Below are 546,722 nucleotides of genomic sequence, written 5' to 3' on the forward strand. Positions count from 1 at the left end.
CGAAAGCAAAAAATTGCTCATAGAAAACACCAATAAGTGTAATAACGAGAATAATGAGACAATATGTGATAAAAAATGTGGATTATTAAATGTCGTGGCGAAGCTGAAGAACACAAGGGATATACCTAAAGCTGTAATAATGTCAATGAGATGATAGCTTTGTTCTTCATATATATAATATGTAGATAGATTCAATAATAGGTGTGAGAAACCTCATTAGGGAAAAAACTCGAGAATTGCACCCAAAATCTGAAGATATACTACTAAAGTATAGCGTTTATCTGACTAACTAATTTGAAGATTATTCTTTAATGGGCCGAATATTAGTTCTGAGCTTAAAACTTGTATGACGTCATATTCGCGGTGCTAAATTATTATGAAATTCGCCGATACTAAAGGCGTTGACTTTGAAGATATGGCAGTTTGATTTATATAGCATTTAATTGCCACCGGCACACTTCCGAAGAAATAGAAAGGCATATAAGTGCATTGCGGTTTGTAATACTATCAAAAATATACATAAGACACTTTGCTGTTGACATTCCAAGCCACTTAACCGTATTCCCACACACAACCTTTGCAACATAAGCACACACAAAAATATAATACTTGTATATGTATCAATGGACAGGGTGTCGAATTTTTTAATCCAATTTAAATTTTTTTTATTTTTTAATCCGGTAGTTGAGATTAAAATGGTTTTTTTTTAATCCGGTATGGGGGATTAAATTTTTTTTATTTTTTAATCTGGTATTCGGTATTACAAAACAAAAAAAAATTGTAATACACATTTTTTAAGGGGCTATTTGGGTTTAGGAATTTACGAACAAAAAGAATTTTTACGTATTTTTGTAGTATAACCTTTTAAAAATATGTCCCTAAAAAGATTTTTTGTAATTTCAATTATTTTCGGAGTTACAGCCCATTTAGTGATGCGCCAACAAAATCGAGGGGCAGCTCTTAAATTCGTTTTTCTCTGAATTACTCAATCGATTTACTTGAAATTTCATACAGAGCTTTTTTATACATTATTCTATGATACTACGGGAGGATTTTTGAAAAAATAAAATTTTATACTTTTAAAAACTTCCGAACGGCAAAAAAACGGAAATAACGAAACATATGTTTCAAACAGTCGCCATTTTGTGAAAATTTTTTTCAAAATCCTCTCGTAGTGCTATAACTACTCTTTCCTCTTTAAGGATCACTCAACAATTTCCACTTCAAGTTACTGAGAGTCCTGATATCCTGCACACCAGGACGCGCCATTTTTTTATCAGTTCCCACTTTGCCGCCCTGTAATTTTCTGAATTTTTTTGTTTTTATACCCTAAACAGGGTATATTAAGTTTGCCAAGAAGTTTGTAGCACCCAGAAGGAAACGTCTGAGACCCTATAAAATATATACATAAATGATCAGCATGATGAGCTGAGTTTATTTAGCCATGTCCGTCTGTCTGTCTATCCGTCTGTCTGTATATATATAAAATAGTCCCTCAGATTTTAAGCTATCTCGATCTGAAATTTTGCAAATGTCCTTTTCTCACTAAGAAGCAGCTCATTTGTCGGAACGGCCGATATCGGACCAGTATAGCATATAGCTGCCATACAAACTGAACAATCGGAATCAAGTGCTTGCATGGAAAACTCTTTCATTTAACGAGATATCTTCACGAAATTTGGCATGGAATATTATTTAAGGCAATAAACCTATTTGCGGAGAAATTGTATAGATCGGATGACTATAGCATATAGCTGCTATACTAATTGAACGATCGGAATCAAGTTCTTGTAAAGAGCCTTTATATTTGTGAAGGGTATTATAACTACGGTGCGACCGAAGTTAACGTTTTTTCTTGTTTTCGATATTATAATTGATTTGTTTTCTTTAAATATCAATAATAAACATATGAAAAAATGTATAGAAAAAATATTTGTTGTTTTTTTATCGGGTCCGAAAAGAAGCCTAAAATTCGGGCTTCTAAACCAGAATACCCCTTTATACATTATTTGCAACCCTCTCTGCGGATAAGGTTCAACTTGAGTATTAAGTTTGTAGGAATTATAAAAATCCGATTAATTAAGTTTTTTTTTACCCGAAGGCGTTCAAAAGTTTCGAATTATGTTATGTGCAACTCAGGTGGGAGATAGAAGGATTATTTCTTCTCCCATCAAACATAAACAACAATTTCCACCACTACAATAGTAAAGTGGAATTTGAATATTTGTTTTGTCCCAAAGATAGATGGGTTTAAATCTTTTGTTCTTTTCTGTGTGAGCTTAGCAGACACATGTACGAGTATATATACTATATATGACTTTATTTATAATTACATACATATCTATATATTTACCTACCTCTGGGAATATTTAAAGCCTGTGTACACCAGTAGGGTCACACTACTACTTACAGTTGTTTAGTGGTCACAAATAGCTGACTTCAAGTGCACTCAAGCCGATGTTTACTCTCTTCACACATATCCAGCTAAATACAAACATTCTTTAAGAGTAATTGTTACTTCACTTTTACTTTGTGTACATAACAGTAAATCTTTTAGGAAGGCACTTAAGCTGTTAAACTTTTAACCTCTCTGTAGGTAAACTTACCCAAGCCTTTAATCGCATATGTAGCCTGATGTGCAAACTAGGATAATATTAAGAAGGAAAAGGTCAGCTGACTTACTTCTATGAAAATTAAATAATTCGAAAAGATTTTTTTATTTTTGTTTGGGAATGATTCTCCAAATAATTTTAAGAAATGCTGACTGCCGAGTTGACAGCCTTTGTGCGGCACTTCTACAACACGAGATATAGAATACTAAAGCCATCTATTGGAAAAAGAATGGATTTCTTTTTACTGGACCGGACATTAAAATAAAGCTAAAAGCAGTGGTATTAACATTGGCAGAGCATTTTAGATTGTATTCGAAAAGGAAAGAAGAAAGAAATTGTAAAGAAGGTACACTTTCTGAACACTTTTCGACAACAACTCATCCTTACCTAATATCTGCTTTATCACAGTTATTTAAAGTCCACTCTTGCGACTATGGTGCGAGCACACATAATTTTTCTCTTCATCTTCATTATGCAACACGGCTTACAACCATTCTCATTATGTCGCTTTTTATTTCTCACGTAGTATTTTAGCAGCTTGTTTATTTTAGGTTGTAAAATGTTAATGCTTAGTTTCTTTACTAAAATGCTTTTAATGCTACCTACAAGTGAAATAACAAAAGTCACAAGAATCAAGAAGTAATTCAATAAAGCAGTCGTGATAGTAAAATGCAAATATACTACATACATATATACATACTTACACACCTACATGTATAGGTATATGGTAATGGTTATCTACTCGAGCTGTACGTGCACAGATACAAATTTGTGGTAAGATATATAAAAGGTGGATGCAGATGAGTTCATACATATATACATATACACACACACACAATTTTGAACTTTTTAAATCGCTATAAGTTCAAGCTGATCGGTTGGCTTTATTCCACAGTAAGTTAGCTAAGCATTTTTTAATCTAATTTACATAAATATCATCACAACAACAACACGCAATTGGTCTGAGTTAAGCAGCATCTTGCAGCCGATGGCTTGCTGCCTAACAAACTGCCACAACTACCAACAGCACTGAGGTAAGAAAAAAGGATGGGTACACGGTAGCCTTAAGAAATTGAAAAACTTTGTAATTTTTTAATTAAAGTGGAACACTTGACGCGCTTTACTCTAGAACATTTATATATATGGGAAAGCAGAAAGGCTATCGATATGGCCAATAACACCTCGAGCTTTATAATGCAATAGATTTTGCATGCTACATATGTACATAGGTAGTTGCATGCTTAGAAATTTAATAATGGAAACTCCTTGTTACATTTAATTTTTCATTTAAAGGTTCTTATAGAAGCGTCGGGTTAGAAGGCGCTGAAGGCGGTCAGTTTGCATGACAACTATAGTGGTCCTATCTGAGCAATTTCTTCGGAGATTATTACCGTTGCCTTCGACAATAATCTATACGGAATATCGTGAAGATATCTTGTCAAATAAAAAATGTTTCATACAAAAAAATGATTTTGATCGTACAGTTTATATGGCAGCTATAAGATCAGCTTCTTTTCGAGAAAAGGACTTGTGAAAAATTTCAGATCGATATTCCAAAAACTAAGGGACTATATACAGACATTGTTACATCGACTCAGATAGTTGCTGTTGTTGACGCAGCAGAATTCTGCCGAGTTGACAGTCCTTGGCCGGTTAAAAATCCGGATCCATTCCGGTTATGTAGACCCGGATGTCGTGGAAACGGCGACTCAGCTCGTCATGCTGATCTTTTATATATATATATATATATATATATATGGCTTTCCAATAAGAGTGATATGATTTTTTTTTTTTTTTTTAAAAGCATTCTAGTTGTTAAGAAAATTTAAATGTTTTTTATTTAATGTGAAGTACAATCGATACAATTAAGTTCTGAATATAACATCATTCAAACGATGTCTTTTTCAGAACTTCTTTTGCAGGAACGAATTCGATGAACCCAATTTTCGAGTACTTTTTCCACTAAATCAACCCGCATGTTATGAATAGCGTTCAATATAGAGTTCTAAGGCTTGAAGAGAGTCTGGTTTATTGCTAAAGACCAACGACTTCAAATAACCCCACAAGAAGTAGTCTAATGGATTTAAATCACAACTTCTTGGGGGCCATTCCATTCAATGTCACAATTTCTTGAAATAATCAAATCTCCAAACTTTTCACGCAATAATTCGGTTGTTGCATGACTGTGTGGCACGTAGCCCCGCCTTGTTGGATCCAGATGTTGTCAAGATGAACTTCTTCCAATTATGGCCATAAAAAGTTGATTATCAACGATATATACCACTCACCGTAAGGATCATAGATATGTTCGTTAATATCAAGTTATTGTATTTATTTTGTAGTACCATGATCACGGGCACACTTTTCAATAAATTACTCAAAACATATCACGGACACAACCAAGTAATTTTATATTAGGTTTAGTCTATTGTAACCTTAAATACATTTCCTTAAAAAATGTGTTTCTTGTTTATTTTTAATTGAAACAAATAAGCATTGGAGGAAATCATATTTTAATAAAAGCACTTTTTGTAAGCAACTTGGCAGAAAAACACAAATATAATTAATATTATTACCAAACAAAACTGGGCTGCATTAGCTTTCTTTTGTAAAGACTAACGGCAAATACTAAATAAAATTTTTCTTAAATATTATCTATGTACATATTCGTTCTTAGTTAGCTACAATTATCTATTTTGTCAGATAAGTGAAATAAAATCTTATGCCTCTTCCAGTAACTGTCGTTCTAGATCGGTGCCCTCGTATAGACCCTGTTTACGCATAGCTTCCTTTAACTGTTGATACTCAAAACGTTTTTTAGACCATTGATACCTTTACACGGCAATGTTGCATACAATATAAAGATCAAAATTTTAAGCCATAGATACTTCATAATCGTAAACTCTTGAATAACATACCTGCAAACCAGCCAATACCCTAGTGTGCCGGTGAAAAATGTGCCAAAACCAACATGTGTCGACAGCCGAGTACGTGAAGTGCCAAGGAAAGTAGCAATACCTATCGCTACACCACCACCAATCCCGTACATAAAACTATTACGAAAGCATGGTATTTGTGAGACATCACGTCCAAACACTTTTAGCTCCTGCGATTTCAAAATTATCAGTGTTAGTAAATATCGTTTATTTAATATTGAAATGTTTTACCCTTCTGGTTTCTTCTTCTTCAACCATTAATCTCGGGTCATCCATATTTTAAACTTAATTAATAAAAGTATAAACAATTACTTAATTTCACAAAAAAAAAACACTTCGCTAACAACAGCTGTTTAGACTATACAGCCGGCTCACAGCTGTTTATTGATAATGCAGACCATACATTTGATTTGAGGAGCTTAAGGCCAATTCACATACAACTCTTTTCGCTCGTGACAGCAGAGAACGTATATTTACGTATATTAGAGAATGGTAATGCAGTTCACACAAGTGATTTGGAGAGTTTCGTGATAAATTAATGCTGCCACATGTGGGCTCCATTATTAAAAAGAATTACTTATTTACATATATATATATTACACATTTGAAAGCTTATTAAACGTGGCAACCAAATTTTGGCTATGGTAATGTTCAAATTATTATATGAGTTCTACATTTATTAGCTATGTAGTTTTTAGTTAATAATTCATTACTAACTCTGCCTAACGGTCTAGATAAAAGTTATGTATGCCTGGTAACACTGAGGCCAACAAATTTGACATTTGAAGATAGAAAACTGCTTTTCGCGGACCATTTCCGTTACCACCAATTTAATTAATAAATATAGCAAATTTTTATTAAAAACAATACAAATACAGATTTGTTGTGAAGACTACATGGCATGGAACATTCAAAATAAATGCTACTAGATTGGGCAATGCCATTCGCCCTGCCTTTGCTTAGGTGAATCTTCTAGAGTCTAGATTCAGGATACTATTTAGCGTAGGTAAGCTTTATAATTTTGAAATACTTACGATTTATCCAAGCTAATGAGAATTATTCAAGTTTTTTCTTCAGTAATGTCAATATATTTTAATAAAATTGCTTAAATTTAATGTGTTTAAGATTCCAACTATTTATTTATCTCATTCTTGGTTTTGATGCTGCTAGAATAGTATGCTTTTTCAGAAAGTGACCGATTTCCTAAACTTTATTTTATTGTTTAAACGTGACTGTGTCATAACTTATATATGTATATATGTAGCTTTTTATAGCATTATGTAGAGAGTTCATTTGGTGTACTGTGTACTTTGTTTATGAAAATCGTTAAATAGCTAGTTTGGAAACTAAATAAATAATATACTAAACTTGATATTGAGTTTAAAACTTTTGGTATATTCATGTTTAAATAAAATAACAGTTTTTTTTTTGCAGTTAAAGAAATTGTTTAAATATATTGTGTGGTTTTTGTTTGTTAATAATAACAATTTGTTAGTGTGTATGTATGAAATATATGAGTTCATATGATATTTATATATCTTCTGTGTTATGTTACGTTCATGTTCAACAGAACAATAACAAAGTGTTTTATTACATAAAATATTTTTAAACTAAATTGATTGTAATGCATTGTTAAAGATTGTGATACGGCATTTGGTTGTCATATATAAATACACATTTGTTGGTGTATGCAAAATTGTATGTAGAAATGCATTTCTGTGAAATGTCCGGCATATTTTGCATGCATTTTCATGTACGAGTATGTTGTGTGTAATACGCGTGTAAGCATTACTGAATGCAATATATAATATTAAGCATATAAGTATATTTTCTATGCATGTAGTGTAAATATTTTTGTTGTTAATAAGTTTATATAAATGTTTATATATGTATATGGTATGTACGTGTGTATGTAAATATTTTCGTTCACTTTCTGCAAGGCGCCACAAGAGTGGTTAGAACTTATATAGCGTACATAAATATGTTTGGGATGTGTAAGGAATCGTAAATAAATTCTTTCTAAACGATAATATGTTATCTAATTATTATTATTTTTTTGGTTATATTGTTAGTATTGGAAAACTTTCGTATCAATCGTTTATTTCTAGACGCTTTCGTATAAAGATTAAAAATGGATAGATTAAGTTTTTCGTTTTTCTTTTTCTCTTTTGTTATACAAAGTGTAGATGTTTACAGTTATATATCAAATATATAGTAAATCACTATATAGGTACATGCTATAAAGTAAATAAAGCATTTTTCACAAGTGGTATATAAGTAAATGTACTAAATTAGCAATGTGTGTATGTGTTAATTTAATTTCTATTTACTTTCCATCACGTTTTTATGTAAATTCTTTGTAACATATACATATATATAAGCTTGATTTGCTTAGAGAAAGAGATCGTGTGTTATTTTATAACATAATATTTTTGTAGTGTGTGTATTTTTTATTATTCTTTTTTTCCATTGATATTTGCATTAAAAACTATCGATTTCTGAACTACTTTAAAAACGTCTAGGCAATCGCATTTGTGAGAGTTGTTCTTATGCTTTTTTAATTGTTTTTTTCATTTTTTTTGCTTTCGTTTTAGTAGATTTTTTGTACATGATATTTATAGTACATTTACGAGTTCATGTATATGCATGTGTTGGCGTTTCTACCAAAAACAAAGCAATTTTAAAATTCTTCCCCAAATTTTAAAATCGGAATTGTTTTTGCCCACTCATTACGCTTATTAAACGCAAGAATATAGTTTTCATTGAGACTTCGTTGCGTATTTACAATTTTTTTCCTAATATTACTCGTAATTTTACAGATAATAAATGTGAACTTCTATGACTTAATATTATATATGTATATAGACGTTTTCGAGTTCGATTAATAGTTACATGTAAAGGCATCGCAAATATACATATAGACATGTATTGACATATGTTTGCATGTTCTAAAATGTACAGAGATAAGCATATTATGCATTCGGGTAAAAGATAAAGCGATATTGAAATGAAATGGAAAAAAAAACGCTTTGTAAAATATATTAATAATTAAATTAAAATTTGAAGTTTGTTATAAAATTTCTTTTGCCGAATGTAGTAATAGTAAATTGAGCAAGAAGTGTTGTCATTTTTTTTAACTGAAAATATCGTACTTTAACATGCGAGTAAAAAATCTTCCCCAATTTTTCACTCGCCAGTTAAAGAATTGCAACTATATTTTGTTTTAAAATTTTTGTCTTTAATAAAAAAAAATTAAACTAAGACATTAAATTGCAAATATGAACAGTTTGTGCTTTATTATTATTATTTATTTTTATGTGAAATGTTATATATATATGCATAAAAATAAGAAAAAAATTCAAGCAGAGCGTAGTTGGTGTTAGCATAACCTCAAAACGTTGACGTTGACGAATAATTTGCTAAAATTCCGCCTTGTTACGAAGGTTCTTATGATTATTAATTTTTTTCCGCCTAAACGCGCTACAAATCACAAGGCGCATTTTGGGTTTTTAAATATATTTATTTATGCTAATTTCAATGCTACGCTACTAGTTCAATCTATTTGAAAATATTTTGTTTAAATATGAAATGTTTAATATGCGCCTTATTCGCTACCGGAATATTAGAATTTTGAATACCATTTAATATGTACGTGTATGTATGTATGAAAAGTCCCTAAATGTTTAAAAGTGTTGTACGCGGTTTTTGAAGAGTAAAAATGTTTAAGGTGCACAAATGGCGCTTGCGTAGTATTGTTTTTTTTTTTTACTTTATTGTTATAATCTTTATTTATAAGTTCATTTAAATTGATTTTAAAAATAAATCTATTTGCGCAAAAGACGTATGTATGTTTAAAAATAAATAGCGTATATATGTATTGCGTAGTTGTTTCTATATTTTTTTTTTACTTTTTTTTGTTGGTTTTGTAAAATATTATTCCGAAAAATTGGCTAGGTATGTATTCAAAGTTTCGTACTATTTGCAGTTAAGTGTGTAGGTTTTTCTATATTTATATTTCCTTCTACTATTCGTTATTCTATTTGTTTGTTTTTGTAACCGTTATTTTTAGTTTATTCTGTAACTACCATGGTTATTGTTATATTGTGCTTACCGCCGGTTTTTAAGGTACATACATGCAATGGTAAATATATTTTAAAAAAATGTTTTTTTTTATATTTATTTATTTATATAGAAAAATTTGGCGTGTACGATAGCTCTGCAAGATTGTGTAAAAATGTTGTTGCATGTGTTTGTGTGTGTGTGTTTGCTTACATTTGTAATATCACTAGGATAGGAAGATGAATGTCAGCGAAAGTTTCATTATATTTTTCATGCGAATTTTACGAAATTATAGTTAAGTAATTTAATTATAAATATTTTTTTAAGTTTAAGTTGTTTCTTGTTAATTTTTTGCTCGAATTTAAAGCTAACACTTCGTTAAATTTTATTAATTTTCTGCGTTTTAAAATTGCTCGCGGTTTTTTTTACTATTTTTTAATTTAATTTAAATCATTTTAAATATTTTTCTTACATTTACGGTGTATTTCTTTGGTTTTGTGTTTTAGATGTGCATACATATGTATAACGATTATCTGCTACATAAATTATGTTAAATATATTATATATATATATATATATATATTATATATATTATAGGTTTGGTGTTAAAAGCTGCAAGTATTCGCGTTTATTTTTATCGTTTTTTAATTTTTTTTGTTTTTTTTGAAGAAGAAGAAATAAAAATATGAATTTGTTATGCAAGTTTTTTTATCGTTTTTAACAAAGCATTTTTCTGTGTATTTGCGTTTCAGTTTTGTATGACATTATTTGCTGTTAAAATAAATAAGTATCTTAAATATTTCTTTTTTTAAATATTTTTTTTCTTTTTTTATTAATTTTTTTCTTTCTTAAAGTGTTTGTGTGCTATTCACTCATTTGCATTTTTAACTACTTGTGCTTAGCTATAGCCATCACTCTCGTATTAATTTTATACATATATGCACATAATATTTTTAATTGTTTTTCTTTTTGTTTTAACATTCTTGTAGTTTCGACTTACAAGTATATCTTTTGATTTGTCTTCTTTAACTTTTTTCATACACACATGTGTATATTTACGCATAGATTTTTATTTTCTTTTGTTTTAGCATATATTTTTAATTTGTCATATATTTCTTATGTTTCACTTCTTGTTTCAGCCTGAATCTACTTCCTTCAATCACTTTTCCGGGACTATAATCTCGACCGCCACACTTTCAGCTGCTGGATTAGCAGTTATGTTAGTGATAAGCGGCATTTGTTGTTGTTGTTGTTGATGTTGATGATGCTGATGTGGATGCTGATGCTGATTGTGATACTGCGAGCCCTTCCTCTCCAGTTGACCGACATTAGCTACATTGCCTGGAGCCACGGAATTACTACGCGTCGAACGTATAGACGTGGCTGATGCGTTGCTCGCGCTGGCGCTGCCCGAATGTGACCCTGCTCGTATGTAAAGAAAGCATATATAACCATGAGTAAAAGAGAAACATATAATGGTGTGATTTTTCATTTATCATTAAGTGTGGGAGTTAAGCATAAATTTAGTTAAATTCGGGTAGATAACACTTTCAGCTACAAAACATTTACAAAAACACTTTATTATATACAATATTGCATATGTAATTATAAAAACGTAAATATTTTACAAAACAGTTAATTAGTACGTACGTACAACTTAGTTATACTCGTATATTACATCGTTACAACAATTATACATACATCAACTATTTACAGCGCACATTTCTAGACACACCTTTTTCTATTTTTGTACTGAAAAACAAGTAAATTATACACAAAATCAGCGAATTTGCTTCTTTTTTTTGCACTTGGCATAAATTTTGTAATTTCGCAATTTTTGTATATAATAATTAGTTACGACAATCGCAGCACATCTAAAGCGTCAAATAAGTTGTAGAAAAAAAAATGGTCGTGAAAGCAACTGAAGTTCGAATCAAAATCGGTAAGCTCCAAATGAATGCAATAAAATAAATTAGCCGCCATCTTGACAAGAGAAATAAAAGCATGTCATCTTTCATACATAATTCAGAGATAACGTATCGGTATCGGTTATTTGGATTCATATAATTTCTACTTACAAACCTACTTGTATCATAATCATAACGATCTAGAACCACTCATTCGTTATATTGGGTTTTCATGCAATAATTTAATAAAATAATTGCATATTGATTAACTGTATTTAACTCGTCTTAAAACTAATTACCGTTACAAAATTTCTCTCGACTTTAGAGGATTTCTATTAATTATAATGAATCGGTCAGTTTTTATTAAGCTCAACAACGGAAATGACGAATGACTTGAAAGCAGATTTTTTGTTCTTGTATCATGTAAAAAATTGAACATTTTTACAAGAGTTGAGTATTATATAATGTTGTCATATAATGGGGAAACACTTTCATTCAGAGAAGACACATTCGAATGCTATTTTTTACTTAATTTTACTGCAGTTAACCTAACATTTAGCGTTACTTTATAGGTTAGCGAGAAAAGTAGGGGATTTTTAGAAAGTTTAGCAAGCTTAAAAAAAGGTTTAAAAACTGTATCTGAGTTTAGTATTCTAGCGGACAAAATACCGTGTTGACGAACGGATTCCTGAAGCGTAAATGCTGAAGAAATAAAAAGCACTGTTGAACCGAACAGGTTTTATTTATATATGTGTACGTGAAGATCTGAGTCGACCTATGTCCGTCTGTCTGTCTATATACGCGAACTAGTCCTTCAGTTTTGAAATATCGATCTGAAATTATGCGCACGTCATTTGCTCTCCAAAAAGCTGATCATTTGTCGGAAACGTCAATATCGGACCACTATAGCATATAGCTGTCATACAAACTGTTCGATCAAAATTGAGTCCTTGTATGGGAAACTTTTAATCTAACCAGATATCTACGCGAAATTTGTCCAAAGCAAAACTAAAATTTCCAAACAAATTGTTCAGATCAGACCACTATAGCATATATCTGCCATACAAACTGACCGACTAAAATCAAGATAGAGATCTGTTTATACTATGGTATTTTATGCTATAAGAAATGCACCTGTGGAAATTATTATGGCTATGGTGCAGCCAAAGTTAATGTTATTTCTTTTTTTAATTTGGTTCAAAATCCTTATTTTAATATTTCGGAGAACATTCTGATCCGCAATGGACATCGTGACTAAATTGATCACCACTTTTCGGCTTCTTGATATTACAATGGCTTTCTGTTGCGTCCCACCAATTTAATTCGATGTCAAAACTCATCTGCCGTTGATCATATGATATAAAGTGATCCATTTTCAGCTGCACTTTTCTCAGCAACTTTTTCGTTGTTTTTACCACTGTTTTAAACTTAAGTATGACTGCTATGCCGTAAGCTTTGTAATATGTATATTTATCCAAGTTATTAGGATATTGTATGCCACGAGTACTAGGCTCATATTCTAACGAGTTTATTGCAGTTTTGCATGAGCGTATTTAATATTTATGTAATATACTTGTAAAAAGTAGGAGGTTTGCGCTCGTAAAAATACTGTGTATGTTTGCATGTAGGTTGTAAGTATATATAAGTAGATATGTATCTAGGAGTATATTCGAACAGTCTAGCTTCACATGGTATATAATCAACGGCTACTGCTACTAAGTTGCATACATATGTATATAAGTATGTACATAAAAGAAATATGCGTGTGTCTGTGTGTGTGTTGAAGTATTAACTAAAGAATTCTACGGTTGCAACTACTTGGTGTCACTATGCACTAACAAACACACCTTTATAACGGCATGTATAAGTACATACATACATACTTGTATGTACGTGGATAAGGTAGTATGGTGTAGTTGGAAGATATTGAATAGAACTACAAGTATTTGTTTCAGCTATGAATACCAAAACAAAATTAGGTCCACTAAACATTCAAATCTAATTCTTAGCTTTTAAATACAAACAACATACACGTGTGTGTGTTTGCCGAAATGAACGCAAGAACAGCTAATGCCTGCGCCTCCGACTCACATACTCGCGCTTATTTAGCCATCTTAACGCTTAGTGTAGGCAATTTGGAACGGTTCATTCAGAATTTGTTCGCCTTGATGGCAACGGCTGGCGGCGTGGTCAAGCACATAGCCGTCTCGATGTCGATATCCGAATTCGCATTGGCTGTGGCAGTTGCGTTGGACTGTGGCGGTTCTGGCGGTTGTGATTGTGGTGATGGTGGCTGGTGGTGGTGATGGTGTTGGTACGTTGTGTGTGTGGTCGGCGTGTACGGCGCGTATGTGTGCGGTGCGTGCATGGTCGTGTGGGGATGCTCGAGTAGACGCGAGCAATTCGATACGTCGCTAACACGGGAGTCACTTGATCGAGTGTTGCTCTTGGAACGCGTCATACGCCCTGCTTTGTGATCTGTTTCAATGGAATTAGCCAATGTCATACATCAATCGATTTGTAATTGTTGGCAGTTAACGTTTAAGTGATGATTATTATATACTTAGACTTAGATTATGATACGACTGATAGCTTTATCATTAAATATAGGAATTTATAATTTTCTTCAAGAAAAATTCAAAAGTTCTACTTATGCTATTTTTGGTTATAAATACCTTGAATATCGCTTTTCAAACAACGACAAGGACCAGACAAAAACCTCAAATAACAAGAATGTTATTATTATATTTAGGCTTATGCTAGAAACATACCATAGTGGAGCTTAAGCAAAAACAGCGAAGAAAAAATAACTAATTTTCACAAAAAATACTTAAATTTAGAGTTGCTTATTAATTTTTCGGTTTTGTTGGCATTTTTGATTCGCCCCACTAAAAACCGGGGTTGTCATTTAAGTATATAAATATGAATTATTGTAGAAGTATACATAAATAAATGAAATCAAAGCTGGACACATACATACATAGACTGTAATTTCTTTTGCAAACTCAAACAGCTCTCGAGATACTAATTTTAATGTCGCCTTTAAGGAACATATAAGTAACTTATGGCAGAGCTACCGCTTATCGAAAAATTAGTAAAACTAACTTTAAGAGGATGCTAATTCAAACTTATTTTGAACCACTTGAAGAGTGGAAAAGTGGCGAGATGGACAGGTGGACAGGTGGACAGGGACGTAGGGACAAGCATCTATACAAACTAAATAATCGATTGGAAAGAGGTGTCTTTTCAGCAAAATTAGATACCAAAATCGCCTTCTCTTTACCAGACCACTGCAGTGACTTCCAAGCGAAGATCCCGGCAATCTAAGAAAGCCTTGTTGTTCTGATACACATAATCACAATTGGCCCCCTATAGGACTAGGTGCGTCGTCAGACAGCCACTCTACCTACCAATCTACCTACCTACCAGCTGTCAGAAAAGCAATAAATCTGAATAGCAATAGACGGTTGCATCGAAGCGAAACCTTCACAAATAAATAAGTTTTCATACAAGAACTTGATTGTGTGTACAAAACGATGTGTGCAAAAATTCAGATCGATATCTCAAAATCTGTGGGACTAGTTCTTAAAAACTGAGAGACGTATACATGGACAGAAGGACGAACGGACAGACGGACATACTAAATCGACTCATCATGTTATCATTTATATATGTATTTTATAAAGTCTCCGACGTTCTAGGTTTGAATCTGAACAAAAACCGTTATTTTACGGCAGATATATGGCAACCCTTTTTCAAAACGGGATGAATTTGTTATATGCTTCTCCGGAGCCCGCTGTGCTCGTATATCAAATTTAAATATAGTTCGATTAACTTTCAAGTGGTAATAAAAGCGAATGCAGAATTCCAAAACTAAACTAGAGCAGCAGCCCAAATAATCTAATATGCGAGCGTATTCGTTAAAAAAAATTGTTCGAAATTCAGAAGCTGCGTCCAACTTTGATATATATTAAGACTCCATACATATAAATACAATAAGAATTTAATTATGGATTCAAAAAAAACTTTAAGCGAAATGAGCTCACAACAAAAAATTACTTAAATTTAGCAAAACCAGCGATGAATGAAATAAATCGAAAATTGAAAATTAGTTACAATGCAAGGAAGATATGAAATATTTGAAGTAGCTGATTCACAAAGCCTTGTAAGATACAATTACAAAATATTTTACTTCAAAAGCCATTCTCAAAACTTAATCAACTGATATTATTTGGATAAGTTTTTTGTTTTCCATTTCAGTCAATTAAATCTATGGGACGAATCGTATATTGCAAGGAATTGTGAGCACACTAGGTGTTTTTTCTGGTAACCTTACTGCAAGGAGGCACATACATACAAATTATGCATAAAAATATGTACGAAGTTATATTTTTTATAATTTTTATAAAGTTCCTTTAGATACTTTAATTAATTTAGGAAAATTATTAAAAATTTTTGGGTAATTTTTTTTTTTTGTTTTGGCATTTAACTTTCAGTTGAAATTTTTGGATTTTGGATACAAACCTGTCTTACCTAACGACGGATTCGGCGAATGCGGACGTAGCGAAGCCATGCTCGGCTGGCGCGACGGTGCTCGCACCGACATACGCGAGCCGCGTCGCTCCTGGCCGTGCAAGAGTTTGCTATCACGCAAAAGCGATACGTTCATGAGACGTGGATTCGGTGTGTTGAAAATTGTCCGGTTCTCACGCCAACGTGCCCTGAGTAAATGTTTATTATTGGCGTATAATTTGTGTTATTAACAACAACAATAACAACAACAAACATTAGTTGTTTTTATTATTATAATTTTTTTTTTGTTTTGGTGATGTTGACGATGGACGTCGGTACGGTGGGACATGATAAAAATAGAACAAAAAGAAATAGAAACAAAACGAGCTCGATCAACGCAATTCAAGCAAATTATATTTTAATAGTGATTTTTTCATTTTTTTTCTTTAGTTTTGGTTTTTGAAAAATAATTACACAACAATTTATATTAATATTGTAGTTAGTATTAAATTTTCAAGCATTTGCATTTATGCATGTATGGTATGTATGTAATCGTGTAATGAACTCAAAAGTTTAACATTATATAACACAATTTGTATGTACGGATGTTTGTATATATGTATGATTTGTGTTAATTATTGCAACAAATTCTAGGCGACACGGCGACTCAATTCAATAACATCAATATGTAATCGTATGGGCGTAGCTAAAAATCAACTTTAAAAACCAGTATGCAGAAAATAGGGTGAATTGAAATGTTTTAAAAAATATTTTTTGTGTATAAAAACTTGCTTTAAGATAGAATTCAAAATTTTGGATGTTTTGCATAGAAAAATAAAACCTCAGAAGAAAAGTGACTTTCAAAAAATATAATGCATTTTAACTAACATGCTTTTGAATTAAGTTCAGTAATTATTTCTAATTGCTGTAACAATTTTGAGCTGGAAGAAACTTAAACTGTGAAATTCAAAAATATTTATTCGAATTTTAGAACAAAATTTTATTTAGTTAGATACTATATACGAAAAAGCAAAAAACAAGTATTAAACAATGTATAAGATCAATAAGCAAATAAAACAGCTTTAAATTTTTTTAGCTACGCCCACAATAAGTTTTTTTCTTTTTTCATTATTATTTGTTATCTATTACATGTATACTTAGGTTAGAAATTGCCGTGATTGAACAATAATAACATTTAATCCACTAAAAGCATAAAACAATACTAATTAATATTTAATATTAACATATTTAACGTATATAAGGCCTCCGAGAGGGATTCATTAAACAAATTATATTTTATATAAAAAAGGATTACTAATTTTGAACTTTTATTGGAAAAAAAATTTTAATTTTTCAAAATATTTAAATTTATATTGAGAATAACTGGTTAATATTGATATATATCTTCTGTAATTTGGAGCTTCTTTTTGACTCATTTTATAACAAATTGAAAATTGATTTGAATTGAAAATTATTTTTAACTACATATATTATATATGTATATGGTAGTCACTCTAGTGAAATTAATTCACATTGTTCGCAGAGATTCGAGTAAATTCCAAGGCAAGGTGGACTTAGTTCTCTCTCAAGATGTCAATTAATATTTTAGAAAGCTTTTTTTAAAAGAACTACGTTAATCGTTATGATTAAAAACCAAATACACGACACAAGGTTTTGAAAACTAGTCTTTTGAGAGAGGTCGTAAGCCTAGGTATCAAGGCATATAGTATATATATAATAACATCTCTTTGACAAAACTGCATAAGCCTTAAGGACAAAATTTTTCTAAATAATAGAAACTTATTAATTTGCAATTATTTTGTGATTATTCGCGACCTCTTTCAAGCCGAAAAATGAGAGTATACGCTACTTGAATTGGGACACTCAATTATACATTTTAAAAATGTCTCTCAACTCTCTCGCACGTATTTTACTGTATTTTAGTAGATTTTTCATTTCTTTTGTTTTATGTTTTAGTGATTTTCTTATTTATTTGCTTGTATTGTGTACATTTAACAAAAATTGTAACACGTATATATGTATATAGAGATTTTTTCCAACCGGAAAATGACATAATCGCTCTCGGTGCTGGTGATTGTTATTGCAATAAGCAAAACAAATAAAATTATATATTATTAACAAATGCCAAAAATGGTAATTTAAAAAGTGGACGTTTATACAAAATTGTATAAATATGTACTTTTGTATTGAGAATATCAAAAAAATTACTCACTGGCTAAATAATCGAAGGACGACACAAATTATAATAAACATCAATGCCATTCCTACCAGTACGCCAATCATAGCCGGATCGATATAAGTCTCCGGTCCACGCTTATCGCCACGGCCTATATTGAAAAGAAAAAGGCTTTTATATTTATTTGTAGTTTCAATACGGTTCATTATGGAAAGAGAAAAGAGAATTCAAATTAAAAACAAAAATCAAATATATGAAACGCTTGTTTTTTTTTAAATAAAAGTAAATAAATGTAGATATTTTTATTTTTGTATTTATATACTTTTATAAATATATTTATACTTGTGTAAGTGCGCATAAAATGAAAAAATATCTACAATATTTATTCTACTTTTTTCCTTGTAAAATAATAAATTGTATGTAAAACATATACGTGGTATGGCTATGGTTTTAGTGTGGTGGGCTAAAAATTTATAGTGCAGTTACCCTTGCATTCGACTGTCCCATCTTTGCCCCAAAAGGGCATCATTTCATAACGGCAAGTGCATCGTCCATCACGGCATTCGGTTTGGTAATGTTTTACCTCGCATTGTTCGTTAAAGAAACAAGATTCATTCACAGCAGCCTCTGAAATAAATATTACTCTATATAAAAAAAGTTTTCGATAATTTATTTCTGAAAGAAAACTTTGATATTAGTCATTTTCCTTAAGGGAATATTTTGTCTCTGAATTTCCCACCCAATCTAAAGTGTTATTCGATGGAAGTAGTAGGACAGTAACTCCTACCTTGTTTTGCAAGATGCTAATGATACACTCTTTTTGAGTAAAAATCGGGCATCTCCACTAAGGAGTTTCAGAATATATGGGTTTATATATAAGTTTACAAGGTTTTGTTGACTCGAGTTTTAGCTCTTCGTTGAGGAGTTTTTATGTATCGATTATGTATAGTTTTTCTATCGTGCCGGTAATATTGCAAGGCAGAGGTGTATCTGCGTTAACCTAAAAAATATTTTATTTTTTTAAAGCAAAACATGGAAAACTAGTAAAGAAGGGCTAAGTTAGGTTGGAACCGAACATTTTATACTACTGCAACTTGCAAGGATCAAAGCAAAATACCTTCAGATTTTAGGAAAGCTTTATATTAATAATTATTGCGAAACAACATTTATTATTCGAGGAAATCGTAAATGGATTACAATCAAATTTGGTTTTTTATAAGTTATATTATAGATCCCAGACTCATTTGGTTTTATTTACTTCGCGTCAGCTAAATTGTATTAAAATGATCTTCAAATGAAATATATGGGATATAAACTCAACTGAAGAAGCTTAATTTAATATAATGAGTTGATGTGAAAACGTCAAGCAGAGGATTGCAATTCATTATTTTAGGGATATAATTTGGAACAAAGTCTAGCCCAATTTCAATCATATTCCCACACAATTTTTTAAAAAATTCTTCATATAATTTTATTAAAGTATTACACATTTTGTCAGGTGGAAAGTCGGAAATTATTATACAGGCTATATAGGGACCTGAGAAGGGGATGGGCTGATTGAGTTTATTTAGACATTGCAAAGGGTAAACTTGAGGTCATTCTTTCAAGCAATTTTATAAATATATAACTCACACATTGAATGACCTGTTCGGCATAAAGTTTGTTCGAAAATAAATGGTAATACAATATTTGTAATATTTGGGAGTTGGAGTAATTCGTAGATTAAATTCACATATTTTCGGCATTAAACTATAGTACATTCAATATTATACGTTTATTGATTTTCGCTAAGATACCTTACTTATTGACTAATATATTGGGCATAAGCCCAACCAGAAGTCTGAAAATCTTATATTAGGTATATGAGATATAGGGGTAGTATTGACCCGATTTTATCTATTTTTGGCAATACAAAATACTATTAACATAATAAAATGCTCCCTGAGTTTCATTAAGATACCTCACATACCACCACCAACATATACGGAGTAAAATCAACCGGATGTTTGAAAATATATAGCTTGAATGGTTTAGGAGAAATATAAATTTAACTTATAAGGAGGTGGTGCCACGCCCACTTTTTAAAAAATTTGCAACCATAGATACCCTACATAATACAATCTTCTGTACCAAATTACAAATATATATCTTAGTTTAATATTTAGTTATGGCGTTTTATAAGTTTTCGATTAATAGCGTTTTGTGGGCGTCGCCGTGGTCCGATTACGCCCATCTACAATACCAAACTTTGTATGGTGACAAGGAACATGTGTACCAAGTTTCAGCAAGATATCTTAATTTTTACTCAAGTAACAGCTTGCACGGGCGGACGAACAGACAGACATCCGGATTTCAACTCGTCTCGCCATCCGGATCATTTATGTATATATAACCCTATATCCATCTCGATTAGTTTTAGGTGATGTGCAAAACCATTACGTGAACAAAAGTATTATAGTCCGTAGCAACATGTTGCAAGAGTGTAAGCATTTGTTTGGGAATGTCCATTACGCCAAATCATTTGTAATTTAGGATTAAATCTCTATAAACACTAAAAAATATGGTCGTTAAGGTCATTCAAAAGAATAAGCTCTATATTACACTCCACTGAAAAATTCAGAGGTTGCTTATGTTCTCATTTAAATTGATTTTATCTTCTTGTCTTTTGGATTATTATGATCTTAGACTGGAAGTATTGCGCAACGCATAACGGTCCATTTGAAAACACTCTTTGTATCAAAGAAAAAATCTCATCAAAAAGTCGCTTCACAACTCTTACTACTATGAAGAATATCTAACTAGAAGATTGCTTACATAATATCTGTTTCTTTAAATAAATTGGAAACCTTAAACACAAAATACAAGTACAACAAACCTTTTCCACATTTATCAATATGATTGGTCACTGGCAAATCCTCGGTACATTGACATGACTTCTTCTTTGCATCACAAATGGAGCCTGGAAAGCCGCACTCCAATGTGTTCTCACACTTATCGCCGAACTTCTTTTGTCCTCGGCTGGCATAGTCTGTGAAAAAAGTGCAATTTATTAGAATAAAAGTGCAGTAGATAAATAAAGCTTGAAATATTGCTATTTTTAGAAAGCCCTTCACAGTACAATGCAAATATATTTTTAAATATTTATGTATATATAAGTATATATATGTGTGTATGTGTGGTAGCTTCATACTATATATAGCACATAAATGAAAAAATATTTTAATATACATATACATATGCATAACAATGTAAATAAGCAGTGTGGGTCTGCCAGCCTACAAAGAAAATGCAGCACACCACGGCGTATGGGTAACCATAGCAAAAGCTTCACATAAAATATACAATAAATTATGTACATACAAATACAAAAATCTGTGGCCCCACCCTAAAGTGCCTGCATAATGCATCATATGTGTTATATTTATATGTGCATATGGTAAAATTGTAAACTTTTTTCTTTCCTCCATAATTCGCCCCAAAGGTCTGCATGCACAAATGTGCATTTGTATATAAATATATATAGATGTATATGCTATATATAGATATACATATGTATTGTATTTGTGTGTGTTTAAGTTTTATTGTTCTTTGCCAGCGTTTTGTATGTGTGCGGAAAAGGAATGTTGATGATATTTTGTTGGCTGCATGCTTGCCGCTGGGGAAAACAATGGCGTCAATTTTATAAAAAGGCACAGCATCAGCGATTCCGAAAATGCCAACACCAGCAACAATAGTGGCACATTCAAAAGGAAATACCAGAAGTATGCACACATCGCCATTTGTATGTGTATGTGTGTGTGTGTGAGAGTAACCCGTACGTTCAGTATGCAAACATCTACTTAAGGTGCTTTTACAACACACACACACATACGCATGCATACTTGTCCCAACGTTGGTGCATGTGTGTATTCAAGTGGTTTAGTTTAATTTTATTGTCTTACGGTACATCGGTTGTGCATATTTGATTATGCAGCCGCGCCGCCACATGCACGTGCTTGTGTATGTGTGTGGCTGAATTACAAATGTGCATTAAAATTCAGTTATGTGCCACATGCGTGTATGCATATAAGCTTATAACTTGGTATAAGTTCAAGTGGCATCAAAGATACAAATCTGTGGTGACCTGAAAATTGTTGCTCTACTTTCATCCACTACTTGCCTTTGTTTTTGTTATTTTCTTCTTGCTTTTCATTCTTATCTTCTTTTGTTCACAAACTAAAATCGGCTTTAGAGATAGTTTCAGCTTTTTAGAGTCGACTTAATTTTAATAATAAATAAATGCCATTGTATCCTTTTGTATTTGATATTCTTAAGCTTAGCCCTTAGCAAAAAATGGCAGAAGGTCAAAGCAAACCTTTTAACCTGGCAAAGAGCTTTAGAAATTTTTAGCCGAAGAAGCATCCAACACAAATATGTTTGTAAGAGCAATGAATAGTTATTTCTTAGCTTCTGAATTCACGTTATTTTGTCGAAAGACTTTAAACTTTTGTCGTATTAAAGCTTATGACTACATTGTAAGTCTTAAGTAGCTTACAGTAAATTAACATTAATTCGAAATATTTATTTATCTTAAAAAAAAATTAATCATGTCAAAATTTAGGAAAAAGTCAACGGAACTTTACTGAGTATCACGATTCCATTAATTAACACAAAGCTTAATAAATATTTTTTCCGCTACTTTTTAAAAAAACAAAAAAATACATTAACTTCGTTATATGCTATAGTAGTTCGAACTGAACCATTTGTTCGGAGATTATGGCATTGTCTTGGACAATAATCTATCCCAAATTTCGTTATTACATCTTGTCAACTAAAAAAGTTTTCCATACAAGAACTTGATTTGGATCGAGATCATTTTCTATGCCAGCTATATGATCTAGTGATCCGATCTGAACAATATGTTCGAAGATTTTTCTGAAGAATAATACTTGTATGTGACAAATTTTGTGAAAAACTATTTTCAAATAAAAAAGCTTTCCATAAAATAACTTGCTTTTGGTCGGTCAGTTTGTATGGCAGCTATATCCTACATTAGTCCGATATCTGCGGTTCTGACAAATGAACAGCTCTTTGTAGATAAAAGGAAAATTTCAATTTGCTATCTCAAAAACTGATAGTCTAGTTCGCTTTTATACAGACGGACAAGGCTTAATCAACTTAGCTCGTCACTCTGACCTTTTACAAGGGTTCCGTTTCCTTCGTTTCCTTCTGGGTGTTACACACTTTGTGGCAAGCCTAATAAGCCCTATTCATAGTATACAAATTATATTATGGTTTTTTTTTTCTCCTGTACCAGACCCTACCAAGTTACAATCATGTCATATTTTTAAACGGAAAAAGTCTTTGATAGATTTTCTTGTAAGAACCGGAGAGGTTGTCACAATATTGCTATAGAAATTGATCTTAATATTTACTTTTCAGTGGTCTTAAAATCGCCCTTCACCGTACCAAGTTTCACAATTCACCATCACAAGATTTAATAAACCGGACAAGCGCTTTTCCTTACCTCTTTCTTGATACGATAGTGTTCAGAAAGAGGTATCGTTGTGAAACTTTTCTTTCCTTTTTCAATTACAATACAAACGTTTCCATGTCAAGACATCTTTTTCACACGTTTTGCGAAATAAAAAATTTCTCTTGCATTTCCAATGCATATGGATAATAATTTAGCATATCGTATTCACGAACGCCGTCACAGTTAAGCAAGCAGTCAAGGACTCTTCCCAATCTTTTCCTGACGAAGTTATATCACATTATGGTAAAAATGACAACAACGAATCGAAATTAAGGGATTAAAATTTACTATTGCATTTTCAAAACAAAAAGTGTAAATTCCGATTTTTTAGCACTAACTCATCAATGCCATGTTTGAAAATAAATTCGATTTAGTTATAATATTGTATAACTTTAACTATCTAAGAAAATCATACATTTTAATTTTGTAATAATTTAATAACCATAAATCTTTATTAAATCTGTATGTATTCCCTAAGCGGTCGTTAATGCAAATTATTGCAATTTTCCAAGAACTTATTTATTACAACTGATTTGTGTTATTAAATTTACACAAGGAGATAAAGAATATCCATTCCACACATGCAAACATCATTTGTAAATATGAAATATGTAATTCAAACACTTACATAGTTAGTGGGTTACACCCACCCTCCAATTGAAATTATCAACTCCTCCCTAATAATTAGAGAGTTTGCGTGCGTTAACTACTCAGCAATTTTCTATCCACTATCCTGCTGGGAGCAACACGTTTAGCTTGAACCCACACCTTCAGCCTACGAGTCGTTAGACCACCTACCTTTGAAGTGCCCTCACAGAGTGGCTCATACCCACACCCGAAACCATAATCCTCGCAACTTTTCTTACTGTAATATAATAATGTGAGCTAACCTCATCTTTCTGGAAAACAAAAAAATATTCCCCCGCTAATATTATACATTTATTTATCACAATCGAGTACATATGTAAACTTATTCACAGCATGCCTGCATTTTTTTTGTACTTAATACCCATTTCTTTTTTCACGAACTAAGCTAGCTAACTTTGCATCACTGTATGAAATTTCCGTTACATTGCTCTTATCGCTACATGGGATGCTAAGTGGCGACAATGTAGGAGGTTAATTTGTGTGACATCTAGAGATGGAATAACTCAATCAAATATTTTCACGATATCGATAGTTGTGGCATAAAAAATCGGTGATAAATCAATAACAAAATTTGCTTAGGAAAACACAGGCAGAAAGTCTGTAAATCAGGTTCCTTACCACTGAGAAACATTGATAGTTTTTTTATACCAATAGATATGTAAATCGATAGCTTAGTACGAACATTTTTACCATATATCAATATGCAGAATAGTACGATTTTCGTTCGTTAATTGAATGGAGTTACCCTATTCTTGGTGCCGGTGATTTCATAAATGACCCTGAAGAGACAATATGAAATCTCTGACCCATAAAAAATCAACCCTCATTCTCTACCCATAAGTATTTGAGTTCAACTTAAGGGTAGAGAAGCTCAAAGACCTGTTCCGTATCTAAATATACTTATGTAACTATGATTAGGCTTCAAATGTAAGCAATGAGAACAATGATATTCAATAAACTAAATGCATAGCTCTTCTCTCTCTGAACTATTGCACTTATATTAGAAAACTATATGATAATCATAACTCAGCAGTTTTTCTTTTCTTATAATACAAATGCTATCTGAAATGCGGATCTAGGCTAGTCATTACCTTTAAGACAGAGGTGTTACACCTATAGCTCTTAAACGCATAAGCTACTGCAAAAGTTCTCAAACGCTTTATTTAGCCTGTATTTAAAAACACCTTTCAATGCTTAAGAGCTTGTGTAAATAATGATATCTACAAAGCTAAAAATGGTTTCTTTTTTTTTGTTTTTGCGTTGTTCCATTAATTACAAGATACTGTATACTAATATGTAGCGCTTTCTTACAAGATTATGATAAGTATTACATACGAGAAAAGGCAGCCTTACTCACCGAATTGTGGTGTGGTAGTTTCCGGGCTCATGCTAAAAGTGTTGACTAAGAAGAAATTGTCACCATCATCGCTGTGCACTGTGGGCAACAGGAAAAGGATGAACATGACATAGAGCACATACGAAATGGTGAAAGAGAGACGTGGTTGCGGTCGAGAAATCATTGACGTGGACGAACTGGCGCACAAGCTACTGCCAACTAGCGTTGAGACTGCTGCGGCCGTGGGTATTTTGGGTTGTCGGGACGGCAACGGCTTACGCGCGGGCAATTGCTGCCTATACAGCGATGGCACTAATGGTGAGCCGCCACTTAGTTGCGCATTATGTTGGTTGTTGCCTGTAATGCCACACAGTACTAGCGATTCTTGTAGGCGCAGCATTTTCGCGGCGAACGCTTGAATATTGAATAACGAAGTGGCGAAACCACAAATTGATAGCCAGAAAACCGTTAGAAATGGCAATGTTAAGAATGTACCACTTTTGGTATTGGACTTAATTGTGAAATTGTTATTATAATTGCCAGTTACGGAGACGCCGCGATCGACCTCAGCGTCGTGACTTTCTACCGATAGCGAACTATTCAAAATCATTTCCATATTATGTAAGTTGCTGGACATTTCACTTAGACGATAATCCTTAAAATCGGTGTTTTCGTTATTTAGTGTTAAAGCTTTCGTAGAGTTAATTGTATTTTCGTTAATTTTACAAACTACACATTTATATTTTTCTAAAATGTTTTTCTTGTCGCGTTTTATAATAGCATTGCGATTGTTTTGATCACCTAGCGGCTCATAACAATGACGTGCATCGTATTTATTTGTGTACGTTTTTGTTTTTGTTATTATTATTATTAATAAGTAGTTGCTGTTGTAGTGTTGAGTATGCCTCTTACGATTCCCTTTGCTAATACTATCCGGTCCGAGCCGCAGTGTAGCATAGACTGTTCGATAATCAGCAATAACGACAACATTTGCGTCAGCAACAACGACGACGACGACGACGATCACGAAAGCATCAGCAACAGCAAAAGCGGCAGTTGTGTAAACGGCGGCAGCAACAGTGTTTATTTGAAGCGATAACAGTGGTTGATACGAACGTTGTATTTTCCTAACATTCATTCGCTAACATTTGTTTTGTATGTATAGTTTAGCGTCTTTACTACGACTGCCGTAAGCAGTGGAGACGAAAGCTTTATGGTGGGGCTTTACAGCCCCATCTGATCTCATATTATGTTGTCGTCGTCGTGGTCCTCATCCATTCTGTTCGATTTTTCAGACTGGATACTCTCTAATTCTCCGCTTTCAGATTTTCTGCTGTTGGTTGCGCCACATGAAAAACCTGAAAGTGTACACAGTTCTACAAAAAATATACCTTTTTTTGTTGCCCTGGATATCATAGCAAATTTTGATGATTTCAAATATCTAGTTTACGAATCTATTCATGAAAAAATTAAAAGTGCTCTTGTTTGTTTTAATATATGCATTTCTTATATTTTGATCAATTACCTGCATATTAGTAATAAAATTTAATTTTTCAGTCAGGATTAGGGTTCTACGCTCTTTTTCCGCGCATACAAGTATCACGTGATCCCCACTCCGACTACTTACCGAAAATATGCACAAAATTGTGCGGAAGTTTTTAGGGTTTTACTAAAAATTAAAACTGGAGATTTCTAGAATTACAGTACAGTTTACAAAATTTCCTGTTTTACTCAAAGAAAATCTGGTTTTGTGCTTCAGAAGTAATTCACAGGAACTAAAATGATGTCGTCAAATACCCAGATATCGGTACAGAGTAATAATGGATGTGAATGGGAGGGTAAAACATTTATGCCAAAGTTATTTTCTCAAAATGAACTCAGTGTTTTAATACATCATCAAGTTTGGTGTGATAAAGGTGTTTGTCAAAGTGTTGGACGTGGAAGGATATTGCTTTAATTACAATTTTAGAAAATGTCCAAAGCTTGGTATGGAAAAGTTGAAACATATACTATTTGTTGGTCCTCAAATACGATGATTTATGAAAGCTACAGATTTTAACAATGTCATGGGTGTACCGAAAAGTGAAATTTGGAAAAGTTTAGTGTTGATAATCGAAATTTTTTTAGGTAAGCATAAAACACCGAATTATGAAGAAATTGTGCAAAATATGCTGTCAAATTTAAGTTTTAAACGCATACTCGTATATGAATAATAAGTTAGACTATATCCGGAATCATATGGATAAGTTTTCGGACAATTTTGGAAATTACAGTGAGAAAAATCAGGAATTGTTAGCCCAAATATACAAAATCGATATTACATCTAGGGCAACAAAACCATTATAAAACATAGATATCGGTGATAAGATTAAGATGGAATATGATATGATATGTCAAGTCTTACATATATCAATATCGGAATCGCATACACAAGAATTCACAGTAGCAATTGAAATCCTTTGTTGGATCCAGTTTATACAATTTGTTTCACACATGCATTAAGTAAACAGCGTATATTAAGTTTGTCAGGAAGTTCCGTAGTATCAGCAAGAAACGCTGTAGACCCTATATCAATGATCAGCGTGACGAGCTGAGTCGATTTAGCAAAACCCGTCGGTCTGTATATATACGGACTAGTCCCTCAATTTTCGAGTTGTGGATCTGATATTTTGCACACTTCGTTTTCTCCACAATAAGCTGTTTATTTGTCGGAACCGCTGATATCGGAACACTATAAGATATAGCTGTCATACAAACTAATCGATCAAAATGAAGTCCATGTGTGTTATTTGACAATATATCTAGACAATGTTTCGCATAGATTTTTGTTCAATATAATGCTACAATCCTCGAATATATTTTTTGGATCGGACATCTATGCTATAGTGGCTGACGAGCAAAATTAAGATAAAGGTTTTTTTTCCTTATTAAGTAACCTTCGACTTGAAAGTTGTTTATATCAAACAATCTGGCTGGAAAGAACCAGCAAAATGTTTTCCGACAGATGCGAAACGTTGGCCAAATATATTGTCAGATTTTGTTATTCATATAGTTGTTATAAGAAATGCACCTGTTAAGGGTATTTATGCACGAACCGTCAAAAGAAGCTATACAGTTAATCTTACATAATTAAAAAAATATTCTGAGAATTAAAGAAAAGCCAAAACGTAAAACTCTGCAGCGACGACTGTACTTGGTATGCAGCTACTGTACTTATACAGTGTCTCCGAACAGGCCTTGATAATGTCAGTTTACAATGAGACACACTAACACAATTGTTGTTGTTTTTGTTTTTATTTTTGGGCAAGCGAAACGAGCTATTTTCTAATGTTTGTCGGCAAGTAATTTCCGTTTGTAGCCCCAGGTATCCGATTTACCTAAGTAAATTTTGACGGCTTTAATTTCCTACAACTAGACCCACCTTTATTATTTGTTTGTACTGTGGACGGTCAAAATGAGCAGGAGCAAACCGCAAGCAAAATGTTTACATAAATATAATTACAACAAAATATTAAGAAAAGCGACCTTTACAGTAGAAATTAGAGCGTGCAACAATTTTGAAGTCATTACCACCAGTCTAAATGTCGCCAGCGGATGATTAATCAACCAAACCGAAAAACCAACCAAAAGACAAAAAAATTTGATATTATCACTTCAAGTTTGTTGCTCGTAGACAAGTTTTGAATTTATTGCCAAATTTGTGCGTAGGAAGAGGTCAAGTGAAAATAAATATTTGTTCTGTTTTCTGGGGGGGAAATTTATGTATATTTCATCTTTTTGGCAATCACAAGTATTTTAAATTGAGAAGATAATCCACGTTATGGCAAATATTTGCAGGGTTTTCCATTTTTTCTAATTACTGTGCTCATAATTTTATCTAGGCATTGCGTGCAGAACCTTGATATCGTTTAGAATTTCAAACTCTTGATGAATTAATACCCAATCATATGTGGAAAATCATCAATAAACTGTTCATTACATCAGTCAAAGTATGGTTTCATTAGAAATTTTTAGACCAAGGTATAAGAAATTATATTTTTAATAAAATCATGGTTTTACTAAAAGGTTATTACGGATATTCTTTAAGCATCGTCTCAACACCTTTTTGTTGCTATTTTGATATGAAACATGCCTATGGTATATCAAATCAAAGCAACTGTTTTTTTTAAGATGATATCAAAAATTATAAAAATGGGTTTAGTTGGACAGAACACAGTAATTTGTAACATCATGAATTATTTACAATCCCGATGAAGATTTGACATTGCGTTTTGTAGGTCCGCACTTTAAAATGGATGCATAAGAGCATCCCAACCAAGCTCCCTAAGTTCCAGCGAGTCACTGTCAATGTGCGTGGCCTAGCTTTGTCCTGATGGAGAACAATTGCCCTCGTATTTGCCAACACTCGCAGCTTTTGGTCGATTGCTTTCTTTTGACGGTAGAATGGTTTAAGAGTTTGGTCGTAGAAGAGCAATTCATAGTAGATTATACCCTGACAATTCCACCAAATACATACGCCTATTTTTTCGAGGCAGGGGTGTTCAGAACGCTGTAATTTATGTACAATATTTTCAGCTTAAAATTTATATTTATACTGTCGAATTATATGTTATTAAATGATAGTTGACTTTGAGCACAAATCTATTAACTGGTCGTAGAAAAAAAATTCTAAAAATTCCCTATAAAAACAGGCAACAACAGAGCGTGGTGCATGTTTGACATCAAAACTACAAGAACAGAATCGACGAAACCAAAATTGCATGCTTGACTCTTATTGAATCAGAACCATAAACATTATTTGCAATTTCAGTCGCCTGGCTTGGCATATTTTTTCTTCAATGGTGTCCACTTTCTATGCGTGCTCAAACAATACTGAGGCAAGAAATCACAAAACCGTCTGAGAAGTATATTATTACGAAATCTTATCTTTCTAATGCCGATATCAGACAACTATAGCATATAGCTGCTAAACAAACTGATCGATTTAAATCAAGTCGTTGTTATGGAAATCTTTAAGATATATCCAAGGCAACGCTACAATGTCGGAATATATTGTTCAGATTGATACACTGCAACACCGATAAAAATCAAAGTAAATATATCCTTTTATGCTATGGAAAATACACATGTGAAGGTATTTTAGGATTTCTTCTTCTTGTTTCTGTTGACTTCCATATCAAATTCTATACTTCGATGTAGACCCAAAGCTGTATGTAGATATTTTCGCAATCTGATGCAAAGCAAATATGCTACGCATTAAGCAGGGGTACTAATTTGGACTACACTATTCTCTACACATATACTCATATGTATATACTTCCCATCCTGTTCAAATAACATTAATTGCCAAGAATGTCAGAAGATTTGCCCAGCAATTGATTGGAAGTAAAAGGAAAGGGCCGAAAGAGTCCTGGCGCCCTTAAAGAATGCATTAGCAGCTGAATCACGCTCATTTTAATGCTCATTTAAGCTTTGTTATGCATTATGACCACTTTATCGAGTCAAGTGACCCGAGCTGTTATAATTAGCGGCTAGCATATAATATATATAATGGCGGCATATAATATACAAATGTTTACATATTACAGATGTGAAAATATTAAAATAACAAAGGAAAGTTACTCGAGTGTGTTGCACAAGTATGCGAACACATATACAAATGCACAAGTGTATGTGACTTTGTGTTTGTGTATGTTTACTATATTATTATTCATAAATTCGCAAAGCACTTGGGCACAAAACAAGAAAGCATACATAATATTTGATGAAGTGGTAGCCACTCTTCATTTAAGTCGAATTTCATAGCCTCAAGCACACAGACAAACAAACACATGCAGATGCATATATATATATATATATATACACATACATGCCATGTAATTATGGCATAATTTATAAGGCAGCTGAGCGAGTGAGCGCTCTCTTTAGCAAGCGTATAAAACGAATCGATACGAAATTTCCACGCATGTCGCATGTCGCTGCCGCGCAGAGAATGTCCTGCCACACGGTGGCTTGTCACGCTCATGCATTTCATATCGAAAAACTTGAGAGTGGCGAATATGAACAATATCAAATTGCAAGACGGAAGTCGGCGCCGAACCAAAGTAAATAATTAAGTATGCACACAGCCACACACACAATTGTCGATATGGTACACTCACGCACATGCATACATATACATTTTCATATTTCATATTTTCGATACAATTTTAGTACACTGTTAACTGCTTTGCACGGCGCAGTTCTGTCGGCCTGGCCTTCAGCCTCCAACTACGCCCAAATTTATTGCTGCGCTTAAGGCGTTTGTACAAATTGTGTCAATGTGGCACCACTCGGTAATAAGCTGCAGTCACATACTGAATGCTACCATTACAACAAATATAAGTATAAATAAAATAAATTTATGAAAATTTGCTAAAATGCACTTACACGCTTTTATTGCTAAAAGTTGCTTATAAAAAAAACATTCGTGTAAACTTTCACCAACTCACTGCTTTATTGCGATTTTTATTACGTTCTTTGTTGTTGTTTTTTGTTTCTGAAATTATCGATTAATTTCCCGTTATATTAGTCACCACTACACATTATAGTATCAATGGCGGAAAGTCATGTGGCTGCAAATACGCAACAACAACCACACACATGCATACAACTACACACTTACACTCACACACACACACACACAGTTAGCAAATGTAACGGACGAAGTCATTAAGTACTGGAGGCACGTTTTATGTCCTGCAATTAACCGCTATAAGCCAGACCAAATTGGGCGAGTTAAATATGCCTTTTTTTTGTATTTTTAGCATCGCGCTTGACCGCTGACAAGAAGGTACCTTTATGCTAGGCCCAAGCACACACACACACACATGCACACTCAAGCCAATGCATTGACAATATTTGACCTACTAAATTGTTGTTGTTCACAATTTATGCCTTGCACGAGACTTTCGTTAATTTTGCAGTAAATTTCCAAGTCACAATTTCAGTATTTTTCATTATACTTTTTTTTCGCTTTTTTTAATTTTTTTCTAAATGCAATTATTTTTAGTGCGCATAATTTCTTAATTATTCTCCTAAGTTGTTGTATTTTGACATTCTTCAATGCATTTTATCTGCCATCAAAATTTTTTTTCGATATTCTAATACAACAACAATGCATTTCACAAAACGGGCGTTTACCTTTTTTAATATTTTTAAAACAATTCGCACAGAATTCACGCCGCAAGCGCTGCACGTTTATTTTATTTATTTGTTATTGTTGTTATTTTTTTTAACAATTCTCAATGCATTAATGTTTTCTTTGTTACAGCACGCTAGCGCTTACTTTGTTACTCTACTCATACAAATTTTTTATTCTTATATTTTTTCTCTGAACAGTAGGCAGCAGACATCCGCTACAGTTTCGCGACAAGTTAACGCTCCTTGACAATACAATGTGATCTGATTTGTTCTTTGTCGTTTGAAATATTCGCAAGCTCCTGCGAATCCATGCTCTACTTTCGTCTCTTCATAGCGATGCTTTTGATTAATATATGTATACAATATGCACACAAAGGATATTTGGATGAGAGTGCACATGTGCACACGCCATAGTGCTGTGAGTCCCGCTCAGTTGTTTATAGAAAATAGAAGTCAAAAAGGAAATCAAAAAATGTACCGATATGTAGAAAGGTTCCAGTAAATGCTGAAGAATCACCAAATTACGAATATTATTACAATTTAAGTTCTCAGGATAAACCCTTTTATCGAAAGACCTCTCTATTCGCACCATGTTTTATTTGTATTAAGATATATAAATTTCAATATCAATATAAAAAATTTCAATCAGCGAAGTCATTTTTATAATACCGTCAACATATTCATTTTTTTTACCGGAAAACGAAGGGTCCTTACAATTCTCGATTTCGGTATTTCAGTTATTCGCTTTTTGCTTTTTATAATTTATAAAATTTATAATTTTTCTTTAGTTATTGACAGCTTTGTAAGACTTTTTTTTAATTTTTCTACGAACTGAAAACCAACTATATAAACTGAAAAGCATAAAGCAATTTACTGACTTGCTCTTTTCGAATAGTAATATATTTACATATATTAATTTATAATTGCTTTCAAGATTCTATAATGCTCATTTTACCGCTAACCATTCTTTTCAGTTCATTCATAAAAGTAAAAGCCCGGAAATCCCGTTTTTCGGTTTCAGCAAAACTCTATAATAGTTGTTGCTTTGGATCAAAACAAAAATACAAAATTCCGATTGTCGCTTGTAAATGTCATTAGGCGTAACTTAACGAAGAGAGTATGCGGCGAAGACTCACAGGACATGCGCTGTGGCGTGTAAGAAGAGGTCCTATAAGTTTGTTGTTCTCAATATGCTTGACATAATTTTGGCTTACACAGTATGAATTAAATTGAATAAAGTACACTTCGTTAAACTTAAATGCATTAGGGTGGTACATAGTGTCAGCAAAATTTGATTAGTTTGAAGAAAAAAGTCTGGTATTATATATTGTTTTACAAATAATTAATAATTCCAATTGACAATCAATTTCTACCTTAAATGTGAGCTGAAAAGCAATGTCACTACTTCCGCCTTGCTCTCCACCTTTAAGCGGGACAGTTTGACAGACTAAAAAACGGTTATTTTTGAGAATTAAATATTGTATCAATATCATAAATTTTAAGGGTTTATGTATTTTATGAATACATATTAAAGTTTTTGTTGAAAAAAATCTTTGATATCACTAAAAAAAATCCTCCTTTCCGGCTTTCTCCATGCATGAAACCTAAAACCAAAATTCTCCACTAGAAGATATTGTCATGGCCCAATGACATACGGTCGAAAAAAAATTGACAATACGGCGACGTTTTAAAAAAAGATAATTTTTCTCAAAATTTTGGTCGTTATTGACATGCCAGAATTCGAATTTTTGGTATATATACCGTACATATGGTAAAATATTATGACAATCAGAGCATTTGCCTCCGTGTAATCACTCAAGCAAATTTAAAAATGTAGTTTTGAGAAAAACGTGTTTGGAAATAAACTGATTGAGCTGAGCGGCTGCACTTAAAAAGGCTGTAACTCCAAAACTATTTTTGATATCGATTTAAAATTTAAGTGTGCTATTTTTTCAGGTCAAAAAATTATTGTCTATTAGACAACTTAACAACTGTTTTACTAAAGTAAACCCTGTAACTGTAATATTTTAAAAGTATTTTTTTCATTTGACAAGTTAATTTTTTCAATTCGAAGTTAATGTTTGTTGCTTACGATTTCTACTGTACTATTGCATTGATATGAAATATTTTAAATTCACCTTAAAAGCAAATATATGGACATTTCTATTTTTTAGCTAAAGCGCCAAGAAAAACTCCACAAACTGTATCACCACAAATTTTTTTTATAAATAAAAACTTGCAGTTTTTACGTCATAGAACAAGAAAAACCGATAACTTCAGTTGCACCAAAGCTATTGTAATATACCCTTCACAAATAAAAAAGTTCCCATACAAGTCCAGTTAGTATAGCAGCTAACATATATTGCACATATGCATATATAGGTATATGGTCCGCTCTAAACAATTTGTTAGGAGATTATGGCATTGCCTTGTGCAATAATCCATGCTAAATTCCGTGAAAATAAATTGTCAGATAAAAAAATTGTTCAGACAAGAACTTAATTTTCATCGATCCATTTGTGTGACAACTACTATATGCTATAGTGGCCCGATATTGGCCATTCCGACAAATGGGCAACTTCTTGGATAGAAAATGGCATATGTAAACTTCTAGATCGATAACTCAAAAAGTGAAGGACTAGTTCGCGTAGATACAAACAGAGAGGCATCACAAAATCGACTCAGCTCGCCACGCAGACCATTTATATTTATATAGCATATACTTGAAAGAGTCTCCGACGTTTCCTTCTGGGCAAACTTAATATACCCTATTCAGGGCATAAACAAGATCTCATATTTATACTTTTGATACATTATTATTTTTCTAATAAACATATGGGAAATATTTCCTTGTGATATTTGTGAAATGTATACCATTTGAGCCCCTTAAACTACATACACCACTGACTAAATAGATAAATATGTATATATATACTTGTATATGTAATTTCTTGTGCATTACTGTAGCATACGTCAATTAACTATTTCGAGCAAAAAAAATTGTTTTTCCAAAAAAATATCTTAAGCAGCGATTTCCCGATCTGGTCATTTCATTCAGCAAACAAGCTAACGGATATTCATACATACGTATATGCAGGTATATATGCAGCTTTAAAGCATCGATCACCTTTTCAGGCGTTCCCACGCAAGTTTACAGCAGCACGCACTGAAATATATACATACATATATATTGATGTACTTACAAACAAGCCTTTGGTCTGCTGGAACTTTGGCAAATGCATTGAACTACACGCTTTACTTTTGGACTTAAAAAGCGCCCGGCTTTCGGCCACTACTCAGATACACATCAGATACGGTTTAACGCAGAACGGCCGGTGAATAAGCGCGAAAATAATTTAAGATTTATCTATTAAAAATATATTTTTTGTAGAAAAAAATTTAAAAAAACTTGTATCAAATATAAGAAATTTTTAATATATTCTGGTCACTTTTGAATTTGAAAGGAGTTTAGTGCTAGTGCGCAATATGAGTGTTAAGTGTAGTGTTGTTTGGATTTTGATGGCACTTCTTTGCTTGACGAATGCCTTCCCAGATGGTGCACCCGCTGACACTTGCGTCAAACAACGAGCGAATCAACCGAATCACGGCAAAGCGCGCACACAACCAGGACAAACGATTCCGTACGAAGTTGTTGCCGATTCGGAAACTTTTCACCCGGGACAACCAATTTCAGGTAACTAACGGTGCAACTGAACACATTGCCACATTGCATATATACATACATTAAACATTTACACTGACGGTCATGAAAAAGTGTAACGCTACCTTTTTGAATTTATACAATGTTTATTGTGTTGAAATTTTCGATGAAATTTTTTTAAGGGTTTTAAAGACAACTATGACAGACTCAATCAATTTTTATATAAATTTAAATTTTGTAAACAAAATTCTTTTGGAGAAAAAATACATACATATATGCAGTTTAAAAATGCTAGTTTTTTAATTGTACCTCTCTTTGTTGTACTTAGACATTTTTCAAGATAAAAAAGAACTTGTATTACTAAAGCTATCAGGATAACAACCAAAACTTTCAACTCCTGCTAGATTTTCTTACACTAAAAATCTTATCTACAATCTAAAATTTTGATACACTCTTAAAATTTTAATTCACAGCTTTTTGGAATGAACTAATTTACGCAACAGCCTTTGCAAAAACTTTCAAATAATCGAATACAATATGAAACGATAAACTTTTAAATCCATAAATGTGCTCTAGGTCTAATAACCGGTTGCGACAAATAACAATAAACGACAAGTATTAGTCAAAGTTAAAAAACAGGCATACAAAAAATAAAAATATAACATTAGCAGAATACAGGGCTGCAAATAATGTATTAAAAATATAATTGAATTAACATTTATTTTTAAAAATTTTTTTTGTTATATTACATTTTTATTTTAAAATATTGCGTTAACTAAAAATAATTTTTAAACTTCTGATCCCAAATATGAAATAAAAAACCTAAAAGGTAAATTCGAAATCCCAAACATCGGATTAAAACTTAAAAATAAAATTTTTAGTTCCAAAAATCGGATTTAAAAATTAAAAAATGCCAAGTTTATACAATAATTAAAAAAAAATTTAATTTGTGTTTTTGAATTTTTGATTTTATCGCATTTGCATACTTTGGATTCTACAATTTTAGTTATCTTTATAAAAGGAAAACTTATATATAATATATAATTTCAATATAGTTTAACACTTTTTCTTTGTTTACATTTAATTAATCTTAATAAGAGTTATTCAGTTAGAAATACGTAAATCTTTAATTTAATTAATCTTAATAAGAGTTATTCAGTTAGAAATACGTAAATCTTTAACTGATTATCTCTTTTCATTACAGCTTGTGATTTGAAAAATAGTTATTTTATTTAAAATTAAAAAAATATTTTATTAATTTTGAATATTGATTTTGGAACTAAAAATAAAATTTCCAATTATTATTTACAATTTTAGGAAATTAAATATTTACTCCAAAAAATTTCAATTAGTAATTTCGCAACCTTGACTATATATTAATTATTTTTAAAAAAGTTCACAAAGTCAAATGTGCAAAAGCGATAAGAACAGTTTTGATTGTTGTTTGTGCTCTTAAACACTTTCTAGATTTGATGTCGATAATTTTTTAAACCATCACGCCTAACACCGAAAATTTAGAATTGTTTTTTGTTTTAGTGAGTATTTATTTACTTATGTATGTATGCAATCATTCTTTATAATAATATATGAATAATAATTAATTAGTTTGATCGAGTTTAAAACATTTATACTTCAAATTATTCTAAATTAAATTTTACACCCCGGAGACGGATACGCAAATTAGTCGTCCTTCAGTTTTTGATATGTCGATCTAAAATTTTACGCACGTTCTTTTCTCCCCAAGAAGCTGACCATTTGTTGAAACTGCCGATATTGGACCACTATAGGATATAGTTGCTATACAAACTGACCGAACAAAAAAATAAAGTTCTTTTTTATTTGACAAAATATTTTCACGAAATTTGACATAGATTATTGTCTAAAACAACAACACAATATCCGACTAAAGCGTTCAGATCGGACCACGATAGCTAATACGTAGTTGCCATACAGCATGGCCAATCAATATCAAGTAATTCTTGTATGGAAAACATTTTTATTTGTTAAGAGAATTATTGCTCCGGAGCCGAAGACAACGTGTTTTCTTTTCTTTTGTTATTAAAAAAAAAAATACCGTATTGTTTTACAAAAATTAGCCAATTATTGAGAGGGTTAAAATTTTTTATTTATTTTTTAAGAGATGCTATTTTTTTTTAAATTTCCGCACACGAACTTAACCGAAATTTTATAGTAGATATATGCAGCTCATCGATTTCTCTGTTAGACGGCTGGCGTTTAGTTTTCTACTGTCGCGAATATTATTTTATTTTCATTTGTTGCTAAAAATTTATTTATCGTAGCACACATATTCGTATTAAGTTATATGTGAAATAACTCTCATGAAGAAATTTCATCATACACGAGTAAAAATATGTATTTGATTTATTTACCTATTTATAGAACCAAATAAATTATATGCGCACATGTCTACAACACTTTGAAAATACCCGAATGCATGAATATTTTCATTCTTTAATATTTTATTTCTTTGCAGTTTCGATTTACCCCATCGATCAAAAGTCCACCTTTCGTGGATTCTTTCTACAGGCGCGCGATGCCAATTCCAACGAATGGATTGGTGAATGGATACAAAGTGAAAATACAAAAACTATACCAGAATGTTCAGCCATAACGCATTCGGACAATCGCGACAAGTTGGGTGCGAAACTGTTTTGGAAGGCGCCACAAAACAAACGGGGCCGTGTTTACTTTACGTAAGTTACTTAGCCTTTTCCACATTTTAATTGCGGCGCGCTTAGGAATTCCGACAGCTGTTGGGCCAATATTATGCGCACAAATGTGCACACACGCACTCGTATACTTATGGATACTAACATATACACTGTCATATGGATATGAAAAGTATATTGACTTGAGCAAATAAACGTAAAAGTTTACACTCGGTATGTAAATATATGGTTATATACAAATTATATGTACATACGTACAATTTGTTGCATGCAGATCTATGTATGTATATATGGTATATGGAGAGCGAAGGAAGTGCGTGCAGACTTAATGTTTTCGTAGGATTAAAATACTCGAATTTCAGTGAAAGGCCAATACTCTAATAATCATATTGGTTGACAAAATATTTATAACAAAAACAATAAATTTTTATGATTTTGAAATTAGACATCTTTGAACCATTTAAACGAGGTTGATGAGATAATAATATGCTAAGCCTATGTTCTGCACCCAAATTATGGCTTGAGTTACAATTTGCTGGAGTTATATTATCATATGCACTTGCTAATTAAGTTCATCCGGATGTCTGATAGCCGTTCCAGGTTTAGTATTTCATAGATCCGAAGAGCTCTAAGCCTAATATGTAAAAGAACTTGTAGTTCGAGAAAATTACTCAATACCAATTGTTGTTGAAAAGGTGTAATCGGTTAGAACCGATTAAAACTTTAAGTTTTAAATTCACATCCAATCATGAAAATGATTCAGTATATTACGAATGAAATCGCTACAAGATAGCTTAGTTAACATCTCGACTCAGAGAGCAAAACGTCATGTTAATCCTTTTTCGAGGATCTTAACATTTCCAAGATGATTTTTTATTTACTGATTTTTATTATTTTCTTTGCTGATAATGATTAGTTTTGACTGGTTTTGTAATAAATCATAAATAATTATTATTTTTGAGCAAAAAATAATCCTAATTTGTTCCGACAAATGAGCAGCTTCTTGAATATTCAGCTCAACATCTCAAAAACTGATGGACTAGTTTACGTTAACACCTAATTACATGTAGGGTATAAACCAGCATAAATACACCATGTTGTGTTTGTTGCTTTGGTAAATTAAAAGAAACTTCATTTTTGGTAGACTAAGTAATTCCAGCAAATGAACACACGCACACATGCACCCGTATAGCGATAGCATAAAAGACATGATAACCGGCCCAAGCTGACCTACTTGCCTTATGCATTAGCAGCAGCCAAAGAGTTGATGGCAAGCCGGCAAATCTTGCAGCAAATGGTAAATATTAAATGCGGCTAGTGTTTACCAATATTGCACAACATGAAATATTTATTGCTTGATTCATTAACCATACTTTACGATTTCTATTCATGTGTCTTTTTTGATTGTCCAAATCACCCATAAGTGCTCAAGCATTCTTACTTTGTACTCAAATTCGTGCTCGTGCAAACCCACATGCACACACACTTGGTTACGTTTTTCTTGTTTTTTGTTCACGCCGGTCGACGTTTTAGTGTATATTTTATACTTTGTATACATTCATGTTTTGTTGTTAAAAAGAGATATAACGTAATAAATAATTTTTTTTAATATAAATATGATGTTTTTTCTCAGATGTAACTACTTTTTTCTTTGAATACTATTTTTGCAAATAAGTTTTTTAGTACAATACATTAAATTTTTTATTCTTTTCAGTGGCACAGTATTGAAGGAGTATGCAACATTTTGGAGCGACATCGTAGCAAAAGTACAAGCTACACAATGAGAGTATCATGGAGTGAAAGCTTTAAGGCTTCCTCGTACTTTTGTGGCGTCGGGAAATAAAACTTCAGAGATAGTGAAATTAATAAAAATTCACTTTTTAACTAAATTGTTTATATACCTTGATAAATAAATTCGATTGAAAATGACAGAAAACGAAAACTACTCCCTTTTATTTCGATACATCCCGAAGAGAATTAAAAGAGCTTAAAGTTGCAAAATATAGAATTAAAGCGTAAATTTATTTAGCCCTATCAATTTTTGCTCACAAACAATTTAATTTGCCAAAAATTATTATTAATATGATTGTGCAATTTTTTAATTAATCATACCCTGAACAGTTCACCACGAAGTTTTTAACACGTAAGAAACGTCGGAGACCCTATAAAAATATAATATAATATATAATATATACAAATGCATGATGAGCTGAGTTGATTTAGCCATGTCCGTCTGTCTGTCTGTATATATATGAACTAGTCCCTTAGTTTTTAAGCTATCGGTCTGAAATTTTGCGCCTGTCCTTTTCTCACTAAGAAGCTGCTCGTTTGTCGGAACTGAACAATCGGAATCAAGTGCTTGCATGGAAAACTTTTTCATTTGACGAGGTATCTTCACGAAATTTGGCATGAGTTATTATTTAAGGCAACAATGTAATCTTTGAAGAAATTGCTCAAATCAGATCACTATATCTTATGGCTACCATACAAATTGCACGATCGCAATCAAGTTCTTTTAAGAAAGCGAAGTTAACGTCGTTCTTGTGTTTTTTTAACTTCAAAGAAAATTTAAGGTATCGTTAACAGCGTTATTCGAAAATGTGTTAGTCTAACGAAACATTTAAATATATTTGATTTGACATGTTTTTTAACGTATTTTCTGTAGCAAGGTTTCATTCCAAATTAAGCTGCCTTCCACAAAGCAAAAATTCATTCGCTTCGGTTATACAAGCTTGAAAGCTTTCAACATAGCGAAATATTTGGTTTGTTTTTATGGTAGACGTACATGATTCAAAAAAAATACCACATTCAACGCAAAACAAAGTGCTAGTATTTGGCGACACACATCGGATATTCCTTATACATTATTTATTATAGTATTATTACCATATGATATATGATTGCGTGGAGGGGGTATTGGTCCGATTTTATTCACTTTTGGCATCCCCACATTAGCATAAAATTATACTCTCTGAGTTTCATTAAGTTACCTCACAGATTGAACGATATATATATAAAGCAGTATTAGAAACTATTGACCCAATTGGTATTAGGAAAAGTAGTTCTCCGATTTTTATATAAAACCTCATAGATTAGCAAAAAGAAATTCGAAAATCGTTATATTAAGTATGGGTTTCAGATAGTATTTACCCAGTTTTACTTATTTTTCACACACGGATACACTACCATCAAGAAATGATTTTTTTTGTATTTTCACAAATATATATTATACCATTATATCCATTGGTCCCCCACATCCCTACTATAACTCCAAGTAGTAAATAATTGTTTGTTGTCTTAATTTGAGGACGTACAAACAGTCTACGGGAATTCAACTCTTTTATACATACATATATACCCAAAAAATGCGTTAGGAATACAAAACTATTATACACTACTGAAAGATTTTAAGGGGTTATAAAAATATTTTGTTTTATTTTGTAAATGCATATGGTAACATATTCTTACATAGTTAAGAATGTAATGCTATGAAGTAAAAAAAGAGCACAATAACTTCAAAAGCTTACACGGGCGTTTATTCATTTTGCAAATGAATTTTCGATCGTAAGTTGGCTTTAAAAATAATTGCTGAATTCAATGAATAAAAAGCTGGTTCAATTTTGCAAACATGCACAGATATAAATATATATGGAATGCATTTAAAATAAATACTATTAATGTAAGACTTCCTGCTTTCCAAAAACAAATCTATAAAAAACAAAAGTTAATAAACAACAAAGTATATACGCACATATATACAAACTAATATAATATATAAATACACCAATTAATTGTATTATCAATTCCAACAACATTAAACCAAAACAAGTAAACATACTTATCAAGCCGTGTTGTCTCGTTGTCAAGTAAAGGTTCCACTTTTATCATTTTACATCGTTTTAAGCGGGACTACACATACATACATAGCTATATTACAATCCGGTTTTTATTATCGCTTCGCTCAGCCTTCGTAGTCATCGTCGTATATTTGCACGCCAAATATTTCAGTCTCAAGTCGAAGTTGCTTTCGTGTGGATTGTTTCGAATATATTTCTCTTCGCTTAAGTCGTGAATAAGTCACTAAAACACAAAAGTTCAAAATGGTCATTAATTTTGCCGCTGGTCCAGCTAAATTACCGGAGGAGGTTAGTTTAAACCGCTTTACAAAACTAAACACTATCGTTTCTTATGAGGCCACAACATTTTGTATCAAAGCGTACGTGAAACAGCAGTTCATAGAGATCTCTTATCACTTGATAATTGTGAAATTTGACGAAAATTTTGTATCACAATTAATTTTTGTTTATGCCAACTCGCGCCATAGCTACACGTGCACTCATTAGTGGTATATGTATATACGTAATAATAAGGAATACAATAATCGTTCTATTTGAATGATAGCTATATGCTATAGTAGTCCAATCGGAGCAATTTCTTCAGGAATTGTACTGTTGCCTTGGACATAATCCATGCCAAATGTTGTGAAGATTTCTTGTCAAATAAAATGTTTCGATTGATCAGTGTGTATGGCTGTAGTCAGCTCATCGCTTAATATGCCTTGTTCAAGATATAAGAACAAATTCTGATAGAAAGGTAAATGTGTGTGGGCATAGGTTCGATCTCAGAAAGTTTTTATACTCTGTTGCAACATGTTGCTACAGAGTATAAGTTTTGTTCACTAAAGATTGTTTGTATCACCTAAAACTAATCGATAGTGATATGAACTTATATATAAGTATATACATGATCAGGGTGATGAGACGAGTTGAAATCCGGGTGACTGTCTGTCTGTCCGTTCGTCCGAGCAAGCTGTAACTTGCATTACAATTAAGATATCTTGATGAATCTTGGTACACGTGTTCCTTGGCACCATAAGAAGTTTAGAATTGTAGATGGGCGTAATAGGACTACTGCCACGCCCACAAAACGCCATTAATCGAAAACCTATAAAATGCCATAAGTAAGCACAAAATTAAGATGTAAAACTGTAATTTGGTACAGGGCATTGCATTGAGGTAGGTGAGGTGAGTTTGAAAAAAAATGTAAAAGTGGGCGTGAACCTGCCCCCTAATAAGTTTAATAAATATATATCCTAAACCATTCGAATTATACAAGTATGACTCAAATTTGCACAAAATAAATATTTTTGACTTTTCCTTCAACAGTGTGAAAATGGATGCGATCCGATGTAAACTCCGCCCATTTCCCTTATAACGGTTTTGTTGAAAACTACTAAAAGTGCTTTAAAAAACAATAACTAAAGGCATCAGACACATTTAATTTTACAATTGAGATGGTACAAGTGGGTTGTATGGGAGGCGATGTAAAAATAGGACGATAGACATGGCACCGCCCACATTTAGATGAAGTATCTCTATAACTACTTTACCAATTTTAACCAAATTTGGAACATAACATTATTTTAAGATTCCTATGTCACAGTGTTAAAATGGTCGAACTCGAACTACAACCACACCTACTTCCCATATAGCCATATTCTAAATTCCATATGATTTTTACTTCCCAGTATACAAATCAACCATCAAAGAATATATTGCGATAAAACTCAAGTCTAAAAATTTTTAAAATCGGATCATAACTGTTCAAGCCCCCAGTTACCGTTTATGTGCTCACTTTTTACCGGATATAACGGTCAATCTGTGTGGTATATGGTATTATTGCGATTCACAGGGAGTCTCTTTCTGATAATAGTATGCCTGCATGTCAAAATCGGGTCAATATTCCCCTTAGCCACATATACCTTAACGAAATATTTTCGAACTTCCGGTTTACGTCATACTGCATATATATGTGAGCTATCTTAACAAAATTAAGTCGATGTATTTTTTGTTCCTAAAAATGGGTAAAATCGGGTGAAAAACTTGCCCTAGATATTATATAACTAATCCCAGAATTTTCAAACATCCGGTTTAATTTTAATGGTATGTGAGGTACCTTAATGAAATTCAGGGAGCATTTTATTATGTTGATCGTATTTTGTATTGCCAAATATATCTCTCATATACCTAATATACGATTTTCAAACCGCCAGTTGGGCTTATTCCATATCAGCCAATATGTAAGATATCATAGTAAAAATCAACAAACATATAATATTGGATATACTATAGTTTAATGCCGAAAACATGTGCATTTAATCTACTAAAAATCAAAATTTGGAACAAGTGAATTTCCGAAAATGTGATCAGAGTGCTCATGTCTCAGAAAATGTAAAATGTGAAAAGATATTTCCAACAAAAAAAGTATTTTCATAAAATATGTTATAAATTGTTCGATATTTGTGTGTTGAAATTTTTAGCCATCGCATTTTCTTTCCCATTTCTGACCAAATTGAGCTAGTAAATTGTTCTGAAATTCTCTCACAGATGATATATTCTTAACTACTATTTAGAAACTGTTGACTAAACGTAACTGTAAATCATGAAACTGGTTCCAAAATTTTGGCAAGACACAACTCTAATAGTGCTGGCCCCTTTTATCGTTTCACTCCTTTTAAACGATTTGAAATAAATTAAAGAAGTAAGTTGAAGAGAAGACCGAGACCTGATTTCCGGGTTAGGAATACCGGTTAATTCCTTAACCGAAAATCAGACATCAAAGAACTGTCAAATGTTATGAGAATAATCCTAAATTATATAAGTTTTCAGTTAGACCATTGGCTTTTAAGAGGTTATCTAGGCAAATGCATTTCTTTTTCTCATTACAAAATTTTTGCAACATTGACTACTACTTCAAAGCTCCATACATACATTTTTCTTTCTCCTACCAGGTGCTGAAAGAGGCGCAAGAAAATTTACTCAACTGCAATGGCACCGGCATATCAGTGATGGAAATGTCCCATCGTTCATCAAACTACGCAGCAATACAAGAAACAGCTATAAATGATCTACGAGAACTATTGAATATTCCATCGAATTATAAGATATTGCTCATGCAAGGCGGTGGCACTGGACAATTCGCGGCCGTCTGTTTTAACCTCATAGGACGCACCGGTGTCGCTGACTATATCGTGACCGGCTCTTGGTCAGCCAAGGCAGCAAAAGAAGCTGAACAATACGGCAAGGTCAATTTAGTAATACCCAAAGCGGGAAAATACATCACTGTACCTACACAAGACACTTGGCAACTTGATCCGAATGCCTCATACATTTACTATTGCGACAATGAGACGGTCGATGGCGTCGAATTTGACTTTGTTCCCGAAATTAAAAGGGGTGTACCACTGGTTTGTGATATGTCTTCGAATTTCTTATCACGTCCCTTTGATGTCACCAAGTTCGGCCTGATCTTCGCCGGTGCACAGAAAAATATTGGACCAGCCGGCGTGACAGTTGTTATTGTACGTGAGGACCTCATCGGGCATCACATTAAACAGACACCATCGGTTTTGAATTTCGCACAAATGGAAAAAAATGCGTCACTGCTCAACACACCGCCAACTTTTTGGTACATTTGTCATATCTTTTGTGTAGTTTTTCATAAAATATTACTGTTTTGTTATAATTTTTTTCAGCATTTACTTAATGGGTTTGGTATTCAAATGGATTAAGCATAACGGCGGCGTTGCTGGCATGGCCAAAACGGCTGCGGCCAAATCAAAGCTCATCTACGATGTAATTGAGCAGTCGAATGGCTTCTATAGCTGTCCGGTGGAGAAGCGTGTGCGCTCACGTATGAATGTACCGTTCCGCATTGGCAGCAGCGAAGGCGTCGAGGCCTTAGAAAAAGAGTTTTTGGCAAAGGCAGAGAGCCGGGGCATGATTCAATTAAAGGGTCATCGCTCTGTTGGCGGTATTAGGGCTTCGCTGTATAATGCCATCACTGTCGCCGAAACCGAGCAGTTGGCTGAATTGCTTAAAGAGTTCGCACAAAATAATAAAGTAAAAAATTAAAATAAGACTGAATTTAAAAACACAATAATCGTATTATGAAACAATTTTGTATAGTTTCGAAATATTGATATTGCAGGTAAAAAATGGTATTTTCCATACATTTTCTTGGCAAAAACTCAAATATAGACCAGGTTAGATAATTTTTGATGACAAAAATAATAATAGTAGGATGAAACCCATCAGAAACGAAAGATAAAATAACTAAAATTAAAGGAGAAATAATTTACGGCGATCTGAGTTCGGAAAAAGGAAAATCGGGGTGTGGCTCAATATAATATCAAATTTTATGTGAAAAATTAAAATAACCAAGTTTTTTGGGTTATTTCTTTTATCGTGTATAAATCCTTTTTTTCTTTCTTTGGTATAAAGTTATCTTCGTATGCCTCAAACACATGGCATTTTTATACCCTGAACAAAGTATAGACCCTATAAAATGTATAATATATACCATATATAAATGATCAGCATGGTGAGCTGAGTTGATTTAGCAATGTTCGTTCGTCTGTCTTTCCGTCTATCTGTCTGTCTGTATATATACAAACTAGTCCCTCAGTTTTTATGCTATCGATCTGAAATCACTAAGAAGCTCCTTATTTGTTGGAACGGCTGATATGGGACCACTATAGCATATAGCTGCCATACAAACTGAACAATCGGAATCAAGTGCTTATATGGAAAACTTTTTTATTTGACAAGATACCTTCACGAAATTGAGTTATTGGCATGAGTTATTTTCTAAAGTAACAATGTAATCTGCGAAAAATTGTTCAGATCAGATGACTATATTATGTAGCAGCCATACAAATTGAACGATCGGAGTCAAGTTCTTTTAAGGAACCTTTGTATTTGTGAAGGGTATTATCGCTTAGGTGCTACCGAAGTTAACGTTTTTTTTTTGTTTTTATTTTAAAAGATCCTGTTTTTTATACTGACCTAATATTGAAAAAATCTTCTAATTTTCAATCGAAAATTCTCACGTCAAAATTTCGGATCAGCAAGCTTATTTTTCGTTGAAACCTTTACTTTTTGATATATGCAAAATGCAAACTTATAACTAAATCAGGAAACGTAACCAGTCAACGGTTTTCCACGAAGTTTGATATAAACAACCTTCAAAAGAGCTTAAACTTGATTTTGGTCGGTCAGTTTAAATGACAGCTATACGAAACATCAGTCTGGTCTGAACAATATTTTCGGATATTGTGGTGTTGCCTTGGACAATAATCCATGCCAAATTTCGAGAAAAAATTTAAATTTTTTAATTAAAATCAACTAAAAAAAAAGGACATGATTTTTTATCGGTCAGTTTGTATGTCAGCTATACGCCATAGTGGCCCGATATCAGTGATTCTAAGAGTAGCTTCTTGGTTCTACAATCTTTGTGGCAAATTTAATATACTCTATCTAGATTATAAAAAAAATATGAATCGGCGTCTACAACTCCGAGCATAGAATAAATGTAGACAAATTCCTGCTGGTTACTTCTGGTACGACCCGAAGATCCAAAACTGGCTAGACAACTAATGTGGCTAAAAAGAACTAATCAAAACAGACCCTGGATATTCGATTCTCATAAAATTTTTTACAATTTCTCTAATTAAATATTAAACCTTATTCTATAATTGATTCATTTTATGACGTTTCGTGAATTTTCCTCTCTAGTTAATGTTATTTTAGTCCACTTTTCTTGAGCCATACCAATAATAAATTTCAAAAGTTAGAGTAATTTGAATAATTACGGCATTAAATGCTGAACACATAGACGATGACAAGCGACAGCAGCATCTGTCAAAAATTAAAAATACACACGTTCTTATGGGCACTGTTATTTAGACAGCAGCACGACTTCACGGAAGTTCTAATTTTGCCGATGGCAATGGGCAGCTGTAGTGTTACCACTAATATGTGAAATGTAAAGTTATTCAAAGCTTTAACCAATCTATTGTTATTTCACCAACAGAAGCTATATCACACTGATATATTATTTGTAATAACAATTGAATATTTAAAACAATGAATCGGCCTATTTACTTATATGTTTGAACACAAAATTTCATCTTTAACAAAACATTTAAATTTAATTGAAGTGAAAGGTTTTATTACGCCAACAACGCAATTGTGTACATCAGCTGTTTGATATGTCGCTGCCGTCTTCTAAATGTTCAGGAATCTGCCGATCAGATAATTTCTCTGTTGTGTAGCTGTGTCGTGCCGGCGTGTCTTTGTGTTCAAATTTAAAATTTTCGCTCACAGTCATTTGTTTCTTAGTAGCACAGTGTATTCCTAAGCGTCATAAAAGCAAATCATATGGTACAATTTAAGATGCTAATTGAAGTCATAAAGCACAATGAGCAATGGACGGCGATAAGCACAAAACTTCCGAGCGATTTTATATAATTCTTGATAAGCATTCATACTCACATATTAACATAGGTATATATACATATAGTACATAAATATGAGTAAAATGTAGATCATCCATATCATACCATCAAAAATGTGTAATCTCGACACACCTTATTTCACTTCTTCAATTTAAATAGTTAAATAATCCCTATTTTAGTACTAAACGCAATAAAGGGTTCCTTAAGGATTGGCCGATTCCCTCAGTATTAAAATATCGATCTGAGATTTTGCATACATTCTTTTCTCCCCAAGAAGCTCCTCGTTCAGAAAAGCCGATATCGGACCACTATGGCATACAGCTGCTATAAAAACTGATCGATCCAAACCAAGTCTCTCAAATCTTCAAGATATATCCAAAGCAACGCTACAATATGTTCCTAAAAATGTGACATACCGTCTTTTATTTACATTTTAGATAATCTTACTTTCCAAAAACTTACTAATTTTGAGTTGAATTGTTTAGTCAAATAGTTTAAAGTAATAAATAAAATTGACTCGTCAATAGTACGCATATCTGTCGATAGACACTCGCATGATTATGTGCAAGCACACACACATACATTGTATGTCCATAGCACTTATATACTTTGTTGGAAATACTCCTAAATCTCTCAAAAACTATATGCCTCTTTAAGCCGCCATGCTTTCGCGTATGAAAGTATATAGATATGTATGAAAGTGTGAGAAATTATATTTTAGTCTTTTTTTTTTTTAGCTTTTTTACATAGAAGACTGGTAAAGTTTCCATGCGCCGCTGGCTTTTGGAAGTATGCTACACTGCTTTATTTCCAATCAGTTCTCAAGCAGCTTTTGATCAAAGTGGTTGATTCAGTATCGCAGCAACAAAGTTCGCAATTACATTCCCGGTTTTTAAAACGAATTTGCCGGTCTCAAGTGTTCACCATTTTGTCTGCTCTCTTAAATTGCCAAACTGCATTTAATACTTAATTAAGGTAAATTTAGGCCAAATGTGCACTTAGACCAATAGCTTACATAATTCCTATTGCACAAATTCGCAAAGACTTTAATTTTGTCAGTATTAAGTGTTTTTTTAATAAAGTGAAAGAAATCGGAGAATGTTCACTGGAACACTTATCTTAGGTTGTGTGACTTTCACTTGTCACTTCATGGTTTGCCGGTAGTTGGCTTAATAAATTTGGCATAATTAGCACGCAGAAAAATTTTGTATTTGATAGAATTTTATATATGTAAGTACTCAGGGAATCACACATATATACGAGCGGTAAATCAAGATATTATATACATATAAATGTATTATATATATGAATATATATATTATATATACATGTATATTTGTATATAATGATGATTGCTCAACACTGTTCCGTGTAAAATAAGAGAAACGTGACGCACAAATGACAACTTACATACATACATATATGCAAATGTATATATGCATGCATTGTACATAAAACCGTAAGCAGCTGTCAATGCGTATGCTTACCTATGCGCAAGGTTAAATAAAAGTCAAAGACAGCGCGCTTGGAAGCGAATACCGCTCAGCTGTGTGCGATGCCTCAATGCAAGGGTGTGCAACAAATGCGCAACGAGTTTCCAGCAGCTGATGAATATGTACAAACATACATACGTATTTATATATAAAAGAGCATTTTGTGTGAAACTATTGACGCACAGCAAGGAGAGATTATTCAAAGAGCCTTTAGTTGAAATTATTTTTAATAACTTCAACTTTTTTTTATGAAAAATTATTAACACAAAATATAAAAAATGTACCAGTGTTGCCAATGAAAGTATTTTATAAACGAAAATATTAAAATAATTCAATATACATCTATATAATATGATAAATTTATACTTCTCTAACTAATCGCGATGAAATAATCAAATATTATGAAACAATATTGTAGTATAATTAATTTTTATTACTTAATTACAGGGTTGCAAGTAAATAATAATATAAATTATGTTACAAATTATTTTCGAATTTCTAATCACCAATACCGATTGAAAAATTAATAATAAATTTTTAATTCCAAATGTCGGATTAAAAAATTAAACGAAAAAGTGTGATCCCAGATACCAAATAGAAAAAAAATGTTAATCCCAAGTTAATGATAAAAAATAAAAATTGTTTTTAAATTTCCTTTTTTCACGTTTGTGTACTTCACGTACTACAATTTTGAACGCAGAAATACATAATCTTATAACAATAAACGTTCTTTGATATTGTTTTCTATACTCAAGTTCAAGTTCAAGAACGCGATTTTTTATACCCATGTCAATTATGATATCTTGGAACAGAGTTGTGTGACATAAAAAAATAAAAATTAATGACAAGCGGCTAATATTACTCTATTAATTGTTTTTTCTTATTTCTTGGGATGAGAATAATTGTTATAGTAAATATTGCAATTTTGGGAATAAATGTTATCGCCGATGAATTTGTTAGATACTTTTTAAATTTATTTAAGGAAATAACATATTTGCCTAAGTGTTTTATATATTAACGAATTTTGACTTTATAATATGAAGAAATATAGAATATATACGTACGAGTAAATAATAATATACATGTATTTTATATATATTTCACTTTCCAAAGGGATTAAAAACAATAAACAAATTTTATTAAACCAAGAAATATTCAAAATCCCACATAAGTTTACAACTTTCTTACACAATAGTTACTAAAATAATCTGGTAGCACTGTAATATCATGCTCTTTTTCTACCAAAGAGATAAGTCATACGGAAACTTTTTGAAAAAGCTACATTCACATTTCTCTTGCTTCCATATGAACATGCGCTGTTCTCGTGTCTAAACTTTCCAATAAAACAGAAAATTTACCTAATTCGAACTGATTACATGCATACAATGTATGTATATACGAGTACTCTGAACAGAATTAATGTCAGTCCGCCAAAGAAGCAAAAAACCAAGGTCGTTTTAAGAGTATACTGTGAATAATAATTATATACTCATATGTTTATACATATGTAAAATTGTATGTATTATATAAAAATTGCCTACGATATTTTCCAACCGATTATGATAATCAGGTATTGAATTTTGTTATCAGTTTATTACTCTAATTTATGAATTAATGAGACATTGACATACGGTAAACATCTGATTTTAACATTAAAAATTGCACGGAAACAAACCAAATGTCTGTTGATACTCGTTTCAAATATTTTTGGCTTTTAATCGTAACAAAGATCAGCACCTAGTTTCTGTTCAATAACTCAATATAATAAAATCAATTGCATGCTGAATCCACTTTATAATCACTACGGATAATGGGTTTGTTTTCAAACTTTCATTTTCTGTCAGACATGTAAGAGAATGATACCACTAAAATTAGCCATTAAAAATAATACAATTACATAATATTATATTAAGGGCGAGGTATAGAATAAAAATTCTAAAGTATAAAAGAAACAAAATATCTATATTTTGAATTAGCTAAATCAAATATAATAAAATAGTGAAAATAAAAATACTCAAACTAAGAATAAAAATACGTAAGTATACATACAATAAATCACAATTACGTGCAATAAAAAATATAAACCTCTAGCAAATAATTTTAAATTAAGTGAAAGTAATTGGAAGTATAAATTAAATTGGATTACATCGGAAAAAATATTTATTAACAAATATGAATGGAAACAAATTAAATTACTTAAGTATAAATTAACATTTGCATATACATATATTAAAAATTATATCAAGCAAAACAAACTCAAAACAAAATAATTGAAAAAGAAGCTTGGAAGTAGAAGTCAATTGATCAGCATTAAATGAAATTTACTAAAAATGTTTATGCTTGCCAAACACGTGCTGAGTATTTGCCGTTAAAATTGACTATTAAGAGGCACACCTCGTGTGACAGCTTATAGCGATTTTTGAGAATAACAAAAAAGTCTTTATCAGTTGTTTTAAAATTCTTCTCCGTGGATGAAAGCTAAATAACTAAATTCTCGACAAGATAATATTGTACGTACAATCACCTACGTTTGAAAAAAAAAAAAAAAATTGACAAAACAGCAGCGTTTTTAAACAAAAATGTGAATTTTTGTTATTTTTACTAAATGAAAAAACTAGTAGGTACTAGTAGTGGGTAGGTGTTTAGAAAAATTAGATTTAGAAATATTCATTAAAAATTTAATTTATTTTTGAAGGCAAAAACTACCAATATATGCCAGAAGGTCGACTTTTATTCTTTTCTGTGGAATAGAAAACGAACAGCGCTGATGGCGTATTAACCCACACACATATGTATATATACCAATTTAAAAATCATCCTTTAAGAGCCAACATTTAATAATTTTCATAGTAGTAACAAACCAAGTTTAAGATTTATTAAGATAACATTTGGAACATAACCTCTTAGTGTTGCTTCGATTAAGTTTAACAGTAACCCTGGTTTGATTATCCAGCTTTGGTAGGTTCACATGATCTCAAAGCTCTCTTAAAAAGTCGGAATCGGTGTGTTAGTTTTTAAGGCATCTTAATTTATATAAATACGAGGTGTTAATTTGATTTTTTGCGGGTTGTGTACATTCCATTATCGATATTTTGTTTTTGTTATAATCGGACACATATCTTTATCATGTGCTTGCATTAGGAGATAATTTCGGTTAGTAGTTTGTTTCTGACAACAGAAAAGGTTAGTCACGTTTTTATGTGCTCTTCAATTTTTGACTTTTGAAAGAAATGTATCCAAGAATATGTATTAAACTTTGCATTAAAAATGGAATAAAGTGCTCCAAAGCATTTGGAATGTTCACTGAGGCATTCGGTGAGTCCACTTTGTATCAAAGAAGTGTTTATAAGTGGTACAAGCGCTTTACAGAAGGCCGAGAAGATGTTGATGACGATGAGCTTATGCCATTCAATTTTCTCTAATGTTTTGGGCATAAAACGTGTGGCAGCAAAGTTGGTTCAGAATTGCTAAATTCTGAGCAAAACCAATGTCGCATTAGTATCGCTCAGGAGTTGTTGAATAACGTCAACAACGATCCGGGTCTGCTCAAACGGGTCATAACTGGTGACGAACTTTTTCCAAAATTGAAGAAACCAATGAAAGGAAAGCGTTTTGCCGCAATTGATGAGATCAAATCAGACTCGTAGAAAGAGCTGATGGCCATACCGAAAATCGCATTTCAGAAGTGCTTCGAGGACTGGAAAAAGCGTTGGCACACGTTTATTATGTCCGAGAGGAATTACTTTGAAGGGGACAAAATAGATATTGATAATAAATAAGTACTTTTCAAAAAAATTCAAAATTCACTTTTCCTTTGAACACACCTCGTATATCCAAAAATATTGAACATCTTTGAAAGCTTAATTAATCACATATGTATTATATTGTTATTATGTATTTAACAGATTATGTACTTTTTTGCTTTACAGTTTTTGGACAGCGGAAAGCCCCCTTAATAAAGAAACTCCCATTACAGGTCTCTAAACAGGTAAATTAAATATTGTAAAAATATTTAATATTAGTATAAAAAGTAAATTAAAGTATTTCAAGTAGACAAGTAGCAGATTGTCAATGATAATACTTATTGTGCAAATTTTCTAATTGATTAAATTAAAAAATATTGATTTGATTTATTCTTTTATGTAAATGATATACAAAAACACATTATTGATTCCTTTTTTGTTACAAAAAGTTAAGCTCTTCGAAATAAATTAGTTATTTTATTTACTTTACTTCCCTAAACATATTATAATTATTTACAAAAGCAACTTCAAAGAGTTAGTACAGCATTACTTACAGAAATATCACCATTATTAGATAAGAGTAATATTAGGGTGGGTCAAAAAACCAATTTTTTTTCGGCTTCGTAACCAAGTACACCAAAAGCATCAATAAGGTAATGAAACGCAAACAAATGCTTAGTTAAAATACAATTTAATTAACACTATATCTGAAATGTTATTAATTAAATGACTAATACTTTTATGTTTGTGAAGAAACACACGTGATACAATTGTCATAAGTAATAGAACAAGTAGTATCACATACTTGTTGGTGATTATTTAATCAAATTAACTAATAACTTCGGCTGCAGCGACATATGCTTTGACATTCATATCTGGTCACCTCGTAGTAATATACAAGGTGCGTTCCAAAGTAAACAGGACTTTTAAACAAAAAGACAGAAAAAATAGTTCTATCGGCAAAATCAATTAATTTTATTCAAAGTATTTTGAATAATATTCTCCTTCTGCTTTAATACAGCTTTTTGCACGAACGCCAATTTCCATCTTTGCGATATTCGGGCCGAACATGTCGAATACGGCGCACCAAACGCTTCAAAACTTCAAGGTAGAATACTGCATTAACGTTTTGGCCGGGTGGAACAAATTCTTTGTGGACAATACCCTTAGAATCATAAAAACAAATTAGCATTGTCTTCACTTTTGACTTCTCCAGGCGCGATTTTTTGGGTTTCGGCTCATTTCTCATTTATGTCCTCACGACCACTTTGAAAACGTTGAAACCACTCGTGCACTCTGCTACGGGATAGGCAATCATCGCCATAAACTTGTTTCATCAATTGAAACGTTTTACCAATTTTAAAACAAAATTTAATGTTGGCTCTTTGGTCGAAGCTCATTTTCGCACCGATGACAAAAACATACTGAAACTTAAAACGCTATAACTTCACTTTCAAACGATGAAATGTCATGAAATTTTTACAGGAAGTCAATAAAGGATAGCAGATTCTAACACACTAGTCGACATATAGATGGCGCCACTAGAGTTTGCTTTGTTACTTTTTTACTGTTTACTTTGGAACGCACCTTGTACATACTGCCAGAAATAGTCACCGAATTTGTGGCTTCAGCGCCAGGAAATATATTAGCCCGTAATATCACAGTAGACTATTTACATTAATACCGCTCAGCGATAAATAAATATAAGATATAATATTGACAAGTGTACAAATACATACATACGTAGTATATGTAGGCATGTGTGTATTAGCCGGCATTTATTGCAGGCATTGTGATATGCAAAACACACAATTTAGCTACAAATGTACACATGCGTATGTACACACATACACACATACGTATGTATATCTAAAGCTTTGTATGCTTTTACATGTTACTTTGTATGCGTGCACATAAAAAAGCTCTAAAATTTTCTCTTAAAGACGAACAGCACAAAACAAGTTTCAACAACCCCGAAACTTTTTAAAAAATTCTAAATGTCATGCAGATATACTACATGCAAATCTACAAAGTACTGTTCGTATGTATGTTATTGTGCGCATATCTTTTTCCTTTGTAGACAGCAACTTTTATTTCCTCTCTACTTAAACTCACTAAGGGTACAAAAAGTTCTGCTTTGCACAAAAGCATCCACAGGCACAGGCGCTCTCTCTCTCTCTCTCTCTCTCCTTCACTCTCTCTTGACCGAATTGTTTAGCGCCGACAACAAGCTACGGTACCAACAATACAATTTGATATTACCAATGCAATGGGTATGACTGAAAGTTGTTGTAAATAGTGGTGGTTGTGCGCGGCATCCAAAAGCCACTTTCCCATCGATTCAATACCCCCAACCCCAATGCTGAATTGTCTCAAGCGACTTTTCATTGCTCATCATGCTCTTGTAATCATGGCTATATCGTAGTAGAGCGAAGCAAGTTAAACAGTGCACTTGTAAAACGTTTTCGGTGTTCTACGGTAGCTGTGATTTAAAAAAGTTGAATTATACACATTTGTCATTCATTATAATTTAATTATTTTAGTTTTCAAAACGAAAAACATTTCTATACTTTTTTCTTTTCAACACAAGTTTTAACAGAATTTTGTTTTTTCAAAAATTTTTATAAAAGCGAAAATACAGCAAGATTACGTTTATACGTAGACTTAATAAATGCTTTTTTTATACTTTTGCTGCGCATCTACTAAAGGACGGAAATAATAATTTTTACCGCAACTGCAAACACACGGTGACATCTGCTCCACTTCCGGCTAAGCGTAATCGTAAAGAACTTCATAACTGTATTTTATTAACCCAACGTATAACAGCCAAAATGGTTCATACAACAATTTACGATGTTGCACCAAAGCTAAAGGTATTTGTCTTCACAAAATAAAAAAATAAAAAATGTTCAATGCATCAATTGCAAAAGTAAAAACTAAAAATGAAAAAATCGCAAATTTTACACGATTACACAATCACAGTTCGTAATATGAGTGTTGGCGGCGTTGGCAAAGCAAAAGTTTCGTTGTACAATACACCGAAGTGGCGAGAATTGCATTTCTATTGACCTTGACTTAAGGTCATATAATTTCGTGTGTTTAAGAATTATCACCGGATCGTTAATATTTATATGGCAAATACGTTTCAAGTAATCGTTATAAGTGCCTGTACGTTTGTGTATATGCATGTATGTTGGTTCCGTATCAATGAAGTGCATAAGCAAAATATTGCAAACTAGAAATGCGCCAGATGTTTGACTCGGAAATCAAATAATATTTATAAACTGAACAAATGTGTGCATTATGTGATACAAATACATACTTGCGTACATATATGTGTAAGCACATATGTAAACATGTACAATAAATGCCGGCTGGAACATATAACAATACATAGATATATGTATGTACTCGTATATAAGCTAGTATATCTGTAAAGTCACATGAGCAAAATCCGTCATAAAAGTTTTATTGCATTTTCATTAGCCAAGCTTTAGTTAGAAACTTTAGGCGAAAAGTACGAGTAAATAGTTAATACAAATAATCTGTGTCATAAAATAAATAAGTTTTCTGAACATGTTGGATGTTTCGACTTTTAAAAATTGAAACGTTCTCCCAAATGTCAAGGCAATTTCATTATTTCTTCGCAAAATTTAAAATACAATATTTTTTTTGTAGCCAAGCACTTACGAACTAGCGTATAATCTATACTTGTATAATGCATACATACATATATCAACGTATAGTGTTTTTTTTTTGCATAGAACATTCACTCCACAAAAATGCTTTAGAGTTTGCGCAGTCATTCATATTATATTCAAGGCAGCTTTCGACGATGGCGGAGAGAATAGTAGTTTTGTACATATATTTGTATGCATTTATATAACTGTATAGATCAATATCTTAATACATATGTTGGTGTATTGCGAAATCAGAGGAAAATGAAAGTTTCGCTACTTCTATATACCACAAAACTAATGTCGAACTAGTTCTACATAATTGAATACAGAAATAGTACATACATATTCGAAACCCTTCTGCTCTCTGTCTTTCTCATCAGAACCGAAAATCACACTCTTTAACATACATATGTATATAAAATAACTTTTATTCTAATTTGACATCAGATGCCAAAGCAAAAAATTGTATTTAAGATTAGACCAATTGCCGTTTAATAATGCATACATACAAACATACAACAAATTGCTCAATTCGGACTGCTATACCGTATAGCTGCCATACAAACTAACCGATCGAGCTCAAATCCTTGCATGAAAAACTTTTTAATTTCAAAATGTATCTTCACGAAATTTGGCATATTGCCCCAGTCAACGTTACAATCTCAGTATATAATTTTCAGATCAGACCACTATAGCATATAGCTACCAAACAAGCTGTTCTATCAAAATTAAGATAAAGATCTTTTTATACCCACTAAATGGACGCAACTCCTCATTTTAGTGGTTAATTTAGAAATTGGTCTACTTTAGAACCCATTGTAGCGACTACTCAACGAATGTATACGAGTATAAGTTAAAATATCTTACATATGTGTAGATAAAACCACAAAATGCTTCATTAAAGCAAATTCCCCGAACCAAACTGAATTAAAATACCTATATTTTATATATACCTATGATGTTTCAATAGAAATAATCGATGATTTTATGACCGCGGTAGCGTGTGACTTTTAATAAAAATCTAGGGTATGACTATTATAAATAAAATGCAATCAATAATCAATATTTTTTTTTACACTTATACCAAAGTAAACATCTCGAATATGGTCAATTATAGAACATTATGAACACAAGTGCAATTGTGTGCTCAATTCAAATTGCTCCAACGAAATAATAGGAATATTTAGAATTTTTTCAAATTTTTTCTACATCTCTCTTTATTTCTTTCGCACACAGACGAACGAAGTACCCCAAAACATGGCTGCCGAAGCTGAGACTCACTTGGATCATATATGCCGCTTGCAGTTCGACTCAGCGGTGCCACATGTACGCCTCTCGGGCATTGTCTGCACCATTGGACCTGCCTCGCGCAGCGTTGAAATGTTGGAGAAAATGATGGAAACCGGCATGAATATTGCGCGCATGAACTTCTCTCACGGATCGCACGAATACCATGCCGAAACTGTGGCTAACGTCCGAGTTGCAGCTAAGAACTACTCAGCGAAGATCGGTTATGAATATCCAATTGCAATTGCATTGGATACCAAGGGACCTGAGATCCGTACTGGCCTCATTGAGGGCAGCGGTACTGGTGAGGTTGAATTAAAGAGGAATGAAACCATCAAACTATCAACCGACCCAGCCTACCTTGAGAAGGGCAACAAAGACACAATCTACGTTGATTATACTAACATCGTGAAGGTGGTTAAACCAGGCAATCGCGTCTTCGTTGATGACGGTCTCATCTCATTAATCGTTAAGGAAGTGCAAACCAATGCTTTGGTATGCCAAATTGAAAATGGTGGCGCTTTGGGCTCACGCAAAGGTGTCAATTTACCCGGTGTACCCGTCGATTTGCCAGCTGTGTCCGAAAAAGACAAATCTGATTTGAAATTCGGTGTCGAACAGAAGGTCGATATGGTTTTCGCTTCGTTCATTCGTAACGCCGCAGCGCTTACTGAACTTCGTGGTGTTTTAGGTGAGGAAGGAAAGAACATCAAGATCATTTCGAAGATTGAAAACCAACAAGGCATGCATAATTTGGATGAGATTATTGAAGCATCCGACGGTATTATGGTGGCACGTGGTGATTTGGGTATTGAAATTCCACCAGAGAAGGTATTCTTGGCACAGAAGGCGATGATTGCCCGCTGCAACAAAGCCGGTAAGCCAGTCATTTGTGCCACACAAATGTTGGAGTCCATGGTAAAGAAACCACGCCCCACACGTGCCGAAATCTCTGATGTGGCTAATGCCATTCTCGACGGTGCTGACTGTGTGATGTTGTCCGGCGAGACCGCCAAGGGTGAATACCCACTCGAATGTGTGCTGACAATGGCAAAGACCTGCAAAGAGGCTGAGGCAGCTTTGTGGCATAGAAATTTGTTTGCCGATTTAGTGCGCGCCGCACACACCTCCACCCTGGATTCGCCCCATTCTGTGGCCATTGCTGCCGTTGAGGCTGCCTCAAAATCGCTGGCTGCGGCTATTGTGGTCATCACGACTTCAGGAAAGTCGGCTCATCTGATTAGCAAATATCGTCCACGTTGCCCAATTCTAGCGGTCACACGCTTCCCACAAACCGCTAGACAGGCGCATTTATACCGCGGCATCATACCACTCGTTTACAATGGTAAGTACTAGACCTGCCACATTGCGATATTTTAGGTTGTAAATCTTTTTTTTTTCAACAGAACCCGCTCAACCTGACTGGCTAAAGGATGTCGATGCTCGTGTGCAATTCGGCGTGCAGGTTGGCAAGAAGAACGGTTTCCTTAAAACTGGCGATGCTGTGGTTATTGTAACTGGCTGGAAACAGGGTTCTGGATTCACAAACACCATGCGTATTGTGTGCGTAAATGTAGATGAAAATCAAGAGTGTGAATGCAGTGAATAAAGCGTATGATAACGGAAGTAATGTATGATGAATGACAGAGTGCAAGTTGAAATGTTGAGCTGCGAATTTTTGGAGAATGTTAATGCAATTTATAATTAAAAAGCCAGAGTTACCAACAGCAAAAAAATGCATGCAATTTTTATGTTTGCACACCTTTGTTCAATTACCTATTTTGTAAAATATTTGGAAAAATATTGTATGTTAAAGCAATTGCAGTCAACTTGAGTATAAGGGAATAATTTAAGTTGCTTTGAGCTATTTAAACGATTTTGGAACCTGTGTTCAAGCTTAAATAATCTCTGAAAAAAATGTTTATATTTGAAAAAGTAGAGCCTGACCATGAATTTTTATTAAAAGCTTAAAAATATAGTAGCTTAAGCATACTTCAGCTACATAAGATACTAACACAATTTTATTGTTTTTGCTTCGCATAGTTGGTAACTCTATTTGCTGTTAGTTATTATTTTAACTTTTTAAATTTAACGTGTAATTTTTTCAATTTCTTTCCACAGTTACATTGAATAAAGACCATAGCCGTTGTAATGCTACCTCGGACTCTGATATAACTAGATGCATACATACATATATAGAAAAATACATTAAGTAGCGCTCAAGGGAAAGCGCACAACTTCATCCTGTTGCAGTGAAACTGAAATACACGTATTAAATACAAATCTACCTTCCGATCGGTGGACTACAAAATAATTTATTTAAAGGCTACTGTAATTGAATGTTGGTATTAACTTATCCCCTGCACTAGTGAAGAGGAATATTAAATGTTATGAATTACAAATTTTAATAAAACATAAACACATTCATTTTGTGGTTTTTATCTGTGGAATTGTATGCAATGTATAATGAATTGAGTGAGCGTACTTTTATTTTTCCCTTTAATGAAATTACACTTGAACTAAATTCTAACACTATTTATGTTAATAACGAGAATGACGAAATGCGATCCTACAAAGTTACATTATATAATCAAGATTTCGTGCTTCGCAACTAAAAAGACAAAAGATATAGTAGGGGTTGTACTTAAATTGGAATAAGTTCGCAATATCCAATCCTTTGCTTAGTAGAAACACTCTAATATTTGCTTTTCTCAGTGTAGAAAACGATGAAATTGCATTACTCATTAAATCTTTAATTTTCTAATACATCTGTTAAAGTTTTCTCGATCTGAAATAAATCTCATCAAATACAAAGTAGGCGAAACGCAAATATATTCTTCAAAAAATCATATTAGTGAGGTTATATTCGGTTAAAATCCAGATTTGTTAAAAAAAAGAAGATGCCATAATGATTCATCAAAAATCGCTCCTTACCTTTGTGAAACTCAAACAAGTAGGTGAAAGGTTTTGAAAAGAACTCGTCCGAACTTGAGATGCCAGAGAGTTTACCAAATATTATCTTAAATTTCGACACATTAACAGTGCACACTTCTTTACGATTTTCAAAAATTGCAAGATTTTCAGGCCAAGCTGATCCGCGAGAATTATTAATAACCGAAATTCTCTATCTATTACTCAAGTAGTATTATTTTGAGATGTAGATTGAGAGCATCAATCTACTCTAACTCATTTATTAACTTATAACTATTCAGTGAATTTGAAGACCGGTACTAACTGCATTGAAAAGAAGGAGCCGTTATATGATTCATATATGGAGCGAACATATTTTCATCCTGCTTAAGCGATACTGCACACGAAGAAGAAGAAGCTTCATTTCCAAAACCAGACTGTGAGAAAACGGTTATGGAGAACAGTAATTAAACATGTTTGCCATGTAACTTACAGGATAGTGAGTAATTAATGAGAATTGTGGATTTGTGAATCAGCCATATGTTCCATACATTTAAATCATTGGCCAGCTGCGTTCGACATCAATGGCGGAGGGATTGCGATATGCAAGGAGCACAATGTTTAAGCGACTCTCCACTTAATTCCTTACAACAAAGTAATTTTCAAACGGATGCAAATTAAATGTTTCGGAAAGGAAAAATGGCTGGTGTCCTAACCTAGCCTCTATTTTTTATAGCATAAAACGGTATTAAAAGATCTTTATCTTGATCGATCAGTTTGTATGACAGCTATGTAATATAGCTGTCCTACCTCAACAATTTGTTCGGAGATTGTAGGGTTGCCCTGGAGAATAATCTACATATTTCAAATATCGTGTCAAACAAAAAATTTTCTAAACAAGAACTTGATTTTGCTCGGTCAATTTGTATGGCAGCTCTATCCTGATGTTGGCGGTTCCGACAAATAAAGAGCTTCTTGGGCAGATAGGAATGTGTGCAAAATTTCAGATCAATATCTCAAAAAATCATACATTTACAGACGGGCATGGCTAAATCGACTCAGCTCGCCACGCTGATCATTTATATATATTTTTTATAGAGTTCATAGCAAACTTAATATACCTTGTTCAGAGTATAAAAATGAATTCAATGTCACTTAAATTTCCTACAAACCACTTGTCATCATGTAGTTTATTGGTAGTTTTAGTTTTTTTGTCTCCCTACTACCCAGCTTTTCCTAGAGGTTATATAAATACTTGCTGCACATGCCAGTCGATATGTATTTTAAGACGTTGCTAAAGGTTTAAGCTTGAATGCGCTGCACCAAACCACAGCACACACCACAACACGACACCTTACGCCACACACCGCACAACAGTGCGCCACACCGAAACACTCGTGCAGCACATCAATTGCCAACTTATTCTTTTTTATTATCCACTATTCCTTGCACATAGTATTCCTCAACCTTTAAGCCGCATGATAACAAGATGGCCAAGAATGACGGAGCAGCGTATAAATGCTGCAATGGGTTACTGCTAAAATCCAGTGACGACTCGCCGCCATCAATTCAGTCTATGCCGAGATTTTATCGTGTGCGAGTGGTTTTTTGTGGCGTTTGCGCAGTCTGCAAACTTTTTGGCAGAGTCAGTAGTGTTTCATTTAATGTCATATATAACAGAACAATACTTACACACACACACAGTCATATTTGCCGAGTAGTTGCATTTAAATAAATTCATTGGCGTTCTTTTATTACAAGAAGCTTCAAGCTGCTGCCGGTGTAGTCGATCACGTTCATTTCGTTGCCATTTGACCACTCAGAGGCGACTTTTCGCGTGCGTTTTGTGCTGTGCTTTGGAAAACAATTGACTGTGCCGCAATTCAAATATGAACTCGGTACTGCTGGCTTAAGAACATAACTGTCTTCAGGCAGAAAAAAAATTACGAAAATATAAATTAGAACAATTAGTGTAACGGATTAAGGCTGTTAATTAGAATATATGTATAATAAAAATTTTTTAAATATTAAATTTTTAAATAATCTAAAATCAAAAAAAAAATATTATTGTATAAATTTTTCCTTAATTGAAAAATTATATCAAACAATTTTATTGAAAAAAATCGCGCAACGCCAATTGTAAAGTTCTTCGGTTATTTTTGTCGGTGTGCTTGTGTTCGTGCGCTTGTGCGGCAGCAATAACAAATAAATTCATTTGACCACAATAGACAAATTTGCTGTCTGATAACTTCATTGCATGTGCCAAGTCTTGTGGGGAGTAGAATTGACTGGAACTCACACATACTTACGTACATATGTTATTTGTAAAAGAGTTCGTTCAACTTAGATGATGAAAATGTTGCAAGTTAACGTATTTGTTGCAAGGTATGCATAATAAAAGACCCGTGAGCTGGTATTAAATTACCTTAACGTAACTTAAGTTCATTTCAAAGGCTAACAAAAACCAAAAAATTGACACTTGTTGTAAATTGAATTAAAATAGAAAAAACTGTAAAAGTATCTTATTTCTGTTATAATAAATATTGCTAATAATATTTTCAAATATTGAAACCTTTTAGTTTATTTACGTTATTTGAGAGGTTATACAAACTTGCAAGTCAGAAAAACTGTTTTTTTAATCAAAAAAATCAAAATTTTTATTAAAATTCTTATTCCTTCTATCATTACCTGACAAATATATCTAAGCAGATCGTGTGAAAATTTCAAGTCATTCGGTAATACAGCGTTTCGAGCAAAACGCGTTTAAAATTTTGAGAGTCGATTACACTAAGTTAAATAACTCCTACTAGTACACACATATCTCCGAAACTATTTGAGAGACCATTTTCAAATTTTCGAAGAATATATCAAAAATACAACCTCTAACAATTTACTAAGTGTGTTTAAATAATAAAGACGCTCAGTGAGCTTATTAAGGATTGGTGTATGCATTAATTCGTGCGGTTTTTTTACGAAAATTAAGACTTTATTGTGAAAAAATTGTTATACATTTAATGTTCAAAGTATTGCCCATCGGAAGCTAAGATGTTTGCCCATCTTTCTGGCAGTTTGTGGATCCCATCCCAAAAGAACTTCTCCGGCTTGGAGGTCAAGAAAGAATCAATCCAATTTCTGATACCCTGTTCTGAAGAGAAGCGTACTCCGGTGAGGGCATTCTGCATTGATCTGAACAAGTGGTAATCGGAAGGTGCTATGTCTGGGCTATAAGGCGGGTGAGGTAGAACTTCCCACCCACAGTTTTCCAAATAGTTTTTAACTGGCCTTGCAACATGTGGCCGAGAGTTGTCATGATGAAAAATTATTGATTCGTGTCTGGTCGCATATTCTGGTCGTTTTTCCGCGATGACCTTTTTCAAACGAAGCAATTGTTTTCGGTAGAGGTCCCCATTGATCGTCTGACCCGATTTCAATAGCTCATAATAGAGCACACCCTTGTGGTCCCACCACATAGCATAACCTTAGCAGCATGGATATTCGGCTTTGCCGGGGATGTTGATGGTTGGCCGGACTTCACATACGATTTCTTGCGGTTTGGGTTATCATAATGAATCCAGTTTTCATCGCCAGTGACAATCCGATGCAAAAACGACTTCTTTTGGTGGCGTTGAAGCAACATTTCCGACATGCAGAATCGACGTTCGACATCTCTTGGCTTTAATTCATAAGGCACCCAATTTCCAAGCTTCTGGATGAATCCTAATGATTTTAATCGTCTGGAAACGGTTGCTTGATCAACTCCTAATACTTTTGCAAGTTCTTCTTGCGTCTGGCATGCATCTGCGCCGAGCAATGTCTCCAATTCTTAGTCTTGAAGTTTGTTTGGCTGTCCGGGTCGACGACGGGTCTAAGTCGAAATTGCCACTTTTAAACCGTGCAAACCACTTTTGGCACGTTCGTTCGGCTAAAGCATGGTCACCATAAACGTCCAGTAAAATACGATGGCTTTCGGCAGCACTTTTCTTCATGTTAAAATAATGAAGAAGAACTTCCCGCAAAAACACTTTATCTGGTACAAATTTCGACATTTTCAAATGAATGAAACAAATTGTTGTTCCCGCTCAAACAATTTATATCTACTGAAAACGACGCGAAATGGTAGTACCTTTGAAATGAATATAGCCACAGATGAATACGACGCGAAATAATACTAGTAGAGCCCTCTCTTAGAAAACCGCACGAATTATGCATACACCCAAGATTTTACTTGACATGTACATATATGTTATATTTGCTACAATTTGTTTATATTATAACTCAATTTATACAACAACTATAAAAATAAAACAAAGTGAGGTTAGTTACACATTTAATAACTCAGGAACAATAGGACCGACTTTGAATTTGAAGATATCGCGAAGATTTACTTAAAAAATCTTAATATTCAAAGATACATAAAAAGAACCAATTGGTTTGAATTGCCCGATCAGCTAGTAAGAAATGAGTGATAAAAACTTGATCTTCTTTTTAATAATTAAAACATTTATATATGAAAGTCTCTCATCTTTTCATAAACACTCCATTGAGCACACTTAACAGTTTTTTTATCAACATAAGCTGAATACGTCTTCAATATATATTATCCAAAGATTTAGAGACCCTGTACGAAGTTTTTTTATACTACATACATACTTTTTTCAGATCTATTTGTTTGATATTTAAGAAAATATACTTCAGAAACGTTTTTCGAGTTCGAAATAATAATGTTATTGTACTTTTAAGAATCTTTAGAACTTTGTATATGTATAAGTATATTTTTTATCCAAAGTCTATCTGGCTCTAGCTGGGGATTACATATACATATGCGGTATTGTCTCAGAGTTATTGGGGACTTTTCGTTGGCAAGACTTAAGCAGAACTCACTTAAGTTCAAAATGTATCTGTTAAAATTTTTATTCAAGAAGTATGAGAATCCTAGAAAAGTTAGAATTTAAAATAATTAACAAACGTTAATATAAGTTTGTGAATTTTAAAAAACAGATTTCATACTGCTTTTTCGAGTTCCAAATTTTTATATTACTTGAAAACCAAGTTCTTATGTCAGTTTTCATATACTATTTTTTATATAAAGGCTATTTTATTTATGGCTCGAAATATGGTGGAAAAAGCTACTATAATACCATTAGTCTCAAGCAAGTAATGCTAATAAATACACAATATCAGAATTTCTTTAGTTTTGAACCTCACTTATGTTATCTTTCAGAGTTGATCACCAGTTTTATTCATACAATTTTACTTTGATGTTGAAATCCCTTAATGCGATAACAGCGCATCGCTAATTTCAAATCAGGTTTACAGCCTCTAACTCATCACAAAGGAATGCACCATAAGTGTTCCTTACACTTGCATAGGTAGGTATGTGAAAAGAGCAAGTGGTATTACTGTCTGGAGGCGGTCTTTAGAAACTATTAGTCATAATGTGAAATATTTCAAACTGTCTGAGTTATTGAATTACAAAAGGCAAACTTCTTGTTGCATTTTGACCACAAACCACCCAGTGAAAGAGTCACGTGATGCAAATAATCAAAGCACACGCCATCCATTAACAGAGGGGAGTAGAGCTCAAACTTTTCAGAATTGAAATATTATCATTGAATTTAAGTGGTGCTCTTTTATTTTACAAAAATTCCTTGCGTTCAACCACACCCACTTCTTTCTTTGGTTTTATGAACTGCGAAAATTTTGAAATACAACGTCATGCACCCAGGTGTACGTGCATGTGTGTGAGCTCATCATAAATGCCTTTGTCTCCTTATGTAGAACCGAAATTTCTTGGCAAATGCCACACAGCAAGTATATAATATGAATACATTAATGCATAAGCATACAAATATATAAATATTAGTATGCATGTATGTACATATGTATGAATGTCTAGTCCTTTGGATGCTCCCGGTGTGGAAGTCGCCAGCAACAATTATCTATTCATGTCGATACATCGATGTTATCCTTTTGTATTCATTATATATTTTATTTATATCATTTTGTCCATTGTTAAGCTCTTATTAATATTCAATGAAGTACTCCGTTGGAGATTATGTATACTTATATATCAGGATGGTTCAAAAAATCCAATTATTTTTCTTTACATTTTATTGTCTGTAGAGAACGCAAAACAATTCCCTCCAAATATGAACTCATAATATTATTGGGGAGCTCCTCAGCTTCCTATCTATCATTATTATTGGGAAAAAAAGTATCACTCGTATCTCAGTACCAACGTTTTGAAAAAAATATCTCGTCTCATATTTTTGTAGGAAATTGAATTGTCTACTAAAAAAAATCTCATAAAATTATTTCTTAACCCTTGCCATTCATAAGTTACTAATGGTTACAGTTTAATTATGAAAATAAATTGGTTCCAGTGTCATCTAGCGGAACCAAAATACATATATATTTCAAATTTGAGTGTAGACTAACCGTAAATACTATTTTTCGAAGCGACTTTATCTCAGCGTTATCTAGCAAATATAAACCTCACAAGAACGCTTTCAGAAAATGCATAATGCTAACACTCTCATGAATCGAACTCAGCGGTGAAATAAGTGATCTCTTGTCACTTCACATCCACTTTTGAAAACCTCTTGCAGAATTTGGTTATCTTGATATATGTGAAAAAACTAATTCCAATAAGCGGTCTTTATATCCTCTTCCCATCTGAATTTCCAAGAGTACCATCAATTCTGATATTTTTCGAATCAAAATATAAAAATACAACAAAGGAACCCCTTTTACAAGGCACTAGCTTTTTCCACTCCTTAACAATGGCAATCGCCCAATATACTCGTATTCATATGTACATATGTATATGCTTGTATTTATCTGCAGCTATTTGTATGTATTTTATTTTTTTGTTTGCTCATCAGCGTTTCGTGCAACTCAGCTGTGGTTCAAGTCCAAATCGCAACATAAATTACAAAATATGGTGGCTTGTCAAAATATAAAATTATGCTGATATTCTCTTTCATATTCTAGGTAAATACTCGTACATAACAGAGGCGTATGAAAAGTGTATGCCAGTGAATATTTGTGCCCATACCTGTGTTGTTGACTTAACAATGCAAAAATTTTGTTTATTCTTTTAAAGCACACACAATTTATTACTACTCACAGATACAGTGGTGGTGCGGTGCCTTCTATACAGAACTACACATCTACATATATGCATATGCACCGACATACATATGTATGTGTGAGTTCACAAAATATATGTGTGCATTTATAAATTTTGCATCGAGGCAAAAAGTCTTCCCACATGCAGACATATGTACTTACATGTGAGCAAAAATATACATTAGGGCGATCGGTTTATACGTGAATTTTAAGTAACAGAAAACCAAGCAAAAAAAATCAAGCTATCATTTATTGAAGATGTCTTCCATTTATTATTGTTTTGCTCTCAATTTTTGGGATTTATTCGCTTGTCAAAAAATTATATATGTAAATTTAAGCAACAACAACACTTTATGAGTGTAACATATCGGATATATTGAGGCTTTTGTCCCATAGACTATACCAATTTTTACATTTATGACAGTTGCTTGTTCGATTCGCCACTGTCCAAATTTTAAACAATCGAGTTCCACTGTGAACCAGAGAGATATTTGCCCAATATAGAGAAAAGATAATAACTACTTCAAAATTAAGTGCAACAAAGCATCGACTCCAGAACTATGCACTTGTGACTAATCTAATGTAAGAACTTGCACATATTTGTATGTAACTATGTAAATTTTATATATCGATGTACGTGGATATATATATATATGTATCTAGATGGGTGCTCCGTGTCTTTCCTAGTGAACTTGTTTTTCTTTTGTTCCACAATCATTTTCTTATTTTGCTTAACTCATTTGAAGTTCTCACTTTTTATCGCATGCATTTCTGGAACTACAGCGACTTCTACTCATACATAGATATGCACGTAAATATGTGTAAGTATGTTAAGCACGTCGAGAGGTATTTCATTATTATTGCATCTACGAATTCTTGATATTGGATCTGCGCCAGCGGTCGTTGATAATTTGTTAAATAGGAATATATTGCCAATTGCTTGCTTTGCGGTTATATGTATATGTCGGTGTGTGTGCGCGAGTGTGGCGGCATTTACAAAGGCACCCAACTGGAACCATGCCATTTACAGTTCATCAAATCGATTAACTAGATTTAGTATTACAATTGCAGTTCGTACATGTTATTTAAAGAAAATCAAACAAGAGATGGTCCAAAAACTGATCTAAAAGTTTACAAAAGCAAAACATGATACATTGCTGTAATCTTTTACGATTTCGAGTAGAACTCAGTTCTAAATCAAAATTGCCGAAAAAACATCGATGCTGTACAAGAAATTCTTTGGGCGGTATATGAGCTACTGGTAAATAGAAGTATTCTTGTATGTCGACAACAGTCGCATATAACCGATTTTAGATGGACTATAGGTGTAGGCATTTTATTTAATAATTAATTAAAAATAATTTACGTTTACAGAATTTAATGTTCTTTAAAAATCGGTGAATCATTTTGGATTTCCTTGATCCCATAACCGAACTCCAGGAGGATCTCCGAAACAAGGTTTTCTAAAAAAAGTAGTTTTTTGTGAAAAAATTTGCACTTTAGAGTGGCTTAAAATATATAAATATTTATCAACAAGTAAAAAAGGGCTAAGTACGTGTGTAACCGAACATTTTAAATCTTGCAACTTGCAAGAATCAAATGTCTTCAGGTGCTGGCAAAACTGTATCGTGAACAAGTTACAATCAAATTTGGTAACTTCTTGACTTATATTGAAGATCAATAAGATCAACCGAAGAGACTAAATTTAATATATGGTATATTAAGTTGATGTGGAAAACGTCAACCAGAGGATCGCAAGTCGGTATATTTAGGATATGAAGTCTAGACCAATTTCATTCTAATTTAGCGCTAAACCACACAATTTTTATGAAAACTTGTCCATTAAATTTCATTAAAGTACTACATTTTGACCAGCCTGAACGGTTTGAAGTGAGATGGAAAGGCTGAAATCATTATATGTTGTATATTGGGGCAGAGAAAGGGACGGCTTGATTGCGTTAATGTAGACATTGCTCAAGTGCTCTTGAGAACATATTTTCAAGCAATTTTTTATATATATACTTTACACACTTAACGACACATTCGCCATAAGACATGTTAAAAAAACGAAAAAAAATTATATGTATTATGTAAGAGTTGGGAGTATTTTTGCCAATACCACATGCTATAAATTTGCCACATACAACAAAATGCTACCTGGGTTTCATTTCATGTTCAAAGTTTTATCCCGTTATATTAATTGGTGCAAACTAGAATGTGAAAAAATCAAATAAAATTGTAAATTATGTTATAAGGGATGTAGGCGTAGTTGTAATCCGATTTCCTGCATTTCATACCCTAACATAAGAATACTGGATGTTATAGTAGGCGCTGCCACGCTCTTCGTTCAATTTTGACACCGGCCCCTACAAAGCCCTCCTGTGCCATCATAGATGTAAAATTAAATGTCTCTGACGAATTTAGTTAATATTTTATCACACTTTGAGTAGTTTTTAACAAAACCGTTATATGGGGACTTGGTATGATTATGATCTGATTTAACCTATTTAACCATAGTAGCAGTGGTCCGATTATGTATTATTATTATTGTATGTGTACCGAGTTTCATCAAGATATCTTACTTTTTACTTAACTTATCGCTTACACAAACGCACGGACGGACAAACGGTTAAACGGAGAGTCATTCGAAACTCAACTCGTCTCATCATCCTGATAATTTATATAAATATAACCCTTTATCTAACTCGATTTTAGGTGGACAAAACTATTATACTCGATGGGTTTAGCCGTTTCGGAGGAATTTTTCTCACCGACTCTGAAAACTGTGTTTCAAGAAAAGCGCATATAAAGTTTTGTGAGCCGATTACACTAAGTTTAAAAATATTCACGAATACCTCATACGTCCCAAACTATAAGTCGGATCAACTACAAATTTTCGAAGAATATTTTAAAATACATATATGTACATTCGATGTATACGAAAAAAATTAAATTTTTCAAATTCACGGATAAATATAATCCCTTAATAGATTGTAAGGGTATGAAAGGGTATTTCTGAATTTAAATTCTTTGAATCTACCCCTGCACCACTTCTCCACATCATTTAACGACTATAGAAATACAATGTGTAAACAGAAGAAATAGATTATATATCTTATATTATATTTCTATACAAATTTTCTATAATGTTTTCGTGTGTTTTCCGTTTTTCCCCTATTAGAAGATTCTCTATGTTCCATCTAGGCACAGTGAGAAAATATTGACTACAATTTTAAAAAGCTTAAATACAAGTTCCCGCTTCTGCGTCCAGGAAATACTTATTTTTCTGAATTCATACAAATATAAAATAAAATTGTGTTAAAAATTAACTCTTTCAGCTTATGCTGTTTAGCATTTTTCAACAATTTCGCACAATGTGAAACTGGTGTGAACAGCAGTAGGAGAGATGAAATCACAAAATCGACTCAACCACCGGCATATGTACTCCAAAATTGGTTTACTAAAGACAAAAGTAAATTGCAATTAAAAAGCAATTCTAAGGAGACGAAAAATAATGTGCTATCTCGTCTTTATGGACAACAATCGATGGAGCGACGCTTTAACACCGATACTGTTATATCACATGACTCGGATACTTCTAAAATGTTGCCCAAAAACTCTCATACATTAAATAAGAAAATGCTAAGGTGAGTTAAAACTATATTATTAATATAATTTTGTAGGTAATCAAATATTATTTTTCAGAAAACTGGGTTTTACCAAAGTGAAAGCCCCAAATAGTCACCATAGAAAACGTCTAGCTGTGGAATCAAGACGTCACTCGTCTCCAGATGATTCACATATGTTCATTATAAAACTGCCACCGAATTTTGTTTATTACACAAATCCAAAAGGTGAAGCCAATAGCATAATTGACAACTCACAGAAAACGAATGTAAGTACTAGATTAAAATCTTATTGAATACATATAACTAAATAGACATAAATATTATGTATTTTATTCACGATTCAGGTGTCGACCTTTCCGTTTAACTCTAATGGCAAACCGGGACGTATCTACCACTGGAACCTGCCAGTGTTGCAGAAGATTCTCGGAAATAAACAGCCACTACCACTCACTGATGTCAACGGCAAAAAATATGTTATAAATTTCAAGAGATTTTCACATTTTCAAAAACCTTGGGAAAATGACAGCATCGAAAAGTCATACAAATCGAATTACAAAAAGTCTCTTAAGCATAAATCGCCCTCTTATTATGCGCCCACTGCCGCAGTTAAGAAAAATAGCTTTAATCGATACTTTTCGGGTAACGGAAAGCCGAAAGGCTTCTATGTTATAAAAGAAAATAAAAATAGAGACATTTATTATAAGAATATGGTGTTATAAAGACAATAAAATGTATGTTATTTTTATTTTGAGTTTGAACCATGATGCAGTATTTGAAGAATAACGGTTCAACTATTTACAACATCCTGATCAAATCGCATACATACATATGTATGTATATTTGAAGCGCTATAAACAACGAATAAGGTAGCAAGAAGAAAACGTTAAAAATTAAGTAATGCACTCAAAACTTCAAAACAAATTTATTGTACTGTATTAGAGTAGGAATTCGGTGGCGGTATTTCTTTTCCAAACACAATGGAAAATCACTCTGCACCTTTAAATGTATTACATGGAAAGCCTATTTTCCAGACTTATTTTCCTAAATATTAAAAGAGACTGACTAATTACCGGCACTGGACGTCTTCTTAAAGAACTGGTAATTACACTTATGTTCTAACTAGATTCATGGTATAATAAACTTTTAACTAAAAACAAAATTTAATTTAAAAACCCAAATTTTTTTAAGCAGATGCAGTATGCATACACATTTGCAAAAAAATCATGAAACTAAAATAACAATTTAATTCTGGAAAACAATTCATAGAATATTCAACAATTTATATTTTTTGTTTCCGGAATTTGTTGCTATTTTTTAAACTATGGTATACTCTACAAGTATCATAACTATTAGGAATGCATACAATATAAAAATTTATACGCTAATTAAATGCATATAAGATGATGTGAACATACATTACTTTCTGCATTTGTATACGTTTTGGGAGCAAATGCTCAAAAAAGTCATAAAAGTATGAATAATACAATTGTACACACAACAAATTATATAAAAATAAGTATTAAAAAAACTACATTTTTCACAGACAAGATCATTCATCACATACAAACTACATAATTTCATACTTATGTAAGTTATATAAGGAGGTAGTGAGTCCTACGAAGGGAACAGGTTACCTATCATACATACCATACATATTATATAACATATTAACGGTAACTTCCCCAAGGTCCTATTCATTTTCAATTAATGCTTAACCAGGCATTGGGTTAATGCACCAACATAAGACTTTTAAGACAACTAAAGTATATTTGAATATTTAACTCATAAGCTCAAGAAAATATTTTTATACATTTAATTATAAAACATATGGTTGAAACAGGTATTACGCAACTAGATAAGTCTATACGATGTCAATTCTACGCACTGATATTTTTAAGTATATTATTTCAATGTACATGGTATCTATACTTAAATATAACCAATAAATATAAATCAAACATTTTTTGTTTAAATATGCACACACAATACAAACCTTGTTAATATCCCTGCAGTTTCCTCAACTGGTTGTAATTTTATGCTTGAACTTATGGATATTGCTGGAAGTCGTGAACCGGATCTGACTGTCATTTGTCGGTATACCGTTTTGAATAAATTTATGAAAAAATACTTTTTGGATTCTTTAAGAAATATATATTACAAGTGTTTCTTATATAATTGGCACATTTCTATCAATATACTTATATTAAACAATTACTAAACCAATATTCACTAATTTCAAATATGTGATTAGCTACATTTAACAAAGCATCTTTAAGCGTTTTTCTTTAATTTAGCGGAATAAAGCAATACACAGAAAATAATAAATTGGCGTTGCCAATCATACAAAATTAATATAATACTAATAACAGAGAATGTAGATTTTACATTCTTTGCTAATAACTATTCAGCAAAGTCTATTTAAACTGTCACAACAATTTTAAAAAATTTAAATAATAACTAATAAAACATTGTATTGTATTAGCGACTCCCAAAAATAAGCAAATTTTCAATCTGAATTTGCAGATATTTTCAGTTGTACTGTAATCATTTATGTGGTAAGCCTGTCTGGAAGTGACAGATAAGAGAAATTTAATTATATCCGCTTTTTACCCATATTCGTAGTACTTTTATACATTTCCTAAGTCATTTTATCAATTTGTATAAGCTTAAAGTTAAACAAATATTAAAAACAATTTGATTTATTTATTTTAGAGTTTCATTATTATTAAACACAAGTGATTTTTCAGTAAATATCATGGCGCAAACTGGCCTTAACCCTGATACGGAAGCACATAAATTACGTACACTGATTTTAAACGCCCGGAAACCGTTGGTGCTTCGTAATTTTAAAATGAATTGGAAATGTTTTGAACAATCGCTAGAGGAATGGTGTACAAATTACGACAAAGAAGTGAATTCATTGACGGAATTCGAGCTAATGCCTTGTAACCAAGGAAACAATACGCCACACTGGGAATGCCGCAGAGAATCTATACAAATGAGCTTGTCACAATTTTTAGAAAAACAAAAGACTTTTACAGATAAATTTTGGATTGGATTGAATTATCAAAGAATGAACAATATACCAAATGTGCTTAAAGAAGGTATTGACTTTTCTAGGTTAGGTTTTAGCGATACTACGAACGAGTGTAATTATTGGTTGTGCTCCACACAAACGAATACTCCTTGCCACTATGATACTTACGGATGTAATATAGTCGTACAAGTTTATGGAAGGTAAGATTACCAAGAAAAATATTCTAATTAATTTAAAAACCCAACTTATTACACAGAAAGTCATGGATACTTTTTCCTCCTAACACACCTCTCTCTTGCACAAGAATACCTTATGAAGAATCCAGTGTTTATTGTGAGGAAAATTTTTATGCACCAAATACGAAAGAGCTTCAGCGTTTATCAGAAATGCATGAATCAGTCTACCGGTGCATATTAAATGCGAATGACGTATTAGTCGTGCCCAGACATTGGTGGCATTATGTAGAGGCAGTAGATATCTCATTTAGCATTAATTATTGGATACCTTTAGAGAATGACATAGAAGAACAATTAAAAGAGTGCATTGTTAAAATATTAATTGAGCGCTTCGTACAAAGTGGAATGAAGGAAGAACAAAAGTATATTCTAAACCCTAATCAGGTACATGATTTTATTAAATAAATAAATAAAAAGAAGCAGTTTATAACTTTGGAAATATCTTTTTTACAGTTGAATGAGATTGAAAGTGATGCTGAAATATTTACAATTTTAGAATACTTATGCAAGAACTTAAAAACGGATTGTTCGACGCCAAAATCGCGCAGACTTAATGTAACTCGTCATCCTTATCAATATATAAACGAACAGGAAACTCAAAAACTAATTCAAGATTTACCAGCAGGAATGATAGAATGTGTGTCACCAATGCAAAGAAATGATTATGAAATTTTACTTAAACAAAACGCGAAACGTTTCAATGCAACACAAACCAACAATGCTAATCCTTTATGTGATATTAAAAGAGCGCTGATAAACAGTGTTTGTGCACCGTCGGTTATAGAACAAATCAAAAAGGGCTTTTTTAAGCGCTATGGACAGTAATCAACTATATTTAAAGTAAAGTGTGTAATAAAAGAACATTTCAGTTAACATGATTTTTATTATTAATTGAAGCTTCGGTTATTCCATTTTCATATACATTTATATATGTGTACAAGTAAATATGAATTTCGTAATATTGCAGTACGCTTGGACTATAATACTAAATAATTTCGATAAGTGAATTCAAGTGCAAAACTTTAGAATAATAAAAAATGCTCCCTTCCACTGATTTGGGGAAATATTAAAATAAAGACGTATAATATAACAAGACATTGTTGTTGTGGAAGAGATTTAGAATGTGCAACACACTTTTTACCAGCCTGGAGGTTTTTGATTAGGATAGCCACCCTGTTGATGAGCAAAACTCCCAGGATAAGTTCCATAGTGTCCGGGTTGTGGCCCCTGTGGGAAACCGCTATATTGATAAGGCGCTATATAAAGACAAAGTAAAAATATTTTTAATTGCTGTAGGTACAAAAATAGATATGATGCATACATCCTGGATAAGGCAGCGTTGCATAAGGATTAAATCCTTGCGGCATTGGTGGCGGAACATAGGTTGGATATGGAACGTTCGGTGTGGCACCATATGGCATCGGCATGCCTTGCATCTGATGGGGGTAGGGCACATTTCCGGCCGAATGTGCTGGGGCGTCCGGAACCGAGGATGTTGAACTGGATGGACTTACATCTATTAAATAAAAATAAGTTTTAAACCAATAAACAAAAGAAAATATACTGAACAAAATACCATTTCCTGACGTAGACGAGTAATGTGATGGCAATGTTGGTGTTGGGCCTATTGCTGGTCGACTGGACTCAGTTGTCAAGTCTTTTAAAAGTTCTTCCTTTTCGGTTTTACGCGCAAAACAAAAATCTGATATTTTATTTTGGAAAACCACCAACAGCTCAGTCAAATCATTATAGAATTTGGTGCCTTCTTTCAAATTACCCAGTAACTCAATAAAACTGTCATAGGCGGTCGCCAATTCTTGATAGAGCTTATCGCGTGAACTGCCACAACTACCGGTTTCTGAAGCGAATTGCTCGTGAGCTTCCTGAATGTCACTAATCAGTGTCGTCTGACGTTCTACACTCTCCTTTACCTGCGATTGCAGAGGATTTAATACTTGACCGATACGCGAGAGGGAAATTGCTGGCTCATCTATAGCGCCATCCTTTTGCAATGCTGACAAAAATTCATTCTTCATATTAAACGAAGCAGACTTTAGCTCTAATTCTATGGAATCACGTTCAGCTTTTATAGTTTCCACAGCTTCCATAAGACTCTTCAATTTTCGCACACTGCTGCAGTTCTGATCGACGTTACCTCTAGCTGCGGGCATTGCTTCCTGGATTTGTTCCGGAGCCATCGAAAGCAATTCTATGCCCTAAATAGAAAATAAATGATATTATTTCATATATTAAATAAAGTCAATGAAATTAATGGTGAAATTAACCCAGAAAATTTCGTACCTTTTGATTAGTCTCAAACTTTTGACGCACAATTTTGTCTGCTTCAACAGCATTTGTGATTACTTCACGATATTTTTTCGCGTTTGTCCGGAACATTTCCGTAAGCTTGTCAGAGGGAATTCGAGTCCACTTTTGCTTGAATTGGTTTCGCAATTGATTGTCAGAATCACGTTCTTCATCTAATAAGCGCTCTGTTTCATCCAATATTTCGCGATTACGTTGCAATAACTCAGGCAGTTCCTTCAGATAAGTATTTATGCTGTCGATACCGCCTTTGTTGCGAACATCGATAGCCTTTTCACGAAGCGAGGGTGGTAAGCCACTGCCGGCGTCGGTAGTCTCAATAGCTGCTGGTAAATTCAAACTAGCTAGAACGCCATTTAAGGTCTGAGTGGCCTCACGAAGCTTCATTATTTCTCCATTCACAATTTCATTCTTACGCATGTCGGATGCAGTCAATGCACGATGTAACTCAACTGGAATTAATTCAGAGAAAACATCCCTAAAGTTAACAGCCAATGGTGAAGTCAATGGCAACGCCTTAGCAAGCTGCGCTTTTCCGGGTGATGGCAAGGAATTTACATCCGGTATCATTTCGTTGTAGATGAACTCATTGTCTTTTGTTGATTCCTCTAGATTTCGCCTAGCACGACTAAAGTACTCATCAAGATAGGTAGCATTCCCGGAACGTGTTTGAGCCGCTTTAAATAACTCAATAGCCGAACGCAAGCGTGCAATTTCCTCGCCAATACGCTTTGCAGCGCGGCATGCCAAACTCTGATATAGATGTGTTAGGGCGTGAAAGCCTGCCTGTTTACCTGCGATGGCAGGAATCCATTCTTTTTCCCAAATATTGCGCACGCTCTCCTTTTGCATGGCACGCAATACATCGGCATAGAATTCCTCGCACTGGCAACAAAGCTTAGCGATAATTTGATCTTTCATGTTGTCTGAAATTAAAAAATTATACATATAATAAAGAAATAAACAGTGGGAATATTTTGTTACCTTTGATGGCTTTTAAAATGAAAACCTCTTGCGCCTGCGCCACCATTAATGCTTGCAAACAAATCAATGTGTCCTGACTCAAATCGGGAGTGGGTTCAGAAGGTATGGCAGCGGGTGTAGCACTTTTAAGATACTGAAATATACCTGCACTTTGCTGGAGCAACTTCAATGCAAGCTTTAAACCTTCGTCGCTATCCAAAGCCTGTGAGGCTGCCACACTGCTTTGTAATGAAGCAATATTGAACAGCACACATACCTTTTCGTAGAGCAGTGATGTATGAGCTAAGATTTTATATATATAAAAACATAAATATCAATAGTTAGACTTTGTTAAGTTACACTTACTCAAACTTATGCGGCCGCCAAAAATTGAGCCCTTGTCAAATGCATCCTTCCACTTAAAAGGGATTTGAAGTTCATTTACAGGAATTTTGGTTTCCAACGAACATATTTGATCATAATAACTATAGAAGTACAAACAATTGAAGCAATTAAAATGTTTGAAAGTGGAATGTGTACACTATTACAAAATTGAAACGCGTAAGTAAGCGATCATGCAATAAACATTATTAAACACGTCATATATGTATACTTTTAATAACTTATAAAAGTGTATATACCTATTTAGTTCATTGCACTATGCGCTTACCATTTTTTATATATGAATTGTCGAATATCAAGAGTTATAAAAGAAATCATGACTCATTTTTGTTATGGTCAAAACCCCTCATAGGTACTTAAGACTTCAATTGAAATATTTAACACATACGAGTATACATACATACATGTACACAAATACTAGTATTCTCCATTTACACAGTTAATTTATTTAGATACTTACGCATAAACTACCTCGAGGGACGATTCATATTTTTCGAAGAACTTCCATATTGCTGTGTTGCGTTGTTTTGAGAATTCATTTACAGCTTCCGAATATTTGGTCTTTTCCTCGGTACTTGCTCCACTATAGGTACTTTGAATGAGATTATTTAGCGGTTTAATGATGTCGACCTCAGACGGTTTTTTGGGCGGCACAGCAAGTATTCTAGACATTTCACAATTTTTATAGACGAAACAAATATATATTAAAGAACTTTTAAACTTTTTTCGTAGTTTGCAAATTGACTAATGGATGACGACTTAAATTCTTCTTCCAGTATGTTTCAGATTTTATTTGCTTATCTCACTTCTATCCGGTTTATCATCTCTGTTTCCTACTGTTTTGATTTTCATATGGCATAGCCAGACTGTAAGCATTACTTTGAAACAAAAAATTTTTGAATTAACTATCATTAGGTTGTTATTCCTCAAAGTTGAAATTTAGTAATATTTTTTCTTTATCATTTATGTGTGAAGGAATGGAAGATTTTTAAATTCTTGGTTTCGAATTTTATTTTGTCTTCATTTCACGTTCTAAAGTTTATTAAAATTATTTTATTGATCAGTCTATTTCCAAAGACCGTATATTACCAGAGAATATAAAATGTATTCCCTAATATTACCAGAGAATGTGGCAGAGAATGTCAAATATATTCTCTTAATGTAGATTATAGAGAAGTTCTTCTAAGTTCTCTGGATTTTCTACATTCTCTGTTCTCTGTTTACATTCTCTGCTAGTACTTTTATTTTTTGACATTCGTTAAATGTATTCACAATAGCAATAGTGTTGAAAGATTTTCTTGAAATAAGATAATGAAGATACGTATTAACATAAGCTTTAATTTGGTGTGTATTAATAAATTACAAACAAATATTTTACCATTTAAACCAAAAATTCATCGGAAAACGCCGCAAATTATAATTTGTTAATATTGACTAAGAATGCAAATTTCTCAGTTTCAAGCATATGGCAACCTGTTGTGGGTTATTTTAGAAGACGCGCACAGATCTTTTAATAAATACAGCACTTCAACTAATTATTAAAATAATAACTAATAAATAATAGTTTAGATTTCGGTATGAGTTTTACTGACGATTCTTCAGATTTGGATTGGTAAGTTTGTGCATATTTTCGAGCTTCTTGTAACAACAAATCTGATTTTAACCAATCGTCTTTAACACATCTTGACAGGAAAGAGTCAAAAATGAAAAGCAAGTCCATAAAACAGGAACATCAAAGTAAACAAAAATACGCGCAAAAGTTTTGCCAGAAATGGCTGAATATCTTTAATCCGTGGCTTACGCGTTGCGAAGATGATCCCAATAAACCATTTTGCCGAGCATGTCAATGTCGCTTAGATTGTAACCGCTGCCACCTACAACGTCACGAACGAACATCAAAACATATACGTAACTTGGAGATTCTCGTAAGCAAAGGAGAAGGTGCTGCCCGACAGAATCTAAGCATAAGGCAGGAACGTAGCAAGTACTATCAACAACGCAAGAAGTTTAATTCGTCTCTTGCATCTTCCCAAGATGCTTCCGAACTTGGCGCTGACACACCTGATGAATTTATTGAGGAGTATGTTGCCAAAAAGTAATTAACATTATCTCTCCCTAATATGCTTTTATATATTTTACAGAGCGGAACCTGAAGCCGAAACGGCGTTTCAGTTTGTTCAAGCGGAGTCTGCACCAGGCGATCAATATACGGAAGAAACAGTTTTGAAACAGGAAATTACATCTGCTGATGGGCAAACTGATCCACTACCAGCGAATACAGCGTTAAAACAAGAGAAATTGCGTGGTAATCCGAAAAAGGCCGGTGTTAAAAAGGAACGAATGAAACTGCTCATGCAAATACAAAAGGATAAGAACGATCTCATGGATTCATTTCGAGAACTTATGGGAGCACCGGGTCAGCCATCTCCAAAAAAAGAAAAAAATCACGTTGATTTGTTTTTTGAAAGCGTCAGTTCCAGTGTTAAAGCGTTATCTCCGAAGCTGATAGCCGAAACTAAAATGCGTGTATCACAATTGATCTGTGAGTTGGAATTACGAGCGCTCACCGAAAATGAAGCCAATACCTCTGCAGCTGGTGCAGCCACTGCTACTGCAGTTGTTGTGTCTTCCGATCCGGGGGCCGTCGGTAATGCATTCATTATAAATCAACCAGTAACGACAATGGTACATGGAACTACAGCACATCATACGACGGAGAATAATGGGCATCATTACGAAGCTCTAAGTTGAAAATGATAGATGCCTATAGAATATTTTACTTTCTGTTTGTATGCGTATGTTATTAAAATACTAAATAGCGTATGTATTTCTCTATTAAGTTGTGAATAGCATTAAGTGAGAAGAGCTTCGCTTATATTTCTTTATGAAAAACGTGTAATACAAATGTGTTATTTTCAAAAAAAAATTTAATTAGATATGCGTATAATAAAACTTGTACATACAGATATATGTTGAACTTTGTAATTTTTCGCATGAAAAACAGTTTTTAAAAGTTCAATTCATAACAAGCAAAATTATATGAGAAAGAAATTGTATCTGCTTAGATTAATTGAGGAGAACCAAGTAAATAAACAAACTATAAGTTTTAGTGCAATCTTTTATTCAAATAAAAAATGTGTTTTAAGTATCCGGTAACTGTAAAGTATTTCTTCAAAACAGTATATTAGAATTTTTCTAATTGTAATTTTAAACAGTATATACAATTTAGGGAACCAACACGGTAAGAATAACAAATTTTCGCTTTAAGTACAAACATAACTAAATTATATTTTTCTTGCAATAAAATAGAAAAAAATACTAATTTTAATGTCCTTTAAAAAACGATGTTACATATACATTTGCACAGTCATGTAAACAGTGAGTTAAAGCTCATGAAGCAAGTTTGACATTTGCGGCTCTTGTAATTGAAAATAGGAAAGCTTAACAGCTCCAGTATCGGAATGACAGTCATTAATATTGTAACGGTTCGAATGTTGGCATTTAAATAAATTTTAACAAGTGATTTATACATTAGTTTAATAGTATAATTATGTGTGGAAAAAAAGAAATATATGCCACAATGATAAATTATTTATACAATCACTGTGCTTCAATACTTGCATGTGTAAATGAATAGATATAGTGTGCTGCAACGTAGTTTTACATAAATAAATATTCAGATATTGCATTAATAATTGAAAATGCTATTTGTTTTAAGCATTAACATATTTTTATGACTTCAGAATGAAAATCGATTTTTCAAATTGCCTCCAACAGAAGCTCAATCTACAACGAGTAAAATATGAAAATGCCAACACTTGACACTTTACCAGTTTAACAGTGATAAGGAATAGCGACATTCAGACATATTACATACAGACATAAATAGGAAATTATAACACAGCATTTCCTACAAACATTGACTCTTCTGTTTATATCTGCATTGCGCAAGCGTGCTCCCATCCCCACAGTTAACAATAGCATCAATGGCAATTGTACATAGTACATTTGTAGTAGGTGTGGTGGATTAAATGGTTAAAATAAAATAGCGACGATGTCAGTGTCTTTTGAAGTTTGGCCTCGTGTAGACAAGTCTAAGCGGATCCGTCATCCTTTTCAAAACGGATTGAGAGTGGCGAGTTTTGTACAAACATAAAACGGTTCTTGTGCATAAATAACCCTACACTCATGTGTGCATACAAACATACATACACTAGCATGTAGTTATTGAATTTTCTTCATACAAAATGGGCTTTTTGCATTCAGACATTATATGGAAATATTAGTAGATTTTGTATGCATTAGAAATGCATAAAAACTTAAAGTGAAAACACATAAACAACTACTGGGAAACGCAAATTTCATAAAAATTAGGTAAGTTTAATTTAGTTATATGAAAATTGTCCTGTTAAGTGTTTGCTTGTGTGTATGCCTATGCATTAATGCATTCTTATGCATGTATTAGGAAACTTTTTCCAACATGCTTATATACTGTACATATATGTAATACATATAATATATATGTATATAAGTACGTAAGTGGTTAGTAATAGAAAAAGTGTTTAAATCGTTTTAACACCTTTATTGTCTTCCCAACCACTGTGTTACACCTTCTCATGTACTAAAATTGTACATTGAACTAAGCCCTTAGTAAATACCAGCAGGAAATTATGTAAATACGAGCTACATATGTACATGTGTGCATAACTTTGTTCGTTCAATGTCAATTTCATGTTTGTTAAACTTACCGACAATTCGTAAAAAATAGTTTGTTCATACTACTTATATAATATTATTTCTCTTTTTGCACAATTTAAAAATATATTTGTAACTTAAAACAAAATGGTGTTAAAAAAAATTATGGCAAAATTATGTAAATGAATGCCAACTTACTAAAATTCCTGACTAAATACATAATATGTAAATCCACACATGTTCATTTACATTTATATAAGCATGTTTTCCGAGGCTTAACTTTGATTTCGCGCCACCAGCACCAGCCCCATGGTTGGCCAATAAAAATTTGGTTACTTAATTAACATACATTTGCCATATTAGAAAATAATAGCGTTTGGTCGAAAGTCTGATGTCAACCAATATATGTGTTAGGAAAAGCTCCATTTACTTAATAAAAATTATTATTAAAAAATTTAAAACTTTGATTTTAGATAAATCAAAGTACTAAAAGCTCTACCAAAATAATTTTTGTATGTTTTAGTTGGTTAAGTTATGAGTAACAAGAAAACAATAATAGCTGCATAAAAGTTTTATTTAATACAATAATTTGATTAATTAATTAAAAACTGAAAAACACAAAATGTTTGACTTAAAAATTTGAATTAAATTTTTTATTTTGTTGTTCCGAAAATCTGAATTAAAGATAATTCTTAAATTTCTAGTCCCATATTGGGGTTGAAAAAAACTTTTTTAATCCCAAAAATCTAATTAAAATAAAAAACGAAGAGTATAATTAAAAATTAAAAGGTTTTAGAATTTACGTTTTTGGGCGTTTGGTACTTCGTATTCTACTATTTTAGCTAACTTTTGAAAAGGAAAGCTTATTTTTAATAAAAATAAAACTAATTCAAAAATTTGTGTTTGTTTTTATTTATAATTCCTTTTAATCACAGTTTTTCAGTTAGAAACAGCTGAATCTTTCTTTTCCTCCCTTTTTATTTCCATTTTTAATCTGAAAATTAATTTTTTTTAGTTTATTACTTGAATTTTTAAATTAAAAATGTTTTTTCAATTTTTAGTCCAAGTGATTTAGGATTTAAAATAAAAATTGCAGTTTTCGATTTTTGTTATTAAATTAATCAATCAATTTTCAAAAAAAAATTCAAACTATTGTTACAATAATTTAAAAAATAAAATTTTCAGTTTTTAAAAACTGAAAAATAAATTCTGATTTTAGAATTAAATTATGAAAATTGCAAACATTCAATGCATTGCAAATGTTTGAAAGAACTATTTTCTGTATAATATAATATATTAATACAAAGAATAAAACACAAAAATAATCCTGCATTGCTCATGAAATTTTTATCTCTTCTTGCAGTTTTGAACTCATTTTCCGTTGACGCTAATGAAAGTAGATTTACTCCGTCTCGAGCTTAAGGCATAACACTATTTCAATAGATTTGGCAGGATGCATCTGCACTTCGAACCGAGTGTGAATACAAAATGTGATTGCACAATACTGTCGCTCTCATGGATGGGTAAAGTTCCTGATGATATTCCAGAGGTAAGCTTATTGAACAGAAACATATACATCCTTTTTAAAATCCTAATTGACCAAGGAGTGTGATATATTTTAGGAAATACTACCTTTTAACCATTATTTTTACACACTTTAGCATTGCAAAATAAAGTGGTTGAAAGCATTTTTCTTACAATTGCTGAAATAGTTAGGTATATGTATTAATCCTATGAAAGGGTGAACACACGACACTTTTTTGTAATTTTCTTAATCTAGCAAGGCTGTATTTTATCTTTTTTTAATTTTTCGTGTAATCCAAGTGTCATCATTACAAAAATTCTAAGAAATAATATTTTTTAATCATAAACTTAGCCATCACCTCTTACCTCAAGCTCCTTTCCCTCAATGCAGTTCCCAGCGTTGTTATTAAATATGGACGCAAATAAAGGGGGTTTTGTTAATATAAAAATATGTACATACGTACATACATATATTAATAATACATGCAATCACATAAAACTTTTACTTTTATAATTAGATTTCGTTTTATAACGACTTATTTATGCAAAAAAATATAAGTTTACTAAGAAACAAACCAAAATTACATTGAATACTGCAAAATCATTTACATGGTTTCTAGTAGACACATCCGTTGTGCTACTATTATTGGGCAATGAATTTCTTTCGCCTGTTTCGAAATTGATCTCCCCCGAATCGTCTTGGTTTTTATTTAACTTTGCATTCAGTAGCATTTTCAAACGCTCTAACGGCGATTCGGTTGTAAAATCGAGGACACTCGTTAAAAATGGCTTGTAGCCGACTGGAAGATCGTCTGGCTGATAGCCAAAGATAAGCATCTGCACAAACAGGTTAGTGGTATTGACGTCAGTGATAGTAGCTTTAAGGCTATTCGGAGAGAAGTGAGTGTACACGGCTATTGGTGGAGTGAAATCGTCTGACGCCTTATTGACAGTGTGCTATGAATAGAATTTATAATCATAAAAAACATTCTCACAAATTTTGTTCATATTGCATCAAAAGCCAACTTACATCGAATATTATGAAACGCACATAGGTTATGAAATTGCTGTCAATATAATAGAACGTGGCGCTGTGGTTTGACGGCTCCGGTGAATTAGTTTGTGACGTCTGGTATGTCTCATACACTAGGTAATCATCTGTCGAAGAATTTTACGTTTACGCATAAATGTAAAGTTAAGCGTTTTAGAAAATATAATATCATTCATACCTTGTTGCCGCATCCCCAGTTCGATTATTTTATCAGGATCTCCAAAATCATCAGTATAGCTCATATCTTCTTCCAGCTCATCTATTGCTTCTTCACTTGTGTTTTTTCTATCCGCCTCTTCAAAGTCATCATCATCCATTTCATAGTCAAAATCTTCATTAGAATATGGTCCAAGTATGCCCTGGAATTGCTGATCTCTATTCAGTATATACGATGGATTTACATTCAGTACAGTATCATTGAATCCATAAATAGATATCTGCACTTCAAATGGTTCCATACTATCAGTTGTTTCTGTGGCGTTCGCATTATTAAGCGCAATTATGCTACCTTCCACCAAATTATCCTGATATTTGAAGTTGACATCGGCCAAAACATTCTACAGATATGCAGAAAGTACAAAAACAAGTACATTTTTATTATTATACTTTTTTTTTAACCCTCTAATTTAAGCTTCTCCAAATTTAAGCAAGAGAAAGCGTTAACTATAAGCGAAGCTATAAAACTCTTCACTAATACACAAGATTCCTTAGAAGAAGCTATATGCTATAGTGTTCTGATATCGGCGGTTCCGATAAATGAGCAGCTTTTTGGAAAGAAAATCGATAGCTCAAAAACTGAGGGAGTAATTCGCGTATGTACAGATTATTCTTTTCATGAAACTGTATTGTAAGCAATGCAATAACGACATATCGGCCTATTCCATAAACATGGTCTTTGAAATCAACGACATCGCGTGTATAATACTGTTCCCAGGCATGTGAAGAATGTATAAAACCTTTGATTGTAAAAGGTGCCTGTAGGAGTTGTATTGATTTTTATTATTTTTTATCAAACAATTTACGACTGAGTTTGATGATAAAAATACTTTGATTTATTTCATGTTATATGTACATAAATGTCTTTTTTTGTGACTGTCATTCATTGTCAAGCTAATTCTTACTTCGTAGTTGACAGTGACCGTTTTTGACATAAAATGTTATTACCATATCAATCGGCCCTAGTAAAGACTTAGCTTACAAGCACTTGTACAATTTTTACCTTGCTCAAAAGAAACTGTAAATGAAATGAAAGCAAAACCAGGAAATGAAATAATTTATGGTGGCCTAGCCACAGGAAGTCTTTATAAAAAATTTTTGAACATCTGCAACACGAAAATAGATACATTTAATTTGCAAGACTAACGAACTTGACATTTTTCCAGTTACAGCCTCATTTCCTTACATACATAATATATATAATATTCATGCATTCGTTTTCGCGCGTCAAATATTATAACGGAAATGTCAGGTTCATCGCCTTTGCAAAAAAAACATGTGTGAATGTTTTATAATTTCAGTTAATAATATAGGAATGAATAATATATATCGTATGTGTGTGTGTTCACATGCATAGAACTGCACATGTCGGCAATAGCGCCTCCGATATTTTCGACCTTTTGCAATGCCCAATTGCCAAAATTATATTTGTAAATATACACGAATACTAAAGTACATATTTTCATAAACATTCTCTATAGTTTCGAATTTAGAATTTTATAGAAATTCGCACAAATATTCACTCGTACACATACACACACACACACAGCCAAACTACATAAATACAAATGTGTATATATTTAGAAGTGATATATTCGTAAAATGGGTGACCAAAATGTGACCTTACTTGCTCAGAAACTATTTCGATATAAGTTATGGGCTCTGGAATCGCATAATTAAAGCCAACTTCTTGTCCCTTATCGACGCCGACCAAACGTGCTTGTTGTATATCTTTTAGTAGTAATTGATCGTTGTGGATGCGTGTACCAATGCCGAAAAAGGATTTGCACTCGATCAATGACTGCAGAGAAGCAACGACAACAATAATCAAAATTTGCCAAATCGGCACTGTCGTTGGACGCATCTCGAATTTGTAGGCACAATGACACAATTTTGAAATTTCCTAACACGTAGATACCCGTACAAAGTGGTTTATTTTCGTACTTGCGAAAACATCTAAATTATTATGGCCGAAAACAAAAATATTCGCGCGGTAAGGAACACTTGGCGTCACGATCGCTTACTTCTAGTTGTCCCAGCGTGTTCGTTACAACTGAAAATCTAGCTTTCTTCAGAACTGAAATACTTTCGAAGTTTCGAAAATAAATTTTAAAATTCGCTGGAGAGGTAAAAATATAGTCAATGCGAATATGTGCTGGGGAGTGCTGTGAGAGAGCAAGACACTACTTAAAAACATACATACATATGTATACATATATAAGATATAAGCGCCTTCGTAGTATCGTACTAGTGAAAGACTGTGTGCCAAATCAAAATAAAAATATTTTTGTTTTGTAAAATATTAAGATCGTTTTATTGAGTACATAAACACCATTTTAATGCACTGAAGAGCGCACACCTGTTATACACTGCCTGCGAAGGGTCTCTCTGTTGTGTCTTCAAGTGTTTAACGTGTATATATAAAAATAACATGAGAGCTTTTGCTTTCATGAGAGCGATGCAAAAGCAGAATTATGCCAATGAATGAAGCGACGCGGAAAGAGTATGAGATGTGTGATGATGATAGCGTTGCTCATACGGCGTGGTGTACAGGGGGTTCGCTTAAACACTAAATATTTATAAGGGTACACACAGGGCTGCACTTATAGTTGCCTTCATGCCGATATGTGTTGAAAATTCATCTCACAGACAATACCTTACGGAACGGGGAATGTATATTTAATTAGCAAAAGTTGTTGTTTGTCATGACCATTAACTAGTTATGTGGCTTGTTTATAATACGTATCTCTACTGGGAAGTACGAGTTGTATGTACATACCCCCGAAGTACGATACAATTTTCAGCTGATATCGTTGCTGACTTTGTCTGTAGCTGTCGCCAAGGTTAGACGTATTGTTATGAGCTCGGCGATTTTCGTTTGTTATTTGTTCGGGAATTTTGGCTTTGTGTGACTTTTTCTTATTTCTAAAAATAAAGGGAACCTTAAAGGGCCGTCGTTTTACAAGCTAGAAGAACTAAAAGCTATCCTAAAAATCGAGTTTAATAAGTGTTTCGACGATTGGAAGAAGCGCTGGTGAAAAACGAAAATTCCGGTTATTTCGTATCTTCGAAGATGCCCATAGTAAGCCATTTCTCTGTGATTGCCACCATATTATTTTGATATATACCAATGCAAAGAAACACTTTCCATAACTAAGCGCATGCTAAGTACTTAAAAAATAGAGGTTTGGGACCATGAAGTCTAAAATTCTGTTATTATTTTAAAAATTAATTTATTTTACTTTCCTCCTGAAGCACCTTATATCAGAGCAGTTTTATGATGTGCTTTTACTTTCTGAGTCATCATTTTACTTATAGTTTCGAAGCATTTCAAATAACTTATGCATATACATTGGTATACGTTGATCCAATTTTTTTTTGTGATACTATATATGGTATATAAGTTATTCCAAAACAAGTGCACCTATAAATGGTGCAATTTTTCATAAAGCCATACAAGTTGTCTGGGCCAACAAACACTATGATGACTTTTCAATCGCCGGAATGTATAAAATTCTATAAATCTTTGGTAAAAACATTTTTCGAACTCTTAAAGATCACCAGCTTCATTACCTATTGACGATAAAAAAGTGGAAAGTCGTTGAATCATGTGAGAATGCACGATAGAATTTATTGAAGAGACTTATAGCCATTCCGGACGATATGATTAAACAAATATTCAAAAACTCTTTTAACAACACATATTAAATTTGATCATAAGATGGATGCTTGTTTTCCAAATGTATTTTCTTTATTATTATAATAAAGAAATCACAACACCAAATTCCATGCATACTCCAGCCGCGGTTTGATTGGTCGTAGAGTATTTCCGCGTCACATGAAAACTTAAAAGTTTAGCGACAACAATAAATTGAGAATAGCTATTTCAAGACCTTTTATAAAACCGTCAGTTACTTAAGGATAGCTTCAATTTTATACAGAGTTCTGCCTAAATTAATATAAAGCCTTTCATATTTACGTTAACTTACTAACTGGACTACTTAATCTAATTTTTAACGCCCAATAATAACACAGTATATGTATTGCTTTATTAAATATTTCGTATAGGATGAGGGCTGGAAACTGAATCGGACAAACTATTATCAAGAAGGGTGGTTGGCTACCGGAAATATTCGCGGCATTGTCGGAGTGACATTTTCAACTTCACATTGTCGCAGAAATTTGGACTTTCCGACACGAACCAATTACAATCTGCGTGGACATCGATCCGATGTGAGTATATATATATATATATTAAGCTAATACTTGTAGCTTGATTAGCACTCCAGTGATTTTTATTCCACTCACGAAAACAAGTTAATCAATTCAAGTACGGAGTATTTTTTTGTAACATGGTTTTGTAATACCATATGTTTATCTACTAGGTTATTTTGGTAAAATGGAATGAACCATATCAGAAATTGGCTTCGTGTGATAGTTCCGGCATCATATTTGTATGGATCAAATATGAAGGCCGTTGGTCCATCGAACTGATCAACGATCGCAATACACCAGTAACGTATTTCTCCTGGTCACACGATGGACGTATGGCGTTAATTTGCTATCAAGACGGTTTTGTGCTTGTGGGCTCGGTGGCCGGTCAGCGTTATTGGTCATCAATGTTGAATCTGGAATCAACTATTACATGCGGTATTTGGACACCAGACGATCAGCAGGTGTATTTTGGCACCACACAAGGCCAGGTCATCGTTATGGATGTGCATGGTGCGATGGTGTCGCAAATGCAACTTTGCAACGATGTTGGTATAACAGCAATGGCGTGGTCATGTGAAAAGTTCAAAATGGAGGAGGGTGAAGAATCCGAGCCAGGTGTTACCAATGCTTGTAAGTTACGAAATACTTTGTGAGCTTGTCCTGTACGTTGCGCTTAACAATACCGTGATTTCTTTTGCAGCAAAACGCTCTTTTGTATTGGCTGTTAGCTTTCAAAATGGTTTTATATACTTGCTAAAGTCATTCGATGACGTATCGCCTGCACATATCAACACAGGACTTAGCGGCAGCATAGGCATGGTGATGGAATGGAGTAATTCGCGTGAATTGCTCGCTGTCGCTGGCACTTCGCAAAGTTCGTTAAACACGTTTGATCAACAAGGGGCACCGCTTTATGAAAATCTATTAAAATTTTACACCGAATCTGGCAAAATACTGTACCAGACACGCCTACCGAATACCTCTGCAACGGTGTCGGCCCTCACGTGGGGTCACAACGACAAACGTCTGTTCATCGCGACTGGCACCCAAGTGCACATAGCATGGGTGTCCAGACGTATTGCGTCACTACAACTGTTATGTCGCCTACAAATACAGACGAGCATAGGCTCAGAGCGCTCATTGCACCTGCTACCGTTGCCGTCACGAATTAGGAGTCTGATTGGCAATCTTTTTGCGCAAACAATAAGAGTAAGTGTGACACTTCTTTTAGTGGGTTACATATTAAATTTCTTATTTTATGTGGAGTGCTGTGTACCTGATCTTAAATCCGTACGGGAGTTCGTCTCCCGACCACCAATGTGTTCGACGCGATTGCACTGCACCATGATTCGGCACGACGAGGATCCGACCCAAAATACAGGCATTTGCTACACACTCTATTTGGAATATTTGGGTGGTCTTGTGCCGCTTCTCAAGGGTAAACGCACCTCGAAAATACGTCCAGAGTTCGTGATATTTGATCCACAAGCGAATGGTGTGTAAAGCAATATGCATATATCAGTCTCGATCTGCATTTGCAAAAAAAAATCATTTTGTATTACTTTTATTAATAGATTCCCCGGTATTCATGCAATACTCACCAGAATGGAAAAGCTCTTCCGGCTCGAGCCAATCTACAACCACCGGACAAAGCGGCAGAACGGATTCTTCTGATAGTGAATTTGAAGATCGTTACCGTAGCTCTCCACGTCCATTACGTCATCGGAAATTACGACAGAAGAAACGAAATCAGAGCAATGGAGAAAAGTATTCAGTAAACACCAATATTGATCCCGATAGCTTGGATGAACTCGCTTACGTTGATACACTTCCTGAAGTATGCAATATTTCATATTATTTTAACACATTTTAATAAACATAAATGTATGACATAGTTTCATTAGAAAAGTATAATATAGTCTCTAATCTACTGTCATTCAATTATTACTCTCAAAATTGAGGTCAAAAAGAATTTTTTGGTTTTATTTTATATGATGAACAAAAAAATAATTTTTTTTTATTTACATTCTACAGGAAGAAAAACTGGTTGAGGTTACCTCAAATATTTGGGGTACCAAATTTAAAATTCATGGACTTGCCAAAACCGTCCCAGCCAATTTAGGCCAAATAACGTATAAAACGTCCCTATTACATCTGCAGCCAAGGCAAATGACACTAGTTATAACAGAACTGCGTGACGACTTTCCTTCGGGTCCGGATCCAAATTTTAATCCGAACATTTTTTCCGAAGACGAAGATGATGCAGCTCTACACAATGGCAGTAAAAGTAATGGCAATGCATATAACTCGCTGACAAATGCGGAGAACCAGATGAGAGCCACCTCGACGGCAACCGCAAATCGTCGCCTCAACGAGTTATCCCCACCTATTGCACCAATGTCACCACGTCCTAATCACCTGTTGGCGCGACACAAAAATGCACTCAATAACAATGGAATACAGTGTGCGATAGGCAGCACTGGCTTAAGTCCATTGGCTAGAGCCGAATCTTATGATGATGATTCGTCTAATGAGTCACAAGATGTAAATACCTATTATAATGGCGCCAAAGCCAACCTACCGACCGGCAATTTACTTCACACCACAAACGGATCAAATAATAACAAAATGGTGCGCCCGAAAAATATTACTGCCACTACACCGGGTATGCGCAGCAGTCTAGGCCCTGGCTATAGTAGTTTTAAAAATAACTATAGTCGTTCCAGTTCGAATTCGAGCTCACAGTCCCGCCATGCTATATCGCCTCTGTACTGTGATGGATCGGTACCAACATTACAATCACCGAAAAATGCCGTCGGGCCTACGGATATAATTTTTGAACGTCCTGCTGTCTCGGGCAATGGTCAAACCACGGTTATGTCTTACTCCAGTAATACGGATTACGCAAATAATGTTGTGCAAGTGAAGAATGTTTTGCTACCTGAAATGATTCGATCTACAAATAGTCATGTCAACCCAGTACCGTTAAATCTTAATTTGAACCTTGAACGCATGGATGCAAGACTTAAAACAACAGCGTGTAGCAGTAATTTCACAGCGAATAATAATCCCGTTAACAACAACAACTCGAAACGTCGAGATATTTCGTATATAGATGAAGAAGTTCAATCCCCGACCCAGCAAGCTTTGATTACTTTCACTCCCGTCTCTACACCCGTCGAAGTTCGCATGAAGCGCACGACAACAGTAGTGTCCATAGCACCTGCTCTGCCCGATTCGATTACCAGAAGTTGTAGTGTTGGTTACTTGGACTCCGATGCTATTACACCGTCCGATGAAGCCTTAATGGCTTTGCGTAGAGACGCGCCTACTAAACGTTTGATCTTAGTTGATAAACGTAAGACTAGAAAAAAGCGTCAAAATAATGAAGTAAGTATTCATATGTTATTGAGTTGCAGTGTCGGCTGTAGCCGAAAATGTGGCTCCTCTTAGGTTTGTGAAATAACACTCGTGGTCAATTTTAAATTTATAAACTATTTTTTCTAATAGCGGTCAAACGATTTTTAAATTCCAACACTGAGCACTAACTTAAAAAATCGTTGAGAAAAAGTTATCAGGATCGACATAAAACTAGTAGTTTCCACCACTTGTCAGAAAACCTCAAGCCAAATAGATCAGTAAATCTCGGGCAAAGTTTTAGTAAAATCTAAGCTCCGAGTTTTTGAACTTACGAATCGCAAATTTTAAATAAAATACAGACTTAGTGAACCTGAGAGCCAGTTTTTTAAACGAAATAAATGGATTGTATAGAAAAATTTTGCTTGTTCTGTTTTTGTGTAATTCAAGTACTTTGCTCTATTAAATCACAACACCATAAAAACATACAATTTCTACCTTCTTCCTTGAGTTTTATGATATAAATGTTATAAAATCATAAATGTATGTATTTTTTTTTTTTTAATTTTTTCAAACCCAGGATTCCCGCAAACCAAAATTGGAAAGATCGGGAAAATCAAAGAGTCTAGACTCCTGCGATTTAGTCTTCAGTCAAACAAAATTAACCAGCAAAGAACCCGACAAAGCAACACGAAAACTTCAGGAAATCGCGGAAGGTAAAACCAGCAGCACCGAACCCAGTGAACTAACAAAATGTTTCAAATGTCACAGAAGTGTTAGTCCCAACGAACAATGTAAACATTGCCAGCCAGTCCAAACTGCAGTCGACGAGCAACAAAAGAAAGAAGAGAAAATACGTATAGTGTCCACTACTCCGAAGAAGGACTTCACAGCCAACACGCATATTTATGAGAATTTATATAAGAGTCAAGAGCAGCAAAAACAAATCCAACGTAAAACGGGAGGTACACCGAGAAAGAAAAAGTTGGATGTAATCACGAGCTTCACCGACAGTCCACTTTTCACGCGAAAGCATCGTTTTGGCATCAGAAGTCGAAGCAAAGAAACTGGAAGTAGCAGCGAAACAAACACTGAAAGCACCACACCACTACTGGGTCGTAAAAATGATAATGGCTTTAGCTTCGTAAAACAATTAACTGAGGTACGCTGGCGACGTAGAGAGGCACAGAATAATGTAACTACTGTAAAAAATCAACGCGATTACTTGGGACACACTCAAGGCGTAAGCACGAATGGGAATACTGTTGAGGCTACGCCAGTGGAAACTAAAGCCTCAGTCTCTTTGCAAGCGCAGGTATTACAATACTGTTATAGTTACCTGTATGTATGTGTATGAGAGCACTGTACAATTAGTGAGTGAATATGTGCAGCCGTTCACGTCACGGTAAATGGCGAAAAAACGGTTATTTTTTAAACTCTCGCAACTGATTGCTACAGATATATATAGAGTAATATATTTAAATGATCAGCATGGCGAGACGAGTTGAATTCCGTCCGTCCGTCGTTCTCTGCAAGCGGTAAATTGAGTAAATATTAAGATGTCTTGATGAAACTTGCATAAGGTATTCCTTGAAATTTTCGGGAGGTTGGTATTACAAATGGGCGGAACCGAATCATTGAAAATCGCGTTAATCGAAAACCTTTAAAGTCATATAACTAAGCTTCAAAATATGACTCAAACTGTAATTTGGTACAGGGGATTGTAGTAGAGAAGATCATCTTTGAGCTGAAAATGTTCAAAAAGTGTCCCCATCGGCTAATAGATTTAATGTACATATCTAACAAACCACTAAAGCTGTGTCGACCAAATTTCCTTAGGAGGAAAATGGTAAAACCATAGGAAGCGAAATAGATGTGACAACACCCACTTTTAGGTGAAATCTTATATCTCAGGAACTACTCGACCAATTTCGACAAAATTTAGTTCATTACATATATTTTGTATCTTTATGCCACTGTTGGGAAATAGATGAAATCGGACTACAGACACGCCTCTTTTGGCATAAAACTTTACAAAAATAGACGTATGCCTAATAAAAATTATCCAAAATCGAAAAATAACTAGTGCTGATTTTTTACCGATAATACAAAGTACATTATTGAAATTCAGATAATCTCGATAATAACGTATTACGAGCTCTATTGTCAATATACCTAAAACAAAAATTTTCGAACTTACGGTTGACTTTATACAGAATGTATCAGTCAATACTTGCTATATCTTAGAAAAATTATGTGAATTTTTATTATTGGATATACCACAACTTTCGTTGTTGATTTACGTGAGTACCTGCCGGCGACGGCCTTACCTCACGGTGCTCCAAAACACAACGTATCAATACAATGCGTTGATAAGCGCCCCAAATAATACTAGCTATTTGCAAGTATTAATTTGGTTACCAGTGGCAGTGTGTCTGGGCACACACTACCATCTTGGTAAGGTTCGAGGCCGACCTAAAACCTCTTCCGTTTTCGGGTACGGAACCCAGTTGCTTTTTGCAACTTCTTTTTAGAACTGAAAAAACAGTTAAGCTGAATTTTCAGTTCTTCCTGCATTTAGGTTTCAACCACAGCCACCACGAATCTCATAACCCAATGAGCAGATTGGAACGAAGTCCAAGGGCTTTCTGCTCCCCGTGGTACCAGAAAGTCTCCGGTAAGACTGTGTAGCCGAAACTACTGCCAGTTGAGCTACCCATTACTCAATGACTGGTGACATTTGTCGCTTGAACTTCAAATGTCTTTTTATTTGCTTTTCCGTTTAAAGTCTATAATATCATTTCAAGCTGAGTATTATAGCACTATTTCTGACATACTATGCTGATATTACTGAGCAAGGTACATAATAACAGTCATAGTGCATATTGGCTTTTAGTCGCCTCTTACGACAGGCATGCCTTACCGCGGGTAAATTCTTACCCCCACCCGCAGCGGGATGGATATACCACAGTATAATACCGATAATATATGAAATCGGTCTACGGGTTAACTCAAGTCTCATATAATACATATGATAAATTTCGTTGTAGTAATCGCCGAATGAGTCCACCGTACAATAGGCGTGTAACGGTCTAATGTTATTAAGTATTTAAACTAAATTAAGTTCTTTAGTTGAATTGGTTGTAAATATACTTGATCGAGCACTCTCTTGTAACACATACCATACATACATACGAGCACATCTAACACTGAATAACACCCATTCAAAGGAATGCGAAATATACTTATGTATGCAATTTACAGGCCCTTACAACATTAGAAAACATTATCAGCCGTTTACGAGACCTCGACGAGGGCCGTCTCACACCGCCCGCTACACCAAAACGCCTACCACGAAGCTCGCCAGCATCGCCTGCCGTTAGTAAAAAGAACAAACGTCAGAGTAGTTCGCCCATTCGGCACTTTTTGAATTCACCTCTTTTAAATAGGCGCTATCGTAAAAAACAATGCCTCATAGAAAGTTCAGATGACGAAGGCAACGGTACAAATGGGTCAGGCGAAGAAAACGGTGGTGCCAGTTACAATAAGCAATATCGTGATTTGGAAACATTCCAAAAGGCACAGCTACTACAAAAGGTGAGTATGTACCATCTACCATATACATATTTGTATATTCAAATGCTCTTATGTATGCATAGCGAGTATATACACGTGTTTGTGTAGGTGCCACAAAGAGGTAAATGAAAAATGGGAGAATATGTCGTGTATGTACGAACATTGGCAAATGTTTATTATGATGAATTGGCAAATTTGCACAGTAGTGGTTTAAAGGGTTCATTGTTGTTTAAAAGAGCCTTGTCGATAAAAAAAAAGTTATCCAATCGGCATATATGTATGTATGTATCTGAGGTATTTTGCTATTGAAAATATAGGTAATAATAGTAGAAAGTAATGTTGACACTTTTGAGACCTTTCGGCATATGCCTTTGTTGTAAGCACTCTCCAGAAAGTTAGAACCTTCGAAATTCTATACAAAAACATCGAGAAAATTCAAAACCACTTAATAGCCAATTTTAAATCTTACATCCCTGTAGATCAATTGAAAGGTTTTAAGAGCGATTTACGCTAGATATTATTAATTATTGTTGTTTTGGTGTCAAAAAAACATCTCCTAAGGTCAATAAAAAGCTGGGGTTATTTCAATTAATTGTAATGCCATGGGAACGGCATGATTAGTAATTTCAGTCTGACATTAAATTAAGGGGTTATATCCATTTCCAAGTCAGATAACGTGTTTTTTGTATATTATTTTCGAAGACACGTTTTATTTAATAAATAAATAAAAATAATGTGCATTTACAGAATTTAATGTATGTACTTTAATAGTCGTTAATTCATTTTGAAAAGTTTTATGTTCCCTTGATCCCGTAACCGATCGCCAAGAGGACCTTCGAAATAGCTGTCAGGTGGTAAGGAAGATTTGTCTGCTTAAAATTATCTCAAGCCCAAAAACCAAAAACATTTATAAGTAATTATCGAAGAAGACAAATATATATATATAGAAATATTCCTCTGAACACAGTTCTTTGAAAAAATCGCGTTGAACATTTTGGGAACCGATTACACTAAATGAAAAAATCCATTTAATTGGTTATACGGTGGACACCTTGAAATCCAAATTGGTAGATACCAAAAAAATACTTAACATGTAAGACCATAAATATTTAGCAACTTTCTTCAAAACATGTTTGAAATCGCTTCATAACAAACCCGTGCCACCATGTGCCAAATGTACTAATCTCCGATCCGCCAGTCTTATACCTCAGGTATAATTACCAAATGGAAATTGAGTTTATAATTTTTATACAAGGTGAGGAGGCAGTAAGAATCGACATTTCAATTCAAGCAACGTTGGGTTCGAATTCGTATACACCCGTATAACAATTACAATTAAAATATCGGAATGATCTGCTTAAAAAAGTTTAATCAAGACTTGTAAGCTTAAACAGAAGCATAGGCACGATATTAGGTTGAAAAATATTGTTTATTAACACATCTCTTATATTAATATAAATATATTTGTATATATATAGTTAAAACGTGGCAAAATAGAGCCGAATGGTTCTTTGAGCTATTCAAGCCCAGCTCCAGTTCGACGTGAATTCGTGATGCACAACAAGGCGCCAATGTGGAATGAACTGAGTCAGGTGTATCAGCTAGATTTTGGTGGACGCGTTACACAAGAATCAGCCAAAAATTTCCAAATTGAATTTCGTGGCAAACAGGTAATTCTTCAAAATAATGGCATTTCCATTGTAAATGAAACAAATAAAATTTGTTCAATTCGAAATCATTGTATTGTAGGTAATGCAATTCGGACGGATCGATGGAAACGCATACACATTGGATTTCCAATATCCATTTTCGGCATTGCAAGCGTTTGCTGTTGCGCTCGCCAATGTTACGCAACGGTTAAAATAAGTACATATATATAAAGTAATTGAAGAAAAGCACTGATCGTCTGACTTTATTGATAAACGCGAGTAATTCAGTGATTCTAAGTATTAAGCGTAAAATACTAATACTAAAGAGGCCTAAAGTTTTAATATACATACATACATACATCTCTATACAGATATTAGTTTGCGGCATAAGGAATGCATATGTACTTATGTGAATGTAACTTATACATACATATTCGTACATTTATTAGATATTGTAACTATTGTAGCAGTCAATTTACACGGATCGTTTCTGCTAATCGCTTCAATTATTTTTATAATTACTTTAGAGAAACGTGACATTGAAGCTTAAATAAACCCCAAAAATGTCAAAATATTACAAATAGACTAGCTAATTTAGTGTTCTGAAAGTAGTCGCCAGTCACTCGATTATGTTTATGATTAGTTAGGGAATCCCTCTGAATCAGCCACTCGGAAACCAGTTGAAATTCATAGGATTATCTTTTTGTAGAATATCATCATATTGATGCACCCCACACTCATTTAAACAAGTAAAAAAATATAAGCTTACATTATTAATAAAAAAATAAAAATGTATTATTTATATTTATATATATTTATTTAACTAGGGTTTTTTTTAAATACCTCAAAATTAAAGAATTGTTTTTTTTTTTCAAATACCCACAAAACCTAGACGGAGTTCCATCTTCTATAATATGTATATATATATATTTTGAAATTAATTTTATAAAGGCACCAGCCACACGTAACTCTTCGATTATATGCATTTACAATATTTTAAACTATTCAAATATTACATTAAGTTGTCAAAGACAATATAGACATTTGAATTCGTGGCACCAATTTATAGTGCCTAACAAAATCTAAATATTTGAGTGAGCGATCCGTTTCATGTTTTTGCGTAGTTAATAACAATTACATAGCATAGATACATTTATTTACTTATTTGTACAGAAAAAATCAATATACATATGTACATAAGTAGCTAGAATGGAAACATATACGAGTAGTTTACCGTTAATAGATTTGCGCACAAATAGTATAGAACTCACATAAGTACATTAAGTTTTAATTTAAACAAATTGTAGTCGCAACGGTTTACGCTTAATAAACGGTAGTTAACGGTAAATACATTATTAGTATTATTTTTATTATATTAATTTAAGTATTATTATTTTTAATTATTGATGAGAATATAAACTGCTTCTGCCAATTAAAATTTTCTAATATTATATGAATGTGTGTTTTAAAATTAATTAGTTGTATAAAATATGCAGACGTAAGTATATCACCAAATAGTCCAACAACCGCATTGAGTTTCTTAAGCAAAGTAATCTTAAAATGAAAACACTTATTGGAAAAGAAGCAATTTATCTATCTCACTAAAAAATTCTTAGTAACTACACTGATAAATATTAAATTTTGTAAATTAATTTCTTCTAAGTATTTACACGTACTGAGTCCTTCGATACACTTCGATGTACATTCTGAATAATGTTGTATTTACACACATATTTTATAATGCTAGTTTAAAAAACTCTTATTCCGATCCATTTTATTTAAAAATAATAATTAATATAATAGAAACGTGAAAATAATTAACGTAGGAAATTATCACAGAAAAATATAATAATTCTTATACAAATTATAAATGAACTTAATGTCTGCAATACTCGTACATATTTTACATTCAGGTACAGATTTAAAAGTGTCATGTTCAGCAGTTTCATAGCTATAAATACGAAGCAACTTGTACATACATATTTATTCAAAACTAAAGTAATAATTTGAAATTGGTTTTACTTAAATAGAGTGGCATACAAATAAATGTATGCAGCTGTGTAACCACTCATTTATGAGGCACCAATGGAGAAAAATTTAATGAAACAAACAAATATACATCCTTTCGAAAAAATGGGTGAAATATTTTTTATAATGCTATGTATGTATAAATTTTAACACGCTTTTAAACAAAATACACTTTTGCTTCGTAATCGGATATGTAGTTAGTCGCAATTTCTAAATTTGCTATTCAATTCTAAATCGCGCTAGTTATTAAGTAATATTGCAAATGATTTCTAAAATACTGTAAAATTAACTAGTCAGGTACTATTTAATTAAATACTATGTACAATATGTTAATATTATCAATACAAAAGTACGAATATAGAACGCATACACTCACAAGAGTCTTAAATACATTTATATGTCAGGAAATATGTACAATACTTTCACCTTGCATTGCTAACATAAAACTTAAGAAATAAACATTATTGCATACATACATATGTACATTCATAAATAGATACAAAAAATGCAGCACAATTATAGTACATGAAAAGTATTCGTGATTTATTCAATAAATGTATTTTACCAATATGAATTTCACAACTATTTTCAGCATTATATTTATTGAAGGAAATTTAACGAATTCAATTTGTGAGTAAATAAAGTTATAAATCAGCATTGACGTATAAAACCGTTCGTGCAGTTGTCAGTAATGACGAAATTTCCCAAATTTTTAATCGCCGTTTTATATATCAAACAATTTTCTTGGGCCTGTTTGCAGGCACGGTAATTTTCTTTTCTTATTATGCTTTTTGTTAATTCTTTGTATACAATTTAATCAAATACGACCCGAACTGACAGAAATAAACTAAATTAGCATTTTGAAGCGCCATACGCTAGATTGTTGAGCAGTTTCCTCGTCATATTCACAAACGGGTCATGTAGGGTCCTCAGCTACATCGTCAAGCATTTCTTTGCGACCTCTACTTGACGTGTAAGTATTGAGGTGTTGAAATCCTTGCTATCTCTCAGATGCCAACATAAAGGTTTTGCAAGCACTGTTTCTTTAACTTTTTCCATGTTACCGTCATTAACAGAGGTGGGTGGACAACTGAAACAATTTCGAAAATTTTTAAATGCAGATACAATTTCTAGCCATCAGACTGATTTCTCGTTTGTTTGAAAACATAAATAATAACAATATAACAATAAAAATAATAATATACTTACATACTTGCCTGTGTATATTTCATTCAACATTTTAACATACAATCTCCAATATTCATTCCAATTACATACATACATATATGGAAACTTAAAATAATCTAAAAACTCACGACACTAGCTTCGAGAAATAACAATTTACTAATTGTATACGTGAATGTTTACTTATGCAAAATAGCAACGGAACTAAGAAATAGGAAAAGAGAAGTAGACAGGAAGCCACCTACATCTCAAAAGGTATCCAGTATTGCTACATGTCTACATTCAGATATTTCTTTAATGTCTAGAATTATAAAATTTTTGATTATTGGTTGCAGTAATTTTATCGTCATTAAAGTTAAATTTATGGACTTAAAACTTTATTTTAGCTGTGTGTTTAACTTCACTGTTTTTCTTGAATTTACAACGGGATGTATTAAGCAAAATAAATTATTTATAAGAGTGACATAACACTGTCTGGCAGTAATGACATTTTTGACAACTGCCATTGTGAATATTGCTTTCTATATAGCAGAGGGATCATATAGTGTGCTGATTGGTGTTTTTTTGCCTGTTGAAAACTAATTGTAAGTTACATAATTTTTTGCGAAGAAAAGCCACTATTAATTGGTATTATTGGATTATAAATTTATATTGACAGAACCATCACAATGTCTGATAAAGCGGTTGAGAAAGTTGGACGCCCAATGAAGTATCCATATACTTTCAGTGCAAAAATTGCCCAATTCCCTCTGAAGCATTATATCCAAAAGCAATGGATCTGGAAATACTATTTCGTTGCCTTCGGTTTGTGCCTTCCTGTCTTCTATAAAATCAGCAAATTGGGTAAGTGAAAAATAAATTAATGATTTTTTTGTTTTATTTCCTTTTTTTTAATTTTAGCCAACTCACCCGAAAACAAAAAGAAGTGGGCCGAAAGCCAAGCAAAGGAAGCTGCCGAACATCATTAGATGTAGAAGAATTTCACTGGTCATTTGATTTAATTTCTGATATGAAACCTTTGGATAATATGTTCAAAAATAAATAGCACACTTTAATCCTATCAAAAATTGAGATACCTTATTTATGTTTGCAGCAATTATAAACCTTCAGCTCGTTGGATAATTTATAAATACCGTTTATGGAAGCTGCCGACATCATTAGATGTAAAAGAATTTCACTGGTCATTTGATTTAATTTCTGATATGAAACCTTTGGATAATATGTTCAAGAATAAATAGCACACTTTAATCCTATCAAAAATTGAGATGCCTTATTTATGTTTGCAGCAATTATAAACCTTCAGCTCGTTGGATAATTTATAAATACCGTTTATGGTATTCTGAAACTTCGCATATTTAAATTTTAGATTATTATATTGTGTGATTTATGTTCATATGTATATGTTCAATTCATTTCCGTCTACTTCATTCAATATAAGGAAATAAAGGAAACTGTGTAAGTCAACTTTAAGGGCATTAAATCCGTTGAAGTTCTGAGAATGTGTCACAATAAGTCCGAATGGTTTAAAAAATGTGCAATAAAATTCGTAAATTAACATCAGAGAATGTTAATGAATAGAGAAGGCGCAAACAGAGAAAGTTAATATAATCAGAGAATGTTAATACGGAATCATATTTTCTAATATCACGGTAATGTTACCATCTCGGTTTAGTTAATTTTTTCATCAATTGTGATTTACTGTCGCATTAATCGAATTGCTGTCATGGTCTTAAAATTTAAGTTTATTCATATAAATCTGTGCATACATACAACAAATGTATGTAGTATGTGCTTAATAACCTTAACATTAAATAAGCGAAAATGAAATTATATGATGGGGCAACGCTGTCGAAACTGCATTTTGATAAAAACAAAACTGTAGTCGGGTGCATCTTTTGTGAATTACATTGAACCTAACATATTCTAGATAGGATTTTGGTTTTGAACATGCTATAATTTAAAAAATATAGTATAACTTCTATAGAAAATGTATGTGCAAGGCATTGAAGCTATAAAACAATATATGCCTAAAGACAACTCTCAAATTTCTACAAATATTAAGGAAGAGCGAGGTCAAGAATTAAGTACAACCGACACAATGTCATCGGCAGAACGGTATAGGTAATTAAACATAAATGGCTTTATAAATGCTGTTTCGACCACCTTATCTATAATACTGCTTGGGCACTGATAAATATAATTACACACACATGAAAATACATGCTTTAAACAACACTTCCAAATGTACAAATAATGACTAAATTTATTAGTTTCTTTCTCGGGAATAATTGGTTGCATTTCTTTCGATATCCTTCTAAAATTTTTTTAAACGGGCTTGTACTTCGCAATGTTCGCTAATTTACATAAAATATTTATATACCTATATTAAATTTTTTATTCTAAACAGGGAAGAATGGGAAAATCTGTTAAAAATTTTGGATGGAGACCCCGAGTATATACGCGAGCAAGCATTAGAAGGTGATTTAAAAGTTTCAAAGTTTCGTAGTATTTATTGGTCATTATTGCTGCGTGTTCTAAATCCTGATTACCGTAGTTGGAAAGAACAACGGGCGAAGCAACGGAAGCGGTAGATAATAAAGTACTTTCAAGTACTTTAACAAGTAAAACCATAATACATTTTTGATTTAAGGTACGAAAAACTGAAAGACGAATTTATAAAAGATCCACATGATAATACGGTACCTGATGATAATCCCCTGTCACAATCGGAGGAGGTAACCAAGTAATGTTTTTTACAATTACCATTTCGCTAATAAGTTTAACTGATATATTTACAGAGCGTGTGGAACCAATATTTTAGCGACCGAGAACTCTTTGCTGTTATAAGCCAAGATGTTATTCGAACTTTTCCGGGAGTGGACTTCTTTCGAAAACCGCTAATACAAAATGCCATGGTTTGTTATATTTTATAAACACAAAAAAAATCCTTATTAATACGCGTATAAATTCCACAGTGTAACATTCTCTTCTATTATGCACGTGAACACCCTTATATGTGCTACCGCCAAGGTATGCATGAAATTCTTGCACCTTTATTATTTGTTTTCTATGGCGACCAACAGTCACTGCTTCATTTTTCGGAAATAGCTCAAAATCACACAAGGTAAAAAATATAACGTTCAAAATATCAAATGTGTGAAATTTAAAAACTCTCAATGCTTATTATATCTAGTGAACTTCTTTTAAACGTGCTGGACCCAAATTACTTGGAAGCTGATACTTAGTAAGTTGTACTAATGTTTATATATAATATTTAGGGTACGCATGTGTGCATTAATCGAAAACGCCTTGTTTTGCATATACATATATACATCTTTTTAGTGATTGTATTTAAATTCATTTATTTTTATTTGAATGTAATAATTTTTGAGATATGCTCAAAAGGTAATCGTTACAAATAATAAATTGTAGAAAGTTGTAGAATTATAATCGGAGACCCTATTAAATATGTATATATAGAAAAGATCAGCGCGACTAGCTGAGTCGATTTAACTATGTCCGGCTATCTGTCCGTCTGTATTTATGTATATAAGTCCCTCAGTTTTTGTGATATCGATCTGAAATCGTGCTCTCCCCAAAACGCTCCTCATTTATCAGAACCGCCGGTATCAGCCAACTATAACATATAGCTGCCATACAAACTTAACAATCGAAATGAAGTTCAGGAAAACTTTTTTATTTAACATCATATAAATATTTTAACGTAATTTTTTATGAATTATTGTCCAAGTCAACGGTACAATCTCCGAAAACTTGTAAATCGGACCACTATAGCTGCACTTCAAACTGAACGATAAAAGCAAGGCCTTGTGTGGAAACCCTTTATATTTAACAAGATATCTTCACGAAATTTGTCATGGATTATTGGCTAAGTCAACAGTACAATCTCTGAAAAATTGCTCAAATTTGATCACTATAGCATATAGATGCCATACAAAAAACAAAACACTACATCTACAGACATCTAGCGTTATATACATTTCAATAATATAAACTGTTTTATACTTTTTAGTTCTTTATTTTCCCGTTTGATGTCCTCCATTGAGTCTTACTATCGGATAAATAATTTCGCACAACCACATGAGCGTTTAAGTAGTGACAGTGCAGTGAGTTTGTAAATACATTAAAAAAATTTAACTTTATAATATTAATTTTTAGACAAATCATGGCATGGGAACCGGTGTAGAAATCATAAGTCAACTAATATCAATTCGTGAGAAAATTCTTGCCAAAGAGGATTTGCACTTGCACAATTACCTTTTGAAACTCGATATACCGTTACATATATTTGGAATGTAAGTGAATTACAAGTTTTCAACTATCACATATTTGTAATATATTTTTTTCTACAGCCGTTGGCTTCGTTTACTCTTCGGTCGAGAATTCGCACTTCTCGATTTGTTGGTAATTTGGGATGCGATATTCGCAGATAGCGACCATTTCAATTTACCAAACTACATTCTAGTGGCAATGCTGATACGCATACGTGATAAGTTGTTGCTCAGTGACCAAACAAGCTGCCTTACATACTTGATGCGTTATCCGACCAACGTCGATGTAAACTTAATTCTGCGTCATGCACTGCACATGCTTATGCCGAAAAGATTTGAACGTCCCACCAATGCGTTTATCTATTTTACGAACAACAAGCAAAAGGGAGCAATGCAAAACGTACGTGGTTCGAGTTTTAGTTATACAGAGTCTTCCGATACATCCCCAAGAGGTAGTTCAACTTCAAAAGGTGATAATGTTGCAAAAATGGACCAGCACATAGCAAAGTTGCAATCACAAAATGCTGCAGACTCTGCTGCACGGTTGCGGAAGCACGTTGCTGAAGAAGGAAGCGCCATCGCCGAAGGCCTTTCAAAAAATGTATGCTCTCATTATATGCGCACATTTTATTTCAGCATAACTTACATAGTTACTTTTTATTATTCTTAGAGTCAGGAACTGATTAATTTGGAATTAAGGAATGCTCAAACGATAATATCCATAGCACGAAATAAACTCCAATTATATGTAGCCACTATGAAGAAGCATATTCAAGAAAAAAGCTCAAGGGAGCTATTGCAGGCATTAGATGGTATTGAGGAATTATGTGGTTTTCTAGATGTTAAATTTGTATTTCCAATTCATGCGACTAGACCGCCAATCGATGAAGCAATGGAAGCTAATGAGCAGGTAAATTCGAAGAAAGATCACTGGAAAAATTATAATAGCAGAGAGAGTATAGCTATGCCTAATGCTGCTGGCATCGATTTCGGCGGTACCAGTGAACTTCGTAAAGCGCTTGAAAAACCACGCAAAGCTGTTGCAGATAAAGAATTATTTTCGGAATTTCCTGCGATTGCAATCAATGCTTACGAACGTCCAGAAGAGCACATTTCTTCCAATCCGTCGCTTTTGCTTGGCAGCAGCCGTGAAATTGAACTGATAACTATTGAGCCTTCCGAATGTGTTGTGGAGCCGGTCGAAGACAATCAACCGAGGCTTACAAGTAATCAAGGAACGGAGTCGTCAAGTAGTAGCAAGTCCTCTCAAAGATCTGAACTGGGTCAATGATTGTGTATGTACTTAGTACAAACATCATACATACATATAAAAACTTTTTGCATAAATTCACAAAATGTTTTTTTATACCTTAAAGTCATAGTTTTAAGTGTATTAAATGCATCAATGCATTTTCGTTGGTATTTTTTGAAATATAGTTAAGTCGCAAAAAATTTGTGTACACTTTGCTTGGAGGGAAATGAATATATTCGGTCTGACGAACATTTTGAAATGCCTAGGTGGACTTTTTTATGGGGTTCGGAACAGTATTTATAAATTTTTCTCAACTTCCTAAAGTCGAATACAGTAGAAAACTTTAGTGACTATTACTACTATTTTTGTTGTAGATTTTGTAATTGGTCGGGTTGCTCTAACAAAGTTTCTATGCAGCACCCAGCAAGTCTAATATATGATCTTTTTTGTTATAAAAAAGCGGAGACCAAGATAAGAAGACATGCTAACACTTACCGATCTAAACAGGGTTAGATCGCCGAAATAAAATGCTCCCGTTAGATGACCTCGACGACAACCAAACTATCACTTACCATCCAAGCGGGGACTAGATAACCGTTACAACAACATACAACGTCGGGTCTACGTAACCGGAACGGACCCGGATTTTTTTCCTGCCAAGGACTGTCAACTCGACAAAATTCTGCCGCTACAACAACAACAACATAAGAAGACATGGGTTGTAGTCTTGATCTACATCTTCCAAGGTTGAGTAATTAAGTTTTTTCATCGTATTCTTTACCCTTCACCTAGTACCCCTAGTACCTCATTGAAGACCAGCAATTTTAGGAACGCAACTTGGAACTGGTTTAACATGTAGTAAGAAAATTGTCAACTCGGCAGAATTTCTTCAAACAGCAGAGGACAACAACAACAGCGATGATTTACTTTCTTTGTTCTTTCTTCTTCTACATAGACTCCACTCTGGTTGATAGCTGCATCAAATTAACACAACAATTTTTTTAACCAAAGGCGATCCTTCCATATGTAATCTGAGTTAAAGTACGTCTCTGGATATTAGCTCAGTATATGGAGTCGTTTATATTATCTATAATTGATCTTCTGACAAAAATTTATTATTTACTTTATTTAGTTTTAGCTCTTTGCTGTGAAGACAAATTTATGCCGACCGTATCTTCATCCGTTTTCGACCGAGTGCAAAATAATTCTTAAGTTGCTTCATTACTCTGAAAATTATCGCCAATTCCAGACCAAACGCGATAACAAGTTATTCTCTTTTTTATCCTTCCAACGCAGAGAGAGAGCTGTAGCGAATGCCTTAGCCTTTTTTGGGGTCAAGTGCAAAATCAACTGCAGTTGTAGCGGCAGAAAACGTCCCTTAAGTAATATATCTGAATGCTGCCGAGTTGATAGTCCTTGGCCGGATAAAACTCTGTTGTTGTTGTTGTAGCGGCAGTCCTTGGCCGGAATAAATCCGGGTCCGTTCCGGTTACGTAGACCCGACTGTAGTGGGAACTGCCGGATAAAACTATAATTCCTTTCGGTTACGTAAACCCGACTGTCATGGGAACGGCCAAATCAACTGTCATTGAAATCACTTAGCGGTAGGGGCAAGAAAATAACTGTTTCGAAAGGGGTCGGACCAAAAGAAGGGCTGTGTTAGGTGAGTGGGTTTAGCGAGAATAAGTATGACTATGAACTGCTACAGTATTCAAAACGAAGGTCCGCAGGGATCACTCTGGTTTCTCGCGTCCACTCGAGCTCACGGTCTGCGATGGGTAGTTTTTCGACTCCAAGGACGTCATTCATTTGAAATAAGTCCGTGTCCGCGTTAATATCTCCACTGTGAATGGCGTTCAGTATAAGTCTGAGTTTTGTCGAAATTGCATCGATATACTTTTATAGAGTATCGACGTATTTTTTTAGGAATATTCTCTTGATGTTCCTAGAACGCGATTTGGCTTTGGAGAGGAACTTCTTCTTTCTCTGCTATATCCAGCGGGTACCGCATTATATACTTTCAGAGCTTGAGAATATATAACCCTTTGAACGACTTGTGCAAGCATGTCGTGAAGTATGTTCAATCGAAAACGATATTCGTCGTAGGCAACGAGTGAAGATGAATAAATCTGGCGCAAAATCTTTCCTTCCAATTCTATACGACGCCTCATCAGATATCCATATCTCAGTACTGTCTGATAGTTTCTTATGCAATTAAATATAAATAAAGGTTTACATTAGAAACTGGTAGGACCTGGTCTTCGGTCCCTCCGCTTTCACAATGCCTCGTTTAACCCCAGCACTGTTATAAATTAAAGAATTGTAATTGGGGTTTTTGGTGAAATCAATTGAACCAATTCCAGAATTTCTGCGTCGTATTTTCTGCTTTATATGTTCACAACAACATTTCTTTATTCCTGCCCAAAGCATTGTTCGATTTGGCTACGGCTGAAAGAATGCGTACACATTTTTAATATTATTGTATGCCTATTCACATTTACATATGTATGGATGTGTATATTAAATACTTGTCACTACTACTATATATTTTTCCGAGCTTCTTGTAAGTATAACTCAATGTTTTCCTGAAACGCCTTCGCACAACTTATGATTTTATATAACAATTCGTAGCAAAGACTGCAAAAGGGCGTGATAACATCATCGTCTTTCAGTAACAATCCAAAATCCCTGTGTTCATTCCCACTACAGTCGGATCCACGTAAGCAAAACGGACCCGAATTTTTATCCGGCCAAGGACAGACAACATAACAGAAAGTAAAATGTGTTCATTCCATTGAAAGTACTAGATTGAGAGGGACTTCTATGTTGAGGCCGAATAATTTAAATCGTTCATCGGTATCGGATCGAGGAACGACATAACTCGAGGACAACAACAACAACATGAGTATCATAGGCGAGGTTATGCAAAGGGCGCACGTATGTTTGGATCAAAAAAAAAGTCTTTGGAGAGGCATTCTATCGCTACTACTAGCGCGAAGTTGTGACAGGTCTTAAGTTTCTTTATTTGCGTTTGTTAGTCTTCGATCGATACTAGATAGATAGATGATATGCACGACGACTTTAGGTCTATTGTGCCCTCTAATTCTTTCACGTTATTTCGTTCAATCCCAAAACCCGTATTAAACCTAGTACGCTTGAATGATTGATTGATTTAATGTGACTGCCTGCAGGACTCCTAGAAGCGTCAGGATAGATTTTGATGAGCAACTTTGCTTTATTTATGATATACCGCCCGATTTCCATTTTAAGTTAGCAACAGCGTTCAACTCGTACCCTGATGTATTTAGAGATGGAGTCGTTCTAGAGACTACCAGTTTGCGTAACTGGATCAGGTCTCAACTTTTATTTATTGACTTTCACAATAGCAGCATTTCCGAAACTATTTAGGGAATGATTTATTCTAATCGAACAATTAATTATTAGTATTGAAGGGAACATGAGTTTTACAAAGAAATTTAAATCTAGTAGAGAGAAGCTATTTAAAGTCAAAGCGGAGAGCATCCCATTATTGCTTCTTAAAAAATGAAGAGCAGAATTTCGAGGGTTTGCTTTCTTGGGGTCGACTACCGAAAATATAAATAAATAAATTGCTTTGCCGATTTCGAAATAGTAAATACTCACAAGCTATTCCAAATGGTTTACATAGTTCAGAACAACCGTCGTTTATGGTATTCATACTCTTAGCTAAGGTTATATATTTTACTTTTCATAAAATCGTTACATGAAAAAAACTTTTATAAATGAATCTTAAACTTGCGTGCTAAAATCTTTCATCTAATTCGCATTGAGAAAAAACTAATTACCACAACTGTTGAGGATATCTAATTAAAATCATAGTAGTATCATAGTAAGTAATTAAAAATAGTTTTTAAAATGTAGAAATCTACGACTTGTGTAGTAAAAACACTTATGCAAGGATATTCCTTTCGCTTGAAACAAAAAATTTAGTTCTGAACAAATATTTATGAACAAAAGCAATAATTATTTATTATATACGTATAATCAAAACAATCCCTAACAGTTGTGAAATTCATTATCAAAATATAAAACTAATGTTTAAAAAAAATTAAAAAGATGCGAAAAATGCAAATAGCATATACAATCTAGTTATTGCGCATCGCTGGTAACACTCTGATTTGTTTGATTTGTACTTTGCTCGTTGTTGTCTGGAATGATCGAATCAGAATTCGGCTTTGTAACCGAAGCACTACGCTCCCTCATGGCCAACGTTGAGCGCGAAGATAAAGGTGTCGTATTCGGGCTTTGTGTTGATTGAGGGTTTCGCTGTAGTGCACGCATTTCTAAATCATATACGATTTGCATAATTTTAATTCGACTCTCTGCCGCCAAATCTGAGGGTAATCTTTTTACGGTTTCATTCATACTCTCAAAGAATAAATCGTATGTATTTCGTTCACGCTTAGCCTGACTTAATACATTGAACTCCAGCTTGCCATTGCGCTGCTCGGAGACACGTGAATAGCATATATCAGCATCTGAAGGTGATAGGGATGCAGCTGCAGACAATGGACCGGATAATATTGTCATATTCTGTCGCGTCTTATTACCCCTCATTTCACGAATTAAATTAAGCATCTCCGTGTGAGCATTAGTCAGTCGCGTAGCCAGTGATGTTTCGGAACCAGATTCATCTGGATTAATACTTTCCATAGTTGGATGGATCCTATTAACACGAGTGTTAAGTAAAAGTAAGTCGAAAACATTTCTTAGCATTTTTATTGTAGTAATATTTACCGATCGTCCAAAGCGTGGATTTGGTTGTCTTCCTCGGCAATCTCATTATCCGGATTCTGCAAATAACCGTTAGTCGCTTTTCGATGACTACGCGAATTGTGATGCGCCAATGCCAATAAACCTTCAGTCATAACGCGAGTTTTGCAGTACTTACAATATCCAAAACTTCTATTACCTTCGGGATCAGCTAAAAGCCATTTATATAACTTAAATTTCCCGTTGGCGTTGTTTTGCATAAGCGTGTCCTCGGTTTTAGAATTTTGTGATGCTCCTATTTCATTTTGTCGTGTTAGATGCGCACGTATGTGCATTGCTGTGCATTCATGTTTGGACGCAAATTTGTTAGTGGGCACAAATACGCTTTGTTTACAGTAATTACAGTAACCGTAGTGTTCCCGTGATTCGGTTTCGATAAATGTTAACCACACATATTGTTTTTGCCAATTTTGTGGACTACCACCGGCATACATGACCGGTTTAACCTCTTCCTCACTAACACCACCTTCATCCTGTGTGGCGTTAAATTGATGCCTTTCGGTTTTCATTCTAAAATATTAACCAAAGTAAGAATGTATTATATTAATGCGTACAACAGCGGTTTTAAAGTTTTTACATTTATTGGTCAAAAATCGTTATAATATATACTCACACATCCCCTTCGGCCAACAGCATATTTCTTCGGGCTAGAAATTTTTGAGTTGCAAATTTATGACGTTCTGTTTTTTCATGCAAAGCAGGCTTATACTGATTTGAAATAACTACACGACAGTATTTACAATAAGTTTGGCCGTTCTTTGTTCTTCGCATCCATGGTATGTTGACAACGCTTTCTCTATGCTCCTCTCTAAAATAATAACATTTGTCAACTAGGATATTGTTTATATAATTATGATTCGAAAATGAACTTACAAACTGCTGTCTAGCTTTTCCCGCTTCGTGTTTTGAATATATGCATTTTTGGAAAATCGGTGACGTTCAGCTCTTTCATGTTTGCCTATATTTAAGTTTTTAATTAGGAGCTGCACTTTACAACATTTACAATAGATATAATCTTCATCGTCTTGGTTTCGCTCATAGCATGGATTAATTTCAAACCACTCATCTGTATACACCGCCCGTTTGCTACATTGAAATTTTTTGTAGATTTTTAGCAATAATAATAATAACAGTAAAAGTATACTTTAAATACCGTTTTAAGACATTGTCGACTGTTGAACGATCACTTTCATCGGCGTCAAAATTTACGCTATCTACTTCATTTAACTGCCCAGTTTCAGCTTGGTTTTCCAGTTCGCTGTTCAGAGTGCCGTTTATTAATTTTCGCTTTACAGCCTCGCAATGTGATTGTGATTTTTCATGTAGGTTCTTTTTTACCGTTGACAAGCCATACATAAATCTTTTCTCGCAGTATGAACAGTATGCATACTTGGGATCATCTGGGTCAGCACAAATCCATTTATGAAATTTCGTATATTTACTCCAGTCGATTGGCATATTATCATTGACACTCCCCTTGTTACTAAAGACAAATTACAAAAAATAAATTATCTACTTCATAATATTCAAATATCTAATTAATACGTTTTATCTTTTCTAGCACTATATGCGAATGCGTGCATGTTTTTCTTATGCAATTTTGTCTTTAAATGTTTTCTGCAGCTGTGTTTGTCCATTACCACTTTGCAAATCCGACAGCATCTTTGTTTACTAGAATTTGCAACTTTGTCGAATAAGCGCCCCTTTAACATTTTACTGTAATATAAAAAATTTAGATATTTTGTTTCAACTAAACTTATTGAGAATGGCATCCCATACTTTTTGGCACGATTGTCCATTCGTATGTTATTTTCATCAATTTCCACATACTCTGCTCCCTCGAATCCATTTTCACATATTTCTCCCAAATTAATGCCATTTTCTCCATTAACCGTTTTGTTAAAAAACATTTTCTCGCTAAGTTGGTGTTTAACAGAATTTTCGTGCCTTTGTCTATTGAGGGAAAATTCTACATCGAAAACACAATTGCAGTATTTGCAGTAACCCTTAGTTCCAAACTCTTCAGCATGATTCTGACGTACTAACCAACTGTGAGCCTTTAGCCAATTGGTCCAGTTAAAATCATTTAAATCTTTGGATCTTTCCAAACGTTTTCTTATTAATTCCGTTGAAATTCGCTGCGCATTAAAATCGTCTATTTCATTTTTTATGGCAGATAATCCGTCTCTAAAAATATAGATATTTAAGATTGATACTAATATATTTTATCACAATTCTTACTCATTAAAGGCCTCCTTGCAAGAATGTAAGAATTCTTCATAGTTACGTTGCCTTTCTTTATGTATCATTGCCCCATCATGCCTTTGTAAAGAACAAGCACTCTCCACATTCAAATTCTTTCCACAATAGAGGCAGAAACCTAAGCGCTTATCCTCAGTTCTACGTAACAACCAGTGATATGTTCTTATCCAATTCTTCCACTTATCACTTAAACCCACATCCTCGCCATTTGATGTCACTTTTACAACTTCTTGATCGTCTTCACTACAACGTTCAGCTATAGCTTCCAACAAATTCATCGGATCTACATCAACTATAGTGCGTTCTTCAGACTCAATCATCACTTCTGAGCTTTCAATATTGTCGGTATAATCAACTGGTTCGTCCTTTATGCTTATATTTCTTAAACACACAAACTCCATTTTATGAATTGAAAAGGATTATTGCCGCCAATTATGTTTTGAACGCCAACTTAAATTTTTAAAACCAATATTTATAAATTATTTGACCAAATAATAAAGTAACATTTCAACAAAACTATTAAATATATTCTAACACCTGAAGATATATTAAATATATTTTCCTGAAGACGAAAAGCAAATGACACACTCAAACTCGAAAACAAGGATAATGCAGAGACAAACTAAATAGCCTAGCCAGTATACAACAATGCTTAAACGCCTTGCCAGATTATTGAAAATTATATACTCAACTATCTGCAAAAGAATTTATCGACAACATGGTATAATCCCTTTTAATCAGTCACTTAGTGGACAAATAATTTGTCAATAGATTAAAGTATTTATTAAAAAATTACCAAAATATTTTCCCGCACCATTATTATATTCATTTCACTATAAACTAATAAATTAACTTAAGTGTTTACGTTTTTGTTTACAATTTACATGTTGTTCTATGCTTCTTCTTCTCAACTCAAAAGAATTACTTCACAAGATGGCGGTTGGTGTAAAATTATATTTTATCATGCACAGAAGTCTGCAAATGAGATCACATCAGGAATTAATCAATGTTAGTCGTTGTGACTTAGGGAAGGACACAATCGACCTTAGGTCGCGGTGCATACCTCATTTTCTTATTTTATCTATCTATATTCTATCATTATTGATTCTGTGTGAGGTACACAAAAGTTTGGCGCCAACAGTTTAAAATATGATATCCTAATGGGGCAACTTGACAGGCAATATATAATTTCTAAAAATCTGTACTGATAGCAATATTGCCTATGGAAACTGTACATTGCAATAGATGTCTAAATATGTATCTGACATCCATCGGTACCAATGAGCTGTCATTTTGGTGATTTGACAGACTTTTTATGTTTGTTGCGTGAATTGCAATTTAGTAAAGTAATATTCAAAACATAAATTTTAACATAACACGGAAAATAGTAATTAAATATATTTATGGTACATATGCGTTTAATACGGGTACATATTTAATTATTGAATTGGTAAATAAACATTATGCTAAATTTATATTATATAAGTCTCAAAAATCTTTTTTTTCTCAGAAAAAAACTTTATCGAAATATTTTTTTTAACGTTTCAAGAGCTGAAATATGCGCTACATCAACCCTCTGCGATTGGCAGGAACCTTGCTGTGGTGCCGGGGCTTAAGCCGCAAGGCATTCTCGACACTTCCCAACCGGTATGAGGGGTGCTGCCTGGTACTTGTCACGCGGGTTGTCAGAGGCCGCATGCGTGCGGCAACCAAGAGCTTCCACCTTCTAATCTTCTAATCTAGGGTGTCATGCGACTCTCATGTCCATTGAATGGTTCGTAGTCAGGAGGTAAAATCGGCTGTATTCTAACGGAGCCTACCCACCACCGCGCCGCATTGGCAAGTAACGGTGGCCTTACCGCATAATGGGGCTCTGGCGCGGCGGACTTTGGTATTCCCCTCTTTGAAACATGGCTCACCAAGTTGGGAAACATGGATTCCAGGGTCTTAATTCTGCGTCTGCAGGCTGCTGTGCAGTCCACTAGCAGGTATTCTGGGGTTTCCGGCTCCATGTCACAGAACAGGCAGTTTACAGAAGAGTCCCCCCATTACCACCAGCTAGATCTACCGGTAGACATGACGACCCACAAAGGAAGGACATGATCGGTGCTAGCTTAAAGAGGTACCTAAGGCACCTCCATGAGGGTAGAACTCCTGAGTAAGCCGAAAAGCTCGCACACCACAGGGTGAGAGGCAGAGGTGCTTCCTCTGCTCCTGAGACGCGGAAGGGTGGGAATACCGCGTTGATGCTAACGGAGTAGCGGAAATCGGAGCCGATCAACGCAACCCAGACCTCAAAGTGGGGTAGCGAAAAGACCCAAAACGCAAAGCATAAAAGCGGTAAGTTAACGCCACAGGAGCCGCCAAACTTCACAAGGCAAAGAGGCAATAATGCACAGGCGACCGGAGACCATCACTCCGTCCCGACGCCCCCACCAGCGGAGGAGGAACAGAACAAATATGCAGATGCTCCAAAAGGCATACGTATGGCTGTGCTCTCAACTATCCGGCGGAGACGCTGGGGTTCCATCCGAAAGATGGAGGCTCACCCTCTGTGTAACGATGAGTCGTACATATTCAACCGGAAGGGTGAATTCCGCCTGAGCTACAGGTTCAGCTCAGTGGTCATGAAGCCCTATAAGCCTAAGACCACTGCTGAAAGTTAAGCAAGTTAAAAAATTCTTGTGGATGAGGAAGCCACTCAGCCCGGCGCAAGCACGTCAAGGCAACCTGCAACTGCTGTGGCCATGGTGAAAGTTCCTAGCGAGAAGACAGGGGTACAAGCGGGGTGCTACCATTCACGCAGGAACTTCTGGAGAGACTTAAGGACTTAGCAGGAGGAGCAAGTCTTACTGCCCTACCTTGTGCGGCTGATGGGAGATATTCTAGCGCTGAGGTGTATCCCGGAACCATGACGCATTGCAAAGCTCAACCTCATACCCAAAATAGGAAGGAAAGATTATTCATTGGCGAAATCATAGGACAATTAGTCTAACTTTCTTCTTACTAAAGGGTATGGAAAATAACATAGATTACAAAATTAGTTTGAAGGCGCTGAAGGCTACATGCCTACATGCGAATCTGCATGCTTATAAAGTAGCCAGGTCAACTAATTCTGCTCTATATCAGTTAACTTCAGAGATCCAAAGTTCGATGGATGAACTACGCCTCACGAAAGTGTGCCAAGAGCCGTGGAGAGAAGGAATGTGGCAGCACCGGTACGCAGATGAATAGAGGCCGTACTGCGAACTAGGATAGTTAAAACCATAGTAAGGGCTTCTAGGATTTGTCTGTATATCTCTTTTATTACGGAGCCTAGTCGCGGATGACCTACAATACATTGTTATTTTAGCAATTTACAAAGGGGATTAGGTTTGGCAAAGGGATGGTGCAGTGGAGTTGGATTGAACTTCAACTCCTCCAAAACTACCATCGTTCCGTTCACAATACGAAGGTCCCTGCCCTGCCTCAGAAATGTTTTCGTTGGAGGCAGAGAGTTGGAGATGACTAACATGGTCAAATATCTGGGTCTCACGCTGGATTCCATACTTCGTTGGAAGCAGCATGTGGAAAGCTCTCATGGTGTGCAATCGACTCGCCGGGAAATCCGGGGGCTGCAACCCAAAGATTATCAGGCAGATGTCCACTATGATCGTGAGACCGTGGTGCAGGAGTGTATAGAGCGACTAAACAGCCTATCAGGGCGCAACCAACTGCACCTTTTTTGGGGGTCTGGTCACAAGGGTATAGCCTGGAATGAACTGACTGACGAGCTTGCCTGCTCTGCAGCTTCCACCGGAATGGTAGGACCGGAACCATATATTGCGGTTGGTCCTCATACAATAAAGGAGAAAATAGTAAGCAGGGAGAGACATTGGCAACAACTCCACCAATACCACCGGAATGGTAGGACCGGAACCATATATTGCGGTTGGTCCTCATACAATAAAGGAGAAAATAGTAAGCAGGGAGAGACATTGGCAACAACTCCAAAGCATGCGTTATGCCAGGTTGCTAATAGGTGGCAGGTTAAATGCCCTGAACACAGAGATGACTGCACGATACGACTACACAACAGCGAAATTTTCAGGTCGGCGAATGTCATCTTGAAACCAGCTTCTTGAACATTTTAAAGACGGCAGTGACATATTAAACAGCTGGTGTACACAATTTCGTTGCTTCCGTACTTAAACATTTCACTTTAATGAAATTTAAATGTTTTGTTCAAAGTGAAATTTTTTAATATTGGTTTTATATCATCAATTGTTATTACAAATAATATTTCATGCTTTTGTTGGTAAAATAACATTAGATTTGTTAGAGCTTTGAATAACTTTGCATTTCACATATTAGTGGCAACACTACGAGGAGAAATTTGCTGTCTTACAAAAATAATTTGCCAAATGGCGTACGGCGGGTATGTTCGAATTTTTGAACTATAGTTTAGAAATTTTAAGAGGATAACTAAAATTTATGGAAATGAATTGTTGCATAAAGTTTTTTTACTAATTCAATAATACAATAAAATATGAGCAATGATATTTATATGTGCTAACAATTATATGTATGTAGTTAATTAGTTTTTTCCATTCTATGAATATTACTTTGCTAAATTGCAGTTGACGCAACAAAACATAAAACATTGGCATTTCGTCTTTGCTGGCATCATGCCACCGAAGCTATGCATGTATATTGCCTTCTCAAAATTTTTGTGCAAATAAAAACAGCTCTGTCGAACCACCAAAATGGCAGTTAATTGCTAGCAATACACGGAATGAAATGTATTTAGACATCAATTGCTAGACATTAGCAATGTGGAGTCTCCATTGGCAATGTTTCTAGCAATTCAGATTTTTAGCAATCTTTAATTGCTTGTCGAGATGCCTCTAAATGTTATGAATCGGTGCCTTCTCTAATTTTTATCGAAGGTACAATAATATTACAACGTGACATAATATAAGCAAACAATAAACAAAAACTCTACTCTATCTATTCAAAATTTTAGTGTAAGCTACACGGTTTTTAGCTTTTGTGTGAGACGATAGCTTGTGGTCGTCGAACTATTCGACCAGACCTGAAATAACATCAAACAATATTTGAAAGTTTTTGTTAAGTTAATTATAGTCATTAATATAGAAAAGATATGGATAGAGGTATGCACCGCGACTTATGGTCTATTGTGCCCTCCTCTAAGTCACAACGACTCATCTAGTCATTGATATACAATTACAAGATAATGTTGAGGTTTAATTAACGAACTGAAAATTATGAAAATAAATTAATTTATTTTATAAGTAATTATAATGAAAATAAATTAATTTATTTTATAAGTAATTAATTTATTTGATATATTTGACTGATCTGTTTTAAAACGTATTTTATGCATTTGCTTTTGGTTGAAATGAGTAAACAATATGAGGAACCCCGGTATTAGGGTCAATTACTGCTGACTCCTGAGTTACGGATGCAGTTACCTCTTGAGGATGTGTTGTAGTTGCAGCTACTACCATTGCAGTATCTTCAGTCGTTGTGGATGGCATTGTAATACTACATTCTTGTGCTTCCCTCTCGCATATTGCACGTAATTCAAACTCTGCTATCAATTGCGAAATTCTACCCTTCACTTCCGCACCTAGTTTCGGTGGTAATGTTTTTACAGTTGCGCAAACACTATCAAAAAATAAGTCAAACGTATCCTTAGATTGTTGGATAGGCGGAGAGTGCTGTCTTTTCCTTATTAAATAATACTCATTGAGAGCATTTCGATCTCTGTCGACTCTTTTAAGCAGTTTAAATCGATCTAGTTTGAAGCTCCTATTAGAATGACTTTCATTAGATTCTGAACCATTTGCGTTTTGGTGCTTTTGTGATGTTTTCATATTTTTAGCAGAATGTTTTTTGAATCGCTTTTCAGAATCTCGCTTTAAAATATTAATTGTATTATACAAAAATTACAGAACAACAGTTATACTGTGACATGTCAATACTGTTTTTTTAGCAATCATTATTGTTATTTACTTACGTCAAAGTCCACATTGTAATCTGGATCCAACTCAATAGCTTGGCTAAATTCCTGCTCCTCTCCACCAAGTTCACGTCTAAGAAACTAACATTAACTTACAGTCTTGTAGATTATTTAAGATTATATCTCACTTTCCACACTCCATAAACTCTGGGGCACTTGGTTGTGACGGTTCACATTCTGTATCAAATGATTCAAATCCCTGAAGCCTTTGATGTTTATAAGAATTCTGATGCCGCTCCAGATGACTTTTCTTGCATACTAGGTGTTTGTTACAAACTGTACATATTCCTACAGATTCGTCTACTTTATCTGCTTTCAACCAAGGGAAATCCTTTTCCCAACGAGCACAAAACTTTTGTCGGGGATGTCGCAAATCCGCAAGGTTTTTCCGTACACGAGTTTTTATCAATGGTAATCGCGAAAAGCTGTAATCCTTAACATCAATACTTATTTTTCTAAAACTTTCAAATAGAGTCGCGTACCTTTCCTCCGTATCGTCCTCAGTAGACATATTCTTCTCGTTGTCACTCATTAATATACTTTATTGGAAAAACTTTTTAAATATGCAAATTTTTTATGCGAAACTCAATGTGAGTAATGCAATAATATAAAATAACAATATTTAATTTATAACACGAAAACAAGCTAGTAATTGTTTATAGGAATGAACATGAAACAAACGATATATTTATACTAATATCGATTGCTGTTAAAGGTCATATGGATGTGATTTCTCTAACGCAAAAAAGCTAAAACTTCATAACTCGCGTAAACGTATGTGTACCATTCCTGAAGTAAGGTGCGTAAGTTACTATTCACAATCGGTGACTATTATTGCAGCTATTCGTTGTTTATATAAAAGTAGCCGAGGAAAAGCGTAAAGCACTTAAGACCCATTCACATACAACTTTTCTACGAGATAGTTCACACCAAAATAACGAAGCACACAATGAACACAATGCATGTGAACGTACTCATACAAAAGCGTACATAAAACTTTTATATCAAATAAAATGACTGACGTAAAGCAAAACAAAGCAAAAGTTCTATGTGAATTGGCAATAATTTGCTCGCAGGCAACACGATTTGTGTGCTTGTTCGTAACAGTTCGCTGTTATGTAATTTTGAATTCCTTTCCGTTTTGGGCTCAGTTTCATATGAATTTTTACAATATGTTCGAAAATTTTATTTTAATCTTCTATATTTTGTATGTGATATGCAAATATGCATAACATAAAATAAATATTTTAGATAATGGCGGTTTAGATAAAAATTAGTAGTTTAGATAAAATTAGTATTTTCTTTTCTTTCAATATAAACTTATATTAAAAGGAACACAGTAAATTGCGCGACTCTACGTGTGATTTAGCTATAGTGTAGACTTTACCTAAGCGCCATGAAATTAGAGCAATCACAACAGCACAACACTGGCTGTTATTTCCTTCCTGTATACATAAATCCTTTTATATATAAAATATTTCTCCAAATATTGAAATCGTACTAAGGTTCCGTATATTTAAATTGTATTTAAACATTTGACATAATATTTTAAAAATACAATTCTATTGAAATATACATAAGTCAATAATGAGAAAAATAAAATGAAAGCATTAACATATAGGATATTGTCTTATATTAATTTTTTATAACTTAGATTCATTTGAGTCCTCCAAATATTTTTTAATTCTGGAAAATTGCTGTTTAAATGTTTCATTGAACTTGTGTGCGCTTGTTTTGCTGCTAGCACGAAATGCAGTGATTTGAATATAAATACTAAAATAGAATGTTACAAAATTTCAATCGTAATTAATACTGAAAATCACACAAATATCTTAAACCTACGTGTCTGTAGTTATTGAGTAAAAGACGCCATAGCCATCTAGAGTCATAGGAGCTACAAATCCAACAATAGAGGTGTAACCCAATGTACTTGTAGATAGAACAAAATTCCCACCTCCACCACTTTTCATATATAAAGGATCATTATAAATCTCTGGTACATCTATGCCATTTTCGTATGCTGTACACCAAAGTCCAAAAAGGTGTCGATCCACACCATTTCCTTTCCGTGCCTCATTCATCATGTGATTGTGATGATTAACAGCACTTCGAAAGGCGGCGGCAATTTCTCCGGAAGAAGACTTCGCTTCACGCGCAATTAGTATAAACTTATGAACCTCAGTGGTACAAGAGCGTAAAGTCTCGGTTCGACCATTGTAAAAATGACGTGTTAAAGCAGTCTCATAAGTTGCGGCAATTCTTTGTCGTGAATATTAATATTATATGTACATGTGAATTTTAAAAATTGTAAAAATGCTTTATTCATCATATGCCTTACTCTTGATGCAATTCTGCATATGCCAATTGCATTATAACTTGCACAAAGGAGCCTGGGTGTAAATTCCATCTTTTGATATCCTCTTTTCCATATTCATTAAAATAATCATACGTTACAATAATGTCATTTCTCTAAATGAGTTCAAAAGTCAATGTATTTCTTAAAATTAGTTTATGTGAATTTTAAAATTTATAGCTACCCTTTGGTCACAGTCCAGTTTTGCACGCTCGATTTCCTTTTGAAGTTCATCGTCTAAGTCAAATTTTAATTCAGTGAGCGTAACATACGTACTTTTGTCAGTGCAACTCCAGTCGGGTTCAGCAATTTCAAATATACTCAATTGCACAAAAAGTGCATAACTTACGCTAAACGTACCATCGTATGCTGAATGCTTATAGCGCAATGAAATAAAAATTTTGTTTTTAATTGAACACCTCAAGAAACGAGTCTACATATGTACATAAGTATTGTATATGTACAAATATGTACCAGATATATTTATACTTGTATATATGCAGATATGTACATATATATGTTTATCGGAACACTTTTCGTGTATGTACATACATACCTCCCCAACATAGGCGAATCGTCCGTTCTTGAAAGCAATGATTGTACTGCTTCTGTCTGCCCATTTTGAGTGAAAATCGCCATTAACACAAAGCTGCGAAGTTTCTTCATAACTATGGGGCTCATTTTCATCGAATACAACAACTATAGAAGAACTTTCTATCGTCTCTATAGTTTCCTTATTCTTCTCTGAAATCTCCTGAAGATGCATATAATTCTACAATGATGTTCATTAATTTAGTTCAGTTTTGAATTTCATGTTATTCTTGATTTACTTGATCTACTAACATTTGCCCAAGTAGTGCGATCGTCATGTGTAAGGACAGGGACGCAGTCACCCATTGGTTCGTATTCCAAAATACCTCGCACACGCTGCAAAAGGATAAGGATTTCCTGAGGAGAAATTATTCTTCCATCCGCATGCAAACCGTCGAAGGCGAACATACGTCCTTTTCCAGAAACAACGACATGAGAAGGCGTGGTACCTTCGTCAACTGAAGAAATAAATAAATAAAACTTTAGATTTAGTTTGATAAATATTTGGGTTTTCTCTAAACACTCTACCTGACTTAAAGTATTTTTTTAGGTAATCATATTCGACTCCTGGTGCTCGTGTTGTCGAGAAAAACCTTTTATATAGTGCTGATGAATATTTAATTTTGCCACCATTGGATGAATGTGGTTTAATTATGGCATTGCGTGCCAAATTCCAAAATTCAAGAGTATGGTACATTATTCGCGCTAGATTCTAAATAGTAAAAAATTGTATAATGTAAATAATGCATATTTTCAAGATATTCGAATACTATACAAACCTTTAGTAGGAAGGCAGGTGTTTCTGGAATATTTATAATTTCTAAGTTGACAGGCATCGCCATAACTATGTATGGAAGGAGTGGTGCACGTAACGTGTGGTACGCATATTTATCCCACCATTCATCTAACCAATTCTTTTTGATTGCAGCACGTTCTTTTAGTTTCCTATGCAATTGAGTACCGATGCCACTTTCAAAGTCTGCAATGATTCTCTTAGATTTGTCGAGTTCACTTGGTGAACCAAATGGTTTTATGGTATCATAGTAACGTTGTAATGTATCGTGTAGGTCTGGCAGTGGCAATGGTGGTAACGTTTCGTCAAAATCGAAAGTGTTTGATTCTCCTTCATCTAAGAAGAAAATGCTAGCACGATCCATGACTTATTAAAAACTGAAAATGTGAAAAAGTATTCATTGATGTACAACCAGAATCTAAACGTATTATTGATATATTTACTTCGGGTCTACTATACATATATATGCATATTAATGTTATTTATTTTATCTCATGAATAAACAATATATATGTATATACAATATATTAATGTAATTTTTTTTTATTCAATGAATAAACAATGACTTCAGGCATTATTAACACATAGACTTTGAGTTTAAATTTATAGTCGAATATCATTTTTAGAACTGATAACGTTAACACTGTGTTGACCAAAATTAAACTCTAATATTTGGCACAATTATGGTTAGTTCTTTTAATTTACTGCCAACAGGTAATAAACAAATTGAATCATTAACATACATATGTACGTCACAACCCCAATGACCGTAAAAATAAATACTTAAATCCGATTAGGGAGCAAACGTAAACAAATTTTATAGATGTAAACATGTACCTATAACAAAAATGACCTTTGATCCGAAAAGTATTATTAAAAAAACAAATAACAAGCTCCAATCGTCTAGTGAGCTATCAACAAACAGAGCGTACTAGCTTTACATTGTGAAAGTGTGTGTGGATAAGTGACTAAACAACCGCAATGAAAGAATGTTTGTAAACAACTAACTGGAACGACTTCATATCTTACATTGGTAAATTTAATAATTTCATGCCGTCAATATTTTTTTAAATGTGCACTTACTTCGATGATAATACTGTTATAAAAAATGATGGCGCATTTGAATACTTGTGGTGTATATACCATTGTGTACGATTGTTTAAACCTGTACAAAATAAATTATCCTAAAACCCTTAATAATTGATTTTTATGCAAAAAAATCATACAATTTGAAGGACAATAGTCTTATAAAACGTAAAAAGTAAAATGTAAAATTTACGGAACTGAAATAGAAATGACATAAATTTCATACTTCCGCCTATTGTTCATTGGCATATTCTGTATGATGATTTGCAAAGCAGGGTTATGACTGTAAACAATATTTCAACATTTACTATGTGCAAAATCTCCGAAACATTATAAAATAGTTATAAAGACTAAGATTAAATTAAATACCTTTACTAATAGTAAATCAGTGTTTGAAATTATCTTCACTGTTTTTACACAAAAAGATTACATATTTAATTATAGTTCAACTTGCACCACCCTGTACATAGTTTAATGAGTTCTAAAATTTTCGTATACCGGTAACATTGTTATTTTGAAGCGAGCAAGTGATTTTATGGTATAATGAACTCAAACAAACAAGAATATTTGTGTTGCACAATGACTTTCTAAAGAAAGGAAGCAATAATATGTTACCTTCACTTGGTTTATTTAAGGGATTTCCTTGTCCTTATTTTACGGGATCAAACAGCAATAATGAGAATACTGGAACACAATCTTGCCAAAGGCCGTACTGCCATTTTAAGCATGTGCGAAAAGGTGTGTATTTTCTGAATATGAATATTTCAGTTTTTATTACATTTTTATATATCTCAGATGACAATCCAACAACGAATAATGTGTCTGTGGCGGACTATAAACCTTCTCCAAAACTGCTCCCCTTACCAACAATTACTAAATCAAAACCAAAACTGGAGTATCAACCAGAGAAACCAGCCTTAAACGCTAGCCCTTCAAAACCTCCTTTAGGGTTTGAATTACGTGCCCCCATTTATATTCCAGGAACGTGCAAAAATGATGATAAGGAATTGTTTAGCCTAAATCTTGACGATTGCGAAGAAGAGTTAAACGAACTTGGTGAAATACTAGATACCGAGGTTGTAAAAAATGTAAAGCAAAATGGTGAAATACCATCTAATACTAGAAAAGAAGATAATCATAATAAGATTAATAATGTTGAAGAAATAAACATTATAATATCTAAAAATGACGTATTTAGCATTGAAGAGAAAAAAAATTCGCGGCGTAGTAGTAAGGATATAAAACAAAAAAAGAAGACTCCAATTTTTAGGGATGCATCGGTTTCGAAGGATAGATCGCTTAGTAAAGAAAGTCGATTAAAACACATTTCCAAAGAAGAAAATAAAAGCATTCACACAGAAAACCGAAAGCACAAGGAATCCAGGCGCGAAGATCACTCGAAAAAAGATAAAAGAAGACACAACTACGAAAAAGACCACAAAACTAGTTCGTCTTCGAAATCTTCATCAAAGAGTAGGCCTTCGTCAACTATATCGGAGGTTAAGCATCGCAGTAGTTCTAAACAATGTTCAAAATCAAACCACAGCTCATCGAACAAAATTCACACAGAAAGCAAATTATCAACATCAGAAGATCCTATTTCAGCACATAAACAATTAAAAACCGAAAGTGCAGAGCATTTTCCAATAACGGAAGAGATTAATAAAGAATGTCAAATGATATATGAACAATTGGAAAAGGATTTTGCTTCCATGCATAAAGACAACAATGGTGAGCTCAAGAGTAACACAAATGAATCTAAAGCATTGAAACGCCACCAATCTCAAGAAGATGAATATGTTACCAACTCATTACAAAAGAAACGGGTAGCTTACCACAATGCAGACAAATTAAAAGTACAATCGCCGCTTTTATTGCGAAAACCCGATCACATACGCAATGCCATGCAAGTAAGAGCTCTCAAATATCTGAACGTATTTATACATATATATTTTTGCTATATTTTACTATCCGGTACAATTATAGGCAATTTTCAATCGACAATCTGCGATGCATCGCAAGAGAGAAGAGGAAGCTACAGTAGTGGAAACGGCGGTGCGTGAAGCTGAGGAAAAAGTGCGGGAAGCAACCGAAGCTTTACGTAAAGCAAAAGAAAAGAGCCAGAGCCAACTAACGCCACTTATACCAAAAAGTTATTTAACACCACCGCCTCGCATAGGTTGTATGTTTTAATAACCAAATTAGAAACCACTATTGAAAGTACCATTGAATTTTTATTTATCTAGGTCGTACTATTGCTCCCGTCGCTAACATTATTGCTTTGGAGCGGGCAAAGAAGAAAGTAGAAGAGCTTAGAGCGGAGAAACAGCCAGCATTTACCCCAGCACAAACAACCAAAAAAGGCGATCGTGTTGCCCATAAAATTACAGCAGCATTGGCGACCAAAGAAGCTGTAAGTTTGTTATACAACTTATATTAATATAATCATAATACTATTTTTTAGATAAAGCCCGCAAAACCTCCAGTGCTAGAGGCTAATTCATCGAAAATATCATTTAATATTCGTATGCAGTATTACGAAATGATGGTAAAACACTGCTTGGCCATATATCCGAATATGGCCGATGCTTGGGAACGGGTAAATATGTTTATATACGCATTATTTTATTTTATATCTTACCTTTGTTAATGCAGGCACAAACAGAAGAGCTAGCCGTTTTAAAAAAATGTAATACGCCAGTTATTTATAAAAGTAGCGCTTTGTTAGCCATAAATAAACTAAGAAAGGAAGCAACCGGTAGTGTTATTTTTAATATTTATTTATAAAATAACTTAAATAATACTTTCACTTTAAGATTCTGGAAATAAACCAGCCGACACCAACAGGATGTTATCTCATGAAGTCATATTAGCTGGGAAACTAGCCAAAACAAATACTTGGAGTGTGCAGAAAAAAATGTAAGCTTGATATCATATAATATATATATGAACGTAGGATGTTAACAGACTTTATAAAATTAATGCAGACGAAGTGAGGCGAGCGATGGAAATGAACCTTTTGATAAGTTGCCTGGCGACAAAGCATACGATATGGTGTACGAGTTACGTCTTACTGAGGAGCAGTTGACATCGAATGGGTTTCCACGACCTGGAAACGGTCCAGGCATTGCAATTATAACTAGCACGAGACCTTCGCGGCGACCCAATGTAGATGAACGATATTGCAGTCGTTGTGGGAAAGTGTTCAATTTAAAAATTTATGATGAAATATGTGTAGATGAATGCAATTATCATCCGAAAAGTGCTGGTTATCGAAGAGGTATATTTTTATTTCATTTGACATACAAATCCGAGCACTAACTTACATATGTTAACCTAATAAGGATGCGCCGACAATCATCACCGTTGTTGTCAACAACCAGCTGGAACACCTGGCTGCTCGTATGCTAATTATCATGTTGCCGATTATGTAGATTACGATAACCTTACCGGCTATATTACAACAATTAAAAAGGATGGCGATTATATTCCGACAAAAAAGGATATTTATGCACTAGATTGTGAAATGTGCTACACAACGATGGGCATAGAATTGACACGCGTCACAGTCGTTGACATTAATGGACGCACGGTGTATGATGCGTTAGTTAAACCAGAAAATAAAATTGTCGATTACAATACGGTGTAAGTAACCATGGGATCTACAAAATTTTCTATAAAACTATTTATTTTGTTTAGATATTCGGGGATTACCGAAGCGATGCTGAAGCGGGAAACAAGAACCTTACGTGATGTGCAAGCTATTCTGATGTCGATGTTTCATTCAAAAAGTATTCTAGTCGGCCACAGTTTAGACAGCGATCTTAAGGCTTTAAAGCTGATACACAGTGTAGTAGTAGATACGTCGGTATTATTTCCACATAAAATGGGACCGCCAAAGAAGCGAGCTCTCAAAACTTTATGCATTGAGAATTTAAAACGGATCATTCAAGAAAATGGTGAATATTTATTTTTTATATTCGTCTCCATTATTAATTTCATATATCGAATGAAATTTTCAGAGGCTGGTCACGATAGTGCAGAGGATGCGGAAGTGTGTATACAGTTAGTGAAATTCTATCTTCGTAATAAAATTAGTTGAGCACATTTAATTTTTCAAATCAGTATGGCAGTGAGGATTTATTAAACATCACTTAATAAAACATGAACAAATTATTATTTCAAACATATTACAATGTACTTATGTACATGGACGTGTGAAAGTTACATCATGTAACCAGATTTTTTTTTTCCATCTAGATTATTAAAAACAAGTTTAGGTTATTTTTTCTTATCATTGTAAGTCAAATAAAACATTGTAAAATAAAATTCTAATATTTCTATTAAAAGTCAAAAGATTTTGGTATGCAATTAGATAGATAGACAGATAGATAATGATTGATGTATGCACCGCGACTTATGGTCTATTGTGCCCTCCCCTAAGTTGGTATGCAATTGCACAAAACAAAGGGAGATTAGTAATTTAAAGTTTGCAGTTTTGCTTTTGAAATGACGTTAAGCTCCGTTTACTTCATTAAACATTTTAATAGGGGGAAACTTTCAACTAGTAGTTGCATCTTGATGTAATCAAATATAAAGTCACCTGCGAACAGAAAATTTTGATCACAAACAGCGGTAATTCGTTTATTTAATTTTTTATGATTTTTCTTAATATAAAATTTTACAGTAAATACGGACACTGTAATTCGCTCGATAATTCGTTCAAACTTATTACTCACATCTTTAATATTTTTTAACATAATAACGGCAAAAATTGGTTGAATAAATAAAGTCATTGTATTTTTCTGAGGAAAAAGTTAATTATAGATACAATTTGTATTTCATATAACAAATTTTTTTTCAGATTACGTAATTCTTTGCTACATTCTTTAAAACTACAGTTAATTTATTAAAATCCATGTATATACCATATACATATAAATATGTATATGCAAATATGTATTAACTTTTGACAGAATAAAGAGTTAAGCAATAAAACAGAAGCATCATAATAAATTCTATGACTGGACCCAAAGATAGATTCGAAGAAAATCTCCATGAATTTTCGATGATTTTGCATCTCCGTGATTTAAAATCTTATCATAATTCACATAAGGATATGATTAATGTTATTTGTTTTTTTAGTTTTGCGAAATTTTGCAATTTCAAATTAATGTTTATGCGGACCACACTAATGAAACTCATTCTTTCGTTAGTACCATAGGGTTGTTAACAGTTTTTTCAATTTGGCCATTATCTACATTGTTCGAGGATTTTTCGCTGTTTGCGGCAATATTCACCTCATCGGATAGTGATGAATTCATCAGGCCGCTACCACCACAACTACTGTTGTCTCCACCGCTATTGTCCGCATTTAAAGATGGTGAGGAACTTTTGCGAGATGGATTAGCTGGTGCCTGTGGAGGCTGAAAAGCCGGACGTTGCACAAACATATTGTCAATAATGTGATCAATATTTTCTGCGCTACCAATGGGCGCCGATGATTGTGTACTACCTTGTAATGCTGAATTAGGAGCAAGCGCTTTTGCCTCATCTTTGGCGTCTATAGGGCGTTGCTTATTTTTCTCTGAGGGTGGTAATATAGGTATGGCGTTAGTTGGACGTCTTTGAGGTAATACCACGGGACGAGTGGTTGCCTGTGCGGGTGGCACAAAATATGTGGTTCCACCAACGGTGTTGTAATTTTGATAATTTGAAAAGTTTGAATTGGCGTTCGGTGTGGCAGCTCCTGTAGCAGTAGCCACGGTTGGGGTTGGCCCAGACGATGTGGGCCCAAATGAAGCTGGAGGAGCTCCAGCGACTTGTGGCGGGGTCGCCGTTGGCTGACCTCCAGAATAGGCGAGATTGTTCGGGGTTGTAGCTGAGGGTGGTGGCAGGTAGTTTGACGGTGCCTGTTGCGCATATTGGCCAGGAGGTTGCGCTTGTGGACTAGCTGCAGCAGTAGCAGTATATACATCAGGTGAAGCAACATAAAATGATCCCGGAGCAGTCGCAGTATTCCCCGAATTAGCATAAGGTGGCCCTTGTGCTGGCGCTGGTACTGAAGTATATGCCGAAGTGGATTTCGGTGGTTGACTGGGATTTTGATTAGCCTGCATAGCTTGCATGGCTTGCAAATTTTCTTGGTGATATAGTTGCATAAGATTGGCTTGCATCATGTGTTGATCTTGCATTAGAATGGGTGGTTGCTGCTGTTGTATATGCATTTGCTGCATTTGATCTGTTATATGCTGTGCTTCATGTTGTGAACGACGAAGACTCGAATATCGCTTTGGTGGACCGCGTTGTTCCTGCGAGATCTGTTGTATTGCTTGAGATTGTTGATGACCTTGTTGATTATTGAGCACAACGTTAGCACCAGCTAACTGTTGTTGTGGTTGACCAGCCAATTGATTTTGTGAAGCTAAAGCATGCATTTGAACACTGCCTACGTGACTCGGATCGTTACGATTTTGAACTTGCTGCAGTCTTTGTGATAAATTAGATGTGGTAGGCGAACTTTTTTGTTGCGACTGCTGGCGTATGGATGCCGTTGAAGATTGATGTTGTTGATTTGGTGGTAATTGAGATTTTTGCTTTTGCTGCTGGTAAGATTGATGACTGTTGCCACCACCACTGCTTGGTACCTGGTTGTCCATGGCCGTACCATAAGCACCTTCTGCTTGAGAATACCTGGAATGTGTTTGCGCCTTACCATTACCTGCTTTATGCTGATTATAATCTGTCATCCCAGAATTTGGCTGTGAGTTAGCTTGATGCCGGTTATTCCCCCGTTCATAATGTCCATCGTTGCGGCTATTTTGAGAATCTTTATATGAACTGTTAGTTTGACGAGCATTACGTTGTTTCTGCTTAAATTCCATTGGAGCTTGCCGACCACCATGGTTTGCTTGATGACTAAAATTTTTTCCCTTACTACTACTAACTTTAGCGTCGCGACGTTCATCTTGTAATGGAGGAGGTCGTAAAGTACTAAGCTGCTTTTCTGCACTAGACCGTTTATCAGCTCTATTTTCTTTCTCTTCATGAGTAACTTGTGTTTTTCTTGTTTTGTGAATACTTCGCTCATTCAAACTTGGAAAGTCTGAAGCGCGTGGTGGCTTACGTTCTTTGTTACTTGCTTTTAGATAAGCACTTTCATCTTCCCAATTACGAGAATATTTACTAGGGCCACGGCCATACCGACGGCGTCGTCGTGCTCGTGGTGGTGCATCTTCTGTACGAATATCATAACCGTATGAAGAAACCAATTCAGATCGTGACTTTGGAGCCTGCTCCGAAGCATCAAATCGATCGTGACTCCAACGTTCTACAGCAGAAGCAGCTTGCCATTTTTTCATTGTTTTTGATGCTTGTGATATGGTAGGCGATTGTGGTGGTTTCGATCCACCAACACCTCCATCTTGCATTTCTCCAACTTCATCTAAATTTATTGATCTATCGGCGTCTACTTCAGCAGTACGGTCATCATGCTCATAGAATGTTCCCCGCTTTGGTATGTATTGGGGGTTACTACGATCCTCATCTACTTTCTTTTGGGCTTCTATTTCTGCTTTCTCTAAACTAATATTACCTTGTCTTCCATCTTCTTCGTCGTCGTCGTCATCATCGTCGTCAGTCATGCTTTCTCCATCCGTCATACTTTCGTCATCTAAATCGTCATCATCCTCATCATCATCGTACTCTTCACCGCCACCTTCTAAATCTGATGCCGTATCATATTCAGAATCATGAGGATGGGAGTTGCTTGAAGGTTCTTGAGTTGGTGAAGTTCCAAACTCCAACGTATTATTGCCGGTTGCCTCACCTGTTTCGGATAAAGGTATATCTGTGGCAGCAGCCGCCTCAGGAAGGCTCGTTGCTGTAGCTGAAACTTTCTCAACTTCAGCCATTTCTCTTTCAATTAGTATACTGAACCTAAAAACTATGTACACTTTAGATATTCGTATATTGATTTAACTTTATTTAAGCTGTTTACCTTTTTCAATAGAATATTTTCTACGGTATCACACACCTATATTAATTTGCTGAACCCAATATTTTCTTGAAAAAAGGTGTTCCTGCACACAACGCAATCACAGAAAATAGAAAGTTCGCAGTCGTGTATTAACCCGAAGAGCGAAAAGAAATAAACAGTGATGCATTTTCACTCCGTAGAATGATGCTACCTATTATGGAGTATGTTTATGAAATTCTTTGCACATGATTAAAAAAACTACTTTTACGTTAAATAAATAGAAAAGAATTTAGTCTTTACAATTATAAAAGAAATTGTATCACATTTTTCATATTAAGCGTAAAATGGTTGTGTTTAATAAGTTTTCAAATTACAAAAAGTTGCGCGCAAATATTTGTGATTGAGCTGTATATTAATCTGGCAAGGTACAAATTTACTAGTTGTTGTTGCGAAGGGAAAAGTCAAAGAAAGTTCGAAAAGGAAATGTCTGAAAATAATTCGTTCTTCTTGCAAAACTAAACTCAATAAATAACATTTTTAATTGTTTGTACTGTTTCAATTTTCTATGGGATATATTCGAATAATATTTGAATCGGAAAGTAGGATATAAAAGTTAAAGGAAGCAAAACAACCACTTGGCATATAGACAAAGAGTGGGGGTGGTGGATCAGTGAAACGTTTTTATTTAGTTTAGTTTTTGTTAAGGCGTTAACGTTTTTGTTGAAAATATTATAAAAAATGTGAGTCAAAGTTTGTAAAATAAAATAGACGAGTAATTTTAAATTATAGAATATTGAAAATAAAAAATGTGTGTGGCTTTGACACAGTTCATATACTACAGAAAAAAAGTGATTGCCAATGACAGAAGAGATTTGCGGCCGAAGAATTCACAGTTGGAACGGTGTTCCCAAAATAAAGATGGAATAAAGCAAAATTCATTGGCAGATTTACATATTATTTTATCTACTAAGTCGCTGAGGCCTTTAAGATTGCCCATGCTATCGTCTTCCAACTGTAACATTTCAGTCATGGTAGCATCAGTTTCACCTGCGCATAACTTCCCTATATTCAATGCGAAATACCGGCGGAAATGCCTGCTCCTTCTTCTACTATTAATCTTCCACGGCTGTTTTAGTGAATTGAGCCGAGTTTCTGCTTTTAATTGTACAGTTCAGGGCAACCACTGCCAAAATGAAGGTCAGTGTCAGAAAGATGGACAATGCCTATGTGCTGATGGTTGGCAAGGGCCGGAATGCCAGTTCTGTGGAGGTAAAGTGAGGTAAGTATTATGGAAATAAACCGATTTTAAAGGGCTCGTAATAACACAATTAAAAAAAAAACATATTGCTTCGTATGTAAATTTGTTTCCAATTCTTTTTTTAATACTTATGGATAGTATTATTGATTAGTGCTCGTTTGTTATGTTGTAATGAAAGTATTTTTATTTTTTAGCAATTTTGTGGCTTCTTCATAACACTTGTGTTATTGTAAAGCAAGGTGTTAAATCAAACATTTACTTATTCATTAGTTCAGTTTCTCTAATTACCATAACATTTAACATATTCATTTACCTCTTTACATAATTGGTAAAATTTCTTATCTGCTTCCTAAATATAATATGCCAGTCATACAATATTTTTGAGCTATTACGCTCATATGTTTGTATGTGGACATAAGCACATAAATAATAGTTTGTTATCTTAAACATAATTTTATCGTTAATGATGGGTAGTATAAAATTACCCGATTATATTCATACCTCCTTTCAATTTTCAATTTTTTTTTTTAGAGTAGATCAACTCATGTTGTTATATATCTTAATGTTTTTGGATATATTAGAAATAAAACAAAGGCTTTTAAAAGTAGTATTATAGTTTACGTCAATTGCTTCTTTAATTAAAGATTATATCATCCATCTGGAACTATTCACGATGGTCAAGGAAATTACTCAGTAAGTGTTAAGTGCAGTTGGCTGATTGATACTCGACATCCCCACACAAATTCGCTGCGGACACCTTCCATTCGAATTAATTTGCGTGAATTTGCTACGGAATGCGGTTGGGATCACTTGTATATTTACGATGGCGACAGTGTAGATTCGCCGCTCTTAGCAGTTTTTAGGTAAGATAAATTTATTTTATAATATTAAAAGAACAGAAATTTAATAACTGGAGTTGATATATTATTTTATTTTAGCGGGCTCATGTACAGAGATAATTTTGCGATACGAAAAGTACCACAAGTAATTGCCCGTTCCGGTACAGCGCTTCTTCATTTCTTCAGTGATGATGCTTACAATATGTCTGGTTTTAATCTTTCTTACAAGATGGATGGATGTCCTACAGCGACAGAAGGTAACTGTTATATTCTGTCTTTAATACTTAATTTACGTATAATTTTTTAAAATTAGAGCTAGAATGTTCTGGTCATGGAAGATGTAGTGAAGGAGACTGTATTTGCGATAGCTTATACAAAGGTGAAGCTTGTGACGTAGCCGCATGTCCTAACGGCTGTTCAGAGAATAAAGGCCAAGGTATATGCAAAGAAGACGACGAAAGGTAAAAGTATAAACAAATTATTTGTTTTGTATAAAATCTATAAATATTGTCGTGTTTTAGATGCTTGTGTAATGATGGTTTTGGCGGTAATGATTGTGGCCAACTTAAGGCACTTGGCGTCTGGTCCACAATTTATCCGACACAATCACCCCCTCCACCCGGAACTGCTTCACACGGTGCTGCTGTATGGCGTGATACACTTCACATAATTGGTGGAGAGTCATATGGTCGTGGTGAACTTATGACCACATACGATTTCAATGGCAATGTATGGGAAACTTTGCATATTGAGGGTGGAAGTAGTATACCAGAAAAACGGTATGGAGCTTCTACCGTAATGTATGGTGATAAAATATTCATGTACGGTGGCGTAATCGAGGGTCGAGGTGTATCCAATGAGTTATGGGCGTTTGATGTTTCTGCTAAAACCTGGGAAAATATAACGGTGAAAAGTGATGCATGTAACTCAACGGGTCTAACGTCGTATGCTATGTGTGGCCCTTTACGTGTAGTAGGTCATACGGCAACATTAGTACCGGGTTTCGGTGACAAAAACAATTACCAATATATGATTGCTATTTTCGGACATTCCCCACAATATGGTTACCTTAATACTGTACAAGAGTTTAATTTTGGCACACGGGAATGGAAGATCATCGAAACCAACGGATATGTGGTTAAAGGTGGTTTTGGACATAGTGCAGCTTTTGATTATTTGACTGAAAAAGTATACGTTTACGGTGGGATTATATCGGAGAGTGAGTCAAGCCAGGTGCTAAGTTCAAAATTATATGCTTATGAGCCGTCAACACGTACATGGACTCTGCTGTCTGCAGCACCAAGTGCGCGATTACTTCACACAGCTAACTTCATTAATCATGGACTCATGATGGTATTTGGCGGCAACACTCATAATGATACTTCCCAGAGCTATGGAGCAAAATGTTATAGTCAAGATTTGTTAGTGTATGATGTTTATTGCGATTCGTGGCATACACAAGATATGCCAGAACACTTGCAAACAGATCTAGCCAGGTAAAGATTATTACATAATTGCATTCTAATAAACTTTTGATTACACTTACTATATAAATGGAGTAGCTTGTTTTTTAAGCATTTTTCAGTTTATTTGCATATATATTCTATATGATTTTAAAAATTTCAACAATCAATCGTGTTATTCAAAATGTTTTCTTATATAAATTTTATACATTTTACTCTTTTATATCCAGATTTGGTCACAGTGCTGTTGTTTTCGAGGATTCGCTTTACATTTATGGTGGCTTTAATGGCCAATTGTTGAACGATATGTTGCGTTTCACACCTGGATATTGCAGTTTTTATACGAAACAAGAAAAGTGCACAAACGGTCGTCCAGGTGTCAAATGTATATGGGATGTGCAGAAAATGCGTTGCATTCCCGTAAACCAAGTACAGCGCTCTGCAATCTTCGGTCGCGAGCAATATGACTATGTAGTGTGTCCATCGAAGAGTCGCATTACATTGACTTCGGAACTCCTAAACGATGTGCTACGCTGTCAGGAGCAAAGCAATTGTCAATCTTGTGTGGCGAACTCATATGGTTGCACCTATTGTGGGAATGGTGTATGCACAAGGGAACGTTGTCGTGAGACTACGTCAATAACCACATTATTTTATGAATCTAGCAACCAACAGAAGCATCAGCAACAACAACAGCAATTTGTGCCCACAGCTGTTCCAATGGCAAATATTAAACGTTTAGAAAATTGTCAGAAAACTGAAGATTTCATGATAATTACCGTTTGTGAGCAGTTGCATAGCTGTCATGCCTGCTCTGCTAATACTAGCTGCAGTTGGGATGCCGAACACAATCGTTGCAGACCCTATTTGTCTAATATACCACATTTGAATCGGACACGAGAGGATGTCATTTGTCCACAACCCTGTGCATCATTAACAAGCTGCCACAATTGTACAGAGGACGAGTGCATTTGGTGTCAGAATGAGCAACGCTGTGTTGATCGCAATGCGTATACGCCTAGTTTTCCTTATGGTCAGTGTCGAGAGTGGACCACGCACTCTGTTAAGTGTCGCTCATCGCCTACCAATACGGGTAATGGTCGCTCAACTGCTGCACAATCGAGCGCGCAGTGTGGATTCTATAATAGTTGTGCTCAATGTCTAGACGATCCGGCCTGTGGTTGGTGTGACGACGGATCCAATACTGGTCTGGGCAATTGCATTGCTGGCGGTGCATTGTCACCCTATGACGCGAGCGAGTGTCAAGTAAATCATTGGTTCTTCACCTCTTGTCCACCATGTAATTGCAATGGACACTCACACTGTCCTGATAATAATATTTGTGAACAACCATGCTCGAATCTGACAACTGGTAATCATTGTGAGAAATGTAGCAAAGGCTATTGGGGCAATCCCATTAATGGTGGTCATTGTCAAAAATGTGAATGCAATGGACAAGGGGAAAATTGCCAACCGGACACGGGAAAATGCTTTTGCAATACCAAGGGCATAGTGGGTGATCATTGTGAAAAATGCGATACTCAGAATCATTATAATGGTGATCCCATAAAATCATCATGCTACTACGAGCTAACAATTGATTACCAGTTCACTTTCAATCTCTCCAAGAAGGAAGATAGGCATTTTACGAAAATTAATTTTCGAAATTCACCTCAAAAGCCCGAAATCGATGCAGACTTTACAATAACTTGTAGTGTACCAGCTAAAATGGACATTTCAGTTAAGCGCGCTGGTTTTCCGGAGAAATTTTTATATGCTGGTATAAATTGTTCAACGTTTAGACAGCGATTCCCAAAAACTGAATACACTTTTGGCCATTCACCGGAAGATAACAGCTCTTTAACCACATTCTACGTGTTCGTGCATGATTTTCGGCCACCAATTTGGATACAGATAGCTTTTTCGCAATATCCGAAGCTAAATCTGCAACAATTCTTCATCACATTCTCCACATGTTTCTTATTGCTTTTACTTATGGCTGCTGTTTTATGGAAAATAAAACAAAAATACGATATGTTCCGAAGAAGGCAACGACTATTTGTCGAAATGGAACAAATGGCTAGCCGTCCATTTTCCCAGGTAAATAAATATTTTGTATTTAATTATTGATGCACTACTAATTTATAATTGGCGGCAAAATTTTATGCACAGGTTGTAGTGGAAATCGAAAACAGAGATAATATTGATTTAACTCATACAATGGAGGGTATTACCCATCTGACCAAAAAGCGCAAAAAGGTAGATCTATATATTCTTTTAAAGTGTTTTAAAGTGTTTGTTAATAAAATAATGCTAAACTTTATTAGGACTGTCCCAGTCCGATAGCGCTGGAACCTTGCAGTGGTAACCGGGCGGCAGTGCTTTCACTTTTAGTTCGTTTGCCAACGGGTTAGTATTCCTTTTATTTGCCACATACATATATATGTATGAAATATATTTGTATTCCACTTTTATATCTTTAGGTGGATTGCAGCATGCACCTGCGGGACAGTCAGCTGGTTTGGCCGTGGCCAGTGCACTCGTAACACTGGGCAATCCACGACGACCCTCAATAGAACACTCTAAAGAGCCAAAATCCAAAAGAAAACAAAGTCAACATCCTGATAGTTGTACATAATAATTATGAAAATTTAATTGTGACGTTTAACAGCGAAATTTGTAAAAGTATTTTATTTATATATATACGTACATACAAGGGGTATGCATGCTTACACTTTGGTCTGCATCTGAAAATGTAAATCAATAGAACAAAACCGCATATGGTGGTGTAGCGACCATTCAAGGAGTAACATTATGAATCCCTTTATACAAAATACATAAATTTATTAATAATAAAACACTGTACTAAGGCATATTTACAGATTTACTTCACATAATAATTACACTTACATATAGTAATAGTAATTGTATAAAATAGGGCATAAATTTATTTATTATAGTTACAATTTTAATTGCTAGACTCAATGGCAAACTAAAAAGACATTAATATTATTAAAAAAAAAATTATGAGAAAGTTATAAATAACGCAATGTAAAAATTATATGTTTTTTAGTGTAAGACATTATTAAATGTTTTAAACTTGCATTTTAAACCAACCTATTTTTGTATATCTTTTATTTGTTTAAATGCATGATTGCGCTATAATCACACCATCAGTTGCAAAAAATTTAAAATACTAAGTAAAATATCAAATATGAATGATATAAACTTTGCTGTAGAGTGTTTTATTATCTGTGTTAAAAGACGATTCAAAAATTAACCAAATACAAGAGAAATGGGTATATACCTATTGAAATATATATGTACATACATATGCATATGAACCACACTAATCCAAATGTTTTTGTTTTTAGTCATCATAATATGGATTCTTCATAGAGTCCACAAAAAACACAAATAAACAACTAATTTCAGTTAGATTGCTAAAAGTTCTACGGTTTGATTATTTTTCTTAATAAAAAGCTCTTTCTGGAATGTTTGCGCTTAACGCAGCATTTGGAATTTTCCCATGACAATCGGAGGTTTATATCCAGTTAGGGGCTGTCATCACCTCCGAATTTCCGAAACATTTTGAGTTAACCAAAATAATCACAACTGTTATTCCTTTTATTCTACCCCAACCAGATGTTAGATGACTCTGATACAATAGTCTAACAATTTTACATGTGTGCGGCTAAGATCCAGCGGATTTTATATTAGATCTTTTTTTACATCGACAGTTTGAGTTGAAGAGAAAATAATTATCCCGGCGTATCGTTTTTTGATCGCTATAGCTAATGCACACATTAGAGGTAAAGTAGACTTCACCCGGTGAAACTTAATCGAAAAATTCGAAGACTGTCCTATCGGCTGGAAAGGTAATGGTTTACTCGACATCGATTACTTGGCGAATAGCAAAACGGTCATATAGGTTCACTGTGTCGCTTTGAGGTGTAATTGATGAAGAAATGGTCTCAATCACCGAGCAGAAACTTAAGTCAAATGAAGAGGTTATCGCCGCCACGGAGGCCTATTTTGCCAACCACAAGAAAACGGCAGGTTATCGACGTTGGAGCTTCGCTAGGCCAAGTGTATCGAGTTAAAGAAAGATTATGTTGAGGAAAAAAGCGGTATTTTTCAAAAATTTTCGTTTTTTTTTGTAGACTTAACGCAAATATTTCTATTGTTCAGTTAATTAAAGTTTATCTTATCTTTAAAACAGTTATTTTTAAATGTATGGAAAATAATGGAGAAGTTCCTAACAAAACCATTTTAAAAGTAGTATAAAATCTTTCTACATTTACTAGAAATTGGCAATTTATGGAATTAACTATAACTAAATCTCTAAACTCATATTATAAAATTTTGTTAAAAAGTTTCACAGATATTTTTTCATAATTTTTCAATTTCTGATAACTTAATAACTGCAGTGTAAGATAGAGGTTATATCCACTTGCAAATCAGCAGAAACACGTTTTTTTGTAATTTTTTATACCCTGAACACGAAGTTTGCCGCGAAGTTTGTAAAACCAAGAAGGAAACGTCGGAGACCCTATAAAATGTATACATAAATGATCTGCATGATGAGCTGAGTTGATTAAGTCATGGTCGTCTGTCTGTCCGTCTGTATATATGCTAACTGGTCCCTCTGTTAAGCTACCGACTTGAAATTTTGCACCTGTCCTTTTCTCACTAAGAAGCTGCTCATTTGTCGGAACGGCCGATATCGGACCACTATAGAAGCTATATTGCTGCCATACAAACTGAACAATCGGAAGCAAGTCTTTGTATTCGAAACTTTTTTATTTGATGTAATATCTTCACGAAAATTAGCATGAGTTATTTTCTAAAGCAAGAATGTAATTTACGAAGAAATTGCTTAGATCGGATGACTATAGCATATAGCTGCCATATTAACTGAATGATCGGAGTAAAGTGCCAGCATGGAACTTTTTTATTTGACGTTAACGTTTTTTCTTGTTTTTTTTAAGCTGCATTTTATCTTCTAAATAAATAAAAAATGTACATTTTATTTAATAATCAATGATTTATTTTGGATTTTCTTGATCCCGTAGTTGCTTTCCAGAACGACCTCTGAAAAAAACTCTTTGGCGGTGAGAAAATTTTTCAAATGCAAAAACCAAAAAAATATTACTATAAAGGTAATGATGAAAGGACTTGTCAAAATTTGTTTTTGATAAAATGGTGGTTTTTTTTGTGAAAAAAGTGTACACTTCAGAGCGGCTTAAAAAATCGAAATTATTATCAAAAGCCTCATTCCTTCGATCATTGACGTGTGAAAATTTCAAGTCGATTGGACCAAACGTTTCGGAGAAATTTTCCTCGCCGACTCTTGATATAACCCCTTAATACAGTGTACGAGTCATATAAATATTCATAATTGTTATATAATATCGTATTAATATACTCATGTCCCTTTTATTGCTTCTTGGTCATTGAGGTGAAAACGAAAGCATTTTCTATTTGTTTTTATTTTTATTCTCTTTCACACTCAGAAGCTAATTTTAAATAAACTTCGCTTTCATTTCGCTCACCAAAAGGTAAATAATATGCATTGGTATATACAAACATGTGTAAATTTATATATGTATATGTCTGATTATTCAATATACAGAGGCAAAATAAATCATTTAGCTATATATATTATACATGAATGAATATAAATATATAGGTGTGCATGTGCGTTGCCTAAAAATTCAAATATATGTAAATCACTTTATGGTAAGTAAGCTTATAAGCTCCGCGCTGCTCTTTGCGCCCTCGTGATTCACTTACAAAGCCCCAAACCAAAAACCGGATTGTACATATTCATTGGTTGCGTCTCCTAAGTAAACAACGGATATTTAGTTTACTCATTATTAAAAAATTCATTGAAAATATTTGGCATTGATTTGACGGTATTTCAGAGGGTTATTTGTGCACACATACATACAAGTACAACCATATAGACTTCTGTATTTCCATGTATGTACGTATGTTTGAACATAACAGTTAGGAGTGACGACTTGAAATAAACTTCTATAAGTTTGCAAACCTTCTATAAATGACTAGTACAATGCTTGAACCATACACAATTATTAACTTACACACATACATACCTAGTTGTAGTTTTTATTAATATTTCTTATTGTTATTATCAATAAAAGAACTCCAGAAAAAACCATTACTTACTCAAGAGAAGTATTTTGGAACGTTTAAATCGTAAAAGATTTCATTATTTTTCGAATCGTAATCAAGTTTATATAACTGGCGCTTTTACCTTTGCTAACGAAGGCTTACGCTTAGTGTATATCTAAATGTCCTTTTTCGTGCCAAAATTTCACTTGGTGATTTGGATTTAATGTCATGCCATAACAGCGTGTCGACCCACTAGACTTTGGTGTAGACATGATAAACTCTTAATTATTTATCCTGCGGAACTCTGCCAGAATTTCAAAAAAAAAAAAAACGAGGAGAGACTGATGACTGAGAGTCTTTGATGATTCGGATTTTATCGATGATTATTTAAAAATTTATTTCGACCTCAATAACCCAAAGTGTAGAGAGTATTTAAGGGCCATAACTAGTGTCAAACTAAAATCGATTTTTTTCGTATTTCGTAGGTTATACATTTAAAGATAAAAATATTTCGTAGAAAATAAATTGAAAAATAATATACAAAAATTTTACATTGACATCGCGAATAGTTTTTGAGTTACAGCCTTCTAAAGCTTAGCCGCTCAGTTTAATCAGCTCTATCAGTATCAGTATATTATATATATATTATTAAAAATGTTTTTCTAAAAACGACATTTTCTGAATTTTCTGCAGAAATTGCTAGAACACAGATTGTCCGATCACTATCAACTGTTTTTTTCATTTTCTCTATATGATAAAAACCTACAAGGTTTTTGATCTGATCAAAATCGACTTTTGGCAGGCCAAAAACCATAAAAATTTTGGGTAAAATTAAACTTTTTTATCGCCACCATTTTGTTAATTTTTGATTTCTTCAACCGTAGGTCATTGTATGTACAATATCTTCTGGTAAATAATTTTTCTTAGATTTCATCCACGGAAATGACCCTTAAAATTTTAAAACAATTTATACAGTATTTTTTTTTTTAATTCTCAAAAATCTCCTTTTTTAGGATGTCACATTAGGTGTGCCCCTAAAAAAAGTTTTCAGGAACACCAAATTCACACATAGCATGATGCAAATAACTTTTGTGGTGATGAGAGTGGCTTTAAAGACAAGACGTTTTTTTAAACGGGAAATATCTCATATCAAGAAATATGAGTTGAGAGGCCACGCCATCTTTGGAGAAAGACAATGGCCGTAAAAAGAATAAAGGTACATTGATGTCAAATTAAATGTTTAATCAATTTTCATAACCGAAGCTGCTTAGCTGAGGAGTTATACTAAAAATGAATATATCTGAACGGAATTTTATGCTTTAGTCGTCCAAACTCTTGGCTTATACCAAATTTCCACCAAATATTTCTAAAGCTGATAGTTATCGGTGTGAATGCACTGTAGTTACCATATTTGCTGCTTATTATGCTTACAAACTTCGGACCGAGGTTATAGTTGGTCTCATATCATGTTTTTGAAATGTGCAATGTGAAATATTATTATCGTTGTTAGTACGTTATTGTATTACGCTTGGATTAACCAATATACTCTTAAGTGACTCATTTAAACGAAAATAATCGAATCTGTGCACTCTAGCTATGTATAAAAGGAGCCATCAATCAAAGATTTATGAACAACAACAACTCACTACCAAAACCGTTTAAATTTTCTATTATAACTCTGTGAAATAAATCAAACCAACTGTTGCACAGCTTCAGTACATTTTTAAACTTCGTACGGTGCGGTTGTCAACGCGCACTTATGCAAAACCAAAATCCAAAAAAAAAAAACGGAAATTAACTGCGGTGAAAGAAAACTGTAGTATCGTGTAAGGAAAGTGAAGTTCGGAGAGCTGAAAAAGCGCCAAGTGTTTGAAACGAACTCACAACTCAAACCGACAAAAAATTTACGAATTTTTTCTACTCACATCGAAATTGGCCAACGGTTTCACAGCGCTGTGTGTCAGGCATTCATTTGTGAGTTGCGCGTTAAAGTGAGAGTTTGTGTCTTAAGTCTTTTGATTTCCCAACAGAGTTGCGGGTAGGTGCTTTCATACAAAATTAACGAATGATATTTGAAGGCATTATTATAAATATATTTTAAATTTAAGTGAAAAAAAAGAATAAAAATAAATATGTGTGAAAATCGTGCTTGCGAAAGAATTTACTTTTTTTTATAAATTTGATTTGAAAAATTGCAAATTAATGCAAATAAGCTTTAAAGGTTGATGTGCGCAAGAGATATTTTATATATTGTATTATAAAAGTGAATTGTATATTTTTAAACATTAATAAGAAAGAGTATTGAAGATGGTAAAAGTTTTGTAACAGCAAACGAATGTCTCAAAGCGTGAAAGTTATAAATATGCATGAATGTATATCCACATTTGATTATGTATGCATAAATTTGATAAAAAATGCAAATCAATTTCTTTGTCAAAGCGTCGGATACCTTTAATGTTAAAGAAATATTTGAAATAACGTGTGTTTTTTAAATATATATATAATATATTTTATGTATATAAAAATATGTACATATGTATATGTCTTTGTGTTAAAGTGTGAGTGTATGCCTGTGTGTGCTCTAGCGAAAGTGGTTTTTACAATTGTAAATGTATTCAGGCTCATGTATAATAGACATATACAGCCTGATGTCTCACAACTGAGATATGTGTGTATATGCACTATTTTTATATTTCTTTATAACAAAAAAAAATTAAAAATAATTTAAAAATATTAATTTGAACTTACATAAATGGTAACGAAATGATGTAACTTTATTTGCCAGTAATTTCATGTTTTTGGTTAATAAATAAAAATAGCTTAAGTCGACATGACCTGGTTTATATATCTTGATATCTGGTAAAATTCTGGAATGTTATTTATTTATAATTCGTAACAATTTGAAATATTTTATAATCCGCAGAAGACATATGTGTTAAGTTTGGGTTAAAATGTGCTCAATAGGTTGCTATAAATTCAGATATATTATTATATTAAAAATTTAAAAATACATGCCTTATATATATACAATTATGTTATAAAAAATGATTTGACGAAAATCGAGTTAAGCTATTTACATGATAGCAAATAATGCATTAAAATTGAATTTACGTTTACATACAATTTTTTAAACTCAATTCCGAATATTTTAATTAAAAATTATTTTCTTTACTATGTACACTATAATTTTTATGATTTTGAGTCCCCAATACCGGATTGAAAAATATAAAAAAATATTTTTCTCAAGTTTATTATTAAAAATTACAAAATAAAAAAAAATCGTACTTCGTGTTTTACCATTTTGACAGTTTACTACAGCTCGTACAGAGCCATATTCTTCAATACTCTAGAGCAGTGATAGGCAAACTTAAGCACTTAAAAGATAAATATTTTATCAATTTTTAATTGTGATTTTGGGATTAAAAATTAAATTTTCAATTTTCAATTCCGATTTTGTAAATAAAAATATATTTTTTTTTGTCCCAAACCAATTTGATGAATTCAAAATTAAAATTTTAATTTTTAGTCTAAATTTTATTTCTTAGTCCAAATTTAAGGACCAAAAAATTTGCAAATTTCGTAATTATATGTTTATTTATAAGAGAGATATCCTTATACGCATGAGAGCGTGAATTGCATTATTTTCAAATTTTTCGCAGCAAGAAACTTTCTTTCAATTAAGTAAGTAAATATATAAATGCATAAATATATGGATAAGATTGGTCTTTATAAAACCAAGTGTTAATAGAATGCTCAACTGAAATAAAACTTCGCTGAAAGTATTCATAAACTTCACTAACATCTCAAATCTCTAATATTTGTAAATTTTTATTTGTTGTTAGTTTTTTGAAAAATGTTGTAACTAAGATAATTGGAAAAATTTGATTTACATATTTATACACTACTATAAATTTTAAGACACTTATTTATTAACAAACCTCGCAGAACTCTATAAAAGTATCCAAGTTTTTGTATTTGTTTTCATGCATTTTGCTCTTATAGCTAATGTTTTTTTTGCTACACGCTTAAGAAGTAAATGTTCAGTAATTCTTATTATTTTTTAATTAATCACTTATACTAATATATACAATATATATATATATATATATATATATATAATACAATAAAATTATATATATCTAATATATCTATTGTATTGTATATACCTTGTTTTCTTCACTAAATATAAATTAATATTTATTTTCTGCCTCATAAAAGTTGTCTTACCAGCGAAAACATAACGGTACTTTGGCTAACTGCTACTAAACCAAGAGTACACGGTCCACTCACATGACACAGACAAACCGATGAACACACGCCGTCAAGTGCATATTTGTTCGTCTCTTTATGTCGGTGGCATTGGTCAAAATATTAACGGCTTGCCTTTTTTCTGAAACGCAAGCCGCCTGTAAGCTCAATACTAAAAGTTGCAAAATTTTTATTTTACACCAGACCGCTAACTCTTTAAAGTTTAAACTACACATATTTACGCATATGTGTATACATGTACATACATATGTATAACCGAAGTGTACCTCAGCGTGGTTGTAACGAAATTAAATGGAAATCCTATGACCATCATCTACCATGGACTTCCACACATGCCTACACACATATGTATATTTGTATTTCTGCATACGCATATTTAAGGCAAACCTGCGAGTGTAAAAATATACACTTAAACACACATAGGTGTACTTACATACATACGCGTCAAGACAAATTTACTTTTAGTGTTGGTCTTCTCTTCTATGTTTTTTTTTTGTTTTTTGAAACTATGTGTAAGTTAAATATTTCTCAATGCTTTTCGCAGACTCTACCGGAACGCTGTCAAAGCATGGTATGTAAAATCTAATGCCGTCAACTACACCACTTGAAGACGATATTTTCTCCGCGTGTCTGTATCTCTTTCACTATACATTTCCTCAATTTTACTTCCTCGTTTGTAATTGCAAAATGAAGCTATTGTTTACTTCACTTTTGCATGAGACATGGCGAAATCGGGGTCACTCAGCTGGTATACCGTTTTCATAGCCAAATGGCAAGTGACAGTAGATGTTGGCGAAAATAATGCGAAATAATAGTCGGTTGTGTGCATTTATTTATTAAGTTTGTTTCTTCTTTTAATTGATTTTTTAGTTTTGATTTTAGTACGACCTGAAAACCAAGCTGATTTACGTTTCTTAGAAAACCCATTGATTGCTGGTTTTTTACATTGCTTCACTTTTGGCTAAAACCATCATTAATAAATAATTACTAGTTAATATAAAACGGGTATAGCTAAATTGACTCAGCTCATCACACTGATCATTTATGTACATTTTTCCAAGGATCGAACTTTTGCTTCTGGGTGTTTAAAACTTTGTGGCAAATAAGGTATATTCAGGCGATAACAAAAAATATTTTAAAAAAAACTTGGCAATTTCTTTCAAATTCAGTGTGATTGACGAAAAAAATTGAAAATTTGAAATAATAGGAAATTGTGTGACAATCTCAGCCAAAATAATCATTTTATAAGTTTTTTGATTTGTATGGTCTTTTGTCATTCGCATAAAAAAGTAATCTTAATATAATAACGAATAAAAGTTATATGGAATATAGAAAGAGTTAACATAATGTTTATGAATTATCTGTTAAAAAACTGCAACTTATCATAAAATCTCGACTTTGTCTTCTTTATTTTCTCTGTTTACACATATATTAACCAACAAAAGAAGATTCATATACATATGTATATGTCAATCATATTGTATATTCAAAATACCTTAAGAAAGAATGTAAGTTGGTCGCAGTCGGAAAAAGGTGGTCGATGTTACTTTGGGCGTTGAACATGTAAATAAGGTATTAAGTAAAGCTTTGCAAATGTAACTGCGTAATCAGCAGCTAAGTATCAGATAAAACTACCCGAAATCGGTTGAAAACATGAGAATTTGCATATTCAGTGTGCCATAATAGTATTTATCTCAATCTATTTTTAGCATTTATATACAAAATATAAATAAATAAAGTACCAGTTTATCGAAAATACCGAATGCACACATATGTACATATAATAAAACACATGCAAAAAAATTTAAGAGGAAGTATTCTTTTGTTTCGCTTAAAAATGAAGCGCAGAACGGCAAATGATAGAATCTCAGTAACATGCTATTTGAATAATAATCGCATGTCATATTTTTTACGAAATTAAACTAACATTATGACGCCATGAATACAAATGCTATCTTTTGTTTCGCAACAAGATAGAATATTTTTTATGACAATTCAAATTAATGTAATTATATTTATATGAGTTTGACTAAATTATACCTGACCTTGATTGTTTTGTTAATGTAAACTAAGCTTGTTCGTCATTATTTTTCAATATTTAATCATGGAAAAGATTTCAATAGATTTTTTTTTATAACATGACATTCTTGTCGCTTGCTACATATAAGTTTATTTTGGTTAGTTTTATTTTAACAGTAATGAGAACAATTGAACCTGTAAACTAAAGTAGGCAATAAAAGTAATAAATCCATGTCATATTCTTAGATTGTAAATGTGCATGTGGGTTTACTAAGTCATATGTCTAAAACAAATATTTTATAATGATAGCAAAAACAAACCAAAAAACAAAATTTACTAAGTATGTTATTTTTTGTTCACACTTGACTGAAAACTGCTTGCAAGTATGTTTGTGTGTGCATTTGTAAATGTTGGTTAGTGGCCAAAAACACCGTAATTTGGCATCGAGTTGCTTGATGTGTCTTTCGTATGTGGGGCAACTAACCGCAGACATTTCGGGCATTGATGATTTTTACCGATTTTGTTAACGAACCACTAAGTACATACACATATACACATTATCTATGTAACGTTGAGATACAACCACCCACGCGCGATATAAACTCATATTCACTTAAATTTAAAGCTATTTACGCACATACATGCAAGTATTAAGGTGGTAATTTCAAGTGTTGGGTAACAATTTAAATAAAAAATAAAATATTTTTAGCGTGTTATTAATTATTTCCCAAGTTAGTAAAAAAAGTTCTCCACTGATGTAGTATTTGTGGCCTTCACTGTGAATGAAAGCAAAAAAGCAAATGATAATATTAATATATAAGGTATTGCTTATACATTGACCTAAGATTGTTAAAAAAATTTTGATCCAAAAAAATTTCAATTAAAAAAAAAATATATCGATTTTTTCACAAAAGGAAGTTGCTTTTTGATCCACCAAATTTACATTTTTCATATAATCGAAAACTTGAGGGTCATTGCAAAAAGAAACATATACAAAATAAGTATAGAAAAATCTAGGCGATTGAATGGTACGAATTACAACTGCAGACAATTTTAAAAATGTAGTTTTGAGAAATATACACGGGTTAAGCTGTTTAAATTGAGCGGGTACACTTTTGAAGGAAGTAACACAAAAAATATTTTAAATATTTATATATTAATTTTAGTATGTTATATATTAATGTATACCTACTAGCAAAATATACAAAAAACTAAAAAACAATGTTTCAAAATTTCTTACTAGGTTTGTCTTTAAATATGTAATGATTTCCACATTTTCCGCTTTTAAAAACATTTTTTTCATAAGTATTATCTTTGCTGGAATTCTAAAAAATATGTTTGCATCTTTTTGTTATAATTATAAGTTTTTAGTTTTAAAACAAGTAAATAAGTTGATAAAAATTTAAAAACAAAAAAAATGGTACATAAATGTTTTTACCTTAAATAGTATATTTTAAATACATTTAATTTTCCTGAAATTTAATTTTGCCACAAATTTCGAATTCAAAAAACCTGCCACCCTAATATTTATATTAATGCATATATTTTATGCATGCATATATAAGTAAAATGTAAATGTATGGTAAATGAGTTTATTTAAAACTATTTAAAAAATGCATTAAGCGCTGTGTACATCACATTTAAGCATACGTAAGTGTCAAAGTTATTGGAGTGTCAAGTTATATGATTAATGAAAGGTCAAGACAACAGTCAAATTCATTCCATTGCGTACATTCATACATGCGTACGAGTATAGGAGTTAGTACACCAGGTATCACATACACTTCAATAAAAACAAAGAATTCTATAAAGTGTAAAGTACGTAAAACATTAAACCATTATTGTAACTGGAGCGTAACACTATTTGGTTTCAGTACTTAAACATTTTAAATTAAGAATGTTTTTGCATAAAGAAATACTACGAACACCAACTTTTATACAAAAAATTTTAAAGTGATATCGGTTGATATTTTAAATGTATGATTTCGGTGAGTTAAGCACTTTTAAGGAACACACACATAAACACATTTGACGTTGTAGAAAACACGATTTTGGAAATACAAATTGGTTTTAAAATATTAAGAGTATATTTCTAGATATTTGAAGAGTACATAGTAAAATGTTTATAGAAAAATGAAGTATTTTTCGTGTTGCACACAATTTCTGACGAAGCTGAAAAAAAGTTCCAGTGTTGTATTGACTCCGTCCCCTCTGTGGATGAAACCCAAAAAAAATCTCATTTGAAAATATTAACCGTTCGAAAAAATCCAAAATTTAAAAAAAAGTTAAATTTTACCAAAATGTTGGTAATTTTTGGGCTGCCAAAGTTCGAGTCTCAATAATCACTCAAACAAATTTAAAAAATGTAAACTTTAGAAGGCATTAACTCAAAAACAATTTGATATATCGATTAAAAAGTTTAAAAAGGTATAACCTATTAAAATAAGAAAATATCGATTTATGTTTTTAAGATCACACTAGGTGCCTTAAACCATCAAAGGATTTTCAAGTGCTACGAAAAATGTTGCTGTGGGCTTAACAAATATTTTACTTCACTAAAATGTCTAATTCTTGTTAGTTGCGTAAAGGATTTCCGTATTTTAACATTATACTCGTAACTCGATGTTTTGTTACAAGAAAAATATTTGCAAATTGGTTTGTTAGGACATTTCCAGTAGATTAATTTTTACAGGTTCGACTAAACCATTAATCAAAATTTTTTAATCATATTGAGCGGCTTTAATTCGGCCCTATATCAAACTATCCTATAAATCGACTTCTTACTGCAAAAGAGGTAGTTGCATTTTACAATTTGGTTTTAATCAAAAATATTTTAAATCGCAAACTGTTTTCACAACTTCTTCTCAGTGTATTGTATGCGACAAATCAACTGAATTCCGCTGTTAAAGTGAAAGCGATCTGTGCTCTCACTGATTAATCATCGCTTGCAATATATGTATTTAAGTAAGTATGTAAGCAGTGCTGGAAGCACTCAAACAACTTATGGACACAAACTTACACCTGCATACCTCTAAGACGCATGTATGGATAATATACATATATATAACATATTTTTATTTCTTGGCATAACACTTACTATAAACATATAAACATATATAATATATATACAAATATATGTATGTGCTTCCATTAAGGTGCCCGCAATAGTAAACACCACATGCGCAACCAAATTGTTTTTGCATTGGCCAGTTCGGCATTACAAAAATTTCTCGTAGTTTCCAATTATCGTATTATGTGTAATAGTAAATTAAATTACTTTTTTATAGTTTATTATTAAAAGTAATAATTTTTTGATATAATGTATTATTTAGATGCTCCTTTTAAGTATAATTTTCATAAACAAAAATTCTTAAAATATTTTTATGATCTCGTTAATTAAAAATAATTTAAGAATAAAATATTTTTTATGACTAGAATCTTTGATTTCCCAAATTTACAGGTAATTAATTTCTTCTTATTGTATTTGTAGCTCAAAACTAAACTACGAGCGATTTTAGAGCAAAGTTGGTGGTTTCTCATTCACTCTGCCGACATAAAAACTGTGCACAAAAGCGAAAAACTTGTCTGCCTTTGTGGTTTCATGCTGTTGCCAAATTTTGAGTTTAACGAAAATGGCGCAGGTGAATGAACGAACGCTGCTGCTTCGACTTGTATTCCTCATTGCATGCATTTGCGCATGCGCATTTACTGCAGCCGAGGCAAAACGATTAAATGGTGAGTACAAAATTCATGTGCATTAAAATACCTGTAACCATATACTACGAGTATGTTCATATCTAAATACATGCCTTTAGGAGCAAGAAAACTTAAAATATTTGAGGTTCCTAAATTAGTTGTTGTAGTAGATGAGAACAGGACTAATTATAATTAAATGGAGAATACACCTGTCAGGAGTAGTTATTTAAGCAAAATTAGCATACAGTTTGTTCTCGTATAGAGTGTAGCAGCACAGAACCATATAACATTTTTTTTTTTTTTAAATTTAGATATGCAATTTTTTTCAAATTCACAAATAATGTTAAATGCTTTGAAACACCATTTGAAAAATAACGTAATAGTCGGACATAACAATTAAATACACTGAGATCTATATGTACCTATGTACTTGTAGGTCTCGATAATGCTACTTTTACATTCACATACATTCATACCTATGTATGGTACATGTATGATTTTCCATTATAAAAGCATCTTTACTTTTCATCAAGCATATTAACCGTAGAGTGCACAATAATTGGCACATATTCAAAGTAGATTTTGCTTTTCTCAAACGTGTTTGATTGTGATTTCCGCTGGTTGAACGAACATGTTGGGACCGAAGCGAAAAAGCGAGCACCAAAGATTGTAAGCAAAACATCTCATCCAAATGTGGATGTATCTGTAACCATTTCCGTTATAATAAACTGTTAAGATTTTGGCTGAAAACATATGTATATGTTGCATATGTACATACATACTTGCATACCCACTAGCCAGCAAAGAAAGAACGCTAGCAAAAAGAAACAATGAGATAGCACTGTGTCAGTCGGTCAATGGGCAAAAGTAGTAATATCACCTAGCATGGCATAGTGGTAGACACTTCGGGTGTCGTTCGTGTTAACAACGTCGCAACGATACGCTTGACTTCCCATACAACAATTCTAGCAATTTTCGCTTTCATTTCAGGTAAGCTATGTTGGCTATGATGTACATTTATACATATGTATATATGTATATATAGAATATTTATGTAGTAAGCAATACGTGATTAGTTTTGCATGCTTATATACATATGTAGGTATTTCCTTGGTCAATAAACCTTTCTGAAGATACTCACAAAGGTATACACACTATGCATATACGAAAACTTATTGCTCTGTGAATTATGCGCCTAATGCTTTGCTTAAATTGATAACGAGTATGCCTATAATGTACACAGTCTTTCAGAAGCTGTGACTCAATTTCCGGGGAGTGCATCTCGGTGCCTATGACTGACCTTTTATCTGAAATTCAGAGAGAATATTTTTCCGATATGCTTTTGCGCCAAAAATAGATAAAATCGGTTCAATACTTCCCGGAGCCCCCCATATGCATATGTATATTCGGTACATATATGGCTCGGGTCGATCAATATGTAATATACATATCTTAACCATCATCTGAAATTATTTCCGCGGCTTTGATTCTTGCAAAATGCGAGACTATAATATGATCGGTTATAGAGTAGACCTTCTTTAAAATATATAAAAATAAATAACTGTATCTATGTTTACGTTTCAGCAAACCTTACAGCTTGCCAGCATCTACGTCGTGTTGAGACCAGGCGTGCCAAAGCTTTATTTCCCAATGAAAAGGCCATTGCCATTCGTATACCGCGCTGTAACAAAAATGGAGATTTTGAACAGATTCAATGCCGGAATGAAAGAGCTGGTCTAGATTGTTGGTGTATTGATGAGTATGGCGTGGAAATACCCGGCACTCGTAACGAGTCAAAATCAGGTGTGCGTTGTGCAGAACCGTCTCATTGTCCAACTTCTGCCTGTCGTATGTTCTGTCCAGCCGGTTTCGCACGTGATGCCGACACTGGATGTAGTGTCTGTCGTTGCCGTGATCCATGCGAAAATGTGGTTTGTCCCAATGGCCAATCGTGCCAACCACAAGAGGTGAAATGTAAAGTAGAACCGTGTCCACCAGTGCCGACATGCAAGAAATCGCGATCTATGTCCACATATTGTCCCGCTGGCATGCCACTTGCCATTGAGGGGAGCATACGTCCGTTCCTCTGTGGCAATGATCTGGGAAAGCCGCAATGTCCACCGCCTTATCAGTGTATGGTGGAAACTGGTAATGAATATGGCGTTTGTTGTCCCAGCACGGTGAAATTCTCAAAACCGGGCATTTGTCCGGCGCAAGATAAAGTTGATTACAGCGAACGTACTGGTTATATGTGCGGATCCCCGTGCAATAGCGATCTTGAATGTGGTAATATGGAGAAATGCTGTTTCACGAAAGGTTGTCAATTCAATTGTCAACAGCCATTTAATGTGACCACATGTCATCAGGCTCGCGCACTCTCTGATATAATAGCGATTAACGAACGTGAGGGTCGCGGTTTTCAACCAGATTGCAACGGTCCCGGAGGCTTATTCTCACCTCGTCAATGCTCCCGAAACGGTTTAGTGTGTTGGTGTGTTGATCCACGTACTGGCCATAAAATTCAAGGAACAATGGGTCCTGCGACCGAAATCAATTGCGATGGTTGGGAGAATATGATAAGTCATTCACTGGCTAGAAGTTTCAATATGGAAAAATGTGATACGAATATTTGTGCTGCCGTTTGTGAATATGGTTTTAAGGTAGGTAACGATGCTTTTGTTCTTTATTGAATTTTTTCAACGTGATCGTGGCTTTTTTATCTAGCATTAGCTCGCCTAGTCACTTAATATAATATTTGCTTTCATAGTGAAAAACACAAACTCTTAAAACTCTTCAGAAAACATACATAATAAAGTATGGCATAAACATTAAGCCCATAGGACGATACAATAGTAGTTGCGATTTTTCTACCATATTTTCTTATTACTTTTAAGAACGATCACAATGGCTGTCCATCATGTGAGTGCTCTGAACCTTGTGAAAGCTTCAAATGTGCAATCGGTTCGCATTGTGAAGTCGCCACGGATCCATTATGTCAGTCTGGTTCAGCTTTGTGTGCCTCTTGGCCTGTTTGTAAGCCAGATTTGGTGTATTCTAATCCTTGTGACGTGGGTGCTCCATTAGCAGACAATATAACCGGCGAGGTTATGTATTGTTTTGAAGGTATTTACTTGAATACTTAATTATACAGAATTTAAATTCACAAAATATAAAAATTTTAATTTTGTAAATATAGAGCGTCAATCTCGAGCATTTCAACCAACAGCGTTCTTCGAACAGGGACCAGAAATAAAGCAGTCACGTTCAATGACAAATCGCATTACGTGTCCGAATAACTATAAATGTTTTAAATTACCACGCGACACAGAAAGTGTTTGCTGTCCAATCCCCGAGGAGATTGTCAACAAGGATGAGCAGACGACGCACCAGCAAACCAGTAAGTATACCTGCTTCATTCGTAATTCATTTGAAAACTTGTTTGATTTATAAAATTCTTAGTGTGTGAATATTTAAGAGACTTTTCCGAGCGTATGGAAGGTACCGAAGAAGGTATGCAATTGGCTATACCAGCACCGCGCTGTACGGACGATGGCAACTATTTGGAGCGTCAGTGTACGATGAAGACAATTCGAGTTACACGCGCTGAGCAACGCCAGATTCTGGAGGAGAATACAATAAGACGAATGCGGATGCTACTGAAAAGCGCGAATGAAAGGCAAATTCGTGAGAAACGACAAGTGGAGCGCTTAAAATTGTACCGCGTTAACGATCACGCACTTAAAGTACACATCGCCGCGCCGATACAGAGTCGTAATGCCAAAGTGATTGATGTTGGTGCGGATCGCGCACAAAGTTTGGGTCAACTCTTTGAGGTGGAGTTCAAAAAAGTTATGCCAGCACCGAAACAGTCGTTATCGGACAATGAATTGGTGGACATCGAAGTAGAGGAATGTTGGTGTGTCGATAGTTTTGGCACTGAAATACCAAATACCCGAGGCTATAATTTAACCGACACCGAATGTGGAAGAGTACGCGAATCCATTGACTGTTTAGATCTGACTTGCCGTATGGGATGTGAGTATGGTTTTACACTGGATATCAACACACGATGCCCAGCATGTCAATGTCGTGATCCTTGCGACGGTGTTGTTTGTGGAGATGGAAAAGAGTGTCGCATTGTCGATGTGTCTTGTGACGAAGAGTACTGTCCACCAGTGCCCGCTTGCTTACCACGTAAACCTGGCCAATGCCCATTCCTCGTTCCACCAGGTCCCGACAATCTGGACGCCAATACTTGTGCTTATGAATGTCGTACCGACTCCCATTGTGAGGGTCATAAACGTTGTTGCTCGAATGGCTGTGGTACGCAATGCGTACTTCCGCAAATGAAAACCGCCTGCCAACACTTGAATACAATACAGATGCACCAAGCCTCCGAGCTAGGTATTCCGGCAATGAAAATGCATATTGCACAGTGTGACCCACGTACCGGCAAATGGAACGAAAAGCAATGTTCTCCCGATGGATACTGTTGGTGCGTTGACGACAATGGTTGGGTGTTGGCTGGTACACGAGTCAAAGGATCAACGCCAATTTGTAGGAGGAACTCAACGTTTGCGTGCGCAGAAACACAGTGCGATAAGAAGTGTGAGGCGGGCTATAAAATCGATGAAAACGGTTGTCCAACATGTGAGTGTAGAGATTTTTGCGATCAGATTAGTTGCGGCAGTAGTGAGGAGTGTCAACTGATCAACGTCGAGTGCATTGATATACCGTGTCCAAAAATGCCGATATGTGTACCGCGGAGGATATCTGTTTGTCCCGAAGGCAATCCACTGAAGCAAGGCGATCTTGAGGTTAGTTGCGGGCCGCACAATGACAACGAAGCATGCCCCACCACACACACGTGCCAGTTGAACCCGGTGACACATCGTGGCGTTTGCTGTTCGAAAACAAGTATGTATGTAGTAATTTTAGACATCGTTAGCAACTTGACGCTGTGCTAAAAATATTGGCTAATTTCTAAATAAACTTCAAATTTTGCGCAGGAGACGTGTGCTTTGAATCTATGGACAATACTTGTTTGGCAACTATTCAATCTGTACGAAATATAACGCGCTACCGATTCAGTCCGAAGTCAAATAAATGTTTAACCGTCACTATCGATCTAGACGCGAGCAATTGTCAAACCAAGAATCTTTTTCACAACGAACTAGCCTGCAATTCAGTATGTCCAGGTAGGATTTTAATTTATTCATCTATTAATACTATATTTTAAGTATTATAGGCTTCTAAATCGTTTTCTATCTTCTACTTTTAGTCCTAACCTCATGTGAACGTCTCAAGTTAAAGAACAGCTTGGCTGCGCAGCATACGGGCTACACATCTGTCTGGTTTCAGCCACGCTGTGACCCCATCACCGGCCATTGGAGTCCAGTCCAATGCTTAGGTGCACAGCCGTCGCTCCAGAAAGAGGCAACCACGCTAGCGAATGACCTCGGCCGTGCAACCAAGCAACAACCTCCCAGAAAAGCGTTTTCTTCAACTAATGGTGTGTGTTGGTGTGCTGACAAGAAAGGAGCGCCGCTCAAAGGTACTTTGACGCGTGACACTGAGCCCATTTGCAATAGTCGACAAGGTCGTCAGAGTAAATCATTTAATGTTGACGATCAACTGATGGAAGAAGTGATCAGACAAATGACAACAATAGTCGATATAGAAGAATACGAGTTGCAGAAAAATACTCAAGATGTTAGTGTCGGTCCGCAGATGTATAATAATAGAAATGGTGTTGGGCGGAGTTTGGATGACAATATGGCGGTCGAAAGTGAATATTATGAAACACCGGTTGGTGTGAGATCAAAAGTTTCTGCAGTGCCTAACACTGCCGCTGAAGCCTACGTTACTGAGCATATACTTGCATTAGCCAACTCTCTGTTGGACTCTCAGCTTAGTATCGAAGCGTTAAAACCCATGCCAATTAAAACGACACGCTGCCGAGCTCTGGCTGAAACTGCGCACTTTCCTGTAGCTTGCGATGAACACGGTGCATTCTTTCCGACGCAGTGTAACAGTAAAACATGTTGGTGTGTTGATGCGGCCGGAAATCAATTGGATACATCCAATATGTTCCGACAAGGCACACACAACTGCCCGGAGACACCAATAGCCTCGGTGGCAATTGAACTGCACATGGTCAATCGCACAAATAGAAACATACGCAACGCTTATGACACCATCCGCAGAGAGCTGTATCAATTACTTGGCGACGCCTTAGAGAACTTACGCGTACAAGAGAATTTCGATGGATCGGTAATCGTACGCTTCGAATTGCATAATGAAGCGAAAATCGACTATGCCTTCGCTATTGAATCGGCTATAAATGCGAATCACTTCAATTTGGTAGGTGGCCATTTCACACCGGATATTTCGCGCTCACACTTCATACACCGCAGCGTGAATCCGCCTGTTGCAACTGCGGTTTCACATGAGAGTACAATACAGCTGGTTTTATTCATTATGGCAACTAGTTCGGCGTTTCTAGTCAGTATCTTTGTCGTCTATGTAATGCTAAAACGAGGGAAGCGCACCAAGGTTCTAACCGATCATTATGGCTACCCAGTTTATTCCGAGGAAAGTGCTACCAAAAGCATTGGCGGTGGAGATAAGGCATTGGATTACACGGCACCGATCTTTGTACTGAGTTCGCACGAACATGACTCAATCAACGCGTCAAAATAGAAGGCACATAATTATTAAAGAAAATATTTTGTTATTTAGTTTTCGAGTATTTGTGGTTCAGCTTAGAGCCCCCATACGAGCGCTTTATATAAAGTAGATAATCATTGCTTTTTTATTAATAAAAATTAATTTCTATGAGTAAATACTTGTATATAGATAATAAGGATTTTTCAAACTTTTTTTTATAAATCTGACATGTAGTAACTCTGCTACATCTTGACAGTATAGAGGGGTCTCGATGTGAAAGAGTTGATAAACATCATGGATAATTTAATTATTTTCAACGATGTTCAATACTGTTATAACTGTGCATATGTATTGGCGACTAGTTGGTACGAAAATAAGTATTTTCTAAAGATGTTGTAAATATATTCACGTATACATTATTTACTGCATTTCACGATATCATATATGTATGTATTGTATATATTTGTTATTTTATTGATTGTAACTGTATTTATTTCTAAATATTTATAAAGTTTAATTTAATTTGATTAGATTTTGTAAGATTTTTTTAATAAAACGTAAAAAATATTGCAAGAAAGTTTTTTTAATTTTTAACTGATACGAAAAGGAAGGTTTTGATCATTATCATATAAATGCATAAATGTCTTGTTTCAGTCTATATAATATGAGTTTCTTTATAAGACATCTTTTTATCGTAAATTGAATGTTTTAACAGTTTTAATTTTACTAACACCTGATTATAGTGTGTTGTAAATAATGCATTACAAAAAATTAAATGAACATTTGCAATAATTTTTTTTTTGTAATAAGTTTTTAAAATCTTAGTTAACAATAATTTTAAAATTTCTAATTCCAATTCCGATTTTTTTTTAAATTTTTAATGAAAAAAATATTTTATATTATATTTCCAAAAATTTCGAATTGAAAAATAAGATAAAACATTAGTCCAAAGTTTATAATTAAAAATTTTAAAAACAAACTGTTTTGAAATTTTCTTCTACCAACGTGTTCTACCATTTTGAAAACGAAAGAATATTGTTAAAAAAAAAGATCAATATAGCTTAGAACTCTTTGCGCTGTTTGCACTTTACGTTTAATTAACGTTACGTTTCAGTTTAAAATATGTAAGTCTTTCATTTTTATCCTTTTTCATTTCAGCTTTTAATTTAAAAAATAATTTTAATTTAAAATTAAAATTTCAATTTTTAATCACAAACATATTGGATTACAAATTTAAATTTCAAATGTCAATTCAATTTATAAAAATTAAATTTTCAATAAAAAAATTTTTAATTAAAAATTCAATTTTTATAGCAAATTTTTATTTTTTAAATAGAAAATTTTAATTTTAATCTCAAAAATGGAATTAAATATTTAAAATCTAATTTATATTCCAAAACTTTTGAATTGATTGCACCCTGATTGCACCGGTCTACAGCATTTTTCCTCACGGGTTATACATAACTTATTTTTGTTGCTTTTATAAGAATAAGAATAAAATACATTTTTTAATTTGCTTTTAGGGATAAAAAATGGGAAAATTCAACTCACACAAATTTTACACATAAATAATTTATTAAAATATACGCATTGATTCAGGATTCTTTTTACAATATACATTTTAAAATAGATTTAAATATGAACAATTTTACTTTTCCTGTCATGTTCCCAAATATAGTCCGCCATTCAGTACACCGGCCTTGGTAACGTCTCTTAAATTTCATTTTTTCTTGATGGAAGCGGTTTACCGAATAAGCTCACATATTATCTTTAAATTTATCTAAATGAAAACGGAACATGTGCATCTATAGAGTTATTCTACATTTAATGATGGGGAGATTCGTAATCATGTCAGTGATTAGCTCGTCATAATTGTCAGCCCTATAGTTTCCAAAGAAACTATGCATTATATTCCTTAAAACTGTTCCTGGCTTTTTTCTCCACATTGCTAAGTAACTTTGAGAAATTTCTACAAATATTCCAGTCTCTGAAAGCATCGGACTTATGGAATGTGCCAATGGAGTAGATGGAATTAGTTTTCATTGTGTTGTAACACAGCTTTTAGACTTTTTGTTGAGTTATCAATAAAAAGGCGATCATCAGTTGAATGACTAAAACAGTGTCCATTTTCCTTACTGAAAAAACAAGAAAAAATTTCATGCCGTTTTCTTTGATGAACGGATAATTTTGGTTTAGGTTTTAGAACGCTTTCGAAATGTATGCGAAGACCGACATTAAATGGGCGAGAAAATCAAAAATGTTAAAATAGCTCTAATTGCTTACAGAGCAAATATTTTCGATTTGTAATTGTCCTTTTCTATACACATTTGCTTATATAACCATAATATATTAAGTAAAACCCATGCCCAAAAAAAAATTTTTTGATTTCCTTTATTTAACTTCGCATACTCTAATTACGATAAATACTGAAGCAGTGAAGAAGGACTATTTTAATCAATTCCCACAACAGCCGGTTCTGCGGTACCGAATTGACCCGGATTTTATCCGGCCAAGGGGCTGTTATTTAAAAAAAGCAAACAAAAAAAAAAAAAAACTATTTTAATAGTAAACAACGACTGTAAACGACAATTGTGTAATGTATTAAACTTAGCAAAGAATATATTAGTTTCTTGGACCAAAATTGTCTGGTGAACTAACAACATTAGCAAGTTTACCTTAATATTTACGAGCGTTTAAGCGTTTGCTTTTAATCAAGCAAACAGATTCTTTGCGTCTCGCATTTCCGGTTTTAAAATTTGTAAATATAAACAATATTTATTAGATAAAATAATATTTATTTAGATTTAGTAAATTTATATTACAATAATTTGGCTTTTAAGTATGCAAAACTCGTAAACTTTCGTGAGCATTTGCTAAACACATAAGTATGTTATGTTGTTTTTTTTTTGTTTGTAAAAATTCTTAATAGTATTGACATTTCATTTAAAATACTTCATAAAATGGTAGTCAAATTGTGAACTTGCAATACAGCTTTGTAAAAATGTTGTATTATATTTGATGCAATAATATTATTATATTTATACTGCTTCAGAATTTCATTTAAAAAGTATGATTCATTCTTATTCCATAATACTTAATTCGGTTGGACTGAAAACGAACTTTTTTGGATACGTTTAGAGGTATGAATGGATGTAACTATAAATGGTCAAAAATCTTGCGCAATATTTTATGTTTGTATGATTTGAATGAGTAAATGCTATTAGTGGCTGTAATCGGGTCTCTTTTGAAATGCAAAATAATTTGTGGAAAACTAAATTATTTTGAGTGTGGTTATTTTGTGAGTTAAAAGTTAAATGAAGAGTAAATTTTCGATACGCAAACATTCTAACAAAAATTACAAACTATTTTGCGTGTATAAATGTATGTTCTCGCAAACATACTTGAAAATACTTGAAAGATATCAATCTTTGTATCGACTGCTTGCAAGTGATTTCTCCTTAAATGCTTTAACGGCTTGAACATGAAAACTTACTTCAAGAGATACCGGTACTAAACTTTTATAAAATATCGTGTTATGTTATATAATAAAAACAGAGAAATGTAAGAAATTAACGCATAAAAAATCCAGATGATATTATGCTTTACGTATAACTTCCACCATGTTGCATACATATGTATGTATAACAGCATTTACTTTTTGCTCTGATTATTAGTGTTATTATTAATCTTCTCGACGGTACCACTTGCCGCCGCACCATTACCTGCATTACGTTGAGGAAAACCACCAAACCCAGGTATTGCCGCCCTTTGATCCTCCATTCTGCCACTCTGTACCTTCATTATCAACGAGAAGAAGTCCTCATCAGGCACGGTAGTGCCTCCAGCGCTACTACTTCCTCCTGCAGAGCGACTACCTGCTACGGCATTAGCACGCGTCGGTGCCTCAACGTCCATGGTGACATTCGATCGTGGTAATTCAGAACGTTGTTCTTCTAATCGCGAGCCTTGACAACGTACCAACATTTCCAAAAAGTCATCATCAGGTTGTTGAGTAGTTGTAGCACTACGTGCTAGCTGTCCATGCCCATGGTTGTGTCCCGAATTGGTGCCAGAAGCGGCATTCGCATTGTGAAACGGCTTTACACTAATTGCAACACTGCCATCCCCACCGTTACCGCTGGATATGGAGTTTTGCTGTGCTAACGGCTTACGCGTGGCACCTGAACTAGATGTGAGCGAAGATGCTCCACCTGACAAAAGTGTTGATGTATTTGGGGTATTTCTAGCAATTTTAATTGAACAACGCTGATCATCCATTCGTTTTGATTGCGAGCGTGATAAAAGATCGAAAAAGTCTTCATCCTGTGCCTTGTTTTTTGTGCCAATTCCTTTTGGAACGCGTTTTTCATCTAATATATTACTTTGACTCGCATGTTTTCCATCTGGAGTAATTTTAATTAAATCTAATTGCTCCATACTTTGACGCCTTACACGAACCTGAAACAGTAATATATAGCATATATAAGAATTATTTTTATGGTAGCATATCAATAAACAACATACCATACGACTTTGTGTACTGCCTGAACTGTCGGAACGTTGATCAATAATGGCTGAAACATCTGATGCAATTGAACGTTCTTCATAGTCAATTGGTGAATCAGGTAATCCAAGCAATTTTCGCAAGTCAGATATGTTAACTCTGGCTGTACTTTCTCCAATAGGATCTTGTAATTCAACGGCTAGTATAAGATGAGCTTCTGCATACAGTAGAGCCTTTTCATGGTTTCCGATAGCAGAATGTGCATTACCAAGAGACCAACAAGCACGGGCTTCTCCAACACGATCTCCCAGCTCTTGTGCTATGGATAGATGACGATGATGGTAATCAATGGCCGTTGAGAATTCCCGTAAAAGAGTATATGTATTTCCAAGACTATAGCATGCTTGTGCCTCAACTTCGCGCTCTCCAAGTTCGATGGCCAATGCTAATGTTCTTTTATAATGACCCGCTGCTTCTTCAAATTGTCCCAGGAAAATATGTGAATTTCCCAAATTACTATTAGCACGACGTTCAGCAGAACGATCGCCAAATTCTCGTGCAATGCAAAGTCTTTCTTGATGGTGTTCGATAGCAGCTTGAAAATTACCTGCAAGCAATAAAATATTTAAAAAAAAATGTGTGGATAAAATAAAATTTAATACCTATTTATAAGTAAACTTACCAAGCAGGTAATATGTATTGCCCAAGTTTCCACAAGCTCGACCTTGTGCACTACGATCGCCCAATTCTCTCATCAATTTTAAATTTTCTTGATAAAACTCAACCGCTTTACTCAACGCCTCGCGAACATCTTCTCCGTAGTCGCCAGGATTACCTTGTCCCATATGTTTTCCTTTTGCATGATACACGTTTCCCAAATTATAAAGAGCACGACCTTCCGATAGTTTGTCCCCAAGTTGTCGCGCTAAGGTCAGATGACGATCGCAACAAATAGCTGCTTCATTAAATCGTCCCATAACTTTTAAAGTGTTTCCTAAATTTCCCGACGACTTAGCCTCGCCCAACTTATCATTCATGGTCCGAGCCAATGTGAGATCAAGTTTATGATATTGCATGGCTTTGGTATAGTCTCCCAAATAAAAGTACGCGTTTCCCAATTGAGAATAAATCGCGGACAAAGTGCGCAAATCATTTGTGCCAGCTTGAATAGCTGCTTGAAAGAATGCCACACCTGAACGGCAGTCTCCAGATTTGCACAGCCGTTCACCCTCTAGTGCTAACTCCAGACACATACTGGAGCTTCCGTCTGATGCACCTGCACCTTGGTCCATACCTCCGCCTGCTCCGGCGCTAGATACATTTTCTGCAGAGGCCGATAAAGAGGACATGACCCGTCGTTGCAGCTTTCTTCACCTTGGGATTTAGTTTGCACAGCTAAAGTATTCTTTAATAAAATCTATTCTAAGAAGTTTGTTCTTATCATTATTTTATGTAGATCACAACAATTCAATCGGACAGTATTTAATTTTGTGGAATATATGTAATTAGTTTTTTGCCTTTGCTTTTTATATCACTACAATTGAAAATTTACAAAGAAATTATTCATGGCTTATGGTGTATAAAGCTAAGGATTTGTGGTGAACTTTCAGGGTTGTATTTAAAGTTTCAAAACTTTTTTGGCCAATTCCCATAGAACTTTGCTTCGCTTCGTTTCAGACATATGTTTTGACAGGCAAGTTCGATGTACGTCTTTGTATAAATACGTTCATATAAAAAGTAATCGGCACGAAGCTAAGCAAAATATTGGACAACTGTCATCTTTCTACGCTTTGGCAAGTAACATTCGCCATTTTTATTAGAGAGAAACACTGAAAGCAAAGCGGTGATTGTATCATACCCTTTATGTTCTATCCTTAGTTGTTTCAGTCTGAATTGTCACACAAAGCGAGGAAAATTAGAAAATGTAATGCTTCGAAGGTAGTTATTATGCAATTTATAGTAAGGTAAATATATATAAAATTATTATCATTAACGTTTGCTAAAAATATGTGTCCTGATTGCGTTGTTATATTTACTATTATTAGGAATTGTGCTGGCCACCTTATTCAAAATAGGTTTAACTCACCACAAAATGGCCGTCCGAGTAGCTCAATTTGTTGTTGCAACTCACCAAAGAACTGTCTCGGTACGCACAAATGACGAAAGTAGCTCAATATGTTCCATTTCTGAATCAGAGTGAACGAAAGGAAAAAATTTGTAGAAACGTTCAAAGGCGCTGTCCGCAAATTCGTGTAATTTCTTACATTTATAGTACCTAAGTTAAATAAAATCGCAAAACTAGTTGCTTGATGTATTTTCCTAAACATATTTGGTGAAATTTGTTAAATTTTTCCATAATATCGCCTCTGAAAGCGAATTGAAAAAGCTATAAATTGTGCTAACGCGGAGAAAAATGCGAAGAAATTTTAACGGGAAGAAAAAGGTGTCCAGAGTTGCTCGGTCTACTTCGCAGCATTGTTGCTGTCGTTAGCGACGTCGGTAGCAGAGGTTGTGTCTTTCGATTTTGTCGAGAGTGTAAAGGATTTTGTGAAAATATAAAATATTGAAATTTATAAAATTATTTGACGGCTGTTAAAATAATATAATTCAATAGCTGTGTCTCAAGTAAATAAAACAAAATTTGTATTAAAACATACAACCATAAAGGTGTGGAATCAAAAACTTTTGCTTGATATCAAAAATGAATTAATGTCGCCAGTAGCGCCGTTTCAACGTTTCGCTCAGGCGTTTTGACATTTGATGACATTTGCGCAGCAGAAGCGAGCGGTTGAGTATTTGCTCAAAGTGTGTAGTGGTTGAAGTGAAGCGCCCAACGAGGAATCGGCGAAAAGGAGAAAATCAATCGTTTTCATTGGCAAACAGGTATTGAATCGAAAAACGTCAAAAGTAAAGAAGACAATACTACTAGTTATATTATAATTTAACAAAATTGTATTTTAGCCTTTAGTTTGCACTGATTTATTTAGAAACTAGTATTAACAACAGTCGGCTAATTGTTTTTACAATTGAGAGTAGATAAATTAGTGAAAAAATGAATTATAAATCTTTGGAAGACGGGATAGATGAAATAGAAACAAAGATGTAATAGTCCAACTGAATGATGAGTCTGATAATGAATTGTTTGTTAACATATGTATGTTTTATACATATGTAAATGTACAATATTCTCTATGCATGAAATCCTTGTATATTTCCCAAAACCGCTACACTGATTTTAGACTGAACTAATTATTTGATTAAATTTAGTTAAAATTGTTTTATATGTTTACAATCATATAAGTTTCAGTTAATTTCCCATTAATTAAGCAAAGCACTTGCTTCTCAATAGAATAATATAATATAAGGCAGTAAAATTTTTTGGAGAAGTGTGATGAAATAAGCTAATATAACGATGTAAAAAATTTATTTAAGTATATACCTACCAAACAGAATGAGTTATGCAATGATTTCAGATGATAGATGATTCTCTTGTGATGTTAAGTGTACATTTCTCATATACTACCATATTTAAGTTGACTTGGTAATTGACACAATTTTTTATAATAATATAGTCAATATAGACTGTTGCAATTACAGATTTAATGTTTGAATATATTTAACATAACTGTAAAAGTAAGCTGGATTCTTATAATAATACACATATGTTTACATAAACATTGTATTTAGGCCAAAAACTAAAATACTTACCAAGTCAAGTTTTTTCAGATAGTCAATACTTTGAACATATTTTTTTTTAAAAAGCATAATAGCAGAGATATTTTTTTTAAGATTTCGATCATTTAGTATTTTTAGTAATTGTTAAAAACGTTAAACCAAACACCTAAGATTAAGTCTAACGTTATGAAAGGAAATTAATTTTTGGAGATTTTCCCTATGAGTTTTTCTTATCATGCTGCGTATTTCATAAAAAAAAAAATTTTTTTAAATAAAGCATTTTGCACTGAGCTGCGCCGACAGATGGAAGAGGACAAAGCAATGTTACAATATGGAACGAGCAAAACGGAGGAAAAGCGAGTAAAATCGAAAATAACGAATAAGGGAATGCTAGTACAGAAATATATCCTTTATTTACGTGTGTACATTACTAGCAAGGAAAAAATCAATCAAACTTTAAAATAGTGATTACATATTACAACAAAGTAATATATTTTCTATAGGCAACGTAATTTAAACGAAGTTTTTGTTAACACTTGTGGATGATTATAACAAAATTCTGACTTCTGCTGTTTCAGAGAAATATCAAATAGTAATCTGGCAGCATTAGTTGTAAGCAATATCAAGCGAGTCGAAAAGGGAATTGAAACTAATTTTTTAGTTAGCGTTTTTATATATTGTGTATGAGAGAAAGAATTAGACGAACGAGCGAAAAGGCATAACACATGTGCAGAACGAAAAAATTAATTTGGTTCCTCAATCGTTGTCGTCATTGTCGGTAAAACAGTGAAAAGTAAATCTCTTTTCAAGTATAATAGAGAAAATGTGTAGGATAATATAAAACTTCATTTTATTTTATTCAAATCAAAACTCACAAAATTGAAATGTTTAGTTAACTTTCATAAGTGTTGATTTTTAATTAAAGCATTCCAGAGGCCGAGCAAAATGAAAAAAGGCTTTGTAGCAATGCATATACAAAAACTGAAGTTCAACCAGCTTTAACAAAAACGTAATAATTTGTTGGTCTAAAAAGAAGTGAACTGCATTGGTAAAAATTTTGAACGTCCTATCTTTTATTGAAATAGGGCTTTTCTAGTTAAATTGAGTTTAATTATTTTTAGATTATTGATTATGTAGCATTTTTTCGTGTTTCTACGTCTTTCGTTCGTCGTTTTACTTTCATTCGTGAGTACGTATCATGTGCAGGCACGTGTGTTAGTGTGTTCGTGAATGTGTATTAATCTGATAGTATGTGTACGTGATTTATTTCGATACGAGAAATATTAAAATTTCTCACAAAAATATTAAAAATAAACCGAAAAGCATGACATCAAACAAAAGCTGTTATATTGAATTCCTTGGGCTGGCATTATATGAAACACCTATTTTACGAAAATGTGTCAATATTTACATTAATATTTCGAAGCTCAAATATCGAATAATTAAACATACATTTATTTTATTCAAGTGTAATTTCAAATCAATATTGGTAATGTAATAAATTAAAGTGATAGTTTTCTCGATTATGTATATGTATATATATGCCAATATCTACATATGTGTGTAGATATGTATATTATACATATATATGGGTATGTCCAGTATGTAACATATTAAAGTGAAAAAAAACGTCACTCGAACCTTATATTATTTTAATTTTCCTCTTAAATATAAATAATTTTCATTGGCGTTTGACGTTCAAACGTTCACCTAGTTTTTTATTTATATATTTTCCTTATTTTAAGGTAGATAAACATATATTTCTGTGTAAAGAATTTAACTTATCTTCATTATTATAAATACACGGTTAGAAATTTAATTAACGGAACTGTTGCGTTGGTCGATGGTAGCGAGAAAATATGAAAATGAGGATTTGTACGTTTTTTTTTAATAATAAAAGCAAACATTTCCTTTTTTTCTTTTATTTTAAAACTCTCAACAATATTAAGGTTTACTTTTAATGCTTGTTATTGTGCTACCATATATAAACATTTACATTTTAATTTAATTTCTCGCTTTAAATTAGATCAATACATTATTTGTAGTATGTAATGCATAATATAAAAATGGATGTACATACATTACCAAATATAGCCATATGCGGCTGGGCTGTTTGCACGGCCTACCATACATTTTTTAATTATATCTTATCATTTATGTCGACGATTCGCTATCATTTTGAAAAAACATTAAAATTAACACTTCATAATATGTCGTCATTTATTAAACAGATAATATCATTTGCGGAATGCACTATTTACCTGTGCTCAAGTCTCTGAACATAGAAATGTTAAAATTTAATGCATTTACATACATAAGTGTGCACCCACATGTACTCGCACTCATACAAATATATTTTCTTAATCACAGTAGATTTGTACAATAGCAGTTCTAATTCGTTTTACTATTTTTGGTTTTCTTATAGTCAGCCATATATGTACCTATATAGGCATTTTATATGTATAAAAAGTTAATTATTCATCCTTTTGTATGATAGTCAAGTGACAGTTGTCTAAAATGCCTTTTGTCTTCAAATAAAATTGAATAAATCTTAGTCATCATAATTGTTTTGGCTTTTTGGTTCACTCGATTTGGTCTCTTCATCCGTATTACTCCTTATCCAGTTGCTGCACTTCTTAGAAGATGTCAAAATCTGACCATTGCATTCTAAACAAGTAAAAAATACATGACAGACTACTAATAACCAAATTATTCAAACCTCCTAATAGACTGACTAAAATATATTTAGGAACGAACTTTCTAATTTAAGGTGTGCTTGAAATATTTTATAAATTTATTTGAAATAGCGATATTCATATTTTTAAGATCGTAGCTTTTCGACATATCTTTTAAATTTCATTAAGCTTTTACCTTATAATTCACTTAAGTTTATGGGTTAAATTATGTCATAAAAAATTTCATAGTATTTAATGTTTTTTAATCGATCTTAGAGCTAAAGTAATATTTATTTCTTTCAGTGATGTACTGTCGTAATGGTTTCCCTTGCCCTATTTAGCTGAAAAGTGTAACAATATCTTACGCTATTCCGATATTATAATGCGTACAATGTCAACAATGAAGTTGTGTTGACATTGTGAGTTAAGAATTAGAAAATCTCAAAAAGGACACACGGACGGTTAAAGTTTTAACTACCAAGTAAGTTGAAATAAATTAATTTATGAGGTGAATGTATGAAATAATTTGTATTAATATAGGTAATCGTGTGTGTCCAAGCAGTTACCGAATTGGCGAACAATTCTTCATATAATAAACAAAAAACACATTACTTAAACAATACAATAATAATTTAGTATAAAGCTTCAATAGAACTGCATTCAATGTGCCATTTCATCCGGAGATAAGGTTCGCACTATTTCCCACATTTAATATATATTTATATATTTAACATAGATGCTTAAGTAAAGTATTACATACCAAAAAAATAAAAGAAAAGGATACGCAACAGAAGAATTCCCTCCACTTACTCGCGTCAAACAACAAAACTATTACAAACGCAGTTATCTAAATAATTGCATTCACACCACTTAAAGGTAATATAAAATCAAATATTTAAATTTTATAAAACATAGGTCTGATTTGGTTGTTCTTTTCTTGTACAGATAATCTCTGCTTACCTTATTTATTCATAACTAAAGGTTACAGTTTTTGCATACAATAATCAAAGTCGGTCATAAATTACTCTCCAGAACTCGAATTTATAAGTTTGCAAATTTGAGAACGTTAAATACAAAAGTCAACGAATGATAGTTCATCTAAAAGAATTGGTGGTGATTATTGGATAGCTATATGCTTGTAAAGCCACGACATTAACATCATAAAGCAGTAAGATATTGATTTGTAATATATTTATGTACATGTGTTTAAGGGATCGCATCAGTATAGATACCTTCACAATATTAAACGTACTAATACACCGTCAGAAACTAAAACGTGCAATCGTTTATTTAAATTTTAATTGGTAAAGCGTAAAAGCAGCAGCAAAGCAGTAAAAGCAGGAAGAATAACTGGAAATCCATACAAGGCAAGAAAATGTCATCGGGAACATTTGTTGATCGAATTGATCCATTCGCTAAACGCTCACTGAAGAAGAAAAGTAAAAAAAGTCAGGGTTCCTCACGTTATAGAAATTCTCAGGATGTGGAGCTTCAACAATTACCGCCGTTAAAAGGTAAATGCACTTCCATAAAACCGAATATGTACATATATATCGTTTTCATTAATTTAGCAGGGTTTCAAATATTTCCTAGTCCTAAATCGGAATTAAAAATTTAAAATTTTATTTTTAATCCAAATGTTTTGAGTTAAAAGTTGATACAATATAAATCGTTTGAATGTGTAAGTTAACCGAACATTCTCTAGAATATTGTAGTATGCAAATGCGAAAAATTGTAAATTCTAAAACAATTTCTTTTTTGTTATATTTATATGCTTGTGATATTAAAGTAATGTGTTTTCTTTTTAATTATTTGTAATTTAATACATTATTTGCAACCCTGAAAACCCATTTACAGTAGACGAAGCAACTTGTAACAGTATAAAAATATTTAATGTATTTATGATTAAATTATTTTCTTCTATTTAAAATCCATTTAACTGTTTTAATTTAAAATATGATAAATGGAACTGAATTTGTAAAGAACAGAAAATATCATTATTATAATTGTTTTAATCTACTTACTAGCTGATTGCTCGAGTTTGGAACAGGAAGAATTATTCATTCGTAAATTACGTCAGTGCTGTGTATCTTTTGATTTTATGGATCCAGTAACGGATTTAAAAGGGAAAGAAATAAAGAGAGCTGCTTTAAATGACCTCTCCAATTATATAACACATGGCAGGGGAGTGCTCACGGAACCTGTGTACCCAGAAATTATACGAATGGTATGCAAAATATTCTATATTCCTTAATATTATTATTATAATAAGTCAAATGTCTTTTACTTCAGATTTCTTGTAATTTGTTCCGCACACTGCCTCCCAGTGAAAACCCAGATTTTGATCCCGAAGAAGATGATCCGACATTAGAAGCTTCATGGCCACATTTGCAGTTAGTTTATGAAGTATTCCTGCGTTTTTTGGAATCACAGGACTTTCAAGCGACCATAGGCAAACGTGTAATTGACCAGAAGTTCGTTTTACAGGTGAGATGAAGTGGAAGTATACAAAATTCATAACTAAAAAACAGGTTAAATATATAGACAGTGTTCAATAAACTTTCAAATTGTTTACCAACTTAAAAAGCCGATGATGTAAATTACCCATTCCTTGACTACACTTATGACAAAAGGAATAATTTACCATTTATCGGGCCACTATAGCGTGTATCTGCCATACAAACTGGCCGATCAAAATCAATTTAAAGATTTTTTTATACCATTTTATGATTTAAAAATGCACCTGCGAAGGGTTATTATAGCTTCGATGTAGTCGAAGTTAACATTTTTTCCTGTTTTTATCTTCCTTTAAAATACATTGCAAAAACAAAATTGACCTAATAATTACTTCTTAACTTTTTTTTATGGCAAAACAGCTTTTGGAGCTCTTCGATTCTGAGGATCCACGTGAACGTGATTTTTTGAAAACTGTTTTACATCGCATCTATGGAAAATTCTTAGGATTACGCGCTTTTATACGAAAACAAATTAATAATATTTTTTTGCGTTTTATTTACGAAACAGAGCATTTTAATGGCGTCGGCGAATTACTAGAAATATTGGGCAGGTAAAGTATTGATTATTACCCCCCCACATAATCGTTCTTAATTGTAAACACGATCGCTTGCAGTATCATTAATGGTTTTGCCTTGCCTCTGAAGGCCGAACATAAGCAGTTTCTTGTGAAGGTGCTATTGCCTCTGCACAAAGTGAAATGCCTTGGGTTGTATCACGCTCAACTGGCTTATTGCATCGTTCAGTTTCTAGAAAAGGACCCATACCTGACTGAACCGGTGGTTCGAGGATTATTAAAATTTTGGCCGAAAACATGCTCACAAAAAGAGGTTATGTTTTTGGGAGAAATCGAGGAAATTTTGGATGTCATTGATCCTCCACAATTTGTAAAAATACAGGAACCATTGTTCCGTCAGATCGCCAAATGTGTGTCAAGTCCGCATTTTCAAGTAAGTGTGCATTACTAATGTGGCTTGTAAAAGGTTCATCTTGATTCTAATTATTATTAATTTATTTTATGTGCGCAGGTTGCCGAGCGTGCACTTTTCTTATGGAATAATGAATATGCAATGTCGTTGATAGAAGAGAACAACGCAGTCATTATGCCGATTATGTTTCCGGCACTGTATAGAATTAGTAAAGAACATTGGAATCAGACGATTGTTGCATTGGTTTACAACGTGCTAAAGACATTTATGGAAATGAACTCCAAGCTTTTTGATGAACTAACCGCTAGCTATAAAGCTGAGCGACAAAAGTATGTCCACATCCTACATATTTACGTTTATTTAATATTATTAAATTAATACTGATATTTTGTTGTTTGCAGAGAAAAGAAGCGCGAGCGGGATCGTGAAGAATTATGGAAAAAATTACATGAACTTGAAATAAATCGTGCAAAGAGCGGCAGTGCCGCCGGTACGTCAACGGCTAATTCGGTGCTAGGAGCTGGTGTTAGTGGCGGCAGTGCCGCCGGCTCACAGCAAAATATCAACTCTTATCAACAACAATCGAATGCTAACATTGTAAACAGTGGAAGCAGTGGTGGCTCTGGTGACAACAATCCTGCCTTACTTAGCGGCGGTGCACAAAGCGGCGGAACCTCAGGAAACGCCAGTGGTACGACCGCGTTTGCCAAAGTAAAAGGCGACAAAGCAGATAACTAAATATGAGGCGATCACTGAAATGGATACAGAAAAAAACAATTCAAAAGTAAAGCTAATAAACTTAATAATATAACTTAGCGCAGTTCAAACATGAAAGGAAATATTGAAGTTGTAAGTCAAAAAGGAGCTCGGCATTTTTTGTGCATCTATAACTTAGTGTAAGCCACAAAAAAGGAGAATATTATTAAGTAAACTTGAAGTCCCTATCGAAAAATATAAACAAAAAAGCAAAAATATAACAAAAGCACTACACCAACATGATCAAATGATAGCGTTTTCTCTATCATGATGTGACCGGCATCATTACAATAAGATCAGAACTAAAAGTAGAAGCTAAATGTTGATAATAGACGCAGATGCCGGGAGTTAAGGAGTTAATAATGTACACCATAATGTGAATGAAAAGCAGAACACTTACAACTGGGATCGTGGTATTACATAAACAAAAGGAAAGCGTATAAAAGCATAATTAATATTATATTATGAATATACCTATTATTTTACGAAAAAAAAAGAAATACGAAATAAAATAATTAATACAAGTACATAAGGATGATGAAAATGCTAATAAAAAATAGTGAAGAAATGCTAGAAATTGTAATCTAACTGTAGATCAATACGTCTTTCTCCTAAATAATACTTATTCTATACAATTAACGTAAATGCTTCGTGCTATTCATTATATTTCTACTATCTGGCTAGTTAGATGAAAATACCACTTGAGCGAACTGCAATTCATATGATTTTTCACAACAAACTTTTCGTTTAAACTAATCAATTTCTGTAGGTTTCAAAAGTAAAATAAAACGTAAATATTCTTTATATGTAGGTTGAGTAGTAATAACCATTGTCTTTCTTTATGATTTGTTTAAGAGTAAATCTTAATTTCCTCAACGGTTTCTGTGCAAATTCGTATATTGCTTGGATATATTCGTATGTGTAAACTTAAGTTCTTTAACAATAAATTCTAGGAATATTTATTAAGTCAAAAAATGGGATATTTTTTATTGAAACAGTCATAACAATCAACACGCATTAATTTAAAAGAGAAATAACAAATTAAATGCGTATTTAACAGTTTAAAATTAATTGAACGAAGAAATTGTGTAAAAACTCAATAAAAGTATTAAAAAACGATTGTTATTGCGAAAATTCATAAAAGCAATCACATAAAATTAACGCATACAAATTCTGATCAGTCGTGATATTATGTGAAAGAGATTCCAGTTGCGAACGACTGCTAGAAAACACCGTATAACAAATTCCATGTGCGAAAAAAGCTTACACAATTGAAAAATAACAATAAAGATATATACTCTATACACACATATGCGAAGAAACAATGTCTACTTGACAGTTGATATTGTGTGTACGAGTACAATAGATTTGGTAAGGCCTAATGTAAAACTTATCTGTATGTCAAAATGAAAATAATTACAAAAATATATAATGCTATATTTCTCACATTCATGCATATTCATACATTCGCACCTGCAGTTTTAAATACCAGTAAAATGACATTTTATATGTATAGAGTGGATAAACAGAAAGAAAGCGTGTACGTGCCAAGTCAATCATATTTAATTTGTACGCGCTATTTTTTTCTTGTTTTTTTTTCCATTACGTACTAAAGTTATTAGTTAAATATATTCGCATACACCCGAATTTTTTATATCTAATTTTTAATTTTACAAAATCCAATCCGGTTACAAGCTCACACGATGTATGATTTACGTTTTATTTCAATTACAGTAATAAAATTAGTAAATAAATTATATATTTAAAGTTGCTAAAATTATGCATTTAAAATATATCACTTTTCCTCTATTTAAAAAACATTAGCAACGACAACAAATTAAGAGTTTGTTTGGAATTATTTGTGCATTATAAATTATGTGAAAACAAAATAATTACTCAACTTAGTGTAATTTTCTGGTTTCTCGTATAAAAAAAAAATTAGACAACAATTATATATACACATGTAAAATCATTTATTCATTTATTACATTTATCCGCCTAAGCTTCACATTAGATAATAATCACAACTAATGGCTAAATGTTTGGGTATACAAAAAGGTCTCTTCTCCACAACACCATATGGACGACTATTGTTTAACTTTGTTGTTATTTTTATCTTCTTGATAAATCTGTGGCCACAAGCAAATACGGTGAAATTTCAAGAAATTATTTTTATATTTTCTCTAAAGCTATAATTAGTTCGAACCAAATCTACAAAAGTATTGAATATGTTACATTTGAGTGTAAGACGTGGACTTATAGCGCCAACTCGGTTGTGATCTTTGGCAGTTTATGCATTGTAGCAACAGAAGTAATATGCAGGATTGATATGCCAAGGAATAGAGGAAATATTTTGAATATGTTTTTTCTGTTGAACGAAAACTATTAAATTGAAACGAGAAACTATTTTCAGTATATTTATAAAGGACAATAACCAATATTAAAATATATTTTTTCATTTAGTTAAATAGGTTATTATCATAAATGTTGCAAAAATATAAATGAATTAAATTATGACTTGTGAAAAAGTAATATTTAAAAAATCATGCATAAGTATTTTTTTTACTATGTATTAGCTGTTAAAATTTTATTATTAAAAAAAAATCAATTGGGCATAATTTTTTGAATTTAAAGCACTTTCTGAACTAATAAAATATAATAATTGTAGTATTTCTTAATTAAATATGTTTCCATTTTTGTTTTTGTAAAAATAAATTTCTGTCACTAATAAGTTACACAATCAAAAATTTAATTATATATAAAGAATGTATTCAATTTTCACAAATTGCTTTATATAGCTCAATCAGCATTTAAAATATTTATTAACTTGTATTCTATCATACTTTTCGTCATTTCTTAAAGCGATAGTTGACCATTAATCCTTTAATAGAATATTCATATATTTTCAATACTTTTCTGTTTTCTGTCAAAATTTTTTTTTTATCTCGTTGCAAATATTATATACGGATGAGTCTATACATGTACATACAAATTTACATGATTTACACATTTATTCACACACAACTTAAATAATAATAAAAAGGTACGAAATTGAAAATATAAAAACTGCAGCACAGCTGGCAAGCATAGTATAAATTAACATACAATAATAAAAATTAGATGTTTAGTGCAAATAAAACATTTAAGAATTAATAGAAATATATGCATGCGCCGAAAAAATACTATATATATAAATTAAAAACAATACGATTTTGTGACTAGGGGATGTAAATTTTTAATGAGAGAAATGAATAAATAGGCGAGAAAGAACTCATTTGTTTACAGCCAAATTCATTAAACATAAAGCAAAAATATCGAATGCTTTGTAAAGGAAAAGTTATGAAAATACCATTTGTAAAATATGCAAAATTACAATTTTTGTATGTATTTATTTGGTTGAATGTTAAGTTAAATACTTACATACTCTTTGAGTTGTAAGCATAATGAGCGACAATTTCTGATTACTCACACACATGCATACAAAAGAAAAATTATGATTTGCCAGTGAAGTAAATGCTATCTAATAATAATAATTTTATTTAGAACACACACAATCTTGTATATATATTTTATGCTCAGAAGTTGATCGCCTTAATCCGTGTAAAATAAGTCATTTATGTGAGGCTTTTAAAGCTCTAAAGCCTGGTGCACACTTTTCGTTGTGTGAAATGCAAATATTCACGCGTTCCCTTATTTGCCGGTATAAAATATTCATAAGCATTCTTCATATAGTATATTAAAAAATCACACATATAGAAAAACAGCAAAACTCTCCTTAGTGTTAAAACAAACTAGTTTTAAGAAAACCCTTAGTAAACAGCTGAAGCAAATTTTTGTAAGCAAAAATAATGTAACATTAAGGCATTTAAAAGAGGAAATATTATATTATATATGTTTATTTGGTGAAAAAATTGCTGATAAAATGAGAAAATTATACAAAACTAAAACAAAAACAAAAACAAAAAAAAAAAAAGCGTAGATATTTGCTAAACTGTTAAATAAATATATACATATACATAAATACCAAACCAACTAGTGAATGTGCATGAATCGTTGTGGAAAAGTTGGAAATGGCATGATTGAAATGCACGTGAATACAAATGCAGGTATTTATTAGAAATGCAGTTATGAATAGATAAGAATAAAACGCTTAATCATTCGATATAAATATTAAAATAAAACCACAAAAGAAAAACAATAATAACATTGGAAAAGAACAAAACAAAGAAGTATATAAAGTGAGATGATATGAAAAAAAAAAATACATTAATAAATGCATACATACATCTAAAGCATAAATAAGTGATCATCCCTACACTATTTTCATTAAACAAATAACGAATACAGTTATGTATGTATGTCAAACATTTTCAAGTGTAAAATCGTAAGAGCTATGTATGTATTTGTAAAGGGTGGGAATATGAGCAAAATAGTTCTAACTATATATATATATATATATACATATTAAAATTAAATTTAAAAAATAAAATATTTAGTATGTGAAGCGTAAAACTGAAAACTACCGTAAATCACACAAAACAAACTAAGTAAAACAAAACGTATAGGCATACACATCTGCATGCATACATATACAAGTATGAAGTGTAAGTAACAAATTAATGAGTTCTGTATTAAGTCTTTTTGTTATTATTATGTACATCTTATATTATACATACTATACACTACTAAACAATATATTATAGAACTAGAAGTACATACACAACTACATATATGATTATGATAAACATATGTATAAATAACACTTTGTGCAAAATTTAAAATGACCAAAAGTGTACGCTATAATATTAAACTTTAATTAGGGGATGTAAATTTGTATGTAGATACTCGTTTTGGGCTTAAATGTAAAAAACAACATAAATAACTTTTATGATTTTTAAGCTTAAAATTTTTTTTTGATTATATTGGCATAATAAAACATAAAAATAGTTATTTTTAAAAGTTGTTTAATATAATTAATTTAATAGATGAAATAAAATTTTAGCTCTCTTCATGCGGAATAGTTCGAAAACTCATTAAGCGGAACCAAGTGTATACAATAACAACAACAATATTAAATGGTACATAACTATTAAATTTGTCTATCATTTCACTTAAATTCAATGAATTTTATGTCAGTCAGTAATCTTTCGTGACTCTAGAACGGTATGAAAACCACACAATTTTTGACAACAGCAAAGAATATTTGTACTTCTAGACTAACATCGTTCTTTACCATTACATTAAATAAATTTTAATTTAATTTATTAGAAAGGTGCTCCCTCGCTTAATTTACCTTGCATTTCTGCTTTATATTGTTTTTTTTTTAATGAAATTAGTGTTTACATATCTTTTTGTGTTAAAAAATTGGTTACCCGTTTTTACCAACCGTTGGTTACGTATTACTATTGATACCAAAATGTGATAACCAATTGCGAGAAACATTGCAGTAAGTAATTCTGCAAGTGTTTGTTCTGTTAGTTATCTGTGTAAATTTTTTTTAATAAATGGTTAATGCAGAGGTTGATAGCTTTTGGCCTGTAATAAATCCGGGTCTACTTCGGTTGGGTCAGCCGACTGACAGGAAGACAGTTGAAACACCACGTCGAAGGTTGTGAAGGAACAGGTGAAAGTTTCGTTGTGAAGGAAAATTTTTTTGTACTTCTAAGGGTGTATATAATTTAAATTGGTCAAACAATTTAATACTAGTAAAATTGGCAATATTCTGCAGACCCTTATTGTTGTCTTAGTGTGCTTAAAAGTTAGCTTGCCAACAGATCTTAAATGTTTTGTATATTACCGCTTTAGATTTTTTTAAAAATATTTATTGCAATATAAGAGAGAGGTAAAAATGTTATAAAATAAATATAATTACTTCTCATAATATCGTTTTTAATTTTTAATATATTTTTATTCCTCTTTTTGACTTTTAAAGAAATTACACTTGAAAGCATATTATAAAGGTTTTTAGCAAAATAATTCAATATTTTAAACATGCAATTGCTTAGTTCTAATGGGGTTTCGAACTTATCCGGATATCTATAGCAAAAGAGAGTTTACCGTTAAATAATTCATAGATATTTTAATTGGTTAGTGTTAGCAATATTTGTAAATCTTGTGTTTTATTATGCTTATATTTTTGAAAATTGTTGAGACTTGGAAGTCAGATCAAATTAAATTCAACTTCATCTTCATGATAAGTACACCTTTAACCAAATGACATATATCATAAATCAAGGGTTCTCGTAGCACTTTAGTCGTGCATTTCTACCGCAGATTAGCCTTAGCCATTGAGTGATGAACGCGCACTCAATGCCTTAGACCAAATAAGTGAATGTTAAGATCACATTTTTTACATAAAATATTTAATTTTTATTGCATAAAAACTTACTATTTTCTAAAAATGCTCGATTTCCCGTCCTATCCATTGATTTTGCTATCAAATTCTCTCACTTGTACACACACATACATTGATTCTTCATAGTGTAGAAAGTTATCTAAATGTATCATCGATCATCATCGATGGTTAATTAAAAATGTAGATGTTGACGTAAAACTTCATGAATACGTGGTACAATGCGGAAAAGTTGGACTCAGCCTTTCCCTTGAACACGAATTAAGAAGAATAGTAAGAAAAAATATATACTTATGTATTTATAATTTTCTGTTGTACATGTTTGTATGTTTGTAGTTGTATGTAGTTTTATATGTAAATGTGTTTTTACTAAAACAAAATAAAAAATTAATATAAAAAAAAAACATATAAAAACATAGACCAAATTTGTTTTGCTATGATTTTGAAATAATAATAATATACGTAGACACAGTAAATTGAATTAAAAACAAAAACATTATATATATATAATATAAACGAACGAAAAAAAGAAAATAAAATAAAAATATAATATATAATAAAGTTGATGTAGCAAAGACGAAAATTGCAAAATGAGAAAAAAACAAAAAAAATATATAAAAATACAGAGCAAGAGTCTAATTTAAAGTATATTCGTAATGTTACGTTAAACTAAGAATAAAAAAAAATTACGCAAACAATTATAACAAATAATAATTGATATACTATTCTAGGAAGAATGCAAAAAATATTATATATATATATATATATATATATATATGAGATTATATATACATATGTATATTAATACAAATATCCGATTAGTACTAAAAGAAAAATATAAAATCGGAAAAATCAGGAAAAAATATATATCTTCGTGTAAAGAAGATCAAACATGAAAGCATTGTAAACAACTGGTCTATCAGGCCCACTGACAACAAACGAGTAAAAAAGTATCGAAGATAAATACCCTGTGCACAGGAGCAAGTGGGAATCCCAGCAATGGATGATTGCAAATGTTTTTGCTGAAAGCGAAACCTATCATATAAGAGAAAATCAATCAACAATAAATATAAAATTATTAAAAAAAGAAGGTAACACGTTTTTTGTAACGTTATAAGGTTTTACGTGTGTGATAACGTTGAGCTGTAAAGGGCGGTTGCTAATTATGACAGGAATTAATAAAACATTGTTATGTGAAAACATAGTTTTTGCTACAATGAAAATCACATATTTCAAATTCGACAAAGTTAAAAAATGATTCTGAAACTTCTTTTCGAGATTACCAACTGAACAAGTTAAAACTAGCTCAAAGTTCTTGATGATTTTTATATTCTGCATGTAACATCTTGCTACAGAGTATAATGTTGTTGTTGTTGTTGTTGTTGTAGCGGCAGAATTCTGTCGAGTTGACAGTCCTTGGCCGGAACAAATCCAGGTTCGTTCCGGTTACGTAGACCTGACTGTCGTGGGAACGGAATTAAATAAGTCTAATCAGAGAACTTAAATGAACGAGAAGGTGCAGGTTCGACAGCGAACAATTTGTAGGAATTTATCAAGGAGTTCACCACACATGCTTGCTTTTATGAATGAAACGACTTAAGTAGCTTATTGATTGTGCGCCAGCGTTCATGAATGAAAATGTTGTTGGTGTGTGATTTACTACAAATTTAGGATTTGTCAATTTGGCTGCCATATTGATTTCTGGTGCTGATGCTATTTGAGGCAATTGTTGCTTTTGTACAACCATGTTTGTATTCTGCCTATTGGCTGACGTACTTACATTTGTACGCTTAAATGTATGTAGATTTGTGTATGCATTACTTATTTTGCGCGGTCGTACGCATATTTGTACATACATACTTACATATAGAGCAGTGCGCTCACATGTTTTCATTGATAATTGATAATATATTATTACAAGTATATTATATAATATAACATATTGATGTACATATGTACATACATAAATTATTAATTTTGTAACAACTGAAATTAGAAAATTATGAAAATAGTAAAATATCATTTCTTGCATAATCTTTCACATTTTATCAATGTAGCATTTGTGCAAAAAAATCATATTTTATCAATTTTTCATCATAAAAATCGTTTATATGGAAAAAAATAATCATGCATATGTGTAGTGACATTTATATTTTTGTTTTTCATTCATTTCGCTTCATTTTTCTCTTTATATTGGGAGATACGTAATTTGTCAGAGAACGTTGTTATAAAATCTCATTTCTGTTAAATAACAGCAAATATTACAGAAAATGGTGAACTCCTTGATCTCAATTTTTCAGCCAACCAATCGAGCATCATACAAAATTCAATTTGCACCTTCTCGTTGTTTTAAGTTCTCTGGTTCAAGCGCCCAGTTACCGAATATGTGGACCCATTTCCTATTGCGAACTTTATCGAAATTCGTAAAAAGTTTCTTCCTGTTAATATTATGTTTGTATGTCAAAAATGGATTGAACCGGATCATCCTTTAGCCCCCATATATCTAATATAAATAATTGCGAACTTCCGGCTCACTTTATTCCGCAAATATCGGCAAATATAATATGTGAGTTATCTTAATCAAATAGAGTGAGCGTATTTTTCTAATAATGGTGCATCTTTGTACCTAAAATGAATTAAATCGGGTGAAAACTTGTCCTAACCCCTATTTACTTGTAACTAATATTCAGGGTTTTTAAACATCCGGCTGACTTTACTCCTTATATGTTATATATCCATAATACGTAACGCAAGTTGCAAGAGTATGAAATGTTCGGTTACACCCAAATTTAGACCTTCCTAACTTGTTGGAAATAATTTTTTTTTACACCGTCTGTTCCATGCAAATTATGTTTTAATTTGGTTGGTCTGTGCCGAGACCACCTGCCTAAGGAATGTTTACCGAAAAATGCTTCAATACCATTCAGTAAAGTTTTAGAAAAATTGTAAGAAATAAATTGCCTCTGAGCTTTTGAGTTGAGTTGTTGTTTCAGTTGCAATCATCATAATAAAATGTTTAGGGCTCGACTCGAATTATTTGCATCTGTTTGTTTACCACGCGATAACTCTGTCTGGGAGTCGAGTAGAGCCGAGGCTTATAACAAGTGTATAGAAATTGTGCATGCTTGTATTGCCTCAAAAGGAGACTATATTGTATTAAAATATGTAGATGAGAATGAATTTTTTTTGTCAGTCTAGGTCAATTTTGATCAGTTACTACACATTGGGGCATACATATTACAAAGCAAATTTGCCTGAGAAGCACGTACAAACATTCCTACCTGAGAACGAATTGATCACATATTGCGCGATGTAAGGAAGTGTTATGCGACGAAAAGCATAGCAGTTAAGCTTGCAAAGCTTCTGAAAGTTTGAAAAATGCATTGTACTTATTTCGCACTTGTATTTGACATGTTGCAACAATCACTCTTGATTACCCGAAAGAGAATCATTTATTATCGAGTTCCGTGGCTTTGTGCGCAAGAATAATACTACAAATCGGATCGATGCGAAAATAAAATATTAATTAATGGTAGAACGTTAGTTTGTGTACATATAGAATAGATGTGAAAGCGGAAAAGCGAAAGCATTTATGGAATAATTAATTTAAAAAACAGGATTCTACTGGTATATGCAAATTTTATATTAAAATTGCTCAAAGACGCACTTACAATGAAATTGGACGATTTTGGCGCTGGCTGCGTTGGTGGTAAGTATAAGTATAAAATAATAAAAATTTCAAAATTATACAAGTATTCGATAACCTGCATTCTTCTTTATTTAATTCGTTGAATTGAACTTATTTTTATAAATTTTTCACTATTGATTAAATTGTGATGCAATGTAATACATGTGCCGTTATAAATATGTACATACAAATGCATACATATATATGTAGGTATATATACATATGTATGTATGTGTACATTCATGTAAACGGTTAAATTGTAAACTTGCAATTACATTTGCATTAACAAACACACACATACAAATGCGCTCGCTCAAGTTAATGAAATTTAAAAATTATCTAGCCTCCCGAAAACGATCCATTGCCGCTACACGTGTTCGGGCATCGTATTTTCAATATTCTTTTTTCATCCGCATGCACACTTGTTCAAGTTCATGACTGGCGCCCCTGATCTTTTGCAGTATTTTTGGCATTCGAAATAGAAACCTACTTTCTCTGAAGCACACTTCTAATTGCGGTTTCTACCCACACTGACATTCATAAGCATATCTTCACACATACGTACTTGTATTTGTTGATTAACATGTGGCCGCGTCGTTTTTTTTTTTTTTTGTTTTTGAAACAGGTGCTAGAATTTGAAGTGCAATTTTCTTAATTGTGCGCATTTGTAAATGAAATTATGAATTAAAATATATGCACGTGTGTATATACATATGAATGTATACCCAGATCATTTAGAGATTAATGCATTTAAAATATTTGTGTTGATTAAATAAGGGTTCCTATCTGTCTTATTATACTCGTATGTACATAAGTATGTAAATATGATCCCGATAGGGGGTCGCACTAATATCTAGCGTCTAAATTGCAATTTGTAGAATAATACAAATAGTGAATTTCATCGGTTGAACTCTTTGCGGTAAGTCATTCGCTCAAAACCCGTCCGTTAACTTCGGCTGCAACGAAGCTATAACACCCTTCATTTAATATAGCTTAAATGTTATAAAAAGATCTTTATCTTGACTTTGTTCTATCAGTTTGTGTGGCAGCTATATGTTATAGTGGTCTGATGTCGTGCCGATGTCGTGTGCCAAATTTCAGATTGATATCATAAAAACTGAGGGACTAGTTCACGTACATACAGACGGAGACCATCATGGCTAAATCGATTCAGCTTGTCATGCTGATAATGTATGTATATACCATGTGTACTTTATAGGTCCTCCTGGGGTAACTTCATGGCAAACTTAATATACACTGTTCAAGTTATAATATTGTCAAGATTCATACCATCTTTATAGAGAATTTGGGCTTGCTACATATTTACTTTCCCTCGTGTAGTTTTAACGATTACATTTCTAAATTAGTAGAAGCAACTCCTATTCTATGCCTAATAAAAACAATACGGGACTCTTTTAAATAAATATTTTAAATCGATAGGGGCATGTGGAGTTCTCATCGGTCATCCTTTGGACACAATTAAAACATGGCAGCAGGCTTCGAATTCATCAGTACCAAAGGCTATACGTCAAATCTATAATCGTAACAATGGGGTAAGTTCTTGTGCTCAGTTTTAGTTTTAGCAATCAAATATACATACATATGTATGTATGTGTATGTATATTTACGAATAGAAAAGCTTAATATTCAAATAAACTTTTTAAAGTTAAATGGCTTTTACAGAGGGATGCTATTTCCGTTCGTTACAACCGGCGCCATTAATTCAATACTCTTCGGTATCTATGGCAATCATTTGAGACAACTACGACGTGTCTGTCACAGTGATTATCAGCGCGAACAGTTGGAGTATCAAAATATGTTCATTGCTGGATCAATTGCAGGCTTTGTGCAATCTTTTATAGCATGTCCTATTGAGCTGGTCAAAGTGAGGCTACAGACGCATTGTTGTAAGTGCTGAGCAAAACAGAAGCATTTGGCTTCTCTCAAACTAAAAAATATTAATCTATATCTGTTAATTATTTACACATAGATTATAATGAATATATTTTCGGACAAAGACGAACAGCATGGGGTGTTTTTAAAAAAGTCATACAAGTTGACGGAGTTTCTGGATTATACAGAGGCTTGTTACCTATGATGTGTCGGTAATAACTATATTACAAGTATATGTATTTTGATTAATGTTTAAGCACAAAAAACTTTTGATTTTAACAGCGATGTGTTTCCTTACGGTATTTATATGATGGTGTACCGTCAAACTGTTGACTTCCTAGAAACCACACCGTTAGTGCGTAAACGACGCATTAAAAATGAAGGTTCTAATGTTGACTTTCTGGTGACAACATTGGCGGGCGCTTGGGCTGGCATTCTTTCATGGGTGTGTGTGATTCCTTTCGATGTGGTGAAGACTATAATGCAAGCAGAGAGTAATAAACAATACCGTAACATCAGGCATTGTTTGGTGAAAAATTTTAAAGTAAGCTTTTTTTTTTAAGTATTATTGCAAATTTGTATCAATAATTTAATAATGCTACGTTTAAATATATAGCTATATGGATGGCGCCGTTTATTCCGTGGAAGTTGGATGTTAGTGGTTCGTGCAATGCCTGTAAATGCAGCAACATTTTTAGGATACGAATATGCCCTTGAATGGTTTCACAAATTAAATGACTCATATATATGAGATTGAAATTCAATTCTACTAATACACTATACAAATACATTTATACGAATGTAGAGACGAATATTATGGAACTAATTTTATTTTATTTGATACGGTTGCTTTTAATTTTATTTGTTGCTATTTATTTGATAAATTTTTCTCTATTTATTTATTTCTTTAGTGATACTTATAATTTCGACCTATTATAGAATTCACATATAGAATTACATAGAGATATTAATTGGAGAAAAATGTATATACATATGTATGTAAATTAAAAACACTAATTTGTTTGCTTTAATTGGGAAAATATATATTAACAAATAAAATATGTAAGTGGTAAGCATTATCTACTTTCAATATTTAAACTTTCTATTTCTTTTTGTGCCAGCATTTAAAAACTACTGACTATTAGCCTATGGACATCCTATAACAAACTTTAATCTGAGATTTTTGTATGTAATAGTGTTAATGATTACCACTCGTGGTGGGTTGTAAGTGCTCGAAACATTGAATACATAATGTTAAAAAACAAACCACGCTTCTAATAGCGGCTTCCCCGCTTTTTTATGAAAATTAGATGCAACTAAAACCTTCAGGCGCTTTGAGAATAATAAAGCGGGCATTTTTTGTCTTAAATAAATGCATAATATCTCAAGAAGGTTGTGTCTAAATTTCTAATCGATCCTGGCTTTAATAAATGCATAATATCTCAAGAAGGTTGTGCCTAAAGTTCTAATCGACCCTGGCAAAATTGACGAAACGTTTTTAAAGTGGTTGCCGCTCATAACTTCAATATTCCTGCACCGATCGCTTCGAAATTTTAAAACCTATTTCTATACGTAATTACGAAAAACGCAATTCAACGTTCAACAAATTAAGTTTACTCCTCCTTAAACCTATTATTACTCTGAGGATAAAAAGAATCACATATAATCTAATAGTATACGCTATTGGCAACTCTAGCGTGCAGATGAAGAGAACAAGTGAAAAACAGCGCATAGCACAACGAAGCAAAAACCAAAACAAAAACGAAAAGTTGAGTAGACAAATAGAAATATAAAAAGATACAAAGCAAAGTAGCGTTAATAGTATCAGCGAAGTTTGGTTCCGAAATGAAACCAAAGAGGCGACGGAATGAATCATTTGTACAACGCGAATGTTGGGAAGTTTAGAGCATAGTCATCGTGTATGCCTTCGCGATTGAATCGTCAGTTAAATTTTTGGGTGGCGGTGAACGCTAGTATATAGCGGAGTAACGTGGCGTGCATTAAATAAGAACTAAACTTTTTTTCTACCAGCTTATTTTGTGTTGCTTAATTATGTAGAATGTGATTTGCCAATATTGAAATATTTTGCTAAGTTATTTAGTGCGGTTTAAATCGATTTATTTGATTAAAATCTGTGAAAAATGCCTATAGTTAGAGCACACGAAGGAGGGGTAGACAACGAGAATCAAAATATGAGAAAAGAAACCAAAATATATTTAAAACATATAAGAAACAAGTGTAAAAAAGTTATGTTTAACGCAACAAGCATATAATAATAAAAATTATATAAAGATTGTTACAATTACCATTATTGATATCGGAATCGACAAAATAAAACAAATAATTATGTAAATTGATTAAAAGTTAAAGCAAAGCAAGGTTTTGCAAAACCCATTTTACCGTCCTTTCTTATAAAAAACTACTGTGCCTTTAAAACGGAAACTTCATCTAATCATTACCCCCATTTTGTTCAGCTGCGTTCAAAGCCTTTATGAAAAAAATTGTATAGTTATTTTTTTTTTGCTCTTAACTATACGTATTCCGCAACAACTCAGAGAAGTGGAAACTTGTTTGGGAAACCGAATCTTCTACAACCAAACACTTCAAAGATGTCGTCACTAAAGGTTGCTGTTCGTGTTCGCCCCTTCAATGCACGGTACGTACCAATTACATATTTGCATGCATAGCTATGTCGTATGTATATGCTAATTTTTATACGTACATATGTAGCTCCAATTATAAATCGTGCGATGATCAGTATTAAAAAACATTAATTATAATTAGGTAACGCATTACTAACACTGAAATATACCCAAACACACCTATGCCCAGCAAATCTTTAAAACTTGTTAATTAGGTATACTTTATTTATTTGTCCACATGCACGTATATTAAGGTTTGTAAACACAAAGACTTTTTTAGACTAAAAGCATACGCAGGAACATATGTTTTTAAAAATAAAATGTAATGCATAAAATAGGCTTTAAACTTACAGTTTCAAGGTTATTAGTTAGAGTTATAATATAACTTTTATGAATAAGTACAAATTTCTCACAAAAAAATATTTATATACATATTTGTACATTTATTTAAAACAAAACGTGTGTATAATGAGGTTTTCGGGACTACTACCTTAAAATTATAGGTCGATATTTCTGCCCTTTTGTCTACATTTATGGCATGATAAAGTTATATTCAAATAGTTTATGCTTATTTGATTTGTAAAGAAAACTATTTTCTACCAGCCTAGTTTATTTAGGTTATCATGGCTTTGTGAACCTTTATTTTAATTTTTTTTGTAATAATTATTGACGTTTTGTTGGTGTAAGATCACAACTTTATCATCGAATGTAATCTCCATAATTTGTAAATTGAACAATCCGGGTTTCAAATAAAAACATATTGCATGGTTCATATACACGGTTACATGTGATGTTGCTGAACTAATCGTTTTTTCGTATATTTGTAAATTTATGTTCAGTTTACGAAGCTCTCACTAACACCTATGGACCATGGTTCTGGAAAAATGTTTCATGGTTTGATATTAAATGTACAGGGTAAATATCCTTTTTAACAGGTGGTTTACACGGATTGAATTCTTCCCTAGAAGCTACTCATTTATCGGAATCACCGATATCAGACCTCTCTATAGCATATAGATGTTAACAATTCTTAACCTTTAAAAATTCAGCCCGTCCCCCCATCCTTTTCCCGACCTCAAAGCACCCGAAAATTATTTTTCGCTTAATGTATGTCAATTTATCATTGGTTTCCGATGGGTTTCTATCTACTATGATTTTTGGTTTTATCATTTTTAAAGGCTTCTGCACTGGTCTAGCTATACATAAAGTAAATGAAGTACTTAAATTTTTCAGATTATTAATAGTAAACAAGTTTGTATTTATGTATGTACGTGAAATTATTTAAAAGTAAAAAATATGTAATATATATTTAATATAAGCAATTGTGAATTTTTAGCTATTGCCAAGATTTAAAACAAGTTATCATGTTTAATTATAGTGAAAACGATATGGATGCGCAGCTTATTGTGCAAATGGATGGTAAGAAAACAAGACTCTTAAAGCCAAAATTGCAATCCATACGCGATGTTGGACGCGATAATCATCATGACTTCACATTTGACTACTCTTACTGGTCATTTGATGAGCATGACAGTCACTTTGCAACGCAAGAAGAGGTTTACAGCGATCTGGGCACTGATGTCATTGACTGTGCTTACGAAGGTGAGTAACACAAATGTTGAACATAGAAAGGAGCAGTGATTTATATTTTAATTGTATAACTACATATATAATATGAACAGAACTGCAATGTAATGCATCGCAGAGACACACGCTGCACGTACGCTGTCGAAATTAAACCAATGTGTTTATGAATTTCAGAAAAAAATGGCAACAAAAAGTAAGAGTTATTTGTTTTTGTTGTTGTTGTTGTAGCGGCAGAATTCTGCCGAGTTGACAGTCCTTGGCCGGATAAAATCCGGGTCCGTTCCGGTTACGTAGACCCGACTGTCGTGGGAACGGTTATTTTAACTAACGTAAATTTAAGAGTTATTTGTCGACATCGTGTATACCTATGTATGTACTCGCAAACTGTAATCGAAATTTGAATTTTAATGTTTATAAAACCGACATTGTAGAGCAATAGATTAGGATACTGTTTTTAGTAGTCCGTTTGAACAATTAGGATTTTTCCGGCAGTCGGATCTACGTAACCAGAACGAGTGTGTTGTTATTTCCGGCGAAGAACTGTCAATGCAACATCATTCCTCAATAATAGTTAATGGAATGTTTATACCTCTACATTAGATATATAAATGATTTTAATATCTTAATGTAGTTATAAATAAATTCATAATTAATTTTAAAGTGGAATATTTAATCAAATATGTTTTATAACGACCGTCGATAATAAGGCCTAAGGCCTTAATTATGGAAGTTGCTGAAGTTTCGATTGGAAATTTTATTTCCGAGATTGAAAAACATCCTCTCAACATTTCTTCTAATTGCCTAATTTTGAAAGTTTCAAATATTATCACTTTACTGAATCCAAACAATGTCAGATGAATTATCTGCAATTTCAAAATATTATAGCGGTCTCTATATTCATATGTATGTTTGTATATTTATAGCTATAAAAGCATTAAGTCATTCACAAACAGCTTTTTTATAAATTTATGCAGTTTTTTTACTTTGATTGTACTTCTAAAACCTCTTATAATTTAATATTTGGTGATCGTTTAAACTTCGTAGCGCCACAATGACAATGGGGAGAAACTCTCTCTCTCTCTCTGATGAGATCATACTGTCATTAACGACTGCGCGTGAATGATTTTTTCGTGAATTTCGCCGCAATTCAAAATAGAATAACCATTCCATAGAAGACCAAATGGGACATAAAGATAATAATATAAAAAATATAGAAACATTTGAGAAAAAACTGAAATTAATATAGTCATCGCAAACCTTTTTTGTCGACTTATGCATATCTTGTAAGGGCATTCTAATATAAAAAGGCAAATAAGTAGGGAAATGAACTTGTTTCTCCTGCTAACAAACAGTCGTGGTAAAGGGAAATAAAAATGTCTTGTACTTAAATAACCTGAATATAAAAAGCCTGTGACTTGAAAACTCGTTCACTTCATAAAAAACAAAGTAATTTGGTTATAAACCATTTACATACATACTTTTTTGATAGACATTACTGAAAAATGTTTTCATATTTTTTATCAAAAGAACTCAACGGAAAAACGTGCTTGCTCTTTAGTACCAGAAAATAATATAGCGATATATTCAAAATTTCTTGATTTTTTTGTAAAAAAAATTTAAAATAAAAATAGTTTTCTAATTTCCAAATAGCTGGCAATTACAAAAATAAAATTTAAAATAAAAAATTAAAACTGAAAGATATCAGACTGGGGAAGGGTGGAAAAAGAAGTACCACAAGGTTCAATTTTCGGATCCATAATATTTATATTGTATATAAATGATATAGAAACGATTATAAAAAAATATAACATAATTTTATATGCGGATGACACGTTAATTTATGCTGATGGGGAAAATTAAAAATAGTGTCGAGATAAACTTTTAACTAATATAGTGTTAGTAAGTAGTTGGTTAAAAATAAACAAACTTAAATTAAAAAATTTGCATATCTTAGAGGAATTCGCCAACAAGTTGGTATAATGACAGCATTATTATTAAACCCCTTTTTGAGTATTGCTCCACTATTACATACATATATATGCTGCAACCAAACCCAGATGGAAAGGCTCCAAGAATTGCAAAATATGGAAATGAGACTTATATTTCAATGTTGTAAATATACATCAATTAAAATAATGCTTGAAACTTGAAATTGAACTAAGTACTCTTATGACAATCCACAAAGCTAAAAATCAAAATGCACCAAAATATTTAACTGATAAGATTAAACATGTAGGAGAATCACAAATATATGAATTATGTAACAATTTTAGAATTAAATATAAACAAGGAAATATAGCATTTATGCAAAAATGTATTGAATTTATTAGAAGTAAGAGGAATAATGTCACGTAATGTAAAGTATTTTTTTATACTACAATAATAAATATTAATTTTAATTAATAATAATAATACGCGAATGTTAAAAAAAAAACATTTAAATCCCAAGTTTATAATTATAAATTAAAACAAGTAAGGAAGTGCTAAATTCGGGTGCAACCGAAAATTTTACACTCTCGCAACTTGCAAGGTTGGGGAAATACCTACAGGTATTGTCAAGCCGGTATATTAAAAATGTTACGAAAGAATTCAACATTCATTATTCGAATCGTGAACGGATTACAATAAAATTTGGTATTTTATTAAGTTATGTTATAGGTCATTGACTCACTTAGTTTTATTGCTATATTTAAAATTATATTATAATCACCTTCAAATGAGATATACATACCTATGTGATATAAACTAAGCCATTAATATAATTTTATAATTTTGAAGGAAACTGGTTCACCTAATTTTTTAATAATTAATTTCTTCTTTAAATATCACACATTTTGACCGTCTTAACGTCTTAAGTACAGCTGAATTAGCGGAAGTCACTATACAAGGCATGTGGGGGGACAAGAAAGGTTTGGGCTTGTTGCTTTAACCATTGACATTGCTCAGGTATACTCGAGAATATATTTTCAAGCAATTTTATATATAAATAACTGCAATGACCGAAATGTTCGGCAAACATGCTCTCTCAATTTTATTAAGATAACTCATATATTGGCCGATATATGCGGAATAAAGTCAGCCGGGAATTCGAAAATCTATCTATTAGGTATATAGGGGCTAGGATAAGTAATGATCCGAATTTCAATTACATAACTCATACATTTACCGATATTTTCACTCACTCAGTTACAGGCACTGGGGGCCACATCTTCAATATCTGGGGACATGAACAGTTATGGTCCGATTTAGACAATTTTTAAACTTTAGATGGCATACCTTAAATGCACTTATTGTGCAATGTTTTATCCCGATATATTCATTGGTGCTTGATTTTGATATGGCAAGTAAGCGTGGTTGCCGACCGATTTCGCCCATTTTCGCACTGCAACATGGGAATGTCAAAATAATGCTTGTACCAAATTTAAAAATTGGTAAAGTAGGTAGGAGGTATGTGATTTCATGCTCATCGCTTAATTTTGACACATGTTTCTATAAAGGACTCGTGTACCATCCTGGATTTAAAATTTAATATCTCTTATGCATTTAGTTATTGATTTATCGCACTTTTAGTAGTGTTTAACAAAGCCGTTATATAGGCACTGGGCATGGTTATCATCCGACTTAACCTATTTTCACGCTGTCGCAAGAGGTGTCGAAATGATTTGTCCTGTGCAAATATGGCTAATATAGCTTAAATGGTTTGGGAGATATATATAATACTTGTACATATATTAAACCTATTTGGAGGCCACGCTCACTTTTTCAAAGTTTTCAAACTTTTTCTTGTATCTTTTTGTGAAGCTTAGTTATGGCAATAAATAGGTTTTTGATTTGTGGGCGTGACAATGTCCGATTACGCCCATCTGCAATAACAAGCCCCCTTAGGTGACAAGGCACATGTGTGAAATCAAGATATCTTAATTTTTACTCAAGTTATCGCTGGCGCGGACGGACAGACGTGTAGTATAAAAAATGTGTTTTAGAATTTTTTAATTATTTTACGCTTGCGTACTTTGTGCTCTACCATTTTGGGTATCTGTTGAAAAGGAAAGCTTATTTTCAATAAAATATCAAACCTTTTGCATACAATTACTCTAAATATTATTATTTCATTTAGAAATATGCAAATATTTCCCCTTTTCATAGCAGCTTTTGATATGAAAAATAATGTTTTCTATTTGTTATTCTAATTTTTTCAATTAAAAGATATTTTATCAATAATTAATTCTGATTTTGGAAATAAAGTATTAAATATTGATTTTTTAATTCCGGTTTTGAGATTAAAAATAAATTTTTTAACTGAAAAAATTCGCAACCCTGATTATAGGTATATATATCTAAGTGGCACACAATTTGCTAGTAACATATGTATACAGATACACGTACATAGCACGTATATTAAAATATTTGGCTATGCGAAAAAGCTGTGCGTGTTGGATTCAGTGCGTTGTTTTAAACGCCGCTATGCTTCCGCACTTTCGCTGGCCCACTTGAAGCTGATTGCGAATAATCTGACTATAAGTATATACATATATACATACATACATTTTTATATAATAGATAGTACTTACAATTGTATGCCTTAAGCGTGAAGATACATACGCATGCGCAATTGGCGGCGGCTATTTTACGCTGCTGTAATTGCAAATTTCGTTCACCTACATATTATAGTGAACCCAAAAACTGTTTAATTTTAAATATATACCTAAATATAAATTTCTTCCGTTATTTACATTTTCCCTAATTTCTATGTACTAAATTTCACAGGCTATAATGCATGCGTTTTCGCTTATGGTCAAACTGGATCGGGAAAAACATTCACCATGATGGGTACACCAGATAATCCTGGATTGATACCACGTATATGTCAAGAGTTATTTGCACGCATGCGTGTTGGTCAAGAGTCAGGTACAGGCTATAAAACTCACGCTAGTTATCTGGAAATTTACAATGAACGTGTGAAGGATTTACTGGGCCCACATAGTGCTGGGCACGGATTGCGTGTTCGTGAGCATCGCACATTGGGCCCATACGTCGAAAATCTCTCACAACATGCCGTTTCAAATTTTGAGGAAATTCAGGTATATTACTGTCTATATGTATTATATATATTATTCTTCTAATATATCATGAAAGTCTGTAGCGTTCTTATGATAGATAAAGCTAAAAAAATATATCGGATTAAAATTAAGTTAAAAATAAATTCCTAATCCCAAATACCAAATGGAAAAATAAAAAAGGGGTGTTTCAGTTAGTTATATTATAATATTATAATATAAATATTTCCCTTTTTATTCCTTTTCACTCCAGATTTGAATTTAAAAAAATTGTTGTTTTATTTGATACTCCAATTTTCATTTGATACTTGGTTTTTCAATTTTTATTATTAAATTGAAGAATAAAATTTAAAATTTTTTATCTCAAACATCTTGGATTAAATATTGGAAATTTAATTTAAAAGATGAAAAGTCCCGATTTTGTGATTAAAACTAAGATTTTCAGTTGAATCCATGATTTTAAATTTAAAAATTTTTAATATCAAAATCAGAAGTAAAAAATAAAAATTCATTTTTTAATCCCAACATTATTAAAAAAAAAAACAATTTTTTATTACCAGTATTTTTAAAAATCATTATTGCTTTTCTATCAGGAATGCATTGCGCGCGGTAATATTCAGCGTACCACTGCCAGTACAAATATGAATGATACGAGTAGTCGCAGCCATGCCATTTTCACTATAACTTTCGTACAAGCCGTTTTTATGAATGACATGCCGAGTGAAACTGTTTCTAAAATCCATTTGGTTGACTTGGCAGGCAGGTATGTGTAAAGAGTTTGGCAAATAGTACATTTATATATCCGTTAATATACATTTAATTTTTTTTTAGTGAACGAGCTAATGCTACTGGCGCCACTGGTCAACGTCTAAAAGAGGGTGCGCACATTAATAAGTCCCTAGTAACATTGGGTAGTGTAATATCTGCCTTAGCCGAGCAAACGAGCACCACTACAGTCGCGCTAGCGAGTAGTCCTGCACAAACAAAACGAATTCTCTACATTCCCTACCGCGATTCCATTCTCACATGGCTCTTAAAGGATAGTTTAGGTGGTAATAGTAAAACCATTATGATAGCTGCACTCTCTCCGGCCGACTGTAACTACAGTGAAACGCTAAGCACATTGCGCTATGCTAATCGTGCGAAGAATATAATCAACAAGCCCACCATTAACGAAGATACAAATGTAAAATTGATACGCGAATTGCGTGAAGAGATCAACAAACTCAAGACCATGCTGAATGGCGACATCGTGAGTACAAAATAACATCACAATTTAATTTTTTTTTATATCTAAAAACAATTTCCATTAGAACACTGTACAGCCTTCTTTGAAGGTCTTGGAAGATCTGCAAAAGAAGGAAGCTCAAGAGAAGGTTTTAACCGAAGAATGGACTGAAAAATGGAAGGAAGCACAATCAATTTTGCAAGAGCAGAAAAGTTTGGGTCTCCGAAAGTCAGGTCTCGGCGTCGTTTTAGACTCGGAAATGCCACATCTGATCGGCATACATAACGATGTCACCACCGGTGTAACTTTATATAGCTTAAAGGTATTTATTTGTACAAAATACTGTCTGTCTATATTTTGGTAACATATTTGTTTTCTTTGTAGGAGGGTGAAACACTAATCGGTACTGATGATTCGGAAACTCCACAAGATATAGAACTTGTTGGGGATGGTATATGTGCACAACATTGTAGAATTGTGTTGCAAGAGGGTATCGTGACATTACATCCGTATCCTGGTGCACAATGTTGGCTCAATGCGCATCTCATCGATGAGCCAACCCATATTTCACAAGGCGACATTATCTTGCTAGGTCGTACTAATATTTTCCGTTTCAACAATCCTGCGGAAGCGGCAAAGCTGCGTAAAGATTTGAGTCGCTCACAACTCGACATGTCGCGATTGTCTTTGATTACGTCATCTCGTGAGAATTTACTTACCTCCAGTTTTTATTCGGAAGAAGACTCGATGAGCGGTAGCATGAATGCGTCACCATTTAAACGCCCCGAACGCCAATACTATCCAACCAAACCGATGTCGCGCGACGATCCAGAATTACAAGATGAAAATCGCAAAATACTCGATACCATCGAGAATGCCTTAAAACAGCTGAATATTGTAAGTATGAACAACAAAAATGCAGAAATTTTTAAAAATTGTTTTTATATATTTTTTTAAAATAAAATAACAGGAGCGCGTGCAGATGCATGACCAATATAAGGCGAAAGTGCGTAAACTAGCTGATGAGCTGAAACGCTTAGAAACCGAAGAAATAGACAAATTGGAGATTTTGCATTGTCAGGAACAAGAACTACTTGCCAGAAAAGATATGTTGCTGTGGGAGAAAAATAATGAAAAAGTGCAGGTACGAGAAAAGTTTCGAAGGGTATTTCATAGGAAGAACTGAGAACCAAAAGTTAGAATTAGAAACTGATAAAATATAAATTGTTTTAATGTGCAAATATGGCGACCACTGCTCTAGAGCTAAAATAGTAGGACACGAAGTACACAAGCGCAAAAATATATAAATCCAAAAACATTATTTTTTATTTTAATTTTCAAATATAAATTGTGGATTAACATTGTTTTTATCCGGTATATGTGTTTAGAAATTTGAAAGCTTTTAAGATTTTAGGGATTACAAAACAAAAAAATTAATGCAAAACTTAATTAAATTATTTTTGAGTGCATTATCTGCATCACTGGATTAAATTTTAAATCTGCAAGTTAGATGTGACCCGTTTATTTTCGTTGTTTTCGAAAGGTGCATTATATGTTTTTTTAAGTATTGGTTGGTACAGTTATACAATTGAATTATTGTATTTATTTTCCTAATTTATTTTATTAATGGTTGAATATTCAAATCCACAGTGTTATTTACTTTACTTTCGATTGTCTTTATAATTTTCATTTTTAATTTATTGATTTATTTTGTACTTTATTAATGTTTTCGTTTTAGATTGATATTGTGTGTAGACAAATTTCAGCATTTCAAACGCAGCTTGATTCAAAGAAACGAGATTTTTCAGAATATGTTGCGAAAGAGTTGCAGGAATTGCAAGACTGTGGCAAATTAGACGAGGTTTGTGTGCTAATAAAAATGTAATAGTTAGTGATATGGTTTCGTATACACAAAAAAGGATAAACTATACTATATGTATATTAAAACACGGATATACATTTTTTTTATTAATGAAATTAGTGAAAAAATATTATTCTATTTTTAGATTGGCATGAAAATAGAAGAGTTCACTCCACTATCGGATCAACTGCTACTACAAGTTGCGGACTCTCTAGATTTATTTGCATCACAATTTATTAAGGACACAGTTAAGAGAAATGTTAGTCAAATGCACCTGCACATTCTTATATGGTTGGTTTTTACTAAAAGTTTTGTTATTTGATTACAGAATGACGAAATTCGAAAACTGGACGAAAAAATCATGGAAAAAGAGTGTATTCTCAATGCGAGTACAAAGAAAATTGCTCAAGTAGATGAAAAAATTTTACAAATACAATTACAATTAGAGAAATTACAGAATGAACGACAAGGAAATGAAAGCAACTCGGAGGCTATGCGCCAGAAAAAACTCGAGTAATTTGAAAATATAATCTTAAAAAAATTCTAAATGACTAAAATTAATATATTTTATTCCCATTAACAGAATGAATCTAAATTTGGCGAAACAGAGTTCAACAAACACCGATGACTCGAATATAGCTAGCGATACCTACCACACAGCGCTATCGAATGTTTCACTTAATTCCCCGACCATTGTCGACGATCAGATTAGTCCACTAAGCACTCTCTCTGCGACATCAGCAGACTTAGATGAAACAAGTACCACAGAGAGAGGCATGTCTTCAAGTGTATCAATCATAAGCAACCCATCTGACACTAGGGAGATAGGCAACAACAATTTAACGCCCAATCCATCATCTCCAAAGGCGATAATGAGTGATAGCGGTGTATATTTGGATTCAATGAGAACGACTCAACAGCAGTATTACAATGGTTTTGTTACCAGTAGAGCCAAAGATAATAACAATAGACTCGGCGAAGAGTCTAGCTTAAAGGAGAGCGATTTAACGACCGCCAATTCTACATTCAATGGTGCTGCTGTACGTACATCCGATGAGGATAGCGCATCGTGCTCGTCATGTGAAATGGGTCGCAACTCGGATGTGCCACGACCATATTGCTCTATGCATGCGCTTAGGCGTAAAATTTCCAACCAGAAAGCCTTAATTATGAAGAATCTCGAAATGAATGTGAGCAAGTCGCAACTAGATGAACAAATCGTGGAACTACAGGAACTGCAACGCAGACTTATTGCGATGGAAAAGGAATTACTGGAATCGCCGGGCGATGCTGAAAATGATCAGTGGGGTACATGTTTGCAACGTGAAAATGACATGAGCTACGAGTTAAGTGCGAATGATTGTATGGAGGAGTCCTCCTATGTGCCCAGCATGACACGATCTTGCCCTTCAATGAGAGATTTTCGTATGTAGAGTTTATTTGTTTCCGCTTTATGTAATGTTAATCGTATAATGGTAAACTCACTGTTTTCTTACTCGTTTAACAGCCGAAGCCGAGCACTTCATTACAATCCCGAGCTTTGTGATACGCGGCGCTGGTAAGCAAACACATTATGAATACGAAGTGCGCATCGCACTCCCTGATGGTAAGCTAAACATGTTGCGACGCTACAGCCGTTTCAGAGAATTACACTTGAGTATGAAGCATTGCTATGGAGTAAAAGTGCGTATAAATATAAAAAATATTAGTCCTACAATTCAATATACAATATTATAATTCATGGTATACATATATTGTAGATCAGCGCCCTACCCTTTCCAAGACGTGAGATTTTCTCCTCCAATAGTGAATCGGTGGCTAAACATCGAAGACGACTACTCGAGCTTTATTTGCGACGTTTGTTTGTAGTCTGCACGAAAATTCCGCAATGCCCCATTTATGAGGGACCCGGCGGGCCGGGCCTCACCCGTGCTACTCTGTCTCAGCTGTCACCTTTTTTCAAGAAAGGTTTGTTCGAGAACGGCAAGCACGGGACGGGATAATAGTTACTCTACTGCTAAATTATATCCTGCCTTTAGTATGCCTTTTAATTTATTTTTACTATTTGTTAAATTATGTTTACTTTGAAAGGTAATTTATACGTATGTCACAATCGAACTTTGATATATATCCTAAGTGTTCCTCAATTTCATATTTACGCATATTTACTACTACTACTACTAGTTTTTTTTTTTTAATTTTTGTAGAATATTATATAAATAATAATTGTATTTGTTAAAATTTTGTTTAAAACTTTATTAAGAAAGCAAAGTAAACATTATGAAATATCTCCAAAACAAATTGCTGTATATTCAGATCTTTTTCGTGACAATTCTAAACTGCAACTCAGCAACAGAATATGCCTTATAGGTCAAATACATTACGCTAATATCTGCAAAGCAAACCTTAACTGCTGTTGTACCTGATATGGGCGTAATATATTGAGATCACTGTAACTTTGAAAATTTAAATGTTAAACATATTTGCGCAATAAAAGAGTGAAATGAAACAATAATTTGTACATATTTAAGCATATATATTTTATAAGATAAAGACCCAAAACAAACTGTGATTAATCTCTCGATATTACGGCGAAAAATAAAATGTGTAAATGCCAGTTTAATTATACATATATGCAGAGAGTATGTACATTTAGTTAACAACTTTCAAAACTGTATTACAAAAACTGGCGTGTTTATGGTTATGCTTATGATGAAACATTTAATTCCACTAAAGTTGATACTAAACATTACTTAAAACGTTTATTGTCTTTAACATTTTCTACACAAACATATTCACAATTTAAACACACACTATGAAATAAAGTGAAATATCTATTAATAATAAAAGGTAGGCAGAAAGGATTTAGCAGTAGAGTAAATAATACTAATAGTTAATAATATTAGAATAATAGTTAATAAAATTTACATATGTATGAATTTAGATACCGGTAACTGTACATACAATTAGATATAAATTAATTGAAAAAATTATGTAAAATTGTATAAATGTTGACACACGATTTGAAAGTAGCTTGAAAACTACAAAAAATATTTTTTTTTCCTATACTAAACTTTTCATATTCAAAAACACTCATTACAACATTAAGCTTTCGCCCTTGCTTTTGTAGCAAACAGTGATTAAAACCTGTGAAAACTTGATTATTTGTAAATTAAAATTGCTTTCAAAACTTACTGCTAACGTAATTATTTTTGTTTAAATACAAAAAAAAATTCCTTGTTTGCATTCGAAACAGTAAGAACATTTATTATAACCTACTTAGAAGTACAATTCGATGAAACTTCCATCTACCAGTGCAAACTTGTTACATTTCATTAGAAATTAAAATGTGTATTAATAAAGTGGTAAAAAATATAAATATATATATTTTTGTTGACAAGTTGTGACATCTGTTCAATAAGATATTACAGTATAGTTAAACTTATTACCTAACAGTTAGTTAAAATATATGAATACAATGAAGATAAAGTATCTATGTATGTAAATAAATGTATAACAGTATATAATAATGCACAAAATATCGTTATTACACACATTTATGCTCCAAGGCATGTAAATGTGTGTGCATATGCAATGTATGTAGAAGAGCTCATTAGTTGCGGCCTAATACATTATGCATGGTTGTAAGCGTTACATGAGTTAAACTATATAAAGTTGAAAACTTTTTTGTAGAATTCTCTTCATTAAACCATTCCGATGTGTAAAAATATATCGATATTTGGTAGATTGTTAAGCCGCATTCATGAATGGCAAGGATAAATTCCAATTTTTGTATTATGGCAAATCTTAATAGATTAATTACTTATTAGTTCAAAATAATACTAACAACGCTTATATTCAGCTCAGTATAACAGCTTGAAGCGAAAATCATACTTTTGGTATTTCAAAGACCTAGGTAATGATCTCTGATATGTACTAGGGGTGTTCCTATTTTGTAGTTGTTAAATATATATCAGTAATTCTCACACGATATTTTCACATCTCTATGTTTGTTAATTATTTAAAGAAAAAAAAAGGAATCACAGGTAACATCATGAAATATGTTTTTCGTTGAGAAAATGTATACCAATAATTTTTAATTAATCATAGTTATGAATTATGTCAATTATTATGTAGTTTATATATATGTATATAGTTAAATACAGAGTAAAAAAGTGCGCCCCTAATACATACAGACGTACATACATATTAATATTAAGCCATTGTTTTACAATCAACAATAATTGTAATTGGCAATAATAAAAATAATATAAATAAAAACTTTCGTATAAAAGCAAGAAATTTTGTTTATGTTTGTATTTGCATACATATGAGCAGCACATCAATGCACATATTGCTCATACACATACTTGTGTGTGTACTGTAAAATATTTTTTTAGTTGCTCGAAATTTATGTGTGTGCATTGCAATCATGTTTTCACATGCTCTTGTGCGTGTTTCAAAAAAATTTAAAATCGTTTCAGTGAAATATTTGCCTCCTTGTTGATATTATTTAAATCGGTCACGGTAACACCAATGATTGCGATATGTGTAGAAGTGGAGTGGGGAGTGGGGAGTAACAGATATATCCTAAATAGGTTATTATTAACATCGACCCATTGAGTTGTACCAGCAAAAAGAAAACTCGAACACTAGGAAAACCATTTTCTGAAGAGGCAATAAACGCTTGTACCTCAAGTACTGAATAAAAATGTTAAATCATCTTTTTTTTTCATATATTATATTAAAAAACAAATAACACGCGTTTTTATTATATTTTATACTATTATACACCTAATTCTATTTTTTCAAGGTCTTTTTTAGACGGTTTAAAAATACAATTTTTTTTTTAAATTTTTTACACGATTTTATTTTATTTAGCACGATTCAAAATTCTTTGGGCTGAGATTTTATTTATTATATTCAATTTTTGCGAAATATATTCATATTAAAAATCTCGGGGAACTCCCTTTTTGTGGATACATGCAAGTTTACTGAGAGCAATTGTAAATAGCACAAATTTGTACTTGGTAAAGACATTTTTTATAAGCAAATTTGTTTTTCCAACGTTACATTAAATTTAACTTTAACGCTTAAGATCAAAAAGAAAAGTCAAAAAAATATTTTATATTCATTCGGTTATAATTAACCGCCGCTTGCGGTTAATAAAAACACACCAAATATAATTGAAATAAGATCAAATGAACAATTTGTTTATAAGTTTATAAGTTAGAATATAAGGATACTTTTTAATTGTTTGACTACATAGTGTAAATTAGCTATCCACAAAAATATTTCTCGAATATGGTTTTTATAAGGAATGGTCAATTAATTAAAAAAAAAGAAAAAGCACATTCTATGAAATTCAGGATTAATTAAAAGAAAACAATGTGAAGTTAATTTAAAGCGGCAAAACCATTTTCACCACTAACGGTAGAAATATTGACTACACAAGAGGCTCTTCTAATAACGAGTCGTTCTTTCTTTAGCTTCAATAACTTCCTTAATTTTTGAAAGCATGGAATTCACTAGGACCTCAATTGATTTCCTTATTACGGGACCATACCAAACCAGTTCTAAAATCTTTATCAGTTGACTTCTATTTGTTGGCTTCTGTTTAGCAACTTCACAATTCATCAAGTGCCGTAGATCGTTAAATGTATTGGCCAACTAAAAATAAAAATTCGAGCTGTTTAGGATCAAACCCACCTATATTGTATACATTTTTTATACAAGATTTGTTTTCAATCAAAACTTTACCAGTTTGCACGATAGCATGGCGCTGAGTCATCTTGGAAGATTAGGCTATCCGTGTAAGAATAATGCTCTTCAGTTGCCGGTACTAAATAGTTAACCACTGTCGCATAATTTTGTGCATTCATTATTCCTTAAACAAGTTGTAGAGGCCCCAAAACATGGTATGAAAAGCACCCCAAGTTGTCTGTTCTCTCAGTTGACTTTCGAGGATGACCTGATCCCTGTTTACACTCCAACACATCACTATTCTCTTTTTTTGTAAAAGGCGAACAATAGTTGGATGGCTACAATCAGTGTGCAACCCAATTAAAAAAAAAAAAAAATTATTTCTTAGTGTCTACCAGATCTAGTAGAACTTTTTTTAAATTTACAGTTATATAACTGAATTATGTAGACTATCTACAAAAGTGGTGGTGCGTTTATTGACCGCAAGTGTATGTAAAATACATATATTGAAATTTTGATTATTTTTATGTTTAGTTTATTTGATCTGTTCAGATGCCGTTGGTTTCATAAACTATATTATGTACTCAACTAACTCTATTCCGCTCAAATTTACTTTTAATATATATGAGAGCTATAAAAATAGAATGTATACAATGTGACATCGAATTAATTGGTTGTTCAATTTGCAAAACGCATTTAATCATTAATTTCCACCCATACTTTTTACATTTATACTTGTATAAGCAAATATACATGCATGTTGAATGTGTGGAGATAACGAATTGTTGTACATGTCGTATGAGTAATATTCAATGCAATTTTAACATATCAGATGATACGTGGGAACACCACTTCCAAAGACCACAACGCATTTCGATAAAAAGCTTTTTGCATACAGGATAGAGGCTAGTTTTATTTATATATTTTTATGTGGCATTCATCATTAGATTCGTGTTGAAGAATTTTCACTCTGCAGCAGGTAATCCGAAACCAGTGAGTGTAGTTTTCACAAGAAAAAGTTCATAACTAACATCCATTAGAGAATATAAGCGATTTTTTGTAGATATTAATTTTCAAAATTAAGATTTTTTAAAGAAATGCTGTAATTTAGTTTCTTTTCAGTACACTTTAGTTGTTAATTTTTACGATATGGGTCTAGTGAAATTTTCCGAGTCAACTTTAATTGCCGTTATTGCGCCCTACGTATGGACTTTTTCATTGTTTGCTGTTGTGATGCCGCCATATTACATTCTTCGTACGGTTTCAACATATCGCCATTGGATGTTGCATATTATGCGCACAGTTTTCATACTATATATGCTAGTGCAATTTATTATCAGCTTTTGGGTCGCATATCTCTATAACATGCTGCTTAGTAGTTTTTTGATGCGAAGCTCTTTGGATATTATGACTTGTGTATTAAGCATAGGCATTAATATCGTACAGCTTATAGTGCAAGTAACGGTATATGTGCAAGCGTTAACTAAACACCGTCTACTTCGTGACGTGCTCAGTGATATTGTACAATTAGAATCGGATATACGTAAACATTTATCGACCGCTTGTTCATTGGCATCTTTTCGTTGGCGTTTAGGGCTTCGAGTCGGCATTTGGCTCGTAGTGGTTTCGACTTTTGTACCTTATCTGAGCTATAAGCTTTATACTCAATCTTTTCAACCAATTAAGCGTGGAATTATTGTATATATTGGTACGTTAATCCATTTCAAAGGAGTTGAGTATTGTGTTAGTGTGGAAATGATACAGGAGCTCCTACACCTGGTTCAGCAGCAATTGGTACATTTGAGACGAGAGTTGGTGCGCTGTGAAAGAGTGGAATTGCGTTCGAGTTTATACGATGACTTGCAAACGAACCAGAAACTTCTAGCTCGTGTCTGGAATCTTCTAAATCAAATAGAACGATATTTTTTTATTCCTATGCTTATGTTTTTCTTCATTAATGGATTCGCTATAATTCAAGCTATACATTGGGCTTACATCAACTTTGAGCGTGATAACTTGAACTTGCGTTTATGTAAGTGTTATTATCGATGGTGAAACTCCTCTTCTTTCGGCTAAATAGCACTCAATTTATAAAAATATATGTAATAAGCTCTATTCCAATACAACATGAGTTTTGACTAAAAGCAACAAACGTTCAGGCATAACCAGCATTGCGATGCGACCGAGTTTTTCTTAATCAGCTTTACTTTATTTACACTTTAGGTTTATTTCGTATTCCAACTCGATTCGAATTTTTAAAAATAATCTCATTCCTAGTCCGTTCATCATCAAAATAAGTACATTTAGAATTAACCAAATAAATTTCGACATTAAAATTACGAATATCATTTTATCGAGGTTCCAACAAATTGGATAGCATAGACAGTCAATATGAGCCTGATTGAATATATCATTCTCACACTAAGTGAAATTGATTGTCAGTACAGAAAGTACTTCACACGAAAATTCTTTCTAGATTTCTAATATTAGATTCTGAAACTAAGTTAATATTATTTAAATTTCTTATCTACATATTTAGATCGCATAGTCTACACCGTCATGATAATTTTGGCTTTGCTCTTACCCTGCTATCTGAGTCAGTGCTGTATTGATGAGGTATGTAAATTGCTATCTAGTATATTCATAAATATATGTATTTCCTTACTTACTTTATTTATTTTTTTTTTTATTTAAACCGTGCCTAAAATAATTTACTTTTCCAATGCATTTAACTTTGGATTTTAAATCTTTTGCATTAAACTTTGTATCTCTAAAGCAAATGAACCTAAAACTTTGAAAATTCGAATAAAAAATTTAGCGTTCTACAAACTATAAAAATATTGCTTTAAAATATATACGGAGTTAAAGTTATGCATCAAATGTACTGACCATTCATAAAATCTGTGTAGCTCATACGACGATCAAAAAATGTCAAGTTAAATCAATAAATTTGTACATATACCTACATACACATGTACTTCACCTAATATTACCTCTATGTGAAAGCCTTTGTCAAAAATTGTAATTTTATTCATACTGTTACGAACTTCGATGGGCTGGTGAAATTTGTAATAGCAGAAAATCTAACCTCTAATTCCTCGCAGCTCGCAATTTTTAAAATAACTTGATAAAAAAAGATAATTTCAATTAGCAGAAGTTGCACGTAAACTATGTATAAATTGTTATAATATTGAATTATTTTTGCAGTACAACCGCTTCGGCACAATATTGCACAAATTGAAGACCATGGGCATTGACGAACAACTCAATATGCGTTTACAGGAGTATTCACTTCAACTAATGCATCAAAAGATGCTCTTCACTTGCGGTGGTCTATTTGATATAAACTTGAAAAATTTTGGAGCGGTGAGCAATTAAGTATGGATGAAAAATGAACATTTCATTAAACAAATTTATCTCTTTATAATTATTTAGATAAGTCTCACAATTACGACATATATTGTTATACTAATTCAATTCAAATTACAAGCAGAAACTGAGAATAAATCGAATATTGGAATTCGTTTTGAATAAAATGATTGTTTTAAAACATTAATCGTCTAATTGCAGCTTATGTATATACATATGACATGTAAAAAGCACTAATTTGGAATAATAAAAATGCAAACAGAAAGAAATTTTATGTAAAAGTTGAATTTGAGAAATTAATTAAAATTCTGCTACATAAGTGTGGAAGAGATTACTGTCAATACAAAAGTCATCGGGATTTTTGGTTCTATTTCATTTTTTTACAATATTCGCGCCTTTACTAGGACCAATAGAAACTTATATTCCATCTAATATTACATTTTTTTTTTAATTTTAGTGGGTTTGGAGGCTTTGAGTTCATCTTCATCTTGTTTAATAGGATTTCTAAATATGTAAATCTGCTGGGTAACACATGATTATGATAACAATTCGTAATTATTGACGGACCGATTCAAATCTCCATCGCTCTGCATACAAGTTTACTTTTCATGCCACATTGGCTTTATGGCCCAAGAGAGCAAATTAATTTTAATTGTTTACTTAAAAAAGATTTAAATGATAATCCGTTCATTTTTATACAACCGCAATATGTTCCGCAGAGTATAATATTTGGTTTATCTGACAGTTGTTTATAGCACCTAAAAATAATTCAGATGCATATACCGTTATATATCGTTTTGACGAATACGGATCGCGAGTATGCCTGTCTTGACGTCTGTCTTGGTGTAGAAACTATATTTATATTATATTATTTATTATGAAGTTTGTAAGACTCCGGTTAAAATTTCCACGATATAAATAGCTAGCAATGTAACAATTGACTACACCCGAAAGTAGCTTTTCCTTACTTGCTTACTTTATATTAATTTAGAATTAATGTGATATATTTCAAATGATTTGATGCCTTCGTTTTATTTCTTTGAATATTGATAGTAGTCTCTATTAAATGCTAGTTGATACAACGACGTGCATAAATGGACAACTTGCGCCCTGTGATATTTTCCGGATCTATATTAGTAGTCGCCGTTAGACCCTACCTCTGGGTGCTCACGTTATTTGCAAACTTGCTACCGCCTTATTACATATTACGCACGACTTCAACCCATCGTCAATTGTTGTTATTTCTAACACGCATTATTTTCGTCTTATATATACTATTACAAGTGTCTATTTGTTTTTGGATCGTGTATAAAAACAGAAACTTCGTTATTAATTATGTGAGAAGAAACTCCCTGGACAGCAAAACTTTTATTATGGCTATTGGCATCCTTATTGTGCAGCTCACCATACAATTAGTGATTCTTACTCAAGCATTGACTGGGCACCAACTTTTACGAAGCATATTCATTAATGTAGTACAACTGGAATCAGATATACGAAAGCACTGTGCAGCCGTGTATTCGTTGTGTGACATTCGTTGGCGTTTATTCTTACATGTAGGAATTTGGTTACTAGTTACTTGCACTTTCGAAGTGTATGTAAGTTATGAAATGTTCCCTCCTGCATACACAGCTCTAATTTACCTACTCTCAATATTTGGCGGTATACTAATTCAAATGAAAGGAGTTGAATATTGTGTATGGGCGCAAATAATACAGGAGCTGTTACACCTGGTGCAGCAACAGCTGATACATTTGAAAGAAGAACTGGTGCGCTGTGAGAGAATGGAGCTGCGTTGTAGTTTCTTTGCTGAAATACAAGCCAATCAAAAATTGCTGGCTCGTGTCTGGGATCTACTCAATCGAATGGAGCGATATTTTTGCATTCCAATATGTATGCTATTCTTTTATAATGGATTATTAATAATACAAACCATACATTGGAGCTATATTAATTTTGAGCTTGATGATTTGAAGTTGCGCTTATGTAAGTTTTTCGGTGATATCATTTATGTACATATGTTATATATAATATATTATTATAAGCATTATTTATGCACATATAAGAGTCAAATTTATGATTTGAGGATACTTTCACCCTCCATTGCCTTTGGCGATTAGGGCGTGTATAGAAACTGCTAGACAACCGCACTCCAAAAACGGCACTATACATGGCAACCGGCCACATCAAAACATTTTTATACATATTACAAAAAAGCATTTTTCCACATACATAAAAGTAACTTCAATTTGATAAAGTTCAACATATCCGAAGTGTGTTCAAAAAATAACTGGAATTTTCGTTTTATTTTTAATAGTTATTCATTTGTTTAAGCACTTATGCCAGCGCTTTTTTAATCGTTAAAACACTTCTCCAACTCAACCTAACCTAACCTTTAGCTCTTTCAACGATGCGCTTTAAATGTTATCTATGCTTGTAAAATAGCGACCCTTTAAGGTTCTCTTTATTTTCACACAGAGCTATGTCTGCCGAATATGGAAGCTGGAGCATCGTTACAGTATTTTTTTTTTTGTTTTGGTCAAGTATTCACGAACAAGCAACGAAGTGTGAGCAGGTGCATTATCGTAGTGCAAAAGCCATTAATTGTCTTTCAACAAATACGGACATTTTTAATAAAAACAAGTAGGATGTTTTGAGTCGTATTTTGCATTTATCGATACCACCACACTTTTCTCACAAGTATATTTCGGCCAATATTATTGTACATTAATGTCAGTGTATATTAAGAATTATTATATAATTTTAATATATTTATTGCGGATTGCCTCAAGACATGGCCCAGTCGATATGCCAACATCATCAGCGACTTCTTTGATTGTGATTCGGCGATCATTCATAACCTTTCACTTTCACCACGTTTTCATCGGTTGTTGATGTGCTGGGGCGTCCGGGAAGCTCGTTATCCTTAAAGTCTTCACGGCCATCTTGGAAACATATATCACTCGTAAACTCTTAATTTACTCATAACAGACTTACCATAGGCAGTTGTTAACATTTGACACACTTTGTAACAATTAATTTCATTGTTTATGCAAAATTTTATACAAATTCTTTGATCCATTTCTTTTAACAAACGAAAATCGCCTAGCTAATAAAAACAAGTCTAACCTTTGTTACTGCTACAGACAAAGTGAGCAAGGAATATAGTTGAAAATTATATCGTAGTTCATGGGCATGTATATCAACATAATAAGAGTTTTGACAATTGGACCCTCCAAACTCGCGAGATTTCAAAATTCCCGTTATTTTTTGAACACACCTCGTATATTCATAATTTTAATTTCTCGAAAATTAATTGATTCCCAATTCGAAAATTTCTTTGAATTGAAATCTATGTTTATTTCTTATATTTGTATATTTAAATTACTGCAAAAGAAATTGTGTAAAAGTGAGGTTAATCGTCAGTTGATCATCATAATCCAAAAAATTCTAGCCAAACTTCGGGGGTTCTAAACGGTTGGCATCCAATAGAAATTTTTTCATTTTACTCATTCTTTCTATCCACGTTGTTTTATATAAACAAGCTTCAAGTTAAATTAAGGTTGTTTAATAAGGAAAAAAGATATTTTATAAAAATCTGCATCTTGATTTTGATTGGTCATTTGGCAGCTATATCTACAATAATCTGTGTCGAATTTCGCGAAGATGGCAGCTATATCCTTTAGGGGCCCGCTACGCGATTCCGACAATTAAGCAGATTTTTGGACAGAAAAGGACGTGTACAAAATTTATGATCAAATGATACAAATAGACAGACGGTTATGATTAAATCGGCCCAGCTCGTCATGCTGTGTATTGTGGCATACTTAATATACCCAGTTCAGGGTAGCAGAAAAAGACCTGAGCTGATTGCATAAACCTTTGGCATCGCTCTGGTATACTCGAGAACATATTTTTAAGCAATAAATTTAAATAACTTACACACTGACCGACATATTCGGCATAAAGTTTGTTAGAATAACGAAAATCCTTATATGAAGTTAATGAGCGTTGGAGTAATTCGTAGACTAATTTCACATATTTACTTAATGTTAAAAGTACTTCGTGTCTCCTTTTTGTATTCGTACGTTTGCTATCAGATAGATTAACTAATTTAATAATACTAGTGCATTTACTAATTATCAAATACTCATGAAAACATCTACAGTTGTATTTGTATGAAGATATATGTAATTATATGAGATATCCTTGCCACAAACAAATCATGATAATAATTAAATAAACACTTTCTTTCTTTAACATTGGCAAATACTAGTAAAGGGCAAAAGTGGATATTAAAAGGAAAATTTTACAGTTATTATTTGGTAAAGGTAACTCCAAGTTTACACAAGTAAATTATGCCGCCGCCGAAATTGACCGAATCCGCGTTAATTGTCATTATTACTCCCTATTTATGGACATTTTCACTGTTCGCTGTTGTGATGCCACCATTTATGATATTGCGTAGAACACCATCCGATCGGCTTGAGTTTTGTATTATATTCGCTGTATATATACTGTTTCAATTGAGTATAAGCGTCTGGGCCGAATATTTAAATAGTGCGAAGATCAGTAATTTTGTGCACAGGAACTCTATGGATAGTGTGACTTATGTTTTAAGTCTTGGTATCAATATCGTGCAACTCATAGTGCAAACAGTTATCTATACTCAAGCATTAACCGGATACCAACTTCTTCAGAGCCTACTTGATAGCGTGATGCAGCTAGAATCGGATGTAAGACTGCATTGTTCAGCTGTGTTCACGTTCTGCTCTATGCGCTGGCGATTTCATAAGCGTATAGACGTTTGGTTAATGATAGTTTGTGTTTTTCTGCCGCAACTGACTTATACCCTCGGCACGGCTACACTAACAACACTTTCTAAATGCATAATTGTGTTTTGCTCCATATTGATTCAAATGAAAGGAGTTGAATATTGTGTATGGGCGCAAATAATACAGGAGCTGTTACACCTGGTGCAGCAACAGCTGATACATTTGAAACGAGAACTGGTGCGCTGTAAGAGAATGGAGCTGCGTTGTAGTTTGTTCGCTGAATTACAAGCCAATCAAAAATTGCTGGCTCGTGTCTGGGATCTACTCAATCGAATGGAGCGCTTTTTTTGCATTCCAATACTTTTTTTGCTATTCTTTTATAATGGATTTTTAAAGATACAAACCATACATTGGGGCTATATTAATTTTGAGCTTGATGATTTCAAGCTTCGCTTATGTGAGTTTAGTATAATATAGTACATCTCTACTTTTCACAGAAATTCACCAGCCGTTCAAAGTCGGCTTATCGTTCTCACAATTAGTTAATATTGTGACCTTACTCAACATAGTATTTGGTTGCAATACCAGTTCAAAAAGCATTCATCTCTAATGTGCATGCATATATGTAGTTTTGTATATGAAAATAACAAATAAATAGTTTACACTTTTTTTTTTTAAATAGGTCGCATTTGCTACATTGCCATGTTGGTTTTTTCCTTGTTTATACCCTGCTACCGGAGTCAGTGCTGCATTGATGAGGTAATATCAAACTAATATAAATATTACCAAGTATAATAAACTTTTTGTAACCCTTTGCAGTACAATCGATTCGGTACAATATTACATAAATTGAAAACTGTTGGGATCGATGAACAACTGAATATGCGTGTACAGGAGTATTCGCTTCAACTGATGCATCAAAAGATGCTCTTCACTTGCGGTGGTCTCTTTGATATAAACTTGCAGAATTTTGGAGCGGTAATAAAATAAGTACAAATGATTATGAAATTTTGTAAAAACTCATCTTTTTTTCACAATAATTTAGACTATCTTGACGATTGCCACTTACATTGTTATACTAATTCAATTCAAATTACAAGCTGAAACGGGAAGGAAATCGAGACTTGAAGCGCATATTGAATAAAGAAAAAAAAAATTAAATGTAATTTCCTTATTATTATTTATATAATAAATATATGATATAATATTAGCTATTTAGTGTTGATCCGAATGTCAAGAAATAAATACCTTGAGTTTATATATACATATGTATATATATCTATATACCCCTGATCAGGGTATATCAAGTTGGCTACGATGTTTGTAACACCCAGAAGGAAACATTGAATACCATATAAAGTTCATATATATATGTATATATCAGGATAACGATTTGAGTTAATTTAACCATGTTCGTCTGTATATGTATATGCGAACTAGTCTCTCAGTTTTTGAGATATCGATCTGAAATTTGCTCACGTCCTATTCTCCCCAAGAAGGTGTCATACAAACTAATCCATCCAGTTCATGTATTTGTATGGAAAAGTTTTTTATTTGACAAGATACCTTTATGAAATTTGGAGTGAATTATTGTGAAAGGCAACGCCACAATCTCTGAATTGTTCCATTGTAGCATATAGTTGTCATTCAAACTGGCCGATCGAGTTTTTTGTATGGAAACCTTTCATTTGTAAAGTGTATTCTAGCTTCGGTTAACGTTTTTGCTTGTTTAGTACCGAAGTCTATCTTCCCAATGTGAAAAAAGTAAGAAATGTTTACTTCTTATTATTTACAAATTTTTTATCTAGGTTACATAAATTTACAACAACCTGAAAGTAAATATGTTCAAAACGTGATTAAAAATAACACCCTAAAACCCCTTATCGTTCTAATATTTGAAAAAAAAGCTCGAGAAATTTTTTTTGCGATTTTCAACGAAACGGTAAGTAGAGTCAAAATATTATACTACTAAAATAAAGACATTTTAGATCATTAAATTATCTAATAAAAATGTAAGAATGCTGTTTTCCTAAGACCTACCGTTTTTGAGATAAAATTATCGTAAACATATATGCTCAGTTGTTTTTTTTTAATTTTTTTGCATCTATAAATTCAAAGGCTAAACACCAAAATGGTGAAAAATGTATACATAAATTTGTTATATAATACTGTACTATCATACTCATTGAACCCCATTAGTAATCAATTCACTTAAAAACATACAGCTAAATGTACTCGTATGTAAATGTGTGGAAATTGAAATACGTGGCGTATGAGTGACTTTTAATGCAATTTACTATGACAAATACATATATCTGAGATATTTTTCATAGAGATAACAGGACAACACATGCTTCGCTTCCATTTTAACTTATTAAAAAGGACTTGATAAAATAAGTGTTTGGTAAAGACTTAATTTGGAAAGTGCCAACTTTTCCAATTTCATATTTACACAATACTTTCGCACATAAGGAATGCAGTTTTTATTGAGTGGTATTAATTGTGAACTCGTAGAAGTCAGGTACAAAATGCGTCCAGTGAAATTTGCTGAATCTGCATTATTAACCGTTATTACACCTTACTTATGGACATTATCATTATTCGCTGTCGTGATGCCACCATTTTTGATTTTACGTAGGGCACCATCCGATCGGCTTTGGTTGTTCCACCTATTACGAATTATTTTCGCAGCATATACACTACTTCAATTGACTGTTGGCTTTTCGGTGGAGCATATAAAGAATATCGTGGTCAGTAGCTTTGTGTTGAAAAACTCTTTGGACAACATGACTCGTATTTTATCCATTGGCATCAACATCATGCAAATCATGGTCCAAATAGTGATCTATATGCAAGCATTAACTGGACACCAACTATTACGGAGCATACTCACGAAAGTAGTGCAACTGGAATCGGATATACGAAAACACTGTACGACTATGTGTTCGTTGCGTGCCATTCGTTGGCGGTTCTGTCTACGTATCGGAATTTGGTGGTTCATAGTTTCCTTCTTTCTATTGCAACTGAGTTATGCGCTCTCCGACCAAAATCTGGCGCCGCGTTTTCGTTGGATCACTGTGGTGTTCAGTTTGTTATCACAAATTAAAGTGTTAGAATATTGTGTTAGTGTGCTGTTGATACAGGAATTGTTACACTTGGTCTATCAACAGCTGGCATATTTGCGGCGAGAACTGGCGCTTTGTGAAAACGTAGAATTGCGTGGGAGTTTATATGTAGAATTGCAAAGTAATCAACAGCTACTGGCGCGTGTATGGCAGTTATTGAGTGAAGTGGAGAGATATTTTTGCATTCCTATATCTTTGGTGTTTTTCTATCATGGATTTACTATAACACAAACTATACTTTGGGGTTATACCAATTTGGAATTTGAGGATTTTAATTTGCGATTATGTACGTTAAGTGTAACTCTAAATACTGCTACAGTCATATATATGTATATTTAAAAATTCCATGCATTTAGGTCGTATTGCCTTCACCATTATGATTATTGCTAGTTTGTTTATACCCTGCTACTTGAGTCAATGCTGTATTGATGAGGTAAGATTGAATTATGTTCTTTATGGTTAATACGGGGTGTGTTCAAAAGTTAAGGTGACAGGCGAAATGTTTAAATCGTTAAAAAGGTGTACACTCAAGGTTGTACCAATCTAAGAAATGTACAGTACAAATGGACCAGTCCGAGTCAAATTTGAGTGTAAGTACCGTGTAGAAGAACCACGACACAAAAAACACGAAAGAGTAGTAGAAAATAAAAAAATTTTGAGAGAGATAGTTATTGGAGGATAGTATTAGTAATAAAGTAAAGTAAAATATTCAAGCTTTCTTTAAATATTTTTTTTGATACAAAAGATATTGATATATATTTCCTTCTTAAACATAGTATAACCGTTTTGGCACTTTACTACACAAACTGAAAACTGTAGGAATCGACGTAAATCTGAGTATGCGTTTACAGGAGTATTCGTTCCAACTTATGCATCAAAAAATGCTCTTCACTTGCGGTGGTCTATTCGATATAAACTTGAAGAACTTTGGAACGGTAAGCTTATATGTTTAATAAATATTTTTTTATAAAATTGCTGAAGTTTATATACGGTTTTATAATTGATTAGATAATCTTGACGATTACAATTTATGTCGTTATATTGATTCAGTTCAAACTACAATCGGTAAAGGAAAGGAGATCCAGCATAGAAACAAGTTTTGGTTGAATTCCTATTGAACCGTTAATTTGTTACTTTTAAATTTAAATATTTTGTGCATGATCGTGCCATATTTTGAGCATATGACGTACCGAATGTTGGTCAAGCACTAAGCAACTTAATTTAGACTACTTGTTTTTTTACATATCTATTTATTTATATCTACGAAATACTCTCAAGTGTCTGCAAAACATTATATTAAACCAGAAAGGAAGTGCTAAGTTCGGGCTTGCAAGGATCAAAGCAGGGTAAAGCACTTTAGGTATGGCAAAACTTTATATTAAAACATGTTGCGGAAGAATTAAACATTAATTTTTTACCGAAATCATGAGCGAATTACAATCAAATTTGGTATTTTATTAAGTATGTATGTTATAATTCATAGACTCACTTTGTCTTAGTTTGATTGCTATATTTCACTTCGCCTCAGCCGAAATTATAGTAAAATAAGCGTAAAGGGGTTAAGAGTTAAAAATTAAAAACACATGTTGACCAACCTGAACGGTTTAAAGTCAGGTGGAAAGTAGGGAATCATTATATAGGGTATACTGGGGGTAGATAAAGGTCTGAGCTGATTGCATTAACCTTTGGCATACTCGAGAACATATTTTTAAGCAATTAAAATAAATAACTCACACACTGACCGACATATTCGGCATAAAGTTTGTTAGAATAACGAAAATCCTTATATGTAGTCAATGGAGTATTTCGTAGACTAATTTCAGATATTTTCGGTATCAAACTATATTATATCCAATATTGTACGCTAAAGTACTTTGCAAATATAATATAATATATGGAAGTATATGGAAGATAGGGGTGGTATTAACCAGATTTTATCTATTTTTTCCATTACCTCATACGAATAGAAGAATATACTTTCTGAGTTTCATTAAAATACCTCACATATCATCATCAATATATGTGGTATAAAGTCAACCAGATGTTTGAAAATCTTGATATAAGCTAACATGGGGCTAGGGCAGGTTTTAATCCGATTTTATCCATTTTATGCACAAAGATACTCTGTTATTAGAAAAACACGCTCTGTCAATTTTATTAAAATAATTAGCACATTGACCGATATATGAGGTATAAAGTAAATTGGAACTTCGAAAATTATTATATTAGGTATATGGGGACTAAAGGATGTAGTAATACGATTCAACCCATTGGAGACATACAAGCATATCATTATCAGGAAAGAATTTCTTACGTATTTCAATGATAATCCTCACATACTGAACGAAATTTTCCAAAAAGGGTTCGGCATATGGACTAGAGCCCCATATTCGGTATCTGGGAGCTTGAGCACTTTGACATTTGTGGGTCATAAGATAGCTAATCTTAAAGACACCATTCGTGCAAAGTTTTATCCTGATACATTCATCGGTGCTTTATTTGTATACTAAAAATTATTATATGAGAAGTAGGCGTGGCTGTTTTCCGATTTCGCCTATTTTCGCACGGTAGCATAGGATAGATAAGGCGACATTGCCTTACCGGCTGAAAATTATCCAGTAAGTCCGAAGATATGTGATTTCAACTAAATGTGGGAGGGGCCACACCAATCGTCCAATTTTAACACAGGCTCCTTTAAAGCCTTCTCGGGTGTAGAATTTAATGTCTCTGGCGCATTTAGTTATTGAATTATAGGAGTTTTTGACAAAACCGTTATATGAAGCTTGGGCGGGGTATAATCCGGTTTCATAAATTTTCACAGCGTGGATAGGGTTGCTAAAAATATTTGTTCTGAGCAAATTTGGTTATTATTACTTAAATACTTTACGATATATGTTCAGTAAACCTATTAGAGGGTGGGGCCATGTCCATTTTTTCAATTTTTTTTAAATCGCAGATGCCCCTACCTAATGCAATTTGTTCTACCATACAACAGTAGTGTATCTTATTGTTGAGCTTAGTTATGGCAATGGTCCGATTACATCCATCTGTATACTTGTATTATCCCTTTTCTATCTCTATTAGTATAAGGTGATACAAACAACCGTCAGGTATACCAAACTATCATATTCTGTAACAACTTAATGCAAGAGTATAAACATTTTGATTGGAGCACGATATGTTAAGAATTGATATTGAATGTAGATAAGTAGTATGTATTTAAGGAAATTCTTACATACAAATATAAATGGCTAAGACGAGTTGGTCAGCGCACAATCGTTTCTTGTCGGTGATATAGTCTACTAGTATCGATATCTGGCATGGCGCAATTGGAGCTGACAATATTCCAAGTTTCGCTGCAACGTTTTCAGCGTGTGATGTTTATAATGGGAATGTTACCGTATTCAAATCACTGTAGCAGCAAATTAGGAATGTCCTGTCGAAAGGGATTTATGTTGAGTTTACACTTTCTGGCAGTGTTTTTTTTTACCGGCTTCTTAATAAAAGATCAAATAAAGTATGTAAATGAGGCAATCTACAATGTCAGTGACGTCTTTTCATCGGTTATACATCGTCTGGGCTTTAGCACTTTAATACTTGTTCAACTTATAATACATTTGGAGAGCACTTACAAATCAAATATGTACACGGAAATATTTAATAAATTTGAACAAATGCGGAAGTTGTTATTGCGAAAATTTGGAATACAATTTGATTTGTCAAACCTAAAATTTTGTGTCTACATTTTGCAGATTCATTTTACACTCTACTGTGGTTTGTTATTAATGCTTGTAATTACAACGGCTATACAACCAACACCAGTTGTCCGATTACTAATAAGCTTGCACGCAGAGCTAGTGTTAAAGGTCAAATTATTCGAGTTCATGTGTTTCATTATTGTATTCATGGTAATGATCTGTCATGTATGTAGAGCAGCTAAGCAGCATTGTAGACAGTTGGAGGCGACACGATTTGAAAGTAGCTTTCAGCGACGTGAATGTTTATTAGGATTTATAGCACTGCAAGACTTGCATGCTTTGCTTTGGGAGAATATGCAGCAGTTAACGGACTACTTTGAGTGGAGTTTACCAGGATTATTTGCAAAGCAGCTTATTGATTTAACGCTTTTGGCATATTGGGCAGTTTTAAATCTAGAAACCGGCACGTCAATAGTCATTAGATATTGTAAGTAACTACAAGATTAACAAAGCTATGATATTTTCTTGTAATTTGTCACCCATAGATTTAATAGTTTTTTGGTTTATGAAAATATCCACTTTAACGATTGCATGTTTCCTTTGTTCCATCTGCGAACGAAAGGTGAGTCTTCTTACAATTACACGGGCTCATAAACTTATTTTCATACTCGCTTAAGGATAGAGAATTACGTTCGTATTTTAGAACTTGTTTAAAAGATCGTCAGAATCTGCTGCTAATGCGGTGCATGCATCGAATTTCAATGCAACTATGGCAGGAAACAATTACATTTGTGGCCGGAAGTTTTGTAACGATTAACATAGAAACACTCGGCAAAGTAAGTAACTTTATTGTTGAGAGAAAATTGGTTTGAATTTCATGTATATGTTCTTAATTAACAAAATTATGTTTCAGTATTTTTTCACCGTCAGTATGTACATTGTAATTTTGATACAATTTCGTATGTCAGTATAAATAACACTAAATAGGAAAACTTACACAAATAAGGTATATAATGTGTATGTATGTATTCTGAAAAACTTAGGATTTCTTCAATTAAGCCACAAATGTTTTTTCAACTTGATTGAGGTATTTATTTTATGTGTAATTTCTATAATTGAAGGCGTTTCACACTATACTTTGCAAACAACTTAAAAATGGCGGTTAACAAAAGCTTTAATATGGAGTATCCTGCTAAGTTAACAACCTCAGATTGCCGTACGTGAATTATTGTTATATATGTATGTAATACTTATTTAGTCTGATTTAGAATCGCCTAAAAATTACACTTCAAATTTAATTAAATAGTGAAGTTAAAATAGTTGAATTAAAAAATAACAAACAGAGACTAATACGACCCATTATACTTCTACAAAAAGAAATAAGCAGTATTTTTAAAACAAAATCAAATGTGAAGCTGGCATCGCTATATGCTAAAACAGATGAATATAGCAATCAGCTGTTCCTTTCATTTAACCATTCTTACCATGTATATTTTTTTATTACTTTTAACCCACTGTATTCAATCCTCTACTGTACTGTTAAAAGTATATAAATTCTTTACAGGCTCCAAAACTTTTAAGCTATATTATGGCTGAAATTCATAACGTATACCATTCTTACAATACAATTAGCTTTTTCGTAAAAATTTGATGATGTTTGGTTAGCGGCAACTCTGCGTGTTATTATGATTACAAAAATAAATTCACTTGTTATAAGTCATCCGTATCAGTTTAGATCGTTTCGAAATTGATTAACTTGCATAGCATTTTTATACTCATGTGTAATAAGCGAGTAAATACTAATTTATAGTACGTATAATCATATTGGTGTTTAGCATTGCATTATATTGTATTACAAAAATTTTATCCTATCAGGACTAACGAACGTACGAACTTGTTGCACGCACATCTACACTTGTTTGTACATAAATATTTATGTGTAATACCAGATAATACAAAAACTTTTGTTAATCAATAACACAGCAATATAAGTAAAATGAACTTTTATAAATTTGATTATAACCGCACCGAATGGGAGCTACCTGATATTTATCAAAAAGCGCAACCAGTTGGGTCCGGCGCTTATGGGCAGGTGATTAAAGCTCTGGTTGAGGGTACCGATATGTATGTAGCTATTAAAAGACTGACACGTCCTTTTCAATCGGCTGTGCACGCTAAGCGCACTTATCGCGAGATACGTTTATTAAAGCATATGGATCACGATAATGTCATTGGGTTGCTGGACGTATTCCATCCTCATGATAAAGATGTAACACTCAAATCATTTGAACAAGTGTACTTAGTAACACAATTTTTGGATGCCGATTTAAATAATATAATCCGAACTCAACGACTTTCAGACGATCATGTGCAATTTCTGGTTTATCAAATACTTCGAGGTCTCAAGTACATTCATAGTGCAGGCATAATTCATCGCGATCTAAAGCCATCCAACATTGCCGTTAATGAAGATTGTGAATTACGTATTTTAGATTTTGGACTAGCTCGTCCTACAGAAAGCGAGATGACTGGTTATGTAGCTACAAGATGGTATCGTGCTCCGGAAATTATGCTAAATTGGATGCATTACAACCAAACAGTTGATATCTGGTCTGTTGGTTGTATAATGGCAGAATTACTTACAGGACGCACTTTATTTCCAGGTACTGATCATATAAATCAGTTAAATCTTATCATGGAAATATTAGGTACACCACCAGATGACTTCATGAAAAAGATATCATCAGAAAGTGCGCGTAATTACATAAAATCGCTGCCACCGATGAACCGACGTAACTTTAAAGAAGTATTTAAAGGTGCTAATCCACTAGCTATTGATTTGCTAGAGAAAATGTTAGAACTCGATTCAGAAAAACGTATTACAGCAGAGCAAGCATTAGCTCATCCCTATATGGGAAATTATTCGGAACCTAGTGACGAGCAAACTTCGCCACTATATGATCAAAGCTTTGAAGACATGGATTTGCCAGTAGAGAAATGGAAAGAGTTAGTCTTCACTGAGGTGAAAAACTTTAAACGGCCTCCATCGTTCACTAAAATCTTAGAGGAAATCAAGAAAGCTTAGAAGCGAAGATGTACATTTTTTGTATATGTGCTCAAATGGTATTAAATGCTAAACATAAAGTTGAAAAAAAAAAACAATTTGAATAAAGATTATTTTATTTTAGCCATAGAATGTTTGTATGTTAATTGTTATGTAAAAGTTTATTTTTATAGTTATTTGTTCATGTTTCTATGTATTTATGAAAAAGTGCCTTATTAAAATACTGAAAGCGGGAAATATATGTATTATTTTATATAGTACAAAAATATAAATATTGTTTTATACTATTGGTTTATACATTTATTTAAGTTTATGTTTTACGTATGTATATATACTGTTCCATTTGTACTGTCAATTGATCAATATGTATTATTATATCTTTATTACGAATAAAAATTGATAAAAGTATTATGCGATAATGCTATATGTCGAACTTTATTCCCTCTCTTGAACGTGAAATGATACCCTTATAGTAAAACAAATGAGCATATAAACTTGTGCATACACACAATTCTTAAAGTACAAATTTTTTACTCAAAGTACATATATTGTTATACATATAACGCATACATATGTATGAACATGTAAATTTATTACATGAAACATTATTTTTTGGTTGTGGTTACAAGAATTGGAATTCTAAAACAAATAACTCCAGCATTGTAAGCACTTTCTGCTACCCACATCATTGTGCCGCGTATCTGTGAATAACAATGCAGTAATAAACAAAGAAATAATTAAAAATAAATTTGTAATATTTTGTAAAAGTATTCTGAAATAGATAAATATTCCAATTCCTACATTGGGCAGAGTACTGCTGACAAAAACCTCAGCAAGGTAGGATTTTCCATCGCTTTCATGAAGCAAACAGCTTTTTTTTATCTTCACAAGGATCTGGAGTAATGACGGCGTTTGTTTTAATAGCATTAAAGATCCAACGGACGTTATGCCTTAAATACAAAGTATTTTCCCCTAAAACAAAACAACATAATAAAAAATTAATAATTAAATCATAGCGTTCACACATGTCTAATGTATACGTATATGTGTATGTACATATACATACATATTAAATAATTATTTTTATACTTTCTATATGCGTTTCCATGAGTTTATGAATAGTAAAAACTAAAAAAGTTTTAATCAAAAAGAGACTTCGTTTTGGGCGAAAGATTAAAAAATCACGTTTCCAATAAGGTGTCATTCACTGTTCAGTCTATTACTAAAACTCATTATTGAACTGGAGTACATTTACTCACGCCGCCAAATTTATGATTAATTTGTAAATATATATATGTTTGCATTTATATTTATATTCAAGTGTATGTATGCATGTTTGTAGGTATTTAATTGTTTGCGCTCTAAAAAATGTACCTGGTATTGCATTTTGAAATTCACTCTACTATAAAATAAACATAAGATTGGTAATCCTGGATATTGAACTATAATCCAGTTATGTTTTATTTATATACAAATGGTTCATATTATTATTAAGTAAAATAAGCTAATTTTAAATTATAGTAATATCTATAATTTTTTTATGTTAAATTGAACTAAGATTAACAATTTAACTAAAAGCTCTTAGTTTATGCCAAAGCCAATATGTGATATACTAGCATGTCAAGCTGCTATTATTTCATAAGGGTACTAGGAAAAATTAAGTGGTATATATCTTTATAATGTTTAAAGTAAGCTTATATATATATGTATGTGTACATACATATACATGTATATGTATATATATATATACATATATGTACCTACAAGTATATATGTAATTGCACTCACCGTTGTCATCAAAAATAACTTTTACCGTCATAGTTGAACCACGAGCCATTTGGCAAGGTATAGCAGAACAGCTTGAAACACTAACATACAGTATATCATATCGAGATCCTAAAAGAAAATAGATATTTCAGATGTTAAGTGGTTTAACAGGCAATACAAATTTTAAATTATTTTATATCAGTTTGCTTATGATAATATTTTAAACTCGCGAAAATTAACCAATTTGAACAAAAATTTTAACAATTTCGTCTCAAATTTCGAACATATACTATGTATATCATAAACAAGTACATATGCATTTATGCGGTATAATATAACCTATCGCACCTTTGAATTTGTGCATAATTTTGGAACATTCATATGCAAATAAAACATAAGCTCTATTATAAATTAGCAAAACGAATCTTCTGAAGTTTTCGTATTTATTTATTTAAACGCCAATCGGCAATATATGAGATTATGAAGAGAATAAATATTTTGGAATAACTTTGGTTCACTGCCTTTTTTTTATTCAAAATTAAAAAACTTTTTAGATAAAAGTTTCATATATTGCAGATATTAAAAAAAAACCGTATCTTCATCGAAAAAATGTCTTTATTTCCGAATATGTGGTTATAATGCAAAATAATTTAAAAATAATGCAATATTTTCAAACAAAGATTAACTGTTTTTATGATTTTGTATTATACAGTTTTAGATGGCCTTCTATAGTAAGTTCGGAAAGTGTTTCCTTTTGGGTGTTTAGCTTGACCACCAGGTTTGTTTTATCATTATATTTATTCGTATATTGTATCCATGTGAATGCATGTACATGTAAACACTGATCATAAAGGGGCATACCGACAGGCAATAAAATATTACTAAAAATCTGAATTGCTAGCAATATTGCGAATGGACACTGCACATTGAAAATGTTTAGCAATTGATAAATACATTTCATGCCAACAATATTCAAAACATATTTTTGTCCTCCTTATACAATTTTTTCAACGATTCAACTCATTCATACGTGCGCTATATCAGCTCGACAAGACCTACCCGACGCCATTTCGAAAATGAATATTTCATGAGAAGGCAAATGTTCACACAAGAACATTGCCAACCTCAATGGCAATGTATTGGTCAGATGGTTAGCAATGTACATTGCTTGTGGAGATGCGGCGTAACAATTAATACTCGTATTTAAGGCTATTAAATTCAAGTAGCTAGCAATGAATAATACTGCTATAATTCTTTTTTTGTTTTCTTGATAAGCACATGTAGTAGTAGTAGCTTTTAGATGAGGAAATACGTCAACAGTAAATAATAAAGGAAATATATGTATATTCCATATACAGTATTCCGAAATAACGAATATTAGTTTTAACGAAAACTGCTTATAACGAGCAAGCAAATTTTGTTGAGTACCTTAAATAACGAACAAAGGAGATCTTTTAGTATTCAGTTTAACGAACAACATGAAAAAGACATACATACTTGTACATATGTAGAAAGAGTTAAAAAAAATAATAGTAGTGAATACAGAATATAAAACAGAACATGAAAAAAATGCAAAATAAGCAATTACTATATTAATGTTTCTTAATGATTTGTAGTTCTTTCTTTTTCAATTCCGTGTAAGAGCAAAGTAACTTTGTTGAAGAGTATGATCTTCCTATTTCGTCATTCTTAAGGCAAGATGAGGATACTTTGGTATTTTTAATTAACATTTTCATCTCTTACTCAGTGGTTTGAATGGATGGGTTGAACAAAATTTCATAGAGAAAAATTTCGGACAGTGTATTATCGAGTGGGCAATTATAAAAATATGGAATTCATAATATTTATTAACTGAACTTCAGGAAGAAGAAATCAAATGTAATCTTCGTATTCCAACGAAGCAAACGACGATTAATCAAATTTTTTAATTAGCAATAGAAACTTATATTACCAAATATGTACAAATATTTTGATCTCATGAATTTACTTTTTAAGAACATTACTTCCTTTGAGGTAACAACCAATTTCCCCAAAAGCCGGTTCTTCGGCCAAGGGCTGTTATTTCGGTGATCTAACCCTGTTTGCCGTCCTCAGAGCAACACCTACCAGCAGGATTGCTCCGTATCCTCCTCACCCGTGCTGGCATCGAAACAAACCGGGGCCCGAGGAAATCTTCTGCTGCATTTGCGTCGTATGTTGCCCCGTACTGTAGGAGTCTGCCCCCGCAATTCCATATAGTAGCGTTACCAAATACCATTACAGTGTGACTACCGCCCCAGCGGATATTACAGCTGCAATAACCACCATCTACACCCTCACCCCCAGGATTCCCACTAAACACCCGAGACAAACCCGTCCAGAGCAAGATCGAGGAGATAGTTGCATTTATGAGAAGCGAACGAGTATCGATAGCTGCGGTCCAAGAAACCAAATTAAACAGTCGGTCAGATCTTCTGAGTTGTGCAGGTTTCAACGTTATACGTAAATATCAACAGCGAGATAATAACGGAGGCCCATCCTTCATACTACACAACACCATGCAATATCGTCTAATCGATGGTGACATCGTCCGCAGGGATACTACCCTAGAATGTCAGGATGTAGCTATCCAGTCACGCGTTGACAGGGAGATTCAGAGTTTCATCAAAAAGGCAAAATCGTCCAAATCCATTGGCCCTGATGGAATCGATGGCATGTGCTTAAAAGTAAAGTTCTCTATCTATCTATCTCTCCGACCTTTCTCGCTTCTATTCTGCAACCTCCACTTAATTCACAGCGACCATATTCACAAACTGGATGCAGGAGTACAAACTGGATCTAAACATTACAGTCGATGACGTTAAAATTCCGACGGTTAATAACAACGAGCACCTCTCCAAGCAGTTTCTGCTAGGATATTGTCGCAGAAACAACCCCTGTAGTCGTCTGCTTGAAGAGGAACCGCCTCCCAGGAACATCAAGAGGTCCTTCTTTGATTACGTCGACGACATTGGACAGTACACCGACCAGACTTCGGGCTCAACTAACTTCAGACATGCACTGACCGTAATTTACAGCGGATTCATCAACACCTTCACCGACTCCCTCTCGGTGAATGCCGCACTTGGAGTCAAACCACCACCCATCGCAGACAAAGAGCTCGAGTTGCCACGAAAGTCTGGAGTGACCTTTCCGCAACTTCGTTCTGGATACTGTAGCAGCTTAAACTCCTACTTATCCAGAATCGACCCCGACATACCAAATATATATCCAGCATGCAATGAGTCTCCGCATGACACTAACCACCTCTTTACATGCCCAACGAATCCTACTCATCTAACACCTTTCTCCCTATGGTCCGACCCCGTTGAAACAGCTCGTTTCCTGGGCTTCCCGTTAGATGACCGGGACGACAACCAAACTGAAACTTACCACCAAAAATAACAGGTAACGTGCATAAACGCTTTGAACTGTTAAACAAATAATTCAACAAACAATGTTTTGATCTGCAGTTTTCGGATACATTACTTATTTATATTGAAAAACATACCTCGCTAATTATGTACTCGAATTAACGAAAAATTCGATATAACGAACTGTCCTGGCTATCTATAATTTTCTCCATCAATGTATGTATGTATATGTTCTATATTTTAACTTTTAAAATAAACTCTACAAACAATAGCAAAGATTTTTAAATAGCTGATATCAATGACCAAATTTTTGTCTTGAGTGTGAGACATTATCTTTTCGGTAAGTTTTATAATAAAGCCAAAAATAATTTAATTATTAATAACAGATAAAACTACAGTGGTCGCCAAATAATGAAAACCTTAATATTTTGCATACAAACATGGCTAAATCGGCTCAGCTCGTTACGCTGATCATACTTGTATATAGATAAATACTTTGTAGGTTCAGCGACGTCTCCTTTTTGATATATGTATAATCGTTTGTAACACTCAAAAGGAGACGTAATGCGTAAAAAATATATTAATATACTCTGTTCAGGGTATAAAAAGGGGACAATATCTATGTATGCATGTGTGTAATCGAAGCGTAATAGCAATGTCGTCTTAACTAAAGAAATTCCCACAGCTTTGTATCATAAATCACATGTATACCACTTGAAAATTTCCGTAATTCTTCACTTCGTACGTATATACAATATAGGCATATGTATGTACTCGTATGTGCATACGTATAAATTGAAAATGTTTATGAAATTACTGTTAGTCTTCAGATAGATCAATTTTGATGGCAATTAAACGATAATGCTTCATCATTGCCGATATTACAACTGATTATGCGAACACAAAATATAGGTTTGAATTTTAAGCGTGAACATTTTTCAAATTGAGTGATTCGTGAAGAGGATTATTAGAACGCATTTTAAATCTTTGGAATATGAACATCGTTTAATTTGGAGGTGATATTTTGTACAGAATTTTCATAGTAGTTGAAAATCTCAAAAAAAAGTTATCAACCTTTGGAATTTGGATAAATTTCATTTATTACACTCCTTCTAAGTTTTGATGTTTGATGTATGGTGTCGTTTGTCTTAGCGCTTTCATATTTATACCCTGAATAGGGATATTCCCTGATACCATAAGTTGGCCACGAAGCTTGTAACACCCAAAAGGAAACGAAGAATTCCCTATAAAGTATATATATAACTGATTAGCGTGACTAGCTGAGTCGATTTAGCCCTGCCCCTCTGTCTGCCTGCACATACGCAAACTAGTCCCTCAGTTTTCAGATATTCAGGGGTGTTGTGGAATTCAAGACAGATTTGCGTAGTTGTCAGAATTGCAAACCAATTCTGATTTTGAATGGTGTCACAGAATCTGATTGGATTTGCGTCTTTTCGAACATATGCAAAACCAATATTCGAATCAGCTGTCTACTAATGTGACAAAATTTTCAAATGAATAAATTAGAAAGCGTGTTATACATTTGAAATGCTGAATGAAGCCTACTAAAGTTTACAATGAGTTCCGCTGTTTTAGCTTTTATTTTATTTAAAGAAAAAAAGCAACGAAAAAAATAAAAGGAATATATTAAAAGAGCACAGTAATCCACTTGATGCACCACGAGAGTCGCATGTGAAATTTGGCTTGCATTTACTTGTATGTTTGTATACATGCTTACTTTACAGATTTATATCACATTATCGACTGAATAAAGACGCATTTGGGTGTTAAATTATGTTACGTTTTGTAAATTCTCTTAAAATATCTTGATTTTTTCCTTAAACTCGATAATTATGACATTTTTTGTTTTATTCTTATGTTTTCCCCTATAGAAATAACGATAAATTAAATCGTAACAATAATATAAATTATTTTCTTAACTTACATTTCAAATCTGTCAGCAAAAATCCTCTTGCTTTGTTTCTGATAAGAAAACCGATAAAATTGGTTTTCGTGATACCCAAAACCGATACAAATTCTGTTTCGAACGTCAAACCAATAATATCTGAATTCATGACACCTACTACATTTTTTTATCGGTTTCAATTCTGATTCCGACAACTGTCAGATTCTACAACATCCCTGATTGTCTTGAAATTTTGCACACGTTGTTTTCTCACCAAGAAGTTGCTCATATCGGACTACTAGCAGCTATACCTGCCATACAAACTAATCAATCAGAATCAAGTCTTTTTATGAAAACCTTTTTTATTTGGCAAGATGTTTTCACGAGATTCAGCATGTCTTATTCTTCAAGGCTATGATAAATTCTTTAAACAAAATGTTCAGATCAGACAACTTTAGCATATAGCTGCCATACAAACTAAAATATCGCGTCTGTACGAACTATGTTAGTAATCAAAATACTAAAAATTAATTTTAACCGAAAATTTATACATAAATAGTAATACTTGTATGTTTATAAATCTAGAGATGCTTATTAATGCATTGTCAAAAACCGTTATCTACACTTACCGCAGTCTTCAAAGGGTAGAGTACGCAAGCTTAATAATTTTCTAAAAACTTCTTTTGGTGCATTTTGAACATCTATTGATCTTCTATCTGTAAATGTCAGCCAAAATATATTACTTAGATATATTAATTTTAAGTAAAAGAATTCAACGCGCATTTCTAATTGCTTGTCGGTACCGATGTCAATAATTTGTTGTCGATGAAGAAGCGTCCAGTTTTTACTTAACAAAACGTATAATGCTTGTATTGCGTTCAATATATAACTGGCGAAAGTAATCTGATTAGGCAGAGAGTAGCACCTGATACGGTAGCGGAATTTCTAACGACTTCATTTGATTAAACGTTTCGTAATTTTTGCTTTCTTTCTAACACTAATGCAATTAATTCATTCTTCTTTTGTTAATTGAGCGACGTAAATGTAAATAAAAATAATTTTAAATAACTTACCAATTCCAACGTTGATTATATGATATTAATTTTTATTTTAATATATTTTGTTATTGCTATAAATATTTTGATTACAGTGCTTGTAGATAATACATAATAGTACATACTGACGACTCATTCCATAATGCCCTTAAGATAATTGGTGTTCTTAATAAATCTAAAATCGGCGCGTAGCTGAATAAATTGTCGCACAACTGATTTGTCCAAGTAGTTCTGAAATGAAGAATACATGATATGTAATAGGTGCAACGTATTCACTTGTTGTTAGATTAAAAGTAAAGATAATTTCGTTATTCGAAGGGATTATGGGTTATCAGAGCCGAGTGCGTAGAAAAGCTACTTAAGTCAACTATGTGTCATGTACTGATTTGTTGATTTAATCAAAATATTTCTTAGGATATTTAAAAAAAAGAATTAGTTTTACCTATAATCGATTAATTGGAATTGCATCATAAATATAAAATGTTATGAATCACGTATGAATAATTAAACTCCCTTGATATGAAATTTGAAAAATAAATATATTTTATAGTAAAGCATACTTTTTCAAGCAAAATCTTTTCTTCTAAGAACAGTAAAAGTATATATATATTTTTAATACCATTTTATTAGCTTGAGTTGTATGTATGTAATGGAATCTTAGAGCTCAATTTTCACCGGTTTCCAGAAGTCTGATCAACTTGAAACTTTGCAGGCGTGTTAAGGACCGATGACAATGCAATAATTTGATAACAGTTTCCCATTACTTTAAAGTTGGGCGTAACCCCGCCCCTAAATGGTTTAATGTATATATCTTCCAAACCGCTAAGGCTAACTCAACCAAATTTGCTGAGAGAAAGTCCTTTTGGCCCTTTTTCATACGCTGTGGGCAAAATCAGATAACAACCACGCCCACTCCCCATATAACAATTATGTTAAAATATACTAAAAGTGCGATAACTGACGAAATAAATGCGTCATAAGCATTAATTTTCAGAAATAAGATGGTAGGGAAGAGCTTTATAGGAGGAGATTTAAAAATTCTTTTAAAAGGTGTTTTTTTAGTTTTTTTTTTAAACTATACTTTTTTATCTCTCACCCACACCTTACAGCATTTTTTATTTTTTATAGTTAAATTTAAAATAAATTTAAAACTTTTGTCATGATTTACTCACCAAAGTCTCTCCAGTGCAAACTTCTTGCAAATTTTCCGGTTTCACAAGTAAAAGGTTGCATAATGCGTGTAGGATATCGAATAGTTGTGTAACTAACGGATTTTCCAATTCTCGTATACATTTGCGATATTCATTTACATCACAGATGGCGCACATGGCACCCGCTGTATTATACTGCATAGTTTGTAAATGATCAAAAATTACACGATGAAAACGCACACCAACTTCATGTAAAATATTTTGCAAGTTATCACCATCAACACAGCGTTTAGCCTGCTTTAATGCGGGTTGCAAATTTTGAACAACTTGCAGACAAGCCTAAAAAAACATAATACAAATAAAGTAAATATGTATGTATAAGTTCACAGAGTAACGGAGTTATAAATTTGAAACAGATCTCAGTAATAAATAAACTAACACTGAAATATGTATACTATTTAATAATGTACTTTTATAGTTGACTCACCGCTGATGAGATTGTGTCCATATCCGTTTCAGGCTTGTAATCAGTTTTCTTTTGCTCGCTTTGTAAATATAATTTAACCCAACTGATTATAGCATTGATAGATCGTTCGAGCCCCTGATCTAACGTTTTTTCAATTTGCTCCATTAACAAACGCCTTTTGAACATAAAATCCGAATATTTTGGAGTGTTACTGCAATATACATAAACATATTTAATCCCTTGCAATTGAGTTCAAATTTAAATGTGCTTACATAATACAAGGGATAACTGAGCTATTCGAGAGTTTTTCCAACAAATGCACAATTATATTGGTTTTTTGTACCACATCGAAAAAATAAAGTTGTGGAAAGGTTTTACCTTCTACTATCGGTATCGCCTGCAGACCCAGTTCGAGTGCATACACTACATGTTCATGCATAAGGAAACGTAATAAAATATCATTTAATTTAATTACGTTGGTGGGTAATTCGATCGCGGTGGAAAGTAGACGACAACGTTTAAGTGCAGCCTTGGCCTCCTGCAGCATATTTATAGCTAACTCCTCGCAAAGGAATGTCTCGCCGCCATAGTCTTCAATCTGAGCTATATTGATATTAGCTCGTGTACCTATTAATGCCTGCATATCACGCCTTAGTTCCTGAAAACGTTCTGTTGGCTTTTTTTGATGCTTTTTATTGACATAAAATCGTTCCAATTCAGTTGAGCATTTTGTTGTTAGGCACCTTGACTCCACTTCCACATAATTTGCCAAATGTTTTGTGAAAATTTGTTGGGTCAACTTTTGCAGTAGATCGTCGTCTATCGTAGACATATAAATTTGTAGATCTAAAGATAATTTCAACGTTCTGCCATATGAAAATAACCATTAATTTACATTAGGAATTATTAAAAATTATACGTGCCATTTAAACATTAAAAACAATTAAGGTAAGTAACAACTTACAAGGATCAAAACTTTAAATTAAGAAATGTATTGAAAAGTTCAACTTCATCGTTCGACGAAATGGTGAATGGATTACAATCAAATTTGGTATCATATTAACTTGTTTTGAAAGTCATAGACTCACTTAGTATTATTACTATATTTTACTTCCCGTCAGCGAACATTATACTAAAGTAATTGGGGGTATAGAAATGTAAGTGCTGATTGCATTAATTTTGGCATTGCTCATGTATACTTAAGAACCGGTATATGGGGGCTTGAATATTTATGGTCCAATTTTGACAATTTTACACTTGAGATGGCACACCTCAAAGGAAATATTCGTGCAAATTTTTATCCCGATATATGAATTTGTGCTTGATTTGTATATTGGAAAGTGAAAAAATCAGATGGAATTTCTATTTGTATTCTATGGGAAGTAGGCGTGGTTTCTGTCCGATTCCGCCCATTGTAGCACCTCTAAATGGAAATGTTAAAATAATTATGTACCAAATTTTATTGAAATTGGTGCAGTAGGTTCGAAGATATGGGACTTCATCCAAATGTGGCCGGTGCCACACTTTGAAAAAATTTTTAAACCACATATGCCACTCATTATTTCGATTTGTAGTACCAAATTACTGTTTTGTATCTTAATTTGCGGAAATTTATAGGTTTTCGACTAATGGCGTTTTCACTATTTTGCCAGAAACCCGCGTACTAAATTTCGTTAAGATATCTCAATTACTTTTACTCAAGTTATCGCTTGCACAGACGGACAGACGTACAGATAGTCAGTCATTTATATATACATAACTCTATATCTACCTCGGTTAGTTTTAGGTGATACAAACAACCGTTAGATGAACAAAGCTATTATACTCTGAGGCAACATGTTGTAAGAGTATAAAAACAAGAAACAGCGTTAACTACGGTTGAACCAAAGCTATAATATCAATACAAAAACTGTCATACAATCTTGTTTTTGATCGAGCAATTTGTATAGCAGCTACATATATGCTACAGTGGTTCGATCTGAATCATTTTTTCAGAGATTGTATCGTTAATATAATATAATAATGAATAATAATTTAAGCCAATTTTTTTGGACTCAGCTCGTCATACTGATTATTTATACACATTTATAGGGCCTCCGACGTTTCTTTCTGGATGTTACAAACTTAATAAATTCTGTTCATTGTATAAATACTTATGGTATATATACATATATAAGAATCATAAATATGACTCTACTATTTAAATAAAAATCCTTACCTTGAATACAATTCATAAAGTGTTCGTAAATATTTCTCCTCGTCCTTTTTATCATCCAATTTCGTTAGAGCATACTGATTTAGCTTTAACTGGTAAATGTTGAGAATAAACTTCGACATGACTTGGGCTGGATTGGCAAATACTTTTTTTATAATCTCATAATGATGTTTACACATAGGCGTTATTCCTATAAATATATCTTTTCCGCCATAGGGAGTCTGTAGCGAATATAAATTGTTTAAAACTCTTCATAAATATCTACAAATGAGAATCAATCAACTTACCATTTGGCTTTGTTCTATATAGGCATCGATGCATTGTGTATAGCCCTTGAATTGAGATAAAATCTGCGCCAGCTTTTTCATTTTTTCAATATCTTCACACTTTTGTGCTGTTGCAAATTCTTCAATAAGACGGCGCTCTACGTCATCATACATTTTTTCGATTTTCCTTTTCGAATCGGCAAACTTTTCTATTGGCAAATCTTGTGATATTGCGTAAAGTTTTTGGATCACATCTGCAGCTTCGAAAAGCCGTGCAGAATCGGAGAATATATCGTTTAGTATGGGCCCAGGAATGAGAAACTCAGACATATGGTTCAAAAGTTTTTGAGCCTCTACAGTGCGACTACGAGGCGTATTCACATTTTCTAGTTGTTCACCAAGGTGTATGATTTTACCTGCTACAGAATTGATTTTCTCGTCTAATTGACCAAACCAGTCTATTGCGACTTGATGACGTTCCTGCAGTTTACATATTTGTTTTGTGTGTGTTAATTGTTCTTGCCGAAGTGACTCTTCTAGCCGTTCGCATTTCACCTGTTGTTTTTCTTGTAAAATTTTCATATCTTTTATAGTTTGTATAAAAGTTTCATGAAGTGCTACAGGATTGAAATCATCCGCACTTTTGCCACTGATGCCAACTTCATTATTAATTCGCCAAGTGAGTCGTTCAATAAATTCCGACACTTCAAATGGCTCCTAATAAATATAAACATTATACAGAGTGGAAATTTTAAAATTATAACAGTTATTTTACCTGCTCAAACTCATCCATATATTGTGCTAACATTCTGGTGTGCTTATGTCGTTTACAAAGCACTAATAATAGTATTTAAATAATCAACAACAGTGTTTGATTTTTTTTACGCCCTTTTCGTCTTACGTTGTGACGCCAGGCAGCGTAAATATTTGTAATCAGCTGATTAATGTTACCATACTATAAAAATGTAGTTGAGAATTGTTATATTTTTCGGGATTAGAATTAAGTTCCATAGTAACCATTTTTATGTATCGAATTAAAAAAATAAAATTTAGAAAATAATTAATCTGATAATGTCAGTTAATTCGTACTCATCACCCAAAAATATTTCATTATCTAATTTCTGACCAATAAATAACATTCATATTATCATACAGGGTATAAAATTCAATTCCATATTGAAAGATGCTTTAAGAATTCCTAATACTTACCGCACATGCATGATTTTTGTAAATAGGTTTTGCTATTTATAATAAAAATATAAATAAAAGAGGATATTGCTTAGATTTGAACCGCCGTAATACTGCGATTATAATTTAATATTCTCTTTACTAATTTTTTATCTTTGCTATTGTTGCAAATGTACATGTGGATGAATATGACTTCTTTTTCCACTCAATGATTCGTAGTTTTGTGCCTGAGCTGAGGCGGTCGATGACACTGCTGCTGCCGCTGCAGTACTTGTACTAGCTATAATATTGATGGCACTAGCTACAGCGGTCGACGAGGCCGTCATTGCAGAACTAGCCAAATCTGGTGCTGGTAAACATTTCCCTTCAATAATGTTCGCACTACCCCTGACAGCACCAGCGGAAATTCCATTTCCACCACCGCTTACCTCAATTGTTGGTGTTTCAACTAATTGATGCAAATTTCGCAGCTCCGTTGAACGTAAGCTTGCCGACAGACTTTCACTCGATGCTAATGAGGTGGATAAAGGTGAGTTTCGATCCATCGACGAAGCTATATCTGTTACAAAAGAGTAAGTTGAAGGTGTTTTTATAAGTAAAATTGAATTAATATACTTACCGGTTTTATCAGTGTCTGGAGAGCAAGTAGTTAGGAATACTCCACCCTGTGGTTTGTACACCGACATCATAATCTTTTCTTCCATTTGCATTATAATGATTTTCTGTACATCGTACTTCTTGCTGAGCGACTAGAATTCGAATTATAATAGATAATTATCGAAGAAATTTTAGTATTATACATTAATATATTCGTATGTATAAAGTTATATAAATGTCTAACAAGAAAAAACGTTAATTTCGGCTGTTCCCACGACAGTAGGATTTACGTAACCGGAACGGACTCAGGATTTTATTCGCTACAACAACAACAAAAACCTTGTACAGATGCATTACTTATAGCATAAAAGGGCATAAAAAGGTATTTATATTGATTTTGACCGAAACAATATGTTCGAAAATTTTAGCGTTGTCTTGGACAATAATCCATGCCAAACTTCTTCGTGAAGATATCTTGCCAAATAAAAAAGTTTTTATACAATGGCTGCATTTTGATTCATTGCTGCATCATGGTACCATTGTCTTAGATAATAATTCATGCCAAATTTCGTTAAGATATCTGAACAATTAAAAAAGTTTTCTATACAATGACTGGATTTTTATCGATTAGTTTGTTTGGCTGCTATATGCTATAATAATCCAATATGGACAATTTCTTAGGCGTATGCCAAATTTCAGGTCGATATCCTTAAAACTGAGGGGTCAGTTCAAGTATATATATAAATAGATGGACATGGCTATACCGACTTAGCTCATCATGGTGATCATTTATATATATATATTTTTTTAAGGCTTTACGACGTTTCCTTCTGGGTGACTCAAACTATGTGGCAAACTTAATATACCCTGTTCATTAACATATTTGTCTAATTCGGTATGTTATGAAACGGCGCGGAAACATTAAAAATAAATATTTTATAAAAATTTCATAAAAACCTTAAACATTTCATCGTATTCGTCCTTTACTGTTTTTAACAATCGCTTTTGATCTGTGATAACTTTATCGCTGCTCTGAAGCTGCGCTTGTAGCTCGTTAATTTTATGTTTAGCACTATCCAATTGAGAAGTTTTTTCCTCTAAAATGTGACGCAAATCTATAGTAAAGTCAAAAATTATTTATTTACGATATGTAGTTTTAGGTAGAAAAATTGGTTTACCTTTCAATTCTTTATTGTAGTTCGTTTGAAGCATATGGAATTCTTCGTCGCGTGCCTTGAAATTATCTATTTCTGAGAATTTATCGCGGCACTTTATTTGCACCTCACTCATAACTATAAATTCTGACTCTAGTCGCGCCAATTCCTGCTTACATTGAACACCCATTTCAGCTTGCTGTTGTGCGAGTTGTAACTCTGAAGTTAGATTGAATATATGACCACGCAAAGATTCCAGTTCGTACGTGTCACCTTTTCTGTTTGCCAGCTCTTCTTTCAGACGTGCTAGTAAATTTTCATTGGTCTGTCGAAGGCACTCGTTTCGCTCTATTTCCCTTTGGTATTTCAACTTGATCTGCGTCAATTCGTCATCATACAACTGTTCACGATTATTATGTTGCTTTGTGTTCTTTTCAATTTGCCGCACCAATTCCATGTTCTTAGCCATGATACTTTTCACCTGCTCACGCAAGCGATCGCGTTCCATTTCCACACTACGCTTATCACGACTTCGTCCCATTAAACGCCGGTTCCTCTCCGCATGCATTTCTCGGCGATGACGTTCATATTGCAGCTGTAAGCAAATAAGCTGGAATTGTTCCTGCAAAATGATTACAAAATTGCATTTAAATAGTTACCAATTTATAAAAGTTTTCAACAAGCTCACCTGATCTAAGCCATTTATCATTTCATTTGTATCTTTTGATCGAATCGTACGCGAAACGTACAAGTCGAGTGTCTCCTGTGGGCCCAATATATTTGGTTCATTTTTTTTACGTAGGTTAACACTTTCCAATAGCATTTGAAACAAAGAATATTCATAATTTTGTTGCACGAACTCTATTGTCTGCGTCGAAACGTTATTGCGGATATTAACTCTATCGACAGTGTCAAGTATGTGCTCTTGTTTAGTCGGTATATCCAACATTTTTCCACTTTTTTGCAAACGATGCTGTGAGTTGTCCGACTTTAAAGCGTTTTTGGATAATTCCGCATCAACATCATTGAAGGTTTGATGTAATAGCAGATTTATAGATGGGCACGATCTTGCTCGCCGGAAAGTTCCAAAATCAGCTACATCGGCTTCCGTTTCTTCAGTAAATCGGATACGACGTCCAATGCCATTCGCAAGTAAGAGTTGCACAGATCGACTTGTCGGTATTTGAAGTCCACCTTCGGTACACATTGATCGATCTGTTTCGTTGCAATCGCTACAAATTTTTGTAATATTCTCCAGTGTCGGATACGTGGATATTGGGGTTGGTACCAACGATCCGGACTGCGTGAAAATGTTTTGTGTAGGTGTAGGTGTTACTGATGGGGTTGGCGTTTGAGTCGATGTAGGGGTGGGGGTGTGTGTCGGAACAGCTGACATGCGCAACTGGTTGCTTCTGGTCATATCATGCATATCAGTGTCGGGCGTTCCACATTTAGCTAAATTAATACATAAATAAATTATATACCACCTTTTCAAACAGAACATAATTTGCTTTAAATACTTACAATTTTTTTCGTTGGGTGAACGTAAAGGTCTTGGTTGTTTGGCCAACATTGTATCTATTGTTTGAAATGGACTATTAGAACGACTACGGTCTAGTACGATTTGTTGTAATTTTCTATCGTATGTAGACACGCGGGTCACAACTCGTGTATTAACCTCCTGCTCAATTATCGTAGTCGTCGTTGCAGCGGAACCGCCATCGGCTGCTAAGTCAGGGAAATTAAATTGATTTTGATTTTCTTTTCGCAGAGGAGAAGATGGTTGACTAGCAAAAATTACACACGCTGCTTGGGGATTTGCCAGATGCTGTTTAAATTCTTTCATAGGTGTAGTCTCCGGTGTGGCTTCCACAGCGGCTTCAGGTGGTGATGAACCTGTGAGGCCTGTAATTTGGTTGGTTATTTTTGAAGCAGCCGCGTTCGCAGAGGGCAACGGTAACATATAAGAAGGCGTGGGTGTTAATGGCATTGGTCCGGATGCTGTTATATCGCTATAAGGGCTCCAAATTGGACCACCACTCGTACTTCTATTTGCATCATAATTATGTTGCCACATTGGACCGTTGTTACTGCGTATTTGATCCATATTGTACGCAGAGCTGCTATCACTGCTTCTTTTCACCTCCAAGGTAAATCGGTCCTCACAATGTGTATCCAGGAGCCCTCTTAACAATGCGTCCATTTGTGTCGAATTGAAATCCTTCGCATGTAGTAAGTGGACATTCAAAAATTAATAAAAATTTAATGAACGCATAACTATGTATTATATACCTGATGAAACATTGGTAGCGACAATCTTGCGCACTCTTCTACAACGTCATGAGGTTCTTTTTCTTTAAACCGATTGACTTGATTGACTTCACTTTCCATTGTCGCTGTTACTAACATTGGATTCATGCGTACGGTCTCCAGCAATGGCTCGATTGTGTGATGAAAAATTGCACCTTTTTCTTTTTTAACAAAATCACTTAAAAATGCCATAAAGTTACAAGGATACATTCCGTAGAGGCGATTAAATAATATTTGAAGCCCCAATTGAAGATGAACAAGCTTGTCACCATGGGTATGTTTTTGGTGTTGGAAATTCCACGAAGCTAAATGGCCAAACACTTCAAACAACTCACCGAAGAGGTTTGGAACTAAGTTAGGTATAATTGGTAGCAACGTTATTATACAAAGCAATGCGCTCATTAGTGGCACTATTCTTTCTTCAGTCTGTATAAGTAAAATTTATCATATCACATATTAGAATTGTATCTAAATCAATAGTGTTAAATTTTTTACCATTAACAGCTTAAAGATATCCTTTATAAGGCGGTGTTTTTCAATTTTGAATAACCAAGTTGGATTGTTGCGTACAACAAAAAATAATAATTTCAGCGCCTGTAGACGATGCGTTTGCAATTTAAGCCATTCAGAAACCCTGTCAAAAATGAATATATCATGTGGCGGCTGCACTTTGACCAAAACCTCCATAATTCGTTGGGAACCTGTTTTATAATAATACTCCATCATGTAGTGCACGGGCCATGTTTCTTTATCTACGAAGAGATGGAATCAAATAAGTTAGAAACCAAAATATTGTAAATGTGTAGAACAGTCTCACTCTGTGTAAACAATTCCACAAGTTTTCGTTTGGACTCCTCGCACTCATGAGTTTGATTGGACTCCAAGTCGGCAAACACTTTTTCCACATTCATACTAATTGTTGACGTTAATTCCTATTAGCTGCGGCTTTACAACTTTGGTATTTTAATCCGACTACGATTGTTCATCTACTTCCTGTTTAATTGTATCCTACATAATTGTAAACATTTACAAACATATATGTATATCTGCGCATATTGGCAATAGTAATACTCTTCAAATATTTTAATTACATTCGGTAGTTCCGTCATATCCTCCAGAAGTTTGGATTTAGATTTACATTTAGATCATGCAGAAAATCACTCCCAAAACCTCATTTTAACTTTTTATTCACCAACAGCAGAGAACAGTATAGCGAATTAAAGAGGAAGAACTAATTACCAAAGAACATAGAAAACAGATTTTGCAAATGTCATATGAAGATAAGCAGAGAATGTAAATCAGAGGAAATGTTCAACTAGCGACGAACGGGAGAATTGTCAAAACCTAACAAATTACCAAGAGCGTGTTTCACCACATCTGGCTCGGAAGGAGAAATTTTAACAGTAGCGCGTAAACAGAGCTGAGCATTGTATGAAAATTTTGTTCAGAAGTTTGCATTGTGCAATATAATCAGAGAACGTAAATGAAATTTGGTCTTAAACTTCATAAACTTTTATCAGCAGGTCCGTCATTCGGGTGGTTGTATCAGAGAACGTATATCAATATATATATATTTTACGTTCTCTGGTTGTATGATGGTTAATTGGCAACTCCCAGCAGCTGTTTCTGTATCAGCTGGGACAACAGCTGTATATTTTCCTCTTATTTGTCCTCGGCTTGAAGTTATGTGACCACACTATCCGTTTTGCTATTATATATTAGTAAACAAATATGTACAAAAAAGTATTGTTCAGTAAAAGCGCTTCAAAGGCGCTTTCTACTCAAGTACAAACAACCAAAGCTAATTTAAAGTGAGTAAAACTATCTTTCAGTGATTTAACAAAATAAAAACTTTTATTTTAATATTTTAACAGAAATTGGAAGAGTGTTGTTGGCTTAGAGGTACATGCTCAGTTGCTTACCGATTCAAAATTGTTTTCTGGTAGTAGCAATGAATTTGGGGCGCCACTTAATTCAGCGGTTTCATATTTCGATGCTTCTTTACCAGGCACATTACCGGTAAAATTGAACAATAGCTTATTTGAGTTGCTCAATTAAATCAATGCATTTCTTTGACATACAAATAAAAGGTACTTAATAGGAAATGCGTAGAAATTGGGGTAAAGACAGCTATTGCACTTGGTTGTCGGGTCAACGAAGTATCTATGTTTGACCGTAAACATTATTTCTATGCTGACTTACCGGTTTGTGCCATATATCAATATCTTTCCAAATGTTCCCTAAGAAACAACTTTTTGGCAGGTTGGCTATCAAATAACTCAACAAAGAGCAGCTTTAGCAAACGATGGCGAGTTGACGTTTTCTGTTATTGTACCAGGGAAGAAAACGTACTATAAGAAAGCGCGTCTACTGCAATTACAATTGGAACAAGATAGTGGTAAATCTTTACACGACGAAGAATTGAAGAGGTAAAAATTCGAATATTTCTTAGAATAATAATAACAAAACACATATGCTTATATGTAATTTTTAGAAGCCTAGTCGATCTTAATCGTGCTGGTGCACCACTTATAGAGCTGGTATTTGCACCTGATTTAGAAACGGGTGAGGAAGCAGCATCATTAGTAAAAGAATTAATATTAATCTTAAAGACCCTGCGTTCGTGTTCCTGTAAAATGGAAGGTTAGTTAGTAATTTTTATAAAATGACGATTCTAATGTATTCATTGCAAAACTATAGAGGGAGCACTCCGTGTTGATGCTAATATCTCCATTCACAGGAGTGGTGAACCTTTTGGTGTACGTACAGAAGTAAAAAATATTGGGTCAGTTCGCAGCATTTCTCAAGCAATCACTTTCGAAATTCAACGCCAGTTTGAGGTTGTATCAAATGGTGGCGTTATTACAAACGAAACCCGTTCATGGGATGCAACAGCACGTTGTACAGTGCCTATGCGCGATAAAGAAGTTTTACAAGATTATCGTTTCATGCCGGAACCTAATTTACCCCCCTTATGTTTAAATACGTCTACAACTGTTACTTCCTGTAGCGAGGTCATTTCTGTAGCGTTAATTAGTAAAGGAATACCCGAGCTTCCAGAGGATACTCGATCAAATCTAATAAAAAAGTATCATCTAAGTCAGGATGTCGCCGTAATTTTGGTGGTAAGCTGGTGGTGCATCACTTATTTTTTCTCCATGTAAAGGCTTCTTATTTTTTAAGAATGAGACTAGATTATTACAATACTTTTTAAGTATAATGGAGCATGTTCCTGGCATACCGGCGAAACTTGTTACAAACTTTTTAATAAATGATCTCTTAACTTTTTGCAACAAAACAAATATAGACTCCGAAGACTGGTAAGTACCAATATGTGAAGTTTTCGCTTGAAATCACAAGACTTTTTATGTAATGTGATAATATTTGTTACTCCAGTCAACTCAGCTATACCCACCTTGAAGATATTCTTTCAGCGCTTCATGCTGGCACCATAAATTTACAAGCTGGACGAGAGCTTATTGAAATTATACAAGAGCATCCTGCACAAAAAGTGCAAACGGTAAAATCAATTTAAATATTTATTGTAATATTTGTTTGTACATATTTTGTATGTATGAATGAATGCATTGTTTTAAGTTTAAGTAATTTTTTTTACACAAAGTTTTCTTTAGCCATGTTCGTCTGTCCGTCTGTAATCTTTGTACATAGCTTTTGAGATATCGACCTAAAATTTTGCGCATATATATTTGCATTCAGGCCATACAAATCGATCAAAACCAAGTCCTTATGAGAAAAATTTTTATTCGCGAAAGATATCTTCATGAAATTTAGCACGGATTTTTGCCCAAAGCAGTGGTACAATCTCCGAAGAAATTGTTTAGATCGGACTACTATAGCGTATAGCTGCCATATAAATTGATAAATCAAAATCAAGTCCTTGTATGGAAAAATTTTGTTTTATATTATTCAGATCGGACCACTATAGCATATAGCTGTCATTTAAACTCAAATTAATCAAAATCAAGTTGTTTTAAGGAGATTTTTTTTTTATTTGTGAAGGGTATTATAGCTTCGGTTCGAATACAACGTGTTTTCTTGTTTTTATATAACTTTAATTAACCTAACTTTTTTAAATTTGCACTAATATATTTTAGAAATTGCCCTGATAAGTAAGGATACGTACTAAAAAATAATAATTACTGTAAATTATATCTTCATTATTAGCTAATAAAAGACCACAATCTGGAACAAATTACTGATGAGAAAATGATCGAACAATATTGCCGGCAGGCGATTGAGCAACACGAACAAGCTGTAAAGCAATATAAAAGTGGTAAAAAGAAAGCGTTATTCGCTATTGTAGGCGAAGTGTCCAAATTGTCTAAACAAAAGGCCAATATGAAAATGGTCGTCACTTACCTAGAAAAGATTTTAAAGTCAGAATAAAGTGATCAAAAAATGTATATACCAATCGAACTTTTTATTTGCTCAAAGTGTACATTATTTGTGGGATTCTTATAGTTTGATATTGTTTTCATTGTATTGTATTGTTGTTGTTATTTACTATATCATATACGCAAAAGTGGCTGTAAAAAGTTGATTAAAATGAGTTTATATGGACCGTTTTAAAAGCTGTACCGCAATATTCTCCTAAAGGGAGGAGAAATGCAACAGCATCATAAGTTAATGTGTAAGTAAATTAAAGCTTTTTTTAGTTTTGTAAAAATTAAATCGATTAATTTGGGTGGGATGCAAGCATTAAACACACTATATTCTATTGTCTATCTTGCAGACAATGAAAAGCCATAGAGTAATATTAATAAATCGTAAAACATTATATCTTAATGGAATAATGGTAGATGGGTTGAAACAAACAAAATGAATAATTTTGATTTATGTAATTTTTTTTAATATCCATTTGCATATGTAAACATATGTATGGATGTATGTATATATGTGTGGTTAGTGATGATACCTATAGATATGATATCTTTACTATGTGACTAATATATATGCATGTAAAATGTGTGCTTATAAATGCATTTAGTTTCTAAAAGGAAGCTATTAATGGCAGTTTATTTGTTTTAAATTTCGCCATCCTTTCGTAAATTTCTTTCACGCACAAATCAATATACTTCTCTAGTTTTATTGATCGTAATCTCGACATGTTGACGGTGGTAGGCTCATAGAAACGGCGTTGTCCAAGCTGTAAAGAGATAAAGATATATACATATGTGCTAAATAAATTATTATTTTTTCATATTTATAAGTTATTTCTTACCGCCTAGACTCGCTTTCTAACAAATTGGGATCTAAGGGATGTTGCGAAACGTGTCGTAACGAATCGCCCAATGTATTTCGTAAGTGTTGCATTTCACGATTGGCTTTGGAGCTACGCAAAATGTATTGTTGACGTCGTTTGGCTTCTTGTGCCAATTGTTCACGCAACATAGATATCTGAAAATCAAAATTTTATTTAATATTTCAAAAGAAAATGCCGAAGACGCTATCAAGTGATTAGAGCGATAAGCTGAGTCGATGTAGCCATGTTCGTTTGTCCGTCTGTCTGTCTGTATATACGCAAACTAGTTCCTCAATTTTTGAGATATCGACCTGGAATTTTGCCACGTCCTTTTTACCAAGAAGCTACTCATTTGTCGGAATCGCTGATATCGGACTATTATAGCATATACTTATGACGCTGTCATACAAACTGACCGATCAGAATCAATTTCTTGTATGTAAACTTTTTTTTATTTGTGAAAGGTATTATAACTTCGGTGCAAATGAAATCAATTTTATTTGTTTGTTTAAATGACATTTTAGATCACCGACTCTCGCTAACCTGATTTTCTAAACGGAGTACTTGCTGTCGATGGGACTGTTCGCGCGCATCTAATAACTTCTCAGCATGTAGTTGAGCAGAACGGTAGCGCTCTGCATCTAATCCACCTTCCCCACACTTTGCACTGTCGTGTACGCGTGCCTTTAGTCTTGCTAATTCGGACTCCTTTTCCGCTAAGAGTGTCTCCAAACGTCGCACTTTCAAACGTAAATCACGGGACTCTTGCTCAATAACGGTATGATCAAGGCCACAACTATATGAACCTTGAGCGTTTTCCATTCGATTCGAGTCGTAATCTCCAGAATCATAAAATGACATGTTTTTCTCTGCACGATCATAAGCTGATATTCCCCCACCACCCGAAAACTTGCTCTTGCGCTCCGACTCCAATTGCTTAACTTTATCTTGTAGAGTTTGTAATTTGTTACGTAATTCGGATTTTTCTCTTTGTGACGATTTCAATTGTCGATTCAGCTCTTCTTCCTCTCCTTTGTCGACATTCGTCGTTATACCGCCACTATCGCCTGCCTCTTGATTCCATTTAGCAATGCGCAATTGTGACTCCAAAGCTGAACGTTGCACTTCCATGTCGGTAACCTGCTCTTGCAGTCTCTGAATACGATCCAATTGCGCTTGTTGGCTGCGTCGCAACTCATTCAAATTGCTTTGAGCATTATCCAAACGTTCAGCGAGTATACGTTTCTCATTTTCCGCTGCTTGCGATTGTTTTTGTAGTAATTTCAGTTTCTCTTCATTTGTTTGAGAACAATGTCCCTGCTCAGAGAGTTCCTTGTTCAGCACTTTTATTTCCCCACGCAATTCCATTTCTGTGACTGCTGTCTTTTGCAGGCGATCTTTCATTTGGTCCACCGTCGTCTTAAGTGAGGTACAACGTTCCTCCAATTGTACCATTGCTCTATTTTGGTTGTCTAGTCGTTCTTGTGCTTGTCGTAACTGACAGTCTTTTTCTTGCAGAGCCATCTGCAAGCGATTTATATCACCCTCCATGGCGACACGCTGCAAATCTAACTTCGCGGCGCGGCCCTCTGCCTTGGCTAACTCTTCTTGGAGATGACGTTTCTCATTTTCCAATTTCGAGCCGTGAGTACGGCATTTCTCTAAACGATCCTGCAAAGAATATACAATTTTAGGTTAATTACGCATTCTTACAAGGACTAATATGATCCTAATAATAATTTGAACTTCAGGCTCTTAGATAGTCGGTTATAGTAGCTCTTCCCTTCCACTTTAAAAATCCCATTCCTATTCAACAGTAACCAAACTGTCCTAAAACTGACATAAAAACAATACAAAATAGTATATTTTACCTCGATCTGTGAGTTTTCCTCATTGCATGATCCTAACTGCATTTCAAGCTGGGTAATCTTCTCACGCATTTGTTGACATTCATCACATTTCTGCTTAAACTTTTCTTCCAGCGAATTTAAGGCTGAAGCTTTCATACTACATTCAGTGTTAAGGTTACTCTTCTCCTCCTGCAAATGTCGCAACATTTGTTGAAGTTTTCCGACTTTTCCATCGCAGCGTAATTGCTGCTCAGCTGCATCCTGTAGTTGCTTTTTAGCTGCCGCCAATTGTACTTTCATATCATCCTTTTCACGCTCAATTTGTGCCACTTGATGCATTAGATTGCGCACGCCCTTACGCACCAAATCGGGATCTAGATCACAAGATGCCTCCGGGCATTGTGAGGTGCTCCTAGCATCGTAATCATGACAACTGGACGATGAAATGCCATTCCGAATAGGACTGTAACGTCGGGTTGGACTGATGAGACGATAGGTCAGATTGACACTACCGTCAGGCTGAATGCCGGCAATGCGGCGCAATGTGTGCGCTACTGAGCTCAATTTATGCTCCGTATCGCGTTTGTGGAGCTCTACGCAAGCCAACTGCTCGTCCAGAGCACGTATACGTCCTTCAGCGCCACCTAGTCGAGCTTTTAACTCTTGTATTTGTTGTGTAGCATCAGCAAGACATACTTCGAGATTATGTTTCTGATCTTCCAGACGTTTTTCTCTACCACGTGCCTCTTCAATGCGCGCAAGCAGCTCCTGTTCACGATTGTGAAAACGATGTTCGTCTTGATTGGACTGACAACGGGCGCGTCCAAGTTCCGCTCTTGTTTCGCATAGATTTTCTTCGAGATCGGCAAGCTTAAAAACACAAGCAATGATTTTAATATCGTGAGAAAGACTATTTGGAAGAGTAAGCAAATGACACACCTGTTTTTTTATCTGACTGAGCTCCTGATGACTACGCTCCTTCGATTCGGTTTCCGCCGCCAATTTGTTCTGCAATTCCTTTCCACCTTCATCCTTTTGTGCGAAATCCATTTGGGTTTTTTGTAATGTATTCTTAGTCGCATTGAGTTCTTGCACAGTTTTACTCATATTGTTTTCAGTCTCCTTCAAAATCGTCGTTAGTCGTGTACGTTCATTTTCCAAAGAACTTTTCGTTTCCTGCAGCGTGTTAATTTTCTGTAAGGCTTCCTCGATGGCGCGTGCCTGTTCACGTTTTGCACTCTCGACATGCTTCACATGATCGCGCAGCTCCTTATTGCTGTTGGAATACTTATCCTTCTCAATATTACTATCCGCCAATTGACGGCGACAATCGGTAAGCTCGTTGCGTAAACTGTCTATATAGCCTTCACCTGCAAGCGATTGTCGATAAAAAGTTTGTTCGTTTCAGATAGAAAAAAAAGAAATACTACCTTCTTTTGTTTTTCTCAATGCATCCTGCAATTCATTGTTGATTCCCTCCACTTTGTCTTCTTTTAGACGTAGATCCATTTTTAACTCGTCTGCAATTCTATTAAGATTATCCCTCTCCTCTTTTATGCTCGTTATTTGCATTTCTTGTTTCCTTATACATTCTTCTAGTTTCATTCTGTCGAAAATTTAAGCCACATTGTTAAATGCACAAACTTATTTGTATATATCGATCCAAAATTATATAGTACATATCCTTATTTGTGAGCAAAGTTATATTGCTTACCTATTTTCCTCCTCTCTCGTACGCATTGCCGAGATTTCGTCCTTTAGCTGTGCTATCGCATTGCGTTGTTTTTCATCGCGCGCATTGTGTTCACGTTTTAGGCGTTCGAGACCTTCCTGTTCCACTTTCAATTCTCGCGCGACTCCTTCTAACTTTTCCATGAGTGATTGTTTATCGCGATGTGCTTTATTTTGAGATTTAAAAACAAGAAGTGAAAAAATGGCAAACATCGCATATTTAATCGCTATGCTTACCCATTAGCAGGGCTTGTTGCTTTTCATTTTCCGCACGTATCATCGCCTCCTCATGTTGTTGCACTAAGCTTTCCAAATGCGCTTGTAATGCCTCTAAACGCTCCTGTAACTTTTCTATTTCGTCATCCTTTGCTGTTTGCAGCGCCTGAAGCGCTTGTGCCATGCGTTTCTCCAACCCTGTTCTGAGTTTATATAACTCGTCTGCATGTTTCTTAGCTGATTCCTCTCCTGCCGCTTTCAGATTAGCAATCTTTTGGTTGAAATCATTTTCAGCGGCCCGTGCCGCATTCATCAATTGAGTTTTGGTTTCTTGTGCTCGACGTTGGCATTGCTCTAGTTCTTTATTGAGACGGCTAACGGTATTTTTCAAAGCCTCTTCGCGTACAAGTGCTTCCTGGTAATCACGCTCCAGCTGTTGACGCTTCTCCTCAGTCGCTTCTAATTGTGTATTCGTATCGAAAAGCACTGCTTCAAGAGATTCCTTTTCGGTACGTAATGCCGCCAGAAGTTCCTTTTTGCAGGTAAAAGACAATGATTAATTAAAGGACTTACATTTATCGGTGAAATATCTAAACATTGGCTCTGATAATCTACTTATATATACATTCAAATTTAAATTCATAGCTCTTAGAATTTTATCAATTGGTTGTCCGATATCTTCTTATAGGAAGTATTAAACTCTTTTTAAGTTGGGGAATTTACAATATATAACTTTTTCTATTTCATGATCCTAAACAAATACTCATCTAATGATAGGCAATATTAATTAATTGTTTTTGTAGTCTTTCAAGAATAAAAGTAAAGTATCATAAAGTGGTTGTATACTAATATTAAAACAAAAACCTGACAACTTGACCAGAATCTTGGACCGCAGCTTAAATGGTTGGAGCGGTAAGGCTAAGGTTACAAGCAACGGGATAGAAATCTATTATTTAAAATTTCATTTCTTAATAGGCCACAGATATCTGGTTTTTCTAACTTCTGTCACCGATATTATTGTAAAGCCATAACTTTGCGTATAAAAATAACCAACCTGTAGTCGATGTGTCTCCTTCTCATGCAAATCTATAACGACCTGTTTTTCCTCCACATCCTTTACCATTTCTTCCAGATTTCTATTCAAACGATTATTTGTTTCGACGGTTTGTTCCAACTTTTGACGCGTTCGCATTAGTTCTTCGTTAAGCGATTCCTTTTTGCGGCACAACGCGGTTAATTGATTATGAATATCTCCACGATCGCGGGTCACACAGGCCAGATCTTGCAGTATCTTCTCTTTTTCTAGTTGAGTACATTTTAGCTTTTCACTATATGATAAATTATCTGTTTCTAATTCCAAACGAGCCTTTTCAACGCTGCTTAGCTCCTTGCGAACTGACACTATTTCCTTGTTGATTTCATCGACTTCTGCTTTTAATTTGTTGCGCTCTTCCTGTGTTTGAACTAAACTAATTTGCAATGTCTTTAATTCGTCGGATGTGGAAGTGCTACTGTTCGATAATTTTTCCAGCCTTTCTTGTAGATCGCATTTTTCTAAAAGTAGTTTATCCAAGTCATATTCCAAATCAGACTTTTGCTTTTCGATTAGGTTGATGATATTTTCGGATTCGATACGTTGTTGTTCAAGCAGATCTCGAGTCAGGCTTACGCTATTTAATTCCTCACGTAATGATATAGTCTCCTCACGCAAACGGCTACCGCGATCCTCTTCGGACCTGTGTGAAATCCACAGCGCTAACTAAAATTAAATATTCTTGAGCTACAAATTTATACTTACCGCAGATTCATTTCGAGTATATTTTTGTCCTTCAGTATCCGTTGAATTTCCAGCTCCACCGCCTTTTTATCATCTTCAAGTAAATCGATTTTCTTCTGCAGTTTTCCATTTCTTATTTGTAGCTTTTCAAAATCTACACTAAGATTTTCAAACTGAAATTATAATTCAGATGAAAAAAAAAAAAAATTTGCCTCTCAATTTAAAAGTTAGCAATTATGTTACAACGATATTTAATAACATAAATTTGTATTCTGTTTTGAGAAGAGCAAAAGCATTTTAAAGAACCTGTTATAAATAAACTCCTAAATCTATTCCGAAGAAAGCGATTGTACTACCCGCAAAATATAACTTTGTGAAGATTGTAAACTATGGAATTGGTTTATGACCGTTTTCTAGCTAGTAATTTTACCCTATATATGTTAAAAATACTTTACAATATTATTAAGAAACTGAAACTGAAGTATCACAGCATCAATCGATTCTCAGGTACATATTTCCAACATTATATAAATTATAGTGTGTCAAAAAAGATTAAAACTAACGTACCGCTGAATTCAAATCGAGACGTCCTTGTTCGCTTTGTTGTTTCTGTTGGCGTGTCTCCTCTAGCGTCTTCTGTAAACTATCTCTTTCTTTTAATAACTCAGATAGCTTCGAATTGCTGGCGTCAAGTTTTTCGGTAAGCTGTTGTACCTTCGTAGTCAAGAGTACTTTCGTGCTTTCGTTCGTTTCGAGTTGTGCTTTAGTATTTCGCAAATTTTCGTTAGTATTCTGAAATTTCACTTGCATATCGTGCAAGGCCAATTGATATTTATGTAGTGCGGCTTGTACTGCTGATATAGTGCCTTCAGCAAAAGCTTGCGATGCACGAGCCGAGCTGCGACGGGGCGATTTTGTTGGTACGCTCATACCGGCACCGCTATCACGCGTCAAGTGCATGTGTTGCATCGATTCATTCGCCTCTGAAGCGTCCGCTTCGCGGTCGGTACTTTCGGCGTCTTGTACGACGGCTTGCGCAATTTCACGTATAGAATTGTTGAGCCTCTCGATTTCATCATTATAACGATTGGCCAGCATTGCTTGCGATTCCGCTTGAGCGCAACGTTCTTCAAGTTTTTTTAACTGATTCATTAGGTCGAGTAATCTTTGATCTCGCTCTAAAACTTCTTGTCGTGCGCTTTCGAATTGCACCTTTAAGGTCGCCAATTGAGACTTCAAATCATTATTCTCACGTCTAGACTCACAAAGTTCTGCATCTGTTATGCGTTTAGCTTGCTGTAGGACAAACGAGAGACCACCACATGAGTTCGTGACATCCTTAGTAATGCTTCCTATCTCCAAACTCATTTTGCCAACTTCATTCTTCATAGCGGACTGCATGTCTTTAAAAGCACGTTTAACAGCAACCACTTCGCGCCACATCTTCAAGAGGCGATTGTGTTCACCATTGTAGTAATCCTTAAAGGCCTGTGGAGTAGGAGAAATTTATATATAATAAATTTTGTATGCTTCTTTAATACGTCTTTAACGAAATTTTTTTACGATTGCATACCTGTTCCTCTTCTTTATATTCGTCTTCCTTAATAAGCAATTCATCTCGTAAATTGGAAAAATCGTTAGTTAGCTTCTGCAGATCATTAGTTATGGCTTCGTTCGTACGATTCGATTCTTCCAATTGTTGCCGCAATGTATTATTTTGTGCAATGAGTTGTTCGCATTTACTATGCTCGTCCTCAAGTTTACGGCAAAGTTCACCACTATCTTCGTGCACAATGAAGTCTCGTGCGCAAGTTAAAGGCGGCGAGTCCAAAGAAGATGAACAGGGCAGGCTTGATTGACCTAACGCCATTGAGGTTGAACACTGAAACCAAATGATTATAAACAATATTTCCAAAAACTATATACAGAAATAATCACCATAACCTGACTAGAGGTTGGGCCGGTGGTTATCTTCGGCGTACAAGGCGGCACCGGCGTGTGCTTAATCGAATCATGCATTCGATCCTCGAGATCGGTACAACGCTGTCGATATTGCTGTATTTTTGATTGTAAGCGGCTTACAAGATTTGCCTGACTTTGTTGCGCCTGTTTGTAAGAGTCAATACGTCGTCGATAGTTGCTGGCCTCATCCGAGAGACGTTGACGAAGCTCATGGTTTTGTCTCAGTAACGCGGCCGTGGATGTAGGCTCAACATTTTGTGTAGGACTTAGCATTCCTGGTGTTGTTAATATACCAGTATCAGAAGATAGAGCAGCACCACTCGGATTGGCAACACCAACACAACCAGATGTTTTATCTATTGCGTTGCGGTTGCGACTCGATTTAGAAAAAGGCAATCGACCCGTCGACGTTCCACTCGACTCAAAGGTTGCTGGGCAAGGTGTTTGCTTGAAGTTATCGCGGTATGCCTGCATCTAAAAAATTACGCTAATTAATAGAACTATATATTATATGAGTCCAAGATACTAGTTTACTTTTAAAAAACTTGCTTGGCGCCGAAAATACAGTACTGTCAGAAATCTTGTCAGTCAGTCCGTATAATATGTATGCTTAAATACTGGGTAAGAATATAAAGCTAAACCATTGGGTACACGTTCTATATACAAAACAAGAAAAAACGTTAACGGCTGCACCGAAGTTACCCTTCAAAAGGATTTAAAAATACTTTTATCTTGATTTTGATCGATCAGTTTGTATGACAGCAACATGCCATAGCGGTCCGATCTAAACAATATATTCAAAGATTATAGCTTTGTGTTGGATAATAATATATGTAAAATATTTCGTCAAGATAAAAAAGTGCCAAATAAAAAAGTTTTCCATGCAAGCACTTAAACCGACCGTTAATTTTATATGGCAGCTATATGCTATAGTGATATCAGCGGTTCCTACAAATGATCAGCTTCTTGGTGAGAAAAAATCGTGTGCAAAATTTTAGTTCGATATCTCAAAAACTGTGGAACTAGTTCGCAAATATACAGACATGGCTAAATTGATTCAGTTCATCACGCTGATCAATTAAAAATATGCTTTGTAGGGTCTCCGACGTTACCTTTTGGGTGTTACAAACTTCGTGGCAAACTTAACATACCCTGTTCAGGATATAAAAATGGAGCCAGATTGAAACAAGTGTATCTCAGTAAAAACTATTTACGAATCTTACCACCTCTAAATGAAAAAAACTCCAAAAAAATTTTACCATGCTGGCTAAAGGCATATAAATATAAAGTATAACCAGCTCTACAAGAAGACAATAAAGATAAATAAATTATAGCAATTCAAGACCAACTCACGATAATATTTTCTAAAAAAAAGTCACCTAATAAATTTAAAAAAGGTAGGCGGCTATATTACAAGCACTTAACAAAAAGCACCTGCCGTATATATAATATATGATATATTTAGATATTGTAGGAGGCTCAACGTTTAGCTATGCAAAATGAAAAATGAAAAAAGGTGTGACTATACATATACACTCGGCTACAAATGCTATATTCAAGAGGATTTTGAGCTAATATATCTAGAACCAAATTGTCTCTATTTAGATAGAAAGATCCTTAACCGAATCCTTAACAAAAATCGAAAAGAAGCACCATTATTTTATTTAAGCTAAATGCCAGCTACTTATGCATAGAGAAAAATGCGGAAATGGTTGCTTAGCAGAATAGTTATTATTCATTTGATGATTAAACATGTATTCCCATTAACCCGTTTCGGCGCAACATGTAACCATGGCATATGTCGATATGTTCAACATAATTTTATTTTTATTGCTTTTACGAATTGATCTAATAACTAAACATAAACTCAGCTATGAGTGCGTGTAAATTCGCTATGACAGCAATTTGCTCCAAATGTATGGATGGAGATATATGTGTATTAGATTAACATATTATTTACATTAAAATAGAGTTGCATGTTATATTTATGATTGATTTATGTATTTACTGAATATTTTCTATTGAAAAATACATACATTTTTATGATATTGGTGAAGTAAATGAACTAAAATGCTACAAGTATGCGAATAAAAACGACAATTAACTTATAATATGTAAATATATCAAATTTTTAGTTTGCGATAATTTCATAGCATGGCAACCATATTTTCAGTTCGATATTAGTGGTGCTTAACCTGTTTAGCGACCAGTTATGAAGAAGTTAACTCCATTGGTCGACTCTGATGCGAACCATCAGATATCTACAATATATGTGTATGAAATAATAAGCGCTGAGATCATAACTTTATTGCATCCCTCGTAGGACAGAGGAAAAATGAAGTAGATTCATTTTTGAGAATTCTAAAAAAGTCCATTGAGAATTCTGTTTTTTTCGGTCTGGTTTCTTAGTATATATAACTGCATATAAGAATTTCTTAAAACTTAAAGCGAATTTCACTCACATTTTGAACAACTACTCATGCCGTTATAATTTGTGCGAATAAATCTGTTTACTACTTTTCTCGGAGGTTAGAACATCAGCAGGAATTACTAAAATTCGTCAGATGAGTCAATTAGCTACCTGATAATATGGAGACGCATTCTACATATAGATGGAGAATATCGGTCAATTAACTCTTAAACATATTTAACCTAAGGGCAATATCACATCTTGAAGCAATAAAATGTTTATACTATTTTTAACCAGTAAGGAAGGCTCCTTGGGCAGGCATATAGATTGGAGGTAGATTTAAAACTTCTACGCCCCAACATTCGCGGGACAACATCAAAGCATATACCGTGCAGAAACGAATGCGCCAATTATAATATGAGTATATATGTAAGTATGTACATATATGGTATATTTTAGAGGTATAGAACTTTTTAAAGCTATGACAGTCTTCAAAAATTATGGAAATATATTTCCAAAACTCGAGTTCAATGCGAAAAATCTTCATAGTATTTCTCATGAAGCGCAAATTTAATTGCGAACATTCCTTTAAAGTCTCTACAAACTCCTTTTAGTCTAGCAAAAGTGTTTGAATGGTTTGCATTACGATCAATAATTGAAAGTCAATTATGCGATGCCGACTGATGGTTGGCGGTTCTTTGTATCAACTAAAACTAATCGAACTAGATATAGGAAATTAATATATCTTGATGAAACTTGGTACAAAAGTTCCTCGACACCATTTTGGTATTGTAGATGGTCGTATTCGGACCACTGCCACGCCCACAAAACACGATTATTCAAAAGAAAACCTAAAGAATGCCATAATTAAGCAGCAAATTAAGATATAAAACTGTAGTTTGATACAGGTAGTCTCACGGAGATGCCCACCTAGTTTAAATATTTTTGTAAAATGGACGTAGCCCCGCCACCTAATAAGTTTAACGTATATATCTTCCAAACTATTCGAGCTATATAACCCAAATTTATACAGAATAAATATTTTTTAATCTTCTTTCGACAGTATGAAAATGGATGAATCGGACGAGAACCCCGCCCACTCCCCATATAAAGGTTTTGTTAAGAACCACTAAAACTGCGATAAATCAATAACCATATGCTTCAGAGACATAAAATTTTATTGTACATCCGGAATAGCACATTTAGGTGAAAACCCATAACTCGGAGCTAACTTGGCCAAATTCAACCATTTGGTTTATAAGATTATCCTGTGGATCCTATGTTACATTGTGAAAATGGATCAAATCAGACTACAACCACGCCTACTTCCCATGTAGCACAATTTTAAATTCCATATGATTCTTACAATTTTCAATATACAAATCAAGAACCAAAGAATATATCGGGACAAAACTTTGCGGAAATAGTGCATTTGAAGTATACTATCTTATGTCTGTTCAAACGCAGTCAAAAGTAATTTTTTATCGAAAATAACGGTCAATCTGTGAACTATATATTATTGGAATTTGGGGAATTCGCTTTCTGATAATGGTATGCTTGCATGTCAAAAATATATTAAATTGAGTCAATACTTCCTTAGCCCCTATATACCATATCGAAATATTTTCGAACTTCCGGTTTACTACAATACATACATACATCGGTTAATATGTGAGATATTTTAATAAAATTAAATGGATATATTTTTCTTATAATATATATCTCCTACAATAAGTAAAATCGGATGAAAACTTTCCCTAGTCTTCATATAGCTAGTCACAGAATTTTCAAACATCCGGTTGATGTTACTCCATATACCATACATATGTTGATGATGCACTTTATTCTGTTAATAGCATGTTGAATCGCCAAAAATTTATAAAATTGGGTCAATACTACCCATATCTGAGTTATATCTAATATAAAATTTTCAATCTACTGGTTAGCCTTATGCCATATAAGTATATCTATATATCTCATTTGAAGATGATTTTAAAACAATTTTAGCTGACGCGAAGTGAAATATAGTAACAGAACTAAGTGAATCTGTGACATATAATATATAATAACATAATAATATACCAAATTTGATTGTATTCTATTAACGATTTCGTCGAATAATGAATGCTGAATTTTTTCGCAATATTTTTTAATATACAATTTTTTTTCCTAACACCTGACGGTATTTTCCCTGCTTTGATCCTTATAAGTTGCAAGAGTATAAAATGTTCGGTTACACCCGAACTTATCCCTTCCTTTCTTGTTTATCTAATAAGTATTCATAATATTCTTTATTAGTTGGGGGTTCGGTTTCGGTTTTCGAGATAAACATATTCTACATTATGCCATTGCAATCAAAGACCCATGTTTCGTCACAGATTTTTATATTTTTGATCAAGTGCAAAATTAACACAAAAAGTGCAATCACTGTCAAAAATATCGAAACTCAACTTTAGAAAATCCAAAAGGTAACACAAACTCTGTTTCTGATAAAAAAAAGCTTCTTATAGCTTAACATATATTATATTTCAAGCACTTAGCAGTGACTTTTGAAGGCACACAAAAAGTTTGCAAAATACGGCACAAATTAGTGTACCGTTTTCTAACACTAAATCGGTTTCATGAAGATATTTGGTTTTAATTCACGGGTAAATACCAGATTTCTTTAATAAACATTAAAATATATTTTTTGTATTTTAAATTGCTGTTTCTTTATCAACTCGTTAAGGCTTATCTTATAATCACCAATATATCACATAAATCCACATCTTAAATCCATGTTGAATGGTGTGGTAAATCAGACTAGTAGCATATTTACCTCTCAAAACACATTTGTCTTCAACGCTTTTCGATTATTCAGTATCAAAACCCCGAACAAATTTTCTAAACCTTTCTAATGCTCGACTTGAAAAAAACTAAATCAGATATGCTCCCCAACAAAGCTAAGAAAGTTATCAGCAATGTAGTTATTCCCAAAAAGTTGGCGCAAAGTAAACAATTGAATTAACAAATTCCTGGTATCCAGGGACACGAGCATTGATTTTGTACTGTTGACACAAGTTTGTGGAATTATGAGTGGAAAGTAATACTTGTCGTAGTAACTGCGGTTATTGGTTATTGTGATCTAGAAATGATTACATACAAATGTATAGCGAATTGCCCAATATGTTATTATTAGGGCTTATTCAAGATGTTCGTATATAGAAGTATAGGTAATGAAAATAATTTATGGTTTTTACAACTTGAATGACATAATGTCAACAGAAATACGAAAAATTGACGAAGTTGAACGAACACATATAACCTACAGCTATATACAAAATTATGCTTTTTTGTTCCCATTTATGCTCTAAATATGAGAATTAGTATGTATGAATACATATGTATGTATGTTCCATATATATATATGTATATATGTATGTATGTTCCATATACGAGTATTTCAAATATATTGCTCTTATTGTGCTTCCTTTCCGAACCATACAAAACCTGGTAAGGTTTCAGACAAGGCGATTCATTGGTGGAGGATTTCTTTCATCTAGTGTTAGATAAAATTGAAATATACCATCTGATCAAAATTTATTCGGACTTGTCCATTTAAAGAACTTCGAGTTGTTGCGACCTCTACTGGATGCTTGAAAACGTAGCTGAGGACTCTATATTCATCAAACAGATTATTATTGGTGACGAGACGTCTGTTTAAGAATGTGCCATCGAAATGTCCAAAAATCTAGCGAATGCCATTTAAAAAATGAGTCGAGACCGAAAAAACCACGTCAAAGTCGGTCCAAAATCAATCGCTCATCGTTTTCTTGGATTATCGTTTTGTAGATCACCATGTTGGTTCTAAAACGGTCACACAGAAAATTGGAATAAGCGTTGGCATTTGTCTCAAATGCGTGAAAATATTTTTTTGTTAATCCGAGTCATATTTAATTAAATGGTATATCATAAAGGCGTACAACTGTTGTTGTCAGGATATTTGAAAGATTTATGTACGCATTTTAAGCGTTAGCATTGGCGCACATCTTATCAAAGGCGTTAAATTAAATATCTGATTCATATGGACCGAAAAGATTTATCTGTTCCGAAGTTTTTTAATGCGGACCAACCCGATTTCTTCCAGTAGAGTTAAATGAACTAACTTTCGATTCCGTTTCGGTTAAGATGAGCTATTTTTCAAACTATGTAGTACAAGTACAAAAGGCAATTTATACATGCATTTTCGATCAAATCTGAAGAATTATTATTTAAAATTAAAATTTTTTCATATTTATTTAGGGTACAAACATCACTGAGCAGAATAATTGAGCAACATTTGCGAATATGAATATTCAAAACTACGACGATTTGCCTTACATTTTCCGGGCTTTTCGAAAAGATGACGATTTTCTTCGAAGGAATGATATAATATTCCATATCTATGATAATCAAACTATATTGATTATAAATACATATGTATATATGTATACATAAACATAAACATATAATTAATAAGGTGCATAAAAGTGTAAATATGTGTGTAAAGATAATAAAGTGCAGAAGTACTAATAATTTCAAAATGTTACTGGAATAGGAAACACTTTAAAAACAAAGTTTATTTCTATTTATACTTTTCGTTTAATTTTTTTTTTTGCAAAATAAACTAAATTTATTTGCTTATTGATTTCTTGAACATTTGCAGTGTGTTTCATTTATATAAGTATGTATGGTGTGTGATTGGAAATGAATATGTGTTAGAAAGGTTATCGCACTAGGTGAATAAAAGAACTATTGTACATATGCCTATGTGTAGATATTTTGCATACAAGTAATCATAAGCATGTCGACCTGTTTATATACTCGAATTTGAAGTTTGCTGTATGTACTACATACTTATATAGATTAATGCATCTGTATACTTTTCTGCATGTGTGCATATGAATGTGCACACTTGCTTCTAGCAGCTCAAAGCTACAGCGGTGAGAATTTACATTTCCATTGTGCGAGTTCTTTACTTATCACAAAATTCACTTTTTTCTTAATGCAGTCGAAGTTGAATAAAAAATCTCCTCACCCCAATGACCTTCTGCAGATACCAGCGTCGGATGCATATAACATTGTCTGCTCGCGTATTAATAGGTACATTAAACTTACATATATAATATATATATAATATATATATTTATATACACATATATATTTTTTTCATATACATAGATAGCTATTCCTTAGTGCCTCCGTCGAAAATGCGAATGCCGAATGCTGAAATACCTGAATTGCACCTGAATTGGCGAATTGGTTACACAAATTTCCTAAAGGCTTTAAATCCAACATGCATTGGAGTAGTATACAAATTTTATAAGTTTACATAATTATTTTATCAAACGAATTTACTAATTTCATTTAAATATATTCGATTATAATATAGATTAATAATAATAATTTAAACTAGACTAGACCAAAGAAACTTTTAGTAAGTTGAAACCCATTGAAAAAAAGATAAAATAACAAAAATGAATGCAAAAATAATTTACGGACGAACGTATAAGAGTTACAACGTTTGAGCGTTAAGAAAAAAGTTATATGGCAAAGTTGTAAGTAATAAAACGATGGGCAACATTTGTTTTCACATTACCTCAAAACTTATGTGAAAAACTCAAAGATCCAAGTTTTTGGGTTTTTTTAATTTTATCTTGTACAAACGAAACTTTTTTCACAAAATTTGATGAAAAATTACCTTTATACTGGGTGTATGCATTAATGTGTGCAGTTTTCTTTTGGAAAATTAAGACTTTATTGTGAAAAAATTGTTATACGTTTGATGTTCAAAGTATTGCCCATCGAAAGCTACGATGTTTGCCCATCTTTCTGGCAGTTTGTGGATCCCATCCCAAAAGAACTTCTCCGGCTTGAAGGTCAAGAAAGAATCAAGCCAATTTCTGACACCCTGTTTTGAAGTGAAGCGTACTCCGGTGAGCGCATTCTGCATTGATCTGAACAGGTGGTAATCGGAAGGTGCTATGTCTGGGCTATAAGGCGGGTGAGGTAGAACTTCCCACCCACAGTTTTCCAAATAGTTTTTAACTGGCCTTGCAACATGTAGCCGAGCGTTGTCATGATGAAAAATTATTGATTCGTGTCTGGTCGCATATTCTGGTCGTTTTTCCGCGATGGCCTTTTTCAAACGAATCAATTGTTTTCCCCATTGATCGTCTGACCCAATTTATATAGCTCATAATAGAGCACACCTTTGTGGTCCCACCAAATACATAGCATAACCTTGGCACCATGGATATTCGGCTTTGCCGTGGATGTCGATGGTTGGCCGGGTTTCACATACGATCTCTTGCGCTTTGGGTTATCATAATGAATCCATTTTTCATCGCCAGTGACAATCCGATGCAAAAATGACTTCTTTTGGTGGCGTTGAAGCAACATTTTCGACATGCAGAATCGACGTTCGACATCTCTTGGCTTTAATTCATAAGTCACCCAATTTCCAAGCTTTTGGATGAATCCTAATGATTTTAATCGCCTGGAAACGGTTGCTTGATTAACTGCTAATACTTTTGCAAGTTCTTATTCCGTCTGGCATGCATCTGCGTCGAGCAATGTCTCCAATTCTTCGTCTTGAAATTTTTTTGGCTGTCCGGGTCGTTCTCCGTTGTCTAAGTCGAAATTGCCACTTTTAAACCGTGCAAACCATTTTTGGCACGTCCGTTCGGCTAAAGCATGGTCACCATAAACGTCCAGTAAAATACGACGGCTTTTGGTAGCACTTTTCTTCATGTTAAAGTAATGAAGAAGAACAACCAGCAAAAACACTTTATCTGGTACAAATTTCGACATTTTCAAATGAATGAAACAAATTGTTGTTCACGCTAAAACAAATGACATCTACTGAAAACGACGCAAAATGACAGTACCTTTGAAATGAATATAGCCACAGATGAACACGACGCGAAATAATACTAGTAGAGCCCTCTCTTAGAAAACCACACGAATTAATGCATACACCCAATATGTCCGAAACACGCTGTATTTTTTTATTTCAAATATTAAGGAGGAAGCCCTATTTCAACTTAAAATAAAAAAAAAACTCTAATTTTCAATCAGAAATTCTCAAGTCAAAAGGTCAGAGTTTTTTAAAAAGTTATTTATGGTAGTTGAAATCTCTACAACTTTCTGATGGTGTAAAAAATATATGCATTACTATGTCAAATTTTCTCAGAAAATACAACAAAAAAAGGCACCACGTACATAATATAAAAATATAGATAAGTAACAATGAGCGAGTTTGTGTATTTTAGGAAAGCGTAAAATTCAGCTCTCTTGGAATACAAAACCTATGATCAGCAATTTTGTGCATGCACACATGCATTATAGGTCCAGCAAGGTCTCTAGCCACGCCAGAAGTTCTCAATGAATGCCATATTTTCACAAGGGGAAAAATACCTACGAAAGTATAGCAAAAATTCGCAAAATGCAGAGTTGATTTTTTTTTCATAAATATATTTCAAAGTAAACTTTATAAAATACTGACTTACTCCGTGTTCAATTTGCTAATCCATATTCTTTTTGTCTGCTTTGCTAACACGCGTAATGTTGAATTGTTTCTTCAAAATCTTTAAAACAGTCGAATCCGTCTTTTTTCTTACTCAAATCACTGATATTTATCTTATCAAAGTTGAAACGGAGTGACAAAAAAACTACATTTTCGTGTATTTTGATACAATTTTATTTGCCGCTTTAAAATAGATTTCTTTTGAGCTAATACAGAATGTCAATGCTCAATCGAATTTTCCGTGCACTTGTTAAAAGCCTCGAATGGGCGCTTCGACGTCATATTTATAAACCCACGTCTCGTCACTAGTATTGATGCCTTTGATGAGTGTTGGGTCCTCAATCAAGGAAAAAAATTTTTGGCGATTCGGCTTGCGCCGTTTAAATGGCCAGTCTGGCCGGCTTTTATAAATCTTTCTTTCTAAAAACAGCATCGCATTTCAAATTACTGCGCAGGATGTTCGAAAAGTCAGCGACATATCAAACTTTCCTCGTATAAGCTCGTATGTTATGATGCAACTTGAGGGAACTGCAAGTACATTTTTCTTACAAACCACAGTTCAAACATAATCGCCAATAACTTACTGAGTTAATCATTTGAATTGGATTGGATTGGAAATTCTTATCAGTGGCGGCACAAATACATGCATATATGTCATGACACTAAAATGGTTTTAAGCGAGGAACAACAAAAGTTTCTGTCTAGAATTGAATTTAATGTCAAACAACAAAATAGTTTAAAAAATAGGCATATGTATATTTATAAATAAATAATTATACTTAAGCACGCAAGCGATAGCTATGTGGGCGTTTTTAATCTTATTAAATGAAAACAAATAGTAAATCGTTTTAGCAATATTAGTAGCTCATGTGATTAAAATGTGATATTTATGAGTATACGGTGGAAATACTGTACGTACACATGAGCATACATATGTATGTAGTAATATTTTGAATCAGGACAAAGTCCAGTTCCAATCAAAACATAGGTAGTATTCGCAATGTTGGCGACAATACAAATACGGGTATTTCCGCTTTCAAACTCCCGCATGGAACTTTTAAGCACCGAAAACCACTTAACCTCACCTATGTATGTACGCATACAAAAGCACTTAAATTGTATACTTTAATTTTTGCGTCTTTGAAAAATTGCATACCAGCGCAATTTCCGGTTGCAAATCAGTTCCAAAATTTATAAAAATATTCTAGCTAATCGATCGGATTTGCAATTAATTATTTAAAAACACGCGCAAATACGTATGTATGTGGTTGCAAAGAACAAGAAATGCTGATATAGATTTTGGTAAATTTTGAAACGTGCATTTAAATCATATTTTTACAAATAAATGCTAACGTTTTGTCTACTCGATTTTGATTTGTTATATGGCATATTCAAGTGGAAATAACAGCAGCCAAAGTTGATTCAGGGCTTCCTTGTGTTTTAAGTCGACTTTGACGGTTATTTCTGGCGTCGGCACACATTTAATCTTTGGCAGTCCGAATTTTGTACACATTATATGTAATTGTATCTACAAGTACGCAAATAATATTTATCACTTTTCCTTTTTAATTATTCACATAATAGAACTTTGATCTTATATTTTATATTATATATTTCACTTTTGCAATGAACAAAAGTAAAGGTTTTCTTTAAATAGATGCCTAGGTAATAAATACCATAGAGGAAATGTTTGATTTTAAAAAGTGACTCATAAAGTCCTTTAGCCATGCGGAGTCCGTAACAATTCTAACGTTATATTCAATCAAAAACAAAAAATTATTGCTTATGTTTTGTTATAGTAGACGTCGCAAGCAAGACCCATTAGCATTTCTGCAATGACTGCGTAGCAGACCCGCTCCTCATGTAATCAGTTTTACATCGCGGAAGCGAACCGGCTAAATTTAATATTAGACAATAGTTCTTGCATCAGAATTAAAACGTTCAGAATCAATGAATTATGGGTATATGCTGATACCATCGACCTTAACAACTGTGCCAATGCTTCGTTCGACACTATTCCTCCAAATTGAGCGTCATGGTAAAATAATTCGGACAATTTAATTGATTTTGGTAATATGCGAAAAAATTCAGGTTGCACCCAGAAACTAAAAGTCTATAGTATAGCTGATTAATGCATAATTATTTGTTTTGATAAGGTAAACTAATCGTTAACCCAAGGTGTTGTACCATTAAGTAAAACACACTTCTGCTCAAGCGATGATGAAGATTGATAATACGAATTTGTATTGAAATAAAAAATAAGCACAAATCATTATCACCACTACAGAAAAAAATCCTTGTATATACTTGCTAACAAATATCTGTGGGCTCGTGGTTAACGTGTGCCTCGGCAGTGGCGGATTCAGAAGAGCGCAGTAAAGGCAAATGCTTGCCGCTCCCCCCCAACTGTATTTGAAACGCCGTGACAATACGAATAATAAGCTTTAGAATCAACTTGATAATTTGTCTTCAAAATCTTAGGCTTCAAAGACAGTATGTACTTCACTGCTTATGGCTAAATAATATATACCATAGGTTTAAAAAAGAAGTCGAAAATTGTCTGGAGCCCAAATTAAGTTGAAATAATCCGCCACTGTATTTCCTCAAATTGAATTTTAGCCATACGTTCACATATTGGCACACGGGCATGCATGTGTACTTCTGATTATATTAGTATGTGTTCTCTTATATACTTCATTCCGGGAGGGATTTATTGAATTAAAAAAAGTGATAGTGAGTTGTACACTATGAGACAATCTCGCATCAACACATCGTTAATAATTCTTAGAGTTTTTATATTAATAATGAGATTTAAAAGATGAGACCCTATTAAATTGGTACTTAGTAGCTTATAGAGTTTTGGCATTATTGCAAATGCTTCGGGAATAAATTTCTTAAAATTAGTCTTACGGTTGCAGCTCAATTCGCTAGTACCTCGGATAAACATTCAATTTATTGTCGGATGTCAACTTGGTTCAACTATTTTGAAATAATTGCAGCTGTGGAAAATTCCACCAAACACAATTGGTTAAACGTAAACGATTAAAGGAAATAAATATGGCGACAGATATTTTAAAGAAACAGGAACAAGCACGTCAAATTCGTTACTCACGATCGAAATTTCGCCGCATCAACTCTTTGGATCAAATACCCGAAGATCCTGGGCAGGAACAGTTCACGAACACAATGAATTCTAACAGGAATCCAGCTTTGGGTTACCACACAGAACTGGTGCGCCGATCACCGCGTACGATTTCTGCTTCTATGCGACAAATTTTACTCTTTTGGCCGCAATTGCTGATCAATTTAACATTTACGCTCATACGGTTCATCCTTTATATACCGCTATCAATAGCGGCACCTAGTTTTTGGTTATCAGCCTTATTGTGGATCTTTTGGAAGTTCGTTCGTATACCTGTAGCTCTCACTAAGTGGATGTTAAATGTCGACTCATTGATGGATGTATCAGCGGATGGCCCGCAACGTCACAGGCGCACCGTTCTAATTGGTTGTGGAAGTACAATTCAAACTTTGCATCTGGCACGTAATTTTTATTCCTCCGGTTCTCGTGTGGTGGTGTTTGAATTCGAAGGCCTGTTTGGACTGGCACGTTTCTCTACCGCCGTCGACAAATTCTACATTGTCCCCAGACCTAGCCCAAATAATATAGATAGCTACATAACTGCTTTGTGTCAGATCGTTAGCAAGGAAAAGCCTTCGGTTTATATACCCGTTTGCGCAACGAGTCCTGCCTATTACGATGCACTTGCTAAACAACATTTAGAGCTACTTGGCTGTGCCAGTTTTATACCGGGCGTCAATGAAACGAACGTATTAGATGATTGCTTGGAATTTTTCAAAAAATGTACAGCTCATAATATTGCTGTGCCACCCTACTCTGTCCTTACTTCCCCAAACAATCTACAGCAATTGTACGAGAACAATTTTATAAGCAATTTTCGAAATATCCTAATGGCGGTCGGTTTTCAAGGCCTAGTTGAACGTTTTAAATACTTATTACCAAATAATAGAATGGATTTCAAATTTAATCATGAAATAAGTGAAAATGAAAAGTGGATTGTGATACGTGATTTGCCGGGTGAACATTATATTACTTGCACAACTGTCAAGGATTCTCGAGTGGTATCGAATGTTACTTGTAAAGTAGAACATGAAACGAAAAATTTGATACCTGTAACGCCATTACACGCACATAATCCCACCGTCATGTCCGACGAAGCTCAAATTGACTTTTGGCTGAAAACATTCTTTGCCAAAGTTCGTTTCCAGCGTAGCATCAATGGGCACATGAGCTTTCGTCTGATTAAGTGTCAAGGCACAGCGCAGTTCATTCCAATCGGTGTACGTGTCGGTGTCTCATTGCCATATATCTGCTATAATCGATCTCATGCTCAAATACTTTGCCGCACTATGAAATGCATTCATCGAAGGCAATTAAGTTTTACAAGCCCGGATGAAGAGTCGGCACTCGGCGCGTTGACAGCTAATTTCCGTTGGAGCTCTATAGAACGCTCCACCCCGACCACAGTGCTAGATAAAAGGGAAGCTCTATTCGCCTATTGGGATCCATTACCATATTGTGCTTACTATCATTTCCAATTGCCTCTTAAATCCGTCAAGATGTTTTTGCAACGGCGCCATCGATCGACAAAAACTTTATCGCCACGCATAACAATGCCAGTTCAATGAACGTATTGTTGTGTCGTGCATCGTGTACGCACCTAGAAGATGCGCTGCTACATTGATAAGCAATAATATTTTGCTTGATTTATAACTATTATGAATTTAAAAGCGCTGTTTTTGTTATTACGGATCACTTTCGTTACAAAAACGATTAAGAGAGTTTTATCCTCATTTGTCATACATACAAATATTATATATATCCTGGCATATGTTCGTATATTTATATCTTAACAACTATATCTAATACTAATCTGATTGATGAATATGGTCATTTTGGGTTACGTATATAAAGTAGGAAAAGTTAGCAAAATAATAGATTTGCTTGAAATTATGGGTAGACAGGGGCCAGAGTGAGAGAGATGAAATAGACTGAAGGTGCTAATAAAATTAAATGTCATAAATATAAAGGTGATTTTTGTATTTATATTATTATAATTTCAAATGATATACATACATTATTTCTAGATTATTATGTGCTAATGCTATATCTGTATATGCATTTGTATGCATTTACATAACACTCTTTATTTTCATAATATTTATTTTTACTAGAGTATAAGTCACAGGGTTAAGAATTTAGTTTTTAAAACATATATATTTTATTATTTTGTAAACCAAATAAATCTTTTTTCTAATATTTGAATGTATTCCTGGTGTATGTAATATACTTGATCACAACCTATATCTTTAGGTAAGTAATTTTATAAAAAATGAAAAGAACTAAAGCGAAGAGTGTAAAATTATTTCGAGATTTTTTTTTTTAGTTTATTCTCAATTAAATAAAAAAAGATAATATCATCTAAAAAATTTGACTCGGACTGGTCCATTTAAACTGCGCACGCAAACTAAATCAATAAAAAAATGTTGTCCAACAATCTAGCGAATAGCGCTCAAAAACGGACGGAAACCGAAATAACCACGTCAAAGCCCGTGAAAAATCAAGATGATGCTCATCATTTTCTCTGCTTAATGCAGTATGGTTCACAATGAATTTGTTCCCCAGGCTTAAACGGGAATACTACTTTGGCGTTTTGAGGCGTAACCGACCTGATTTGTGTGCAACAAATCCAATGATTCGTGGTTTCACCCCTTATACCCGTCACATTATAGCATGATTGCGACTGACTTCTTTTTGGCCAAACGCGAAACGGGAGTCATCGCTCAGCCGTCGAATTCATCAGATTTGGATCCTTGTGCCTTTTTTTCTCTTTTCGAAACTGAAAAATTCGTTTCAGTGTTTGGGCCATGAGTGAATTGAAGCTATTAAAAGTCATTCGCTGAAGGCACTGAAGGTCATCCCAGCCGAAGCTTATAACCAATGTATGACAAATTTAAAGCGATAATAAGGATGTGTATACTTTAAAATGTTTGTTTTTTTGTTTTGCCAGTCTATTAAATTTGACCAGATTCCGTTTTTTATTTTATTTCAGCTCACATGAATTAATAGAACGCCTAGCGGGCGTAGATCCTTATTGAAACAGGTTATTACAAAGATTGGCCCAGTAGCCACAATTTTGTATCAAAAACTCATTTTGTTTTTTTTACCACCCAAACACACATACTTTAGAAAGCTTGAAAGAGTTTATTCTTTTTACCTTACTCCCAGAACTTTAGACCGTTTTGAAAAACTCTAGGCTGATCTAAGCCACACACGGCGCTACAATCATAAAAATTAAAAGACTGATGATCATTCTAGTTATGTTTAATCAAGTGTTATTGTGTACTACGAGCATGAGAAATCCATGTATTCCTTCAACTGTCCTGAGGTGACATTTAATTTTTAGAAGAACTTTTGCTAAAAAACGTTTAATGCTGTAAGAACCATTTTGTTTTTATTTTTAAAACAAATAACTAGCGTTATTAGTTCAAGTAAGTATATATAGTATGCAATTTTGATACCCATATTCGCTTTTAAAATATAAGTATTTATATAGACTTATGTACTATATATGTAAGTACAAATATGTAACACTCACGCAATTGCAGAGCTGCATAAATTTTTATCTTAATTTAAATTCGCGTTTAATTTTTTTAATGCACAAGCTTTTCAGAATATTTACAATACTAATTTAAGTAAAACTTGCTTAATAAATTTACACCACATATGTACATATGTATGTATGTGTGCATGCACTTAAGAAGGGCATTAGAAACTAAACAAAGAGCATTTAATTTTCTTTTAGTTTTTTTTTTTGTTGTGTCAAATGCTAGTGGCAAAGTTTCCATGGCAATATGTATTTCTTGTTGTTATTTTTTGTTTGTTTCTGTGGCACCACCATACTTCAAGCTAGTAAAGTGTTTCACTCTTTCCCTTTGGATGAAAAAGAGTGCAACCGGCTTTGTAAGCTCACCTGACGCAAGTAAGGATATATATCGTCACTTTAAATTTACATATCGACCTTTAAAATGCAAAACAACGTATCATCAAAAATGCAAATGGAGTGTTTTATTCATAATGATTCACTTCATACAATTACATTTAAATATGTACATATGTACAAAATTTTTAGCTGCTGCTATCAGATATAGCCAAGTTATAACCAAAATTAAATTTTTCTTTAGTTTCTGTTTTATATCGTTTTTCCTTCTCCTGAAAATTTATGAAAATTGATGTTATGTTATTTTGCATTTTACGTGACGATATGTATGTGCTTACATATGTTTGCAGCATTTGTAATACGAAACAGAATAGTTTGTAACTACCAATATGTTCACTTTATTTATGGTCTGTATTTTGATGAACATTCTTTCGATTTTTATGATTTTAATTTTTATGAAAAAATGTTTATTGACATAATGAATTCAAGAACGTTGCATTGCTTGACGAGAACCATTTCAAGGACGAATTTTTGCTAGTTAGTTCTAACCACATAGTTTGATATAAACAACCTTCAAGTCGAATTAAGGTTCTTAATAAGAAAAAAAGATAATTTATGAAGATCTTAATCTTGATTTTGAATGGGAGCTACATGCTATATATTTCATGAAGATATACATATATATTGTCGAATAAAAAGATTTCTATACAAGAATTTAATTTTGATCTACCGGTTTGAAAGACCTCTATATCCTATAGTGGTCCGATATCGTGTGCAAATTTCGAATGGATATCTCAAAAACTTAGGGACTAGTTCGCGTATACACAGACATACGGACATAGTTAAATTAACTCACTTAAACAAACAATAAAATTATATTAACTCCTATACAGATAAGTACTATAGTGCTGAAACAGCAAAAATATCATAAGTTAATTCAGATAATTTCTTTTCTAAACTCTAATTTGATTAGTTGAAATTATCAAACAGTTTAATTCATCATTCCATGAGAAATTGTTTGACTTTGTCGCGTTTCTTCATATCATTGATTTTCGATTAATGAAAAATAAAATTAAATTTGTGTTCAATTTTAGACTTTGTGTCTCTCGGAAGTTGACACAATTGAATCATCAAAACTTTATAATTTGTAGAAAACTTTCATTAAGTTTTTGCAATTGTTCAAGAAAATTGACAAATAACATTTTATTTTTTTGTATTCCTTGAAAACTCACGTTAATGAATCAATGGCATACTATTTTGGCGGTCTTCTGAAAATTTAGCCGTATTAAACTTTTGCAATAAAATTAAATACGGTATTGTGTAAAAACCAAAACCTTCAAATATATGGATTCTTATAATAGGACTTAATTTTTATAATGGTTATTATGTGTGAAATATCTTAACATACCGGACAAAATTAGGGTATATGTGAACAAAGAATTATGCTTAAATTTGAATTGAAAGGCAACCCTGGACTTGATAAAATTTAAGTAACACCACAGTTTCAGATTATTCATTTTAATTGCGTTAAAGTTATTTTCTGCTATGCAAACCCGGAATAAACCAAAATTGATATTACAAACGAAAATAGAAAGTATTTTGTCCGCGTAATGAATAACAGCAATATAAATAATGAAACGGAAGCAAATAGAACTTTATTCCGATTGCAAGCAAATGATATTGATGTCCAGGTTTCCAACGTAACTTCGGCTGATGTCCACAACGTTCCAGAACAGGGTACACCTTTAATCCAACAGTCTTTCGAAAATACAAGAATTGCTATAGAAGAGAGCTTAGAATTAACTAATGTGACAAGGAGTCCACATAACATCATGGAGCATTATGCACGACTCTTAAGAGATCAAGTAGCAGAAGTCACCAGGAGCCGACTTGGGAACATTATTGCTGCATCAGGGGGTAGCGTTTCGTCTCAACAGAATACGGCCGGAATAAGTTCCGTATCAAACTATAATACAGTCCGTTCCCTTCCCAATTCATTTGGAAATTTAAATAACGTTTTATCACCTGAAGTTTTGCGTTATTTTTCTACAACAAATAGTTCCGATGAATCTGCTCGACATTCCGATGAAAATGATATCAATAATCCAATTATGTTTAACTTAAGTAATCGTAATGCAGATGCTCAAACAAACTCAGTTTCAGCGCGACCGCATGCTACAAGAGCATCAAGTTTAGTGTTTGACCATCATACAAATTTCCGCAATACTGCAGAGGGTGATATCAACAGTTTTACGACACCGTCAAGTGCGTTACATCAAACAAATATAAGAAGGGATGAGGTAGATGTAAGTGGAAATGTTTCAACGGATCAACAAATATATAGCATTCCTGTAATTCCAACAAGAGGCACAGAGGAGACAGCAACTTCAACTAATGAATTATACAACACTAGTTACCCGGACATTGTTATAACAACCATTCGTCACTGCCTTCACTATATACCCTTCGCATGTATACTGTTCGTAAAATTTATTTATGACCATTCATTTGCAATATTGGATATAATAACATTACAATTCATTATGTATTGCGTTAACAAGTCTTTGCAAGTCCAAGTTAAAAGACTTGATCAGAAAAATAACTTACTACTTATACGAGACTTACTACTGGTTGCTGCCGTAATTACGTTACGTTTATTGGCGGCATCGGCTCCACCAGATCCTTTTGGTTTGCTATTATCGCCTCCAACGAGCGAACGAAACATAATTCATCAGGCAGTACTTAATCTTCCCCAGGATACGAATATGCCTACAACCGATTCACCAAATACAATTGAGAAGACAATTATTATACCGAAAATAATATCACTAATAGCGGTTATATACTATATCGCCGTAAACGATCTTCTTCTTAAATTGATTACTATTTCAATTAAATTGGTCGTTACTTTAATACCACTGCGAGCCATACGACATAAATCAAGGGTACCACAATTAATGCCTGATTAATTCAAAACTCGAGTTTGATTTTGTAACATTCTTTATTTCAGACACGATTTTATGTATTCTTTGAATTTTTTTCTCAATTTTATCGGTCTTTGGTTCCCATTCGACAATGGTTGTTATTCCTTTTCGAATCGTATTCCGGTTTACATGCTGTGAGTAATTTTCTGAAATAATTTCGCTTTTGTAATAGTAATGTAAAATATAATTTTCATTTCTGCACATGTAGATTTCAGGTGTGATGTTTTCATCTACTTACATTGTACTCAAAGGATGCGAATTAGCCGATCGCGGTAAAACACTCAAGAAGTCATTTATCAGTTTATTGAAGGATGTAGTAAGTAATATTTTTTAAAGGCTTTTAAATTAATATACGAATGTATATTTTACTTATTTCATTTTATATTCACAAAGAATAAGCTGGGAAAACCGGAAAAAGATAATTTTGATACCTCCGAAGAGCTTTGCGCCATATGTCAAGATGCGTACGTCTCGCCTGTGGTGCTAGAATGTGGACACACTTTCTGCGACAACTGTGTTACCACATGGTTTAAACGAGAGCAAACATGTCCAATGTGTCGAGCGAAAGTAGGAGATAACCTGGCCTGGCACGATGGCACCACAACGTTCTTTTACCAGCTTTATTAATAACCGATCTTACAGAGTGTGAATTTAAATTTAAGTTAAAGTTCAATTTGTTTAATGTCTTAAATTGCTGATCATGTAAAATATTAATGCAATGTGATTGAAAAATTTTTGTTTTAGTTATTTATTACGGTTTTTTTATTGTACCAATGGTATGTTTTTGAAAAATTAATCCATCAGTTTGTGTTGCTAAACTATTAATTTTAGCATGTCGCTCCTTGCTCACAATTTCTTCCATTACTTCTGATTCCCCTCTGATAAGACGAACTCGTCCTGTACTTGGGTCAACAACACGACGCATTTCACTTTGACGCTTTTGATGCTCCTTTGGTGTGACAGGTGTATGAGACTTTGTATTCATAAGTTCTACCGGTATTTCAAAGCCACTTTCATCATTTTTAACATTGTTTTCTGGATGGCTGACTGCTGTGTCTTCAAATTCCTTTTTAACTTTTTTATGTTTCCGCTTACTTTTACTGTGTTTATGTTTATGTTTTTTAGATTTTTTCTCTCGTTTCTTAGTTTTTCCCATTTTAGAAGTCTCCAAAAAATATTTACAAAGTCTGTTTTTACAATGTTGCCTACACTATACTATGATCTAAAGCGAGAGCATTAAAGGCATTGTCAACTAGGTTGACAATATATGATAATGTCAAAAAAACCAGATATATAGATAATATATTTTTTCACTATAGTATAAACATTCCAGAAGGAAAGCATTGGGGAGTTATATTTGTTATACTGGGCTATATTCTAAGCAAAAATATTGAAAATAGTTTATATTAAAAACCTTCTTATATACCAGTAATAAAGGAATGGTTTTCGAAAACGTGGCCACCTTATAGTTTAGAAAGTTTTCAGTAATGAACTTTTATTAAATGAGCAAGACAAGGATCACATGAACTCATATCATACATAGTCACTTCACCTGAGCTTGCTTTAACAAGTAGTAAGGCAAAGATTATACGACGCTACACAAAGCGGGGTTTTACTAAAAATAAATTGTGTTAACGCTGAAAATTGGTAAATTACTTAATAATAACAAACATAGTGGTAATGTGAATAGATAATGTGTATGTGATTGTGAAGAGAAATACAGGCCACGTCATATCAGTAAATTGATGTTCATGTTAGTTTTCCAGGGGAAAGGGATTTGATGTGCGCTGTAAATAGATGAGAAATAAAAATGGCTATCATCGACTTGCCAGACATGTTAAGTTCTATTCTTCATAAACAGCAATAAGTTAAACAATGTGCTAGTTGTGTATTTTGTACCCGAACATTTGATTACTTTACAAATTAAATTATTGTTTGTTGTGTTGTAGTTTTTAGTAATTAACCTTTATTTTTAAGTGCAAATTTTTTTTTGGTTAACTAAAATGCAACACTGTATATTAACAGCGCGGTTTTCACTTTATTCTCACTTTCATTTTGCTTTGAGTGTATGGTTTGTATTATTCTATTGCTCTTTCCGGTGTAGAATGTAGTTTCTTTCGTAACGGTGTGTGAGAGTAAGCAGGATAGATTGATTATTCACCCGGTTTGCAAATTTGTTTCGTTTTTCTACGAGACCGACCTCTCATTCCTGTTCCTGTCATCGTTATTCATTCTCGTTGATTTCGTTCCGTATTAAAAAGTTTTCCTGTAGATTGTGAAGCCGTTGACTGTCTTTTTAGGATAAAGTTTTGCATGGAGGCGGGGGAATTAATTGAAAAGTAAGTAAATTTTTTGAGATTGCTTTTCGTAGCTTATCCAAGTTATGTTAACAGCTTAATTTCCAAGATAACAAAGGGAACATAGACATCATCCTGCGTTTCCTTGTGCAGCTGTGCCTATGCTAGTTTTGCGGCTTGGCGTGCTCGCTATTGTTCATTGCACGTATGCCTATGAACATATTCGCACACTCGTACTCTTAACATCAATAGAAACGCCATTCAGTCATATTAAAAAAAAAAACATTTTGAAATTTGTAATCATTTGTTACTATCATAGTTCTTTTATTCTTCAAAAAATGAGTCGTGGTTTGCATTAAATACTCCACTAGTGGGATTGTACTGACATCGAAAATTCGTTGTTAAATTCACAATACTTTACTATATACTTAGGTAAAATATAGTAACATTTTACACTATTCTTCAAAATATTTCAAAATGGTACAAAAGAATATTAATAGATTATTTTAGTTACAGTTTGAAAGTAAGCGATCTTCCAAAATAAATTCAATCCAATAAACCGGCATGTTAATAATGTATATCGAGTTTTAAATTTCATTTTATGGGAGCATTCACAAGCGAATCCACATCTGAAATATTTACATTCGGTGCAAACAAATTCAGTTAGTTTATATATATATATTTTTTTTTATTCAATTTTATAGTTAATAAAATAATACATATATTCTTTTTACGTATGCATTTCACTTTTTTCTTTTCTTTCTAAATATATAGATAACGAAGGTCGTCTTTATCCAGTTTCCTATTTACCACGATTATTTTCAAAGCCAAGCTCTTCGTACTAAGCATTTCAACATCTATGCCATATGTAAAAACTAATGCAAAATACTTCTCCAAGAAATATATAAACATTCATTGTAAGCCAGCTGTTTGAAAATTTTTAAGCGAAATCCAGATTTCAGTCCAAATTTGAATCTTGAGTTATGGAAAAATTCTCAACACTCCATTAGAGTAGATAGCTATGATTTTTATAAAAAAAATATAAATAATATACATAGTGTTTGGATTCCTCTTCAAATAATTCTTTGTATTAAAAGAACGGTTAAAAGAAAATACTTCAGTCAAACCTGAAGCGCCCAATAATTTATTCATAATTTATATATATTTGTATACTCAGACATGAATGATACCTAAAAACAGCAAGTACTGTATTATTTCGCACATACAAGGCCATGATAAAATTACTATTCTAATATTTCGGCAATCGATTTTTAACGAAGTTGGTTGAAGTGTATTAAAATTGCTTAGATAATTTCATAAACAGTGCTGGCAATTTTTGTCTCTGTGATCGCAACAACTGACAGTATCAGTGTGGCAAAAAAAAAATAAACCAATTTGAAGTTAAAATAAGTAAACAAATGTATATGATGGACGAGTCTCAACCAAAAACGTTGTACGTTGGCAACTTAGACGGTTCAGTTTCAGAAGATTTACTAATCGCATTATTCAGTCAAATGGGTCCCGTCAAAAACTGCAAAATAATAAGAGAACCCGGCAATGATCCATATGCATTCATTGAATACTCAACTTATCAGGCGGCAACTACTGCACTAACTGCAATGAATAAGCGTTTATTTCTTGATAAAGAAATAAAGGTATGTATGACTGATAGAGTACAATAATCCATAATTTAATTATGTTAATATGTTTTAGGTGAACTGGGCTACTAGTCCTGGGAACCAGCCAAAAACAGATATTAGTTCACATCATCATATATTTGTTGGTGATCTCAGTCCAGAAATCGAAACAGAGACATTACGTGAAGCTTTTGCGCCTTTTGGCGAAATATCGAATTGCCGAATCGTAAGAGATCCCCAAACAATGAAGTCGAAAGGGTACGCTTTTGTTTCATTTGTAAAGAAAGCAGAGGCGGAAAATGCGATACAAGCAATGAATGGTCAATGGATTGGCTCGCGATCGATTCGAACAAATTGGTCAACACGAAAATTGGCCCCACCTCGTGAATCTACCAAATCTGGTAGTGGAATGGGCATGAAGGGAAATGTAAGACATACCTTTGAGGAGGTATACAATCAATCGAGTCCAACCAATACCACCGTTTATTGTGGAGGTTTTCCACCTAATGTAATTAGTGACGAAGTTATGCACAAGCATTTCATTCAGTTCGGACCTATACAGGATGTGCGCGTTTTCAAAGATAAAGGCTACGCTTTTATCAAGTTTGTTACAAAAGAATCAGCCGCACGCGCAATCGAGCACACTCACAATTCGGAAGTGCACGGTAATCAAGTCAAATGCTTTTGGGGCAAAGAAAACGGTGGCGAACACTCAATGAACAATGTGGCGGCAGCGTCCGCGGGCGTAGCAGCTGCGGCAGCAGCAGCGGCCGCTGCCGCCGGCACTATTATATCGCCTGGAGTACCGACCACACCACAACAAGCAGCAGCGGCCGCTGTCGTAGCTAACGCTGCTGCGGCTGGTGCAGGAATACCTGCACAAATGATGACACAACAGCAGCTAGCTGCCGCTGCACAGTATCCATATGCAGCAGCCTACCAACAAATGGGTTATTGGTACCCACCTACAGTAAGATTTAAAAAATATTTATATATAAAGAACGATTAAGAGAAAGTTTGAATAATTGCTTAGTTGTTTACACCGTTACAGGGCTATCCGGCCGCTCAAATGCAAACGCAATATATGCAACAAGGATACTATCCATATGCCTATGCTAGTGCTCAACAACCCGGAGGTATGTGATCTTAATGAAGTATTTTGGAAATTATTTTCTTAATATTTTTTTTTATTCATAAAATTTAGCTGCGGGTTACCGCATGGTACAACAGAATGTGGCATGGGGTGTACCAGGCACAGTTGTGCCGAGCGTAACAGCAGCGGCTGCCACAGCTGCAGCTGCAGCAAATGGCTCACTGGCTCCGCAAATGATGTATAGCGCTGCCATGCCTCAGTACCAGGGCCAATGAACCTGATATGCCCGTCATAGTTGTTGCAGCAAGTGGGTGATACGGAAGATTAATATATTAAAAGGCATTAAAAGCAAAACACCAAACGAATAAAACAAACCGAAAAGAAATACAAAAATATAACGAGAGCTCAAGTTGTGAATTAGAGTATCTACCTACTTATCTTCCCACTTGGTGCTGTAATCATGGTCAGCATTATTGTCATAAAACCTCTACATACAAAGCTACCTACCAGCAACAACTGTAAAATTCGCAAAGCAACTAACGTGACGCTAAACTCAACCACAGGATCATAGCCATTTTTGTCTTTAATATTGGATTGACTGCGAAAAAATTAAACACAACTAAAATGAATAGGATTAATTAGGAATGTAAAGATGACACACGGGGAAAACTTCTGCAGCAGAAATGTTAAGTATTGGACGCAGGGAATTGTTCTTGCTATCGTGCAAAATAAATAAGTTTCTTATAACGAAAAAAAAAACATCAACATACAACGTAAACTTCAAAGCTTGTAATATTCGCTATAATCTCGAAAACATAAAAGAAACAACACAAACAAAGATGATAAAGAGAAGTTAGAAATTAGGTCGTTGTTAAATAGATTATATTTAAAATAAAGAGAACTTAATTATATAATGCGATCGAAGATAACTACGAAAAGTTACAGGATATTTCAACTACAAAAACACACACACTTTGCTATTAACTTAACATTTGTAAGCAATTTACTTAATATAGCGAGAGAATTTTTTACTTTTCAATAGATTAGCACAGCTTCAGAGGAAAAAGCACATTACTTCGAAATGTGACCAGAACTCCATCAATCAGGACATCAACAACAAAATATTGTAAGAAACTACTGCAAGTGGAACTTGACGGGCGGGTAGAATAAATGATCTAATCCATTCTACATATAAAATAACAAGTTAGGATATTTAATTTAATGGAAGAAAGTAAATAGAAAACAATCGGTGTGACAAGCTTTACAGTAAGTACGATGGCTACACACACCATTTTTGCGAGTTTGTAGCGACCCGCAAGAAATACAACAAACCGTAGCTATTAAGAGGTGAACACGTTGAATGGATGCAACAGAAAATAATAAAATAAAATTGAAATAAAGTTATTATTTCAGTAAAAAAGTGAATGCGATATACATATGTACATGCAAAATATTGAAAACAAAAATAAAATAAAAAATCATGCAACAGATTATTTCATTTACTAAGAAAATTATTCAAGTGTAGCTCTATACAACGGCGACGCCTTATCAAGTGCAACGTCAAAATAATATAATACCATTTTTGGCTACAATAACTGCATGCGAACAATTTGTATATAGCATACCTATGCTATAGTAGTCGTGATATATGCGGTTTCAAAAAATGAACAGATTCTTGTGGAGAAAAGGTCATGGCAAAATCAACTCAGATAGTCACGCTGATCTTATGTATGTATTTTATAGGGGCTCTGACGTTTCCTTCCAGGGGTTACAAACTTCGTGGCAAACTTAATATACCTTGTTATCACTACAATAAGTCACGGATGTAGGAAATGATGTCTCTATGAATTCTAAAACTTTTTTTATAGATTATATATTATTTCTCTTTAAAGAAAGCCCTATGGGATGAAGTAAACTGCATTAAAAATCACTCAGTAATTCAAGCCCCAAGTATTTAAAAAGCATAAATTGATTATATTACAATCAATAATTTAAAGATGACAATTACAATATCGAGACATTTTTATTATATAGGGTGTTTTTTTAGAGGTATAGAACTTTGCAATAAAACAACTATGGATTATTCGATTGATATGAATTTTATTTATCCTAAAGATAATCTTGTAGCATTACATTTTAAATATGATTTCTGGCATATGACCGTCACGGCTAGCTCGGATGTAGTCCAATCTGGACGTCAAATTTTCGATGACTTTTTCCAACATTTGTGGCCTTATATCGGTAATAACACGGCGAATGTTGTCTTCTAAATGGTTAGGCGTTTGTGGCTTATGGGCATAGACCAATGACTTTACATAACACCACAGAAAGTAGTCTAGCGGTGTTAAATCACAAGATCTTGGAGGCCAATTCACAGGTCCAAAACGTAAAATTAGGCGGTCACCGAACGTGTCTTTCAATAAATCGATTGTGGCACGAGCTGTGTGACATGTTGCGTCGTCTTGTTGGAACATCATGGTTGTTCAATTCAATAACGGAAAACGTGGTGCGAAAACGGTTCATGGTTAATCGAATAAACTGCTCTGATAAACGATTTTGTCGACGATAAAATGGATGTAGTGCGCGATACGTATTCCGCACAGAACCATTATTTTCGAAATAAAATTGCACTGTTTGCAAGCGTTGTTCAGACGTGAGTCTATTCCTGATGAATTGCCAACATGGTATACGATGATTGCCAAACCAAACTGAGAATAAATCACTTGACAGCTGTTAAATCGGTTGCCATCTTAAACAGTAATGTCAACTTAAAGTTCTATACCTCGAAAAAAACACCCGATACAACGATAATAAGCTCGTGCAACTAACAAGGGTAGATCAGAGTATTTTTATGGGTGTCGAAAAAGAGATACATAGAAAATTAAATGATCCTTTTTCATGAAGAATTAGTTTCGTTAAGTTAAACAAAATGAACTTGTAGCTTGCCAAATTTTATTATGTTTAAGGTTGAGTATCATCCTATCTTATTTTACACTTATAACTAACATGTAGCTTATCGCAGTAGCTTTTTATTTGAGATACTATTTTTTCAAATACTACTTCAATGGAAGTTATTTTTAAGTTGTTATTTAAATTCAATTATATTTCAAAGTATAGATAAGTGTACGAAAACATTAGTTTCGAATAACGATATAAACAATATTAAAAAACCGTTACAATAAATACTAAATAATATCGACAGATAACACTAAACATGATATAATTAAACGTACAAATATACATACATACGTGTTGATATATAAAGCGATTGTTAGGTTTTTTTTAGCGTATAGGGAATGTGTAAAATGGCTTATCGTTGCAAAATTTATTGATTAGTTCTTTATAATTGTGCAAGTTAAAAAATTACACGGCTAATAATTCTTTTTGCGAACATTTTGCACCTATTGAAACCTCATCATGTTCAAAATGAAAAATAAGGTTATTGAACAGAATATTTTGCATTGCAGCATACATAACCTTACGTTATAGCGATTATATTCCCTTAGCATATTTTTCGCTTTTTTTTCTGAACGGCTCAAGTACGTGGTTGTAACAAAAAAAAAGGTATATTATAAATATCATATATGTTAGTTATATATGCTTTTCATTATTTGACATTAATTAAATAATGATTTCGTTTTTATAAAAAAATCTTTTTATCAAAACAACAGATATAATAAGAAAAGGCCCATCAAATTCTAATGTAGTGGCATTAGCAATAGCATTGTTATAAGGCTTTAAATCCAGCTTCGAACAAAGCAGCTTAAATTTAATTTGTGTTTAGGTGAACATATTTAAGCATTTATGTATGCGAAGTGAGAACGTTATATATTATGACACAAACTACAAAACTTATTATTACTTTTTAAATATTTAAATTGTTATATCACCATACTCTTGTGACCATTTTTCATATGAGTTCAAACTCTGCGAAGCTACCGAACGCCGAATTCGTTTCAATGAATTGTGAAAATCGTTTTCGGTGATCGGGCGCATTGCACTAATATCTAAACATTTGACTTGCTCCATGTTAAGTTCACGTATTGGTTCAAGTGCAGCATCTTTGGCTAAAGCCGTTAGATCAGAACCTGAATAGCCATCGGTAAGCTTTGCCAAGCGGCGTAAGGCTTCTGTGCCGAGTGGACTACCTTGTTTCTCAAGTAGACGGCTCAACAATAGTTCACGTGTATCAATGTCCGGCAGCGAGACGTATACACGCTTTGTAAAGCGTCGCAATGCAGCTTCATCTAGCTCTTGCGGTCGATTTGTAGCGGCTAATACAACAATACGATCACCTTCCGGATTTCCCGGCAGACCATCGAATTCGACTAAAAATTCTGTTTTAAGACGACGTGAAGCTTCATGCTCGTTGCTACTACGTTCTGATAGCAATGAATCAACTTCATCGATAAATATAATAGATGGCTGCATTTCACGAGCCACAGCGAATAATGCACGCACCAATTTTTCGCCATCTCCAACATATTTACTCGTGAGAGAGGCCGCAGAAATATTTAAAAATGTCGCACTACATTCGGTTGCGACAGCACGCGCCAATAGCGTTTTACCATTCCCTGGTGGCCCGAACAATAGCAAACCCTTAGCAGGTGCACGCAAACCTGCAAATAAGATGAAAACGAATTTTATAGTCGCATATTTATAAAAGGTCATTTTGATTTCGTTGTTCACCTGTAAAAAGTTCAGGACGCACCGAAGGCAAAATCACCATTTCCTGCAAAGCCTGTTTAGCTACCTCCTGACCGGCTATGTCCGACCATTCTACTTTTGCACCGCCCTCTACGATCTCATCCAAAATTATTTGCACCAATTTTTGTTCTACCCCTTTAACAGTTACGGCTGGTGCAGTGCCACTACCGCTGCTTTGATTACCATAATTAGAACTCGTACTGATAGGAGTACGAGCACGTTGTGGTGGCGTATTTCTTCCCGATGTCTAAAAGAAAGAAGTTATACAGTTATATCACATAGTTAGCAACGAGCGGTAAGAATCAAAATATAAAAGCCTTCCCATTTGTTAAATTCATTTCTTTTTATCTTTCAAGAACTAGTGCATGCTTATACAGTTATGTGAAAAATAATAAGGACATTTAATTAAGTTGCAGTGCATTCAGAAACCATACTGTTTCCGTCAGCATGTTTAACTTTCTTTTTTCGTGTATTTATGGTTGTACGCTGCGTTTCCCGTTTTCTTACTTGATGAATACCTCGATCAGAGATAAATAAGTTTACTTTTGTGCCGGCAGACCAGAGAACGTTACGCTATTTCTCTTTAAGCCGAAGGACACGTTCTTAAGCAAACTTTACCCTTTTTTGCACTTTTTTTGGCAACGTTTTTTCGTTATTAGCACGACACGGTGTCCTTATTAAATCCCACAACCGTATTCTGACTTTGTTGAACACAGAATTGCTTTTTACGAAATGTGTGCAAATAAATTGCATGTTTCCAACGGAATTTGTTTTTATAAATAATGAGTTACAAAAAGATGCCGTTAACAGGCTGCAATTTTCATGGCTTACTAAAAATATGTTATACTTTTGTTTTTATTCATCCCTATCCTTATTATTTTTCATATACAAGATTACTTACAAATTGCCTGCGCACCGCGGGTGGTGTAGCCGCAGTTTTAACTGGCTGTCTTGGCACTGCTGTGCTACTTGCATTCTTCGAACCCAAATTGCGAGGTAACGTCTGGGATTTGTTAATTACCGCCAGATTTCCTGGACGTTTTGAGCTAACGGTCAATTTGCGGCCCGATGCTACAAAATAAGAGTAATAAAAATATGAACTACAAACAATAATAAAATGTTTCAATACTTACAAAAATAAATGATTAAATAAAAAAAGCAGAAATAAAAAATAAAAAAATAAAAATGATCCGACTCCTATAAAACATTGAAAAACAAACATTTTTTTTCGAAATCCTAATGGATAAAAAATCCTATGGTTTTAACTATTAATTTCATCAAATTAATATAGTTAATAATTCAACTAAATCTATACTATACTTGTTTAATACTTTTTATACCCTTAACAGTTTGCCACAAAGTTTGCAACACCCAGAAGGAGACCATATAAAATATATACAGAAATGATCAGCATGTTGAGCTGAGTTGATTTAGCCATGTCCGTCTGTCTGTCCGTCCGTCCGTCTGTATATAGGCGAACTAGTCCCTCAGTTTTAAGCTATCGATCTGAAATTTTGCACCGAAGAAGCTGCTCATTTGACGACCGATATCAGACCACTACAGCATATAACTCCCATACAAACTGAACAATCGGAATCAAGTACTTGTATGGGAAACTTTTTTATTTGACGTGGTATCTTCACGAAATTCGGCATTGTTGTTTAAGAGAATAATGCAATCTCCGAAGAAATTGTATATAACGGATGACTATAACATATAGCTGCCATATTAACTGAACGATCGGAATAAAGTTCTTGCATGGAAAACTTTTATATTTGACAAGGTATTTGCACGAAATTAGGCACGAGTTATTGTTTAATAACAATGTATTCTCCGCGAAAATTGTTCAGATCAGACTATATCATATAGCTGCAATACAAACTGACCGAGCAAAATCAAGTGTTTGTAAGGAGCCTTTGTATTTGTGAAGGGTATTATAACTTCGGTGCAACCGTTTTTTCTTATTTTTTACTTATTCTAGATATGTGCATACGTAATTGATATATATGGTAGAGGCTCATACATATTACTTGAAATCCATCATCAATTAGAAAATCCAAATTTTTCAATTGGACTTCTGAATTATGGTCAAGATTAAAACTTATTTAATTGTTTTAACTTACCTGTCGAAGACACTTTACCTCCTGTTGTAGTGGAAACACAGCTAATAGACTTATGACTATCCTTAGACAACTTTTTAGTTGTTCTTAATTTATTTTGAATATTATAGGAAGGCAATCGTGAATCAGTCTTCGCTAAAGACGTACGTGAGGTTGCAGAATTTTTATATTCTGAACCATTTACTACCATTGGTGGCACAACTAATACCTTATTTGTTTGTTCATCAGATTCACTAAGTTTTAGCGCATGCAATTTTAATTCTTCATCTCGTAATTCTGTATAGGCCGCATATCAAATTTTAACACATAAAATGAATGAAACAAAATAGAACAATGTATAAACAAAAATAAAAATAAAACATTACTACAACTCTTAATTATACAAAAACAAAAAGCAAAGGGATTATTGTTAAAATAAAAAATATGTACATATATGTATATACATATATATACATCTAAATATCAACTTTGTACAAATTACCTAAAAAGTGTAAGCGATCTCGAGCCATCGAAAGATTTGTTTGCATTTTGTCATGTAATCGTTGTGCTCGTTCCCAAACATCACCTCGACCACTCCAACAATCAACTGCAATTCCATCTTCCAATTCCTTAATTCCTTTCCTATACAATTCGATGGCCAGTTCTTTGTGACCTAACAAATGTTAATACTTGTGAAGTCATTGCCTCTTATTGAATAATTATCATTTTACTCTACTTTAATATAAATATAAATATATACATATGTACGTCATTTACCTTCGTTTTCTTCATCAATTTTCAGTGCTTTGGAAATGTACTCAAACGCCCTGCGGTGGTGGTGTTTTTGTTTAGCCAGCAGAGGATCACCAGGTCCCGGAGAACTAGATGGGTTTCCTCTTCCGGACATATCTAGCTGTTGTGCAGAACGATAACGCTGTTGACCACTGACTGCAGCAATATTTCCAATACCAATTCCAGTTCCCCCAGCTAGTGGATAAGTAGCCAAAGATGAATTACGCGAATGATATTGTACGAGCTGATTTTTGTCAATTTCGTTTGGTAAAGTACTTTCGTTTCGCGAGTTTTGAAACGATTTATTAGAACCAACAACAATTTCAATGTTACACTCTCGTTTATGAGGCCGATAGATCACTTTTGTGCTAGCCCCGTATACATATCGAAAAATGCAAAACAATTGATAAATCAACGAACGCAGTATATTGAAGAGGAAAATTATGGGAAACGAAACGATATAAAGATTTTGCTTGTGCACTGAACTGATCGATGGGGCGCCGTCAGTAGGGGTTCTGTCATATTCTGCGTCCGTCTCCTCGTCGGTATGAGAAGAGGTATTATTGTTAGATTGTGGTTGTGAGCGCCGACTAGATGACGATGCTGGCTTTGAGTCGTCGGCTAATGCAACACTGCAGGTACTAGATGATTTACGGTGTGTACGCGCGCCACTGTTTATATTGTTGCTGTTGGCGCAGCTCTGGCGGATAGGAGATTTAGTGCTACTGCTACTATTACTTGCACTGCCACTTGCATTGCCCGAGGATGACGAAGAAGTTGATTGCGTTTTGTTACGCACCATCGAAATATTTCTTCTCTTTGCGCGTTTATCGCACAGTTTGTATCAATTCAATGTATGTTTATCTTTTTTATACTTATCTATTTACTTTTGATGCAATAAAATCATGCTTTCGCATAAGTAGAATTTTCTACTTTCTTTTTAGTATTTCTTTAGAAAATTTTTTTTAGGACTGTGCCGCAGTTGTCGTTTTTCAATACATTTTGAACAAAATTGGTTTCATTTGTATCATCCCTTATTGCAATGACAGTTTTGTTCTTGTTAGGAAGTGTTGCATTTCGCATAAAAATGTACAGTGAAACCTCATACAGAAATTACTTATATATTTTGTCTTTTCTCATTCAAAATAAAGCAACTTTTTAAAAGATAAATAAATTTATGATAAAATAATTTATCTTATAGAGCTTTTCCTCATCCAAAAGTGTATTTAGAAAAAGATGGGTCTTTTGGAAAGAGTTTGTTATCATAACTGAGGCACCCCTGTTATTTTAATCAGCTGTTGGTCAGTTTCCTCTAGTTGTTCACTTTTTGCATAACAAAAACTCATTTGAGAAAGTTATTTATTAAACATGTCAAAAGCAGCAGGAAAACTTAAAATTTTAAAGAAAACAGCTGATAAAATTACACATACGACTAAATTAAAAACTAATATACCTGCTGGTATGGCTGCTGCTGGTCCTCCGCTAGGTCCAATGCTTGGTCAGGTTAGTACTGATATATGAAACCTCGTCATAATTCTGTTGTCATATTTTTACTCATATATATTACACAGCGTGCTATCAATATTGCTGCATTTTGCAAAGATTTTAACACACGGACAGCAGAAATAAAAGAAGGCATTCCACTTCCAAGTCGTATTTCAGTTAACAGCGATCGCAGCTATAACTTGGTTATACACTCTCCACCCGCAACCTTTTTGCTGAAACAAGCTGCCGGCATTCCTCGCGGTGCTATGCAACCTGGCCGGGAAATCGCTGGTATGATCACTTTGAAGCATTTATACGAAATTGCCGCAATTAAAATACAAGACCCACCTAATTCCTTGTTAACAATGCAGGTGAGGGCAACCAAAAAGAATTACAACACAATATACAATTGTGTGATTAAATATATATTTTTAGCAAATGTGCGAAATGCTTGTAGGCATTGCACGCACGTGCGGAATAAAAATTGTACGAGAACTTAATCCAGAGGAATATGCTAAATTTTTAGAAGATCGACAAGCAATTGTTGCAGAACAAAAACGTGAATTACAAGAAAAACGTGAAGCAAAGATGCTGAGGACAGGTTAAGTTTTGGTTAAAATATGTTTATTTTGCTTAATAAAAGACTCTATATAAAAAAAATAAAAATAATGCTACGCAATTCCAAGTTGTTTTCGATCCTTGGCAGCATTTTTCTTGCGGCGTTTTTCCAAATGTTTGTTGAGTTTACCCGATTCCTTAAGTTTCTCGAACTGGGTAACCAATTCTTTAGCACGTCGCTCCCCTGAAAAAGTAAGTTAATTAGCGGTTTTTAATGAACTATTTCTGCAATGGAACTACTCACTTTTTGTTTTATAATGTGGCTTAAGTCCTTTCTGCATCGCGTCTTGAATCTCTAATTTTTCACGTTTCAGCTCCTGTTGTTTTATGTGCCATTTTCTTTCCTCAACGTTTTTATTAACAAGCTTTTGGATCTCTGTTTGCAGACTTTTACGATCATCGCTGTTAGTCGTTTCACGTAATTGTTTACGTAGTCTTGAAATATCTTTTTGCCGAATTCTCGAAAGAAATTTATAATTTTCTTTGAAATGTTTTACATTAAAGTCTCCACAATTTTCATCAAATCGGGGATCACGGAATTTCTCTTCCGTTTTATTTTGTTTCATTTGTTCGATAGATACAAAAGGCACCTGTCTTTTAGCAGTCAATTCGCGTGGACGGTTTTTATTCAATCGTTTAAATCTATTAAGTTTATTACTGCTTGACTTCTCAGTTTTGTCATTATCTACTCCCAAAACAGCTTCATTGTATAGCTTTGCACCCAACTCCTCTTTTAATTTCATAATTTCTTCAAAGCTCATTTTACTAAGATCTTTCCGAATTGAGTCCTTTATACAAATTTTAATAAAGTAAATGCATTAATAAATGTGAATGAATATTGTCGCAGTGGTACCTATGTAACATAACAAAAATTTATCGCACCCTTTGTTCTTCATGTTGGACTGAATCCTCACTGTCTGAAGATGATGAGGACATTTATATATATTTAATTAGATTAAATATTATAAGATCACAAATTAAACACTGAAATAGTTTATTGTTTAAAAACTTTTGCTGATACTTGTACAATAATTAGTTATTTATAAAATAAAGTTAAAAATCACATTTAACTTTTGACCCTCAGAATGGTTGCAGCTGTCAAATTAAAAACTATATCGCGATATTTCCTCCTTACTGATATATTTATTACCGATTAATTTGTAAAATCGATTTTCGATTTTGAGCAGGTAACTGAGATACAATTTTTCATTCTATACGTTTGATATAATTTACATTTTATTCATAAGATCTTTGATAGAGATGTGTAAAGTAAATGCAAAGGTATTATTAACCTTTATTACATATACGACAAAGCAGTGCAAACAAATTTCGAGAACAAGTGGCTTAAATAGTAATTGAAAAGTTCTGGGGATTGCGCAAACTATTTAGCAACCCTGTTACTTAAAAAGGTCATAAGTTATCGATAACTATTTTTATTGCCTGTGTCAGAAAAAGTAAATACACATATATTTAATATTTCGCAGTCGAGAAAACAATATAGACCATAAATAGTTTCGAATCATTTTATCCTTGATATAGACGAGGTTTTCGTTAACTTCCATAAGCTAAGAAAATATGGTGTTTATTTATTTGGACAAGGAACTTCTGCTCAAAACAAATGTGGAAAAGTGCTTAGAAATCAAACAATTGATTTCACACAAATTTGTAAGTTTTACTTTCGTTAATAAATTAAAACCATTTAAAATACATATGTTTATATGTTTCGAAGGGCTTATTACCAAAAGAAATATATCTCGAGAAAGATGGACGTCGATTATCAATGGATGACAATATTTCTGGTGCTGCACAATGTCGCGTACGGGTTTTAGGTGGCAAAGGTGGATTCGGTTCTATGCTACGAGCCATTGGTGCACAAATAGAAAAGACAACAAACAGAGAAGCGTGTCGCGACCTAAGCGGGCGCCGTTTACGTGACATCAATGAAGAAAAGCGTCTTAAAGCAGTTTTGGAGAAAATGGAAGATTTAGAACGAGAATCACAGGAACGAAAAAAGCGGAAAATTGAAAAACTACTGTCAGTTCCTAAGCATGATTTTAAAGACGAGGAGTATGAAGACACTAGAGCGAAATTAGAGGATAAAGTAAACAGCGCGGTAGAGGAGGGTCTTAAAAAGAGTGAGGTTAAACCCGGTACCAGCAAAGATTCGCTGAAACGTAAGCACACAAAATCAAGCGTAGCAAATCCCAAAAAGAAGAAGAATGCTCTATGGATTGATGACGATCTTTTAAACTCTGACGAAAGTAGCAGTGAAGATTCCTCTGATGAATCTAGGGTACATAAAATTATATCCCTTAAAGAAATAGATGCAAAACCAAACAATATTCGACAAAATCCAGAAAAATGATGGAAAGTTGGCAAATTTTGGTATTAACTGGTCGTTCATATTCAGTACAATTTTGAATTAAAAAAAATATTCAGGCAATATAATGTTATAGTTTTATATTTGAATTATAATTATAGTCTAATACAAGAAACAAAGCCAAATTAGTCATTTGCAAACTGCGACGATACCCATGCCAGACCCCATTTCAGGTTTGTCAACATAAATTTTAAAGCTTTGGTCCACTGTTCTTCCGAGTTAAATTGTATTCTGTAAATAATCATATTTAATCATATCGTGAAAAAAATAAATGAGAAACTTACTTAATTGAATATGAATTTCCCGTGGACGGGTCTATGATTTTTCCTTTCTCCATTTTATATGGCAAAAGGAATTCAGTGTCACGTTTTTCTACTTCTTGCCTAAATTGCGTTAAACAATCTAGAAAAGCTACCATGGCAGCGTCGAACTTAGTATCCCAAAAGAATTTGAATCCTCCGGTTCCATACAAAGGCAACTCACGGTTTTCTCCAATCACTTCAACGTATGAATGATTTCCAAAAGGTACAATTCGATAGCGTTCAAAAGTTAGTCCTATTTTTCTTGCAAGAGCACATAACAGCAAAACTGTCTGTCCCCAGGCAGCATTTATTTCAGACCAATCCACAGAGGCAGAAGGCAATCGGCCAAGTCTAAAATTATTTATAGTACCAAAATGGCCAGCATGCCATATATGAAAGGTGATATTAAAAATGTTTGCATCTTTCAATTTTTCAAGTTGCTGCTCTGCATAACTTATTTGGCATTCGAGACTTCGTTTCTCATCCTCTGTGAGCATCAGTTCTCTTCGATGCTTCGTATATTCACGCCAGTATATTGCCTCTTGTTGTTGAAGTTTGATCTTCTCTTCTTCTTCCTTTTTAACTTCTTCATTCAAAGATTGCTCCTCTAGTTTTAGTTTTTCTAACTCTGCCAACATTCGGGACTCGTTTTCTCTCAGTTCATTCAGTTCTCGCTCTAAATCTGCGATGTTTGGGCATTCTTGTTGCTGTTCCAGATTGTCCAAGTAGTTTTTATAATCACGCCATTCTTGCTCTGCAATTTTTAATTCCTGGTCCATTATTTCTAACATGGAGTCAGCACAATCCCCACATAATGGATGATCAATTTCTGAATTCGAAGAGAGGCAATCAAATAATTCGGCTTTTAGTTTGAAAGAAGCACTCAATTTCTTTTCGCGACCATCCGAAACAAGCATGAAACCAGTGCCATTAATTGAATCCGACAAACGGAATGGAGGTACAAAATGATCGAAAACATTAACGTTATGAGTGTCTAGTACATTTTCATTACCCGCATAAATAGGCACTATAAAATACGATTAAATGTATAATAATATTGATAAAGAAAACTTGTTATGCTTACATGCAAGTTCTGCCATGGAGTGTACATCGATGTTATCCAGACCTTCCTCCAAAAAGATCGGTTGCATACAACTTTGGCAAGCAAATGATACGGCCACTTTATCCGCCTCACTCATTTTAATATTTTACTAATTAAACAAGAAATAATTACGTATTCAATAAATTCACCTGCATTGTCTTTGTTACCATTATGCATTTTTTGTATATGTAGAGATGGTAAATTTATTGTAACTGATTTCTCGATAAATCGTTTACCTTGTAATTCAATCTTGAGCTCGATTACTGGATTGTTAAATTAAAGTCCAGATTTAATGCTATACACTTATCTATATTCCCAACTCCAACAACTTAACACTTATTGCTCATTATTCAAGTTTACAACTTATTGCTTATAGCGCAATTGCTCTTTACACGGCAACACTCTAATTAGAACTGTGTTTGCTGCTCAATCCGGCAGAACTTATAAAGTGGGTTGTTCTTCGCTACTCAAACATTCTGGCAACTACGAATTTTGCTATCTAGTTGGTTCTAGCAATTAACGTCGATTATGAGTGCTCACCACACTTCCACCCATATAAGTCTGATAGTCTCGATTAGATATATTTGCGGTACCAAACGCTGCAAGCCGTTCCAGATGAACTACCTTCATTTTATTCCTTGGTCTTCCAATGGTCTGTATGCGATACACTACATCATTGAGTCGTTTAATAACCTGGTATGGTCCTTTTCAATTACACTGTAATTTGGGAGACAGCCCTTTTCCTTCGTTGTGGGTTATATAACAATACCCAATCGCCTTCAATAAAACCATCAGAGTGCATTGACTTGTTGTATTTAAAACAGGTCTTTGTTTTTTCTTTGTTTTCTTCGTTTACCTCCACTTGACAGTAACCACTTTTCAAATCAAGTGTTGAGAACCATTTTGTGCCTGACAACAAGTCCAGTGGGTCATCGATTCTGGGTAGTGGATAACTCTCTTTCTTCGTTACATCATTCAATCTTCTATAGTCCACACAGAACCTCATGTTGCCATCTTTCTTCTTCACAAGTATTACACGTGAGCCCCATGGACTCAGATGGTTCGATTGCGCCACTTTCGCTCATTTCACGTGTGGTCTGGCTTACAACTTCACATTTTGCTTAAGAACCGCTTCGGGAAGCCCGGCGAATTGGTCTTACATCACCTGTGTTAATAAAATGCTTCACAACTTTGGTTCTTCCTGGTTTTGAATCGTCTTTATCATATATGGATGAGTATCTTAAAAGGAGTTGTTTAGCCTTATTTTGATGGTTTGCCTCTCGGTCCATGCGTTAATTTCGCTCGATATGTCGATTTCATCCATGGAATAATATAGTCCCTTTGGAGAGTTTGATTGGTAACTTGCACTCATTAAGTACTTTTACGGGAACACGTTTATCTTGTCTTGCCATAGCCAGGATTTTGCCATAAGTAAGTTTGGTGTAGATTCTTTTGCGACCTCAACAATTCACTACTTGTTTGGCTCATAGTCTTCATCTGCTTGATATTGGTGGAATCTGCAGGCTCTCTCTTGTTATCACTCGTCTAACGTTGTACTTATTATCGCCACCGAACATAAGTGGCACTTTCATATTTGTATAGGACATAATCATAATGTCAATTTTAATTTCTTAATTCGCTAGAAAGTGTACTCCAGTTATGACTTCGTCGTCGATATCTGTCACTATAAAATTGTGTAACATGGCTGCCTTTCCCATTATGATCTCGCACGTTACTTTTCCGAGAACTTGGGTATCTTCTCAAGTTGCAGTACGCAACTTTACCCCAGCTAATGATCTCACTTCTTTTTTAACCAGATCAGATCGAATTATGGAATGTGATGCGTTCGTATCCACTGTCAGTATGTGCTAAAAGTAACGGTTTCCGCAAACGTCAGTTTTAGACATGCTAACGCAGCGAAGCGTGTACTGTTATCTCGTTTTTAATTTACAAAGGTGTGAATTTTCGTGTCCTCAATGTATTCCACGGATTTATGTGCATAAGCTTAATGAGCTAGCCTCTCAATTTCTGTAGAACCTAGAACTGTGGTCATCGTTGCGAAGTCCACTGGGAGACCTGTGCTGATATACGTGCATCGTGTGCTGCAAACTGTTCTTCCAACTGCGTTGACAACCGCGTTTGTATCGAGAACAGTTGGGATTGTTGTGCCAACATTTATTATGACACCTCTGCTATTTGTTGGATCACATGCATGCATCCTGCTCCCTTAATTGTGACGATATTTGCGTTGACATCTGGGACATTTGCGCTGACATCTGCGACATTGCAGCCAAAATCATGTTTATGTCCATAGCGTTTGATGAGCGAGTCACTCCCTTTTCTTCTATCTTCGTTGTCTCTTCCTCTAATTCCAATTTAAAGACATATTCCTCAACATTAATGTTTACCGCCTCCATGGCCTCTCACAACCGTGATTGTAATTCAGTTTTTAATCCATTTGTCGTTAAACCACGTTGATCCAGATCCTTTTTCAGTTGTAGAATCTTCAGATCGTATATAGCCATTTTCGAACAATTTTCTCTTGGGAATTTATTTGACAATCCCACTTCTGACACCAATTGTAACGGATTTCTCGATAATAAATTCGTGTTCGTCATTCATGTGCGATGGTTTTTAAAATTTTTTAAAAACATGATGTTGTTATGGTCATGGTTTATGGTGTAAACGCTTGCATCACACACGCAGTATATTTTTTCAGTCGTAAGCAAACTTCTTTGAAATTTATCGAAGCCTTCTGGATGGCTGGATTATAAATTTTTTAAAAAATCATATAACATTAAAAAAAATATAAATAAAAAAAAATTATAACAAATATATAATACAAGTCATAATAAAATATCATGGTTTTATGATGAACGTTTTAAATTAACATGCACGTTATTCAAAAGTATTTGTGTCGTTCCCTGAAATTTCGTTTCGCACTGCTTTTGTTAGCTATTTTTAGCGGGTTTATTGTTGGCATCCCGCCCTTTTTGACATCAGCTGTTCGAAATTCCCTGATTTTAATAATCATGGAAAGAGAATAACAGAAAAATCAGCGAAGATGAGAGAGTCTCGCATCATGTCATCCTTGTCATTTAATCCTTGATGTTACTTCGTTCACAAATAACAGAGAAATAAAGTATGATTGCATGTTCGACCGTTTAAACGAAAACCAGTTTTTTTGCATCCATACCATGTTTTCATACAAAAATGACCGTGTAAAGGCAGCTTTATATAGTAGATCCTTAACAAAACTTCGCCATTAGAACATTCTGGCAACTACGAATTCTTATTAACAAGTTGATTCTGGCAATTTATCGTCGATTCGATTTTGTTCTATCATCCGTGGCCGTCGCAATACAATGATTTAAATTTGACAGTCCTTTGATGACAGACTAAGTTTTATTACCACTCCGAGAAATCAGCTGACTTTAACTTTTTTCGGCAATTGTGTATGAAAATTGTATACACCGCAAGAAGAGTATTCAGGAAATTAATTATCTTGAGTCTATAAAAGAAAAAGTGGTTAAAACGATAAAGTATCATTCAAATTGCTAATCGTAAAAAGTTATTGGCATACACGCAAAGTAATCTTACAACAAAATGGTATCATATTTTGTACCGCGTGGGCGCTTCCTTATCAAAGCAAGCAGTTTGAGACAAGCAGCTCATTTGAAGCAAGTCCAACAACATGATGAAGGAAAATGGCCTATGTTTCGTAATTTTCGTCAAACTTTTTCAATAAAGTTAGCTAAAGGTAAAATACCTAACAATTCGAAACAGGCAAATATAAAACCAGTTGTTCGTTGCAACAGCACCTTGGGAAAGATCGGTCATAAAAATGAAAAGAAATCCGATAAACAAGATCTTGTGAATTCAAGTGTTTGGACAAAATGGACCGGCTTTCTTTTACGTTGGACACCTGTTGGAATTTGCCTATTTGGGGTTATAGAGTGGCAGCTACACAAGCAAAAATGTGAAAAGGAAAACTTGGCTCGTACTGCATCGTCTTTCCAATCAAAAGTATACTGCTCCTTACCACTCCGAATAATTAGTCGATGCTGGGGCTGGTTAGCTGGATGCTATGTACCTGTTTATTTGCGGCCATATATTTACGGTTGGTACTCAAATATGTTCGGTGTTAATTTGGAAGAAGCATTATATCCTGATTATAAATACTATAATAGCCTTGCGGAATTCTTTACTCGACCACTACGAGAAGGTGTGCGTCCAATTGATTCCAATGCTGCCATTATATCTCCTGCAGATGGACGAGTTTTGCATTTTGGAACTGCACAAAACAAGTTAATAGAAGAAGTGAAAGGTATTAAGTATAGTGTATCGTCATTTTTAGGACCAGTAACATGGCACAAACGGTTAACCGGTGAATTCACGGAAGAATTGAAAGAAAATAACGATGGTTCAACCGAACTTTTCCAATGCGTAATTTACTTGGCACCTGGTGATTATCATCGCTTCCATTCGCCAGCTGATTGGCAACCAAAGTTAAGACGTCATTTTGTCGGCGAACTGTTATCAGTTAATCCACGCGTAGTCACTTGGCTTCCCGATCTGTTTTGTCTGAACGAAAGAGCTGTGTATTTGGGCAATTGGAAACATGGTTTCTTTAGTTACGCAGCAGTAGGCGCAACAAATGTTGGTTCGGTACAAATATATGTGGATGAGAATTTAAAAACAAACCGTTGGATGGGCTTAAAATTTGGAGAACATAGAGATCGTCATATTTACGATGAAGTTGAATTATCGGATAATAAAGTCTTCGGACGAGGTGAATTGCTGGGACAATTCAATATGGGTAGCACTATTGTGTTATTGTTTGAAGCACCAAAAAATTTTAAATTTAATATAAAGATTGGTCAAAAGGTACAAGTCGGCGAATCTCTAGGTATCTTAGAGTAAGCCAATCAAGCAGCCACTATCAGTGGTCTTTGATAATGAAGTTCTCGAAAAGAAGTAAATATATGCACACGATTTATATATAATCGTGATGACACAATGGATATGTTTGAGTGATGATGTACGTACCAGTAACTGAATGTGATCCACATGCACGCATTAAAGCGTTGTCGAAGTTAATATATTTTGTATAGTGTGTTTTTTATCAAATCCGTTCGCTACTAAAGGAATATGCTAACTTAGGCTAAAAGCTTGAAATTTGTTCAAACATTAAGAATTTTATAAGCAAGTTGTGTATATTTCTAGTACAGAGGCTGTAAGCGGTTCCTTGTTCCTCTATGAAACAGAAATAGATATGATGAAAGTTTAAAATATTTGTTTACAATTATTCAAAACTAATTTAGTTGCTCATTAATTTAATCTATGTGCGTGAAATGTATTAAAAATAATTCTTTATCATCTATGTTTGGATATTATTTGCCAATTTGAACCTCTCAAACGTTTGGGGTAAAAAATGTGTTTTATGATCAGATATTGTAATATTTTAAAGAAGCTAATAAAAATAAATTATAAACAACATGCAGACATACTATTACTTAGACTGAATTATTTTGCAGAAATGTCTAATAGTTTCCGGAAATAAAAGACAAATTGGATTTCCATTATCTGAACTGGTAAACAAATCAATAATAATGTCGTGATATAAACAATAGAAAACAAACTTTTTAAAAGACGTGTGTATTCTATATTCCGCTTGAACATCCGCTTTACAATGGAGAAGTCAAATCCGCTTATGGAAATGTTTGTACTGATAAGAAATCCAAAGCAGAACTAATAATATAACGTTCATTAAAAGTCTAAACACAAAATACGTTCGTCCATACACATACCTATTCATATGCACATGAATGCTTGCCGTAAATATGTGCCAATCAGCATTCCAATTGACCTATAGCATGCCACCAACTAAGATGTTATTTCCCAGACCAATTAGTTAAAATTTAATTCACGTACATACATATATATATGTATTATTAATTTTAAATATGCAATATAACTGCATATTCAAGATCAAGATTAAGATCAAAGATTAAATCATTCAATCATATTTATATAGCTAGATACATATGCATATATAGCTGGGTACATTTATGTATGTACATTCCAGTGTAGGATGTTGACAAAAGAAAAAACATGTTTTGGTCCGTTACTTTAAAATTCTACCTTGACACTACTTTTGCACGAAAAACCGATTCGTTATGCCACTTCTTCAATTTCGATAAATTTGGTGGATTTTATCTTTATACTGTAAGCGGTTCCTCTATGAAACAGAAATAGATATGATGAAAGTTTAAAATATTTGTTTACAATTATTCAAAACTAATTTAGTTGCTCATTCATTTAATCTATGTACGTGAAATGTATTAAAAATAATTCTTTATCATCTATGTTTGGATATTATTTGCCAATTTGAACCTCTCAAACGTTTGGGGTAAAAAATGTGTTTTATGATCAGATATTGTAATATTTTAAAGAAGCTAATAAAAATAAATTATAAACAACATGCAGACATACTATTACTTAGACTGAATTATTTTGCAGAAATCATTAGAAATGTTTAATAGTTTCTTGAAACGAAAAGACAAAAGAGACGTGTGCACTATATATTTAGCTTGATCATCCGATTTAAAATGGAGAAGTCAAATTCGCTTATAAAAATGTTTGTACTGATAAGAATTCCAAAGCGGAACTAAGAATATATGACGTTCATTAAACGTCTAAAAACAAAATACGTTCGTCCAAATACCTACATATACATATGCACATAAATGATTCAAATAAATATGTGCCAATCAGCATACCAATTGCCCTATAGCATGCCACCCACTGAGATGTTATTTCTAAGAGCAATTACATAGTATACTAATTTCAAAAAAAATTCTTGGTTCTACCCACTTTATTTTGTATTGTAGTAGCGAATAAAACAAGTGCGAGTAGATATGTGTGTACATTCCACGACGACTTGTCTGAAATCGGAGTCATCTAAGGGCAACGAATCAAACGAAAGTATTAACACGTTGGCTGATAACGAGCCCAGAATTGCGTAGATATATGTATAGTTAAAATATAATCCACGTACATACATATAAATATTATGAATCTTTAATTACCAATATATTAAAATTTGTCTGACATTACTTAATTCTATAATCTTCAAGATCAATTTTGCAGCTAGGAAGATAACGCAATTTTATATTTTACTTAGATACATACATATGTATATACATGTACCTGCGTACTTTTATGTATGAACATTCCCTCGTATAATGTATCCCAAACAAAAAAATGTAAATAAACAAAACATCATGTTTTGCTCCGTTAGTTTAATATTAAATATTTAATATATATAATCAGCAGGACGAGCTGAGTTGATTTAGCCATGTTAGTCTGTCCGTCTGTATGTATGTATATAAGCGAACTAATCCCTCAGTTTTTAAAATATCGCTCTGAAATTTTACACACGTCCTTCTCTCCCCAATAAGCTGCATATTTATCAGAACCGCCGATATCGGAGCACTATAGCATTTAGCTGTCATACAAACTAAACAATCAAAATTAAGTTTTTGTATGAAAAAATTTTTATTTGTGAAGGTTGTCTAGTTTCGGTGTAGCCGAAGTTAACGTCTTCTCTTGTTTTTAAATTAAAAACAAAAATTAACAAGTAGGGGAGTTCTAAGTTCGGTTGTAACCAATTTTATACTCTCTAAACTTGCAAGGGAAATTACGTCGGGTGTTGGCAAAATTGTATATTAAAGGAAGTATTGATCCGATTCAACCCATGACATTGACACAAAAACATACTATTATTGAGATTTTCATTTATTTATTTAATTACATGAATTTCAATTATATATCTTACACATTGACCGATTATCTCGGTAGAAGGTCAACTATAGGCACTGGGGTCCACATATTTAGTACTTAGGGGCTTAAACAGTTTTGCTTCGATTTAGACAATTTTTGGTCACAAGGTGGCATACTTTTAACGCATTATTCACGCAAAGTTGTACCCCAATACAATCATTGTTGCTTGATTTGCATAGTGGAAAGTGAAAGAATCAGATGGAGCTTAAAATGTTGTTATATAGGAAATAGGCGTGGTTGTAATCCAATTTCACTCATTTTCGCACTATAACATAGAAATACGAAAAGAATGTTATGTACCGAATTTGGTTGGTTGAAATCATTTAAGCAGATCGCAAGATATGCGGTTTCACCTAAAAGTAGGCGGTGCCACTGTATAATTTTGAACGCGGCTCCTATAAAGTCATCTCATCCCATCCCAGAGTTAAAATTTAATGTCTCTGGCGTGTTTGGTGCTGGATTTATCGCACTTTTAGTAATTTTTAACAGTAACGTTATACGGGGAGTGGGCCCATTTTCAAACTGCTCTCTATGGCAGCTTATTTGTTTTTGAATAATGGCGTTTTATGACCTGGCAGTGGACCGATTACGCCCATTTGCAATACCAACCGTCTTATGGTACCAGGAAACATGTGTACCAAGTTTCATAAAGATATATAAATTTTTACTCAAGTTACAGCTTGCACAGACGGACGGACGCAGAGACAGTCACCCAGATTTCAACTCGTCTCTTCATCCTGATCATTTATATATATATAACCCTATATATAACTCGATTAGTTTTAGATTATACAAACAACCGTTAAGTGAACAAAACTATTATACTCTGTAGCAACATGTTGCGAGAGTATAATTATAAATCTTAAAGAAACAAGTAAGGAAGGGCTAAGTTCGGATGTAACCGAACATTTTATACTCTCGCAAAGTCAAATAGTATACTCGTTTGAGATTTCTTTGTGGATTGGCTGATATTTTCGGTAGAAGGTCAACTATAGGCACTGGGGTCCACATATTTAGTACTTAGGGGCTTAAACAGTTTTGGTTCGATTTAGACAATTTTTGGCCACAAGGTGGCATACTTTAATCGCATTATTCACGCAAAGTTTTATCCCGATACAGTCATTGTTGCCTGATTTGCATAGTGGAAAGTGAAATAATCAGATGGAATTTAAAATGGTGTTATATGGAAAGTAGGCGTGGTTGTAGTCCGATTTCGCCCATTTTTGCACTGTGACATAGAAATATGAAAAAAACGTTATGCGCCGAATTTGGTTGAAATTGGTTAAGCAGATCTCAAGATATGGGTTTTCACCTAAAAGTGGGCTGTGCCACGCCCACTGTCTAATTTTGAACGCGGTTCCTATAAAGTCATCTCATACCATCCCAGAGATAAAATTTAATGACTCTGGCGTGTTTAGTGCTTGATTTATCGCGCTTTTAGTAGTTTTTAACAGTACCGTTATATGGGGAGTGGGCGGAGCTGCCACCCGATTTCAACTATTTTCACACCGTCAATAGAAGTGCTAAAAATATTTGCTTCCAGTGAATTTTGTTATTATAGCATTAGCGGTTTAGGAGATAAGCACATTAAACCTATTAGAGGCGGGACCACGCCCACTTTTTTAAAAAAAATTTTAACTGCAGATGCCCCTCCCTAATGTGATCCTGTGTACCAAATAACAGTCTTGTATCTTATTGCGGAGCTTAGTTATGGCAAGTTATTTGTTTTTGATTAATGGCGTTTTGTGGGCGTGGCAGTGGTCCGATTACGCCCATCTGCAATACCAACCGTCTCACGGTACCATGAAACATGTCTACCAAGTTTCATAAAGATATCTCAATTTTTACTCAAGTTAGAGCTTGCACGGACGGACGGACAGACGGACAGACGGACGGACAGACGGACGGACGGACAGACAGTCACCCGGATTTCAACTCGTCTCTTCATCCTGATCATTTATATATATATAACCCTATATCTAACTCGATTAGTTTTAGGTGATACAAACAACCGTTAGGTGAACAAAACTATTATACTCTGTAGCAACAGGTTGCGAGAGTATAAAAAAAACACGGCAACACACTGTATCAGATTTGAGGCATTTGGACGTCTTAGTACTATAATATAGTAGGCAACCCGTACCAAGTGTGACTTTATAGTAGAATATATGGGACCAATGCGTATGCTATTTTTAATAATTGGATTTTAATTTAGAGTTTTTTCATTATGAAAAATTATAACTAAAGAACTAAATGTTTGCAAAATGATGTATACAAATTGAGCAATGGCAACATTGGTGAAATGTAAACAAAAGATAACAACTGATTTCTACGTTGCCACTACGGGACTTACAGTTCAAACAGTCACCGATCAAACCAAATTTGTTATGCCCGTAGTTGCAACGCAGAAATCAGTTGCTCTCTTTTATTTACATTTCACCAATGGTGTCATTCCTCAATTTATGTATATCATTTTGCACACATTTAGTTTGTTAGTTATACTTTTTCATAATGTAAAAGCTCAAAACTAAAAACCAACTACTAAAAATAGTCTACCTTTACAGTTAATTTAATAATATTTCAAATATATTAAAGTTTATATTTTAACTACTACAAAATATCGAGACTGGCAACCCTGCATTGCAAGAGATTGCTCTCTCACCCTGAGTTAACTCGTTTCTACGGGAAGAAATCATTTGTTGCGGATATTCTACTGTACGGTCAGTAGAAGCGGTGGTGAGTGTTCATTAACATTGCGCTCTCATAAGGTAGGTCGTATCAGCTGATTCGGTCTACGGTTTTGCGTCGGTGACTGTTTGAACTATTATACAATGGTGACCATTGAATGTCTATAAAAGAAATAGTTGTATAAGCAATAAAGTGTAATTCGGATTGCTAATCGTAAACAGCTATTATTTAGTTATTGGGATACACTCAAAGTAGTCGTACGGTAAAATGGTATCATATTTTGTACCGCGTGGGCGCTTCCTTATCAAAGCAGGCAGTTTGAGACAAGCAGCCCATTTGAAGCAAATTCAACAACAACATGACGGAGGAAAATGGCCTATGTTTCGTAATTTTCGTCAAAATTTTTCAATAAAGTTAGCTAAAGGTAAAATACCTAACGACTCGAAACAGGCGAATATAAAACCAGTTGTTCGTTGCAACAGCACCTTGGGAAAGGTCGGTAATAAAAATGAAAAGAAATTTAATAAACAAAATCTTGTGAATCCTAGTGTTTGGACAAAATGGACCGGCTTTTTTTTACGTTGGACACTTGTTGGCATTTGTCTATTTGGTGTTATAGAGTGGCAGCTACACAAGCAAAAATGTGAAAAGGGAAACTTGCCATGTGTTGCATCGTCTTTCCAATCAAAATTATACTGCTCCTTACCACTTCGAATAATTAGTCGATGCTGGGGCTGGTTAGCTGGATGCTATGTACCTGTTTATTTACGGCCATATATTTACGGTTGGTACTCAAATATGTTCGGCGTTAATTTGGAAGAAGCATTATATCCTGATTACAAATACTATAATAGCCTTGCGGAATTCTTTACTCGACCACTACGAGAAGGTGTGCGTCCAATTGATCCCAATGCTGCCATTATATCTCCTGCAGATGGACGAGTTTTGCACTTTGGAACTGCGCAAAACAAGTTAATAGAAGAAGTGAAAGGTATCAAGTATAGTGTATCGTCATTTTTAGGACCAGTAACATGGCACAAACGGTTAACGGGTGAATTCACGGAAGAATTGAAAGAGAATAACGATGGTTCAACCGAACTTTTCCAATGCGTAATTTACTTGGCACCTGGTGATTATCATCGCTTCCATTCGCCAGCTGATTGGCAACCAAAGTTAAGACGTCATTTTGTCGGCGAACTGTTATCAGTTAATCCACGCGTAGTCACTTGGCTTCCCGATCTGTTTTGTCTGAACGAAAGAGCTGTGTATTTGGGCAATTGGAAACATGGTTTCTTTAGTTACGCAGCAGTAGGCGCAACAAATGTTGGTTCGGTACAAATATATGTGGATGAGAATTTAAAAACAAACCGTTGGATGGGCTTGAAATTTGGAGAACATAGAGATCGTCATATTTACGAGGAAGTTGAATTATCGGATAATAAAGTCTTCGGGCGAGGTGAATTGCTGGGACAGTTCAATATGGGTAGCACAATTGTGTTACTGTTTGAAGCACCAAAAAACTTTAAATTTAATATAAACGTTGGTCAAAAGGTACAAGTCGGCGAATCTCTAGGTATCTTAGAGTAAGCCAATCAAGCAGCCACTATCAGTGGTCTTTGACAATGAACTTCTTGAAAAGAAGTAAATATATTCACACGACCTTTATAAATCGTGATGACAATGGAAATGTTTGAGGTGATATATGTACGTGCCAGTAATTGAATGTGATCCACATGCACACTTTAAAGCGTTGTCGGAGTTAATATTCTTTGTGTAGTGTGTTTTTTATCAAATAAGTTCGCTACTAAAGGAACCTGCTAAGTTAGGCTAGAAGCTTTAAATTTGTGTCAAACATTTAGAAATTTATAAGCAAGTTGTGAATATTTCTAGTACAGAGGCTGTAAGCGGTTCCTTGTTCCTCTATGAAACAGAAATAGATATGATGAAACTTTAAAATATTTGTTTACAATTATTCAAAACTAATTTGTTGCTCATTAATTTAATCTGTGTACGTGAAATGTATTAAAAATAATTCTTTATCATCTATGTTTGGATATTATTTGCCAATTTGAACCTCTCAAACGTTTGGGGTAAAAAATGTGTTTTATGATCAGATATTGTAATATTTTAAAGAAGCTAATAAAAATAAATTATAAACAACATGCAGACATACTATTACTTAGACTGAATTATTTTGCAGAAATGATTAGAAATGTCTAATAATTTCCGGAAATAAAAGACAAATTGGATTTCCATTATCTGAACTGGTAAACAAATCAATAATAATGTGATATAAACAATAGAAAACAAACTTTTTAAAAGACGTGTGTACTCTATATTCCACTTGAACATCCGCTTTACAATGGAGAAGTCAAATCCGCTTATGGAAATGTTTGTACTGATAAGAAATCCAAAGCAGAACTAATAATATAACGTTCATTAAAAGTCTAAACACAAAATACGTTCGTCCATACACATACCTATTCATATGCACATGAATGCTTGCCGTAAATATGTGCCAATCAGCATTCCAATTGACCTATAGCATGCCACCAACTAAGATGTTATTTCCCAGACCAATTAGTTAAAATTTAATCCACGTACATACATATATATATGTATTATAAATTTTTAATATGCAATATAATTGCATATTCAAGATCAAGATTAAGATCAAAGATTAAATCATTCAATCATATTTTTATAGTTAGATACATATGCATATATACATGGGTACATTTATGTATGTACATTCCAGTGTAGGACAAAAGAAAAACAACATGTTTTGGTCCGTTACTTTAAAATTCTACCTTGACACTACTTTTGCACGAAAAACCGATTCGTTATGCCACTTCTTCAATTTCGATAAATTTGGTGGATTTTATCTTTATACTGTAAGCGGTTCCTCTATGAAACAGAAATAGATATGATGAAAGTTTAAAATATTTGTTTACAATTATTCAAAACTAATTTAGTTGCTCGTTAATTTAATCTATATGTTTGGATATTATTTGCCAATTTGAGCCTCTCAAACGTTTGGGGTAAAAAATGTATTTTATGATCAGATATTGTAATATTTTAAAGAAGCTAATAAAAATAAATTATAAACGACATGAAGATATACTACTACTTAGACTGAATTATTTTACAGATTCATTAGAAATTATTAATCGTTTTTTGAGATAAAAGACAAATTGGATTTCCATTATCTGAACTGATATCAATAATAATGTCGTAGTAAAAACAAATAAAAAAAAAACACTTTTTTAGAGACGTGTGTACTATATATTCAGCTTGAACATCCGATTTACAATGTAGAAGTCAAATCCGCTTATGAAAATGTTTGTACTGATAAGAATTCCAAAGCGGAACAAAGAATATATGACGTTCATTAAACGTCTAAAAACAAAATACGTTCGTCCAAATACCTACATATACATATGCATATAAATGCTTGCAGAAAATATGTGCCAATCAGCATTCCAATTGACCTATAGCATACCACCCCCTAAGATGCAGCACAACGGAGCACTACAGGGAATTGTAGTCAAGTTGTCGAGTACAAAGTCGGCGGTAAATTTCTTACCATTTTCTTACACAACCAAAACGTTGTGTGGAAGTTATTGTTAGTAAATTGTACGCAACATTTGATCACAAGTGTTGTTGAGGATTTCGATGCAATTTCCGATTTAAGATTTTCAGCAACTTATAGCAAACGTGGCTGAGTGATAAATTGTCGACAACTCAACGTCATATTGGTTACAACTACTGACGGGTAGTTTGTTGTTTTGGTTCAGATGGTGTGCACGTGATTAAACCGATATCAATACAGTTCTCAGCAAAATACAGCTATGAAACTGCTGAGAGACGAATTTTACCATTAATCCTGAGTTGGGCTTCAACCGCCTAAAAGATACAAGGTTGTACAGTTGATCATGTAGTTGTTTATCTAGGCTCGCGTTGGATTGTTGCTGGACAAGCTCTCGTAGCACTTAGTCGTGTAAGATCTTTAGACGGTATTCGGATTGAAGAACTTGTTTGCTCCAAGTGAACAGGGAAAACCCCATGCAACAGTGAAACTTTAGACGAAATGACTAGTTATGAAATAGTTCGTAAAACATTTCAATACTACCGCATGTCCGCGAATAATTAATTGATAAAACAAACTAAAAAAAATATACAAACCATGCCTTTTTACCTAATCGAACTAAAAAGTAGAAAATAATTTTTAATTACGAAGAGTTTATATTATAGTAGTAGCACATCAAACAATCAATCATAATTAATTAATTTCAAATAAAATTATAATAAAATTAAAGTTATTAAGAGAAAAACTCAATTCAGAGTAAAAAGCGTGGTGTACTTGATATATTATTATGAGATTAAAGTTATAAAAAACTGGTAAAAAGTTATGAAAAAATAGCATAAAACTGAATTATCCCCTTAATAACTTTAATTTTATTATAATTTTATTTTAAAGTAATTAATTATGATTGATTGTTTGATCAGCTACTACTATAATATAAACTCTTTGTAGTTAAAAATTATTTATACTTTTTAATTCGATTAGGTACAAAAGCGTGTTTGTTTTTAAACTATTATTCATTACCCATTATATTTTGTATTGCAGTAGCGAATAAAACAAGTGCGAGTTAATATGTGTGTACATTCCTCGACGAGTATTCTGAAATCGGAGTCATCTGAGGGCAACGAATCAAACGAAAGTATTAACACGGCGAGTTAAAAAAAAAAAACAAATGAGATAATCTTCTTTTAAATGTGTATACGTTATACGTTGGCTGATAACGAGCCCACAATTGCGTAGATACATATATGTAGTTAAAATATAATTCACATACATACATATAAATATTATGAAGCTTTAGTATACAATACAATAAATTACAATAAAGTTTATTAAGTTTGCCACGAAGTTTTTAGGAAAGCGTCGCAGACCCTATAAAATATATACATATGTAAATAAATAATCTGCAGCGCGAGCTGAGTTGATTTAGCCACGTTAGTCTGTCCGTCTTTATTTCTTAGACCGGACCACTATAGCATATAGTTCCCATAAAAAATGATCACTCAAAATCAAGTTCTCACATGGAAAACTTTTTTATTTGTGAAGGATGTTCTAGCTTCGGTGTTAACAAAGTTAACGTTTTTTCTTGTTTTTAAATTAAAAACAAAAATTATATAATAGATTATGTGTTTTTGCAGATTCATTACAACGTTCTCAAAAAACGAAATATAAATAATTTTTGGAAAAAATCGCAATAAATTACGTACATAATACAATTATCTCCAATCTGCGTCTTGATGTGGTAACAATGCTTTTCAAACTCATTAAAAGAGCTGTTTCTTGATAATTCGCTTAATATTTTTATCTAAAATTTTATGTATTGGGCCATATAATTTCATATTTATGGTTGATTTTGATTTGATAGCTCGTTGTAACTTTTAATCCTATCAGGTCTATGTTCGACTCGAAATACCTCCCAAAGTGGGCTTAGGGATACATTCTATCTTAAAAGATATCTTCTGACCGAGGCATGAATATAAAAAAGTAAGGATTTTAACTAAGGTCACGTTATTTTGTGAGATTATTTGTTTTCATATGAAATATATTTAAAGTGTTTTTAACTTATAACTGTGTAACGATATGTTCTTGTATTACGCTGCAGATTTTTAAATTCGATTACTTTTACATGGAAAACCGATTCGTTATGCCACTCCTTCAATTTCGATAAATTTGGTGGATTTTTTCTTTATACTTCATATAACGGCTCTGTTTTTGTAGAGGCGTAAATAAACTACAGAACAATTTGGCGCAAGTACCTAACGTCATTTCAATAGTATATTACCAACTGCAATATTTAGTCGATTTATTTATATAATTTTTCTTTTTGTCCATTAGACCTATATAAGGAAAATGATTACTAAAGTTTTTGGAATCTCTGCAACTCTGGGAGTGCGAAGTAGGAAAAAATGTGTTGCGTTTTTTAAGCTGTTGTTTACATATGTGCATACAAATTTTTATTACAGATTTGGCTATACGTAATTTGGCAAGGACATCTAGTAACTTATGCCGCCTTAATATAACACAACGAGAAGTTTTTCAATGTTCTATCAAAAGTTGCTTGATATCCAAAAATTTTCAGATCATAAAGTTTAGCACAGAAAACTCACACCGAAAACCAATACCGTCCGTACAATATAATGATATCAAGGAGTTACCGAATCATCCTGAAAAGTTATTAATTGATGTTCGAGAGCGACAAGAATTAGAAGAAACAGGGAAAATTCCAACAAGTATAAATATTCCGTTAGACTCTGTAGTACGGGTATTGGCAGAGGACGTTAGACCTCAAATGTTCCTGTCCAAGTATGGTCGCCGAAAGCCTAATTTTGATGATGAAATAATTTTTACATGTAGGCTTGGAAAACGTGCCTTAAAAGCTGCAGAAATAGCAAATGCGATGGGATTTACAAATGTAAAATTTTATGAAGGATCATGGGAAGATTGGGCGAATAATGAAAAAAAAAGTAATAATTGAAGCAAGATTGTTTTGACGAATTGTAAAAATAGAATTGACTACTCTTGTTTGATACAAAGTCTTGTCTAAATTATACGATATTATGCGTTAAATAATCCAACCAAATAATGTACATATATTTATTAACCGCTCTCTTTCGTTACATAACATATGAAAAGTTTGACTATGGATGTAAAAGAAGAATCTAAACTGATGAATACAGTTTATTTTAAAAGTTTCTTTCTCTAAATTTGCAGCAAATGGAGTGCAAGCTTATAACATGCGTGAATATAAGAATTTTGCATTTACATGAACAATCTTTGCATTTACTTCTAACGAAGAAAGTTTTAAAACTAATGTTAACTATGCACATTTCTGTAATGAAATAAATAGCACTGCTTTGCTTTCAAATAAGAAAAAATTTGCATTTAAATTCTTCAAATAATTTATTTCTAAGGCTAATTCATATTTGCCCTTGCTTTGTCAATCAACTTCTAATTTTCTGTTGATTGTTCTTGTACAACAATATATGTATATTTCTTAAGAAAATAATAAGTGCGAAACAGATTTAAATTTGTGTACATAGAAATAGCATTTAGCGCTAACTTATAAAAAACTACTGTATGTATGTACAATATGTACATAAGCCTGATATTGTAGAAAAATAAGTACAGATTTGAGGTAAACAACTTATTAGCATTGACAGAATCGCACAAAACATGTATTTGTGTCTTATTAGTTTTATTTTATTTTGTTCCAACGATGTTAATGATATGCAAAAACAATTAAAAATGGGTAAAGGCAAAACGGCTATCACTATTTTCCGTTCTCTGCTATCTTAAATATAGTTAGATATGGCATCACTAAATGTTTTTTTAAATCCGCCCTACAATATATCAAACATGATAAGGTTTTCATAGCAGAAATACTTTTAGAGGTCTTACCAGAGAATTTTAATATTAAATTAATATTAAGTTAACATGCTCTGATTTTACTATAATGTCTAATTCGGTACGGTCGGTATTTAAAGTAATAATCTATCGATTGGTAGTCAAAAGCTCAATGAACCAACCCGGTGCTCAATGATTAAAAGTATCGACTATAAATGATACTATCGGCTCATCGTTATTGACCCTTGTTATCAAACTTCAGAAAAGTACCTTTAAGTTTAAATAATACCTCGTGCGGCTGCTTACTTGTACAATATTTAGTATTGTAGATGACTGGAGTAAAATTAAATAAAAAGTAATTGCAACTTTTTAATCAGTTCTCTTAAAGGAAGTGGTCGTGTCAGATGACATTTTTTGAGTAGTAATTAACAAACACATATGACCCAATAACATACATATTTTGGATATACATATACTTCTGGCCGGTTAGAAAATATATTACCTGTATGATAAGGAAAATATTTGATTCTAGTCAACTTTAACAAACAAAAGTGAGTACATATATGTACCTATTTTTAACCTACTTACACTTATATTCACCTGAGAAATTCGCCGACCTTTGATGCATGGAATGGATATTTTATGTTCGTTATATATGTACATACATATATTTGTTTAATATAAAACCAAACCTAAAGGTTAACTGAATATTGTTGAAATACGAATTAGGTATTTGGGAGTTTATTCATTCGAGATAAGATAGTTACTATCACAAAATCTGTTCATTGACTATCTACAGCCTAAATTCGTTTTAGTCCAAAGTGCGTTCACGTTTTTATTTTAATTTTCTTTTGAAACTATGAACCCATTTATATGCATATACAAGAATTTTAGAATGATTCGATTATTATTGATATATATAATACATATCTGGGCTTATAATTAAATAATGGCAATTATGTTTTTTTTACGTCAACTCTGTAGTAAACCATCATGACTACCCTGCTTCCTGGAAATATCGTCTATGCTGGACCAATTACATGCACTGAAACACATGCATACAAGTCCTTAGGACATTATATTCTCGAGAAATATAAGAGTCAAGGTACCCAAACAATAATGATTGACGCTGTAACCGGACAAGAGTATACGGCTAAATATATGTATGACTCCGTTGTGCGCATGGCTCATGTATTGCAACATTTAGGTATCGAAGCTGGAGATGTTGTAGGATTGTCTAGTGAAAATAATGTACGTTTCGCTATTACCTTGTATGCTTCATTCGCCATTAACGCTGCGGTTGCTCCCCTAAACGTAACTTATTCTGAACGTAAGTAAATCTCATTTTTATACTTGTAGTCTGAATAGGGTATGTGAATTATGCCAAAAAGTTTGTAACGCCCAGAAGGAAACGTCGGAGACCCTATAAAGTGTATATATATATGATCAGCATGACGAATTGAGACGATCTAGTCGTGAACGTCTGTCTGCATATATGCGAACTAGTTAGCCCCTAAGTTTTTGAGATATCGATCTGAAGTTTTGCACACGACCTTTGCTCTCCAATAAGCTGCTTATTAGTCAGAAGCACTATAGCATATATCTGCCATATAAACTGACTGTACGGAAAACGTTTTTATTTGACGAGACATCTTTACGAAATTAAGTTCAAATTATTGTTTAAAGCAACAGTAAAATCTCCGAATAAATTTTTCAGATCGGATCACATCAGCATATAGCTGCCATACAAACTGAACGTTCAAAATCAAGTTCTTGTATAGAAAACTTTTTTTTGACGAGATATCTGCACGAAATTTTGCATAGATAATTTTCCACGGCAACGGTACAACTTTCGAAGAAATTGCAATACAAACTGATTTATCAAAATCAAATTGTTGTATGGAACCTTTGGTATTTGTGAAGGGCCGAAGTTAACGTTTTTTCTTGTTTTTATAATTATTTACATACATACATGTATATGCTTATTTATTGGTTGATATCAAAATATACCATATCTCTGCTGCAGGCGAAGTTCATCACGCAATTAACTTGTCTAAGCCGAAAATAATATTCGCTTCAAAATTTACAGTAAATGTTATTGAAAAAGTGGCAAAAAATAACAGTTTCGTAAATTCAATTGTTGTATTTGACACTAATAATTCAAATGACAAAATTTTAAATTTTGATGAGCTTATGAACAGTACAAAAATTATATCAAAAGACTACTTTGATACGCCGACAGCGAATAAAAAAGATGATGTCGCACTGATAGTCTGCTCCTCTGGCACCACCGGCTTGCCGAAAGGAGTGCAACTAACACAACAAAACATTCTTTCTACACTGGATTCGAATCTGTAAGTTTAATCAAATTTTAATCGCTCTTTGCGAACTAAATATAATTTTTGAAATTTTTAATAGTGAACCTACATCTATTCAAATGGGGGAGGCTACATTACTCACAGTTATACCCTGGTTTCACTCATTTGGCTGCCTTACATTAATTACAGCAACAGTTTTAGGAACCACCTTAGTGTACTTGCCTAAATTTGAGGAACACCTTTTCTTGGGAGCCATTGAGGTGAATAAAGGCTAACTGAATTATGTTAATTAATATATGATATAGTAATTCCAATAAAAAATGTTGAATCTTGAGAAGGTAATTTTTGTCATCGAATAGGTTAAAATCGGCTACTCTCACAAGATTAATACGATTTAATAAAATTAAATAAATATATTTTCCTTAATATTAATATGTATATTCTAGAAATATCGCGTTTTGATGGCGTTTATGGTGCCGCCATTAATGGTATTCTTGGCTAAACATCCACTTGTGGATAAATATGATTTGTCATCACTGATGGTTTTGCTCTGCGGTGCAGCACCACTTAGCAAGGAGACTCAGGATTTGATTACAGAGAGGTAGGTTTGGGTGAAATAAGAAATTTGCTTTGAAAATATTTTATATTTTTGTATGCACCACAGGATTGGAGTGCCTATCATTCGTCAAGGTTATGGTTTAAGTGAGTCGACGCTTAGTCTGTTGGTACAAAATGATGGGGCTTGCAAACCGGGAAGTGTGGGCAGCGTTAAATTGGGTATTTACGCTAAAGTTATTGATACCGAAACTGGTAAAACTCTTGGTCCCAATCAACGAGGCGAACTGTGTTTCAAAGGCGATTGTATTATGAAAGGTTACGTAGGGGATACTAAATCTACGCAATCTATGATACAAGATGGATGGCTGCATACCGGTGATATTGGTTATTTTGACGACGATTTCGAGTTTTTCATAGTGGATCGAATTAAGGAACTCATTAAATATAAAGGTTTCCAAGTGCCACCAGCAGAAATTGAAGCTTTATTGTTGACACATAGAAAAATTAAAGATGCGGCAGTCATTGGAAAGCCGGACGAAGAGTCTGGAGAATTACCGTTGGCATTTGTTGTTAAACAACCGAATGCTGTGCTAAGCGAAGATGATGTTATTAAATTTGTAGCAGAGAACGCGTCGCCAGCGAAACGTTTGCGTGGTGGTGTAATTTTCGTCGACGATATTCCAAAAAACCCGAGTGGTAAAATTTTACGTCGCGAGTTAAGAGAAATGCTCAAAAATCGTCAATCAAAACTATAAAGTTTCTGCTTCGTTTATAGATACATATGATATGTACGCAAAAATAAAATAACTTGCATTTAATTTTTTAATAAAATTTGAGGTATAGGGAAGCAACCTTTTTACAAGGGTGAAAAACGGAATGAAATATTTATGATTTTGCATATGGTTACGTCGTTTATTGATTATGAGGTGTAGCTTAATTATAAAATTCTAAACTAAAAACGGATTATAATGGATATGAGTATTTTAATATTAATTAAAAATAAAAAAGGACGAAAATGGCATACCACTAATGTTTCTTTATTGGCAAGTATTGGAAAGTATTTTTAGATTTTTAATCGGAGCTAATAAGCAATTATGATGAAATCAATTGGAAAGTTTTACTTCTATTTGCGTTTTCTTTCTTACCTCACTTACAAAAAAAAACTTACACGAATGTGTTGATATCGCATTAATTTTTCGATATACCCATAAGTGCTAAAACTAAAACAATACTGAAAAATGTATAAATGAGCAAAATTATTTATAACTACTTTATTTGACATTCCTAAAATTGAGTTTACACATGCAAAAGAATATATGTATTGTAGTTACAATATGAATATAACACTGTAACTTTTATTGAATTTTAAACACTTTTGCGAATGATGAATGGTTTTTTTTATTTTTTTCTTCTGAGGTTTTAAATAATACTTAAGACAGTTTGGAAGAACACTGATTGCATGTTGCCCAAGGTGTTAGTTTATTAAGACACAGGTAGACAGGTTTTCTACGTCAATTTGCTTAAAATTAATTTGAATCCACACAGGCATATTCAGAAAATTTACTTTATATATATGTAATATGTAATTTTGTATATATGAAGGTATTTGTGTAATTTATTTATTCGTTCTTTAACAAGTTCATCGGAATTTTACGATATTACACGCTTTAAAATTTTTATTCTCGTAACAATTACATAGCTTAACATTTTAAGTTCTTCATTCGAACTACAAGCATAACAGCTACGTGTATATATACATATAAACATATGTATATACGTATACAAAAGCAGTGTGAGCAAACTTACATTGAATAATAGAAAAAATATCGAGAAAAAAGCATTTATTGTTCGATGTTGTCAATTCGTATACAAGGACATCTATTTTTTTAATTTTAATAAATGCGCCAAATTAATTTGCTTTCCCTGCTTTGACTATAGTTTAAAATATATATAACTAAAATATACAAAAGTTTTCGGAAAATTGGGAAATTGATGAGATACAAGCAAATAAACGAATTAAAAATTACTAATTTAGAGATTAATGTGAATTCAATAAATTTGAAATCATACTTTTACAAGATTTGTGAGTATTCATTCATAACATTTTAATATTTTTGTAAAATATTTAATTATTTTTGTAAAATATTTATTCATTTTATTTCGGCTCTAAATTTCTAGATTTATGTTTTTAAATAGCGATTTATCCTCAGGCAAAATCATTACTCGAAACTAAAATACTTGCAAAGACTTGCTGGTGCACTGAAAATTACTTATTTGACATGAGGCATGAACTGCATGAAATATTAAATTTATGCGTGTGTTACATATAAAAAGATTTAGCGAATTTCTAACGATTTAACAAAAAAAAAAAAAATCGTTACACAAAGCAAAAAACATGAAAAAATTATAAGGAAAAATGTGTATTTGTTGTCATTCAATAATATCTATGTAAAGTAAATAAATAACCAACATTCAAGAGACTCGAGTCAAAAAATCTACTTTCATTAATAACAGATAATTTTTATGTTTTTTTTTTGTTTAGCTGATTGTCAGCGATCAAAGAGGAGTCTATATTATAACATCTGGTTGAAACACTTCGGTCTTCTATTCTACCACAGTTTCAAATCACATTCACCTAAGCTAATCCAATACATGATTACACAGTAATCTCCATGCGATTTGCTTTGCGTGTAACTTTTGGTTGAGATTGCACCAAATCGGACATCCCACCGTATTTAAATGAGAATATAATTGTTTGTTGACCGAAATTGGCTTCAAATCTGTAATGTATAATATATGCTATTTAACTTGCCTCCCTAAAGCATATAATAAATTACAGCTTACTCGGTACTAATGTGTATTTCTGGTGGTTTTCCTGTGGCATTTTGTATGACAAGAAACATTTTGGTTACAATTTCGATGACATGCCCCGTTTGTAAAACAAAATCACCCTTTTTACGTCCAAACTCAGACTAGAGAGAAAGAGAGAGGAAAAATTAGAAATTTACATCTTTGAAGTACGTGGAAACATCTACCGCTTTGACGTGAAATACAGCAATGTCATCTAGATACGGGCTCAAAGACATGCGATAAATCTCCGATGCAGGCACGCGATATTTGATTTGCAACGTGCGTTGGTCCAGCAAAAGTAATGACGACGTTGATAATACCAACAAAATTGGTACGAACTATGATTTTAACGATATATTAAAATATATAATATTAGATTAGTTGCACTTATATAAATATATGTTGTCCTACCTTCCCACTAGAGCGCGTTATTTTATTGATAATGTCAGCGAATACCACATATTGATCATTCGTTTCCACGCACATTTTTTTCCATTGTTGGTTATGCCGCAGTCTTACATAATCGCCCACAAATGGGTGACCCACACTGTATGAATAAATTTGCATTTAAGTTCGTATAAAATCAAGAAAAACCGTTAACTTCGGTTGCACCGAAGCTTTCAGGCATTATATAAATCCTGGGATTAATATAATATAAATAGGATTATATAATGCTATCAGGGGTGTTCTAGAATCTGATAGTTGTCGGAATCAGAATTGAAACCGATAAAAAAAAATGTAGTTTAACACACAATGCGTCTTTATTCAGTCGATATTGTGATATAAATCTGTAAAGTAAGCATGTATACAAACATACATACAAGCAAATACAAGTAAAATTTCAAATACGACTCCCCGGGTTTGGATTCAAGTGGATTACTGTGATCTTTTAGAATCTTCCTTTAAATTGTTTCATTGCTTTTTTCTTTAAATAAAATAAAAGCTAAAATAGCGCAACTATTATAAACTTTAGTAGACTCTATTCAGTATTTGAAATTTATCAAACGATTCCAAATTTATTCATTTGCAAGTGTTGTCACAATAGTAAACAGCTGATTTGAATATTGGTTTTGCACACTTATGTTCGAAAAGACGAAAATCCAATCAGATTCTGTGAAGCCATTGACTACCAAATCTATCTTGGACTCCACCAGTCGTGCATAACACCTTTTAGAAATAAACAGCTTTCCATACAATTATTTGTTTTTGATAGATCAGTTTGTATGGCAGCTATATATGTATATAGTCTTCTGACAAATGAGAAGCTTGGGGAGAAAAGGACGTGTGCAAAATTTTAGTTCAATATTTCAAAAACTGTGGATCAAGTTCGCTAATTACAGACAGACAGACGGACATAGTTAAATAGACACCACTTCGCGGCAAGGCATAAAAATATTTATGAAAATATTAGGAGCTCACCTCCGTGAGTATGATGCTTTGCGATCCTTAAAGATAATACTGGCAGTAACTTTTTCGCGCATACGGTTGCGTGAGGTCTGATCAAAAGAGCTGCGGTAAATATAGCATTTCCACCGATGGTAGATGGCACGAAGTAGTCTTGATGTTTCAGCTAGAAATTTTGGCGCTGTTGGCCATTCTGTAGAGAGCGGACTTAATGTGTTTGGTGGCAATCGCATCGGTATGGTTAGCAGAAAATGCCGAATTTTCCAATGTCGGTAATATCTGGATATAATATCGACAGCCCAATGCACTTGGCGTTTATACTTCATAACCGTATATTCTTTGCGTGCCTAAAATTAAAAAAAAAAAAAAATCGTTCAAAATGCTATTACCATGCTAAGTGAATGTTGTTTAAATTTGATAACAAGTTTTGCTAGTGTTATGCTTACACTTCTATAGAGACTCCATAGGTGTCTTCGGCCCCTAAAGGGAATGCTAAAGCGACATTCCTTTATAATTAAACAGCACATGCATCAGAAACAATCAAAAGCGAACAACGAACTATTAACACACATGTATGATAACAAGTTTTTACACATGTATCTACGAATTATATATGGTAGATACATATGTATGTATATAAATTCAAATATGCTGTAAATAATACCATAAACAATACTTTAACTTTAACAACAACGAATAACCTTGAAACTCTAAAAACAAAATATTTTTAATATAATCATAAAAGTGACTTTAAACAGCAAAGCAAAAGATTATTAATAACATTGTAACTGCTAATAATATATGAATACAGAGTAGCTAATTCTTTTTATTTATTTTTCTATTGCTTAAAAGTTTTGCTACATATATACTCACACACAAGAAACTACTGCAAAGGTTTGTTATCATTAGCACAAGATTTACTCACCCGCCATGTGCGCCAAGCGCTCGCAATTATAATCTGGCTTTGACGCATGCGCAAAAAATGCTTTCGAGCCACATACATACGAAATTTAGTCTGGATCAATATAGCTAATTCATTGATGCGCTCTCTGCGAAATTGTTCCAATTCATATTCGGTGCGCGGACTGCGCACAAACACGTTTTTCGTGCCGATTGTAAATTCCGCCGCCGGTAACGGTAAATTGCGTATAATAAGCGCAACACCTTCCACAATGCTGCAACCGGGGGCATTGTCTGCACTCACATTGCCACGATAATGCGGCCAAGTTGAGCTATTCAGCAATTTGTAGCGATTGTAGAATTTTGCATGCGGCAAATGGAAACAATGTCCCGTGCGGCAGAGATGCACCAACGGCATTAGAGACATATAGCGCACCTGATGTTGCACCAATGCCAATTCAAAGGTATGCGATTGCTTGCATTCATTCGGTTTTATACAGAACACATAGTGGGAACGCCGATTCTTTATTATGGCTAATAACGTATGCAATTGGGTACGAACGTTAGAACTTAGTGTTGTTGGCTTACGGGTCACTTGGCGTCGAGGATTGCCTGAAAGAGAGTGTGTTACAAGTTAGTTGTTAGGTTTTAAAATAAACAATGAAAAATAATACTGAATAACAAAGATTTTGGCCCATATTTTTATAATACAAAAAAAAAAAAAACGTTAACCTCGGTTGTTGCAAAGCTATAATGTATTTCACGAATAACAAAGTTTCCACACAAGAACTTCATTTTGATTGGTCAGTCTGTATGGAAGCTATATGCCATAAGGTGTGCGATCTGAACAATGTGTTCGGATATTGTGCCGTTGGCTTGGACAATAACCCATGTCAAATTTGGTTAAAATGTCTTATCAATGAAAAAGTTATCCATCTGGTTTTGTACGATCAGTTTGTGTGACAGCTATATCCTACAGTGGTGCGATATCGGCGGCTCCGACAGATGAGCAGCTTCTTGGGGAAAAAAGGGCGTGGCGAAATTTCAGATCAATATCTCAAAAACTGAGACTATACAAACAAACACGCGGACAGACGTGCAGCTACACTGATCATTAATAGATATATTTTATAGGGTCTCCAACGTTTTCTTCAGCGTATTACAACAAATACCCGTTTAGGGTATAAAAACAAATATCTGCCAATATAATAACAAAATAAATAGTTTTTGTCCATTAATTTATTCTATTTACCTTCTGGAAAGAGACTTTGAACTAAAGGAAGTTTACTTTGGTACATTGCCCCACTAACGTACTTTGGCAAAACGTCCGAATTCTTTTCTAAAAAACGGTGTATCGAGTAACTGACGACATTGGCAAAGTGGCGTATTCTAAAATGAAAACATGTTACAAATATTTTCTATATGTATAAATTAAGGCTTAACTCACTTGAAGCACATTGAATTCTGACTGCCACTTATAAAATTCGGATGTCCTGCACAACACTGCTGAATGCGTAGCAAAAGTGATTCATTGCTGTTTAGATGTGGCTCATTAATAATTGCTAAAATACCATAACTTGGCTTATCGATAAGTTCACAAATAGACTCATTATCAAAAAAGTCTACGCGTGTCCATTCAAGCCCTTCGCGTATGTATAGCTCCTGTTCTAGCCTCAATATGTTGTGAATAAAGTTCTGAAATTCAAAAATAAATCAGTTTTTGAGTTCAAATTTTTACTGTAATAATTTTTAATAGATAGCAAGAAAAAAAAGTTAGCGTGCCACTTATATTTATACTTTATAGGCTCTTCGACATTTACTTCTGGATATTACAAATTTGACTGCAAACTTATTATACCCTGTTTAGGCTTATAAAAGCCTAGCATAAACAACTTAAGCTTTTCGATATATATATTTACCTGGTGTATCTTTTCTGCACTGTAATTTATTGCGAATTGCTCGAAAGAGTTGATTTCAAGCAATTCGAAACCGTAAAAATCGAGTAAAGCTAAATTCTTTTCACGTTGTGTAGATTTTAGTATTTCATTGATTTTATTCACCAACCAAGTAAATAGCCGGCCATATAGTGTGCGACAAAGGGTGTTACGTGCGTTGGCTGCTTGACGAGCATCTAATTCGCAGCCTGTAGCAAAATTTAACAAAAAAAATAATATATTACTTATATGTTATGCTGAATTAAAGAGGTTATGCTAAATTATAAAATTAAGTGTAAACGGTTATCTTTTAAATGGAACTTACCGACATCTTCCATAGTGCTATTTGAGCAATTGGCTCGAGTAAGGCAATTTATTAAGATTTGAGCTTCTAAACTTAGTAAGTGTGCTGTCTCTTGCACTTCTACAGAAAAATAAAGGAATTTATTTATAAATATATATATATATATAATTATGTACAAATACCGTAAACATTTGATATTTGACAGCCTTCCGTTCCGTCGATATTTGTTATGGGCACAAAAATGAAGTTTCCTAACTTTAAAACGATTGCAATGACACGAAGTATGGCGGTAATTTCATCACACGACAAGCCAAGTATTTCAAGCGATTTCTAAAGTAAGAAATAATTTAGTATTTTACAAAATTGTAGTAAACACTTATATATACATATTTCTATTGACACATACTTTGGTGTAGTGAAAGTTATCGCGATCTTCTTCAATGGCAGTTGTATTCCTTAAGATATCGTATTTTTCCACATTTCTATATAGTTTTAGGGATTCTGTGGAAAAAAATTGGAGTTAAGTTTGTTTGAGGAGATACTTGAATGTATATGACTGAGTCACGATCAACCAAATAATTAAGCAGAGCTTGTTGGAATAATTTTTAAGTTATCCTTTAAACTTTTTTGTTAAGTAACTAGCTTTGACAAAACGTATAGCCCTATTCTTACTTTGTTTTGGATAAAAACTCACTTAACAATGGTAGATCAGCTCCTAATAGCAACTGGTAGAAGATGTGAAAATTTCGTTCCCCAACACTGGTATTGGTAATGCGCGTCTAAAATAATTAAATTTGTTTACAGAAATTAAAAATTTTTTATCACTATTTACCTTTTCCAACATGACTTTTAAAAATTTACAGACATGAAACGAATTGCATTATTATAAATTTTTTTTTTCAAATATTATTAGGATTAAACTTTTAGGTGATGTTCTAAATATATACATATTATATTATATTACATACTAATTTTTTTAGTTGTGTTACAACTACAAAACTTGTTAATTATACTTACAATGAGTTATGTGCACGCCCATCGGATCACCCTTAAAGTCGATTTCAATGTCGAACAGTTTGCCCTAAGGGAAAATTAGTTTTACATCAACAATAGATAATAAAGTTATATGCACATTTATTTATATGCAACTTACATAACGACTGGAATTGCTATTCTTTAAGGTAACCGCATTCCCCATGGCTTCGAGAAAAACATCGGCACAAGTGACACATTCCCGTAATCTTTGACTAGGTGACTTTCGACGCGACCTTGTGCTTGGCACATTCATTGTCCCTGAGAGTGATAGTGATGAAGAAGTTTGTGCACCAGTTGTAACACTACTAGGCATGGCCGTACAAGTGGCGCCAGCCATCTGATTCTGTTTGTGTGCTTCGTAAAGAGAAATACGCTGTGTTGAACCAATCAGTGACGAACGGTCGGTTTGGCTTTCTGTGGAATGTTGTCGTAATAAATTACAGAAGCTGCCGCGATGCATGGCTCTAGAAGGACCAGCTAAAAAGCTATGTGTAGTGGTAGTTTTGAATGGCATATTGCGAGAATCCATTTCAAGAGCTAAAGCGCGTGTACATTTACTATGGCCACACTGGCGACAACCACCGCTAGATACATTTCCAGAGTGGTGGGCACTATGCAGGTATTTCGATGATGTGCCTAAGCTTGAATTCATTAAATTGGCAGTGTTAAAAGGGGCTGTTTGTGTTGGCTGGTGCTTAAAGCATGACTTTGACGGATGTTTTTCAATAGTACGTGATGTAACCTTTCCATCGATAAATGAAATATTTTCAGTACTTTGGTGATGAGAGAAATCGAAATCAACAATTTTTTCTCGCATATTACGCCGACATTGGCTGCGATCTGAGCTTTCAGCGCGAATGCGTTGTGCGGAAGCATTTGCAGTGCTACAACGACGCGGTCCTGGACCAGGCGAAAGCGACTGACGGCGCGCTGTATTTGTTATTGTCATGGCACTATCAGATTTTTTATATAAAGCAACATTTGGAACCGAACAATTGCTAGATGTTCGCCGATGCATTTGAACATAACCGCTATAACCACTGCCAGTACTGCTATTCGGTGCTTCTCTTTTGAACAGTTGCGACGTAGTGATTTTATCTTGAATATGCGTCAGAAAATTAACGATCATTTTGAAGGATTCCGTCTTTCCTGCGCCACTTTCGCCTAACAAAATATAATTAATTTACTTAAAATATTGCCGTATCGAAAAAAACTAACCTGTGAGTACAATACACTGATCTTCTCCTTGGTCTTTCAGCGATTGAAATGCTAAGTTCGTCAAACCGTAACTAAATAAAGAACGCTTAATATACAATTTCCAATAAGAAACTTATATTGCCTTACATATGCGGTGGCAATTGAAATATTCCTTTGCTCCCATAATTTCGAATAGTGTCTGACGTTCGTTCTGATATGTGATGATATGGATTTACAGCGACAACAGATGTTCCAATGTATGTCTAATTATAATCAAAAATTATATACAAAAATAACTTAATGGTAATAAGTTACACTTTTTCTTACGTATATATTGTCACGTTTGTAGCGAAGGTGGATATTGTTAATAAAGCTATCTTCAGAAAGATTTTCCAGAAGAACTGAGTCCCATGTTCCAATTTCATTTTCCATTATGTACAATGATGAGTTTTTATTTTCAAAGTTTGGTCAGCGAACGCGTTCAACAATTTATCTTAACTTATTTGCCACAAATCAGCAAGCAGGCCATACTGGTGGATTAAAATACCATCCCCAATACAGCGGAGCGTACAAATTAATGTGTCTTCAGAACTAAACAAAAAAAATGAATTATTTTTTCCCCAATAGAATTCTGTTTTGATGTCAAACACTCTAGGTAATCGCTATAAAAATCATAATTAATTTTTACTTACTCTCAAAATAAACGATAAAAACTGCTTAAATATGAGTTAGAAGTGCATTTTGATACTGTATTGTTTATTTTTATTTTGTATTAGCAATTTTACCAGCACAATTTTCACAGTTACCCTCAAGCATTTTCACATTCTTTAACATTTTGCTGTGTTGACATTTACTACATTTGACATTTGAGCCACAGTGTAGCTGTTTTGCAGGATAATTTTTAAAAAATGCACCATTCGATTTATAACTTTATATAACAACACAATTAAAATAAAAAATGTCAGAAAAATATATAATATTTTATTATGTTGTTTTTGTTAGTATGGGAATACATTTTTTTTGATCTTTTCAATTTAGGTTTTATTGAACCCCTAATAAATATTGTTTGCATATAATTACTTTTTTGAATATGAGTACATGCATATGAGTTAATTCATGACTTTATAAAAAATTTTCAGTTTTTAAATTAACAGGCAATTTATATTTTTAGCTTGTGTGCTTGGCAACTCAGTTATTAAAGTGTGTCAAATTCGCGCAGCTGCGTTTGCAGTTTTTCATTTTGCTCATTCATTCGTTTTCTATGGTTCAAGTTAAAATGTTGTTTAGTTTACATACGAGTATTTGTGTACAACGTTGTAATGTTATTTATTAATTTAGTTGATATATTGTTTCGTGTTTGAGGGATTTATTTGACTCATAGAAAAATTGGATGTGCGGTCTGGAATCCATAAATAAACTGAAGAGTTGCTTATTAAATTAAATACACGGTTTTAATACAATTTTACGGCAATATATACAAATATTGAAAGATAATACAAATATTGATAGTGTTTCTATTGTAGCATACTACTTTTAAGTAAACTGAATAAAGTAAATTGGAATTCCCTTTGCGAAAAGAACTTCAGTATCCAACATAGATAAAGTATCCAAATTACAATCAAAAAGCAAACAATTATTTGTTCGGTGACTGTGAAGTTGAATTGGAAATATGGATATATGTATATTGATGTCTTAAGCAGTCACCTTTATTTTGGTCGCACCCATTTTAGTATTAAAGTGCTTTTGTTTTAATTTTGTATTTTTAAGTGTCACGCAAATTACTAAATTACGGTGTTTTTTTGTGTGAAATTGTTAGTTTGGCTGTGCTTTGAAGTGATGGTAAAAAATCGATGTGTAGTTCTTGCCCAAAGAGTGATTGCCAAATTATCACCGCCATTGTTTTTGTTCTGTTAATAAGAAAAAATCGCATACTCCTTACTTACACTAATCCTCCGTTTGGCAAATGAATCTTTTGTGAGGAATATAAGAAATAAAATTTGTAAGAAATGTTGCACAAATTTAATCAGGGCAGGTGCTACAAATATGTGATTCTATCGAAGAAAAATAATTTTTCAATGGTTCCAACAGTTTATTGTAAATTACACTATATTATTGGCTTACTATTATTGCCAATGATAAGTTCTGGTCATAACTGTCAACATTTTCATCCTAAAGCGGACGAGGTAAATATCTAATATTAACAAAACTATTGCATCGTAACATTTTTATACTCTCGAAACATGTTGCACAGAGTATAATAGTTTCGGTCATCTAACGATTGTTTGTATGATTTAAAACTATAGATATAGAGTTATACTTATATATATATATATATATATATGTATATATAAATGCTCGGCAAAAATTCCTCTAGCTGTATCCTCCGCGCGGGTGTCGACTGGGCAATGGGTGTCGCTGCTTGTAATGTTGTGGTCTCAATCTGCATTTGGGCTGTCAGAGTAATGACATTGCAGGCAGGCGTCATCCAGCGAAGACTGGTGTATCTCCCCTGCTTTATATGCATCCTCAAAAGGGGATGAATGAGGGTATACAATAGTCATTGCTAATGATTTCCTTGACTTAGGTATAAAACGAATTCAAAACAAGCTATGTTGCCAGCGGACACACATCTACTGCAACTGAAGTAGGTTGCGGTGGTTGTAGTACTACTGCTAAGCCAGCACTGGTGCCCAGTCAACAAAGACTCTAACTAAGAAAGCGCTGTAAGCATCAACGCAGAAAAGAAAGAAGAACTTCTGCGCTCTCCTGAGAAGGTGACTGAGGCAACCAATACTGGCAACAAAAGAGGGCCCCGGAAGAAGCCAAGCAAGAAAGGCTTGAAGGTAAAAGCGCGATACAAGGCGGCGGTTGGGATATGTAACAGACTCGAGGGCAAATCCAACTTAAAGGAAGAGGAGTTGGTTGGCTTGGGCCCGAGAGGAGATAAAAAAACTGCCGGGCCACACGCAATTGGTGCAGTGCTTCGAATCCAACATTTGCAAATCGTATAGAGGAGCACATCGCTGAAAAAAGGCAGCGTTCGACAGAAAGGGACCCGAAGGCACCCTTGAAAAGAAGAAAGTGCAGAGACGTAGCCGAGAGGGTGAACGCCAAGCACGCGGACTACACTAAAGCAGCGGCGGCATCAAGTGAGATTGCGAAACGACACCTGATCGTGGCGCTCATAGACCGCAGTAATCCGTTGGGACAGATGTCACAGCAGCGGTGAAAAATAGTGGAAACGACAATATTCGAAGCCCTCTTCTCAAGGATGGGCACAGAGCCTAAAACTTATCAAGATAGATATGGAGTTATATACATATAAATGATCAGGGTGACAAGACGAGTTGAAATCAAAATGACTGTTTGTCCGTTCAGGTATCTTGCTTCCCACAAACGCAATTAAACGAAAACTTATAAAGCGTCATAACTAAGCATTAAATTAAAACACAAAACTATAATTTGATGCAAAATGTACATATCTACATATCTAAACCACTGAAGCTATCTCAATCAAATTTGCTAGGAAGAAGTCTTTTTAGCATTTCTTTATACACTGTGAAAATAGGAAAAATCAGATAATAACCACGCCTACTCCCCATATAACGGTTATGTCGAAAATTATTAAAATTGCGATAACTCACTGACTAAAAGAGCCACAAGTATTAAATCATATATTTCAGGAGCTACCTAACCAATTTCAACCAAATTTGGTGTGCGAGGATATCCTATTATTACTATTGCACACTATGGAAATGTGCGGACTCGATACGTCCAATATTACACATTTTTAAATTCCATCTGATTTTCTCACTTTACAGTATACAAATTAAACATCAATGAAGTTATTAGGGAAAAACCCTGCACGAATAGTGTCATCAATGTATTTAATCTAACGCCTAAAAATTGTCGACATCGGACTATAACTTTACAAGGACCCAAAAAAATATGTGGACACGAGTGCGTATGGCTGATGTCTTACCGAACATATCGGTCACCTTAAGAGTTTTAGTATTGGAATTCAGGGAGAACATTTTTGTGATAACAGCTTGTGCCAAAAATGGGTAAAATCGGGTCAATATTTCCCTTGGCCCCCAAATACGTAATAAAAATATTTTCGAACTTCCAGTTGATTTTATAACGTATCTCTCGGTCAATATGTAAGAAATCTGAATTCAATTCTGAAAGAATCTCCTAATAATAATGTATTTGCGTGTAAGCGATGCAACACTTCCAACTTTTAATTAAAATATATAAGAAAATCCCGTATACCACTTTACCTTGCGAGAGTATATAATGTTCGGTTATACCCGAACTTAGGCCTTCCTTACTTGTACAATTTTTTTTTGCAATGAATGACATTATCATGAATTATAATGTAACATACATATGTGTACGATGAATACATTAACAGACGAGAATACGAGTATTTAAATTAAGTTATAGGAGCTTTTATGTTTTGTAATCTTTTATTTAATAAAATCTCGTAACTTTTTCATTTTCTTTTCAACACAACTAATGCAATTTTTGAAGGTCATATAGTATTTGGTAACTAATAAATATTCATGACTAATTTATCGCCTTTACAAACAATAAAATCAAATCTAACACAGTATCAAAACTTTATCTTGAATAATATGACTATTAATAAGCTAGTATTTTATCTATACCAAATATTTAATGGACATTAACATTTCGCTGCTGCACACTTTCAATAATGATGACATATTTAACTTGATAATTGAATATTAATTTCATTGGAAATCTATTAGGGTTAAAAGAAGTACAAAAGTAGTACATATTTAAATTTTTATATGTAAATAACCAAAATTTATAAATGAATGTATAATAAAAACACTTATATAATAAGTTTATGGGGTTAAATTTTTTTATTTAGAAGTACTTTTATACCCTAAACTGGGTATATTAAGTTTGCCACACCCAGAAGGCAACGTCGCACGCCCACACAATATATACATAAATGATCAGCATGATGAGCTGAGTTGCTTTAGCCATGTCCGTCTGTCTGTCGGTCCGTTCGTCTGTCTGTCTGTATATATACGAACTAGTCCCTCAGTTTTTAAGTTATTGATCTGAAATTTTGCACCTGTCCTTTTCTCACTAAGAAGCTGCTAATTTGTCGGAATGGTCGATATCGGACCACTATAGCATATAGCTGCCATAAAAAATGAACAATCGGAATCAAGTGCATGTATGGAAAACTATTTAATATGACGAGGTATCTTCACGATATTAGGCACGAGTTATTATTTCTATGTTGTATTCTCCAAAGAAATTGTTCAGATCAAATCACTATATCATATAGCTGCCATACAAAGTGAGCGATCGGAATCAAGTTCTTGTAAGGAATCTTTGTATTTGTGATTTTTGTGAGGGGTTTTATAAGTAGCTTTGGTGCAACCAAGGTAAACGTTTTTTCTTTTCTTTTTTAATTTGTTGAATTACATTCGTTTAAATTAGCCATGACTAATTTAATTGAACAATTAAGTTGTCTAAAGTGAATGACGAATCCAATGAAGTGTGAAAGTTCTTGTAATTGTTAGTTTCCCAGACAGTTAAAAAGCATTTAAATGCTTGTACTTGTAATGCTAGGTATATAGGTTTAAAAGTGAAGTCAAACGTTTAAATAAAGTTCATTTTAATCAGTGTAGCCGCTTTGATGAAACAATAAATTTTGTGTTGCATTTGTTCATAGTAGAATTTGACTCAGTTTGTGCATTTTTAAGATATACATTCGATTTTTTCATTTTGTAAAATATTTTAGCTGAAGAATCACAGAAATTAGCATTCAATGATACTGTTACCTTTTGGTTTATGCTCTAATTAAATTTATTTTTTTATTATTTTTATTATTGCTATTTAGATACAAATAAGTTGCACATATTTTTTATAATTTATGCGCAATCAACGAAGTACAATGAGGAAAATCACAACAAAGCCGGATATTCCGAATTAAGAGTTTCTGGTATCATTTATTTCTTATTTATTATTGCAGCAGTTGAAATTGCAAGGGTTGTTAGTAATGAAATTATTTAAAGTAAATTGTTTTTATGAGAAAAATTTGCAATGTAAACTGCTGTTTAAAACAATAATAATTCAATTTTTTATTAGTTGTAGTATGTATATGCTTTAACCTTAATTTTACAAACATTTGTGTTTAATTATGCTTTGTATTATTATTGGTATTATTTTTCAAATATTTGATCGGAACGCAAAGATAATCATATACTTTGGCAATCAACCACATTTTTTATACCCTGAAGAGGGAATATTAAGTTTGCCACGAAATTTGTAACATCAAGTAGCAAACGTCGGAGACTCTACAAAGTATAAACATATGTAAATGATTAGCGTTAGAGCTGAGTCTCTCTATTTTTGAGATATCTTAAATTTTGCACACGTCCTTTACTCCCCAAGAAGCTGCTCATTTGTCAGAACCACTATAGAGTATAAAGCGGCGATACAAACTGAACGATCAAAATCCTGTTCTTGTATGGAAATCTCATTTATTTGACAAGATATCTCCACAAAATTTGGCATGGATTATTGTCCAAGGCAGCAGCAACAATCTCCTATTAAATTGCTTAGAACGGATCTCTATAGAATAAAGCTGCCATACAAACTGACCCATCATAATCAAGATGAAAGATCTTTTTATACCCTTTTATGTTATAAAAAATGCACCTGGGAAGGGTTTTATAGTTTCGGTGCAACCGGAGTTATCGTTCTTTTTTTTAATTTTAATTGTTATAATTGCATTTACATAAGTATTAAAAATACACTGCAAAATACATACGCAAAATTGTTGTCTTTATGGCTTCCAGTCCGACAAACAAAATTTTTAAAGATTGGACATACAAATATTTGATTAAGTTAATAATGATTTATGTACACGCTTGTATATGCAAGCACGTACATACATATTTACATGTGTATATAGGTATGTAAGGGCATGCGTACATATTTTTTCACAGTGTCTGTCTCCGATTTGTTTATGGTTATACAATTTTATGAATACTCAACCATTACTCGAAGTACATACCTATGGATTTACGGTTGTATGTATGTATGTACCAATGGGCATTGCACGTTGTGCATGTATACTCATTTCCGTAATATGAAATTTCGGATCTATGTACATACATACAGAGAAACATAAGCCATTTTTGTAAATAATTAACCTGATAACGAAAACAACGTATTAACAGTAATAACATGGCCTTAAGGTTTTCAAAATCAAAATTTGTATGCAAAAAGTCAATTGACCGCGTTTGAACTAATTACTACAAATCTGTCGTAGACTATATTAGGATGGATCGCTTTAAAAAAATACTACACAAGTAGGGATGAAAATAAAATTTTAAGCTTACATAAGCGGCTCTACTCTTGTTGTCGTTGTCGTTTTCAAATTGTTGTCGTTGTTATCGTCGCTTCGTTTTTATATTCGTATTCTTGAAGTGTACCGTAACGCCGAAGAAAAGTTATCGATATTTTAATATTTTATCTGCCGTTGTTATTTGTTCGTTTTGAAGAAAATATTTGAACAATTTTGTGAATTTAAGTACATAATAATACATAATAAATAACACATTAATAATAATAATAATTCCTACTCCTTTGGCTCTAGCTTCGGATTTGTTGCGTACCATTTTTTTCATTATTTTGAGTTTTGGGTCCTTCCATAGCTTAAATACATACTTGTACATAAATGAGCTAAATATAAAACTGCAATTTCACAAATTTGTATTAACTTATGGAGGTGCATGAAGTTTTTCCGAAATATCCCTCCAAAAAATATCGAAATTCAATGCTTTGATCCCCTCTCTTAAATATTTGGCATACGCACGATTCTTTCCAGTAATTATTCATATTCATATTTTTATATTCACTTCAAATAATCGCGCTTGTTTCTATCTCGCTCTCAATTACTACACCACCAAAGAACGACTGTTTCTATGTCGTTATCATAGTCATAGCTTCAAAATGGGGAATACCAATTTATTTTCGATAAATGTCGATAACGCCATATAGCCGTTCTTATTTCGTTTTAAAACGAAAACGACCACGGGAATAGGACCGAATATTTTGTGATTCAAACGTATGTATTTTATACATAATACTCAAGTTTTAATTTTGAATTTTTCATATAGGGTTCGCTAAAGCAATTTTTAAATAACTATATATTAGACAAAATTTATTTTAATTGTATTCGCTGGCATGGATTCCCTAATACTAGTCGCTTTAAGAAGATTGTTGACATTTAAAGATTATATAGGAGTCTTATAAGATTATGTTGGTTATAATCAATTTTTTGATTTACATATCTAACACTTTCCAACCCACTCTAATGTTTACGTGTGAACATACAAACATATAATTTAACGTCAATCGTTGAACACGCACCTCATCGATGAAGCCAATGAAATCCGATGAAAATGAAAGTGAAAGCCCGCCGACTTGGGGTTGAACAAATATGGCAGGTGGCAAAACAAAACCAAAATCTATTGCTGTTTATTTTGGCCGCTAACTTCTTAATCAATTTCGTTGAATCAAACAAATTTCATAATTTTTCAACACTTACCCCGCACTAGGTAAACAAAACTTTTTTATACCTATTATGAATGCATGTATGTATGTATTTTATCTGTGTATTGTATAAATAATAAACTGTGCAAACCCTGTAAAGAAAACCAAATTTTCAAAAGCTGCTATATGCAGATAAGGTTTCATTTCTAATACAAATACCCGTGGGGTGTACTTAACATATATGGGGCAGCTACAGTGCGTACACGGTAATTGTTACCGATAAAAACTGAGATGTTGATTTTATTAAGTTGCTGCACTAATAAGTGATGAAGCATCAGGCCTTTCACTTTTTAAGCGATTAGAAGTGCTTGGCCCTCTTTGCTCTAATGAAAAGCTTCAGAGTATTAGGTCAATATATCTATCAGGCCCAAATGAGACTTTGCGCGTGATAACGCCCACTTTTAGATGAATTATTATATCGCACAGCCTGTTTGACCGATTTGGAACATTTAAAGTTCTCATGATGCTTATTGGATAGGCTTTGTAAATTTGCTAAGTTGGGTTCCAATCATGCAGTTTGATTCCCCTCAGGTGATTAGGTTTTACAATACAATAGATAGCTTAAGTAAAATCGATGGAATAGTAAAGAGTTTTAATAAAATTTTTTTTTTATATATAAAAAAATTAGAAAGTAGACCGTTTTTTATTTGAGTAAAGTTCTATCTCCATATTTTTTACGACACGAAAAGATTGTCGGCGATTCTTACGATGAGAATAATAAATCAATTGTCCATCCATATCTGTTAATGACAATTACATAGTCAAAGTGCTTGAAAATCGTCATGTTAGCATCAGAGAGATAGCAGAGGATCTTAACATCTTTATGGATCGACTTAACACATTTTGGTTAATGTTTTGGGTATGAATCGTGACAATGCTAGTACAAAAAGACCTGAATCTTTTGCAAACACGAGTAGAAAAACGAGAAGTCGCAAAAGAGATCCTAAACAACGTAACTGAAGTTATGAATGGGACATCAAAACTTTTTAACAATCTATCGAATGGCGCTCTGAAAATGAGCGAAACCGAAACCTACTTCGTTGAACACACTAAATGTCATGCCAGCCGAGGCTTATAACCAGTGTATACATGTAGAAAATTGGATTAAACGTTAGATTACTGATTTTTGTTTCCACTTTATAATATTTTACGGACATCTCTAAACATTTCAAACTTCTGATGATCTTAAAATGTTCCATAACATTTAATATGCGATGGCACGTAAACTCAGTTCTTATTTCATTATATTTTTATTAATTGAGGTTGCGCATGTCGTGTACTTACTGTAGTTGATTGTAACCGCATGGCACATGTGCTTTTGCGTGCATTTGTTTAAATTTTAAACTTTACATGAGTGTGTTTTTAATTAGTTAGTTTTTTGATCGGCAAAAAATGTGAAACTAACGAGACGTTTGCGACTAAATACATACATACATATGGACTGAATTATGTACGTCTACACTTGCCTACAAACTCATTCCGTATTCAAGATGCAGCAAATCGCATTTTTCAATGGTGCAATTGAGCTGAAAGCAATAAATTTATGCATGTGTGTAAACGTTTTTAAATATAAATAACGCTATTGTTATATGCTAGCCATATAAACAAAAATATATAATATACTGACCATACGTATTTGTTTAAACAACAGTTAATTAAATAAACAAAATAAATAAAGCAAGTAAGGAAGGGTTAAGTTCGGATGTAACCGAACATTTTAAACTCTCGAAAAGTCAAATGGTATACTCGTTTGAGAAAAAAAATATTAATAGTCACTGACCGACATTTTCCGCATAAAATTGGTTAGAATAACGAAAAGCATTATAAGTAGTATATGGAAGTTGAGGGTAGTATTAACCCGATTTTAAGGTACCTCACAGTACATCACCAATCATATGGAGTAAAGTCCCGATTTGATCCATTTTAGGCACAAATATACCTTGTTATGAGTAAAACACGCTCTCTCATATTCATTAAGATAACTCACGTATTGGCCGATATATGCGGTATAAAGTCACCCGGAAGTTCAAAAATCTTTAAATTAGGCATATGGGGGCTATTGGAAGTATTGATTCGATTCAACCGATTTTTAACACAAAAACCCACTATTATCGAGATTTTCATTTATTTATTTTCTTATATGAATTTCAATTATATATCTTATCGTACTTTTAGTAGTTTTTAACAGTACCGTTTTGTGGGCGTGGCAGTGGTCCGCTTACGCCCATCTGCATTACCAAAGAACATGTGTACGGACGGACGGACGGACAGACCGGATCACCCGGATTTCAAGTTGTTCCTTCATCCTAATCTTTTATATATATATATAACCCTATATATAACTCGATTAGTTTTAGGTGATACAAACCACCGTTAGGTGAACAAAACTATTTTATCTGTAGCAACATGTTGCGAGAGTATAAAAAATGAAAATATAATTTTATTCACATCCGCAGTTAACTGGAAAAACTTACAAATCTTACGTTAATGGAACACATGATTATCAGCATAACCTTGTAAAGGGCTTTCCAATAAGAGTGATATGATTTAAAAAAAAAATCACCTTAATTGTTAAGAAAATTTAAATGCTTTTTTATTAAATGTGAAGCACAACCGATACAATTAAGTTCTGAATATAACATCATTCAAATGGCCTCCACGACTTCTTTGGCAGGAATGAATTCGATGAACCCGAATTTCGAGTACTTTTTCCACTAAATCAAGTCGTATGTCATGAATAGTATGTTGAAAATTGACTTCTAAAGCTTGAAGAGAGTTCGGTTTATTGCTAAACACCAATGACTTCAAATAACCCCATAACAAGTAGTCTAATGGTGTTAAATTACAATTTCTTGTAGATCATTCAATCAAATTTCTTGAAATTGAAATTTAACAAGTGCTGTGTGGCACTTAGCCCCGTCTTGTTAGAGAACGATTATTTTGATAATACAATTGAAATTTGTAAACGTTGTTCTTGCGTACATTTTTCCATAATAAAATTGTAAACAGTACTGAATACAATGAAAAAAAAACAGATCAAGACTTATTAAAAATGGCCGAAACGACACTTAGAAATCATATCATGCCTATTGGAAAACCCGATAGTACTCTTACCTGCACCTGTGAAGGGTATTATAGCTTCGGTGCAGCCGAAGTAAACGATTTGTTTTTTTTTGCTTATTTTAATTAAATGCACATCTATAGCAAATCTATAGAAAGTATTTGCGCTTGTGATCATCACGAGCTACGGATCAACGTAACCGGAACTAATCTGGACTTATATACGGCCAGTGTGACTAACAAGTCAACAGTGATTATTTATGTTGCTGTAACAACAGCAAACCATATGAAATAGTTTCATTACGTTTTAGGGCGCATAATGTAAGGCCTAGTAATATTTTAAATATATTATGTTTATTAGACCTTTGTAGTATAAAAATTGTATAACAGTAATTTTCCTAAAAAAATTTTCGTAGAAACAATCACTGTCCTTTGAATGCCATTATTATATAATTCCAATAACGAAAAAAATGAGTGCTTGCTGTTTGATCTATCATCTGATCATTTGGCCTTGGACTGGTCCACATAAATTGCGCGCATAAACCGAATCGAATTGTTTCTTAGATTAGATTCTTTTTTTGAGTTCGTATTAAGTCGAAAAGTTTGTAACGATTTTTACTATAAAAAAAGGGGAGAGCGAGTTTGCTTGAAATTTGGTGTTTCCAATGCAATCATTGAAAATGTTGCAGAAGTGTTTTGGAGAGTCTACTTTATTACAAATAAAAGTGTTTGAAGTGCAATGAAGGTCGTAAAGTCATCAAAAATTTGCTTCTTGCCACTCCATCCACATCTGTTAGTGATGAAAACATCGAAAAAAATTAAGGACCAGTGCTTGAAAATCGTCGTGTTGGCATCAGAGAGATAGCAAAGGTTCTCAACATCTCTCGACTTAATACAGTTTGGATAATGTTTTTTTGGGTATGAATCGTGTCAATGCTGGACTCGTTCCAAAAGCTGCGAACCCTATATTTATAAATCGAATCGTTACTGTTGACTGGCGAAGCTTTTAACAAGTGTATGAAAAATTGGATTAATCGTTGTCATTCTTTTATTGGCTCAGGAGCCTTATGTGGGGATTAAAAATTAGATTTTCATTTTTAATCCAAGATGTTTGGGATTAAAAATTGAAAATATTATTTTTTGATTTGAATGAACGAGAAAAAATTTTAATTCTAAAACAAAATTTTAATTCTTAAATATATGTTTGAGATTCCGGTATGTATTTAAAACAAATTTTTAATTCCGTATTTGGGATTACAAAATACAAGAAAAATTGTAACTCAAATGTTAATTCTGGGTCATGTCACTCTGGGTCAATTTTGATTATATAGTACACATAATTCTGTTTTTATACGGAAGATTGGTTCCAGAAAAAAACATGTAAAAAAAGACATTGATTATTCCTCTACAATTGCTCTGACCAGTAAACTTGCTTGTATCCACAAGATGGCAATTCCTCTTAATATGTGATATGAACATATGTATTTCGCAAAAATTAAATCTGACAAATAAAATGTAAACACAAACAATTTTGAACCGCGCTAAATGCAATAAAATCGTGTTAAAAATTAAATTTGTTTGCAAACTGTGTTAAATCAAAATCGTGTAAAAAAAAAAATACCTTTTAAAAACAGAATTAGGTTATATTTCCTTCACGGTTGGCAAACATGTCCAAATTATTTGAAAAACTTCTTCAATGTAGATACTTGCGTTCCTATTTCATTTTCTGATGATAATTTTCAGCACATAAATTTGCGTATTTTCTTCAATTTCGAAAGTAATGCTTCCAAAAATTAATTTACTTTCAAACATCTATTACATATTCAGAGCAATATCCCTATGATAAATTCTATAAAATTTTGTACCGCTATTTTTCCGCTTCAAATTAAAATAGTTCAAGCTCCATTGAAATAGAAAAACCTCTTTCCACTCGTGTTTTATAATAAACAGTTACGACTTTTAACATTCATATTTTCCGTCATATGCGTACGTTAATAATTTTAAATTTAATTTAAAACACCGTGACGTTAAATAAAAAATTATATAAAAGTGAATGTGTGCAATACTGTTATATTCATGCTTACATTAAACACAAAACGTAAACGCATTGTGCATAACTATTATAGCAGCGGCGACCATTTATCATTTTTTGACGAATACTTCGACGTTTGATTACTAATTTAGCTCAAAACCCCCAAAGCTAGCAATAATTTTCGTCAGTCTGTTGTAAAAACAAACGTTTTCAACATACGAGTATAGCTATATACCATATGCATGTGTGTAGTTTTCTATTGAAGTGTGTGTGAACAAATTGGTTCGTGTGTAAATTGCAAGTCATGTGCAGACAATACGAGTATATTTCGGAAAAAAAAATAAAATAAAATTTTAAAGGTTATTGATATTGCAAGCGGTTATTTCGGTGCTCTTACCGGTATTAGCTACACAACGCAGTAACTACACATTACTCTAAATCAAGCAATGCGTACGGTAAGGAAGAATGTTTTTGGGCAATGTTTTCTGTATTATTATCAAATGTTTTCTAGTAAACGCTGAGTAAGGCGATAATAGGTTTGCCACTAATCACTTGTAGCCTAGTTTTCCTATTCTCGCGGTACTTAGCGCACACTTAAAAGCCTTTTGGCCCAGCAGTGAAAGAATATTTTTTATTCAATGGAAATATGGCTTTATTCTACTAATTTAAATTTACAATTAGAACAAAATAAAAAACGTTATTTAAAAAATTAATATTGGGTGTATGCATTAATTAATTCGAAAATTAAGACTTTTTACAAATGGCATCTACTGAAAAGGACGCGAAATGATAGTACCTTTGAAATTAATATTGCCACAGATGAACACGACGCGAAATAATACTAGTAAAGCCCTCTCCTCGAAAACCGCACGAATTAATGCATACACCCAATAACATAAATTTAAAAAGATCTTCATCTGGATTTTTATCGGTTAGCTTGTATGACAGCTAAATATATGCTATAGTGGTCCGATTTAAATATTATGTTCGGAGATTCTATCGCTGCCTTAAAACGAAATATACGCGATATCTTGTCAAATAAAAAAGTCTTGTCAATAAAGACGCAAATTTCTCCATACAAGAATTAGATTCGGACTAGTATATAGTTCTTTCTTCTTTTTAGCGATGTTCAAAAAGCTCAGTACATCCTATCACACGCAAAGCCTTTTTATTTCGAAGACAGTACTTGACCGTTGAATATTCTGTCCTAGATTTGCGTAATTAAGACATGGTAATATGAAAATCACGTTTTCCATTGTAAAAAATTAATATCTTATCAAGTTTCAGCCGGACTTAAAAAAATATATATTTTCAAGTATTTTAATACAATACTTTATTATTAGCTTCAAAATATTCTCCTTTTGAGCCAATATGAACATACCAACGCTTAATTTAAGGGGTCACATGGGTTTCGCGGCTTCACAAAAAATTTTTTTTTTGTCTTATTTAATTCTATAACATCTCTAGAATATTGTTCCACAGCTTTGAAAAGTTGCGCGCTCGAGGTCAGCTATATTGCCACTTAAAACTTTAAAAGCGCTTTTTTCGAAACTGTGTTTTCAAAGTCGGTTGTCAAGATTTCTCGCGAACTACTCACCGATCTTGATGAAGTTTTATACAGGTGTTTGAGATACAATTTACTCGTACTTGGACGAACGATTTTTTTTCAAATACAACTATTTTAAAAAGCCAAATTCCAATTTGAACTTGTTTTTTTTCTTTCGTTCAAGTACGAGTTTATGGTCTTAACTAAAACACATATATTTTTTTCATTTTAAATTATCCTGTCAGGAGTTATGCTGACAACGCGGACGCACCTTTTTTTCGAGGGGTCACCGGAAATGACGTTACAATAGCGGAGTTTTAACTTTTTTTTTTTGAAAATCTCAGAAATTATTTTTTAAATGTGTATCGTTAAGACAGAAAAAAATTTGAATTAAATAAATAATTTTTATATAAAAAAAAAAATTATTGAAAATTGGCCGTTTTTTACCCGACAAAACTCTCGAAACCATGTAACCCCTTAATTTTCCATACATTTGTTATAATTATCTGCTGACATGGTTTTCAAAGGACACATGGCGCGTTCGCCGAACGTCATTTTTCAGTTTTGAAAACAAAAAGGTCATAGGGGTTTGACCCTATGAAACGAATTCATGCACCAGTGCGGGTCAGCTTTTGATCAGCTGGTACTGTCTATCTATACTACATAGACTTTTCTTTTCTTAAAGGAACGATCAGTAGGGCTGGATTCAAAATAACAATACTTTTGTCTGTGTTTTAAAAATAATTCTCATTATAATGAACAATATGTTAGATATCCATTAGCATAATAACATTAAATCACTCTCCAATAATAATGCTCTCTCTTTCATATGGCCTCACATATGACAGTTATTATTTCCGCTGCAATGCTACATTCCTCATTATATCACTTGCACGATATATGTATTTGAAATTTAGTTATGTTATTGTCGGCTGCCAAAACCAGCGCGTAATGCGATCATATTGCTTATGCATGTTGAGGGCTCGTAAGTTGATCCCTAAAAGCAGCTCAAAAATGTGAAAAATATTTATATACATATATATATATATAAATTTGAAAGTATACTTACACCAACCTATTTCATTGTAATCTTATCTATTTCAGGTTGTCCATGGCGTTCGCGTCGAGACGGCAGATTCGCTGCATCCACACCAGAGTATTCATAGCATACACAAACGCAGCACAGTCGCCGTTGACCAGCCATTACGAATTTTACTCTTTTATGACGAATCTGTTTTCAGGTTAGACCTCTTAAGTATATCTTTTGTTATTTTATTAAATTCAAACGTTGCATGAACGAGTACATACACAAATATCATACATACTGACGAAAGTACATAACCAAGATTAAATTTTACTACTAATTGTATTTAATAGAATAATGACTTGGTTAGCGCGTTTGAGGCGTAGGCTGTGCCAAGCACATTTCTACATACTCACAAGCATGGAAGACATTATATATTTATTATTTTTCTGAGATGCAAACGGATACTAAACATTTTGTATAAAATGTAGTACGTCTGTATATGCGTAGGCTTCGTTAGAGAGGCTAGTTTTAATTTTCAGCCATTAAGTTAATTATAACTACGAAAATTATTGAATTGCGCAGCTTCAGAAAAAATATGCGTTACCTTGTCTTTCACTGATACCCTGTTTTGCAATTGTTGTAATGAATGCCTGAATCGATTGAATATAAATATGATCGGAGAAAAACTACATTCACCTTAGCTTTTATATATGTACATACATATATGCATTGTATCTAAGCTATGTCGGCCTATATGATGTTTTCTTAAATACTGAGTAGTAGGGTGGAGCGAAAAAAAAGTTTTTTGGTTTGCTTAGCCTGAGGGTAAAATTTGTAGATTATAAAAAATAAAAATTACCGAATTTGACGGTTTTTAACTCAAAATTTATTTTAGCGCCTAAAGAAAAAAAGTCTTAAACGACAACAGTTTAAGACTTTTTTTAAAACTCCAATAATGAATACAAAATTTTTTTTTTAAGTTGATAACTTTTATTTGGCCCGAAAGAGGACTCTTCACAGCTTCTAGAAACCTTAGCAATAATTTTTTACGAAATAAATATTTTATCTCGAAGTTTACTTTAAAAGCGAGTAGTTAATAACAATTTTAATACTAAAAACTTAACTTAAACTAATCTTAAAAATAAGAAATTATAATACCATCAACAAAACAAAATTTAATCTAACATTTCTGCATGAAAAAATTTGTTGACATCTGAGTTCAAAGGTCAAAAAGAGGTAGCATTGACTCTCTACCTATAAAATCAATATCAATTATGATATTATTGAACTATTTTTATATTAGGTCTAGTAAAAAGAAATCCGTAATTTTTGTCGGGGAGCAGCTCATAGTAGATGATTCCCTGCCAATCCCACCAACACACACAACGAACCCTTCCTGCCAGTCAATCCTAGCTTGCCTACTGTTTGTGTTTGTGACCCATTTTTTATCACCAGTTACCATCCACTTCAGAAATGGATCGAGTTTTTACAATTCAGCAGAGATTTGCAGTTAGAAATACGGCCCTTGATGTTTTTTTCTTTAACTCATGTGACATCCATACATCGAGATTCTTTTTGTATCCAGCCTTATTTAAATGGTACCAAACGACTTTTTGGTGGTGGTGCATCTTTGACTTCAAAATACTGGAACCAAATCGATGAAACCAAAATTGCGCATAAAAAACTGTAAAATATGGCGTATTTGCTCTTTACTGCTGTCCATCTTTTACGCGTGTTCAAACAATACTGAGTCAAACAATTACAAAACTGGCTGAGAGGTTTTTTTTAGTACGCAATCTTATCTTCTTAACCGCATTGCGTACCCAATCGCACTCATACAACGCGAGATACAGATTACTAAAGCCACCTATTGGAAAAATAATGCATTTCTTTTGCTTTTATAACAAAATATTTGTGTTTTATAACAAAATTTGAACTTTTCAATTATATAATCTTGAGTTATGAAATCTAACATATCTGAGCAAATAGTAAACGCTTAAAATATTACAAAACTTATGTAAATAAGACTTTCGAATAATATTATAGAAGAAATTCGCCATTACATTAATACAAGTCCATGCTGAAAGTGCAGACTTTCGAAAAAGGTCGCCAAACGTCTCGAAATGGCAATGCTATATACACTTGTGCTTATTACTCTAGAGTCTCTCGTTTCACGCTGTTCATGCTTAGCTTTAATTACAAAAAAAAAATAAAAATATTTTAGTAAACTTAACGCGATTGAAATTAAAGTTAAATAAAATAGCTCGCTTTATCTTAAATAGCTAAACAGTGATTATTGCTAAATTGGATACTAATCTCGAATGTAAAAAACGCTTAATTATGTGTAGATGCTTAAATGTGCATATGTATGTGCGATAAATGTGTAGACTAATATCCCAGTAGCGAATGTAAAGAGAAAACTTTTACGCGCAACTGTTTCATTAAAAATTTGTTGAGGTTAATTGAAGAACTTCATAAATATTTATGTTAATGAATTTTTTATGAAATAACCTATATATTATACTGTACATGAGATACAAGATAAGACTTGCCAAGTTTGTGTCTGAAACATAAAGCAACTCGGCTAAATATTTAGATAACTCAAATAAAATTGATAAACTTTAAAATTTTTTGCTATTGATTTTCTATATTAACAAAATATGTATTTTCTTATCTTTTACATCCTGAACAGGGTTCAATTTAATTGATTTAGCCACATTCGTCTGACCGTCTGTGTCTGTATATACTTGTACGCAAGCTTGCCCACAGTTTTTGAGATATCCATCTGATATTTTGCATACGTCCTTTTCCCCCTTTTTATGCTATAAGAAATTCCTTTACACCTGCCTTGGTGGAATCGAAGTCAACAATTTTTCTTGTTTAATTAAACATTTTATCAAAAGTTAGTCGAAAAAATCACACTTCAACAAACTAATAAATCATAAAAGAGTAATTTATTACATTTCTCTACTGGGTTCTTGACTGTACTATATACTAACGCATTTTAAGTATATTTAATTATTTCCTTATTATACATATACGAGTTGTAAATTATAAAGCGCAGTGTTCAGGTGTTGTTTGTTGACTTCGATCATAAACATCGTTTCCCGTGAAAACTACCAACTAACTTTCAGCATCGGCCAGCACTCCACGCGTTCAATTAAATGTATACATACAAACATGCAATATAATTTCTTTTGTGCAAATTTGAGTAAGTTTCATTTAATTGCTAATTTTCCGCAAACTAAATTAACAGCTTTGCGTAGTTGAACAGGTTTCTTGCAGTTGACGCATTAGCGCTGGTTGCCCTTGATAATTCCGATTGCATTTGACTGCTGCATTAGGGCGGTGCTTATATTTTATGTTACTATAATCTGGTAATCTGGTGTTTAATAAAATATTTAATGATATTTGTAGCAGTGTTTTGTAGTGATTAAATATTAAGAAAAATAATAGTATATTCAGAAATAAATAAAATTTATATTCTCTAAAAATATTTTTGAATAAGCTTATGCTAATGTTAAATAACTTCTGCCACTCCAGATATAATCCTATAAAATTTGAAGTCTTGCCGAAACTGAATTAAAACATAAAATTAAAATAGATAAACATTTTCAAAGAAGGTATCGTATGTTGAACATTCCCATTCTTGCTTTAGCTAACCAATAGTTTTTTAAATAAAATTTTCAGTACATAATACACTGTCGATTTGACCAGTGCTTATGCCATAAATATAATATGTTGGTCATGAAAATCGCAAAAAAATGGTTTGGTGAATCATATGTGTGCGTCTTGCAAAGTGTCACCCTAATATTCTTATTGGTAAAGCTGCAGACGTGTATATGTGAATGACTCTACATATTCTCAAGATTGATTTGTACATTAGTTTAAAAAAATAAGGTGTTCGATAATTACATACAGCAGCGGCCAAATTAATAGTGTATTTTAAACAAATCTTTATTATTGCCTTCCAAATAAGTTCCGGGGCAAATACATGTACTTATACCAAGTTTAATCTAGTTTTTCATACACTTGTTATAAACATCGGTTGCGATGGCCATCAATGTCTTCCGCAAATTTTGGTTTTTTGGTTTCGGCTTATTTTAAGAGCTCCATTCGCTATATTGTTGGACAGTTTTGAAGTCATATTCATACACCCATGACTCGTCATCAGTATTGATGCGTTTGATGAATGTAGGTTCCTCAGCTATGTTGTCAAACAATTTTTTTGCGACCTTTACTCGACGTCGTTTTTGCACAAGATTCGGGTCTTTTGGTTCAAGGCGAACATTGACACTGTTCATATCCAAAACATTTACCAAAATGTGTTGAGTCGATCCATAAGAGATGTTGAGTTCATCTGCCATTTCTCTGATGTCAGCACTCTTTTTCTAGGTTTTTTCGATATTATCGTCATTAACAGAGGTGGATGGACGGGCATGCGGCGAATTTGTGCACCTCAGATACTAGTGTCTCTAGATTCTCTATTAAACACAAAATTTCAAGCAAACTAGATGTTCAATATTTCTTCTATGGTAAAAATCGTTAGACAAACTTTTTTTGTCGTTAACAGTCAGCTGCCAAACACACATATGAAGATCAAGCTTCAAACGAACAGGGTTGTACCAAACTAGAAAAAAATTAAAAAAATTAATCATTCAGTTTGCGCGCACGGTTTGAATGGATCAGTCCGGGTCAAAATTGATTCATTTTCCAATGGACACAGTTTTTCTGAATTTATGCTTGATTTATGCTAAATTGAGTAATTCCGTCTTAATTTATTGAACGATATTATAATATAAATAATTAATTAATACTTATTTTAGACCTAAACTAAAACTTAGCTATAAATTAAGTTAATATGAACATAGTACAAGTTAGGTATTATGAAGGAATGTGCTAAAGTTACATTATTTTAATAACCTATTGAGAATGTGGGCTAGTAGATCCCATTAATTTACAAATATTAACATATTTGCAATAATAATACGCAATAATATTTAGTAAAATGCAAATATAAAATACAGATTAGAGATGAATGTCAGAAAATAAGGAATTTACCTCACTTGCAAGATTAATTAATAATTAAATCGAGTGTGGGCAAGTGTACCGATATTATGCCGCTGAAATCTCAGACATATTATAAGTACATAAATTTTAGCTGGAGCTACTTTTGTACCACCTGTACCGCTTTTCCTATTTACCTGGATTTTATGAACAAACCGCTTTGTGTGTAGTATAACAAATTATTTAATACTACTGACCGCAATCTGATGTAATTTTCTAACTATAAATGCTAATTTATATATAATGTAATGTATATGTTCTGCATAATTAAAAAAAAAATTGGTATTCACGTTGGCTGAAAATGTTGAGAGAAATGTAAAATACATACATATGTGCGCTATTTAGTCTTTTGTGGTAATATTATTACTTATTTACTAAATAAATGTTTTAAGATAAAATAATTTGTGAATTACAAGTATGTTATTATTACGCTTGTATCACAGCAAAAAATTGATTTCATACCCTGTTGTAACTTAAATAATTTTATTGTCGAATATATGCTGCTAAAGCAATTACCTAATGGGTTATATCCAATTGTGAATTTCAAGATATCAATGTATATATATTTGCGAATATTCTTCGAAAGTATGAAGTTAATTCAGAAAATAGTTCCGAAGATATGAACGGTGAGAAAAGTTTCTTCGACTGGGATCGGTGGACCCTTATGGTTAAAATTTTCACATGACTTTTTTGGATATATTTGCAGGGAAGTTATCGAAGGAACACGATTTTTCACAATAATTTCGATTTAATGAGCTCTCTATAGTGGCTTTTTGTAAATGCTTTCACAAAAAAAAATTTTCAATGGTAAAAATTTATTAGCCGCCATTTTGTCAAAAATTACAATTTTAAATAGTTTGATCATTACTTATATTCATCTGTAGTAGTAGTTTTTTGGGATTTTGGATTTGAGATAATTTAAAGGAAAAAAAATCCTCAACGTCAGACACCATTTTCGGAAGTCATACTGGAAATAGGCTACGGGATTATGGAAATCCATAATTTTTCAAAATAAATCGCTAATTTATTTTAATTTAATTTAAATTCTGTAAATGCCTTTTAAACAAAAATTCGCAAAACACGCGTTTTTTGTGACGTGCAAGTGAATACAAGTGCTATAATTATTATTTTCATATTACTTTACATTTTTTGAAAACAAATTATTTATTTTGTTCGTCAAAATTAATTTTAATTTATTTCTTACGAATTTTTTCCAACATATAATATATCAATAATTTATCTATCATTGTGAATACCTCAATTTTATGAACGTGTAAAAATTATAACAGTACTTCGTGCTGTAATACTGAAAGTGATGCAGTGCACTTGTTTCGTTAATTAGTTCTCAGCAGATTAGTTCAAACTATGCATATGCACGCATTCAAACATACAAAACACACGTGTACATACATATAGGAATGCAGTTTTAATTATTCCTTGCACATACAGTTAGTAGTAGTTACAGTAAATAACGTAATAGAAGAAAAATCTTTAAATGAGTTGTGTTTAGAAACACAATACAATACTCAGTTCGACTAAGTTTTCGTTTATTAAGTAAACTTTTTTTTTTGATTTAATAATATTATATTTAGAAAACTAATATTTCTTGTTTTGACACGACGTAGTATTGCAAATCAAAGCCGATTATTGCTTAACTGTAAATATGTGCTTGTTAAAGGGGAAAATTTGCACATGTTGCAAATCTTTTGATATTTATATCCTGAACAGGGTATATTACAATCAGTTTGTAATATTCAGAAAGAGAGGTCGGTGACCTTATAAAGTGTGATAAGCGGAGCCGATTTAGCCATGCCCGGCTATGTATCTGTCAGTATATACACAAACAAGTTCCAAATGAGATATCGATGTTTGAAGAAATCTTGTTGCTAAAAGAAATGCACCTGTTAAGAGTGTTATAGCTTCGGTGCAGCCGAAGCTAACGTTTGTTCATGATTTTTGTAAATTATGCTCATAACTCAGAACATTCTTTCATAAGAAACTTATATATGTTTATCCTCGATTATCGGCAAAATAAGAAAATATGTGATTTTGGACTGATTTCTCTTTCTACCTTTTACTTAATTTTTCTTACATACTATAAGTATACAGAAAGTTAGTTTGAAATATCCGTGACTGCGCAAGTTCTAGTAAATGACTAGCTCTTGCCGAGCTCATGTGAAACCCAGATATCATGTGGTTAAAAGCAAAAAGACGACTAGTTTTATCAAGTAACTCGACACTTTTGATAATGAGTTTAAGCATTCCTTAATCAATCTCGATTGGGTTCAAAGCTAATATACCTTACTATTGTTGTGGATAGTTTCTTTTCTGAAGGAGGCTGCGCCCCGGGTCAGTAGATTTACTGTTACCATTATGATAGCAACATCTGCTTGAAAAAGACTTTAATAGGAAGCATGAAACTAGTGCTTATGGATAGTTTTCGACCGCAGACTACTCCACTAACCCACTCTACCAGCTAACCTTCCTAAAAAGCTCACTGCCGCTCACTTCCAACGATCCCTTCCCACCTATGCTTTCATTCATATTCACATAAGCGTGTCTAAGATATATATATAATTTTACCACGTAAAAGGTTGCTCTGGTTGCTTGGCCATGACACAAATTTAACGAGAAGTTCACATGGAATTTGTTTATTCAAATATTATTATAGAAATGTTGTTAAAGTTTTTCGAATCGTTCTCTGCAGATTTGGAGTACTTACATGTTTTTTGCGAATAGAATAGACGTTGCAAAAGAAATTACTGCATTTTTCAGAAATATCTACTCCAGAAAACTTGCCTTGAATTGATTATGATCATGAAAAGAATTTTGCTTAGCGAACTTTTGAGCCTAAAAATTGGGTTTGAAATGATTAGTTTTCTGCTTATTTTAGAGCGAATTAATTTCTTTAAAATGTTTTCCTTCTTTTTTAATTACAGATTGGATGAAGACAAGTTCGAGCTAATTAACGTAAGTAAATCTCACGACTGCTTGTTCTTTTCAAAATTTCTCTAACTTAAATTCGTATTACAGAACACAGTATTACCAGAGGCAGTGCAATTTTGGGAACAAGCGCTAATGGTGCGCGAAACAAAGGGTGTGATTAGGCTTAACAGGTTAGCACAAATAATTCATGCAATTGCAATACAAATCTAGAATTCTCATAAATTATTTTTTATTCCTATAGAAAATGCAATAGCACACAAGTATTTGTTAAAAATGGTTTGACGCACTGCATCGACAACTGCAAAAAGGTGACAATGTGCGGCGAGGTAGAAGTTCCAAAAGAGCACTTAGATGTGAGTATATAGTTATAAAAATGTCTCTCAGCAATCCCTAAGCATAAGAAATAACAAGTTTAATGACGTTTTTTTAGTTTTGTTGTGGCCAAGGTCTTACTTAAATTAACTTTTTATTATATAATTATAAGTGTAACATTGTGGTCACATATATAGTTGAATATGCAGGTATATTAATTAATATTTAATTATTGAACGGTATTTTCAATGTCATAACCTTAAAATATACGAGACGTCTTTCTAACATAATTTAACAGACGATTTCTCAATTAGACAGAAATTAGTGTGTCGTTCCATTTCTATTTAGGTAGGTTCCACACATTTTATAAAACTCAATAGTAAAAATTTATATTTGACCAAGCACAAGCAACTTAGCAGTCTCAAAAGCAACCTTGTATTTCTAATTAAATAATTATACCTTTACTTGAAGTAAAAACTCTTATTTTTATTCCCGAAGGTTTATATCAAACGCAAAATATCAATTCCTTCTAAATATTGCGTTTATTTGATTCTCATCTACTTTATAACATATTTAGGTGTGTCGCGTGTGTAATGCCACCGGGCAAAATTGCCGCAATGATGAGTCCACACAGGCGGGTGAGGGCATTGAAAACGCCGATTTTATATTTTATGTGTCTGCACGTCAAACGGAGCGCTGTCACAAAGGATTAACGGTTGCTTATGCAGCACATTGTCAGCAAGAAGCACATTTAGATCGACCAATTGCGGGTCATGCCAATTTGTGCCCAGATAGCATAAGTACAAAGCCTCAAGAACTTCAAACACTACTATCCACCGTGAAACATGAAATTTTGCACGCGCTTGGCTTTTCGGTCAGTCTCTATGCGTTCTTCCGCGATGATGAGGGTCGACCACGAACGCCGCGTAAACCAGATACTGGGAAACCCTACTTAAACGAGAAGTAATTCAATGTTTATTTAATATCCAACTGAAAATATACTATATGCACTTTTAATGTCCAAAAGATTGCAAATCCATCAGTGGAGCAATGAGACAATACGTAAGGTGGTACGCGAAAACTGGGTGGTGCGTGGCGGTCATGTGCGCAAAGTCGTCGATATGATGGTTACGCCACGCGTTGTGGCCGAAGTGCGCAGGCATTTTGATTGTCCTCTACTGGAAGGTGCAGAATTGGAAGATCAAGGTGGTGAAGGCACATCCTTAACGCATTGGGAAAAGCGTATATTGGAGGTAAGCAATTTAATTTGTATATGTTGTTGAAATAAATTGATGAATATATTTTATATATTATTCAGAACGAGGCGATGACAGGCACGCATACACAATCACCAGTCTTTTCACGTATAACGCTGGCATTGATGGAAGACTCCGGCTGGTATCGGGCCAATTACAGTATGGCAGCACCCTTGTCTTGGGGCAAAGGACTGGGTTGTAATTTCGTTATGCATAGTTGCAAAGAGTGGATTCAGGCAAATAATGGCAGGTGTGTTTCAAATAATAAGTTAAAAAGCTTAGTATAATGGTTTAGAATAATTTGTCTTATTATATAACCCCTCAATTTATCGTATTGGCTTAAGTTTTGATGCATTGCCTATAGTAACTGAGACTAATTTCTTTAGTGTAGCATATAGTTATTTATTAAAACCACCAAATGATGACATCTGCTGTATTAAATAGATTTCATATATGAAAATTACCCTATAAAGACGGTTATAGTCATAAAAATTCTTTATACAATTTTTTGTAATTGTCAAAATGTTTGCAAATGTCGGCGAAATTAAATTATTTTATTTAATTACTAAAATTTAAGGGGCAGAGCTAGTATGGCACTCTAAAAAAGGTGATTGGGATTTAAAAAAACTACATCACCAATTAAAAATTTAAGGGTATATTTATATATATTTAAAGAAAAAAAATTAAATATTTTTCGAGCTACATGCGATCTTCGATTAAAAATTTTAATATGATATTTTTAAAGAGAATATATCGAAAAGAGCAAAGTTTTTTAATTTCTCCCAAGGTATGCCTTTTAAGCTTCTAACCTGAAAACTTGAAATGACTCAAAAATATAATATTTTTTAAAGCAATTTTTTTTTCAATTTTAGCTCCAAAATTTTTTTTAAAATTATTTAAATTAAGGGTCAATTGAGTTTTGTTAAGTCATTTTGAGTGCCTTTCGATAGCAAAACTAACTGTTACGTAATTTTCTCAAACGTTTTTTGGAGAACAAAGGTTGAAAACTGTACAGAAATTTTCTTTTCAAATTTTCAGCAGACAAAATTTATTTTAAACGTTCGGAATTACAGATAAAAAAAATTCATATTATTTTGCTTTGACTTTAACTTTGCCGGCATTGCCAGAATTATATTTTCTTAAAAAAAAAAAAAGCATATAAATATTAATACTTAATTATCATACGCCATTTGCATAAAGCAGTAGAATTAAATTTAATATAATCTGTACTAATTGCATAAATTACTTCAACAATCTTTTCATTATGCCCACAATAGTACGAGTAATGAATGGGATAATTGGTTGCGGTATGCGGGAAATCAAATCTAATTGAAAGCACTTGCGATATTGATAATTAAGCGCATTACTATCTATTACAGGGGCCGTTCAATTCACCCATTTTGCTCAAAAGTAAAACAGGATCCCTTACAAACAGAATGCACCGACGATCGCAATTCAGTGGCATTGTGCAATCTAATACGACACGATTACGAGCTGCCAAAGAAATATCAGGTAATTTGCATAATTGGTTTTGAATGGACTGTAATTTTTCAAACGTTGATCAACACAACACTTTTTATTTCCAAAGAATTTCGACAGCATAAATCATGTGAAGAGCGGTGAAGAAGGTTATTACGGCGGTTCGGTATCACTGGCCGATCATTGTCCCTATATACAGGAGTTTACATGGCGCAGCAAAAATGTAATTGTGCGCGGTTCGCATTGTCGTTTCGTTGAGAATAATCCAAGTAAGCCATATGTGTACCAATTAAATACAAAGAAATTATAATTCAAAATTTTTCTTTAATATTTTTAGAACCTGAAAAGAATTTTGCGCTGGAGAGCTACGGTATTGGTTCGAAGTGTTTCGACCACAGTGACTTTATGTGGGAAGAACGCTCATGCCATCAGACACGCGAATGGCAACACTGGGGCTCAGGTTGCTACAAATACGAATGCTCCGACGGGCGTTTACATATTTTAGTGGCGAATTACACATACACTTGCTTTTATCCCGGTCAGACGCTTTCGATACGCATTAATGCGAACGATTGGCTGCATCGTGGCGCGATCATTTGCCCGCCATGTCATGAGCTTTGCGGTGAAGTATTTGCTGAAAGAGGGGAGGAGTGTCGTATGCGTGAGGAAGCGCCACCGGCCAATAAATATCCGCGTGATACATTGACGTGTGCGGCGTGTGAGAGTGCGGCTTTCTGCCGAACATTATTGCTTGCTGCCATAATTGCTGCATTTAGTTGGCGTCGTACACATATTTTTATAGGTTAATATTTTTTTTTTGGGTTAAAACAATTGTTCCCACATTTTTTGTTTTGCTCTTCCGTGGTTATACCATATAATATATGTATGTAATGACATGCCCTTATTGTATAAACTATATTGTAAATAGTAACTATATAACTCAGTTAAAATACGATAAATGTGTTGATATACACTATATTCATAAGCTTAAATTTTTAAGTTAGGTTATCGTTATCAAGCATACTTATGTAATGTGAAATATTGGGGGTACATAAGCCAAGTATGTCAACTGGACAGAATTGAACAAATTAGATAATTTTTTCCAAATTATGTAACAGAAATTAATATAATGCATTTTAAAAAGCTAAAGACTGAGCTCACCATATTGGGTACTCAAACATAATTATTGCCACTAATTGGCATGTAGTAGAAGGCAACTGAATAACTTTTAACTAATTTGGCATTAAAGCGAATCAGATGTAGTTATTGGTTAGATTTAGTCATCATATCGCATGCGATTTTCTGAAGTCCATGGTCATAATGAATTACTTTTCTTTTTCACTTTTTGTATTATTGAATTTAATTTTTGTGATAAATTCTGTGCCGACATGGCTTTTAATTTAATAAAAAAATATTAGGGGTATTCACACCAATTTTGTTAATTCCTTAGACGTTATTCGGTAGTTTTTTTACGTGCGTTTTGTTTTTGTAAACTTAACAAATTTCTTTTCTACCGACTACCGAAGTACCAGTTTGACAAGCTTGATAATTTTTTCGTTACTTAGTAACATCAAATCAGCTGTTTGCTTAGGGTCGTAGCCTAAAAAGTTCATTTGATTCAATGCGAAAAAATATATTTGCTGCTCGCTACAAAATAGTTTAAGAAAAAATTTTCAAAAGTAAGTATTTAATAAATTTGAATCAACTGTTTTGGAACAAAATTTACCACACTACAGAGATAGAGTATCAACTAACGAATTGCCAAACTAACATGTTCGGTTTGAATACCCTTATTGAATTTACACTTCCACTTTATATCAAACTACTTCAAATATGTATTCATAAGAGTATAGTAAAATAATTTTTGAGAAGTGCTAATGGAGTGATCGTCTTAAGCGACGGGAAGTGTAGCCATAAAAATGTTTGGTTATTTAAGTAGCTTGTAGCAACATGTGAATTATATTTTAATTCCTACTAAGCATTTAAACTTTGTCGGCACAGACTTCTTTGCCTTTGTATATAATTTAAAATTAACAAAATCACTCAAGTTTGTGCAATAGCGTGTGAAATTGACGCTTGATATTATATTTTTGTTATAAAAAAAAAACAATTAAGCAATATTTCTTATGTTATAAAACATTCGCAATAGAATTCACACAATAATTGCATTATTAGCTAGTTTTTGAAATTTGCTTCTTAAGTTTAGGGATTATCTAACATTCTGCATACATGCATAGTGTTTTGTATAAATCTTTTGATTGAACTGCTTAAAGCAGAATCACACATGCGATTTGTTTTTTTTTTTGTGCTCTGTCTTATTGACGTCCTTATGCAGTAATTTCTGTTAACTAAGAATCTCTAGAGTTCGTGTGACTGTGACTCATTCTTCAAAAGCTATAGATTCCAGTACGGTTGTTGTAGCAATAGAAAATATTCCCCAAATAATTTCGGAAAATTCAGCCGAGTTCACCGTCCGTCGTTTCTTCTTCAGACACTCTTCTTTATGGTAGATACGACAGAAACGATATATGGTTATATAATTTGTCAGACTTATTTGAATTGCAGTCTTACATGAATGCAACTGAATTAATTGGATCGAATCTTTACTCAGCGTAGACTTACGACTTCTGTCACCTATAACGAGTATTGTATACTCAGATAAGTTAATTTTTTATGACAGAAGATTTGGCCGATTTTACAGCACAACAATTCTCCTACAGTCTTTGCACAATTACCGATATTGTAATGTCATATTAATTAGTTATGCTTTGAATTTAACATGTAATATATTGTTTAATTGTTTTTGTTTTTTATTTCACATGTGTATGCATATATACGATTAAAATGAAAACGATTAGAAACGATACCACTTCTGCCAACAAGCGATTTGCTCATATATACTCATTTATCATCATATATTTGTATATATGTATATATGTATATACATATATAGGTATATATATTATATCACGACATTACTCATTGCTACTCTACATATAATTAAAATTGTGATTTATTATATAACTTTTTAGACGAAACATTACTTTAGAATTTAGGCATGTAGAAATTGAATACCATACATTCCCATTATATCACGTTCCCTACTAGGACTTGGCATGCAAATGTCTGTATGTAATAATAAAAAAGACTATTGGTTTTTGAGGCAACTATATATTGACAAACATATGTGGTAAGCAAACTTTAAATGCTCAGTGTAATTGTATGTATATGTAATGCATTTTAAATGCCTAATTATAGGCTCAATATTTTAGTATAATACTCGTATACCATAATATGTAATTCCATGTCCCAATGTGTGAATAAACATATAAATAACATGAAGAAATAAACATATTACAGCGATACTAATTAAGGGTGCCACATACAGGTTTTAAAGATATCATAAACTATATTTAAGCGATTACGAATTTTAAATAAATACATATATATATATATATATATATTATATCATTTATGAAATACTTTTAATTTAGTAGTAAAAATTTTGTTTTGAAAAGATTATTTCTTTGTATGAGTTGTTATGCTTTCGTTTTGTAAATATCTGTTTAAAAATCTTCTCAGTTTTATTTCCGACAAAAACTATTGAAATGCGCAAATTATTGAAGCAAATAAATATATTAAAATAATTATGTACATAATAGTTAATAATAATAAAATTGTGTTTAATTCAAAAATGTTTTGAAACCAAGTGCCACTCTGTGAATGGAATTTGTGTTGATCTCCTTAGGAAAACTATTGGAATTGGCAATATTGTGAAAAAGAATTCTTTCGAAAATGTTCGGAAGATCATCGATTGTTCATTTCCTATAATTCTAGCGCTGAATCACAGCAATATCAATGTGAGCCAAAGAAAGCTAACTGAGATATAGACTATGCTGCCCTAATCTAATTTGTACCTAGAAGTAAGTAATCAGTTGCTTTTCCGGCTCAATACCAACATTTGATCTATTTAATGTCTTATAAGACTCTAAAACAACAACGTTAACTTCGGCTGCCTCGAAGCTGTAATTCCTTTCACATATAAAAATGTGTATTAAAAGAAAAAAATTGTAATGTAAAAGCATAAAAAGGTACAAGAAGATCATTATTGTGATTTTGATCGGCCAGTTTAGCTAAATGCTATAGTAGTCCGATATTGACGCTTCCGACAAATGTGTAGCTTCTTAGGGACAAAAGAACATGTGCAAAATCGGTCGATATCTCAAAATTTGAGGGTCACTTCGTCACGCTGACCATTTATACATATATAGAAAATTGTAGATTTGTAGAAAAGTAGGTAGTTGTAGGATTGTAGAAAATTGACTCAAGTGCATTACCGGTTAGTGATTTCATCCATTTGTTTTGAAAGAAATCCCGCAGAAAAATCAAAAATCTCTTGCCGTATACGGTTGCAGCTAGCACGACAAAAGTCCACCATTTCGTATTGACAGACCGCCAATTGAAAGTGTATGAAATATTTGGCATGAGATTTTATTTAGCGTCATGGGTGTAAACTCCGGACAACAATCTCAACTGTGAGAGTATTTCATATCACGTGAAAAGAGTTTTAGCTTCGTGTTGTAACCGTCGACGAAACATGGATCCAGTAGTACACAGCATAGATTAAAGAAACGATTAAAACAGTTGACAGTGGAAGAAGGGACAGGCTGTCTTTCTGCCGAAAAAGTGATAGCCATCGTTTTCTGGGACTCGGACTCATACACTATATTTTTCAGATTTGGCACTGCACGACTTCTTTTTACTTCTAAACTTGAAAAAGTGAGTCACTGAATAGAAATGTAAGTCCAATGAGCAGGTCATCCCGCAATGAGCGCTTAACTTGCAAACTTCAACAGCACGTATTTTTTTATCAGAAATATTGCATCGAATGTTTTTTGGTGAGCGAATTATTTATCATCTCACTTGACATTTCTAACCTTAATATTTGCAGAATTTTGTCATTTTGTGCAAAAGTGAAAAACTAATGTTACATTTTTTAGTTTTTTGGTTTTTATTTTGATTGTATTTTTTATATTTATAAATATTTTATTTATATATAAATTATAATCAGAATATAGTCAAAATATACATACAGATATAATATAAATAAATTTAATACATATTATTTAAAAAATTACTTCATTGTTATACATATATATACAATAAAAATAAAATATAATTATTATTATTTAAATTAATAAAGAATTTTCTCATAATTTTACAAATAAATTATATTAAACAAAAATCAGTTCCTAAGCATTTGTCATAATGCGGCTCCTAGTAAACTTTAATGCTTTTATTTTTCAAGTTTGTAGTAACTTATAGGTGCAAAGAAAACTGAGTATTTTATACTACAACTGGTGCGTTAGAAAAGTTCGTTCTTTCAGAAAATAAAAGAAAACAAATGTACCACCCCTTATGGGCATGCAATTTTTGTCGCATTTAACACACGAAAAGTATATACAAATATTAAATTTCCAAATTTTACAAGCGTAGTGCGTACAATAAATATTTTAACTTTACAAATATAATATATGGTGATTCACATTTTTTATAAAAAAAAATATTTTTTTTATTGAAATTGTTAAATTATATTATACTTTTATTCAATAACATTGGAATCTTGCTCCTCAGGCTGCTTAATACTAAACTTATATATAGCTATTTACATATACACACACACACATATATACATACACGAATAAGTTAAATACCAGTAAATAGTTAGTTTAATTTTCAATTAAAAACTAAATATTTCTTCCATGACAATAACACTGACTTTTCATACATTAATTAATTAGAGTTTAAATAAAATAATTCAAAGATTTCCTACTTATGTACTAATTAATTAATAAACTACTTTAATAAGCATGCATGGTCAACAAATTTTTCAATAAAATACTTAAATCCCATACTAAGTACTCATTTTTAACTTAATGTTGATGACAGATAGTGCCTAAAAACGACACTTCGCGAATAGGCGAAGCAGCCGTTAGGCTAAAATGCCACTGAAACCTTTCCATCACATCCTACGTATAGCCAACAGCTTAAGCCACGCGTCCGACAGGTCACTGGTAACGCCACTCCTGCGGCAGCACGATATTCTTGAGGGCATACAAGAATCGCGCATACCAATGTATGCCCTTCGTTCGCGTTGTCGCAGACATCGTCGAATTGCCACCGTCACTTTTCGCTTGCTCCGACGTCACAGCATTACTGCCGGGCAGCCACGAACGCATAGTCGCCAACAGACGCATAGGCGCTAATCCCCAATGTGCCAGCTTTTGACTGTTCACCACAGCGTAGCAGGAAGCCGTCACCGAGTCGACGACAATTGTACCGGTGCGTGTTAGTGGCGCCACCACACCCGGCCGATGCGCCACCTTCAAACGTTGTACACGTTGCGGACTCAAACGGTCATACTGATCGTGCACCAGCACATAATCATTCTCCTGCACACGATCGGCGAACATGTATTCCAGTCGCTGTTCGGTCGGATGCCAAATTAATACTAAATGCGCCGGCGTCACAGTCAATGTGGCGCCACCATCTGTGTGAATCTGCACAAAATTCTCCACTTGCTCCAAATTGCGATCCATGAAGAGTATTACTTCGCTGTAGACGGGTTGGCCGGCAGCATCCATGGTGAGCACACGATCGCCAATATTCAAATTGCGCAACGTTTTGCGTTGTCCGTTCTCGAGTAGCACGCTGCTGTCGGCCGCAAAACAACCGCTCATGTGTGGTAGCTGTTGTGAATCTGCAAGGGATGGAGAAAATGCCGAAATTAGTACTTGTAGGTACAGTTGAATGCTTGTAAGTGCAAATATTATCAATATTATTTAGTGTTGCTCAAAATCTTATTACTGCACGCTGCGTGCGGATTAGCCGCAATACGTGTACGCAGCTAAGCAGCCACGAGTCACACGAGTCAGCTTGTAGTATTATCATTTCCTTAATCCCAGCTAAGCTTACATTCTATTTTCTAGCCCCTATAAGTTAATCCTGCTGTATAAATGTATGTATGGTTCGTGTTGGCTTGGAAGTACCAAACGGTCAGCATCTAATCCAATTTCTTGCAATAAATAGAAGTGCGTAAAGAATACAGAGGCTAAGGAGGGTATGAGGCAAGTAGAGATTAGTTTTCGTAAAGATGATTTACAACCTTTCATACAGAAAGCGATTAAATTTCGATATACTTTAAAGTAAACGGAAAATGTCGTATGCTAACATGAAAGGTTAATGCTAATTGGATTTAGCCTTAGCCAGCTGAAGTCGAAGTTTCGTGCCGCAATTTCGTGCGTTTTTTCCTTTTAGAAGAATTGTTGGTGGTACTGAGAAATTGTGAAATACAGTGTGGTGTTAATGGATGAAAAATATTTAGAAAAATATTATTATTTCAAAAATATTATATTTGTTTCTACACCAAATATTTCAATAGTGCTAAACGCAGTTAGAGAAAAATCTCAAAGAGTTCTACATGAGGTAAGCAGAAGCACCTTCCTCCCTTTCAACTATAGTCTTTACGACCAAAGTAGCGGTTTTACTGAGGAAAACTGGGTTGTTTCTTACACTAACTTGGCAACATTGCCAAGACTTTGGAAATAAAGTTTTGCGCCTAAAAGATGCCAAAAGTAATATGTGAATTAAATATCAAGCTTTACTGTTGGGAAAAAATTGTTTCTGTAGTATTACAAAAATAAATAAAAATAGGCCCAGGAGCCTAACTAAGCTAGCCAATGCGTGAAGTACATAAATAGCAACCAATGTGAATCTATAAGTGTTATGTGTGTGTGAACCAACTTTAGAGCCCCCACACACGCCATATATACATACATCTAGGCGTATGTATTTACATTGTGCATACATATAAATAATATGTATGTATATATGTACGAGTGTGAATGCATGGCTCTGACAACGTATGGGTCAAGCCACAGTTACAAGCCGTGTACGAAGCGTAGAGTCGCTTGAAAGGTCATAAATTAATAAGCCATTAAAATGCCTGAAATTATCTTTGCGCGCTTTTGTTATTGTTACTATGTACCGGGTGTATATGGACACGGTGGTGTGCTCTGTCTCTGGCATTTTATCTTTACTGCTGGTAAAACTAAACTGATAAATTATTACAAAACAGAAAACAACAACAATAACAACTTACAAGCAAGAAGAAAAATGTACGCAACACAGATTCAGCATTCAAGAATGGTCATAACAAGCAACGGATACGCATATATACACATGTATGTATATGTCCATAGGCCTGTCGATGTTTGTAGGCATTTACATATGTACATATACATATGCATATATATGTATATATATATTTAAATATGGGTGTGCATAAAAGCGGCGCGCTTGTATGCAAGAATGAGGTATGTGGAAGCAGTCGTGCCAGCAACTTATGGCTACTTGCCGCTCATGGTTCGTCATTGTAGTCGAAATTGGTGTTAGTTAATATTAATGGTGTTGCTGTTGTTGCTATTGTAGTTGCCGTTGAACGCAACATCAAAGTCGCTACTTTGTTTTGGCTCTTTGCTGAGCTATTGTTGTTGCAACCAGCGCTAGCAAGGTGACATTTACTATCAAAAGACAGCACACACGTACACAGGTACGCAGGTATATGTATGCGTGAGTGTGCAGCTATTTATTGAACTTGCAAAATATTATTTTACAAGAGTTTGTTTAATTTGTAAAATACGCTGCAAGTAAGTCAAACGTACTCGTTAGTATAATCTGTGATAATCCAGATTTGCGTTTACTGCATACTCGTAAGCTCAAATGATAAAAATGCTTTGTTGTTTATATATACTATTATATCGTCATGTCTGGAAGGTGTCATTTGTGTGAAGGCCTTATCCGAATTCGCTTATCTCATGATTTTAAATGAATTTAGAGGTTATGTTTTGTAAATGCCCCACTTGTACCACATATCGTATTTGAACCGGGCTGCTCTATGTAAATTGCACGTGCAAACCGAATTGATATATCCCTTTGTGCTAAATTGGTATATGGTCTTTTCTGTTTGTGTGAAGTAAATCTCCATATGTTAATTAAAGTGTGTTTGGCAGACATTTGTTTACGACGCGAAAAATTTGTCGGGCAAAGAAAGAGTGCTTGAAAATCATTGTGTTATTATTTAGATTTTAGAAGAGATTTCAATATCTTTGATGTATCGTTTCAACATATTGAGGTTAATGTTTTGAGTATGAAGCATGTCAAAGCTAGACTCGTACCGAAAAAAAAAATCACTTAAGGCACTATAGGCGCTATAGGCGCTATAGGCACTACGGGCTTACATTAAAAATAAATAAATTTAATAAGTTGTAATTAATTTATACAGTTCTTAACAGATTTAGGGCTTATCTTTCTTTCAGTCGTTCGTTTTCGTCAAATTCGTTTAAATATTATCTCTGCTTTTATAGTAGGGAATAATGAGCTTCGAATAGAGCCATATTCTCCGAAATTATGGGCGATACGATGGTTTTGTTCAGATGTCAAATATGTGAGTTTTTCCAACTTGTTCGTTCATTATGCCGTAATCTTTCGCATAGAACTTATTCAAAAGTTCTAAAAACTTTGTTAATTGTTACGGGATCAAGCAGTAGTTTCTCGATTTTAGTCTCGAGATTGAAATATAGTGGCCATCTAGATCAGAGCACGTTGCGCAGTAAGCATGAAACCGACAATTGCAGCACTGAAAATGAAATGAATCTGATTGAAGCCCAGAGCTGCCCCAAAGGCAACTTGAATGAAGAGGTCCAACTAACTACTTAGCAAAAGTGCAGCCAGTAATTATTAAAAACGTGGCTATCCGTGTCCATTTTCTAGTATGTGTGTGTATTAAGACTGACAATAAGTGTTGGCATTCACTGCCGCCATTAACAGTCCACAGTTTCACTATTATTTGTATTTTGTATTTGTATTCCTTAATTACACCACTGTGCAGGCAGATGGAAATTGATTCCACCTAATTCGCGTTCAACCGATCGTTATCCAATTAATTTAATACGTTAGTTTATTTCACACACACAAAAATATGCACAGATTCACACATATATACATACATATAAGTTTGTATGGCAAGTATAAGCAAAACTCCTTGCGGCACGCCTTCAAAATAAGCCTAAGCCAAAACGGTAAAAGGTAAAAAGGCAGTTATATAGACAAAAGCAACACAAAACTCCACACATACACACACACACACACAAATACAAGCATATGTATGTGGATATTTACACAGACGGTGCAGGGGTTGTGCCGATTCTCAGTTTCATTACATATCAGCACCATCAATCTCGGCAATATGTTTAGTGTGGCATATTATTTCACCGCAAGTGATCCACTACACACTCCTTATCGCGCTGTTTCTCTTCGTTTTTGCCGCTCTAATTGCGTGTGGCTCATGTTGCACATTGTAAACTAATGTAACGCGCTGCTTTCAGGCTGTCTGTCTGCCCTTGTATATCCTTGTACTTGTAAATGCTGAATGTATCGGTATTTGGTTACCCAAACGAGCAGCAAAATCGAAATCATTCACAACAACAACAGGATCAGGATGAGGCTAATGCAAGCGCTTACACTTAGCCGAATGGGCGAGCGAACAAAGATTAGACCACACATTGCACGCAATCACATACATGTGTGTGTGACTGTATTGTTGGCGGTGTTTGGTCATAAAGGGCCGAGCAGCGGGAGTGAGAGTGTGCTGTAAAATTTGTTGATATACAAGCGTATTGATAGGGATGATCCTGTTGCCTTAAATTATTTTTGATTTTCTTCCTTTATCCTTGTTAGGTAATTTTGTTGTTATTGTTAGTGTTCTTCGTATCTTTCTCCGTTTGACTGTGTTCAGCGGCTTGTTTTTTATGTTGCTAGTAAGCAGTCTCACGCAATTAGATTAATAAACCATTACAAATGGAAAGCAAAAAAGGAGCAGCGATGAGAAAGGATCAGCTATTTGCTTGTATGTATGTGTGTGTGTGCATTGTGGTAGATGTGTGTATAACTTATACATTTCAGTGACAGTCGACAACGAGGACACTCTATGTGTAGGATTTTTGGTCACTTGAATGCGGTGCTGTTAGTGAGCAGCGGGAGGGGCCACTGCGGCTACGCGTTTGATCCCGTTAAAGCGTATTTATTGTTAGTGTGATGCCTGTTATATGTGTGCGGTGACGTTTAAAGTCAAAATATTTGGTTCTTTTGTGGTTAGCCGATAGGTAATGTAATATATTGCTTATAAATTCATACATAGTACACATACTTATACATGTTCGTGCGTGTATGTATGCTGTGGAATTTGATTTTTATTTTTTGTGTGTTGACTTTTTTAAAGCGGTTTGCAAAAATTTAGTAGAAGTGTGGGAATTATAATTTATGGTATATAGACCAGGGTTGAAGCCTTTGATGGTAAATGGTTAAAAATGAAAAAAGAAATGGTAATAATAGTAGGATGAAATGCATTGGAAAAGGAAGAGAATATAACAAAAACGAAAGTAGTAGTAATATACGGACGATCTGCGATGGGCGGGAAGTGAAAGGGAGACGGGGTGGTTGAATTCCCAAGGATAAAAATTGGTTCACCTTGATTTCCGAACAACTATAGTGCTATGGTAATAAAAGTATCTACAACCTTTGTGTTAACACTTTTTTCGCATAACCTCAAAATTTAGTATTAATTTATTAAGTATTATTTTATGTTCCAAACACACTGTAATTTTTTTGATTGACTTAATATTGAAAGAGAACCATAATTCTCAATCGAAAATTATCTCGTTAAATCTCTCTGTTTTTTTAAAGTAGATATAATCAGAAATATAAAAAAAAATTTATATTTCCATGATAAGTTTAATCAGAAACTACAAAAAAGACTCCACTAAAATTAAGTATTTAGCTCCAATATATGTGCATATGGAATAGGGTGGAGCAAAAAAAAAATTTGTTTAAATTTGTTTTTTTGTTTTTTGCTTAGCCGGAGGCTAAAATTCGTAGATTATAAAAAACGAAAATTTTTGAAAAACAAAATTGTGTTTTAACATATAGACTCCCACTCACTTTTAAAATCAATTCCGAGTTATAATTCTTATTTCGTAAAAAAGTTTTGATAAGTGTTCTAGAAGCTTTGGAGAGTCCACTTTCTGGCCAATTAAAAGTTATAAACTTAAAAAAAAATTTTGTGGTCATTATTGGAGTTTTAAAAATAGACAACATGCTTTCCTTAAGCGTTAAATTAAAAATTTTATCCAAATAAAATTTTAACTCGAAATTTATTTTAAAAGGAGGGCCGTCTCTAGATATTAAAAAAAAAATTTTTCCAAAAATGTTCGCTTTTTATAATCTACAAATTTTACCCTCAGGCTAAGCAATCACCCTAATATGGAGTGAGTTTTTACTTTTGGAATACAAAAATAATTTTTCAATATTAAGTAATTTTTAAACAAAATTTTTTATGATTGATACTAATAAATTGATTTTTGCAAAGTTATTTTGTCCAAAAAATGATTCTATCCAAAATTGCCTCAAATAATACAAAATGAAATTTCTTGCGGGATTTTTCCGAAATGTCGGTTGAACAAGAAAACATTTTGCAACCCGACCCAAAATTTTTGGCGATGTATTCGAAATAAAGATTTCAGCCAGTTTGAAATAGGTCGCGGGGGTCGTGTGGGACCCGGCTGATATATCTTTTAAATATATATGTACATGCATTAAATAAACTACAAATATTAATATATGTGAATATGCATGCAGGTGAGCCTAACTAGTAAAGCAAAGTATCACTGAGTGCTTTTAAGTGGTGATGGCACATTACAACCATACATTTAAAACGCACACATATTATATATATATATATACACAATGTAATACCTAATATACATATACAAACATCTACAAAACAACTGACTAAAGACATGCCGCGGCGGCGCTTTTCTCCATTCACTTTTCTCTTTTTGTCTCTAAACACACATACACACACATACATGTACCCTGCCACTGTTCGTTTTGGTCTACTCCAGTCCGGTTCGGGTGCGTACGGCCCATTGGTGTTGGCTTTGTTCGGCTCTTCACACTCGTTGATATTAAAACAGGCGCGGTTTTGATTGTTTGCTTGCCACGCACATACACATGCACATATGTTTTATGTAGACATTGTTGTTGTTGCTGCTGCTGCGTTTGTTGGCCATATTCTGGCTTTATATTCGACAGTTAAAGCACTTTACGAAAATTAATTATGAACGTGATTTGGTTGGTTAGATTCAGTGTCTTGTTGCGCATGCGCGCTTGTATGTATGTGTGGTTAATAGGAACGGGCATATAGCTGGGCTGCCTTCCTGCTTTCTAGACATATTTTCGAGGCATATGCATGCATACGATGCACCGCTATGCATCAGTGTGTGCATGTGAGTAGCTTTTGACAACGGCTTTTGTGTTGGCCAATTCGAAATTTGACTTGTCGGCTGTCGGTTGCCGGTAAACCAGTATTGATACCTTTTTCCGGGTCAACCTACGGTTGCGTGGACAATAAAAAGGCGCCCCAGCGCTTTGACTCTCGTCAGTTGTCCGATTTGCGTATGTAAGTGTGTGTGTTTGTAGATATTTTGTGAGATATTTTTCGATTTCTCTGCAGTGATAGATTTTTAAAGCCACACTTAACTACTAATATGCCCATACACATATAAATACGTATATATGTAAATGTATGTAGTAGAAGCAAGTTAAGCACCTTTTTTGACAGTTTCAAGAAATAAAATTTTAGAGTCGTTGACACTTACTGTGCTTCAGAAGTTCATTACAACAATAAAAATGCAGAAAATATATTAACTATTTTACTTTGTTGTTATATTATTATTTTTTGTTGTTGTTTTTATTTTAGTTGTCACTGTCACCGTTTTACTACCACATTAACCACATTTATTCCATTTCGAATCAGTTTAGCTTTTTTATTGTATATATGCACATATATATATGTATATTCATATCGGTAAGTCGCCGCATCCGCATGCCTACATACATACATACATATGTATGTGTGTATATGTACCATTGTTTTGCCTTAAGCATTATAGTCACCGCAAACTAGCATTGTTATTGCGGTTACTCTTATTCTGACTGGTTATGCTTGTTGTTGCTTTGATCAGTGTGTAACTGTTGTTGTTGCACAGCTTCCGTCCCTACCAAATTTCCCATTCCTTTTGCTACTCTTTACCCATATTGTGGATACTTTGTTGGCTGCCTTCGGTTTCGGTTCGGTCTTCTTGTTGTTTTTGTTGCTGCTGCTGTCGTCATCGTTACGTTCATGTGAAACGCAGCGGAGGTCGCATCATCAATTCGTTTAATTTGACAGGCGCAACCCTAAACATGTCAAAGCAGTAGGATGCATACGCACCTACTACTTAAAAACACACTATCTTTGGAGTCTTTAGGTTTCCGCTTTTGATTTCTTTTTGGCCATTTGTATTCTTTATACGACTGCCTTTTGTTAGTTCATTGTCTTTGTAGGCCAATGCAATTTTCGGGTGCATATAAACCTTTATACATTCATATATACGTAACATATGTATGTGTGTGCGGTTGTTTGAAGGAACTCGGTTTTACGTGGGGCTAAGGAGTCCAGAAGGGAAGTATTTATAATATACCTATAAGCGGTATAAACATACAAAAATCTAATCCATATACCATATGTACATATTTTTTGGACATCTAAAATAAATACAAATACTTTTCTAACTTATCAAAGTAGAGTTTTGAACCTTTTGTAAGCTCATACCGATTAATTTTTCAAAATTTTGCTACAAATCTGTCATATTTGTTTAAAGGAGCTTAAATCGGCTTAAGCTGACGCTAGAACTTTCCAATAAAAATTCCGGCATAGCCGTTAACTGCAGTTCATACTAACTTGCAGCTGCTGATTTTAAGGTATTGTTAAAGACTAAAACATTGCTTCACTTCACAACTAATTTCATAATTACTGATATTATCAAAAATTAATATGGGTTGACATAAGCTGTTTTAAAATTTTATAGATCAGCGATTACTATTTTCCTTAAAATGTTTTTTTATTTTTTATTTTAATAAAAAACACGCATAAAATACCAACAAAATCAGACATTTTTGGAGTCTTAACTAATTTGCTGAATCAATTCTATATTCTAAGCAAACTTTTTGCTACTTTTTATATGTAATAAAATATGCATCTAATTTTTTCATGCTTACCTGATTTTACAGAGCAATGTATGTGCGCCCGACTCTCATAATAGACCCAATCGAAACCGGCTTCGACAGCTAAACGTGCCAACATGCCATATTTACTAGTATCACGATCGGATGTCGTTATATCGACGGCACGCCCCTCGTAATGTAAGGAGTCGGCGTGGTGTTCATTATCCTCATCCCAACTTTCGATGACGCGCAAACGCACGTCCCGCCATTGATTCATCACAGAAACTGCGAGTAAAGTTAGTTTCTCTTTGCAGCGCTGTAATTAAAAAAAAAAAAAGAATATAATAATTAATGTGAAATATTTACCGTTATTATAAATTATTAAACGTTATCGATATTTATTTAGTGTAAAAAGTACCGATATAATAAAATCGACTTTATTCAAAAATATCTAAGTATGTATTGTAATATCTTTAAGACATATAATTAAAAAAAATACAAAAAAATACATATTCAACAAATTTTAAACTGTACCCAGAACCAGTTATATGAGCCGCATAATGAGTTATCACGCTTGAGGTGTCTGAATATGTCTGAAATTGAATACACGAAGTCCCTGAAAACGCAAAGCAACCGCCGAAACTTAAAAATAAAAGAAAGTATATATGTATTTGTGTTGAATAATATTCCAATGTGATAATATTCGAATCAATTTCGGCATGATCATAAGTAACAACGAGCTCTTAACGGCGTTTGTGCCCAAGAATGTTGCAGTTGTCTTTATTAGAGCTTTTGTACTTGCGCATCTAACTATTTGATCACACACACACACACACACACATGCGCGTTAAAACAAAGTACAAGTATAATGGAATTTACCAAACTTATTTTTAACCTGTTGTGCTCTGCAAACAGCAAACCATTTACATACAAACACTGTTATTTGAATAGGCAAATGGCATGGCAGCATGCGCACAAGTCCTCCGCCTAGGCATGGCCACTCGTTATTATTTTAACAATGGACCAAAATAAATAAATGGAAATATAAGAAGTTGTATTAAAAATCAATTTTCCCCATTTGTTGTTGGGTTGTGTATGTCAGTTGTTTACAACAAATACACGTATGAAAGGTGTTTATTTAAACGCACAACGTCGAATACCTCGTTCTGCGCGATTGCGAAAGGTCGAAATACAAATATTGATTTTCGCCGACATCAATAAAGTGCACGTACATATTTACATATCGACGTATATAAGTGTGTATATATGTATATGTGTATTGCAGACCTTTCAATTTGTAATTATGGTGGGTGCTTACTTGAGTCCACCTTAGGACATGTAATACACCTAGATGCTATTGGTATGCTATATACATATAGATATGTATAAATATTATATCTGTTTGTATGTATGGTTTTGTGTGCATAATACAACACTTATGGCACGAATGATTAGGTAAATACGCTTGTGTTTACCTGTGAGCCTGCGTCTTATTTCTCTACCAGGGTGGGGTACAAAAAGGATTCAAAGGCTTTTTGCCGCAAACAGTCAATATTTTTTTATTTGAAAAGTTGGAGTTTTTTGCTGTATTATTTGCATTCCAATAGCAACAGCAGCTCGTACAATATTTTGTAGTGTTGGAAATTTTACAAGCCAGCAACAAAGTGGGAAGAAGCAGCAACAGTTAAAATAGAAAAATAAATTAAAAACAGACACGAGCTGTGGTTGTAGTTGAAGTAACTAGCATGTCTCAAGGCATTTCCACTTCTATTGTGGAATTTTCGAAATCAGCTGCAGCAAATTCTTCTTCAATTGTCCATCGAGAATCGACCACAAAATCAATTATCAACGGCTGTGCAGCAGTGACACCTTGTGCGTGTGTGTTTGTGTGCCACCAGTTGGGCGTTTTGTGTTTGTATACATGCACGCACTGTACGTTTGCAAACAATTCGCCACCAACATTTGCGGTGATTGCTGTGTGGCGGGAAGTGAGCGTAAAATTGATTTTGTGCACCTTGTTGGTTTAATTTTCCAAAGGATTTCACAGCGCAACTATTCTGTCATACATGCATTTGCTTTGCATGTAACCAACTGCATCTCTGTTTGTATGTATGTATTTATGTATGTGTATGTGTTATGCATAAAACACATATTTTGCTCGAATTATCTAGTTACTGAGCGTGAATAGGCACAGTCACACTCGCACACACACATGCTTGTGTGTTGTTTGTTAATTGTGTCGCTTGTGCAATTTTCGAAAATTCAATGTAAAAATTTAACTGTTTATTGTAGGCGTGCCGAATGCGTCGTTATTTATGCGGTTTTAATGTGGCATACAAAGTGTAGAGAATTGATGCTGTCTTTATGCTCGGTGTGAGTTTAGGCTTTTACATAGAACACAAATTTCACTGCAAGTTTGTCGCTTAAGTCTATTGTACTGTGCGGGAAATGAGCAATGTTTGAGCGATATGGACGTAAATTCAAATAGGTTAACTGTAGTTCAATTCCTACAGCAAAATAGCTCTCATTCTGAGCGGGTAACAACTTTTTATTTATTTGAAAATAATTGATATTTTGAATATGCAAAATTTATATAGCGTAAATTTTGCTGTGAAAAATTATTACTTATTTTCAGAAAATTGAATCGAAGATATATTTAGGTAAACTCTTCCTGTGTTAAATTTTTCTTAAAGATATACATATATATAAATACTTTTTTGCTCATTAAAAAAGTAATATGCCTTTATAACTGCAAAGTGGCTGATTGTATACCGAAAATATTAAAATATTTTATTTTTCTACTAGAAAATATGCTGTATTTCTTATCGATTAAAATATTTTAAAAAAGTTCTAGATAAATATAAATATAAAAAAATTCCAACTAATATTTTTTAATTCGCTTTGATTTATACCGCTTTTACTCGATTGTCAATTGCTTTTCTGTTTCGACATCGTCATTTAAGGATTATAACTCACCAAATTGTGTACATATACAAATATGTTAAATTATATTGTTCCAAAAAAACATAGAACTTAAAAAAATATTTATTTTCACATATTTTAATTTATCCGAATTAATTTTTTAATAGTACTTTTTATATAAAGAAAGCTTCTTTGCATAAATCTTTACATTAATAAATATTATAAGTAACGAAAACATTATTTTCCAACAATTTTTATGAAAAAAGTTACCAAAAGTTGTATTTAAAAAAAATTTTCAATAAGACTTTTACTTATTATTGTTTGAGTTTAACGATTTTATAACCAGTTTCACCTTTAACATATGTATATGTATATATTATATTATATATATACATATATATTTGTTTTACTTCAATGCATACTTAACTTGTTTTGAGAAATTGAAATTTATCTGAATAAAATATGTACATATGTATTTAAAAAAAAAAGAAAATTATTAGATTTAAAACAAAAAAATTTCGTCATTAATATATGTTTTAAATATTTGAAATGATAAAGTTCTCGGAAAATGTAAAATTGTTTCAAAAATTTTGAAAATAATTATTTTTTTTTTTATTTGGGTCTCATAAAAAAGCTTAATCTTACGTAACCAACATTTTAGTGTTGTAAAAATTATTTTTTATGTAAAAAATTTGTTTTGCCAATTTTAGCCATAATTAGTATAATTGTCTTCTTACAAAACTTTTTGCAACCAAAAACAAGAATTTTACTGTCAAATTTTTGATACAGTGCACATAAGTCAACTAGTAAAGTTCTAGACATATCTAACTACATCACACATATACCATGTTGTATTATGAAGTATTGGAAAGTTTGTGCATTTATATTAATTTTTTATTCAGTTATTTTGGCGCATTCACTCTCACATTACATCACAGTCTTCGTTGTTATTATTATTTCTGCCATAAGTCTAGCGCCCAGTCGCTTCAGAGATCATTTATGTACATTATTAAAAGGCTTAACCACTCAAGTACCCACTGGCTGCCGGCGCGTCAGTGCGCAGACGCATTGACACTCGAAGCGCAACAAATGTATGCAAATGAAGCTCCGAGTGCTTGCTTACAGCCAGCAAAACTGTTCGGCTGCAGCGACAAGCACTTAAGTCGTCGTACAACATGCGTACGAGTAATGCTTAAAAGCGCCGTGATGACACTCGAAAGCGATTCGGCATGAATGTGACGGACAAACGCAAGTACACATATCATATGTATGTATATGAGTGTCAAGTTGTTGATTATGATGGTCAGTCAACTGCTAATGAGCGCAAAAGCGTATCAGCGGGTCGAAGTGAAAATATTATCAATAAATGCAACACATTGCTGACAAAAGCCTCTCCAAAAGGTTTAAGCGCATTTAAAAGCTACCATACACGCACGCATACGCACACTGTGGCATCCTGGCACCTGTTGGTTGGCTCTGGCTCAGTCTCTGGGGGCTTACTCTTTCGCTAAATGCCCGACGACGTTCATGGTGGCAAATGCTTCGAATTGCTTTTGTCTTAACGTTTACTTGTTGATGAATTCCACTATTTGCTTAACTAAGATGTGCGAGCGTCCTCATGCATACACGTATGTATGTATGTGTGCGCGTGTGTACCGCCAAAGTTGGTGGCCGCTTACTGGCCTCACCGTTGAAGAGGTCACGCCGTCGACTGGCCGCCAATACTCTTTCACATTGTTTGCGGCTCGGTCTACTGGCTTATTGGTCTTTCGTTGTCGGCTTTTAGAACGGCAGTGGCAGCGTCATGCAAATGTTTGTTGTTTGCTGTTTGATGCTTGGCAATGTTGTTGTTGCGCAGTCGCACAGTGCAATCAGTTTTTAATTTCTGTTTGGAGTGCAAACAACAATGCGTACGGCGAAAATCTCTACAGTTACAAGCATACACATACATACATACCTTACATACGAATGTATGCACAAAAATGCTGGAGTTCTTCAACTTCTTCGTTGATGAATTTGTTCTAACCATTCATAGCGTATCAACAGAGACACAGGCAACAAACCTAAATGGCATACACAAAGCTGTGTCGCTCTGTTCGATGATGAGGATCATTACGATTCCCTAATCAAATATTTGCCAATTACTATTTCCATACTCTTGGCACTTGGCAGGTCCTCGCCTCTCGGTCAGCCTTTGCCTTTTTGCCTACTTTGCTTTGAGTTTTTGTTTTTTTGTTTGTATGTGTTTTGTTTTAGTATTTGATTACTCCATACTAGCTATGCGGCACAAATACATATACATATGTATGTGAATATTTGTATACAAATGCTTTGGTGGCATGAGAAATGCCGACGGGTGAGTAAGATAAACATTTCACCTCAATTAAACAACGATATGTGTGTATAAAATATTCATGTAGTGTTGTATTTATGTACTTTGAAATTAACATACTTATGCACGTGCATAACTATGCATTTATGTGGGTATGTATAAATGAGGCGGCGCAAGTGCAACATGCAGCGCGGCAAAAGATTTTAATTTTTCTTCATTTGTTGCGCTTTTCGGCTCTAAAACTTTGTTTTATTGCTTAAAAATAGTTCAGATATATGTATATACACATATATAATGACTTACATACAAATTAACAAAAATTTAAATTAATTTTTATTAAATACAATTTTTAAGCAAGTTTTCTATTTGAAGATATGTTTTTATTTAAAATGTATTAATTTTATTAATTGGAAATCCAATTAAAATTGTTAAGGATTTAAAATTGAATTTTTCATATTTGCTTCATTTTCATTTTTACAACAAATTATCTTTGCTAGTTCAGGATTGCTGACTTTTTAAAAAAAATTTTGAATTAAAAAAAATTTTGAATAAATAAATTTTTTTTTTCAAAATCGAAATTATATAATATATTGGAAATTTTTTTTCTTAATTAAAATTTTTAATTTACAAATTAATTTTTAATATGAAATTTTGCACCTGTCCTTTTCTCACCAAGAAGCTGCTCATTTGTCGGAACGGATTGTCGATATCGGACCACTATAGCATATAGCTGCCATACAAACTGAACGATCGGAATCAAGTTCTTGTAAGGAGCCTTTGTATTTGTGAAGGTTTTTATAAGTAGCATTGATGCAACCAAGGTAAACGTTTTTCTTGTTTTAATGCATTATTTGCAACCCTTGGCTAGTTGCATCGCTCGTAGCTTTCGATTTTTTATTTTGGTTATGTTTAATGTTTTTAGAAATACATATATTTATATAATGATTTTTCCACTATAAACTATATATATATTTATATAAACAGTTTCGGACAACACAACAGAAACAATTAACCCAGTAATATTCGCTTGGGACTGCTCATAGTTTTTTGTCTGATACTGTCTATATGTGCTTTCATTTAAATGTTCAAGTATATATTGGCAGTTGATTATCTTAAAGGCATTCCTGCGGTGCTTTATACTGTTGCACGCCTTTTTTCATATGTTTACATGAATGTATAAACAGCAACAATTTTTCAACACTTCGAAATCAATTTATTTTGACAGCTTATGGAGCCTACTTAGCTTTAATGTTGCCACTTTTGTTGTGTTTATTTTTTGCTGTTTTGTTTGTTTTGTTTTTGTATTTTTTTGCTTTTAAGTAAAAAATAATGTACCATAAAGTTTGTGCCAAGCTCCCAAGTGTTGTGTGTGTGGCAAGAAGTTTACAAACAAACAAAACCCAAGAGGTTAATAAACATATACAAAGAAACGAATGTATGTATATATGTGTGAGTGTGAAGCATAAAGCTTTGGTAAAGTTTGGCAAATAACGTTTGTGGACATTTACATATGTAAATATTACATAAATTTGTATATATGTTGTACCTGCGAAGGCGGCGGCTACGCTTACACCTCGCGATCATGCAACAGCTGCAGCCTGTGCACTACGCCTGGTATGCAGGAGCTTGATCACATTTTAATTACGAACGTAATGCGACTTGACAGCGCGCAGACGTGTAAGTTTATAACATTTTTTAGCATTTAATTGATTTAAATCGTGTCGATTTGCGTTGCAACTAATACACCACTGCACTTGCACACACATACACATTTTATTGTAACTGTGTGTGTGCAGCACACGCCCGTCAGCGGAGACAGGCATCGTTTGTACTTTGTTTCTTTTTATCTTTCTTGCATTTATATAATTAATGTACACGGGCAATTAATGTTCTTGAGAGAGCCTTACAAAATAACACCATGTGTGTATGTATGTGTGTATAGTTTGTGAATTTGTAAAGTTTTTCTGCCTTTCGAGGCTCATTAAGTTTAATCACAGCTACATTGCCATCCACGATCCAGTATATATATATATATATATATATCATATGATATGTATTTATATATGAGAAATAATATTTGTGTGTATATATGTATATGGCGCGCGGCACATGCGCCTTGGCTGACACACTATTATTACACGCTGTTGGCGCTGGTCATCATCATTAGTCGCGCAACTTTATTGTAAATATAATGTAAATGTGATTAAAGTGATGTGCTTTTGATGTGTCTACAAATAAACTTTTAAAGTTAAATATTTGTTTCGCGCTTGCCGAAATGTAAAATGCAAGTATATGTGTAAGTAAAATATTAATAATGAAGGTTGTTGGCAATGGGCTGAAAATAAACGGTTTTGATAGCTGCATTACTGTAAAAAAAAATAATTCTTTTTGTTGTGTGAGTTTTTAAAATTTCAAGAACACTCAATATATGAACATTATTAAAATATTTCTGTAGAAAATATTTGTTATTTGAAGTATTTTTGGCAAATTTCTGCAATTCTTTTTATTTGTAAAATAAAATTCAACTTGTATATTTTGTATATTTGATTTTGAAATTTGAGAGCTAACCTTTTTAATTTTAATAGAAAAAAAGATAAAATTAAGAAAATTATTACAATTTAGACTTGCTTGCATATTTTTTCGAAACATTTGCCAAATTTTATTAAACACTAAAAACATTTTTTTGACTTTAAGTTTGTATATATATATATATATATTATATATGAAAATATACTCTCTTAAATTTATTTCGCATTTTTCTGAATGTTAAAAACAGTTTTTAGCAGAAAAAACAATTTAAATAAATAAAATACTTTAATAAAGATTATTAAAATATTTTTTTTTTTAATGTTGGTGGCTAAAAATTTGAAGCATTAAAAAAATAATAATTTACTATTTTTCTTTCGAAAAAAAAATTTTTTTTTGTTGATCACCATTTGTAATTTTTACGAAGAAAAATTATTTTTTGATTCAGCTACAGCAATTAAAATTCAAAATTATCAATAACAAAATGTTGAAATTTAATTTTGCTTATAAAACGCTACATTTTGTAATATACAATTTTATTTCAATATTTCGTTTATTTTTAGATGCAGAAACTGAAAAATATTCGATACTGTTAAAAAAACCAATAGTGTTACCATATTTTCAAGGAATTGCGTTTTTCATGAAATTTCTATGAATACTTAAAAGTAGATTACTAAATAAAAACAAATGCAAGTATCATATATGTGTGTACATACATATGTAAATATAATACAGTTACAATGGCTATGAGTATGTTTATTGGAGAAAATTGGCGGCCATATAGGTAATACTTTCATTAAACTCCAACGCTACTAGAGTATGTTGAAAGAGAAGAGACAGGAGAAGCCATCAGCATCTATACTTAAATGGGGCCACACACACACTGGCATTTGTTGTTGGCGCTTTGATTGGAACACTTGTACGTCCACTTGAACGCCATTTTCGAATACACATCAGATATAGTGTATATATGTATGTATAAACGTATGTAAGATGTTGTGATCTGTAAGACTATGTGTATGTAGTTGTATGTACAAATAAGGTGTGGCACACTTTAAAGTTTTTAATTTCTTTGCGCGTAGTTAATTGCCATTCTATGAGTTGCTATTATTTCGCTAGACGGCTTATATAACTCAAGATAATGATGAGGTATGCTGCTGGGCAAAAAAAAATGTATTGAAACTTAAAAATTAAAATTTTTGCATATTGTATTCTCTAAAGAAGAATTTGTGAATATATTTGTAGAAAACGCAGTTGATCAAATTTTGACTAAAGCGTATGTTTGAGAAGTAGAACCAAAGAAACAGGATTTACATATTTGCAAACACATACATATGTAGACGCTTAGATATAGATATACTAAGATATATATGTATTTATAACTCTTCGAGACATTTTGTTATACACATACACATATAAACTATTTGTCAACTCCATAATACATTCAAATGCCTTTATATATGCTTCCTTTTAGCATGCACAAATACATATAAATACATAAGTCGCAGGCAAAAGCATAAATGCCACACAAAAATATTACAGCAGTGTCCATTACCCAATACCCTCAACCCTAAAATGCTATATCCTCTGCCCGTTTAGCTGAGCTGGAAATTATCTACTTCCTCAGTTGTAAGATTTCACATCCGTTTTCGATAAAAATCACTGCGAAAATCACACGTTATGAGCGATCGAAGCGAACGCTCCGCTAGCCGATAACATGTATACTTGTAGGATATGCGGTATTTGATTACCCAGCGCCCTTGCCTCAACTGACTAACTTGCCACACTTGAGTGCAAAAAAGTGCGCCGTTATTGGGAAAAGTTGAGAAGGACAAGTGTATCAGTGTTTGTGCGAATAATCAAGCACATCTTTGTACATACTGGTGTGTATGTGTCTGCATGTGTGTGTGCTTTAAAACTTTAAATTGTGCTGGGGATCAACGAAACAACTGGAATTCTGTAGTTAAATGTATGTATGTACTCTTTGTTGTGTTATTGTAGTTATTGCATTTGACAAATATGGTGACGTATCCGTTTACATACTTAACATGAGTTACCGTTGAACTATAATCAGGGATAACAAAAGAAAAATAAAAGCATAACAGCCAACGTTGCGCGTGCGCATAGTAAACATTCCACACACACACTCACTCACAAACATATACGTATGGCACTCACATACTTGTATGTATGTAAATGAATGCGAGTGAAATTCTTGACGTGCATGATTTGCAGTCGAAAAAATTATTACCACAGGGCGCTAAGTTGTCTTGAAGTAATTTAATAGCTTGAGCCCTCAGTTTTTTTTCAATTTTATTTCTGTTTTGTAGCAGCGACAATTTTAAAAGGGTATAAATGATGGCCTGCTTGACTTGGAAGTAAATCGCTTGCGTTCGAGAAATAATTTTTTCTCTTTGTTTTTATTCTTGTGATTGTCGTTGTTCTTTTTTTTTTGGTGGCGAGTAAATTAATTTTGCTTTAATGCTTGTCTGTTACTGCTATTCTGTAATGCCACCGAGGTTTCATGTCCTGTGTCAGCAAAGCTGTCAGGGCGGATGCGAAGCGTCATTGAACAGGTGTGCTAATTTGTTGGGCAAATACGGAAGCAATTTCTTGCATAAAATACATATATATATATTTATGCAAATGACTTTTAATTTTCTGAACTGGCAGCAAGTAAATACATATGTATGCCTTTTTAAGGTAACAACCTTGGTAAAGGTCGGCATTGAAATGAAGGAATGACAACTTTTATTTCCTTCTTTCACTATATTTAAGTTAACTGTTTCGTAATATTAAAATAAATATGAAAAATCATATGTAAATTATATATACGAATATATAATACAAATTTTTCAATTAATACACAAGCTTATGTTATTTAATTAAATACACATTTTATATTGTTATGCAAAATCAATTTAGTTAAAAATATTGTTTTTTATTTTATTTAAGTAAACTCAAATTACTATTTTTTATTTAGTTTTTGCGCTTAAATATTACTTTAAACCACTTTTTTCCAAATTTCATAATTTCAAATTGCAAAATGTATTTTTGTATTTTTTTTATTATTCACCGTTTTTTAACAAATTGCTCTGAAGATATTTTATGCATTTTTTTCCAACAAAAATTCTTTTCGAAACCTAAGGCTGCTTTATATTTGAATAATTTTACATATAAATAAAATAATTTCAAGCCTGCAAATATTTCAAGCAGAACAGCTAATTTCATAAATAAATTTAATTTTAAATAGCAAAATATTATTTTTTCCAAACTTTAGTTTTTTTTTACTAATAACCGATTTTTTCAGCAATGTAGTGCGAAAACATTTTTTTTGTTTAAATTCTTTTCGAAATCTACCACAAAGAATTTTAATATAACTCTTCGTAAAACCATATATTTTTACTTCCTGCTTTTTAGTGTTTAAAGAATTCTATTACTAAAATTAATGTTTCCCAAAAGCAAATATATGCAACATAACAAAGGATTATAAAATCACCATAATTCAATAAAATAAAAAAAAACGTCTAAAATAATTTTTTTTTTGCATAAATATCTTTACTGAACTGCCAATTTCATAGTTGAATTCACAAATATTATTTATATAGCCAGCTGATTTGAATATGGTTTATATAACAATATTTAGACCAACTATGAGATCACCTTTAAGTTGCATATATTTGCTCACATATAAGCATGGTCAAAGCTTGCCAATATTAACCCCACTTACAACCCTTGCAAACGTCTATACCAAATTCTCGCTGACAACTCCACTTAAATGATCGTAATTTTATTTATTTACACTTCATAGTGAAAATCAACTTTGCTTTTATTCCGCTAAAGTTTATTTATTTATGCAGACTGCCATCAACCGCTACACATACATACACGCACATATACAAGTACACAAATGCGGCGGTATATTTGTAGGCATGACGCAGTCACAGATAGGGTTAAATTTGCATGACTCATAAGGAAGATCAAATAAACACTCTTACATATGTATAAATGTATATATAGAGGTAAAGGTATGCAATTAAATCGCCTGCGATCGCAACATCGATCGTCCATCAAGAACTTTGTGGATCATTCTTTTACCAACCGCGTTTGATCATTTATCTACGCTTGTCAATTATGCCACATAATGTGCTCCCACCACTAGCGATCTGCAGCAGCCAGTCAGTGAATTAGTCAGCCAGTCGGCATACGGCAGTCGGCAGCGGCATTACTGTCGATCATAATTCAAGGCATGCTAATGTTTACTACGCCACAGTTTTGTATGTGTGTATGGCTAATATCCTCCATTGATGGACAGTTAGATAGAGTATTCGCCGCATAAGAACTGAATGTTTATTGTTTTGACAGTTTTCGCTCTTCTCGCGAAATAATTAATTGAATTTGCATGGCTGGCGGCAAATTAGCTCAATAGCAAGCTGTTGAATGACATTGATATTGAAATTTTATTGGATTGATTGTGCCCCTGAAATTTATTTATTTTCATAACGTTTTTAATAAAGCTGGCAATAAATTATGATAAGCGGAACGTTGCAAGCTGTGAAATTGAATTTATTATTTTTTTGTGGGAGTAATTTTTCAAAGTTTTTAATAAAGGAATGCGCTTAATGTGTATTGGGCTGGAGTGTTATAAAGAAATAAGCATACGGTAGATATGCAACATGCTGAATTTTTGAGATTTCGATCTGAAATTCTGCACACGTCCTTTTCACCTCCAGGGCCAGCTAATTGGTCGGAACTGTCTATATCGGCTAAATATAGGGTATATCTACAAAACAAACTGACCGATACAAAGTGATAACTTTTTTATTTGACTAGATATCTTTACAATATTTAGCACAGATATTGCGAAGATATTGTTCAGATCGGACCATTAGGACCACTACAAGTATAGCATATACGTAGCTGCCATACAAACTAACCGATCCAAACCGAGATAAGGAACTTTTTACACTAAGTATTTAATGCCGTAAGGAATGCACCTGTGAAGAGTATTTTTGCTTTCGTGCAGCCGAAGTTAACGTTTTTCCTTTTTTAAAGACTCCCATGAAAAGTTTGAAAAACATACTGTATTAAGATATGATTTTATTTCAAATTTTGCGCCAAATATTAAGTTTTAGTCACTTCTAAACGATCTCACGAGGTACAGAACTTTTGGAATTAATTTTTTTCACATCTCATATTAAAAAAGTGAATCTCATATCATACCCTTACAATCTCGGTCTGCGGCTTTCGCATTACTTTTTAAGCTTTATGTCCAACTTTGCATTTTTTCTTGTTGATTAATTAGCTGTCGCTTTGAATGGCATTAAAAACCATTTAAAATTGTATTATTATTATTATTAGTAAATGCCTAGTTGTTCATTGAGTGGCTCAAAGAATTATACTTTTTTGTTGTTTTTTTATAAAGCAAATGCCCACATATTGACCAAGCCGACATGTCACGCGTTGACGTATTACCCGCTCCAATTGTAAGTCAAAGTGACACGATTTGGACTGCCACCGCCACAAGCACACAGGCACATACAAACACACCTTTTGTATAATTGAATGTTTCATTGACGGCAGCATGTAAACCTTCCTGTATTACATACATACATACATATATGTGCGCATATAAATAAATGGGGATAATAACGCTAAAAGTGGTCTACTGTGTGTCATCTTGTTACAAATAACTGTCTGTTTGTCCGACTGTCGGGTCTTTATGTCCGTCTTTCTTTTTATACTCTCGCAACATGTTGCAGCAGAGTATAATAGTTTTGTTTTTCATTACTATACATTCTTTGTTGTTGTTTTTTGGTTATGGCCCTCGTTTTCTTATTGAGTTCGATGCTGTTTTTTATTTGTTGCTATTGTTGTTGTTTCTTCCGTGGGAGCCGCTTTGTTTGTGTTAACAAATACAAATATTTTGATTGCGGTTGAAGATGGCTTTTAAAGTTTATTACGATTATTAATTGTATGAAGATTTTCTAGATCTGCGCGAGGTGAACGCGCGAGTTTGTGGTCCCCCCAATAAAACAAAAAAAAATAATGCCCATGAAACCGTCTGCGCGCTGTGGAGTGTGCACTCTTATTTTGAAATATACTCTGCGTTTTATGAGTGCTGCTGCTGTTGCTGTGATTTTTGTTGTTGTTGCTGACTGGTAGCGTGTGTTTTTGGTCGTGTTTTGCTTGTTGTTGTATTTAATGTGACAAAGACTAATGGAAGGATTAGCTTATCTTAAGCATGTGTGGACAAAAATTTGTACTTATACCCTTTCGATTGACTCAGACGGGCATAAATTTTAACGCACACCACACACACACACACACACAAATATAGGGTACATGTAGATATGTAAATTGATTGTAATACGACGATATTATAAATGAAATGCCTATGCTGTACTGTAGGAAAAAGAAGCTTAAACAAGTAACACGGTAACTTTGAGGCTTACTGGGAAATATGTGAGGTTAGGTGTATAAAAACCGCTGATAATCACTAATCGAATCATCAGATAATACCATGGCTCAAAAGTGAATTCAAAAGAAATTTTTATGTAGCTTTAATGTAAGCTTGCTGTGCATGGTGGTGGCAAAGTTGCCACAGATAACACGCTTAAACGTCATTAATTGAATGCCAAGTCATTAAACGAAAGAAAAAAATGAATAAACAAATAAATGTGGAAAGGAAATTTCAAATTTACATTGGCCGAAACTCGCATCATTTCATTGCTCAGGCGTTAAACGCCGAACATCATAAACCACCTACCAACTTGAGGCACTGTGGTCAGCGTCCAGCCTTGTCAGCGGTCGTCAAAATTTCTCAACTTTATGAGGTGTGATTACGGTTCACCACGTCGAGTTATTGGCCGCTTATTTGCTCGTCGCAGTGTTGGCGTTTAACGCTGACAAACTCACGGGAATGATTTGCAGGAATGCCGCGGTGCGGACGCTTAACTCGCGCATGTATATATAAAAAAAAGATATATATATATATATATATGTATGGACATATATATACATATGTGTGTTTTGATACTTAACCTCCTCGCATGTGTAATGTGATAGGCGCCGCACGAATGATGGCTCACAATAAAGGCGAAAACAAAACGCTGTTGTTGTTGGCAAACAAAAACAATTTGACAAATGATGCGCCAAGACGTCTTTGGTTGTAGGCAAATTTGTATGCGAAATATCATAAAGCGAAGTATCAAATTGATTAATAAAAGTCTTAAAAGCCCATAGTAAAGCAATAAAACAATAAATACTAAAGTATCGCAGCATAAAGTATCAATAACCATCAAGTGGACGACCAAACCGTTTTATTTTTTTTTTGATATTTTTTGGCTTAAAGACTTGCCAGCCGATCAAGCAAAAGCCGACACAAACGCGCTTACATTCAAAAGCATGTATGTATATATGTATTTATATGTGTACAAATGGTTCACGCGAGTAAAAATATATGTAGATACACACACATACACTCATATATATATGATCATTATTACATATGTGCATACATACGAGATTTTTTGCAAAAGTGTACATATGTACGAGTACATGTGTATGTAAATCGCTTTGCATGTATCAGTTTTAAGCTTGGATTAGCTAGCGCTGATGAATTGTTTGACTTTTTATTAACTGTAAAAGCTCGATTTTTCGTTTTTTCCGATTTTTATTTGCGGCGAATTGCCGTAGAAGTCGCGTTTGCCTTGTCGAAGGTGTGTTAAGTATATGAAAAATGGAAACATGTTGATGTTCCCACGCCAATATGCCGCTTTGTATTTTCGGTAATAATCAGATGCTGTATATTTTTGATATTTTTAGCTTTCCGTCGGTATCAGTCGATCGTAAATTGCAAATGCCGTCAGAGTGATTTATGTCATAGGTGATACGGTGGCCTAAGATGTGTATGCAAATACATATGTATGTATGTATATATGTATATAAAATGCAAAAATAGAAAACTAAAATATATGTTTTTTAAATTATTTTGGATATCCAGGGGAGATATAGTTATAAGACATTTAAGTAATTACATTACATTTTAATCATTACTAGCATGACAAATCGGATTTTACTTATTTAGAATATATAGAGAAAATGTAATTATAAGTAGTTAAATTACATTTACAGTTCGATCAGTTTGTAAATATGGGAATATTATGTAACAGCAATACATACATAAGTGCATTTTCAGCGCAAAAAAAAACTGCACCTGCTCTCAAAATATTGCACATCATTCATTTTTTCTCCAAATTATTAAGGTTGCTGTAATGTAAACCTCAAGAAAAACAAATTAAAATAAAAAATCTAAAAATATTTACGTACAAATTTTATTAGCATTTTGAATAACAATAAATGCATGTCGGACATTCCAAAACTATAATAAAGAACGCTTGTACATCAACAAACTCTCTTGCTAGGATTATTCATATAAATTTGATGTGCTTATGAAGCATGTCAATAATCAGATCATATTACTTCCCCTCATTCAAGTCAGACTAAGCATACAAATCGTGTAATTTTAGACGTTTATGTGGCTTTGTGCCTTTTTTCATTTGTTTTATTTGTTTTCGGCGTATTTTTTCATTAACTTTCTCGAACATATTTTTTTTGGTGGAAAGAATGCTTTCGAGTTTATTGAAGTGAGCGCAATGAATTGAATTTCTTACTGATTTAAACTGACAGTTAACAAATCATATGGATTATGATTAGAATTTAATTATTTAACAGGGCTTTTCGGGAAGCGATTTTGGTAGGAGGAAATTTTTTTGATACTTAGTATGGTTATTATGAAAAAATTTAATTAAATTATTGTAAAAAAATGAAAAAATAAAATTATTTTCAAACCGGAAGCTAGGTATGTTTTACGAATGTGTGTATTTATCGAATCAATAAATATTTATACAAAATTGAAATACCATACACATTTTATAAAATTCTTTATCTACCGCTACACACAATTTTAAATGCTATAAATCGTAGCTAATGCAGCTTAGTTGCGCTGTGGCAGCACTAATGAACTCAACTACACACATACATACACATAGTTGTGTGCACAATGCTTAACAACTGAAACTACTGACAACTGACAATTGACAATTGATAGGTGTGCAGTAGTTTGTTTGCTATAAATATTTGTGTCATTTCCGATTTTCTACTTCAACTCTCCATCCACGTCCTTGACTATACTCTTCGTTATGTTTTTGAAGCTCCTGCTGCTGTTTTTACGATGCGACACCTAACCTATTCTTGTGTTGCCGAATGTTTAGACACACACACACATTCGTGCCTGCACGCGCACATTACTGATCGCTGACCTTGTAATAATTTCTCACACACACGCACACAACTTGAATTAATGCGCCATAATACGGTAGTATCCTTCGAAAACCTAGTATGCAGTCGAATTTGTGAGCTGACAACCTCGACCCATCTATTATGGGGATGTTCAGCGTCTTGACAATGATAGCGGCCTTGACTGTAATCATATAATGGCAATGAAAAGTCATTTGGACAAACACACACTGGCCACTTGCCACTGATTGCTACTACCATTAACCTTTTAACTGTCAAATGCTAAGCAATTAACACAGTTTTATTATTTATTTATTGCTTTCCTTTATTATGATTCCACGTCTTAGTTGTGCTTTATTGTTGCCCTCAAGTCGGTAGCATTTGTCAAATGTTGTTGATGCAAATATGTTTGTTTTGTGAATTCTCTGCTTTCTATCGAATTTTTTTTTTCGAAACTGGCACACCCGTCGTCTTAACGCGTATGCATACATCATGCTGCATAATGCTTAATAAATGTCAACAAATATCCGCCATTGTTGAGTAAGATTCCCAATCAGCAGTGCTGTTGCAAAGAATGATTGGAATTCGTTGCGAAAAAGTGGTGCTTCAAAAGAATTCTCTATTAGAAAGTTGTATTCACGCACAAAAACATATTCATATTTAAGAAAGTAAAGCGTTAGCAACCTTGTAACGACTTTCAAGAAATTTACAGCATCAGCTGCTTTGTTTCTCAATATTTTTTCAGGTTCGTTTGTTCTTTTCTCAGATTGCTGTATTTTAACCAGAAAAAAAGTGCAACATTTTATACCCTTTTCAAACGTAAGCGTGAATTTTGCCTATCAGAAGTTTATTTACCGTTTTTGATAGCCATTTTTTAAATCAAGTTTTTCTACTCATTATCTATAATGGATTTGTCAATGTTGATAAGCTCATTAATGACAATTACGAATAAGTTGGTTGACATTTTTTGTGCTTTTATCATGAAAAAATGGAAACGTCAAAGATTAATAAAAAGCTATTTTAGCATGCGCAGGGTTTCCTACACTGAATACTTATCGCACATTTTTATGATTGTTAACTCGCTTTAAATTTTTGTTAACATAGAGAAATGTAATTAACAAATACAGTTTTGGGCTTTAAAAAATAAATATAATAAAAAAGGTCTTTAGTCTTTGCCACCGGAAATTCATTAATCGATACGAGGCAATAGAAAAATTGCGTAGTAATAAATCTTAAGTGGTATATTGATATTTTGCCGGAAATTTTCAGTAGTTAATTAATAAAATTTTTTATGAACTTTGAGGCATTTCGAGTGGCTGTATTATAAGTGGTATTAACTCAAGTATTTTGTATTGCAAACGAGATTTAGAAGTGTGAATTTAAAACATAAAACGGTAAAAAAGAAATACAAAATTAGAATAAAGATAAAAATACTAAATATAAATAATACAAAAACTGAAGAGTTGGATTTTTTCATAAAAAGCTTTCGCAAGTTTTAAGCATTTTTGGTTCAATTAGAAATGGTTAGTACATATATGTGTTTGTAATGTTGAAGTTTAGTTGAATTAAAATATTTTTGGATCAAAAAAGTTTTAAAAGGGTTTAGTGTGGAATATGTGAATTAGTTACCAAAGTGCGCTTTGGCGCAAAAAGTTAAAAATTCGACATTTTAACAAAGAAGTCTTACAATGCAATAAAAAAAAAAAATTGTAATGCCACACTTGAATACCTAAACACTAATGAGCCGATTAGTTTAATTTACGAGCATATGTTTTTGCACTTTTCCCCACTTGCGGCAGCAGACTAATATGCCAGAGAAACTGGAATGTTTGTGGATATATGTAAAGAATATGTGTGAATATATGTAAAGCTCTTCAAGTAATGGCAATTTTGTCCTCTTCATTGAAAACATATAAATACATATAATCACATGCATTATTAGCTAGAAATTATTTTTAAGCATTTCGCAAAAACAAGTGCAGTGCAAATTAATTATAATCTTATAAATGGTAAGTACCCATTTCCGCTGGCGTTTAAAATTTTTCGGCGAATTGAAAAAAGAGAGGGATTTTAAATAAAAATCCAAAAATAGAACGCTTATATTAACCCTTATGTTGATAAAGCGTAACACAAAATAACAGCTTAGCGCATTCTTATTTTATATATACGAGTATATGTATATTATATATGCATATGTATGTTTGTATGATTTTCAATCGCAGCTAACACTACAGCGCCTCTTACCGCATGTCGCCTCACTGATGTGGATTTTGTCCAACACAGGTGGCAACAAAGTGCGCGATGCGATTAAGTGCCCATGTCCAGCACAATTCACGTAACCGTTATCAGTCGCGTAGGTACGGCACACTTTCTGAATGCATTGAACAGATAAGATAATCGAATACAGCTGTGAGTATATGACATGTACAGATGTAAAAGCTATGAGCAATGTTGACAATAATTTATTGAAAATATTTTATTAACATTTCAAATGCTTTGTAATGGGACCAGTTGGTGGTTTTTTTATTACTTATTTTTAACACTTTAATCAGCTATTGGCTTTTCACGCTTCCTTATCAGCTCGTGCGCATTGTTGGACGTATTCATTAAGTAAATTCAGTTAAGAGGGAGGACATAAATACAAACATACAAACTAGCAAACAAAGTTAGCCACAATTAAGTTAGGTATGTGCTGGCAATAAATAACGGATGTGTGAAATATATTGAAACCATAAGTCGTTACAAGCATGCCGCGGGATTTATCAAGTTACACACACACACACACACACCAACACAGCTAACAGGCTCAATAAAATAGCAACAGGTTAATAAATCAAAATGTTTACAGTTATCAATGTTTAATTAATTTGTTGGTTATATGTATATATCGTTATTATACATATATCTGCAGATCGCACGTCGGACTAATAAATCATATACGTGAGCTTCTGACTGCAACAAAAAGCAATGAGTTTACTGTCTATACTTCTATTATTTATAGTACAAACGTACCCAGTTACTATAACATATTTAATGCCGCTTTGTATAGCTAAATATCAAGCTAAATCTAGCGCTTTTTGACCTACATATATATACCTATATAAATATATATATATATATATATACATACATATATGTATGCGTATGGAGCTGTGTATGTATACATATGCGTTTGCGAAGTTAGCTTTTGTATACACGAGAGTTTATTGCACTGAATACATAATTCGATACGCCTAGTCAAGGGCGTGCGCAAGAAACCGCCTGCGTCCACTTTAGGGGGTGTTGTGTCCGGCATTACGTCACCACTGCACTTCAAACTAGCAGAGCTGATAAAATATATCGATATATTTACATACGATTACTTTTACTTTCAAGTCGAAGAATTTTCGTTAAATAGAAATAGAAAACACTACAATTATCCATATCAGAAGAGAGTTTGAGTATCACTTGAAGTGGGGCACAATAGAGCTTAGGCATACCTCATAATTTTAACCCTCTTTCGTTTTACGCGCAGTTGCTCTACGGTACATTTTTAACAGAAATATTTATTACTAAACAAGTGTATTTGTTTATTTATTTACTAGATATTTTTTTATTTATTTACGAGTTTATTTTATTAAATAAGTGTTATATATAAGTCGTGGAACCAAATAGCAGGTGAATATGCATAAATTGGTTGGTTATTGCTCTTAATGATCGTAAACACCGTTTTATGAACGATAACATGCTAGTAAATGTAATCATTTTACATATGAATATATGTATGTACAATTATATATACATATACAAGTACATGTGTTTTTGCTGTTATTTAAAAATACTTTCATTACAAATGGGTATACTTATATAATAAGGTGCTGCATATTTTGAAGCTGAGTCTGTCCTGTTATTTAAACAAAAAATAATGAATATTTAAAAAAAATTGTATGAAAGTAATAATCGTTAATTAAATTTCTCGCATTTAATTTTGATATTTTTTTATAATGAAATTTAAAGTTCTTTAATGCTAATTAAGTTATTTTATTTCATATTCCTATTAATTTATTTAACAGTAATGATTATTAATTAAATGTTTTGTTGCTGTCTTTAAAAAAATATATATATATTATTAGTTATTAAATATTGCCTTCCAGTGAAATTTAATTTTTTCCTAACCTCAAATTCATTACAAATAACCTAAAACTCTACATTTTTAATAATAAAGTGTTGGAAAGGCCTCAAATAAATTTTCAGACGCAATTAATTGATTGTAAATGTTTTGGGAAGTGTGTCTAAAATTTTTAATAAAACATTAAATATTTTTCGAAACCTCATACTAATTTTCAGTTAAAATTATTTTAATGTAAATTAATAAAAAAATTGTAAAAAATGTAAAACAAAATTTAATTAAAACAATAAAAAAATTAAATTTTATTATAGTTTTGTAAAAAACAGCTTAACTTTATTTACAATAAAAGTTTTCTCAAAATATGAATTAAATTAAATCTTTGTCATAACCTAAAATTTCCATTTTATATTACATAATGTTTAATTAAAAGATTAACATTAACTTCATCATGTTATATCTCACTTATAGTATAAAAGGGTGTAAAAAGATTTATATCTTGATCTTTATGGGTCAAAATGGTTATGGTTAAACAAAAAAGTTTTACATACAAATACTTGATTTTGAACGTTAAGTTTGTATGACATATACGGACGTGTGTATAATTTCAGATCGATATCTCAAAAATTCAATGACTAGTTCGCGTATATGCAGACGGACTAAATCGACTTAGCTCGTCACGCTGATTATTTATTTATATATTTTATAGGTTCTGTTCTTGTGATTTCCTACTGCATGTTACAAACTTAGTGATAAACTAAATATACCCTTCAAAGGGTATAATTAATATTTTTGCTTATTCTTATTACAGTTAAGGCAAATCAAAACGAATTGATTTTTGCGTACATATACAGATAACGGTACCTATATGACTCATTCTTTAAAAATGTTTTTATTTACAAAATTTTTGCATGCGTCAGAAGTAATTAAATAAAAATAATTAAACATTTGATTAACGTCATTTGGTTTCTCCAATAACAATGGACTTCAAAGAAGCTCATTTCGCTATCTTTTGATATTGAAGCGTGTGTCAATTGTTTTATAATCTTTCGTTCAGTTTATTTGTAATTAATTTTAGCATTTCATGGGAAATTTTAATTATGTACGTAACATTTAGCATTCTACCAACAAAATTTATGGCACTCTGAAAAGCAGGTAGCTTCACTAATTAGAAAATTCACCAACGCGTGTGTGTGTGTATGCACAAAATTTATGTGCATAAATAACAATCCATGAGATGACAAAAACAAGAAAAAACTCATAAGAAAATTATCCATAAATATTTAACAGTTGTAAAGTGAATGACTGGAGTTATTTGAAAAATACTAAAGCCCGTTGTTAGTGCACTTCGCATTTCCAATTTGCAGTAAATGACAATTTGATGCACATACACACATATATACTAATAATGTTTATACATTTTTATTAACAATATTGTATTTTTAGATTTATTGCAATTCGAGCTATTTAATCTTTTTAGTAAATCCCCGAGTGTGCGTTGGCGAAAACACTTCCACGCCCATCTAACGCATTATGTGATGAATATATGTAACTCTATGTGTTTTTGCAACTGATTCAGCATTTATGTACAAATTATAAATCCAAATATTAGTTTAATAACATTGTCTAAGGTTATTGCTAAAATGCTTAGAAATAAGCAAAGTAACAGTTACGCGAACAGTTGCAATTAATTGTTCTTGTTTGTGTTTAACTTGTTATTCTCAAACTGTTTAAAGAATATTAAATTGCGTTCACATTTCTATACGAATATTGATTTATTAAATCACTGTAGCTGCACTAAGTCCCATAGCTTATAAAAAAAAAAAAATATAAATATAATAGTTAATTACAACAACCAACTTACCCTTGACATCAGGCGATCTGCGCCATACCCTTCATTATCCTTAAATATAATATCACTATTATAGTTCATCACTAAGTCTTTAAATTTCGGCGAATTTCTCTTAATGGCGCCCTCGTTGAGACCGGAAGCGCCCAACGTGCGTTCGGACATATTCGGCACGTGCTGTTTAAAAACTAGCGGCGTCAGTTTGCGATACTTACGCGGCCCACCAAAACCCCGACCCGGACCACAGCCCTCTGCAGCGCTGAAGAGCGTGCAGATTAGTAGCACAGCGCATAGGCGACGCATTGTTAGGCGGCGGCTTTGCACAATGCCGGCAACATCAACAGTTGGTGCAATATGATCTGCTTTGTAGGCGCTCTTGACCTGAGCGCCGGCGGAATCTGGTAGCTCAGTTGCGGTATTTAATAGCCTTATATGACAAGCACCGGGTGCTGGGGGTGCGACAAGCGGTTGTTGGGTGATGTTGCTGTTCTTATTGTTGGACATGATCTGGTTAGTCACGCGACTGCGCTTCTTACGCTCCGTTAGTTTTTTGCAAATTTTACAACACTTGTTGTTAGTGTTGGGCAGTTGCAGGCGTTGCTCAATATTATAATCGGAATATGACATGAGAGCGGGTTCAAACATGTTTTTTTCAATCTAAAATGCTGTTGTTATTGTTTTATAATGAAAAAAAATGGTTTGCGTCGTTTTTCAACGTACTTCGTTTGATTTTAATTTTTTTGTTTTAATAATATAAATTTTAATTTTTGCAAAAATATTTATTGAGATTTATCATACTTGATTTCATAACACTAATTATTACCAATGATTTTGTACACAGTATATTCGCATGCGCATAAATTGTCACTTGAATTTGCAAAAAAAAAAAAAAATCTTTTAAAAAATTTTGCAAATTAATTAAATTTAATTTTTTTGAATGTGCAAAATTCTACACTTTTCCTCTCGTCCTGCGTTTAATTATCAATAGATTTGGCACGTTTTTATATAAGCGAACTGAACGACGTCTCATACGCATGCACGTTTATTTATTTGGCCACTAATTAGCTGCAATTTGTGACTTTTACACTTTCGCATGGACCGTGTGCACGATTGCGACTAACAAACCTTCGCAATTGTGTTATTAACTTCAACTGTGGCCGGTACTCACAGACTGATTAACAAATGACATTTCGACGCTGTTTCGACGAAGTTACTGTGTAGTAGAACTCAGCCGATGGACGTCGACGCCGCCGATAGCGTCGTTACTGCTGCGGCTGACGTTCGCATGCTTACTTTCCTTCGTACTTATCGTGTTCATCCCGGCCGCGTTCACCAAGCGCCCAAGCACCAACACAGGCGAAAGCGAGCAGCACCCTCACACATACACACTTCGAGCCGACTCGAAAGAAATTCATTTTCATATTCCAGCGCTGCGCATTTACTGATAACCGAAGACAGGCGCGCGCAGACAGGTAACCGAAACACACACCGACGGAGTGAACACTGAGCCTAAGCGAACACACACACACACACACATTCAAACGCTTATATAGGTGTATTGATGCAACGCGCGTTGCTAGTGTTGGTGGTTAGGTGCGTAGCGCAATGTGCAAGCCGTGCATGAACTGTTATGGACGACACATATACACACACACACAAGCGCACATTTCCAACTCGGTTTGGCCGCGCCGTCTCATTGGACTCTTTGGTTTGCCTTTTGGCTGCGTGTTCATCAGCGCGTTCTTGTTGTTGTACAAGTTTTCGGCCATCAGCAAAGTGGTTCGCTGTATGGTCGACTTGGCGCATGTGCATAAGAGAGACGAGTAGTGTGTCTGCAGAAGAAGAACATACACATTGCTACACATTCGATTAACGAACGCAACCAATTGGCACTCACACATACATGCTAACGGTTGATTGCACAAATACCAAGGCAAACATGTATACGGGTTTGTGGCTGTGTGGGTGCTTGTGGGTAATAAGTTTGTATATAAGCGACCAGTGAAATTGGTCCAGCGTCGTCATCTGTGAATTTAAGCAAAGTCAAGAAGGCAGGCCGGCTGCCTTTAAACCAAAGCGCTACAGGTTTGGATTTTTTCACCTGCCTGGACCGTGCCCCGGCTTCTTACAAATGTTAATGAATTTTAATGAAAACTATTTCAATGTTACTTGCAATGCAGACAGACGAGGTTCCGCGCAAAGTATTTGTTAATGGTTTTTGGTGAAAAGCAAAACGCATTCAAAATTTTAGGGTTGCCATTGAGAGCGAGAATGGAAATCATACCTACTATAGTGTGTATATAAATCTTGTACATTTTATTTATATAACCCAGTTAACAATTTTTTTATATATTTTTTTTTTATTAAGTATTTATATTATGTTTTGTATGTATTTATATTAATTTTTGAAAAATGTTGAGATTTCAAATAGTTGTCCTTGAATTTTTATAGGTTATGTTAGACAACTATTACTCTCTCGGTATTCATTGGTTCTTTCTACAAGTTAAGTGATGGTTGTAGTGATTGGAGGTGCACACTCACACTACGAAGGAGCTGAATGTCGTTGGATATCAAAGGACGTCCCTCAGTATCCAATGGAAAACATTGGTTGACCTTTTACTTCACTATTTCTTAAGAAGATATATTACTACCTTGGTGCAGACTGAAGAAACCACCAATAGCTGTACATAAAAAAATCATACAATAGGCACTCACGATCATTGGTAAATTATTCAGTTCCATGTCTGTGAATACCCTAACTTTAGTATCTAAATGGCATAAAATATTATTTTAAACGATTTTTAGCTTAATGCCATTTAAGAAATATGAATTTCTTCTTCTTCTGCAGAAAAAAGTATTATTGAATTTTCATACTCTTCATACTGCCTTCTGAACCCATAACCATATATACTGATGCAATAAGAAGTTAAGAACACCCTTATACATACATGTCACTAGATTTGCCTTACTCAGATTGTTTTAGTTGCTTGGGTCACGGTAGCATCTAACAATTATACGAGGGCACTTAAATATGCCAGTATGTTCCGCTTTTTTTCACAATTCTATTTTAAATGCAACCTTCTGCTAAGTTCTAAGTTTAATCGCATGACCAAATATTGTTCCAAAACAGGTATCGAACCTTTAGTTTGTGGCGCATCAGAGTCCAGGGAATGTTGCCAAGCCAAAAATACGTCAATTAGTTTGAAAACGATATTTAAAGATCGGAAACAAAATGTTTTCGATTTCTACGTAAAGACGATTTTCAGCACCAAAGATATTGAAAAATTATCAGATTAGAACTTATTTTACTTAAAAATACTTAAATTAAAATTTTACTTAAAAATATGTTCATCTGAAGAAATTAAATGTGTTTTAAGGCATTATATCCACTTGTGAATTTCAAAAAATCGATTGTTGCTACATATATTTGAAAATATTCTTCGAAAATTGGCAGTTGATCCGTCAAATAGTTTCGGAGATATGAACGTATTTGTAAGAATTGTTTAAATTCCTAAAACTTTAAACACGATTTCTTGAAAAGCTGTTTTCAGAGCTAATGAAAAAAACCATTAATCTTGAAATTTTCACACTTTCTTCTAATTATTTATATATAGTTGTCAGATAATAATTCCAGGAATAAATTCGATTTTTTGAGCTACTCTGAAGTGTAATTTTTTCACAAGAAATTCAAATAGACGCCGATATTTTAGAACGCTTTCGTACGTTTACGCCATAATTTACTGAGTAATAATTATTAGTAACCAATAAAAGATATATATTAATTTTGATATATGTTTGCATATTCATGTACATATGTATAGACTATATTAATGGGCATATGAATGCGATGCATAATCTTTTAATGGTTATATTCAGAATACATATATTGCCATTGATATATTGCGTTGGAATCCATGTGTTTTAAAAGTATGCTTTTATTACAAAAAACCAAAAAGGAATAAAAATTTAAAATGGAAATCATAATTAGCCACTTTGCCATCATCGCAAGCTGCATTTTGAAGAAAAATCTGTAGAATGTGCAGCAGTTGCACGTCCACCTTCGCCGTGATTACTACCACATACGTAGCAGGACAAACACCATAACTGACACACACACACATACAAAACACTGAAATTGCCATCGATCGAACGATGAACGATGAATAAAATCGAAAAAATATATAAATGTCTGTATGTGTTTGGGTGTGTTGATGATGACGGTGATGAGCCAGGCTGTGAGTGTTCCTGCCCATTTGCTTGTGTTGACGCTACCGTTGTGTCTGTAACTGTGCATATTTCTATGTGTCGATGTGTGTGTATCAATTCGTGGCCAAGTGTTGGAGTGAAGGGGCGGAGCTGCTGTAGGAGCATATTTGTGAATGGAAATAAGAATGAATTCACATGAGAGCCAACACAATAAGCAGCAAAAAAAGAAAAACCAAAACCAAAAAAAAAAAAAAACAACAGAAACGCACACACACATACCCGCGCCACTGCAATAAAAATGAAAATAAATTAAAAACGAACGACAACAAGGTACCGTGAGAGCAGCATGGAGGCCGCAGTTAAAATCGCATTCGATGCCACGAAACTTTATACGAGCCGAAGATAAATGGAAGCGCATATGCTTTAGATGTTTGTTGGGGCTGCTGGCTGCTGTTGTTGCACTTTTTGTTGGCTCGCTATTGTTGATACTGGCGGCATGCTGTAAGAGTCCACATACAAATAAACTCATACATATATACTCGTATATACATACTATGTGTGTTTAGTTGGTATTTTGGGCTCCTGCCGCTACACTTTGTGGTTAATACTCAGCAGCACAAAGTATCTACGAAAATATTTCATGTTCGCATGCTCACTGTGGCATGAGGAGTGAACCATTTTAATTTAACATTGCCGCAATCACGTTGGCTTATATTGTTACAGCTATTGTAAGCATATTGCTTGATTGTATGTACATAGTACATATGCATATGTATGTAATTGTGATTGTGTGTGAGCGCATCTAGAAGTTAATGCCATTGTTATCTTAACTTGTTGTCATTATATTCCTGTTTTCGCTCGATAATTGTGACGCAAATACAGCAAAGTCGGTGAAACGGCAGCAAATGCTCCGGAAAATTGAGACAATTATTTCATTTGCACAATTACTCATGTGCTACATATATACATTAGCCAGAAAAAATCTCCGCTCATGATCAGCAAATGCTTTTAAAATTAAATGAAATCCAAACAGCTATACTATTTTAAATTAATTAGCCGTTAAGTTTGTAACACCCAGAAGCTGCGTCAGAGACCATATAAAGTATATATGTACGTACATATGTCTGTCTGTACATACGCGAACTAGTCCCTTAGTTTTTGAGATATCGACTCGAGATTTTGTATACGTCTCAACCGCCGGTATTGGACCACTATATACTTTTATGGAAATTTTTTTAATTTGATAAGATATTTTCACGAAATTTGAAAAGGATTATTGTCCAAAGCAACGGTACCATCTCCGAATAAATAGTTTAGATCGAACCACTTTGGCACATAGCTAGCATACACACTGACCGATGATAACTAAAATATATATCTACATATTATTTAAACCCGAATCCAAATTGCTGAGCATTTATCTATATTTAACGATTAATTAAAATAGTAAAAAAAAAAATTTTTTTTTTAAAGCATATATGATATAATAAATACATTATTTTACATATTTTTTATAGTTTTTCGGAAGCGTCATTGTAATTAAAATGATCATTTTAGCACATATTACGCAGGCAAATTTAACAATTCTCTTTGCTTTGTTGGAGCGTCGCGAATCGAACAAGCAGCTAGCATGAATCAAATAGACTGATATATTAAGTAAGTATATAATATAATCTATCAAATATAATTCAGTTTGACAACGTTGTTGCTTTAAAGTGGTAAAATTTTTGACAGAAGAGCAGAGCTCTAAGAGTGCCTGTGTAATAGTGTCGAATCAAAGACGGCTTCTTAATATTACATTTTGACGTGTCTTCGGTCTTAATGCATTTGATACATATTTAACAACTCGAACTAAAATATGGATAGGCACTGAAACCTCAGAGATATTATAGACTCAATAATTTTTTCATATAAATTTCGTATCGTCCTTCAGGTCGTGTCACGGCTCTAAGAACCATACAACAACTTATTGAGACTAAAATAAAAAAAAACTCAAAAATTAGCTCCGTTAAGATATTGAGTTACACAATAGCAGTCTTCGATTCGCCAAGCGTTACTCTCCAGAACAAATTACAAGTATATCAGATCTAAGTGGATAAATACTTTTTTTCACGTAAAAAACATTGTTGTAACTCTTTATTTTGGTTTTCTGTAAATAACAATAATAGATTTAAGGACTTATGTTATAAAATTGCAAGAAAAAAATAAAAATTGTATTGTCATTTCAACAATTCTAAATTTTAAAACTGATCTAAAATATGCAAAACAAAGCTTGGTAGCATTGAAGATACCGCTTTAATGAGAAAACCACATACTCTTTTGTACGAATTCAATTCGATAACGTTGTTGTTGCTTTTGCATGTTTTGACAAGAGACAATAAAGCATAAGCGAGCAGAAAAATGGCGAATCGAAGACAGCTAATATGAGCTAGAAAAGTAGACTGATTGGATCACAACCGTTAAGCGATAAGTTCCGCTTGTTTTTTTTCGTAGAATTGTACGAATCTAATCCAAGATCTTCTCCACTCCACTTACCAAATTTAGTATAGGTGTAAACAAATATTTTAAGTATCTTTTGCAGAGCACATTAGGAACATCGCAGCTAGAGTTTTTCATCATACACTATTTTGACACATACATATACATATGTATTAGAATTTTTGTTTACGAAAAATCCTGATCTGAAAATTGGGCTACCCACCTCCACCTCGGTTACTGAAAAAATTCTTTAGCGAAGCATGTACTCTCAGCTAAAAAAGTTTCACATGTTCATTTCTATAAAAATAATATTTGTGTATACTCTTATTCAATCAAGTTGCCCGACTGTGCTAGATTCCAGTTACTCATACAAAAGACCATTGCTGAGATGTTAACAGCTCCACTGAACTAAAGCAAGAAGGCACTAAGCGAAGTTAAAATGGCGCATCCGCTGAAAAATGGACATAGTCGCAGCACACACTTGCACACATACATATACAATAGTAATAACGCGCAGTAAACTTGATTCGATTAAAGCTTGCGTGCAGTCATGTCCATACGCGGGGGGAGGAACGTTCGTGAAATTATTTATTAACCTTGAACAGATCGCCAATTTCTAAACGAAAGGCAAATGACTTTGTATGCAAAAGTTTATATAATATATATATATACTAGTAAATAAACATATGTAAATAAATAAGTATACAAATACATAAAAATTTATGAAAAAATATGCATTTAGAGATAAAAGATTGATTCGTGGAGGCATATGATGCATGCGTCCGAATGTTCTATATACAATACACCTAAATATGCTATTTAATACATATGTATGTATGGACATGTGTATATACATAAGTATGTTTGTGTGTATTGTGCTTTGAACATTTCCGGTTTTCAGCTGAAAATCACTGATGTCGCTGTATTATTTTGTTTATGTGGTCACTGTTATACCTTGCCAGCGACAATAACTTTTCTTAGAACCTAACTAGTGTACATTTTATATACACATGCTATGATATATATTATATATATATGTATGTATGTACATATGTATATTATGTATAATGTAACACCATTTGGCACAACTTCGTACTAAACATTTTCTTATGTCTATCAAAGTCGAAGAAGCCACTGCCGGACTGAAAACTGGATGATGCCACAAGCATAGCAACAACACTAGCACTACAAGCAGCAGCAGCAGCATGTGCAGAACCGACAACAGGATTGTACTTGAATCGAGTATCGGCGCAGAACAAAGGCAACGCGAGCAATACAAGATGCAAGCTTACCAAATTCTAGCAGACAGGGGATGGGAAGGTCAGAAGATCGGCCAAGTGAGCAACAGTTAAACCTAATCGAACAACAGCAATAGCATCAACAATGATGCAGTCCACAGCAGGAGCACCGCTTCCATCGGAGTACCTTGGTTTGTGTGTGTGTGTGTGAGAGCACGCAAGTGAACTGGAGAGTGCAAGCCTAATGGTAGTTTATGTTGCAACTTAAAAAAAAAATTGAAAAAAATTCAACAACAGTAATGGCAGCAGGTAGGTCGACATCATTATGGTTAATGAAAAATTGTAATAAACATTATTGTTGTGGAAAAAAATACTAGCTGCCATTTTTATTTAGTTAACAAACGAAACGAGATTTTAAATGGCGATTGATGGAAGGATCTACGTTTGTATGTAATAGCAAAAAACTGTTATATCTAATACGTATAATAATATATATTATATGTATATAAAAACATTAATTTTTATATTACCTACAACAAGTATTTGCAACAAGCAAGAAATCTTTTTCAATTAGAAAACGTAATTCTCAATATGAAACAACAACAGTCAGCGAGTATATGGCAGGTTAACCTACAAAAAAAAAATTCGAGAAATTTCGTTTTATTTGTCAACATAGTCTCCCTTTAGCTCAATACGTTTGGTTCAGCTATGTTCTAACTTCTTTAACCCAAAGGCAACGCAATGTATGGCCCGTGCCATTTTTTTCTTTAGGTAGCATAGAATCACCTTTTCAGTTAATAGGACCGTCTTCGCTTTCTTAGGCTCGAAGTCCACTCTTTCCCTGATGTGCACCAGTTAATTCTTTGGATTGCGTTTATAAAACTTCTGTTATATGATCTCACTATTGGGTTTGTTGTCGGCAGTGAGCAATTCTCATGCTCCATATTTCGTTTAAGAAGACCCACGTAATCTTTTAACAGTGAATTTTTCTCTTCCGATAGTAACGTTCTCCGGCGCGGAGACACACTCCACTTAGTCGCAATATAAATTTAATATTGTGTATATATTTCTATTTATTGTACATCGATTTATTCCAAAATATTACTAGAACAATCACATTAAAACTACCTTCAATAGGTATTTCAAGATTTATTGCCCGAAACATAAAACTGCAAAGTTTAAATGGATTATTTTCTTAAATACTCAAATATATGTATACACATTGTATGTACGTCTGCATGTAATTGTAATTGCATTGAACAGTTATTTACACAAAAATATAGTTTGTTTTTGAATGAGTTCCCCCTTCACATCTCCATGAGATCTATGCAGTTTCTTTAAAGACTTCACGTCTGATTTGGCAAATGACATGTTTATAAGGAACTAAATTCTCTCGGGTCCATTGCGGTAAATTGGAAACGTACGGGAGAGGCGTAAAGCATCCAAGGCATATAAAGGCAAATAAAAATTGTGAATCATTTTATTTGTTTGTCGTGAAAAATTAACAACGAAAATAAGCGCAAAAAAAAAGGAGAGAGAAGGAAGGATGTATATTATAAAGGCAAGAAAGAGAATATGGAAGAAAGTCGATACAAAGGCGTTAAAATATATTGTGGTAGAAACATGCGAAATATTTATAGATACGAGTAGATTGTTAGCCTGCACAAAGGTGGACATCAAATGGCCAATAATGGCGGGATCACAACTACTGTTTGCCAAATATGCGCCACATGAGGCTCAAACAATGACAACAGCAGTAGGACCGGCAGCCGCAAATCCCGGTGGAAGTATGATCGAGCAGGCGATTATCTTTGCAGCGTCTCGCTTTGGTGACACTGCATTTTCGGCATTATTGATGACAACAGCGGTGCGGGGCGGGTTGATGGAATGGCACGGTCTGTGGTGGGCACTGGTCAAAGATCAAAGCAAATTACCAGCTATTTTATTATATGTGCGCAACACCACGGGCACTACCACATACAAACACACACACACACACAGTGTTACTGTTAGGTGGCAATACAACAGATGTTATGTTTGAGGTGTTTTGTTTTTGTTTTATACTTTTTGTTTTTTGCCTTTCACTTGAATTCTATTCTGCTGAAATCCTTGAAGATTCAATGTCAATACTAATGCTCGTTTCAGGAATTGTTTTATACAGGCATGTGTCTCTGCGTTTGTTATTGGTAAGAAAAAGTCGAATTTATTTCATATGATTACAGTTATAACGGGTATTTATGTACATATCCATACATTTATATCATCTTAATGGCAGCACTTCTCCACTTCTTATTTTTAGCTAACGAAACAAGAAAAGCGCGAAATTGTTTTACTACAATATATTTAGAACATATTTTTATACTCTGAACATTATACTTATTTATTATATTAAGTTTGCAACAGTTTTTGAGATATCGATCTGAAATTTTGTACATGCCCTGTTCTTCCGAAAAAGCTGCTCATTTGTCGGAAACGTCGATATTGGACCACTATAGGATATATGTAGCTGCCATACAAACTGATCGATGAAGTCCTTGTTGGTAAACTTTTTTATTTGACAAGATATCTTCACGTTATTTGGCACAGCTTATTGTCCAAGGCAATGCCGCAATCTCCGACTATATTGTTTAGATTGGAACACTATAATCAGCCATTCAAACTGGTGTATCAAAATCAATATAAACATCTTACTTATTAAATAACAGTAATATGACTTGAAATTTGTTTATATGAAACAAAGTGGCTAGAAAGAACTCGCAAACCGTTTTTTGTCGGAAGCAAACCCTTAGTTAGTCAAGTATTCAGACTTAGATTTCGATTAAAAAAAAATTTTGTCCTGTTTTTTCTTGGCTTTGCTACTAGAATATTTGTGGTACTGTTGAACTGTTTCAACAACACAAAAGCATAAATGATGACACCTTATAAAAATACGACATATATTGGAGATTTATGGAGACGGACCCGAATACATCTGAAGAGTGGGAAACCTTTTTCCTTAACATTTCTATAGTTGCAATAATAGAGAGAGAGAGATCGGAACCGACTCTATGTTGGAGAGTGAAGACCTTGATGAGTGTCTTCATCAACCACTATAGAGGAGACATAAAACATAAAATCATCTCAGCGGTTAGATTGCCAATTAAGTGCTAGAAGAATTCGGCAACACCTTAGAATTATATAGTATGTATGTAAATTTAAACAAATTATAACTGTTTTATTGATAATTCCAAGCAGACTGTTCTTGGTTAGTCGTGTTATCCTATGCTTCACTACAAGTATATCGAACACACTTGCCTTCACTTCGTTTAAAAAGATTTATAAATACAATTATATGCACATGTACAATATGTATGTGCTTAAGTAAATAGGTGTGGAGCGTTTAACGCATTACATATGGAAAAGTGGATCAAAGAGGTTTTATGCAAAGTGAACACTACAAACATGTGTAAGTATTCACATTCTATGAATGCAACAGCACAATCGAGAGACAAAAATTAAAAGTCATTATAAACACGGTGCAAGAGTACGAGCAGTTACCACACGCATTCCTCGGTAGTTGCGGTTACCGTGGTAGCCACTTCATTCACTACCGTTCAGTTGATGGCTTATACACTCATACACTCATTTGTTTACAACACCTTGGCACATAGAGTTCCTGTGAGATATAGCACAACGGCGCGACAATGTGTCATTCTGATATAAATTGCAAATATAATAATTATATATGATAACAAAATTAAGTAAATTATATTAATGATTACATCGGCAGTTTCGGCAGTTATCGGACAATTTTCTTTCGGACTAGAATTCGAAACAAATCGAGAGGTAGTCAGTAAGTATGAAATTTTGTTTAGTAGAACTTCGTCCTAATTTTGACAGAACTTTGTATACAGTCGTATACATTTTGCGAAGCAAATGACATTACAGCATAGTGGGAACCCTATTTCGTAATGCTAGAAGATCCTTTGGAGTTGAAAATTCAAACGCCCATTTTGTCAAACAAATTTAGTTTGCTTATTCCTTCAATTCGTTACTAGATTTAACATTACTTTAACGAAATCGGTTTGGTTTTTTAATTTCAGATGATCCAATTCAGATATATAGTGGTCACAGCAAAACATATTTTTTGAGAGAAGCTCCCGGTGATCAGCTGTAGCTCTTTTCCAAATAAATATTTTTACTAATACTAAGTCTTAAAGTATAGTTAAAAGATACCACATATACTTATGGATTAATAAACTGAAAAAACTTAAAAAAAACTGTATAAAACCCTTGTGTATGTCAATTTTAAACTTCTCAGGTCTAAAGAGAAAGATTTGCTCATATAATCCTGTATGTTTTAGTTAGCATGACCCTTAATTATCCATACGATATAATATTGCATGCAGTGTCCTTATCGAATCCGTTATTACATTTTAGCAACTACAAGTATAATGTAGCTTTAAAGCGAACCTATCGGTGCCGGTCTACTCAAAAGCTCCACAAGGGTTACCGCACCGCAAAGGTTATTCATGTTACCCAGTAAGCGCTGAAGCAGATACAAAAGTACCGATTGATTGATTATCATGTTATATTATATACAATTTGATCTATTTTCCGGCAAACTTTTAGAGTCATTATATATTGGCACTGCACACTGTGCACGAACCAGGCACATGACAGACAGACATAAGCGCATCAAGCGCACACAATGAACAGCGTCAACAATGACAATAACAAAAGTGACAAAGAGGAAAGAAAAGACATACAACCGGTTGCATTGCCGACTTAGAGAGGGTTAATATTTGTTTGCTTAGCATTTTGGATTTGACAGGCAAGTGGCGCTTAAAGAATCAAATATGTACGAGCTTGAATGTAAGAGGATTCAAGTTGAATTACTTTTACGTACCTTTGTGCGCGGCTTTTTTTTGTTTTTGTTTTTGTTTTTGCTTTTGAACGAATAACGCTTGTAAATCAGAGTCATTTAAATTCCAAATGTGCCAATTGATGTGCAACGTCAAGTGACTTCATAACACATGGAAAAGTGTGAGAATTTCAATAAGAGACTGGTGGAGTGATACACCGCAGACATTTAACATTGTGCTGCGCATGCGCCAATGCGTTCAGATGCATGAAGTGATTAATGGTAATCGGTAAAGTTTGAATCGAAAGGAGGACAGTGAATCAGTTGGCACAACTTAAAAACGCAAAAAAGTTAAATTTTCTATTACAATTTTTAAATTTTGTTTGAAAACAGCCAGACTAAGATCAGTGTTACATAACAGAATTTCAAGTTGTGTGGTATTTCGTGTGACATTCGATATCCAAGTTGCACGAAGTAAGCTAAAAGTATAATTATTACAAATTGTTAAGAATTGCCAAGATTGTCATTTCTTCAAATTATAAATTGATCGAAAAATTGCAAAGTACCGTTTAAATAATAGCAGGATTTATATTACCAATACATTCTCTCAAACGTAGAAAACACGGGACTAATTCAACTCTACTTGAAAGTAGAGGCGTGTATATATGATCAACGAGCTATAAGCCTAGAGGACATCTGGCATGACCAATCTGGACTAAGACATATTGAAAATAGCTAACATTAGTATATAAATAATTATAAACTACAATTTGAATGACATTCTAAAACTAATCAAAACAGGAAAGGGAAAAGGAAATAAAGAAATTAATAAAGACAATCAATACTGTGGGGATTACCTTAAAAACACTGTAGATTGTCATTATTCTGCAAAATTATTGGGGAAATGTTTTTTGGTTGTTGCAATAACTACAAAAATAACATTACCCTTAATCGCAGAGCCCAACAAAAATCCCAGAATTATCAGCTTTTTTCAAAATGATTAATTTGACACATTAAAAATACAACAGAAACTGTTAACCAATTTATGATAGCAACAGTAATTAAAAAATATTGTAGATAAGAAAACATGCATTTAAATTAGCAATAGCCCAACACATTAATAAAACCTAAGCAATATTTGGTAAGTACAATAATATTTTTTTTTGTTTAATTTAACAGGAAACGAGGATTTGCAGAAAGCGTAGCGACGGTGGTTGCATAGTTCGAGAACTTATCAGAGCTCTTCGTATTTTAAAGCGTCCACCTATGTGAGCTGAAACTGTACAAGTATAATATTTGTTTTTCATAACGCACGATATGCGAAATTAACAGAATTTTATTTGATCATAAATATTGTGCTAATAGGGAATACTAAATTCTAGGAAAAAATAGTGAATATTTAATTATACTCAAATTGTGATATAAACAAAACATTCAAAAATTAATGGAAACATTTATTATTTTTGTTTCTTATGACCTATTGAGCCTAACTACCCTAACTAGTCAATATGTACTTGGCATGCCTGTATTTATGATCTTTTTATTTTTACGAGTATATGAAAAATTTACTGCTAAATATCATACTTAATCTGAAGTAAAATAAGTAATTAAATTTGTTGTATTTATGATACTTATTGTAACAATAGAAGCCGATTGCCTACCTAGGGCTCACTAAACGACTGAAAAAATTGCGTTGTTTGTAAATATGTGATCGTAACAGCACAAACTTTGGTTTTTTCGTAGATCTTTGCTTTTTAAACTAGATAGACTAAATTATTCTTGCAAAACTATTGGTTTAACATCATTGTTCGATGACATGGAGAATGGATTTCCATACAAATTTGGTATCATATTTACTATTTTTGAAGGTCATAAACTCACTTAGTGTTATTATTGTATTCACTTCGTCAGCGAAATCATTGGGGGCATAGAAACAGAAAATGGAATTAATTTTTGACATTGCTCAGGTATATTTGGGAACTAACCTTCACGTAATTGTATAAATATATAAATACAAGTATAAACATATATATAGAGTAAAGTCAGCCGAGCGTTTCAAAATCGTGAATATCAGATTTTGTCCATTTTAGACACAAAGATACACTATTATGATTAAAATAAGCTCTGTAATTTTCATTGAAATAACTGACATATTGGCCGATATATGCGGTATAAGGTCATACGGAAGTTTAAAAATCTTTATATTAGGTATATATGTATATATATTGACATACAGACATACTATTATAAGGAAAGGATCATCTCGGAATTTCAATTATATATTTCACACATTGACCGATATTTTCGGTAAAAAGTCAACTATATGCACTGGGGTCCACATATTCGGTACCTAGGGTCTTGAACAGTTTTGGTGCTTTAAGGGCATTATTCGTGCAAACTTTTATCCGATACATTCATTTTTGCTTGATTTGCATACTGGAAAGAGAAATGAGAGAATCCGCTGGAATATAAAATTGTGTTATATGGGAAGTAGGCGTGGTTGTAGTCTTCGCACTGTGATAAAGGAATATTAGAAGAATTTTACATACCGAATTTGATTGAAATTGGTCAAGCAGGTCCCGAGATATGGGTTTTCCCATAAAGGTGGGTGGTGCGGATTTTTTCTTTGGCTCCTATAAAGCTTTATTTTATCAGCCTATATGTAAAACAGTCAGCAGGATTTCAAGTCGTATCTTCATCCTGATCATTTATGTGTATATACATAACATTATATCTAACTTGATTATTTTTAGGTGATACAAACAATCGTTAAGTGAACAAAAGTATTATACTCTGTAGCAACATGTTGCAAGAGTATAAAAAAAAGAATATTGACGGATTTGAAAAATTCTTTCACCGTTGGGCAGTTACACCAGCTCCGGTGAACATAGGCTATTTATATTAAAGAAAAAAATTAGGGATCCTTACTAAAACGCTAATAATGTAATCCAAGGTGTAAAAAATGACGTTTAAAATTCCTTACATCGCGTGCGCTGCGAACACTATTGATTATGGAACAAAAAAAAATGTACTACGACGTTGCAGAACATAGGTTGCGTTGGCTCCTCCCGAAGCGGTTCCTGCCCGTATGCAAAAAAAAATCGACTTTTTGAAATTCATAAGTGGGTTTAACCCCTTAGCCGCCGAAGAGCTTAAAGCTTAATAGAGTATTTGCTAGCTTTTAAAGAAGTTTTCATCCGCTTGAACTAATTTTTGTACTTCAAACCTAACAAAAAATCCAACAAAATAATTCAATATGCACAACAGCAAAGATAACATTTACATAGTACATACATATGCACATACATTTTTAATTTACTTAAGCAGAAACCGTAAGCTTAATTAAAAATCGTTCGCAAAAATCCATATCCATGTTCAGTGTCGGCTATAATTCTTTGCTTTACATTCATACTTAAGAAGGCCCCGGAAAACCAAAGAGACAAAAACAAAACCAAAAAAAAAGAAAAACAAAGTAGTAACAACAACAAAAATTGACATGAATGCCACTCTCAAGCCGTTCGAATAAGTTCCCATGCATGATTTCGATCAGTAAACTTCTACTTACTTCAAACTTTCCCCCGCAAACACTCTTCCCCCGTCACATACAACATTTATGGTCTTCACAGCTTCCACGCTCATATAAATAGGAAAGTGTAAGGAAGGCACGAACATGAAAAGAGGCAAGGCGGGGATCAAAGGCAAGGTGTGCGCGCAAAGCTCGTAAGAATTTTAAAATGCATGATAATCATTCGGTGATAGCACAGTGGTCGACGCCACTACCACAAGTGAGTTGGGCACCACACACACACACACACACACACACACACATGCATTCATACACACAAATGAGTAGTGTAACAGCCGCAAGCGCCCATACACGAGTAGTTATGTATGAGCATGCGTGTATGCGGGCCGCACCGTGTTCGCAGTCACAGCCACAATCGCGCGTAATCACACTCGAAGCAGCAACAAGCCTGCGCTCGCTCGTTTGTCCGTCCAGCCTGTCCTGTTGTACTGTTTGGTCCTCATATCGTCAGCTTGTAAAGCCGGGTGCCACCGCCACCGCTGTATTGCGCACACGCGGACGCGTTAAATGCCAAAGCAACAATTTTTATTCTGTCAGCGAACGCGTGCCTATGTGTGTGTGGTCCCGGCGATCAATGCACGAACTTGCCAAGCTAAACGGCCAACACACTCAGTATACCTATAACCTTCATGTCGGGTCGACCTGCTTTGGCCTGTAGTTGACGGTGTGGTGCACTCTATTCATTTTGTGCGGCAACAGCAGCACTTCATGCCTACAAACACACATACATATCTACATGCATATGTACATATGTATATATACATATATACTGAAACATTAATTTATGTTTGTATGTATGTCTGTTTGTAGGCATGTTGGTATGTAAGCTTGCCCATTTCCAGCGATGCCATCAGAAGTGACTGAACGATGCTGTTAAGGTCCATGTTATTGCTATTGTTATTATGGCTTTTGCTTTCGTTGTTCATTTTTATCTGAGCGCATTTTAATACCTTGACGAACACTAATGAGCAGGTTCGGCGGCAACAATGGCTTGTGGAGGGTTTACTTCTAAATATTTGTGTAGTTGTTGTTATTATTGGCTTCTAATTAGCGATTACTAAGTAGTATTGTACAAACTAGACTAGAAAGGTTTTTTTATTACTTTCTTTTAAGAATTCAAATAGATATATGCCTTACCACGAGTTCGCTGAGTATAGTACTGTTCGTGCAGTCTTATATGAAATTATTCATTTACGAAGACTTTGAGGTATAAGGCTATAAGTCGTGGTCCCGTATCTTTAATCCAAAATACAGTAGGTTCCACATACTTTTTCAGACGTTTTCCAAAATACCCCAACTTTTTAGGAACATTTTTTTCATGTGTCCTACCATAAGCTTCTTTACTATTTTTATTTAAAGATCTACTCCTTCTTGTTAGAACTCTCTAGAGTCCAGTTAAGTACACAGTCTTTAAGATCGCGCTACCTCTTCTCAAGCTGTCACCAATTAAAAAAAAATATATAAAAAAATGAGACTAACGATACACCTACGTGGTACCACAGGTTGAAAGTCTGCTACTCTCGAGACGTTGAAAGGGCGAGTGAAGAAAACCGTAACCACAAGATCATCGTTTATTTTCAACATTGTCATCTTTGATGACAGCCGAGCATCCATCTTGTTCTCATTCCCATCCGAGACTTTGCCATTTCTCTTGAGGTTTTATGTATAGGTTGTAATCTAATGGCGTTTATTTTTAAAGACATCATGTTTGCTGGACTTAAAATAAAAAAAAAATAATTGAAACGATTGATACGAGTACATAATTGGTATGAAGGATCCCAAAAAAAATGCCAGCTACATATAGAATTTGTCAGAGCTCTCGTCACTAGGAGGCAATTTAGATTCTTCTAGTGAGTTGTAGTTATATAAAAGCACCATACAACATTTAAACAGACAGTCGGAGCAGATTTCAGGGTTTAAGCCAAGTATGACAGCCTAAATGCGATTTCTGGGGACTGAAAAACAACTACCGTACCAATAGTTTTTAAATTTCAAGGGTATATTTCTATATAAGTTTCGATAAATTAAATATTTTCCGAGTTACACCCGATCTTCGACGGCGCTAAAGAAAAATTCTTCCTTCCTTTTTCTCCAAGTCATCCTTGAAGCAAATTCAAATAATGTTGTTTAGAGAAAACCCCGTTTAAAGGTATAGTGATGATGCTGAATAAACTTTGCGGCTACACTTTAGAAGGCTGCTATTTGAGATAGTGATTATAAATTTATTTTCAAAGGTAGAAGTTATCGAAAGATCGATTTCTTAAATTCAATCGAATCTATTTGTCTTTTTTTCCGACTAGGGGCACACCTAGCTAAGACTCAAAGTTGTGCTTGTTCACTTATATAAATTACTGTTTACGCGAAATCGAATCGAATTTAATCGAATTATTCTCGCATTGTACTACCGCGTGCATTTCTGGAGGACCTTAAACCTCTCTTTTCGCCCCTTTAGTAATTTCCTTCCTAAGCCGGAATTTGCTGTGGTTGCTTGCCTTGTTGTTGTTAAGTGCTCAAATGCAAAAAGCTCCCCATTCCCAAACCATTTGATGTGTCTGCGCGTGCTAACCCGACTACGCTCTGCCAATACCGGGTGACGCACTTTTCAACCGTGCTCGCCTTACCATGCATTGACATGCGGTTCGGTGCCGTGTCGCGTCACGTCGCTTTGCTTTAGTTGTGGTTTACGTTTGATTTTTTTCTTCGGACATTCGTCTGCCCTCTTTCGACTCCACATTTAAACACGGTTTTTATTGAATTTTTATTTTTTATTGCCACAACTTAAAGTGTGCGCCGCTGCCCCAACGGCGGCAGCTTCCATACATCGTTTTCCTCATTTTAATGGTTTTCAACGTGAGACCGGTCATTGCAAGCTCCCATGGTTCGGGAATTGCGATTGCGAGTGTGACGCCGCTTGTGGTTGAGTACGTATGTATGCTTGTGCGATTCTTGCAAATTGTCAGTGAGTGGGAAATAGACAAAAAGAGCAAAATAAGAAGACAACGCCAATTGTGCAGAAGTATATGTGTATGTGTATCGGCATGTAGTTACTATGTTACCGCAATCACGGAAGGAAGCTGCACAAATGTTGCACAGCCACACTTATGGCAGTGGAGTGCCAGCCAGTCGCGCGACTCCGAAGTACTTGGATGGGCATATATGAATTTGTAGTTATTGTAATTTAATACATATATTCATACATATTTACAAGTATATGCTTGTAGCAGTTACTAAGGTGAGCACCGGATTTCCAATTGTCGTGTCATCGCATTTGCGGGGAGTGCAGTGCATTAAAAGGCGCCTAATATAAAGGCATCTTGTGGTTAAGTAGTATAGACAAATAGACTCGGTATAAAGAATTTGGTCAAACTGTCCTCTTGTTGGCCTTCCGACGCCTTCTACAGTGGTAATAATAAAAGAGCTTAACACACTTGAAAATTCGCCATCGAGCAGCTACAAGAACAAAGCGCTAATACATAACTGTTACCCTACTCCCAGCAAGCACTGCTCTCTTCTTCGTTGAGTGTATTCGAAACAGTGGTTATAACCGAGCGACACATAGCTGTTCCCAAGGGAAGCAGGTCTATGTTACTATAACGGAAGCCGACTTTTATCCGGCAAGGCCTGTCAACTCGGTAGCATTCTTCCAAATTACTTTATGTATGTTTTCTGCCGCTACAACAACAACAGAGCCACTTAGTAATAGTTCTAATTTAGTATTTAGAAGACAGGGTTGTACATACAATTATATTAGCAGCCGATAATTCAACGCTTATTAGAGTGTATATACATAAATTGACTATCTGAAGAGGGGGCTTTACTATACCGAAATATTAGGCCGATTCGTTGCTAAATGACCCCATTTGACGAGGAAAAGAGGGCTCTTCAACCATGACAATGTATCGGCACTCACCGCCGCCATCGCAACGCCATATTGGTCAAATTATACGACCAGATTTGGGTCCCTGTGACTTTTTCCAAGTTTCTAAAGTTTAAAGAGTCATTCACAGGGCAGATATTTGAGTCAACTGAGGATGCCGTATTGGAGACTTCTGTTGTAGACTACCAAACAACGTATTTTTCGGATGGGTTAACAAACTTGGAGCAGCAGGCTGAGGGCAATCTTGCGAAATAAATAGGCTTACTACTTATCGGACCCCGTATAATGCAGAGCTATACTTGTTTTTATACTCTCGCAACCTGTTGCTACAGAGTATAATAGTTTTGTTCACCTAACGGTTGTTTGTATCACCTAAAACTAATCGAGTTAGATATAGGGTTATATATATATAAATGATCAGGATGAAGAGACGGGTTGAAATCCGGGTGACTGTCTGTCCGTCCGTCCGTCTGTCCGTCCGTCCGTCCGTGCAAGCTCTAACTTGAGTAAAAATTTAGATATCTTTATGAAACTTGGTAGACATGTTTCTTGGTACCGTGAGAGGGTTGGTATTGCAGATGGGCGTAATCGGACCACTGCCACGCCCACAAAACGCCATTAATCAAAAACAAATAACTTGCCATAACTAAGCTCCGCAATAAGATACAAGACTGTTATTTGCTACACAGGATCACATTAGGGAGGGGCATCTGCAGTTAAAACTTTTTTTTAAAAATTGGGCGTGGTCCCGCCTCTAATAGGTTTAATGTGCATATCTCCTAAACCGCTAATGCTATAATAACAAAATTCACTAGAAGCAAATGTTTTTAGCACTTCTATTGACGGTGTGAAAATAGTTGAAATCGGGTGGCAACTCCGCCCACTCCCCATATAACGGTACTGTTAAAAACTACTAAAAGCGCGATAAATCAAGCACTAAACACGCCAGAGACATTAAATTTTATCTCTGAGATGGTATAAATTGGTTTTATAGGAACCGCGTTCAAAATTAGTCAGTGGGCGTGGCACAGCCCACTTTTAGGTGAAAACCCATATCTTGAGATCTGCTCAACCAAATTCGGTGCATAACGTTCTTTTCATGTTTCAATGTCATAGTGCGAATATGGGCGAAATCGGACTACAACCACGCTTACTTCCCATGTAACACCATTTTCAATTCCATCTGATTCTTTCACATTCCACTATGCAAATCAGGTAAAAATGATTATATCGGGGTAAAACTTTGCGTGAATAATGCAATTAAAGTATGACACCTTGCGGCCAAAAATTGTCTAAATCGAACCAAAACTGTTCAAACCCCTAAGTACTAAATATGTGGACCCCAGTGCCTATAGTTGACCTTCTACCGAAAATATCAGTCAATCCACAAAGAAATCTCAAACGAGTATACCATTAGACTTTGCGAGAGTATAAAATGTTCGGTTACATCCGAACTTAGCCCTTCCTTACTTGTTGACATTGGTATTTAAATATGAAGAATACTGCCGCATTGATAGTATTTAGCTGATCAAATTTGACTCGGACTGGTGCTTTTTTTGTCTTTTTCTGGTACAACTTTGTTTTTATGTTTCTGTGATGGAACCAAACTGATCGAGTTTGCTTGAAATTTTGTGTTTCCAATTGAATCACGACTACGGAATCATGGAAAACGTTGCAGAACAGTTTTGGAGAATTTACTTTATCATTGACATTAATATTTGAGTAGCACAAAGCATTCGAAAAGATCGTAAGGTCATCGAAAACTTGCCTCATACGATGACGATAACAACGAATAAGGTAAAGAAAGCGAGCTTGAAAATTATCGCGTTGGATTGAGAGATATAGTAGAGGATCTCAACATCTCATTTGGATGGTCTCAACACAGTTTGGTTAATGTTTTGGGTACGAAGCATGTCAATACTAGACTCTTATCAGAAGACCTGAACCGTTTGCAAAAACGACGTCAGTAGAGGTCGCAAAAGAGATTCCTGTGACCCTATATTCATCAAACGCATGAAGACTTTGAAACTGTCCAACAATCTAGCGAATGCCCGTAAATAACCAAAGGCTTTTAACAAGTGTATGGAAAATTAGATTAAGCGTAGGCGTACCGTGTTGACACTCTTCAACTGAATATAAGTCCGTGTCTATTCTAGTTTTATGGCTATTAGGTGACATTGGTTACCTTTAACTATGAAAACAACAATAACATATACGAGATTTAACACATTTTTTAAATAAGTTTTATTCTTTTAAATTTATATTTGTATGTAATCAATTATATATATATATATATATATATATATATATATATTATTCACTCTTCATATATACTCCAATTCGATAATGCATACTTTTAGTTATTAGTATATTTATGTATATATATATATATGTTTATATATTAATGCATCGATTAATATTACTATTACATGTTGTTGCTTTCTTCTTCTTTCTTTTGTTGGCGCATTACTTGTCTTGCCCATTTGCTAAAATCTAGTGATTTATTTCTGTACAGACATGCAAACATATTTTTAGTAGTTGATTATTTAGTTGTTCCTAAGTTTGCTATTTATGTATTTATTATTGTTTTTATTTTTTTGTTATTGTTTTTATTTATTTTTTTTTGTTCTTTTCTATATCAATTGTGTTTTAGTGGAGTTTTTATTACTTTTCATAACTCTATTATTATTATTATTATCTATTATAGGTTAACGTTACTTGTGTTATTTAGATTTATTAGCCCATACAACTATACGCCCTCTATCTCTCTGTTATTTTTTTTTTCTTGTTTTTTCTCAGCTTTTCAGTTTCATTTATGGGAAGTTTTTTCTAAGCTTTTGTTTTTCGTTTGTTGTTTTGTAAAAATTGCATACTCAAGTTTTTTTCTATTTTTTTTATTTTATTTTTTTTTTCATACTTTTATAATACTTGTAACTACATACATACACAAAAAAATTAATCACGACTACATATGCAATATTATTATTATTACAATACTTTTTTTTTATTAATTATTTCCAATTGTTGTTGTTTATTGTTTAGCAAATTGTCAACTTTAACGTACGTTCAATTCATTATGAGTTACTTTCACAATTATCTACTTTATGGTTGTTGTTACTTTTTTGTTGTTGTTTCATGGGTGTATCTAAAATTGTAAAAATTAAAAATCCTTTCCTATTTCGTTATCTTTATTTGTAGTTGTTGCTTTTTTATCATTTTACTTACATTTTTTTATAGTTTAGCTAACACATTTGTAATTGCTTTGAATTTGCCTAACACACCGAACACGATTCTAGCTTCTTTTATATATCAAATATATGCATATATATATGTATGTATTTAAGTATGTTTGCTGTTGTATTAAAAACGAAAACCACTCAAAAATTAGTATAAAAAGGTGTAAATTTGTATGCTTCCCGTGTCTGCGGCAAATACTCGTAAATAGTATCGATATATATTTTAGTATTATTCAATTAGTTAGTTAGTTAGTTTGTTGGTTAGTTAGTGGTAGATAAGTCAACTAAGTATTCCTTTACTTTTCTCGAGCCTGCAAACTTTTGTTTTATATATATTTATATGTACCTATACATATCTAAAGTTCCAAATTAGTTTTGTGGTTGCTATTATACCATAGTTGCAATTTGTTCATAAATTAATTAAGGTTGCTCTTTAATGTACTAAATTTACTTTTATTCTAAGCAATTGGTTCACCTAGATGTTGGTAAATGCTCTCTGTGGATTTGTATCGGTTAGTTGTTGCTTAGCTAAAGGGTTGCTAAGCGCTTTAAAAAAATATCAATAATATCAATGATAATATTAATAATTATAATCATAATAGTAATAAATTGTGTTTATATAAAATAATATTAAGTTTCATTATTAGCGTTGGTTTTTAATAGGTTCTTTAGTTTGATTATACCGCTTCTTAAAAATACACTTGTACCAATATAAAAATTCCTGTTCGGTGTTCTCAGTTAGTTTTAGTAGTAACCTGAAACATTCTGTTGCGGAGATTGTTTTCGTTTTTTGTTTTGCAATATTTTATTATATGCCAGTTTCAATTATAAGCGAGTGGCAAAAGAATGCATACTATGATCAATATTTCAAATTCAGCTCTCTGACATATGATCCATTTCGTTCGTTGATGATTGTCGACATTTTTTTCAAAACCAATCTGTCAACACTAGTTGAAAATTGCATTCAGTTATTTTCTATTTAAGCGAGTATTCTTTTGTCGCTCGCTAACAAGTGAACGCCGCTTTTTCATCACTATTAATTGTTGTCTTTGTGGGTTCTATGTAGTTACTAGATTCAGTGGGTTTTATAAAACGCTTGCACTACTTAGTAAGTTAACTATTTCTTTTGTATTTGTTTATTTTTTCTTATATTACTTCTCTTTCTTGGCTGACCTAGATTTATCAAGTATCAGCTATAACCTTCCATTTCCATAATCTTCAAGCCTTTCTGTGTTATTGTTTTATTGTTCTACGATTGTTTCATGTATTTTTGCATTTTCACTTTATTTACTCTTTTTCATTGTGCTTCTTTATTTATTTGTTTATTTTGTTGGTTTTTTGCTTTTGTAACTATTTGTTAACTATCAAATCACTAACTAATTGTTATGTTATTTAGTTATTCTTTTTAATTGAAATTCTATTTGTTTTGAAATTTGAAAATTCTATATTTAAAGCAGCAAATATCGGTGAGTTTCTCCGACAGTTTTCTTTTTTCTAATTGATAACCACATTTGCAGACAGGCATGTATATCGTTTTCATTATTATTTTTTTCTAGTTTTTCCAGCACATAATACATTTTTAACTTTAAATGAGTATTAAAGCGAAAAATAAATCTATAAATGTTAAGACATTTTTTTTACTTGATATAAAAAAATATCAAAATATATTTTTATTTTTTATCTACCAAACTCAAATATACGTAATATTAATTTTTGAATAAAAGAGATCAAAATGTTTGATTAATCAATTAATTATATTAAGCTCTTAAAAGTATGCAAAATCTGCTCCCAAAAATATGCAACGAATTATGAAATACTTGTAGAGTACAGTACGGAATCAAAAATAAATTTCCGAAATAAGTAAATAAAAAAGTGAAAAGGTTCGAAGTGGACAATAACTATTCTTCTGCTCTTTTCTTCCTAAAAAAAAAAACATTGAAAAAAATATTAAAAACAAAATTAAAAAAACACATATACAAAAAATTTAATGTTAAAAAATAACATTATAATTCCATAATTAAATTTGGAATTGCATTTTTCAAACGTATAACTTGAATAAAGTTTAGGAAAATATGTTCATTTAACTTAAAATAATATTATAAAATCGAATTAATTATTATAATTTATAATGCTATTAAAAAAAAATACAAAATGAAATTAAAGAAATAGATAATTAAAATAATAATAATAATACAACTAATTACATATTTGAATTGGTTTAAGATTTATTATTATTTGTTAACCTTTTGAGCTTTTCAAATAGTAAATAGTTACGCAAAAAAAACCCTTCTTGAATTCTTGAAACGAAATTAAAAATTAGAAAAAAAATTATTTGTGATTAAAAAATATGAGTGAGCTTTTATTCGCATTTTTACTAAGTACTAATTTTTTCAAGCTACATACAGTTTTCGGCAAACAAATCGACTTCGAACGAATCGGACTCAAAGAAGCATCAGTTTAGTAATAACTTATAAAACGTTTTTATTTTTGCCTTGTATTTACTTAGAAAGCTTCCACACACAAATTTATATATATTATAGTCCAGCATTGACTAGTGCTAACTAGTGTGTGTGTTTGCATAAAATATCTCAAAATAATTCGTATACATCATCAACACAAATTCGTCGCTTTCGCCATGCTGCGTTTGTGGTAGCGTTCTTAATTGTAACACTTCTTCATTCACTTGCTGTATTTGTTGTAATTACTATTATACTTATTTATAATTAATTTTCACATAAGCAAATCACATTGTTGTTCATTCTATTATTATTCAAGCTTTTACAATATAGACTGTTCACATTTTTCATATTTTTCAGTTGCCATAATTAATTTTATAGCAAAAATTATTAGCATTTATTTGTTTATTATAATTTAAATTATAGCTGGCTGAAGAGAAGTAAGCAGCAAGCAACAAAAGCCATTTACAGATTTTAATTTCCAAATTCGAGCCAAATATTAACAAATTGTTAGCTTTGATGAATTTTTTAGAGTCAAATTTTGTATGCGCAAAATATTTCAATGCCAAATTAAACATACCTCGCTTCAATTTTGACCTGCCAATTACGACACATAATAATTTTTGGTTTATAGTTTTCAATTTTTAAAACCTCTTTTCGCTGTTTGAGTTGACAATTATTGTTACTATAATCACACCAATTCATTGAATATTTCACTTTTCAAATTTTTGTATTTAGAATTTTTTGTACTATCTAAAAGAATTTTATTGGAAAGTACATAAATATAAATTCATTAAAATTTTGTTAATCGGAGGTTCTTACATTTTTATATTGAAAATAACTTTTTTTTCGATATTACTTATATAAGAAAACCATTTTCTTCTCATCGCGTGTAAAATTCCAAAATTTTACTCGGTAAAATAAAATTTTATAAAAAGTTATTTTTATCATATTTTTTTAAACTCATTTTCTATAATTTAGTAAATGTAGGTTCAACTGCGTGAAGAAATTATCAAACTTCTTAAATAATTTTTTCATAGAAAACTTAAATTTTTTTTTTTACTTACAAAGTTTTAATAATTACAATTGCTCAGCGTCAAAATATATGCAATGAAATATTCCGGGGTGTTGCAGAATCTGATAGTTGTCGGAATCAGAATTGAAACCGAAAAAAAAATGTAGTAGGTGTCATGAATTCAGATATTATCGGTTTGACGTTTGAAACAGAAATTATATCGGTTTTGGGTGTCACGGAAACCAATTATATCAGTTTTGTTATCAGAAACAAAGCCAGAGGATAGTCGCTGGCAGATTTGAAATGTAAGTTAAGAAAATAATTTATAACATTCTTACGATTTAAGGGAAAACATCAGAAAAAACACAAAATGTCATAATTATTGAGTTTATGAAAAAAATATGGATATTTTAAGAGGATTCACAAAACGTAATTTAACACCCAATGCGTCTTTATTCAGTCGATAATGTGATATAAATCTGTAAAGTAAGCATGTATACAAACATACATACAATTTCACATGCGACTCGCCTGGTGCATCAAGTGAATTACTTTGTCTCTTAATATCTTCCTTTCAATTTTTTCGTTGCTTTTTTTTAATATAATAAAAGCTAAAACAGCGAAACTTTAGTAGACTTTATTCAGTATTTTAAATTTATCAAAAGATTCCAAATTTATTCATTTGTAAGTTTTGTCACATTAGTAAACAGCTAATTCAAATATTAGTTTTGCGTATGTTTGAAAAAACGAATATCCAATCAGACTCTGTGACACCATTGAAAATCAGAATTAATTTGCAATTCTGACAGCTACGCAAATCTGTCTTGTATTCTACAACACCCCTGATTAATATTATATATGTTTCGAGTCATATTTCACAGATTCAAACGCTCTTCTAGCGATAAATTTAAATACAATTAATTTCAGAGCAATAATACAAAAAGGTAATATAGTAGGTATAACTGTATAAAGTACATTGTAGTCGATTCTAAAAAAAAAAACAATTATGTTAAATAATATATTTTATATGTTGGTCGTGATGAGCCATGACTTAACAACTTAAAAATAGATCAGAGCCGAAAAAGTGCCAAGTAAACAAAATGCCTAAAAGTAGGCAATGAAATGTTGCCATCAAAATGAAGTATTTTCTGCACATTGAGTATTTAAAGTAGTGCAATTTTAAGAATTAAAAAAGAGTGTGCTAAGGGACTGCAATATATTTCAATTTAGAACTGGCCTATGTCAGTACTACCTTCATATTCACATGTATATGTATTTATATAGCAATATGTCAAAGTAACTTAACTCTTAAATTAGTATTAAGTTATCGTAAGGTAGCTTAAATATTTATGTGCCATAACGTTTCGTTAGTTAAAATAACGTTACGAAGTTAACATAATATTTATTAACGTATGCTTCGAATAAGCTACTTTGACAAAGTGCCACAGTCGCAAATCACACTGCTTTAAAAATCGCAAAATTTCGCACATATTTTTCACATTTCCCTATACCGTTAGCATTTTCCAAGTAGTAATGCGTTTTTTAAATAATACAAATTATGTTTATGTTTTAATGATCATGAAAAATCACTACAATGCAAGTGTTATAACTGCATTACTAAAATGTGTGTAGAAAGAAAACTTTGTTATATAACCTAACTTAGTACATATTAATGTAAACGGCTGTAAGGATGCACTGGTAAAAGTCTAAATTTAATACTATGTCAGTGAATGTGGAATACCAACTTCACATTTTTTTTTGCCTAAATGAAAATTTAGCGTAAATTAATTATAAATAATAGTAGATTTGTGTAAATTCATTTACATATTTCTTGTTGTCACATTTTTTGTTTTTGTCTTGTAATGTGTATGAGCTTAAAAACAAAATACAAAATGTAATTATACTGGCGGCTTAAAACAAAACAAAACATATTACTTCATAAGTTTTTAAATAAATACAAACACATTTTGATTAACCTAAACATCATGTTACAAATATGCAAATGCCTTGAAAACGAAATTGAAAAAATGCTAAAAAAAAAATGTTAAAATATGTGATATTTAGCAATTAAAAAAAAAAAAGCTTTGGATAAGTTATTTGTTTTAAGTGCAAAATAATGGAAAAGAAATATATTTCATTGCTTCTTGATTAATTGCTTATTTTTTAACTGGAAGTTAGTGTTGCTGAAAATTAGCATAGAACTATTTTCAAAGTTTCATCAAATATTCTTTCTATATGTGTGTATATATATATATAATTTCACTGTTTTTTGACACCTAAACTTATTCGCTAATTGTGCGAATAACACAATTTATGTTAGTATGTACGCGTTACATAACTTTTAATTTCAATTCATATCTTTCAATGATTTCTTCTATTACCAGCTCTGTTTGTTCAATACTTTGTTATTTGAGAACATTTGTTACACTTTTAATAAATAGTTTGATTGGAGAAAGTATACCTAAACATTTCTTTATACTAAATGCTCTACGCCATTTTGTTATTCAACCGTAATTAATTATTATTTTTTTCTTTACTTAAGTGTGTGTTGTGACTACGGACACCTGACAGTATGGACATTCCGTCACAGAGCAGGCGCATGAATCACATAGTATAAAATGATTACATGGTTCTAAGGTGACCGTGCGATTGTTCTCCTCACATTTCATGCATTTCTTTGCATTCTCCAAGTATAAAACCTTTTCTACCTCTTCTAAATCTGTGCGCAATTTCGACTGTAAGTGAGATGTGAATATAAAACAAAATGTATATATAGTGTTAAATAGTTGTAAAAGTTATTTGTAATAGCAGTAAATCATACCTGCAGTTGTTTCAGCTTTTGTATCGATAAATTGCGTAGTTCGGTAGACAAATGCAGCTGCGTTTGCGCCAAATCATAACGCTCCTTCCACTCAATGGCCTCCTGCTTGGCTTTGTCACGTTGCAATTCCGTTAAATTTAACTGTAAAGTGGCATAAAAATAGTTGCAATTTAGTAAATGTAAAAACATGATGATATATAAATTATATACGCTACATGAAAATTGTATATTACTAATGATATAAAAAAATGTATAGGAGTAACAAATAAACAAAAATTATAAAAAAAAAATATTTTTCAAATTAAATGCTTAAATAAAAAAGTATAAACAAGGAAACATTTACATATTTCTAACTGAAACACTACCTATTACATTTTTTTTTTCAAACCGCTATTTGGACTTAAAAATTATGTTTAATTAAGATTTTCGGGATTACATAAAAAAATAAAAATTAATTAAATAATTTTTTAATGCAATATTTGCAAACCGCCTAGAAATATGCAGTAACTATTGCTTCTCTAATACTCTTTAATTTTTTTTTTTTAATTAGAAAAAAAATTACCTTTCTAGCGGTCTCGTCAATTCGATTCGTTAGTTTTACAATTTGGGAATTTTTTGTCATTAATTCAGTAGATAAACGATTAACATCAGAGTTATTTTGATTTTGTAGTGATTGCAGTGAGAATGCATTTTTAGTAGTTGGCATAGTGTTATCAAACAACATATTTCCAACGGAACTGCTGTTGATGTCATCACGTATTGAGTTTAATTCGGAAATTCTGTAATGTAAAAAATATTATTAAATATGAGTATGTGATATATCAGAGTCAAGTATTTAATATTCGCTAATTACCTAACGGAGGGACTTATTGATAAACCATCAGCAAAACCTGGAGATATGATGCGCGACGGGAAAAACAAGCTGCTACTGTCATTTTGCGTGGCCGCTGAGAGTGAATTACTTAGTTTATTTGTATTTGAACCGCTATAGTTAAATGCATCTGATACGCTGAATAGGTTGCTATGACTGGTTGGGCTGTATGTTAGCGAGTTGCTTGGAATGTTGACGGAAAATCCGGCAGAATTGTAATCTATATTTATAATTAAAAATGTTTTTTTATTTTCGTTTTAAGTTTTGCATCGTATTCTCTTTGATATTTTGTGAAAAACTTACATTCCCCGTTCATTGAGTTGTTTAGCGTAGAATTAGGAATGTTAATTGGCGCCGAGGAACGTGATAATAAGCTAGAATTGGCCAAACTGGCAGAAAGCGCATTCTCACGCAATTCATCCATAGGGCAAGCTAGAATAGTAACGACCAAAGAATGTAAATATAATGAGGAAAAAATAATCAACAGGTGTCTATACTTACGTTCCACATGTGCAAAAGCACAAAAGACGCTACGTGGGCAGTAGCCAGCTTGTTGTACATCATTACATTTAGTTGACTTGTAAATTTCCGGATGAAATTGTTGTTCGGTACGTGTGTGACAATATTGGCAATTGTCGCCAGCCTCACAATTACCAGGCTCGCCCCACTCCTCGCCATGCTTAACATTGGGGCATGGTGTGGATCTGCAACATGAAAAAGAGAGCACTAGTAAATGCTTCTTTTTATATTCACTATCATTTCAACTACACTTACCTATACTTAAATTTGCGTGGACTTCGCCGTTTATCCTTACTATTGTGATACTGTGGACAAGCGTAACCTTGACGGCAAAGTCGCGGTGGACGTTTACATGGTTCCGTCTTATAATTCGTCAAAACATAATTAGTATCCTGCCATTTGGGATCCTCATTCATAAGATTGCGTTCTTTATCTAGTGCATTTTGTGCATTTGTACCGTCGAGTGCCAGCTCTGCATTCTGCAACGATTCCAGTTCCTTAATATCATATACTGGTGGACGTTGATCCTGTATGCCATGCGCAAAAGCACAGTGATGCCCATTTTTAACACAATAACCACGACTATCGGTGTCATGTACACACATACAGGTTTTATAGTAACGCAAATGGTATCGTCTTTCAGTATCACCCGCGGTGCGATGAAGAAATGGGCAGCTGAAATGACAATTTAAATATTTAGAATTTAGTTGAATTTTATATAAACATAAATATTTATTATTATTTATTTATAAATATATATGAGCAATCAATTCCAGCCAATTCGCATATACACTGTAACATAACACCCCCTAGCGTACGCCTATGCGTATATTTATTTACGTTTCGAAGAGGTATCAAGTTTGTTTCTGCGGAAAATAAGGGAATGTCTACAATAAACATAAAGCGAAAGTGTGAGACAAAGACAAAAAGTGTGTGATGATACAAAAAGCAATGGAATTGGAGTAAAACATAAACGAATTCGCATCAAAAACACAAAATAGAGCTAAACACACAACAAAAATAAAACAAAAACAAAGAAAGCAAACATAAAAGAAATGGCTGATAATGACGAGAGAACGAAAGCAAAAAGGCAAATGTTAGGGATCTGCATAAAGCCAAAAGGTGTAGGAAATAATGGAAACGCAATTTCTCTAACTGGCTGTAAATGGGTGGGGGTGAAGGATATTAGCGTATGGTGCACAGACTAAACATTGTTTTCTGATTACAGAGCCATGCCAACAAATTAATTGAAAGATACTTACTCGTCACCATCGGGACATATGCCTGTAGTTTCATCGTATTTGGTGCAATAATTATCTGCACTATAATTGAATGTACCATCTCGTTTACGGACAGGGCGACGGCGTCGTTGGTTTTGGAAATGCCAATTGAAGCATACAAATGGTCTATGTTGGTTACATTTGTGCTGCAGAAAAGACTGACACTGTTCGACGCGAAATTCCTTTAAGTACCTGGAAGACACCACAGAACACAGAACGTCAATTATATATGAAGCAAATTGTTTCAGTATGTTGTTAAGCACTTATAATCACAATTTTTCAAATTATTTCATTTTATTTACGTGTAATGATTTGGTTTTTCTTGTTGTGTAGAAAGGAGCAATTTACTTGCTTCATTCGCCATTTTGTCACTTTTGAAATGCGCAAAGCGTAGAGAACAAAAATGAAGCGAAGCAGAAATCACCGCAAATATGGCAATTATAATAATGCTGCCACATTTTCCATATATCACGTATTTCTAATAAGATTTTATTTTGAGAGGCATGCATAGTAACTTAAATATACAAAAAATCTAATTTTATATTCTATAAAATGTGTTTACTTACGGTACTGTTGTACTCTTATGTGTATTATGATTGCTTATTTTATTATTTACTGTATTGAACCACATATTATATTGTTTAATCATAAATATTTTAACAGTTCTTTATTTGTTGAACTACTGTAGCAAACGTTTGATAAGAACAGCTGTCAAAAATTGTGGCCGGAAGCCAACCGTAAATGTTCTATAATTTTAAGGATAGGTGTTTAGCAATAATTTATTAATTAAAAAGTCATTATAGTTTATTAAGTCGTCTTTAAGTGTGCATAACAACATGGCAGATGTAATTCCAGATATTAGTAAGCTTCCAAAGTGTGTAAAAGATATCTCCATATCCGATGAGTATATAAAATATTTGCCTGTAAGTTTTTGTTGATATGTAAACAATACTAGAATTGATTATAAATAGTTCTAAATTTTAGTCAATTGCAACAAAAGCGAAAACCAAAGATGAGGCAGAATGCTTACTTCAGCACATTGTGGCTGTAATAGAGTTCGAAATTTTGATAAAATCGCAAAAAGATGCATCGAATATAGTCAATCAGGTTGTTTTGAATACAGCTTATCGTGCATATTTCCAATTGCTGCAGCAACATAAACTGCCAGAGACCCATTTGAACGCTTTACCTAAGCCAAAATTGTTGTATGACGATGAATGTGGCTTCCAGTTATTATACGCCGTTCTATTAACTGATCAGCATGCGCGGACTTTCGATCCTGAGACACTAATTATTGAATGTACTAAAACATTAAGTGACGCTATTAACGAATACTGCGGTAGCCTGCTATACATACTTAAAGTCTTGAATTTATTATTGATTAAATTTCCAAAGTTCAACACAAATATACCGCTCCAGCAAATCTATTATTGCTTACAATGCAACCAATATGGCATGCGCGAAGAGTCGCTGAACCTTTTTTCAAATTGTTGTCGGCAAATTGAATACGCTTTTGAAAATTTTCAAGTTATTTTAGAGTTTTGGCCATGGTCAAATCGATTTAAATTCTATTTAATTAGTTGCATATTGAAAACGTACAATTTAATTGAATATCTGCGGAGTGCACAGCATTCAGTGAGTGAATTTTTCTCTGGTGTACGTCTAAGTCTGAGTCATAAGAGCCTTTTAGCCGCTAGTCAATATTTAGTAAAAGCATTAAGTGCACAAAACTCCGATGAGCTACTACAGCTAAGTACTGATATACTCACAAGGGGTACAGTTAAAGAAATCAAAAATTTTTACGCACAATGGTATGGGCGTATAGAGCAAAAAGATAGATTGTTCGATTTTTTGCAAAATCAACCGGAAATAGTAAACTTCCTCGAAAACACAATCGATGGTTCCATCGAACAGGATTATTTTCGTTCAACCTTAATCTTTAGCATGTTTTCACGACAAATATTCGAAGCATCAAAGCTACACTTTTTTAAAATCAGTACTGAACTTATAACAAACTGCTTCCAATTCGAATTGGAAACACAAATGTTGGTTTTCAAGTTCGTTGTTGACAATTTGGCTAGTTTTGCCATTGAGGATTGTCTGGAATTCACAGCTGCATTTATAAAGGAGCATAAATGCATTGAAAATGCTCAGTATCGTAATGAAATTTTGGGTAAAATACCAGCAATCGTTAACTATGTGGCGAAAACGTTTAGCAAATTGCATGATGCTGGAGGCATAACCACGCTTGAGACCAGCATACAGACATTTTTCAAGCATATGCACCTTTTAATTGATGCCGACATTGGTAGTGACATTTATCAACCGAAAATATTTTCGTTGCGCCTCTTAGAGATTTTGCTAAAATCATTATACGCTGACAATTTGGAGAAGAATGCCAAAAATTGTTGCTTAACGCAAAATAAAAAACTTGGAAACTTTTTGGTTGAACAACAAGTATTCGAATCTGCTAGCGTAGGAGCAGCACTCTTCAAACTACTTGACGATCCATTGGGTTTTGATGATGCATTAGAATTGATAATGCGCTTACTGCAACAAATCAAATTTGCCGAAGTGGACGAAAGTGTGCGCTTATGCAAGGAATTTAGCCGCCGCTGCGATGTGGACGAATGTGTTTTAAGCACACTTTATGCAAGAGTGACATTAAATTGCTGCAAAAGCACAGGCGATGAAGAAGGGATATCGATTTTACTTCAATTCGCTATAATTTCTTTGAAAGAAGAACTGGAAGATTTTCAAAAAGATCCAGTGTTGGTGTGTAAGACACGAAATCACTTATTTGGCTTTATCAATATAGTTGGAGAAGTTGTGCAAGGCAATATTTGCCTAAAAACGGAAACGCAAAACGAAATACTAGACCTTTTGGAAAAAGTGCTGAATTTAGTTTTGGATTTACTGAATGTATGCAAAGCTGATCCCATGCAAGCTGCTAGTAATGCAGCGAGCTTCCAAGATATGGACGAGAGTTTGGAAATATTGGTGCAGAAAAGCGCATACAAAGTGGAAGATCATGGAGAAGTTCGAAAATTTTTACTTATGTCATTCTGGCTAACATTGAAGGTGAAGTAGACACTAATCACTTGCGTTACATACTTTTAATAAATCTTTTATATTACAGGCGGCCTGCGATTTGGCAACGGAAATCGGTATGCGGTATGTAGCAACAACTGGATATGACTCCAGTGATTGTCAGAATATGATATTAAAACGTTGTTTGGATATAAATGTAACGGTGCTAACGCGTTGTAGGCACAAAGGTGCCATCGAAGCAGCTGGCGTAAGTATAGGTTGGTATCTACTTATTACTTAAGGGAAACAATGCTTTACGTTAAAATTTTTTTTTTAATTCCCCAGGCAAACTAACTAAAAGTGTTACTTCGCATTGCACTACAACTTCGGCGGTGTACCACTTATTAGACAACTGCTTGGAACTCTTGTTCGACAATACAAAGCAGGTCAGCATTACACGTCGCGGTGCCGGTTACTCCATCATGATGCTGCATATCGTGAAGAATGAACAGCAACGCACAAGACCATTACTTAAGAATGTAATGAATAGAACTATAGCATTACTTAAGAATTACCGCGCAACCGACGGTTCGAATGTTGGAAATTTCGATCGTTTGGAGGCATTACTATTGCACTACCTGGGCGTTTTAGTGCGTGATACCGAGTTGCGCGAAGCCACATCACATTATTATAATGAAATACTATTAGTAACATTAAAGCGCATCGAGCATCCCGAATGGACGGAATTCAATGCAGCATTGCAGCTTTTTGGTGCATTAGTACCGAAAATTGTTGGGCAAACGCTGGCCAAGGATTTTGATGCGGCAGCTGGTAATGAAAACAACGATATTACTTATGATGAAATCATACGAAAACTGCCAACGGCTTGCGATTATATACTCAACTATTTTGCCAGCAAACAAGACTTGAATACCGACACACGCACCACCGTTTTATTCCTGGGCTTCCTCTCAAAGGTTAAGCATTTACCCAAACAAATCGGCGTGCATGAATGCAGTTTTTTGCACCGAATACGCGAGCTAATGTGGCGTCTATTGGCGCATCGCTGTGAAAGCGTGCGTAAGATGGCTGCGCTTTGTTTTGTACGCGCGCACGACTTTAGACTCGAACTGCCTCAAGCGTTAATAAGCATTTCCAATATACTTGGTAATGTAAGCAATCAGAATTTGTTGCTGGGTTTTATTGCTACGCTTGCGGAAGGCATACTACGTATGCAACATGAAAGTATGTGCATTAACGATGGGGCTTACAAAGATTTTATGCAACAACTACGTTCATCTTTGGCCAACTTCAAACTCACACATAAATATGAGCCATACTCAATAAGCAAACTGCTAGATATTTTCCTCTTAGTTGGCTTTGATGCACAGGTGAGCATTGTGCAAGAATTGCTATGTGCACCAACTGCGGACGAAGCTGCTATTGGCTATGATGTGTGGCAGCAGTGTGCTGAAAAGTTTAAGAGCAAATCTTAAATCAAAATATACACAATTAATATCATATAATCAAAGAACTAAGTAGTAATGTGCTAAATAGTTAAGAGGCTTTAAATTTAGTTTGCTTTTAATTTATTGTACAAATTTAACAGTAATTAAGACTAAGTCGAAAATATTGATTAGACAACATGTCAGTTTAAGGCATCACTTTAATTGAGAACATTTTATATTACATAAACATTCGTATAAAAGTCATCGATTGCCCATTGGGAAATTAACCTGTTATTGCTTAAATTTTAAAAGAAACTCCCCAATTATAAAATTATTACTTTCTATACCCGCAACCATTTGAACCCTTAAGTTAAGTCTAAACGAAGAAATAACGATAATGTTTTTGAAAGATTTGCCAAAGCGTTTATAAATTCCATTACTTTGTTCTTATCATCATATGCTATGAAGTCACATTAAAATTATTGTAACGTACAATTCTCTAAATTAAAATATAAAAAAAAAATTACGTGGCTTACTATTTGGCTTAAAAATGGCAATCTTTGTAAAAACAATTCCACTACTAATTTGATTCCCGGAGTAAAATATCACTAATACAAACAAAATAAGTTTCGATAATTATAAGCAACGTAACATATACATATGTAGCTAACTATCCGCGAAGTCCGAAGCACATACATAAGCTACAACTAAATCAACTGAAACCTTCGTTGTCCTGCTGCTTCTGTTTCTCCTGCACTTGCGTTTGCGACATCTGTTGCAGCGTGCGACTGAGAATGTTGCGTAAAATATGTGGCTTGCAGTATTCTTCTAACCACGGTATTACGCCGGTTGTCAGCTGCTTGAAGTTATCCATTGGTATATGCTGGAATGTTTCGAACATCTCATCCATTATTGCCTGGAACTACATATAAATAAAAAAATTTTTATTATTATTAACATTTTTTAAGATTTATTATTAATATATGTATGTATGTCTAAAAGCTAATATTTTATTGACTAGTACTTATTAATTATTTAACTTTTTGCAGATATTGATATTATAACATTAGGATTTATACATATAACATTATTTATTTCAAAATAGTTTAGTAAGTAGAATTTCCGAATGCTTGAGATACCGCACAATGATGTTTTGTTTATCTTAATTATTGTAGACATTGATTGCTATTTAAAACAAGATAATAAAAACATTGCTTATTGAAAATCGATGCGCTTATTCAAAATAATTACATTCATTATTAGATTGTGGCAATTTAGAAATATATAGAGAATTTCAAGATCTAAGCTATAATACCCATCACTAATACAAGAGATTTCATAAAAGAACATGGTTTTAAACAAACAGTTTGTATCGTTATCGTTAATTCCGACAGGAGAGCAGCTTTTTGAGGAGAAAGGGACATGTACAAAATTTCAATCAATTCGAACAATATCTCAAAAACTGAGGGACTAGTTCGCGTATATATGCAGAGGCAGACGGACATGTCTAAATCGGCCCAGCTCGACATGCTGATTATTTATATATATATGTTTTATAGCATCTCCGAAGTTTTTTTCGGGGTGTTACAAATTTAGTGACAAACTTAATATACTTCAAAGTTCAGGGTATAAGTATTCATAACGTAAAGAATCTACAATATATCAACGAAACGAAGCATCTATGTGTTATATAATCGTGTAAAAGTATATAATATACGTTTTGAAACACCTTGAAACCTTTTACACCATGAAAATAATATTTAATATTATAAACAAATTTCTTATACTGACCACTTGAAATTTTGCCTCGTCGGTTAGACGCGCTTCTTCAGGGCCAGGATTTGCTTGCTGATGCTGCAGCATATGCTCATAACTGTGCTGTATTATACGTAAAGCTGCTACTTCTTTTTGTAGTGCAGCACTTTCTTCCTCTTGCTTTTTCTTTTGCAAGTTTAAGTAACCAATATAGTCAATTGATTTTTGCAGTATGAGCGCCTTACTTAATTTATAACCAGATGCTGAATCATTTTGTTGGCATGTAGGCACTAGCTCTTGCAGGCTATCATAACCTTTTTTGATAGCATCCCGCCGTTTTTGTTCAGCTTGGGTGTGCGCTTCGCGACGCCTTTCTTTGTAGCTTAAGGTTGACGAAGAAGCCAGGGCCGAGCTACTACGTCCATCACCACTGTCATCGTCCTCATCTAATTAACCGCAGATTTGTAACAAAGCCAATTACATTCCTATTTTATAACACATACCTGTATTGTGAGCTGATGAATTTGGTGTATGTGTGCTATCATCTCGACTCTCTTGCGTATTTTGGTCCGCATCGTGGTCCATTGTCATGGAGTAGTCGTCTTTTAAGCGCGTATTATTACCTGTTGGTATTTCGTGTATTACGCTAAATATATACAAGTCATATAAATTTACCAAGTTCGGTTTGTGCGGAGCTACGATTTTCCGCCATCATTAAATGTACTTTTAATTTCGCGTTATATGAAAGCAGCGCTGCTACGAAATCATCAGCTATCAAATTATCAGAACATATGTAAATTCACGTAAGAGAGTATACGAAACGAAAACAAGCTATCAAAAAGTGGAATAGAAAATGCGAAAGACCTGTTCGACTTCATGCCCAGAGAGTTGTCGGACTTTCAATTAGATATCTGTCCTAAACTGCCAACATACTACTTATGACAAAATATTTCTTGTTCTGGAAATTGAAGTCAATGATTCTTTATACCAGTTACGATCAGAACTTTTTTATTGAGTTAAAATACTGCTCAATGATTTTATTATGAAATATTAGAAAAGCTGACTATTTTCCCTCAATTTAATTCACTTATTTGTTGCACAGTGTAAACTTTATAAAGGTATACCACTAACTTGGACGATAAGGTAACATTGCACTTGAAATTGTCTTCGTGTCGCTGGCCGAATAATTTTGCAGAGTAGGTTACTTCAAAGTGATTTTGTATTTTGTTAATATAGTTACTAGTCGTTCAACTGAAAGAGTAATTTAATAATTTTCAGTTAAAAATACTTCTTAATACTTGAATATAACACAAGGATAATTAAAATGGGTCTGTTACACGCCATTGGTATTAGGGTAATGAATTTTATGGTGTTTTTCCTAATTGTTATATTATTGCCGGGTCTGCCACCGCGTACCACTTTTCCATTCAAAGAATTTCAGTAAGTCCAAAGTACTATCCTTTGTTGGAGAAACAAAACAAATTTATCGTAATACTTCACAGTGTGACACCCGCTAAAGATTTGAAAGGAGCCTTAGAGCCTAATCAGCACCTAGATGGTGCCGAACGCCTCCTTGAAGGGCGTGTCTATGGCCCAGAATGTCTTATTGCTCGTAAAAATGAGGTATACACCGGCATTCATGGTGGGGAGATAATAAAACTAACTGCCGATCATGTTACACACGTAGCAAAAATTGGACAACCTTGTGGTATGCTACTTTCGATTTGAAAAAAATGCCATAACATTTTACGAAAATTTATTTTGTTAATTTTTCTAGAAGATATATTTGAAGAGGCTCGTTGCGGAAGACCTTTGGGCCTTGCCTTTGATACGCAAGGTAATAATTTGATTGTGGCAGACGCATACTACGGCATCTGGCAGATAGATCTTAATACGAATCAAAAGAAATTGCTGGTATCGCCACATCAAGAACAACCTGGTAAAGATATTCAACGCAAAGCTAAACTTTTCAACACGGTTGCCGTAGATCAGAAAGGTGATATATATTGGACAGATTCTGCCTCAGATTTTGTGTTGCTCGATTTGGTATTCGGAGGTCTGGCAAATCCCTCTGGCCGGTAAGTAAACTTTCAACTGTATATGACCTAATACAAAAGAAAGTTTCTAAAATAATTTAAGCATAAATTAAAAACAATATTGTGTGTGTTATGCCAAACTGGTTTTTTAAATACATGTGTGTGTGTGTTTAGCTATTAGTAGTGTTGTCTCACATTGGACTGTTGCCAGCTAGCACGCACGTTTCAACTGTTTCTTAAATAACAATCTCATCACGCTTTTTGACTACGTCATAGATTTAAAAAAAAACTTGCTAAGTATATAATTTTTGTGAGTATACTTGAAAATAATGTCTATGCAGCAATATCACAGAATTCACGATACATCAGCAAAAAAAAGTTTATTTTGTTTTTCTAAAATTTTTGATATAGACTATAGAATGTTTGTGTTCAAACAGCCTTCAACCCGGTTTTTTATTATTGAGGCAGCAACATATTATTCATTTAACGTGAGATTTTTTTTTACCAGTGTACAATGTGGTTTTATTGTTAAATGTTTTAATCTAAATTTTATTCAGAAAATCGATAGTTTCTGTAAAATTAAAACGGTTTTATTTTTAAAATTATTTTTTATATGTATCATCCTTATTTTTGTTATAATTGAAAAAAAAAACTCTCGCACTGTAAACCTTGCAACACGATCTATTTTTCTCCCTTTTTTTTTGAAATAAGATCAGTGGATTATAAACAAAGCTATAATATGACTGACAAAAAATTAATTTTTATATGACGAGCTTGTGTCTACATGTGCGTCTATATGTATGTGGTTCGAGGTGTGTTAAAAAAATAACGGAAATTTTAAAAATAAAATTTCGCGGGTTTGGAGAGTCCAATTGTCACAAAGTTTTTTTTATATGTTAATACATAGTATATAGTTGCTTTTATTTGCGTACTTATATCCTGAGTAGCGTATATTAAGTTTGCTACGAAGTTTGTAACACCCAGAAAGAAACTTCGGACACCCTTTAATATATATATGTATCTTTATATTATAAATGGTCAGCCATGTGCGCCTGTTCGTCTGCCCAAGTAGCTGCTCATTAATCGGAATCGCCGATATCGGACCACTAAAGCATGTAACTTTTAACGTTTTTCTGGTACTAAATCAAACATTATTCGGAATTAAATAATTTTTGGGAAATTTATATTAACGGTATGCTTTTTCGCAGAGGACTTTTATTTTGCCTTGAAAAACATTAGGCTAACTTTAAGTTTTATTATTATGAAATTCGAGAAACTTAACCGGTACAGAATTTTGTAAAGGGGTCTATGAGAATAAAGACAATTAAACATTTCCTTCCTCAAAATAAAAAATATTGTCAAAACTTTTTAAAAAATTTGATTTTTGTAAAGAAGTAACATTCTAATAAAAATAAAATGCATTAAATTTCTTGAGAACATAAAATTTAACTGACACCTTAAACTTGCATTTCCACAGGCTCTTCAAATATGATCGCGCTAACAATGTTAGCAAAGTATTACTGGACGAATTATTCTTTGCTAATGGTTTGGCCTTGAGTCCCGATGAAGACTTCATTGTTGTCGCCGAAACCGGAGCGATGCGTTTGACTTTATACCATTTAAAGGGCGCCAAAGCTGGTCAGAGTGAAGTCTTCGTAGAGGGTTTGCCTGGTTTGCCCGACAATTTGACACCCGATGCCGAGGGCATATGGGTGCCGCTCATAATGGCCGCAGATAATGAACATCCAAACGGTTACAATATGTTCGCCAACTTCCCCAGCATACGTTTATTCTTGGCACGTCTGCTTAGTCTCTTCGAGTTGCCCTTCCGTCTAATCAACAACGCCTTCCCAAATAAGCTGGCCCAAAAGTTTATTCACTTCATTGGACATGGTGAAAGTATGCTGCTTTTGTCACCCAAGCGTTCAACCATTGTGAGAATAGACTGGAACGGTAATATTGTGGGCTCGTTACATGGTACCGATAAGTCGGCAGGCGCTATTTCGCATGTATTGGAATTCAACGATTACTTGTATTTGGGTTCGCCGTTCAATCGGTTTTTGGCGCGTGTGAAATCACCGAGAGCCGGTCGCCAACCGGAGGTGAAAGTACGGAATGTCAGGTATGAGGGCGCTGGTTTAGAAGCGTCTGTTAAGCCATCAACTGCATCTACTACCACTACTAGCAAGCCAAAGCCTGCCGCTACTAAACCACTAACTACGACAGCGCCACCGACAAAAACCACGACGACAACAACTACAACTACACCGCGACCAACTACAACTACACCTAAACCGACCACGACAACTACAAAAAGACCAACAACTACTACAACAACTAGAAAACCAACAACAACTACGACAGCGCGACCATCAACAACGACGACGACCACAAAACCCAAAGCTACCACTACCACCACCACCACAACTACAACACCAAAACCAACTACAGCTACACCAAAAGCATCAAGCGCCACACCGAAAATAAAATCAAGCACCACAACAGCACGTCCCGCGGCCGAGCAGAAACGTGTGCCTCCAAAGGACCCAGCACCGATTAAGGAGGAAATACCAAACGATACGAAACCACCCAAATTCGACAAGCTTAAAGTGATCACCAAAACCGGCGAACACCTCGAATTTTAAAGCAGCTAACTAACAAATTAACTGTAAACATACATATATCGCATTATTACTTTCCTTTGTCATCTGAGGTGTCGTTCGAACATAACCTAATACATCAACATATACAGGCATGTAACAAGAGCGCATGCAACGTTACGAAGTTTATGTTAGAATGCGACATAGCAATAATCTAGTGAATACCTATGATATATTAGAACGATTTAGCGGAAATAGGGTGTGTACTGTTACCACAGTACAGTGTATGAGACATTGCGGGAAATTTTATACAGTTACAACAAACAAACGAAATTAGTGCTTCAACGAATACATTCCAATAAACATTCCAACTTGTGCTGCTAAAGCATTTTTCGCATTTATTTATAACATTCTATTCACTTAATGCTTACATTCCGCGGAGTTACGGTTTATAGGGAAAGGAGGTTATGTGCACATTTTTAATTTATAACTCGTACTAAATTCGTTTGACCGTTGTAAAAATGCCTGAAATGAAGAAAATTCCTTGGTTAGCTTAAATAGCTCTAAATTCGAGCTTAAGCAGTTAGCTGTAAGTATAACAGTAGTGCGGATCTCTATAAACAAATGTATTAACGAATTACTGCTCGAACATAAATTTGTGAATGTCCGCTAAGATTTACTATTTTTTACTCTACGTTGAGTATACTAGTTTGGTTTTTGCACAAAGTTGATAAAAAACGAAAAAATTATTTATAAAAACTTTTTTTGGTCATGGTAAATAATCTATTTAAAGTAATTAATAAATAACGGTAGTAATTTTATGTATACCCTTCCTAATTTTTGACTGTTATACATACATAATAAAATAAATGTCCTGTACTGATTTTGAAGTATTTTGTAATTTATTTAATAAGCGCTTGATTTACTTTTTTCATTTCAGTTTTACATTCATAAATAATTATTTCAAAATAAATAAAGCTTAAAGTGTTTCTCGACAAATTATCCGAGCTGGCAGTTTTCACTCTATGTTCTTATTTATTTATTTAATTTTTTTTTTAACAATACAAACTTAAACAGCCACAAATTTCTTAAAGCAAATTTTCAGTCGTAGGCTATAAATAATTGCGTACATATGTACAAGTTATAAATATACATAGTTTTTTTTTTGTTAACAATTATTAAGTTTTGTTGCTAAATTAATATCTTATCAACAAATTTGTGGCACACCTAACTACGTACTGTATGTACACATAATTACACTATCGCACTTCATTAAACATAAGTACTACACATTAAGGAAGTTAGCATATACATACACATATGTATATATATACATATCTATATGATTTACGTTCAAGCATGTCTGCTTGTGCGCGTTAAAATCACGTTTCTATTATCGTTTTGGTTATTTGCTTTGCAAATCACACTCATTCCATTGAAGCTTCACGTGCTTTTCTCGCTTCTCGGACGGCTTGGCGGTTCAGCGGGGTCGGTCCAATGCCAATCAGTATACATGACACATTTATTTTGCGAGTCCATATATAGATGCGATTGTGGACAGCGTTGTAGTTTAGCGGGACGCCCTTGTGCCTCACATGTCCAATATTTTGTAGGGTCCCAGAAGTGACGGAACATGGCGTTAACCTCGTGCAATGTGTCGCAGCCGGGTTCGCCATCATAATCGGTAGCATTTTCATGTGTTGATTTTTTCATTGTTGCCATTGTGTACTATTCCAGCACGAAAGCTGTGCGATCAGGTGAGTAATTAGTGGGTGTACTTGTCTACAGCTAATATTTGCTAAACGCTTGTGTGTTCTTTTTTGCTTTTGGTTTCAGGTTATCCAATTGCTGTTGAGCGCGCTGCAATATGGGACACTTCAATCTCTGTTGGTGTTGCTGTAATGGAAATGTTAAAAATAGTTTAATTATAGTGTTATTTACATTATATGGACAGTTTTTGTTGTTATTGTTTTAGTCGTAAGTGAAAAAAAATTGTTTTAGAGGTGACAAATTGTTAATAAAAGCCATGTGTTTGTTAAATTATGCCTTTTTGTTGTTTTTTAACTACATGTATGTTTATTTGTACATATGTAGTCATTGTTGTAGTTGCAATTACGCAAAACCAGCTTAGCGTTATGAAATTCGCGGTTGCCGTCGAGGTTATCTCACGTTAAGATCTAGAAAGCTGCTACTTCTACAGCAATTAAACTGTGTCATGTTTTATGCTTTAACAACAACAACAAAATTATATTTGATAAACGTTTAACGTTGCTATGTAACAAAGTATGGAACCTGTTATCTCTTGTTTTTATCGAAATTGTTACTTTGTAGCTTTCTCCTCTTTTTTTAGTAGATTTTTTATGGCTACAACAACCATTACGTGTGGTATATGTTTGTTGTTTTTCTTAATTCTTTACTTCCAGTATTGGTATTTTTAAATGCTTATATCATTTCCTTTTTTATAGTATTGTTTTTTTTTTACTATTATGTTATATAATTATTATTTTATATTAATTTCTGCGCTATTATTTAATTCTAATTATTTTATTTAATTGCAAACCATTACATATTTCTATTTTATTTAATATTATTTTTGACACAGCACTTATTTCTTTAGTTTAATTATTTATTGTTTAACTTTTTATTTTTATATTTTTTTAATTCTTCCGTTTTTCATTCACTTTTTATTAGTTTTTTCCTTTTAATTTTTTTATTTTTTCTACTCTTAATTTTTCTACTTTTTTTTTTTAATAATTAACAATTATTCTTTTTATTAGTTTCTTTATTGTACATATTTTTATTTACTTTAAAAAAATAATATAGTTTATTTACTTGTATTTATTTTTTAAAGCTTAAGTTTGAATTGTTATTGTTTTTTCTTTTATTATAAATACTAAGGGATAATTATTGTTTCTATTATTTTAATTGTGGCATCGAATATTTGCATAGTATAAATCAATATGTTTTTGTTTTGTACTATTTAGTTAATTTTTTTATTTCATTTGAGTTTCTTAAATAATTTTTGGTTATTTTTATTTTTTTGTGAATTTAATTTTAATTTTTTATATTTATTTGTGAATATTGTGTATTATTTTGGAAATAATAATAGTTTTCTTCATACTGTTAATCGTTTTTTTCGTCACTTTTTGCTTTATTTATTTTATATTTTGTTTATACATTTATTTAATTAAATTAATTTTGTTGTTTATATAATTATTTTTTCAAAATTTCAAACTTTTATTTACTCATGCTTTGATTCATTGCTCCTTTTCATATTTATTTATTTTTGTGATTATATTATGCTTTACTTTTTTTGGTTATTAATAATACTATACATTATTTAATTTTTTTCAACTGCATTTTTCATTATATTATATTTTTTCATTCATTGCCGTTTTTGTCTAAATGTCGAATTTGAAATTTGATTTATTGCTTTTATTTGCTATTTGTACATATATTTATTTTATAATCAAGTTTTTTTAATTTTTAATTTTGTTGTATTTTATTCCATGTCTTAATAGTAATCTATTTATTTATTTTATTTTTTTTTCAAAATTATGTTTACAACTTTCTCACTTTTATTTTATGTATACATTTCTTTATATAGTTTGTTTTTAAAGATATTTTTTCAATATATTTTTTTTTATTAAATTTTTCATCTCCATGTTAAATTTTTTTCTGCCTTCATGCATGCATTATATTTTAAATTATTTTCTTCACCATACATTCTATAATTCTTACCTCGAGTCGTCGACTTTCCACACTTGTCCGAACGACTTGCTCTCCTGGGCTACACGTTATTTTGCTGAACTCTTTTTAGCTACTAAAATGTGCCGTTCCAAGCGTTGTCGTTGCTACCGAAGAAAATACGAAATTTTTTGCTAAATTCTGATTTTACTTCTTTATATAATTTCCTTTTTGATTTTATTGTCTTTGTGTATCTTTTGTTTAACTGCAATTATTGCAGAAATCGCTCCGTCTAGTAATTTTATTGTTCTTTATTTTTGTACAACAACAGCTCGATATTCATATACATATGTTCATTAATTATATCATACTATATTCAAGTTGTATATGATTTCCGAAATACGACGAAGGCGAGTGCACTGCGCGAGCGTTCACGGCGCTGAAAGTGGTTGCGCTGTATATTACTAATGTGCAGATTTGTCGCGATGTTTTTATATTTAACCCTGAGCATGCTACCGCGTTTTTGTTCTTGCTCTCATCTATACATACATATAACTTTTGGCGCACATGTGCGAACTAATCTCGCCAAAGTGATTCAAAAATCATTTGGAATTTGTTCCAAAGAAATGAATCGTGCTTTGGATTTGCATATTTATGCATGCTTACTCGAAAGTGTTGAAAGCGTACTCATATCTGTCGTCAGCGTGTTTATGGAAATTTTGACAGAGTCATAAGCGTCGGGCCCGCAAGAAAGTTGCGTTTTTTTTCTCTCTCTCATATAGCAACTGTATATTTTTTTTAAGTTTATATACATATGTGTGTAAGTAAGTAAGTGTGTAATGTTATGACATACCGGTCTTTTCCGCCCATAACTGTATGTCATATAATAAGTGTATTGATGCTACTCATACACATACACATATGTGTATTTAATTGGCTTTAGATAAACAAATAGTTTATCTGTCGTTTTATATAAATAACTGTACCCAGTGTTTATATGCTGTTTTATCATTTTCCATGAAATGTGCATACGTATACTCCACCCACTTCACCTTTAAAAATTTACTCAATTTCTTTGTGGTATAAAAAGGGGCACGCATCCAATGCGTGCGTTCATGTGAACTTCGTTTGCCTTGATAATGAAAAATTCTATATTTACGCTTACATAATACGTAGACGAGACACTAACACTTAAAAGTTAAAATTACAAGTAATAAAGCGACGCATATGACCCCAAGAGGTTAGAGCTCAGTTTCTGTTTGAATTGATACGTCATTTGTTTTAAAGATTCTACATAGAATTTATAAAATTTTTGGAAAGTTTTTCGGTTGTCATAAGTCTAGCATGGATCAGCTGACTATTCACCTTAATCACAAGAGAATTCATTCACGCTTCGAGCACACAGCTTTCAGTCGAAATGTTCGCTGGTCTAGCGCTTACGCACATTGCTACAAAGGCGGCGATACTGTGGTTTACACTGTCTTAAAAAAGTGTGCATATGCAGAAGTATGAATAAGCACGTGAGGAATGTTTTGAAATGGATATTAAAAAGCTATACACGAATTTATAAGTGCTTTTTAAATAGTGAAAAATAGCAGAAAAGAAATCTAAAACAGCAGCTTTTCCAACACAAATGATTTCGCCACTACCACTAATCTCCACCGAGACTACTTACCTTAAAAATAAAACCGAGTGGTTTGATTTTCGATGATTTGACTAAGTAAAATTGACTGCAATTTATCGAGAACATGAATTTAAAGAACATACAGGAGATGAAAATACTTTGTCGGGACTCACCATACTTTTATAAGAGATCATAAAACCTTCATGTTTTAACATTAACTTTAATCTCAATTGCAGTCGAGTATGAATATCGCGGCAACTTCGTTTAAAATGACATCCTCATTTTTTGTTTATCCAAAATTTCCTCTCGACGCTTAAGATGGAATTTTCTTCAAAATTTAGATGATCTTTTGAAAGCAAATTTTTTTTCGAAGAATTTAATATCCCGAAGAGCGACTGAAACTCGACAAGTTGTCATTCACATCTCCCAGAATCATTTTGAAAAAAAAAGATTAGCATGAATTGAACTACATTTAAGGGTACGAATATATATTGTGCACACTGTTTATATGCAGCAGACCGACTGAAACCCGGCAAGTTCTGATGCAAATATCTCAGTTTCAATTTGAAAAAAAAAATCGCCATGAATTGAAGTAAATTAAGTATACGCATACTTTTCGGGCTCACTGTCTATAAGCATATTTAACAATCATAGCCGATATTTGTATGTATTTTTTTTAGTGTCGATAGTACATAGTTTTGTTGCTATTTTGCAAATGTGATTTCACAAGTAATTCAAAAATATTGTATATTCTTTTGGCGACTAGCCAGGGAAGTGCGATGACTTAGCGCGCCTGAATTTGCCTATTTCCCGTGAGATGTGACAAGCGAGTCTACATACTTATATACTAAGCTGAATGTACATGACAAACGTATATGTACTGTAAATAGCTGTTTTCAACTACTTATTGATGAATATTTTTAAATATGTGCGTACTGCAATTTGTGGAGGCGAAGCTGAATGGGTTAATGAGTGATCAGGCGACCGTTGGATGTTAGTTTGGAGCTGGCAGTGAAAAAAATGTTGAAAACGGTTTTTTTTTAAATAAAAACTACTCAGCTCACACCAAGTCACATTTTCATATTGTAATATTTTGGATACGAAAAGTTTAAGTCTATCGAAAAGGCAATTTCAAATAATTCTATCCATAGAAACTGTTTTTTAAATTGGTCGAGCCGAATTCGATCAGTTCGTTCAAATGATAATTTTTATATAAATATAATTATATACATATTATAAAAATCCGTTGCTCCGATGTTGTTTCACTAAATCTTGCACTGAGTTTCCATATATTTACAATAAGGTAGAACTTATATACGAGTATATGCGCTAGAACTTACTTATGTAATACTTCTTGATCAGATCAAAAATACATATTATACATACATACATACTTGGGTATACGTATCATATATCGTTATTGTTGTATAAATAACATGACACACATAAAGCAACAAATTCTTGTTCGCGTCTATAAACATAAATTTCGAAATATTCCTCAATTTTATTTGCCTAGGAATTAGGTCTTATTTTATTTATGCATTTTTTCTGTCATTGTTCTATAATAGAGAGGATTTTTTTTATTAAAATTCCGATCTTAAAATTCAATCACACGTTTCGTATTGTCTAGACAGTAGGACGCTTTTATGGTTTATTGTCTAATCGAATAAAAATTAAAGAATAAATATAAAATACTGGATATGTACTATGAAAACTATTTCTCTTCTATGAAGCCATTCAAAATTGGAACTCTTTCTTCTTGCAATAATGACATTGACACACTCTAAATGTTTGGTAAAGCTATTGTTCCGAAAGGCCGAGTGATTATCATTATAAACTCGTGTCGAATATATTTTACTTTCCGGTGGAATACTAAAAATATTTTCTACGCTTTTTAATTATAGCACAAGTAGGCAAAAATTAATGGCTCTTCAAGTTTCAAGTATCTAAAGTCGCCGCCTAAAATCCTCCACTTGAGTTATATTTAAGTTCATTCTTATGGCTTCAACTGTCATTGTCGCGATAATGCTTGTGCGATTCGTAATCTTATCGCTTTCTAAATCTTTCGCAAAATGCTTCATTCAAGTCACGCCTCTAAATCATGTACCGCGGTGAATATAATACTGAATTTCCAATTGGGTCTGTTGTGGTAAGTACGAGATAGTGTGAGACACAATTTTCTTGGACAGCGGGTTTGAAAGTTATCCCTATAAGAAATCCTTTGCCTTCAGCATTTGTGATCTCTTGGATACTGCTCACTTTCTTTATTTCACTTCCAAAGAATATATTCGAGTTATGCTTCTCAAAAATTGTATTTTGGTGTAATTTGAATAAAACACAGTGCTGATAAATGTTGAGCATAGTTGAATATATCTAAAAAGCCTCTACTAATAAGTGAAACGATTTCAACTTTATGGTTGAAGTAATAGGGCGACTCCGCCTAGTATCCATTTAGCTGGTCGTTCGCGAGTCTTTAAATTAAATGTCCAAACATAGGTGTTGCCACGTAATCTGTAATTAATTAAAAATAAATAAAGTTTTCACAAAATACTTGTATTAAAATAAAAGCTGATTTTTGTTTTTCAAAATCTATCAAATTTTCACACCTAAACCATAGCAAAGTCACACACCCAATACACTTAATGTCACAAATCGGCTATGTTTTTTACAAAATACTTGAACGTTTTAAATGTTAATCATTTTACTACAATCTTAATTAATTTCTTGGTATCGTCAGTATTCATAAATATTATATAACCTAATATACAAATACATATGTATATTTAGATGTGTGCATATATGCTAAATTGTGTCTTACCTTGTCTTGTATAGCGGGCACTCATAACAACGCTGCAATTCTTGTTTCTCCTGCACAATAGATTTTATATAAATGACCGGCATGGCACAGAGCAGCTCTTTCGGCGGCAATGGCACAATAGAGTTAAGCTGGCAATCCCAACTGGCGCCATCCAGGTAGAGAGCATGCACGAGTGCACCTTCAACTGGGGGTAATCTGTGCGGAAGACGATGAAAATGCGTATAAAAGAGGCAAACTTGTTGGCTCGTGAATGAAATGAGAGAACTGAATGCCTTTTTACAAAGTTATATTATGTATATTACAAATAGAGAAGACCTCCATTATTTTTAAATTACATTTAATTTGATATCTTTGTCGCTTTCTCACTAATGTACTTTCACTACTTATATTTGGCAAGAAGCATAGGCAGATAAGGGATTTACTTTTGATCTTAACAAACTCGCAGTTCTTTGAGTCCTTCACGACCCAATCAGAATAATATTATTAAAAGCAGAACCTTCTAAACACTATTTAAATAATAAAAATAAATATGATAGAAGCTAGTAAAATTTTAGACATTTCTTCAATAGCATAAATTGAACAATTTATCACTATTTCTTCTTTCTTTTAAATTAATTCTCTTATTAAAACAATACTTACGATATGTCGTCCTTCTCTTTCTTTGTCACCTCACAACTTAGGCACATACGGTCCAAAGGCAAATCATGCTTCCGGGCACTCTCTTGCATTATGGCTGTGAGAAAGCTTTGTGGATTGAACAAACCACCGAGCCAAATGGTGCAGGGTAGTTTAAAATCATTAAGCCAACCCGACAATTCTTTTATGCGATGCAGAAGATCGGCATACCAACTCTGTAGGCCCAACATACTGGGATATGCTAATTGCGCCCAACCTGTCGGTACGGTATCGTAAAAAATAGCATGGTCCAGCCGTTCCATATCGGTCGTTATAGTAAGTTCGCCCTTCAGGCCCAACAGTAGCTCGCGTAACGATCGATTTATTTCGAATATGAGCGCATTCATGCGTTCGCACTCTTGTAGTGCGACCACAACGAATGGTGTCTTGCGATCTAGGCGATTCAGCAAGGCTTGTAAATTGAATTCGTCTTGCATTTTATCGAGAAAGTCTTCACTCATGATCTTGACAAGTTCCTCTCGTGGGGCGCTACAATTCGTGCTAAGTTCCGATTCACGTGGTTGCAATTCAAATATTGTCTTGAGTAGTTGCTCGGATGCACTTGTTAGAAATCCTATTTCGGCATTTGCATGCAGTCCATAAAGGACGGGCGATTCAGCTGGCAATACCTCATCGATGTAATTGTGATAACCTTGATAGTCGAGATTGGGTGGCGCATGAAAGCCCGGACACAATTCAAAATCACCATCGATCAGCTCTTGCTGTAGTAACTCTTCAAGATATGTGCGACAGAGACGTCGATCCCAGTCGTCGGTAATATGACCACCGTACATAATTTCGCCGAAAAGATAACGTAGATCCTCCCAGGGTATACGGCAACTGCCCTCCAAATAGTTATGCAACACATTGGCCGATACCATAAGATCGCTAACATTAAAGGGATATGACTTATTCCAACCTTGTGGTCCAAATTTACAACGCTCACCCGAAACAGCATGAAAGTAGCACAGCGCAAAAAGTATAGCTTTGAATTCGGCTTCTTGTGTGCAAGTTTCTAAAGTCTCCTGTGAGAAGTTATCCCAAGCTTTGTGCAGATTGGCCGCCATTCCCGACGGTGGCTCATTCACAATTTTTAGCGATGACTCAAGTATACCCTGCGGTATGACGTGGTACTCTGGATCTGGCGCTGGCTCGGCGCTGATGAACAGCCGAAAACTGGATTCATCGCTCTCATCATTTGTCTCTTTCTCTATAGCTATACGTTCGATTAATTTTTCCAGTGAAGGTAGCCAGTTAACGACTAAGTGAATATTCTGCAGCACTATCCAATGTTTTTTGCTCGTCAAGGCATTGATGATTGCGGTTTCCGCTAATTGTTCTTGTCCTTGTCCCAATGATATATTAATTAGAGTATCACGATCAGTGCGAAATCCTAACTGTTGACCTAGAAGCTCCACATCGCGTATGGGATTAACGCCAGGTGAAAGTATAAATAAAACCGGTGTGTGGGCATTGATTTCTTTGTAGACCTCTGTAAAGGTTGCTGTCTGCGTTTTAGTATATTCCTTGCCCATCGTCAGCTCCACAAATAACCTGTAGAGAAAAATTTTTGAACATGATTATCCGATTGATGATTATATATAGTAATATAAATGGTTTCTTCTCATTTTTAACTACGGTTCAAGGCACAATGTCTGTCTAAAAATCTTTATATATTTACCTCATTGCGTACAGCATCCTGTCCGGACGCAGAGCTCGTATAATACAAAGCTTTTGCAGTGGCGAACGATACTTCCACTCACCAGGAAATTGCTCTCTTTCCGGTGCGGCACTAGCAAGAAATTTACTCCAACGCTTCGGATAACTCTCTAAGTCCTTGTCAATACCGTAAAAATGCTCAATGCCACCTAACGATTTTATGCCGCCCCAAGCTTTGCGGCTAACAAAGTCTAAAGGCGACAGGGAATTCGGATCATGCGGAAAACGCAACAGGAAATCAAACTCATCTTTGGATATTTGTCCGGCCGCACTTTGAATACGTAATATCATATGCGAGGTGAATGTCAACTTATCGGCTTCGAAAAGACCACGCATCGTAAAAACGAATGTCTGTAGTGTGATAGAGGCTACCAGGTGTTGAACACGTCTCTCGTGATTTTTACTTTTTGGTGCCGTGGATATTGCTTTTTTGAAAACATTCATAAATGATTTTAGCGAAAATTTATAAATCGGATTTATTCGACTAAGATCGGTTAGCACGAAGTAAAGTATGGCGGCACGTTTCGCAGCAGCACGATACATATTACGCGCTTCGTCAATTTGCGCGCTCGTTATGAGCGCCTCACGTACTTTTAGTTCAATCTCGTCCACAGTGTGTTTGGTCTCCTCCAAGTTGATCACGAGCGTATGGTCATCCAATACATTCGTGCTGGCTGTGGCTAAACGTACAAGTAGCTCATCTTCCAGGACTTTCAGTGAAATTTTGAACTTATTCTGCTGTACCGTTACGTCGATCTTCATTTGCTCCAAATCGGGTCGTTCGATTTTAACAACTTCAGCGAGCAACTGCTCTTCCAGTCCATCTGGCGTGACTGTAAAGTTGATGAGCGTGGTTTGTGCCTGAATTTCAGGCTTGTAATGTGGGTTCGGTAGTTTTGTGTGCAGCAGCAAGCGAAAGTTCGCATTAAAGTCCATTTCTTTGCCACCAATGCGTATGTAGCGCCCTTTTTTAATTAAAGCTCGACTTAGTAATGGCTCCAACACTGTATCGATTGTTTCGCCAATTTGCTCTATCAGCACAGTATCGCCGTTGTTCATCGATTTTTCCAACACATCTAAAAATCCCTTTTGATTCAAACGAATTATGACCAGTGCATCCCCGTATCGATTTTTGATCCATTTAATCCCTTGGCTGTGCATTAAATAAACACAATTTTATATGAGGCTAAAGAGTTTGTCTACTTTAAGGTTTATGAAAGAAGTGCTACAGAAATTTTGCTCATGTTCTAGCCTCTATTTCATATGCATTATATAAAGCTTAACTATAAGAATAGTTATTGAGAAAGCTCGATATGGTTTAGACTGTTGCAAGATAGGATTTGAGTATTGGTTGACATAAAGCAATGGAATCTCTGTCGGTAAGGATAACCAGAATACTTGCTTTTTTTTTTAAATAATCAAAATTACTTCAGACCGCTATGTCGCTTACGACATGTTTCTTGGAGTCTAAAGATCTGTGAAATCACCTAATAATAGATATGGGTATATTTCGATAGAGAGCGTTAACAATATGGTAGGATAGGGCAATCATTCGATATTTTATTAATAAGTATATGTGATTCTGTCTCCTTTCTGGGCTCTAAACACAGTTTTTAAATGCTTGACGTCCGAATATAGCTGTCTCTGCAAACTAATGGTCCACCGGACCCTCAAAGTGAAGTGCTATTCATATTGTCGTGAGCTTTAGAAGCTTTGTGAAGCCTTATGGTATCCATATTGAAAAAAGTGAGTGCGAAAATGTATTTTGTGCAAAAATTCTTAATCAATATTTATTAGGACTTACAGCTGTGGATCAATCATTAGCGGCCAACGAGTGGAATGTGTTAAAATTGTTGCATTTTCCGTTGACATACAATCCACCGGCAATCCCTCATTATTCCAAGTCGCTACCTGTGCATCGTCGGTTAGCAGTGTCAGGGGATCCACGCCAATTGTATAAGGAACCGTAGACTATAAGAAAGCAAAAAATGTAAGAAAGATGCAGAAATCAGCGCGTTCCACAATTACAAGCCTTCATATACTTACACTTTTTCAACATGCGCATTCTTACCTCAATTTTAGCAAAGCTCGTCATCCACATCTTCTGCTGCAGCTCCGCGCGATAACGTCTCGTAAAACAGCCAACATATGACAAGAAAGAGGAAATTAGCAAGATATCTCCAGGTAGTGTACCGATTTTCGCTTGTAAGCTGCTTATTGACGACGACAAAAAGCGTCAAAGTCAGCGATCGCCAGGCGCACGAGAATGAAGCAAAAAAGGCAAAATGATGAAACCATAATATACTATAGTTATATGAATATACTTGTATGTATGTATAAAAGTCAAGGCAAGTGTCGTCCACGAAGGCGGAAGTCAAAGTTAATGCGCTTAAGCAACGGGAAATTGAAAAAATAATGACCTGCACCTTAAGCAAATGGCTCATGGCTACCGGCTGATGGGTGATGGACGATGTCTGATGGCTACTCGTGAGCGCTGGCGTACAACGACGCTAAGAATACAATGTTTCAAGTTTGCATGATTGCATTTTCTCTATGTACTATCTTTCGTATTATCTACACACATGCACACTTAACATATATATGTAAAGCAGCGCTTATATTGAAGAGATATTTAATGTATGCTTTTGATTTATGGATTTTAATAAAGCAAAGCTTTGATTATAAATTATTTGAAGTTTTTTGTCTTGTTGTTAGTGTTTATTGACTTAACTTCTAATACAAACTTTGTTGTGTGCAACCGAGTCATCTTTTAAACTCAAATACTTATAGAGAAAATCTGCTTCAGCCTAAGCCATTTTGACATCGAAGTTATGCTCAGCACTTCAACATGTGCAGATGAGCAAGGAAACTGTTTAGCACTTGACTGAGCATAGTAAATAAGGAATATCAAATTTAATCAAAATCGTTTCAAATAAACATATATTTTAATATTCTTAAGATGCTCGATTTGGTTTAATTAAAATTATGTAAGTTATTTCATTAAACAGCAACTCGAAGCTTTCGCCACTTCAGTGAACTCTGCTTAGATAACGGTTGCATTGGATAAGCATTATATGTACATAGGTGAACTTGAAACATTTCTCTTGGTAAGTGCCATAGATACAAGAGCATAGATGACTTGCATTAAAACGTCAACTAGTCAGATGAACTTCTAGTTCAGATTGAGAATAATTTCACAAAATTTTAGCATTTCGTGATACCCTACAGATATGCAACGTTTTTTGTAAATAGTATTTAGACGGTAGAGTACAGTCTTCTTAATGGCTGTCCACTTGTTTTGTTCTCCTTTCAAATTTGGGACTATACTATAGAGAATCTTTGCAATGTACCACTTCTTAATTTTAATCATAGTAACTGTAAACAAAAACTTCTTTAGCGTTAAATTTATTTAATATTCACAAAATATTAGTATTTTTTATCCTTCTAAATATTTCAACAGACCATTTTTCTTCACACTAACTTTTCGAACTCTTTGCATACCCGAAATTTCATCAGAAGTTTTATCGGAAATTAACCCCCCAAGAATGTTAGTCTTGATAAAATGATCAATTTGCTACCAAATATACATTCCATTATCTCTTTAGTTTTTATATTAATTTTTTAAATACATAAGCTAGGATCGCTCATTCGTTCAATTTTTTTCTTCAATACCGACTGGATATAAGCGTTTAGTCTGGATATAAGCGAAACTGTCCTAAGTATCCAACCTAGAGTAGACAATTTTTCTTCGTAAAATTTTTTTGTGATTCATGTTATAGACAGAGAGAGAGAGAGTGACAAAAAACTCAAACGGAAATTGGAATATTCAAATAAATGCCTAGAAGTTACGACTATAATGGTAGCTTAGTGACATCAAAACTTATTAAATTACGTTGAAAAAGACAGCAATTTTAATTAATTCAAAGACTCCACTACTGGTTCTGTAAAAGACTCTTTCTTGCTCGTGGTTTTTAATATTTACTTAATAATATGATAATTTATACCTTTCGGGTGAACTTCCAAATTTAACTTAATTTGCGAAAAAGTTTTATTGGTGCCACACTCTTTACCTTTGTACTGATTCCCTCCAACGTATATTTTCATTGGCCAGACCGTTGATGAGACGATGCGCCAGATCTATAGTGAATGCCGTTTTGTCCGCCTCACGCTGACACATCTGCTTCGCTGCTATAGCTTCCTCAAATTCTGCCTGTATCTCAGCGAGCTTCATTTCCAATTCCTGAATTTTGAACTTTAAGTATTGCAGGCGTTCACGTGCCTCCTGTAATTCTTTTTGCGAATCCTGCAGAGCCTGCTGCTTGGGACCGACAATAAGAAATACTTGATGGTAACGATGTAAGTTAATAACCCAAGCACAGAGACCAGCTGCAGCTACCGATTTTTGCACTACCTTTTCGGGACTGAATTCGGGATCCTAAGCAGCGCAATTATAGAGGTGTATTTGAAATTCCAAACTGGTGCACTTACCTTCAAGTATTCTTGCAGCACTTCAATAATATTTGGATGTATGCTGTCCTTATTATAGTTCACCAAGTCGTATAGAAACTGATCGACGCGTACCATCATTAGTTTGGACGCCTTCCAGCTGCGATCACGTGGTATCTTACCATTTTTAGCGAGTAAAACCATTACTGCAGCGCACACATTCACCACAGCCTTGGGTGGTGAGCCGAACGACTTTAGTTCGGTGAGATTATTTTTATTTAGAGTATTTAGGGCAGCCTGCGCAGCGACAAGTGCTGGCTCCGCTTTGCGTAGATCCTCCTCACACAATTTAGTTTTCATGCAAACATCTTCTTCAATGATTCGCACGCGTTGCTCCTCCTCAGAAGCAGTCGACTTCTCGCGCTTCACCTTCTCATTCTCAGCGCTGACAATGACGATCAGCTTATCGGCAGCGGCATTTTTTGCTGACAGTTGCACCTCCTGAATGGCCAACTGGTTCTGTTATGGAAAAATTATAAAAAATAAGTTGTTTCAAATAATAACATTTCAATTTCCTTGCGATACAATCTTAGAATCTTCCGAGACAATGAAAAAAAAAATTGTGTAAGGTTTTCTTTTTCTGCTTCAAGTATTAGATTAAGATTTCTCGCAGAATTTTATTAAAACGTATTCCCTGAAAAAGTGAGCTCTCTTAAATTTCTAACTACTCTTGGGTAGAGGAATCTAAAATAAAGTCACTGTAAAAATTTGGCTTAACTGCTTACCAATCTAGAAAGACCTACATGATAAGGCAAGAGCACAGAGTAATCTCATACATAATTTATGGGGATCTATTAACAAATTTAATTAACCTCTTAAGTAGTAAATGAAGAGTTTATCGAACTACAATACATTTGAGAATTGTTTAAACCCTAAAAAGTGATAAGGATTTATAGAAATTATTCTGAGGCCAGCTTCGCTGGCATATATGCCACTTGTTTCCCCCACAATGTACGAAAAAGCGAGCAGTGCACATTCTCTCTTTAAGGTTCTATCGATTTGTCTTTGAAATCAAGTTCCGTTATGAATACCGTGGTCATGTTGAAACTCAAATTTATTTACCATATCATTCCGCTTCAGCCAATTCACTTTTCCAACTACACTTTACAACCAATTTCACACATAGGACAATGTTGGAGAGTAGCGTTACACATCGCACTTAGTCGCGTAGACAACTCAATTACGAGGACTAATTGAAAAGCGGACGGTCGATTGTCCACTCAACTGGCTGTCCAATGCATACAATTTCAGACGCATTCGTGTTTTTCTTTGTACTTCGCCTTTGTGAAAGAGTGTGAGATCGTATATGAGGGTGTGTGTGTGTGAACTTTCCTACCTTCAGTGCGTCCACTTGACAAGCACACTCAGCCAATTTAGACATGCCGCTCTGCAAGCGTTGAATGCGCTCTGTATGCTCTCTGTTCTTTTCCACCAACAATTTGCGATAGAGGAAAATGTATTCGAGAAAGGTTTTCGGTGTTGTGTAGTTGAAACGTTTTTCGTTTTGTAAATAAATTTTCGAAATCTGATGAACTGTGTGATGAACGTAGGCCATAAAGCAACCGATAGGCTTCACCATTTTGCGCTACAATATGCGACATGTAGACATTAAAGGGATGCCGAAGGAAAATCAATAAAAGTTAAGAGACAAAGTAAAGAGGTAAATGGAAAACATGATATAGGTGTTATAGTATTTGAGCTTACAGGTAAAATGCGTTGCTCGATTTCATTGAGAAATTTCTGCGAAACCGACTCCAAGGCTATTTTCGGCCATTCATGGAACCAATCGATGCTGGTCCGACTAAGAATGGCCGGAAACTTACGTGCACGTATACGTAAAGTCTGGCCGACAGGTGAGAAGCAGAGCACTACTTTTAAGAGCCGTCTAATTTTGTCGAGAAAAAAACGCCAGCAATTCTCTTTGGTGTCAAGTGTACCGCTTTGTTTCACTTCATTTCGTATACCATTGACAATAGTATCCAGTTGATCGTCGTTGAAAAGTTCCGGTATCTCGCCGGAGGCTAAGAGATCATTGATGATCATTAGTAAAGATTCTTCTGGTATTTGGGCGTCAGACATTAGAAACACCGATGCTACATTTTTGAGACCAACTTTCATGTATAAAGTGGCTAACTCTTCTTTCAGATTTTGGAGACCAAAACCACGTTTAAGTTGTATTTGAAATACGCTTAGCGACGAGATGAACGAGGCGAGGCGTGCGAGCGTCTGTTTACCCGAGCCGCCGACGCCGATAAGCAGCGCATTACCACGTGGGCTCTCCAATATGCGATTAATGCTGAAAGTTTATATAAATGCAGATACTTCCTGAGAGAATTTCATATTTTGAAAGACGTACCGACAAACATGTATCATAGCGTCTTCGAACATCACTAAATTCATGTACCCTACGATCTCATTGTAGTTAGTTTGCGCTTCCATCAGTATCAGATGTAGCTTATCCCAGCTACGTAGCGGCATGTACTTTTGATCTACAAGAGATTGTGCAAAGTGGCTGTAGATAAGTGGTTCGGCAAACACAAAGTCTTCATCGAAATCCTCAAAATCCTTCTTGAAGATATCGCGTATGGTTGCTTTGAAGGCTTTGATGTCATACTGATCCACTAGACGATCGTGGTAGACGCGGTAAGCCTCGTGCACGTAAAGACGTATCAAATCGGCGGGTTTGCTGCAGATCGTGCCGTTGTTTGTCAACATTACACTAATAGCTTGGCAAGTCGGTACCCCGCAGCTGTACATCAGCCCCTGATAGATATTGGTGAGATCACGCAGATTGAAAGCGTAGTGGAATTTTACCGCAGTCGGTAAAAAAGCACACTCTACGCGACGATGCAAAGCGATACCGACTTGTACCAGCAATTCCACAATGCTTTTGAGTTCCTTGCTGAAAGAGTTGTAGGGGTTCTCCATGTGACTGCGTAAAATTGTGCCGAAAATGCGTTGCAGTGTCTCCTCGGTGGGTGTGGGCATGGAAAACACTGAAAAGTGGCGTTGCAAGCGTGGATCTATGGTGAAAGAGCCGGCCGTGGGGTTCATGCAGGCGACAAACTGACAGTGACGTATATCCTTTAACTGCAGACGCTGACGATCATACCTGTAGTGGACAAAGAGGTGGTTTTAGAAAATATTTTTATAAGTATAATTCTTGAAGCGTTTCTCACCATTGTCTATAGTCCATGAACTGTCGTATTATCGTGTGCGGCTGCACTGTGCCATACACATCCACTTCGGGCATATTGAGATCGTTAATGAAGTAAATGAGATGGCGATTTGCACCACTAGGCGCATAGCAGCGTCCGGTCTTCTTCTCCAATGGACGTTCCAGTATTTTTTGAAATATCTCCGACGTGGTGTAGTAGTTGAAATATGTCGTCTGCACAGCTATATTTCGTGGTCTGCTCGACATTAGCTTCGGGCGTCTTACACTGCCCGCTTGCCTTTGTATTAAACTATCAACGTCACTAGCGTCGAGTTCACTCTCATACAGGCTGAAAAGTTCACGAAAAATTGCGCTCTTTCCACAGCCAGAATTTCCCACCAACATACAAGCGTATCTGCGTTCGATGAGCAATTTCAGAAAATATGTCAATCGCACTGTTTCAGCTGTGTGCACGAGCAAAGACTGCGAGATGAAACCAAATTTCGATAACAACCTGTATTTGTATGCGCGTGTTTGTAGTGCGTACCTGTATTGCCATTTCGGTATCTATTGACTCAATTTTTCGCTCTGCCGCCAATTCTGTCCAACGACGAAATTTGTTGGTGCGCAAATCCAGTTGGTAATCGAAAATGGAATCTTGTGTCGGCAATTTGACATCCTTGAATTCGCTTATCCACCATTTATGGAATTCGCGTCGCCAGTCGATGATGTGGTCTTGATGAAGGGCTGAGCCGAAGCCCCACATTGTTGCATAGATGAATATTAATTCGATGGAGAGGTCTATTGAGCCGCTTGTGGCTTCACTGGTGTTTACGAGGTTATGTGTTGTTACATCAATCGTAGCTTCTGCGAGTTTATCAGCCTACAATGAAATATAAAACTATTGACTGAGTGAAAGCGGAAACCAAATTTAAGCAAGATATAAATTTTAACTATGTAAGACCATCAATTTTATTCGAGAATGTTAATAACTAAATCCCAAAGCTATGTCGTGTGTCACCTCATCAAGATCCTTTGGGAAAGAAAGTAAAGTTTCTTCAAGCAATTCTCCGCACCTTTTCTTCTGCCTCTACTTCCTCTTCTGATGTCAGTTAAAGCTTAGTTTTATTCTCAGACTGCTAATTTGAAACATAACGTACCTTATTGATTTCGGATGCCATACGATTTACCTGTTTATGCAAGTGCAGTAGACTCTCGAGCAAATGACAAGTCATTTGTATCATAGCCATTTCGCTTATCGGCGTTGTACGTCGGAAAGTTCGATGTCTAGTCATCAAGCTGGGGAAATATTTTTCAAACAAAGTGTTCAGAGAACCTCTTTCTATAGGGTCGTTTCGCGTTTCTATCCAAGAGAGGACATAACTAAAGCAATAATCATACAGTAATATTCCGCGAATTTTGCAATAATTCTCTAGACTAGTGTTACTTACGGTGACCAACCCATATCTTGCGGATTAATATACAAAATTCCAGCACGAGAAACTGTAGCCGGTGTGGCTGCCTTAAGGTGCCCCACCTCGAAGATTAGACGCATTTCGCGTTTCAATGTAATCCGTTCGTTGCTTGCGAGCGTCAATATTTTGTTGTCATCCATCAGGGTGTTCAAACTTTCTATCCACATTGGGTCGATGTCGCCATCAAGCACAATCCACTTGGGACTATCCGCAGGTAAATTCGTCTGTTCACGCATTATCGATGAAAAAAGTCCATCCTTCCATTCACGTGTTGTCGAGTTTACGACGCCGAAGAGCTCGTCATTGGATAAGGCTTTTGGATTGAGTACACTACATACCGGTTTCAACTTCTGTATGCGATAGGTATCAAGTAGCGTTTGCCAAATTTTTGTTTTTCCAGTGCCAGTGTTACCAACTATAAAGACCGAATGTCGTACGTCCAGTAAGTCTTGCAATTGTACCACCTTCATCAGAAAGCCTTCTTCAGGTTGTAGCTTATTCTCATTGACGGCCCGTCGTATAGTCTTTTCAAATTCAAAAATGCGCTTACGTGGTACATCCAGAGTGGGAAAGAGGTCGCCAATAAGTCCCATAAATATGGAAACGTCTTCAGTCACAATCTTGGGTATGTTAAAGTCCCGCAAGGCGCGCATTAGTACCTTGAAAGATTATGTGAAACTTAGTGCAAAAAGTAGTAGAGTGGGTGGCAAACCTGATCCTCTGCTCGACTGTGGTCATCGCGCTTCAAAGTGCCTGCTACCACCAACACGGACTTGATAGCGCGCAGTCCCCAATCATAGTGGTCTTGTTTGGATAAAAGTTCACGACACAATGTATACAGTGTTATGAACTTACGTGCGAGTATGCGGGCATCTTGGAAGCCCTCCGCCATTAGCATAATTTCACAAATGAGTGCAAAGTCTGGCACGACCATAGCACATGGGCGAAAGAGTGTCTTCAAGTTTTCAGGCAATTCAGTACGTCCGGCATAACCAGGATTGAGTGTAATGAAGATACCCACAGTAGGAACTAAAGCGATGGACTCGCCCATAAATGTAAACCGATTTCGATGCATCTGAGTAGAGGCAGCTCACTTACTATAGGTTACATAGATTTAGCAAAGAAAAGCCATACCTTTATTGCGTCTTGTATAGTCTTCACCTGTACGGCCACAACTGACAGCACCTCCACCGCTATCCTATTGAATTCATCGAAACAGCCCCATGCTCCAGTCTGCGCTAGACCCTTGTAAATGTTGCCACATGATTTGTAATCCATTTGTTCGGAACAGTTGAAAACATACACCATCATGCCAAGTGCGCGCCCCAAATCTTTGGTGGTTTCAGTTTTGCCAGTGCCGGCTGGTCCAGCGGGTGCGCCACCCATCACAAGATGCAATGACTGCAAATGAAAAGGTTTAAGTCAAACTTTTGTAAATACGAACTATATGAAATTACATATACAGTTTTTGAGAACCTCTTGATCATCAATTATATAAAAGCTCGCTTTAGAGTTATTCTTTCCTACAAGTGTATTCTACGTGGAGTATGACTTTTTCATAAATCCAAATTAACTTTTATTTAAATTTATAGGATTACATAATTCCAAAAGTTGCATTGGGAAACTTACACTTCCCCTGCTCCCATATTCCACTTACCTGCGTCAAAGTGATGTAACATCGATCTGTTAACGGCGTAATAACTAAACGCGATGTATTACCGAGATATTCATAGGCATAGCGGAATTCCGCATCACAGATGTTCGCAAAACAGTCCTCGTCAGCTGCTGCTGGTCGGCGCTCTGCCTCGAGCATAGCGTCATCCCAGCGATGTCGTAACTGACTTTGCCATTGAAAAACGAACGCATTATCTACTTTAGCCTGTATAATTTTACCGACTACATCACGCGAATGCACATCGATCGTGCAGACGGTCATTATCTTCTGGCGATCGCCGGGTGTCAGTTCGCCCAGCAGTAAGTTGATGAGTGAATTCAGTTGCGCCATCTGTCGTTTGTGGAACTCCTTCATGGCTGCTTCGTAACCCTCGTCCATCCAGGCAAAAGCACGATTCACATCGGCCGCCCAAGCTATTTGACTGCAACACAAAGCGACCTGTGCGGGCCAATCATGCAGCCACGATTCACGTGACCGATTCACCTGTGCATGCAGTGCGCGCCGAAAAAGTTCATGCAAAGTGTTGCGCATCTGAAAGATGACACCATTCAACCATAACTCCACACGATCCGCACACTTTACATGCGACACGCCCTCGTTGCTAGCTGCAAACTGTACATATTCATCGTTCTCCTTCGAATACATGCCAATCGCACGATATGGTCCGCTTTCAGCGCACAGTTCGTATTCGAGTCGCAGTATGGAGTCGAACAGTTTGACGAGATGTCGGTCAATTATTCGCGGACAATTGCCATTCGAGAGTATATCGAGTAGATCCACAGCGGATATGAAGTAGAAGCGTGGAAAAATCAAACGCTTAGTCTCCAAGTAATCATTCAAAGCCTTCTCGCATACCGCCAAGCGCTGCTGCAACGTCGCTAATGTCTTGAAAATATGCTCGCATTGCAGCACGATCTGCATGGCGATGCCGATGTGTATAATTTCGTTTAACAGTTGCGTGAAGTCGCTGTCAATAATCTCAAAGCTTGCTGCGCCTGTAGGCAATTGCGCGCGTATATCGGCAGTTCCAATAAAAATCGCCTCCAAGTAAACCCATTTACGTTGCACCTCGAACCAACTGACAATCAGCGCATCGATATCATTCAGAACACGCTGCCAGTAGCTGAGTTTATCTAGTAGATACTCGATATTTTTGGAGGTGGCGATATTCTGTAGCTGCATTTGATTATCGTCGAGCGTCTCCATTAGATCTTCAGAAACTTTAAGCAACTGCACCTCTGAGCGACGTTGGTGTTGTTCTGTTTCGAAGCTCATGCGCGTCCAGGTGATTTTGATTTCATCTAACACTTTGGTCACCGTCATTTCCTTGACTGCACGATCGACGGTATTCTTAATTTCCTCCTCGTGCTGATGCAGCTTTAAACAGAGTAGTTGCTCTAGGGATGTAGTGTTATTGCTTTTGAAACAAAGCTGAATGGGAAAATACAGAATTTTCAATGATTATGGCATGCAATAACAAATTAACAATTGGAAGTAGTATACTAGGTGAGAGACTTATATTAGATTCTAAGATAAACTTAAGCTTATAATATGCTTTATATAATAAATTCTACTAATCTGCCGTTTACCTCACACCAAGCTAAAAGCTAAATTCCATTATATGTTAAGATATTTCAGTAACAGCTGTATAACAGAAAGTATAATTCTTCCAGTTTCTTATTATTTTCTTGAAATAATCTGAACTTATAGCTTACTATTGTACAATATATATCTATAAGAAAATCAGCTTAACACTTGAAAAAAAAAAACTTGAATTATGTAAAACTTGCTAAACTTGTCTGTTATGAATGTATTGTGATTGCTACTTATAAGTTGCAATGCTAATAATAAATTTGTAATTATTAAGTGTACTCATAAGGTTGCTGGCACAAAAGTAAATAAGCAAATGCACATACTGAGCCTCAGGTAATGAACAATGATTTGCAGCATGATTTACCAAATTAATTTAAATTTAATTATTATTTGTTGTGAAATGTCAGGTGCATCACAAAAATACTGCCCAGACTTTGCTTTGATAGATAAATATTATATAATTACTAGTTAATATATACTTGTATGTATGTAAATACCTACAAGTATGTATAATAGTTGCTTTCGTTAATAATAATATTACTCATACGCAGTGGCAATCTGACACACACTGCATAAAATATGGGAGTATGGGACTAACTATAAATTCATAGAAAGAGTAAAAATAAAAGAGAAACTTTTCATGGTCGTTTGATAAAACTTTGGATGAATATTGACATAAAAACTCGGGTATGAGTACTAGAAGGTCACTGTCTAATTGGTAGGCATGCCAGCAGGTTAGGAGTACCTTACACTGATTATTGTAGAAGCTGACAGGAGGTAGAAGAGGAGGAGACTACAAAACATCTTATATGCGGAGGAAAATACTCTATACAGGAAAGGAATCGCAACTATCGGTCAAGGGTTGCTAGACGGAGTATCGGAAGTTGCTCACATAAAACTATTTATAGTGATGAACTTCATCAGAAGCACAGGTTGGTTCAGAGGGGAGACAATAAAGTGAGGTAAAATTAGTCCTGGTGGTATAACAAAGAGCCTCCTATTGGCCTAGGTGCGTTGTCAGACAGCCAATCTACCTACCTACCTACCTTGGATGAATATTTCGAAATAATTTAGCGAATGGCGCTCCAAAAATTAGCCGGAGCGAAAAAACCACGTCAATATCAGTCAAATTCAAAGTGATTTTCATCGGATCTTTGTGAAAACGATCGTCAGATACGACCGGATTTGTGGATAAAAAATTTATGGATTTTTCAACACGATAATGCGTCGTCACATTCTTACAGGATTGTGACTGACTTTTTGGACAAATACAAAACGAGAGGCATCGCTCAGCCATCATATTCGCCAGATTTGGTTCCTGTCACTTCTTTCTTATTACACATTCAACTAAATAACACCGAAAACATCTAATTAAGTTTTCTTTAAATTTCACAAATATATAGAAATATATATTATATGTCTGTATATTAACATCTAATTTGCTGTATCAATTCCATTCAGCAACTATCGCTGTTTGTGTGTGTGTGTGAGTGCCTCATAAACCCTTCTGAATATTTCACTTGTATAACTGTACTTGTGTTCAAGTAAACGATACGGTTGGTTAATTTGACATGCAAATAAATTGTCTCAGTAATTTCGGGCAGCTGCTGTACAACACACTCCCACTCACATACACACATTTGCATTTACAAGTTGCTACCATAAATTTAGTCCGTTGTGAACAAGGGGAATGAGCCACTAATTTTCGTGACTGTGATTTCAGAATTTGTCTTTAATTGAAAATGTAATTTTAACTTGTCAATTATTTGATAATACGAGTATCGGAGCTCAGTCCCAGATGGGCACAACCACGTATACACACATACACATGCCAAATTTACAAACTATTTTCATGTTAATATTAATGTCAAAGACAAATTTGTGTGTGTGTTTCTGTAAATGTGTGTGTGTGTGTGTGTGTGTCTTTTTGGAACTGTACTTGAATTGAGTTTGCATTATAGACTAGATTTATATAGATTGTGTATAGACTGTACACATGTATGTGTGCTCGGAATTAGTGAACTCTGTTGTCTTGCTCGTAGAATTAAATGTACGTGGTTCAATCATTGCTACTGACGCATGTAACTAACGCAATTCGTTGCCGAGTGCAGCAAGCACTTGATCCTAATCAATTTGGAACATATACAAATTGTGAAAATAAATCCATAAATTGACAATGTAAATTACTGGCACAGGTCGGCTACCGCACGCCATAGTCAAAGCTTGTTATTCATAAATCCAGATGTCGAAGTTCGAGAAATTTTAAATTGAAAAAATTTTAAGATTGCTTTCACCTAAAAAGATCCCACTTCATGTAAATTCCTGAGCTCCATGGTTTTCGTCGAATTATCGTGAACTCTGATGAGCAAGAAGTCGCTTTCTTTTGTTATTGAGCTTATTTCTAAGTGACAAGTGCTTGGAATCCAGGTGGTATTTTGAGAACATCGAAGCCTTTTCTATATACTGTGTTTACATTGGGACTCTTTTGACCCTCATTATCGGCAAATTCTCTTTTGGTTTCGCTCTGTGCATTCACACGAGCAAAAAGAGTCCAGCAACTCAAATCGATTTTTTCTGTCAGTCCTTTCAATAAGATTTTCGCAAATGTTTGTGCGGTACGGTTACACGATACTTAGAGTGTGTTGAATATTTCATTTGTATGTTGGGATGATGGTCTCACATTTTGCTTGCAATGAATTACCATGAATGTAGTAGAACATAATACCCGCTAAATGGTTTCAAAGAAATACTTATGTTGGGAATTCCCTAATCCATCAGAATGTATTGAATACCCGCTACTAATATTTTCAAGGCCAAATTTATAACAGGTATTTCATAATCTGTAAGTATCAAAAATTCATAATTTCTTTACTCCATATTTTTTTCTATTTATTATAAAACATCCTTGAATAATTTACAATTCTTGTTTTAAATAAAAGGATATTCGAACTAAGTCCTTTGCGTTTAAAAGAAATAAATATGAAATCATCTTGATATTTAAGGTAAATATAAAAAAGTAAAGTTACTATTTTTATTAGAATTTTTTTATGTATACTCGTATATTATTACATTTAATACCGCTATATATTATTAAAAATTTAAATTGAATATTTTTGATTATCTTAATTTTCTCCTTATTTACAATTTTTCAAAATATTTCTATTATTCTATTCATACATATTTGCATATTACATACAAAAAATGTATAATAGAATTAAAATTTCTGAACATATGGTATATATTCATTTGAAACCGAACGCTCTTGCAACCATTAAAAGAATTTGAAAGTGAAAAGGAATGCTGAAAAGGGTAGCATCCGAACATGTCCTCGTCGTCCCCTCGCACACACTAAAGCGGTTTGGGTTACAAAATAGTCCCAATGTAAACACACTAATACTTGTTTCATTTCTAAAGTCCAACAATTTCGCTCAAGTGCTTTCGTCGTACATTGAACGCGAGAGACATTCAAAGAGGTGAGATTGAGAGTGGGAAATATATTCAAAGGGGACAGGGAGAGGGATATCTATATACTTGTATACATACTTTTAGACTAGCTCAGAGAATATTTTTGCACTTCACAGAGAAAGAGAGAGAGAGAGAAAGAGAAAGGCAATAGACTTGCTCTAAGAATATCTTTGGTCGATTTGTTTTTGAAAACGCTATTTAAAGAACTTCCCTTACTTTCCAAATTTTTTTATGGGATGGATTCCTATTCGTTAGTACAAAGTGTTTCTTAATTACTAAGGTTTATAAGCAGCACTTCATTATGTCTAAACCCTCGTACAATATTTAGACAAACATTTAGATAAAGCTCAAAGAAGATGCATATAGCAAATATAACTCACCAGATATTCCACCGTATGCAATTGGGTCAACTTTTCATCGAATGTATTATAAGTAAAAAATATAGGTAAATAGGTAACTGAAATGAAAAATTATAAAATTACCTTGGTTGCTTGCATTAACTCGAGCCAATGCCGTTCGCTGATAGCCGGATTCTGTAGTTCGGTGATTGCGCGCAATGAAGCCATCAACTCCTTGAGAATATCCACGATGTATGTGTATGGCGCCCAATCACGTATACATTTGTCCAGAGTGCGTAGATCACGTGTAAACTTTTTACATTCGGTTTCCAATTCATCAGTGTCTATGCTGTGCCACGGTGTGGCGTGCCACTCCACAATACAGGCTTCAATGACGTGCACATAGTCCCACAATTGCTATGAACAGATAAGCATCGATTTAAGTGGTTCTATGTTCTTTTGAATGTATGCGTGTGCATCTACCTTTATGCGCCTGAGTTCGGCGGCGCACAACTGCAGTGTTGTTGCATCCGCAGCATCGATACCGAGTAGTATCGAGTAGCGCAGGTATCGGTGATGAAGTGATGCAAAGTGGTCTAAACGAGCGCAGACAGCATCGCAGTGGTCATAAACCTTGACGCAAGGAACCGAGAAGAACTGAAGAATAAATGGGATAAATGATTTTTATTTTTCAAAGGGTGTAATGCATTTATACTTTGAAATTAGTGAACTACAAATTTTTCCTAATTCTGAATATATTTCCATTATTTGAGACTGACTTTTAGTGTCTATACTTAAATTAGGCTACCTTCAAAATAGAATATCAAAAGTATAACCGGCGTACATATACCATAATGAATTTCACAAATCGCCGATCTTCTTTAGGCAGTCGACTACCGCGGCTCAGAAAACTGTTGGCGTATATTAAGAGCTTGGAAGGCACACCTGAGCTAATCTCATAGAGATGCAGTAAAATTAGCTTTACGAAGTACCTGGTACGGAGTTATAAAAACGAAGCCAAAAATTTAGCTTACAGTTCTAATTTTATTCGATGACATATCATCATTATTAGTAATGGAGGTATTGACGCTATCGGGGTTTGATCAAGCGATTGCGGAATTGGCATAGAATTGAGGAAAGGATGAAAAGTAAAACGCTAATGTTATGAAATGTCCTATTATCAAGGTTTGGAAGGGAGGAATTTTCATTGCGGTGATTCGACGGAGCTCTAGTTTCGAATTGAGGAAAAACTGCAGAGCGAAATTGTAATATTATGAAGCTAGATAGAGCTTTTAGTCCTTACAGCGTTATTTCAAATAAGAAAAATAAAAAGAGAAAAGTTCGGGCAGTTTCAGCTTTCTTTGATGTCATTTAGAGCACTTTAAGTTTGACAAGGATGAGGTTCAAAGAAAGTTTTTCTTTCGTTGAATTAAATAATGAAATAACAAAATTGTACAATCTGATTCACCGGCAAGCGCGGAAACTGTTTGGCGTAATTCTGCACGCGGCACATGAATATGACAATCATGGAATTAACACGCTTCCTCTGGTAGTTTTGCGCATTCCCTAACGCTTCCGATCGTGCAGCCGCTACATCCTTTAGATGTTTCCATTGCAACGGCAAATAATCGATATTTCTTAGTAACTGTTGATCAAATTCCACATTATAAGACTTCAGCAAAGCCATAATGTCCTTAAGAGGTTTAAACATATTGTCTGCATAGGTAGCGTGCTTCTGAATTTGCGCCATAACAGCGAGTACGCGTAGCAAGCGGCGAAAGTTCCTCAAGCCAACGGGCAGCTGGAGAATCGCCAGGCCATGACTGATGAAGTTGGTTAGCTCCTGGTATAGATAAAATGATGAGTGTATATTAATAGAGATTCACCCCTGCGGTTGCGCTTACTTTCAAGGTGCGTTCCACATACTGCAGCAGCCAGCGTTTGTGGAGGTGTGACCATTTGCAGATGTGGTTCAGTAGCGCATATTTTAGTGGATTTAAGTCGATGCTTAGCCAGCCATTTATGCGCTGTTGTCCCGTTAGTTGCTCAACGGCCTCGTGATGCTCATTGTAGCGGTCAATCTGGTGAAAAGGAGTTTAAGTAAAAAAAAAAAATTAAGAAATTTTGCAATATTTCGTTATACTTATGTATGTACTAGTATATAGTATAAGCCTAATATAAATCAGTTAGCGAATTCATTTCGGTTGTCGCTTCTAACCAAACCTAACTAAACGCAGTTGTGTGTGCACCAATCGTAATTGAAGCAGAGAAAATCCAATAAAAGTATTCATAGTAGCATATGAATCTGTAACTCTGTGTGAATTCTCAGTGAGATATTGAAATTATATATTATATATGGCATAGTATTCATATAAAGAAAATACATACATACATATGTGCTGAGTGACACAGGTGCATTGGTTGCTGCTCGATTCATTGAGGCAATAAAATGGATGGTCAATTCCGTTACTATTTGGTTACAAACATCCGTTGTGATTGTATATGTAATAATAGGGTGGTCGCATAGATATGGTTTTTTAGAATCACTATAGGATAGTCGAGTATGTTTGCCGAAGATTGTTTTTTAATATGCCTCGAGCGAGAGTCAGAGCTTATAGTGTTGCCATAAACAAGATCCTCAATGTTTTATCGGGCATGGTATAGGGGACAGTAGAACATTAATTAACTCTCTTGGAAAAGTCTTTCTTAATGGATATTTTCTATCATCTCGTCAAATAACATCGATACATATTACTTTGGCTTACCTAAGAAATTGTTCTGTTTCGAATATAGACAGTTACCGCACAATGATGTGACGAACACTTTGATCAACTTTATTCACCAAAGTCAGGTCTGTGTAACCGAAATGGCCTCCGATTTATATCCAGACAAGAACTGTTTTTTTATTATTTAACGAATTTCACTACTACACAACGTTGCTTCGTTACTTAGTTATGAGAATTTTATAAGCTTTACCGAGTTATTTTATAAAGAAGTTTTTACATTGGAATATTCTAATATGTTTATCCATTCTTCTGCATGGAATTTGCCAATCGTGACTTGTATTGGTTACGAGATAATCATTGAAAATGTCTAACACAGTATGGGTGATGATGGAATCTTTTTTACCGTTACCGTTGACAAAATTATGTAGCCTCAGTATTCTCCTCTTGTTTATACTCGTAGGGTAGGTAGGGTAGTAAAGGCATACTAAACCAAAAATAACACGTGTAGTTACAGAGTTTCTGGCTACGGGCCAACAATTTTAGTTCGAGAAAACTTTGGAACTTCGGTAAATAATAATTCTCGACTCTACAGCTGGTAATATTATTTATATAATATCATTGGAAATCATATTGGTTTGCTAAGATCAACAGTGTGAGGTAGATAGAGCTTTTGAACTTGCGAAAACCGTTAGTCTCAATTCTCGAGTGTTATAGATTTCTTACCCTCGCACCATGAGAACTCATACGGTGCGTTTAAATATAGATCCATCTAGTTTTTGTGCACATGATAAAACAGCAGAAATATCGCATTACTGTTAGAATGAGAGATTTTGGTTCCCTTTCGAATCCCATGTAGTTTAAAGTTTTTATCGTTCTATCTTATTGGTAATATATACCAACTTTTAAAGGTTCATAAACATTTGATCGAAACATTCCTTCGATTGACCTAAGAGCCTACAGATCGGAAGCCATTGTATCTCTACATTAACACCAAATTTGAAGGTTTACTTTTTCGAATAGACCAAAAAGAAAGTTCGCACTTAATATACATCTCCCTAATGGTAGTGCCTACCAACTTCATCCAATGAACTACGAGTATATGAGGAACGGGCGCTTAATTTGGGTATTTTAATTTAATGCGCACGCAGCCAATACATTTTGCAATCACACACTCGACAGCAATGACCGTTGGTTATAAATGTGTTCCGTTCACATACATGCACACACATTTTTGGCGAATGCACTAACTAAGCCTAGTAAATAAATGAGAAAAGCTGCCGGGTTGATAGCGAGGAAAATATGCATGCCCATTGTGTAATGATGTATGTGTGCGCATATGTATGTATGTGTTATTTGAAACCAAATGGCTTTTGGTAATCGCTGCGTGGTTTTAGTGCGCATACTAATGCGGTTCCGGCTCGGTTGCTGTATGAGCCTACACTAAGCAGCAGCCGGCCTCAGCAGCAACTCGAAATTGGCCAACTCATCACCTCTTGAGAAATTAGCCAACTAAAATTGCATGCATTATGAACAGCTGAGTCAATACTCGCACCGATTGCCAGTCATAAATTAGGTGGCAAACAGTTGCTTTTTGTGAATCGCAGTGCTTTTGGTCACTTCGAGCGACTACTGTGGTGCCTATTAACTTTTCGATATTTCTTGGGATGGTTGTTGTTGCTTTCTGGCTGTTATAATAAATAAACTTCACTCACATTGTGTACTTTAATTTATTATTTACACTCGTATCAATATCAACCATATGATGCATTTTATATTGCGGTTTCTGTAGCCCACATGAAGCTTTTCTGCGCTAGATGTTGAAATCGATTTTGTTGAGAAGGAGAATTGGTCATTTGGCTATAACATAAAGATAAATTACCAAAAAAATTAAATAATTATTCTGTTAGAAATCCGTTCTTTACTAGTACTCCATACTATACTATAACACATAACTATAGTGTGGTTCAAGAAGTTTATGTCTTAAGTTTAAATTAATTAAGTCTTCAAACTTTTATTTAGAATTGCTTGGGTGTTTATTTTAAATATATGAAGATTTTCTACTATGGCATCATTTTTTTTGTCTGTCACTTCTCTATGATCTTTCAAGTCCAGGTATAAGATTTTTATAAAAATTAATTTATTGCTGTCAACTAGGATTAGCAAAATCTTATTCGAACGTTTTTACTATTTGTTTGAAGCAAGGAAATACGGGAACTTCTCCACCACATTTTCCTCAAATTTCGGCGCAACACTTATTTGTATTAGTTATAAACTCAGACATGCCAGTAGAGATATTTAAGTAATCAACTAATGTGTTTTAGAGTTTTATAGGATTATTTTTACTTATTTCTTACCCCTTCGATATTTTCTTTTAAAACGACCTGTCATATAGACAATAAAAACCAGGTAAAACGAACTCAAGTGCGTGACGATATAAGTAAACTTTATGCCACATTTTTATGTTCGTTCTTCCTATAGAACCTGGATAACTTCATTCATATATCGCAGAAGGTTTCAAAACTACAACTCAACATCATTTTAGTGCCGCGAAACTGCAATAAGTTTGGGCCACTATTACTTACAATCAAAATTTTTGTTCCATTCAAAAAAGGCTCTCGGAAAACAATGGTTCAAAATGTTCCATGCTAATTGTGATCTACAATAATAGGTAACTCATTAATATTTAATATACGAGTAAAAATACGTCAAGTGAACTCCCCATTTTCCACTTGATCATCGCATTTGAATGTGAGTATTTTTTCATAAAGTAGTCACCATGAACAAGTAATCCCCCGCTCAGTTTTTTTAAATTTTAATTTTAACAATTCTTTTTTAATTGAAAATTTTTGCTACTTTTAGTTCAAAAATTAATAATTAGAAAACTATTGGTGATTTTTTAGTGAAATTTTCAGGAGTTATAGTTCAATACTTGTACTTTGAGAAAATATATATGAGTTTAAATTTTTTTTTTCATATTGTCAAGTGGACCCTCCCCTCCCCCCACTTGACGTGGTTTTACTCATACGTAATGTATGAGAGTGGATTTTTTGATGATCCAAGTTATTTCCTAGGTAACAAGTCACATTAAATATCGACAATATTTTAATCTTAAGCAATCCTATACCATCCTCAGAACCACGCAGTTCTGGTATGTTCAAACAATTCGAGAAATACTGAGAGCGTTTATGGTGCAAACCTGTGACCCTCTTCGGAATTATGTTTTGTTTTTATAAATTAGTAGTTTTTTCCCTTTCTTTCCGTCTACGAAATTTGGTCAGAATCTTCTTTCGGGAGCACTCGTTATTGCTTGGGATCGTGAAACACTAACTAAGGAAAAATAATAAAACTGAGGGAAGCAATTGCCCAGAGGCGGCTAGCTTTGGCCAATAGGAGGAGAATTGTGTACCAACAGGACAACAGCAGGCCATACATATCGGTAATGACTCCGGAAGCTTGTTGTTGCTGGTGAAAAATTCCCCTCAAGAGAAGGTTGTGGGAATCGATTCCAGGTTTTGGCAAAAGGGATGAGGGTTTTATGTGAAATTACCTCAATAATGGCAATCGAAAAATTGTGTATTTTTTACCAAAAAAGGATCTTTCTAATTATGACTACAAAGCCTATATTTGGTACCAAAATAAGTATCTAATATAGAACATATTACAGATATGGGACAATGGGTTTACTTCTTTTAACTTTTTAGTAAAAGTTAAACTATGATACGATCATATAGATTAGCTGGACTGACTATCAACAAAACTAGTCTGTAGATATCAGCAGAATTATCGACAAAATCAACTGGTTCCAGACCTCACCAACCAACCGTTATGTCACTATAAATAATCACAGGCTTGCTTAACTGCAGCATAATATTGCAATAGCGAATTCCGTTATAATTGAAGTAAATTCCGTTATTTTAAATTACCAAACGACACAGAGGTTTTGAACTAATCAAAATGTCATTCGAAGTAAACTTGTCAGAGAGTTATAATTAATCTGGTGACATAAATATGTGTGCTAGTTTATGGCTTTAAAAAAGTTCAACTCCAGATGTACGAGAACTTATGTTATTTTTGGCATTCACAGGAACTCATATTGATTATCAGCGTTCGTTAAGTCACACCCAGATGACCCATTATATTTGATAAATGCTTGGCCAATTTACAGTAATGGGCCACAAGATGACAAGTGACAGGGATGCCATCTAAACAAAATGCCAGTACATTCGAGTGGATGTTTGTTTGTGTAAATGTTGGTCTTAGAACTAAACCAAAGAAAAGTATAAGAAGGGACGATGAATGATGTGCTGTGGTTATGAGAGTTCATCGCTGCTTTTGACCCTCAAGTCAATGTGTTGGTATGTGTGTGAGAATGCTTGTAGGCTAGTATGCATATAAACGAGTTTTGAAGATAATTGGAAAATTGTTTAACATCACTCTTGGTTGATTATGCTGATGTGCTAAACATAATCGCTTCAGTTATTTTAAGGATCGCCGGCAGCTTAAAAATTATATACAAACTGATATTTATGTACGAGTATGTACGTAAGTAAATTTGAGTAAATTTTGGAAGTGTTATTCTTGCGGAAGTAATGCTTTTAGTTTGTAAATATAATCTTCGAACAATTTTGAAAGCTTTACTTCAGCTAAAGATGTCCGATCGCTTAAAAATCTATATGATTAGACTAGAATATAAACTGTTTATTCCAGAAACCAAATTTTAGATTGTTGAATTGCCGAGTTAATTTCTTTCGGGGTTTTTAAAATAATCCTTATAATTTCATTATAATGATTTCAATGTATTATCTTCAGTTTCTTAAAGAAGTGGAGAACAGCCTGAGCATTCTAATCATCTTAGTTGCCCGAAGTGAAAATACGAATGCTCTAACGAATGGAAAGCTCAAAAACCTGCTTTTCGAAACTTACAACCGTCTCCAGTTGGAAAATTTTTCATGTGAAGAGTACAAAGTAAGTCCAAAAAATATTTAAGATTTCCAAAGCTAGACAGATTGATTGACCGCTCTTTTGTCTCACTTCTATAGTAATTTGACTCGACGACGACATATATATATTAGTTCTTAATTCTTCGAAGACTTTAAAAGATTCATGGTAAACATAATTCTAAAAGTTATTTCTAGGAATCTGCTCTCTTTCGCAGAAATACATATTCTGGGCGTTCTGTTGGATAATCTGATGAATAAGCATATATATTTCCAAATAGTTAAAAGATTTAAGAATATTTATTACTTTTAATAAAGAAGGAGAAAATATTGAATGCGATTTGTTACATACTTTAAATATATATATATTCTAAGGTTTTCAAGCTGCAGAAGTTATTTTATATGAAAAGGAGCCAATTTGCCATTGATGACAGGCCATTGCACTCAAGTACTGTTACTGGAGAACAAAAACACTGCAGACAAAGTATTCTGACATGACAAGAATAATGGAGGTCGAAAGCTTTTTGTTCACCAATCTTGTGAGTAGACAATCTTGGCTGTCTTGGCTGTGCTTCTTCTTCATAATGTGTAATGTGCCACCAAAGTAACTTTCTAGACATATATACATACTTGTATAAGGGGTGACTCACCTGCATTTTGAATGCCTCCATGATGGCGTAACCTTTTCCAGTGACAGCTTCCTTTTCGCGCGCGACTCGTAAGGTGGCTTGTAGCACCTGTTCCCGCTGTTGTTCCCACAGAAAGGCGTATGCATTGAATTGCGCCGCGAAGAGTCGCGCCTCGCATATGGTTGCTGTGAGAGCAGCGAGTATGTCGGCGTTCAGCTGACGCAGTTCATCGGCGGAGATGTCTAATGGCAAAAATAAAAGCAGTTTACAATTATGTACGTTTAGCCGAGGAGAGTGACGTGAGCATAATTGAGCTTATCTATGTTACACTTGTACGTAAATATATTTATATACATATATGTCTTGAACTGAACTTTTTTTTGTATAACGGGTTTTAATTTGATTTTCTATTTGCTTTGCTTACAGATATGTCTCCGAACGACAGAAAATATTCCTCGAATAATTTTGAGAAAGGATCCGCTTTGACTGGGAGATCCCAATCCGGGACCATTTCAGTTACGTAGACCCGACTGTCTACGGGAATGACAAAGTTAGGGAACTTTCTCAAACCTAATTCTGGAGGACTTCAGCGTCAACTATTGCACTGCTAGAGGCTTATATTAAAACCGAGAAGCTTCCTTATTAAGAGGTGTATTTTGCTTCATTTTTAAGCTCCATCTGGAAATCAAGATGATTCAGCATTGGATCTTGCCAATCTAAGTAACTTTGAGGTTATAAAGCTTAGGGTAAAGTTCAACGATATCTTTGAAATATTCGCATCCTTGACTATGTTTAAAATTTTAAAATTAAGTATAAATAATCAGTTGGAAAATAAATATTTCACCAACCAAGCTCACAGTTTAGGCGTATACTAGTTGCGGTTTCGGATATATGGTACCATAAAACTAATATTTTTTTCACCTGTTTGGTCTCCGTTAACCTTCTGTGATCGCACCGCTTTAGTCGCTATTTCCTGTAGCTGTAGACGCTTCGCCACAGCTACCGCATGTAACGTTGACAAACTCGCATTTCGTGTCTGTCGCTGATTTCGGTCCTCTTCCGTGCGTCGTCTGTGTTGCAATATTGCGAAGCTTCGCAAGTTTTCGGCTTGCAGAACGTAATCATTATTATTGCATTCAACGGTTTCTACCACAGCGCCATCGTCATCATTTAAATGATTGTTATTGTTGCCATTATGTGCACCTTCGTCTTCGGCGCTGCCGTCGTTGTCTTCATTGTCATCAGACAGCGACTTGTCGTCAACAATACGCCGCGGCATGCAACCGTGGCTAGTCTGGTGTATGTCCTCTAGTAGCTGCTCGACGATTTGCTGAAAATTATTTTCAACACTCACGTTGAATGATGGCACGAAGCGTATTTCCGTATTTGTATGCCACACATCCGACGCCGCCGTCGTCTCCGACTGCGTCTCGGTCTCAGGTGGTAGCAACTCTAATTTCACCTCAAAAAGTGGCATTGCGGTTGCCGCCGACACAGCAGACGATCTGTTGAGGTGTTGGTGTAGCGTTATAACGGCACTACTGTTGCTGCCACCACTGCTGATTGCAGACATAACTCTCGTAGTAGTCGTTGTTGTTATTGTTGTAGGCGTTGCTGCTACTGGCGGTACAGGTTTTGTCGGCAACGGTGTTTGCGGGCGTGGCGACAACAACAATCGCTGTTTGCCACCGGCTGCCGCAACTGGCTGTTTATGATGCGCGTACAGTGTCTGTGCCCCTGCGCTTGTACCACACGCAACGACAGCGTCAGCGCCGTCATCATCATCGTCATCGCCAACTTGGGCAGGTGTGCTGGCAGTTGACGTATTTGCTGCCGTGAAGTGTGTTGTTTTTGTTGCTCTAGTTGACAACTCTTCATTTTCGCTGGCGTTCACCATTCGGTTGTGAAAATACGCCAAACTGTGCGGAAGAAAAAGGGGCGAGCAGGCGGTCGACCGCCGCATGCGACGGAGCGTATGAGTGATGTGCAAATTAAATTGAGTGCATATTGAGTGAGCTGCACGCAAGCGTTGCAAACAAACATAGCGGCAGCGGTGTGGCATGTTGGCAAAAACTCGCGGCATTAAATGTGAAAACATTAAAGTGTGTTAAAATAAAATAAAAACAGAAACCGACATACATCAGCGCTTGCCGTGTGCTAGCGAACGGGGTGGAGTTGGAGTTGGAGGTGGGGGTGTTGTGGCAAATGAAATATGCCAACAGCGTGCAATAGAATAGCGGCTGTGCGCGTGTGGCTGCAGACTTGCATGTCGTTGCGCTGCTTTGGCATTCGCATATTTGGGTTTTTGCGGCCAACCATTTTGTATGCGGGTGTTTGTGCAAGGACATATGCAACTTTTTGTTGAACTTGTTAAATTTATAACAACGAGAGGCAGTAATGTAATAAAGGGAAATAATGTGGCCGGTGATTGAAGAGCACTTTTCGCTGCTTCAATTGAAATGAGTATTTTAGGCGATTTTGAAGTTTTAAAATAATAAAATCGGCGTGGAATGTGAAGTACATAAGCGCCTTAAGAGCTTGGTGGGTGTTTGATTACGTCAAATAATATATTAAAAATGTGTAAATTTATGGTTATTTAGATTTCAAAAAAAGTGCACTCTGCCTTTTAGCAGCTCCAGTTTTTTTTTACTGGGAATTTATAAAATTAAGTTTTTGCAGCAAAAATATGGTGATTTTATTTATGACTCAAAATATTTGAGTATTTACTTTAATTAGTTCAAGAAAACCCTTGCTAGGTTTAAGATTTAACCTATAACGTTATATATTTAAAATTTCCTTAATAATTCTGATTAAATGCCTTAATTTTTTTTAAATCAATCGTTGAAATTAGTTGGAATTTCCATTATATTCAAAAATAATTAAACTATTAAAAAAACTGATATATTTCATTATCACTTTCAATAAAAAAAAAATCTATTCTCTCTCTCAAAAAACTCTAATTAAAAGTATTCATAGCATAAAAATTTTGAATGCAAGCAAAATTGAGATATATATGGCAACGCTGCTGTAATTTGTATTTTTTAAGTCTTTTGTAGGCTTTATTGATTTGTTAACTCAACAAAAATTTAAAAAAAATCTTGTGATAGTGATGAGTGATTGGTTTGTTACGATATGATATCATATGAAATGATGTTGATACGATATGACTTCAAGAACTGATTATGCATTTGGATATAATCACATTGCTTAGCTTTAAATTATTTTACCTACTTGGAAAGGAACTATGATGCGATAAACCAAATAATATTTGTGTTGATAATGATGACATCGATAAGAAATGATGTGATGCTATAGAAAGCGACGTGCTTTATTATCATGGGTTTTGATAATGATGTTAAGATGGTGACGTGATGGAAAATCTTCCCATTATAATGGTGATGCGATTAAAATTAAGTTGATAATGATGAGACATGATGTGATGATGTAAGGTGATAGTGATATTAATTAACCTGATATGAATTAATTGCTCATGAAGAAATGTTTTGCGATCTTTAAATGTACATATGTATATGATGTGATACGATGCCAATATCGTCAGGGCAATGATGTGATGTCGGATGATCCTCTAATATAATATTATATACATGAAGTGATGTGTTATTTGATGATATGTATAGTATATTCTGTGATATGATAATCACGTCGTTGGATTAAGACATGATGTGAGTACAAGAAGTTTAAGTGCAACTTGACATTGATGGCATTTCAAAAATATGATGAATGTGGCATATTTGGTCACCTGACTTTAATAGCCATGCGCACTTCCTGACTAATCAATGCCTCCACACCGGCTAGATACTTGTTGTAGCTGCGTCGTTGAGCAGTGGGAAATTTGCGTAAGAACTACAAAAACAACTCTTGAGTGTAAAAACGAAACTTTTACACTCACTCAACCACAACAAACCCACCTCCTGTATGCATTGATCGTCATGCCCCTCAAACTCGCCGCGCTGTTGGTCATAATCGAAAAACAAACAGAAATTGGCAATCAACAGTCGATTCAATAGACGCCGTGTCTCATCGCATTGCACGCGCCGTTGCCGTAACCGTTCCTGCTGCTGCTGTGCGTCTAATAGGTTACGCCCGTAGGCGCAACGTTGGTAGAGTGGGTCACGACTCCAACGGCGTATACTTTGTATGATGGCCAGTAGATTATGCTGTGTTTGCTTGAGGCGATTATAGAGTCGTTTGGAACGCTCATAGATTTCATGCATTAATGCCGTATCTGTGTGGAAAGCAAATTAGAAGGGAGTGAATCGCTAAATGTGATATGGAAAATTAGTAGGAGCAGAAAGGGAAGAGGTTTTCACTGGTTGATAGCAGATGTTTGTCTGTCTCTCCACATTAGTACTTTGCTGCGTGCTTAATAGAGCCAAAGCGAGGAGGTTCTTAATTTAGATTATTGGGCTTTTAGCCTTCGTTTTGAGGGCCTCAGTTAGTGCTTTGGTCTTAATCGTTAGTGTGTTGTGAATTAAATATTTACATAATCGATATGAACAGAAAAAGTGTAAGAATTTGTTGATTGTCACGATGGGCGATTTTTCAAAACAACATGTTATATTTTATTAGCAAAGTTAGTTCAGTAGAAATAAAGCGTAAAAATACGTTCTGGAGATTTTTTTTTCGAAAACAACTGAATATTGAAACACGATTGTGAGTATATAGCATCTTATACATAGGTTTTTGAACTTTTTACTTGAAGACCTGTACAATATACTGTATAAAAACAACCAGAAGAACTAAATTCAATTAAAATATTAAATATATCCGATCAAGTAAGAGGTTGTGAATGTGAAATATCTTCGTCAGGTTTCGGTGTGTTATATTTAGTAAATTATAAATTCTTAAATAAAAATCTATTAAAAAGAAAAACATGCCCACATTAACCAAAATCTAAAACTAATATGTCCTTGGTAGTTTTTTCAAAATTTTTACCAAATCTTGCAGAATAGAGAAATTTCGAGCTTCTGAGGTTAAAAAAATGTTTTTGAATATGGAGTCGCAGTCCAAATCGGATTCGCACACTAAATACAAAAATATCTTGTTCCTTATGCGATAATTTAAAACTTTTTAAGTGTTTATTTCTCTTTATAGATTGTTTCATACTAAATTGACTGACATTCAGAATCTTCACTGATACACCTTTTGAAACCATTAACTAACAAAATTTTTTTAGTGACGATTTTGCCGCTTATCGCTTACCATACGTGCGCCATGTGAGCGTAGCGCATGCCTCTGCCACACGTTCGTCAATTGTATTCACTTCATGGCGAATCAGTTGCAATTCGGCAGCGCTGCCAATAATGCCGCCGTCACAAGCGTCATCAGTGGACAGACCACGAATGCCATTGTAGAATTCGCAGATTTTGATGAGTTTCACTTTGCGTTGCCAAAACTCGTCTCTTTCGCCATACAAATCCAGCAAATTGCTCTCCAACGCATTCGGTCCTTGTTGCTGTGTTAACGATGCATTTGTAGCGGCTGACAATGACGCAGTTACAGCTGCTGCCAACTCCATGCTGTTGCTATCTTCAAATTCCCCATTCGCGTTGTCTGGCTCTCCCACCATCGCTGATTGATTTGCAAGCTCATGTTGAGCCTGAGTGGTTGCCATAACGCCGGCAGCCTCAAACGTTGATAGATTGTTGACGCTAATGTCGTTGCTGCCGCGTCGCACGCCGATCGCCTGCTGCATGGCCAACAAATGTTTGACCTCTTGTAAAAGTCCAAATAAATCCGATGAGAAATTCATTTGCAGTGATTTTGCCTTTGCACTCGATTTCGGTGCGTCTTTGATGTTGCTGCGGTTTTGTTTGTTATCGGTGTTGTTGTTATTAGCACTCATGTTAGTTTTGTTGTTGCTGCGGCTATTGTGATTGCGCGAATGTGCCAACGCTGTGGTGATTGCACTTCGAAAATTTGCGCCAAAGGTGTAATTTCCACCAGCGCCACTCAAATGACCGCTGCCGTCGCTGTTGTTGCTTTGGCTGTTGCTGTTGTTGTCGCCGAAGAACATCACACGTGCATCAAGTCCGTCGGCTGTTCTTTTGCATATAGTCTGCTGCCAATTGTGCCAGATTTTCAATTGCAAATTGCTAAGCTTTGTTGTCAAAATATCTCGACGCGTATTTAGTCGTCGGTAGGCGTTTACTGTGTTAACGGTTCCCTCATCGATAACACCTTCTTCATGCCAAGTTTCGTTGTATTCCATATTGTGGTTGTTGCTAACTGTTTCGTTGCCTCCGGCTTGAATGTCGGCGTTAAAGAGCCTAGGGAGAATTTGGTGTTAATCGATTGTGGATAAAATCAGAAGAGAATGTTGCACTAATTAAAGTTGGATCTGGCGCAAATCTAAAAATTCAGTGTTATCGTTATTTCGTTCTTTATGCCTTAATACATTTTCGAAATTTTTGGTGCAACATTTATGTTTTTGTTATTACGTGATTTAGTAAAAATTATGTTTAATGAAAACTTCGCGTTACATTTCCTCATTGAAAGTATTAACAAATTATTGGGTGTATGACTTCAATAATATTGAACGATACACCAATTTGTAGGATATTTTTACTTACAATGATTTAACACAGTCATGATTAGGAATGTGAGAAACCCTTTGGGGTAAAGTTACTTTCGTTTTAGACATAGCAATATCTTTCTTGAAGAAATAAGCTGCAAAATATCCATTAGATCAAAAAGGCATGTTATTCTAAATAACTTAAGTGAAGTCAGAATAAGAGATCTCATGGCTAGGTAGGATTAGTTTTTATGGTTGATCACCAAGAAGAGAATCATACTCGAACTATTTAGGACAGTTCTTTGTAAAGCCAGAAAATTTACTACAGTTTGAGTCTTAATTTGGAACTTAACTCCCCTAGTTAATAGCATTTCAATTATAAAAAAAATAAACGAAAGTAATTAATACTTAAATTTGTGTTGATTATATTCTATCCGATTTGAAACACTTCTATGGAAACCATACTTGCTTAAAAACTTAACTTTAACCTCAGATCATTCGGAAATATACATATTGATTGTCCAACGGAACTAAGCGGAAAGTTATGTGTGTTAGAATCCTTCTCCTGCCGAATGGCGGTAGACATATGTCTCTGCACCACTGTACTATGGCGGACAGCAAATGTAGGGCTTTATGCCAATTAATGTGGCCGTTCATATTTATGCCATTGATATAGCATATACCTGCATATTTCTAAAGTACATACCAAAATTTAAAGTCTAAAATTGTATTTTACAATTTTCCGTTATAACCTTTAACAAGCTTATAGTGAATACCCGTTGAAACTCACAGCAGCTGAAAATTCGCGTGAGCAATAGTAGTTGCCTACTCAGTTGATGCGAATGAGTGCAAATTCCAATCGATTGCATTACCTCATTGAGCTTCAGCAAGTTATATGTTCAGATATACATACATATGTATGTATAAAAGCTATAGATGTGCAATAAACTCACATTGTCTTCATAAAATTATGCAGTTCCCGCGATGTCAGAGCGTCTATACGTTGCATATGCTGTTCCAACCACATTAGAGCACCAGCGGTGGGTGGAAATCCCCATTGGATCGGTATGGCAGACACACCACGAAATTCAAATTCTAAAAGTACTTTATGCGCTGAAGTCTCCAGCTGCTGCAACTCTTCATCGTAGATATGAAGAAGATGTGACTCAATGACACGAAGTTCCGGTAGAATTGTGCCTCGTTTTAGGATGCCACTGCCAAGCATTACCGTTAGCTGTGAGGCACACATACATATAAGGGCAGCGGTGTAAGTGTGGGCGAAAAACAGAGAGAGAGAGAGAGAAGTAGTGAAATGGCAAATAATTTGAACATTAAAGTCAGACACACCTTAGTTAATTGCTCCCAGTTTTGGCAATCCTTGTATGCCTGCACAAATAACGTTGCCAACTTCTGTTCCAGCGCGTGTATATGTACAAAAAAGTTACGGAGCTGTCGCTTAAAGTGCGTCCATTTGCTGCTGCTCGGCAATTGCGTATTCAACTGTGCTGCGTCGAATTCGGTAAGAGTCCATTGCTCAAAGAGCTCCTTGAATTGTGTGTGCACCTGTGCCGAGGGGTATATAAAGTTTCATTTACAGTGAGATTTTGAGGGAATCGCATCAAATTTAATTTTTTGGGGACAATTTTTTTTATGCATTACGTTGTCAGCAAGCTTTTTGATGTTCGAAATTCAAGTGGGAAATTGGTGATGGCTGACAAAAGGCGACTGAAGTTTCAGCTCAAGAAACTCGGAGTCTCACGAAACGGGCTGGGAAACCGTCAATGAATCTCTACAATAATTCTCGAAATCTTTCGGTTATCAACCCTTTCTGATATCGTTTAGTTATATTTCGACAAAAAAAAAATTTTTAAATCTCACCCATAACATTTAAGAATAGAAACACTATAACTCACCTGTCTTACCCGCTCGTTCAGTTGTTTGCCACGCAGACCGCCAAATTCTATCTTCTCAAGATTTTGAAAAGATACTGCAGCCTCAAATAGAGTGCACATATCGCACAACTGCGCCAAAAATCCATCAATTGTGCAACTAAAAACATCGTCGGGCGAGAAACGCCAGATCTCATAAGCTTCATTGCTGTTGTCCGAAGAAGTTGAAGCGGCCATTCGCGATGTGCTGGGTATGGCGGGTAACAACTGCTGGTTGCTGGAATATTTCTCCTTGTACTCCAACAGACGAGACCTGAAATGAGAGCCGTGTAGAATCACCACTCAGTTTGAAATTCAACCACTAATAGTCTACTTAAGCTGCTCCATAACCTCCATCGTTTTGGTTATTTTGGACAACCCCTCATCGGCGTCGCCTTGAAAGAGTAGTGAGAAATCCAAATCCTCGCTGGCGCGCCGCACCAACAAGTGGCAAACGCAACGCAGCAGCACCGTCATACGTTGCGTACTGCGGTAGTAGCGCGCATTAGTCCAAACGAGATGTAGTACATGCACGAGTGGGTTCACCAATTCGCCAGCGGCGTGAAAGTTGACAGCATTAAAAGCGGCTGTTTGTCGTAGTAACGGCTGCAGCCACAATGTGTTGTCCTCGGCTTCGTGCCAAGCGCACACCAAACGCTTGAAGACCATCACGAATGGCTCGTAGTAGGGCGAGTCGATGCTCTTCAGTATGTGTGTGAGTGTCTTGTGTGTCGGTGTGCGTAATTGTTCGTAAATATTTTGCAAATTTTGCTTGCGGTTAGACCAGTAGGCGATTTCGTGCGCGGGGAGCGTTACAAGCACTACACTCTTGATTTGCTGGCTACTGCTTCGAGCTAGAATACCACTCTGGCATTCCGATCTTTCGATAATTATGTCGTGTATCTGTGTGGTCCAATTAATGTACATCTCCTCGAGCGATGCGCGAAACTTCGGCTCGATGGCTGGTGCGAGATTACTGTGAACGAAATGGAATATGTTAAAGGGTCAATAATTAATCTTAGAGCGCTCATAACCTTTGATATCTACCCTAGAAAGGCGAATTCATTGTATTATTGGGATAAACGATCTTATAAAATAAATATTCAAAATTTTTTTTCGATATTAAACTAAAATTTAGTTCATTCTCGAAATGATATGAGAAATTAAAACAAGCAGCACGTGTCATAAAAACGACCGTCAACAATTCTACTATATATTCGTTTCCCAACAGTAAGAAAATAACGAGACCGCATGAGATTTTCGATCCGCTCATAGCACTGCTATTGAATTTCAAAAAGTCAGTGTTTTGCAGTCACGGATATTGAGGTTTCAAGCTCTTTATTGACGATGTCAAAATTAATGCTAATTTGGAGAACTTATGAATATGCGGTCTTAAGCCCTTTATTGGCGATTTAAAAATTAATGCTAATTTAGAAGACTTATGAAAATCTTAAATGAACACTACAGTTAGACCTCGGGTGAACTTTTTCATGTCAGTTAAGCGTAACTCTGCTAAATAACTTTGGAATTGTCTTCAACATGCAAAGCCTGAAGACTCCCTGATTAGTTGGCTATGTATGTATACGTATAGTACATATATATGTGAGCTCATAAACTCACCGTAACTCGTGTCTTGTGAACAGTTTTTCACCCACATCGAGTCAAGTCATTGAACTTTTGCTATATTCCCTACTGCGATACAAAAATGGTAAGTAGAGGCAATCAAACCGGAACACCATCCCTAGGCCATTGTCATTCAACTCGTATGAACTTTGGTTAATTACTTTTTGTCTGCTCAAACTTCTTTCACTTCGGAAAGAGTTAAACGGCAAAACGTTGTGTTTCGGTTTTTCTCTTTATTCTTCGACATCATTGTCGACTCTGAAAACTTCCGCCTCACTTTACTCCTTCCGTTTCGTTTATATTGCATTTCGCCCCTCGCATTTAACCCTACGTCAATCCGCGTTTCGTAACCCGCACACACTCAAAGTGTTCATTGACCCATTTAAGATTGTTTATGTTGTATTCGTGCAAAGCGACCAACGTCTGAATGGAATGGGTGACATGAATGGATGCGGCTTTAATCGTTAAGCTGTTGCCATTTCATTCGATTGATTTGCATTTCGTCCAATACTCAGGCACGTTTCGTCAATCGAGGATTCGTCTAATCGCCCAAATGGTTAGACAACTGTCATCAAACAGCACTGGTTCGAGACTCCGTTTTGTGTTGGTTCAGCGGCAGCAACCAGAATTTAAATTTCAAGCAAATCAATAAAGTAAAAAGAAATATTTGAACAGGGATTAGCTTAGAATGGAATCAAAAGCTGCAGCGCTGAGTGCTTTTTTGTTATTGTTAAAAGTTAGTCAGAATCGGTGAAACTGTTTGTGACCGGCTGATTGTAGCGACGAACGGCGGAGAAATTGTTGTGTATACTAAAGTTTGCATTAGTTATTGCACAATGGGGGGATGGAAAGGAAAAGATTGCTAAAACTGCCAATGCCTTGAAATATTGTACCGCATAAACCTGTCATAGACCGATTCAATTTCTTGGCACCTCGAGCCGCCCAAATCTGAATTTTGGCTGAATATGGTAAAGAAAAACGTCTATTTTTCTTTAGAATAACTGAGCTATTAAAATAGGTCAACGGACTTATAAGTGATAAGAACCAATGGAACCTGAAAAAGTGTAGTGATAATAGAGTTATAAGAATCTCTGGTCTTCCTTGATGGTCAACATATTCAATTGTTTTGACGCGGCTGATACGTAGATCACTTTATATATATTATTCTGATCGACGAATAATTTTTTGTGGCTAAAAATAACAGGAGTAGAAATAGTGTTAAAGCAGAGAATTTCGGAATATGGAAGCTGTACCTCATGCAATTTTTTGAGTTAATATTTTTTTTAGTGTAATTTTTGCTTTCCTGAAGTGAAATAATTTCTTTACTATTTTATCTTATTTTTACACATAAACACTCCACTGTGGAAGTTCGAAGTGATTTCGTATTTTTCACTACAAAGTATGTTGTTCTTTTTACTGTGCATCTCTCTCCGCCACTCTGCTTAAGTAATCCATTTACAATTAATTTACATTTTTGGTGTCCGAATTTCGTTAAGCTAAAGCAGTAATGGTTTAGGGTAGCAAGCGTTTTAGTTTCATCTGCTTTATCTGGCGTAGCGGCGCTTCAGGCCACGATTAGCAAAAGGATAATATAAAAAATACATAAATTATTCCCATGGAAATGTAGTATAATTTATAATGAAATTAGAAATTACGTAGTCTCACGGTGGCAGTTTTGTAAATTCGTCGATATCTATTTAATTTTAGCATACCTTTAGGCGCATTGCGAATTAATTTTTAGCTTAAAGAAGTTTGCGTAACTCGATTTTACGGTAAAGGTGGCGCTGAATATCAGAGCGAACAATATTATATAATTGTAAATATTATGTATGGTTAATCTACATTCTTTGTTTCAAAACAGCTATAATTAGGCGATTACAAAGCACTTCAAAAATAATGTTCAGATCTTAAATCACACAACTTAATCACAATTTAAGTTTGCCTTTAGATCTGTAGCACTTGTTTCCGCCCAACCACGAATAAAATCTGATACTAGAAATGCAGGGTGCTAACTTAAGAGGCGTGTCTGCATTATTAATTAAAAATTTGTCGATGATTCGGGGCCGCCATAAGCGAGTGAATTTAATTACTTTTAACCGAATGAAGCTCAGCTAAGGTATACTTTTAAGCTGCAGAAAAAATTTTGCCTGATAGTTATCGTCCTTCTACAGCCAATGCCAACTTTTTTATGACATTAATAAGCCTTTCATAAAATTCAACTCATTCACTTTAGTTTCAACCGAAATCACTGCTATTTTAAGTGTCAGTGCGGAATCCAACTATATAGAAAATTATAAAACTTTAATGGAAACCTGAATTTAAGCTTGTCTGTGAAAACATGAAATCTCTTCTCAAGAAAATCTAAAACCGATCATATATAGAACACAACAAACAACTTGTAGCAGACATAATCACCTCAATCTCTCGGTTGTATAACTATTAACTCTTGGTTTAGTCCAACATTTCTTTAGAGAGTCTTCGATATTTTTACATATGAGAGGTTATATTTAAATAGACAACTTCTTTGGCTGAAAGAATATTGTTATATAAGCCGGTGAGTAAATTTAAGCATTAAGGTGTCCTAACAGAAAAAATGTTGGGTGAGATAAATTAGAACGCCGAAGAAAAGAAAGCTTCAGAATTATATGCGAAAAAGTTTTCACTTTACTGCAACGATCTTGAAGTTCCCATATTTGTTTAGAGATCATTTAATATAATACTGATACTACTGTTTCATTACTGACCTTGAGACTTGAGCCAAAGGTGCTTGATGTTCCATAATTCACTTTTTTATTCTGATTCTAAGTAAGAAAACCGAGTTAGGTGTATTGTCTACTTTGTCTGTTTATAATTCACAGTACAGGATCGAAATCTTAACTATGACTGAAAGAATCATAAAATTATCTGTTCTCTTCATCAAAAAAAAAGAAGTTTTAACAGTGAAGAATATACATATATCTGAGGAGTGCAGTCGTACAGTTAGACATCTAGTAGATAATTTCGTTCTAAGATGCATTTGAGAATAGGGACAGTTTATCGAGATATGGGAGTAAATTAAAAATAAAAATAGTTAAATTTGTGACAACAAAAATAAATTGTTGTACTTTCACTTTTGTTGCGAATCATATGTTCATCTCTCATCGCATTTTACTTACCCCTGATTAACGTGTGTTGCCACTTCTTCGATGACTGCCGGCGCAACTAATAATGATAAAATTGTGCGATTGTTGGTCTTCCCCTTGATCTGCGGAGGGATTCGCAAAAAAATATACGAAAAAAAATTACATAATGAAAATAGAATAACTACGAATTGAGCTTATTATGCTCGGTTTGTTGGCGTTAGTAATAGTTTAGGCACGTGCGTGTAAAGGTAACTCCAAGGCTCAATACAATAACGGTACACACGCACAAACACCAACAATTATTACCCATACACACCGACATAAGCATCTGCTCATTTGACAAGTTTTACATCCGTGTAAATATGTTCTAACTCGAACTTTAGTCAACAACAACAAAAACGGAAAAAAACAAACCATAGAACAATGACGTGTATAACATAAAAGTCAGCCAGGAAAACTTTTGCCAATTAGCAAAAATAGGCACGCACACAACTCTTCATGTGTGCGATCGCTCGTCCCTCCCCCCTTCTGCACTCGCCTTTCGTAGAATCTGCTCTATTGTGTGTAATATTCTCAATTAAATTAATGAAAATGCAAATACACACATACATAGGAGCATAGAAAGCGATAGATAATGTGGGAACATGCTTGTTCTTGCCGGTTATTAAAGCTTTAGTGAAATTAGGGTTGTGTGCAAGCTTTATTTGCTAGGGCTATAAACCACACGGAAATTACACGAGGTGATGATGCTAAAAGCGGCCTGCAAGTCGCTTGTTTGAGATTGCCATGTGAAATTGATAGCCCTCATGTGATGGCGGAATTTCCAAATACACCTTTCAATTAAGCTTATTACTTTGTAAATGATAAGCTGACTGCTCTGGCCTAACCCAGTGCACAAATAGCCTTTCTACGGCTGTACATAATAGAAACGGACGCGAGTTTATATTTGACAATGAATTTAGGAGATTTCTCCAAGTCTGTTTGGAGAATGTTTTATACTGTTACAAGAACTATACTTGTAAGTTAATTGAGGCGACTTACGACAAATTGAGGCGAAGGTGCCACGCCACATCGACTAGACCAGCTGACCACACTTTGGGTAAGATGAATAAATAGAGAATTGCAAGAAGAAGCATTGGAGAAAGGGAATTAATCAGGTTGATAGATTGCTCTCGCGTTTTGAGACAAAAGGGCCAACCATTGTAAAATTTCAGAACTGAAACCTAGAAAACCAAAATAAGAGACAAACATAAATTAAAAAAAATTTATTCTTCTGATTTTTTTTACTAGGCAAACATAAGGTCGTATGTCTTTCAAAATCAATTCTTCACCGCTTAGAATGTACTATTTTAATTCAGGAGATTTCAATGTAGCTAATATAATATATAAAAATGCATTGTAGATGAACCTAAATTTACCGTGTTTTAAATAAAGCTTTGACATGAACTCATGTGAGATACATCTGACTCAAGAGCTTAAAGAACCGCTGAATATTTTTGATCTTTCATGTCTTCCCAATGTAATCTTTATAGTCATCGCTCAAATTCAACTAGGTCTCAAAGAAGAGACTGAATGTTGAATCAGCAAGATTCATGCAATGATGAAAAAGAGCGGTTGTGGTTGCTTCATATAACTAAATAGTAACCCTAAATAAATCAGATTATAAAACAATATTTAGCATTTTAAGCACTTCTATAAGCCCATTGAGAAGTAGGCATTGGCATTTTGAGCATAAAGCATTGGCTGAATGAACGAAACGAACACCAGTAGTTAGACGCCTTAGAACATGCTGTAAGAATATTAATAAAGCAGCGATTGGGTTGAAACTAACACATTAAGAGTGCAATATTGTTTTCAGGCTTACCGAAAGTACTCAAATTACGCTAGTTAAATGAAGTAGTCAATTGTCTTCACCACATACAGAAGTAAATATTAATAAATTGGCGATTTTATATATAATATTTTAGAAAAAGTACCTAGTCTTTTAAACATCTGATGTGTGCTTAGATTTTATATTAAACTCCCCACTCCTATTTACTCACCTCAACCAGCGTGTTGCGCACCTCTTTAATATGTATTTGCAAATCCTTTTGCACCGGTTTCGGCCACGATTTCCGATTAATCGGACACTCGAGCAATGGCTGAAAAACTTCATCGAACAGCAGCGATAAAGTTTCAATTTTGCTGTGCACCGGCAAATCGCCACACAGTATTTGCGTACGGAAATTAGCTGCGGTTAACGGTATGTTCGCGCTTCGACGCACAAAGTAAACGCATTTGCCACGCGGCACACCGTCCAGTGTGGAGAAGCTGCTAGAAGCTGGTGGCATTGGCAGCGTCAACACAGCGGCGGCGGCCACAGCAGCTGCCGACGCCACGATAGCAGCGGAGCTTGTTGTATTGGCGGCTTTACTTGGTGGGTCGACATCATTAGATTTAGCTGTTGGCTCTGAACTCGCTGCTGTTGCAGCCATTGTGTGGCCAGCTGGATTGACTAATGCGGGGCGTGGATTCATGATGGAAGTTGGTGTTGCTAATAAGACACTCCCTGTTGTTGCTGTTGTTGGTGGCGTTGGTGCTGACCTCAAGGTTGATTGCGCCGCATAATTGTGGTGCAACTCACTGAGCGCAATTTTCGGTACCAAATATCCGCTATGATTGAGCGTCATAACTAGGAGACGCTGCTGCGCGTTTTGCAGCCAATCAAACATAATGACCTGGAAAATTGTGAAGGCTTCGGTTTACAGGCTTTAAATTTGAATATTTTTTGTGGAATTTTGAATTTTAAAAGTTATGAATGTCTTTGTATGATAAATTACTGATTTGTACTTAGTGTGTGGTGAGAAGCTCCTAATATTTAAATCGAGTACAAAAAGAATTTCTCGTTTTTAGATAGTATGTAAATGATTCAGAGTTCCTGTGAGAAATTTAGAGGTATGTGTCGCAAACTTAGGTTTGTTTCACCGAATTACAAAATATGTAAAGGCTTTTCTTTGTGGGACGTCAGACTTACATCATCTTATATACATCGACTTTAGCTGTATTACCATCTTTACTAGACCTTGTAAACTCCGTCCTGTAGAATCTCATGAAAGGAACTTTTATATCTCTTTCCTTATACCTAGGTGTTGTTTTTTTCCACAGCCACGTAATGAGAATCAACTCCGCTCAACGTTTTTTGATTGAAATGACGAGGTCTACAAGCATCTGACTTGCTAAGAGTTGCATTTGATTATAGTCAAAAGTTTGGATAAGTAGTTGTTGACTTGCCCTCTAGCGAACTTTCTATCTTGCTTTCTTGCTATCTATCTACATGGCAGAGGTTCCATTTAAACTTAAGTATACTCAATCGTATATGAAGGTATAAGCAAGTACTAACGGCACCTCGGCTGGATTTCGAGGTATAAAGCTTTGCTAGTTCAATCAACTCTTGACTTATTCCCCTAAGTTCTAACAAATAAAAGCGGTAATGAGAAATAAGATGAACTTCTATCGCACATGGAAAACTGAAAAGGACATAGCCCGATATCAAGTTCAGTAGAAACAAATATAAGGTGAGCGACTGAGCGATGAAGTATGAAATCAAGCTAGCTGTAAAAGCTTTTGAATAATATCATCATGCTATGCCAAAAACCGAGAGGTTAAGACGAAATATTTTCACTGCTAACTACTAGTCTAAGGCCTAACTAGTAGTCTAAGGTCTCACTCTTTCGATTATGAAAAAAAACTTACCCGAAACGATTCGGTGGCCATCATACGATGCCACTTGTCCTGCTTCAAACGCAATGAGCTCAATGTAAATGAGCTAATGAACTCAAGTCGTGGATCATTGGACTGCACCAATGACAATGTGCTAGCTGGATGTTCCCCCTCCTCCATTTCCAATTCATCGATGGTGGACATTGTCGCTTTTCGTTTTCACACAAACACACACGCGCACGTTTGATTTGAATAATTTTCTTTTGCAGAGTGAAATACTATGCGCAACACAAAAGCGGCACTTGCCAAGCGAGCTGTTAACTGCAAAGTGACCGCTAATGCCATTTGTGGTAGTGCCTCGCGGCGCACAGCTCACAGCTCAGGGCTCATAAATGCGCCCATGAGAACCGGCCACAGGGAGTGTAAGTGGTTTAGTCAGAGCTAAATGTGGGACAGCAGGGCCAAGTGGAGCGAGGCGGTTCGAGGTTGCGGCTTGGTGGACGGCACCAATACATGCTGTCGGCGGCTTTGTACGGGCCATTGCCAACAGCGCTGGTGCAACGGCGATTGGCATTGCTCAATAGTATCGATCAAACTTCAAATTTTAATTTGAAAACTATGTGTATTGCGCTCGCCCCTCAAGCGCCAGTGTGTGTGTACGCTGCAAACGAACTAGTAATCAGATGCGAATGCGCCAGTTAAAAGGTGAAATTAGAATTTTAGAATTTCAAAGCAGCACTGATGAATTGAGGCCTACACGGTAATTGGAGCAACAACGCGCTACTGCTCTACTAAATGCTGGCAGTATGTTGCATATGCATGTGACGCGACGAGTGAGTGTTTGTGTTTGTGAATATGCCCATGTAGTTTGAAGCAATTTCCGGCTATTGCCAACACTCAACGGAAGTCGGAAGTTGGACGGGAGTTTGGTTGATGGCATGGAAAATGCCAAGAATCCAAGCGCAAAGCACACATTTTTATTCTTGTTGTATGATCAACTTTGTTATTGGCGGCGACAAAGCACAATTCCATGCCAGCGCGGCACGTTTTATGTGCCACAAGTGCGGGACGGCACTTAATTCGCGAAAATTATGAGAAATGCGCGGAAATTAAAGTTAAGTTCAAAGTGCACAAATATTCAGACAGCCTAGTTGTTGTACAAACATAAAGCAAACATAAGCGCGCACACATATACTTATACTATATATGAGCGCATGCACTTTACCCGTAAGCGCGCCATAAACTTCAATGGCAAACAGCAACAATAAATGCCAGCGTCAGCTTTGTGCCAAATGAACTCGACTGGCAATGTGGATCGTAGGGCAGCGCCGCGCCGCGATGCCACAAATGCAATGCCGCGTCGGTTATAAATGTGTTGCACGCATATAAATTATACACTTGAGTAGACGTAGGCGGCAGTGTCGCCGGCGGGGTTGGTAACGATGCGTTAGTCAGGACTACTGTACCTATAGTGCGAAATGTGTATGGGAATGCCATGTTGAGTATATATTTCCCCAGTCGCCAACGGCAGCAGTCTCAGCATTGCTGCAATTTTATATTTACTGAGATATGAACTTATAGCTCATATACCTTTTGCTTTACATTTGTTCGTTGCTCTTTTATTTTTTAATTTTTCTCTGCCTTCACCGATAACAAACTGTAATTCACTGTAGGTCGCGCAGCAGCGGGCGCTCACCACAAATGTTGTAATTTGTGGTTGGGCAATGTTAACTGGACGCTTACTACTGTTGCCATATACTACTACTACATACATACGCATGTATGTCAAGCGGTTGTCGAGAGAATCAGCATGTGTCAGCCACAGCTGTCAGTGGCATGTGACGCCTTGACGATGGAGCGCTTGTCAAAATCTTTGTGCCGCATTGCCAACTCTTGATCAGAGCGCGTGTGAGTGGCAAGGTGAGTAATAAAGAGCAGTCAATTATATGTATGTGTATAGTATGTATGTCAATGAAATTAAAAAAATAAAATAAATAAATAACAAAAAAAAAATAGATACAAAAAGAATAATAAAATTTAAACGACTATTGATGCCGGTATTGGAGCGTTGATGTTTTACCATCGATGAATAACAACTATACTTATCTGTAAATCCACGTTTTTGCCATTAGCTAATAATGTCAATGATGTAATTCAATAAAAAAGCAAGATCTGAGTTAGACTCATTTTAAAGACATATATGTCTCTGGTGGAACTATGAACTCTGAAGTACCCAATTAAAAGATGCTATTTCTCTCTATTTTACGGGCTTTAAAATTCACTCTCATTCGTTCATTCAAACTTTTAATTTCGTCTGATACGAAACTTGTGTCTCAATGTCTCTTGATAAAGGACTTCACACTGTCCTCAAATATCGCCTCCTATATATGCTTTCATCAACATATTTTGAGTTCTTACAGGCGCTTTAAAATTATTCATCCCATCTTTTCTTTAAAGAGATTCAGACGAGCGATTTTTCGGGATATAGCTCTATTTCATTAGAGGCTCCTGGCTGACGTGGAAGAAAAAAATCATATACATATGTACATATATCGTATATATTCTCGCTTATTGGATTTTCAAAGTTAACGACCGAAAAGTATATTTCAATTTTATTAGCTCTTCATCCATACATAATAATAGCCGCTTATAGATTTTAAATGGCTTACCTCTGTTCTAAGCCTCTGTAAGGTATTTCCAGAAACTTTCTTTAAAAATTGCCAAAAAGGGAATAATTATTAACTGTATGTTTAACCTAAATAAAAAGTTTTAAACCAAGCCTGAAATTTAATAAATCGAAAATTTTGGTAAACATGACACAAATATATAGAACGTGTATATTCAAAAAGTCACATTTGGAGCCTCAAGTATGCTGCTCTATAATGTCTGTATATCTATATAGTAATAAAAGGAATATGAAATACAAATAAATGGCTTAGTTGAGTCAAAAGGACATCGTGAGTAGCGGCACATTCGCTGATTCAGTGGAAAGTGCACACACTTCCAATGCCATTAAAGTTCTTATCGTTTTGTCATGGCTTTTGTCATTTTGTGTAAATACATTTTAGATTTGCAGGAGCAGGCAAACACCGGCCAGCGTCCATTTGGCAGCCTTTTCTCTCGTCTTCAAGTTGAAAGTCCAAACGAAGGTTGGGCCGCGCATGCTGAAAAAAAAACACACAATAAAATACAATAAAACGATGATAACGTGAGTATAAAAGTTATTTGCTAAATGAATGAATTTCGACTGTCTGTTTGAGGTTAAGTATTTGAAAGAATCTTTACAAAGCAATATAGATGAAGTCAATAGATGTCTTGGAAAAATGTCATCATATGCAACAACAATGGATTACACTTAAAATGTCAGACTTTTATGAAATATATATATGTATAAATAAGCTTACGACTCCAGGCTCGAACAGATATTATACCGCATATTTACTTTCTTCTTCTTTTTATTAAATATTTTCTCTCATTTTCTACCTCACACCCGCTCTCTTATCTCTAACCTATAAAATACGTTGCTCGAAGAACTGCTGAATATGCTGAATGAGTCAAAGTATTTCAACCGATAACGGGACTGTCCCGGGAAAGCTATTTGCTAACGTTAGCAACGAAAATTAAATTTTTCATTATTGAATCACGACTATGGAGTTTTTGAAAATGCTGCACTAGTTTTTGGGAAGTCTTTTTTTATCACGAACATAAGTATTAAGGTTGTGAAGTCATTGAAAACTTGCCTCATACGAGTAGTCTATCCACCTTTGTTTATGACGTTAACATCGACAAATTAATAAAAGTATGCTTGAAAATAGGGTTGTTGGCATCAGAGAGATATGAAAAATCTTTTTTTCATATGAAATACATTCATTAAACGCCTCATTGGGACGAAACGCGGGTTTATGAATATAACGTCGAAAATGTCGCAACAATTTATCGATTACCGCTCCATGGAAGGCACTGAGGGCCATCCCAGCCAAGGTTTATGTCAAGTGAATATAAAATTTAATTAATCGTTGGCGTGCTTGTATTGGCTCAGCGGACTATTTTGAAGGCAATAATAAAGATCAGTGCAAATTTCATCATATCGTCTGATTGTTAGCTTTATTTGGCACAAACTCTAAGATCATTCCAGAACCTTAAGAAAACCTTTTTTTGAACAGGATGAACAAAAAAAAAAATAATTTTTCGGTGTAGGTCTGGACGCTCTCTTTTTTCTACTTCACCAAAATAACACTCAAAAATGTTCAGACAATCGTAAGCTAATTGCAGGGACACAGCAAATTACTCTAATGCATAAGAATATTATGTGTGCACATCGTTTTGTGTATGACTGTACCTATGTCTGTGTGTGAAGAACTGAAATATAAAATATGAAATCGCATTAAAACGTAAATAAGTAAAGTGGTTAAAAAAGCTGTCAAATCGATTATGAAATATATTTGGTGTATGAAATTTGGCCAACCATTTCCGGCAGCGAGAGCAAAGTGCTGGACAGCTGACGATGTTCATGTCGGCGTCAAAAGGAGAAGGAGAAGGGAGTGGTGCGTGCAATTATGTACGCTTTAGTGAAAGAGTGAAATTTTCAATGTGTTGGTGATTCCCCACTCACTGGACACACTATGCGTGATTACTCTTCTGCAAGTTGATGTTGGTGTTGTTATTGTTCTTGCTAATGCTGCGCACGAAATGGGTGCGTTCGTGTTGACGACGTTCGATGATGAGTTTCATCATGACGCGCAAATCACCGACGTCAAATGTTGGCGACAGCAAAAGCAAAAGCGAAAAATCAAACATAACCGACAACAACAATCAGAAGAACTGAAAGCAGTTAGGAAACGGCAGCTGTGTAGGAAAAGCGAAAAGTAAACATTGGCATAGACTCTGCGGCACTTTAAGGCACGTACAGACGTAAAAGCGTTTAGATGGCTCAACTCATACAAACATACATATATATATGCACTAATAATACTTATGAATATTTATATTCTCGAGTATACGGAAACGAAGATACTTTGTCAAACATAATAGCAGATAAACATCGTTGAAGTGCTTTTGACAAGACTAGTGTGAAAGTACGGCCCCTTGTTGGAGCTTGAAATCTTCTATGGAAATAACCGGTTTAGTAGAAACCTTTTGCTCTAAGTGTCAATGGATCACACAGCTTTTTCTGTTGGCAACTGAATACTGACGTATTTTAGTGATCACGACTTACGCCGACTCGGAAGGTTGACTACTTCTCGACCAATAAGATCATACTGCAGCTGAATTAGACATTGATCTCTGGTTCAGAGAAATTCTCTCATGATTCTTCTTCTATTATTCCCATATAGCCTAGGGAACCCTATTCATGAATATTATTTTACTTTTAGAATTTCTTGCCTTTTAAGTCTGTTGAAGGGAGTATGTTAGGTACGCAGGTTCTTTTTACTTGTTCAATCATTAAGAATTTGTTTTCTTCAGAAAGGACCATGCGACATTTGAAGAAATTGCAAAATACTACTTCGATCCATCTAAAACTTCACAGGGCCTCGAAAGCCACGAAGAGTCACATGCGCCATTTTATGATAGATCTTGTACTGGTGTGAATAAAGTTCTGTAGAGCCTGTTGACTATTGCAGAGGCGGTGGATAGGGCGGCAGGTTTTCTTTGTTCAAAAGGTGTCTTCAAAGCACCTTAGATTTCTGTAGCTTGGTCTACCGCTAAACTACAGACATAAAGCTACACGGATAAGTTCGAGACGGCTGGTTGAAGATGGATTTCAGCTTCTATTTCAGTTTGTATTTTGATGAAAAATGTATCTGAGCTGAGTCCATCATCCATCCTTACTTCTTCGCCAGGTATTTTGATGAAATCGTCTAACGGCTTTCGAAAGTGAATTATTCTGCTGCCTATGAAAACTAACATATCCTTAAGCTTCTTCAAATTTATGTGCCTAAATATGTATACGAAAGGCATGCTGTGCATGTTCCGTTTCGGATGCCTCATCGGATCACCGTTAAATTTCAGCATATTTTCGGCCAGTGGTCAGCGTATTTTCATTTCATATTCGAAACCAACGCAGCCCATCCAACGCATAGATAAGAATTAGGTGAGAGATAAGGGAACGACCGAAATGTAGCAAGAAGCCTGCTGGCACTCTGCTAAATTGAAATGCAAAAACGTGCCAAAGCAATGAGCGTGGGCAATGAAAAGTCACAAGGCATTAGTGGCAAATGCGGTAAGTGAGTTGGAAGAGGAGAGAGTGTGGGAGGCAGAACGGTCGATTGCAATGGGCATAAAAGTAAAAATTTTCAGGAAAAAACATGAGAACAAGACAACCAAAATGCATATGTAGATATGTACTTTATACATTGTGCATACATACATATGTAGGGTCATATTGGTGTGTGTGCTTGTGCTTGACCATTTGAGATGACATATGGCGGTTAGAAAGGCATGCAAGCATATTGGTTTCCTGTGACTGGTTGGGTGTGCCTAAGAGTGCATTCGTATGTTTTATACTCAAGCACTGTGGTGTGTGGCTAATAAAAGTTTTTTAAAAATTTGAAATTCCGAATTATAAATTTTTTAGGTTAAAGAGGAATGAAAATATGCACTTTATTCATAAAGTGAATATATATTAGGATGTCAAAGCTTTGTGGTGTAAGTCCAACAAAAATTTGTTGGAAAATTGAAATTTCTATTTATAAATTTTTTGGTTGGAGGGGAAAAAAATATGTACTTTATATTATCAAGGGCTAGGAGGTTTTTTAACTAGTTTTGAGGTATAATGAAAAGCTAATTAATTTATCTTAGGATTTAATAAACGACATCAGTACATTTTACTTCTGTAGACAGGACTGTGAAATTCAAGGGCTCAATGTTATAAGTAAGTCTCTTAATTGAAACCCAAAATTTTCACAAAACAAAAAAAAAAAAATTCTGCTTAATGAACTGCCACACCTCCAAGCTCACTAGGTTCTATGCTGGCACACCTCTTCCTAAGGAAGTCGAAAACTACGGCTATGGCCTACGCCTTGGACTTGTCCTCTCTGGTGGTTGTAGCCTAAATCTATATTCTACATTATGTGCCAAACAATTTCTCATGAGAATAACACACAGTGCTGAATTTGCATGCATTCCGTGCAAGTATTTGTGCAAAAGATATTCAACCACAAAATGCATATGTTACACACAATTAGGAAGCTCATCCATCCGGATGACCCGGAAATATTTGGGAATCTCCACCAAAATAACAATTAGCAATGTATAATTGTGCAATCAAGTAGATCTATTTCTGCACTAATTAATTATCAGTTCGCTTTGTAGATAAACTATGTTGAGAGCATAATGTGGACTAAAGTAGAAATTGAATTCAAATAAGAATAAACGCCGTTTTAATTATAATTTCTCCTAAATGTAGGCTACGCTTTTTCAATATGATAATCGTTGCCTACAGTTCGGCACATTCTGAAGTTAGACAAACTCAAGCTACGTTGATTTCATACAACCAATAAGTTTTGAAGTAAATAGCTTTAAAAATAATGGTACATTTTATCATAAGAACAAATTCTATCTCACCGTATCTTGTAGACAGGGCATTCATAGACGTTTTTCGTATCTTGTTTATCGAGTAAAACAGCTTTTATGAACATCACAGGCATGGCTGGAAATAGCTCCTTAAGAAAAGCATCAGCAATGGTACCCAATTTCATGTCCCAGCGAGCGCCCTCCATAAATAAACCGTTAACATAAGAGCCCTCCTTAGGCGGTGCACTGAAATTTCATAATTGTAATAATTTTTAGTTTCTCTAAACCATAGGTCCTCAATAAGACTTTAAACTTACTTAATTTCCTCTTTAGTCTTCTTAGTCACATCGCAATTGAGACACATACGATCCAAAGCCCATGCGTTTTTACGCGCCGTCTGTTGCATAATGGCCGTTAGCAAGCTCTGAGGATTGAAGAAACCACCAAGCCAAATCGAGGATGGCATACGGAAGTCAGCTACCCAACCTTCTAGCTCGTGCAAACGCATTTGCAAATCAGCAAACCACGACTGTAAACCTAAGAGGCTAGGATATGCAAGTTTTGTCCATGATTCGGGTACCTGATCCATAAAAAGTGATTGCATGAGCCCCTCCATAATGGACGAAATCGTTAATTCACCCTTCAAGCCCAACTCGAGCTCATGTAACGAGCGCTTCAATTCATTCATCAAAATATTCATGCGCTCACATTCCTGAAAGGCGACTATAATGTATGGATTGCGATCCTCCACACGTGCCATTAGTTCGGGTATATTGAAAGGCGACGGTATCTTGTCAAGCAGATCTTCAATCATGGCTTTGACTACATCCTCTTGTGACTGAGCCTCACCGCCACCCGATTCGGCGCCAGCAATACGTGGTTGCAGCTCAAAAACAATGCGGAATAGTCGCTCTGAAACTGTGGTTAGGAAACCGATTTCCGAATTCAAATGTAGACCGTAGAGCGTGGGACTTTCGGTTGGTAAAACATCGTCAATGTAGTCATGATAGCCCTGGTATTTGAGTATACCGGGGGCGGGAAAGCCAGGACAAAATTCCAGATCGCCGTCGATTAGTTCTGGCTGCATGAACTCTTGCAGGTAGGTACGACAGAGGCGACGATCCCAGTCGTCGGTTATGTGACCGCCATACATTATTTCGCCGAACAGGTAGCGCAAATCCTCCCAAGGTACTCGCGTATTCGCCTCAAGATAGTTGTAGAGCACATAAACCGAAATAGTTAAATCGCCCACATTAAAGGGGTAAACACGATTCCATCCTTGTGGTCCAAATTTGCGTCGCTCTGCTACTACCGCATGGAAATAGCAGAGCGCAAATAATACTGCTTTGAACTCGGTTTCCTTTGAGCACATTTCTAGCGTTTCTTCATTGAAATTGTCCAGAGCCTTATGCACATTCGCCTGCATGCCGGTAGGAGGTTCGTTGGTGATCTTAATAGCGGATTCGAGAATACCTTGTGGCAGTATATGAAAAGCAGGATCAGCCGCTGGTTCAGCGCTCAGGAAAAGACGGTAATTTGGATTCACATCTATAAGCGATGTCTCCATTTTTTTCTCCAATGTAGGTAGCCAACGTGCGACCAAATGTATGTTCTGTAGTATAACCCAGTGACCTTTACGCGATGCTGTGTCTATTGAGTTTTCAGCGACAATTTCCTGACCTTGACCCAATGAAACGCTGTGAAAGTTCTCATTATCACCGTGATAGCCCATTACTTTGCCCAACTTCTCTACATCTTTGAGCGGATCAACACCAGGTGAGAGCACAAAGAATACATGTGTTTCGGGACTAGTTTCTTCAAAGGTTTTAGCAAATTCCATGGATCTAGAATCTATATATTTGCTGCCTAGTTTCTCTTCAATAAATACTTGCATAGCGTAAGACATGCGATCCGGCCGTATACAGCGCATAATGCACAGACGCTGTATAGCTGATTTCGTTTTCCACTCTCCCGGAAACTTTTCCCGTTCCGGACACTCTGAGTCGACGAATTTCTTCCAACGTTTGTGTGAACCCTCAATATCTTTGTCAAGATTTCTAAACGCTGGCAGATTACTTAGAGCGCGTATGCCACCCCAACCGACATTAGTGAGGAAGGACAGTTGAGATGTCTGATTCGGCATGTAGGGAAAGCGCAAGAGAAAGTCCAATTCTGCATGCTCGACTTCACCAGCGCTAATAAGTATCTGTAGACACATTTGTGTTAGAAAGATAAGTTTGTCGGACTCGAAGAGACCACGTGACGTGTACAAGTAACTGCAATACGTTATGGAGTCGATTAGGTTCTCTACGCGATCTTTAAGTTTTTCCGCCGGTACAGCACGTTGCATGGCGTTTGAGAAGACAACGGTAAAAGCTTTAAGCGAAAATTGATAAATCGGATTGATTTTGAAAAGATCATTGAGTATGAAGTAAATGATTGAAGCACGTTCCGAAGCCGGTCGGTAAGCTTCACGTGCGGTGTCAATCTGTACTGCCGTAATTTTTGCCTCAGCCACCTTTACTTCGATTTCGTCAGCGGTCTTTTTAGTTTTCTCCAAATTCATTACGAGCGTAACATCCTCCAAAACATTTTCACCCGCCGAAGACAAACGTTGCAATAAGTCGTCTTCCAGAAACTTTAATGTGATTTTGAAATGATTTTGTTGTTGCGTTAACCGCGTGCGCATAACCTCTAAGTCGGGACGCTCAACTTTTACCACTTCAGCCAGTAGCTGATCTTCGAGACCATCACGTGTAACCGTGAAGTTGATTAGTGTGGTTTGCGCCTGCATTTCGGGTTTGTAATGTGGATTGGCCAATTTGGTGTGTAAAATGAGACGGAATTTCGGATTAAAGTCGATTTCTCGGTCGCCCATTTTGAGGCATGTGCCTTTCTTTATGAGCATTCGTCCCAGCAATGGGTTGAGTACAGCATCGACATTTTCGCCAATATTTTCGAGCAACAAAACATTGCCATTGGAGACAGCTTTCTCCACCATGTCTAAATATCCCTTCATTGTAAGTCGTACGACCATTAAATTGTTTTGATACTTTTGCTTCACCCATTTGATGCCTTGTCTGTAAGCAAATATAAGCTATGTGTTTATATGTATGCTGATACAATGATACTGCTACAAAGAAGTCGGAGTTCAGAATGCTTCTAGAGATTCCATCTCTGTATATATACCAAAAATAGACTCAACCCTCTCAGTAACTTACAGTTGTGGATCTATCATAAGTGGATAGCGATCCGAGTGCACCAAAATCGCAGCATTTTCCGCCGACATACGATCGCTCGGCAAGCCTTGGTTATTCCACTCGGCGATTTGTGCGTCATCGCAAATCATTTCGAAAGGATCACTATCCTCCGTAGCGGGAATTTTAGGCTAAAAATAAACTTTAAAATTAGCTACACAACTTTTAGAAGGGCATTACACTTACATTGCTATTCTTGAAAGCGGGTCGCCACATTTTCTGCTGAAGTTCGATGCGATATGGGCGTGTAAAGCAGCCGACGTATGAAATAAAACATGATATTAGCAGCATGTCACCTGGTAGCGTAATTTGACCTTCCTTTAAGCTATAAATGTTTAAAGTAAATTTAAAAATATATGCACACAAATAAGTTTTGAACAGAAAAATACTTACCTCTTCACCGACTCGGTCCAGCGTATTTTTTCTGAGGCCAAGCCGCCAATCAAACGATTAGCCAAGTCAATAGTGAAAGCTGTTTTGTCAGCTTCATCTTGGCACTTTTGCTTCTTGGCCAAGGCCTCATCATATTCCATCTGCAGCACATTTAACTGCTCCTCCAGTTCGAGTAGGCGATCGTTTAGCGCTTGAAGCTTGTCACGCGCATCTTTCAGCTCTTGCTCGGCTTCGACGAGTGCGCGCTCCTTCGGCTCTACTATCAGATAGACATCGTAGAAACGATTTATATTTATAACCCATGAACAGAGGCCAGCAGCTGCTGCTGATTTTGCTTGAATTTTTTCCGGATTAAACTCTGAATCGTTTATGTAGGGCTGTAGGGCTTTGATAATATCCGGATGTATATGCTTCTTGTCGTAATTCACCAAATCGCTTAGGAATTTATCTACATTGCCCATTATTTGACGGCAAGATTTCCAGCTGCGATCTTTTGGTATTTTGCCTTTGGAAGCAAACAGCACTAATACGGCGGCACATACGCTGACCACTGCTTCTGGCGGCGAACCAAAAGACTTCAATTCGGTTAAATTGTTTTTATTGAGTGTGTTGAGCGCCTCTTGAGCGGCTATGAGTGCTGGCTGTGCTTTACGGAAATCCTCCTCACACAGCTTGGCTTTAGCCGTTACATCCTCCTCGATTTGACGCACATTCTTCTCTTCTTTGGTGGCAAAAGCGCGCTCCTTAGACACTTTCTCATTTTCGGCACCCACTACTTTAATCAGATGATCGGCATCTTCGTTTTTCGCCTTTAGCTCTACTTCTTGAACTTTTAGCACATCCTGTAGTGCATCAACTTCTTTTGAGCAGCTCGCTAACTTGATCAGACCATTCTCCAAACGAACACGCCGATCTTGGTTGGCCTTAACTTTCTCCTGCAGCAGTTTGGCATATAAGTTGATTAGTTCGAGAAAAGATTTCGGTGTGGTGTAGTTGTAGCGTTTATCGTTGGCCAAATAAACAGCCGAAATATCATTGACAGTCTTGTGCACGTAAGCCATAAACTTCGATACCGGGTTGGACAAATATTTGGGCAACACATCGATTTCATTGAGGAAACGCGCTGAGACCGATTCAAGTGCCTCTTGTGGCCATTCGTGGAACCAATCGATGGTAGTGCAGTTCACGAGCGCTGGAAATTTACGTGCGCGCACACGTAACGTGGCACCTACGGGCGAGAAACACAACACTACCTTTAGGAGACTGCGCACCTTATCAATGAAATATTTCCAACAATTTTCGCGCGTATCCACAATACCCAATTGTTTGACCTCATTGCGCATGGCACTGATAATATTTTCCACTTCATCGTCTGGGAAGAGCTCGTGTATATCGCCAGAAGCAAGCATATCATTGACAAGTACCAAAAATTGTTCTCTAGCCACCTCCGAGTCGGTCATTAAGAAACAACAAGGTGTTGACTTGACGCCTGCCTTCATGTACAACGTCGACAAGTTCGCTTTAAGGTCATTATTACTGTAATCTTTTGTGAGCTGTATTTGGAAAACGTCCAAAGATGAGATAAAGCATGCGAGACGCGTTAAGGACTGTTTGCCCGAACCGCCAACGCCTATGAGTAGCGCGTAGCCACGTGACGATTCCAATATACGACTAATACGACAGACATGCGCCATGGCATCCTCGAAAAGCACCAAATTCAATGCACCTACAAAGTCGTTATAGCGTTCTTGTGCCTCCGATAATAGCCGATGAAGTCGATCCCAGTCTGATATGGGCATATATTTGATATCAGAAAGTCCTTTAGCAAAGTGACAATAGATATGTGGCCGTTGAAAAACAATATCCTCGTTGAAGGTATCGATGCCTTTGCGCACCATATCACCGATTAGTTTGCGGAAGTTGGCCATGTCTGTGCGATCCACTAGTTTGTCTCCATAAACTCGATTACATTCGTGTACCCAAAGCCGTAAGAGCATGTTGGGATTAGGACATGTTTCGAAATTTGCATAGAGTACACCCTGTAGGAAAAGAACATACATATAACTTTTAATAATTTGCTATAAAAAAGGGGTAATGCGAAAGTACGGTAACAAGTCGAGCGATTCGTTTTATAAAAAAATTTATGTAAACGGCAGGTTATCAAGTCGATTTTTTGAAAGCGAATGCCAATGTATGTCAGATTATGAAGTAAAAAGAGGAATGGAAAATGCGGGCAACCCAATCTGGTACATATCGAGGATGTCTCCATGATGATACCAAAGGGGACATTAAACACCAAACCGCCATGTCAAAACAGTCATTAGGTGGGGCTGAGCAATCGCTTCGAGGATGCATTACAATATGTCAAGTGTGTTGTTGTTTTTGAGGTAGAAAACATTCTCCAAATAATTTTTTAGAAATTTTTTCAAGTTGGTGATGTTCAATCAGATAGAAATCTTTTTGGTTAACGATGCTCATTTTAAGCTTCAAGAAGTCGCACACCAATTTGTTGTCTCTAAAAAATCTACAGAGATTCGATAAATCTTTTTATTTTTCCAAACTGTTGCCATATATTTTATGCTGCTTAATATATTATTACATATATTATATAAACTTACCGTGAAAATGTTGGCGATGTCACGTAAATTAAAATTGTAGTGGAACTTAATGGCCGTTGGCAAGAATGTGCTGGCGACCTTTTGATGTAATGAGATGGCTGTATGTACGAGCGGTTCACCTAAATTTATTACGGCTTTGTCGAACTTAAGTTGTGGCGTGGCCAAATGTTGTGACAATATGGAGTATAGAATATGAAAGAGCGCATCGGCAGCGGGGGCACTAAAATATATATACATTTAATAAGTAAAAGAACTGTAAAAAGATACCTACTTGACAGCAAAAGAGCAAAAATGTCGCTGCAAGCGTGGATTGATGGTAAACGAACCGGCCGAAGGGTTCATGCAGGAGACGAATTGACAATTATGTATGTCGCGTAAAGTCATCTTCACACGATCATACCAGTGATGGTAATCCATAAATTGACGTATGAGTGTGTGAGGCTGCACGGTACCGTATTTATCAACCTCCGGCATATTCATGTCGTCCACAAAGTACAACATATTCTTATTACCCTGCGGTCCATAATTGCGACCGGCCTTCTTCTCCAACGGTTTCTCCAGCACGCGTTGTAGCATCTCCGAGGTCGTATAGAAATTGAAGGGCACATTTTGTATGGCATACTTTTCGGTGGGCAGTGCATTTAGTTTCGAACCCATTATTATAGTTTTACCAGAGCCCGCAGCGCCGATCAGCATTACCGGATGATTATCAGCGACAAGCACGTCCATGAAATAACGTAAACGCGTCGTCTCCGAGGTATGCACCAGATTGGATTGCAGTGGCACATCCGGATCTAGTTCAAATGATGGCACCAACTTGGTCCATGGTAGGAAATTCTTTGTTTCATGATCCACATAGTAGGCGAATACATTGTTACCTGGCGGGAATTTAACCGCCTTAAACTCATTGATAAACCATTTGTGAAACTCGTTGCGCCAGTCAATGATTTGATCTTGGAAGAGCGTCGAGCCGAAACCCCAAATTATGCTGAATACAAAATAAATTTCGTACCAATCCTTAGGACAATCGTTGGGTACATTTTGTGGGGTTAGCATACAGTCGAGTAAGAAGCATGTCATTTGCAACATAGCGATATTGGAGATGGGCGTGATGCGCTTTAAGCGTTTATTAAACACATCCAACATCGGAGGCACGTACTTGTCGAAGAGCACATTGAGCGTGGACACTTCGGTTTGATTGGCACGTGTATTTAGCCACGATTGTATGAATGGACTCCAGCCCAAATCTTGCGGATTAATGTAAAGTATACCAGCACGTGACACTGTAGCGGGCGTAGCCGTTTTCAGATTTGCAATTTCGAATAGCAAACGCATCTCTTTCGTAAGAGCAATTCGTTCATTACTCGCCAGCGTCAGCACTTTGTTGTCATCCATAACCGTATTGAGACTTTCAATCCACATGGGATCAATATCACCATCCAATACAATCCATTTCGGCCCAGTGCCACCTAAATTAGCTTGATCGCGCATTATGATTGAGAAGAGCCCGTCCTTCCATTCACGCGTCGCCGGATTGACAATACCGAACAGTTCATCATTCGTGACAGCTTTGGGATTGAGATCATTATAGTGTGGTTTACGTTTCTGATTTTGATATGTTTTATTTAATGTCTTCCAAACTTCCGATTTACCAGTGCCAGCAAAGCCAATTATGAAAACCGAATGCCTAACAGCAAACAGTTCTTCTAATTGTACAATTTTCAAAATGAAACCATCTTCAGGTTGTAGTTTAAGATCAATAGCGGATTTTTTGATTATAGCTTCGAATTCTAATGAACGTTTTCGTGGCACATCCAAGTTAGGGAAGAGATCACCAATGAGTCCCATGAAGACCGGCACATCGTCAGTGACGATTTTCGGTATGTTAAAGTCACGCAGTGCACGCATCAGCACCTGATCTTCAGGCCGATAGCGATCATCACGCTGAAAAAGAAAGTACATTTTAAAAATTATTGATGCTATATCTTAAATTTTGTCTATGTATAGAGGCTGGGATTATTAGATATTAGAAGATCTATGAATATGGACTTGCTGTTTACAGTCAAGAGATACGAAAAAAATTTACTTTAGATCTAATAACTGTAAAAATGCAATCAGAGCCCAAAACTATTTAATAGTTTGAAAAAAATTAGTGGTATCTATTTGATCCGTATTACGTTTAGTACCATTGTTAGATTGGAAATTTGGTGTGAATACCCATAATCGGTCGTTTTGAGTTGTTTCGGGGAGGTCGAATATAAAGGATATATATATTAACGAAATATCGATTACTTCAGCTTGGGTCTGCGATGTTTGAAGAAGTTGGATGATGATATGGCTACTTAAGAATTTAGGTAGCTCATATTATTAACAATGTTTGTAATTAGGAGCAGTGACTTTTCTCAAGATAAGTTTTTATTTTGTATAACTATTCTTAAATTGAGCATATTGCTCCCATAGTCATTTTAAATAAGGGATTCAAATAGTAGAAAGTCATAGAGTTAAATAAAATAAACAATAAAATTTATACGCGTGCTTTAAGTGAGGTACAGAGCCTACTACATCTGACCACAATTGAGTTATTACTCGAGTTAAATCCGGTCAATCAGCTGCAACTTATCAAACACTTCGCTGTTAAAAGTTCAATGTCACACATTCTTCCTTCGGCACATAAAATGCGAAACTAAATTAGCGCTATCTCTTGATGACACTGGCTCTGAGTCGAACATCGTTAATGTCGCCATGGACTAATTTACCGAATGTGGATTTCGCATTACCGTTCCCACGAAAGTTTTAATTAAAATGTGCTGCACTTCGACATTGGAGCCATACATTCGGTTCTATGCACATATACATATATTCTTGCGCTGCATCCGAGATTGTGCAACGGAAACTTTGGTAACTGGTTAATTGTATTAGTTGCACTGCGAGCTAAAGCATGCAATTGGCAAGGACGTGATGTTAGCAGTAAAGTGCCAAGCAAAATGAAGGTGTTGACATAATCAAGGACACTTGAAAGTGGCAAAAACAATTGTATACTCAATAAACTTAAACACGATATGATGATGATGACAGCAATGGCGAAAACTGGCGAGTCATAAATGAACTCATGGAACTACAGGAAACTCTAAACTCTGTGATACAACTGCGAGACAGGAAAACTTTAACTGCGAGTGCAAAATGTGTGTAAATCTTTTGGTGAGGCTCTAAGTCTGCGGAAGCCAAGCAATAGCGGATGCGAGCCTTTGTGGCGTATGCGAAAGCCGATTAAGTTTGTCACCAAGGTTTGGGCAATTTGTCCAGCTAAGGACATCTCTACGTCATTTCCCTTGTGGATAATTAAATATACATATATACATCTTTATAAAAACTTACACGCAGTGAACCGGCTACTACTAGTACCGATTTTATGGCGCGCAAACCCCAATCGTAGTGATCTTGTTTAGATAAGAGCTCCTTGCATAAAGTGTAGAGTGTAATAAACTTTTGCGCTAACGGACGTGCTTCCTGGAAGCCTTCCGCAACCATCATGATTTCGCTGATGAGCGCGAAGTCCGGCACAACCATAGCGCAGGGTCGATAGAGAGCTTTTAAATTCTCGGGTAACTCAGCACGTCCAGCGTAGCCGGGATTCATAGTGATAAACATGCCGACGGTGGGGCGTAGAGATATGATTTCACCCAGAAAGTTAAACATCACTTTCTTGGCCTGAAAAATAAAGTGATGCTCAACTTTTGTCTATATGATTTGAACTCTCCTTCTCACCTTAATGGCATCCTGTATACATTTAACCTGCACCGCCACCACGGAGAGCACCTCAACTGATATACGATTAAATTCGTCAAAGCAACCCCAAGCGCCCGTCTGCGCTAGTCCTTTATGAATATTACCGCAAGACTTATAATCCATCTGTTCGGAGCAATTGAACACATAGACCATCATGCCAAGTGCGCGGCCTAAGTCCTTGGTGGTTTCGGTTTTGCCTGTACCAGCTGGACCTGCAGGTGCGCCACCCATTACCAAGTGTAGTGATTGCGTTAAGGTTATGTAACAACGGTCAGTTAGCGGTGTGATCACCAGTCGCGGCGTATTTCCTAGATATTCGTAGTCATATTTAAATTGTGCATCGCAGATATTTGCAAAACAATCGTCGAACTTCAAGTCCCAGCGATGACGTAACTGGCTTTGCCATTGAAAAGCTGTGGCTAGCTCTACTTTGGCGGAAATAATTTTCGCCACAACATCACGACTATGCACATCGATTGTGCAAACGGTCATGATTTTTTGTCGATCGGATGGCGTGAGGTCGGTGAGCAGAATGTTAATCAAGTTATTCAATTGCGCCACTTGCTTCTTGTTGTAGTCTTTTATAGCATTTTCATAGCGCTGTTGCACCTTTGCGAATGCGTCATTCGTTTCGGTTGTCCACCAGATTTGCGTGGTCACCAATGCGGGCTGTGCGGGCCATTCGAATATCCAAATATGTCGCGCTTTCTCTTCGTAAGCGATGACAGCGCGGCGAAAGTGATCACGTAATGTATCACGCATTCTATCCGTAACTCGATTGAGCCATACCTCGACTTTGCCGCTACAATCGCAATTGTCTAAGAACGGCACGAACTCTTCATGTTCCTTCGCAATCATACCGACAGCTAGCTTTGTGCCCGCAATGAGATTCAAACGTCCCATAGAGTCGTAGAGTTTCGTCAAGTGACGACAAACCATTTTGGGATTATTACCATTGGAGAGTATGTCCAGTAAATCAGCGGATGAGACAAAGTAAAAGCGTGGATATGCTAAGCGTTTAGTCTCCAGATAGTCGTTGAGCGCCTTCTCGCACATCGTTAGTTGTTTGAGTAGTCCTTCGAGTATGTCGTAGAGTTTGCTGTTGGGTCTGTTAGTTGAACGCACCACATTGCGATCGGCATTCATTTGATTCAGCAGTTGTTTGAATTCGCGATCGATATAATCGAAACGCTTTGAATCTTCTGGTAATTGTGATCGTATGTCTTCCGAACCGATAAAAATACTTTCCAGATATTGCCATTTTCGTTGCACCTCAAACCATGAACCGATAATTTGATCCGCATTCGATAACTTTTGTTGCCATGATGATACTTCCTGCTGAAAGTAGCCAACGTACTTTGATGATGCCATATTTTGAAGTTGCACTTGGTTCTCCTCTAGTGTTTCGATCATTTCCTCTGAAGCTTTGAGTAACTTTAGACCAGTGCGCTCGTGTATTTCATTTTGGAATTCCATATTGGCCCAAGTATTCGCCAAATCCTTAAGTACTTTCTCCATGGCCTGCTCTTTAACTGACTTGTCTACAATGCCCTTCACTTCTTCCTCATATTCGTGCAGATTAAGATCGATCAAGTCTTTGAGTGTTGTCGAATCGTCCATGCTGAATTTAACACCAGTTGTTGTCATCAACTCAACCCAATGACGATCGCGTATGGCTGGATTTTGTAGTTCGGTCACCGCACGTAAAGAAGTCATCAGATTCTTGAGCTGATTTTCAGTGTGCATGTAAGGATCCCAAGAGCGCATTTCTTTGCCCAAACCACGTAACTCTTTGCCGAATTTCTTGCATTCCTGATCCATTGACTCAATGTCGATTTTCTTCCAAGGTGTTTTCTTCCATTCGTCAATCGTGGTTTGTATTGTTATTGCAAAGTCCCACATCACCTTCAGCAGCTGCAGGTCCTTGCGACAGCGTTCAATCTTACTGGCATCTGGACCTTGTAATTCGAATAGCACAGCGGATTCTGAGAGCGACTTTTGACGCTCCTCCAGTGCGCTTATCTCCAAGTCTGCCTCGTCGATAAGCTCATATGGATTATTGCAGGGCACGTAGAAGAACTGTTGGTAGAATATGACAAAGGTAAGGTTTAGCTCCTCATAAATAATTTTTAAATTTAAAGTACACACCTTTTTGCGTAAAAACCGCTTACGATATTGACTGGCCATTGTGTCGCATAATATAATTCGTTTTTCAATAAGATCAACTTGGTAGGACTGAATGGGTGCAATAGTTTGCTTGACCGCCGCTGCATTCTTTTTCACTTTCATCCATTTATCGGGGAGCTCGTTTAGCTAAAAGGAGTTAGCATGAAAATAGAAGGAAAGGGGCTTAGTCAGCCGCATTATTTTACCTGAGCCAAGACGATATCTTTGAAGTCATAATTGTACTGTTTTAGCAGGTCCACAACCTCGCGCAATGGATCGAACATGTAATCGTAGGTGTATTGTTTTTCATTGATCGTATTGAGTACAGAGAGAATCTTGAGCAAACCTTCAAAATCATCTTTATTGAGTTCAATCTTCAGAGCTTCATTTGCTTCTTCCACGAAATCTTCTAGTTCCTGTTTTCAATACCAAAAACTATTTATTATACAATTTAATTTTAAAATTGAACCCCCGTCACCTGCAGCGAGTTCATAACCCGATCGATAAGGTCTTGTTTAAACAGGCTTATCCACTTAGAAACCTGATTAAGCACGGCATTTTTGAAGCCTTTCTTATTTAAACGCAACCAGACATTGAAATCAATGAAGGACTCCCACTGAGATATCTCATTTTGCAATGCAATGAATTTGTCCAACTGGAAGATGAAATGATTGTCTCAATATCTTCATATTAACGTATATAGGTTACTCTTACCTGCTCCTTGTAAATACTTAGCGGTGGATATTCATCTTTTATCGGTTTTAAACCTGACTCGCCTTCACCTTCGAGTTCCGCTTCTCGCTCGGCCACCGTCAAGGGTCGGCCATATTTCTTAACTTCGGCAAGATATTGTTGTTTGTCTGAGAGCCACAAATAGGAATAATCCATATAGAGCTTGGAGTGCGAACGTATCTGCTGTAGTGCGAATTTAACTCTACTCATGATTTCATTGCGTTGCTTGTGAAGTTCTGGTTTATCTTTTAGCTCATCTGTGTGTTAAAATTAAAAATATTGTTTGATGAGATCAACAAAACAGAATTTTTAACAAAAGAGATAAGAGAAAATAACCGAGCCAATCCGCTATTAGCGTCGCGGCATATTAAAAGCCCATAATTTATTCATATATTTTTTAGTTATGCTCTATCTTCCTTTTTCTAATGTAGAGGTATCGGAAATAAATATAAAGAAAATTATTTTTTTAAATGAACTGATCGTGCAACACCTCATTTTGGTCTTAGTCTTTGTTTTTTTAAATAGTGTTTGGTAAGTGTCCTTGCTGTTGCTGTGATTTCGATAGAAAATTACTTTCTTAAAAATATCGGGTTACCTATGAAAAATAACCCAACATACCCATAAAGTTATCGGGTTCTTCGCCTTCCTGTGGTGGATCCTGTGCGACACGTGGTAACATGCTCATCATATTGTACATATCATCAATCAAAGTATCTATATGTATTGTAAAGCCATACGGTGAACTGGGATCCAAATTTAAAAAGTAAACAACCAGTGGTTCTTGTAACTCCATGAGAATTTCAAAAATCGGTGCATCATTTTCGTAACGATTATCGATTTCCATGCGTAGGTAAGTAATACTTGTAATTACAGCGTCCAGAAGTTCTGAGGCGATTTGCGTATCCACATATTTCTCATATTCACGGAATTGTTCACGCTCTGTCTCAGTTAGTGTCTGCAACAGATCATAACGATGCTGCGGCGTAATGATCTGTGAAAATATCAAAGGTATGACAGTCTCCAATACTATTGTGGATTATAATAAGATATATTTACAAACCTCTCCCTCCGAAGATGCCTCTTCTATGCCATCGTTTGTCTGTTGCGTGAATCTCTTGGCCTCTGGGACAGCTTTCTCGGCAGCAGTAGCTGCAGCGCTAAGAGCCGCTATATTTGGTGTGGGACGTTCTTCATCATCTTCCTCTTCGAACGCCTCGCTACTCTCGTCAATTACATACCGCTGTGGTATGTCAAAAAAGAGCTTTGCATTCTCGTACATTAACTTATCGATTAGTTCTTTGGTATTATTCGCTTGTTTGACACGTTTGGCAATAATATCTGCACGGGGTTCGACCCCCAGGAGTGCCTTCGGATTGAGGTCTTTGCGTTGGAATAATGGCACTTTTCCCCAAGCGTTGATGCTTTGTTTAATGGCATCCAAATTTGCTTGGCATTTTTCGATGCGCTTTTGCAAATGGCTGATTTTACCAAATACTTTGTTTATAAATCGCTGATCTGCAATTTTTGTAAAAGAGAGAGAGAGAGAGAGAGAGAGAACGTGAGCAAGAGATAATTAGTCAGATAATCATTCGAAGTCTGAATTTAACTTACCGAACGACATCCAGATAATATCGCTTATCAATGGCTCCATATAACGTTCAATTGCACTCAACTCCGCTCGTATCAAATTCATTTCGCTCGGCTGTGATCGCGAGTTAATGTCATTATACCATTCGGCTATACGCATAAGCTTGAGACGCGCTTGCTGTGTGAAAACAAAGAAGTGAACTTTAAGTTATAACTATGAAGTGATCATAACTCTAGACATAAGAAGAAAAAATATTGTAGGGTCCATGAATAAAGCCCGAAAGCTCAGTAAACTTTATGAAAACCAATCGGTTTCTGAAAAAAGCTTGGCAATGCTTAAACTACTTGTACTTAAAGAATAGTGGTATATATTTACCCAGAACTCTTCACTTCTTTCATAGAATTCTAACAGCTCATCCGGGACTTCGCACTCCATGATACGCAATACTTTGATATCCTTCAAAGCATCCATTAATTCTTGTGTGAAATTAACTGAGAGCACACCTTTATCGTCTTTCTTCAGTAGAGTCTGTTGCATGCCAAAGGCAATCTGATCACGCACCGTTGAATACCATTCCTCGAGTATTGCCTGTTTCAGAGCGTCAATTTCATTTAGCATTTGATTGTATATCTCCAGTGTTTGTTCGCCATGTTCATTTTCAAAGAGCCTAAGGGTAAAGAACTATACAACTTAGTAACAGTAAACGCATGAAATTTAACTCATTACGGATATTCGTAGAGCTCATAGTCGGACTTGATCCAAGTGATACGATGTCGCAATTTGTGTAGCCACGATATAGCACCAGAGACTTTAGGAAAGCAATCATCAGTGGGAAGAGCCTAGACCAAATGGGCATCAGAATGCAGAAAATCATTATTTTGTAAGATTAAATATTGAAAGTAAATAATATATTAATTTTGTTTCAAAAGAAAGTGTAATAAAATGTTGCCTACATTTAGGCTTCATCACATAATTTAGTTAAGTCACACACCAATTACGGTCATATCGAGCTTAGGCTCTTGGATGATTTTAAAAATAGTACATTTCCTTATTATGAAAAATAAATGCCTTTATTATTTTTAATTCTTAAATTCCTAATTCATTTATATTACTCACCTTCACACCCGATTTTCTGTAAATGTCCTCGAAAACGTTGAAATCCTTTTTCACTGCATGTATCTCTTCGGCCAAATCATCCACTAGTATATGCATATGTGGATCCAATTGTTCCTTGATAATCGGACGTAGCAACAAGCTTCCGCAAAGCATTAGATCATGTGAGTCCAGCAGAGCCAATTCGAATTGAAAGGCAATGCGTCGCTCTAATTTGTCGGCGAAGTCATTAAATTTCTCAACATCCTGTTGAAATTGTTCAACTGACTCGTCGGGATCGAGCACGTTATATGTCACACCATTGGTCCAATCACGATACTTATTATTGAATTCCTCCAGAATTTTCGTTAGAGCTGCTGATATTTGGCGACCCTTCAAACCGCCAACTGCGATCTTTTCTAACTTTAGAAAATCACGGCCGGTATCGAAAATTGTCCTCATCACATACAGACGTTCGACAAAACGATCTAAGCGATCGAAAATTGTTTTCGGATGCCATGTCCAGTCTTGTGAGTTGAATTGTGTGCCAATTTTGAATTTCTTCAAACTCGAGCGACAGTGATCATATGTTTTCCTGCATTTTTAAGTGGTCAAATTATTGTTTAGCCAATTGAGCTCACTCTATCACTTACTTGTAGTATGCCACGTGATCAATATTCAATATTATGCGTTTATAGGCCTCGTCCACATCACCGAAACAGCTTTCGGGTTCTATGGTTAAGATGACATTCTCGATTAGCGAATTGTGCCACAATTCGAAGAGCAGAACCATATTTTCCAGAGTGTGAAAGTATTTTGAATGACCCCACACCAGCCCGATAGTTAGGAGTACCGGACGCAATTGTGCACGGTTTTCATCCATTCGATTCACTTCGAAAGCATCGATAACTTTGCGCTATATAAAGATTTTGTTCAATAGCTTATAGTATTTTCAATTCTAAGTGCGCTATTCTTGTTGTGCTCTTACCAGTGGTGCTAAGTATTTAGTTATATCACGTGCTTCGGCTAAAGATTGCAGCACCAGCTCCACAATCTTTCGATATGTGGACTCGAAAACAGAGTTTATTTTTTCTAGCACAAAACCGATAGTTTTTATGCGCTTATCACCTAATTGATCGGCTAAATTCTCCAAGTTCTCTAAGCGTGACTCCCAGAAGCTGAAGAGCAAATCCGGTTTCGGATGTGTTTCCTTGGCATAGATTCGTTCACGTGCCTTTACCAAAACCAAATCTTCTACCGAGTCGAGCCATTTCACCACCATGAATTCCAGGGAATGCTTGAGGAGGTTGTTGAAGTTATTTAAGTTACTGGATTAGAGAGATGTGGTTAAGAACTAGGCACCAAATTAAATTTTTTTAAAAGAATTGTATGTTAATGACTTAAGTAAGGCAATGAATCCTGGAGTTGAACCCATTAGTTTTCGATCTTAAAGATCTGGTTCATAAATACTCTATAATATTAGATGTTCTAAGAACGATTTACACTTTCGTACGCTCCATCTCAAAAAGTACCGGTACAGAGGTTACCTCACTGATAGTTCAATCAGTTGCTCAAATTTTTCAGAAAGAACCCATGGTATACGAACCGACCCGAAAGTTAACTTTCCGTAACTTTTTGCAAATTAGGGTTGATATATAACTCAAACAAAATCTTACTAGAAGCACTATTCTTAGGATAATACCTCAGAAGCTTCAAATTATACTTTTTAATTCTTCTATTCAACACAAATTTTTCTTAAAGCAGCGCCAAATCTTTTCCAACTCGCACGTCACCTAACATATCTGTCCAGACTCACCCGCTTGCGATTTGTGGTGCGCAATCCATCACTTCGTCGATACAAATTGGTAACGGTAGAATTGTACGATTTATAACTATACCCTTCATTTGAGCGATGCCGTTGCGTAAGTCTTGTGATTCGGTTTTCATATCATTAACTATCACCGATGTCCAACCGTCTTGATTGACTGGATTATTGACCACGGGGAAGATAACATCATCACAGAGCACCGAGAGATTTTCCAGTACATTTGGTAGTATATCGCCAATCATTAGTTTCTACGTGTTTTTGTTGGTAAAAGATAATTAATATGTTAAACCCAATGATATGGCAACCACTTACGCTGTCCATATCTTGCAACGACAGATCGGAAGGTATTTCGCATCGCATGAAGTAGACAATTTTACTGCGCGACTTTGCGGGGAAGTCAAAGGCGGGAACCAAAATGGAAGCGTTATTCAGATAAAATACCAAACGCGGTTGGCTAGAGTTGTTGAGGAATACTTGGATTATTTCCTGGTTGAAAGTACATTAGAAGACAAGAGTGAGTAAAACTTCAGTTACAAACATATTCTCGAATAAAAATTATAATTGTTTTGATCTTATACAGTAAATGGTTTACAAGATCTTGATCCTTGAGTTATTGATACAGGAATGTTCTAGAACTAGTTTAAACGTGGCTTCTATCGCACGAATGATCTGGTAAATGGATTGGCCTTTTCTCACTTTAAAAATATTTAATAATCAACTGGATCTTCTATAGACGTCACTATAAGCAATTTTCTATATATATGTATATGGTTCGAGGGTTCATTGTTTATTCTTAAAGTGCATTGGTCTAATATTTAACGCACCTTCTTACAATCGCCCCAAAAGACGAAGCCTACTCAAGTGCTTGATATTCGTTGATGCCATAATCATTATTGTTCGACATGGGATCCATCCAACTTAGGGATTTGTAAAGCTCAGATCGTGTTTCACGGAATAGTCTGTATTGCTTGAGTTATTCATACAATCCAGAAAGACTTGTACATACTTATCTATTCATTCAGATCTAAAATCATCTGGTCAAGTTGATGTGAAATCGATAATATCGAAAAACATCTATAACAGAATTTGAGCAGTTTCCGTTTTAAAAAATAATTGTTTCGAGTGTTCTTACAGTCACGCGCTTGGTTTTTCAACCCAAAAGAACTCTTTCAAATTAAAAAATTTCCAAATCAAAAATTTCATAAGCATACAAATCAATTGACATAACTATGTTCGCGCGAACTTACTTTTGACTCGGGCATTCCCATTAGTTTTACCCAGCGTTCATTTTTCAAACGTAAAGTTTTCATGACATAATTATTAAAATAATCGAAGCGGTCGTCGTATTTCTCCTTCTTTTCTTTTTCTTCGGGTGTCGCCATGGCGGTGAACAGGGAAGGTCCTACACTAGCTGGCTTTTACACTAATGAAACGTGCGCGCGGTTTGTTGTCTTTTCCTTCACAATTTTCGCGTAAAACGCTCGAAGGTGGTGGGCACTCCTTTCTAAGGGGTTTGTCTTGTTTCTCTCTTTGTTGTACAGTTAAGGATATTATTAGGTTATTCACTATTTTATTGTTATATATATTTAGTCCTTGTTATTATTTTTTTGTTAGTCCTTATAAGTTTTTGATATTTTCACGGAACAAATTTGCATCCGTTCAGCTTGAAAAATTTTTCGGTTTGAAAATTATTCATCAACTCGTTTTGGCATTTATTCACGTTGTGTCAAAAATATCGACTCCATTCCGAACGTTGACGAAACAAACAAGCTTGAAAGTTTTCTGTCAAAATCGTTTTTGTGTTGGTATTATCAAACCGGCACTTTTTGTGTAAACAATAATATTTACATTTTTCCAGGGTTCATAGACCTTGTAGTGTTTGTTTTTTTGAAAATTTTATTTATTAACATCTTTTGTAAACAATAATATTAACATTTTGAAAGAGAAAAATTTATGTGTTGTTTTTCTATGCTGATTTTTACTTGATGTTTTGTAAAGTCATCGGTCGTTTGTTTTAAAGCTTGAAAGGCTTGATTTTAAATACTTTTTGTTAGAGTCTAATGTATGCGGATGAACAAAATTTATTAATCCATGTGTTGCCGGTTTTATATATGTAGTATACGAAATATCCTAAAAAATCAAAGGGGAAATAAAAAGCTTTGGCTCTATGCCTCTGAAATATTTCCCGAATCCAATAATTTTCCAACAGTTAGAGTCTTTAGAGACCTTCGTTTTTTTCACACATTTCTTTATTATTATTACTTAAGGTCTTCAAAATTTATTTGTTATATTAGTCGATTAACTTAAAGCGGACATTACTCAATTAATCGCTCAGATTCAATTTTATCTAGTTGCCAAAGTTATTGGTCCACAAAACTAACATTATTCTATTTATTTAGGATTATTTCCCTCAAGCCAAATCTTCTCTTGCTTTGTCATTTACGCTTAAAGTCGACATATTCTCAGTTATAGTTTGGATTCAGTCGGATTTTAGCGACGAATTAGTTTGAAATTGGATCCATTATTAAACTTTTGTATTTATTTTATCGCTAAGCCTTTGCTTATTCAGAGCATCTTTTGAAAGACTCTTTCAGTAATTTCCAAGTTAATTCAATTGTTTCAGTCGGACCACCCTAGATTATTTTATCTACCAAATGTTCTGTCTTAGAACATTCGTTGATTATATTATCAGTAAAACTACTGTTCTAAGAGATTAGTATCAAAAGACGAGGACGTACTATTAGTAAAATATAAGGAACATATTGAAGCTTCCTTGTCGATATGCAGTCTAGTCGAGGAAAGTTAGGCTACAAACTGGTTCGGAAAATGCGGGAATATGAAATCGTGTCAAAAATCAAAAAGGAGAAATCTTGGTCGAATTTACAGCGAATCATTGTCCGACTGGTTTCGTATCTATTTAAAAAAATTTATATTGATTTCGTAGAGAATATTGGTTTGGAAACATCACCAAATCATTTTCCCCTTTTTTTAGGCTTTGGATCATACAAAACAGACTCAGCCTCACATTTCATGATCCTAATAAAATAGCTAATATTACTGTCTCTATGGGCATCGGTGAATCGCCCCACCCTTAAAACCACAGATCATTTGTTTAAAAGCATTTTATTCAATATAAACACATACTAAAAAATTACTAAATCACATTCGAATTTTAATTTTGCCTTCCAAAATAGAAAAAAATCATACTAAAAAATATTAACTCGATTGCTACCAATGTCCAAGCTCTGCTAGAACAAGCTAGCGACATCTCAACTCTAACTGATGGCCACATTACTTCCCAGTTTGTGGCGCGGTAACTTTGCTTCGCTTCGACTTCGCATGCTTCTGCTTGCCACTGTTCGGCTTTGCGAGTGCGGACTTCTTGCGCTTACCGTCAAAACCACCGGGTAGACGCCCATTGTTTGCTTTCTTATTCTTTGCCTTTGTCTTGGCGCTAGCGTGATGACTGCGTGATTTGCCGACATGCTTCGCGCCACCAGTTAAGCGCGCATTAGTCACACTTTTCGTGTTTGTCTGCAAAACTGGACGCGACACTTTACCACCTTCCTTCAATGGCTTTTTCGTTAAGCTCTTTTTAGCGGCAGCGAGTTTAGTGGGCGACTTGGCTGTGATCGCGCGCGTATCGCGTACAGTTGCAGTTGTAATTGGCGAGCGAGGTCGATGGTTACCAGTAAATGTGTTGGCGGCATTGACGATACTCTCGAAATTGCCAAAAACTTGCATAATACTCTTGTTCACATATTGCAGATATTTGAGCGATGAGTAGCAGAGGCCACATTGCGATTTTGGATTGTAGTTGTTGCGTATGAGACTCTCGAGGTAGAGGAAATTCTTCGCCATGCTCTCGCAGTGCGGACACTTGACGGTGGCCGGTTGTGTGCTGCGCAGTGAGTTCTCCAACGGTATGAGCGTTGGCATTTGTGTATTCGTCATTCCTGTACGTTCGCTGAGTCCCATTTTTTGGCGTATATTCGAAATTGAGTTCTGCGGTACGATAAAATGTGGTTCGATCTCTTCGCCTAAGCCGATCATTGTTCGCAACACTGAAATTTTTGCATTTTTTTCTAACATTTTCAATCTTTGTCAAAACTGATACATATATTTTTGAAATATTCAAATGACATTTTTGAGTTTTAAAGCTGAATCAATGATAAATGAAATGGTCGAAATAAAGTAGTTTATGGAGAGCTATAATCACCCAGTAAAGCATCGCGTGGTAGTAACTATTAGGGGACGGAATAATTACATCAGGAGCAGTGGTGAGAGTTTTTAATTGTTATGATAATGAGGTAATAATTCTAATAGTTCCGATGAAATATAGAACAAACTTTACACTAAGTACCTCTGCTTATATGATATAGGTTGATTATTACAAGAAGTCATATTTAAAGGAAATCAGACTCGAACAACGATTTGCTTTTGCCTCTTTAAAATTGTGGTGACTTTCTACCAAGAGCTTTGAATCAGGAACTAGATGATCTTAGAACTCATAAATAACCCCCCACATTCTAGCAGAAGTCTCAATTAAGCAAATTGAAAATAACTTTAACATAAGTCTATGTTGGGGCCTTAAGGCAAAAATATCTCGTCTTGATAGAAAGTGGACAACTTTAGATTTGAATAGTTAAGAGCTTTACTATAAGTTATATATCGTGATTGCCGATGTTCGTGCAATTATACGAGCGAAGTTTTCATATGTGAAACCTACTTGGTTCATTCATAAAAAACAAAGCTTGAACAGCTTTCACTAGATTTAAGTAAACAATAATATAAACAAATTTAAAGGTAGAGATGAGAATGATCCATGATGTATACTCCGATTGATTGGAATTTGTTCTAAATTTTGTTTTGTGGTTACGTATGTTTATTGCATAGCGCCTCAAATAGATAGAGTAGAACCTTTCTTAGTTCCGTTATTATTTTTATGTTTTTAATTTTACTTGTATATGGTAAATATAATTTTCCTAAAGGAGTAGGATTGATATCGTATATCATCCTAAGCTAAAAATTTACTTTGCTCAACACTTAAGTATTTATTATTTTATTAATTAATTTTGATATTTCTCTACACTAGAGTTCCAGCTTAGGTATACATTGCACTACTAGACAGTCATTTATTAGTCCAAGCGCATTTCCATTATTTATATTTGTTTTAATGTTTGTATACAACATTTTGGTATGAGCATTCAGTAATCACTTACAAAAACGACTGCCGCTAATCATTAATGAATTATACCGAAATTTTATGCAACCCTGTGTAAGCAAACCATTGGTTGACCTCATTTAACTCGTAATTTCACTGATTAGGCAGGCACTGATTAATATCAGAGTAATTTTATTCTCAGAATTAGTTAATTTATTATAATTTGGTGAGCAGTTTTCGGTTCAATTTGCGGACCTTGATATTTTAAGATTTACCGTTAGTTACACAAATCTAAATCTAAATGAAGCATACGAGTTGCTGTCTTGAATGTTTTGACCTAAAATTAGTTGGTTGATAATTTAGGTCAGTTCTGCAATTGGTTTTGATTGAAATAATTGCCTGCAGAAGAAGGTCGAGTGAAAGAGCGGGTACGAGGTACGAGGTGTGCTCAAAGGAAAAGATAAGTTTTTAACTTTTTTTGAAAAGTACTTATTTATTCATCAATATATATTTTGTCTCTTTCAGAGTAATCCTACTCGGATATAATACACTTTTGCCAACGTTTTATCCAATCCTCGAAGCACTTCTGAAATGCGCTTTTCGGTATGGCCATCAGCCCCCTCGATTTTCCCCCCCATTCCTCGATTCTGACTTGATGCCATCAATTGTGGCAAAACATTTTCCTTTCATAGGCTTCTTCAGTTTTGGAAATAGGAAAAAGTCGCAGGGAGCCAAATCTGGTGAATACGGTAGTTAAGGCATGATTAAGGTTTTGTTTTTTGCCAAAAAATCACGAGCATTATATGTGAGCTGGTGCATTATCGTGATGCAGAATCCCCGATTTGTTTTTCTACAATTCCGATCATTTGCATTACTTCCTTGTAGTACTCCTTATTAACTGTACCACACCATTGTAATTGTAATCAAAGAAAATAGTGAGAAAAACCTTAACATTTGTTCGAACTTGGCTTATATTTTTCGGTCTTGGCTCATTTGGCAGCTTCTGTTGGGATGATTGAGCCTTGGTTTCGACATCATAACCATACGCCCACGTTTTGTCACCAATTATGAGCCGTTTGAACAAACCCGGAGCATCGTTGACATCATACAACAACTTTGGACGAAACTAATGCGACATTGCTTTTGTTCGAAATTTAGCAATTTTGGATTGCTGCCCCACGTTTCATGCCCAAAAAATTGTTGCCGTAGTCGCACCTCCATGATGCTCATCGTTATCAACTCGGCCTTCTGTAAAGCGCTTGTACGGCTTATAAATAATTTTTTGTGGACTCACCGAATGCCACAGTCAACGTTTCAAGTCTCTTGTGGCACTTTACTCCATTTTAAACTAAATTAAATTTTATTGATTAATTTCTTTCAAAAGTCAAAAATCGAAGAGCAACCAAAAACGTGACTTAAATTTTCTGTTGTCACAAACAATTGGCTCGTAAGGCAAGCACATGATAAACATATGTGTCCGATTATAACAAAAATAAAATATCGATAATCAAATGTACACAGCCCGCGAAAAATTCAAATTCACCTTTGATTTTGAACACACCTCGTATATATAACTATATATAGGTTTGCTAAATGCTTTGTAAGTTCATATTAAAGATTTTCATTAAGTTGCCATGAGTTGAACGAAAAGAGACTGACTTTTTGTTTTCGCCATTTCTATTTATTTTCATATTTTATTAGATTAAGTAAATATGTATTTCTTAAAACTATTCAAGTGTTACTGCTTATAAGTTAGGGTTTGTTAAATGAAAAATGTAAATTAAGAGGGAAAACTTACATATATAAAAAAAAACTTCGAGAAAAATCTAAAACAAAAAAGAAAATTAAAACTTTTGCTAGAAGCGAATATAAATAAGTTTTAAACGTGCAACGAAGTATTTATTATAACCGACTGAAATATATTTTCAAAAAAGTCATCACGAATAACTTTTACTTGTCTGCATTTGAATTAGATATAAAACTTATATAAATATGAATAAATTTTATTTATTTATAATTAGGAAAATTAATTTGTCGATAACACTTATGTAAAAACTGTGATATAAAATGAAAAAAAGAACTTAACTTCTCTTTGGATTAAAATCCCAGATTTAGGAGCAAAAAACCATCATAAGTACTAGAAACTAGCTATAAATATAGAGTAACTAATAACAAAAAAATTAAATTATAAAATCAGTTGGATTCATGAGATCAAATAATTAAAATAACCACCATCTTAGGTCTAGCGTTCTTCAAAATCGGTATCTTCGGCAAGATAGTGAATCAAATATACTTCGAGGCAAGCTACTTAGGTCATGATACGCATGCGATGGAAATTATTATTATTAGCAGCGAAAATGTATTGAATGCGGTCGAATCGACGTCGCGCGACCCATTGAAGCTCAGCTCACTAAAACGAATTCCATTAGTGCAAAATGATTGAGTAATTTCCGTGTGTAAAATATACTTACGTAAGTATTTTTAAATTTTCTACCATTCACATGCCACAATCTCATTTCTTTAAAGTTCAAGTTCAGGACCATAAAAATAATGCAAACTCACACACCTTGGGTAGCGTGACAATATCGCATGATACTTATTATTAAATATTGAAGAAATAAAATGAAAGTGCCTTTTGAGTAATCAGTAAGTGCCTCGTGAGTATTTCATAGTCGCGTCGAGATGATTCAGCGCCATATGTTCAAGATGTCATCCAACACTATACACTCTCTCACGGTATATGTGAGAGTGCATACCTTTGTAAATATGTGCAAAGGAGCGGCGAGACTCAGTCTATTTACATTCGTAAAAGCAAACTAAATGATTGAGCGCAAATTACACACGCGATGTTTGTTTGAGTAAACACATATGTCATAATCCAGTTATTAGTGACATATGAATGTTCGTTAATAAATCTCATTGGTAAATTATTTATAATTGAGTAATATAGAGGTGCTAATGGTAATTTGAAGGTGTGAAGTGTAGTAATCGGCTGAGTGCATTGAGTTCCTTACAGCGTTATTGGGTGTAGGCTTATAAGTGATATATACCAAGCGTTATATTTGCTAAAATTTTGTCGAAATATTTTATGTCTTAATACCATTTTACTAAAGCATGTAGGTCCATAAGTCTAAACCAAAACTTATTAAATATCTTCCTAAATGTAGACAACATTTTTTAAAAAATGAACATAAATTAAAATATATTGTAATTACTAAAGGTGTTTACAAGTTGCCACATCTCTAGTTTTCATTAGCTAACATGGTGCGAAGGTGATCACAGGAAGAATAGAATGTGGTAATATTATGTTGTACTAATAATTTCAATAAAACATTAAAATAAATGCTTTGTAGACTTATGCTACTAAAGTATAGAAGGATACAACTTATGGGTCTCAGTGATCTTGAGTTATTGGCACTGGGTTAGGTAACAAAATATGAATACAATTTATTTATATTTTCTTTTGATTAAAGGAGTAAAAATTAATTAATTGAAAAAACAAAAAATATTGCCTAAATATTAAAATTAAGGAAAAATTTTAATTTAAATTTTTTCTTTTATAGTCAGTATAGTATAGTTTTATAGCAGCATGCGACCTTCATTACTAATTCTGGCTTAAAAATTATGAAATTAAATGTCTTGCATTTGAAAAATTCTCTTTTCCAGATAAACATGTTTTAACTTAGAAAATCCTTTCAGCGTAGTTTCACCAAATGGCCAAATTCAAGCCTTCGTGTACGACTCTTTTAACGAATGTTTAAAATTCAAAAAATTAGCTGCTATTTAAATTAAAAATCAGTTATCAATAGCGAATTTGAAAATTTTTTCTCTTATCAGTGTTTTTATTTTTTAAAATCAATCATTCATTGTATTATATATTTTCACATATTATAGCATACTAAATTTTAGTAAGATTTGCAACACCCTTCCTATTTCTATTTATGCTCAATATTAAGATTATTTTTAAAGTTTCTGACGAACACATGACTGGAAATTTGTAACTTAATATTTGTTTCCTAATAATTAATTTATATTTTTACAAATAAGTGGCAACGCCTCAAAGTAGATAAAATAGTTGTAAGTAAAAATAATTCTTGAAGTACCATTTCATGAGAAATTATTTTTAATTTTTTAATTTAAAATTTCTAAATTAAATACATATGGCAAGCTCTTACTAATAAATTTTCCAATGTTTTTAGTTCTAAAAAAAGTGGGTTATGTGAAATAATGTTACAAAACTTATTTCTGTTATACCTGATTTTTCCGTTAATTGCATTTATTTTCAAATAACTTTCAGTTTCCTCAACATATTACACACTATCACTCAATCTCAGCGGAGAGTTTGGCATTTTTATTAAATAAAAAATAATTTTTTGCATATGCATTTTCTTACGCTTTAAGGTAGGTAAAGTTGCAACCTTGACATGGCAGAACTGAGGCATACCAATATAATTACAATAATCAAATTTCGCCTTTGGCTCGGCCATTTATTATTACTGCCAGCGCCCAGAAGATTCTACTCGCTTGGCCATTGGCGCACCTAAGAAGCAGCAAAATAATTTTTAAGAAAAATAATACCCTAAAAACTACAACAAAATCTTATATGGCAGCCAACTATTATTGCAGAACAACAACAAAAACAATATCAAAATAAAAAGTAACGAAAGTAGGTTAAAAACTGACTTGGACGGCTAACAAATAATCCTTTAGATAAGTCAATTATTTACTCGAAATTCGACAAGATGTTAGGAGCTACTTGACTATCATGTCGGCACTGTTGTTTTCGACCAACGAACCATACGTTCATATCTCATTGACTACTTGACCACATCTACAAATGTATGTATGGTACGTACATATGTAGGTGAAAGTGTGTGTGCGTGTGTTGGGTGAAACCTGTTCGCTTGTTGGCCCACATTGATTTGTTGCCGCTTGACCCACAAACGAAACTCATTATTTTCTGCGCTGCCAAGCGATAACGGTACTAGGCGACGCTGCCTGTGCTGGCATTGATGGTGAGCTAGTGAGTGTGTGAGTGTACGAGTGTGTTAGCGAGCGAGCGAGTGAGTGAGTGATTTGGAGAGCGCTGAAGTTGAAAGCCAACCTTTGAACGTTAAATGTAGGAAAAGTGAAACAACAACAACAAAAAAATCATATCGTACAAAACGCAATAGAGCCATTAAAGTTTACTTTTATTTGTGGGCTTCAGTCCGGAAAGATTTTGCTGGGAAAACAATTTCTTTTCTGGAATGAATTCTCGTTTGCCAAGAGTCTTTATTACAATATTTTTACTGAGTAATTTTTATATTTTTTTCATAATTTTTAGGTAATATTTCAATGATGCGCCTGTTCAGTGAGGCTTCGGTGCTAGAAAAATCTCTTAGAAAACTGCAGTTATGGGTTCTCAAAATTTGAAGCCACTTACATCTCTGAACGGCTGCCAAATATATCGATTTTATAGTAAAAATTATCTTAAAGCTATTGGTTACAATAATTATAGTAAAAATTAAGGTCGTAGAAGAAACAAAAGCCGTTTACAAGTTAGGAGTATAGTGAAAGTTCTGAGACGAGAAATTCTAGTTCAACGACGCGGGTTCTTTCATTTCTTTATCCAGCTGTCCTCCATTATGGCAGATGATGATTTTTAAAAACTGAGAAACTAGTATATATAGATAGATGGACAGACGTTGTGGCGGACTTGGCTAAACCGACTCAGCTCATCAAACTGATCAGTTATATATATTCTCCGAGGTTTTCTTCTGAATGTTACAAACTTCGTGGCAAACTTAACATACCCTGCTCAGGGTATAAAAATGCTTAACGGCCATGCCGCTAATTTTTATCAGTTCTTAGATGTATAAGGTTTTTATAGTTCCTTGTTCCCCAAAAATTTGTGAGAAATGTTATTTCCAATGACATAATGGCTGCAAAAATTCTTCCTCTTTCAGTCGATCTCTTAACCTTGCCTTACATAATCTAACCGAAAGTGGTAGCCTCTATCCCTTTTAAGGTAACAAGTAACAAATGAAGTTAAATGGAAATTGATTTAAAACTCAAATGTCGTCAGCAATATTGAGCGCAACACACCTAAGCGACTTACACCAGCTGACTACTTCATTTACATAGCTCACACACTCACATATACACACATATACTGACACACATCTATGGCATCTTAAAGTCAGATGTTTGAGGAAGTTTACGAGCTTCGAAATTGGTTTAAATCTGCATATGTGTGTGGTGTGTTGCGCATTTTCTCTGCCACATAAAAAATGTTGGCTATGTGTTACTAGTGCCAACAACTACAACAGGTACAAATACCGTAAGTCTCAAGTAACATAGAGGAGTCGAAATGTATGTGTGTGTGTATGCGCCTAGATATCGCTTTTAAGTCTGTTTGGCTTTAAATTCCTTTTTTGCGCACAAACACTTAGACACTGTTGCATACGCGCACAAAAAAAACACCCTCCCACACGCACACATACATACCTGCAGTGTTGTAAGAAATTCACTTGGAAAATTGAAAACACTTTGAAGAAAGTCGTCAGCACACAAAAACAAAAAACTGTGAAGAAAAAATTATGAATGTGAGCAAAAAAGCTCGATGTAGTCGAAAACTCGCTTGACCGAGTCACCAGCGTTGTGCAACGGCGCTGGCATGCAAACGCCGATGGCGGCGAAGTTTTCGTTTCATGTGCATATTAAGGAAAATAAAAATAAGAAAAAAATTGTGACGAGAGTAAAAGTTTTGCTTGCCACACTTTCACAACTTTACCCGCAGCAGATACCGTTAGTTGTCGGCGCGCTGCTGCTTTCTGCGCCTTTGTTTTTGTCCACTGCCGTTGAAAATTTCAATATCACATGCCACAACCCAACTGCCAACTCACCGCTTACCATCACACTCAGCACACCGCCCGGCATGGCACGCAAGCTAAGCGTTTTACTGCCAGTGTTGCATGTAGTTGTTTGTAGTTGTGTGCGCGGCAGGTGAAAGAAAAATGAGAACAAAAGAAAACACTGTGGCAAGTGAAAGAAAGTAAGAGTGCAAAGCTAGAAAATGTGGGCCAAGCGAAGACGACAAACGGAAGCACACGGCGCGGTGTTGGCGGCCGCGCGGCTTAAGGCCAAGCCAACGCTACTAGTGGCGCGCGTAGTATTTTGTGGCCAAGAATTGGGTACGCGAAAGCAGGTCAAATTTACATGCATTTAATTCTTGTTTTTCCGCATCGCTGGCGCTCTTAAGAAGCGCGCTGAGGCGGCGGCTGAATTGTGGCCTACACACACGCGGCGCGTTCGTGTTCTCGTCGGCCGCCATCTTACCGCCGCTGTTGCCGTTGAAGTTTGAGTCGGAGTGCGCTGTTGGGCCAACAATCGAAAGTAGCGTAACCAATTCGTCTTTGTACACAACAGTTTTTTGTTATATTTCGTGTTCGGTTTTTTTTTCTTGTTGTTTCTGCTGTTTAATATTTGCTGTTGAAATACCCCTTCCGCTCAGCTGTTGACTTGGGTTAAAGGTGCTGCGGGTCAATGTGGTCGGATTTGGTCCCCATTGACCAGCTGATGTCGCGATTATTCTCCGTTTGTCTGTGTGTATGTAGCAGTTTATTTGCATGCGCTTGTATTTGATTTGTTGCTGTTTTTGTGGTCGCTGAGTGCGCAAGCAAAGTACAGGACAATAAGCGAAGTAGCAACTTCAAGAAATGAGTGGCGCGGCAAAGTGCGCTTAAGGTAAAGCAAAGCGCTGGAGTGTTGCGCCAATCTGGCAAACAACAACATTAGAAAAAACATCAACAACACCAAAAGCTGTATGTACTCCATGACTGCATAAGTGAAAAATAACAAATGTAGTGTACTACATACAACAACAAATATGCACGTGTGAGTATAAATGTATGAACACACACATTCCAACACACACACATACTTTCGCCTTCGTTTGTGTTTGCTGCGCTCATCGCCTTTTCAATAAATCTTCAAGTTAGTCTTTAGCCCCATTTTGTTGTGGTTCTTATTGTTTTTGTTCTTGCTTTTATTGTTGTCCTTGCAAAGCGACCGCTTGTCGCTCATACTATTATTACTATTGTTGTTGTACTTGGGCTGGTTTAATTTTGGCTTTGCTGACTTGTGCGACCGCCGCAATCAGCCTGAGCTAGTCTTGCTTTGCGGCTAGCAAGTGTGAACGATTTGCGGTCAGTCTGTCAGCGGCGTTTGTTTGACACGTTACGTATACGTCGCGTTGACCACTTTCGTTTGTTGTTGGGCTATTCGACTGCTCGCGGCAGCAAGTGTTGGTTTAATTTCCTTCAAATGTTTATATATTTTTATACTTTTGTGTGTTGCATTTGCATAAATTTGCCAATTTTTCGAGCATTATCTAGTCGGTGGAGTCGCTTCTCGAGCGACATTAAGTTTAGACAGTTTGTGCGGTTCGGTTAGTGTTTCGACCTGCTGGCGGCCGTTTAGTATTTCTCTAGACAGCTAAGGCTTAGCTGAGTTTTGTAAAGCGCTTAGGGCAAAGTTTTGCTTTATTTTAATCAAAAAATTTTCTTTTCAAGTAAATCATTTAATTAAATTATTTTTTCGATACTATTTTCATTCCTTTCAACAGCTATTTTGTGCTCCTCGTCGGCTAAAGATTTGTGGAAAGTTTTGAGTCAAACTTAAGGTGAGTTTAATAAATTTATAAACCTGTAAATAATTATATTTTATTTGTAGTATAATAAAATTTTGTATATAATCTTAATTGGTTATGCTTTCTAAGAATTTAAGTTAGTTAACTAGAGTGAATTGTATATTACAGACTGTTTGCTGTTTATTCAACTACGAGTATATCATAAAATATAAGCGTGTATGTTTTCTATGAAATTTACATACAATCACGTTGTTTACTGCAGTCATGAAAGTGAAACTTACCTGAATATTTGGCAAGGATTAAATCTGGTAAAGGCACCCAGAACTATATAAGTATACAATTATAATGTTAGACATTAAAAAACATTCACATTTTAGGCATTATATGAATGGTTTAATTTAAAAGTACGCTAATAGTTTTGAATATATTTCGATGAATTTCAAATACTTCATAATTTCTCTTTTGATACTAATATTCAAATATTGAGTTTATTTGATCAATGCTGCAACAGAAATCTTCGCTAAAACTGACTTCTTTCTTTGCCTATCATAATTAAATATTACTTTCATTTTATGAATATAATTTTAAACAGGAAAAAAGTTAGCTTCAGCTGCACCGAGGCTATAACACCCGTCACAGATGCCTTTATTATAGTAACTACTTATATACTTGTAAATATAAAATCAAATCTGAAACCGATTAACGGTTTGCATCCAACTGAAAACATTTTGATAGATGCAAGGAGAACTGAATTGCCTACGAAATTAATGAAACGAGATATTTGTTCAAGATAATAAGGACAGAATAGAAAACTGTAAGGCGAAGAACCTTTCGGTTAGAATTAAGAGCTCATACTTGGAGAGATTTTGGTAGAGGGGCCGAAGAACCTACTTTTCAGAGTACCAAGCAAAAAATAAAATATTGCTTTGGTTTTTAACCCACCCTTATATGCAAATAAAATAATTTTTTTATAAATTTTATTGGACTAATTTTTTTTATATAAACGACAAGCCTCTTTATAAATGACACTGACAGGAGTCTCTTTTAAACATATTTTATACGATTGTTTATAAATTTTATTATAAACATTAAAATAGATGGGAATGTTAGCTTAAAACTTTGTGTATAGTGTTCTTAGTACTTTTAGTTCCAAACTTATATTGAGAACCTTTTTGACTTAAAACTTATTAACGAAAATTTCTAGTTTTTTTTTATGTGAAATATTAGGGCCAACTTCGCAAACAACTCGCAATTTTTATGTGCCTGAACCATTACCATATGAATCTTTAAGGTACAATTTTGTTGCATTAAAACTAATCGAATGGGCTTCTCCTATGGCTCCTAAGAAAGTTTCATTTTAGGATACGCAATACAATACTTTGAAAGGAAATAGACAAATAGCTGGTGTAAAAGAAGCCAAGGCCTTTGAGTTGCAGGGTTTAATTAGAATATAATCTCACATGTGACACTTTAAATACTAATTTTGCACTAAAACAAAATTCTTGTATGAAATTCGGCAAGAATATTTTTTCGCAGTAATAAAAAAGTTCTAAGTAATATTCATTACTCGTTCAGGTTTTTTATTTATTATGCCAAATACTTGAGGTATCTGCTAAGTGTTTCCAAACATTTACTAAAATTAAAAAAATAATATTATTGTTATTTAATTTCGGTGATTGTTTTTCAGCACTGAATGCCGAAGCAGCTGTAATTAACCCTAAATAATACTTTTTAAGTATTTGAAGTCTTTTAAGTAAAGTTCGTGCTGTATCGAAGTGCTTATGTGTTTTGGACAATCTTTCATTCGCTACACATGTCCTAAGTTTTCATCATTGAAATTCTCTTAAGTTTTTAGCTATTGCATAGCTTTTATTGTGGGCTTTAATTCCGTAACGGAAATAAACCTAACACGATCACAAAATATGCGCAAAATGTCTGCATACTTGTAGGCGTATTTTCGCATATCTCAAGCGAAACATATCAATTGAAGAGCAGGGAGATTCAAAAATAATAATAATACAATTTTTTTAATGGCAAATCAAAATATAGAATTTAATAAGAATTTTATTAAAAAAAAAAATTATTCAATACTCGGAGTCATAATATAGTAACAATATTACTATTTTGGTAAACCTCACCTATTGGAACTGTATCTCGTTTGACTTGAACAATACAATTGAAATTAGGTATTTCAATCGGATTACCAATGGTAATAAATTTCCACTTCGTTGATAAAATACCAGAACGATTAACAACTGTTCTTTCGGAAAAATTGAATTTGAAAATTAACACAAGAATCCACAACAAAATATGGCACCACCATTGACGCAGTATTTTCCAGATATTTAGAGAATATCAAGTCTCTAACTAATGTTTCTTATTTCAGTTACCATAAACCTATTTTAAATAATATTAACTTCTCATTTATTCAATAAAAGGAATATTTGTTTTCTCCTCGGTCACCACGCTCAAAAAGTGTAGCTTGAATTATTAAATATCAAAGAAAAAAAAAATTATAATTGCATAAGTTGATAAAAAATGCTATGCAATAGCTTTACCGCGGCGGTCCCAGAGTGCCACACGTACTTTTTATATTTGAATGTTTGGCTGAATTTCAAATAAAACTATATATATTATTGATAATGTTTTCAGTGGTGAAAGCAAACCTGAATGGCGTACATATTTGTGGTAAAAATTAACCATGTATTTCACACCCATTAGGGTCATTTGGAATCTTACTTTGGCTCAAAAAATGTTAAATTAAATAGAGGGTTAAATAGGCATCCAAAGTATTGTTCGTATTAATTGAATGGATATATTGCTGGGCATTTAATAGGATCCCCAAGGTGTAAATTGAAACCATTTATTTCGTCTCAAATAAATATGCATGTTGCGTTCTACTTCTTTATTTATATATAACTGTATGTAACTATATTATGTAACTATATTATATATAGTGTATCCTGCCACTCCTAGCCACATTTTCAATGACATCTTTTGTCAATTCCCAGCGAAAGCACACATGTGTAGTCTTGTGTATATATGTATGTAAGGGCGCACACAACCTTATTAAATGCAACTTAATTGCACACTTTACTCATTTCGTGCAGCACTCAAGCCAAACAAAAAAACAAGGATAGTAAACAAAAAAACAGTATTCATCCAGCCCAGCCATTGTCAATCCACCATTTAAAGTCACTTTCCAACAATTATCCTCCATGCATTAAGGCGATAATTGTAATGGTATTGTACCGAGTTGATTGCAGTGACTGTCTTCAGTGTTGTGCAATGATTGTTGTTGTCTACGTTTGCTTTTTGATTTCACTCACCACAACGATGCAATGAAGCGCAGAAGAAAACTGCGAAAAAAAATATTCGGAAAATTAAAATGTTAATTGAACTTGAAGGTCCTACAGTGCCTTTGCCAATTCAATAGGTAGCAATTTAATCAAGAAGTGCGCTTGATTTTATATTTTTGTTGCTTTTATATATAGTTATGTATTATGAGAAAGGTTTACGGAAATGCACAGCACTTTACGCTTATGCCACAAACAGTGGTGACACATTAACGCAGACATTGAATCTATAGACAAATAAAGTGAAGAGCTAAAGTGTTTTTATACCTATTAATTAAAAAATAAAAATTAAAAAAAAATTAATAAATATCATGTGTACATATGTTCAAAAACATTCCATTCGAATGTGGCAAGTGGAATTTAAAAATACATCCCATATTTGATTGCTAACTTTACATAACAATCGGCTTAAAAATGCGCATCACGCTGCTTAAAATGGCTCGTTAATTATAATAAAATATTTTGTTGCAGCATTCACTGACATAGGTATCCACATATGTACCGAAAAAAAATTACACTAACCCTGCGAGAAAATTTTACAGTACTAGAGGCTTAGATTTGATTCCAAGGTTTTTATTGCAATGTGGTTCAGTGTGTACTAATAATAAGTGGTCTCGCAAAATTGCTTTTGATTTGTTTTTTCGAAAAAAATTTCAGGTTAAGTGTACTGGTTCATCACCTATATATAAATATAACTAAATTTTGATTAATTGTATTAATATTGAAATCAATCTAACTAACGCAAATCTCTATATTCATCAAATTAGTGCTGTGAGGGTTTTGCTTTAGCTCGATTTATATACCGGTAGTATTTTTATATTTCATTAAAATATCGCACATATTGACATAAAAAAACTGTTTAAAATCAACAGAAGAGTCGAAGAATTGACCCGACTACAAGCATTGCCAGCGCAAGGACAGATTATTATCATAGATAGACTCGCTCTGAATTTAATTAAGATATCTCACATATTGACTGATATATGCGACATGAAGTGTGACCTTAACTCGATATCTTTTGTATTGGGTAACTGGAGGCTAGTGGAACTTTTGACCCGACTTTCCCTATTTTCGATACAAGGGCACACTATTAGCAGGAAACAATTTTAATAATACATCTCTGACCGATATTTTCGGTCTAAAGTCAGACAAAGGCATTGCGTTCCACATATTCGGTATATGCGGGCTTGGAAATTTATGACTTGATTTCGATCATTTTTGTTTGAGCGATGACATACCTTGAACGAATTCTTTGTGGATGTGAAACTTATGACTTGTGGTGTATTTATTTAGTAAGCTATCGCACTTTTAATAACTTTTAACATACCGTTATATGGGTGTTATATTATCATTTGATTTCGCATTACCCTTTTTAATAGTGCATAGGGAGCAGCTAGAAGGACTAGTTCTAGATGTCGTCTTTTATATTGCATTTTAACTGCTACTCTTAAGTTTAGAGCTTATAAACAAATTTTTGTTTTCTATGTAAGCCCTTCCATCACTAATTTAATCGTTTTATGATTCCCATTTTTAGGTTAAAAAAACGATCTGCCGAACAAAACTGTTTAAAAATTCCCAGTCCCTTAAAAACCGGATACAATCTCTCAATTACTCTGCTACTATACGAGTATAGTATATTCCTGCAGGACTTAGTTATAAAAATGTGTGCACCAGAACCTTTTATGAGTATGTACGAATCCCTGCATGCCGTCATGTTCTCATATAACGGTGCGAATTGATGCATCGTGACGCAAGCAACATTTTTTCACAGCTGTGTGAAGCTTTTAATGGTAATAATGCTAAATCCAAATGCTTGCAATAATCTTTTTGTGTGTAAATATGTGCATATGAATGTAAAATACTAACAGCCTGGTCGAAACATGTGTGTATAAAAACCACATAGCTGTAAAAAGTGCCAGATTATACCATACATACCAGTGTATTTATGCAAGAGCTAAATTGCTGTCGAAATGCGAGTAGTTGAGACTTTTCAGCAGTGGCAAGAACTCAAAGGTGCATAATTGATATTTAACATGGGTCTAGATTTCTTTGGAAACTTGTTTTTCTTCTGTGAACTTTTGATACGAGTAAATAGAATATTCATAAACCTTTACTGAAAACTGATAAATATTATGCTGAATTAATATTTTCTTTTTGTTGAGTTTTGAGGCACAACAAAGCTTGGACTTAATAGAGGTTTTTCATTAAGTGGTGGTATGTAGAAGCATGTATAGAATACTTATCGAAGAAATCTTAGATCGATTGAAGCGAGTGCACAAAGAGAGAGTGTTCTCTACTGTCTCCAAACTAGTTGCCAATTGCATCCTTCTCTCTCACAGCAAACATATATTTGGCAAAACATATTTGCTGGCCACTTGATTTATATAGCAGCTGAGAGAGACTTCGTGCGCATCGTTCAATGCATTCAACACGTTAGTTTTAGTGTATTTTGCTTGGACTTCATTGAGATTTGGAACCAGACACGCCATTTGCAGTATCCTTGTATCTTAATGGGCAGCTACTGTTTATTTTATAACGGTATATGGTTTTGTGTACTAGTCTCTATCCGAAAAATCTAAGCTTTAAGTTTATATACAAGATCTTCGGAAACCAAACATCCATAAACAAGGAACACACTATTAAATTATTTCTACTAATCAGGTATCAGGTCCTTTAGTCGACTCAAATAGGTCCTTAATATTGATGAATGAGCGACTTGAGACTCTCGTGTTTGTAGTAGTGAGATATCAAACAGGAGCCATGCCCTAACATAGGTTCAATTTGCTTAGGTTACTATGATGAGCTGATAACTTATATTAGTACTAGCTAAGGTTAACCTCACAACAAATGACGTGGGGACCTAAAATGCCAAGAAAATCAGCAGAAATTTTCCTTATTTCAATGAAAGCAATTTGGCTTTTTTTCAAAGTTTGTTCAGGCGAATAAAAATCCAGTTTTTGGTAACATGTGAAGTGGCATGCAACAATATATGAATGTGTGGATGTGGCTGAGTCTTTTACGCCAAACTAATTTCAACTTGCACCAAAGGCGGCTAAACGATTTAGACTTTCTAGTCTTATGCCACGGCTCAGAGCTACTTGCGAAAGTTACAATCTCTTCTTCCACATTCTCCAACACAAAAATTCATCATTTCTTTAAGTGGCATTTGTGTGCGCATACAAGGTACTGAGTTGAATGCACGCATGCAATCACGAAAAGTTTACATGCGTGTATTTGTATGTGTAAATGCGCGCATATATTGCTTACTTGCAACTCTTAAATGCGGAGCGACATATCGTGCAAATTTGCAGTCAGCTCAGTTGAAATTGAACTAAATTAAACTGCGTGCGCCGTTGCAGCGCTCATAGCACCGAACAGCAGCGCCGCACAATTGTAGGCGGCATACAACACAACGCAACGCATTGCAGCTCAGTGCAGAGCAGCTCATGGCAGTTGTTGTTGCACGCACCGAATGTGTTAAGTTGAAGTTCAGCATAATGAAAACAACTTGCCAAAGAAAGCTTGAAGAAAAGTTTTCCATTTGCCACTTGCCACCCGCCGTCGTTGCGACGTTGCAAAGAACCCTGCGCTGAGCTGCCAACGGCGAATGAGAATTTTCTTCGTAAAAGGAAATGAAATTGAGCTTGAAATAGCATCGAAAGAAGTGTGCGGCAGCACTGGGCGAAGACGAAGCGGCGTGAAGTAAACAAACTGCAAGAGATTCACCAGAACTTTTAAATAAATTATTTTATTGGCAAAAAGTGAAAAGTGCGCCCCCTTTCGAGCTAATTGTAGGCGGCGGGAAATTGTTACCGGAGTGCTGGCAATAAGTGTAGAATTAGGCTTAAGGGTAATTGCAATTGGAAAAAAAACGAACTCCGGTGTACTAGTTAAGAACAGTTATATGTGCGCGCCGTGTTCCTTTAATTAGTGCAGCACGCGCCTAACTGTATAAGTGACCCAAATGCAAGCAGTCCACATGTAAATATTTATAAATAGTTCAACATAGTTTACTATATATCTGTAAGTAAGTATATATAATATAATGGGTTACTGAAGTCCACCGCCTTGCGCTTTAGCTAAGGTTATCTCGTAGAAGTGAGGGCGGTGCATTCCACACAAAATGGTTACTCGGAGCTGCAAAAGCTTAAGCATTATTCATGTGATATATTCTGACATTAGCTACGGTAGCGTGTACAGATTTCTTAGAATGTACAACAAGCTGACTTAAATTGAGAAATTTTTGTAAGGCCAAAGTCTATATTACACAAAAAGAGACTGTGAACATTTGCCACGTTCTTCAAAGCTAGCTTGGAAATCATGCAATTATCTTAATCTTACTTATCTCTAAAAAAATTCAAGGAACTAGAAAATTTTTACTGGCATTTTTCGTCAAAGAAGTATATGCTTTAATTTTTTTCGTGCAATAGAAACAACTGAACAAATAAGATAATTCGCCGAGGACAAGAGTGTTAAGTATTTTTATGAATAGTGTTTGAGAAACTGTGAGTTTAATTATAAGGCAGAGTTATATCGCCATAAACACACAAGCGTAGTGCTCAAGACGATTTAAAATATGTTTATGCATATGTAACTTTGTGTTTAAGCAAATAGTTTAGTAATAAACTCCAACGTGTTCAGTAAACTCGAAATTATAGCGCAAGCTGAACGTAACATTAATCAGTAATTTTTGCTTAGAAATATAAAAATCGTTTATGCGTTTCTGCAATCTTCAAATAAGAAGAAATTTTATTATTTTTTCAACTAGTTAGTCGCCAGAGGTGTAGAAAAGCATACCAACACCAACAGGAAAGGAATTTAAGGTGATTTAAAGGAAATAATAATACTAAACACTGAAGTACTCAATAAACTTGAGTTTGCCAAGCAATCTGAATGCAATATAATTTATTAAGCCAAAAAAAGAATTGATGTTTAAGAGAATTTAAGATACATTTTTGTTGTGCTAAACTTCAAAGTGTTCAATAAACTCAAGTTAATTTCTCTTCAGCCATACAATACTATATGATCAAATTTGATTCGGACTGCTTCATTTTAACTGCGCGCACAAACCGAAACGATAATACTTTTTTTCGTACATTTTTTTATGTTTATGTGCAGTTTGATCTCCATATGTAAATTGTGGTAGGTTTGACAGCTGTTTGTTTATGTCGTGAACAGTTTGTCTGGTTATTTTTACCATGAAAAAACAAAATTAACAACGAGTTTGCTTGACATTTTATGTTTCCAAGTGGAAACACGGCTACGGAATCATTAAAACGGTCGCAGAAGTGTTTTGAGAACATAAGTACATATTTGAAGGGCACAGCGGACGCAGTAAAGGTGTCGTGAAGTCAACGAAAACTTGTCTCATACGAGTTGTCCATCACCTCTGTTAATATGGCATCGAAAAGTTAGACAAACACTGCTTCAAAATTGGCGTGTTGGCGTCAGAGCAGCAGCAGAGTATTTCAACATTTCTTTTGGATCGCTGCAACAAATTGTGGTTAATGTTATGGATATGACGCATGTCGACTCGTATTAAAGGCCCGTATCTTTTGCAAAAACAACGTCGAGCAGAGTTTGCAATGGAATGCTTAACAAAGAATGCTAGTTTCAGTCTTTAAATAAGTAAAGTCTTCAAGTAAGAACATAATGTCAAGAAGCTTCATGATATTTGGATGATTCCGTTCTTGTTTTTGAGAAAAGTTTTGTTTTAAAATCCAAGGTGTTCAATAAACTCGAGTTTATTTGCAATACGAACACATTATATGTAATTAACTTTTTTTAGATATAAAAAAAAAAAAAAATGTTTGTTAACAAAAAAATTGCCATTAATGAGGATACGGTTAGGTTGGTCCATTCGCCTCTTGTCCAAGAACTTGAATAAGTTAAGTTGAAAGGTATCGGTAAAACTCGGTTCACAGCAGTACTGGGGCCGGGCTTCATACATGGGTTTTAATTTATTACTGGAACGCATTTCTCAGATGTGACCGATGTGACCGGATCGTTTTCGGTGATAAATCTGAGAGAAAAAAGGAGGAATGTGGCATATCTTCCATTAAACTAAAGTGACGTCTCGACTATACAAACTTACTACTGTATACTATATGCCTAACGATGCCGTAGAGGCGTATGCTTGCATGTGTGTGTGGGAGTACGTTAAGTTACAAAGTAGCAGTCATATGCCTCGTAAAATAATAAACTGCACGGATAAACAATTTTGCTTGTCAAGTTGAACTCAACGAAATTTCTATCAGTTGACGTGCGATATGCTGCTCTTTGTTTGCACACACCTACATCCGCACCTATACAAATAAATACTAACCAGCACCGGAGCATTTTTGCATGGGTGTGGTTGTCTGCTGGGCTTGCTCTAAGTGCACTTGTCAGAACGTTTAAAAACGAGAAGCCGCTTTTACCCGGTTCGTCTTGAGCTTTGCTTCCTCTGCACACGCTTGCACTCCTGCGTATGCTCCTGCTGCTGCTGCTGGCGCCGTATGCCTTTGTACGCCATGCAACGGTTCACAACCGCACACTGACTTCTGCTGTCTAGCAGCCGAACTGACATTTTGACAGCAACAAACAAGGCTAAATAACACATAAAACCGAAAAGTGTGCTCCTACTTGTACATTTTGATGGTTTTGTTAATGTGGGTTGTTGCTGCCAGCGCCTTTGCCACCTCAGCTGCAACTGTAGCGGCTTGGTGAGTTGTTGCACAATGCAAATTGCTCGTGTGCAGCAGCAGGACTCGGTCGGTGGCGAATGACCGGCAGTCATGCAACTCTTTGCTTTTGATGTAGTTTTTGTTGTTACCATTATTGTTAGTGTGGCATGCTACTTCGCCAAATGACCAAGTGTAGCGACGGTGGCGGCGTTGCCGGTGCTTAGCCAAATCCAAAAGCCCGGAGAAAAATCAAAATGACAACAACACATAGCTCACAATATGCTGTTTCTGAGCGTTACCCACTTTGATACATTTTAAAAATCACTTAACGGCACAAAAGTGACATTCTCCGTTAGAAAGGTTGCCACCGGTGGCGGAGTGTGGTGTGGTGTGGTACCCTGTAATACCCTGTTGCATCAAGTTCACTTTATACCATGTGTCAGTGCTTAAATATTACTTGGAGATTACATAGTTCTTTTGGAAGTGGGCTTCTAGTATGGGTTGATGCTTTCTAACGGTAAAACGACGAGTGTTACAGTTTTGAGTGAAGGTTTTCTTTATAAAAAATGTTGAAATTTAAAAAAAGGAGAGTTATTAATTTTATTGTTGCTTTTTGTTTTTGCTATGGTTTACAACGTGTGTCTGTAGCAGCGGTCTGTTTAGTGTGGTTATGGTGAGCTAAAGCTATTTGGCGGCCTTTGCGTTGCAGTGGTTAGTGTGCCTTGTCAATACTGACAACATGGATTTGATGGCAATCCCGACCAAACATTTTTTTATAATGTTTACCTCTCCGCTGTCAATAGAAGCCTTTGATAGTCTTTCTGGGGAAAAAGAGCGATCCTCACGCCGCTTAGTGCTGTTTTAAAGCATGCAGGGGCTTTTGTCGACGTCCAATCAGCGTGCTGCTCTTACTAGGCTATGCGTCTCTTACGCAAAAAAAAAATAAATAAAAAAAATGAGTACCAAAAGTCCAGATTTCAGGTTTTAAGAACTTCTTTCTAAGCCACCGCTTTATGTGAACTTGGATAAAGTATACTCGGCTTTAGCATCCACAGCAGTTTTAGTCTATTTCAAAAACTTTAGCCGTTAGATGGAAAGGTTTTACGTCTTCGAAAATAACCTTCAAACGATTCTGATTACCAAAAACTTTCAAAATATATTCCGTTATGAGACAACATTTTTTAGAGGTCTTGCAAGTCCAAGAAAAAGCTGAAGTAAGGAAGGCAGCTCAGGAAAACACCAGCTAGACAACAAATACATCTTTGGATTTAAGCTACAGCTACAGTATATATTATACGCGAGACCGTTGATCCAAAGGTCCTTTTAAGGACTGATTTTTTTTTCTTCTCAAAAATGGAAATGATTTTACAAGATATCTTCACGAAATTTGGCATGGATTATTGCCCAAGGCAACGATATAACCTTAAACAAACTGCTCAGATATAAAAAGTTTCCTTTAACTTCAGTTCAACGAGGCGACCTGTCTTTTTCGGCTGATCGAAACGCCATTTTGCGAAACAAACAATGTTTTTAATAATATCATATGCGTGATGGCGGAAGGCTCATTTTCAATGTACCCCGGAAGTGCTAAATTTTATATAGCAAGTTCTATACCAAACCTTTCTAACCATCATTGAAAAAGGTCTGAAGGACTGATATTTTGTTTCAATAACGGTGAAAAATTCAGTTCTAAAGAGCTTAACGATTCAATGTAAACCTCTATTCCGCATTATTGGGAATCTTTCGGCACCACTCCGTTTTGCGTCAAATTGGAAAAAACTTCTTAGAACACCGCGCTCTCTGTACTTAGCTTTGTTACTTATGAAACTTCCCGAAATAGCGAAGTAATGCCTCATGAAATGTGCGTGATTACTTGAAAATCGATTTTCACTTAGGCATACGTATGTATGTTAGTATGTATTTCTGTGTGCATTCAACGTAAAGCTTCACTCATACAACGGTTTACTCAGACCTCGGCAATAATCTAATAAACACAAGCATTTCCCAATTAATATCTCCAATGTAGTAGAGTTAAGTAGTAGCGCTAAACCTAGCTATAATTTTCAACTAACCGATGCCGTCAGCAGCAACAACAGCACCAACAACAACACAACCAACAATAACCCCACGACCAGCACGTGAGTTACTCAGTCGGTCGGGTTGTCCAACTCATGCTAACACTCTCTCTGGCTGACCGTGAGCCAAGTGGTGGCGAACTAACGGTACTGCGTTGATGGTAGCGACAGCAAGTGCTGGTAGTTGCTTCGAGGTGGGTGACTTATCGGACGAGGAGTGGGCGCCCAGTGGCGCAGTGTGGCGCTTGTGCGTGGACACCACACACTGATTGCCATGACTACAATGGGCCAATACAATAACACCTATAGTATACTATGAGGACCAGCATACAGGCGCGCTCTAACACCTATTCGAAAGTCACATACACATACACGCACACAAAGAAAAAAGTTTGGAGCTGCTAAATACGAAACGTTTCTGCCTTCACTTCCGCCAATACAACTATAAATCAGAGAATGCATACAGCCATTGTTGTTGCTGTTTGATATGTGTTAATGGTAGTGTATATGCTCTTGCAACTAAATCGAATAGTTGAAAGAAATATTTCGAGTAGAAAAGCGGAATTTTTACAACGTTCCTACATTTCCCTTTAGTTGGTGGCGGGCGAAGGCGGCGGCGACAATAAAAGATTGCAAATTTTATTTGAAAATGTGTGCGTCTGTTGCAGCGTGGCGGATGTGAGTGTATCGAATAGCACGAGCGGGAAGGAAGTGCGTGTGTTTAGAAGTGTTTTGTGTTGTGGTTCTTGTTGTTGTCGTAGCTGTTCTGTCACATATTAACAAAAAAAGTAATGGAAGAAAAAATCAGTGCGTACGCTTTAAAGACGAAAATATAGAGAACGCTTAGGAAAGTCGAAAAAATAACATTAACAAAAACAAGATTGTTGCGTCTTGCGGTCCGTTGAAACGTCAAAGTGACACAAGCAACGCGTAAAACTGCAATCGAATTGTTGTGGCCGAAATCTGCGCAACATTCGGTGACAAGTATTGGACTATAAGGAAAGAGTGCATGAAGGGTGTGCGTGGCGCGCCGTCAATTTTGTCAACTTTAGTGTACTTTGAAACAGTAAAAGTTATTTTCGGCATTATTTGCTGCTGTCACTATGAAACTTCTGCAGTTCGCGAGTTTATTGTGCTTGAAAGAAAAGGCTTAACTTTATGTGATATTTTATAAGTTTTAGTGTTGTCACTTGTTGGCTCTGGGGAGTCTTCGAAAAATGTTTGTGTGCATTATAAAAAAGACAAAACAAATACATACATACATACCTATATTCTTTAAATATGTGCGAATACGGAGTCAAAAGGCACAATGAGTCACTAAATTTCTTTCTAAAAGCAAAATTTTTGATTGATCTGTGCAATTATTTGCCTTGAAAAATATCATTTTGTTATAAAATGTATAGAAAAATGAGCGCTATTAGCATTTATATTAATTTATAGCTATATCAACTATAGCTGTATATATTAGTTTGTCTCCTGTTACAATTATTATTTACAAAGCGACTTGAATTGTTTTAGTTTTCTCTCTCAGCCAATATTTGTGTGTTTGTCTTAAGACCGTTGCCGTTAGCACTGTTCACCACCAAATGCTTGCCTAAGTTGAGAGAGTGACGTATGTGGCTTTTATTTGAAAAGTTTAATTTGCGAGGTTGAAAAGGAGGAACTAAGCATTATCCTCATTGAGCGTGTGACTAAATCACGGCGAGGTACTGAGAAAAAGTCACAAGGTTTAAGAATGTAAATGAGATCGTTCTGAGGCAGTAGTTTGTAAGCCTTGTGGAATCGTTTACACGTTATTCGAGTCTACCTATCTAGAATGGACCCCCAATTTTTTCCGGTTAATAGTTGCGTTTCGACACAACGAGAATAATAATATGACATACAACTGCTCAGCACTATCACAAGTTTAACGAGTCCCCTACTTTCAATATCCGTTAATTGCAATGAATGCGTAATGAAATGAGCATCAAAGTACTAGAACTTCAGTCTTCAAAACACGGACAACTTCGACAGCATGGGGACAAAATTTTAATTTGGAAATCAATCGAACAGTTAACCGTCAGGAACTCTATTATTGGAAATGCATTTATCGGGCACTTTATCCTCCATTATCTAGCATTTGCAATATTGACGTTCAAACATCTAGGTTATGGTCGGTGAACCTGGTGAAATGGTCGCAATTGATATTGGCCGTCTCAAAAGATGTGTGACAAGTTCAAAGTACTTTTTAGATATAGGAGGATCTCTTCGATCAATAGTTAGGAGTATTTTGGTATCACAAAGTACCGGCGGTCCCAGCTGTCCAAGTATGAACCGTATTGGCATTTGTCACATCATCGGCCTTTTAACTTAACTTAAGCTTATCTATGGGGAGCTGTCACAAACTCTCAATCTTTATTAGCTCAACAGCTTTATAGTTTCCAGTGGTGACACCGCCGTTGTGCACCCGCCAAAGACATGCGAGTTCTGATCATAAATGGCTCCCATGCCGATATTTCCTCAAATTCTAAACTTTTAAACTCTTGTTAGTTGTGAAGAATTTAAAAACAGATTTTTTGAACTGCAACATTTTGCTAAGAAGAAGAAAAGTGCGAGAAAAGCACTGATTGTGGAAATACATTTTTTACACCAATACTCAACTCAATTGAAGCTTCTTTAAATGCATTTATTTGCAGTGCCTTTCGTTTCCTTCCGGCTTACTTGATTTAGCTCACTTCCTTTTGTGGAATAAAAAACGGAACTTGTTTTCGAAGAACAAATGTGTAAAGAATCAACGCCTCAATAAGTTTAAGAAAGGTAAACACTCTCTCACTTGAGGCCTTTAACCTAATAAATAAACCGGTGTGAACCTAAGTGCATCCGTATGTAATCAAACACCGGTAAAAAACATATATATATATATATATATACATGTATCGGTGTACATATAAATATGTATGTGTGTATTTACTCTACAAGTTTGGGGACCATATGCCACAAAATGAACATTGAGCGGTGAGCCACACGGACACACACACATATGCGTCACAAAACGTCAACAACCCACAACCCACAACCGACAACAGCAAACAACTGTGGCATATCCATAAGCGACGTTCGAAGAGTCGTGTGCCACCAACACGCACATACATACTCACATATATATATATATATATATATATATGAGCATGGGTGTGTGTGAGTATTTAGTCAGCGCTGCGGCTTCATAAAGTGCCAGCTTCGCATGCGAGAGGTACGCCACTGCATCAATCAACCATAGCGAGGAGTATATGTGTATGTGCGTGTTTGTGTGTGTTTGTAGAGGACTCCATCGTGCTGTGAAAAATATTATAACAAAATGTAAGGGCAACACTGACTAAACAAACACTCCCATTGATGGTCCATAGCATCGCAAACAAGGCAATAGGCACGCTCAGGTGCGCAAATGCTCCATGCTGGGGCAAGGCGAACGGTGTAACGGGCAGATGGTTTGCTGATGGCTGAAATAAACGGGGACGCATTGATGGTGTTGTGATGTCACCTTTTTGTGACGCTGTGATGTCTCGCAACGAAAGTGGCATTTTAAGTAGCATTTCAATTAAGTGTTAAGTGAGGAAACCACCGACAGCTGCGCCACGCTCGTTCGGTGTAAAACAAACACACACACGTACAACACACAGATTTGCAAACGTATGCATTTACTTACACACATGCGCACAGTTGAGTTCGCTGCGCAGGCTTTTGGACAAATGGCAGTTAGTGTTGCCAACTTATATGTATATGACATATGTGCGCATGCATGTACGTGTGTGTGTTTGTATGTACTATTCGATTGTTTGCTTGGGTTATTTGTGCAAACATTACAACGTGTTTGCTCTTTTTCAACTCAAATTGGTAGATGTGGCATGTAGTTGTTGTTGCCGCTATTGTAACGGCTGTTGCTGTTGCTTGGTTGTTATTGCTATTATGGTGTGGGGTTAGCTAAAATGACAGCTGCCAGTTGTTATAGAAATTTGCCACTCCGCAAAATATACCACTTAAAATACACGCCCACATACACATGCACACTTACCTGTGCAACTGTGGTTCACACGCTGGTTCTGTTGTTGAAAGGCTCACACTCCCAATCACACAAACCCACACATTTTCATAAGCATATTTAGCCCAGCTTTTGCATAAAAGAGCTTACAAAATTGTGCGTGAGTGTGTGCGTGCCCATATACGTGCCCTCGTATACATGTGTGTGTTGGGACGTTCAGGTGACAAGCTAATGCAAATGCCAAAGTTTGGTTAGTAACGAGTTGTCTAAATGTATAAACATATGTACTTATAATGTACTAGCCAATGTTGTGCGGTGCGTATACGCAACCTTTTTGTAAATATATCAGCTTTCACAATTGTAGTTGGACACTGAATAAGCCTACGGATGACCGTTATTCGCTTTGTGTAATGGGCCGAGTATTAAGTAAAATTCGTCAGCAGCAGAAACTCCAGTTTGAAACTTCAAGCTCCGTTAGGGGAGTTCTTATTTTTTTGGAAGAACTTTCCTATTTGATTCCTTATGTGTTTCCGACAAGAAAAGGCGGCAATCAAAACTGAAAGAGTTTTAAGGGGTTGTCAGGGTGTGAGTCCTATATTTTGTAACACACTTTCTGTATAGGAGCCCTATAAAAAGTCCTCGATTATGGGAAGTTTTCAACGATTTGCACTGTATTTCGACCAGGTTAATTGTTTATGGGAGTTTGATTGGTTGTAAAGGAGAGTACAGGAGCACTACACCATTGTGCTCACAAGAGTTAACCAATTAAGTCTTATCCAGCAAATCAATGGGTTTGATCAAATCACGTATTTTTTCCACCCTAGCTGCCCAAGGCTTTAGAGATGGTACAGTGAAAGTCCTGAAAGCTATCCCGCCTCAACCGGCTGAAGGCTGGGCATGCGTAAAGGTAATGTTCCAGCGTCTCATCATTATTCGTGCATGTTCTGCATTCCGTCGATTCTACTTTACCAATTTACTGAAGTCGTGATTTTAGACGCTGGTTAGGAATTAGCTCTCAAACTCACTTCCACTTGTACTTGCAACATCGCAGACAAAATATTTTGCTTTCTGGTATTAAATTTAGACACTGAATTTTAAATTAGATTATATTGTTAGTTATTAATCAGTGTCTTGTATACTTGATAAGAGCTTATGCTCACCTACAGGTGGCTAATGTTTTTATAAAAAGAAAAGCTTATGGCAGAATACTTCATTTTAGATATCAATATTCAACGTCGAATTAGCTTGGTTCGTACCTCAGTGAAAAAATTAACCAATTGGAAAAAAATCTATTGAAAAGTTTACAATAATATTTTTTTTTGACTTCGCGCTAAAAACTAGGAAATATTTTACGTATTCTATGCTTATTTTATTGATTTAAAAAAACATTAAAAAAGGCGCTTAAATCAAATGAATCGAACAGAAATATGCTGAACTACTGAAAACTTAGAGGAGAGAAATTTTAAATGTCGAACTTCTGTAATTAAAATTGAGAAAATACAAAATATTTTAACAAATACTGATGTTTAGCTATTGTTTTGGTAGCCTCGTCACTAAGCCGTCATATTCAAAAACAAAACAAAATGGTTTGTAGATTTATTAGCACAAAAAAAAGCAAAAACCACATGCTTGCATTTAAAATAAAGGAACCGTTAAAAAAGAGTTGCCCACATTTCGGCGCGTAGTAAAAAAACAGATAACTACTTTTTGACAGTTATGTCAATCATAACTATACTTTCTTATGCATTAGAGAATTCTCATGTAAAGTTGCTGAAATACGAACATTTCTGTGGATTTCGCGCGCAAAAAATGGATTACACTTTTGCCAGACCACTAACTGGCGCTTCAATGTCCAAATTTGACTGATTACGCAAATGTTTAGACTGCTATGGAAAGTAATGCAAATATCAAATATAATCGGCAGATGACAGGCCGCAATTGTGTTACTTTAGTAAAGCGCTATTTCACTCAATGTTTACCTTGAATTATTTTATTTGCTACGCAATTCACATTTCATCTCATACATTTCTCAACGCGTTTACAAATTCATTATTGGGGATTAGGTACAGTGTGCGAATTTCCAATAACGCTCACTTTTTTGATTGATGTGTACGCGAGAGTGCCAAAGTACTTTCACTCCTTACGTATACCGGTATTTGAGGGAATATAAAAACGTAGTTGTGTGTAGCGCACTTTCAGGAGCTGCATTAATATTTGAATACACGTATACTTTGGGGATTTGAAGAGAACCTTGAAGCAAATATTTTTGAGTTCTTATTTATTTTTTGCTTAGAAAATCTAAAGCGCAACTCTTCAATATCAATTTCTTTACAAAAGCGTAAAAAAAAAATATTTCCATTATAAATAAATATATTTAAATGTATAAGTTCCCCTTCCAATTCTGTATTGCTCTCAGTGTTCGTGAGAAATTGATCACGTCTTCACAATAAGGATGCCGCTCTTTCTGCTTATCCTTATTCCTTGCGTCCTTACAACATTTCACAGCTCGATTCATCACCGAAGCATGGCTGTTAAATATATTTCGCTCAAGGATATTTCTAGTAAATTTATACATGCATTAAAAAAAAACGAAGTATAACGGTATATACAAAAAGCGTCACTGTGCGTTTAGCATAAATATCATTATCAATTTTACCTCAACTTTACGCGCAATTTATTCAGTGCTCTTATTCATCTTCTTTTTGAGCGGCAAGCACAAGTTTTTATGCGCTTTCGAGCGTTTAGCTCTGCGTTGAAAGTTTTCGGAATAGCGATTTTCAACGAAATGGCGGGAAAAGAAGCTTAGCTGTCAGCAAAAACAAAATTATACATAAATATTTTAGTTTTTGAGTTGAAGTGAAAATTTGTCCATACTCGTACATACTAATATTCACATAGATACACTTTTTTTTGGATTATAAGAAACACTTTGGCTCTGACTTTAGCTGCTGCTTAAAAGTTGAGATTTTTTTCTTAGTTTTGGTTTCGGCTCCTGAATTTTAGCATAAGACGCACATACTCCAATCATAGAGCTAAAAACATTGTACGTAGGTTGCTTTTTATATTTCGGAATTTGTCAAACCGATTACTGCAATCTGGTAACTCACATTTTCATCGTAAAGTTTGATATTTTTGCTGTTATACATACTCAAAACGTTTTGTCATCCGAGTGCTATTAGTCTTGTTTACATAAATTTAAAATATTCATCCCGACCAAAAGGAATATATTCATAAATATTTTTACAAAAAAGACAATATATTAAATATTAATATTAATTTAAATTAAATATATTATATGTATTGTATTTTAATACCAATTATTAGTGGTTAATTGTTAAGAACAAATATATATATGTAAAATATATCTGGTAAAAAAATGTCTGTCAATAGACTAATTCCATGCCTAAAATTATTTGTTTTCAGAGGATTTGTTTAAGTCTGGTCTTTATATAATATTTTGTTGAAACGAAATCTTTGTATATACCTTCTTTAAACTTAAAGATGGATCTAAAAACTCCTGTAAGCTAACTGCAATGCCTTCTTACCGATTCGATCTGTTTTTGCAGTCGATGTTGATGGTTGTCTAAGATTAACCCATGATTTTTTACGTTAAGGATTCTTAAAATAAATTAAGTTTTCCTCGCCAGTGACAATTCGATGCAGAACTGATTTACTTTTGTATTTTTGAAGCAAAATTTCACAACTGTTATTTCAGTTTACCATTTATCTTTCATTCAATTCATGTGGCACCCATTTCCCCACTTTTGGATTTTTCCCATAGTTTTCAAACGGTCTGAAATAATAAACCATTTCATGGCTGCCATTTGCTTTTGACTCGAAATATTATTTTCATCCAATATTGCTTGCAGTTCGGCGTTTTCAAACTTTTTTTGTGGTCTTCCACGTTCTACATTTCTCACATCAAAGACATTATCTCTCAACTGTTGAAACTTACTTTTGTTACTTCTGATAGAGCATGATCACCATATGCCTCGAGCAGCATTCGATGCGACTCTATAATGTTGTTTGTTCAATGACTTTAAGGTTATTGAATATGTTTGACAGATGGCATGCCATCGGAAAAATCAAAACACATTTGTTTTTTAACGCTCACTGCAAACCGGTACACCGATAAATATATGAATTCCATCTCTCTGGTGGCTTTTATCATAAAGTTGTCTACAACTGGCACTAGCGTACTTTTTTGTTGTAAATTTACTTAAGCTAAATACTTCGTTCCACTATATCCTATAATTTTATGAGCTTTTAATTATCAGTAATATAATATTAAGAAGAAAGAGGGATTCTTAATTATACATTATTATACAGTTCGGAATTGACTAATTAAAAACAAATATTTTCTCAACTCTCTGGCCACAGACCTAGACGCGCAGCAGTTAAAGATATTTTCGAACAAGTAAGGAAGGGCTAAGTTCGGATGTAACCGAACATTTTATACTATCGCAAAGTCAAATGGTATACTCGTTTGAGATTTCTTTGTGGATTGACTGATATTTTCGGTAGAAGGTCAACTATAGGCACTGGGGTCCACATATTTAGTACTTAGGGGTTTGAACAGTTTTGGTTCGATTTAGATAATTTTTGGCCGCAAGGTGGCATACCTTAATTGCATTATTCACGCAAAGTTTTACCCCGATATAATCATTATTACCTGATTTGCATAGTGGAAAGTGAAAGAATCAGATGGAATTGAAAATGGTGTTACATGGGAAGTAAGCGTGGTTGTAGTCCGATTTCGCCCATTTTCTCACTATGACATAGAAACATAAAAAGAACGTTATGCACCGAATTTGGTTGAAATCGGTTAAGCAGATCTCAAGATATGGGTTTTCACCTAAAAGTGGGCTGTGCCACACCCACTGTCTAATTTTGAACGCGGCTCCTATAAAGCCAATTTATACCATCTCAGAGATAAAATTTAATGTCTCTGGCGTGTTTAGTGCTTAATTTATCGCGCTTTTAGTAGTTTTTAACAGTACCGTTATATGGGGAGTGGGCGGAGTTGCCACCCGATTTCAACTATTTTCACACCGTCAATAGAAGTGCTAAAATCATTTGCTTCCAGTGAATTTTGTTATTATAGCATTAGCGGTTTAGGAGATATGCACATTAAACCTATTAGAGGCGGGACCACGCCCACTTTTTAAAAAAAAGTTTTAACTGCAGATGCCCCTCCCTAATTTGATCCCGTGTACCAAATAACAGTCTTGTATCTTATTGCGGAGCTTAGTTATAGCAAGTTATTTGTTTTTGATTAATGGCGTTTTGTGGGCGTGGCAGTGGTCCGATTACGCCCATCTGCAATACCAACCGTCTCACGGTACCAAGAAACATGTCTACCAAGTTTCATAAAGATATCTCAATTTTTACTCAAGTTAGAGCTTGCACGGACGGACAGACGGACAGACGGACGGACGGACGGACGGACAGACAGTCACCCGGATTTCAACTCGTCTCTTCATCCTGATCATTTATATATATATAACCCTATATCTAACTCGATTAGTTTTAGGTGATACAAACAACCGTTAGGTGAACAAAACTATTATACTCTGTAGCAACAGGTTGCGAGAGTATAAAAAGAGAAAAGGAATGGACGACTAAAGATGTGCTAACGTAAATTATGTATTGTTAGTAATTTCCTAAGAAAAATATGATTTCGTTTGAAGCTGTGGCTTTCAAACTGCAACTTCAAATTGGAACTCAACTGCGTGAAGGCTGCTTTGGTGAAGTATATGGAAATCGATAGATATTATTTTATCGAAAATTTTAAACTATCAACAAACACACACATACAATTTTCGCAGCAGGTTACTTTATGTAAGAAAATATCAAAAATATTCAAGAAAACTGAAACGTTGGCCAAAAATACCGACGTACGTCCAAGTCAATGCAAGTGTGTGTGTGTTCGTTACAACGGAATCTATTTAAATGGATTTCGGTTTCTGCTTTGCTGCGCTCGAATTATAGTGAAAACTATTTTCCGCGCGATTAACTATGCCACACATGCGTGCATACACCCACACACAAATATATATAATATATATACTACAAAAACACACGTGACACATGCGATGAGACGTGTGAAATCGCGGGCGTGAATTGATCAGTAGCGCGGAGAACACTAGCGCGGCAGACTGTGCGCGACACAAGGTGACAACGCTGGCAAGAGTTAGTTGTTTTTGTAATTTTCGCTGTTGTATTTTTTGGCTAGATTTGCCTGCATGGAGATTTCGCTAGCACCGCTCATGAAAAGTGACGCCATGAGTGGGTGTCACCAATTTTCACACTGTTCACATAAGTCTCCTTCGAAAAGGCAGTGCGAGTATGTATATTTGTGTGTGTGTGTGTGCGAACTTGTGTATGTGCATTCTTAATTATTTAGAAGCATGCTTGGCATGTACTTACGTGCTACGGCATCTACGAAAAGTAAGTCGAGCGCACGCTGCTGAGCGCGACGTTGGCGCGATGAATAGTAAGACAAGACTTTAAGCTGATTGTAATGCGATTCAATCGAGTTCAGTGAAGTGGAGTAAGCGCTTTTAAGGGATTTCGCGCAGCATAAGCACAAGCGCGCTGGCTTATATGTGTGAAAAAATGTATTAGTGTGTGTTTACGTAAGAGTGCAGACATTGAAAATAATGCTTGTAAAGACAGCTGTGTAAATGAAAGCCTCCGCTCCATTGTGATTAAGTAGAGAACACAATGGGCCTTAACTTCAATTTTTTTTTTTTTAACTTTTTACAATCGACAAGCAACGCGAACTAGTGCAGTGTAAAAACAAACATCGAAGTTAATAATTTTCGTGTATTTTTCTGCAAAAATGTGGCCAATTGAGCGAAAATGACTGAGACGCGCACACAACGCGAAGCGCGTCAAATACACCAAGTGAATAATAAGCGAAAATACAAATTCAAGAAACGTCGCAAAACACGCGCGCGTGGCAAACAAAACATAATAGGAGCATCAGAAGCGAGCAATGATAATGGAGCGCTCGCAAGCACAACAACACATGGAATCGGTTTCAGGTGATGCGCCCAAAAAGCCGCCGCGCTTGAAAGCCAGCAACGCTGACAGGCGCGTGTTGAG

The 546,722-nt window shown here is 34.3% G+C and overlaps 59 protein-coding genes and 4 long non-coding RNA genes across 104 annotated transcripts; 36 read left to right on the top strand and 27 right to left on the bottom strand.

Annotated features, from left to right (window-relative positions):
• Nucleotides 1-5,108: 5,108 nt before the first annotated feature.
• l(3)87Df (lethal (3) 87Df) lies at nt 5,109-5,938 on the bottom strand. The gene is made up of 3 exons (XM_014241405.3): nt 5,780-5,938; nt 5,531-5,718; nt 5,109-5,444 (listed from the first exon to the last, which is right to left on the bottom strand). Exons 1-3 carry the CDS (start codon nt 5,822-5,824, stop codon nt 5,333-5,335), a joined length of 345 nt encoding a protein of 114 aa, XP_014096880.1. The 5' UTR covers nt 5,825-5,938; the 3' UTR covers nt 5,109-5,332.
• A 2,066-nt stretch (nt 5,939-8,004) lies between these two features.
• jus (julius seizure) lies at nt 8,005-69,785 on the bottom strand. 6 transcript variants are annotated; one of them, XR_011394950.1, is made up of 8 exons: nt 69,723-69,785; nt 25,744-27,080; nt 21,099-21,251; nt 18,710-18,850; nt 18,260-18,374; nt 16,039-16,235; nt 13,546-13,992; nt 10,938-11,029 (listed from the first exon to the last, which is right to left on the bottom strand). XR_011394950.1 is itself a non-coding variant. In XM_036361208.2 (7 exons), the coding sequence occupies exons 2-7, from the start codon at nt 26,858-26,860 to the stop codon at nt 10,767-10,769; spliced, it is 1,986 nt and encodes a 661-aa protein (XP_036217101.2). In that variant the 5' UTR covers nt 26,861-27,080; nt 32,905-33,166; the 3' UTR covers nt 8,005-10,766. The 6 variants fall into 6 exon arrangements, 2 of the variants coding, with proteins under 2 accessions (XP_036217101.2, XP_069962028.1); XR_011394951.1 differs by lacking the exon at nt 69,723-69,785 and adding an exon at nt 38,956-39,088; XR_011394949.1 differs by lacking the exon at nt 69,723-69,785 and adding an exon at nt 36,108-36,243.
• LOC106623203 (putative defense protein 3) lies at nt 36,391-41,197 on the top strand. The gene is made up of 3 exons (XM_014242629.3): nt 36,391-36,598; nt 39,060-39,279; nt 40,970-41,197. Exons 1-3 carry the CDS (start codon nt 36,391-36,393, stop codon nt 41,037-41,039), a joined length of 498 nt encoding a protein of 165 aa, XP_014098104.3. The 3' UTR covers nt 41,040-41,197.
• LOC106623200 (probable phosphoserine aminotransferase) lies at nt 43,242-47,196 on the top strand. Its single transcript, XM_014242626.3, has 3 exons — nt 43,242-43,400; nt 46,046-46,722; nt 46,790-47,196. Exons 1-3 carry the CDS (start codon nt 43,356-43,358, stop codon nt 47,166-47,168), a joined length of 1,101 nt encoding a protein of 366 aa, XP_014098101.2. The 5' UTR covers nt 43,242-43,355; the 3' UTR covers nt 47,169-47,196.
• Nucleotides 50,356-62,182, top strand: LOC106623207 (pyruvate kinase). 6 transcript variants are annotated; one of them, XR_004976225.2, is made up of 5 exons: nt 50,356-50,527; nt 54,975-55,033; nt 59,705-61,100; nt 61,162-61,442; nt 61,877-62,182. XR_004976225.2 is itself a non-coding variant. In XM_014242635.3 (4 exons), the coding sequence occupies exons 1-4, from the start codon at nt 57,620-57,622 to the stop codon at nt 61,887-61,889; spliced, it is 1,608 nt and encodes a 535-aa protein (XP_014098110.2). In that variant the 5' UTR covers nt 57,497-57,619; the 3' UTR covers nt 61,890-62,182. The 6 variants fall into 6 exon arrangements, 1 of the variants encoding a protein (XP_014098110.2); XR_004976222.2 differs by lacking the exons at nt 50,356-50,527; nt 54,975-55,033 and adding exons at nt 57,168-57,266; nt 57,497-57,661; XR_004976223.2 differs by lacking the exons at nt 50,356-50,527; nt 54,975-55,033 and adding exons at nt 57,203-57,285; nt 57,497-57,661.
• Nucleotides 64,126-75,383, top strand: LOC106623204 (uncharacterized). 2 transcript variants are annotated; one of them, XM_014242630.3, is made up of 4 exons: nt 64,126-65,050; nt 73,135-73,443; nt 73,502-73,691; nt 73,770-75,383. In XM_014242630.3, exons 1-4 carry the CDS (start codon nt 65,013-65,015, stop codon nt 74,142-74,144), a joined length of 912 nt encoding a protein of 303 aa, XP_014098105.1. In that variant the 5' UTR covers nt 64,126-65,012; the 3' UTR covers nt 74,145-75,383. The 2 variants fall into 2 exon arrangements, with proteins under 2 accessions (XP_014098105.1, XP_069962029.1); XM_070105928.1 differs by lacking the exon at nt 64,126-65,050 and adding an exon at nt 70,742-71,057.
• A 651-nt stretch (nt 75,384-76,034) lies between these two features.
• Nucleotides 76,035-77,571, top strand: HSPBAP1 (HSPB1 associated protein 1). The gene is made up of 3 exons (XM_014242632.3): nt 76,035-76,662; nt 76,719-77,082; nt 77,152-77,571. The coding sequence occupies exons 1-3, from the start codon at nt 76,181-76,183 to the stop codon at nt 77,521-77,523; spliced, it is 1,218 nt and encodes a 405-aa protein (XP_014098107.2). The 5' UTR covers nt 76,035-76,180; the 3' UTR covers nt 77,524-77,571.
• On the bottom strand, nt 77,562-81,203 carry ALiX (programmed cell death 6-interacting protein-like protein AliX). The gene is made up of 7 exons (XM_014242631.3): nt 80,849-81,203; nt 80,353-80,471; nt 80,008-80,289; nt 79,000-79,949; nt 78,275-78,914; nt 78,020-78,214; nt 77,562-77,954 (listed from the first exon to the last, which is right to left on the bottom strand). The coding sequence occupies exons 1-7, from the start codon at nt 81,058-81,060 to the stop codon at nt 77,836-77,838; spliced, it is 2,517 nt and encodes an 838-aa protein (XP_014098106.1). The 5' UTR covers nt 81,061-81,203; the 3' UTR covers nt 77,562-77,835.
• A 548-nt stretch (nt 81,204-81,751) lies between these two features.
• Nucleotides 81,752-83,497, top strand: LOC106623201 (protein suppressor of variegation 3-7). Its single transcript, XM_014242627.3, has 3 exons — nt 81,752-82,000; nt 82,079-82,468; nt 82,530-83,497. Exons 1-3 carry the CDS (start codon nt 81,966-81,968, stop codon nt 83,137-83,139), a joined length of 1,035 nt encoding a protein of 344 aa, XP_014098102.2. The 5' UTR covers nt 81,752-81,965; the 3' UTR covers nt 83,140-83,497.
• A 71-nt stretch (nt 83,498-83,568) lies between these two features.
• On the top strand, nt 83,569-101,326 carry Tusp (WD40 superfamily protein Tusp). 4 transcript variants are annotated; one of them, XM_036361125.2, is made up of 12 exons: nt 83,569-84,762; nt 86,447-86,632; nt 91,943-92,107; nt 92,260-92,719; nt 92,790-93,298; nt 93,356-93,584; nt 93,664-93,926; nt 94,124-95,479; nt 96,027-96,761; nt 98,711-99,043; nt 100,501-100,692; nt 100,772-101,326. In XM_036361125.2, exons 2-12 carry the CDS (start codon nt 86,537-86,539, stop codon nt 100,886-100,888), a joined length of 4,455 nt encoding a protein of 1,484 aa, XP_036217018.2. In that variant the 5' UTR covers nt 83,569-84,762; nt 86,447-86,536; the 3' UTR covers nt 100,889-101,326. The 4 variants fall into 4 exon arrangements, 3 of the variants coding, with proteins under 3 accessions (XP_036217018.2, XP_069962030.1, XP_069962031.1); XR_011394953.1 differs by lacking the exon at nt 100,772-101,326 and adding an exon at nt 100,278-100,436 and having other exon boundaries at nt 83,634-84,762; nt 100,501-100,588; XM_070105929.1 differs by having other exon boundaries at nt 83,634-84,762; nt 92,790-93,584.
• On the bottom strand, nt 85,972-89,938 carry LOC106623202 (uncharacterized). The gene is made up of 4 exons (XM_014242628.3): nt 89,502-89,938; nt 87,837-88,215; nt 87,638-87,765; nt 85,972-87,564 (listed from the first exon to the last, which is right to left on the bottom strand). Exons 1-4 carry the CDS (start codon nt 89,736-89,738, stop codon nt 87,148-87,150), a joined length of 1,161 nt encoding a protein of 386 aa, XP_014098103.3. The 5' UTR covers nt 89,739-89,938; the 3' UTR covers nt 85,972-87,147.
• Nucleotides 101,327-104,346: 3,020 nt separating the features above from the next.
• Nucleotides 104,347-104,951, top strand: roh (reduction of Rh1). The gene is made up of 3 exons (XM_014237731.3): nt 104,347-104,468; nt 104,543-104,727; nt 104,785-104,951. The coding sequence occupies exons 2-3, from the start codon at nt 104,553-104,555 to the stop codon at nt 104,850-104,852; spliced, it is 243 nt and encodes an 80-aa protein (XP_014093206.1). The 5' UTR covers nt 104,347-104,468; nt 104,543-104,552; the 3' UTR covers nt 104,853-104,951.
• Nucleotides 104,952-105,744: 793 nt separating this feature from the next.
• Nucleotides 105,745-109,687, top strand: TBC1D5 (TBC1 domain family member 5). 2 transcript variants are annotated; one of them, XM_014237725.3, is made up of 10 exons: nt 105,745-106,005; nt 106,292-106,471; nt 106,535-106,619; nt 106,683-106,799; nt 106,860-107,008; nt 107,078-107,128; nt 107,918-108,011; nt 108,064-108,200; nt 108,258-108,777; nt 108,847-109,687. In XM_014237725.3, exons 1-10 carry the CDS (start codon nt 105,872-105,874, stop codon nt 109,465-109,467), a joined length of 2,088 nt encoding a protein of 695 aa, XP_014093200.3. In that variant the 5' UTR covers nt 105,745-105,871; the 3' UTR covers nt 109,468-109,687. The 2 variants fall into 2 exon arrangements, with proteins under 2 accessions (XP_014093200.3, XP_069962032.1); XM_070105931.1 differs by lacking the exon at nt 105,745-106,005 and adding an exon at nt 106,216-106,233.
• Nucleotides 109,688-113,069: 3,382 nt separating this feature from the next.
• Nucleotides 113,070-117,054, bottom strand: Su(var)3-7 (Suppressor of variegation 3-7). Its single transcript, XM_036361139.2, has 9 exons — nt 117,040-117,054; nt 116,482-116,952; nt 116,020-116,427; nt 115,786-115,956; nt 115,394-115,723; nt 115,114-115,326; nt 114,854-115,048; nt 114,205-114,750; nt 113,070-114,133 (listed from the first exon to the last, which is right to left on the bottom strand). The coding sequence occupies exons 2-9, from the start codon at nt 116,901-116,903 to the stop codon at nt 113,557-113,559; spliced, it is 2,862 nt and encodes a 953-aa protein (XP_036217032.2). The 5' UTR covers nt 116,904-116,952; nt 117,040-117,054; the 3' UTR covers nt 113,070-113,556.
• A 4,766-nt stretch (nt 117,055-121,820) lies between these two features.
• Nucleotides 121,821-123,375, bottom strand: LOC118679738 (protein suppressor of variegation 3-7). Its single transcript, XM_036361254.2, has 4 exons — nt 123,010-123,375; nt 122,656-122,952; nt 122,525-122,600; nt 121,821-122,423 (listed from the first exon to the last, which is right to left on the bottom strand). The coding sequence occupies exons 1-4, from the start codon at nt 123,057-123,059 to the stop codon at nt 121,881-121,883; spliced, it is 966 nt and encodes a 321-aa protein (XP_036217147.1). The 5' UTR covers nt 123,060-123,375; the 3' UTR covers nt 121,821-121,880.
• A 639-nt stretch (nt 123,376-124,014) lies between these two features.
• Nucleotides 124,015-127,262, bottom strand: CROT (Carnitine O-octanoyltransferase). Its single transcript, XM_014237750.3, has 9 exons — nt 127,102-127,262; nt 126,251-126,641; nt 126,000-126,183; nt 125,724-125,929; nt 125,437-125,652; nt 125,065-125,256; nt 124,866-124,996; nt 124,370-124,786; nt 124,015-124,300 (listed from the first exon to the last, which is right to left on the bottom strand). Exons 2-9 carry the CDS (start codon nt 126,626-126,628, stop codon nt 124,171-124,173), a joined length of 1,854 nt encoding a protein of 617 aa, XP_014093225.2. The 5' UTR covers nt 126,629-126,641; nt 127,102-127,262; the 3' UTR covers nt 124,015-124,170.
• Nucleotides 127,263-127,838: 576 nt separating this feature from the next.
• Nucleotides 127,839-131,706, top strand: LOC106619586 (RNA exonuclease 1 homolog). Of its 2 annotated transcripts, none has more exons than XM_014237746.3 (11): nt 127,839-128,088; nt 128,146-129,260; nt 129,337-129,532; nt 129,597-129,763; nt 129,815-129,949; nt 130,006-130,108; nt 130,167-130,269; nt 130,338-130,630; nt 130,695-130,995; nt 131,050-131,309; nt 131,373-131,706. In XM_014237746.3, the coding sequence occupies exons 1-11, from the start codon at nt 127,959-127,961 to the stop codon at nt 131,450-131,452; spliced, it is 2,883 nt and encodes a 960-aa protein (XP_014093221.2). In that variant the 5' UTR covers nt 127,839-127,958; the 3' UTR covers nt 131,453-131,706. The 2 variants fall into 2 exon arrangements, with proteins under 2 accessions (XP_014093221.2, XP_014093222.2); XM_014237747.3 differs by having other exon boundaries at nt 127,840-128,088; nt 129,337-129,529.
• A 261-nt stretch (nt 131,707-131,967) lies between these two features.
• On the bottom strand, nt 131,968-135,503 carry btz (CASC3 exon junction complex subunit). 2 transcript variants are annotated; one of them, XM_014237749.3, is made up of 2 exons: nt 135,350-135,503; nt 131,968-135,295 (listed from the first exon to the last, which is right to left on the bottom strand). In XM_014237749.3, exon 2 carries the CDS (start codon nt 135,261-135,263, stop codon nt 132,552-132,554), a length of 2,712 nt encoding a protein of 903 aa, XP_014093224.3. In that variant the 5' UTR covers nt 135,264-135,295; nt 135,350-135,503; the 3' UTR covers nt 131,968-132,551. The 2 variants fall into 2 exon arrangements, with proteins under 2 accessions (XP_014093224.3, XP_014093223.3); XM_014237748.3 differs by having other exon boundaries at nt 131,968-135,288; nt 135,350-135,499.
• Nucleotides 135,504-135,766: 263 nt separating this feature from the next.
• On the top strand, nt 135,767-142,241 carry dsd (attractin-like protein dsd). Of its 3 annotated transcripts, none has more exons than XM_036361128.2 (10): nt 135,767-136,068; nt 136,156-136,607; nt 137,231-137,449; nt 137,525-137,682; nt 137,739-137,886; nt 137,947-138,921; nt 139,119-140,988; nt 141,061-141,147; nt 141,216-141,297; nt 141,372-142,241. In XM_036361128.2, exons 2-10 carry the CDS (start codon nt 136,324-136,326, stop codon nt 141,524-141,526), a joined length of 3,978 nt encoding a protein of 1,325 aa, XP_036217021.2. In that variant the 5' UTR covers nt 135,767-136,068; nt 136,156-136,323; the 3' UTR covers nt 141,527-142,241. The 3 variants fall into 3 exon arrangements, with proteins under 3 accessions (XP_036217021.2, XP_036217022.2, XP_014093249.3); XM_036361129.2 differs by having other exon boundaries at nt 136,170-136,607; XM_014237774.3 differs by having other exon boundaries at nt 135,767-136,607.
• Nucleotides 142,242-146,757: 4,516 nt separating this feature from the next.
• Nucleotides 146,758-161,855, top strand: LOC106619608 (balbiani ring protein 3). The gene is made up of 8 exons (XM_014237785.3): nt 146,758-147,064; nt 154,805-155,049; nt 156,595-157,670; nt 157,905-158,133; nt 158,207-158,407; nt 158,470-159,927; nt 160,020-160,208; nt 160,292-161,855. Exons 2-8 carry the CDS (start codon nt 154,947-154,949, stop codon nt 161,710-161,712), a joined length of 4,677 nt encoding a protein of 1,558 aa, XP_014093260.3. The 5' UTR covers nt 146,758-147,064; nt 154,805-154,946; the 3' UTR covers nt 161,713-161,855.
• Nucleotides 161,856-164,453: 2,598 nt separating this feature from the next.
• On the bottom strand, nt 164,454-167,789 carry pins (G-protein-signaling modulator pins). Its single transcript, XM_014237740.3, has 3 exons — nt 166,866-167,789; nt 166,204-166,790; nt 164,454-166,137 (listed from the first exon to the last, which is right to left on the bottom strand). Exons 1-3 carry the CDS (start codon nt 167,530-167,532, stop codon nt 165,331-165,333), a joined length of 2,061 nt encoding a protein of 686 aa, XP_014093215.3. The 5' UTR covers nt 167,533-167,789; the 3' UTR covers nt 164,454-165,330.
• A 482-nt stretch (nt 167,790-168,271) lies between these two features.
• wdb (serine/threonine-protein phosphatase regulatory subunit widerborst) lies at nt 168,272-178,185 on the top strand. Of its 6 annotated transcripts, XM_014237744.3 has the most exons (12): nt 168,276-169,066; nt 172,837-173,014; nt 173,074-173,221; nt 173,270-173,409; nt 173,479-173,701; nt 173,844-174,047; nt 174,561-174,760; nt 174,826-175,020; nt 175,410-175,600; nt 175,664-175,997; nt 176,076-176,305; nt 176,378-178,185. In XM_014237744.3, the coding sequence occupies exons 6-12, from the start codon at nt 173,909-173,911 to the stop codon at nt 176,712-176,714; spliced, it is 1,626 nt and encodes a 541-aa protein (XP_014093219.1). In that variant the 5' UTR covers nt 168,276-169,066; nt 172,837-173,014; nt 173,074-173,221; nt 173,270-173,409; nt 173,479-173,701; nt 173,844-173,908; the 3' UTR covers nt 176,715-178,185. The 6 variants fall into 6 exon arrangements, with proteins under 6 accessions (XP_036217122.1, XP_036217123.1, XP_014093219.1 ...); XM_036361229.2 differs by having other exon boundaries at nt 168,272-169,066; nt 173,074-173,409; nt 173,757-174,047; XM_036361230.2 differs by having other exon boundaries at nt 168,272-169,066; nt 173,074-173,409; nt 173,762-174,047.
• An 8,303-nt stretch (nt 178,186-186,488) lies between these two features.
• Nucleotides 186,489-189,763, top strand: LOC106619583 (solute carrier family 25 member 45). Its single transcript, XM_036361262.2, has 6 exons — nt 186,489-186,793; nt 188,213-188,325; nt 188,439-188,679; nt 188,763-188,877; nt 188,948-189,209; nt 189,282-189,763. The coding sequence occupies exons 1-6, from the start codon at nt 186,757-186,759 to the stop codon at nt 189,414-189,416; spliced, it is 903 nt and encodes a 300-aa protein (XP_036217155.1). The 5' UTR covers nt 186,489-186,756; the 3' UTR covers nt 189,417-189,763.
• Nucleotides 189,764-190,513: 750 nt separating this feature from the next.
• Klp98A (kinesin-like protein 98A) lies at nt 190,514-205,342 on the top strand. The gene is made up of 14 exons (XM_036361134.2): nt 190,514-191,321; nt 192,686-192,909; nt 197,662-197,975; nt 198,545-198,714; nt 198,783-199,203; nt 199,265-199,501; nt 199,564-200,076; nt 200,150-200,323; nt 200,918-201,040; nt 201,186-201,299; nt 201,369-201,553; nt 201,624-202,465; nt 202,548-202,723; nt 202,801-205,342. Exons 1-14 carry the CDS (start codon nt 191,275-191,277, stop codon nt 203,041-203,043), a joined length of 3,783 nt encoding a protein of 1,260 aa, XP_036217027.2. The 5' UTR covers nt 190,514-191,274; the 3' UTR covers nt 203,044-205,342.
• Nucleotides 205,343-207,383: 2,041 nt separating this feature from the next.
• LOC106619573 (putative gustatory receptor 98b) lies at nt 207,384-210,363 on the top strand. The gene is made up of 4 exons (XM_014237723.3): nt 207,384-208,775; nt 209,283-209,359; nt 209,951-210,109; nt 210,179-210,363. The coding sequence occupies exons 1-4, from the start codon at nt 207,893-207,895 to the stop codon at nt 210,275-210,277; spliced, it is 1,218 nt and encodes a 405-aa protein (XP_014093198.2). The 5' UTR covers nt 207,384-207,892; the 3' UTR covers nt 210,278-210,363.
• An 843-nt stretch (nt 210,364-211,206) lies between these two features.
• On the top strand, nt 211,207-213,114 carry LOC118680670 (putative gustatory receptor 98b). The gene is made up of 2 exons (XM_070109923.1): nt 211,207-212,098; nt 213,104-213,114. Exons 1-2 carry the CDS (start codon nt 211,207-211,209, stop codon nt 213,112-213,114), a joined length of 903 nt encoding a protein of 300 aa, XP_069966024.1.
• A 1,272-nt stretch (nt 213,115-214,386) lies between these two features.
• On the top strand, nt 214,387-216,037 carry LOC106619572 (putative gustatory receptor 98b). The gene is made up of 4 exons (XM_036361248.2): nt 214,387-215,344; nt 215,570-215,646; nt 215,707-215,865; nt 215,933-216,037. The coding sequence occupies exons 1-4, from the start codon at nt 214,471-214,473 to the stop codon at nt 216,029-216,031; spliced, it is 1,209 nt and encodes a 402-aa protein (XP_036217141.2). The 5' UTR covers nt 214,387-214,470; the 3' UTR covers nt 216,032-216,037.
• A 1,378-nt stretch (nt 216,038-217,415) lies between these two features.
• On the top strand, nt 217,416-219,257 carry LOC106625288 (putative gustatory receptor 98b). The gene is made up of 4 exons (XM_036361249.2): nt 217,416-218,298; nt 218,369-218,445; nt 218,789-218,947; nt 219,021-219,257. Exons 1-4 carry the CDS (start codon nt 217,416-217,418, stop codon nt 219,117-219,119), a joined length of 1,218 nt encoding a protein of 405 aa, XP_036217142.1. The 3' UTR covers nt 219,120-219,257.
• A 1,704-nt stretch (nt 219,258-220,961) lies between these two features.
• On the top strand, nt 220,962-222,582 carry Gr98a (Gustatory receptor 98a). The gene is made up of 3 exons (XM_036361559.2): nt 220,962-222,197; nt 222,256-222,332; nt 222,388-222,582. The coding sequence occupies exons 1-3, from the start codon at nt 221,333-221,335 to the stop codon at nt 222,580-222,582; spliced, it is 1,137 nt and encodes a 378-aa protein (XP_036217452.2). The 5' UTR covers nt 220,962-221,332.
• Nucleotides 222,583-223,363: 781 nt separating this feature from the next.
• Nucleotides 223,364-225,198, top strand: LOC106619598 (mitogen-activated protein kinase p38a). Of its 2 annotated transcripts, none has more exons than XM_070105934.1 (2): nt 223,364-223,519; nt 223,586-225,198. In XM_070105934.1, exon 2 carries the CDS (start codon nt 223,707-223,709, stop codon nt 224,793-224,795), a length of 1,089 nt encoding a protein of 362 aa, XP_069962035.1. In that variant the 5' UTR covers nt 223,364-223,519; nt 223,586-223,706; the 3' UTR covers nt 224,796-225,198. The 2 variants fall into 2 exon arrangements, with proteins under 2 accessions (XP_069962035.1, XP_014093244.1); XM_014237769.3 differs by having other exon boundaries at nt 223,384-223,502.
• Nucleotides 225,199-225,262: 64 nt separating this feature from the next.
• Npc2f (Niemann-Pick type C-2f) lies at nt 225,263-232,898 on the bottom strand. Its single transcript, XM_070105935.1, is given in 5 exon segments — nt 225,263-225,475; nt 225,576-225,644; nt 225,646-225,746; nt 226,563-226,670; nt 232,469-232,898. Coding segments are annotated over 5 exon segments (528 nt in total). The 5' UTR covers nt 232,623-232,898; the 3' UTR covers nt 225,263-225,379.
• Nucleotides 227,743-230,195, top strand: LOC106619600 (uncharacterized). Its single transcript, XR_011394954.1, has 3 exons — nt 227,743-229,246; nt 229,318-229,967; nt 230,033-230,195. It is a non-coding gene; the product is annotated as an uncharacterized lncRNA (long non-coding RNA).
• Nucleotides 232,899-232,923: 25 nt separating the features above from the next.
• Nucleotides 232,924-237,923, bottom strand: Sec10 (Exocyst complex component Sec10). The gene is made up of 7 exons (XM_014237767.3): nt 237,768-237,923; nt 237,014-237,709; nt 236,730-236,947; nt 234,784-235,377; nt 234,533-234,722; nt 234,067-234,384; nt 232,924-233,125 (listed from the first exon to the last, which is right to left on the bottom strand). Exons 1-7 carry the CDS (start codon nt 237,798-237,800, stop codon nt 233,027-233,029), a joined length of 2,148 nt encoding a protein of 715 aa, XP_014093242.3. The 5' UTR covers nt 237,801-237,923; the 3' UTR covers nt 232,924-233,026.
• Nucleotides 237,924-238,271: 348 nt separating this feature from the next.
• Nucleotides 238,272-243,483, bottom strand: Tsc1 (tuberous sclerosis 1 protein hamartin). Its single transcript, XM_014237779.3, has 10 exons — nt 243,333-243,483; nt 243,059-243,249; nt 242,737-242,993; nt 242,224-242,667; nt 241,456-242,152; nt 240,620-241,386; nt 239,956-240,553; nt 239,735-239,892; nt 238,800-238,929; nt 238,272-238,739 (listed from the first exon to the last, which is right to left on the bottom strand). The coding sequence occupies exons 2-10, from the start codon at nt 243,150-243,152 to the stop codon at nt 238,339-238,341; spliced, it is 3,546 nt and encodes a 1,181-aa protein (XP_014093254.3). The 5' UTR covers nt 243,153-243,249; nt 243,333-243,483; the 3' UTR covers nt 238,272-238,338.
• Nucleotides 243,484-243,673: 190 nt separating this feature from the next.
• Nucleotides 243,674-246,665, top strand: GatB (glutamyl-tRNA(Gln) amidotransferase subunit B, mitochondrial). Its single transcript, XM_036361235.2, has 9 exons — nt 243,674-244,052; nt 244,116-244,260; nt 244,332-244,445; nt 244,504-244,670; nt 244,736-244,884; nt 244,942-245,366; nt 245,425-245,561; nt 245,638-245,761; nt 246,427-246,665. Exons 1-9 carry the CDS (start codon nt 243,973-243,975, stop codon nt 246,646-246,648), a joined length of 1,563 nt encoding a protein of 520 aa, XP_036217128.2. The 5' UTR covers nt 243,674-243,972; the 3' UTR covers nt 246,649-246,665.
• Root (ciliary rootlet coiled-coil, rootletin) lies at nt 246,664-255,514 on the bottom strand. The gene is made up of 13 exons (XM_014237786.3): nt 255,017-255,514; nt 254,652-254,960; nt 253,646-254,566; nt 253,100-253,251; nt 252,356-253,037; nt 251,323-251,833; nt 251,069-251,252; nt 250,785-250,960; nt 250,294-250,724; nt 249,376-250,224; nt 248,048-249,175; nt 247,484-247,659; nt 246,664-247,408 (listed from the first exon to the last, which is right to left on the bottom strand). Exons 1-13 carry the CDS (start codon nt 255,512-255,514, stop codon nt 247,348-247,350), a joined length of 6,078 nt encoding a protein of 2,025 aa, XP_014093261.3. The 3' UTR covers nt 246,664-247,347.
• A 6,772-nt stretch (nt 255,515-262,286) lies between these two features.
• On the top strand, nt 262,287-263,087 carry LOC118680041 (uncharacterized). Its single transcript, XR_004975554.2, has 3 exons — nt 262,287-262,411; nt 262,480-262,571; nt 262,650-263,087. It is a non-coding gene; the product is annotated as an uncharacterized lncRNA (long non-coding RNA).
• A 4,732-nt stretch (nt 263,088-267,819) lies between these two features.
• Nucleotides 267,820-270,347, top strand: LOC106619581 (uncharacterized). Its single transcript, XM_014237737.3, has one exon. The coding sequence runs from the start codon at nt 268,054-268,056 to the stop codon at nt 269,704-269,706; it is 1,653 nt and encodes a 550-aa protein (XP_014093212.3). The 5' UTR covers nt 267,820-268,053; the 3' UTR covers nt 269,707-270,347.
• A 3,057-nt stretch (nt 270,348-273,404) lies between these two features.
• LOC106619590 (E3 ubiquitin-protein ligase RNFT1) lies at nt 273,405-275,734 on the top strand. The gene is made up of 4 exons (XM_014237753.3): nt 273,405-274,963; nt 275,029-275,136; nt 275,211-275,318; nt 275,396-275,734. The coding sequence occupies exons 1-4, from the start codon at nt 273,629-273,631 to the stop codon at nt 275,627-275,629; spliced, it is 1,785 nt and encodes a 594-aa protein (XP_014093228.3). The 5' UTR covers nt 273,405-273,628; the 3' UTR covers nt 275,630-275,734.
• LOC106619592 (ADP-ribosylation factor-like protein 6-interacting protein 4) lies at nt 275,001-276,271 on the bottom strand. The gene has a single exon (XM_070105938.1). It carries the CDS (start codon nt 276,156-276,158, stop codon nt 275,754-275,756), a length of 405 nt encoding a protein of 134 aa, XP_069962039.1. The 5' UTR covers nt 276,159-276,271; the 3' UTR covers nt 275,001-275,753.
• Nucleotides 276,272-276,490: 219 nt separating this feature from the next.
• Rox8 (TIA1 cytotoxic granule associated RNA binding protein Rox8) lies at nt 276,491-281,515 on the top strand. 4 transcript variants are annotated; one of them, XM_014237755.3, is made up of 5 exons: nt 276,491-276,649; nt 278,074-278,954; nt 279,013-279,906; nt 279,970-280,072; nt 280,141-281,515. In XM_014237755.3, the coding sequence occupies exons 2-5, from the start codon at nt 278,718-278,720 to the stop codon at nt 280,302-280,304; spliced, it is 1,398 nt and encodes a 465-aa protein (XP_014093230.1). In that variant the 5' UTR covers nt 276,491-276,649; nt 278,074-278,717; the 3' UTR covers nt 280,305-281,515. The 4 variants fall into 4 exon arrangements, with proteins under 4 accessions (XP_014093230.1, XP_069962038.1, XP_014093229.1 ...); XM_070105937.1 differs by lacking the exon at nt 276,491-276,649 and adding an exon at nt 276,816-276,838; XM_014237754.3 differs by lacking the exon at nt 276,491-276,649 and adding an exon at nt 277,097-277,341.
• A 1,449-nt stretch (nt 281,516-282,964) lies between these two features.
• On the bottom strand, nt 282,965-288,636 carry spas (spastin). Of its 2 annotated transcripts, XM_014237763.3 has the most exons (6): nt 287,613-288,635; nt 287,338-287,508; nt 286,860-287,132; nt 285,638-285,807; nt 284,719-284,983; nt 282,965-284,648 (listed from the first exon to the last, which is right to left on the bottom strand). In XM_014237763.3, the coding sequence occupies exons 1-6, from the start codon at nt 288,427-288,429 to the stop codon at nt 283,903-283,905; spliced, it is 2,442 nt and encodes an 813-aa protein (XP_014093238.1). In that variant the 5' UTR covers nt 288,430-288,635; the 3' UTR covers nt 282,965-283,902. The 2 variants fall into 2 exon arrangements, with proteins under 2 accessions (XP_014093238.1, XP_036217037.1); XM_036361144.2 differs by lacking the exon at nt 286,860-287,132 and having other exon boundaries at nt 287,613-288,636.
• A 276-nt stretch (nt 288,637-288,912) lies between these two features.
• Nucleotides 288,913-289,791, top strand: mRpL11 (mitochondrial ribosomal protein L11). The gene is made up of 3 exons (XM_014237766.3): nt 288,913-289,130; nt 289,199-289,483; nt 289,548-289,791. Exons 1-3 carry the CDS (start codon nt 288,996-288,998, stop codon nt 289,716-289,718), a joined length of 591 nt encoding a protein of 196 aa, XP_014093241.1. The 5' UTR covers nt 288,913-288,995; the 3' UTR covers nt 289,719-289,791.
• LOC106619595 (ribosomal RNA processing protein 36 homolog) lies at nt 289,715-290,836 on the bottom strand. 2 transcript variants are annotated; one of them, XM_014237764.3, is made up of 3 exons: nt 290,613-290,836; nt 289,975-290,518; nt 289,715-289,914 (listed from the first exon to the last, which is right to left on the bottom strand). In XM_014237764.3, exons 1-3 carry the CDS (start codon nt 290,664-290,666, stop codon nt 289,784-289,786), a joined length of 729 nt encoding a protein of 242 aa, XP_014093239.1. In that variant the 5' UTR covers nt 290,667-290,836; the 3' UTR covers nt 289,715-289,783. The 2 variants fall into 2 exon arrangements, with proteins under 2 accessions (XP_014093239.1, XP_014093240.1); XM_014237765.3 differs by having other exon boundaries at nt 290,584-290,835.
• A 324-nt stretch (nt 290,837-291,160) lies between these two features.
• On the top strand, nt 291,161-292,409 carry LOC106619607 (splicing regulator SDE2). Its single transcript, XM_014237784.3, has 2 exons — nt 291,161-291,395; nt 291,460-292,409. The coding sequence occupies exons 1-2, from the start codon at nt 291,306-291,308 to the stop codon at nt 292,093-292,095; spliced, it is 726 nt and encodes a 241-aa protein (XP_014093259.2). The 5' UTR covers nt 291,161-291,305; the 3' UTR covers nt 292,096-292,409.
• Nucleotides 292,176-293,712, bottom strand: Atg6 (Beclin-1-like Atg6). 2 transcript variants are annotated; one of them, XM_036361244.2, is made up of 4 exons: nt 293,682-293,700; nt 293,497-293,623; nt 292,395-293,439; nt 292,176-292,341 (listed from the first exon to the last, which is right to left on the bottom strand). In XM_036361244.2, exons 2-4 carry the CDS (start codon nt 293,609-293,611, stop codon nt 292,236-292,238), a joined length of 1,266 nt encoding a protein of 421 aa, XP_036217137.1. In that variant the 5' UTR covers nt 293,612-293,623; nt 293,682-293,700; the 3' UTR covers nt 292,176-292,235. The 2 variants fall into 2 exon arrangements, with proteins under 2 accessions (XP_036217137.1, XP_014093258.1); XM_014237783.3 differs by having other exon boundaries at nt 293,497-293,712.
• A 3,161-nt stretch (nt 293,713-296,873) lies between these two features.
• On the top strand, nt 296,874-300,011 carry Pisd (phosphatidylserine decarboxylase). Of its 2 annotated transcripts, XM_036361268.2 has the most exons (2): nt 297,430-297,634; nt 297,705-300,011. In XM_036361268.2, the coding sequence occupies exons 1-2, from the start codon at nt 297,576-297,578 to the stop codon at nt 298,435-298,437; spliced, it is 792 nt and encodes a 263-aa protein (XP_036217161.1). In that variant the 5' UTR covers nt 297,430-297,575; the 3' UTR covers nt 298,438-300,011. The 2 variants fall into 2 exon arrangements, with proteins under 2 accessions (XP_036217162.1, XP_036217161.1); XM_036361269.2 differs by having other exon boundaries at nt 296,874-300,011.
• A 4,181-nt stretch (nt 300,012-304,192) lies between these two features.
• Nucleotides 304,193-306,209, top strand: LOC106619579 (phosphatidylserine decarboxylase proenzyme, mitochondrial). Its single transcript, XM_014237734.3, has one exon. The coding sequence runs from the start codon at nt 304,315-304,317 to the stop codon at nt 305,632-305,634; it is 1,320 nt and encodes a 439-aa protein (XP_014093209.2). The 5' UTR covers nt 304,193-304,314; the 3' UTR covers nt 305,635-306,209.
• A 3,677-nt stretch (nt 306,210-309,886) lies between these two features.
• Nucleotides 309,887-310,715, top strand: LOC106619576 (rhodanese domain-containing protein CG4456). 2 transcript variants are annotated; one of them, XM_036361273.2, is made up of 3 exons: nt 309,887-309,905; nt 309,968-310,028; nt 310,096-310,715. In XM_036361273.2, exons 2-3 carry the CDS (start codon nt 309,983-309,985, stop codon nt 310,605-310,607), a joined length of 558 nt encoding a protein of 185 aa, XP_036217166.1. In that variant the 5' UTR covers nt 309,887-309,905; nt 309,968-309,982; the 3' UTR covers nt 310,608-310,715. The 2 variants fall into 2 exon arrangements, with proteins under 2 accessions (XP_036217166.1, XP_014093205.1); XM_014237730.3 differs by having other exon boundaries at nt 309,887-310,028.
• Nucleotides 310,716-311,689: 974 nt separating this feature from the next.
• Nucleotides 311,690-315,373, top strand: LOC106619603 (luciferin 4-monooxygenase). Of its 3 annotated transcripts, none has more exons than XM_014237777.3 (6): nt 311,690-311,831; nt 312,461-312,806; nt 313,503-313,830; nt 313,895-314,054; nt 314,241-314,395; nt 314,459-315,373. In XM_014237777.3, the coding sequence occupies exons 2-6, from the start codon at nt 312,470-312,472 to the stop codon at nt 315,105-315,107; spliced, it is 1,629 nt and encodes a 542-aa protein (XP_014093252.1). In that variant the 5' UTR covers nt 311,690-311,831; nt 312,461-312,469; the 3' UTR covers nt 315,108-315,373. The 3 variants fall into 3 exon arrangements, with proteins under 3 accessions (XP_014093252.1, XP_014093250.1, XP_014093251.1); XM_014237775.3 differs by having other exon boundaries at nt 311,767-312,027; XM_014237776.3 differs by lacking the exon at nt 311,690-311,831 and adding an exon at nt 312,279-312,297.
• An 805-nt stretch (nt 315,374-316,178) lies between these two features.
• Nucleotides 316,179-324,817, bottom strand: Myo95E (Myosin 95E). The gene is made up of 21 exons (XM_014237780.3): nt 324,669-324,817; nt 324,304-324,567; nt 324,124-324,239; nt 323,998-324,068; nt 322,898-323,943; nt 322,762-322,825; nt 322,577-322,590; nt 322,439-322,523; nt 322,151-322,245; nt 321,927-322,074; nt 321,766-321,864; nt 321,426-321,649; nt 320,954-321,201; nt 320,759-320,895; nt 319,532-320,118; nt 319,053-319,112; nt 318,622-318,953; nt 317,614-317,749; nt 317,388-317,540; nt 317,197-317,324; nt 316,179-317,132 (listed from the first exon to the last, which is right to left on the bottom strand). The coding sequence occupies exons 2-21, from the start codon at nt 324,406-324,408 to the stop codon at nt 317,009-317,011; spliced, it is 3,972 nt and encodes a 1,323-aa protein (XP_014093255.3). The 5' UTR covers nt 324,409-324,567; nt 324,669-324,817; the 3' UTR covers nt 316,179-317,008.
• A 414-nt stretch (nt 324,818-325,231) lies between these two features.
• On the top strand, nt 325,232-354,677 carry Invadolysin (leishmanolysin-like peptidase, invadolysin). 6 transcript variants are annotated; one of them, XM_036361149.2, is made up of 13 exons: nt 325,239-325,292; nt 325,793-326,159; nt 340,326-340,462; nt 348,255-348,285; nt 348,349-348,431; nt 348,503-348,614; nt 349,151-349,536; nt 349,601-349,826; nt 349,892-350,079; nt 351,107-351,136; nt 351,209-351,341; nt 351,418-351,577; nt 351,646-354,677. In XM_036361149.2, exons 2-13 carry the CDS (start codon nt 325,983-325,985, stop codon nt 352,113-352,115), a joined length of 2,133 nt encoding a protein of 710 aa, XP_036217042.1. In that variant the 5' UTR covers nt 325,239-325,292; nt 325,793-325,982; the 3' UTR covers nt 352,116-354,677. The 6 variants fall into 6 exon arrangements, with proteins under 6 accessions (XP_069962040.1, XP_036217045.1, XP_036217042.1 ...); XM_070105939.1 differs by having other exon boundaries at nt 325,232-326,159; XM_036361152.2 differs by lacking the exon at nt 351,107-351,136 and having other exon boundaries at nt 325,234-326,159.
• Nucleotides 354,678-356,295: 1,618 nt separating this feature from the next.
• On the bottom strand, nt 356,296-390,724 carry hh (hedgehog signaling protein). Its single transcript, XM_036361234.2, has 3 exons — nt 389,520-390,724; nt 366,525-366,786; nt 356,296-358,068 (listed from the first exon to the last, which is right to left on the bottom strand). The coding sequence occupies exons 1-3, from the start codon at nt 390,147-390,149 to the stop codon at nt 357,377-357,379; spliced, it is 1,584 nt and encodes a 527-aa protein (XP_036217127.1). The 5' UTR covers nt 390,150-390,724; the 3' UTR covers nt 356,296-357,376.
• A 21,228-nt stretch (nt 390,725-411,952) lies between these two features.
• LOC118680635 (uncharacterized) lies at nt 411,953-414,927 on the bottom strand. The gene is made up of 2 exons (XR_004976233.2): nt 412,958-414,927; nt 411,953-412,877 (listed from the first exon to the last, which is right to left on the bottom strand). It is a non-coding gene; the product is annotated as an uncharacterized lncRNA (long non-coding RNA).
• A 369-nt stretch (nt 414,928-415,296) lies between these two features.
• Nucleotides 415,297-422,331, bottom strand: unk (RING finger protein unk). The gene is made up of 9 exons (XM_014243769.3): nt 422,233-422,331; nt 421,913-422,122; nt 420,906-421,325; nt 420,633-420,835; nt 420,435-420,563; nt 420,114-420,351; nt 419,823-420,039; nt 419,261-419,401; nt 415,297-419,174 (listed from the first exon to the last, which is right to left on the bottom strand). The coding sequence occupies exons 1-9, from the start codon at nt 422,292-422,294 to the stop codon at nt 418,977-418,979; spliced, it is 1,818 nt and encodes a 605-aa protein (XP_014099244.1). The 5' UTR covers nt 422,295-422,331; the 3' UTR covers nt 415,297-418,976.
• A 258-nt stretch (nt 422,332-422,589) lies between these two features.
• On the top strand, nt 422,590-427,633 carry LOC106624094 (uncharacterized). Its single transcript, XM_036361137.2, has 4 exons — nt 422,590-422,853; nt 422,915-425,011; nt 425,070-425,238; nt 425,306-427,633. The coding sequence occupies exons 1-4, from the start codon at nt 422,767-422,769 to the stop codon at nt 426,454-426,456; spliced, it is 3,504 nt and encodes a 1,167-aa protein (XP_036217030.2). The 5' UTR covers nt 422,590-422,766; the 3' UTR covers nt 426,457-427,633.
• bigmax (helix-loop-helix-leucine zipper transcription factor bigmax) lies at nt 426,533-429,000 on the bottom strand. Its single transcript, XM_014243771.3, has 4 exons — nt 428,839-429,000; nt 428,667-428,786; nt 428,200-428,609; nt 426,533-427,330 (listed from the first exon to the last, which is right to left on the bottom strand). Exons 1-4 carry the CDS (start codon nt 428,876-428,878, stop codon nt 427,121-427,123), a joined length of 780 nt encoding a protein of 259 aa, XP_014099246.2. The 5' UTR covers nt 428,879-429,000; the 3' UTR covers nt 426,533-427,120.
• A 342-nt stretch (nt 429,001-429,342) lies between these two features.
• Hmu (Hemomucin) lies at nt 429,343-433,689 on the top strand. 2 transcript variants are annotated; one of them, XM_070105940.1, is made up of 5 exons: nt 429,343-429,359; nt 429,442-429,603; nt 429,666-429,871; nt 429,941-430,241; nt 431,677-433,689. In XM_070105940.1, exons 2-5 carry the CDS (start codon nt 429,488-429,490, stop codon nt 432,842-432,844), a joined length of 1,791 nt encoding a protein of 596 aa, XP_069962041.1. In that variant the 5' UTR covers nt 429,343-429,359; nt 429,442-429,487; the 3' UTR covers nt 432,845-433,689. The 2 variants fall into 2 exon arrangements, with proteins under 2 accessions (XP_069962041.1, XP_036217108.1); XM_036361215.2 differs by lacking the exon at nt 429,343-429,359 and having other exon boundaries at nt 429,366-429,603; nt 429,944-430,241.
• LOC138855844 (uncharacterized) lies at nt 429,903-430,780 on the bottom strand. The gene is made up of 2 exons (XR_011394955.1): nt 430,395-430,780; nt 429,903-430,268 (listed from the first exon to the last, which is right to left on the bottom strand). It is a non-coding gene; the product is annotated as an uncharacterized lncRNA (long non-coding RNA).
• Nucleotides 433,677-436,953, bottom strand: LOC106624093 (uncharacterized). The gene is made up of 2 exons (XM_014243772.3): nt 436,541-436,953; nt 433,677-434,695 (listed from the first exon to the last, which is right to left on the bottom strand). The coding sequence occupies exon 2, from the start codon at nt 434,519-434,521 to the stop codon at nt 434,243-434,245; it is 279 nt and encodes a 92-aa protein (XP_014099247.1). The 5' UTR covers nt 434,522-434,695; nt 436,541-436,953; the 3' UTR covers nt 433,677-434,242.
• Nucleotides 436,954-439,732: 2,779 nt separating this feature from the next.
• LOC106624895 (dynein beta chain, ciliary) lies at nt 439,733-484,934 on the bottom strand. The gene is made up of 35 exons (XM_070109460.1): nt 484,764-484,934; nt 483,615-483,748; nt 483,074-483,485; nt 481,065-481,153; nt 476,621-477,262; nt 476,272-476,560; nt 475,706-475,921; nt 475,312-475,592; nt 473,047-474,113; nt 471,753-472,069; nt 471,584-471,687; nt 468,745-469,742; nt 467,845-468,065; nt 461,436-461,612; nt 461,000-461,374; nt 460,015-460,188; nt 459,676-459,948; nt 454,118-455,566; nt 453,595-453,861; nt 453,173-453,535; nt 452,437-453,119; nt 452,146-452,368; nt 451,533-451,868; nt 451,008-451,468; nt 450,185-450,940; nt 449,533-450,124; nt 449,165-449,398; nt 447,811-448,287; nt 447,393-447,757; nt 445,394-445,532; nt 445,127-445,293; nt 443,285-444,475; nt 441,568-443,157; nt 440,929-441,123; nt 439,733-440,621 (listed from the first exon to the last, which is right to left on the bottom strand). The coding sequence occupies exons 1-35, from the start codon at nt 484,932-484,934 to the stop codon at nt 440,522-440,524; spliced, it is 15,528 nt and encodes a 5,175-aa protein (XP_069965561.1). The 3' UTR covers nt 439,733-440,521.
• Nucleotides 484,935-487,322: 2,388 nt separating this feature from the next.
• On the bottom strand, nt 487,323-511,386 carry kl-5 (male fertility factor kl5). The gene is made up of 25 exons (XM_036361124.2): nt 510,950-511,386; nt 510,015-510,188; nt 509,691-509,950; nt 508,863-509,202; nt 508,528-508,790; nt 507,899-508,469; nt 507,509-507,621; nt 507,158-507,449; nt 506,806-506,959; nt 506,255-506,709; nt 505,813-506,185; nt 505,177-505,451; nt 504,941-505,117; nt 504,669-504,878; nt 504,445-504,609; nt 502,276-504,375; nt 501,886-502,218; nt 498,782-500,454; nt 498,511-498,730; nt 495,893-497,931; nt 495,686-495,824; nt 495,464-495,630; nt 492,560-495,322; nt 492,294-492,488; nt 487,323-487,894 (listed from the first exon to the last, which is right to left on the bottom strand). Exons 1-25 carry the CDS (start codon nt 511,082-511,084, stop codon nt 487,795-487,797), a joined length of 13,686 nt encoding a protein of 4,561 aa, XP_036217017.2. The 5' UTR covers nt 511,085-511,386; the 3' UTR covers nt 487,323-487,794.
• A 1,423-nt stretch (nt 511,387-512,809) lies between these two features.
• On the bottom strand, nt 512,810-513,860 carry LOC106620677 (uncharacterized). The gene has a single exon (XM_014239230.3). The coding sequence runs from the start codon at nt 513,792-513,794 to the stop codon at nt 512,994-512,996; it is 801 nt and encodes a 266-aa protein (XP_014094705.2). The 5' UTR covers nt 513,795-513,860; the 3' UTR covers nt 512,810-512,993.
• Nucleotides 513,861-546,722: the final 32,862 nt, after the last annotated feature.

The sequence above is a fragment of the Bactrocera oleae genome, chromosome 2, assembly GCF_042242935.1.
Source record: "Bactrocera oleae isolate idBacOlea1 chromosome 2, idBacOlea1, whole genome shotgun sequence".
NCBI classification, from domain to species: Eukaryota; Metazoa; Arthropoda; class Insecta; order Diptera; family Tephritidae; genus Bactrocera; species Bactrocera oleae.

What these genes read in the sequence shown, in the direction of transcription:
- jus (XM_070105927.1), bottom strand. Translation starts at nt 26,860, where the DNA reads ATGAATGTTAGGAAAATACAACGTTCGTATCAACCACTGTTATCGCTT. An exon ending in AACTACCACACCACAATTCG is followed by an intron (nt 21,252 to 25,743) that starts GTGAGTAAGGCT and finishes CTTTTTTCACAG; the next exon opens with ACTATGCCAGCCGAGGACAA. An exon ending in TCCGTCGTTAGGTAAGACAG is followed by an intron (nt 13,993 to 16,038) that starts GTTTGTATCCAA and finishes CCATTGAAACAG; the next exon opens with ATCACAAAGCAGGGCGTATG.
- LOC106623203 (XM_014242629.3), top strand. Translation starts at nt 36,391, where the DNA reads ATGAGTGTTAAGTGTAGTGTTGTTTGGATTTTGATGGCACTTCTTTGC. An exon ending in CCCGGGACAACCAATTTCAG is followed by an intron (nt 36,599 to 39,059) that starts GTAACTAACGGT and finishes ATTTCTTTGCAG; the next exon opens with TTTCGATTTACCCCATCGAT. An exon ending in CGGGGCCGTGTTTACTTTAC is followed by an intron (nt 39,280 to 40,969) that starts GTAAGTTACTTA and finishes TATTCTTTTCAG; the next exon opens with TGGCACAGTATTGAAGGAGT.
- LOC106623200 (XM_014242626.3), top strand. Translation starts at nt 43,356, where the DNA reads ATGGTCATTAATTTTGCCGCTGGTCCAGCTAAATTACCGGAGGAG. An exon ending in CAGCTAAATTACCGGAGGAG is followed by an intron (nt 43,401 to 46,045) that starts GTTAGTTTAAAC and finishes TTCTCCTACCAG; the next exon opens with GTGCTGAAAGAGGCGCAAGA. An exon ending in AACACACCGCCAACTTTTTG is followed by an intron (nt 46,723 to 46,789) that starts GTACATTTGTCA and finishes AATTTTTTTCAG; the next exon opens with CATTTACTTAATGGGTTTGG.
- LOC106623207 (XM_014242635.3), top strand. Translation starts at nt 57,620, where the DNA reads ATGGTTCATACAACAATTTACGATGTTGCACCAAAGCTAAAG. An exon ending in ATGTTGCACCAAAGCTAAAG is followed by an intron (nt 57,662 to 59,704) that starts GTATTTGTCTTC and finishes TTTCGCACACAG; the next exon opens with ACGAACGAAGTACCCCAAAA. An exon ending in CATACCACTCGTTTACAATG is followed by an intron (nt 61,101 to 61,161) that starts GTAAGTACTAGA and finishes TTTTTTCAACAG; the next exon opens with AACCCGCTCAACCTGACTGG.
- LOC106623204 (XM_070105928.1), top strand. Translation starts at nt 71,017, where the DNA reads ATGCTGTACAAGAAATTCTTTGGGCGGTATATGAGCTACTG. An exon ending in GGGCGGTATATGAGCTACTG is followed by an intron (nt 71,058 to 73,134) that starts GTAAATAGAAGT and finishes TAACTCTTTCAG; the next exon opens with CTTATGCTGTTTAGCATTTT. An exon ending in ACAACTCACAGAAAACGAAT is followed by an intron (nt 73,692 to 73,769) that starts GTAAGTACTAGA and finishes TTCACGATTCAG; the next exon opens with GTGTCGACCTTTCCGTTTAA.
- HSPBAP1 (XM_014242632.3), top strand. Translation starts at nt 76,181, where the DNA reads ATGGCGCAAACTGGCCTTAACCCTGATACGGAAGCACATAAATTACGT. An exon ending in GTCGTACAAGTTTATGGAAG is followed by an intron (nt 76,663 to 76,718) that starts GTAAGATTACCA and finishes CTTATTACACAG; the next exon opens with AAAGTCATGGATACTTTTTC. An exon ending in ATATTCTAAACCCTAATCAG is followed by an intron (nt 77,083 to 77,151) that starts GTACATGATTTT and finishes TCTTTTTTACAG; the next exon opens with TTGAATGAGATTGAAAGTGA.
- ALiX (XM_014242631.3), bottom strand. Translation starts at nt 81,060, where the DNA reads ATGTCTAGAATACTTGCTGTGCCGCCCAAAAAACCGTCTGAGGTCGAC. An exon ending in TCCCTCGAGGTAGTTTATGC is followed by an intron (nt 80,472 to 80,848) that starts GTAAGTATCTAA and finishes GTACTTCTATAG; the next exon opens with TTATTATGATCAAATATGTT. An exon ending in AACGCTGCCTTATCCAGGAT is followed by an intron (nt 77,955 to 78,019) that starts GTATGCATCATA and finishes GTCTTTATATAG; the next exon opens with CGCCTTATCAATATAGCGGT.
- LOC106623201 (XM_014242627.3), top strand. Translation starts at nt 81,966, where the DNA reads ATGAGTTTTACTGACGATTCTTCAGATTTGGATTG. An exon ending in GATTCTTCAGATTTGGATTG is followed by an intron (nt 82,001 to 82,078) that starts GTAAGTTTGTGC and finishes ACATCTTGACAG; the next exon opens with GAAAGAGTCAAAAATGAAAA. An exon ending in CCTGATGAATTTATTGAGGA is followed by an intron (nt 82,469 to 82,529) that starts GTATGTTGCCAA and finishes TATATTTTACAG; the next exon opens with AGCGGAACCTGAAGCCGAAA.
- Tusp (XM_070105929.1), top strand. Translation starts at nt 86,537, where the DNA reads ATGCATCTGCACTTCGAACCGAGTGTGAATACAAAATGTGATTGCACA. An exon ending in TGCGTGGACATCGATCCGAT is followed by an intron (nt 92,108 to 92,259) that starts GTGAGTATATAT and finishes TTTATCTACTAG; the next exon opens with GTTATTTTGGTAAAATGGAA. An exon ending in ATTTGATCCACAAGCGAATG is followed by an intron (nt 93,585 to 93,663) that starts GTGTGTAAAGCA and finishes TTTTATTAATAG; the next exon opens with ATTCCCCGGTATTCATGCAA.
- LOC106623202 (XM_014242628.3), bottom strand. Translation starts at nt 89,738, where the DNA reads ATGCGTCCAACGACAGTGCCGATTTGGCAAATTTTGATTATTGTTGTC. An exon ending in TCGAAATAGTTTCTGAGCAA is followed by an intron (nt 88,216 to 89,501) that starts GTAAGGTCACAT and finishes GCATATCTGTAG; the next exon opens with AATGTTTTGGCCGATGTCAA. An exon ending in TGCGTTTCATAATATTCGAT is followed by an intron (nt 87,565 to 87,637) that starts GTAAGTTGGCTT and finishes TTCTATTCATAG; the next exon opens with CACACTGTCAATAAGGCGTC.
- roh (XM_014237731.3), top strand. Translation starts at nt 104,553, where the DNA reads ATGTCTGATAAAGCGGTTGAGAAAGTTGGACGCCCAATGAAGTATCCA. An exon ending in CTATAAAATCAGCAAATTGG is followed by an intron (nt 104,728 to 104,784) that starts GTAAGTGAAAAA and finishes TTTTAATTTTAG; the next exon opens with CCAACTCACCCGAAAACAAA.
- TBC1D5 (XM_014237725.3), top strand. Translation starts at nt 105,872, where the DNA reads ATGTATGTGCAAGGCATTGAAGCTATAAAACAATATATGCCTAAAGAC. An exon ending in TCATCGGCAGAACGGTATAG is followed by an intron (nt 106,006 to 106,291) that starts GTAATTAAACAT and finishes TATTCTAAACAG; the next exon opens with GGAAGAATGGGAAAATCTGT. An exon ending in CGGGCGAAGCAACGGAAGCG is followed by an intron (nt 106,472 to 106,534) that starts GTAGATAATAAA and finishes TTTTGATTTAAG; the next exon opens with GTACGAAAAACTGAAAGACG.
- LOC118679738 (XM_036361254.2), bottom strand. Translation starts at nt 123,059, where the DNA reads ATGAGTGACAACGAGAAGAATATGTCTACTGAGGACGATACGGAGGAA. An exon ending in GAGTTTATGGAGTGTGGAAA is followed by an intron (nt 122,601 to 122,655) that starts GTGAGATATAAT and finishes TTAGTTTCTTAG; the next exon opens with ACGTGAACTTGGTGGAGAGG. An exon ending in ATTACAATGTGGACTTTGAC is followed by an intron (nt 122,424 to 122,524) that starts GTAAGTAAATAA and finishes AATATTTTAAAG; the next exon opens with CGAGATTCTGAAAAGCGATT.
- CROT (XM_014237750.3), bottom strand. Translation starts at nt 126,628, where the DNA reads ATGGATCGTGCTAGCATTTTCTTCTTAGATGAAGGAGAATCAAACACT. An exon ending in ATCGCACTACTTGGGCAAAT is followed by an intron (nt 125,653 to 125,723) that starts GTTAGTAGATCA and finishes ACATCATTGTAG; the next exon opens with AATTATATGCATCTTCAGGA. An exon ending in TACTCAATAACTACAGACAC is followed by an intron (nt 124,301 to 124,369) that starts GTAGGTTTAAGA and finishes ATTCTATTTTAG; the next exon opens with TATTTATATTCAAATCACTG.
- LOC106619586 (XM_014237746.3), top strand. Translation starts at nt 127,959, where the DNA reads ATGTTACCTTCACTTGGTTTATTTAAGGGATTTCCTTGTCCTTATTTT. An exon ending in CATTGGCGACCAAAGAAGCT is followed by an intron (nt 129,764 to 129,814) that starts GTAAGTTTGTTA and finishes ACTATTTTTTAG; the next exon opens with ATAAAGCCCGCAAAACCTCC. An exon ending in ACTAAGAAAGGAAGCAACCG is followed by an intron (nt 130,109 to 130,166) that starts GTAGTGTTATTT and finishes TTTCACTTTAAG; the next exon opens with ATTCTGGAAATAAACCAGCC.
- btz (XM_014237749.3), bottom strand. Translation starts at nt 135,263, where the DNA reads ATGGCTGAAGTTGAGAAAGTTTCAGCTACAGCAACGAGCCTTCCTGAG.
- dsd (XM_014237774.3), top strand. Translation starts at nt 136,135, where the DNA reads ATGTGTGTGGCTTTGACACAGTTCATATACTACAGAAAAAAAGTGATT. An exon ending in TTCTGTGGAGGTAAAGTGAG is followed by an intron (nt 136,608 to 137,230) that starts GTAAGTATTATG and finishes CTTTAATTAAAG; the next exon opens with ATTATATCATCCATCTGGAA. An exon ending in CTAGCCGTCCATTTTCCCAG is followed by an intron (nt 140,989 to 141,060) that starts GTAAATAAATAT and finishes TTTTATGCACAG; the next exon opens with GTTGTAGTGGAAATCGAAAA.
- LOC106619608 (XM_014237785.3), top strand. Translation starts at nt 154,947, where the DNA reads ATGGCGCAGGTGAATGAACGAACGCTGCTGCTTCGACTTGTATTCCTC. An exon ending in TTTGTGAATATGGTTTTAAG is followed by an intron (nt 157,671 to 157,904) that starts GTAGGTAACGAT and finishes ATTACTTTTAAG; the next exon opens with AACGATCACAATGGCTGTCC. An exon ending in CGTTTGCTGTTCGAAAACAA is followed by an intron (nt 159,928 to 160,019) that starts GTATGTATGTAG and finishes AATTTTGCGCAG; the next exon opens with GAGACGTGTGCTTTGAATCT.
- pins (XM_014237740.3), bottom strand. Translation starts at nt 167,532, where the DNA reads ATGTCCTCTTTATCGGCCTCTGCAGAAAATGTATCTAGCGCCGGAGCA. An exon ending in CAATACATATTACCTGCTTG is followed by an intron (nt 166,791 to 166,865) that starts GTAAGTTTACTT and finishes TATTGCTTGCAG; the next exon opens with GTAATTTTCAAGCTGCTATC. An exon ending in GCAGTACACAAAGTCGTATG is followed by an intron (nt 166,138 to 166,203) that starts GTATGTTGTTTA and finishes TTACTGTTTCAG; the next exon opens with GTTCGTGTAAGGCGTCAAAG.
- wdb (XM_036361229.2), top strand. Translation starts at nt 173,909, where the DNA reads ATGTCATCGGGAACATTTGTTGATCGAATTGATCCATTCGCTAAACGC. An exon ending in ACAATTACCGCCGTTAAAAG is followed by an intron (nt 174,048 to 174,560) that starts GTAAATGCACTT and finishes TCTACTTACTAG; the next exon opens with CTGATTGCTCGAGTTTGGAA. An exon ending in TTACTAGAAATATTGGGCAG is followed by an intron (nt 175,601 to 175,663) that starts GTAAAGTATTGA and finishes GATCGCTTGCAG; the next exon opens with TATCATTAATGGTTTTGCCT.
- LOC106619583 (XM_036361262.2), top strand. Translation starts at nt 186,757, where the DNA reads ATGAAATTGGACGATTTTGGCGCTGGCTGCGTTGGTG. An exon ending in GAGGCTACAGACGCATTGTT is followed by an intron (nt 188,680 to 188,762) that starts GTAAGTGCTGAG and finishes ATTTACACATAG; the next exon opens with ATTATAATGAATATATTTTC. An exon ending in GTTTGGTGAAAAATTTTAAA is followed by an intron (nt 189,210 to 189,281) that starts GTAAGCTTTTTT and finishes TTAAATATATAG; the next exon opens with CTATATGGATGGCGCCGTTT.
- Klp98A (XM_036361134.2), top strand. Translation starts at nt 191,275, where the DNA reads ATGTCGTCACTAAAGGTTGCTGTTCGTGTTCGCCCCTTCAATGCACG. An exon ending in CATTGACTGTGCTTACGAAG is followed by an intron (nt 192,910 to 197,661) that starts GTGAGTAACACA and finishes TAAATTTCACAG; the next exon opens with GCTATAATGCATGCGTTTTC. An exon ending in CCTTAAAACAGCTGAATATT is followed by an intron (nt 200,077 to 200,149) that starts GTAAGTATGAAC and finishes ATAAAATAACAG; the next exon opens with GAGCGCGTGCAGATGCATGA.
- LOC106619573 (XM_014237723.3), top strand. Translation starts at nt 207,893, where the DNA reads ATGGGTCTAGTGAAATTTTCCGAGTCAACTTTAATTGCCGTTATTGCG. An exon ending in TAACTTGAACTTGCGTTTAT is followed by an intron (nt 208,776 to 209,282) that starts GTAAGTGTTATT and finishes CTACATATTTAG; the next exon opens with ATCGCATAGTCTACACCGTC. An exon ending in GTCAGTGCTGTATTGATGAG is followed by an intron (nt 209,360 to 209,950) that starts GTATGTAAATTG and finishes TTATTTTTGCAG; the next exon opens with TACAACCGCTTCGGCACAAT.
- LOC118680670 (XM_070109923.1), top strand. Translation starts at nt 211,207, where the DNA reads ATGGACAACTTGCGCCCTGTGATATTTTCCGGATCTATATTAGTAGTC.
- LOC106619572 (XM_036361248.2), top strand. Translation starts at nt 214,471, where the DNA reads ATGCCGCCGCCGAAATTGACCGAATCCGCGTTAATTGTCATTATTACT. An exon ending in TGATTTCAAGCTTCGCTTAT is followed by an intron (nt 215,345 to 215,569) that starts GTGAGTTTAGTA and finishes TTTTTTAAATAG; the next exon opens with GTCGCATTTGCTACATTGCC. An exon ending in GTCAGTGCTGCATTGATGAG is followed by an intron (nt 215,647 to 215,706) that starts GTAATATCAAAC and finishes AACCCTTTGCAG; the next exon opens with TACAATCGATTCGGTACAAT.
- LOC106625288 (XM_036361249.2), top strand. Translation starts at nt 217,416, where the DNA reads ATGCGTCCAGTGAAATTTGCTGAATCTGCATTATTAACCGTTATTACA. An exon ending in GGATTTTAATTTGCGATTAT is followed by an intron (nt 218,299 to 218,368) that starts GTACGTTAAGTG and finishes CCATGCATTTAG; the next exon opens with GTCGTATTGCCTTCACCATT. An exon ending in ACTTGAAGAACTTTGGAACG is followed by an intron (nt 218,948 to 219,020) that starts GTAAGCTTATAT and finishes ATAATTGATTAG; the next exon opens with ATAATCTTGACGATTACAAT.
- Gr98a (XM_036361559.2), top strand. Translation starts at nt 221,333, where the DNA reads ATGGCGCAATTGGAGCTGACAATATTCCAAGTTTCGCTGCAACGTTTT. An exon ending in GTCAATAGTCATTAGATATT is followed by an intron (nt 222,198 to 222,255) that starts GTAAGTAACTAC and finishes TGTCACCCATAG; the next exon opens with ATTTAATAGTTTTTTGGTTT. An exon ending in GTTCCATCTGCGAACGAAAG is followed by an intron (nt 222,333 to 222,387) that starts GTGAGTCTTCTT and finishes TACTCGCTTAAG; the next exon opens with GATAGAGAATTACGTTCGTA.
- LOC106619598 (XM_070105934.1), top strand. Translation starts at nt 223,707, where the DNA reads ATGAACTTTTATAAATTTGATTATAACCGCACCGAATGGGAGCTACCT.
- Sec10 (XM_014237767.3), bottom strand. Translation starts at nt 237,800, where the DNA reads ATGTTAGCACAATATATGGATGAGTTTGAGCAG. An exon ending in TCAGTTATCCCTTGTATTAT is followed by an intron (nt 234,723 to 234,783) that starts GTAAGCACATTT and finishes TGTATATTGCAG; the next exon opens with TAACACTCCAAAATATTCGG. An exon ending in TGGACACAATCTCATCAGCG is followed by an intron (nt 234,385 to 234,532) that starts GTGAGTCAACTA and finishes ATGTTTTTTTAG; the next exon opens with GCTTGTCTGCAAGTTGTTCA.
- Tsc1 (XM_014237779.3), bottom strand. Translation starts at nt 243,152, where the DNA reads ATGAATGTGGAAAAAGTGTTTGCCGACTTGGAGTCCAATCAAACTCAT. An exon ending in ATATCTTTAAGCTGTTAATG is followed by an intron (nt 242,668 to 242,736) that starts GTAAAAAATTTA and finishes TTACTTATACAG; the next exon opens with ACTGAAGAAAGAATAGTGCC. An exon ending in TCCAGACACTGATAAAACCG is followed by an intron (nt 238,740 to 238,799) that starts GTAAGTATATTA and finishes CTTTTGTAACAG; the next exon opens with ATATAGCTTCGTCGATGGAT.
- GatB (XM_036361235.2), top strand. Translation starts at nt 243,973, where the DNA reads ATGTACAAAAAAGTATTGTTCAGTAAAAGCGCTTCAAAGGCGCTTTCT. An exon ending in ATTTCTATGCTGACTTACCG is followed by an intron (nt 244,446 to 244,503) that starts GTTTGTGCCATA and finishes ACTTTTTGGCAG; the next exon opens with GTTGGCTATCAAATAACTCA. An exon ending in ATGTCGCCGTAATTTTGGTG is followed by an intron (nt 245,367 to 245,424) that starts GTAAGCTGGTGG and finishes TTATTTTTTAAG; the next exon opens with AATGAGACTAGATTATTACA.
- Root (XM_014237786.3), bottom strand. Translation starts at nt 255,514, where the DNA reads ATGCAGGCATACCGCGATAACTTCAAGCAAACACCTTGCCCAGCAACC. An exon ending in AGGAGACACATCGACTACAG is followed by an intron (nt 251,834 to 252,355) that starts GTTGGTTATTTT and finishes ACCTGCAAAAAG; the next exon opens with GAACTTCTGGCGGCATTACG. An exon ending in ACGAGAGAGGAGGAAAATAG is followed by an intron (nt 250,961 to 251,068) that starts GTAAGCAATATA and finishes AATTTTCGACAG; the next exon opens with AATGAAACTAGAAGAATGTA.
- LOC106619581 (XM_014237737.3), top strand. Translation starts at nt 268,054, where the DNA reads ATGGCGACAGATATTTTAAAGAAACAGGAACAAGCACGTCAAATTCGT.
- LOC106619590 (XM_014237753.3), top strand. Translation starts at nt 273,629, where the DNA reads ATGAATAACAGCAATATAAATAATGAAACGGAAGCAAATAGAACTTTA. An exon ending in CCATACGACATAAATCAAGG is followed by an intron (nt 274,964 to 275,028) that starts GTACCACAATTA and finishes TCTTTATTTCAG; the next exon opens with ACACGATTTTATGTATTCTT. An exon ending in CGTATTCCGGTTTACATGCT is followed by an intron (nt 275,137 to 275,210) that starts GTGAGTAATTTT and finishes CTGCACATGTAG; the next exon opens with ATTTCAGGTGTGATGTTTTC.
- LOC106619592 (XM_070105938.1), bottom strand. Translation starts at nt 276,158, where the DNA reads ATGGGAAAAACTAAGAAACGAGAGAAAAAATCTAAAAAACATAAACAT.
- Rox8 (XM_014237755.3), top strand. Translation starts at nt 278,718, where the DNA reads ATGTATATGATGGACGAGTCTCAACCAAAAACGTTGTACGTTGGCAAC. An exon ending in TTCTTGATAAAGAAATAAAG is followed by an intron (nt 278,955 to 279,012) that starts GTATGTATGACT and finishes AATATGTTTTAG; the next exon opens with GTGAACTGGGCTACTAGTCC. An exon ending in GTTATTGGTACCCACCTACA is followed by an intron (nt 279,907 to 279,969) that starts GTAAGATTTAAA and finishes ATAATTGCTTAG; the next exon opens with TTGTTTACACCGTTACAGGG.
- spas (XM_014237763.3), bottom strand. Translation starts at nt 288,429, where the DNA reads ATGGTGCGTAACAAAACGCAATCAACTTCTTCGTCATCCTCGGGCAAT. An exon ending in AATTGATGAAGAAAACGAAG is followed by an intron (nt 287,509 to 287,612) that starts GTAAATGACGTA and finishes AACATTTGTTAG; the next exon opens with GTCACAAAGAACTGGCCATC. An exon ending in AGATCGCTTACACTTTTTAG is followed by an intron (nt 287,133 to 287,337) that starts GTAATTTGTACA and finishes CGGCCTATACAG; the next exon opens with AATTACGAGATGAAGAATTA.
- mRpL11 (XM_014237766.3), top strand. Translation starts at nt 288,996, where the DNA reads ATGTCAAAAGCAGCAGGAAAACTTAAAATTTTAAAGAAAACAGCTGAT. An exon ending in TAGGTCCAATGCTTGGTCAG is followed by an intron (nt 289,131 to 289,198) that starts GTTAGTACTGAT and finishes TATATTACACAG; the next exon opens with CGTGCTATCAATATTGCTGC. An exon ending in ATTCCTTGTTAACAATGCAG is followed by an intron (nt 289,484 to 289,547) that starts GTGAGGGCAACC and finishes ATATATTTTTAG; the next exon opens with CAAATGTGCGAAATGCTTGT.
- LOC106619595 (XM_014237764.3), bottom strand. Translation starts at nt 290,666, where the DNA reads ATGTCCTCATCATCTTCAGACAGTGAGGATTCAGTCCAACATGAAGAA. An exon ending in TCCAACATGAAGAACAAAGG is followed by an intron (nt 290,519 to 290,612) that starts GTGCGATAAATT and finishes ATTTGTATAAAG; the next exon opens with GACTCAATTCGGAAAGATCT. An exon ending in GCCACATTATAAAACAAAAA is followed by an intron (nt 289,915 to 289,974) that starts GTGAGTAGTTCC and finishes TTACTTTTTCAG; the next exon opens with GGGAGCGACGTGCTAAAGAA.
- LOC106619607 (XM_014237784.3), top strand. Translation starts at nt 291,306, where the DNA reads ATGGTGTTTATTTATTTGGACAAGGAACTTCTGCTCAAAACAAATGTG. An exon ending in AATTGATTTCACACAAATTT is followed by an intron (nt 291,396 to 291,459) that starts GTAAGTTTTACT and finishes TATGTTTCGAAG; the next exon opens with GGCTTATTACCAAAAGAAAT.
- Atg6 (XM_014237783.3), bottom strand. Translation starts at nt 293,611, where the DNA reads ATGAGTGAGGCGGATAAAGTGGCCGTATCATTTGCTTGCCAAAGTTGT. An exon ending in CTCCATGGCAGAACTTGCAT is followed by an intron (nt 293,440 to 293,496) that starts GTAAGCATAACA and finishes CGTATTTTATAG; the next exon opens with TGCCTATTTATGCGGGTAAT. An exon ending in GGAAATTCATATTCAATTAA is followed by an intron (nt 292,342 to 292,394) that starts GTAAGTTTCTCA and finishes GATTATTTACAG; the next exon opens with AATACAATTTAACTCGGAAG.
- Pisd (XM_036361269.2), top strand. Translation starts at nt 297,121, where the DNA reads ATGGTATCATATTTTGTACCGCGTGGGCGCTTCCTTATCAAAGCAAGC.
- LOC106619579 (XM_014237734.3), top strand. Translation starts at nt 304,315, where the DNA reads ATGGTATCATATTTTGTACCGCGTGGGCGCTTCCTTATCAAAGCAGGC.
- LOC106619576 (XM_014237730.3), top strand. Translation starts at nt 309,983, where the DNA reads ATGATTACTAAAGTTTTTGGAATCTCTGCAACTCTGGGAGTGCGAA. An exon ending in TGCAACTCTGGGAGTGCGAA is followed by an intron (nt 310,029 to 310,095) that starts GTAGGAAAAAAT and finishes TTTTTATTACAG; the next exon opens with ATTTGGCTATACGTAATTTG.
- LOC106619603 (XM_014237777.3), top strand. Translation starts at nt 312,470, where the DNA reads ATGACTACCCTGCTTCCTGGAAATATCGTCTATGCTGGACCAATTACA. An exon ending in TTTTCTTGGGAGCCATTGAG is followed by an intron (nt 314,055 to 314,240) that starts GTGAATAAAGGC and finishes TGTATATTCTAG; the next exon opens with AAATATCGCGTTTTGATGGC. An exon ending in CAGGATTTGATTACAGAGAG is followed by an intron (nt 314,396 to 314,458) that starts GTAGGTTTGGGT and finishes TATGCACCACAG; the next exon opens with GATTGGAGTGCCTATCATTC.
- Myo95E (XM_014237780.3), bottom strand. Translation starts at nt 324,408, where the DNA reads ATGGAAAATGAAATTGGAACATGGGACTCAGTTCTTCTGGAAAATCTT. An exon ending in TCAAATATCAAATGTTTACG is followed by an intron (nt 321,865 to 321,926) that starts GTATTTGTACAT and finishes ATTTTTCTGTAG; the next exon opens with AAGTGCAAGAGACAGCACAC. An exon ending in GCGCTTGGCGCACATGGCGG is followed by an intron (nt 319,113 to 319,531) that starts GTGAGTAAATCT and finishes TTAATTATAAAG; the next exon opens with GAATGTCGCTTTAGCATTCC.
- Invadolysin (XM_070105939.1), top strand. Translation starts at nt 325,983, where the DNA reads ATGTTGCACAAATTTAATCAGGGCAGGTGCTACAAATATGTGATTCTA. An exon ending in TATGACGAATCTGTTTTCAG is followed by an intron (nt 340,463 to 348,254) that starts GTTAGACCTCTT and finishes TTTTAATTACAG; the next exon opens with ATTGGATGAAGACAAGTTCG. An exon ending in GAATGGGATAATTGGTTGCG is followed by an intron (nt 351,137 to 351,208) that starts GTATGCGGGAAA and finishes TATCTATTACAG; the next exon opens with GGGCCGTTCAATTCACCCAT.
- hh (XM_036361234.2), bottom strand. Translation starts at nt 390,149, where the DNA reads ATGTTTGAACCCGCTCTCATGTCATATTCCGATTATAATATTGAGCAA. An exon ending in CAGATCGCCTGATGTCAAGG is followed by an intron (nt 366,787 to 389,519) that starts GTAAGTTGGTTG and finishes TTTTAATTACAG; the next exon opens with CGCTGCAAAGAGAAACTAAC. An exon ending in ACATTGCTCTGTAAAATCAG is followed by an intron (nt 358,069 to 366,524) that starts GTAAGCATGAAA and finishes CATCCCTTGCAG; the next exon opens with ATTCACAACAGCTACCACAC.
- unk (XM_014243769.3), bottom strand. Translation starts at nt 422,294, where the DNA reads ATGGCGAATGAAGCAAGTAAATTGCTCCTTTCTACACAACAAGAAAAA. An exon ending in ATATGTCCCGATGGTGACGA is followed by an intron (nt 421,326 to 421,912) that starts GTAAGTATCTTT and finishes TTGTCATTTCAG; the next exon opens with CTGCCCATTTCTTCATCGCA. An exon ending in TTGACGAGACCGCTAGAAAG is followed by an intron (nt 419,402 to 419,822) that starts GTAATTTTTTTT and finishes GCCACTTTACAG; the next exon opens with TTAAATTTAACGGAATTGCA.
- LOC106624094 (XM_036361137.2), top strand. Translation starts at nt 422,767, where the DNA reads ATGGCAGATGTAATTCCAGATATTAGTAAGCTTCCAAAGTGTGTAAAA. An exon ending in AGTATATAAAATATTTGCCT is followed by an intron (nt 422,854 to 422,914) that starts GTAAGTTTTTGT and finishes TCTAAATTTTAG; the next exon opens with TCAATTGCAACAAAAGCGAA. An exon ending in AGCAGCTGGCGTAAGTATAG is followed by an intron (nt 425,239 to 425,305) that starts GTTGGTATCTAC and finishes TTAATTCCCCAG; the next exon opens with GCAAACTAACTAAAAGTGTT.
- bigmax (XM_014243771.3), bottom strand. Translation starts at nt 428,878, where the DNA reads ATGATGGCGGAAAATCGTAGCTCCGCACAAACCGAACTTG. An exon ending in TTCATCAGCTCACAATACAG is followed by an intron (nt 428,610 to 428,666) that starts GTATGTGTTATA and finishes GCGGTTAATTAG; the next exon opens with ATGAGGACGATGACAGTGGT. An exon ending in ACGAGGCAAAATTTCAAGTG is followed by an intron (nt 427,331 to 428,199) that starts GTCAGTATAAGA and finishes ATTTATATGTAG; the next exon opens with TTCCAGGCAATAATGGATGA.
- Hmu (XM_070105940.1), top strand. Translation starts at nt 429,488, where the DNA reads ATGGGTCTGTTACACGCCATTGGTATTAGGGTAATGAATTTTATGGTG. An exon ending in AAAAATTGGACAACCTTGTG is followed by an intron (nt 429,872 to 429,940) that starts GTATGCTACTTT and finishes TAATTTTTCTAG; the next exon opens with AAGATATATTTGAAGAGGCT. An exon ending in CTGGCAAATCCCTCTGGCCG is followed by an intron (nt 430,242 to 431,676) that starts GTAAGTAAACTT and finishes GCATTTCCACAG; the next exon opens with GCTCTTCAAATATGATCGCG.
- LOC106624093 (XM_014243772.3), bottom strand. Translation starts at nt 434,521, where the DNA reads ATGGCAACAATGAAAAAATCAACACATGAAAATGCTACCGATTATGAT.
- LOC106624895 (XM_070109460.1), bottom strand. Translation starts at nt 484,934, where the DNA reads ATGTCCACCATCGATGAATTGGAAATGGAGGAGGGGGAACATCCAGCT. An exon ending in CGAGCTTTGCTAAAATTGAG is followed by an intron (nt 445,294 to 445,393) that starts GTAAGAATGCGC and finishes GCTTTCTTATAG; the next exon opens with TCTACGGTTCCTTATACAAT. An exon ending in AGGATGCTGTACGCAATGAG is followed by an intron (nt 443,158 to 443,284) that starts GTAAATATATAA and finishes TTTTCTCTACAG; the next exon opens with GTTATTTGTGGAGCTGACGA.
- kl-5 (XM_036361124.2), bottom strand. Translation starts at nt 511,084, where the DNA reads ATGGCGACACCCGAAGAAAAAGAAAAGAAGGAGAAATACGACGACCGC. An exon ending in ACAGAAAATCGGGTGTGAAG is followed by an intron (nt 507,622 to 507,898) that starts GTGAGTAATATA and finishes CATTTGGTCTAG; the next exon opens with GCTCTTCCCACTGATGATTG. An exon ending in TAAGTATTTACAAGGAGCAG is followed by an intron (nt 505,118 to 505,176) that starts GTAAGAGTAACC and finishes TTCATCTTCCAG; the next exon opens with TTGGACAAATTCATTGCATT.
- LOC106620677 (XM_014239230.3), bottom strand. Translation starts at nt 513,794, where the DNA reads ATGTTAGAAAAAAATGCAAAAATTTCAGTGTTGCGAACAATGATCGGC.